The sequence below is a fragment of the Notamacropus eugenii genome, chromosome 6 (genome assembly GCF_028372415.1).
Source record: "Notamacropus eugenii isolate mMacEug1 chromosome 6, mMacEug1.pri_v2, whole genome shotgun sequence".
Taxonomy (NCBI): Eukaryota; Metazoa; Chordata; class Mammalia; order Diprotodontia; family Macropodidae; genus Notamacropus; species Notamacropus eugenii.
Genome location: NC_092877.1, coordinates 152,534,017 through 153,083,959, shown reverse-complemented (window position 1 = coordinate 153,083,959; position 549,943 = coordinate 152,534,017). Strand labels below are relative to the sequence as shown.

Here is a 549,943-nt window from a genome sequence, read left to right as displayed (position 1 = left end):
ACAGATTTTACTGATAAAAGAAATTGGGGTAAAGATTAAAAGAAAGTTCTCTTTTTCATAATGTTATCTGACCATTGTTACATTTTAAAGCATCTACATTGGGATCAGTTATGCTTCTAAAGTAATTATTACCACAGAATTAATTATATATTTTAATTAGTTGTATGAGCCCTGATTTCTTATCTACAAGGTAGGAGTAGAGAACATCATTCAATTTCTAACAATTTTTCATTTCAATTTTTTTCCCTACGGTGTTAAAATTTCTTTTCAACTCAAATATACATTCTTGCATGTTTTTATTCACATATTACTCACATTGAGAGGAAGGAAAAACAGGATACAAAGGGTATAAATGCAGCTTGAAGATGCCAAAAATAATGATAACACTTAACAATAGAGGTTACAGAAGCTCAGATTAATGTTTCATTTCCTAGTCCATGCTTCCTCTGAAACTTTTCACAAAGAAGCATGTGAGTGAATGTGGATTATCACATCATAAGAATATTTAGAAGAGTGGAGTGGAGAATCCTAGCATTTATGTAGAAAGCGTCTAAAAGATCATTCAGACTAATCCCACACCCATTTGAAGAATAAGTTTGGGTACTGATATATCAGCATGTATGAATGTTTCTTGCTTCAGGTTCCTGTCATCTGGTGCTGGATGTTTTGTCCACTGAGTGGTTTTAACTCAATTGAACTATTATAATTACATCCCAATATGTTTAACATGGTGGCAAAAAGATAAAGCAACTTAGTTTGTTTTTAAATAGAAATGGAGAACTGAAATTACATTTACAGAAATAGTTAACTAAAAAGGATGTTCTATTACGGAGAAATGGGAGTACTGTTTGCTTTGCTGTGTTTCTGATCAATAGGGCAATAGAGCAGTGTATGCATTAGCCCACACCATTACACAAGTCAAGGGCAGTAAATCAGTGACAGAGAAAACAAAGATAAATTTGCCCAGCACAATAATTGTTGTGGGAGGAGCGAGAATTCCTGAGGTCGAAGCCTCTTAGGGCTGGGGCTGGCAACAACAAGACATGGTGGTGTCACTGGAATAGAAGCTACTATGGCAGTCCTTGGTGCTGTTTTCCTCTCTTTTAAAGAGCAAAGTGTGTCACTAAACATTTCCTTTTTTAGTTACTACAGTGACAGAGTTGCCTTGCAAATGATGGAAAATGTATATATGTGTGCGTATATATATGTATGTATATGGCACATGTATACATCTACATATGGATGTGTAAGTGTGCAGATACATGTACACATGTTTAAGTGTAACTAATATGTATCTGCATCTAAGTATGTGTGTAAGTATATGTATATGGGCACATACATGAAAATGCATGTATAGCTAGGTGTGCACATGTGTGCATATAAATGTGTACAAACATATGTATGTGTATGTCATTTAATTTTTCAATGACCAAAGATCTTTCTCTTCTACCTCCTTGCATCCACTTTGAAAAAAAAAGAAAGAAAAACAGCATCCTTACAACTGATATGTAGAATGAAGCCAAACAAACTGCACATGTCCCAAAAGACACAGACCTCATTCTCCACCATGGTGCTTTGCCTCTCTGTTAGGCAATGTTTCATCATCTATGCTGATCATGACTGGTCATTACATGGACCGCAGTCTGTACACCTTTCAGCTGTTTGTCTTTATTTTTTTATTGTGCAAAGTGCCCTCATCGTTTGCTCATTTCACTCTGCATGAGTTATCTACAAGTTTTCCCAGATTTCCCTGAAGATCTCCCTTTCAGTTTTTGTCAGAACATTCTCATTCAGTTAGGTGTAAAATAGATGAACTGGTACAAAGACAAAGAAATTAGTAGGACAGTCTTTTTTCTGCCTCCTTCTGAAAAAGAGGGGAAAATCAAGCCCTGTATTTCATATATCCAGCTAGTTACTCTATGTCTACATAAATGGTGCAACGGCAAGAGGAACTGTATTCTCAAATACAAATATATTGACAAACTTTCTTTCTGCAGTTCTCCTAGCTTGCAACACACATACTACGGAGATGGTAGTAATAGTAAACTTCTAAGCCAAAAACTGGAAGAATTCAATTTTATGTTTATAGCATTTTCAATAGTATTTATTAAAATATTTCCTTCCTAATCTTCCCAATTTCCATATTAAGGTGGAGGGCACAATCATTCTTCCAGTCATCCAGGATCCCACATTTGGGATCAGTCTTAACTCTTCACTTTTATTCTCCCACACATACAACCTCCTGCTTCCACCTTGATATCTTTTTAAAAGTTTTTTTCTCTCCATCAGTATAGCCACCCACCTCATTTTCTTTAGACTATTGCAATGACCTTCCAGTTTGTCTCTCTGTCTTAAGTCTTTCCCCACGCCAAGCTATTTTTCACTCAGCTGCCAAAGTGATTTTCCTAAAGTGCAGTTCTGACATGTCACCCTGTGCCCTCTCTCTTTTCTCTCCCCTACTAAACTCTAGTGGCTTCCTATTGCCTCCAGGATCAAATAGAAACTGATTGATATTGAAGCCTGTTCACGACCTGTCCCTTCTTCCTTTCCAGTCTTCTTACCTTTTATACCCCTCCAACCTCCCCACACCTCTCTGGCAATCTTAACTACACCGGTTATTCTTCACACAAGACACTCCCCTGTTCCCCTGCCTTTGCATTGGCTGTTCCCATCCCCTTTTTTTTGAAAACTTAGATTTATTCCATACATATTTTGCTTTTATATAGTTCTCATGTTGTCTCCCCTTTTAGACTGTGAACTCCATGAGAGCAGAGAATTTTTGCTTTTCTTTTTTAAAAATTATATTCATTTTGGTCTGAAATTAAGAAATAAAACAAGAATTTCCCTAATATAGTAGAGTAGAAAAAAAAAGATAATTGTACATGAAACTGCAAATGTATTATACACAGTTTGCTATTCCTTTTAAATATATAATAAAGTTATCATATAACTCTTTGTTCCCCCTTTTTCTTCCCTCCCTCCTGCTCCCACCCTGGAGATGGCTGCCATTAGACACAAATATGTGTGAGCGTGTGCGCGCACGCGCGTACGAAACCATTCTATACATCTATCAGCTTTTTCTCTGGATGCAAATAGCATCTTCCTTCACGTGTCCTTTGTAGTTAATTTGGGTGTTTATAATAGTCAAAATGACTATTTACTGAAAGTTGATCTTCAAGCAATTTTGTTGTTACTGCATATTATGTTCTTCTTTTACCTTTCTTGCATCCTCAATGCTTAGAACAGTGCCTGGAACATAGTAGGAGCTTAAAAAAATCCTTGCTGATTGACTGGAACGTCTCCCTCCTCACCTGTCCCCCTAGCTTCCTGACTTCCTTCAAGATTGAGCTCCTATTGTAGCTTCTGAACAAAGCCCTTTTCTAGTGTGTGGTCCACCTACAAGTGTCTGCCCTTCTGAGATCACCTCCCTTCTGCTCTGTGTATATCCCGTATATACCTAGTGATCTATTTGTTGCCTCTCCCATGAACACAGTTCCTTGAGGGAAGGGACTGTTTTTGTCCCTTTCCTCTTCAGTGATTAGTATCATACCTACACACAGTAAGCTTGGTAGAAATGCTTGTCGACTAAATAAATATACAACAGATGCTTATAATGAATTGAAGTTTTGTCTTTGTAGAAGGCACTTAAAATATAGCAAAGATATTTTACCTTAAATATCAATGTCACCTAATGTTACCTTAATTACTAGAGCTTAAATTTTCACCTTATTTTTATTTTAAAAATTAATGTTCAGCATTTTGGAAAGAATACTTTTCTAATGTACAAAATTTATCTTGAAATATTTGTTTTTCTGAAAATAGCACAATGATCTTTTAATGTATTTTTAAATGATTTTAAAAGCCAGAAATATGTTCTCTTATAAGTAACCCTCCCTAATAATCCTTAGACTATATTGAAGATGTCATTAGGGACCACCAAAATACTAAGGATTCATTTTTCATACTTCAACAAGGCTAGTAATCTTAGAAGGATGAACTATGAATTATGCTAGAACTCTAATGACTTTTCATTAAACACCTGGAAAATCCATATTAAATGAGAAAACTGTTACATACATTAGACTTGTCACAGGGATCTACCCTCAGAAAATGTGAGGCATTCAATCATTCATTGAATGTCCTTTTCTCAATGCAGTTCAGCATAATTTCATCCTGTGACATTTTGCAGGAAAATACTTATATTTTCTTTTTTAAAAGAGCATCAAATGGAATGAAAGATCTGAGAAAAATTTTTAATACTCTCATTTTTGAGAAACCTTAGAGGTCATGTAGTCTAACTCTTGTATTGACAGATGAGGAGTCTGAAGTCAAAGGGTCACAGTTATTTAGCTCCTAAGTGGCCATATTGGGTGTGGAACCCAAAGTACTTCATTCCTCTTCCCGTGCTCATTCTGCTAGGCCCAGGCCCCAGATGGTTCAGGAGAGGAAGTGAGCCTGGTGACCTTGCACAGCCCTCTCTCACTCAAAACAAAGTCAAGTGCAAGTCATGTCATCATTTCTCTGATGGCATGGTCTTCTTCAGCCATGAAGGACGAACAACAACAGCCACCTAATTTAAAAACACAAATTTCAAAGTACTCTACAGGACTGAGGAGTAAAATAATTTTGGAATAACACTAACAATAATGAGTTGAGGGAAACAGATATTTGAATGGAATATAAGAAGAGAAAGCTAGGCTGAGGAATCATAGAGGGCCTTAAATGCCCTATCAGCTATCCTGTATCAGTAAGAATTTTAGGGTAGGAATTCCTGGCTGAAGATAAGTGGGTAGGATGAAATATTGTGCCAAATAAATTTTAAAAGCAATATTAGGTATTATAATATTCAAAGACTAAGTTAAACCAGAGATTCTTAACCTATTTTGTGTTATGGATCCTTTTGGTAGTCTGGTGAAACTTATGGATTCCTTCTCAGAATAGTGATTTAATTTTTAAAAAAAATTAATAATTGAAGGAAATGCTAAATATTAGTTAGAGGTTAGTAAAAATAAAGATGTGATTTTCAAAGTTACTTGGCCTCCTTCCCTAAATCCCAAATTAAAACTGTATAAAATAGGAAGATCCAAGGGGGGAAAAGACAGTTGTGGTCAGCATCCTTATGCTATGAGATGATTTTAAGACTACTCTAAAGGGATGTTAGCATTAAATCCAATCCCTCCTTCTACAGCTGAGAAACCTGAGGCTTATAGAGGTGACCTGACATCTTGAAGGTTGCACAAGTGGCCGCTGGCACAGATCAGGACAAGAGCCCTGAGATTCTGCCCAGTTCTCTTTTCATTATATTCTGTGACCTCAGTTGAGTACAAGAATATTGACTCCCAAGGACACATAGGGAGTCCATGGAGTTGGGGAAGGGAGGGCTTCATCCTTGACATGTTTCAGGGCCTCCTGCATACTCTGTGTCCAGTGTGTTGAGAAAATATGGCAGCTCAAGAAGAAAAGTTCAGGAGGCCCCTTAACAATATGAAGTTCCACATAAAAAAGCAAAAATTCCATGAGGAAATACTGAAGAAATAGCACTGAAACAAACATTCAGGTAATTTTCTATCACTACCACTAAAATCAAAATATCATAGGAATTTTTGAGAATAAAGGCAAATTTGGTAGTGGTGGAACTGACTAGTTTAGTTCAGATAAAAAAAAAACCTCATGAAAGTCTGACTTGAACAGTTTTCATTCTTTCTTTTCCCTAGACTTTGGTATTATTTTAATAAAACATTGATCATACTGGCCTTAAGGGGAAATTCTCGGAGTGAGTTTGAGAATAGTTACAGTGACACCCACTGGTCAAATTTGAAAACAGACGAGTACAGCTACCGGAAAAGTTGGTTTGGGATCTCAGAATATCAGAGGTGGCGGAGTGGGGTGGAGGGATTCTGGAAAAGGGAGGGCATCTCCAATCCTTATGATTTATATCTTGTCACTGGACCTAGATGGCTTTGGAGGAGAGAATGAGGCTGGTGATTTTGCACAACCCTCTCTCACTTCAATTCATTTGCAACTCATGGCATCACCTTCCTAACGTCATGGTCCTCTTCAAGAATGAAGGACAAGCAGCAATCAAAGCTGGCACAGCTACTCCAACCTGTACCTGGGAAACAAGAATTCCCAAGGGTAGTCATCTACCCTTTGCATACAGATGCAGTAAAGATGAACCCATCAGCTTAGAAAGCAGTCCATTCCCTCCCCTTTTATTTTTTTGCACGTTAGAGCAAGACTATCAACTGCTTCTTGAGCATCATGCCTTGCTTGGTTCAGTTGAAGATCACATTCACTTTCTTGGCTACTATCTCATGCTTTTTATTTCTTGAGCTTGCGGTTCACTAAAACTCCCAGCTCTTTTTCAAATAAATTGCCAACCCTGCCTCCCTAATGCTTATCAAGTTGACATTTTGAACCTGTGTAAGATTTATGTTTATCTCTATTAAATTTCTTTTCATGATATTTAACCCAATGTTTCAGTCTTGGTAGTCCAAGACCTTTCTGAATCTTAAGTGTGTCATTCAGTGTGTAAGCTACTCCTCCTAGATTTGTGTTATCTACAAATTGGTAAGTATGCCATTTCTGCCTTTATCCAAGTCAACCATCCCTTGATGTTCTAGAACTTTGACAGGAATCAAATTCAGACACTTGTTTACAGATTATTCTTTGCCTGAAATCCAAGATTTCAGCAATCATGTCACACTCTAAATCACTAATAACCAGTAAAATGCAAATTAAAGCAACTCTGATGTTTCACCTCATGCCCATCAGATTAGCAAAGATAGCTACAGGTACCTAACTCACTAGTGATGATGGGTGTTAAGAGAGTAATCCCAGACTCCATGCACTCTACACACTTAAGATATATTCCATATGAGCTAGATGACTTGTATTCATCAAGAATAGTTAGGTTTTTTCCTTGTCAGCTTCTCTCTTATCTTTGTAATTAATTTCCTAAAAGCCATTTTTGTTTCTTCCTTTCCACTCCTAAGATTATTCATGACAGAGAAAACAGAAGCAAAACAAGCACTGAATAGCTGTATTATAAATTATCGTTATCTTGTTTTCCTCTGGTAACAGTCCTATTCTTCCTTTGGTTCTCCCTCTCTGCTCCAATAAAGCTTGCCAAAACTTTTTATTCATCTTTCCCCACCAGACATTAGTTCATTCTGAGCATTAACACTCCTGATACTTCTTAAGAGAAGCATATCATGATTTTATATCCATGCTCTATTACCTCCCTTGTTTCCTTCTCTCTGTTTTATATATACACACCGAGTTGGATAGACGTACCAATCAACTCAGATTTTACATATAGAAATCTACATATAAAATATAAATATTATAGTATATTAAGATATTGTCACTTAATATCTTAAGGTATTATCAGTTCTTTCTCTGGAGGTGGATAACATCTTCCTTCATAGGTCCTTTGTAGTTGCTTTGAGTATTTATAATACTCAGAATAAGTTAATCGTTAGCAGTTGTTTTCACACAATATTGCTGTCACTGTGTACAATGTTCTCCTGATTCAGCTTATTTCATTCTCCTTTATTTTATGCAAATCTTTCCATGTTCTTCTAAAAACAATCAGCTCATCGTTTCTTATAACACAGTAGTCTTTCCACAACTTGTTTAGCCATCTCGCAGTTGATAGGTGTTCCCTCAATTTCCAGTTATTTGCCTCCACAAAGAGAGCTGCTATAAATATTTTAGAATATATAGATCCTTTGAGCAGTACTTCAAACCCAGTGCACTTCAACCCCATTCTTAACAGGACTTGTATGGGCCCATAACCAACCATAATCAACTAACACCGATTAAAGATAAAAATATAACAAGAAGGGACAGCTACTATATTAACTAATGTATATTAAGATCATGTTTATATTTTTATCCACAGGATTACAGGATCGTAGATTTAGAAGTGAAAGTCACCTCAGAGATCATCTTGTCTAAGCCAGGGTTAGATACAAGTACAGGATTTGAACTCAGAGCATCTGCCTTAATTTCATATTCTTTCTGCTGTTCCATGTTGCTTCTAGTTAAATGTTCCCTGCACTGATACAGTACTTTAGGCTGTTTTCCTCACAATCCTGTGAGTTCAGTGGTGCAAGCATTAATATTCTTGTTTACTGATGATGAAGCTGAGCCTCAGATGGGTGGGCACTTGCACACAATCACACAGCTAGCAAATTTCTAACTAGTATCACAACCTGGATTGGAGAATTCCAGGCATGGGGGAGAGTCAGTGAAAATACCTGGCGTTTAGAGATGGAATGTTTTGGTAAAGGAACAAACAACAAGGAAGCCAGTGCACTGGACTATACATTGTATGGAGGGGAGCAGGATATAAGAAGACTGGAAAGGTATTAGGAAGTGAGTTTATGAAATGTTTCAAGCCAAAAAATTTGTGTCATAGGCCCAGTTTGATACCCACTAAATGTGTGACTTTGGCCATGAGTTTCCTTCTATGTTGAAAAAAAAGTGGGTAGGTGGGTGAGGCAGAATTGGACATCAAGGAACAATAGTTGGATGAGGGCAGATCCATACTGAGCACCAAGAAGGTAAAGTCCTGGATCCCTAAGGAGATGAAGATAGTAGCTCAAACTCCATCTTCTACCAGAGGTCTTTTCTAGCCTCCACCCTCCAACGTAAGTACTTCCCCTTAGAGACTACCTTCCCTACACTGTCAATCAGTACTGTGTATAAAGTTCTATGCACGTTGTCTCCATCAGAATGGAGACTTCTTGAAGGCAGAAATTGCCATTTTTTACTCCCAGGACATGGCACAATTCCTGGCATGTAGGAAAGGCTTAATGAATGATTATTGAGCCACAGAGGGATCTATGAGTGTGTTGGAGCATAGCTGAATCTTGAAGAATGTGGCAGTCCCTCAGAATGATAAGGTCAAAATGTCTTTGGTTTCTGTTTATTCAAGGGGCACAGGTTTTCTTGCTGATTTTCCATTTCCATCTCTACCCCACTTCTTGCTGCCTGCATTGGGTCACTCTTATCGATTTTCCTCCTTCCTTTCTCTTTCCCTCCTTTCTCTTACGGTTTATAAACAGAAAAAGGAGCTATGAGGATCTAAAATTCCCTAGAAGGATACACAAAAACAATACTAAAAAAGTTCCACCCTGTATCTGAAAAATTATTAAAACAAAAGAAATGCACCTCAGTGAATGGAGTATTTGCAGACACAGAAGAAGCAGATGGTCATTATGCCACTTATAGATTCTCCATGATGTCTTGTTCCTACTTATTGCCTTTCCATCAAGATAGCTAAGAAGGCAGGAAAAGACAGAAGGCCTTAGGAGAGAGCAGCATACAGGTGTGCAAATGAGATAGAAACAAAGGGGGGAAAGGGAATGAATCAAGGGAACATATGACTACAAGATAGTTATTCAACCAAATGCCTCTGCTAAATCAAATCTCAATATTTCAAAGATCTATGATTTTATCTGCATATTCCTACTATCAATGTAGTTTGCAAACTATTAAAAAAAGCAGAAAACAACCGAACAAAAAAGCATCATCCAGTGGACAAACATATGATCAATTTCTCTCAACGTGACCAGGTTGGTTCTAAGTTGACAAACGTAGTTCACCTCTGATCTGCAGTAGAAGCTTTATTAGTCTGGTATCTGTCAGTGCTTGTGCTCCACTGGCATGGATTCTGAGAAACTCGCAAAAACTCCATGCCGGAGGCAAAGCAGGCATCCTATAGGTAAATGGAAAGGAAAGGGGTCTATGGAAAAGTGGCTGGGAGATGGAAGTGGGGATGGGGTTTTTGGAAACACTAACAGGTATCAAGGAAAATGTATTATAGCAGAATTCAGAGGAATTGAACACCTTTGGCCAAATTAGGGCCAACCTCCCCCCCTCCCCCCCTTCCCACCTTAGGAAGAAAGAATACTGAATACAGAAGCGAGATGAGCTATATACTGTTAGTTCAAGACAGATTCTCACACCAGGAGCTGGATTGGTCCGTTTTCCATTAGGTCACCACCTTCTCTACATGCCCATTATGTAACCACCCTTTGTGTGATCACCACTCCCAAACATGTTTTAACGTAAGACCCATGACCAGAAAATGGAGGGATAATTCTATGCCAGGTGCGTCTGCTTAGATACATTGTGGCCAAGGGCCTGCGGTCCCCACGTGGCTTGGTGACAGTGGTGAAGAAGAAAGACACATGGGCAGGTGGGAGTAGACAGGGCAACTCCGTTTATTGATCTGAGGGTCAGATATATAGAGAGAAACTGCATGTCTATGTGCTCATCTCCAGTCCTAGTGATTTGGCCAGTCTTATTGTCTTTAAAGACCGTTAGTCTAGAAGGCATCTATTTTATATATCCCTTGTATTCTGTAGTTCTCTTGTCTCACAGAGACATCAATATCTGGCTGGCATGGAGAGCCATTCCAGTCTCAAAGAACAGTTTCCCCAAGGCCCATCCTGAACTAGTCAACTGCACTCCATCCTGGCCCTCAACAATACATGAGATTCATTAAGCAAGCACAGTGAAGAAAAGTTTTCTCCAGCTTATTCTAGGTCATTTTCCTTGACTGGTTCTGGCCAGTTTCAGGCCTGGACCTGCTTATCAAAAAATTTATGACTTTTTAAAGACCACCTTTTTGCATGTCCTGACTGGTTGAGTCCACCTGCACTCTGCTGGCTTTCTTATTATCTGATTTATTCTCCATGACTTCATCAACTAGTAACTGTGGAAATTTCACTTTTGGCTGTCTCTCATAGGGTTCTTGCTAACTTGCTGGGTCATAAGATTTACAGATCTACATCTCCATCTGGCAGTCAGTACCTCTCCTATCCTCAAACTTTTTAGTGATCATATATGAGCTCTGAGGCCCTTTCCTCATCTAAATCCATCAACCACTGTTGAACCCCGTTTTTGTCAGAAACTGGGGTCCAGAGAAATGAAACTATGTCAGTGGTCACTTAGTGATAATGTTTAATATAAAATTTTGTAATAATCTCTTTGTTCTCTCTGAAGCAAACTCAGAGAATGTCTCTTCTTATGTCAACAAAAGCCAGCCAGGGCTGACTTAACATTCCTTAAGAGACCTTTAACCTAAGACACTATCTTGAATAACGGGATGGTTTCCATATCTTAGTATTTGTAGACATATACTATGTTATGGCATGTTAACAGTAAAGAAAACACAGACATCTTGGGTCGTAATTTCTACCTGAAACTTTGTCAAACTCTGTTATCTTATTGTATTTACAACCTATGCAATTAAGAAATTCCTTTCTAATGGTCTAGTGAATCACTTATGGAGACCATAAATCTGAAGAAAGCAGAACACTTCTTTGTCCTAAAGCAGATGTAAGGCTGCTTAATTCGGTAGTCAGAACATTTCTGGCTCCATAATGCATTGTGTTACCATTGTCTTTAATAGGGAATTGATCAATGAATAAATTAAATCATAAAATGCTTGCATTTAGCCTGTTGCCTTTACTATAACCAAGTTTTCAGGTCAACATCAGGAAATAAGGAGAAGAGCTGGGGCCTGGATCCGGCTGCCTTGTCCTATCTCCCCTTTAATTTCTCATATAACACAGGGTCCTAACTTTCTCAAGCCTAGGGATTTGCAATCCTGTTAGAAATCATTTAGTCCAATCCCCAAATTTTAAGGAAAAAAAAAGAAACTCAGGCACAGAAGGAGAAAAAGGTCTCTTCCCCTGCGGCACTGGGGGGAACCAGGTATCCCCCTCCTGCAGCTCCAGGCCCGGGGGTCCCCCGCCTGCGGCTCCAGGCCGGGGGTCCTCCACCTGTGGCTCCAGGCCCGGGGGTCCCCGCCTGCGGCTCCGGGGCTACCCCACGACACAGTTCATCTGCCCTGCACAAAGGGCCAGACTGAGACAAACGCCATCTCCTCCCTTCCTTGTCTCAGGCTAAGATGAAGGTCTAGCTATGAAGGAACATGACAGCCATCACACAAGTGGGGAAACCAGGCTAAGTGCCCTGCCCATGCCCACAGGGCAGTAAGTCCTGAGGATCAGACACGTGGAGGTGAAAGGGAGCCAACCCCTCATTTTACAGATTAGGAAACTGAGGCTCGGAGAGAAACAGAATTCGGGGCTAGGATTTCCCGCCCGCAAGCCAAGCGGTCTATCCAGGACACGCTATTGGCTCTACGGAAAAAGCAGAGCTCATCCGGTACAGCCACCACCAAGGTTGCGGCTTCCTCCAACGGTGGGACGGAGACAGTTCTGGAAGCTAAACCCCATCGTCCTTTTCGAGCCCGCGCAGGCGCAACAGCTACCATCCAATGGGCATGCGCCCCCTTGCGTCACATCCGGCGCCGGCGCCTCCGGACTCCGGAAGCAGCCGCGTCGCGGTGGCGGCGGGAGCTCTGTCTGGATTTCGGTTTCTCCTTTCTCCGTTCGCGGGGCGGGCGACGTGGTCGGCGTCATGGTGGAGGTGAGTGACGGGTGCGCGTGAGGGCGAGCCGCCGGCCTCTGGGCGCGCGAGGCTGCGGCCGGCCGTTTGTCCGCCGCCGGGGCTGGCTCGGGCTCTGCGGGAGCGGCGGTTTGATGAAAGCGAGAGGAGGCCGCGACCCGGCCCCGGCCCCGCCCCCCGCGCGAGTGGAGGAGTGGGCGTGCGCGGCCCCGCGAGACCCCCGAGCTCCGGGCCCGAGCCCGCGGGGCTGCTTCTCGGCCGGGCAGCGACCCCAGCAGCGCCTTCCCGGCCTCCCGCCTCCAACCCCCCCCCCCTTCCTCCTCCCGCTCTGCCCCTTGGCCCGCCTGCCGGTGGGCATGGTGAGTGGCGTCCGCCGTGGTGGTGCCACCGAAATGCCATGGCATCGCTGCGTTATGCCTTCAGCGTGAAGCAGTGCAGACCTCCCCCGCCCCGTCCTGTGGGGGCCTTCCTGGCGCCTGCTGCGTGGGCATGAGAGGGGCATTGGGGAGGCGGCTGGGAAGGGGGCTGGAGCCAGGAGAACCCCTATGGAGCAGGGCCGTGGTTGGGACCGCAGTGCAGAGCCCCCCGCCAGATCACCGTTCCTTCTCGATACCCCGTTTTTTGGGCTGCGCCTTAAGCAGCTGCTAGTGAATGTGCGGGTGTGGGGCCGGGCGGGCTTGGAACGGAACCTCGTGAAGTGGCCTGGAGAGTGTGATGGCTTACGTCACATCTGCCAAGTGGGGTCGGTTCTGGCACCGTGTGGTGTCGGGTGAAACTTTCATCGTACACTTCATCGTGTTCATACGCTTTAAACTTACGAGCCGCATCTCACGGAGCTCTCCACACTCTGTGATATTTAGAATTTGTTATTGTAAGCCCCGTTAAAATTGAATTTTTAAAGATTAAATCTCTGTCTACAGTTTCATCAGGTAAAACCTTTCCTCACTGCATGTGATAAATGATAATCTGTAACAGCGCAGTAAATGTAATATGGTTTACAGTATTTAAATGCAAGAGGAAAATTCACAGTTGCAAGTTACTTGTTAGAAATTTGGGGTTCGGTTCTATCAGTAACACTTTTCTGCCATTTCTTGGAGTTGTTCCATTATCAGTCGTTACTTCCGCATGAGCTTTGCAGTTTAAAATGATTGCCTTCTCATTTTGTCTTTGACACTTGTCATTGACTACAAAGTCTGTATTTTTGTAAATACACCTGACAGTTGGGATGCTATTTGTTATTAACTGCCAAGACTGTATTTTCGTAAAGGAACAATAAATTTTCAAGGAATTTGCTATTTCCCCTAAAGTTAGACTGAGACAAAATTTAGACGTTTTACAGTATTTGTGAAGCTAATTTGCAATCAGATGTAAATTCTAAGAAAACTAATTAGCTTCAGAGATTGTAAGCAGAGCTATACCAGTTCAGTTTAAAGGACGTTAAACGCCTGCATTAACCCCATGTGAAGGAAATTGCTTTAACCTAAAGGCTACATCAGTGGTATGGAAAGGAAACAGTGATGTGAACAATTCAGAACACTGTTCAGAGGCTACTCTTAGCAGAACACTGGTGAATATGACATGGATTAGGACTTGGGTCCATTTGTATAAGCAGGCTAATCCAGTGACCAGATGGCTCTGGAGAAGCCAGGCTGGTGACCTACACAGCCCTCCCTCACTCAAAACAAAGTCAGTCATGTCATCATTTCTCTGGTGGCATGGTCTTCTTCGGCCACAAAAGACAAACACAGTCCTGTGAGTAGATGCAGCTGGCTGAATGGGTAACTCAGCTCCTCCTCTCCTCTCTGCCTCCCCCTCCCCTTTCTTCTTTCCAAAGGACTGTAAATTTGGATGGCCAAAAGATGCCCGGTGGTCTTGGGTTTTACTGGTCCCTTTCCTTCCTTTCCTTTGCCTTCCATTCCCTTCCCTTTCTCCTGTTCTGTGCTGACCTATCCTCTCCCAAAACCCTAAACCTACACAAATTGGGAGTGCAATGGGCCCCTGCCTAAGGGCTCCTCTTGACCCTCCTAGCTTTACAGTGATTATCGATAGTAACTGTTACTGGTTCCCACCCAGCCTGATGTCTTTGTTTTTCTTGACCTCGTTAAGGGGGCCATGCCTTGTCTTCTTAAATGGCCTGTTCAATGAATGGGCGTTGCCTCACCCTAAGTGGGTACCTGCATAGACCTTGACCTAAAGGGGCCAAGGTCTCCCAGTGCATCCTGAGTCATCTCCAGTCATCCTGATGAATACCTGGTCCCTGGATTCAGATGGCTCTGGAGGAGAAGTGAGGCTGGTGACCCGCCCAGCCCTCCCTCACTCAAAACAAAGTCAAGTGACAGTCATGTTATCATTTCTCTGATGGCATTGTCTTGTTCGGCAACGAAGGACGAACACAATAAGCAGGTTAACTTTGTTCAGTGTAGTTTTCCATTGTTGCTTTTTGCTTTTAGAATATTAGTGCCTCAAATAAAACTTAGCATTTACATAGATGGCTCTTTAATGTTTGCAAAACTTTTTACATTATCACAATAACCCTGTAAGGCAGATGCATGTGTTTATACTCATTTTAGCAGTGAGGAAACTGAGGAAACCCCCAACCTCACCCAGGTATTAAAGAATTTGAGGTAGGATTGGAATTCAGGAATTACTGACTTTCCATTCTAACACTTAGCTTCCTCTCTGATGCTAATTCCTGCTTATTACAGGCAGCTTAGAAAATCCTTTTTCACCCTATTGATGCATTTTTCTCATTTCCTTAGCCTATCTCCAGTTTGGATTTTGGTAGAGAAATAAATATTACACTTTATATGTTCAATTGATAAGACTTTAATCAGACTATATGAAGCTGTATAACTGAAGCAACATTATAACACTATGCCACAGTATCCTTTTATTCTGTGTTAAATGCCTTTTGATAAATGCCAAGCATTACATGTAAAACTTGTATTTGATTGCTTATTATCTCAGGGAGGAAGAAGAGATAGAATTTGGAACTCAACTTCAACACAAAACAACAAAAACAACGAATGTTTCTATATGTAATTGGGGGAAATAAAGTATTATTAAAAAATAAATGCCAAGTATTGAATATGCTTTCAAGTAACTAATTTAGACAGTAAGGCTGTTGTGTTTATTTTTCCCCTGACATAGCTATTTTCCAGATAATGGACATTTATCCTTTTAAACATTAATATATTTTTTGCACTTTAAGCATTTTGGATGTAAATCTTTCAAAAATATATTGCACATTACCCTTATTTTTTAAACTGAAACTTTATTATGCCACCAACAGAATTTAACTTTTTTCTTGCTGACTTGAGATAATTATGAAAATCAGTTATTATATTATACTGCAGCAGGACCTATTGAATTATGTAGGAGTAGCTCCAAAGTGGCTCCAGACAGTTCTGCTCTCTTAGTTCATGTTTCTGCTTTTAAATTTTTCTGTGCATTCATTGGATCATAGGTTTAGAACTGTATTAGACCTCAGAGTCTAGTTACAAAATAAGTCCAAACCGAGTTCTGGTCTTCTCCCTTCAAATTCATTGAACTTTGCCTTGCTCCAAACTGCCTTCCAAAAGGATGCTTTTCCCTCATTGTCCAGCTGTTAACTTCTTGTTGCTCTCAGTATGCTCTCTAGTCTCTTCTCTCCTTGCCTTTTTTGTAGTTTTCTGTCTTCAGAGAGCTAGGAAAACAGATGAGACTAGTTAAGAATTTGTATTTTGTTGTACATGAGCTCTGAGTGAGGGGCCTCCGAGGGGCATGTGTATAAGGGATGGTTCTTCCTTGAGTAAAATGTGTGACATTTTTGTGCATTGATTATGACATCTGTTTCAGTTACTCAGGAGTTTTTTTTTTTTTACCTTTCAAGTTCTCAGCTGCCTTCTAGATAGTAAATAATTGAAGTGTTATTGTAGTCCAGTGTTTTACAAAAACAAACCGAAAGAGTCAACCTTTTTGTTTGGCATGTGCAAATATTACTCATATGCTGTTTTGTTTTTAAAGTTTATTTGGTTCCTTTGCCAAAGAAAGCAGTAACTTGAACTTTACAGGAAGGTAGATCACTGAAACAGTAATGATACTTCTGTGTAAATAGATGAACTCTGCATCATACTTACATCCTATTACTGCTCTGTGTGCTTTATTGTTTTTCTAATGATGATGATATATATCTGTACTTATATTGATCCATGCCTTTACATTTGCTGCACCTTCTTGTGATAGATGCCATACATTTTTACAACAGCTGGTTTGGATAAGAGTGATTATAAGAGAGTTTGAAGCTGGGAAGTTTTGGTGTATGAGGGAATGGAGCCCATGATGTTGGCCTTATTAAGGACTTTTTTTAGACCAACTGGAATGGTGACAAACTATATAAATATGAAACAGACAAGCATGATTATAATTTACATTTAATTCACTTCTATGCAACCAGAAATATAGTGGGTAGGCCAGTTAAGACAGATTAGGGGTACGTCCTAGAGACCGTTCCATTTTCTAAAACAAAGCAATTTGCAGAGTTAAATCTGAAGTTAGAAGTAAACCTGAATCCAGTGTTAGATTGCTAGGTTGGGAGGAATTATTCTTCCTTTCTGAAGATTGATTTAATTTTCCACTTTGATATTTTGAAAATTCATATTTCACTCTTTCCATTTTAGCTTTTCCTATTGGTATATAACATGAAATTTTTTTTCTTTTTAGGAGGTACAGAAACATTCTGTGCACACACTTGTGTTCAGATCACTGAAGAGGACCCATGACATGTTTGTGGCTGATAATGCAAAGCCCGTACAGTTAGATGAGGAGAGGTAACTGTAACTTTCATTCTGTTAGCACAGTATTTAAACTCAAACCATTTCTTTTTTTTTTGGGTAATTTGATCATTTTATTAATAAGACTAGAAAGTTATTAATAAAGGAATGGTCATTTGGCGGTCTCTCTTAAACCAAAGACAATCATGGTGGAGGAGCTCACAGTTTATATGCCCTTCAAAACAGTAGGTTGTGAATGGGGCTGAGAGTGACCCTTGCAAGGTCGGGTGGGGGTCTGACCAAGATCCAAGGAGAATTAATGGAATCTCATTATTGGTGAGTTCATTCTTTTTCTTATTGAAAGGGGACAGTATCACTTGACTAAGTATATTGAGATTTATTGGATATCAGTAAAAAGACTAGGTTTTATATGGAAAAACTTAAGCTGCTCTCATACTTGATCTTCCTTATAGCATTATAGAAAGAATACGTTGTTGTATCATATCATAAATTCTAAGAATCTCATGAATTCAACCTGACTTTTTTGTTTTATGATATTTTATACATTTCCTTTCAGCTTCCTGTTGCTTTGATAATTCTGCTTCTCTGATGCACTTCACCTTATCTTGTATTCTTGGTTAATATCAGACTTTTGGAAAGAATCGGGTTTTTTCCCATTAATCTATCTGGCCTCCCTTTTTGGTCCCACATTATTCATTCTGAATTCTCTTTCTCTGCTTTTGTTTTTTTTCTTCTTTTAAAAAAACTCCCTGCAATTCTCTTGAATTCATTTATGCATTATTTGTAATAAGTATTGTAGTTCAAAATTAAATAGTTCTTTTTCCCTAAAAATCAGACTTCAGAATGTTCTCATTTCCCTCCTCATTTGATAGTTTAATAACAGCAAAGTTTACTGTATGATTTTGATATTTATAATTTTTTTTTAGATTTATGGAAATGTATTGAACTTTAAAAATTTTTTAGCTTAGAAGATATCTGTTCATCTTTAAGTCAGGTAGCAACTTTTTACATTTACTTTTGCTTACTTGTGCACTTATAAAGGATTTTGTAGCTATATGAATAAAGTCACATCAACAAGCATTTATTAAGCACTTAAAAGTCAGTAAGAAGCTGTTCTAGGGGTACGAAAAAGATTACATATGGCATTACATTACAGAATTTACATTCTAATAGGAAGAAATGGGTATACAAACAAGTAGTATATAAGAAAATGAAAATGGTAAAAGATAATATTATAAGAATAATTATCATTCTTTATATGACTAAGGTTTTTGGACCACTTTATATATGTTATTTATTATCTCATTTGAGCTGCACAGTAACCCTATGAGTTTGGTCTATTTTTTACAGATGAGGAAATTCAGAATAGCGGGGGGTAGAGAGAGAAAGAGAACATGCAGCGCAGTTAAGTGACTTGCTTAGGGTCACACAGCTAATAATTCTTTCTGAGGCAGGATTTCAACATAAGTCTTCCAAATACAGCGCTTTGTCCATAAAACCACCTAGTTGTCTCTAAGAAAAAGTGCTGTTAGAAAATTTGAGGATTAAAGATCATTTTTCACTGGGTTGAATGGATGAGAAAAGGAATTAATGAAGGCTTCATGTGGGAGATGGGCCTTGAAAGGAGAGAAACTTAAAAAAAAAATAATCTTAAACTTAATGACCATTAACAGACCCAAGTAACCAAGTAAACGTGCAGAATAAACAATAAAAATATTATTTAAAACATTGAGCATTTAGTAGTGTAGGACCAAATGAATTGAGAGCCCTGAAACAAAAATACATTTGCTTTATGCCCCTTTTCAAGATCATCTGAAGATGTATACTTATCTTTAGTTTCTTTTTAGTATTGTTAAATTGCAGATGGTGTGTATATATGTTAGTGCTTTTATAGATACAAAAGAAACATTTCAGCAGTTTGACATGATAAAAGTATATTCCAGACCTGTTGTAATAGGCTGGTTATTCTTTCCATTTTTTGTCTCTTTTTTTCCTAATTCATCGGCACAGGACTTACTGGAGGAATTATCTCTGTGTATGCTTGGAAGTGAGAGAGATTCAGGGAATAGCAATAGGTAATGGTCTAATTTGGAATGGAGAGCATGAAAGAGTGGTATAAATGGTATAAGCAGTGGACAGGCAGATTTGGACTAGATTACGGATAAAGTACAGTAGGGAATCACTTAAGGTTTTATAAGCAAAAAGGTGACATGGTCATATTTAATCATTAATAGAAGTATGTGAAATAAGAGTTAAAGTAGACACCAGGTCACTTAGGCTCTGACAGTAGACTGGGCAGGGAGTGATGAAGGTCTAAACTAAGGTGATTACAGTAGTATTGGAGAGAGAGAAAGAGAGACAGTGACAGACAGAGAGACAGAGACAGATTGTAAAGGTAGAATCAACAGGAGTTGGCAACTAATTGGATGTGGTTTGGAAGAGGGAAGAATCAGTGACTAATTGTGGGTGACAGGCATGGGGACTGGGAAAATGGAGATGTTGTGAAAAGAAATAAGGAAGTTTGGATCAAGGAGTGGATTTAGAGAAAAGATAATGACTAAAGCTTTGGACATGATAAGTTTGAGGTGCCAGTAGGAAATCCAGAAGGACATATCCTGTAGACATTTGGAGCAGTACAACTAAAACTGCAGAGAGACTAGGACTAGATTTCTAGTGTTAGGACATGCATAGATGCAGTACTTTAAGCCAAGAGAATAGGTGAGTATCAGAGGGAAAAGGGAAACGGGTCTCAAGAATAGAACTACGATTGGGCAAATATCTACATTTAGAGACTTGAAGGAGGAAAATGAACCAGGAAATGAGAATTAGGAGAAACAGTTAAATTAAGAGAGTGCAGTTTGATGGAATCTGTGGTCGCTGTGAATGAATGAATTAGAAAGGAGAGAGATTCGAGTTAGGGAGAACAGTGAGAAGGCTATTAAAATAGTTTAAGCAAAAAATGATGAAGACCTGAAGTAGAGTTGTTGTGTTTGTCCTTCCTTCTTGAAGAGGACCATGACATCAAGATAATGACATGACTTGCAGTTGACTTTGATTTGAGTGAGGGAGGGCTGTGCAAGGTCACTAACCTCACTTTCTTCTCCTGAGCCACCTGGATCCAGTGGCCTGATATTCATCAGGATGACTGGAGATGGCCCAGGATGCAGTGTGAGACCCTGGCCCTTTCAGGCTAAGGTCTTATAACATTCTTACTTTGAGTGAGACACACCCATTCAATGAATAAGCTTCTTTAAGTAGTTGCTCAAGGGATGGCCCCTTTAATAAAAAAATAAGAATAAAAAAATAAAACTGGGAGGAGACCCTCAGGGTTCTTGGGTGAAAGAGAAACAATTAGTGCGGTGACTGTAAAAAGGGGAGGAGGCATCAGCTGTATGTATCATGCCAGGACTATGAAGAAGACATTGGATTAGGAATTAAGAGGTCTTGATCTTAGAGACACTAGTTTTAGTAGGGTAATAGAGATAGAAGCCAAAGCTCAGGTGATTAAGGAATGAGTGGATGGTGAGAAAGTGATATGACATATGTATTCAACTCTTTGTAGAAGCTTAGCAGTGAAAGGAAAGAGTGATATACCTTATTTTTAATGAATTATGAGTAGAAATAAATATGTGGTATAGAATTGGAAAAATTTTTGACTTTTTAAAAATTTATTGCTTCTAGGATCATCTTAAAATTGTTGAGAAGAGTAAATTATAAATGTTAAGAAGTAGATAACTAGTTTAACTTAGTCATAATTGAGGGGAAAGTATGTAATAGGCATAACTGATAAACTATTTAAAAAGTCATTAATTAATAAAAACGTAGTATGTACCTTACTTTCTCATAACTGGTCATAAATGATCAAGAATATAGCATATTTGATATATAATATATTTAATTGGATATTTATGTCCCAAATGTAATATAGTATATATAAATCATAAAGCTATTAAAAAGTCAGTCAGTAAATGTTGTTAAGCACCTACTCCTACTATGTGCCAGCAGGTTTGGGGGTGGGGTGGGGGAAGTTTCCCGACTTGGGCATGGCGATGTCCTATAGTTGGAGACGGAGATGATTTGAGAAGGTGAGAATTTCCGATTTGATTTCATCTTGCAGAGTGATGAGTTTCTGGAGGTCATGAAGTCTAGAAAAGCAGCTGGGAGTGAAGTGGTGAGATGAATTTCCAGGGAGCCCTCCTTAAAGTCTATGGAATATATTAATAAACCAAAAATACTGCAGTATTTCAAGAATTTATAATTTTATTGGAATAACTATCCAATCTTCAGAGAAGCAGATTGCAATCTCTCTGTTGCTTAGATAGTCTTCCTGAGTTTTTTTTATCGAAAACATAACCCTGCACCCTGATGATGCCCTTGTCTCAACTTTGAAAAACTGGTTCTTAGATTGCAAATGTACAGTTAGTCACATATCAGCTTAGTTAGACCTTCCAGGACTTACGCTGTACTCTCATAGTCATAGGAGACCTAGAGTCACCTTTTCACACTGATGGAACGTCACAATAGGAGTTTAGTAGAGGAACCTGGACATGTATATGAAAAAAGCAGAATAAGTAAAGGATACAAAGATTGCAAATCTGTTTCATTTATATTTAACAACTTGGTCAAATAACATCAAGATAAGATGTCACAAGGTAGTTGATAAAGGGAAACTGAGTTATTGAATATTTTTGATAAAATAACTGAAAATTAGTGTCATATATGTTTTCTTTTAATAGTCACAAGTTAAAGATGGCTGTCAAACTTCATACAGAGTATGGTCCTGTGTTGCACATGCCTATTTTGAAAGAAAATCTTAGAGAGAAAGGTGCTCAGAGTGCAGTGGATGCATATGGGCATAAACAATATCCTGCCAATCAAGGTTAGTGTGTTATTTATAAAAAAATTTTAGACTGTTTTGTGAGAGTTGTTTTAATGAAGCCTGTCAATAAAAAATAAATATGAAACTTAGTCTGGTTAGTCTCTTCCTGAATATAGCCATTAGAGATAAGTAGCACTCAACAGATTTACCTGCAAAAGAGTGGAAACCTTGTTTCCCACAGAGAAGGTAGAGTAGAATTCTTTGTCAGAAACTCACTGCTATCTCCAGGGTAAGTGATGGTGCCAGTAAGATAAAAAGATGACTTCTCAAAGCAGGATAGGAAAGTGCTTGTAGACATTGAGGAAGCCAACCTGGCTGCAGATGGAAACAATAATGTAAGTCTACCAGTATGTGATCACTTCAGGGGTGTCCTGATAAGGACAAGAACACTGAGATGCCATGAGAGCTTTTCATTGCTTGGTAAAGGAACTAATGTGTTGTCCCTTTGAGCAGCATTTTTGCAAGTCTCCAGTTTTGTATAACAAATGTGCATATAAGCAGCAGAACATGACACTATGACATGTAGTTATTGTCCTCCTCGTTCCCCCCAAATATGGAAAAATTGCCAGTATCCTTTCCTGCTGGGGCAGAGTATGTTGATTAATAAGCAGCAAACTGAAAATGGAAACCCAGTCTCTTGAAGATGCACTAAAGATGTATTGATATTAATTTTGTTTAATGACAAATACTTTTTCCTTTTAGGACAAGAACTTGAATATTTAGTAACTGGTACACATCCATATCCGCCAGGACCTGGTGAGTTAACTATTAAATATTTATATGTTATTTGGGATAGAAAACTTCCAGTGGTTCCAAGAAGACCTGTGTTCAATTTTCACACCTACCACATGCAGGTTCTGTGTCCCAGAGAAAGTCCCTTTGCCCCTTAGTTGCTCTAGGTAACTCTCTAAAACTATAAGTCAAAGAAAAGGTGCTGATTAGCTTTGGTAAAGGGGGTTTGCTCTTCTGGGAGTTACCTGTACCAGTGAAACCACACATCTAATATCATTTCATCCCTATTTTAATAACATCTGGGTGTGGACAAGAGTTGCATACAATTGTTACCATGAATGGATTGTGGTCTACATCGTTTTGTGAGTACTGCTATCAGTGAGAACACAGATTCATTGACGTATGTCATTTTCATATAGCTGTTTGCTTGATTGGGTCAGTATCAGTACAGCTACATTTTCCAAATCAGTTTGGCCATTGGATACTTGTAATTGAAAGAACTGAAATATGTAAGTATCAGTTTTGCAAGAGAGGTAGGGTCAAGTATGGAAGTATAAAGAGGCAGACTGGAATGGAAAAGCTCTTATTAAGCCCTTATTTTGTGCAAAGCACTATGCTAAGTATTGGGGATACAAGTAGAAAATTGAGATGTTGTCTGCTCTCAAGGAGTTCACATTCCAGTTGCAGGAGTCAGCATGTAAGGAAGGATTCATGTTCAGTTCGTGCAAATAGAAAAGCCCAGTTACCTTAGGTTCTGGTAGGGAAAACATAAGAGTAGATATCAAGGTCCTACAGACCTTGGTGACCAGTGGCAGGGTAGATAGTTCTTAACCAAAAGGAAAATAGATTACCTCCACTGTAGGAAGATGGAGGTTGGGGGTTCATCCAGCTTATAATGGGTGGCATGTACCTGGTGGTAACTGGGCTGTGGTTGGTTGATTTGGGGAAAGGAAAGGTCTGTGACTTCCTACACAGGCTGTCTCTGAAATGTTGGTTGATGTGCTGGAATGAGAGAGGGGAAATACCCTGGCTCCTAGACAGGGGCATTGGTGTTGGTGGCAGAAAATAAGAAGTTAAACCAGTTTTCATATTGACACATAATTTCATATTTAATATTGTAGAGGATAGTAATGGTAGTACCAGGATTTTCTCAAAAGCGGCTGTTCTTACTTTGCAGAGCAATAGGGTTCTATAGTTTGGAGAAACTTTTCACCCTTCTGAGGCTGACATTCAGAAGACTGCTTTCACCTAGTCTTGGGCTCTTTACCCAGTCCAATCTTCCATTGCTCTCCACTGTTACCCTTCTGCTCCACTCTGTTGAGTCACTTTCAAGCTTTTGCTTGTACTATTTCCCCTTCTACCTAAATCCTGCCCATCTTGTAAGGTCCATAGCACTGTATTAGAAAGAATTGGATTCAGACCTTGACTTTGCCACATTGTGTGAAGTTAGTCAAATCATTTAATTTACTTGAATCTCTTTCCTCAGCTGTAAAATGAATGTGGTGCTAGTAGAGCTCAGGTCCCTTTCATGTCTGCTTCGGAAGATCATAAATCCTATATAATCTCTGGGTTTCCCTACAGCTGTTCACAGTCATATTGATTTTCCAGTTTTCTGGGTTCATTTGGCCTTTGTTTTTCTCATTTATTTTATTGCTTAATCATATACTTTTGATTATTACTTAACAGTAATAATTACTTAACAGTAATGGAAAATTTTTGTACATATTTTCTCTCCAAAGAGAATGTCTGCTTATATATAGCAAGAATTATGTCTTGTATGTTTAGTCTCTTTCTCACATAGTGTTTGAATTGGATGAATGAATTAGAAAATTATATTTTGAAGAGGCACCAGGAAGTACCCTGGTGGTTGGGAAAAAAGAATTATTAAATTTTTAATGGCTTGTTAGTGGTTAGAATTTAGAACATGGAGAGGTAAAACTAAAACTTTTTTGTGTTTAGGTGTTATGGCACATATTGATGCTCATAAATTTTCTCATAATAAAAGTGGTTTCTTAGGTAATAGGCTTATGTGAAGAACATATTTGAATCTTTTTGCTTCATTCATTTATCAGTACCTACTATGTGCTAGGTGCTGGGGATACAAAGACAAAAAGATAATCTGGTCTCTGCTCCAAAGAATCTTCTCTTCTGTTGGGGGGAAATAACATTCAGAAAATTAGATACAAAATTAGATGCCTGATAGATACAAAATAGTTTCTGAGATACTTAGGGAATCAAGATAGGCTTGCTGTAGAAGGTGGCACTGTGGCACTTGACCTGAGTTTTGACAAAAGGTAGGGATTCTGCATAGTGGAGGTGAAGAGGGTTAATGCTGCAGGTGTAAAGGGAACAGACTGATCTGTACGTGGAAAAGGACAAGCAGATCTGTCTCACTAGAACGTAAAGTACACAAAAGAGAATAATGTGCCAAGTTGTCAAAAGATTTAAAAGCCAAACGAGTTCTTGTTTTATCCCAGAGACAAGGAGTTTCTTAAGCAGTGAAGTGATGTGGTCAGAATATCAGTTCTCACTTTGTTAGCTGTGTGAAAGATCAAGAGGAGAGAGTCTGGGTAAAGGAAGACCAATTTGGAGGCTATTGAAACAGTCTGACTTTAAAGAAGTGAGAGCCTGAACTAGAGTGAGGAGGACAGATTTGAAAGATGTTGACAAGACTTAGTATTAACAACTAATTGAAAATGTGAGGTGAGTCAGATAATGCTGAGCTTGAAGCCCTTAATGATTGGAATCTGTGAATCTGTGAGATCCAGTCTGAATCTCCTTCACAGAAATAAGAAATTTAAGAAGGGTAGAGGGCAGATTTTGAGGAAAAGGTTTTGCTGTAGGCATGTTGAGTTTGAAAAGCCTGTCATTCTCTTGTCATTCGCTTGGAGATGTACAATAGACCTAGAAATTGTCACAAAGAAATGTTAAACCTTTGAGAAATGAGGAAGTTACCAAGAGATTGATTACGTACCTTGATAGGGCCCTTGGTCATGGATTATATAAATAGTGTTGGAAAGGAGAAATTAGCATCTTTCTTATGAGTTACTCTAAAGCTTGCTTTGTACTTGCTTTGTATAGAAGTTTTCAAAAGATGCACTGTTGTTTATGTCTTCATTTCTTTTTTTTCATCATTATGTATAGCCTAAAATCTACACTCAGGGAAAAAAATTTATCTTAAGATTTTTTATTTTTGTTTTAAAATTTTCTAGATTTTATAAGCTCTATTGTAATAAACGCTAAACTTTTCCTACTAAAGGTGTGGCATTGACCGCAGATACTAAGATTCAAAGAATGCCAAGTGAATCTGCTGCACAGTCATTAGCTGTGGCTCTACCTCCTTCACAATCCAGGTATGAAGAGAGTATACGTTTTACTCTTTGTAACTACAATATCAATGTTAGGAATTTTATAGTGCCCCATTGTTCACATATTCATCTCTTTTAAAAATGTATTCTTCTACTGTTGCACTATAAGAAATGATGAACAGGAGGACTTCAGAGAGGCCTGGAAAGACTTAACTGATACTGAGTGAAAGTAGCAGAACCAGGAGAACTCTGTGCACAGCAACGACCACAGTGTACGAGAGTTTTTTCTGGTAGACTTGGAACTTCATTGCAATCCAAGGACTTAAAAAAGTTCCCCATGGTCTTTTAAGGCAAAATGCCTTCCACATCCAGAGAAAGAACTATGGAATTCAGTCGCAGAATGTAGCAGATCGATTTTGTGTGTCTGTGTTAGGTTTTGGTTTGTTAATATGATTTCCCCCATTCATTTTAATTCTTCTACACAGCATGGCTGTAGTGAAAATGTATTTAATAGGAATGTATGTGTATAACATATATAAAATTGTATGCCATCTTGGGGAGGGAGGGAAAAAAATCCAAGTTATATGGTAATGATTGTAGAACACTGAAAATAAATAAAATTAATAATAATAAAAAAGGTATTTTTCTGATGGTGATGGACCATATCTATTTCTCAAATCCCAGCTAAACCATGTCTGGAATCATTCATCACCACAGATGCCATAGGGTAATGAATTTTTTTTTTTAGCCACTGTCACTTTTGAAGATAAACTTACCTACTGAATTATAAAAGGATTGTCCCTGCTTAGGGTAGTATAAGAGTCATGTCCTTATGAAGTATTCCAAAATAACACCATCTGCCTCCCCTGTTGTTTAGTATTTTCACCTCCTTTAGTTATTCAGAACTTTATTATGTTTTTGTACTTGATTATATGTATTTTGGAACTGAGATCCATAAAATCTTCATGGTAGTAATGTTTTAATCTGAAAGTTTTTTGTTATCCCATTTGTTCTATTCTAAGATAGTCAGTGTTCATCCCTCTATGCTCATATAGGGGAAAAGTGGAATAAACAAAAATGGTAGCTAATGTAACAGTCATTTACCATATTAGATTTTGTTTTTTTAGATTTAGATTTTTATGACTGATCACAGCACTGAAATAAGATACTGAATTATGTTGGAAATTGTCTTCTTAGACTGATTAGAAAATATAAACCGAAGCTAAGTGTCCTCTTCCTTCTAATTTTGGAAATTTCTTAGGTAATAGAAATTTTGGTTTAAAAAAAAGTTTCTGGATTTCTGACTATATTGATGCATTTAAGGGTAAAGTAAGATACCTCTAGGACTCAGCAAGATAATAAATATTATTAGTAAACAACGTTGAGGGATTGTGTTGATGAAAATTGAAAAACTAGGTTTGTTGATAATGACCTGAGCTTAGAAAAAAAGTTTGTTTTATACATTGTCTGGGAAGTTGTTTTTTTAAAGCTGTTATAGCTGATCATTTATTTTGTTTAATAATCTACCTGCCAAGAATCTGTTAGTCTTGTTAAGAGTGTGTCAGCATATTACATTGGACAGAGGGCTGAACTTGGAATTTGGATTTCTAGCTTCAAGTCCCAGTTCTACCTCCTTACTACCTGTGTAATCCTCAGATAAGCTGTTTAACTTCTCTAAGCTTCAGTTTTCCTAATTTGTGAAATGACAGGGTTAGATAGAACACTTCTTAAGTTTATTCCAGCCTTAAATTCTATGATCTTCTTTCTCGGGAAAAGAAGTAACAATAATGGCATACTTCCCGTAATATTTTTAAATGACATATTTATTTAGAAATCAAGTAAACTTAATATTTAAAATGGTATTTCTCTTTAGGATAGATGCAAACCGTACTTCAGCTGGCGTAGGTGATATTTACCGACATGCTGGACTTCCTGAACGTTCACAGCCACCTGGGTTAGCTATGGTAAGTTTTCCTAATGCAAAGTCTCCTGGATAGGTCATTTACAGACTAACAGAATTTCAGAGTTTGTTGGAACTTCACCAGTTCCTGACTAGGAATCCTCTCTACAACATCTCTAGACAAATAGTCTTTTAGTCTCTCCTTGAGGAATGAGAAATAGTGGGTGGAAATCTGGTATTTTCTGAGGTGGCCCATTTTGCTTTTGGATAGTTCTTCCTGTTGTGAGGTTTTCTCTTATCTCCAACCAAAATCTCTGTCTCTGTACTTGCATTCATTACTCTTCATTCTGCCCTTTAGACAGTCCTTCAGATCAATCCATAATTGTCTTGATACAACATTATCTTTAGTCCTTTTGGTATCCTAGTTAGGGCATGTGCCACTTTCTTCAGGTCCTTCCTAAAATGTATGTCTAGTGTTGAGTTATAGTATGGCATGGAATTAAACAGTTTGTCTCTCATGTTACTGTATTAAACTTTCCCCCCTCCCCATCCTAGTTAATTTATATGTAAAATGAGAGGTGGTTAGCTATGTAAGTATCTTTTTTTAACTGTAATGTTGTTACTGTAACAACAGTAGTCTTCTGGTGCTTGCTGTTTTATTTCTCTTTGATTCCAAATCTTATTTATAATAACTAAGAAATAGAAAAGTAGAATGGAAGATTATATAGTGGAAAAAATACTGGATTTAGATTCTGAAGGATCTAGGTTTGAATGTACCTGAGTGACCTTGAGTAAAGCCTTAGGTAAGTGAACTTCAGCTTGAAATCTGTGATCTTAAAAAATTCCTTTTGGTTAATGTCACAGTAAATGCCAGTTTGAATTAGCTGCAGCATAACCCACTATTCAAATTCCTGTTTTTGTGGACTTGAATTTTTAAAAAATTTATAATTATCAGGTGAAAATATGCATGTTAGGATTTCCCAATTCCAAAACTCCCTTTACTCATGTAGATAGGAGGCTGTTCTGTAATTTATATGCTTAAAGATTTGGCTGGGGACAGCGAGACGGGAAATGATTTTCCCAGGGTCACCCAGCCATCAAGTTGCAAAGGCATGACCTGAGCCCAAGTCTTCCCAAAATTGGCTCTTTATCCACTACTCTGTGCTCCCTCTGTTTTTATCAAGCGCCTTTAAAAGTATGTTAATTGTTATGGAAAGGGGGGAGAAAAATTTGATAGTCATTTTGGTGTGTTCAAACCATAATCTTCATAGAAAAATCTCCTACATAAAATGTTTAAGTTATATTAGCATTGTTATCTATTCATTTGCATTACAGCTATTATCTTATACACATTTTTGGTATTTGTATACTTATACACTGTGTATGTATATGTCATAGATAGTTTTTAGACCAGTGGGGGGAACCTGCGGCCTCAAGGCCACATATGGCTCTCCAGGTCCTCAAGTGTGGCTGACTTTCAAGTTTGGATTCAGTCAAAGGACTGCTGCTGAGGACCTAGGGCACCCTCATGGTCACAGGTTCCCCACCCCTGGTTTAGACCATAGAATTTTTTCTGCATATAAAGATTAACCTGGCTAAGTATAGAGAGGCATATCATTAGCAAGCTGTTAGCTCTTATTTGAATTTCTTGGGCCTGGCAACCCATGAAACAGATTTTTTAAAAATACATTGGTGGGTTGTATGAGTGTGTGTATATCCACAGATTAGATTATGTTCTCTTAGCTGACATCTTCCTTCATCAAGAGTGAGTTTGATTTATTTATCATAATCTATTTTTTTTCCAATGACAAGGAATTCAGCTACCATAGATTAGGCCCATAACATTGTGACTCCTTCCTTATCATAGGAAATTCCCAGACTTTTCTGCTTAATCTTCTGCTTCTTCCTTCTGAGAATATGACTTTCAAATATTAATATCTCATGCTCCCATTTGAAAGGCATGCATTTAAATTTTGAATTAGATGATTAAAGAAGTTAGATGGTAACCTTTATGTTACATACTCAGTTATCTTTATAGTATGTCAGTATGATTTTTGTATGAATCCAAGTTTCTGGAAATATCGGTTTCAGTTGTATTTTAGTTTTCAAAATTTGATCTTTAGGTTTGCTTGGTTTATTAAAGGTTCAGACAGTTTCAATTATTAACTTTAAAAATACAATCTGGAATAGCAAAATTGAAATTAATTTTTAGTATTGCATTAGAATTTTATAGATGGTTGGAAAAATAGCTTTTTATCATATGGTTTCATTAAGTACAATGTCTTAATAACATTCTGCTGTGTTATTAACGCTGCTGATTGTTGTTCTGTTTGCACAGAAAACCTGATTTAAATTTTAAGGTTTGATCTGCTACTTTTTACCAGGAAGTTGTCTGGGAACTCGATTCACTTATTTAAAAGTGCCTTTTGAAAATCATCCCATCTCATTTTTCATTTCATGGAGTGTTAAAATTAGAAAGGACTGTAGATCATCTAATCCAAACCACAAATGAGGAAATTAAGGTTCAGAGAGGGGAAATAATTCACCAAGGGTTATATAGGGAGGAGACACTGAGTGGGACGAAGGGGGCAGAATAGATCCCAGGTTTCCTGCCCCTCAGTTCACTGCTCCTGTGATCACCCATAACAAAGGTAATGTGAAACCTGAAATATGAAGTGATAACAGTATAAATCTTGTGTTCAACATCCAGGCTATGATGGAAACTGGTGGCACCAAGAATGCTGCAATGATGGCCAAAAAGGCACCTACAATGCCCAAACCACAGTGGCATCCACCATGGAAACTGTATAGAGTGAGTTTAAAAGCTTTTATTATCCTATTTAAGCAATACATAATTTTCTTTAACTATCTTTTACTAGTGATTTTGTGAAGTGACAGTTTTTCTTTATATTGCTAGTTAATCATTAAGAATTAGCTTAAATTCTCTTACTACAGCTGGGTGGTGTGGTAGAAAGTGCTGGGCCTGGAGTCAGAGACACTTAATGGCTATGGAACCCTGCTCCAGTCACCTAACCCTGTTAACCTCAGTTTCCTCATCTGTAAATTCAGCTGGATAAGAAATGGCAAACTACTCCAGTATCTGTGCGAGAATATTCCACATGGGGGTCACAGAGTGAGATACAGCTGAAATGACTGGAAAACAGCAGCAGCAGCCGCAGTTTCTCTTATTCAATAGATGGTCACAGCAGGAGGCTTTCTTGATACAGTAAATGTCTTAAAATCCACATATTGCTTAATAGAGTGTAACTTTTAAGGAGCCTCTGTGACTTTCAGTTTAACCATTGAAACATTTTTCTATAGACCTTTTAATTGCAAGTTTTCTGATAAATGCTTATTTACTACTTGTGAATAAAGCCTAGAGGGAAAACTTTCTTTAATTTATTTAAGAAAAAAAAAACAACTGTGGAAAAGTTGTTTGATTTTTAATAACTTTCTTTTACTTTTCTTTAAAGTAAAAGTTTTATTTTATTAAAAATTCTCTACAGATGGGTTAGTAAATTGTAGTTATAAACTATGGAGATTTAAAGACTTTGATGCATTGTCAGTTATTTGTTAATAAATTCATAAGGTTGAAAATAAGGCAAATGTTCAGATAATTATATACATTCTGGAAGCACTCATTATGGAAAATCATTAGACTGAGTAAAGTTGAAAAAACATAGAATTTTGTCTCAATTAAGCATACTTTTATTTTGTTTTTAAAGGTCATCAGTGGACATTTAGGCTGGGTCCGATGTATTGCAGTAGAACCTGGGAATCAGTGGTTTGTTACCGGTTCTGCTGATAGGACTATAAAGGTAAACTACGATTAAAAACCCGAACCTTTTTAACTTTGGTATTTCCTTGTGTTTGACTAAATTAAACTGTATATGCTAAAACAGGTTCCTTCCAACTTACTATATTCATGTATGGAGAGAGTTTTGTTCTCTGCCACAGTATAGAATGCCTACCAATCTATATGAGTGTATATGAAGAAATACTAGAATTTGACCAGTAATCTATCTATACAGTAAATACTTGGTCTTCTCTAATTTGCAGTGATGTTCTTTTCATCCTGGCTGGTCTTGGTCTTAATCAGTGCTCTGGGTTTGATTTTATTTTGTTACTACAGAGGATTAGCATAAATTGCTTGGTAAGGGGGATTATTGGAACACCATTTCATTCTTTCTTTTCTATTTGTAACTTGGTGAGGCAAGAAGCCATAAGAATGTGTATGTGGGTGTGTGTGTATTAGTGGAAGTGGGACATTTATAGTGGTTGGACAGTTGACATTCATGGTGCTAGTTTTATGAGCCAGGGTACTTTTTTTTACTCTTGGTTGTTATCTTAACATATCATTTTATTATATTAACAGTTCCTTGAGCATTAGTGGGTTTTGTTTGTTTTGCTTCTGGAGTCATTAATCTGATGCTAAGTATTTAATTACCTTGAGATTTAATCTTTGTCTTAAAAAGTACATAAAATGTTTATTTGCTGTTACAGTTGCTTTGTTAGGGTTCTAGAATGATATATTCATAAGATTTGGGTGACAACTCTTATGACCTTCTGAATATTAATTTTTTAATTGTTCCCCACTTTGAATGTAGATCTGGGACCTGGCCAGTGGCAAATTAAAACTTTCGTTGACCGGACATATCAGTACTGTACGAGGCGTGATAGTAAGTGCAAGAAGTCCATACCTCTTCTCCTGTGGAGAAGATAAACAGGTGAAGTGCTGGGATCTTGAATACAATAAGGTAAATTTCAGCTTGAGATCTTAAAGAATGTTTGCATCTTCACAGTTTTGCTAAAGGACTCCTTTAAATATTGTGATACGATACAGTGGTTTTTTTTGTTTGTTTATTTAGGTTATCAGACATTATCATGGACATCTAAGTGCAGTGTATGGTTTGGATTTGCACCCAACAATTGATGTGCTTGTGACTTGTAGTAGAGATTCAACTGCACGTGTAAGTAGAACAGTGTTATTTGTTTATCTTCAAATAGGTTATACGTAGTACTATGTGAAAGTTACTTGGCCAGTAGAATATTAGAAAGCTATTGTCCTGATTATTTGAAATTGTTTGGAAGAGCATTTTTTTTACTAGATTTTCCTTTTCACATTTGCAAAATTCTCTATGATATCTTGTTCCAACATACCTGTGTCCATAGTATATGATAAATAATCTCAGGCTTCTTCAATATAATTCACCCAATAAAAGAACTGCAAAGTAGAAATCTCTTTATTCTGTGTTTTAACCACTTTTCTACCTTCATAGATATGGGATGTGAGGACAAAAGCCAGCGTGCACACGTTGGCAGGGCATACAAATGCAGTGGCTACAGTAAAATGTCAAGCTGCAGAACCACAGATCATTACAGGTCTGGTAGATGTTTCCTAAACTGACAACCTTTGTTACATTTTAAATGGTTATCTCTGTGTTAGTGAAACATTTTCTTTTAACGATGAATCCTGATTTGTAATTTTTTCGTGACTGGTTATCAACATTACTGTTATGCATTTCAGGTTGTTGTCAAACTTAAAATGAGATGATAATGGAAACTAAGATGAATAAATTCCTCTTCCTATTATTGTGAGGAATTGATTTTTGGAAACATGCTTAGTAATGGTTCCCTTTTTAAAACCAAAACCAAAAGTGTGATAGGTTTCTATCTTTTGTCAAGTGTTGATATTATTTGTGTTTCAAATCAGGCTAAAAAGGTCTAGATTACTGATGTATGGTAGATAGAGAAGCAGTTAGTTTCTTTCTCTTTTCTGATGCCTTTGTTTATGTCATCATTATTTTTTGAGAACATGGCCAAATTTTTTTATTCATCTTCATGTTCTTAAGAAATAACCAAATTTACATCATTTCTAATTTGCATACTTTTGTGTTTCCCTGCATAAGTGAAAGATGTAAATGACAAGGCAGATTTCATGTTTCTATTAGGAATATGTATAAATCATATCCTTCATGGAAGAAATTACATTTTGTGACTCTTAGTAGTTGTTACTGTGTTACAAAACAATTCCAACGTGCTTTTTCTTGTGTTCTATCAAGTTAGATTCCTAAGCTCCTTTTTGGACCAGTAGCATTTTGTTCCACCTCTCATCAGTAATATGTAATAATAATAATACATATTTAAGACATATTATTAATACATATTAATACATATACATATTTAAGAATTCAGTGTTTGAAAAAGGGATATAGATCATGCTGGGCTAAAGTCACTGCTCAGATCAGTAGGGAAGTTCCTCTTACATTCATGCTCAGTAAGTCTGTATTTAGGTTCTCTTGCATGTATGTGTCTGTGACCCTTGATGTGATAGTATTTACAGTTCATATGTGTAACTTCTGTAATTCTTTTTAATTATAGGAAGCCACGATACCACCATACGACTATGGGACTTAGTGGCAGGAAAAACACGTGTCACGCTGACAAATCACAAAAAATCAGTAAGAGCAGTGGTTTTACATCCAAGACAGTAAGTTTATCCATCTGTGTGAAATCTGTTTCTTTTTCACAAAGATTCTATACATTACAAGGTCCACAGGAGTATGCTCTCAGCATTCACCCTAGACTTTTCATTTGCTATCATTTTTAATACTGTAGACTGAAGTCTTTCATTTTCAGTTTTTGTTCTTTATCCCTTCTGTAGTAAAGAAATATATACATTCTAAATGAATTATAAAGCCTTTTGCAATTAAGTTCTACATGTCATAAAAGAAGTTAATTGCACAGTGTTCATTTTAATGCTGTGCCCTTAATTGAGAATTAGTGATCTTTATTTTGACAGAAGCTGATGTACATAGAAACATTATAAACTAAAAGAAAATCTAGGGCAGTCCTTATGATTACCAGAATTAAGAAATTCTTGTATGTGTAAGTTCTGTAAAACTGTAAGGACAGTTGTAGAATAAATTTAATTTTTTATTAAGTAATGTTTTGTGAAATTAGCAACTGTTTTGAATCATCAGTGTAGCTGTCACACTTCATTGGGAGGGAGGGGAAGAAAATCCAGAGCTAGTCAACTCAAAGTTAGGTTTTTAAGTAAAGCAGAATAATTCTCTGAACATATTTTCAAACTACTACTATTTATGGATAACTTAAAAGAAATTCAGAAATAATTTTTCTTAGAAGTTTAAACAATTTCTTTACCTTCAAGATTGGACCCAGTCAGTTATAGGAAAGAATAAAGAAAATTATACTGCTGTTGTTTGTGCTGTCTTAGGATCCTACAGTTGACTGTTGAACTATGTTCATATGCATAAAATTTAAAGGCTATGGCATTGTTGATTGTCAGCGAAGGGAATTGGTATTCATTGGCAATGTCAGTTTATTGTGATTACAGTAAGTGGTGAGATTGTTACCTGGGCTGGCCCTAAGCAAAATTGTTAAATAAGTGATATTTCTCTTCCTCACTCATCCCCCTCTGCCATCTCTATATCTTTTTCCTGCTCCCACCTTTCAGGCATCCAGTACCCTCTTCTCTTTAAAAGCTGCTCTATGGAAAGAACTTGTATCAGCCATTTGTGGAATGAAAGACTTTATGACTTATTTTTGTTTTTAGCTATTTTTTCTTTCAGACTTCTTAAATTACCACTTCAGAAAGCATTGACTGCTTGTTGGGCAGATTTTTACTTTCTAAAGTTGATTGTTAATGCCCTAAATTAAGACTACTTTCAGTTCTTTGGTCATTGAATGCCACAGAGATTTGACTTCTGAAGGTTTTGTAGCCAAAAATATATTTTTATTGCTATATTTTATTTGTTCATTTTTATACTATTTTTTTTAAATCACAGTTTATTAGGGTTGTCCTTGCCAGTGTGACACTGTATTCAACACTGAAAACTGTCTTTGACAGCCTCATGACCTAAAGGCAGAGAAAATAAGCATGAGGAAACAATAGTAGTGGAAACACTGAAAATGGCCTTTGAAGATAAAAATAAAACTTCTTGAAGAGGAAACGCACAGAAATCACAGCTAGCAGTATTTTCACCAAAGATGCCCTTAGTTTCAGAGCCTCTGACATTTTTCTCTCCCCCAACTCCCCACTCTCCAAAAAAAAGAAACCAAACAGACCTGAAAACTCCTCTGCCAGTTGTACAAAGATAACTTACCTATTGCTCTGGTGTGATATGGGGTTTCTTCAGTTCTGAGTAGTTGGGAAGAAAAACTAAGCTTGCAGGACTAAAAATTAATTTATGATGTAAATTGTCACATTTACTTTAAGTATAATTTCAGTGTCTTGAGAATTTGATTCATTTGTTCTATGAAGAAAAGTGTACTTCATGAATAAAGGAATGTAGCTATGGCAACTATAGATCTGTAACCTGACAGACTAAATCAGATATGGTGTGTGACTTCATAGACTTGTATTTTCTCTTTTTCTTACTTGCCTTAATCTTTTTCAGTTACACATTTGCATCTGGTTCTCCAGATAATATTAAACAGTGGAAATTCCCTGATGGAAACTTCATTCAAAACCTTTCTGGCCATAACGCTATAATTAATACACTCGCTGTGAATTCAGATGGGGTGCTGGTGTCTGGAGGTAAAACAAGATCTTTCTTTATATTTGCTGTTATCTGTAAGCTTTTAAAGAGGCTCTCATCATGGTTATGAAATCATTTATTATTTTAGCGAGTTATTACAAAGTAAATGCCTTAGTGCTTCAAAAGATTTGTGATTTCGTGGCACATCTCAGTAGTTTCGTGAGTTGCTATAGCCAAAAAAATTGATCAACAAGCGACCCTTTCTTTGATAAGCCTTGTTTGACATAAGGAGACAGGTCTCAGATACTAGGCCCCCTACATGGTCTCCAGGGCCCATATGCACAGCCATTTTTACAATTTATAGACCCATATATATATAATATGCTCTAGTTTAAATACTATGAAGAATTTCTTTAATGCCTGATCAAGTGTGTCTAATAGTGTAGCCTTTTAAGAAAATTTTACACATACTTAACAGTGAAAATGGATTGGTCAGCTCTTTCACCAGCAGGCACATTTCAGTGGGTTAGTTCTAAGATGTTAACTCTGTAGAGAGCTAGAAGGTTTTGAGATCCAGGATACTAGAATAAATATTATGGAACAAGATGATAAGTTGGTCCATGTCCATTGAGAATGATTTGAGGAGTTCTGAGCTGGGCACGAGTAAAATGAGGTAAAGAGGGTAATATTTTCTGACAGGTGCTTTTCTCTTTGTGTAACTGCCTAAAGGCATCAGCATAATTTGTACTTAAACATCTCTCCTCTCCTTGGCTTCAAGCGGATAACGGCACTATGCATCTCTGGGATTGGAGAACTGGATATAATTTCCAAAGAGTACATGCAGCTGTGCAGCCTGGATCTTTGGACAGCGAATCAGGAATATTTGCATGTGCATTTGACCAGTCTGAAAGTCGATTACTGACTGCAGAAGCTGATAAAACCATTAAAGTATACAGAGAAGATGATTCAGCGGTATGTTTTTAAATGATTGTTTATGCTTTAGTCACAAAAATATCTATATGTTTTCCAGTTTTAAAATTTTGGTAATAACAAAATGAAAAAGTGCTCATAGCATAAAAATGACCATTTTCAATAGTTTCTGTTTAAATTTTTCTGGTACTGATTGCATTTCAACTGATTATTTGGTCATTTTCCTAACTGGTTATTGGTTCAAAATCTTGGCAAATTCTTCATGTAAACAGATTGGCTACTACCAGAAATTAACAGTGTTATCTTTGAACTGAAGTGATCGGGGCTATCATAGGATATAATGTCCTTTTGAAAACTTAATAGTACCTTACATTTGATTCTCCTCTAGCCTCTTGCATAGTTCTATGCACCATAGGCGTATAATAAATAATTGGTAAAATTGGGACCCAAATCAGACATCTTCAGTTTATCTTTTAAAAACAACAGTAGTTCCATTTAAAGTTAAAAGACAAACTTGAAATGCAAAATGGTTTAGTTGAAACAAAGACTATACTTTAGTCAGCAAATTGAATCTTTATTATATTATTTCCATAGTCAAATTTCAGTCTAATTTTTAAAAATATTTTTTAATTTTTCAGACGGAAGAAACTCATCCAGTCAGCTGGAAACCAGAAATTATCAAGAGAAAAAGATTTTGAAGTGGCAACATGTACATAATTGGGCCATTGTTTTATTTTGGCTTTTATAAATGCATTCAGTCACATTGTGCCCTATATAGGACTATAAAGCAGAAATTCAGCCGAAGTCATTACTGCTTCGTCACATTTTACAATAAACTCTCTTTTTTCTTAGGCTTTGGTTCTTTTTTTTTATTTGGTCTTAGGAAACTAAGATGCAGATGTTACACATACATGGTTCACTAAAAGGGCAAATGTACAGGTGGTTCATTGAACATTTATGTTCTTATAATACTGTCAGCTTCTTACTGAAAGACCCATTTTTAATTCACAGAACAAATTACTAGGTTTTTTATAAAGGTTGTTTAAGATATTTTTCAAGGGCAAGAAAATGTGGTTGTTTTATTTGAAATCTACAGCCCTTTTGTTGATTTTTTTTTTCCCATTTAAATTTGAAAAGGATTTTAGGAATAAATTATTTCAGGTCTGAAGTATCAGCCTTCATTTAAATTCCATATGTCGTTAGCTTTGTCAGCGATGATGCAACAACCCCTTGCTTTATTTTCACCGTTTATTATCTTTCTCTGGAACATTCCAATTGAAAGTTGAATAGAAGCTGTGTTACCTCTCACACATTCCCTCCCTTCCCCTCCAAAAAAAGAGGTTACCTGAAAAAGAAAAATTGTGTGCTGAAAAATAACATTGATAATAGGCTTTTACTCAGTTTCATAAAAATAGGACTTGGGGAAGGAATACAACCTATGTTTAGTAGCCCAGTAGAATAAATATATTGGATGCTCTCAAAATCTTTGTCTCAAGCTTATCAACAAAGATGTCAGTTGTAACACATACTGCCTAGGAATGGTGACCCAAACCGACCCTTGGCTGTTCTTGTTTAAGACCAGTAAGCCAATAATCCTGTGCAGCTTCACAAACATAAAAAAAACCCAGTAATTTCCTACAAAACACATGGGACATTATAATGCTAAGAAAAAGTTTTTTGCTATTGAAATCCTGCTTTTGTTTGTTATACAGTGACCCGCACCTTCAGAATCAAAGCTCTAAGAACAGAATGCAATTTCAGTGATATTTCTATTTTAATCAGATTTGGCTCAGAAATGGAAATTCCAAACATTTTAATGTAGTTATGCAAAAGATTGGAAAGTGTATGTAATGCTTTCACAGTTTGCATGGAATGGAAAAAATAAAGTTGGAAATTATTAGGAAGTAAATGTAAATTGTGGCCATATAAAATTGTTCATCAAAATAAGGAAAGAAGTGTGATGCAGTGAAAAGATGTATTTGAAGACAGAAGTTTTGGGTTTCAGTTCTGCCTCTCTCTCCTTGCCCATGTTTGGGCAAGAAAAGTAGGCTCTCTGGGCCTCAGTTTACTCATCTGTGAAATAAGGAGGTTGGTTAGGTTAGATGGTTTCTGAAGTCTTAGCTCTAAGTCTGTTAATCCTATGATTATACTTCCAGTGCTAGAAAAACTTAGAAAACATGGTGGAAATACAAAGCGAATTGGTAAAGAGTTGAACAGAGGTAATAAAGAAACAATAATTCAACAGTCTTGTGGATCTGTTTGTGCATTTATATTTATGATATTCTCTGCTGTTACTGCCCTGAGAAACCCACCACTGGCCACCAGGTGGGGATATTTTTTGTCTAGAACAGCTCATGAAGAAGTTACTGCTTTGTCAAACAGTGGTCAATGTGAAAAATTATGCTGTTTTGTTCTTCAGCAGGCCACATTTGTTAGTGATTAAAAGTGAAGGTGCTGACTTCATATGCCTTGTCATTGTTACTGTCTACTCAAAAAAACTGTACAATATGCAGTTGTATACGTAAAGCACTTCAATTGTTCAGATTTCATTGCAGAGTTCCACTTAAGATGTTCATGGTTATGTAGTTAATATATATTACATATTAATGTGAAATTCTGATGTTAAAGGAACTATGACCTGCAGAATTGTATATAAACACTAGTCAAGATGACATTTCAAAAAGACCATGTGTATGTTTAAAATTTTGTATGTATATATGTGTGTGCATATGCATATATACACACATATATGTAGACCTGCATGTGCAAAATAATTGCATTTTGTGTATATATGTGTATATATGTATACTTGTGTGCATATGCACATATACACACATCCATGTAGACATACACATATAAAATACTTGTATACACATATATAGTTTTTAATACTATATTTCTGTATATGTATATGAATATAAACATGTATACACATGCACACAGATATTTGGCATCTGTATATATACATAGGCTATACATATGGTCATAAATGGTTGCATATGCAGGGATTCAAACTATCTAAGTATTAAGTATTATCAAGTATTTACTATGTGCCAGCATTTTGCTAAATGCTGGAAGGTAAATAGTTTGCTGTCAAAGAGCTCACAGTGAAATGGGGAAAATAACCTGAAAATACCCATGTACAAATGGAACATAACAGGATAAATTGGAGATAATAGGATAGGGAAGCCACTGGAATTAAGGGGAATCAGAAGAGGTCTCAATAAAAGCTGAAATTCTATGTTGAACTTGAAAGCAGGGAATCTAGGTAATGTAGAAGCAGGAGATGAGTTCAATTTTGGACAAGTTGAGTTTAAGATGTCTATGGGACATCCAGTTTGAGCTGTCTGTTGTTTGTCAGAGAGGACCATGATATCAGAAAGGTGAATTGAAATTAAGGATGTGCTAAGTCACTAGCCTCACTCCCCTTCGGAACCATCTGAGTCTCGTGGTAAGATAGATCAGGACAACTGGATATGGCCCTGAATGCAGTGGGAGATGGCACCCTGCCCCCCCGTTTTTTTTTTGTTTGTTTGTTTGTTTTTGTTTTCAGCTAATAGGCAGTTGGAGATATGAAGCAGGTCAAGAGAGTAAGCGCTGGAGGAGTAGATCTAAAAATCAGTATAGAAGTCATCGCTGAATCCGTGAGATGATTAGCAAATGTGTTCTGGATGAGGCTCCTGTAAAGGAGACTGAGGAGCAGTCAGGTAGGAAGAGAACCAGGAGTGCAGTGTCACAAAAACCTAGAGAAAGGAGAGTGATGGAGAACAAGGATGGTGACTGGGAAAAACCCAGTAGATTTGGTGATGGGGAGGTCGTTTGTAACTTTGAAGAGTTGTTTGAAGTTGGGTGATGAGGCCAGGAAGTGGTACAAGTTTAATCATCTTCCATGAACTCAAAGAGAAACATCCCTGCTGAATGCATGTTGACTTAGAAAACCACAAATTAATAATATCTTTGTTGCATTTTTATTTATTTTGTTAAACATTTCCAAATTGCATTTTAATCTGGTTTAGCCCTGTACTGGGGAGCTTTGCGGAGGCTTGCCCCTATTGCCACATTAACACCTACAAGGGTAGATAGGTACCCTCAGTTCCTTCAACCAGTACTTGTATGACATGGTCTTATGACTTCACCAGCCTGATTACACTTTCAGGATGCTTTCCTGTTTATCAGCATCCTTTCTAAAATGTACTCCAGAGTGGACATAGTTGTGGTCTGACTGCCTTAGAGTACATTGGGATTATCTCTCTTTTTCTGAGCGCTATCCCTTTTACCCTAAAATCACGTTAACTCGATGCATAGATTACATTTGTATGTCTTCAGTTGTACACATGTGCAACGTACAGCTGACAGTTGTATATCACTCCAAGTTTTACAAAACACTTGACACACATCTCATTTGATGGATCCAACAACCCTGTGAGGTAAGTACTACAGAGTTCCTGTTAGAAGAAAACTGAAATTCTAGGAATTTTTGTGTTTTTGTTCGTCGTCATAGAACTGGTAAGTGTCAGGGGTGGGATCTGAACCCAGCTCTCCATATCCAGCATGATACCCACCCCACTATGCTGTCTATGAAACCGCTAAACTCTCTCAAATCTGATTTTAGATGAATCGCTAGCCATATTTGTAATTTCTATTTGTGAACAAGCATTTTTCTGAATGTTTATTAAATTTCATTTTACATGATTTGGTCCAATTTTATATAGCCTTTTGAACTTTCTTTGGGTCCTGACTGTTAACCAAGGTGTTAGTTATTCTTTCCAGCTTTATGTCATCTGAAAATTTGAAAAGCATGTTCTTTATACAAATTACTGATGAAAAAAAAGTCAAACAGCATGAGGCTGGAGATCCTGGGACAAATATCCCTCTTTAAAAAGTTGCTAAGTTTCTTGTAGTTACAGCTGGGAAAAAAGGATTCATCATATCAGCATAATTATTTTTGTACTGATGATCTATCTCAGCCCCATCCCCCTTTTTGTCTTGGCACTTATTAGTTTACCTTTCATAATTTTGTTTGTCCCTTGGTTACCAATGCTAGAAACATATGAGTTGAGACCCTCATAATATACACCAAAAGTAGTATACTCAACCTATTCTCAAGTTTCTTATTTTGCAGTATTATATGCAACAAAATTTCAGTACAACCAAGGAAGATGAATGATTCCCTGGAGTTCACAATTTTTTTCAATTCAGTATATTTATGGAGTGATTTTCTGCAATAAAAAAGGAGACAAATGAAAAGCAGTATGATGTAGTGGAAAGTAAAACCAGGAGACTTGCATTCTACTATTGTCTATCACTGGCACCTTAAGCAAATTCTTGAAGTTTTGAAAACCTCAGGTTTTTCATCTGTTTAGTAAAGGGCTGAACTAATTATAGATAGATAGATGATAGATAGATAGATAGATAGATAGATAGATAGATAGATAGATAGATAGATAGATAGATAGATATATCATCCCTATAGATATCATCCCTTCCAGCTTTTGAGTCTCCCAATTCTGTAAGTGATTAGATTGTTTATCATGATGATGACATCAATGCATGTGCTCCATCTGGCTTAGAGCTGAGAGGATATATACCTAGGAAAAAAAAACAGCATGGTTAATAGACCTGACTTCTTGTCCCAGCTCTGTCATTAATTAGCTCTGTGACCTCATTATCTCTCTCAACCTTAGTTTCCTCATGAGAGGTTTGGGTTTAAGTTTATTTTAAGGTCCCTTCCAGGTCCAAAGTTCTTAGATTCTATGATGTTTCCTTGTACCAATATGCAAGTGAGATCACGGAGACAAATGACATCCCATCTCCCAAAAAACTGTCTGAACTGTAGCAGACTCTTCTCTTAAGACTTATATGGAGAAGAAGTAAATCAGTTTCTAGGAATAAGGGATTTAGAGCTGAAAGTAAGATCAGAAACCTAGAAATAAAAGCCATTTGCTACATATCTGATTTTCATGACTTCATCTTTGTAACTCTGCAATGCAGTATCTAGCATAATGCCTTTCACATAGTAGGCACTCAAAATAATTTGTTGAATGAATGAATGAATGTTAAAGAAACTTAAGTGAATAGCAATACAGGCTAGATGGAGATCTCCCTAATTGTCTTGGTTGGGAAAACTAATATAGTCTCTTTAAAAGTTAATCAATAAATAAGTGCCTATTATGTGCTAAGGCACTGTGCTAAGCACTGAGTATACAAAAAGAGGTAAAAGATGGGCCCTTTCCTCCAAGAACTTACAATCTAATGGTGGAGACAGCATGCAAACATATATCCAAAACAAACTATCTGCAAAATAAATGGAAAAAATAGAGGGAAATTACTGGAATTATAGGGAGGGCTTCCTGGAGAACATGAGATTTTAATTGAGACTTAAACGAAGTCAGGAATGTCAGTAGTCAGAGGGGAGGAGGGAGAGTGGTCCAGGTAAGAGGGATAACCAGAGAAAATGCCCACAGCTAAGAGATGCAGTGTCTTGTTTGAAGAAAATCCAGGAGATCAGTGTCACTGGATGAAAGAGTACTTGTTGGGGGGAATAAGGTTAGAGGAGACTAGGGAGGGGCTAGACTATGAAAGGCTTTGAATGCCCAACATTTTGTATATGCTCTTGGTGGCAAGAGGAAACAACTAGTTTTTTTATGTAGCGGTGCGATTAGATTGAACCTGTGTTTTATGTAAACTGTTTTAGTGGCTGAATGAAGGATGGGTTGGCTTGGGGAGAGACTTGAGACTGATGGACCCACCAGTAGGTTGTTGCAATAATTCAGGTGTGAGAGCCTGCACTAGAGTGGTGGCAGTGTAAGAAGAGAGAAAGCCATAATCAAGACATGGTGCAAAGATGAAATGGACAGACCTTGACAACAGACTGAATGTGGGAAAGGAGGGTGAGAGATAGTGAGAAATCCAAGATGGCAGTCATGTTGAGAGCCTGAGGCACTGGGAGGATGGTATTGCTCTCTATAGTGGTACAGAAGGTTAGAAAGGAAAAGGGTAGGGTTTTGGAGAAAAGATGATGAGTTCTGTATTGGATAAGATACCACCTGGATGTGTAGTTCAAGATGTTTGAAAGGTAGTTGGAGAGAGAGATTAGAAGTCAGTAGAGAAAATGGGGCAGGATAGATTTGAGAATCATCAGCATAGAGATGATTAATTAAATCCAAAGGAACTGATGAGATCACCAAGTGGAGTGGTATAGAGGAAGAGAAGATGTCCTAGGACAGAACCCTGAGGGACACGTAGAGTTGGAGAGCATGAACTCTAGGAGAAGCCAGCAAAGGAGACAGAGAAGTAGTATATAGGAGGAAAACCAAGAAAGAGCAGAGAAAACCTAGAAAGAGGGAGGAGTGTCAAGGAGGAGAGAGGAATCCATACTGTCCAAAGCTACAAAGAGCAGAAGAGATATAGGATGATAGTGAGGTTAGAAGGATCAAGTAAGAGTTCTTTTTTCCCCCCAAATAAGGGAGACATAGACTTGTTTGTTGGTTGTTCACCTTCATTCTCGAAGAGGACCAAAAGGACATCATCATGATAAAGTCAAGTTTCAACGTGTCTGACTGTGATTGATCAGACCGATATGAGCTCAGAATGCTCTACCACAAGTTGGGCACAGATAGTCAATGTGAACATTTGGGGTGGATACTCCAAATTTGCACATCCTACGTTTCCTTTGTGCTGTCTCAATTCTGCTTTGCTCATAGAGCACAGCACCTTCTCTAATGAGGGCATGCCATGCTGAGTGGTCCTGTGCCAGTGTCTCCCATATTGCACAATCAAATCCAAAGTTCTTGAGAGAGACCTTGAGAGTGTTCTTGTATCACTTCTTCAGACCACCATGTGATTGCCTGCCAGTTCTCCATAAAAGAATCTTTTTGGCAAGCATACATTTTGCATTTGAACAGTGTGACCGTACCATTGAAATTGCACTCTCTGAAGCACAGTTTGAATGCTTGGCAGTTCAGTTCAAGCAAGGACCTCAGTGTCTGGTACCTGATCCTGCCAAGTGATCCTCAGAATCTTCCTAAGCCAGTTCAAATGGAAGTGATTCAGTTTCTTGGCATGGTGCTGGTAGACTGTCCATGTTTCACAGACATACAACAACGAGGTCAGCACAACAGCTCTGTAGACCTTCAGTTTGGTAGTCTAATACCTCTTTTCTCCCATACTTTTCTTTGGAGCCTCCCAAACACTGAACTAGCTCTGGCAATGCATGCATCAACCTCATTGTTGATATGTACATCCCTGGAAAGTACACTATCAAGGTAAGTCAACTTATCAACAGCATTCAAAACTTCTCCATTTGTTGTAACCGATGGTTCCACATATGGATGGTGCGGTGGTGGCTGATGGAGCACCTGTGTTTTCTTGGTGTTAATTATTAGACCAAAATTAGCAGAGATTTGGTCCACACTTTGTTACATCTCAGCTTCAGAGGCTGCATTGAGTGCACAATCATCTACAAACAGAAAATCATGCACCAGCACTCTTGACTTTGGTCTTGGCTTGTAGCAGCAGAGAAAGAACAAATGGACGGGGAGATATTGAAAATAAGTGAAATAGTGAGGATGACAGAGGAGGGCAATCTGTTGAAGGGGATGGGATGAAATGGGATTGTTTGAATAAGTAGAGGGGCTAAACTTGATAAAGAGTAAGGACACTTCATCATGACAGAAGGCATGTGAGCTGTGGGACATGAGGAAGAGGAGAAACACCTATGACTGGAAAATGAGGTAAGGGTACATAATCCATGAAGTAAGGTCAATAACAAAGACACAGAAAGATATCCTTCAGCCTTCTCTCCTCTCCCCTCCCCATCATGGCGGGTGGAGACCCTATGAAGGTTTTTCTCAGAGGATATGACAAGTTACACAGAATGAGGAGGCATGAGTGGTGATCTTACACAATCTGATCTTACACAATACACAGTGGAGTGTATAGGTTTTACTTCCCTGTAACAGGAACATTCTATAGTACTGTAATTTTCTAGCAAAGTGTCTCAGAGGATAGAATGCTGGACATACAGTCAGGAAGACTTATATTCCTGAGTTCCTATCTGACTTCAGACACTTACCAACTGTGTGACCCTGGGCAAGTCACTTAACCCTGTTTGCCTTTGATTTCCTAATCTGTAAAATGAGCTAGAGAAGAAAATGGCAAATCACTCCAGAATCTTTGCCAAGAAACCCCAAATGGTGTTGGACATGACTGAAAACTACTGAACAATTTGCTTAATCCTTGACAGCACAAGGTTCATCTGACAGTGTATGGGAGGCCTCAATGAACTCTATTCTAAACTAATATTTATTTTATCTCTGGTAGCTAAAGTTGATCTTATTTTTAAAACGTTTATGAAATTATAAGAATGTTCACTTCAAATTTCTGCATTTAACATACAAATCCTCTAGCATCCATAGTCCATTAGCATCATCTGATTTTTTTGTTAAAAATTGTTAAAATTATTAAATTACGCAATTATTATGGGCACATAGATTTAGGAAAGTATTTATTATCAAGAGAAGTGTTAGGAAAATGGAGGACATAGTTATAAGTTCCATATTGCTAGCAAAGTGCTGCCAAGGATTGATTGTAATAACATCTTAGATTGGATTCTAATCCCTTCTCTATGGATGTGGATTGCAATACACCTTGTGACGTCCACTGACCTTGCTATCCTTATGTGATTAGAATACAGCCTGCTTCTGAAATTTAGGCGACTTCTAATGCAGAATTATCTGTTGTCTTTTCCGACTATCAAAGGGCATGTCTGGGTAACAAAATAAAATACTTTAAAGGACTTTCTTCATTGAATAAAATTTTCAATTTTTTTGAAAAAAAATAATAGAATTGGTTGCTTTTTCTTTTGTTCTGTTTTTGCCAGAGGTTTAAAAATAAAGGGAAAAAACTGGCAGATTTAAGACATACCTAAAACTAAAATCAACCATTTTTACCCCCTTTTTTGTTACTCATTCCAAACATCTTTGATTAGAATTTCTTTGCCTAACACTCAGATAAATACACACGTCATCATTAACATGCACTATGTTTCTTTTTCTGTCACAGTTAATATGAAGGAGGAGGCTGAGCATCGTATTCCATGCCAGACTGAAAAAATGCAAGTGTTTGACAAAAGGAGACAGGTGTTCTACCACGTTTGCACAAAAGAAAACCCTCGAAACAAAAAGGTCCATGTACACTCACATTTACATTTTTCGCAAAATGCCTCATACATGTTAAAGAGAAAGATTCACAACTAGGAATTATTCTGGCTAGGGCAAATTCTGTTGGGAAAAGAGAGTCAGGTAGCAGGAATCCAGACAACAACCCAATGATGGATACAGTTAGTCATGCTGGGATGGAGAGATTGTGAGACCCCAAGAGAGGGTACCACAATGAGAGGATCCTGTAGTGGCAGCTTGGCAGGAATGCCAAGGCAGCTTAGGCTACGTGCCAATATGGTCCAGCAGAAGACTGTGAAATGATGTACAAAGATGCTAAGTGCTGTGGCAGGAAGCACCCTGCTCTGCCAACCAAATGTTAACACTTCAGGGGGGAAATAAAGAAAAAAGGAAGAAAAAAACCATTCTCACTAGGCTAGGTGCAGTCTGGCCAAGAAGTGTGTGTTCCTCCTCAGGTCTGGGGGTGGAAGGTAGGGGAGATATAACTTTTTCAGTGTCCAAAAGCAATGGATAGGGCAGCAAGGATGAAAAGATGAGATTAAGGTTAAATTCTTTCTTCCTTCATGCTTTTCAAGGTCTGATTTTGCAGTTTGCATTTCAAAGGCAATGCATCATTTATTTTTTCAAAAAAATTCAAAATTTTATATTTTAAATCTCCTTTTCCTGTGGTCTACATGACCTCTATTAAATCTACCTAAATCTTAAGATCCGTGAGATTTAGACTCTCTCAAGCCATTTCTTTTTTCACTGAATGAATGAAGTTATAAAAGAGAAAAGAGGACTAGACCATGTTAATGCTTCAGACTGATTTTTTTTCAGGACATGGGCTAAAGCTCATGTACAAAAATAAAAGGATAATACTATAAAAATCTGCTTACTCTAGCACAGGAACAGAATGCACGGGTTGAACCAACCTCTCAGACCTCTCTTAATTCTCAGATATTTTTCGTTGAAGTTTAGTTATTTTTCAGTTATATCCAACTCTTCATAACCTCTTTTGGGGTTTTCTTGACAAAGATACTGGACTGGTTTGCCATTTCCTTCTCCAGATCACTTTATAGATGAGGAAACTGAGGCAAATGGGGTTAAATGACTTGCCCAGGGTCACACAGCTAGTAAGTGTCTGAGGTCAGATTTGGCTCCAGGCCCAGTACTCTTATCTACTATGCCACCTACCTGCTCTGAGACATTGCAATTCTTTAAACACATCGTTATAACAGAATGCAGGAAGAGATTAAGGAATAACAACTCATCCAGTTTGGCTGACAGGGAGAGTACATGAAAGAGAGTAATGTGTATTAAGGCTGCCAAGGGAGGCTGGAATCCAATCGTTGATCCTAGAGCACCAGTCTACATTTGTGGCTCATGGCAAGTGGACATGAAGCTAATCAACCATCCGTTCTCATTTTCTCTGAACAAGTGGAGGGCTTGGTCATGTTTTCAGCATTTTGTTGCTGATGAAATATATGACTAACGCAGTATACTAAGTACACAATAGGGCCCAGTCATTTAATTTGCACAGATTGTTACTATCTCCAGCAGCTGTGAATGTTGAGCATTGATGTTCTACATTCAAAAATAATCATGATAGGGCCTTCATGCATCTGTGTTCCCTTGAAAAAAATTGGAAGAAAAAGCCTCATTAAAAGGCGATTCTTTTTCTTTGTGTATCGTTTATGGGGATGCTATCAGATGCTGAGAACTGTTATTAGCAAGTATCTCTTTGAAAATGAGGTCAGACAATTAGCAATATTCTTAGGTTACTTACACTTCTTCCAAAATTATTGCATGGCTCTTGGCAACTTTGGAAATAATAATTTCCAGTGTGTTGGTTTACGTCATAGCTTTGTCTAATTCTGTGTGTGGTTCAGCTAGCAAAAGTAAGCAAATAGGAGAGAGGCAGAAGATGCATGGGGTGGCACCTCTGACTTGCAGGTTTTAGACAAGGTTTTTGGTGCCTAAAAACCATCTGCCAGCTAATTGAGAGTCAGAAGATAGTGCCAAATGGTACTTAGCTTTGCATTTATAAGCCTAGCTTCTATGGCTCAAGCTAACCGTGGCCAAAAATAATCCACTTAAGCTCATTTTTTTTTTTTAACAAATTATCCAGATCCTTGGACACCTTCTCTGTTCTGCTGCAGCATAGGAGGCACCAAAGCAACAGAATCACAGATTTAGATCAGGGAGGGACCTTAGAGGGCAGTGGCCCCAATTCCCCTCCTCTATTTAACATATAAGGAAACCAAGGTTGGGAGATGTTAGATGACTTGCTCAGAGTTGCAGCTGGTATTTGAAGTAGGATTCTAACTTAGAACCAAGTCTTCCTCATTGTAAATCTAGTTTTCTGCCCCTGGCTATTCTGTGAAAATAATTAATGTTTCATAGTTTGTTCCTATGACATACCTTTGGGTCTCAGCATTAATGTTGCCACTTTACATGTGAGTCAATAGAAATATGTCAGAGATTGGACTGAATCTGCCATTGCTTTTAATAACCCCAGGGTGCTCACTAATGCAAAAGCCAATCTTTTATTTATCTACTTCATTTAAAAAATTAAATGTTTTATTAAAACTTAGCACATGAACACTATACAAACAAGTGAACTTACCTTGCTTAAATATTTATTTTTAAATTGAGAATTCCAGGGCAACATCACTTCCTGAACAAAGGCAGATCCCTGGGACCTACTCCAATAAAAAAATGAAGTTCACACCAGACAGAATAATGATCAAGGAGTCCAATGTGAAACCACACTAAACCACTGCTACTAGAATGCAAAAGTCAACCAGAAGCTCACCAGTAACAGAAATGAGAACAGCCAGCAAAGCTGGTGCCACAGCTGCCATTGTAACCAGAGATGGGACCAGAGACCTGTGTAGCCTACTTGTTTTAGTGTTTGGAGACAGGAGGAGCTGAAGGTACTCCAAGAAAGCCCCATGGTGGTCAGAATGCACTAGAGCAACTGGCAATCTGCAATGGGAATCTTGGAAGCCATTAGGTGAGGGAGTGGTCAGTGCAGTATGGCAGTACTCAGAATAGGACAGTCCAAATGGACAGGCATTCTGGGGTTTGTAGCAGTCTGTCTAGAGATGTCACAGAGGGCTCTCAAAGATCAGCATTTGGAAATTCAGAGATCCAGGGGGGATCTAATCCTGGAGGTGGAGGTCAGCTCAGAAGCCCAGGTGACCCAAATGGCTGATCAAGAAGCATCCCAACCAAAGGAGTATCTTCCAGGAAGAACATGACCTTGGCACAAAACACACTGACCAGTATAAACTCTCACTCACATTGGAAATGTAGCTTGCAATTTCTCATAACTGGGGTGTGTAAGAATATTCAGACATGAAGGAAAAGGTAGGTTGAGCATTCATCAGATGAATCTTAACTCATGCCTGAAATATGCAAAGGTGGATTGAACACTGTAATAGTAATTTAAATGGGAAGATCTTTGGCATTCATTAATAGGACCATGTGAACTGCTTAAATCACATAGAAGCCTAAGTCACATGTGGTGGGAGGAGCTTGCTGAATAGATGGAAGAGGAAGGGTGGAGCAGAATAGGGAGGAAGTTGGTCAGGTTAGTTAGAGCTGGGAAGGATACAAGCAAGCAGACAGCTAGGCTCTTGAGAGTTTGTTTATGGGAAAGCCCCAGCAGGTTGGGGGAAAGCTTGGAAATGCCTTTGTCCCCTGCAGTGATGATGTGTATTGACTTCTTGGCTACTACGACTGATTTAGCTTTCTAGTTTTGGGATTTGGCCTTCTGGTGTCTGAATAAATGTTTTTCTTCTGCCTTCTGTATGGAGAGTCTGTTATACTTTGCAAATGAGAACTATGCTGTCATATTCATAGTCGCCACCAGTGCTGTGAGTATTGCCTTGGTGATACAAATACACACAGTTGATGTAGAAATACATCAAGGAAAACAGAGGAATAAGTAGAGATGAGAAGCTATTGGTAAGAGAGACAATAATACCAGGTGGGAACAGTTTCAAACAAAACAAAGTTCCCTATCCTGAAAGGAAGATTGAGAAGAAAAGTGGAAAGCAAAGGACTAGACTCTGAGTCAGGGAAGGGATGACCACCAATTAGGGAATGACTGAGAAAACTGTCATATGAATGTAATGGAATGTTATTATGCATCAAAAATGATGAAAGAAGTTATTTCACAGAATCCTGGGAAGTATGAACTAATGCTGAGTAAAGGAAGCAGAACAAGGATAACAATGGATAGATGGACAACTTTGACAGGTTTGCCATGGCCAGCCACATCTTCGAAGGATCTCTTCTGTGACATGTTGCCCATGTCCGGCTAGAGATGATGGTTTGAAGGTGGAGAAGAAGACATGTGTTCACCCACTAGCTGTGTGACCCTGAGAAAGTCACTTCAACTTAATTGCCTCAAAAAAAGGGGAAAAAAAGAAGCCATGTTTTTGGGCACGGTCATTGTGTTAATTTATTTTGCTTGACTGTTTTTGTTACAAGAGGTATTTTTTTCCTATCTCAGTTTCTAAAGTGGGATCGTAGAGGAGCGTGGGAGGCAAAGTGGCAGAGGTTAGCCAAACAGTGAAGGCAATGAAAACATTTTCAAAAAATGCACAGAAAAGAAGGAAATTCAGAAGGAAACACAGAGAAGCAGAAGAGTTTTGAAGGTAATATATGGAATTTATTACGTTTTTTGAAAAGGACAAGTATGAAATGGAGATTCACTTTTATATACAAGCTTCTTTTTTATCTTCTGCTGTGTATATGGAAATGTTCAATTTTGGGGGTCAAATTCAGAAGAGAAAAATAGAATGGAGAAAAAAGAAGAGTAAAATATTTACATTTAATTTAATTTATGATATATATGCATATATATATATACATATATATATATATATATAAAATCAATTCTTTAGGATCTGAAGTCTTTGTATATCCATGCATTCTTATTCATTTTTCATTTAGTGTAGTTGTAGGGTGCATTCTGTTATTCTGTTTGGTTTCTGCCTTTTTTTTTTTCTTTAAAAGCTCATTTTATTTTAGCATCAATATCCTCTCTGTGTGGCTGCAAACACCAGGAAATCAGAAAATTTGACATGGCAGGTGATGCTAAAGTTAATGGAAAGTTTTGTAGGTACAAATGGGCTGTAGTTTATGACTTGTATGCAAGAAGTGGTGATTACAAAAAGTGTCTATTGTATATGTAACATATACATACATAGATACATAATATATCTATAAAAATATATTATATATGTGATTATAAAAGAAAATAAGTTGGTCATGTAGTAAAAGTGAGGGATACAGAGACCCCAGTTACTGGAGAAAAGACTTAGCAAAAACTGTTGGTAGAGTTGGAAAGTAGTCTGGCAAATATTAGTCAGAGACCAACATTTTATACCATCTGCCAAAATTAAGTCCCAAATGGTTACATCACTTCTACATAAAAGGTGAAATAATAAGCAAATTAGAAGAGAATGGAAGAAATTATCATTCAAATCTATGAATAAGGGAATGGATACTGACAAAACAAGAAAAAAGAGAATCACAGAAGAAAAAAATGGATAATCTTGATTGTTGTGTTTGTCCTTCATTGCCGAAGAAGACCATGCCATCAGAGAAATGATGACATGACTTGCGCTTGACTTTGTTTTGAGTGAGGAAGGGCTGTGCAGGTCACCACTCTCACTTCTCCTCCAGAGCCATCTGAATCCAGTGACCAGATATTCATCAGGATGACTGGAGATGACCCAGGATGCACTGGGAGACTTTGGCCTTTTAGGCCTGTTCAGGTACTCACTTAAAGTGAGGTAACACCAAACTCGTATTTCAAAGTACACTGTGTTCTACCGAATATGCAAGTTAACATTTTAACACAAGCTATTACTGAATCCAAGCACTAGCAACATATTTACAAATGCTTATAATCAAGTCTTCAAACATAAGATCAATGATTCCACTGGTATAGATAACCTTAACAGCAATGTAGATTGCCCCCTTTTATGCCTAATTAGAAACTTTAAAAAGACTGCTTCGTGAATAACCTTCTAGCAACAAAATGTCTAAATGACCAAAATCCAAATTACTAGAATAAAAATTGATGAGGTATTATATTTTTAAATTATATTTTGCTTTTTAATTTATTTTTTCAATTAAATTAAATTTTCTCACTGCTATCCCTAAGTACTGCATTTTAAAAAGCAACATTTTCTTCAAGCCTTGTTCAAAATCTACCTTCTCCATGAAAACTTGGATTTACTCAAACGGAACTTTTCTGACTTCTCCTGTTGTGAACTCCTGTCACATTTTTCTCAACATTTACTACATCTTGTCTCTCCTCATGGTAGGTTTTGAAGGGCAGCAAAAATTTGTCAATAAACATTTTATGTTGCATCACTAAAATGTAAATAATTTCAGAACTATACCTACTCTGTCAAATGAAATTTACAATCCATTCTCTTTTTTAAACTTATCCCCCGCATTAAAACACACACATACATAATTTTACTTTTTAGATTTATATTGTAAGGAGTTTATCCTATTTCTTAATTTTGAGATTAAAACGAAATAAAACAAAATGCTCAAAAGTACCACATCATTTAGCACTTTATTTTCTAACATGAGTATATGGATAACATCCCTTCTAATGCTTACTTTGAGGAATTCTACATATATTAGGGGTTGAATGAAAACATTTTAGCCTTGTTTCTCCTATCACACAATAAGCTTCTTAATAGCAAGAACACTTCTTTTATACAATACAGTGCCTACTACAGTATGTGCACCTGGAAGGCATGCATAAATACTTGTTAATTGATTATAGGCAATTCATTACCATTTAAACTATACTCCTTAGGGAGAGGGGGGAAGAGAAACACTTAGAAGGTAGGATACTGGATATTTCGTTACTAAACCTGTCAGTTATTTTTAAAACACAAATGTATTTACACAGTACTTGGAATTACCTTGTTTATAACAGGAATTATTGAGAGCTGTGCTTCAAAGCAAGAAGGAAACTTGCTACAGTTTGAGCTTGAATGCCCTCATTTGATAACATAAAATTAAAAAGTTTTGCATAAATTAATTCACTTAAAGGGCCAGGAAACAGGCAATTGAGAAAACTCTTTACATCAAGTTTCTCTAATAAAGATCTCATATCCAAGATATATGTGGGAGGGATTGAAGTTTATAAGAACAAGAACTATTCCCCAACAGATAAATGGTCAAGGGATATGAACATGCAGTTTCCAAAGAAAGAAACCCAAGCTACCTATAGCTATATGAAATAATGTTATGAATCACTAAGATTTGGAGAAAGGCAGATTGAAGCATTTCTAAGATTCTACCTCATACTCATCAGATTGGCAGATTTGTCAAAATAAAAAGGAAAATGACATGTTTGATTTGTAGTGCCCTTCTAGAAAGTTATTTGAGACTTTGCTCCTGAGGAAACTGTGCATAACCTTTGACTCAGAAATACCACTATGTATTTTATTTCCATTAAATAATAGAACACTGGAAAGAGTTCTGGTGGGTTCAAATCCTCCCTGATATTTATTATCTGTGTGACTTTGTGATCACCTTTCTGGGCCTATTTCCTCATCTACCAAATTAAGGATGTTGGGGGCTCTAATACCAGCACTCTATTATTTCAAGTTCAATGTTGGGATGAAATGAAGCCCTTGAAAGCCATTGAATTTCAAGTTGGCTATGGTCTTTTTCTGGGATTTTAAGTCTTCTTAGATCTTAGGTTTAAAAGAATAAAAAAATTCTGGGGAACATGTTGGGATCATGTAAGCCCAAATGCTAACCACTCCATTCTCTTCCTCAATTCCGGGCACACATTCTAACGTGTATTTTTCCAGTGACACCATATGATTGATCAAAGTTGGAAGGGATGCCATGATAAGTGAAGATCAGTGAAGACGGTGGAAGCATGTAGACTTCATTGTACTTCCAATGATGACTTGTGTCCAAGCAGGGGCATAAGGGTGGGGATATGCTGGAGCTTGCTCTAACCAGCTCTTGAGAGCCAATTGTTAAATTTTCAGCATGAGCACTGACACTTTAAAAATCAGCAAATGCTGCAAATCAAGAGTTTGACTTGTTATTTTGTTAATTGTCTTGACTTTAAAAAGAGATGGGGAAAATGTCAATCATGCAGATTAAATGGAAAAGTACTTTGTGTATATTTTTTCCCTCCTAGAACTGATTGTTAAAGATTTACCAGCAATCCTGCAAATATTATGTGCAAATGTATGATAGGAAAATGAAAGAACATGTGAGACCAAACAGAGAGCCTGATTGATGGAATGTAAAAAAGGGCTAGAGAAAGACTTCCAGCAGTTTGGATAGGAAGCTATGAAGGTACAATATGGGCAAAAATTGCATTGGATGAGAGACCAGGGATGAGATACGGTTTGCAGCCAGGGAAGGAATACAATTACCAATGAGATATCGACATAGATGGCTTCTCTTTAGGTAGCGTAGGCTTCCTGAACAAGCTCCATTATTCACTTTTAATAAAATGCTGCAAGGAATCCAATTCTTTTCCTACAATAGAATTTCTTTTTAAGCAAAGCCTTTTATAAACACATTTTTCCCCCACTAAGAGGGCTATTTTTCTATTTCATATGTTTAGGTGAAAGCTTATAGAATACACAATTGTGTTTTTAAAAAATGCTTGAAAAATAATGAAAATCTTGCTCAACCCTTTAAGGAAAATAATGTTACTACTTGAAAAGAACTTTTGCTATCATAATTTGAAAGTATCCTAGCAACCACCCTGGCAGTGAAATTTATCTGTTTCTCAGAGGGAATTTTCAAGAAAGCCATGAAAGAAATGCCTCAATTTCAGCTTTCTAGAGTTGGTCTCGCCCAGCAGTTACCAGCACTGGGTGCTCCTAGATCTCTGTGCTCCTGAGATCCCATCTTTGACCATTAGAAATATAGGCTCTTTTCACTTGCTCTGACAATCTATATTCACTGAGTGTTATTGAATTTATCTTGAGTCTTTGCATCGATGGAAAGATGATTTTAAATTCCCAAGCCAGATCTGAATTTAAAGTTAAAAAAAGGATCAATTTCCAAGTTGTTGATTTCTTTTGTCTTAGAAGAACCTGTCAAAGCAACTCATTCCTATGAAAATAATGACCACTGATTGTCTTTAGAAGTAGACACTGTTTGCTAATCTTGGTTTTCCAGGATGCAGTGAATGTGGATGGAAAGCCTTACTCTGAGGTCTCTGAGTGATAGAATGGTATTTAGCTGTGCTTGTAGGGAAGATAAATGGTTTCCTGCCGAAGTGATGAATTTTTTAAGCCCTGAATGCAAATCAAAACAGAAATTTCTCCCAGGTGTGTGGAGAAGCCAAGCATGAAATAGCATGACCTGAGCACACAATCTGCAAGCAGAAGACTCAGGCGAGCAGGTTGTTAATATTAAATAGTGATTAAAATGTGGTTTTAAATGACTAGGCAAAGAACACCTGGCTAGGAAATTTGCAGTCTGAGGACTGAATTATCCATTCTTTCTTTGCTATATTAAAAAAAGCAATGGAATGAAGTAGGTAGATGTTTGGGGATGTAGGGATTTGAAATTCTTGCATTATTTTCAGCGAATATATTTTATGTGCATGTGTGTATATGCATACATGCAGGTAAAGCTCATTTTAATGAATACTATTATAATATCCAATTTTCTATAGCAAGGTCATTTCCATGTCCTGGCATCCATGCTAATAATTTTCTGAACAGATGAATTCACAAGTCCTTGCCCACTGAGTGGTCAATTAAGCAACAGCAATGAATATGCTGTCCTTCGGGTAAAATATCTATGCATAAGCCCTGTATTGGAATGCTACATTGGAATGCCTTGCTCATAAGGTCTCAATTTCCTCATTTGAAAATGGAAGGGTTACATTTCAAAATTCTTGCCTTTTTTGTGTCATTGACTCCTTAGTCAGTCTGGTGAAGTCTATGAACCCTTACTCAGAATAATATTTTTAGTGTGTAAAATACAATATATAAGATTACAAAGTTATGTTGAAATAAAGCTTTTTTCTCTAAGTTCACAGATCCCATGAAATCTATCCACAGGTTGCTTAGGAATTAGTTGACCCTGCATTAAGAACCCTTGTACTTGATAATCTCTGGGGTCCAATTTACCTCTAATATTCTATATCTCTCTCATAAATACTTGCCAAATATTTGTTGATGTGTAGATTACATATGTGTGTGTTTTCGTCCTTCTTTGCCAAAGAAGACCATGCCATCAGAGAAATGATGACATGACTTGCACTTGGCTTTGTTTTGAGTGAGGGAGGGCTGTGCGGGTTACCACTCTCACTTCCCCTCCAGAGCCATCTGAATCCAGTGACCAGATATTCATCAGGATGACTGGAGATGACCCAGGATGAGGCAACTGGGGTTAAGTGACTTGCCCAAGGTCACACAGCTAGTGAGTGTCAAGTGTCTGAAGTGAGATTTGAACTCAGGTCCTCCTGACTCCTGCACTTGTACTCTATCCACTGCATCACCTAGCTGCCCCAGATTATATATGCCAGTCCTGCAATGGATCTATGTCTCATCAATGTGGGTATTCTCTCCAAAGACGGAGATCACAACCCAACCATATCTGCCAATCTTGTGAGAATATCATCACCTTCTTTCTCCTTTCCTACCACTGTCCTTGAGACATGGAAGGGGGCTGCATTAGGATTATTTGATATTTTTTGTATGTTTTATGGACTGCTCTGGTGGAAGGATCCATCACCCATAATAATCCTCTCTGCATTTAGCTAGTCTGGTTCTAGAAGCAGTTAGGGAGCTCAGTGAGTAGAGCACTGGATCTGACTGGAGTCAGGAAGACATGACCTCAGACATTAATTGTGTGACCCTGGCTAAGTCACTTAGCCTCTGTCTGCCTCACCTTCCTCATCTGTGAAATGAGGATACCTTCCAGGGTTATTGTGAGAATGAAATGAGATAAAATCTTTGTAAGCATTTAGCTCATAGTAGGCACTTAATAAATGCTGATTTCCTTCTTTACTTGGAAAGCAGAAATAGCTTGTTTTCTTGGGGATTATAACTCAGAGTTTTTCTAGCATGGAAGACCTGGTCAGAGCTCATTCTTTGCTGATTTCACCTTCAAGAAGTCAGAGTCACCTTCATGCCACAATGAGGCACCAAAGTAAGACTTTGTGGAGGTATAGATTGTACAGTGTCAAATATTCGTAACAAAATTGTACATTTCAAAATGTGCTGATAACTTTGGAAGGACTTATGAAATGGGAGATGGTTGATAAGAACCCTTCCCATCTGTTGTCACATAGGCTTGTGAGGTCTCTGCCATGACAGGCAGCTCAGGGTTAAGAAAAATTTTGAAGTGCAGTCTGTAGTTTTGCAAAATCCAGTATACAACTACGAGCATAATTGAGTAGTTCACAAAATAACAAAGGGATCTTTGTAGATATTGTTCTTTTGTAAGCTAGAGAGGCATGTGAGATCATTTTGGTCTGGGCTAGTACCTTATATAAGTTTCATGGCCTTTTCCTGCCCTTGAACTGGAGATCAAGCAACACTGTAGACCTCCCCTGTAGACCAGGGGTTCTTAACTTGGGATCAATGAACTTTATTTTTTCCCTAAATATTTTGATAACTGTATTTCAAATATAGTTGGCTTCTTTAGTAACCTTTTCCAGTTTATTTTATGCACTTAAAACCATTATTCTGAAGAGTCCATAAGCAAAACCCAGACTACCAAAGAGATACTTGACACAAAAAAGGTTCAGAGCTCCTGATACATTTCTATATTATGAAATACATGCATACACATCTTTCTGAAAGTTGTATTAGGTGGTTTACATTTTAGAGATATTTCAGTACAACACAGTAAGTCTCATTCCTTCAACCTTATTAAAGTTGGTCTCTACCTATATATGAAATTCTATTAAATAATATTTTAAAGAAAATTTATGTATAATAAAGATGTAACTGAAAGTGTTCTCTGTGTCTTCAAATTGTTAGCCTTAATTTTAGACATTTCCTTTGCCTCTATCACAATCAACTTTGTATAAATGCCTGTGTACATATCATATTCCTCCTTAGAAAAATATACATATTTTACCACATAATCATTGCAGATTTTATGCCAATTTTTGCAAAAAAAGTGGACTGTGACACTTATGTGAAGGTTTTTAAAATTTGTGCTGGTATTACTTAAAAATCATTTATTACTAAATTGTCTTTGGTGCAAGATTAGGATGCATGGAATACTAGCAAATATACATGAAAATTGTGAAAATGCAAGTTTTACCATATCATATGACTTACTCATGGTAGCTTTCCCTGCCCACCTACTCCCCTTGTGCCTATGGCTCTTCATTCAGTTGAATGACAATAGTACTGCAGTGTTCTAAACCAACAAGGAAAGCTGGCTTTTGGAAATATGCTGTCCACGTGTGTGTGCTGAGAATTCTAGGGGAATCCTAGCTTGCAAAGAGGAGAGATAAATGCATATTCATATGCATTGGTGAGTACATTGCTGCTGCGTTTACCTTTTAAATGGCATTATGAACAGAATTATGCCACGTGACGATTATGTGATGAAAGATTATAAACCAATTTTTGGATTGAAAAAACAAAAACCCAACACAACAAAAACCAGGCTGTGATGATTGTGTGGTAGTGATGATTACATGGTGAAATATGATGGTAAGATGCTTGAAGTCAGGGACTGGGATTACTGGTATTTTCTTTCTTTTCCTAGTACCTTACATGAAGTAAGTGATTTTTAAAATTGAATTTGTTTTGTTTTTTTTTCCTGGGAATTTGATTGCATAGAAGATGGAGGAAGCAATGAGTAGGACTATTACGTTATTTTGAATAAGGATCAGAGATCTAACTCTGGAAAGGACGTTAAAGACCAAGTCCAACCTTTCATTTTACAGATGAGGAAACTGAGGCCCTGAGAGATAAAATAACTGGACCATGGTCATAGCAAAGTTTGGATTGAGACTCCAGATCTAACCCTTTCCCTGCTACCCTGTGCTTGGCTTTCTGTAGCAGCTTCCAGAATCCTTTCTACAGGTATATCTTGAGGGATAGCCTATAAATAGTGTTGTTCAAGTGAATAACTCATATGCCTTGTGTCTCCTTGGTCTTTGGTGATGTAACAGTAACTATAAATTAAGCATCCAATTATGTGCTTTTAAACACCTGACAACCACATCAACATCATTGTCATAATCACCACCACCACCACCACCACTACCAACTAATTCAATGGAATCCAGCTGTACCAGAACTTTTGACTGTGCTGGGAGTTAGGGATGCAAAAAAGAAAAAGAAAGGCAGTCCCTGTCCTCAAGAAGCTTATGGTCTAATGGGGAAAGAAAACATACAAAAGGAAGCTGGAAAGGGAAAAGGGGAAGACACAAGGGGTTATTTGGCATGGGAGCAACTTACTTCATGGGGCAGAAACCAAGCAGAGTAGTAGATGGAAAGCAAAGCAAACTGGGAAGTCCCAAACCAGCCCATTATAAAGAAAAATTCTGGGAGGAATTTAGTGCTCTACTCCCTGGTCCTCCAATCAGAGGGGGTAGGAGGCTGAAGGAGAGAGGATGGTATTGAGTATTCAAGGTTGAGTTAGCAGCAAGGCAATAAGTTCTGAATTCATCAGCTTTTTCTGGGAAGGATCATCCTGTTCTGTGAAACTGAAACTAAGCAGAGCTATACATGGAAATTAGAAGTGGTCCTTTTTTCTTCCTTTCCAGCTTCCCTAGTACCTCTCAAAATCTTCTTCCTCAGTGACAATCCCACGTGATGTGCTCATTCACAGTTTCCTAGGACAAGCAATTCAAGACCCTTTCCTCAATAAGTAAGTCTCTCCAATCCTAAGGCATTGTGGGAATGCAGTAGACCCATAAAGAAAGGTCCAGGTTTCAACCTATATTTAAAGAATAGGCCAGTCCTAAGAGTGACTCAGAACTTTTTTACAGTCTACTAAAGCAGCTACTAATGGGTGGAGTTCACCATAGCGTGAACCTTTTAATGGTAGACCAGCAGAAAGCTCACTCAGAATTGAAATGGAAGGAGCTCAGCTGCATCTGCCATCCTAGTAGTAGATGCAAACGGATACAGTCACAAGAAAGATGAATTTGAAGTTAGAGATCCAGAGTTCTGTTTCTGTTTTTGAAGTCAATTTCTGCTTAGCACCCAGGTGGCTTTGGTGCCCAGCCTCCCAGTTTCCTAATTGGGAATCCATCTTCCTCTCCTCATCTCCCCAGTTTTAGGGACATCTTACCTCTTTCTGTGTGCTCCAAAGAAGAAAGTGTTGCTCTTGCAAAGATTACTCCTTGCTGTTGGTGAGTATGGGAAAAGGCTCCAATGACTTATCATAGTGCTTTCTGTTCTATCACTCCTCTGTAGAGAAGAGGATGAACATGAGTACTGGATTGAACAATGAATACTGGGGAAAACATTTTCTCCCTGGACAAAGTCATCTTTGGGGCCAAGGAAACAGAACTAGGGGCTTGTGTCAATAAATGCCCCTCAGCCTAGGCCCTATCCTCCTTACTGATAAGAATAGGATGAATCAGACTGATTGCTATCCTGAAGGACACCTGCAGTAGGATTTTTGGGACACCTTGTATGTTTTCATAGGCATAGAGGCTCATGTTGAGAGAGGGAATACTTCAGGGACTCTCAAAAAGGTCCATCAGGGAAAGGGGAAGCCTGGCTTCCAGGTAGCCTGGGAAAAAGCCATAGTCTGATAAGCAGTCTCTTTAACCAACTTCTTACCTGGGGGTGGGAGCACTTCAAATCCCAGGTCCCTCCAGAGATAAGGGACAAGCTATGAGATGTGTTTAAAGGATAATCTGGGAAGTGGTACCCCAGATATCTTTTCCCCTTCCCCCCATCCTCTAATGGTTTTGCCCAGGAAACACAATTCTTGGTTTGGACTCTGAAAAAATGTACATCTAAAATACACATGACCTCTGCCACCGTCTGTCCTTCAACAATAGTATTATACTACTTCCCAATCCCTTAATGCCACGTACACAAACGTGGGATTGCCAACAGTCAGTAACTCCTTTTCCCAGCTATCCCTTCCATGGTGAGGAATGGGGAGAGAATTTTCCTGTGTCTCTCTAGCATCTGCAATCTCGCAGCAACCCATCCTCTTGACTTCAGGCTTCTTACTATGATAACTTTGGACAATTCACTTTTTCCATCTCTGCCTTAGTTTCCTAATCTGTAGAAGGAGTTGGTTGGATGAACTGAAGATTCCCTTCAGTTCCAATTCCTATGTACCCATGTACATATTTTTTTAGTGCTCAGTTGACTAACATTTTAAAATGTGCCCACCAGAGTAAAAAGGTCAGTATTACTTATGGGCTAGTGAATTGGGTTTGGAATTATCCAGGAGATCCTTTCCACATCCAGCCAAGAAATCACAAAGCCTTTGTATTCTTGTACTTCCCCACTCCTGCCCCCCCAAAAAGGAAACTTTTATGGCAAAAACAACAAAAGGGCAGAGTTTCTGGACTGAAACATAGGATTGTTGTGAAGATTGGACCACATAATGGATCTGAGAGAGGTTTTAAAGTACAAAAAGTATTACATTACAGACAGTTTGCAATTGACAGATGGGCTGAGTTCCCAAAGTTAGTTTGTAAGAAAGCTGTTTGTTCCTATAGAGACATGTATCTACATCCTGAATTCCAACATTATAAATGGTGGTTAGGTTCTCAGACCAATCCAAAAAACCTATTTGTTCCAGAAGGCATTGCTTTATTGTCTCCTTGTGGGATGGTGAGTATGAGAATAAGAGAAAAAGTGCTTATCTGTGGTTTTTTGGTTCAGCACAAACTCTAGCAGATTTTGCCATAGTGGAGAGGTTTTACCCAGTAGAGGTCTCTGTGTCTGCCCTCCAAAGTCCGATTTCTCTAAGTATTAGGAGTCTCATCACTATAAAATTGGTGACCGGATGATGAATTATTTTGGCCAGAATAACTCGTGACTGTCTGCTAGGGAGGGAATGGATCTGCTTCAGTGGAGGACTCCTCACGTCAGTCAAACTAGAGATCATTTACATATTGTGGTAACACAAGTTAGTGTACAATGAAAAATAAAATACAACAAGCCTATTGCAATAATCATAATTAAAATGAAAGGATAAAGTTGAATAAGAAAGAATATTTTATCTTGACTGCTATAAAGAAAAATAGTTGGAAAGAAGGGTAAATATAAGAGAAGAAAGCAGAAGGGAGGGGAGAGAAGAGGGAAAGAAAAGTGTGAGAAAAGAGGAGAGAAGATAAAAAAGGAGGAAAAGGGAAAGCAAAGAGTGTAGGATAAGGAAGGGAGATAAAGGATGAGAGGACTGGGAAAGAGAGAGAAAGGGAAAATGAGAGTTGAAGGGAGAAAAGGGGAGAAGGGAGGAATTAAAATGAGGAGAAAAGAGGGTAGAAGAACATATATGTATACCTGTGAAAAAAGGGATTGCCTGAGGTGGAATTAACTGAAGGTTAAGTAATTAAAAAAACAAAAACAAAAACAAAAACAAAAAGGAGGGGGAGAGTACCCATATGTACAACTATCCAGTTTACTGGTGGAAGGGAAAGATTTCGGTTTGGTCTTGCAGTTCTCAGAGGTGGCCACCAGATGGCATAATGATCCTGGCACACCTTAGATTGACTGAAGACAAAAAGGTTTTTAAGTGGGTTTAGGCGGAAAGGGAGACAATGGGCAACCAATTTGTTTGAACTGTACAGGATGTGTTTGAGTTGGGTGTAAGTTATTATTAATGCTATTGTTGCTTAACGATTCCTAAAAGGAATCCATGTGTGTCCATCCCAGTTCTAATAACAGAAAATTGTAAAGGGATTGATGTTAGATAATGATTATTTCATGAGTTTTCTTCCTTTCCAACAGGTCCCTCTTTTCACAGGGATGCATGCAGCTCCTTGTTTCATAGTATCACACTGTTTTTTGGAATCTCCGTGAAAGGAAAACAAGTTTGGGTTTACCAGTAGGGCACACTTTGGCTCATTTTCTCAGACTTGTAGCACTACAGGGTTGTACTCCCCACAGAAGGGAAAGACGCTTAGGGCTGCTAGGCGAGCAGGGCCCTACACTATTCACACACACCATTTGGATAACTCGTTTTAACTGATACTTTTAATTTTATTTGTTACTTTTAATGTACATTTAAGAAGAATTGTTTCAAATTCCCCCCTTCGGGTTCCTTCCCCACCCACTGAGAAGGCAAGCAATATATCAATTATACATATGAAGTCATGCAAAACACATTTTCATATTAGCTATGTCGCAAAAAAACACCCAAAACAAGAAAAATAAAGAAAATAGAAAATATGCCTCAATTTGCCTTCAGAGTTCAACAGTTCTCTATCTGGAGATGAATAGTATTTTCCTTTCTTTTTTAAAAAATATATTTTTATTTATTTCATTAAATAGTTTCTCTTTTCATGAAAAAAGTTTTAACATTTATTTTTTAAAATTTTTGAGTTCCAAATTCTTTTTCCCTCCAATTCCTCCTGCCCCATTGAAAAGACAAGCAACGTGTGAAGTCATGCAAAACATATTTCCATATTAGCCATATTGCAAAAGAAAACACCCACACCCACAAGCAAGAAAAATAAAGAAAGTTTAAAAACGCATGCTTCAGTGTAGACTCAGAGGTCATCAGTTCTCTCTCTGAAGGTGGATACTGTGTTTTTCACTCCAGGTCCATTGGAATTGTCTTGGGTCATCATATTGATTAGACAAGCTGAGACTTTCACAGTTGATTATCATCACAATATTGTTGCCACCGTGTACAATAATCTCCTGGTTTTTCTCACTTCTCTTTGCATCAGTTCACATGTCTTTTCAGGTTTTTCTGAAACAATTCCACTTGTTTTTTACAGAACATTATTATTCCATCATAATCATGTACCATTATTTGTTCAGCTATACCCCAACTGATGGGCATCCCCTCAATTTCCAATTCTTTTCCACCATAAAAGAGCTGCTATAAATATTTTTGTAAATAATATTTTTGTGCTTTTCTGTTTTCTTAGATCTCTTTGAGATACAGACCTAGTAATAGCATTGCTGAGTTAAAGAGTATGCACAGCTTTCGGGCATAATTCCAAACTGTCCTCCAGAATGATTAGATAACTCATATTTTTGGAGAGAGCAAAATTCAGTTCCCTTGCTTCCTTATGTAATGTTTAATTCCTTTCTATTCTTTTAGCTTTGGGACCAGGTATATAATAGTCGTCTACCCAAGAAACTCAGTCATTTGGGAAAGCTAAGGAAGTCAAGATTCTTTGATAGAAGGCTGGATTATGGAATTCTTAAATTTGGAGTTACTAGAGAGTAAATGCCCAAGATTGACACTGCCTCAAATATCTCTCTCTTTTACCCAGAAAGCTAGGTTTGGGGATTTTCCCCATTTGGCCACATGATTCCCTTCCCCAGGACTGCTAATTTATAGGTTGAGAGATTATTCCACTACTTCTCCAAAGCTGGGGGCAAGATTTTTCCTCTCATGTAAAGTGGATCAGAACATAGCTGCCTCTTGATATGCCTCTGTAGTGAAGCAGTCATGATTCATCCTTAAAGGCTAGGTCAGAACAACATACTGTACCTCCCATCCCCAAATGATACAAATCTTTTACTAGCTTTGTTGCATTCATGATCACTCTAGGAAAAAACTAGCAAAAATGTCTTCCAGCTCCCTTTTATAAGCCAAAAGAAAGGGATGACTAATTTTATATTATGTCTCATGATAGTGGAAGCTGACATGTTCATCTTAGGAGCAGCCCCAATCACTAACAACGAGACAATGTCCTTGATTTTCTTAGTAGAGTGCCAGTGGGCATACATCCCTTCATAGCTAGAAGCTCTCAACAGTCCCAAAGCTTCAACCCCCCCCCCCATAAGCTCATCAAGTTGATCAGAAAGACACCTTCATCTGTTGTATGTCCTTCATGTCTTGATTCACTAATGAATTGGATTTAAGTGAGGCGGAACTGCACAATCATCAGCTTCTATCTTCCAGAGTCATTGAAGTTCAGGATTGAGACAAAAGTCAGGATGACTGGCAATGGCCCGGGATGAAGTGAATGACCTTGAACAAGTTCTAAGTGCTCCACAGAGTCTTCTTAAGCTTCCTTCATGACTATTGGGGGGAAAAAGTTCATATCACTTCCTCCAAGGGGGGAATCTTCACATGTTTGGGGAGACATCCTTCTAGCTCATTTGCTGATTACCCACAACATGGTTTAGCTCATATGCCAAGACAGTTTTACTGTTGCACATGCTGCAGCTTCTTGGAGCCACAGGTAAGAGTTGGGTGAAGGTGAACACCTACAGTGGACGAGCAGTCCTATAAAGGAATGAGCAAGACCTCAGACCAGAGGTGTGAGTCCTCCCCAAACCCTCCCCCCTCCCCATACTCTTGATTTTCCTTACAAGCTGAAATCTTCCTTTCCTCAACTTTTCATTCTTTGCTCCTAGTTCTGTTCCTGGGCCCTCTTTCATGTTATAGTTCTTCAAATTCTTGAAGACAGATCAAAATTTTCTCTTCTTCAGGCTAAACACTCTCATTTCCATCAACACATTATGTAGCTTGATCTCAAGGATATTTCTCATCCTGATGGCTTTCCTGCAATCATGCTCCAGTTCATGAATGTCCTTCCTAAATGATGGAACCCACAACTGATGCAACCTTCCCGATATGGTTTGAGTAGGACAACATGAAGTGGGGCTATCACCTCCTTTTTCCTGAACACAGTTTTTCTATTGATGCAGCTTTCAACTACCTTGCCTTTGTAGGCTTCCATATCTGTTCTCTAGAAAGAACAGCAGTGTGGAGTGATGCAAAAAAGAAATGTTGAAGGAATTGTACAAAATCTTTCTTTTGTCACTTCATAGCTATTTGAGCCTTGATGACTCATGTGACTTCTATGAGGTTGTTTTCTCATTGGTATAATGGGGATGTCAGTTGAAACTATTGAGATTGCTATCCACTAAAAATTGCAGATTGTTTTTGCATGGACTTGTGTCTAGCTCTATCCTCTTCATCAATATTTATGAAGTTGATTTTTTTTAACTCAACCTTTAGATTTTATATTCATCCCTAAAATGTCAATGTCATTCTTTTGGAATGGATTTTTTTGGATCCTGACTCTGTCATCCAGTGTGTTAACCATAACTGTCAGTCAGGATCTTCACTCTGAAATCCAATGTCTTTTAACTATTCTTCCCCTTTCTATTAAACTTGATGAGTATGCTATCTATACCTTGATCTAAGTCATTCACAGCAGAGCCAAGCACTGATTCCTTGGGCACTCAATGCCTGATCTTTGCCCAAATAGACATTTTTGAGTCTAATCATTGAACAAGTTTCAAATTCACCTAATTATATGACCAGCTAATTCACATGTCTCCATCTGTCCCAAAAGAATAGCAGGAGAGGGAAAATTTGTCACATTTATTTCTTCAATCTAGTGTCCTCTTGATTTAATAGCCTAGAAACCCTGTAAAAAAGGAGGAGAATGAAATTGGTCTGGCAAAGCTTGCTCTTAATGAAGCCGTTCTGGCACTTAATAACCACCATTTCCCTTCCTATATGCTCACAAACTTTCCTGTTAACAATGTGTTCTAAATTTCTTCCAAGAATTAATGACAAGTTCATCTTCTATGCCCTCCCACTTTTTGAGAATTGAAATATTTGCTCTCTCCCCATCCTGCAGCTCATTTTCTTTTTTCCACAATCACCTCCAGTCCTTCAGCAATCAAATCTGCCAGTTCTTTCAGCAGCCTGGAATGTAAATTATCCAAGCCTGGTGCACTGAAGATATTGAGAGAAGCCCTTATCATCTCCTCACTTTTTATGAATTTCAGCTTCCCTTTAACCTGTTTATCATTCTATCCTTCCCAGGTCAGAGACCAGTCTCCTTGGTAGAGAATGCAGTTGTAAAATGATACAACTAGATCCCCATGAGTGCAAAAGAAATGGAATCCTGTGAAATGGTCACATTATTTGAGTTTACATGGTATATTTCCATTGGCTGGATCCAATGCCCATAATTTTCTTAAGTATAAATTCGAATAGTGCAAATTCAAATGCATTATTCATACTAATTGGGACTTAGCTGTATTTGAGTGGTTCCAAATTCTCTCCATGATCTGTTATCACCGTCATATCCACCCTAGTCCTTCTTCAATTCTCTTCTTGCCTATAGGCTAGCTAGGAATGCTCCTGCATCAGCTCTTTCTGGATTTGCATTCCAGAAATCCGTCTTGCATCCTGCTCTTTTAAAATTTCACCTCAGTAGGTTACCTGCCTTACAGTACTGCTCCCCTATGCTTGATTCTTGGGAGTGAGCTGGAGGGAAAAATGGAACAAAACCAAACCATCTCCTTAGAGATATCTCAGAATGCTGATTTTCCGAGAATTGTTGAGATTTTTTTTTTTTAACGTATACATATATTCTTTCCTTTTTCCTTTCATTAAATTGCCTTTCTTTCACTCCTGGTAAATGATGAGACAGACATCATTTAACTGCCAAGTATTTCCCAAATAATAAGAAATTATATTTTTTGGTTGATAAAAAAGAGTCACACCTGGACTTTGGAAGAACGGAAGAGATATGGGAGAAAAAGCATTAAGAAGCAGAGTCTCTTCTCTCTGGAGTTCAATTAGAATTTGTTCAGCATAATTGCAGCTTATATTTCTATTACATTTTAAGTATTACAAAATGCTTGTATACATGACATCATTTGAGCTTCGTAACACCCCTCTAAAATAGGGATTATTGTTATTATTATTTTTTTTGTACAGGGCAGATAGGTGGCTCAGTGGATAGAGCACCAGACCAGGAGTTAGGAAGACTTGAGTTCAAATTTGGCCTCACATATTTACTAGCTGTGCGACTCTGAGCAAGTCACTAAACCACTGTTTGCCTCAGTTTTCTCATCTGTAAAATAGGGATAATATCTCTCTGTGTTGTGAGGATCCAATAAGATAAGAATTGTAAAGCACTTAGCAAGTGCCTAGAATAGTTAATGCTATATAAATGTTAACTATTATTGTCATTAACACAAAAAAGAAAACTGAGTGAGAGCTGAAGACGTTAAATGACCTATCTGACGTAGTCAATAAGTATCTGATACAGGGTTTAAACCCAGATCCTCTTGACTCCAAGACCTGGTCCCCTACATTGGGTTGTCTCTTGTGATTGTGAGAATTAAACAGTGATGTACTGGTAAATGTTCAGCAACTGTCTTTCTGTTTTGGAAGGGTTGGGAGTTGAGGAGTAATGAAGATATGGTACAATTTTCAGTTTAATCTGTATTATTATCATTTTATCTTTCACTTTTTAAAGTTAGATGATTAAAAAAACAATAAACCGAGACCAGACTTGTGGAGTTTGCTGATTGCTAAAGTGTAAATGCTCACACTGAAAATTTAACAATCAATTCTTCACCCATTTGGACCTGGATCCAGCACATCACCAGAGTTAATCTACCCGTTTGAGGAAATGTTGTTCAAGTTCTCCAATTTTCTGTTTAGTAATGATTAGAAGCCTCACGGAAAAGCAGAATAGACTAAAGGAAGGGACATAGCATTGAAAGTCCATTCGTAGCTCCTAAGTACATGTGGAAAACTTTGCAGAATCTGTTTTGTTTTCCATCATTTTTCAGTCCTGTCTGACTCTTTGTGAACCCATTTGGGGTTTTCTTGCCAAATCTACTTAGTTTGCCATTGTCTTCTCCAGCTCATTTTACAGATGAAGAAACTGAGGCAAACAGGGTTAAGTGACTCGCCCAGGGTCACATAGCTAGCAAGTGTCTGAGGCTGGATCTGAACTCAGGAAGATGAGTTTCATTATCTCCAGACCCAGTGTTCTATCCACCTAGCTACCAACAGAATCTCTAGCTTCCCTCAAAGCACAGTTCAGGTCTACATTTTTTTTGCAAAACCTTTCCTGATCTCCCCAATTCTTGGTGCTCTCTTTCAAAATTATTTTGCATTACATTTTCTGTGCTTATCCTTATCTTTGTTGCACCTCCTTCTCTTCCTCCTGTCAGGCATCAATTGTTTCATTTTTGGCTCTTTATCTTCAGTGGTTAGGACCATGACTTGGATGACTGTAGAGCACCAGCTAAAAGAGACCTCAGAGTCTGTTGGGTTTAACCTCTACTTTTATAGATGAGGAAATAGGATGAGGGGGTGAAGGACTTAGCCACTTGAATTCAGGTCTTCCTGACTCTAGCCTCAGCACTCCATGCACTCTGCCACCTCGATGCGTACCTAATGTTTTACCATGGATGAATGTGTAGCACTGAGTAACTTGCCCAGGATAACAGAGCTAGTAAGTGTCTGAGAAGGGATTTGAATCAAGAGCTCCAAGTCCTACATCCATGAAATAAACCATGCTGACTCTTTCAAAAGGAAAAAAAATACAGATAAATTTCATTTCCATTCTAAACTAATTTGCTGGGAAAGATACAAAAATTTAAAGGAATCTATATTTTCAAAAAGATGAGAAAAACACATGGGGGTTGGTGGTGGTGGAGAGAGGACGTCAGGAGAAACTGTCTAGTGGTTTGGATGCTATTATAAAACCAGAAGTCTTAAGGAAACTCTGAGAGGGCATGTGATCCATCTTCCTGTCCCTCCAGACAGGAACCCCCAAGGATGAATTAGAGGAACGGAGAATTTAAAGCTGAGATATAATTTCATTTTATCGATGAGGAAACCAAAGACCAGAGAGTAAATGACTGTCCAAGGTCACATAAGTAGTAAATAACAGCTCAGATTCAAAGGCAGGATTTTGTACTTCAAATTCACTGTTCTTTCCACTGTCCTGAGCTATCTCCTGGACCAAGTTTCTTCTCTCTATGTTTTTGTGACACTGCATCCTCTTGCTTCCCCTCTTCCTTGATCAATCAAACCTTGTGCTGCTTTTCTGGATTGGTCTTTTACTTAAACCATGGCTATCTCTCAAACCCGCCCTATCTCATATGATGATGCTCCTCTCCTCCCCTCTCCTCTTTTTCCCTCCCCTCCCTTCCCCTCCTCTCCTTTCCTTTCCTTTCGTATCCTTTCCCAAATTTGGGCAGCATTGGGCCCTTGCCTAAGGGCCCTCTTCTGGACCATCCTGGTTTAAGTGATTATCAGTAGTAACTGTTGCTGTTTCCCTCCCAGACTGATGTCTTTCTTTTTCTTGACCTCATTAAAGGGATCATGCCCTGGCTACTTCTTAAACAGGCCTATTCAATGAATGGGCATTGCCTTACCCTAAGTGAGCACCTAAAAAGACCTTGCCCTAAAGGGCCCAAGGTCTCCCTGTGAATCTTGGGTCATCTCCAGTCATCCTGATGAATATCTGGTCACTAGATTCAGATGGCTCTGGAGGAGAAGTGAGGGTGGTGACCCGCACAGCCTTCCTTCACTCAAAACAAAGCCAGGTGCAAGTCATGTCATGATTTCTCTGATGGCGTGGTCTTCTTCAGCAATGAAGGACGAACACAACAACAATCTCATCTGATGACTTTCTCACTTTCATGGGTTCAACTTTCTTAGATCTTATCTCCAGCCTTAATCCCTCTCCCTGAAGAGAGCTGAAGTTCTATATCCCCAATTGCCTCTTGAATATTTCCTATTGGATGTCCCATTTGAGATGAGCCATCTCAAAATGTGTATGTCCAAAACAGGACTTGTCTTTCTCTACAAGTCAAAGAGGAAATGCCTGAAGCAAAGCTCTACTTGGCTAGTGCTTTTTGAAAGCATTCCCAGTCCTAGCTTTGCAGCCAGTCAAAGAAGCTGCCATTCACTATGTGGTTAACAGAACAGAACCAGTTACCTATATGCCAGTTCTCTCCAAGATGCCTCCATTTATACACTGTCACGACTTCTATACCTGAGGAGACACCATCACAAGTACTCTCTGTATCTTTGCCAATTCCCTTTACACTGACTTGACAGTCACCTTACACTTTGTTGGAGAGAAAGTGGGCAGTCAGGTGGTGCGGTGGATAGAACCTGGACCCAGGAAGGCTCCTGAGTTCAAATGAGACCTCAGATACTTCCTAGCTTTGTGACCCTGGACAAGTCACTTAGTTCTTTTTGCCTCAGTGTCCTCATCTGTAAAATGAGTTGAGAAGGATATGGCAAACCACTGTAGTGGTTGGGGAAAGCTCCCAAAGGGGTCATGAAGAGTTAGATATGACTGAAAAATGACTCAGCAACAAGGAGGTAGTACACCTTATATCTAAAGGCAAAAGGTGGTACAGAGGCTAGATGGCTGGACCTGAAGTCCTGAATATGAGTTTGATTCCAGTCCTAGATCACATAGTATCTGCTAAATGGGAATATCACCTACCTCCCAGGGTTGTTGTGAGGGTCAAATGAATTACTATTTGCATTCTTCAAACCTTGAAGTGCTATATCAATGCTGTCATTGTTATTTACTTCCCTCCATGCACGCTATGATACCCTGGCCTACCGGTTGTTTGTGTTGTCATTTCAACTGGATTGAACTCTTTGTGACCATTTTCTTGGATTTTCTTGGCAAAGATATTGGAATTGTTTGCCGTTTCTTTCTCCAGCTTATTTTACAGATGAGGAAACTGAGGCAAACTGGGCAAGGGACTTGACCATAACCAGTAAGCGTCTAAGGTCAGATTTGAACTCAGGTCTTACTGACTCCAGGCCCAGCATCTTATCTACTGCACCACCTAGCTCTCCCAACTGGCTGTTACTCCTACAGTATGTTCCTCCTGTATCTGTGCATTTGTACTGGTTTGTTCTCATACCTGGAATGCTTTCTCTCCTCACTTCTAACTCCTAGCTTCTTTGCCTTCCTTCAAAACAGCTCAAATCTCACCATCTGCAAGGGAGATTTCCAGGTCTTCCCTCCGTTCCAGCCAAGTCCACCACACACACACACACACACACACACACACACACACACACATATACACACACACATACAGAGCTGTCATCTTCCCTCTCAGATTACTTGCCATTTACCCTGTATATGCATTGTACGTACAATTGTTTTGTATGCTGTCCACCCATTGGAACATGAGCGGCCTATGTTTTTGCCTTTCTTTGTGTCCCTAGTAATTAGCAGAGTACCTGGCTATAGCAGGCACAGAATAAATGCTTATTAACTAACTGTTGATTGATGATCTCCAAAGAGTGTCATCTGCTCAGTCATAAACCTCATACCCATCACTTGGCCAGGGATATGTATGAAAAGGATCCCCTGGGATGCTGTCTTGGGGCACTTGCCTTCCCATCTGTTGGGAAATGTAGGGAATGACATTGCCCAGGGTGACCAAGTCTCAGGGCAAGTAATACATAACATACCTAGCAGGTTTGCTTGACATCAATTCTTTGGGAAGAAAATTTTATTCAGTCCAATTTAGGGTAACTTGTGCGGTGGGGGAGAAAACCTTGTAAATTATTTTGATATAAACTCCCATCTTCTATATTTTTATTTAAATTCTCCAAAATTAGAAAGACAAGAGTAGTGAGAAGCAAAATTTTAATCTGTATTAGTAGATACATAATGTCCAGAAGAAAAGAGGTGTAGTCAGACTACACTTGGTGGACTGTGTTCAACCCTGGGAGCCACATTTTAGAAAGGACACTGACAAACTGGAGTTCACCTAGAGAAGAGTGACCAGGACTGTGAGGGGTCTGGAAAGAGTGCCCCACCAGGACTGACCAAAGTGAGGATGTTTAGTCTAAAGAAAAAGGCCTTAGGAAGGATATGAACATCGAGGTCTAGAAGCAATATATGGAAGTGACAGAGAATTTTAGTGAGATTTGATATTAGGAAAGGCTTCTTAACAATTAGAACTATCCAAATATAGGATTGGTTGTCTCTGGAGATAGTCAGCTCCCCTTAATCTGTGGGCTACAAGTAGAGGCTGGGTGACCATTTGTGGGGAAGTGTGTGGGTGTAATTCCCTCAGGTACAGCTTGGACTAGCTGACCCCTCAAGTTCCTTCTAGCTTTGAGATTCTATGAAGAAAAATACAAGGAGAAGCTAAGTACTTTCACATAACTGAGGGGCTGATGACTTGTTTTCCAGGTTCAAGTCTGAAAGAGTAAACCAGTCATAGGAATAGCAGCACTTGAATTCCAGAGGATGATGCTGTAAAACTCGTGTTTCACCTGAGATCACCCATCATGTGGTTGTCTGAAACTGTCTTGAGAGGGAGATGATTATTTCCTTCTCTTGGCCTCCTGTTACTTTGTCAATGAGTTTGGAAAAATCTTTTAAGCAGACAGATACTGGAATTCTATCCCTGGCAATGAATGACAAAGAAGTAAAACAAGTCAGACAATTGCTTTCTCTACTAAAGTCCTTTCCTCTCCCCACAAGCTTCCAATGCTCTCTCCTTCCAAATTACCTTCCATCTACTCTGTATAGATGTCTTGAATGTAGCTAGTTATTCATTGTCACTTCCCCCATTGGAATGTGGGCTCTTTGAGGGCAGAGACCACCCGCAAGGGCATTTCTTTATATTCCCAGCACTTAGTACTGTGCCTGGCATGACAGGAAAGAGAATCTGAAAGATTTTTCAAGGGAGGGCAGACTCTGAAGGGTCTAACCAAAGTGGAAAGACTTTGGGGGCAGGACTGGTGACAGGTTGACATAGCCAAAGCTATGTTTTTTCCAGTACGTATGGCTATGAGAGCTGGACTGTGAAAAAAGCTCAGTGCTACAGAATCAAGGCTTTTGATTTGTGATGCTGGAGAAGACTTTTGAGTGTCCCTTGGAGAGCAAAGAGGTCAAAATACTCAATACTTAAAGAAATGAATTCAGGCTGTTCATGGGAAGCTTACGTACTTTGGCAAGATAATGGAAAAGACCCTGATGTTAGGAAAAATTGAAGGCAAAAGGAAAAGGGGATGGCAGAGGATGAGATGGATAGTGTCATGGAAACAATGAACATGAGCTTGGACAGACTTTGAGAGATAGTGGAAGATAGAAGAGCCTGGTTAGCATTGGTCCCTGGGGTTACAAAGAGTTGAACTCAACTGAATGACTGAATGACAGTAAAACTGGTGAAAGATTGTGCCTTCCAAGAATTAGACCACCTATGTTTGGAGAGGTTCATCACCTGACTAATCACAAGGTGAAGTGTTTTTTTGAACACAGACACTCATTAAGATAACTTACCAAGTTGTAAATGGATTCCCAGTCTGCTTCAGTTTTAACCTTATCTATAAATATCATAAAAAGGCAGATGGATGGTTCAGTGGATAGAATAGTAGACCTGGAGTCAGGAAGACCTGAGTTCAAATTTAGCTTCAGACACATACTACCTGTGTGACTCTTGGCAAATCATTTAATCTCTGTTTGCCTTAATCACCGATGAAGGAAATAACAAATCACTCCAGTGTCTTTGCCAAGAAAACCTCATGGATAGTATGGTCCATGGAGTCATGAAGAGTTGGACATGACTGGACAATAATAACATAAACAGCATAGCTTTTTGAGATATTAAAATATTTTTGCCTTGGAGTTTTCTTTCATATGTACCTCCTTGAAGACTGAAGTGTTTTACATTGATATTGATATTATATATTTTATATTACATGTGATATAAATTTAATATTTATTAAAAAATGTCTTAGTGATACTTTTGTCCAAGCATAATTAGTCTCCCACTAATCCCTCCCCGATGGAGAGACTCCCTCATGGAACCCTCTTTTGTAGCAAAGAAATATAGAGAAGCAAATCAAGCTGTATCTAACCATGTATTCCTTCTTCTGTTCCCATAGCCCACCACATTTTTTCGAAGAGAAAAGAGGTGAGCTTTTCTGTCATCTTCTGAAGCTAAGATCGCTGTCTTGTTCTTCCTTCACATTGTACCTTTGTCAGGAGTTAGTCCTGGAGAAGGAGGGGGACAAACCAGGGTTGAAGATGAGATATGCTTCCTCCCCCCTATTACGAGGACATTACCAGCAAGTCCTTCTGCTAACAGAAGACATTTTGCAGTCAATACTGTTGTCCAAAATGACTACATTCATTACTGACAGCTCAGGCTTAATGGATTATGGGCTGACATTGCATTAATAATGGGGTTTCAGAGCTGGTAGGGATCTTATTCGATGAATGAGGAACATGAGAAGTAATTTGCTGAAGGTCATGGAGCAAAGACTTGAACCCAAATCCTCTGACTCCAAATAGTGCTCTTCTAACTCCATAAAATGAAGAGACAAAACATTCCTGTCAACAGAGAAGGAAACAAGGAAAAAAAGACACTCACTAAAGAACTGGCGTCTCAAGTTAGAGTATCTCATTATTCAGAGCTCCTGAATATTTTCTATTTAATGAAGTCTAGGGTAAATTAATGTCCCATTCTCATGGAATGTAGATGGATTTTTTCTCCTTCATTAAAGGAAAAAAATTAAATAAAAGTTTAGCTTTCATTTTGCTTGTCTCCTTGAATCTAAGGGTAAACTTCAAAGGTGGAACAGAGCGTGCAAACATGGACAATCTCTCTGGCCGATGACAGAACTAAAATTAGAGCTGTTGGGAAGCAGCTGAAGAAAATGGCCAAGCACGATGCCAGAGGACTGATGATAAAATATGGTACCAGCCTGTTGAAAGAGATGTGATTGACTCAAGATGCAGAATGAGACATACTGTTTTTAATCATGGACAATGGGAGAATGTTTTCCTTGAGTGTCATGTGTTTGTTCCAAGACTTTTCTTTTTCTTTTTTCATTAAGAAGAGAGAGGTGGAAAGGAAAAAGAAATGTCTAGCAATTGCAAACAAAATTTCAAAACCTCCAAATAAAAATAAAATTAAGGGGCTGGATTAGATGACCTCTCATATCCCAATCTAGTTCTAGTTCCTGTGAACTTGGGTTTTGTTTGTTTTTCACATCTTCTAGAGATAAGAAGGCTATGCATTCTTTCTCTACAGATTTGCATACACTTTAATGAATAAACATTTATTAGGTACCTACTAGTACCATGTACTGTGCTAAGTGCTAGGGATACAAAGAAAGGCAAAAAAAACAGTTTCCATTCTCAAGGAACTCACAGTCTAATGGGGTACCTGACATGCAAACAACTATGCATAAGCAAGCTAAATATAGGATATATTCGAAGTAATCTACAGGGGGAGGGCACTGGAGTTAAGGGAGATAGAGAAAGTCTTGTTGTAGAAGGTAAAATTTGAGCTGGGTCTAGAAGGAAGCCAGGGAAGCCTGGAGGGGGAGCGGAGGAGGGAGAGAATTCCAGGCCTGGGCAAAGGGGGGAGTCACCAAGAATACTCAGAATTGAGAGATTGTACCTCTTGTGCAAAGACCATTAAGAAAGGCTAATGTCACTAGGTCAAAGACTACATGTAGTAGAGGAAGCGGTAAGGAGAATGGAAAGGCAGGAAAGCTCAGATTATGAAGGGCTTTGAGTGTCAAATACTAGCCTCTTTGGAACTGATGCTCTGCAGGTAAGCAGTGTGGTTAGTGGCCCTTTCCTCTGAAAACACAGACCCCATGTCTCGCAATTCTGACATATGTTAGTTACCATCTTGATCTAGTACAATCTATTTTATACCAGCTCCAGGGTTCCCTCCTGGTTCAACTACCCTCCTTACATATGTGCTTCTATACAAATAGTATTTTGCAAGGAAAATTAGAGCACTTTGGACACTCCAAGAAAATCAAATGATATTGAATTGTGTGTAAGCGCTCTGTGAGAGAAGGGAAAAGATCTCTGACTTATGCTATAATACTTTATTAAGATCAGGGACAGCAGCCAAGCAGACCACTGGGTTTGCCAAACCCATTTTACAGAATCCAAATAACTCCTCCTTTACATCTGCATAAAGAAACCTTTTCAGGAAATATTTTCCCACAAGCAGGCAGGAAGTGAAAATGCTGAGGTTGAGGACAACGCCTAAATTGGCTGCCCAGACCAAAGACAGGTCAGAGGTATATCCAAGGTTGCCGATTGGCTGGAGCATCTCATCACAGATGTGGGAGATGGTAAAGCTTTAGCACAGGAGAGAATCATGGAAATTAGAGACGGCAAAGACATGATGAGCTGTCCAGTTCATCTGTTTGCGGGTGTGTTGCAGGCCCCTAGAGCCATTCTGTCCATATTCATTTGAAAAATATTTAGAGATTTTATGCTGCCTGTTTGAGTTCTGAAAATTTGTCATAGATTAATCATGAGAATCTGCCCCATGCCACTGTTTAGTGGTCAAATCTCTTTCCCCTTGGAGGTTCAGCCCTCTTCAATACTGCTTTTTCCTTGAGTCCCCAGTGCCAGCCTCAGCTGTGGCATCTGCTGGCTCATTTATCTGGATGGTGAGGGCCTGAAATTGCTGTAGGAAATTAACATTTCAGATGAATGTTTTAGTATTCAAGATTGGAAACCCATAAGGGTACTTTGGCTCCTGCAGATCTCTCCTGCAGGTAATCTAGGTTTCTAAACCCTTTATAGTCTGTTCAGGGTCTTGCTAAATAACCCAATCAATCCTGCAGAGCTCAAATGTTTGGCATTTGCCAGTCTTCCACTTGTTTGTTTTGTCTGTTATTCGATTTGGATTTTAAATCTACTGGGCACTGAGCACATCTAATTTATGTTTTGTGCATGGTTCAGCACATTACTGGTGCTCACTCAATATTAAATACTATAATCACTGTCTTGACTGTTTATTTCGTCATTGAGTCCCCCAGAGTAAGAGAGTTTTAAGAATGGGAACCCATACCAGTTTCCCCTGCAATGTCCACAGCCATTGCGATGTGAGAGCCTTGTACAGCCCCCAGGGAAGCTTCTTTTAAGAGATGAAGTGGGGGTGAAGAAAGGAAAAGGTGGGGAGGGGTTGGGTAAGATGGGAGGGAAGGAAAGAAGGAAGAACGTGAATTAAACATGTCTTTTGGCATTCACTATCAAAGTGGTGGCAGCCAAATTCTCCCCTTGGGAGAGGAAGTTTTCTGGAACTTTGAGTCTCACATCTTTGAAAAATAATAGCAAAGGCTCTTCATGAAGAGAAGGCGGAGAAAATGAGGCTGCACAGAAAATGTCAAATTGTTCCAAGCTTGTGAGCCAGAGGGAATACAGAAGGAATCTCTACGTGTCATGATCTCATCCTGGCAATGACTGTCTTTGTGTTTCACTGTGGGTGTGAGCTGGAGCTTGAGGCTGAAGCAGGCAGAGCGCTTGCAGGCAGTCTGTACAGTGTCCCAGGGACCACCTCATCCATCCTGCGACCTTCAGACCCAAATCGTCGTTCACTATCTGTTCCTTTGAGGTCTACGTGTTGGGGGTACTGGCTTCTTTCTCCTGGTTACATTGATTACAGTGATGATATGAGACAGTGACAAAGAAAGAAAAAAAGGGGAGGAGAGGAGGAAAGAGGAGAAAACAGGAGGAAAGGTGAAAGGAGAGGAGAGAGGAGAGGACAGAAAGAGGACGGAAGAAAAGAGAGGAAAAGAGAGGAAAAAGAGAGAATCTAACTAAAGAAGCATTCTTAGAGCCTTCCATACTCTCCTTGATGAACCTACTTAGACTGTCTTTCCAATATTGATTCATACATAGGGCATTAACTTATAATTAGTTATTGACCACATGAAAAACAAATTCTTTACCAAGCATTTACTCTTATTGATTTGATTTTCTTTTAGCATATGTGATTCCAGGAAAGCCATATACTACAGGATGCAAATGAACTTTAGACAGAGAATTTTTCAAAAGGTTTTCGTTCACAAGAGCTCACAGTGGCTTCTACTTGATTGCAGATCTGAAATTCAGTTCTGTGAAGTTATTTTAAAGGAAGCAAACAAAAACATTTCAATCCATTCTCTCTCTGTCTCTGTCTCTCTCTGTCTCTCTCTTTGTCTCTCTCTCTCTCTCTCTCTCTCTGACTCTCTCTGTATCTGTGTCTCTCTCTTTGTCTCTGATATACTCTTTTCTTACCTCCCCTCCCTTCCCCTCCCTGTCACTTTTGCTAATCCAAGAAGCTCTCACTTTTTTGCCGAGCTATTGTTTTCTAAACCCCCCTCTCTCTGTCTCTCAGCAGTGATATACAGTGGAATAGGGAGGGGAAGATGGAGTTAGAAGGAGCTCCTGATCCAAAACAGTTTCAAAAGAATCTGTGAATTAATGTTTGATTTTCTTTTAAACCCATTCACACTTCTCCCCATTGCAATGCATTTGATTTAATATCATTTAGAAACTATTTTATTGTGTGTTATTAGGCGAGTAAATTCACCTCCTTTCACTGCCACTGCTCTACATAACTATAACTCAGATTTATTGCATGTGGGGCAAATTTGATGTGTGTGTGTGTGTGTGTGTGTGTGTGTGTGTGGTTATGATGTGAAGGGGCAGGGAAGAATTTGTTAATAGTGCAGAGTGTGGTCCTAGGTGTAATTGAGCAAAGAGAGGGAGACCCACAAGAAGTCTGCTTTGCACTTTTGAAGCATTTGGTGGGGAGGAGGACCCCAGAAAGGGGGTGCCAAGGCCATAAAACTTCTGCAGGTGGCAGCCTGGGATAGGATTGCAGCACTGCCTAACCAATACAGTCCTGGTAAAAAGCTAAAAGGCAAGTATTAGGCACATGTATTGTTAATGTATTTTTTTTTCTGCTTAATTTGAAGATCTTTCCCATCCATTAATAGGCCCACATGACTTGCTTAAATCACATGGAAACCCAAGTCACATAGGGTGCAAGGAGCTTGCTGAATGAGTGGAGCAGGAAGGGGCAGAGCTGGATAAGAGCTGAGAGGAAGTTGCTTAGACTAGTCAGAGTTCGGAAGGACAGAGGAAGCAGGCAGCTAGGATGATGAGTGTTTGTTTCTGGGAAGGCCTGATAATGTGTATAGACTTCTTGGTTACTGTGATGGATTTCTTTGTTGCTATGATAGGTTTGGCTTTCTGCTGTTGGGATTTGGCTTTTTGGTGTTTGAATAAATGTTGTAGTTCTGTCTTCCATGTGGAAAGTCTATCATATTTTGTGATTCAGAACTGTGCTGGCATATTCATAGCTGTGGTAGGCGCTGTGAATATCGCATTGGTGCTACTGTGTATCAATTGCGATGAGAAGAAAGTGTGTATGTCCCATACCCCTCCATGCCAGCGTACTCCAGCAAGGCTCAGTTGGACCTTCATTAGTTGCAGTTTTGTTTCTTTATTTTCATACTTGGACAATATTTCTATACTCACTTCACAAATAATGAATTCTGAAGAGTAGCTTTTCTTTTCTTTTCTTTTTGATAATCAAGTACACAATATATCAAAGAGAAAGAGGGTTAACATCAGAGTTAGGAAAGGCTGGGTCAGTTCCTGCCTCTAACACTGACTACCCAGGTGACAATGGGTAAGTCACTCAACCTCTCAGTGGCTCTGACATCTCAGGTTATTTGCTCAAGCTAATGAGTTGGTGATCTGCTTTGGTGAGAGGAGTTTCTACCCCAGAGAATTTTGCACATCAATGAAATCACAGATCCAAACCACCTTTTCCCCCATTTTCTCTCCCCATCCCCATTAAGAAGTATAATTTTTGCAATAGAAAAAACAACCCCGCACAAATCATTATCTTTCATCTTAAAACTAGAGCAGGCCAAGAAAAAAACTAGGTTGCCTTGAGTGGTAATTAGTTCCCCATTAGTGGAGAAATTACTAGGAATAAATAACTTTTAGAAATGAGTACATTCTGGGGGTGGAGAGGATTTTGTAGAGATTGGCTTGACTGGAATTAACGTTGAATTCTTTTACACAGTTAATTTGATTGATCATCCTTATCAGGGAACAGCACCAAGTTGATTATGTCATAGAAGTGCGATTTCATTGGTGTGGGTCTTCCCTTCACTCAAGTAGCTTACAAACCCTTCCCTGTACATCTTTCCATAAATCTGCCATGAATCAACCACTTGAGGGGCTGGTGGTCTTCTCCTGGTTCTTTCTGCATCTTTGGCATATCACACAGCACTTGGGCTGTCTGTCCTCACTTCATGGCCAGCATGTTTCTTATTCAAGTTGTACCTCTCCTTGATGAGATCTTTGATGTCACTCTATCTGTGATAATACATAGAAGTTTATTTATGCCTATCCATATATCTCTCTATTTTCCCTGGAAACAGAGATTAATGTATCCTATTTAGAAAACCTGCTAGGATTAACTTTCCTTTCGGGTCTAAGTCTTTGCTTTGTTTGGGTTATTATGATGACTGACAACTGATCAAATGTTCAGTGTGTTTGCTACTTGATCACACACTTCTTTTTTTTCAATATTTTTTATTTTCAAAATTTATTTCCTCACATACTTCTTTCGACATTTTTTCTCCCTGAATGCTAAAAAGTAAAAGCAAAACAAACTTGTCCAGAATTGAAGGAAACTGAGCTCTCTCTCCCTCCCTCCCTCCCTCTCTCTCTGTCTCTCTGTCTCTCTCTATCCTCTTCCATATTATGAATTTATTTATGAGCTTGAAATAAGAGCCTGAAGACTTGGGTTCAAGGCCAGATTCTATTTCAAATTAGTGGTGGTACCACTGACTAGTCAGGCTTGGGTTTCCTTATTTGTTTGTGGTCTGGTGCTTCTACTCATCTTTAAAAATATTTTTAATCTTTGTGAAGATCCTTTGACCTCTAGGATATGATGTACAGAGAGGCCAAAGAATTCCTAATGACCTCAGAACAGAAGAAATGATGACCCTTTCCTTCTTGGCTGGGATTGTAATGATACTCTGGAAGGAAGGAAGGAAAGAAGGAAGGAAGGAAGGAAGGAAGAAAGGAAGTGAGAAAGGAACAAAGAAGAAAAGAAAGAAGGAGGGAGGGGAGAAAGAAGGAAAGATGGAAGGAAAGATTTTTAAAGAGACTTCTATGTGCCAAAGTGTGGGCTTAGTGCTTTACAAGTATTATTTCATTTATCATTGGGGTCAGAAACAGAAGCAGGTAACATACACTTTCTCGCTTTCTCTTTTCTCCCATGTAGCTGGAATTTCTGGAGTCAGGTGATCACAAAGGACGTAGAAACCAAACCCAAAGAAGGGACAATGGAGAAGTAATGGAACCCATCATCCAAGTAAGGACTAGATGCTATGCCAAGGACCAGTGTTACCTAGAGCCATTGAAGATGATGCTCTGTAATTCCTATTCCTCATGATCAATGTGGAAGAATTTCCTCCTCCCTACTTTTCTGTAACCCATGAGCCCAAGATGGGAGAGTGAAAAGTTCTCCTTATCCCTCTTTCTGAACTTCAGATGTGCAAGGATTAGGACACTTTATTATTTGTACAGAAGGTTCTAGGAGGGAGGTGGGGGTATGATGAGGAGAAGCAATATATTTCTTTTACTAATTCTACTTTATTAACTTTGTTATAACATAATAATAACTTTTATAGAGTCTTACTATGTGCTTAGTACTATGCTAAGTGCTTCGCAATTATTATCTCATTTGATCTTCACAACAACCCTGAGAAGTAGGTGCTATTATTACCCTTATTTTACAGTTGAGGAAACTGAGACACACAGCAGTTAAGTGACTTGCCCAAGGTCACATAGCTAACAAGTGTCTGAGAACATATTTGAATTAAGGTCCAGGCTCAATGTATCAGTGTATCCACTGTATCAGCTAGTGACTCTGCTTAATTATTATGCTTAATTATCTGAATCTGAGAAGAGTAGGAAGTGCTCTGAGACACGAGATCACCCCTGATAATATGGGGGTTATGAACCAGATAGGTTTTCTGTTTTCATTTTTAAGTAATATCTATTTTATCTTGGTTTAAATTAGAACCTTGCCAACAAGGAGTTACAATTCAAGGCTACTTTCCAGTTAAGGACTAAAGAGCCATAATGACACATTGGTTACTTTTTAAAACAAATTTATTATTTATTTTTTAAATTATTTTTTAAAATTTGAGTTGCAAATTCTCTCCCTCCCTCTAGTTCTTTCTGCACCCAGTGAAAAGTCAAGCAATATAATATAAATTATACATGTTAAATCAAACAAAACATATTTCCACATTGTCCATTTCACAAAAACACAAGAATAATAAAGTGAGAAAATTATGCAGTACTTCAATTTACACCCAGACTTCATCAGTTCTTTCTCTTGAGGTAGAAAGCATTTTTCATGAAGAGTCCTTCCAAATTGTCTTTGATCATTATATTGACCAGAGGAGCTAAGTCTTTCATAGTTGATCATCATTATAATAGTGCTGTTACAATATACAATAATCTCCTGATTCTATTTACTTCGCTTTGCATCAGTTCACATAGGTCTTTCCACATTTTTCTGAAATTATTCCCCTGATCATTTCTTATAGCACTATAGCATTCCATCACAATCATATACCACAACTTGTTCAGCTGTTCCCCAATTGATGGGCATCACCTCAATTTCAACTTCTTTGCCTAACAAAAAGAACTGCCATAAATATTTATGTACATATAAGTCCTTTCCTTTTATCTTTTCAGTACAAAGAATTAATGGTGATATTGCTGGGTTAAAGGGTATGCACAGTTTTATAGCCCATTTGGGCATAGTTCCAAATTGATCTTCAGAATAGTTGGACCAGTTTCCAACTCCAATAGTGATTTAGTGTCCCAATTTTTCCACATCACTTCCAATAATTGTCATTTCTGATAGATGTGCCTCAGAGTTGTTTTAATTTGCCTTTTTTTAAATCAATTTTTGGAACATTTTTTCCATACAACTATAGATAGGCTTGATTTTTCTTCTGAAAATTTGCCTTTGATATCCTTTGACCAATTGGGGAATGGTTCTTATTTTTTAAAATTTGATTTAGTTCCCTAGATATTTGGGAAATGAGGCCTTTATCAGAGAAACTTGCTGTAAAAATTTTTGGAACTACTTGTCTAGGTACCTTTTTGCAAAATGGAGTTTCCCTGATTGTCTCTTTGAACTAATTCTATTTTTGCTTTTGCTTTTTCTGAGATCGTGATTACTACTCTTGTTTTTGTCACTTCAGCTAAAGCACAACAGATTCTGCCCCTTATTTTATTTCTCTATGTGTGTCTTTATGTTAAAAGTATGTCTCCTGTATATGACATATTGTTGGATTCTGGTTTCTAATCCATTCTGTTATTTGCTTCCATTTTATGGATGAGTTTATTTAACTCATATTCAGTTATGATTACTATATATTTTCCTCCATCCTAGTTTATTCTGTTTATTCCTTTCTTTCTTTTTTCACCCTATTCTTCCTTACAAGTCTGTTTTGCTTCTGACCACTGCATCATTTAATCCACCCTCACCCTTTTTCTTACCTCCTTTCCCTCCTACTTCCCTGTTAGGTAAGTTCGATTTCTATAGCCAATTGTGTGTGTGTGTGTGTGTGTGTGTGTGTATTATATAATATATGTATGTACACACATAGATAGACAGATATAGATATATTCTGTGCTTTAAGAAACAATTTAGAGCATTGCTCAGCACCCCCATTTCCCCCTCCACCACAAAAACTTTTCCTTGCCCACTTATTTTATGAGATAATTTTCCCTTTTCTACTTCTCCTTTCCCCCTTCCCCCTTTTTCTCACCCTTTCATTTCTTTTTAGATCATCCCAATATAATCTTTGTCTTTGTCTTTGTAGACTCCTATTTGCCTTAAAAATGAAAAAGTTCTTAAGAGTTGCAAATATCATCTCACATAGAAATATAAAGAGTTTAATGTTACACAGTTGCTTATGCTTTCTCTTTCATGTTTACCTGTTTAGGCTTCTGTTGAATCTTGTGTTCAAATGTTATTTTTCTATTAAGCCCTAGTACTTTCATTAAGAATGCTTGAAAATCCTCTATTTTATTAATTGTCCATTTTCCCCTTAAGGATTACCTCAGTTTTGATGGGTGGGTTATTCTTGGTTGTAGCTCTTTTGCTTTCTGGAATATCGTATTCCAAGCCCTCCACTTCTTTAATGTGGAAGTTGCTAAATCTTTTGTGATTCTGACTGTGACTTCAGGATATTTGAATTCTTTCTGGCTGCTTGCAATTTTTTTCCCTTGACCTGGAAGCTCTGAAATTTGACTATTACTTCTCAGAATTTTCATTTTGGGATCACTTTCAGAAGGTAATCAGTGGATATTTTCAATTTCAATTTAATCTTCTGAATCTAAGTTATTGGGGCAGTTTTCCTTTATAATTTCTTGAATTATAAAGTCTAGGTTGTTTTTTTTTTGATCATGGTTTTCACGTGATCTAATAATTATTAAATCATCTCTCTTCAATCGATTTCCAAATCAATTGTTTTCTGATGAGATATTTCACATTTTCTTCTGTTTTTCATTTTTTTAACTTTGTCTTATTGTTTTTTGATATTTACTGGAGTCATTAGCTTCTACTTGTCCAATTTTAATATTTAAGGAGTTATTTTTCTTAATTTTTGTATCTCCTTTTCTAGTCTATCCTCCTTTTAAAAAGTGTCTTTTCTAAATGAATTTTTGTGCCTTTTTAAATCTTGAGCTCATTTCTGTTTTTTAAGGTGTTATTTTATTCTGTACTTTTTGTGCCTCTCTTACCAAGCTGTTAATTCTTTTTTCATAATTTTCTTGCATCACTCTCATTTCTTTTCTCAATTTTCCTACTCATCTCTCTCTTTAACTGTTCCAGTAATTCTTGTTGGGTTTATTGTGATCTCCTTCTAGGTTTGTGTCTTGGTCTTCCCTGACACTGTAGTATCTTTTAATGATGATGATGGTGATGATGATGATGATGAGGTCCATCATCATCATCTTCTTCTCTTTCTCCTCCTCCTCCTTCTTCTTCATTCTTGCTCATTTTTTCCAGCCTATTTCTTACCTTTGAAATTTATGTTGAAGTTGGGCTCTGTTCACTTAGGAGCAGGGAGGCACTGTCCCAAATTTTAGACTTTTACTTGTTCCTGTTTTCAGAGGTATTTTTGGGGATCTGCAAATTTTTGGTGATTTAAGGTAGTGTGATCTGAAGAAAGGTGCTGTGAGTGCTTTCCTGTTTTACACTCTGGTCTTTATCCAGGAAGGGCCCCTGCTCCTTTGTAGTTGCCAGCACTCCTCAGGTCCCTGAAACTGGGACCAGGACTTTTATTGCCCTGCAACCACAAGCATTAGTGCTCCTCTCTGTCTTGGTACTGAGACCTAGAACTGCATATCAGCAATGCACCAGGGTCTTGTGCCCAGTGCCACCAAAGGGTCCCTTATGATTTCTTCCTGTCCAGTTGTCCAACCTCTTTACTGTCTGTGGCAGCTCCTAAAGCTGCTACTGCTGCTGCTGTCAAAGCTGCCTCTTTGACTCACACCTGGTGCTGCTGCCACTGTGCTCCAAGTCAGTCCCCACCTTGGTGTCACAAATTTTTCCTTCTAGCCTCCTAAATTGTCTTAGGACAAAATGTCTCACCCTTACCTTTTGTGACACTGCTGCTCCAGAATTCAATTTGAGGTATGAAAGTTGTTTGGAGGGCAATACTGGGAGATTTCAGCTGAGTTACTGTCTTTACTCGGTCATTTTGGCTCCACCTCCCCATGGTGGCAGATTGTGAGTAATCCAGATGTTTTTAGGCCTGAGTGCCTACAAGCAGCAGATGTGGATACTGTAGTCCATTGGAAACTGGGTTGTCTTTGGGCATTTGGGCAGTGCCAAAGATGGACCGAATTATCTGAAAGTATATGAGGTATAAGTACCCCTTGGCAGCTAATTCAGATATTACATTCAGCTAATAAAATTATTTTGATGGATAATTAACACAGTGATCCCTATACCTTTGTGTAGAGAAAGGAGACAAAACAGAACCAAGAGAATCCCACATTAAAACAAGGGAAGTTGGATTGGAGGAGCTATTAAGGGCCCTTAAAGTTCTAAGGATCCGGGTTATTACTGATTTTTATCTCCATTAGAGATGGAGGTGCTTGAAGGGAGGAACTGCAACCTTCCTTCTCCCAACTAGATGTAAGGCACAGTGCTTTACATGCCATAAGAATTTATGAAATATTTCTGAATTCTGTAAAACAAATTTTTATGTTCTCTGCATCACCACCAGGTGGCAGTGTCTTAGAACCCTTCTTTTGAAGTTTGGTTCTATGACAGACAACTTTCCCTTAGTCAGGGCAGCAGTGCCATGGAAAAATTGATGATGATGATGATGGTGGTGTTGATTATGATGATGACAACTGATATTTATATAATCCTTTAAGGTTTGCTAAGCACATCAAATGCCTTCCTGGATTACTGCCTTATCATGGCAGAGGGGCTAGCATAGCTTAATGAAACCACGAGCTGTGCCACGCAGGGTTACCCAAGACAAACAGGTCATAGTGGAGAGTTCTCACAAAATGTAATACACTGGAGAAGGAAATGGCAAACCACTACAGTATCTTTGCCAAGAAAACTCCATAAAGAGTATTGATAAAAGATGTGATGCCTGAAGAGGAGCCGCTCAGGTTGGAAGGTATCCAGGCAACATGCAACTGTGAAAGAGAGGGGAACAACTGCAAGTATCTCCTGCGTTAATGAAGCAGCTGGGTCAAAGCTGAAAGAAACTCAGATGTGGATGTGTCTGGTGATGAAAGGAAAGTCCAATCTGTAAAGACAATATAGAAAAGTGACGTGGAGTGTAAGATCTATGAATCAAGGCAAGTTTAAGCATTGACATCTTGGGTGTGAGTGAACTTAAAGGATGGGAATGGGTGAATTTAATTCAGGTGATCCTTACATATTACCACTACAGGCAAGAATCCCTTAGAAGAGATAGAGTAGTCATTACAGTCAGTTAAAAGATTAAAAAAAAAACCACTGGAATATAATCTCAAAAATGACAAAATGATCTGTTCAAATCCAAGGCAAACTGTTCAACATTACAGTAATACAGGTTTATGCTCCAACTATTGATGCCAAAGAGGTCAAAATTTATCAGTTTTACGAAGTCCTACTAATATCCCCTAGAAATAACACCAAAAAGATGTCATACTCATCATAGGGAATTGGAATGCTAAAGTAGAAAATAGGAAGATAATTGAAGTTTGGCCTTGGAGTACAAAATGAAGTAGGGCAGAGATTAATAGAGTTTTGTTAAGACAACTTGCTGGTCATAGTAAACACTCTTTTTCAACAATCCAAAAGGCAACTCTATACATGGACATCACCAGATGGTTAATATCAAAGTCAGATTGACTATATGCTCTCTAGCCAAAGGCGGAGAAGCTCTATGCAGTCAATTAAAACGAAATCTGCAGCTGACTGTGGCTCAGATCATGAGCTTCTCATTGTAAAATTCAGACTCAAATTGAAGAAAGTTGGGAAAACCATCAGACCATATAGGTATAACCTAAATAGCATTCCTTATGAATATGAAATGGAAGTCATGAATAGGTTAAAGGATTAGATCTGATAGAGTGCTGAAGAACTATCATTCTTCAAAGGTTTGCAATATTGTACAGGAAGCAAAAATCACTCCAGAGAAAAATAAGAGGAGAAAAGCAAAATATCTGTCTGATAAGGTTTTACAAATAGCTAAGGAAAGAAAGAAAATGAAAGATAAAGAAGAAAGTATACCCAACTGAATGTGTGTGTGTGTGTGTGTGTGTGTGTGTGTGTGTTCATCCTTCATGGCTGAAGAAGACCATGTCATCAGAGAAATGATGACATGACTTGCACTTGATTTTGTTTTGAGTGAGGGAGAGCTGTGCAGGTCACCAGCCTCACTTCTTCTCCATCTGAATCCAATGACCAGATATTCATCAGGATGACTGGAGATGACCCAGGATGAGGCAATTGGGGTTAAGTGACTTGCCCAAGGTCACACAGCTAGTGAGTGTCAAGTGTCTGAGGTGACGTTTGAACTCAAATCCTCCTGACTCCTGCACTGGTGCTCTATCCACTGCACCACCTAGCTGCCCCTCCAACTGAATGTAGAATTCCAGAGAATATCAAGGAGAAATAAGGTTTTCTTAAATAAGCAATGAAAAAAAGAAAATAATAGAATGAGAAAGACAAGAGAACCCTTGAAGAGAATTTGAGATATCAAGGGAAAATTTCATGCAAAAATGGGCATGATAAAAGACAAAAATGTTAAGGACTTACAAGAGTAGAAGAGATCAAGAAGAGACAGCAAAAATATAGAGAACCACATAAGAAAGATCTTAACATCACCAATAACCATGGTGTGGTTATCTAAAGCCAGATATCCTGGAGAATGAAGCCAAGTGGGCCTTAGGAAGGAGCATTGTTAAAAATAAGGCCAGTGGTGGTGACAGAATTCCAGCAGAACCATTTAAAATCCTCAGAGATGATGCTATTAAAGTGGTACTCAATATACCAGCAAATTTGGAAAACTCAACAATGACCACTAGATTATAAATGATCAGTTGCCATCCCAGTCCTAAAGAAGGGCGATGCCAAAGAAGTTTGAATTACCAAATAATTGCACTCATTTCACAGGCCCACAAGGTTGTGCTTAAGATTCTGTGAGCCATATTTCAGCAATATGTAAACCAATAATACTAGAAGATTAAGCTGGTTTTCAAAGAGGTAGAGAAATTGGAGACCAAATTGCCAACATTCACTGGATTACAGAGAAAGCAAGGGAATTCCAGAAAAACAAAACATCTACTTCTGCATCATTGACTAAACTAAAGCCTTTGACTGTGTGGATCACAACGAAATGTGGTAAATCCTCAGAGACAGGAATACCAGATCATCTTGCTTGTTTCCCAAGGAATCTGTATGTGGAGGATATATTGAACTAGAGGGAAATTTTGATTTTTTTTGTTTTTTAAATGACTTAATTGATTTTTTTTTGCTGGGTTACATCGGTCGTTTCCCAATAAACAACCCTCACTCGCATGAGAAAAGCTAAGTAATACTGCCTATTATAGGGAGTGCAACTGACAATATATGTAATTCTCCATAAAGCATATGCTTTAACTTTAGTAATCTGGAAACAACATTATACTTGTACTTGACCCCAATATTGGAGGCTTTTTTGCCATTGTATGTGAGGCAGCATGTTTTAGTGGATAGGGGACTGGCCTTTGGACTCAGAAAGTCCTAACACATGCTGGCTATGGGACCTTGGACAAGACATTTAACCTCTAAATGCTCCAGAGGTGGATTGTTATTAACTTTGGAAAGCAAGGTTTCAGGTGAGTGACGAAGTCAGTAGCCAGACTTCAAAGGGTGAGAAGTGAGAAGAGGAGAGTTAGTAAATACAGTGTGTTCTAGGAGTTACTTTTGAAAAGGGAAGACAGATGATATGATAACTTAAAAGGATGGCGAAGACAAGTGAGGGATATTTTTATGTATGGAGAGATGGGTATATCTATAAAGAACAGGGAAGAAACCAATAGAAGATGAGAAAAAGATGAGAGAGGGAGAGAAAGAGGGAAGAAGAGGAGAGAGAGAAAAATACTGAGAGGGACAGATAGAGCTGAGATAGAGACAGAGAAAAGGAAAATTCTGGAGAACAGGAAAGGATGGAACCAAGGGAATATGTTGAGGGTTGACCTTCATTAAGGTCCACATTATTAATATTCAAGTGCTTGAAACATCCTTCTTCATCAGAACCATCATTTCCATATTTTTAGAGCTTGAGAAGGAAAATAGTCTTATTTCTAAAACACACAGGTGGTTCAAATTCTTCTTTGTGCGCATTCAAGGGACTTTCCTAGGCTGTCATTCTTCTTCATTTTTTCACATTTGGGGTTCTCATCCTAGGGTCCACAGATCCCCAAGAGGTATGTGGATGGATTTTAGGCTGTCCATGAAGTTGGATGAGAAAAATTCTATCTTTATGTCTTTGTAACCCTTCATGTTTTATGTTATGCATTTAGTAGCATTATTTTAAGAAGGAATTGATAGACTTTACCAGATTATTGAAAAGGTCCATGACACTAAAAAGTTTAAGAACCTCTGGTTTACGGCATTTTACTTAGTTGACTTATGCACCCTTAAAACTCTCTTCTGTGACACAACACTATCTTTTCTGATCTCTCAGTCTCATTCTTCTTTATCCTTTTTCTTTTTTTGCTGGCTTTGCTTTATTCTCCTCTCTCTTTATTTTCTTCTCTACTCTCTACTATGGGAGTCCCCCAAGTCTTGGTCATTATTTCTTGTTTCTGCTCTTATTTCTCTCTACGCTTTTTCTCCATGAGCTCATTTTCTGTCATATCTTCAACTATCACTTCTATGCTGATGGAATGAATAGAGAGAAGTTGAAAAGACAACACTCTCTGGAATTATGAAAACATCCGAGTGTAACTAGGAAGCAAAAAAAAATCAGTTTCTAATTTACAGGTGACATATGACCCTACTTTAAAAAATCTACCTTAGCCTAAAGAAAAGGGCTTATTAAAATAGCTCAGCTGCTGGCAAGATATATGAGATGACATAATCCAATGGTGCAAGATGAAAATTAAATGTAAAAAACAGAAGCAAAGATTTGCATGGCAGGCTTTTATTTCTACTTCTTTAAGGATTTCAAGAAGAAACCAAGATAGGGATGTCCTTTAGTATAATGGTAAAACTTATAACAACAACAAGAACAAAAATAAATCTATTTGTTGAAATAATAGAGGAACTGAGATTTAGGATCCAGTCCTATATTGATCTATATAAAATTATAATTAGACATTTTTCTTCTTTCCTGTGGAAGCATTTTTAGTATTTTTTATGTTTAGGGCTATAGGCTTAGCACACCAGAGGTTGTTAATTTCCACTTTGGTGGAAACTTATTGGCAATTAGGGTATGGTGCTATCAATTGATTATCCCAGTGATACCTTGTAGGCTAATTGCCAGGCTTTCCATAGGGAAGGTTAACTGAGAGAGATATGAGTACTCATTCCTTCAATTATTCCTTCTACTCCCCTCTCCAAAAATAATCTTTTAATTAAAAAAAAAACATACAAAGAATGAAATTTTTAAAGAGCAAATTTTAAAAAGAAAGAACACATCAAGGTATAATTCAGTACCTTTCTTATCTATCTTTAACTCTTCAATAATTGTTATAAATCACTGATGACACATGTATATATGTATATATACATATATACATGTATATGTGTGTGTGTGTACATTGTAATCACGTCTTTTATCCTTCATTTTATCCCTAGACTTGAGTAGAGTATAATCAATTTATTGTGGTTTGATTAGATGACTTGTAAATTCCTATTAAATTTTAAGATCCAACCAGTTGAAAGTCCTCTTTGGTGTGAAAAACCCTTTTGGAATGGCATGGCTTTTCTCTTCCTTAGCTCCCATAGACAACACCTAATTTATAAATGAATTGATTTCAAAATTTCAGTTGTAAGTTTATCTATTGATTTTTTTGCCCCTCCTGGCTCTGTTTTTGACTTTCTGGACTTTGTCCCATGTCTTAACTTTGTTCTCACCCTGAAACTTCCCTTAGAAACTAGGCTGGGGTGGGGAACCTGTGGCCTTGTGGCCACATGTGGCCCTGTAGGTCCCCAAGTTCAGGCCTTTGACTGAATCCAAACTTCATAGAAGGGCTGCACTTGAGGACCTAGAGGGCCATATGTGGCCTCAAGGATGCAGGTTCCCCAGCCCTGGTAGTCTCTTCTCACCCTAGAATATTCTTCTATCATGCATCCTCAATGGTGAATTCCTCCATTTTGGGGAGGGGCCCAGACTGGCTAACCTTCATTCCTGACTTTGTCATCATGGCTCAGTTACTGTCTCCACCTTAGTCCTGGGACCCCTCACCTTAGGAAATCCCTTCACTATGTCAGCCCCCTGTGAGCCAGGATTTGAACTCAGGTCCTCACTGTAAAGCTAAGGCTCTTTCTATTTAAAATTGGTACCAGATGACTATGATTCTTAGTGTGAATTATTTTTTTTTAGACATTTACTAATCACCTTAGAATATGGTTGCTGTTGAATTGTTTCAGTCATATCTAACTCTGTGACTCCATTTGGGGTTTTCTTAGCAGAGATACTGGAGTGGTTTGCCATTTCCTTCTCCAGCTCATTTTCCAAATGAGGAAACTGAGGTAAACAGTGTTAAGTGACTCACCCAGAGTCACACAGCTAGTAAGCATCTGAGGTCATATTTGAACTCAGGAAGATGAGTCTATTTAACAAAATAAATAAAAATACAATAAAACATAGATAACATTACATTTTGAACTAAGTCAATATATGACTTACAAAGACCATTGTGTAAAATTCAGCAACCCATGTTTCTCTTTGAGTTTGACACCTTATCTAAGATTTATTCTTTCAAAAAGAAACATGGGAATAGGGTCTATTTTAGTGTATTTAAAAACCTTCTAACAACAATAGCAAAAAAAAGTCTATCTTCCAGCAATATATCGATAGGACAACAAAAATATAATTGACATTTTGTAATTGCTGTTTTATATACCAGTATATAGGGTATGCAAAGTATAGGTTATCTCTAATTCTAAATTCTATAATCATATTCTGGGTCCTGGGAAGAACATTGAGTTTCTTCTCTTTTCTGGGCATGGGACCAGCGCTAGGTAACATTTTGGTATGAGCAAAGATTTCCCTTGTCATTCACCCGTTTCCTTTCCTGTGCACCCCTCCCCGGTTCCCAGGCTCCCTCTGCCCCCAAGTTGCCCTAATTTTCCTGGGGTCAGCACCAGCTGCTGCTAACAAGCCAGCTTTGTATGGGCCCAGGAAATTCCAAAAGCTGACATCCCCCAGTGTGCTGGTTGAATCAAAAAGTCACAACTTGCAAACTTATGAATAAACCTTCCATCAGCCTATTGAATTACTCAGGTAACCTGGATTCTGTTTGGAAAATTGACATACGCTTTTCACAGTCTCCTGCCTCAGTAGTTTTACCTGGGGCACTGTTTTGTCCCTGACTGTCCCGGATCTAAATCTACAATTTTGTGATTGTTTGACAATGGACTCAAGCTGGTGAACGCTTCTGGCCATTACGGGCTTGGCATTTCTTTGCTAGGATCCTTCCCTCATGCTATTGGAGAAAATCTCTAAGGAAACCTTATTAGCCTCAGTTTCCATATCTTTAAAATGGGAGGGATGAAATTTGTCTATTGTGGTATTGCTGGGAAGGAAAGTGCTTGGCAAACTTTGAAACACTGAGTAAAGGTGAGCTCTTTCCCTTCCTTGGTGGCAGCAAGAGCTCTCCCAGCCACCTCTGTCCCAAACAGAAGATGATCAAGAGAAAATTCTAGGAAGAGCCAGATAGTACTTTCGCCTTTTCCTTTCTCCACTTCATTCTCTCCCCCTCTTTGGAAAAGACCTTTCCCTGTTTCTGCCACGTACACAAAATGTGTTAAGGTTTCCAAGGCACTTGATATATATTCTTATTTGATCTACATACACACTCTGGAAGGTAAGTACTATTATAATCTCTATTTTATGGATAAGGAAACTGGAGCCCCTTTTTGTTGTCAAGTGGTTGTGGTCATCTCTGATTCTTTGTAAGCACATTTGGGATTTTCTTGGCAAAGATGCTGGAGTGGTTTGTCATTTCCTTCTCCAGCTCATTTTCCAGATGAGGAAACTGAGGCACTTAACCAACTGACTTGCCTAGGATCACACAGCTAGTGTTTGAGGATGAATTTGAACTCAGGTCCTCCTGACTCCAGGCCCAGCACTCTATCCACCATGCCACCTAACTGCTGAAACTGAAGCTGAGTGAAGTTTAGCGACTGTGTGGTCAGGTTATGCAGCTAGAAAATGTCCGAGGTAGAATTCAAACTCTCATCTACGGTGACTCACGACACCATCTAGAGCAATCTTATTTTTCAACCAGCTCTAACTCACAAACTTTGCTCATGCCTAAGTTGATTTTGTGGCATTTTCCAGAAGGCTTAAAAAATACCCCGAAAGCCTCACTATGACAAAAACATTCTTCAAGTACGTATTCTACTTGATGCTGGGGGGATACAAATTTAGATAAGATGTGACTGAAAACAATGGAGAGACAACCAGGCCCTAACCCTTGCAGGCCAGAGCACCATCAGTGAGGCACAATTGTCTCCCCTTCCCAGTCTTGAGTACATTTATTGGCAGCTGGAGAGTGGCCAGTAGAGAGGGAAAGATTGAAGAGCTATACCAAAATGAAATGGACTTAATTGGAAGGTAGAGGATTGCCAGGGCTTTAAGCATTTAGTGGCTGATATACATCAATATTCACCAGCACTGGATGAGTATGATATTATGTATTTAATTCGATTTCCATAAATCTAATTGTGTGATAGGTTCAGGGTCATTTTATGGTTCCCAATTGCCTGTGTTAGCATTTCCCACATGAATTTAGTCATGGATCATATTTAGAGTTGGAATGTATTGATGGGCCCTAGAAATGTGTGGTAGAGAAGTGGAAATGAGTTTGGGAGGAAAAAGAGAGAATTAATGAAATTTTGGCATAGAACCAAGTAAATTAAACCATTTTTTCAAACTGAATAAATTGCCACATGTAATGAGCATTTGGATATATAATTATATATTTAATATGTTAGAGGGCAAAATATTGGTAATATGGAGCATTTTTTCATATAACTCCTATTCACATCGTGTAGAGAATTAGACTGCAATAGAACATTTTGGAAAATACTCATCAGCAACTTCCACACTACTCAAACGGGCATTTAAGAACCTCCACGATTTCGTCCTACTCTGCCTATCCAGCTTGATCCTTTACCACTCTCTCAGGTGTACTTTGTTCTCCAATCAGATCAGTCCTTTTCTTGTCTCATAAACATGTCCTCCTTTCTATCTCCAAATATTTGCCCTTACTCTTTCTCACTCTAAACTCCACCCACCCTCTAGGACCTAGCTCTCTATATTAGGAAAGGCATATTGGAAAGAGAACTAGATTTGAGTCATGCCAGTTATTACTCATATGACCTTGAGCAAGTTATTTAACCATCTGGAGTCTCTTCTCAGTTATAAAATATGAGGATTGGACTCAATGATCTTTAAGGTACTACCTGGCCCTAAATCTTAAAATTCTCTGATCCTTCACCAGAGTTTTTCAGGTAAAAGTTAGAGGACCACTTTGGTGCTATGTTACATTACTGAGGGCATTTTAATTAGAGGGAATTCTTGGTCATGTGTAGGTTAGACTAAATTGTCTCTGAGCACCCTTCAGATCAATCAACAAACATTTATGAATTATGTACAAGTGAAACAATATGAAACAAAAATGACACATTTTCTGCCCTCAAGGAGTTTATGTTTTATCATAGGAAATGATGTGTACATATAAAAAGTAATTTTGTAAGGAGAAAGCACTTACAGCTGAAGGAAATGAAAAAGATTTTCTTGTAAAAGGCGGTGCTTTATTTATTTATTTTTTGGAGGCAATAGGGACTAAGTCACTTGCCCAGGGTCATTCAGCTAATAAGTGTCTGAGGTTGGATTTGAACTTAGGTCCTCTGGACTCCAGGGCTCTATCCACTGTGCCCCCTAGCTGCCCTTTGAGCTCAATATTAAAGGAAACCAGGAATTCTAAGAGGAAGAAGTGAGGAGAGTGTGCATCCCAACCATAGAATACAAAGACATGAAGATTAGAAATGTAGTATTGTGTGTAAGGAACTGCAAGAAGGCCAGTTTGTTGGGATGGTAGACATGAAGAAAAATATACAATAAAGCTGGAAAGGGAAATTGGAGATAGGCTATGAAAAGGAATTGTTATTTAATTCTAGAGTTAGAAAAATTACTTTAGCAACCATGTGAAGGATAAATGGGAGAACAGCAAGGTAGAGAGGTAGGGATACCACTTAGAAATAGTTATCAAAACATTTCAGATGATGAAGTCCAAAATGAGGGTGATGTTTGTGCAAAGAGATCATATGAGATGGATGTGGGAAATGTTATGGAGCCAGAATTGAGGACAACTGGGATCCAAGAAGATGGGGGAAGAGAGGGCATCATGAACCTAGATGACTGAATGGTTGGTGGTGTCCTCACCAGAAAGACACAACAAGAAGGTAGATTTGTGAGGAAATATAATGAAGTCTGTTTTGGGGACACTGAGTTAGAGATGCCTTCTTGGTATGCCTCAGTGTGGAATGTCCAGTATGGAATTGATGATATGGGATTGAAGCTTAGGGGAAAGTTTAGGTATGGATATATAGATGCATGAGAGAGGGGAGCTGAAGAGGGGAAAGAAAATGGGATTAAGGATACCTGCCTTGAGGAACAGTTAAACTATCTCATCTTTGAAATCAGAAGGAAGAAGGAGAGGGAAAATAATGAGCTTGAGTTAGCAGAAATGGATGTTGGCAGGGGAAAGAGTTCAAGTGAAAACAAAGACATTCTTCTCTGTAAAAAAAAGAGGGCTAAGTCATCGGCTGCTAAGCGCACAGGGCAAGGGCAGGACTGGTGGTAAGAGGAAAGAAGAGAAGAATGGAAATGGTCATGGATAAGGGATAAATGAAGAAATTATTCATCATTAAGGATAATCGACATTTATTGACACTTTAAAGTATATACAATACTTTGCATGACCTTCAGAGAATGACATATTTCAAGGTCAAAGGGATCTTAGAGGTCATTTAGTCCAAAGCCCTGCATTTTACAGATACAGAAACTAGTCTAAGAAAGGTCAAGAGACCTGCCTTATGACAACCCTGTGAGGTATAATCATCCTCATTTTACAGATGGAGAAAGGAAAGCTCATCGAGTTTAACTGGCTTGCTCATAGTTTCCTGGCTGGTAAATATCTGCGGCAGAATTAGAACCTAGATCTTCTTCATTCCCAATATGATATCCTATTCAGTATGCTAAGCAAAACTTAAGGATATTAAAGAGAAATATAAAATGTTTTACCAAATACCCAGTAGACCCTTCATGCTGACATTAACTGGTCATTATTTAGGGAAGAGTAGCCAAATATTAATCATCTGTATATGTTACAAATCCTTGAAATACCTCATCTTTAAATAGATTGCACATGCCCAGAATTCAATGACTGTAAATGAGGCCCCAAGGCTTGGGTTTCATTGCTCTTGTCAAAGTGTCCAGGGGCGTGCATCTTCTTTATAGGTTCCTCTTGCTATATTTTAGTCGAAAGAATAAAGTCCCTTTTGAATTATGGCAGTTTAAAATAATTGCCTTGCTAAGAATAGCAGGAAAATTAGCTGGCTTGGTGGCTCAGCATATTTGGGTGATATGTCTCCGTGTGTCAACCCTCTGCTCTCAGTACCACCTGCTTGAGTCCCCAATAGGGACTGAGACTGATGACGTCATTGTAGTCTGTCATAGATCACTGACAAGTTAACCAAATGGGCTTTGCTTGGCAATAAGACAGACTACCTCAGGAAATAGGGAACAGGGCTCCTTGTCAGCTCACAGCAAACGAATGATTGACTGTTTTTATTTAGCATTTATATAGCTTTTATATTGGCAGAATTCTGGGTTTATTAGTTATTCTTTATAATACTTTGATGTTATAGCCCCATTTTACAGGTTAGAAACTGAGAAATCTATTCTGTGGGCCAAGTGTAGAGGACATTTGTAGGCAGAGGAAGAAAGGACATGAATGGGACAATGGGATTCGCTTCCTAATGTACAGTTTCCACAATCTGAATGACTGAATCTTAGAGCTAGAAGGTACCTGGGAGCTTGTCTAGTCCAGCTTGTACTTCAGCAGGAATCTTCTCTCCAGAATACTAAGTGCTTAAAAGCTTAAACCTTTCTAGTTAGTTTTTAAAAATTTTCTTTTTAATTTATGGAATAAAACAAAAATTTCCATAACACAAGACAATTTTTAAAAAGATGATTATACATACAACTACAAATCTACTATGCATAATTTACTATTCCTTTCAAATATGCAACAAAATAATCATGTAATATTATTTTTTTGGTTCTGCTTATTTCGCTTCATTATTTTGCAAGTCTTTCCATGTTTTTCTGAGCTCATTATTTCTGTTAGCATAGTCGCTTTCCATCCTAATCATATACCACAAGTATATGTCGGAGGGAACATCCTACTTCCGTAGGCAACCCATTGCTTTAATTGTTAGTAAGATTTTCTCAATGCTGTAACTAGGGGAGGATGAAGAGGATTTTGATGATACTCCTTTTAGGGTTTCAGAATCAAGAGAGCTTAGTACCTTGTTATCAACAAGCTCCTTACAATGGGAAGCTCCCTGACTGGGACTGGTGGTCTCCTCCCCAACCTGACTGCTACAGCCTGAGGGTAGTGTCCTAGAGTCTTGTCATCTGTCATTGCTGTGCCATTCCACCCCACCCTCAACAGAAGGCAGTTTGTCAACATTGCCTGGGGGCAATAATTCCTAGTTAAAGCTCTATTTTTTTTCCTCACCTTAAGTTTCTCCCCACTGCTACTACCTCTGTCTTCTAAGGCCAGAAGGAGTATCTGCAATCTTTCTTCCATAAATAAGCTCCTGATGAGAGGTTGGATGTTCCCCCAAGAGTAATCTTCTCTAGGTTATACATCCACTGTTCCTTCAACCAGTCCTCATACAGGATGATTTTAGGGTCCTTTCTGACCTCTTCTGAATGCGTTCCAGCTTATAAATATCTTTTCTAAAATTAAGTGCCCAGAACTAAACATAATACTATACTGGCTGACAAGGAAAGAGAAAAGTGGCCTTCCACTTCAGAGGCCACTAGATGGTGAAGTGGATAGAACTCTGGACCTGGAGTCAGGCACAGCTGAGTTCAAATCCATCCTCAGAAACCTAATAGCTCTGTGACCCCAGGTAAGTGATTTAACCTCTGTCTGCTCAGTTTCCTTACCTGCAAAAATGGCATACTAATAGCACCAATTTCCAGAATTTCCGTCAGAATCAAATGAGATAATATTTATAAAGTGCTTAATAAATACTTGTTCTATTCCCCTTTCTCCCACTCCAGTGTATAATGATTCTAGAATCCAAGCCTCTCTTAAAGCAGTCTAAGATTACATTGTGTTTTTTTTTTTTTTTTTTTTTTTTTTGTTTTTTGGTTGCCACATAACACTGTTGACTCATACTGAAGTTGTGGTCCACTAAGTCTCTCATCTCTTTTAGAGGTCTGGTCCAGTTACACACCTCCCCCAATCTTGTACTTAACTAAGTTGATTTTTAAAACCCAAGTGTAAGACTTTACATTGATCATTATTAAGTTTAACTTTATTAAGTTGGGCTCAAAGTCCTCACCAGTCAAGATGTATTGGTATGCCGACATGGTTGGGACATTTTAAGGAACATCTCTTGCTCTGTGTCGTCTGCAAATCTGAGGTATACGCAGTTGATTTCTTGGAGCAGGAAGGCAGCAGATATTGCCAATAATTTTAATGAGGGCCTCAAGTCTGCTCTTTTCTTAGTCTGCCTGTAGGTCACTGACAAAAGTAGGGAGATTCTAGGCTTCTGGGCTAGCGTTTCTAAACTGGCTTTATACTGGGACTGCTGAGATAATTGTGTTGGATGGAGTTAGAGAATGTGAAAAAATCTCTGGCAGAACAGTCTAGCTCCAGGGAATCTGGCTATCTATGTGAGTTTTTCCTATGTGTCTGAGTTTTTGTATGAGTGCTCCTGGGAGAAGTTTCATGTGATGGCCTATGTTAAGAGTTTCCTTAGGTATTAAACAGAGAGGAGACCAATGGACTTGGTGGTGATGACTGTTTTTATTCTTACTGGCATTGTAGGATCCTGACAAGAATCAATCTTGGTACATGCGGGCATTAAATTCAGTGTGGGATGGAATCACAAATCATATGAAGGATTCCTAGAATGCTTAAACCCAGCAGAAGAGACTTGGTTCTGGATCACACCAAATTTTAACCCCCTACATACCAATAACCTCTATAGAAGGGTCAGAATGACATTTTCAGTCATCCCCGAGATTGAAAAGACCTATTCTTCTTTCAGAACTTACTGTGAAGTAGGAGGAGGGAAGAAGCAGAGGATCTCAGAGGAGGATTTTGTTACCTAACTATCTATGCTTGCTGTAGGGAAAGTTTCCAAATCTTCACAGTCCACAGCTGCATTAATTGTAGGGAGGCAGAGCAAGAAGAACTTCATGTTTAAAAACCGAAGATGTCTTCTTGGGACAGAAACTAAGGATTCACAGAATCAAAGACCTGGAAGTCACCTAAACTGTGTCCAGCCTAATCATCTTATCTTACTGATGAGTGATAGCAAAAATGCACCTAATAATACATATGGAAAGAAGGATTGTATTCCATATTACCTTGTACTTACTTGTCATATTTATGCATTTCCTTACATGTGTACAAAACTTCTTGAGGACAAAGACTTTCTCATTCTTGTCTTTGTATTTCTAGCACTTTCCACGGTGCTTATCCACAGAAAGGATGCTTAATAAATACTTATTGAATGAATGAATCCCTCAGTATCATCAAAGTATCCGTAAAATGAACAAATGAGGACCAATTTTGAGGAATCACCCCTTGTTTTCCACGGAGTCAATGCCTTTGCTATGTAGGTCAGTTTCGCAGTACTTTCATAACAACGAATCTCATTTACTATATTTCACGTTTGTTTTCTACGCACACAGAGTTGATTTATTCTCATAACATTGTCATACTTCTCTTTCAATTCCTTTCTTCTAAGTCCCACCCAAGAAAGCCTTTCCAAACACTTAATTGCTTATCTTTTCCTCTTATCCCAGAAGTATCTTCTCTCTATGACAGTACATAATCTATATAGGTCACTCAGTTTTATCTAAAACATAGTTGGCTGAACAGTACCAGAAATCTTATAGAAAATTGAATATCAGTGATGTATTGCTGTAAAATAACTGTAATTTAGGGTGTTTTTTATTTTCAGAGTACTCATTCATTTTGTTTAGCATTTAGATGACATCTGTTTTTTCACTATAGTTATGGGAGTGTGGATATGCATATATAGGTATATTTGCTGAAAGACAAAACTTCTGATAGAGAATTTAAGTCAGAGGACAAAATACTGGATCCTGGAATGGTGAGAAACTCCTCTGGAAATGATGAATACACCCAAATATTGTAGGCTTCAAGTTTCCAGATGAAACTGGACTCCTGAGATTTGAATTATATTTTAATTCTGGCTGGAAACAGGAGTAATGGAGTGATAGTTCCCCCCTTCTCTCCAATAGCTATTCAGATGTTCAAAGGGGATAGAACAGAGCTGGAAAAGTGGATACTTGCTGCAGAGAAAAGCAGGAAATGGAATGAACTGGCAATTGCACCAGAAAGTAAAGAGAATGATGAAGGTCCAGGAGCAGGAGTAATGAGATTTCTTCATCTCCTGTCCTTTGTTTTTGACGATGACATTAGTCTCATTGTGAAAGAATGGACGTGCTACTTATTATAGTTGTCTGCATGGGGCTCATGTGTATGCAGCTTGCCAGGCTGCTGATTAGCAGCTGTCTTTTTTTTTTTCCAGCTGTGTGCATCCCTGCCTTCTCTTGCTTCGTGCCACAATGTCTCTACTCAGATTGAGCTGTCACACTTCTGATTGCTGCCCATCAGGCTTTTGATACTGGCAGCTCAGCATTTAACATATTACATATCTGGCTACACTCCTTCAGGTGCCTGGTTGGTTGAACCTTTATAACCTTTCTTCTGCCTGTTTTTCGTCCTGTGGTGATCACATTTAAGGTTTACAAGTTTCTGTGATAATGGCGGGTTTAGAAAAAAGAAAGGACAGAGAATGTAGCCAAAGGGAAAAGATAGGAGGACCTGAAGATGAAAGAGCCTGACAACAGAGACTGAGAGTCCACCAATGATGGCCTGAAAATACAACATCAAGAGAAATAAGGAGCTTGGACGTGGGGGTGGGGAAGACAATAGCAGTGAGGGAAAGATAGACAGGAAAATGATGATAAGTGTAGAGAAAAGAACCTGTCTTTATGTTTACAGGAGGTAGTTTTAAAAGTAAGCTATGGAAAAATGTGGTTTTTAACAGTTATTTATATAGTGGTAAGAGGGGCATTGTGTGCCTGGGTATTGTGTCAGGTCCTCATTGCCACCCTTTGATGAGGGCTGTGTCTTGGCACTGATGATGTCTGTCCATACAGCATGCAAAAATCCTTGTCACTCATGGAAGTAGAATTGTTCCTCCTCCTCTGAAACCATGTGGTTCCTCTAGGGAATGGAATCCAATCCTCTACTACTTACCATTCTCCTATCTCCACTCTTGATTTCAGTTTCATTTTTAAAGGGTGAGACTCAAATGAATGAATAACCATGATGAAATTAATCACTCAAAATCTCACCCAAACTATCGAAATAACCTCTTTACCGGTCCTCTTGAGTTCATCCTCACCTTTTTTTAAATCTCTCTTTTGCACAACTGCAAATCTATGCTGCTAAACTTCAGGTCTGGTTGCGGCATTGCCCTGAAGGAGTTGCTATTGTATCTAAATCTATTTAAATCTAATCTATTTAAAGATTAAACACAAACTCTCCTGCTAGGTTTTAAAACCATCCACCACTTGGCTCCAATCTTGCCTTTCCAGGTTGTTTCCACATTACTCCCTTCCATACAGTCTATGTTTTATTCAAATTGTCATCCTTGTTCTGCGTGGGACATTCTACCTCCCTTCTCCATGACTTTGTACAAGCTCTCCCTAGATACCTGAAATGATCTCTCTCCTCTCTTCAGTCTCTCAGAAGCACAGGAGACATAAGTAGAAAATGAAGTTTTTTTTTCTTTCAAGGAACTCTTATTCTTTTTAAAAATTATTTTTAGTTTTCAGTATTCACTTCCACAAGATTTTGAATTTTAAATTTTCTCCCCCCTCCCTCTTTTTTCCCTTCCCTAAAACAGCATGAGATCTGATATAGGCTCTACGTATACCTTCATATGAAACATACTTTCACATTAGTCATGTGAAGAATTAGAACCAATGGGAGGAACCACAAGAAAAAGGAAACAAAACAAAGCCACAATAAAAGAGAGTGCAAACAGTATACTGCCATCTGCATTTAGGCTCCAAAGTTCTTTCTCTGGATGTGGATAGCATTTAAAGAATTCATATTCTAGTGGGGAGACATTCTAGTGGCAATTCAGATAGAAAAGTCCAGCATCAAAAGAATATATATACATAAACACATGTATATACATATATACATGTATGTGGTAATGCATCCTTAATGTAATTTTAAGATTTAGCTAAAATGCTACCATCCACAAGATATATCTATTGATCCCCCAGATGTTAGTGTACCCCTTCAGTTCCTTATATTTTGTATTGAGTTATCCATTGTTTCCTCTAAGTTAAATGTAAGCTTTCTGAGTGTAAGGATGACTTCATTTTGGCATATAGACACCTAATGAATTTTTGCTGAAATGAATATTTCCACCTTTTATTAGGGATATCTTCAATGCGAGAGCAAAGAGCTCCCCAGAAGTTGGAGTGAGGATCCAGGACAGTGTGGGGAACAGACCCCTACATTTTCTATAGACACTAAATAGCTTCTATTGCCAATTCCCAGCCCCCATAATACTTGGTGCAGTTGTTCGTGGTCAGAATGAACTGTGGAATTGCTGACCATAGTTAAAATCAGAATAATTGTGAATTAATTAAATACAGTTTGTCAGAGCCATGAAACTATAAAATTTCAAATGAGATGATATATGTGAAACACTTTGCAAGTCTTGAAGTGCATATAAATGTTAGTCATTAACTATTTTGCTTTTTTTCTGCTTTTTTTTTCTTCCTATCACTGGGTAAATTTAGTAATTGGAAGAGAACTGTAACAAGGCAGAAAATGGTAGAATATATGAACATATTGTGTATCTTCTACCAAGACTTCAGAAATGATTCTACATGAAAATTCTGTCTTCCAAGAAAAGTTTTCTGGTGGAAGAAAATGAGCTAATGGTGGGAAGGTCATCCCCTTAGCCATCAAATATACTGTAATATTTTAATAATCCATTATTTTAGGGGGGCATAGGTACCCCCACCACTAGTAAAGATAACAGCTCCTTCAAATAGATAATCTTTAAGAGATGTTATAATCAAATTTCATCAACCTATAGGTAACCTCATTATGTGCTTCACTGAAATTAGATAGGTTAGTCCTACAAATACAGTTATATAGTCTTGTCATTGGAGCTAGTTAAAGGAGGAAAAAGGATGATTAACTTCTAAATAGTTAACCTATAAAGTAAATTCTCACCTTCAGAGTTTCTTTGTTACGAGGACTACCACAGCCAAAGACTTCTCATATCACCATACCTAACTAGGCTCATCTTCAGGGAGTAGATGTTTTGTTTTTCTTTTTTCCAGAGCCATACTTGATGCTTTTCCAGCATGGTGGAGCCTACCATACCATAATATAATTTCAGAAAGGGATATGGTTTTATCAGTAGATATTAATTAAAGATGCACTACTTGACTTATTTCTGAAAATAGGGAAAAAGGGAAAGAACCTATATGTTCTAAAATGCTTCTAGCGGCTCTCTTTATGGTAGCAAAGAACTGGAAACTGCAGGGATGCTCATCAACTGGGGAATGGCTGGACAAGTTGTGCCCTATGACTGTGATGGAATACTACTGTGCTATAAGATATGATGATGGTTTTAGAAAAAACGTGGAAAGACTTGCATGAAATAATGAAGATCAAGATGAACAGAACCAAGAGAATATTGGATACAATGTAACAGCAATATTGTCTTAAGAATGACTGAACAGATAAATTATTTTGACTATTATAAATACTCAAATTAACTGTAAAGGACAGATGAAGAAAGATGCTATCTACATTCAGAGAAAGAACTGATTGAAGTATGTACAGAATAATTTTACATATATATGCATATTTGTGTCTAATGGTAGCTATCTCTAGAGTAGAGGGAGGGAAGAAAAAAGAAATTTACATGATAATTTTATTGTATATTTGAAAGGAAGAGCAAGTTGTGCATAGTAGATTTGCAGTTTCTTGGGAAATCATCTTTTTTATTGTACTATGTTATGGAAAGGCTTATTTTATTACATAAATTAAAAATAAAATTTAATAATAAAAAAAGAAGATGGATTACTATATATATATATATATATATACATATATGTATACATATGTGTGTATGTATGAGTATTTGCTGTACCCTAAGTACCACTGGACTTTTCTATCTGAATTGCAGCTGTAACTTCTCCCATTGGAATATGAGTTCAGTGAAAAAAGAAACACTTTCTTTTCCATTTGTATCTCCTGTGATTAGCATGCTTTGAACACAGTAAACAAGTGTTAAGTAATTAAGTAATAAATGTTGTTTTCATTCATTCATTCATTCATTCATTCATTCCTTTCTGGACCCTGGGATAACCTCCACTTCATGATTAGGCATTGGAGTTGGATTCTCCTGACTAATTCAGTGGTATAGTGGAAAGAGGACTAGATCAGGATTCAGAAGACCTGATTCAAGGCATTGCCACTGATACTACTCAAGTGACATTGGGCAAATTATTTAATTTTCTCATCTGTAAAATGACTAGGTTGGACTAGAAGTTCGCTTGCAGCTGTAGATCTGTGATCTATAAAACATTATCAATTGCCTCAGGGGACCGGCCCAAAGGTGGGGAATGTGTGGCCTTGAGGCCACTTGGGCTGCACTTGGGGACCTAGAGGGTCACATGTGTTCTCCACTCTTGGACCAGCACATCAGTAAAGATGGGGAGTCTCTCTGTACTTTTCAGCGCCAGTTTTATCAAATATGTTAGGGTCATTTATGAAAACTTTCTGGAAATTGCAAAAAAAGCACACTAAGAAATATGTGTACATATTTACTTCAGTGGCAACATAAGAAGTTTATAGTTTTAGAAGAAAAAGATGGAAATTTGGGAAAAGTCAAAATTATAATAACATGAATAAGTAGCTTTTTTCTAATTCATGTGTGATTAGAGCGACATAGACCTGATTTCATTGTAATCATGCTAGTGCAATATTGGTTGGAAACATATAATAGAGTAAAGCTTACTCTCAGAAGTTTTGTTTTGAAAAAATTACTTTTTACACATTTATACTGTTGGGCAAAAACAGTTAAAGAGAAAACACCCAGGTCCTGACTAATCCAGGCAAATTTAATCAAGGAACATTTGATGCCAGATCAACAGATGTTCTATTAAAAAAAATAACCTGAATATTGACGTAGCCAAAAACCCATGGCACATGTTTCCTTATGAAATGTATGTGTATTCAAGTGTTTTCTCATAGATTGTATCTGTATACAGTCCATCCCCATCTGTGTGTGCTAATCATAAACTGTCCTTGGATCCAGCAGGATCTATTTATTTCCAAAATAACTGTGTCTTGATCAAATAGGATTCATGTGTGCACGTCTCACGGAGTAGACAAATGAGGCAGGATGTGGCTCTTTTCCCTGACTATGCCTTGATTCAATAGGATCCAGGCATTTTCCAACTGAACAGCTGTGGCTTGGGGAGAATCCAGGTGTTTTTCTCACTGAATTTTTGTGGGATTGGCAGGATCCTGGGTATTTCCTTCTCTCTCTTTTGCCTGGAATTATCATAACTTACATGTATATTTCAATGAATTTTTGCTTTATCCTGGGAAACATGCAGCTTCATTTTCCTTCACAAAAGAAGCAATTATACTTTGAAAATATTAAGATGAGACTAAATGCTATCCTTTCTTCCACCAGTCTTGTTTCCTCATAAAGTTTTCATAATGCTTAAATATTATGTTATTGTAAAATACTGTTTGATGGTGGAGACAATTAAATAATTACCTTTGTAAAGCTATCATCTCCAGAGAAATGAGGCTGTCCCTACCTGTTTTTAGTAATTCCATTGTAATAAAGATGGACTGCACTTGACAAGCATGGTTGAATTTTACTAGGAAGGAAAGCAGGAAATAGACATTTATTAAGCACCCACGATGTACCAAATGCTTTACAAATACTATCTCACTTCATCCTCACAACAACCCCATGAAGTGAATAATTATTCCCATTTTGCAGTTGAAGAAACTGAGGCAGACAGTGTTGGTAAGTGACTTGCCCACTGTTACACAGCAGGTATCTAAGGCCAGATTTGAACTCAGATATCCTGGAATCCAGGCCCAGTGCTCTAGCCACTGCTCCATCTAGCTGCCTCACTAGTTTTAGAATGAAATCTTCCTACTATACTCCAATTAGAGACAACATGTAGTACTGTATACAGTGTTGGTCTTAGAGAACATCTGTAAAATAAAGGGCCTGTAACAGATGGAGTAAGGAATACATAGGTTTACATACTGCCTTTAACATTTACTAGTGATAGGAAAGTGCTATGTAATATCAATTATTACTATTGGTGTCTGTATCTTAGAAGGTATGTGGAAAAAATTGGGACAAATTCAGAGAAGTAAAACAAAATGATTAAATAGTTCAAAATATGACCAATGATAAGAATGCAAAGAAATTCAGGAATGCCAGTAGTAGATTTAACCCTGAAAGGTATAAGGAGGTCATTTAGTTAAAATCTCTTAGTTTAAAGATGAGAAAACTGAGTCCCAGATAAGCTGCTTGAAGTCCTGTATGTAGTAAGCAGAAAAGCAAAGATTTCAACACAGGTTCTTTGGTTTCAAATTCTGTGCTCTGTCACCATACTTTTTTTTAGTTTAAAACAAAAGATTTTAGGAAGTTCAAGGCAATGATACAGTGACTGAAATTTTTTTCCTCAAAGATAGAGCTAGAGCACCCATTGTTGCTTAGTCATTTTTCAGTTGTGTTCTACTCTTTGCGTACCCTTTTTGGGTGTTTTCTTGATAAAGATACTAGAGTGGTTTGCCATTTCTTGCTCCAGCTCATTTTATGGATGATAAAACTGAGGGAAATAGGGTTAAAAGTGCCTTGCCACACAGCTAGTAAGTGTCTGAGACTATATCTGAACTCAGGTCTTCCTGACTTCAGGCCTGGTACTCTACCTAGTTGCCCAGAGAAACCCATTTTTTTGCCCAGTCTGTTGTACTACCTAATAATAAAAATCCACATCCAAATAGCATATTAATGTCTAAAAAGCACTTTCCTAATGGCACTTCTATATTATAGGTAGAGCAAATATTACTGTCCCCATTTTATAGATGAGCAGAGTGAGACATGACAAGGTAAGGTAACCACTTAATATCACAGAAGAGTGAGTTTATACTTGAATTCAGTTTTTTTCATGTTTGGACCCATGCTCTCTCCACTATACCATACTACCTTCTGATCCTGGTAGAAAGAGGACTTAGAATCAAGAGACTTAGGTTTCAGTCCAAATTCTAGTACTTAAAAGTTGTGTCAGCTTGAGCAAGTCACTTTCCTTCTTTACATGTCATTCACTTCTTCTGTAAAGTGGGAGGCTTTGATTAGATATCTCTAAGGTTTCTTTCATCTGAGGCATTCTGACACCTATAACAGAAATCTATCTGGCTTTGTGGTTGCTCCTAAATGAGAGCAGAGTAGGCAGGCAAGTTAAAAGGGTGAACAGATAAGAGACAGAGGTTCAAATAGAAAGTAAACTTCTTGAGCAGTATGGGAGGTGTTGGCTGAGAACTAGCACATTGGTGGCAGTTTTTTGAGCCCTTTTCAGGGCTGTTCATCCACCTTGGATGTCCACCCATCACCCAGCTCTCAGCTGTGGCTCCAAGAAGCTATAGCAGGTGCAGTGGTCACACCCTGTTAAAACCATCTTGGTAGATAACTAAACCAGGCTAAGGGTAACTAACAAACTTCAAACTTGTAGGTGAATTAAGGGGATATCTATCCCAAGCATGTGATGTCTTACCCTAGTAAAATGCGTAGATTAGAGCAATTTGTTTCAACAGCCATGAAGGTGGCTAAAGCAGACACAATGGAATGCTTAAAGCTTGGTCAGACATTGAAGACACCATGACATCCAATGTTGCCAGTCATTCTGAATTTTTTCTCGCCACTGGACTTTAGCGGCTCTGGAAGGAAGAGTAAGGCAGATGACTTTGTGCACCTCCAGTTCATACTGGCAAAGAACTGGATATTTCAGGGATCCCATCAACTGGGGAATTGACATCCAAATTGTGGTATATGGTTGTGATGGAATACTACTGTGCTTTAAGAAACGATAAGTTCAATGACCTTAGGCATGGAAAGACTTGCACAAAATAATGAAGAACAAAATAAGCAGACTCAAGAGAACACTTTATACGGTAACAGCTCTATTTCTTAAGAACGATTTTGAGTGACTGTCATTTAGACTATTATAAATGCACAAATTAAAGAGAAAGATATAATATAAAAGAAATAAAAATATCTACATTCTGAGAAAGAACTGATACATAAAAGTATGTATAAAATAATTTCATGCACACATACTTTTTATGTCTAATGGTAGACATCTGTGGAATGAGAGGGAGGGAAGAAAAAAATAAAAATAAATTACGTAACTTTATTGTATATTTAAAAAGAATAGCAAATTGTACATTGTAGTTTTGCAGTTTCATCTTTTAAAAGTTTTTATATTTTTTATCATACTATGTTATGGAAATGCTTGTTTTATTCCATAAATTAAAAATAAAATAAATTTTTAAAACTCCAATTCATTCTCAAGTCAAGACATTACTCCATGATGTCATAAAGAACCAACAATGAGAACACCAAGAAGTGTCTTGAGGACAGATTCTGACTGATTCTTATCTCCAGTATTTAGCATTATACCTGGAATGCTTAATAAAGTATCAGTGATTTATTCCTTGCAGAGAATCCTTGCAAAGGTGAGTTCAATGACTAGTCAGGGCATGGTCTTAAAATAAAACGAAAGCTGTGTTGTTGGCTTGCTGGCTTCACCCTAGCTTTTACTTTAGGGGGCTACTTTTCTGGACCTGACAATGCTTAGTTCTTCCAAATCTGCTTACATAATGAGCCATATTATAATGACTTCCACTTCCACTGTATCTGTGTGGTTACTTTTGTTGTTGTTAAAAAAGTACATGGACCACTTCTTATCTCCACAGAGAACCAGAGGATATAGGCTTAGATTGTAGCAAGGAGGCTGACTCCTGCAAAAGGTATGGTAGTTTTACTGGCGGAAAAAAAGAGAAAGTAGTTGTGGGGATGCTGATCTTTATACTTCAATGGTTCCATGACCTAACTGAGGTGAATGCTCCCTCCACCAGTACAGATACAACCTACCTGTGCTTCTCATCATATAACTCTTACGTATGTCTTGCCATACTAGAGATGGGGGAACCTGTGGCTTCGAGGCCATGTGTGGCCCTCTAGGTACTCAATTGTAGCCCTTTGACTGAATATAAACTTCACAGAACAAATTGCACCCCTGTCATAAACCCTTCTCACTCTCTGGGGAGTCTTGTGGTATGGTTTCTCCTCTAGTTTTCAGTTATTTAAAAAAATAAAAGGAGGAGGAGGATAGGAAAAGCCTGCCACCTGTCTTAGATGGTTAAGACCTCCAGAAAGGGAGCTGGACTTGATTACTTTTAGAGATCCCTTTTAGGTCTGGGATTTTGATTTTATGCTTCCGAGGACATAAAATCCTTTGTGGAAATGCAATAAATGTTAACTAATGTTGAGGTGAAATAACAAAACAGGTTCCCAGTCTATAGACCTCCAAAGACTGATTTGCTCCAATTATTCCATGAAAGACAGCTGACAGAAGCAATGCAAACATGTGGTTTGATTTCCTTTCTGACCTTGTTTTAAGTTTTATAAGTTTTACTGATGCCTTTCATTTGTTTTTAAACATCAGAATCATTTACCATTATAGCCTCCCTTTCCCCTTCATTTACTTCTCTCTCATAAAAAAGAAGAACAGTCTATCACAACCCACTGAAGTGACAACCATGTCTGAGAGGAGCTTGGAACAATGGAAAGAACCCTGAATTTGCAGGATCCAACTCTACCACTCATGACCTTTGTGGTCTTCAGGAAATTGTTTAACTGCCTTGGACTTTGGCTCCCTCAGCTATTAAATAAGGGGTGTGAACTTAGTTATTTCTATGATCATTATTAATTATCATTATTATTCCTACTATTAATTATTTCTATGACAGTGAATGCTTTTCTTATATGTCCATCTCTACTAAGAGGATGGAAATGTGCCCATCTGCTGTCTGGGACCATACTGGACATTGAAAGTGACCAGAATTCTTCAGGTATGTTGGGGACTTTTGGTGACACATGGTCCAGTCCCTTCTACCATATTCTTTCTCCACCACTTGTGACAACTTTACCAGCTGAAGGCCTGGTTCCTCCTTTTGGAGAACAGTATTCCTCAAAGGCTTCCAAAACTATCAGTGGAGCACTGGTTCTTTGGGCTAAGCCTAGACAAAGCTTGGAAATATTTTTCTTCTTCTTTCCTTTACCTCCAAATCTCTTCTCTGCAGCCCTCAAGTATCAAGAATCCTCATCTTGTTTTTTGATGGGCTAAGGCCCTCTACTTTTTGTACCCCATTTAGACCACTTCCTCAAATGTCCCATGCTGTAAAATTGCTTTTTTCCTACTCTTTCCTTAAGAAGTTTCTCATTCCTGCAATGGATTAATGTTTCTTGGACTTTTCTTTTTTTTCTTTTTTTGACTTTCTTATAGAATATGATTAGTAGTAGGATCCCTGGATCAAAAGGTATTAGTGAATATCTTATTTTCTAAAAATAACTCCAAATTGCTTTCCAGAAAAGTTGAATTAATTCATAATTCCACTAACAGGGTATTAGTGTGCCTGTCTTTCTACAACCCTTCCATCTTTTGTCATCTTTGACAATTTGCTAGGGGTGAGATGAAACCTCAAGGTTGTTGGATTTGCATTTTTTCCTGTTATTAGTGATTTAGAAACCTTTCAGATGTTAATAGTTTGCAGTTCTTTTTTTTGAGAACTGCTGGTTCATATCCTTTGAACACTTATCATTGAGGGATGGCTCTTGGTCTTAATATTTATGTCAGAATATTTGAATAATAAAAGAGGATTCTAGTTAATTTAAAATTGCTAATTTTTCAGGTTTTGTAACAAAATGAATTGTAGAGTTTTGAGGTGAGGGATATTTTCAGGGGTGCTGGCTTTTCCATTTTTCTTACTCATGCAGCATTTTCTTTCTATCACAGTGTTGAGGTCAGGGAACCATGTGTTGAGGTTTGAGGTGCTTGGGACCCCAAAATACTGACACCCCAGGTCCTGAGTGAATGAATTTAAGCCAAGCCTTCTTTCACCCAAAGTAAAAACAAAGTTTGTTAAAGAATTGCCATATTGAGTTGACTCTTAAGGAGCCTAAGCATTTGTGGTGCTTATATTGACAAGCAGACCAGATTGAATCTCAGGTAGACAGAATCTTAGCTAGACTAAATCTGAGCACCTTTATGGAGACAAGAAGGATCTTATATACAGAAAGACAGTGGGAGGGATCTGGGGGTGCTGTAGTGGTCCTGGGTGACAGGAGGAGGTATTTAGGGAGGGTCTTGAGAAGGAGTCTAAGGAGGATCTTGGTGGTTCTGGGGTCAGAACCAAGGAAATGAGATTTTGGTGTGATCAAGCATGAGAAACGGCTGAAGGCAATCAGGAGGCAACAGACAATGGAGGGCTAGGCTAGGTTAAGAGCATGAAAAGTCAGATTAAGTGAGAAGATTCAAGGAGAGTTCAAGGGGCTTTCCAGAGTTTGTACCCCATCATTAGGACAATTTGTTCAACTTTTCCTTCCCATCTTGTAAGAATGAGTTACAACTGTTCCCACAAAGCTGAGGTTGGTGAATTCTTAATACTTTGATATACACTCCACCCCAACCAAACATATAGAGATTAGAACTTTGGCACTCAGCTTTTGTAAGGTGGCTGACCCCTGTTTTAACACCTGCTTTCCCACACAAGAACCACTGATCTTTCTTTCTACTCTCCCAAACTGAAGTCCCCCTTCCATAACATTTTTCTGATAACATTCCTGAATTGTAAAGGCTGGAATTATAAAGCTTTGGTACTAATAGGAAAATGGATGCCAGAAGTGACTTTTCCATTCTGTTTCTAAACAGAACCATTTATTGCAAAGAATATAGCAGAGGAAGTAGTTAGTGCACAATAAATACTGTGGTTATTCCCTTGCATACTGCTAGGCTTAAGCAAATATTTAATAGTAGTAAATGCTGTAAAATAAATTTCTGACACTATCAGAAGCCAGGTAGGATCTAGGTGAAAATTAGCAAGATCTTCCTGATGTGATGAAATGCCACCATCCATAGTGGCTAAAGGGTAGATGGCAGCATGATTTAATGGAAAGATCCTTGGAGTCAGGGAGCCTGGAGAAGCATCTCAAGGTGTCCAACTGAGATAGTTAAGGAAGGTGAATACATGTCATATGGAGACTGGAAAATAAAAGAAAAACTTGGGAGAAAGGAGAACTTGATAAGGTAGGGTTCTTCTTTGTTGGACATGCTCAAACCAAACTGGAATAATACTTATTCTATTGTACAGAGAGGCCTTATTTTAGTATAGGAGTTAGACTAGATAAATCTCTCAATCAATGATCATTTATTAAACTTCTACACATGCCAGGTATAGGGCTGTGTGTTAGGGACATAAAGATAAAAGCAATATGGGGACTACTGTCAAAGAACTCAGAAGGAAAGAACGCGCACACATGTAAATAAATACAAACCACATACACAAAGTAATTTGGGGGTGGGGAATCAGAACAGGCTTTATGTAGGTGGTAGGGATAGAGCTGAGCTTTGAAAGGTGGTAGAGATTATCAGAGGTGGAGGTGAGGAAGCAGTCCACAGGCGATGACCTGTGCAAAGGCCCGCAGATGGGAGATGAAGTGTTTGAAGAACAGCCAGTCGTTCAGTTTAGTTGAACAACAGAGAGTAAATTGTAATAAATAAAAGTGCAATAAATCTAAAAAGATAGGTTGGAAGGAGATTGTGCATGACTTTAACTGATAAGTAGGGGAATTTTCATTTTAGCCTTCAGGTAACAGGGACCACAGGAATTTTCTGAGTTTTCTGGTGATATTTGTGCTGTGGGGCATTTATGCAAGTCCAGGGAGGATGGATTTGAGAGATGGAACAGGAAGACCAGTTGCAAAAGTTCAATTTAGAGATGATGAGTGCCTGAATGAGGGTGATAGTGGTGTGGGTGGGGTAAAAAGGCAGAGGATGGCTGGTAGCAAAAACACTTTTTAGAGAGATTTGATCAGCCTTGGGCACTGATTGAATGTGCGAGCTGAAGAAAAAGAAGCCTCAGGGATGACATCGAGTCCCTTTTTGGACATATTGAATTTGAGATATCTAATAAGGCATTTAATTGGAAATATCCAACAGGCAGTTGGTGATGCAGTCCGTAGTAAAATTAGAGCTGGGTATATAGATCTGAGAGTTGTCTCCATAGAGAGGATTATTGATCCAATGGTAGCTGAAGTCACTGAATAAATGGATGAACAAGAAAACATTAAGCACCTGCTGCATTCCAGACACTGAGCTAATTGCTAAGGATACAAATATTGGCAAGTTTTGCCCTCAAGAAGCTTATGTTCTAAAGGGAGGGAAGATGACACTTTAGGGGCACTAGAAAGGAAGTGGTTTGTGAACATGGTGCCATGTTTTAAGAAATAGCTAGAAAGTGATGTGGAGGATGTGTTTCAAGAAAGAGAGGGTGAAAAAATCACCTAACAAAACCAAGGATCTGAGGGAAGAGTCCACGGAGTTCTGATGGAAGGGAGTTGGGGAGAATACCAGAAGTAAAGGCAACATGGTGTAGAAATGGAAGAAAAGTGATGTGGATGCCTGGTCTGAATCTGTAGAGAAAGAAGAGAAGAGAGCTCAGCACAGAGCTTTAGGGCATTCCCACAGTTACAGGTTGGATGATGGATAAGGGTCCAGCAAAGGGGACAGAGAAAGAGTGAGTAGACAGAAGAGACCCAGGAGGGAGTAACATCTTGAAAACTAAGAGAAGAGGAGGGTTATTAGTGTCAAATGTTGCAAAGAGTCCTGGAAGGATGGGGACTGAGGCAAGCTCCTTGGCTTTTGCAATTAATTCATCACTGCATGTGCTTTGAAGAAAGAAGCTTCAATTGAGTGATAAGGTTGAAAACTAGATTAGAATGTTGAGAATTGAGAGAAGAGGAAGTGGAGGAAGTGTATATCAACAGCTTCCCCCACCCTCAGGCTGTAAAAGAAGAGAAAATATTGGACATAGCCTGAGAGGAGGATGGGGTCAAGTGAAAATGTTAAGAATAGGGGAGTCCTAGCCATATTTGTAGGCAGTAGGAAGGAGTCAATAAATGGGGAGAGATTAAAGAGAGAGATTAGATGATTGTGGGGAGACCTGCCAAAAGTGATAGGAGGGATGGGCTCATGGCCACTGAGATCTCTTCGAACTCTGAAATTCTGGGGGTTCGAATTCCAACCCCATTACTTAATACCTGTACAACTGTGAACAAATCACAGCTTCTCTGGGCCTGAGATTCCCTGTTTATATAAATAAGAAACCTCGAGACAGTTAGGTGGTGCAGTGGAGAGAGCACCAGCCCTTGAGTCGGGAGGACCTGAGTTCAAATTCAGCTTCAGACACTTGATACTTACTAACTTTGTGACCCTGAACAAGTCACTTAACCCCAATTGCCTCGTGAAAAGTAAAACAAAACAAGCCAAAAACGAAGTCTCAATAATTTTTAGCACCTTTCCCTCTGCATCTGAGTTTTCACCTTTTACATATTTAAGATTACTAAAGGATGAGAAAAAATAGTTAGCATTTAAGTGCTCTAAGGTTTGTGAAGCACTTTACATATGTTAACTTATTTGATCCTCACAACAACCTAGTGAAATAGGTGTTATTATTATCCCCATTTTACAGACGGGGAAACTGAAACATAAAGGTTAAGTGACTTGCATAGGATCATATAGAGTATAAGTGTCTGAGGCAGGATTCAAACTCAGGTCTTCCTGGCTCTAAGGACTAGGCCACCTAGTAGCCTCTAACATTAGAGCTGAAAAGGGCCTTCATTATTGTTATACATGTAATTAGAATGATGGGCCTAGAGTCAGGAAGATAAGACATCAAACCAGATACTTATTAGCTGTGTAACCCTGGGCTAGTCACTTAAAGTGCTTGTCCCTTAGAGAAGGGAAGTGACTCTTAAGGTCACATGGCTATTGGGCACAAAGTGCAACCTAGATGGTGTGATCACCACTTCTATGAGTCTTTCACTAAGCAAGGGTTCTTAACCTGCGTGTGTGTGTGTGTGTGTGTGTGTGTGTGTGCATGTGTGGTGTATGTGTGTGATGGAACCCTTTGACAGTCTGATAAAGCCTATAGACTCCTCAGAATAATGTTTTTGAATACACAAAATAAAGTACATAGAATTACAAAAGGAAATCAATTATATTGAAATGAGGTTATCAAAAAATATAAGTTCCTAAACTATGAATGAAGGACCCCTGAGGGATTACAGAAGTAATACAAGGGGGCTGAGTATCTATATGTGAACCAACTGATATCATTTAGATCTTTACTGAGTGCCTACATATGCACTGAGACTCATAATAAGCAAATTTGCCTTCGGTAGACCAACTAAATGTCTTATACATTTATTTATCACTATTTTCACATGCATGTAGACATTGTGATTAACAGAACTTCTTTAAAAGTATTATTATAGACCAGCTTTATGGTATAGTATGCTTTCTTAATCAATGGATACTACTTAGTATATCTACTATGTAGAGGTGGATGATTTTTTTTTGTATTTTAAAAGGGTCTTCATTCTCAAAGGCTAGAAAGCCACTGCACTATCACACACTGCCTGAGCCATGGGATCAGCATTATTCTATAGGAAAGCCACATCAGAATATTAAAGAGAGACAAAAATAACCTCACTGAATATAATTCATTGTGTTGTGAAATTCTGCTTGATTTAAATGTGTGTTCCTGATGGCAAGATTCCAATGTGTAAAACAACCAGATAAAAACAGTTCACATTTCCACATCAGTTTTCTCATAATATTTTTGAGATAAAATGCATATGTATACACATACATATATTTATGCATACATATGTGTGTATATGGTTTGATAAATATAACATATATACAAAGATATGTATGTGTTATATTTGGATCAGACTTGTGATTTTATAGGCATAGGGGACATCTGGTGACAAACTCTACCAATGAATACTCTTATAGGTGTGAGGGTTTATCCCCTATGCCAGCCTGCAGCTCAAGTGCAAATATTATTAGTTTCATTTTATAGATGAAGAAATGAAGGCTCAGATGGACAAATTGTCTTGCCCAATGTTATACAGCCAACAAATCTGAGAAGCAACTTCAATTTCTAGGACTTCTAGTTTAGTGTTTAGTATTCTGTACCATTCTATTATATACTGTCCTTTATATTCACCATTTCTATATTATACAGCACATGTTCTTTGGTGCAACCTTTACACACAAAACAAGTTTGGTGATACTTGTAGTTGCAGAATTTTAAATTATTATTGCTAGATGTAATAGTCAAATACATTTCATTTCTCTGGGCTGAATGAAGAGAAATGACCCTTGGAAGTGATTTCTTCTCTTCCCCTCATTCACAAGTACAGGAATCATTTTATAGAGATGGATAATCACTCATTTCATAAAAGATTCTGAGCCTTTGCCTGGCATCCCTGTTCTAGGACACTTGTTCACTGCTCTGTTGAGTCCTCTTTTCTCTCTATAGTCTCTCACTTGGTGATCTCATCAGCTCCCATTATTTATGCAGATGATTCACCAATTTATTTGCCCTTCCCTGATCTGTCTTCTGAACTCCAGTCTGGAAACACCAACTCTTTGTCAGATTTAATGTCCCATGTGTCAAACTCAACATGGCCAAAACAGAATTTATTATCTTCCATCCAAGTCCTCTCCTCTTCTGAGTTTCCCTATTAATTTTGAGTGCACTATCTTCCTTTCAGTCAGTCAGGCTTGAAATTTCACTGTCATCACTCCCCCCTCAAACCCAATCAATTACCATCTCTTGTAATTTTTCTCTAATATATGCTCTTCTCTCCACTCAACCTTCAACATTTCTAACCTGCAATATTTCAATAACCTTTTCATTGGTCTCCCTCAAGTCTCTTAGCATTCCAAACCATCCACTAAGTTGCCAGAGTGATTTCTACTAGTGTGGTTCATTCAGCACTCTTCCTGTTAACTGACTACAAGATCAAATATAAAGTTATTTGTCTGGTTTTTACAACTCTTCCCAACCTGATCCCTTTTTACCTTTCCAAGGCTTCTTAGACCTTCCCCTGCTCTTGATTCAGGTCCTCTGATCTGGTAGCTATTCTTAGAAAGGCACATTCCATTTTCCCTTTGTGCTTCTGCACTGGCTGGCTATTCCTCTCCTCTGCTTCCCAATCCCTGACTCGGAGATTCCCTGACTTCCTTTAAGATTTAGCTCAAATGCCTCCAAGAGACCTTTCTTGGTCTCTTCAACTACTAGTGCCATTTACATTTCATCTACTTTTTATCTTGTGCGTTTTGATTTATCTATGTTGTCTCCCTTATTAGAAGGTAAACTTGTCCAGGGCAGGGACTATTTCTGCTTTTTCTTTGTCTCCCCAGTGCTCAGCTCAAACTTGGTACATAGTAAGGGATTAATTCATGTTTATTGTTTGATTGATTCACTTGTCATTCCTTACTTTGCGGATGACTGAAGGGACAGAACAATGCTCCAATGAATTCTGCTTCAACTCAGACTCGAGTAAGATTTTCAAAATGTAGAAGGGGTGTGTGTGTGTGTGTGTGTGTGTGTGTGTGTGTGTGTGTGTGTGTGTGTGTGTGTGTGTGTGTGTTGTTATTGTCTACAGGAAAACTTTAGCCTCAGAGAGAGGGACACTAGCTGCTGCCTCAGTAGAGAAGTGATGCTGTCTCGGTTTGTATATATTTTGGGGAGCTCCAGATGCTATATATCTCCCTAAATCAACAGCTTAGCAATCGTGTAGCTGGTCTTGCAATGAATGAATAACAAGGGCTCACAGACTTTCTCCTTTGACGTTCCGGGTGGTAGAGTGAGTGGGGTGGCTGCACAGCAAGAAACTCACACATTGCTGAGTAGTAGCGCGGCATAATAAAGCATGATTTACACCCATGTGTTTCACAGACTTCTCGGCTTTCTTGGAGGCTTTTCCTAGGAGGACCGCCCTGCCCTCCCCCCACCCTTCTCTATAATAATCCTCGCACCAGCTGTGCTGCTATTGCTTTAACTCCATCTGTCCTTCCGCTGGGGACAAGTCTATCTCACCAAATGCAGAACACAAGTTTGGCTATCCAAAATAATTAGAGTCCCTAGCCCCCTCCCCTTTTCCGGAGCCAAGCGCCCTGTCTTTTCCAGTATAGAAGGCTGCTCCCCACGGTTCTAAATCACTGCTTTGCACGCGAGGCTGCCTACCCCAGCCCTAACCCGATCTACCCCCAGTCCAATTCTCTTGATTTTCCCGGGGCTGTCTTCTCTCTTCTCTTCCCTGGTCCAGCCCTAGCACTTTGCCTCAGCCTCTAGCAGGGGTCTAACGGCCAGTCACAGCAGGGAAATTGCGCCCTGCGGCAGTGCCGCGGCTCTCTGGGTTGGAGTTTGCCCTTGTCTGAGTGAAGTCACATGGTGAGGAGGGGTAGGCGGCAGAGGAGGGGGCGCGGCGCTCTTCGCTCTCCTTGCTGCGGAGGAGAGACGCAGCTCTGGGAGCTGGAGCAGCAGAAGCGGCCGCAGCCACAGCTAGGGAGCTGTCCCTCCCCGCCCACCAACCCTTCCTTCACACACTTGTTATTCACCGCACCAACTTTCTCCCTCCCTTCCTCTTTCTCCTCCTCTTTCTCCTCCTCCTCTCCCTCCCCGCATGTGCGCGGCTAAAATGATTTCCTCCTTTTCTGGCAAAAGAAATAATGCACCTGACTTTACCAGGGGGAAACAACCAGCAGAGCAGAACAAGGAACAGATGTAAAAGGAATAACGGCAGAGGAAGAAACCAAGATGAGACCGATCTAAGAAAATCCAGGGGATGAAGCCGGAGAGGAGGGCAGCAATAGCAGCAGCAGCAGCAGCAGCAGCAGCAGCAGCAGCAGCAGCAGCAGCAGCAGCAGCAGCAGCAGCAGCACCAGCCTTCTAGTCTTTCATGTGCTCTAGGCAGAGGAAGACTTTGTCAGTTGCAAAGTGCAGCCCTGAGAACTCAGAACTGCTGTTTGTCTATTTGCTAAACAAACTCTTCCTTGACTGAGACGCCGGGTTCCTGCAGGAGGCTCCCTGTAGAGGCACTTGGCTCTCCCTACAACTACGAAGATGAACAGCAGTTTTCCAAAGAGTGGATGAACTGAGGTGAGCAGAGGGGGAAGAAATGAACCCCCCTGGGAGAAGGAGGTGCAGGGAGCTGCAGCAGCAGGAAATCCCGGCTGGGCAACGCCTGTTGTTCCCCAGGAGAAGGGAAACGTGCGAAGGACTGCAATGGGATGCTCTGCCTGGGGAGCAGCTCCCGCTCCGCGCTGAGAAAGGAAGCCAGAAGCCCGGACGCGGCTGCTGCGGTGGCCAGCTGTGCACGCTGGCTGCCGGGCTGCGCTACCTGCTGGGGCTCTTCCTCCATATGTGGCTGTGGACTGCCTCTGGCTCGTCCGCTCAGGTATACAACCTCAGCCTAGCAGTGGACGAAGGGCTTCCCCCGGATACTCTGGTGGGGGATATCCGTGCAGGGTTGCCCGGTGAGCAGCAAGGAGAGGGAGATGGCTTCTTCCTGTCTGAGGACTCAGGAGACTCCTCGCTGCTGGACGACTTTCACGTGGACACGGACACGGGCATCATCCGCACGGCGAGGAGCCTGGACCGCGAGCGGCGGGACCACTACAGCTTTGTGGCGGCCACGTTGCTGGGTGCCGTGGTGCAGGTGGAGATTACAGTGAACGATGTGAACGATCACTCGCCGAGTTTTCCAAGTGACTTCCTGCAACTAGACATCTCCGAGCTCAGTCCCCCAGGCACAGCATTCCGCCTGCCCGGGGCCCGGGACCCAGACGCGGGGCTGTTTAGCACTCAGGGTTACACCCTGCTGCAGCCTCCAGAACTCACGAAGAACACCGAGAGACCCTTCTTCCAGCTGCGCTACGGAGGCCCGGGGCAGCAGGCTTCCTCGTCGGGCAGCTCCTCTTCTTCCTCCTCCTCACCCCTGGAGCCTTTGGACCTGGTGCTGATGCGGCGTCTGGACCGTGAGGTTGTCTCTGCTCACGAACTGATGATAGAGGCATGGGACGGCGGCAGCCCTCGGCGCACTGGCCGCCTGCATGTGGAGGTACGCGTTCTGGATGAGAACGACAACCCGCCGGTCTTTAACCAGAGTGAATACCGGGCCGCTGTGCGCGAAGATGCCCCGCCAGGCACCGCGGTCTGCCGGGTGCATGCCACCGACATGGACTTGGGGCCCAATGGAGAGGTGCGCTACAGCCTCCGCGCCAAGCAGCCTTCCTCCAGCGGGTTCGACAGCGACGGGGCTTACTTCTCTGTGGAGGAGCTGAGTGGCTTGGTGAGAGTACGCCGGCCTCTGGACAGAGAGTCCCACTCCTGGCACCAGCTCGTTGTGGAAGCCCGGGACGGAGGCGCGGAACCTGAGGCCGCCAGCGCTCTGGTATCGATTGCAGTGCTGGATGTGAACGACAACCAGCCCACCATCCACTTGCTCTTTCTAACTGAAGGCGGCGGAGCTCAGGTGTCAGAGGGCGCCAAGCGCGGGGATTATGTAGCCCGAGTTTCCGTGTCGGACCTGGATGGAGACCCTGAGGAGGAGAAAGCTGCCGAGGTTGTAGTGGGTAGTGAAGGGGGCCGCGCAGGCATCACACTATCTTTGGAGGGCGGCGTGGACTCCTTCTCCCTGCGCCCCGGAGGTTCCCACGATGTGTTCTTCCTCTGCGTAGAGGGGCCCCTAGACCGGGAGAGCCGAAGCCAGTATGAGCTGTTACTGGTGGCCACGGACGCGGGATCCCCGCCCCTTAGCACCCAGGAGACCCTCTTGCTTCGAGTCACCGACCTCAACGACCAGGCACCCTATTTCAGTCAGGAGCGCTTTTACGCCTCTGTGTCTGAGGCCGCGGCGCCAGGCACTGCAGTGCTCGGTCTCAGCGCAACTGACGCAGATGAGCCAGGCACTGACCAGGCCAGGGTGCGCTACATCCTAACCCAGGTCCAGCCCCCGAACGACTGCAGCCCAGAAGACGTAGCTCCCGGAGCAAGATGCGCTCCTCCGGCCTTTGCTGTGGACCCCGAGAATGGAGTGATAAGCACTACCCGATCCTTGGACCGGGAGGTCCAGGAGGCAGTGGAGCTGCAAGTGGTGGCCCAGGACCTCGGCCACCCTCCGCTCTCCTCCACCTGCTGGGTGAGCGTGACTGTGGAGGACGTGAACGACAATGAGCCAGTCTTCCAGCGACAGGTGTACAATGCCAGTGTAGCTGAACATGCCCCTTCCGGGCACTGCTTTCTGCAGGTGAGGGCAGGGGCTATCTGGAGATACCACGGCGGGGAGGGTCAGGGAGGTTTTTAAAGCCTTGAAGGATAGGGCTCCTTAGTAGTGTAGTGGAAACGTCAATGAACTAAAAACCAAAGGAAGACCCAAGTTCCTCTGACTGGAGGGAAGTCAATGAACTTCGCTGACTTGAGTTTTCTCATTTGTAAAAATCACAAGCTTGGCTGTAGTATTGAGGAAAAGAGCAAGGAGCCGGGCATCAGTTAAGCTGTGTTCAATTCTCTGCATCAGCGTCATTTTGGCAAGTCACTTATTTGGGCCCCAGTTTCCCCATTTCTAAAATAAAGAGATTGAATTAAATAATCTCCAAAGTCCCTTCCAGTTCTAAAGTTCTAGGATTTGGAAGCAGTTACTCTGTTGGTCGAAGGATTTGTATTTCCTTTATTCTATGTCTGTTCCCAAAACTAGTTTGAGAAAATAAGACAAACCAAAATCTGCCGAGTCCAAGTGATCCCTGGGATACCCCTTATTGCCTCATTTATTTGAGCATCATTGGGTGAATTAAATATTGCATGTGTATTTTCTAGATAACAGGTGCCTTACCCCTTTAAGTTCTCAATTAAAATATATGTATATATATATATGTGTATATATATATATATATATATATATATATATATATATATATATATATATATATATATATATATATATATATATATATATATATATATATATATATATATATATATATTTGGGTGAAACTCTTTCTGAAGAGTATTTCACACTTCCCTGTCTTCTTAAGACAAGAAACACTGAAACTAATTCAAACTTTTCTTGATGATTCAGGCCCGTCATTATGAACATCATTTATTCTATTGAAATGCCCTTAGGGGATGTAGGGCTGTACACTACTGCTGTGCTTTTAAAAATTCTGCTATCTGCTTTTTATAGTTATTTTTCCTTTTCCTCTCTCAAAATCAAGCGTGTCAGCATGATGACAGCTGTCATTTCCAGTTGTAAACACCCCTTTTTGCTGCTTCTAATTTGGTGGGAGCAGGGAAACCTACTAGATCAATGGGATCATTAGTACTAGGAGCAAATTAAAAGTAAATAAGGTATAAGAAGCCCTCTTATGTATGAGTTACACACATAAAGATTGCCCCTTTTGCTTACTTTTTTATGTTTCTCATTTTTGTTCTGGACAGTTAGACATTGCCAAATAAGGGACTTACAGAGGAGGGAAGTGTCTGTATTTTTTGAAGTGGTTTAATGACCAGTTCTGTGAATGTGTAATTATCTTTATTCTTTCAAAACAGTACATAGAACAAAATTCTTCACTCTTTTTATTCTTCCCCATCCCAAAGTTTTAGTTTGTTTGGGGATATACTGTTTCCAGAGGTGACTTTTGACAATGAAGATAGGATGTGAGAGGTTGAACTAATTAACATTTAAGGCCTCTTCTAACTCAAAGATCATGGACCATCATAGGATGGATATGACATGAGGAAATAGAGGCCCAGAGAGATGACATTGCTTGGATAAGGTCATTTGGATGAGTATCAGAGCCAGGATCTGAACACAGGTTCTCACTCCAAATCTACTCTTTCTACTTATAATTGATAGCAGGTGATCATGATTACCCAGAGTGAATTTATTTTTTTACCTGAGAATATTGTCATTATTGTGTCATTTCACTCATGTTGACTCTCTGTGACCCCATTAGAGGTTTTCTTGGCAAAGATACTTGGAATGGTTTGTGATTTCCTTCTCCAGCTCATTTTACAGGTGAGGAACTGAGGCATTTGCCCAGGGTCATATAACTAGTAAGTGCCTTATGGCTAGATTTGAACTGGGAAAGATGAGTGTTCCTGATTTCCAACCTAGTGTTCTATCCACACTGTGCCACCTAGCTGTTCCATTCCATTGGATAGATAAAGAATCAGACTTAGGGTAACTGATTAGGAATTGTTTGATCTTCAGCATTTTATTCTCTATGCAAGGTTCTCTTGTAAGACCTATTAGGACTCAAGGATATACTTTAAATCATGTAGCTCACCAATAATTACTAAGTAAATCTTCATAAAGAAGATAGAAAGGGCTGTGATGGGTACTTGTAGCCCCAAGTTCAGTACACAGGAAACTTAGGAATCCCTACTTGATGGGTGAGCCCAGATGGTGTGCTATTCAAATTACATGGTATAGTTTGTTTGAAGTCAGCACTTCCTAAGCTGAGGTTTCTGGAGCCCTGACTCCATGACCATAAGGGGAAGCACCTTCCACCATTTTTGTGAGTGCCTCCACCTTTCTCTCCTTTGAGGCATGGAACTCAAGGTAGTGTGATGTGGTAAAGCACTAGACTAGGAGATAGGAGGAGATGCCACCCCACTATAAGCCATGTAACCTTTCTGAATCTCTGTTTCTTCATGGGTAAAATGGAGATATGAATGTCTGCCTGACATCCCTCACAGGGTGGCTAACCTCTTTCCAGGTACTTTGAGAATTAGAGAGTGATTCAGAAATCCAAGAAACTATGAAAAGGTAAGGAAAGTAGCTTATCCTCTTGGAGCACTGACCCCCCTTTTTTTTTCTTTTTTTAGTCCAGTGCTAGGCATATAAGAGGGACTCAGAAAATCCTGGTTGGTTAGTAGGGATAGAGCGAGATCACACTTGAAATTTCTTTCAGCTTGATTCTGTGATCATAGGATTGAGTTTGAAAATTTTGATGGAGAGGTGTGATAGAATAAGCTTCCTTTTATTGCAGTAGACTGTATTGTAAGTATTCTTACCTTGTTTTTATTTTTCTTTTGAAAATTAATTTTTTGCAGTAACAAAACTTGACTTTCTTTCTCTTCTCCCTACAGTTTTCCCTCAGGTAGAAATAAAAAATGTGCATAGCCAAACAAAAAAATGGATGTCTAATTCTAAACCTGAGTCCATCACCTCTCTGTCAGGAGGTGAATCTTGTGCTTCAAATTGGCTTTCAGGTTAAATTTTGTAAGGAGAGGTAGCATGAAATAATAGAAAGGCTAACCTTGGGCTTAAATCTCACCTCCTTTACCTACTGGTTGTGGGACCATGGGCAAGTGAGCTAACTTCTCAGTGCTCCAGGCACCTTTCTATGATTCTAAATTACAGATGAGAGCCTACAAGAATTCCCCATGGTGATGAAGTCATAAATCAAGGGGTCCAATGTCCCCCTAAATAGTTCAGGATTGAATTAAAGCAGGTTTAAATTAAAGAATAAAGATTAGGGAATACCTAAGTAATGGCTTTTAAAATTTAAAATTTCATTTTTCAATAGCAAGCATTAATTTTCTCCCTCTCCCACCTTCTCCCATATAAATGGGGGGGGGGGAGGAGAAAAACAAAGCCTTTGTAATAAATATTCATAATCAAGTAAAGCAAATATCCACATTGGTTATATACAAAAAAATGTATCACCTACTTTGCATTTTGTTTCTCTTTCCTCTATTAGGAAGTGGGTACCATGCTGTATAGAATCGTGGTTGATCGTTGTTATTAATCAAAGTGCTTTTGCCTTTTAAAATGTTAATTTTTACATTGGTATAATTACATACATTGTTCTCTTGGTTCTGTTCAATTCAGATGGTATCAGTTGCTAGTATCTTTCCAGATTTCTCTAAAACTTTTCCTTTTATCATTTATTATGATGAGTTTTCCATTATGTTCATATATTTTATTTAGCAGTTCCTTAATTGCTGGGCATCCTGTTAGTTTCAGTCTTTTGATACCACAAAAAGAGCAAAAATAATTACTTTTGTACTAATGAGTTCTTTTCTTATTTAGGGCCATTAGGGTTGAGGTTGAGACTGGTCCTGTTAGGGGATGAGAACTAGAGGTGAGGTGATGAGAGCGTCACCTCTGGGTGGAACCAGCTTAAACAATCAAACTATTAGAACAGATAAATCAGGACAGAGATAAATAGAGCAGGCCTTCCTGAGTCAGTAGGCATAGAATTCAACAGAAGAAAGGCCTCTGGGAGCCTTTATGGTCAATGAAGGCTGTCCCAGTGGAAGGATCTTTGGCATCCTTCAGGTAGAGGTGAGATGCTGAGGAAGAAGAATGGACTCAAGCTGTGATGTGACCCTCAGCTGAGAAAACGGAATTAGTCTGTGACCTGATGGAAGTTCTCTCAGGTTAAGATTTCAGTATTCTATGATTATGTCAGTGCTTATGCAGTTTGTGCTTTTATATTTTGTTTTCTTCTCCTTTTTCTTTGATGTCTTAGTAAAGCTCCTTTAGAAAACTCTGCCCATTGTCTTTGTCTAGATTAAGGGAAGAAGGATTTGGTTCATATCTACATAAAGAAAGCTATTAGAAAAGTGAGAATTCAAGTGGATATGATCAAGGGATGAACCTATCCACTTAAGGTACATTCTCTCCCAAGGAATGGGTCTTGCCTTACTGTAGGTGGTAGAGAATGGAGCCCTGGGACTTCCTCTGCATCTTGTGCATTCCCTGCCTTCTTCTAACTGAACCTTAGCAGCATCCAAGTGCTCTAGTCCTAGGACTGGTCCAGAGTAGCTAATCTTTGTCCCTATGACTTTTCTCTTTTGCTATATCCTAAATCATCATTGATACCTTCTGATCTTCTGGCCCATTGGATCAGCTTGAGTCCAGATTTGAGATACTTCAAGCTTAATTACCCTAATTTTCTTTCTGTCACTGTCTCGTGTGAGACAGCTTCAGTTACTTGTTTGCCTTTTACCTTACCTCAACCCATAGACTATGAGACTAGGGAAATACATTTTCTAGGATTTTTATAAGCAAAAAGAGGGCATATGAATTTAGAAATGATACCCTAGGGGAAGGCAGTTAATTAAAAATGTCAAAAAATAATGCTTGATTCATAATTAGTGATTCCAAACTTTCTAAATTCAACTATCTAGCTAATAGTTCTTGAGGTCTATCATTGCCCATCCTAATTTCCCTTAATCCAGAAAGCTCTGGTTCCCTCTTGACCAGGGTCACACAGTGGAAAGAGTAGTGAATTTGGAGTAGGGAGTTTCAGGTCTCATCTCTTTCAGTTCCTACCTGTTTGACCTTGGCCACCTTATTCAGTCTTTCAAGGCCTCATTATTTAAAGGAGAGTTGGGCTAAATGGCCTCTGATGTTCCTGATGTTATAGTTTTAAGTGAAAATCGTATCATCCTTCATAAAATAGTTTTGTGGTTTACTTTCCATATGTAGCTTGATCTGAGCCTGTTCTATCCCTTCAGGATGACTCTCAGCCAATAAGGAAAATTATCTTATTGATTGATTGGGTTTTGGTGGGTCCACACATATGACCAGCCATGGTACAAGGATGATAATGTACTGAATGGTTCCTATTAATTAAAAACATTAGAATACTTGAGGCTGATGGACTAAAGATCAACCCTTTCTTTATTTTTTTTTTACTTTATTATTTTTTTTTAAATTTCACTTTTAACATTCATTTTCACAGAATTTTTGGGCTCCAAATTTTCTCCCCCCTTGTCCCCTCCCCCCACCCCAAAACACCGAGCATTCTAATTGCCCCCATCTCCACTCCGCTCTCTTCTCCATCATTCTTCTCTGCCCTTTTCTCCATCCTCTCCTCTGTCCTGTTGGGCCAAATAACTTTCTATACCCCTTTACCTGTATTTCTTATTTCCTAGCGGCAAGAACAGTACTTGACAGTTATTCCTAAAACTTTGAGTTGCAACTTCTTTTCCTCCCTCTCTCCCCTCCCCCTCCCTTTGGAAGGCAAGCAATTCAATATCGTCCAAATCTGTGTAGTTTTGCAAATGACTTCCATAATAGTCGTGTTATATAAGCCTAACTATATTTCCCTCCATCCTATCCTGCTTCCAATTACTTCTATTCTCTCTTTTGATCCTTTCCCTCCCTGTGAGTGTCGACCTCAAATTGTACCCTCCTCCCCATGCCCTCCCTTCCATCGTCCCCCCCACCCTGTTTATCCCCTTGTCCCCCACCTTCCTGTATTGTAAGATAGGTTTTCATACCAGAATGAGTGTGCATTTTATTCCTTCCTTTAGTGGAATGTGATGAGAATAAGCTTCATGTTTTTCTCTCACCTCCCCTCTTTCTCCCCAAACTAAAAAAAAATCTTTTGCTGGCCTCTTTTATGAGAGATAATTTGCTCCATTCCATTTCTCCCTTTCTCCTCCCATATATTTCTCTCTCACTGCTTGATTTCATTTTTTTTTTTTAAGATATGATCCCATCCTATTCAATTCACTCTGCGCACTCTGTCTCTATGAGTGTGTGCGTGTGCATGTGTGTGTGTGAAATCCCACCAAGTACCCAGATACTGAATAGTTTCAAGAGTTTCTAATATTGTCTTTCCATGCAGGGATGTAAACAGTTCAACTTTTATAAGTCCCTTATGACTTCTCTTTGCTGTTTACCTTTTCATGCTTCTCTTCATTCTTGTGTTTGAAAGTCAAATTTTCTTTTCAGCTCTGGTCTTTTCATCAAGCATGCTTGAAAGTCCTCTATTTCATTGAAAGACCATTTTTTCCCCTGAAGTATTATACTCAGTTTTGCTGGGTAGGTGATTCTTGGTTTTAGTCCTAATTCCTTTGACTTCTGGAATATCCTATTCCATGCCCTTCGATCCCTTAATGTAGAAGCTGCTAGATTTTGTGTTATCCTGATTGTATTTCCACAGTACTTGAATTGTTTCTTTCTAGCTGCTTGCAATATTTTCTCCTTGACCTGGGAATTCTGGAATTTGGCCACAATATTCCTAGGAGTTTCTCTTTTTGGATCTTTTTCAGGTGGTGATTGGTGAATTCTTTCAATATTTATTTTGCCTTCTGGTTCTAGAATATCAGGGCAGTTTTCCTTGATAATTTCATGAAAGATGATGTCTAGGCTCTTTTTTTGATCATGGCTTTCAGGTAGGCCCATAATTTTTAAATTGTCTCTCCTGGATCTATTTTCCAGGTCAGTTGTTTTTCCAATGAGATATTTCACATTATCTTCCATTTTTTCATTCTTTTGGTTTTGTTTTGTGATTTCTTGGTTTCTCATAAAGTCATTAGCCTCCATCTGTTCCATTCTAATTTTGAAAGAACTATTTTCTTCAGTGAGCTTTTGAATCTCCTTTTCCATTTGGCTAATTCTGCTTTTGAAAGCATTCTTCTCCTCATTGGCTTCTTGAACCTCCTTTGCCAATTGAGTTAGCCTATTTTTCAGGGTGTTATTTTCTTCCGCATTTTTTTGGGTCTCCTTTAGCAGGGTGCTGATTTGTTGATCATACTTTGCTTGCAAGTCTTTTATTACTCTTCCCAGTTTTTCCTCCACCTCTCTATCATGATTTTGAAAATTGTTTGGGCTCTTTAAGACCTTTTCCCAGAACTGATCCCATTGAGTGGGCTGGAATGTAGAAGTACTGACTTCCGTGTCTTCCCCTGATGGTGAGCACCACTCTTCCTCATCAGAAGGGAGGGGAGGAGAAACCTGCTCACCAAGAAAGTAACCCTCAATAGTCTTGGTTTTTTTCCCTTTTCTGGGCATTTTCCCAGCCAGTGACTTGAGCTCTGAATATTCTCCTCACACCCACCTCACCTCCGGATCCTCCCAGCCCGCGCTTGGGGTCTGAGAATCAAATGCTGCTTCCCAGCCTCAGTGCTTTGGGCGGGGGCAGGGCTGCTATTCAGTGTGAGATTAAGTTCAGGTGCTCAGGTGGGGGCAGGGCCGCTTCACGGGCTCAGTTCCCTCAGGGGGTTTATGCAGAGACCTTCAACAATGGATCCAGGCTCCTGCCTGCTTGGGGAGCCCTGGTCTGCTCCTGCCTCAGCTGTTGCCCTCCGAGGGGGCCTGAGTATGGGGGCACTCCACTCCCCTCTCGACCCACCAAAGAGACCTTCTCACAGACCCCCGTCACCTGTGGGTGGAGGGACCCACGCAGCCGCTGGAGATCCCATCCCTGAAGTCCGCTCGGATCTGTTCCTCTCGTTGCCGGGCCGGTGCAGGGCTGGGCTGGGCTCCGCGTCCGCAGCGCGACAGACCTTTTGCAAGAGGTTTGCAAGTCCCTCTGGAACAGAAATCTTATCTGCTCCACTATTATGTGGCTTCTCCTGCTCCCGAATTTATTGGCGGCTCTTTACTACGGTTATTTCATGGGCTGTGGGTTTGGAGCTAGCGTATTTGTGTGTTTCTACTCCGCCATCTTGGCTCCGCCCCCAACCCTTTCTTTATAGGACTGGATGTCCAAGACAGTCGCATCAAATAACTACTTCTCTAAGCAGATCAGAAACATGTCCTTATTCTTTATTACTATTTTGACTAGTCTGAGATTCAGAATCCACACCTTAAAATAATTGTGTGAGTTTCAATCCCAGTTCCCCGGGGAAGCTGATGTAAAGGGACAGTCAGTTTGACATCTCCCCTGTAAGATGTGGAGTTTGGTATGGAAACTTTGCCTTTCTTTGTAGCACTGAGGAATGCTTTCTGATGTCTCTGGTAACTTACTATTTAGATCATTTTAGTATGAGATGATGCCTGTCAAAAAGATGAACTGAATTAGTCATTTGTCATTGTAAAACTTATCTTTTGCTAATCACTTTCATCTTCAAGAGAAAGTTAGATGTGCTTAATCTAAGTTAAAGATCATTAAGCACCCTGCTGCAGCTCCACCAGCATATGTTACTGGACTCTACTGGAGGACAATGCAGAATTCTTGTCAAAAGTACATGCCCTATGAGGTCTGAGGAGGATGGTCATTGTCAGCACAGGTGTGTAAGAGAGGCCTTCCTGAAAGAGGTGGCATAGCATGCCAGGAACTGTTAGAAGAAGACCCTAAAATGGCTTAAACAGTCCCTGACATGGAGGAACTAATATTCCTATGACTGTGAAAGTGGGGAAGGAGAAATACACAAATACATTGTGCACATTTGGTATGTACATAATAAATGAATATTAAATATATACAAGGTAAAAAAATGCTCAGTAATATTGTGTTCTTTGTCCTTTGTTCTTGAAGAAGATCAGGACGCCAGGAAGATGATGCCATGACTTATAAGTGAATGAGATTTAAGTGAGGGAGAGCTGTGCAGAGTGACCAGCCTCACTTTCTCCTCTGGAGCCATCTGGGTCCAGTGGACAGATATAGATCAGGGTGACTGGAGACACAGTAATATGGGAGAAGAGGGAACCAATGACTGTACTATGGAGGGAGCATCTAGAAAGGCCTCTTGTAGGAGGTTGTACTTGAGCTGAATCTTGAGGTAAGTTAAGGAGATACCAAGAGGGAAAAGTGAGGATGAAGTGTATTCCAGGCATGGGGTTGAGCCTTTGCAAAGGTGTGGTGATAGAAGATGGAATGTGCTATCTGAGGAGCAATGAGTAGGTCACTTCGGCTGGACCTTAATGAGTGGATAGGGATTCAATAAGTAAAAAGCAGGGTGGGGCACTCTAGGAATGTGAAAGTGTCAGCAAAGGGATGGAAGTGGGATAGCACAGGTGTATTCTCGAGTAAAGTAGCTTAGTTTGGATAGAGTTTAGGATAGGGTGAGGTAGGTGATGTGAAGAAGGACTGAAAAAGAGGAAAATGTTGAGTGGTGAAAGACTTTGAATGCCAAGTGAAAAAGTTTGAACTTTGATTCATAAGTAATGGGAAACCATTGCCACTGGCAATTAATAATATGACTAGATAATTATTTGACAGTATAATTATTTTGACAGTAGTTTGAAGGGATGAGTTGGAGGAAAGAGAGAGGAGAGCAAGAAGAATCCATCAGGAATCTCTTGTAGTAGTCCAGATATATATCATTTCTTGATAGATTAAATTGTAGTACCATTCATTTTGTTCTTGTTTCCACTTTCACTCTCCTATCAAATGTGGAATTTAACCTGTGGATGATTCCTATGCCATCTCCTGCATACTACTCTGAACTATTCAGAAGCAAAGCCAGGAAATTTCTTTTTCCTCATGAGCTATAAAACTGTCTCTTCTAGGAAGCAGTCATTTATCAAACCTTCAAACCTTAGCTCCATATTTTATCTATTTGAAAATTTTTCCCAATATGCATGGATAATTGAAGTTTCCTCTTATGACTGCTTGGCTTAATTTTCAGTGTTCTCATTCTTGTTTAAGGTTTCAAGCTCAGTCTTACTACCTTGGTTAAATGATCTGTAGTATAGCTCTACTATTGCATTTTCATAATTTTGTCATGGAATTTTCTTCCACAAAGATACTGGAATACTTCACCAGTGGGCTAAGATTTTTCTGTTATTGAAATTTATGTGGTCTGGTCCCTCATGTATAATGCTATAATCTCTTCTGTCTGATCATCACACTGCTCATAGGATTGCAGCCCTATCTCTAAGTGGTTATGAACCTTCCATTTCTGTCTCAGCCAGATATTTCTCCAGTAATTTTGGGAGACCGTGTTTTGTACTCTTTCATAATCATCAATTTTTAATTTAAGTACTTTTGTTACTAGAAATTATCTAGTTCAACCCTTTGATTTTATAAATGAGAAAACAGACGTATAGAGATAAAGTACCTTGACCAATGTCACACAAAGAGTCAGTAGCAGCTTCAGAATGAAGCTCCCTAACTCCAAATCCATCCCTCTCTCCTCTATCCCATACTGCTTCCCATGCTGCCTTCGATGTGGCCTTCTGCCTCAAGTGGAGCCCAGTATTATTGGGCAGGAAATACCACTAAAGGTTTCCCCAGTCTTGATGAATATAAAAATCTTTCTGTCTTATCCATGCATTGACTTTGGAGCTCCTTAAAGGAAATTCATTATGTGGACATCTGATTCCGTGGAAATAATATATATTAACATTCTGTTTTGTAAGCCTTAAATGAGATAATGCAGGTAAAGTCCTCTGGAAACTTTAAAACTCTATAAAGTGTCAATCATCATCATCATCATCGTCATCACCACCACCACCATCTTGTCTTGTTTTCAAAGAAGTTCATATAAAAATAGTCCTGGAACAAGTCCCTACCCTGCAATTGTTCTTTTATATTTAACATCCTGGAGATGATAGCTTTATAGATACTTAGCCTACTAGAGACTATTGTTTATGGATAAAATGATTGCTTTTAAAAACTGAATGACAATATTGAGCTGCAAGCTTATCTTCTTTTTTCAAAAAATATCCAATTACATTTAATATTCACTTAAAGTTTAGGTTCCAAATTCGCTCTTTCCCTCTCCACTCTCCCCCCACTCACTGAGAAGGCAAGTAATATAATATCAATTATATGGGTGAAATCATGCAAAGCATATTTCCATGTTAGTCATGTGGCAAAAAAACGTGGAAAGAGGTATATACTTCATTTTACATTCAGAGTTCATCAGTTCTTTCTCTGGAGGTGAATAGATACATAAACATCAACTCTTTTTCCACTGATTCCTTCCTTAGCATCCTATAAACATATTCAGGTTTTCATTGTCCTAAAAAACAAAACCAAAAACTCTCATCTTTTCCCCTTCCCTTTCTACCTACTAAGCTACTTGTTTCAAGTCTTTTCTCCATTTCATGGCTTAACTATTTGAAAAAAATTCTAAATCAGTGTTTACACTTCTTTCTTATCCACACATTCAATCTTCTTTCTCCTCTAAGCTACAGGAACTGCTCTCTCAAAGGTCATCAATCACCTCCTTAGTCAACAGCCTCAGTCTTTATCCTCCTTGATCCCTCTGCAGAAGTTGTTGCTGATGAAGGTTTCCCCTTGGGACTCTTTCCTTTCTTGTCCTCTTTGTGGTCATGTTCTTGGTTCACCTCTTACCTTTCTGATTGCTCCTTTTCTGTCTTCTTCATTAGTTCCTCTTCCTAACTGCTTAAGGTAGGTGCTTTTCAAAGTTTTGTTTTTGGCTCTCTCTGTTTTTCTGTCTGTCTGTCTGTCTCTCTGGAATTGCAGTCGAACTCATGTCTATTACTGTCACCTATATACACAGACTTAATTAAAGAATTAGTAAATGGCTGCTAATTACAAGGGAAACAAAGATGGAAAAATCACATAAACTTTTCCATGAAAGAGTTTATAAGCTGGAAGGAGGTGCCATACACATCTATGTAAGATACAATGTGGCATGTGATAAGGATAAAAGTTACAAAGTGCTAGTAAAGGATTTGAAGAAGGGAGAGCTTATTTTCTACTAAGGGAGTTTAGAGGAATGAGCTTTCATGCAAGAGGAGGCACTTGATTTGGGTGTTGAAGGAAGAAAAGGATCTTAATAGGTGGAAATTAGGAGGAATCGCCTTCTGGGCATAAGCAAAACCTGTCTGAATTCACCTAGGCAGGAGAGTGTTGGATAAGATAAAGGAATAGCTAGTTTGGATGAACACGGAGTAAATGAAGAGGAGTTTAATGAAGTAAAAGCTGCAAAAAGGTGGGATGGAATCTGATCGTGGAATTTCTTAGAGATCAGGGCAATGATTTTGTATTTTATTTTACAAGATAAAAGGCAAGAGGGAGCCCCTGAAGATTTTTTCAACAGGGAAGTAGCATTATAACCATATTGGTGAATGGATGATTCTCCAATTCTGATATATCTTTGGAGCTTCAGGCTCACATTTCTAACTTTCTTGATGGGCATTTCTTTCTGAATGTCCTAGTGCCAATTTATACTTATCAAGTCCCAGAGACAAGCTTTCTTACCAGACTGATTCCTCCTTTTGATTTCCTTTCCTTTTCAATATTATCCATTACCCAATCAACCATACTCCTCCTCTTACAATCATTCAGTTGCCAAATTCCTCTATGGTATATTTTTAATCCATTATATCTTTTCTAATCCCTCTGCCACCATTTTAGTACAGATTCTTGATATCATTTAATCTAATTGGGACTCAGTTTACTCATGTGTAAAATTAATGAGATCTACTAAATGAACCTCAAAGACACTTTTAGCTCTAGAACCTACTGAGATGTATCTGAATTACTACAAGAGTCTTCTACAGTAATTGGTTTCTGCTCCCACTGTCAGATTCATATTCTTCTCCTATGTTCAAAACCCTTGAAAAGCTTCCTAATGCATACTGAATAAAGTCCAGATTCCTAAGTCTGGCATTTGAGTCCTACATAGCCTGGAGTCTCCCATTCTAGCATTCTCAAATTACTTCCTCCTTTGTACACAGCACATCCTTCAGGCTATACTCTTACCATTCCATTGTACATTTTTATTGTTTTCTCACTTTTATGCCTTTGGTCACAACATTACATGAAATTATATCGTTGCTCACTCTTCCACTTTTTGGAATCCTGCTTATCCTTGACTCAGCTCAAATAGTATCTCTTTCATGAAGTCTTCTTTGATTTCCCCAGGTTGGAAACATTTTTTCTTTCCTTCAGTGTCATTAGTATTTGACACCTGGTTTTATAAATCAACATTTATCAATTTTTATATGTTCTCTAACTTATTAGCATATAAAAGCATGGAAGAGCTTCTGATAATCTTCTCTGTTTCTTTTATGTTTATTGTCATTTTCCTATCTAATTTCTGATTTTGGTTATTTTCTCTCACCTTTAAAAAACTCAGTCTGCTAGTGTTCTATAATTTCATTTTTATTTGTAATTATTTGTCTTAGTGGAAAAGAACACTGAATTTGAAGTCAGAAAGCCTGGATTTGAACCCTGCTTTTGCAACTCACCACTACCTATATGATCTTGGACAAATCATTTCTTATTGAGGCTTCATGTGAAAAAACAAGGTCAGGCTACACAATCATTAAGGCCTTTCCAAGATCTAATCCTGTGATCCTACTCTACTAATACTAAAAACGTATTTTTTAGGGAAAATGCAAAATAATCTACCATGGAAGGAATTAGTAATGGAAGCTAGTAAGTAGTTTTTGCCATTCAGTTCAGATCCTTTCTCAGGCATTGCTCATTTACTATAATAACTCTTACCTCCACTTTAATCTTCTTTGTTCTGCTCTGGAAATGTTCTGTTGACTTTTATCTAAGAGCCTCTATGTGTGACTCTTTGTATCTTTCCTATTTTTAATTCCTTTGTTGTGATCTTCGCCTTTTTTTTTTTTATTTGCATTTTGAAAGTCACCCAGTGGTTCTCATAATCATATTTTGTAGTCATGCATCACTTTCTTGGAAGAATTCAAGGAATTCTATCAACATTACAACATATTGTGTGGTCTTAATTGTTATCATGTGATGGCAGATAGTAATGTGTACATGGAGAGCTGGCCAAATGGGCATGGAAAGTTTAATTGGTTTGCTAAAAGTTCTAGTAAGAGTCATAGCTTGAAGTGGTTCCCAATTTGACAAGCTTAGATCTTTCATCATTTTTATACCAGTTTTCTTATGTGCATACTAATATTCTTATTGGCATATAATGATAGATTTTGATTTCTAATTCTTAGGTTGCATTATTGCTAGGTATTAAAAATATAACAGCCATGGGGATGAGCAAAATATTACTCTCTCCTGGAGTTACTGTTCCTATTGAATAAATATACTTTTGAGTTGCTAATAAGGTGGATTAATAGAATCCCCTATGAAATATTGATTTAGATGGATGATACCTGACACTTCTGGTTGAATTAAACATCAAAGCTTTCAGTGTTCAAGCAGCCTAACCATATATGATGAGAATAAGGCACAAGAAGGTTTTTCAGGCGGGTGGAAATAGACACATTTTCTCTTATCATCCTTGTTTCTTTTTCATTCTAATAGCACTCAACTATTGGGGAAAAACACCCTGAAATATATTAGTGCCCATTATTAATAGGTTTTATTATATTAGAAAAGTAAGCTTCTTTAAATGTGTAGACATCTTGATTAAACTACCTTTACCTGATACACTAGGATTACCACTGTACTAAATAATTTGTATTGCGAGGTTTATATAATGTGTCCTCTTAAGACATTTTAATTTGAAACAATTTTCTGAGGTCTTGTACAGGAATCTTCTTCTAGCATAATATCTTTTATTATTATTTTACCATGTAATAACAACCAGACATACAATTATTAGTTGAATTAATTATTCATTGCTGAGAGTACTTTAGCACATGATGATTATAGCTGTCGATCTATCTTGTCATTATTTAATATATACTGTCCAAAGACTGGGCAGCTAGGTGGCACAGCAGATAGAGTGCTAGGCCTGGAGTCAAGATGACTTATCTTCCTGAGTTCAAATCCAGCCTCAGATACTTACTAGCTGTGTAACTTTGGGCAAATCACTTAACCCTGTTTGCCTCAGTTTCATCAACTGTAAAATTAGTTGGAGGAGGAAATGGCAAACCACTCCAGCATATTTGCCAAGAACCACCCCCCCCCCCCGGTGGGGTCATGAAGAGTAGAAAATGACTGAATAACGACAAATCCATAGACTCTCTTTACAGAATTTTCAGATAGATTTATTAGTATTTTCAGAAAGGTATATTGTTAACATTTCATGTATCACTGTTTATTGCCATTATGGCACTTTCCCATTTATTCATTTGTAAGGTCTCTGTTGCCTTTGCTTTATTTATCTTGGGTTAGTCTAGGTTCAATTCAATTCAACAAGTAATTACTTTATTACCTTCGACTTCAAGGCACTCAGCAACACAAGGAGAATATAAAGGTGAATGAGACATGAACCCTGCCTACAATATTATTAATACAGTAGCAAGATAAGATACATAGGCAACTAACTATCATATCAATTCAAAGGCAGCATGGAGTAGAAAGTTATTGATTTGGAGTCAGAGGAGCTGGCATTAAATTTTTTTCTCTTACCTTTTAGTGGTATTACATTGCACAGGTCACTTCATCTCTCAGCCCTCTGGACTTCCCCAGTCTGTAAAATGAGAGGGTTTAAATAGGTGATCTCAAAGGCTTTACATAGGCAAGGTATAATTGTAGAAAATGCAGGGAGAAATCTGAGAAAGTTGAGATTTTGTCAAACTAAGGGGAGCTGGGAAGTTTTATTAAAAACTAACATTTCAGCTGAGCCTGAAGAGATGAGTAGTATTAGTCTGTGGAGTGGAGTGTGCATTCCAGGCATGGGAAAACAGGGTGAGGAAATGCAAAGCAAGGTTGACAAGAAGGATGTGAGCTGAAGGGACCGAGAGCAGATCTGGTTACATTTGTTCATGTGTTTGAAAGTCACTGGCTTCCACAAAGTTTTAGGAAACAGGAACTAAAAAATAAAAGGAGTTACTAGTTATTCTGCCTTTAAATATTGGGGAGGAAGTTTTGACAGGAACTGGATGACTGTTCAGTGCCATATATGTTATTCAAATAATTAGTTGTTATTTTCTAAGACCTTTTAAGAAGCCAGAGCATGCATAAAGATAATTCCAGTTGCTCTGCATTCTAAATTTATAACTACTTTCCATTATTACTGTACTAATTGTAGTTTAACAGAAAATTATTGATTTGTTCATTAATTACAGAATTTTAAAAGAAAAGTCTTGTTACTTTCTTAAATGTGATTAAGAGAGTCTTGATCCATTTTTCCCCTTTCCTCAAGAGAAATCCTCAACTCATTTTATAATGAAAATCAGAAGGGGAATTTCTTATACAGAAATTAGTTTTACAGGCAATTTCCCACAAGGATAGGTAAGTTTTTATGACCTCATTTTTACTAGAAGTATTTCAACTCTAGAACCTTGGTTTGAAACTCTTCTCTAATCCATGGGACCATCTTGAGAATCTGTCCAAAACAGATTTAAGCCTGGAAGTGTAAGCTAGCTCTCCTCGATGACAATTGTACCCATGTTCCACAAAATCTAATGTGGATCCCTTATATCAACCCTGAAAACAGCATCATCACTAAGTTTGATCATGTCCCATCATTTATCATTTATTAGCATGTTTCCATTCTTTCTAAGATGAATTAATGAATATGAGAAAAATTCAACTGTCATTGGATAGAAATGTTCCAACTCTCCCTGAGTTCTTGCCATTGTCAAGCACAGTGATATACAAACACCTTTCAAATTGGAGGTGGACAGGTAGAAGCAATTTTTCTGGCCTTTTCCTCATAAGTCATTGAAGTTATTTTTGAACATAGTGCTGGAGAACTTCAGCTTGCTGGCCCTTACAGGATTCCTACTTAGTCTTTCTTGGTAGCTATATGGCTGAGAGTATTCATTTTCTCCCCAAGCCTGATTAGCCCTGGAATGTGTGAGTGATTATTTTTACTTGTTGAAGTCTTCAAGCTTTCTTTGTATTTTGCCCACGACATTAAAAAAAAAAAAACAACTAGCTTTCATCCCTTCCTGATTTCATTGTAACACATGTTTTTTCAATATGTTACTTTGCATATGTGAGATATATTCTCTCTCTACAATACAGACTAAACTTATGCTGTGCATATATAGTTTTTACATTTTTTTTATTTTTTATGTTCTACAATCAGTACCATAAAACTTAGATTTTTTCCCCCTTACCTACCCCTCACCACCCCCCTCCCTCCACAAGACAGCATATAATTCTATATGGGATCTACACATACTTTCCTTTTGAATATGTTTTCACCATAGTCATGCTGTGTAGACGAAGTAAAATAAATGGAAGAAATCATATAACAAATCAAAACATAATACACACACACACACACACACACACACACAAATAATATGCTACATTCTGCAAATGAATTCCATAGTTCTTTCTCTGAGTGTGGAAGGCATTTTGCCTTAGAAAACCATTGGGAATTTTTTTTTTTTATGTTCTTGTGTTGTTATGAAGTTCCAAGTCTACCAGAAAAAACTCTCGCATACTGTGGTCATTGCTGTTCACAAAGTTCTCCTGGTTCTGCTCCTTTTTCTCAGCATCAGATCATATAAGTCCTTCTAGGCCTCTCTGAAGTCTTCTTGTTTATCATTTCTTATAGCGCAATAGTATTCCATTACATTCATATACCATAATTTATTCAGCCGTTCCCCAGTTGATGGGCATCCCCTTGATTTCCAATTTTTGGCAACTACAGAGAGTGCTGCTATAAATATTTTTGTACATGTGGGATCCTTTCCCATTTTTATGATCTCTTGGGGATACAGTCCTAGAAGCGATATTGCTGGGTCAAAAGGTATGCACATTTTTGTAGCCTTTTGGGCATAGTTCCAAACTGCTCTCCAGAATGGTTGGATGAATTCAGAGCTCCACCAATAATGACTTAGTGTTCCAACTCTCCCACATCCTCTCCAACATTTATCATTTTCCTGTTCTGTCATGTTTGCCAGTCTAATAGGTGTGATGTGGTACCTCAGAGTTGTTTTGATTTGCATCTTTTCATATGATTATAGATATCTTTAATTTCTTCCTCTGAAAATTGCCTGTTCATATCCTTTGACCATTTATCAAGTGGGGAATGACTTGTATTGTTGTACATTTGACTCAGCTCTCTATATATTCTAGAAATGAGGCCTTTATCCAGAGATTAGCTGTAAAAATTCTTTCCCAATTTACTATATCCCTCCGAATTTTGGTTGCATTGGGTTTGGCTGTGCAAAAACTTTTCAGTTTGATGTAATCAAAATTATCCATCTTGCATTTCATAATGCTTTCTACCTCTTCTTTAGTCAAAAATTATTCCCTTCTCCATAAATCTGAGAAATACACTATTCCTTGCTCCTCCAGTTTGTCCATGGTATCAATCTTTATACCTAGATTGTGTATCTATTTGGACTTTATTCTTGTGTACAGTGTCAGGCATGGGTCTATGCCTAGTTTCCGCCACACTGTTATCCAGTTTTCCCAGCAATTTTTGTCGAACAGTGAGTTCTTATCCAAGAAGTTGGGATCCTTGGGTTTATCAAAGAGGAGGTTGCTATATGCCTTGCCTACTGTGTCTTGAGTGCCTAGTATATTCCACTTGTCTACCCTTCTGTTTCTTAGCCAGTACCAAGTGGTTTTGATAATTGATGCTTTATAATACAATTTGAGATCTGGTAGCACTAGGCCACCTTCCCCAGCATTTCTTTTCACTGGTCCCTTTGATATTCTGGACCTTTTGTTCTTCCAGATGAACTTTGATATTATTTTATCTAGCTCTAGAAAATAATTATCTGATAGTTTAATGGGTATGGCACTAAATAAGTAAATTAATTTAGGTAGAATTGTCATTTTTATTATTTTAGCTCAGCCTACCCATGAGCAACTGATATTTTTCCACTTACTTAGATCTGACTTTATTGTGCAAAAAATGTCTTGTAATTGTGTTCATATAGTCTCTGGGTTTGTTTTGGCACATAAACTCCCAAGTATTTTATAGCGTCTACCCTAGCTTTAAATGGAATTTCTCTTTCTATCTCTTGCTGTTGGACTTTGTTGCTAGTTTATAGGAATGCAGAAGATTTGTGCGAGCTTATTTGGTGTGCATATATTTTCTGAGAAATTCATAGTGCTTTTCTGACTGTGAATTATTGTGTTCCTAAAAATCATATCCATGAGAGAGCAGCCATGATGGATGCTGTCGATCATGTTTAATAGCTTTATGTAATTTACTTTTCTTGATGGACTGAACTTTAAGAATAAATTTATTTTATTTAAAATTACACACCAATGTCTTTTGAGGGCCAAGGAATTAAAAGTTTAGTGTTTTATCTTCTTAATTACTTTTAGAATAAGTAGATATTTACAGGGATAGTTTACTCATCATTTAAGATATTTGTTTGAACTCATTTTTAAAATTATTAAATTAATGCTTAGAAAAGTGAGAGGGTTTTCTTTTTTTCAAAAAAAAAAGAAGGAAAAAACACATATATTTTTAATGGAGGTATGTTATATCCCTCACAACCAAAAAAACTCAAAATTCGCTGAGGATTATTCTGTAAGACTGCTGTTAGAATTCTCATTAGGAAATTTCATTTGGAGCTTAACTAAATAGACATTTGGGTATTATTGATAAATAGATATTGTAGCAAGTATTGGAAACACTTAAGGAATAAATGGAATTCTGTACTTTGATGGACAAATAAGAATGAATGGTATGGGGGAAAGATATTGGAAAAATGCAAAAGTCACAATCTATTTTAGTTCAAGATTTTAACCTCACACAGTGTCACAATTTCTCAACTTGAGTCTTTCAGAATATGGAAGAACCAGACTGGTGCTATAATTATGACCTTGAGTCCTAGACATATAGGCAAGTACAAAATTATGTCATTTGCTCCATTGTGTGATACTATCTGTATACAGATTATTTCCAAGTATGCCTCTAATCCTATATTTCCTGCTTGGTCATGTCTTGCAGAAAACTTCACAAAATATCTGTAAATGTTGTTTTTTCCTTCAAAGTATTTTCAACTCGTTCTCTCTTTCCCTACAGTTGTAGCTTTTGTTTATCTCCATCATAAACAAGTAGTTATTGAGGATCTAATAGGTGCCAGGAATGGAGGATGCAAAGATACATCATAAGATGTTCTGGGCCAGGCCTGGTGATTCAGGTTCAGGATTGGAGTGAAGTAAGACTCTCATTGACCACAAACAGTTAACAAAAGAAGTTTGTTAATGATAGGATGGAAAGGCTATTCAGCAAAGATAAAGTGTAGATTCACTTGAGCTCACTTATCCTCCCCTCCATGTTTTCTAGCCGTCCTGAATTCTATGGTAGTGAGAAATCCTTCAGGCCCATTAAAGTTGAGCAGCCATGATTCTAGATATTTTGTGTCTTGGGTGTATGAGAAGTTAAATTAATGATTCAAGCCTTAGTCTCCTCAACCAGGTAACTCTCCAGGAGGGTTTTATTATATAATTAATAATAACTGATTAACTAACTAACAATAGCTAATCTTATTTACATAACAGGGGTCTTTGTAGATATTGTAAAGGACTGTTTCATTCTTTGTATTTGGATCACCAGTGTCCTGCACTGGCATATGATAAGCATATGATAAATACTTATTAATTGATTGATTGCAAAACTAGCCCAGCATTTGTAAAGTAGATGTTACTCTTACCACTCACATCCTTTGCTTTTAAAGGACTTATAAACTGGTTTGTGACATCTATGGGTAGATGGATAGAGGGAAGTTTTGATGAAACTATAGACAATAAATTCATAAAATTTCAAAAGAGAGGATTACAACTGGGGGTCAAAATAGTTGTAGAAGGCTTGGTGGAGGAGGGTAGGACTTGTTCTCAGTCTCAAAGGAAAGGAAGGAATTAGATAAGTGGAGAGGAAGAAAAGGAGTCTGAACAAAGGCATGGAGCTTGGAACACATATGGTGTCTCTGATATGAAGAGAGGTACCATGTAGGAAGGAGCAGGAGATAAAGGAGAAGTAAGTAGGAGATAGATTATCAAAGGCTTTGTATGCCAAGCTAAGATGGTTGGACATTATCCAGGTAGTAGAGAGTCTTTGAAAGAAAATTCTTTTGAGTGAGGATGAGGGGTATATCATGACAAAAGCAAAACCACTGGCAACCCTTTCTACCAGGGAGGCCTTGTAAAAATTGGTAGAGCTTTGATGTCTGGGTTTCTGAGCTACAGAAGGTTAAGCAGATTGGATATCCACAATGAGTCTGTCATTACTAAGGGAAGCCGCTGAGTTGGGGATCATCAAGTTGCCTCTAGAGTTAAACTGGCCCAGGGCAGAAATGAAGCAGGTCAAAGCTCTTGTTTGTCAGAGTGGGAATGACCCTACGAGAAGCCCCTGTACTTTTAGCTTGGGTGAAATAGTTATTAAAAAGGGAAAAGAAAAGAAGGGAAAGAAATTGGTAAGGTTGGTGTAACATTCTACCAGTTGGGCCAGGGGTAAAGCAGAAGTACATAACTAATAGAGTAGTTTGTACTGGAGAGAGGGTTGTGATTTCAGGGTTAGGATTGTAGGCTTCTTACTCCAGGAAGCAATCCAGGAATCAGATAGGGTCACAATCAGATCAGCTAGGTGGCACAGTGGATAGAGCACTGGGTCTGGAATCAGGAAGATTCACTTTCTTGTGTTCAAATCCAGTTTCAGACACTTATTGGTATGTGACCTTGGGCAAGTCACTTTAACCCTGTTTTTCTCTGTTTCTTCATCTCTAAAGTGAGTTGGAGAACAAAGTGCAAGTCACTCCAGTATCTCTGCCAAGAAATAAGATCTGGAAGAGTAGAATGTGACTGAAAAATGACTGAACAGCACAATCAGATCAGGAAAAAAACTAGTTAGGTCAGCATACCCCAGGTCAAGGTGAAGGTTTTAAGGAAGGTAGTCCAACAGGTAAGTGGGTTATCAAAGGGTGTAGCCTCTAGGCAGATTGTTTTTGTTCAGTCATTTAGTGGTGTCTGCCTCCTGATGACCACATTTGAGGTTTTCTTGGCAAAGATGCTGGAGTACTTCGCTGCCCCAGCTCATTTTACAGATGAGGAAACCGAAGTAAACAGGGCTAAATGCCTTGTTCAGGTCTGTGTCTGGGACTGGATTTGAACTCAGGAAGATGAGTCTTCCTGACTCCAGGTCTAGTGCTCTATCCACTGTGCCATCTAGTCACCCTGGACTTCAAAACGTAGACCAATCAGCCTATTTCTAGCCAGAAGAGTAGAAGTAAGATGTAAGCATTTAGGCTTTACGTGCGGTTTGTTCAAGAGGAAGTCAAAGTACAGTGAACCTTGAGCTTCATTAAGAGGAGTACAGGAGGCACTGGAATCAGGAGAACTTCGTTATGATTTGTTCTGCTCTGTCTAGATCACATCTATAATGACCATTTTTGTAAAATGAGGGATTTAGACTTGATTCCTCCCAAATTCCCTTCTGCCTCTAAATCTTCAATCTCATGTTTCCTTTTAGACATCATAGTTGAGGAATGGCATTGAGAAGCCAGGGAGTGCCTAGTAGAGAGAAACCAGGGTGACTGAAGGCCTCCAATTCATACCATATGAGGATCAATCAGTTCAAGAAAAAGAGACTATTTAGCCTGTAGAAGTGAAGACCAAGGGTAGATATGATAGCTCTTTTGTATAAAGCATGTGAAGGATGTCATGCAGAAGAGAGATTTGACTAATTTTGTTTGGTGCTAGAGGGCAGACTTGGAGTAATAGGTGGAATTTGCAAAGAGTCAAATTTAGCTTTGTCTGGGAAAACTCCCTAACACTTTGAATTACCCAAAAGTGGCACGAACTGCCTTAGGAGGTAATGAAATACCACTACCTAGAGATCTTTAGGCAGGTTAGATGACCACTTGTGTTGTTCAATTGATTCTATTTTTGTGTAGATTGAAGTAGATAGACACCAAGGTGTCCCCGTTGAGTTTCTGTGATTTTGTGAGAGCATTTTGGAATCAAAAAAGCCCATGGATTTGGGCTTATTGAGAGGAGACATTCTGACTTGCTTGTTTAGTGTTATTTCAATGCATAGACCAAACTTACCCCTTCTGTGAGATGATGAGTAGCCAAGAGCCAGGTAGTATAGATATCCAGGTTAGCTGGCTTTCTAAAGTTTGGTGTTTACTATGTTGATCTAGAAGTTCACTGTAGATGATCTAGGTGGGACTGCACAGAGTAGAGGGGTTAAAGTAGGAGATGGGATCTGGGCATTATGGAAGATGATAAGAGTCATGGAAGGCACTGGTTGAAGCTTTGTGAGTAGGAGAGAAATTGTGTATCCCCTGAATTTTAGTTATCTAATGCTTACACGCCTGCAGGACCAGCTGTGACAGGGCTCTCGGCATCCGGCTGGCTGTCATAGATGTGTTGGCCTCAGTGAGTCTAGTTTTGCAGACAAGCTTAGGACAATGAGGATCAAGGATTGCTGTTCATTGTCGGTGCTGAAAGGCCTGATTCAATCAGTCAATACAAGTGCCTGTGCATGTCAGGTACTGAGCTAAGCTGCGGATATAGCTATGAAAAAGAAAGCCAGTCACAACCCTCAAGGAGCTTAGGGACTGATGGGGAAAGAAAGCACATACAAGGAAGCTGTGTGTGTGTGTGTGAGTGTGTGTATGTGTGTGACTGTGTGTGTGTATGTATGTGTGTGTGACTGTGTATGTATGTATGCATGCATGTGTGTGACTGTGTGTGACTGTGTGTGTATGTATGTGTGTGTGACTGTGTGTATGTATGTATGCATGTATGTGTGTGGTGACTGTGTGTGTGACTGTGTGTGTATGTATGTGTGTGTGACTGTGTGTATGTATGTATGCATGTATGTGTGTGACTGTGTGTGACGGTGTGTATGTGTGTGTGACTGTGTGTGTGTATGTATGTGTGTGACTCTGTGTGTGTGAGTGTGTGTATGTGTGTGTATGTATGTGTGTGTATGTGTGTGTATGTGTGTGTGAGTGTGTGTATGTGTGTGTGACTGTGTGTGTAAGTGTGTGTGTGTATGTGTGTGTGAGACTCTGTGTGTGTGTGAGTGTGTGTGTATGTGTGCGTGACTGTGTGTGTGAGTGTGTGTATGTGTGTGTGTGACTGTGTATGTATGTGTGTGTATGTGTGTGTGACTCTGTGTGTGCGTGTGTGTATAGGTGTGTAACTGTGTGTGTGTATGTGTGTGACTGTGTGTGTATGTATGCATGTGTGTATGTGTGTGTGACTGTGTGTGTATGTATGTGTGTGTGACTGTGTGTATGTATGTATGTATGCGTGACTGTGTGTGTATGTATGTATGTGTGTGTATTTGTGTGTGACTCTGTGTGTGTGTGTGTGTGTGTGTGTGTGTGTGTGTGTAAGGACCTGGTGCCTGGAGCATGATGGGGAAGTCAAAAGAAGTCCAAAAAGAGTATATAACCAGCTGAGAAATCAAGAGGTAGCTGAGCCCCTTCCTTAAGTGGAAGTTTTGGATTTTATTGCTCCACTCTCCAGTTAGAGGAGCAGAGGGTAGTGATGAAGTATGGATAGCAAGGCTGATTGGATCTTGCAGGATGATAAGATTTCCCAATGGAAATTTCCTAGGAGCATGAAATCTAAGAGTTCAGAGCTTGATAGGACTCAATTTATCAGACATTCAATAAGTATTTCTCAAATGCCTGCCTTGTATAATGAGCCATGCTAAGTACTGGGGAAAATGTGATAAAGAAAACCAGCATCTACCTTGAAGGAACTTATAATCTATAATAATAAATTGGAATGTGATCAAAACATGAGGTGTATGGAGTGCTATGAGTTTAGATGAAGAAAAGAGAACTCTCAGTAGAGGTGGGGGGGGGGCGGAATTTGTGAGCTGGGAAAGCATCCTGGTACATATGGTGGTGATGGGGAGGCAGAGCATTTCAAGCATGGAAAACTGATGACAACTTCCTTACTTCATTTCTTTTGCAGCTCTCCCAGTGAGGTAATTTCTTAAGTCCATCTACAAAGTTCTTCACTTTTCCTGTTATTGTGCATGCACAAAGAATCAGAGAGACAGTGTTTCACAGTGGGTAGAACACCACCACCTTTGGAGTCAGGAAGACCTAGGTTCCAGATCTGCCCTGGCCCTTACTGGCTTCCTGACAGTGGACAAGTCACTACATCCCTTAGTACCATAGGCAACTCTAATCAGTCAGGCATAGTGTTAGAAGCTGAGACAATATTGTAACTATAGATCTACATGGTTAGGTGGAGTATGCATAATGGGCATTCTCCACACTAATAAAATCACAAGTCTAGACTCTTCTTATCTAAGTCAGTAAATAATGAAAGGAAGAAGCAAAAAAGAAGGAAGGGAGGAAAGAAAGGAAGTAGAAAGGGAAGAAAGGAAGGGCAAAGGAAAGAAGGAAAGAAAGAAAGTATGTCTGGCAGTTTTCAGTGTAGATTTACTGTTTGTATTTAATACACTCACCTCACATAATAAAACTGCAAAGCTGCTTTTGTGGTAAATTGAGTGTTTTTTTTTTTTCTTGGGCACCCTTGGATTCAAACAGTAATTTCCAAGCCTGCCCATCACTGGAAATTCCCCATTTACAGTAAATTTGAGGAGATGCTTCAGAAGTGATCTTTTATTTTCAGAAGGTAAGTTTTCCACTTAGGCTAACCTTGCTTCTAAACATGAAGAGCTTGTCAAATCAGATGCTTTTCAAGAAAATACGTGTATGCGATCTCCTTCCACCTTTTCTGAATGAATCTCACATCTGCCATGTTCTGTTTGCAAAACATTTCCTCTTGAATGTGTAGTTCAATTTCAGCATTAAGCTCTGATGCACAATAGGCCTGGGAGTACAGGAAAGCAGCTTTTTCTGCTTTTGATTTGTGATACCACTGGCTAGATCGAGAATTCTTCCCATTGATGTTTCCAGTTTTTCCACATCTGCAAAACAATCTTCTCTATGAAAGAAACCTCTAGAGCTTTGGCATGTTTGCAGATGTTGTAAATAGCCCTTGCTTGAGTGCCATATAAAAAATAAGGAAGAAAAAAGAAAAAAAAAGTTGGTTCATAATGATTTCTAATGTTTATTTCTGATATAAATCAAAGCAATCTATTTTCTTAAAATTGAAGCCAAAATAAACTTTTTGATGTCAAATTTCAGTCTGATATGTAGAATAGAGCTTTTATACAAAAGAGAAGGTTGGGATAGCTCAGTTGGGTCCCTGTAGATACAGTGAGGTAAGTATCTCTGGTGATTATGGTCACCAAATGTAATGAAATATGTATTTTTACCCTTTGGCAATATAGAAAGAATAAATAGATAGTCTTTATGGAAATGCTCCTCCCTATTAGGAAATAACTTCCCCTCCCCCTTTTTCTTTAAGGTTAAACAAATACATAGAGCTCCAGTGGCCAAGACAGAAACAGGGGCTGGTAGGTTTAGGAGCATGTGTAGCTTAAGATGTTGGTGGAGAGAACACTGGAATTGCAGTCAGAAGACCTAGCTTCAAATCCACTTCAAAACCACTGGCTGACTGACCCTCTTCAAATCTATTTCTCTCTTGGGGTCTTCATTTATAAAGTAAGGGGATTGGACTAAAGGACTCCTTTCATTTCTAAGAGTTAACAATTAGCTGACCCTTTCATATGTAAGCTCTGTCACTCAAATTCTAATGTCCAGGAATTCCAACAAGTGGATTTAGGGGTTTCAATTGTTCAGATTTCCCTGACTACCCCCACACACATGCATACCCACACACACATGATTTAAAAATATTTTAGTGGGCTCAAATTACCAAAAATAAATTAAGTGGTTTAAATGTTTTTGTTCTTCTTCTAATTCAATATACAACCATCGAGGATAGTGACTATTTTTTTCCCTTTTTATCCCCACCTTTCATGGTGCCTAACACTTAATGGGCACGTAATAAATGCTTGTTGATCAGTTAATAAAAGTTAACTCTTGCATTTAGCATTAACACACACACACACACGCACACACACACACACTTAACTATATAATCCAAGGTGGTAGAGATATGGTCTAATATCCTGTCTTTTCCCTTGCTACCTTTTCCTGATCTTGAAATTATTATATATTTGGCATATATTTGGTATTGACTTCTCTGTGTATGTGATTCTCTCTAGAACTCAATTAGGATATTGTAACCTGGGATTTTGTCCCAGTGTAGGAAATTGCCCAAAGCTTAGAAATTTGTTCAAGCATGTGAGATTTAAAGTATGACTAATGAGCACCAAGATGGAGCCTGATAACCATGGTGATGGAAGTGGGAAGAGAAAGCCTGGTATTTGGGCTAGGGTAGAGCTGAGGATGATGGAAAGGGAAGAGTGGAGGAGGGAGCAGTTTATTTCTCAGAGGCTGATGGGACTGAAGCCCTGGTCCAACCTCTTGGTGATAAGGGAAATCCAAGTATAGCCAAGTAAGCCTGCTCCTCAGCATTGATAGTGATGGCTCATGAGTAGCCTCATAGACATCTTATAGCCTAGTGAGATGGGATAGCTCTGACACCAGTGTCATTGTGGGAAGGGTTCCTCCCTTTCCTGTACAGGATTGGCCTGTAAAAAGAGGAGAGAACCTTCAGTTATGGGATGAGGGAGATGAGGAAGGAGAGGTCAGTTAATCGGGTAGCAGGACAGAAGAAGAAAAATAACACACCTCCATTAATACTAGAGGACCCTCTCTTCCTTGGAGAGGATATTTTTAGGGACTTCATCTCTCCCTTGGGTTTTGCCATCCTCTACTTCTCAAAATTTCCTGAGCTCCCAGAGCCTAAGAGTTGGGCTGGAGGTTCTGGTTACAACATAATTTGGGGTCTAGGAGTTCAATGCTGCTTTTCAGTCTGGTCTGCCCTGGGATGGTAAGGGGTGAAGACGCTTTAACTGAGCAAGGCAGGGGAGAGATCACATTTCCAAATCCCTGAGCCTCTTCTGGAAGGCCTTACCCTTCTGGGAATGCCTTTGTTTTCCCCATCTCTGGGAATTTTCTTCTAAAGTCTTGTCCTCCCAATTGGTTTAAACTTTCCTAATTGGGAGTGGGTATGTTGGGGCCAGCATATACCTGGAAAGGCCAAAGGGTTCCCTACCCCCAGCCCCACATGCTTAAATGATAGTCTTGGGTCATGAGACCAGACACTGACATCTGTTTTGGAAGGGCTGGGCCCACTGTGTTCCTATAGTCCTGTGCCTACTATGTCCTTGCGGTAGGATCAGTTTCAACAACCTGGCTAAAAGAACACTCCTAGTAGCCAGAACTAGGGTCTAGTAGTCCATGCTGGGATGAAACCATGGGCCACTGTTTTCTCCTGTGTTAAATCAGGGTGTTGGACCCCTTTTAGGTGTAAAAAGCAGGCTTAGTTAGTCTATGAAGACTAAAAATTCATAAAGTCCTTTACCTACCTTGTGTCATTTGATTTGAATTTCACAGTAACCCTGGAGGCAGGTACTTTACAGATGAGGAAAATGAGACTGAGAGAGGTTAATTCAGCAATTTGCCCACAGCCACACAGTTAGTAAATGAAAGTGATGAAAGCTAAACTCAGACCCTACCAACCCCAAATCTAGCACTCTATACCAAGCTAAGAGGAAGAATCAATGGAAGAAAACTGTTCTCCCCCTTGTTGACTCTTTTATTAAATAGCTACTATTTTGAAGAGTTCTGATTTCAAGATTAATGAAATAATTGTAAATTATTTTTGAAGCATAAGTTTCTAATGTATTTAGACAGCTTCTTAATAAGATCTGATACATTAAAAAAACCCACCTAGATACATTTCAGATTACAAAAGATACACAATTATTTTTGACTAAATATTTGTTTCTTAGCACCAGAAAATTCATTTTAGGATTTATTTCTGTTATAGGAGAGGTATATATTTGATGTACTCTGTAAAAATAGTAGTTGGTCTTTTTATAGGGTATCTACCTTACAACACTTTTCCCCCACTCTAGCTGGAAGAGTTAAGATGTGCAAGTATTTATTAACCTTATTTCATATACAATGCTATTTGGGGGTTTAGTGAGGTTCCATGTCCACAGACATCCAGCCAGTATCAGAGTGAGGTCTCAAACTCAGATCTTCTGATACTGATGCCGGTACTTCTTCCATTATAGCATGCTTCCTTTCTCATTAGGATCCCTTGGATGATGAAGGAATATTAACATCCATTTGATCACATTTTGAACATGATATTGCTCCTCTGAAACAATTATAGAAGCTGTATATTTGGTTTTATGACTGATGATGAAGATGGTGGTGATGATGATGATGCATGTGTATAATCTTAGTTTGTTCTGAACAGTTGGTTAGGATTGCGACTTACAATTTTATTATTTTTCCAGCCATGTGTCCGTGCCATTACCTCTGTGTACTTCAGATATTTTATCTACAAAATGGTCCCTTACAGAGTTGATGTGATGAATGTGATTTATAAACCCTTTTTAGAGCACCTGAGGAGAGAGTTCATCTTGATATGGAAAGATATTGTCTGTTTTCTAGTGGTCAATTGTACAAAATTTCTAGGGACAGATTATACTCAAGTTACTCCCTATATTGTACAAAATATTCACAGAAGAAGTAAAGAAAAATAAAGAGCTGCAGCAGTCAGTTGGTGAATTTCAGCAGTGACCACTTTGAAAGATATAGGTCACTGTAACTAAATTTTATTTTTCAGCAACATAATCTTCATCCTGAATTTTCCAGAAATTTATTTCAATTCTCCATTTAACTTGCCCTTTGTTGATCTGACTTTAGCTGCGGGTGTGTTTTCTTGATGTTAAATTGTTTTTCTTTAACCTCCTTTAAATGGGCTAAAAATACTTTTTGATTCTCAACAGTTGTCTAGTCAGGAAATTTGCATGGAAAGGAAAAGCAAGAGACATGACTGTAAACTCCCTCTTGCCTTCCACATTTGGCAACCCAGAGGAAATTATTGTTTACATAAATATTAGATGTGACTAGTTCTTACGGACGTCTTTTATACATGAACCAAATTATGAGGCACATAACAGAGTCTTCTTAAGCTTATGTACTGTTTACTCTTCCTTTGAAGTATAGATTATTTTAACGACCAAACTGTTAAAAATAATACAAAAGCAGTTCTGTTTGGTAAAGGATAAACAAATGTGCCAGCCTTCAGTGCTGGCAGATGCTTTGTCTCCCAAGCTAACTTTATGAGACTTTCATATGGTGTTTTTTTCCTTCATTTTTTTGTGCGCTCAATTGGATTGTCATGCTTGTGTCTGCAGCACTTCCATTGACTCTATCTGTGTCTCACACAGGGAAAGAGGTGACAGGAAGGGCAGTTTATAAATTAATATTGGACAAAAATTCAAAAACTGTTTGCTTTGCATTTTAAAAAAATAGACAAATCCTACGTGATTCAGAATACAGATGAGCCTTATATTGTCTTTAAGGAAACTGTGCTATTTGTGATTCTAGCATTTTAACAAATTTAAACAAAGGGAGCTAGTGAGGTTTTTTTTTTTTTTTTTGTGAACATGGTAAGTTAATTATATTCAGTTTTTCCATGTGTGCATAGGAGTTGAATGGAGCCCTGAATTAAAAAAGACCTAAACCTGTTTTTTTACTATCATTCCTATAAATGAATTCTACTTTACTAAGTGAAAATTGAGTACCCAAGTCCTATCATTTGTGTGGGAAACTATTTTTGTATTCAGAAGTTGATTGTTCTGTTGTTTTAATCATAAACTCATGTACTGAAGTGTTTATTTTTTCCCTTTGAAGAAATAGGGGTATTTTTCTTCTTTTATTTTGCAATTCATATAAAGACTTGATCCAGTACTCTGACTACTCTCCCTTTATAATTTTCTTAAGCCATGTGTTACATGTATAGGTTGAAAGATTGCATGGGAGCCAATATCCTCAGCAGGGAAGAATAGTTAACAGATTCATTCATTAGTGTCCTATTTAACCAGTGCTCATCCATAGTAATCATTTCTTGGTTCAAAGTTACTGCACCTGTTTTCATTAGAGTCATCAGAGCCATTCAAGAGATGATAATGTGCTAGAATTTCCATATATTTGAATTTTACCTTGTCTGAATCCATGTTTTCACAAACTAATATTTGCTATCATGATGTAGAATCTTAAATCATCAAGTGACAATCTTTCAGAATCAAATGAGAAGAAACACAGATTGTTGAGTTTTCTGCTATAGTTCTCTCAGTTACGAATATTAAATCTTTTCTTCTGTCTTTAGAAAGAAGTATTGACCTGGCCTTCTGAAAAACCATGTTGTTCTTCTACCCCTATGTAAGAGATTTGTTTCTCTTGCACTTCCTCTCATACACCTTGGATTTTGTTTTTTTTTAAACCGGGAGAATATAAGCCATTGAAGATTCAGGGTTTTTTTCATTTGTCATGATATAGAGGATCAAGAGCTAGCCTTAAAGTCAGGAAGACCTGAGTTCAAGTCTCCTTCTAACACGTATTAGTTGTGTGATCCTTGACAAATCAGAGAGTGCCTCAGTTCTACAAACAACTCCATAAGATTCTAAGTGATGACGTTGCTGGTCTGCAATGACTGAAAGGGTTTTTTCATTAAGAGTTCCATATTCCAATGAAATAACAGGTCCAGTCCTATCTCTATCCCTAGCCCTTAGGATAGTGCTTAGCACATAGTAAACATTAATAATTATTTTCTGTATGTCATTGAATATTAACTCAGCATGGCATATTGGGTAGATAGTTATTCACATGGTCAAGAAGACCTGGGTTCCAATCTCAGCTCCTGCTCTGTGACTCTAGGTGAGTCACTGTAGCACCAACGTGATATTCACAGCACCTATGACAGCCATGAATATCTTGGTGCAATTCTGGATCATGAATACAACAGACTCTCCACATGGAAGACAGAACGAAAACATTTGTTCAGATACCAGAAAGGCAAATCCATCATAGTAATAAAAATCTATACACCATAACAATACAGACAACAACATAATCCCCAGGCCTTTCCCTTGTTAGACTTCCCACAAAGCAGTTCCATTAAACAAATCACAAACAGGCCCCCTTAAAGAAAATTACAAACAAGCTCTCTCACCCACACTAGCCAGCTGCCTGCTTGTCTGCAACTTTCCTAGCTCTAACTAGACTCTGACCAATTTCCTTCAGCTCCACCTCTTCCTATTACACCTGCTCAGGAAACTCCTTCCCCCACAGGCTCCATGTGACTCAGGTTTCTATAAAACCCAGGCAGGTCACATGGGCATGTTAATGAATAAGAAAGATCTTCCCATTTAAATTACCATTACCATCACTTAAAGTTTCAGTGACCCTAGTGAGACTCTAAATTGTGGAATGGCTATAGTTCTACATTGGTAGGGGGATCTTCCTTGCTGGGATTACCATTTATCAATAAAGTCACAGGTAGAGAATGTTAGATAGAGGTTGCTAAGATTTCTTTCTTTAACTACTACTCTCAGAATAAATGAAAACTATTTTTGTTAAGAGATTGACCTTTCCCTTATGATATACTCATATCAGCATTTTTTGCATAACAATGTAAGAGGCATAGCTGGCATGGTGGAAACTATACCAGGTTTGGAATTAAGAGAGACCTGGGTTTGAATCCCACTGCTGACATTTAATAGCCATGTGACCAAGTCACTCAGTGTCTCTGATTCTCTATTTCCTAATGGACAGAATGTGGGTAATAATATTTTCAGTGCTGGTTGTTGTCCTTCATTCTGGAAGAGGACCAAAATGACATCACTATGTCAGGGTCAAGGTACAGTCTGTTGTGACTGATCAGACCAACATGTGCTTGGAGCACTCTGCCACAGGTAAGGTACTTCAAATAGTCCATATGAATATTTGGAGTGAAGTTGCCTCTGACTTTGCACATCTTACTTTTCCTTTGAGTTACTGTAATTCTGCTTTGTTCCTAGAGTTCAGCACCTTCTTTGATGTAGGCATACCATGTTAGGTGGTCCTGTGCCTAAGTTTTCCATGTCTCACAATCGATTCCAAAGTTCTTCAGAGACACCTTGAGAGTTCTCCATTAAATAGTCTTTTAGGCAAATGTATATTTCTCAGTACCTACCTCATGAAGCTATTGTAGGGTTTGAACCAGATAATGTATGGAAAGTACTTCATATTTTCCAAAATACTATGCAAATATCACTGACTATTGTGGTGTAAGAATTGGAACTAGAATATTTTGGGGGAGTGGTTGTAATTCAATTAATCAGCAAGCAATTAAATGTTAACCACCTGCTTGACCCTGGGGATATGATAACAAGAATATATGCCAAGTAAATATAAGTAGATAAGCCAATTAGGGGAAAGCATTAGCTTTTCCTTTGTGGTCAGCTAAAGTTTTGCCACTGAAATGAGATTTTAGTGACCTTTTCCCTTGAATCACTGGAATTCTGCACATTTTCTAAATCTTTATAAAGTTATTTTCTACAAGTTAGTAACCTTGATTACTTGTGTTTTTTGATATCTGGGAATGTTAATCTTTATGCCAAAAATCTCTTACTCTTAATAAAGCTATTTATTAATCTTAATGTGGTGGATGGGTACATTTCATTTTCACTAATGGAGTCAGTCATCAAGTATTTAGTAAGTGCTTACTATGAGCCAGACACTGTGCTAAACACTAGGGAGAGAAAGAAAAGCAAAAGACAGTCCCTGTCTTTGAGGAGCTTACAGTCTAAAGGGGGAGATAACATGCAAACACCTACAAACAGGCAAGTTATAAACAGGATAAATTTGAGACCTGGAAACTGAGGTGGTTCTCTTGGTCTAAATGATGTGTGAATGAAATGAGTTTAGTAAGAATATGGGAGAACCTTATTACCTTAGGAGAATGTAGAAAGTCAGATTTGTAGGTCTGTTTACATTCCTTTTGAATTTATCATGAGAATGTACCATAATATGTACTAATATTTCTACTAACATGTTGTCTTACAGAATGATAGGATTGCACCTGGCACATCCCAGCTTCACACAAAACAAATTCAGGAGATGGGAAATGATAAATTAAATAAAAAGGGAAATTTGATTGTTAATTTAATTGGTCTTCTAATATTATAGTATTTTAAGAATGTCAGCTAAAGTAATACATATTGACCTTTTCAGAGGGCCAAACTTTACAGCTTTTCAATTTCTCTCCAAAATATAAAAATTTAACTGTCCTTTTCTGCTTTTGTGATGTTTTTGTATTATAGGTACATCAAATTATGATTTTCCTTAGATTAGATGTATGCATTTATTTTCAAAAATATTTAATTGACAGTCTTTTTATGTTACAATCACTTAATAAATCTTCCCCATTTCCTCTTAGAGTACCTTTCTTTCTTTCTACAATGTCAACAGGGATAGAGGCAAGCATAGTTGTCTGATACGTTTACTATGAACATTGTACCTCTGAAGTCCTATGCTTCTCTCTCAAGAGAAAGGAGATATATTGTGTCATGAATTATCCAGGACTAACATTGGTCATTGCATTTGATTGTTTAATATTACCATCATTTACATTGCTATAGTCAATGTAGGTATTGTTCTTTGGGTTTTACTTTCTTTACTTTGCATCAGTTCTTACAAGCCTTCCCACATTTACCTCAATAACTCATATTCATCACTTCTCATATGTAATAATATTCCACTAAATTCATATATCACAATTCAGTTAGTTTTATACATAATGGCTATAGGATGTGCTGGAGCCAGCTCAAACCAGCTCTTGAGAACCGATTGTTAAAATTTCCAAGTGAGCATTTCCACCTCAGAAATTGGCAAATGCTACAAATCAGGGCTAGATTTATTGTTTTGTGGATTATCTAGTCTTAAGAAAGTGATGGAGAAAATGTTAATGCAGATTAAACTTTAAAATGTATCAGGCATGCATTTTTTGAGAAGAACTAGTTGTTAAACATTTACCAATACACCACTGTCAAGATGTCAGTTTTTATCAGAGATGAATGATGCCAATATTTTTCTCATGTTAGCTTTTCTTATTCTACCAAATTGATTTTGTTTATGTAAAAGTTTTTCAGATTTTATTTAATAGAACTTTTTCATTTTATCTTTGTTATACCTTCTATCCTTTGTTTGATTTTGAATTTTTCCTTTAACCAAATAGTAATTGTGTAAGGTTATCCACGGCATCCTGGGTCATCATCAGTTGTCTCCACTTTTGTCTTACCGCTGGACTTACAGTGACTCTGGAAGAAAGAATGAGGCTTACGAATCTGCCTCACTTATATGCAATTTGAGACATAACCCCATGACGCCATTGGTCCTTCTTGAAATGAAAGATAAACAACAGTTCTGTAAGACACCTTCTCCCAATATCCTCTAACTTATTTTATGTAGCCTTTATATTTAGATGTCATTTCCATTTGAAGCTTATTATGATATGCTGGTGTAAGAGATTCATGTGACCTTTTATGCCAGTCTGCCTTTCAAAATTTCACAGAGGTTTTTTATTGAATTGGAATCCTCCTTCAGGTAGTTGATATTCTTGGTTTATGAAATGCTGGGCTATTGTGTTCATTTGTTCCTAGGTTTTGCATGTCTAGTCTAAATTTATGAATTTTCTTAAGAGCTTAATAGATCAAAGAATCATAGAATGTTAGAGCTGGGAAAGGACTTCAGCAATTATCCCCTTAAAGTTTTTTGTTACCTCTTCTTCTTTACCTCCCATGATAGGAAAGATTTTCAGACATATTAAATGATGTGCCCAAGGTCACAACTTGTAAATGGTAGAGCTGGCACATAAATGTGGTTCTTTGGGTTCCCAATGCAATGGTCTTACCATTTTGTTGTGCTCTAACCCCTACACATTTAACATAACTCACCTTGTAATTTACAGAGCACTTCTCTAAAAACAAAGATGTGAGGTAGGTAGTTCAAGTTCAATCTCCACTTACAGATTAGGAAACTGTGACTCAAAAAAGTTAATACAATGATGAAAGATCATAAGTGAGTCTCAGGACAGGAACTCAAATGAAAGTGTCCTATCTCTGAGTCCAGTATTCTTAACATTCTTTCAGGCTGATATGACTACATAGATTCAGTGGGAGTAAGAGAACAATTCATTATACTTCAGAGAAATGAAATGCAAATGTGACCTACTTTTGAAATTACAAAAATATGTTTTCTAATATCAGAAACTTAACACTGACTCTTACTGGTAGTATCTGATTAATCATGTCAATTGTTGAACTGGAGAAAACTACCTTTCAATTTTATTTTTATATCTATTGAAAAGACAATTTCTCTAGACATTTTCTTTTAGAAAAAATAGACTATTTATGGTATATTCATATTTAGTTCTTTTCCTTAAGAGTTTTGCTCACATGTGGGAAAAAATTCTTGGATAACATTTTTAATGCACTTTTTAACTGGTGAAAATATTCAAAGCTGTCATTGCAGTCTTTTTCAGTCTATTGCCTCTGATAAACCTCATTGAAGACTCATAGATTTTTTCAAATTACATGACTGATATATCAGAAAGTTATCATGAGGCATTTAGCTAGAATAAGTAAGAAATTTAGCTCTAAATGTCACAAATATAAATAAGTAATTCCAGTGTCAGAGAAAGGAAAGGAAGTCTGAGAAAAGAAATGAAAAAAGATTAGGAGAGAAATACTAAGGACAGTAAAATAACTAAATAGCTATTATTATCATCATTATTATATTGATAATTGCATGTTTTGCAAGTAAATGATAAAAACTCATCAGCAGAGGGTACAAAAATTTAGCCACTGCCAGATATCTTGAATGACAGCATTAAGTAGTGAGAATTTATGTACCTGCAACTCTTTTTTCATAAACTAATTGATAATTAATCATATTATCACAAATATACCCCCCAAGAGATCCTTGAGAAGTCAACATGTAAATTGTGCTAGAATCAGAGCATCAGACAAAACTGCTGCCTAGAATTCACTGGACATGACACTGATTCATAAAGATTTTAGAGTAACATCTAGTTAATGTCATAATATTAAATATTCACAATCTCCAAACTACAGGGAATGAAAAATTTCTAAAGTTTAGAGACTATACAAAGAAATCAAAACCACGTGAGGACAGGAAGAAGTGTATATAATCCTGACCATCCTTTCTATAATAGGAGTATTCCTAAAGATGATTTCAGCGAAACTACAGAAGATGACTTGTCTACCAACACTTTCATTCAATTTCAAAAAGATCACTTCTTTCATCCACTTGCATAGTAGTTGGCCAAACATTAACAATAAAGTAGGATAGTGCTTCACTCCAAGACCTTTTCTGTAAGAACTTGATCATACATAAAGATGAGAAGTACATCATGATACTAATGATGATGAGTTTTAGTACTTTTACTCAACTAAAAAAAGTTGTTTTCTTCATCCATGCAATAGTCTATAGAATATCTGGTATAAAAGAATAATAAGTTGGCTCTTGGACTAGGACCCTTTTTCTTGGAAACCTACTGGAAAAGATGAGAGAAATATAACACTAGTACTTTTTAAATAAGAAGACACTGCTTTGCCAAAACATATTAAAATCTGACCCAGGCATGTACCATTGAATTTGTCCAAGGTAAGCCAACTTGATTTGATTTTGCTGGAAAGTTTCAGAGTCCTACTTCAACTCTGGTCTCTCCTAGATCCAAGTCTATCCACTACACATTACTTCCTCTCAGAAATGGATCCATTTGGCTACAGAAAGGGCAAGTGCCACTCAGTGGTCTGGATTAGATTTTATCTTAAGACTAACAAATCAGTAAATACTTATTCCACATCAAAGGAGTGTTTTAAGATCAAGGAAGTATATTTCCAGACCACTGAAGTGTGCCTGGCCCATGGAATCAGGTTTTTAGAGCTCGAAGTGACTTTTTAAATAATAAACTAACTGTCCTCTTTAGGGATGGGAAAACCATAGCCTAGACAGGTGAGACTGACCTCTCTACTGTTACATAGCTTGTTATCCCTTTACATCAGAGGAGAACCCAGGTTCCCCCATTTCCATTCCATTGTTCTTTGCTCCACAGCAGGCTATCTTTCACTGAAAGAATTTATTATGTCATATGTGTAATTGGGCCAATTTTTATTTAAAATATAGTTTTATTATCTAATAAGACTTTGCAATGTTTTTTTTTCCTCTAGTATTCTATATTAATTCCACATTAATCCTGGGTAGCAGCTTTTTGCAGTATAGCACATTTTTTTCTTTTCCTTTGAAAGGATCTTTGAAGCCTTAGTAATCATCATCCATTTAGGCTTCCTGAGCTAAGCGGCTTTTATGCTGCCACTATTTTGCTGTCAATGTTCTCTTTTCATTAAAAAAAATGATATAAAATGGACTTTACTTCAGACACTTTAATTAAAAACCATAAGCCCTAACCTTTTAGTCTTAATTGAAAGCCAAAAGCTCTGCTCAGCTTTACAATTTACTGACTGTATTTGGGTCAGCTTTACCTGGGAGTTTCCAGCCTGTGTCAAAATAACAGAACTGTTGCAGATTTTAAGGATGCTGTAGTTAAAAAACATGACACCCCAACAGACTTTTCCTGGGCAGCAGTGATTCAAAGGGCATTGTTGGCACAGATTTCAGATCTAGGTATCAACAGCTGCTAGATTGGCCTCGAAGCTACTTTAGATAGCTTGACAAATAACCTCACACTCTGGGATACTCCAGCTGTTCTGGAGAGACATATCATTATCACCAAATAGGATTTTCTTAAAAAACAAAAACAAAAATCTGTCCTGTGGTGGCTGTGGATAAGAAACCAACAAGTGGTTTTTATTTCTTAGCCTATAATATAGATTTATTTATGTATTTACGAACTGGGTGTGTTACTATTGTCATCTGCCTTCAGGAAACACTGGCATAGTTTAAAATTACACATTAAAAGTGCCACAACACCATAGAGTCTGTCTCTGACCGCCCCACTCTGTCTCTGAATGACTCTGCGTGCTACCAGATGTGTTGAATGACTCTTCTAAAGATGGCTCCCTGCTATTTGCATCTGCTAAGACTCAAATGGGTTATTTACTCAAGTCCAGGTCTGAAATACATTATGCTCAGTAAATGTGTTCCTGATCTCACTCCTTTCAGATCCGAATATGAGGGCAACTTGTATGTAAAGCTTCCTTCCTACTTTTGATCAAACCGTGCTTTCTTATCTCTATCTTCAAGGTCATATGTAAAATAGAGACAGGTTTCTAACCTTATTAACTGGAGTGGTTTAAAGCAGCTGCTGCTTGATCAGAGATGATTATGACTGTTCAGTAATAAACCCAAGGACCAATTAAAAAGTCATATATCTTCCTAAGTTTCCAAAACACACAAATACTTAGGGGTGTGCACCTTTAGATGGTCAATCTCATAGATGGATCTGCCTTCATTTGGGGTTGGCGTTTGCAGGGTTTTGGTTATCAGAGGCCTGTTTCCACCCTCTAAGTAACCAAGAGGGATAGAATTGTGCATTGGGATTTTTATAAATTCTTTCATTCCAGAAAAAAATACTGCAGATAAAATATGAAAGTTAACCTTGGTCATATTTTTAAAGAAAGAGTACAATTGTGAATTTATAACTGAAAGGGATTTTTGTCATCATCTAGTCCAAGCTCTTCTTTTTACAGATGTGGAAAATGAGGCATAGAGGTGAAAAGATGTGCCCAAGACTATCCTATACAAATAGTAAGTAGGTGAGACAAGATTTAAACCCAGCTTCTTCAACTCTAAATCCATTGCTTTTTCCATTTCACCATGCTGATCTCTGATTGCAAATTCAGGCTCTTCCCCTGCCACATTTAAACAATACTGCAGTGATTGTGCTTTTAAAGATCTATTCATTTTTGACACCATCAGGATTGTTAAAAATTCCTCTATTTGAACTGGATTCATAGTCAGAGGATGTGGGTTTGAATTCCCTCTCTGCTGCTTACTAACTTTGGGACCTTAGGAATATCACTTTATGTCGCTGGTTCTCAGTTTCCTTGTCTGTAAAACTAAGGGATTTTACTGGACTCCTCTGAGGTCCCTTCTAACTCTAAGCCAACGATCTTTAAGCCATTATCTCTTCTGTCCTGTTAAACCTAGCAAAGCCTATTTGCTATTTAAAGTAAGGCTTTGAGCAAATAAGGTGGTTTGGAATGCAAGGAGTTATTAATTAACATTACAGCACAGCTTTAGGACATAAAACCGCAAAGCAGCTTTCTGGCTGGTTGTCAGTGAGGTCATACATGTGTAAATAATCCTTAGTTAACAACAACAACAAAAACTCCCCAGCTTTTTCTTTTCTTTGTGTTTTATCTCCCTGACGATGACAATGGTTCTGTAGTGAGGATTCTTGCAGCTCTAACATTCTCTATAATTCGGTGACAGCAAGAAAGCCATCAGGATCCCTTTGTTCTCCCTGTGCTTCAGAATAATAGAGCATCCCAGGAGCAAATTCCCTGCCATGTTCTTAGGTTTAAATGTGATGGTTGTCACCATTTTGACTTATTACTAGGCTAGGTCAGGCAAGCATCAGAGCTTTAAAGCCAGACTGGACAACTAGGCCAGAAAATAAACAAGCAAAATGATAGATTAGGTTAGGTGTACATGCTAATGCTGTATATAATGTAGATTTTTTATTTGTTTGTTTTCAATGCCTAGTTAGAAAGAACACAAGACCTATAGTCCTAGGATTTGTGGGTTCAAGGTATACCTCTTCTACTTCCTACCTATGTCACCTTAAGCAAGTCATTTATCCTTTCCAGGTCTCAGTTTCCCCATCTATAAAATGAGGGTAGATTAGATAATTGCTAAAGTCCCATCTGGTTCTAAATCTATGGGTCTGTGAATGTCTTCCATGAAAGCCCTCTCCTTGAATGTAGGCAACCCTAGGTTCTTGAAGTCTGGGCAAACAAACAGAAAGCTCTAGCACGATCTAGTGATCAGGAAAGGACCCTCTTGAAACTGTACTGTATCTGTTATCTGAACTGGCAAAGTTCAAAGAGCTTGGTTCCTAGATGTTTGGCTACCAAGCCTTTAAACATTTTCGGCTATAGCAGTTCATGGTACTGAAAAAGACAAGGAGGAGCTGTGAGCTGAATGGGTTAAGGGAGCACCCACACTAATGAATATACATCCCTTTTTGAAGTATTGAAGCTTATAAATGGTCAAAAAGTACTGTTAACCAACATTTGCATTAACCAACATATTGGAAAAAATTCATTTTTAAAAATCTCACATGCTGATAATGCTGACCACTTTCAAGAAATTTGTAATTAAGATATTGTTACGGCTTTAGTTTTTAAATTAAAGTGTCTTAAGATAAACCCATTTTGTAATAATTTTCTTAATTAAAAGTCAACATAGAATAATAGGTACTGCCTACTCCCTCTTTCCTTCTCTTTCCCTCCCCTTCCTCCCTCTTCAGTTCTCTTTCTTTCCCTTCCTTCCTTGTCCCCTTCCCTTCCCCTGCCCCTGTCCCTGGACCTGTCCTGCCTCATCCTTTCCCCACTGGCCTCTCCCCTTTCCCATCCTCCTTAACCTTTCTCTCCTTTTCTTCTTCTCTCCCTCCTTCCCCTGCCATCTCCCCCACCTCATCTTGGACATGATAGTTATCTTCAAATATTTGAAGATTCATGATATGGAAGAAAGAACTTCGACTTCTTCTGTTTGGTTTCAGAGGATAGAACAAGGAGCAAAGGCTGGGAAGGGTATGTGTGGATGGGAGTTTTGGAGAAGTATACCTCGACTTGATATCAGGGAAAACTTCACAACAATTAGAACTGTAAAGAAGTGGGATGGTTTTCTGTGAGTGGTAGTTAGCATGTTCTCACTGGCCATCTTTAAACAGCAGAGACTGGAAATCCACTTGATGTTTATTTTAAAGAAGGAATAATTCCTGTTTAGGCACAGATCAAACTAGTTTCCCATTCGGCTCTGAGTTTATGTGACTTCCTTCAACCCATGTTGTCTTGAGATGTAATTATAAAAAGGGTTTCCACTCTAGATGCACAGTGCACAACTTAAGCAGGGGGCCCTGGATTAATTGAATGATTTACGTAGGTATATATAGTGGTTAAAGTTCATGTTAGTCTACAATAATCCCGGTACTATCAGTACTGGATATATTAAAACTTAAAATGTAGGAGTGACACTACAAAGCATCTGCTATTTAGGATTGAATTGTGTGTTCGTCCTTCATTGCCAAAGAAGACCATGCCATCAGAGAAATAATGACTAGATGCACTTGACTTTGTTTTGAGTGAGGGAGGGCTGTGCAGTTCACCAGTCTCACTTCTCCTCCAGAGCCATCTGAATCCAGTGACCAGATATTCATCAGGATGACTGGAGATGACCCAGGATGGGGCAAATTGGGGTGAAGTGACTTGCCCAAGGTCACACAGCTAGTGTGTCAAGTGTCTGAGGTGAGATTTGAACTCAGGTCCTCCTAACTCCTGCAGTGGTGCTCTATCCACTGCACCACCTAGCTACCCTTAGGATTGAATTGATGAAAGAATGAATGGATTGAGAATTGTTCTTTAAATGGAATTTGTTGTATCCTCATTGGTAAAGCAGTGTTAATTTTACTGACAGGTCATGACATGAAGATACATGTTTGTGTGGCATTGGATTTAAGCTTATTTCAAGTTTGTTTTTTCTTTTTTGAGCATAGGCATAAATGCAAACAAACTGAACATAACACTGGACAAGTGAGTGAGCCTTATCTACTAATCATCTGATAAACAGAACTTTCAGAGGCAGCAAGAAAGTTAATGTGAAAAATTGACAGTGTTAGAAAAAGACTGGTATAGAGAAATTGCACTTAGGAGTTTTGTTTCAGAATTGCAATGAAATTCTAAAAGAGCCTTAAGTCTTTTGTGTTATAATCTTCCTATGTGCAATAATTGGGATAATTTTTTTGAAAATCTAACCAATCATTTACATAAATTACATTGGTGTATGATTTATGTCTAAATGAGTAATGAAGCAGTTTAAAAAATTGACATTACTACTTATGAAATGTACATGCAAAAGAGCATCACTGGTCACTACACAGGAATGTTAAAATGTAGTGCTACCCAGTTAAAATAAGCCTTTTTATATTAAACAACTGATCAATGAAAACCCTAGGTACAGCATAAATTACCAGACAGCTTAGGTTTTCCTTGGAGGGAATGACTGCCAAATGCTGTAATGAGACAGACACATTTGTATTTATATCTGGACACATAATTCACATCACAAAGAGACAGCATGTCTTCACACTTTGTTCACACTTTCTTAGTCACATTGGCACTGAAGTTCAATGCATGGCTACATCACAGCACAGGGAACAGAATTCTCTATATCATTCTGTAAGGCATAAATGGATAAGACTTACTTTTAGGTAACCTAATAACTCCTTTGCAAATCCAGATTTTTATAAAAATTAGAGGTTGAACATTTATTTTGCAAAATAATTTTTCTGTAGCATTCATTTAAAAATGTGATCTCCCCCTGTGCATTTAAAATGTGATTTATTACAAAAAATCAAGTTGTGTATGACCTTTTTCTAGGAAAAAGTGTACACTGTGGATCATAGGGTCATAGGGTTAGGGCTGGAAGGGACCCCAGAAGTCTTACAGTTTAATTTCTTTATTTTATAGATGAAGAATTGAGCTCAGGGGGAACCCAAGTGATTTGCCCATGGTTACACAGCCAATGGTCAGAGTAGGATTTGGCATAGTTTTGATGTATTAGGAGTGAGAATATGTGTATTATTAAAAATTTTTTGAAGAAAAGTAGAATCAAGAAAAAATGATTTATTTGTTCAACAAACAATAATTATTAAGCACCTAGTAAGTTTCAGACAGAATCAGTGTGGGATGATAGCTAGAAAAGTGACCTTGGAGTCAGAAAAACCTGAGTTTAAGTCTTGCCTTTGACACATTTTTTAGTCACTTAAATTCTCAACATCCCAGTAAATTATCTATTAGGGAGAAGAGCCATTCCTAATCTGCATTGATAGGAGAAATTTCTTTATTAAGAATCCTCAACAGAAATGAAGTAGCAGGATACCAGGGCTGGTTCACCCTCTCTTTTTATCTCTGTCTTCATCTCTCTGTCTTTGCCTCTGTCTCTGTCTCTCTCTTTCTATCTTTGCCTGTCTCTATTATTTTGCGCACCGAGTCGTATGGCTTCACTGTCACAAATGTTTCTAAACACAAGAGTTTCTAACACTTAGTAGTAGGCATCATGCCCACAATGACCTTGAATTCAACAACACAAATGCAGAGATTATAAAAATTATCTAATGCTGGATGCTATGCAGAATATTCAAGGGAATGCCTAAGCATTGTATTCACATATTTAACTTCTTTATTTCCCTCGCCTAGATGGGTTTGGTTTAAATTACCCTCAGTGTTCTAGGGTTTCATTCTTGTTTTAAATCTATTCACGAGTGTGCTAGCCCCCAAAAGTATTGCCCCAAGCACTTAGAAAACTTTTTATTCTGTGCTAGACACTTTGTCAAAGTTGGTGTGCACAACACATAACACATGTGTGAGCTGGAAATAAGAGCTAGTTAAGCTTTCCTGGGGCTTATCGTAACCAAAACACTATTAAAGCCCAATAAAGGGAGCTGTAATCAAAAAGGAATTATAATAAAGTCCAGTTAGGTATTAAACTGCATCTCTGGGCTGAATTGCTTTCTTTTCAAGAGGTACAGTGTATACTACCCATATTTCTCATGTTAATAAAATAAAAAGTTTTATCCCTCCATAGCTCTGGCACTAATTCTCATTGTTCCCTCTGGGAATTACTTGATTAATAAACACTTTGGGTATAGGCGGTTTGGTTCATAGGTTTTTCTTAAGACTGGAAATGAATGTTTGCATTTTTAAGAATATACTTCTGAACTGGCTAGTGTGTACAGTTGTGATGTAATGCAACCAGCTTTCAACTGGACCAGTCCTCCTCATTCTCATTTTTCCCATGGGCCAGAGTTAGAGAGTAGTTTACTGGAATTTGGCAGTAGTTGGGTTCCTTTCAAATCTGGAGAAAATAGATGGTATCCTGCTGTTTCTTTTAAAAAACATTTTTTTTGTCTACATTTTGTCTGTCTGGAAAATGTTCAGTAGGGATATATTCTAAATGCAGCAGATGAGATTCTAAATGTATGCAGACAACAAGTCTACCTGGACTAGAATTGATTGCTACTCATTTTGATTACTATCACCAAGCACCTACTATATTCCAGGCACTGTGCGAGGCACTGGGGACACTTACATTCTCCAGGGTAGGGGGAAGGATAATGGATACAAATAAGCAAATAGAAACTATATATGTAATACGAAGTCATTTGGGTGATGGAAATATTAATAAGAGAGGGAAAGATCTTTTGGAAGATGTCAAACTTGAGCAGTGCCTTGAAAAGGAAGGAGTCAGTGTCCCAAGAAGCAGAAGCGTGTATGTGTGTATGTGTGTGTATGTATGTGTGTGTGTGTATGTATGTACGTGTGTGTGTGTGTGTGTGTGTGGCATTCCAGGTCTTTGTTTATTCAAATGAATTTTGTTATTATTTTATCAAGTTCTATAAAGTATCCCTCTGGTAATCTGACTGGTATAACATTCAAAATATGGATCAAATTTGTTAGTATCATCATTTTTATTATATTAGTATAGCCTAACCATGAGCACTGGATCTTCCTCCTGCTATTTTCCTCCTTCTTTGTTTCTTTAAGGAGAACTTTGCAATTGAATCTATATAAGCCTTTTGTGTTCTTCAGCAGTTTGGTTCTCAGATAATTTAGGCATTTTGTAGTTATTTGGAATGAGATTTTCAGTTCAATTATTTCCTCTTGAATTTTGTTTTTATTATTATATAGAAATTCAGTTGATTTTGATGGTTTATTTTATAGCCTGGGGCTTCTCTGTGGATAGCCATTACAAAAGTACAAAGGTAGATGCATACTGTGTGTCAGAAAGAGCAAGTAGATCTTTATATATACATACATATATACATATATCTAATTTTCCCCTCAATTACATGTTAAAACAACTTTTAACATTTAAAAAAAAGTTTTGCGTTCCAAATTCTATCCCTCTTTCCTTTGCAACCTCCCCACTCCTTGAGATGGTAAGTAGAGATACATTATACATACACAATCATGTAAAACGTTTCCATATTAGTCATTTTAGAAGAAGATGAATAAAAAAAAGAGAAGGAAAGAAAGTGAAAAACAGCATGCTTCAGTCTATATTCAAACAATATCAGTTCTTTCTCTGGAGGCAGACAGTATGCTTCACCATTAGTCCTTTGGGATTGTCTTAGATCGTTGTATTGCTGAGAATAGCTAAGTCATTTACAATTCTTCATCATGTAATATTGCTGTTACTGTATACAATGTTCTCTTGGCTCTGTTCACTTCACTTTGCATCAGTTCATGTAAATCTTTCCAGTTTTTTCTGAAATCATTCTGCTTGCCATTTCTTATAGCACAATGATATTCCATCACAATGATATACCACAATTTATTTAGCAATTGATGGGTATCCCTTTGATTTCCAATGCTTAGCCACCACAAAAAGAACTGCTATAAATATCATTGTACAAATACATCCTTTTCCCCTTTTTGATGTCTTTGGGATACAGACCTAGCAGTGATATTATTGAATCAAAGGGTATACATAATTCCAAATTGAAAAGCAAGTGTATCTGACTGAGATGTAGGGTGCAGGGATGGAAAGATAGGTTGAAGTCAGATTAGGAAGGGCTTTAAGTAATGAACAAAGGCATCTGTGTTTTTTATGAATTTTACAAATTGGGAATAAAGTGGACCAAAACTGAAGACAAAGCAGGTAAGCATGAGGTAGTGAGAGGGTAAAGTGAGTGATGAGGTAATAACGGGGCCATCAGGCAAGTTAGGAGTAGAGAGGGGTGCTTCTTATTTCAATATATCAAGGATCCATAATTTTGTTAGGGTTGGGCATTCCTCCTCAATTTCGTCACCTTTGAGAGTTGCTGTGTACCAAAACTGATCACCCTACAAACCTGAAAATGTACCTCCTCTAACTTGTTCTAATACGGCTCCTTCTTGGACAGAGGACACAGATTCCATCCCAGGCTTTTGTGCTAAGGCTTTCTAGCTTGGAAGGACTGACTGGAGTTTCATTTTGCTGGCAAAGATTTTGAAAACTGGAGGAACTTCTATGCCACAAGGAAGCAGTAAACTACAGCTTGATTTGGAAATTAGAAATGGTGGAGGCAGGGAGGAGAGCACATGGAGGACTCAGGGGGCCTGGGTGGGAGGCAGGAAAATGAGAGACAGAGAAAAAAAGCTTACATATGAACTCAGCTGATGAAAGAAAGTGACACAAAGATTGTTACATAAAGTGGAACATTTTGGGAGAAGAAATTAATCAAAATGCATTTATTAAATACCTGCTATGTTTTGCTTAATTGTGTATATTTGTTACAAGAGTTTACTTTTCCTCTTTTTTCCATTAGGGTGGGGAAAGATGGGAAAGGGAATAGATTTGTGCTAATTGAAAGATTAATTGAAAAATTAAGCATTTTGTATATGCCAGGTACTATGCTAAATGTTGGGGATACAATGACAAAAAATGTCCCGCCCCTTAAAGAGCTTATATGCTATTATAGAAGCCAAAGGAGTATGACACAAAGGAGGTGTATGATATCCTAGGCATTGTATCGATAGGCAAAGGAAAGAATCAGAAGATATAGGATGTTTAAAGACTGGGTGAAAAATAAGAATAAGTTAGATAAGTGAGGACTCAAACTCATTTTCTGAGCTTGATTTATGTGACTTTTTATTAATCAGTGATTCGTACAATAGATTATTGTGAAGCTGGCAGGCTTGCTTATGTGTACCATAATAGACCTTGTCCATGACCTTGGAGCTAGTCCAGAACCATAATCACAGCAGGAAATGAAGTACTTTTTCTCCACCCTTATAACCCAAGATGTTGAAGTCATTAGGGTTTACTGCTGAATGGAAGTTTAGAGATCATCCAGTCCAATCCCCTTATTTAAGATGAAGAAACTAAGGCCCGGTGAGATATGATCTATCCAAGTTCATATAGTTAATGAGGATCAGAGTTGATATTATAATTCACCACGGAAAAGATATAACTGGACTTGATGGATGATGGGGTCTTTTGGGGGCCTATTGAGGGATCAGGTTAGAAAGATGCACCAGTACCAGGTCAAGGAGGACTCAAATGCTAGGCTGAGGAATAGGGACTTTATCAGTAAGTTCAGTGTTTGCCAAAACATTTGGTGGATCCCATTTGTTGTATACAATATGACCGGTAGTTCTCTGAGAATATGACTGCTAACACTATTTTGCCTTTTAAAATATCTGAAGTCATCTATTAAAATGCTTATCAAGGTGTGGCAATTTTCAATATGAAATTTTATTTATTTTATTTTTCTCCAAAATTGCACCAACCCCTCAGTTTCAACCTATTCCTTCTTCCTTGGTCAGAATTTATGGGTTCCATAAGTACATTTTAACTCCAGAAGTATTTCATGGCCAAATGCATTATGAAAATTGTATCATAGGTATTTGAGGAGTCATAAGTTGGTCATAGCCAAATCAAGCAAATGTCTGAATGAAAACAATATAACAGCACCCTTTTAATACATACATGCAACTTAGCATATCTGAAAGAGACTGGCCTTGGAGGTGGGAAGACTTGGGTTCAAATCTTTTCTCTGCAACTTACTATGATGAGCACATCATTTAATCTCTGATTTTCAATATACTGATTATCAAAATACCTGAAGTACCAACCTGAGAGATTTGTTGTGAGGCTCAAATGAGATAATATACATAAAATGTTTTCTAAATTTTAATGTTCTAAATACAAGTCAACCGTAATTCAAAAGAGTTTAGATAGAAGTGTTCCTGAGATGGGCTGTCATTCTGCTCCTCATCTCTTTTGTTTAATGATTTCTAGACTGTTGCAGTGGTAAATACAATGATTAATTTTGGTAATTGAATAAAAGTATATAGCTTTGCTCCAGTGAGTATCTTTTGCTCTCCAATATCTTTGCAAGAAAACTCCACAGACGTGGTCTACCAGGTCATGAAGAGTTGGACATGAGTGAACAACTGAACCATTGAGTGTAAGCTCATCTTCTGTAGGTTCACTGAAGGCGTCTTGGAGACAACAACTCCATTATCAAGTAAGATGATAGTGATGGTATGTACTTCCACCTGTACCCACAGTGTTTTGATTTGTCCCTTAAGGAGGAGGAGCCTGATGCAATCTTCCCCTTTGCCTTCTAGAGAAAAGGGGAAATCATTGCTGCTTCACTCAGTTAACTACTTCCCTGGTTTTACAGGATTGTTTGTGCCAAGATTTTCTCATCCTAAGGAATTTTTACAAATAAACTTCCATCTCTGTTAAATGAATGGATCTCAACAGCCACCGCTTTTCACACTGTTCCTCCTCTTCCTCTTCATGCTGCCCCCCCACTCCTGCCCCATCCTGTATTGTAGGATCCAAATTACATTTACAGATCCTCAGTATAGCCTGTTTCCCCTCTGGACTTCTTCCCTTCATTCTTAATCTCCCCAAATACAGTCAAACAAGTATAACCCACATGACTTAGATAGCTATCTAGTTTTAAGATAATTTCAAATGCATAAAACCCCCAAAATAAAATGTAATTATTAAAGAAGTAATAGATGTAATGCTAGGCTGCAGCTGTGAGGGCATTCTCTCCCTTAACCCTTTTCTATATTGGAATAGGTGTAAAAAGCAGGAAATAGGTGAAATCAGATATAGGCAATGGGGGTTTCCACTCTTATTTGAGGGGAATCTGAAGCTAGTCTAACCAGACACCTGTGGACCACTATTCAGAATGACAACAGGCTCGCAACAATTCTTTCCCTATATTACAATGTTTTGTCAATGCCATGGTGAGAGGTGGTAGAGGTGAGTGGCCTCTCAGCCACAGCGCAGACCTGTAGTAGAAAATTCAGCATGAAGACAGTGGCTAGGGTCCCCCCTGACCCTCAGCTACTCATGAATCACTGATATTCTTCATAATCTTCAAGGTCAAAGACTCCACTTTAACCATCTATGTGACCCTGCATAAATCACTTAACTTCTGCCTACCTCAGTTTCCTCAATTCTAAAATTGGTGTAATAATAGCACCTACCTCCCAAGGTTGTTGTGATGATCAAGTGAAATAATATTTTTAAAGCACTTAGCACAATGCCTGACACATAATAGGGATTTAATAAACACTTTTTCCCTTCTTTCTTTCCTTCCTACTCTTAATGATTTCTAGACTGTTGCAGTGGTAAATACAATGATTAATTTTGGTAATTGAATAAAAGTATATAGCTTTGCTCCAGTGAGTATCTTTTGCTCTCCAATATCTTTGCAAGAAAACTCCACAGATGTGGTCCACCAGGTCATGAAGAGTTGGACATGAGTGAACAACTGAACCATTGAGTGTAAGCTCATCTTCTGTAGGTTCACTGAAGGCGTGAAATTATTTTTAAATTATTTTAGCTTTCAACATTCACTTCCATAAGATTTTGAGTTTCAGATTTTCTCCCCCTCCTTCTCCTTCCCCCTCCCTAAGATGGTTTGCAATCTCATATAGGCTCTACTTATGCATTCATCTTAAACATATTTTCATATTGGTCCTGATATAAAGAAGAATTAGAAGTAATGGAAGGAACCTTCCCACTCTTTGTCCTAGTGAAGGAAGAACTTTGTTACTCTCCTAGAACCAGTGAGAAGAGGAAGATGCCTGAGATCAAAGTCTTGTGCTTTCCCTAGCTATCAGATCTCTAGGTTCAGAGAGGAGAGCTACGTATGAAGAACAGTGAACATCTTGTCACTGGGTAGTTTCTTGCTAGGCATTCAATAGATGTAGAATTTTTTCAACATGGAGCTATATGTGGCACAGTATGTTTTGCTTCTTTACATAGTCTGTATTGATCCAGGTTCCTTAAGGATAAATTTCCTGTTATTTCTGATATCAAATGGCTATCACGAACCCCTGCTATTTCTGTAAAGGAATTCTCATGACTTGGCCATTTGGTAGCCAAGTCTTGGTTGACATGCTGCTGATTGAGCGTGGGTGGATAGTCCATGGAGGGACTTTTGATTTCACTCTTAGATCTTGGTTATTTTATAGGTTTCATCTGGAGTTAAAACCCACATTCACTGGTTATACTTTTTGTTAGACTTCGTTGTTATTGCTCTGCCCTAGAAGTATTTCTGTAAGTTTTTAAACCTGTTTATCATGTGCTCTGGGAACATCTCTCAGTCCTCTTCCTCCTTTGTGATGAGAGCATTCATTTTTTGGTATAGCTGTCATGGAGTTAGGAATCCTGGTAATCATTAAGATTATCTGGGATTTTGTTTGGATATTTTCTAATGCACATCCTACTATCACAAAAGTGCAAGAGAAGGTTGGTATTGCATAGATGTTAATTGCTTTGTTAGTCTTTTAATTAGCTAATTCAAGCCATATACAGGCCATGAAGTGATAGCAGAAGTGGGGTGGTTTTATGCCCACACAGCAGTGTGGATTTGTCATTGCTCTCATTGCTCATTGCATAGAGCCATCTCTCTACCCTTTCTCATCCCCTTACTGCTGCAGAATCAGGGATGGTTTCTTAGACCAAGTCCCTAGCAAAAGTTCTATTTCTTTGTCCCTCACTCCCCTGTTTTGTGCCCCAGAATTCTTGTTCTGGCCCTAGTTTTCCTCTGTACTTAGATGAATCTTAATTTAGTCCTGTGTCTACAAGGACCCCATACCTACCTCCCATGCATAGTTTTATCTTTCTTTTCAGTGTCCAAGTGAAAAAGAAAAATGTGTGAGAGTATAGTATTCTTCCACATAAGCTTATGCATGATGATTATTTGCAAAGACCCTCAGAAAATTCCAGACTCTGTCTACTTCAGGGGTAGAAGAATAGGGGAGAGGCTATTAGCAAGTTAAGAGGGAAAGGAAACTTGGACAGAATCAATAGATGTTGTGTTAGAAAGAAGAAAACAAATCCCCAACAGGTGAACATGCCGTTGATGCTTTTAAAATAGGGAAGGGACTTTTAGGAAAATGGTACCAAGAATTGTTCCAAAATGTTTCTATCTCCCATCTCTAACCTGCCCCCAGGTCTTGTTCCCCTGTTCTAGGCTATGGAAGCCATTACTGATGGCTTAGACCTGGCATGTGTGTTTATGGTGCATGTGTGTGTATGTGTGTGTGTGACTGCACATATGTGCAAGTGCACATTTATTTCCTACTATGTGACAAATGGGGGAGGCCAGAGAAGGAGGAAATCGTGACCCTAGTGTAACTAGGGGTGCTGGACTCTTTCCATCTTAGACTGGATTATTATATATAGCTTAATAATAATTGCTATTCAAATAGTACTATAATTCAGCCATATTATGAATTCAGGAGTCTTCTAGGGGCTGACCTGAGAACTTGTCACGAATAGAAAAATGTTTCTCTGGGACAGTGTACTTGGAATTCCAAACAGCTGATTTGCAGATGCAGCTTTAGAACACAACACGTCTGTAAGCTGGGGATTGCCTATGTTAATTAATCTTGTGGTTTCTATTGCAGCTGTTCCCTTGCTCCCTTGGGCTAAAAGAACCTATTGACCAACTCTAGTATCAAACCTTTTTCTGTTTTTAAACATTTGTTGATTATGTAAGATTCTAAAATTTCAGCCTTTAAGTGTCTATTTTTGATGTAGCCTTTGTTGTTTGTGTTCTCTGATTTAAAAAATAATTAAGCAGAGAGAATTTTCTTGTTTTTCTTTTTATTGAGGAAATGGTAGGAGAGGGTCTCAACCTGTGAGTTCATCTTTTGGTATGGAAAATCCTTTCACCCACGCAAATCTGGGACTTAGTTGTCTCAAGCACTGTGAGTTTAAGTGACTTGCCTAGGGTCACACACTCAGAATTTGTCAGCAGTAGAAACTGAACCAACCTTCTTCCTGATTCCAGAGTCATCCCTCTACCTTTTGTTACCTTTTCTTGTTACCTTTTGTTTCTCCTGGGTTGACCAGCTATTTTAAGGTATAGAGGATGCCTAGGTTTGTATAAAGTGTCTTGAATTATTGCTAAACTTTATCATCTTATATAGCTCAACAGAGAGAAATATCATGCCTTTAACCATATGGGATATGATTGAAGAAATTTCAAAAAAAAAATGTAAAGCATGGGATCAAAGATTTACAGCTAGTAATATCAATACTAGCTAATAACAACTAGTCTTCATATAACAAAGATTTGTAAAGCACTTTACAGATATCTCATTTTATTCTTACAAAAACTCTAAGAAGTAGGTGGCCTCACTATCTTCATTTTACAGGTGAAGAAACTGAGGCAGACAACTTTTTAATGACTTAGGATGACAAAGTTAGCAAGTATCCAAGAGATTTGAATTCAGATCTTCCTGAAATCAGGCCCAGCAGTCTACCCATTGCAACAATTAGCTGCCCTAAAGGATCTGTCTGTCTAGTCTAACTCATTCCTTCAGTAGATAAGGAAGCTAAGATTTGGAGTAGTTTCCATTGTATGTCATTGCCTCAGGCTGCTGATAGTCTCTACACTATTTTCCCCTTACTTCCCAAATCAGTTTTAGTTGGAAGTATATATGTGTGTGTATAAGTGTACACATGTGTGTGAATTATGCATTTCTGTGTCTTTTGTACTCTGGCTCTCTATCCTAGATCTTTGGCAGATCCATACATACAAATAGCTATCCTAGGAGAAAATTATGATTTAAACAGAATTTTCTTTGTAGGAATGTTGAAGATGTTTGTCTCTTACATAAAGGTAAGAGAAAGAAAGAATTAAGAATGCATTAGGATGAACATTTTCGTGGCGTAGCCCCAAATATAGCAGTCACCTACTTTTTCTTAATGAGTGGAAAAAGGCAGAGCTACCACTTTAGAAGTCTGAAGCTTTCAGGATCCTATTCTTTTGACTTCTTTCTTTTTTCCCATTAAAAAAATTTAGATTTAAATACTGAAACTTAAATATACAATAAAGAAAAAAAACCATTATAAACTTAAATACAAAATAAGAGAAGAAAAAAAGCATGTCATGTGCATAGCAGAATGTAAGAGAGGATTCAAAGTACATAGCAATAAATTTCCATTTCAAGAAAGCCTATAAAATAAATACTTCACATTGTGTTTAAACTGTCCATCTTTTCTTTGTTTCCTTGTAAGTTTTTTTTTTTGTTCTCTGCTGTGAACTTTATACTTTGCTCTTTTATTCCCCATTTCCAAGAAGGCTACAATTAAGCACAGATATATTTGTACATAGATATAACTATATACATATACACATACGTACATATATATGTATATATATATATATATGTATATATATATATATATATACATATATATATATATATATATATACACACACAGACATATACTTTCTATAACAAGTTCTACTCCTGGTATTTGTTTTTAGTTTTGTGCTTATCTCTTATTTTCTTGCCCTCTCTTTTAACTTCTTTTTAGCACTCTCAGGAGTGACAGAAATCAGTGTGAATTAGTTCCTTGAGATTGCTAGAAATCCCTGGAGAAAACTTGCTGTTTCACCAAAAAGTAGTAGAGGGTGTGGAGGGAGTCAGGCCCGCCCTGATAGAAAGGCAAACACATAGATACCATCGAAACTTCTTCTTTCCTGTGTTTTTGAAATGATTGAAGATGGTAAAATGTTCAGATGTTTCTTCAGCCAAGAGAGAAGTGGAGTGTATCAGTTGTAACTTGAGAAAAAGAGAACTTGAGACAGTGGAGAGTTCTGGATGGTCAAGAGAATATGGGGGCATCTTGTGTTTGTTTTGGGGGAGTGTGTTCCTGCCAGGTGGCTTCTCTTCCCTCTCCTTCCTCTTGGTGTTAAAAGCATGACCTGCTTCTCTTGCATTTGATTAGTTTAACATCAAGTGCAGGGCATTGGATATCCTCAGCTCCTGACCTGAGGGAGACATTTTCTGGGAAACTGTGGAAATTGAGCAAGTATGTGAAAATCTTCTTCTCATGGAAAATCTTCAGACAGACTTCCCCTTCCCATCTTTCCCTTGGACAATATGGTAAAAATTTCCAGGCCTTCTCTCTTCTCTAAATGATAAATGCAGTCACTTCAGAACCTAATTGCCTCTACCAGATGGTAACAGTCTTAAGGGGACAAAAGAGAAGGAGGTAACATCCCCTTTTTCTTCTCACCATGCAAGGACTTAAAATTTAGGACATTGATAAGATCAATGCAATTCATTTTTCTGTTAGAATATTGCTCTATTTGTTGACCAAAAACATCACCTGTTCTGAATTAACACGTACCATTTCCCCCATTTCATATTGTTCTCATTTTCTTTTCTTCCCCTCTCTCGTTTTCTGTCCCATTTAAAGCACACAGCAGGATGAAGTCCTGTATTGCGACACTTAGCAGCTTAAACTTAGATGTAAAACTTAAGAAGGCCGGCCAACAGAGCCTGTCCCTTGAAGTCTATAAAATACTTCACTACCCCAAAATGTAAGGTCAAAGTTTATATATTTTTATGATTCCATGGCCTACATTTTCCACAAAAGTATAGTTAGAAACTCTGTTTAATAGCTATACCCTGAGCAGCTTTCTGAACATACAGTGAAAGAATACGGCGGTAGAAAGAACATAAAGATCAAAAGTCCAAGCTTTCTAGGTGGTCACTGCTCTTCCTGTAAACCACTGGAGCCTGAGGCAGCGGACCTCAGCCAATAATGCTTGTGCCCTATTTGAGCTTCAGAGATGGGGTCACTAAGGTGAGGTCCCTGAAGGTGGAGATTGACAGGGCTCCTTCTTAGCTGTGCTGACAGTGCTGATGGGGTGATCGAGGTGGGTGGAAATAGTGATTGAAGTCCTGGGATTAGTTGAATTGTGTGTGTGTATGTGTGTGTGTGTGTGTGTGTGTGTGTTTGTGTATGTTTACTTCATGTTTTCCTCCTTTTTGATTTGATCTTTTCTCCCTTCTCCTTATTGAGTAGCTTTCTTCCTCTTCTTTCTGGGCCCTCTGTTTCAGTTATCCAATGCTGCTATGTGGTGATTTAGTTTCAAGGTTATTCCAAGTCATCAGTTGTCCTTTCTACCACACCACTCTTCCCCTCTTCACCCGTTCTTTTCTCAGTCACTCCCCAAGGTCCAGTCATTTGCCCTGGCTTCCAAGTCTACACCCACATTTTTGGCATCTGTCCTCCTCACTCCACTTATATGATCTAGTTTCGGTCCCTATCTCCTCTCCTCTGTTTTGTTGTTTCCTATTGGTTTTCTTGCATCTGTTATCTCCCCCTTATAAGCAGTCTTCCAGCTGCCAAATGAAAATTCCTAAAGTGCAGGTCAAACCACATCACATCTCTAAGAAGTTTTAGTGGCTCCCCATTGCTCATAGGATGAAGCAAAAACTCTTCTGTTTGGCCCTTAAATATCTACATAATGCATTTCTAACCTATCTTTCCATCTTTTACATGGTTTTCTCCCTTAGACTCTGTTCTTTTCCAGCTACATTTGCCTACTAACCGTTCTTCATACCCAACCTTCCATCACTTGCTTCCATGGCTCAAATATCTTCCTCCCCTCTGTTTCTTGTAATCCACAACTCCCTTTAAGAAACAGCTCAAGGATCATGTCCTACAAGAGGTCTCCCCACTTATTAATATTTCCCCTGACAAAAGCACTAGGTATCTATTTTAACATAAGCTCCAATTTTCTGTTTGTATTTAGTAATTTTTGTATATTACCCTTATTCCTAATAGAATTTAAGTTCTTTGAGGAGAGGGACCTTTTTTGGTAGGTCCTTAGTAAATGCTTATTGAATGAATGAATAATTAACAACTCAGATGTGAGCTTTTACATGCTTTCTAGTGCTTCCAGGGAGATTATTAGTTCATGACAGTTCATTGGTGTTTGTTGGAGTATTTCCATATTGACAATCTTTCTGACTAGGTGTCTTCAACTTATCACCATCAAGCATATTCTGGCTAGATTATTGCTTTGGGAACTTTTCAGAGGTTTACTTCAGCTTCCACTGAGAGGACAGAATTGATTCTGGCATCCATGGAATGATTTTTGTATCCAGGATCATGCCAATGTATGATAATACTTTTATATTTATCAACTATTTTCTCCTTAAAAGTTAAAAGCATGTAAGTAGTTGAGTGGACCAGGAAGAGGCAATGTGGCATAGTGGAAGGGATGGTGAAGGAGGAGTCAGGAATATGTAGGGTGTTAACTCCAGTTCAGTCTTGTACTCACTGGGTAACCTTGGTAAAACCATCCAACAATCCTGTAAAATGAGGGTGTTGAACTTTAAGGGTCTCTGCAGCCTCTTTTAGCTCTAAACTCTGTAATTCACCATTATGATGGCTTACTCTAGAATCAGGAGAGAAATGTGTATGCTTATACGTCTGATGCCATCTTCATCTGGCATTTCCTACAATGGATTCCTTACTTCAGTGGATTTGTTTCAGAATGACTAGATATGAGGATGTCCTTATCACGTTCACACTTACATGTAGCTCAGCTGTTTATTTTAGGGGGGGGGCAGTAAGTTGTTTTCTTTCAGCCGGACTTTTATTTTGTAGGTGCTAGACAAGGCAAGTGACAATTGATTACACTTTTATGCGACCTTCCCTCAAAACAACAACAAATAAAACTTGACCACAGTGGCAAATGCAAGCACAGGCCACAACAATATAACAAAATGACTGTAGCCCACATTTAAACAGTGATTTAAGCTTTACAATTTACAATGGGTTTTGCACCTATTGTTCCATTTTATCTTCACAATAATTTTGTGAGGTAGGTGCTATTATCCTCATTTTACAGATGAGAAAACTGAGGCTTGAGGATATGGAGTATATAATTACATATGCCCATATAATTAGACAGCCAACAAGCACAGGAGGCAGATTTGGACCTGAGCTCCTTCCTGACTCCAAGTCTAGGGTTTTTTCACATAATAATCCTGGGGGCCTGATCTTTTTGGCACAGCCTCCACCTGGATTAATCCAAGAAAACTTAAGTGGTTTAGCTGTGTCTAAGTTTTCCCAAATGTGGATAATAGCAGCTGAAAGTTTCCTTTTATAGATCACAGCAGAGGGGTGGCTTTCCTGGTAAGAGTCTATTTATTGCTCTGCTCTCAGTGGCCAGTCATACTGGAGGCAGGCCCAGTCCCTGGGGTCCAATCAGAGGTCTTCTCTGTATCTTCTCAGAAGGGATTTTCTTAACATGCCTACCCACTTCATGGGAAAATGATTCCCAAATGTCTCAAGACAAATGTCGGTCAACAAAGTTTGACCCAGGAGCTCATCAAATTTGTCAAGTCTCCTTATATGTAGAATTGTTGCCTTGATTTACTTCAATAGGTCAAGTTCTTTTAGGGTTTTAGGAGAAGTTAGAATAGGAATAAGTTTTTCAACTGAAGGTTTTCAGTGTATTAATTCATTAAACATATACTAAGCACCCAGTTTATCCACTTTGCTATGTTACATGTGCAGAAGAAAGGCAAAGAATATGCAGTGCATGACTCAAGTGAAGGTTGGCCACTTCTTTGCAGTGTAGAGTTTTGGGGAGCTGCCTAGAGAACTTAGAAGTTAAGCCACTTGCTCAGGGTTACACAGTTAGAGGTGGGATTGGAACCCACGCTTTCTTGGCCCTAAGGCCAGCTCTCTGTCCTTAAAATGTAGTTCTTAAAGTGTGGTCTGGGGGCCTCTAAGAGCCCCAGGGACCCTTTCAGGGAGGCTGTGAGTGCAAACATTTTCATAACAGTAATTAAATCTTAATTTCTGACACAGTGCATATTGATAGACATAACCCCTAAAATAAAAGCTCTCTGAGATCCTCAATAATTTTCAAGTATGTACAAAGGTCTTGTTTGAGAGCCATATCACTACTGTGGCCTGCTGCCATAGATGAGTCACTTCGCTTCCCCACTTTCCTCAGACTTCTCAGGGGATGTTTTGAGGCTGAAATGCAATAATCTATGTAAAGTGCTCTGGAGGCTTTAAAGTACTATAGAAGTGGTAGCTATTATTATTTGCATCTCTTTATGGAAGGCTTCTGAAGGAGCAGTGACTTGAATGATTGATAGGATTTGTATGGATGGGGAGAAAGGGATCTTCTAAATGGGAATGGGGATGTGTGGGGTGCCTGAGAGAGGGAAGGGAGGGGTGGCTACATTGTGAACAGAACCACAAAGGCAGGAATATGTTTGTATTAGGAGGAAAGCAAAGAGATCTATCTGCGGAAGGAAGCTGGTGGCACTTCAGCCATTATGTTTAAGGAGGCTGTTGGTGTCTGGCCCTTACCTCTGAACTGGATAAAGATCTGGGGAGATTAGAGATGGGAATTATGTTAGGCATGACACTTGGAACCAGAGCTGGCTTAGAAATCCCCTTTCCCCCTTCAAAGGGTAGTAGTTCTGTACAGTTCTACTTATTCTGAGCTTTGGGGTTGGAGGGGGTGTGGTTTCCAGGAGTTGCATGATCTTTTCCTTGAATTGCAAAGAAATAGAAGGATAATTCTTGATGGGGCAAGAAAAAAAGGGACCCATGATGGGATGAGAGTAGTTATACTCTGAAACCAACCTTGCTGGTTATCAGAATATCTACAGAGCCTGGGTATCAAAAGGGCTTAGATGAAAAAGAGAACTGGTGACTAATCAGAAGATTCAGGGCAAAGGGAGTCTTTGAGAGGCCAGGAAATGAACATTCCTAGACTACTAAGCAACGAATGCTTTGTCTAACCAGATTTCTACATGATATAGTGGAGAGGGTACTGTAATTAAAGTCAGGAAGATCTGAGCTTGAATTCTAGCTTTTTTCACCCTGTGAAAGTTACTTGCCCACTTTCTGCCTCAGTTTCTTCATTTGTAAAATAGGGATAATAATAACACTTACCTTCCCAGGTATTTGTGAAGACCAAATGAGATTATATATGTAAAGTGCTTAGCATAGTGTCTGGTATATAGTAGGTGCCATATAAGTATTAACTATAATAATAAGTATATTATTGTGCTCTACAAACCTAAATGTGCAGCACAAATGTTGGCTGTTATTATTACCCTGGTCTGCTTGTCCCACCCCCTTGTTATGTGTTGGGCCAGCTTCTGATTTTTAGGTATCTTCTTATTAGAATTGTAGAGAAAATTCTCTGAAGTCGAGGTTGGTCCAGAAGTCTGATGGAAAGAAGGATAGGGAATGAATAAGTAGGAAGAGGACTGAGATGTAAAGGAGGTTAGGTATTATATTGATAGAATGTCTGATAGCAAATGGTAACAGTAATCATCTTGTTAGGGTGATGTGGAGTCAATTTAAAGTTTGAAAGCCTCTGGGACCACAGACCCACCTGCTTTACACAGCTAGTGTATTCTTAAAAAGCTGCAGGAAATTGAAGGGTTTATTAACCAGCTTCTGTTTGGGGCACAACACAACTTATATTGTGATGTAAACAATCATGCTCTCATTTTCCAAGCATTTTCCCCTCCCCTTACTATCCCTATTCCCCAGGTATCTGAAAAGTAGTAATTCCTCAGCTTACTTTCATAGAATTTACACTACTTTCCTGCATTTTCATGTCAAAGGGTGGCTAAGGTTTTATGGCCCAAAGGTTTCTGGAGACTCCTAATTCTCCCCTTCTCCATTCTAAGATTTGAAGGAAAAAGAAAGGGTAGAGTAGGAAGGAGGAGCTCAGATATCAAGAATAATAATAAACCAAGGTAAATCCCAGCTATACCACTTACTATCTGTTTGCCCTTGGAACAGTTTGGACCACAGTTTCTTCATCTGTAAAATGAGTGATTGGACTAGATAACCTCTATATAATAATCCCTGACAGCTTAAAATCTATGATCTTTATGAGAATCAATAAACAGTATTATCACAACTTTCCTTAATACCTTAAACACATGTAATTTCTCTTCATATTATAACACCCAATTCTGCCTCTCCTTTGAAAAATTGTTAGACTGTTTTTCACTTGTGCCAGTTAGAACTGAAATAATTTTTGTATGAACTTAAAATTGAAAACTGTCATATATCTCTGTGTATATTTATGCAAGAGCACCATGTAATTAAAATAGTGGTAAATCACTTACAAGATGTTCAAAGAAGATCATCGATTTAGAGCAGGAAGGTCAGACACCATCTAATTCAATGCCACCATTTTAAAGAGTAGGAAACTGAGACTCTGGGAGGGTCAGTGACATAGTGCCAGGGTTGGGGTTTGAGCCTCAGGTTCTCTGATGTCAGGATTAGGGCTCTTCCATCATAACATTATTTATATTCCTTCATTAACTTCAACATGCTTTTAGATGCTTTATGCATGGCTAATGTTTGGTGCTTCACCATTGCATGCTGACCGTCTCCTTTGTACTGCTCATTTTCAGAATTATTAAAAGAATCCTACGAATGGTGGTGGCATGCAGAGCTGAGCCTGCCATGACTATAAAATATGAGAATATAAGCAGGGACAGATTAATCTCAAAATGATTTTAAGTGTTCTAATCCAGGAATAGTTAGAATGTACCAGCTTCATATTAAGTAAAATAAATATTTTCCCATTTTTATGGCTCTTTACTCTTAACCACACACACAAAGCTGTCATACTATTTTCTAAACCTCTGTGCACAGCAGGTGTTTTTTGAAAAATCCACTTGCAATAAACCATACAGTCTTTATTACTTTTTTCACAGAGCTTTTTGCCAAGTAGATTTATGAGAATAAATATATATTTTACCGAGGCATTTAATAATTCTCTGGAGTTGGGGAATTTGTATCCTTATGTATCTATTACTTTATTTTACTGAACACATTTATTTTTTTAAAATTAAGGTGAAAAATTACTCTTTCTTGTGACTAAATATATCAGCCTTACTGATTATATGCCTGTGAGAATCTTTCCCCAAGAAGAGTTCTTTTTTTTTTTATCTGTGTCATCTGAATGCAGTATGTGCGGGTAAATATGAAAGCATGACACTGTCATGTCTTTAATGGGAATACCAGCAGTAAGGTTTTGACTACTTTATAAACACCTGTATAAATCCTGCATGTTAGTCATGCAGTCTCAGAATCCTAGAATATTAGAGCAGGGAAAGACCGTAGGGATCTTCTTGTCCAACTTCCTCATTTTACAGATGAGGAAACAGAGACCCACGGAACAGAAGTAGTTTTGCCTGAGGTCGAGCAGTGAATTAATAGCAGATCTGGGGCCAGAACTCAGGTCTCCTCATTCCCAAGCCTATGCTCTTTCTACTACACTGTTCTGTCTTAGTCTATTTTAAAGGGTATTCTCTTGTGGAGAGCTAGGTAGGGGAAAAGAATGGCTTTGCATTCTAATTTTGACTCCATCCTTTCCTTGGTGGTTGTTATAATTGAATACAGTTTGCATATCTGTAAAATGAGAATGAATAATAACAGCTTTTGTGGTAGCGGACAGTCTGCAAGCAAGACAGAGGGGACAGGAAAAGGGGTATATTTCAGCAAAGTCACTGTACCTCATGGTTTCACCTGGCTGGTGAGGTCAGCAGGTTATCCTGGAGGCAGAGGGCTGGTACCTAGGTGTAAATGAATAGCAGTGGACTTTAGCTATTTTAAAAATAGCTTTACACTTTTCAAGTTATAAGGACTATGGGAAATAGGCTACAACAGAGGTGTCAGACATATCATTATGGGCTTGCAATTCTCCTGAGGATGGCCTGAACGAGATCAAAATGTAGTTGGGAAATGTTTAAAAAAGTAAATAAAAATACAATAAAACACAGATAATATTAATGCATGGTTTTCTGAGTCACAATACACAGGGACCTTATGTTTAATTCCTCCTCTCCTCATCCTTTCTATTTGAGTTTGACATCAGTGTTCTACAAATTTAAATTTTTGGAGAAGCACCTTGGAGCAGGAATGTGTGAAGGTTACTGGAAAGTTGTCAGATGATACAGAATGAGCATACTGCTATTCTTGGGCACACTTCTGATGCTGAGGATGCTGAGTAGGGAGGCACAGTTGTATGCCTAAGGTCAAGCTGATGGCAGAGCAAGGCAATAGGTAGTTAACAGTTTAGTTTTAGAGCTTGTGTTGGCCATGGAGAGTTTGGAAAATGTAAAGGAAATGGTGAAGGAAGGGGAGGAGTATAGATAGAGACCAAGTGTTTGTGTTGAGTGCTTAGGTGTTTGTAAATAGATGTGTGAGAGAGAAGACAGAAACAGTGTGAATCAGTGTATTCTGAGAGAATTATGTGAATAGTGTGGAAAAGAGAAAAAAGGGAGAAGGATGAGCTCCTGAGTGCTGTAGACAAATGCTGATGTGGTCAGCTTTGGCTGGGCATTGAATCTGGTCTGTCTGGCAGGGAGGGCCAGGTGCATTGACAGCATGATGATGCAATGATACACATAATTATGTAGAAGTTTATTTTCTGATCTTTGCTCCCCAACACATCTAAGTTCTCAGAAGAAAGTTTGGTCTGAAAAGTATGTTATGGCAACCATCTATCATCAGCATGACATCCTTTAGGATGTGGGAGAGTCAGAAAATTTAGCATCATCACTTCTCTGGGGATGAGATTTTTATAGCCTTTATAATTTACATCATAAAAATACAATAAGAGAACCACAGATCATTGGATGACCTTGAAGGGACTTGAGAGATCTTATCATGCCACTGAAGAGAGCTTGAGATTTGGAATCAGCGCAGCTAGGTTCTTCTCTGTTACTTAACCATTGACAAGTTACTTCATCTCTCTGGGTTTCTGTATAATGAGGGCATTAGGCTAGATGATTTCTGAGATCCTGAAAGGGATCTATGCCTATAATATTATTTCCTGTTAGTCAATTTTCTTAATGATATCAATAAGAGTTGGCCAAGTTCAACTCATAAATGGAATTGGAGGTCTAATCTAGGCCATATCTGAGTCAGAATCTCTTGTAGGAATATTTACGAATGGTTGAACGTGTGTGGGTCTCTTAAAAAGCCAAAATACAGATGAAACAAAATTATATAAACTGTCCCCTGACTCCTTGAGTTGTGAGGATCATGCTTTGCAAACCTTAAAGACACATTTTACATGTTAAGAGTTACTATTGGTGTAACCTGATGTACAGTCCATGAATATTTACAGTCTCTAAATCAGTAAATATTTTATGACTAGAGTTTTTGGCCTGGAGAAGTGGAGACTTGGGGAAGTGATAATCATCTTGAAGTACCCGAAGGGCTGCAGAGGGAGTAGACTTGTTCTTTTTGGCTCAGAACGAAGAGCAATAGTTGGAGGTTATAAGGAGACAGGCTTAGATTTTATTTAGATGAAAACTTCCTTAAAATTAAAGCTATCCAAAAGTAAAATGGACTTTTACAGGAGGTAGAGACCCAGCAGTTGAACTTGTTATACTGATACAATTGGAGGTCTAGATCAGGATTGGTAACCTCTTGTTGATTAGGTTGTAGAGGGCATTCCTGTACTGGTATGAGTTAGACCAGAAAAGCTCTGTGAGCTTTTCCACTTCTGAAGTTCTGTGAATCCTCTCTCTATAGCATCCCTGAGAAGTCATCATCCTGTTGATACGGTAGGTCTCTACTGACTGGGAAACTTTCTACTCCCTAAGTAGTCCATTCTCCTTTTGGACAGCTCTGATTGGTAGATTTGCTCTGGTGAAGGGAATGCCTGTGTTGACTCATAGGATTTAGGGCCAGGAAGGAAGAGTGGGTAGAATAGTCTGGTTCACCTCTCCCATTTTACAGACGAGAAAATGGAACCCAGGAAAGGTGAGGAGAGCTGTCCAAACCTACACAATTATTAAGTCACAGAGCTGGTCATTCAAATTCAGGTCTTTTAACTCCAAATCCAGTGGCCCTTTCATTACACTGCACTGTTTCTTAATTTAAAAAAATTAACCCATTAAAGTAAAATTCAGATATTTTTAGATATTTGCTCCTGGACTAGCCCATATCAGTGCAGTTCAGCTGTTGCTTTTTCTAAAGAGACCATAAAGATTTTGTCTTGCATGTCAAATATCTTCTAACAAAATCTCTGATTTAGCCCTTTATAAAACTTGAAATCAGCCTGATACCACTCAGCTTGGATTATAACAAGAGATTAACTGGTTTACAAGCTGTGCAAACAGCAAGTGTAGGCTAAATTGAAGAGGATTCTAACTGTAGCAAAAAGGACTCCAAATGTAATGTTTAATATATTAATTTTACATGTTTTTAATATTCATCAACTATGTAGTTATAGGGTAGATTATCAGCAGAGAAAAAAGCCAATCGTGACATTATTTTGCTAAAAAAAGAAACAAAAGACAACCAGACCCTATCCAAACTGCATGGTTTTTAATGATGTAAATGTCTTTGGTGAACTTTAAAAAAAAAGGAAAAGCTTTAGGTTTTTGTCAGCATCTCCACTTTCATGCCTACTAGTTAGGAACATTTACTGATGTCGTTGTAACAAATCCTGAAAAGCTTCATCCTGCAACGATGTCCTTCTGGTGTGTGGCAGCTTATTTTCCTCTTTCATTAAATCACCCAAAACTTTTTTTTGGTCATTTTGTTGCAGGGCCCTTAATACATTCAATAGTCTCTCTCAGTTCCATTCCCAGACAGAAAGGGAAGAAAGACATTAGGGGGGAAGGGAGAAAGCAGGATGGCAGAGGAATGAAGGAATTAGAAGCACCTCTTTTAAAATGTATTATTAGTTGGTGTTGTTCTTTTTTATCATTTTCTCATGAATAGAAATCATTTGGTTAATAACAGTCCTGCTTAGATGTTGCCTCCCTTTTCTAGGTAGGTTTGATGGCTAAGAGCTTCCTGTGAAAGCATTGTTTACCCCTTTTGTGCCGGCTGCTCTTTCACTGACCCTAGAGGGATTCAGCGATGGAGCCATCTCATGTCTGTGACATCACTTTTGCTTCCTTGGTGATGAATTCCAGTGGCCTAAGGTCATGGACTATAAATAATCGAGTTGAATAAATAAATCACCAGGAGTTTGGTCCACCATGAGACGGAGGTCTTCATGGTACCACTTAGCCTTTATATAGCAGCTAGTTTTTCCCCGCTCCCTTAACATTTCTAATTTAGCCACAGGAGGCTTCTGCAAATTAGGTCAATATAATTAACCTTGGTTTATTGATGAGTAAAGTATAGCAGAGATACTCTAATTTGTCTGTGGGATTGAACATGACTTTCCTTATGGGCCCTGCAGCTGACTATTTCTATTTCCCCAGAGATACATGTCCCTTTTTAAAGCTCTCACTCAGTATCATTTCTTTTTCCTTTGGGTGTTTGGAAAGGCCCACAGACATCCTATCTGTGTCCTTCTCCTTTATGCTGCCCTGGAGGGAAGAAATAGCTCCCTGCTTCTGAAAACTCCTGTGGCCCAACAATTGAACTTATTACGCTGATGTCATAAAATGGTAATTACTTCTGGGAAGCTCCTCAGAACCAGTCTGAAGGAGAAAGACTTGCCACACAGTCACCCAATCCAGTGGGATACCACCTTTCAGAGCTCTGTAACTAGGGTGCCCTCTCATAAGATCATAGACTGAGAGTTGGACAGAACTTTAGAGATCAATGAATCCAACTCTTTCCATTTGACAGATGAGTAAACTGAGCCCCAGAGGGATACAATAAATGATCTAAGGTCACATAGATTTTAAATGGCAGATCCAGAGTTTGATTCTAGGTCTTTTGATTCTAAATCTAGACCATTTTCTACTTGTGCCATGATGGTACATCCACAAGTTTCTAAAATAGCAATTTACCACACTACATTAACTGTTGTGTAAGATAAGTTATTTGAAAGGTCTTTGTTACCTTTTAACTAATCTCAATATCAGTTTGTACAGGGGAAAGAAAGGAACTCCCACAACACCATAGACCAGGGGCTCATGGAGTCTGGTATCCTGTTCATGACAGAGAAAAATACTTCAGAGGAAGACAGGAAACCCCCATAACAAATCTAATTGTGCAATACTATATCATTGGAGGAGACTTCTTCCTGACCCCAGCTTATTCCCTCAAGCATGAGGAATCATAGACCTTTGTAATTCTATCCTCACTTAGGATAACTGCAGAGACTGTTTTTAGTCTTTAAAAAACAATCTCATTGTCAAATTTCTTTCTTTCTTTTTTTTGTAATTCAGGAAGCAATTTATCTTGATGATATCTTTTGTTGTTGAGTTGCCTTTTATTATTTGGTGGGGATAGTTTGATTCCACAGCTCAGATCATGTGGGAACATTTTTTTCATCCTGTAGGAACTTGCTTTTCCACATGTGCATCTGTATAGTGAGTGTGGATTGGTTGTCACAGGCTGAGGAAACTGTATCCTCACCATGTGGTAGTAGGTTGACAGTCACTACTTAAATGAAACTTTATGGTCAGTGAACAGTCTGTTTTATCAAGGTTGAAAAAACAGGGATAGGATTTATTTTGGTTCATTTGGACTATCAGGTCTCTGAGGTGTCTACAGTATCAGCAAACATCAGGGCCCAGCTGTTCAGGCTTCTTGGGTATTACATGGACAGCAGAGCAAATATCCAAATACAAATGTCCAGATGTACCATAGGGAGCTCTGAAAAGTCACAAGCCAGTATTTTATCATAAAATTGAATTTGTGGATCTTCTGGAGTTTGGACTAGGTTGGAGTTTTCCAAGTTATTTGTGAGTTTTGTGTTTTAAAAACAAAGATGACAAGTTTTAGAATGGGAAAAGAAAAAAAGTACTCTTTTGCTGTAAATAATTTATTGTTATATTTTTAAAAAACCCTTACTATAAATTTAGGGCCTGGAGAAAAAATGGGAAATAGAACAGCTGTTTTCTAATTTGTCCTTAGAAACTTGCTATGGGACTTAAATTCACTGATTTAAGATCATGATGAAATGACTACTTTTTTCAGATGTAGAACAGGAGAATGACCGGCAGATTTCATTTGGAGATTTAACTGATTAATATGTTTGAAACTGGGTTAAAGAAACATGCCAAATTGAAAATGTTCGTTTCCCAGTTCTGTTTTATCCCAGTCCTCTGTCCTTCATTTTCCCCTCCTTTTTGGTTAGGTTTCTTTCTCACTTTTCCCTGGATTTAAGCACAGACTATGTCCTTTTCTAGTCTGAATTCGACATACAATACACAGCCGTACCACTCAGCTGTTCTTGTTCAAAAGGGAGTGCTGCTTTAATTTCCATAAAATGATTAGTCTTATCCAGAAAATTATTATTACAGCTACCTGAGGACAAAAGAGATATCCATAATTGTTGAGAATATATCCTCATATTCTTATCAAAAATAAATTTTAGAAAGCTACCCATTCAAAGAATTTAATAGAAGCATTATATGTAATTAAAAGAATAACTGGAAGTAGCCTGTGTCCAACAATTGAGGAAGGGGGGATGGTTAAATAAACAGTGACATAATAATGTAATGGAATATATAATGTAATTAGGTTGGAAAAATAATGATGAATGCAAAAAAAATCTTGAAAGACCTTCAGAGAATCATGCAAAGTAAAACAAAAAGCAAAAAAAAGAAGAAAACAGACTTTGACCATATAAAAGAAAATAAATGAATCAGAAAACAAAGAATGCTGATGGGCATACAGAAGAAGTGACAGAAAAATAATCATACTATATACCTTGAAATGAATTAATTTAAATATAAATTTTCCAAAGCAAAAATTTTAATAAAACAATTTACAAATAAATTTAATATTCCTTGGGGAAAAGCAACCCTACTGCCCCTTCCTAGCATACTCACATATTCACCAAGAGAGATAGTTTTTAAAAAGCAGACTTTGCCCAACCTTTATTGCTAGGAGTTTGCAGATGCATTTGTAGTAATGTGGACAGAATTCCATCATTATCTTACAGAACAAAAGCATCCAGTGTTGACAAACTCTTGGTCTAGTGTTTTTGAAGCTTTTCTGGAATGACAATTATTGATGTAACATGATAGACCACATTTTGGTACCACTTGCCTGATCAGACCATTGTGTTGTAAGCCTGGTGGTACCAGACAACACACCCTGATGCAATTCAACTTCTCAGTGGCTTGAGCAACTGTGTAGGACTACAAGTTGTACAATAGCTACTGACTTTAATGGAGAGGGAGTTTTCTCATTTGGGAAATAGAACACCCAAATCCTTCCACAGAATCTTAATTTGATGTTCTCCATTGTGCCTTGAACTGACCCTGAGTTTGCTGGTAAAGTTGTAAAAGTTTTTGTTTTTAATATTTTTTCTAAATTTTTTACCATCAAGGATGATGGAGCCCCCACATTTAGATGCTAACATCCCAGTTCCAGATGTTGTGCTGGAGAACATGGAAATGACACTGAAGAAAAATCACACTAGAGAAAATAAAGATGAGAAAAGCAGCTGGACTATAGCAAATACACATAGAGGAAGTCCATAAGGGAGGCCACATCTTTGAGCATATTGAAGGACTGATTCTTGAGGAACATAGAAGAGGTGTAGAAAAATGCCAAGTTGTATTATTACTCCGAAAAGCAGCAAGCAAGGGAATATAGCAATAAACTCATGTGTGTGCTTTCTTATCTATGCACATTTTAATGAGAATAATGTGTATATACATAATTTTTTAAAAACCAGCTTATTCCCTTTGTATACCTTTCATAAAGGATGACTTTACTATTAAAAAGCATATATGAAGGTACAAGAAGGGAACAGGCAGGCTTTTTGAAATAAAAAAAGGTTTGCTTCTATTTTTCAATTAATATTATTTTTTATTAATCTGTCTCTCCTCCTACCTCCCCTTCCCTTTGAACAATAGCAAAAAAATAAATCAGAAAAATAAATCTCTCAATGCCTAAGTGTATAGCTTGGCAAAACAAACTCCCACGTTAGCCATATCTGAAAATGTCCCTCCTGTATCTGTGCTTCTGCACTTAAGTTTTATCACCCCTGTTGGGAAGGAGTGGCATGCTTTTTCTCCATTTTTTTTATTATTGGTATATCATTGAATTGATAAGTTTTCTAAAGCCTTTCAAAGTATATTTTCTCTATAATGATATCATTGTATAAAACATTGTTCTCCTACTTCAACTTAACTCATTCTGTGTCAGTTCATAGAGTTTCCAGTGAAATTGTCCATTTCTTATTGTATAATAATGTTCAAATACATCAAATTTAGCCCAGTTTGGTCATTCTCCAGTAGAAAAACACCTCTACCCCTTAGTTTCTAATTTTTGGTTACCACAAAAAGAGTTGCTTTAAGTATGATTGTATGTATAGATCCCTTTGCTCTTTCTTTGATTTCTCTAGGCTTAGTAATGCTATAGCTGGCTGTGCATAGTTCGGTCAGATTTCTAGGCATAGCACCACATTACTTTCTAGAATGGCTAGATAAACCCACAGTTCCACCAATGGTATACTAGTGCACCTATTTTCCCACAGCCTCTCCAACATATGTTATTTTCTTCTTTTGTCACTTTGCCAGCTGTGAGGTAAAACCTCAAAGTTGCTTTATTTTCCCTCTCTAATTATTATCAATTTTAAGAATTTTAGAAAATGTGGTTTTTGAAAGCTTGAATTTTTGAAAATTGCCTATTCATATCCTTTGACCATTTAGCTATTAGGCGCTGACTTCTAGTCATAAATTTGGGTCATTTCTTTTTAGATTTTGGAAATCAGGCTTTTATCAAGCAATTTATTGCAAAGATTGTTTCCCAGCAACTTGTTTGACTTCTAAATTTTACTACATTGGATTTTTTGGGATGTAAAAATCACTTAAATTTTATATAATCAAAATTGTTCATTTAATGATGTGTGACCTCTATCACAATTTGTTTAGTCATGAGACCTTCCCCTATTCATAAATCTGAAAGATAATTTATGCCTTGTTCCTCTAATTTATTTACAATGTGACCTTTTTATATGTAGGTCAAGTGTCCATTATCTTGGTGTATGGAGTGAGGTGTTGGTAGAAATCTATTTTCTGAACAGATAAGCTTTTGCAAATGATATTCTATAACACAATTCATCTTTCTAGACATACACTTGACTGAAGGAAGTAAAGAATATACGATTACATTCTTATTATATATAAAAAGCATTTGGTTCAGTAGAACAAAAAACTATCTTAGAGGATCTTTTTTGCAATGTAGTGTCTTCAGTACACGTGAAAATCACATGAGAGTCTTTCCTTGAAAGACAACAACAAATCTTACTTTGTTCGGTGATCTTTTGATTATTCATTCAAGTAGTACTCACAATAGTGTTTGTCATTGTCATGGAAAATGGTCAATGCCCAGTCCAAATTCTCTATAGATGGGTTCTCTATAGATGGTGATGCCCACCACATGCTCTTATTTGTGAATGATACTGTCCTGATTGCCTTGAGCTCTGTAACATTTCAGAAGCTCATGAGATCCATTACCAGTCAGAACAGTCTAGTCTACTTATCCACAGATGATAAGTCAAATGAATGAAGGAAATCTGTTATCTAGACTTTGTCAGACAACTGAATGGATACCATATAGAACAAATGTTTTTAACCTGAGGTTCACAGATTCCCCAGGGAATCTATGGATAGGTTTCAGGAGCTTCATAAACTTGGATGAAAAGAAAAATGATGTCTTTATTTTCATTAACCTCTACATGAAATTTGTAATTTCTTTTAATTATGAATGTAGCAACAAACATTTTGAGAAGTGGTCCCTAGACTTTCCCAGATTGCCAAAGATATCCATTATATATTGAAAAGGTAAGACCTCCTGGCCTAGATCAAATGTGGTTAGGTGAAAGAACCCCTGCCCCCAAACTTGACCATTGGTACTTTGTCCCTTGGGCAGACACCGTAAATGAACAGTGAGTTGGGCCAAGAATTGAATAAAAGTAGGTTAGTAACCTTGATAACCTTTGAAAAATTGTAGTTCTTGTAGTGATTCCCACACTTTCTCCTGAAACAAAAGCTCATATTTTTCAAGTGATTTTGTACAGCTATAAGTCATGGAATTCTATACTCCCCAAAGAATTGAAATTGGGGATCACCTGAAGGGTAGTGTAGAGTTGTATGCAAGATGTGAGCAGGATGCAACATGTGACAAACAAGGAATTATGCAGCAGAAACAATGTGAAAAATGTCATTGGTGAAATGTATCAATAGGGAAAATCAAGGGAACCAGCCAGGTAGGGAGAGTTAACACTTGTCATTCTTTGCTGACCATGTGATGCTAAGAGAGCTAGAAGAAGGTTGCCATAGTATTGGAAGGACTTTCTGGGATAGATTTATGAGAAGATGTGACCAAGAGTCACACAGGATAGGCAAGCATGAATGCCTTGTGAAAAGAGTGCACTGGTCTTTTGAAGAATTGGAATATTTTCATATTCTCAGTACCTCGCAGTAACTTGTACATAGTAAGCTTTTCATAAATGTTTGCTCTATTAGATTTCATTGCAAATGAAATGACACTACTACTGTGTGACACTAATTATTAGGATTAGCATATTAAGTCTAATTTGTAGTAATTTTTAGTGTTAAAATTCTGGTTTAGGAAAAAAATACACCTTTTATGCATGCCAACAACTTAGATAACATCTTTTTAATGTATACAGTTTTTGACTCATCATTTAAAAGAAAGATTAGAGTGGGAAATGTGACAAACAAATGATTCTAAAAATATCTAAAAATTTAGAATTGTCATAGAAATAAAGTCCAGCTAGAAGTGAGGATGTGTTAAACAGCATGGAAGGGAAAACCATTCTGAATTAGTAAAAACTGGACTATTAGCTACTCCTGAATTAGCATTCTACGTTCCATTTCCCTCCATCATGCCTTAAGTGCATTTCTTCCCTCAACTGCATTCTTGGAATCAAAATTCACTTGTCTTATCCCCTGAAGCCCTTAGTTATTATGGAGGCACTCTCCACACAATTACCTTGTCTTTGTTTATTTATGTCTGTGTTGTTTGTATCCAGGTGTGTGCTAGTAAAAGTTTAACAACCAGGCTCTGGGCAGGAGGGGGGCAGAAGGGAATGTATTCACATGCACTTTAAAATTTAATCTGAATTATTAAAACTTTGTTAGGTCTAAACAATCAACAAAACAGAAATTAAACCCTAATTTTTATTGAAGGTGGATTTTCTGATATGTAAATGTGCACAATGAAAATTTAAGAATAAGATTTAAGCTGGTGCCAGTATCCCCTTCACTGTATCATCAGTAAGATGTCAGCTCTTAGGTGGTGGGGATTTGTACTTTTTGCATTTTTATCCCACAAATCCCAGAATCTGCGGAAGGACATAATGTCTTATATACTAAATGATTATAAGGCATCAGAAAAATTTTAAATTTTAAAAAGTTTTAGCTACTCCTCATAAAAAGGTGTCATAATATATTCTAAAGCAGATGGAATTCTAATAAGTACCTAAGACATTTTGTCACTCATTTATTAAAATATTTATTAACAACTCATAAACAGGTGACAGGTTCTTATCCTAGAACATTTTATATTCTAAAGGAGATGGAATTTTAACAAGTACTTAAAATATCTTCACTCATTCATTAGCTATTAATTAAAATACTCTGGTAAGTGTTAGAGGAGATAGGATAAATAAAGGAAGGTCATTACTCTTGGAAGTTTATTGTCTGGTAGGGATGCTAAGATATGTACAAGAATGAGTGTTACACATATGTTATAAAGATATTAAACAAGTAAGTGTGTGTCAAGTGCTTCATGGACTTAAAAAGCACTAAATGAATGTGAACTATGCATATAATTATTATTTAAGATAAATTAAATGGGATCAAAGAATTTAGAACAGGAAGGAAACTTTGGAGACCGTCTTGCCTAACTCCACATTTAATAGAAGAGGAAGCTGTCTGTCGTCATACATATAGTAACTAGTAGACCTAAGGTAAGAACGTAGTTTCCAAATTCTTTCTGTTTTCCCATTGGATAATATTGCTGTATCCCAACACTGTGATGCTTAATTTCAAAGACATATTTCAAAATTGATAGATTCTCATATTACCCTCAAGAGACTTTCTCCATTCTGAGAGGCTAAGGTTGGGGTTTGGATACCTTAAGCTACATGTCAGAAGAGAAGTTTTATTTCTCATTTCATATGTAAAGGCAGAGATGAAAATGAGTAACTGTGAATCAGTCCCACTGTTGATGTAACGACTACACAAAGAGAAACCTTCTTTCGTTGCTATTAGGCACTAGGTTCGAGCTCACTTTGGACCGTGAGATGTTAACGCTGGAGGAGGCCTTCCATTCTCATCCCCATGCCATGGACACTCCCTTCCAGATGGTGTCTTTCTGGTGCAATGTCTGCCCTGGAATTCCTCAATTCTTTCTGGTAGATGTGTGTCTACTATTCTTCTTGTTGTGTGATTAAGGAGAAGGCATTATCTGTTAAAGATCCCTTGCCTCTGCCACACTTCTCAGCCACAGCAATCACTATTTCCCCAAAAATTCTCATTTAAAAAAATATTCATGGCCACCTGATTCTTTGTGTGAGGTGGCCTAGATCCAGTTGCTCACTGGAACCAGGGTGACCTGGTTCTCTCTCAAATACTTTGGGTAACGGAATCTAACAGATGGTTGGTAAAGCATTATAATCACTATTTCACTTTAGTTATGAACCTCTAGCAAGGAGAGCTACTATTTCATGAGACTCAAACAAAAGGGGAAAAAAGCTTCAGAACAGAATCCTTACAAGCCCAGCAGACTCTCGGATTTACAGGCTTCAATGCCAACTTTTAAAGGGAATTAGCTGCTGCTTGTTACCACTCAGCTTGAACCAAATTCTGAGAGTTAATTTGTTTTCAGTTTTTACAATCATTTATATATACATTTTTTCCCCTCTCTCCCCTTCCTTCCTCCCTCCCTCCTTGAGATGATGTACAATCTTATATAGGTTCTACACATACATTCTTATTAAATACATTTTCACCTTAGTCATGTTGCCCAGAAGAATTACAGTGAATGGGAGAAACTATGAAAAAAAAAAACAAAGGATAATGCAAGAGAAAATGGTCTGCTTCATTCTGTGATCCAATTCCATAGTTCTTTGTCTGAATGTGGAAGGCATTTTGCCTCAAGAGTCCATTGGGAATTTTTTAGGTCCTTGCATTGCTGTCAAGGGCTAAGTCTACCAGAAAAATTCCTCACACACTGTGGGCATTGCTGTGTACAAAGTTCTCCTGGTTCTGCTCCTTTCACTCAGCATCATTTCATGTAAGTCTTTCCAGACCTCTCTGAAGTCTTCCTGTTCATCATTTCTCATAGCACAATATTATTCCATTACATTCATATACCACAACTTGTTCAGTAATTCCCCAATTGATGGGCATCCCCTCAATTTCCAGTTCTTGGCCGCCACAAAGAGAGCTGCCATAAATATTTTTGTGCATGTGGGACCCTTCCCCATTCTTATGATCTCTTGGGGATACAGTCCTAGAAGCAATATTACTGGGTCAAAAGTTATGCACATGTTTGTAACCCTTTGGGCATAGTTCCAAATTTACTTTCCAGAGCGGTTGGATCAGCTCACAGCTCCACCAACAATGAATTAATGTTCCAACTCTCCCACATCTCCAACATCTGTCATCTTCCTATTCTGTCATGTTAGCCAATCTGATAGGTGTGATGTGGTACCTCAGAGTTGTTTTGATTTGCATCTCTCTAATCAATAGTGATTTAGAGCATTTTTTCATATGACTATAAAGAGCTTTAATTTCTTCCTCTGAAAACTGCCTGTTCATATCCTTTGACCATTTATCAATTGGGAAATGGTAGCCTTTAAATTTGGACTACATTTTGTCCCAAGTACAATCCCTGAGTTTTCCCAACTCTATACTTTTTACTCATCCCCTTCCCTCTTTGTAGAATTCTGTACCTTGACCTCTTTGCCTGTTGAAATCTAAACCATCCTTTAAAATCTACTCCAGTACCACCTTCTCTATGAAATATTCTCCAATTTTTCCTTTCCTCCTTATGAAGTAAAGACTTCCTCCTCCCTAGGTCTTTGCTTTGTGCTCTTTAATGTTCTTATTTTTAAAAATTGTGTAATTGTTATCTCTGAATTCACCATTTCCCCCTACTGTATTGTAATTTTCATGAGGTCAGGTACCATGAGTCTGTCTAAACTATCTCTCTTAGCATCATCTTCTACTTGTGGTTGTTAGTTGCTTAAGAAATTCATCTCGAATCTTCATAGAGTCATAAATTTTGAACGATATGGTAAGCTAGAAGTCATCTAACTGAGGACCCAGTGAACAGGAGTAGCCCACCTAAGGTCTCACAGCTAGGAACAGAACAGCAGAACCAAGTTTTTGGACCCAGATCACTGGACTCCAATCCAACTAGGAAGATGCTGATTATGTGGCTGAATTCAAATGGAGTTTAAGATTAGAATGCAAATTACCTTTCCATAGAAAGGCAATGGCCCTAATTGCTTTTCTTAACTTGTACAACAAATTTTCCTTTTCTTTCTCAACAAAGTGTAATTATTTTTTACTGCATAATTTTTCAGTTTGTGATGTTTTTCAGTAATGAACCCATCTGTCCTTGAGAAAGGCTTCCTGGACCAGAGCTATGAGGACCTCTCAAAACTCTGAAGTGCTATCCAAGTATGGGGAGGTGGTCAACGCTATGATTATTGCTGGGCGATTCGTACAATACCGGACAGATTATAGCACCCGGAATTTCACCAGTCGTTCTTTTGACTTGAGTTGCTGCCTGTTAAATTGGACAATAGCACGATAAGCCTTTTAAACCTTAGTGCATATTGCTTCCTAGGATGAAAGGAAATACGTATATTTTGACAAGAGGGGAAATTTCATTTTGGAAGAGAAGCCTTAGGTGGAACGTTGTGATGGAAGGCTCCTGGCAGGTATCAGAGAGACATAAGGAGAAAAGAGCCAAGGGCATATTTGATATAATGCACATTGTTGCCTGTGATAAGCATTGTGTTTATTCCAGAGACAGAATGGTATAGAGCAGTGGTATCAAACTCCAGTAGAAATGGGGCCACTAAATGGTACACAAGGATGCCTGTAAACTACTTATTGACTTAGAAAACCACATATTAACATTATCTATGTTGTGTTGTAGTTTTTATTTATTTTGTTAAATATATCTCGATTACATTTTAATCTGTTTTGGGAAATGTTGTAACCCCATTTTTGACACCTTTGTGTCAGTGATGGAGTGCTAGACTCAATATTATAAAGATCCGGGTTCATTAAGCAGACCACATAAACTCTTTCAGAATCATTTTCCTTATCTCTTAAATGAAACCAATAATGTCAAATCACAAGTTTTTATTAAGCACTATGTGTTAATAAAAGATACAGAGAAAGGTAAAACCAAGGTCTCTACCTTTAAGAAGTTCACATTCTAATCCACCTATTTTGCAGGATTATGATAAGAACCTAATGAGATAATGTATATACCAAACTTTACAGACCTTTAAGTAATACATAAATAAATGTCACCTATCATTATGGATAGAGAGAACCATTTATTAAGCACTTACCATGTATGTCAAACACTAGTACAGAGCCATTGCAGACACAATAAATAAATACTTGTTTTGCTTTTTTTAAATCAGCGATAAAATTTGTTATTAGAAAAATTAAATGATCATCAACAAAGCTATCAATTTTGAAAGCAATTAAGTTGTTGAGGAGAATGGCACCTGTGATTTGTAGTAGTCATGGTCTGACTTCTGACTTTGTCCCTTTAGTTGAAATAATTTCTTTGCCTGAACCCTGGATAAATTGATTGTTTGGGCAAGTGAATCAATAAGCTATGGATCCTTTAAGTCAGGGTTTCCAAACTATAAGAAAACATTAAATTCAAGTTATGTGGAAAATCATTAAAATTACTGCACAATAGGTAAAATAATTTATTTATTGTCTTGTTTCCCTTGAGCTTAATTAGGGCAATCTAAAATGATTAATCCCTATTCCCACCCCCACCCCCCACCCCCTGCCCTTGGTGATGAAGAACTCTCTTCATTAGAAAGCATCTCACAAATATTTTTTTTAAAATAACTATAAGATCATTGTATTGCATTTCAAAAATGCAAAGAGTTATGTATTATTGACAATAATATGGATTCCAACATTTCCTTTCTCAGATCAAAGTCATATTAAAAAAGGAACTGTAGGTAATGCCATATACAATGAAAAGTGTGTTACCCAGTGGCTGATCAATTAGAAACAAACCTAGAGAGTGGCATCTCTGATATCTCCCAATATTAACTTTTTGTCTGAAAGCAGAAAAACAAAACAAAGCCAAAAAACCCCCAAAACAATGGCAAAGCCTTACAAAGTTGTCCAACAACTGACAGGAAGTGTCTGGTGGTAAGATTATCTTGTCTCAGAGAGCCCGGAATAGTGTCATATTCTCCTGGGAAATCACCAGCCTGTCACATTGTGATAAGCCTCCCTAGAAGCCATTTTCACTCTTATCTGTAAAACTTCAGCTCACTTGCTATCTTTCTTTCATTTGCTCATTCAACAAACATTTATAGAATACTTATTTTGCCAAAGCATTGCAAGGTGTCTCTACCTCACCTATCAATGTCAAGGGACTGGGTTTATAAATGCAACTTTTGAAGGTTTATTTTTCATGTTGTCTGCCTTTGTGTGTTAGAGATGGTTTTTCAAATCGTAGAAGATCGTGATGGGATGTGAAATGTTTTTTCTATTTGCCCAACTAGCCTGGCTATTACACTTTCCTTTCATCTTTGTTCTTATCTAGATGAGAGCTCTCTTTATCTATTGTTGAGAAGAATTCCTATAGCCTTTTGCATCATGTTGCAGACTAGCTCTTAGGAAAGAGAGTTAGGTGATTAATAACAGAGAGACCACCTGGGGAAATAGGAATCAAATCTTAATTCAATGGAATGGTTGATTAGTTAATCATTAATTAGTTAATTAGTTTAGACTGGTTCATCAGTCCTCTATACCTCTGACAAAGCTTTTAATATATTCTTCTTGTCCACTGTCTGCTGATGGTCAATGTCATCAATGTTTTCTTTATCCTTGAACTTGCATTTGGTCATTGCGTCTTTGATTACATTCTCCTTCCCTCCATACCTCCAACAGAGTATGAAAGAACCAAACTGGAGTAGAGGTCCAGAGATGTGGGTTTTAGTGCCAACTCTGCTGTGTGTGATCTCATCTCACCTCTCTCAATCTATTTCTGTACCTCTAAAATGAAAGGGATGGAATAATCTCTATGATTTCTTTTAGCTCTAAATCCTCTTATCTTTGACATTGATTTTTTTCCACCCTACTAAAAAGATATTGACAACAGGCAGATTAATCTATCTCTTACCTTTTTGCTTATTTTTTAGGATAATGTATTGTTATAATATAGTCTTGTATCCTTTTTATAATAGAGCTTCATGAAATTCAATGGAATTCATGAATTTCATTTGCAAAGGTTCTTAAATAAATAGCACAACCCTTAAATGCCCCTTACAAATTTCAAGGTCTTTTTTATTAGCAATTTCTTTACTATAGTCTGGTGAACATCTTGGTGAGTCATTCACTTTTTTTAGAGGAGCTTTAATCTGGCAAATTAGATATTTATTAACAACTTTTAGAATACCTTACACACAGTAAGTGCTTGTCATATAGTGTCAAAGCTGGAAAGGACCTCATAGACCAGCTAGTCTAATTCTCTCATTTTACATACCAGGAGATTGAGGCCAAGAGAAATAAAGGGATTTGGCCAACATTAGGTAGCGAGTTAATGGCAGAGCTAGGATCAGTACTCAGGTCACTTGACTTCTGGTCCATGCTATACTGGAGGTACTGACTTGTTAAAGTATCATTCATGTCTCTTAAGAGCTATAGTACTAATATGTAAAGAGGAATATCATGTTTTTGTGTGTATATTATTCTCATCTCAAGAATTCAGGAGACTATAAGCCAATATAGTGCATACAGAAGAGTTTTTCCCCTCCTTGAAAAAGTTGCTCTTGTGGTCATTCACAAATTTCTGTCAATTTCTTTCATTTTATGTAAATCTATTCCCAAGAGAAATGGTGCCCCTTCCCAATCATTGAGCCCTTTTAGGCCCTAATGATAATTATGATAATGATAATATATAACAAAACTATTTAAAACCAAAAAAAGTTTTAATTGTAATATTATGCTTGACAATTCTATTGATTATATGATTTCCTAGCAACTTTTGGTCCTAAACCGATTTCACTAATATGAAGAAAATGGCATTGCCAGTTTAGCATAACAAAGTGGGATCAATTTGTAAAAAGTTAAAAAGTTTCTATAGAAAAAAATAAAACTCCATAAAGATGCTATTTTAAAATAATTTCCTTGAGACTAGGAAATCTTATCTCTTAAACTGGAAACCATTTTTGACATACATATGTGCACATGTATTTCAGAAGAACATAAGCTTCTTGAGGGTAGGGAAAATATATCATCTTGTCTCTGTGTATCCCTAGTGCCTAGCCCTGTACCTTTCATGTAGTTGGCACAGTGGATAGAGCACTCTGACTAGGATCAGGAAGCCCTGAATTCAAATCTGGCCTCAGAAATTCACTAGTTGTATGACCCTAGGTAAGTCATGTAGCCTTTGTTTACCTCAGTTTCATCTGTAAAGTGGGGATAATAATAGCACTTACCTCCCACATACCTCATAGCTCAAAAATAGAGAAACACCTCCCAAAGTTGTTGTTGAGGATCAAATGAGATAGTCATTGTAAAGGGCCTGGCACATAGTAAGTGCTATATAAATGTTAGCTACTATTTTTATTGATCTGTGTTTGATAAATGTTTATTAGAAGAACTTATGTGATGGTACAAAACAGGAACCATTGTAAATTAACCTACTTTCATCTCTCTCCCCAAGTCTTTGTTTGATATCTGAGGTTTGGCAATCCTCCTCTGGCCTGAAGGAATGGACAGAAGAGTCCAGTCATTTTGAATAGCCTTATTTTCAGAGAGTTAAATTGTTCCTCCAAGATCATGCTGTTGATGAAGAAGCCAGAAGTAGAACCCAAGACCCTAATTTATGCCTCATGCTGTAGCATAGTAATCTCTCCTTTTCATCAGGACTGTGAGGTGTTCAGGGTCCCATTCATCCTTGCAGAGCTAAGTAAACTGAGCAGGCAGCCATGTATTAGACTCCCAAGATTGTATTGATCGGTTGATAAAATATTTCTAGTTCAGAACCATGACAGAAGTTTGAAAAACAGCCTCCAAAAATGTCATGTAAATTATACCATAAGAAATTTTTCATTTTTTTCCCACAAGGCCCTTTATTGATGCTATCTGTTTTGCGTAGGAGAAGTGGATTGTCAGACAAGACAAAGAAGGCAAAACACCCTGTAAGTCAGGGAGATGGAGGGGAAAAACATGAGGAAAAACTCTCCAGGGCATCCTTTCATTGCATCAAGGTTTAGAGTTACAAAACTCTTTTTTTCACTACAACTTTGTAATATTTGTGTAAAATTTTTGTTGTATAACTCTTTGGGTTGGGTGAGTTTTTTAAAAAAAAGTATTCCTATTTTTAATTCAAAGTACAGTTGTCAGAACCCAAAAGAAAATTAAGTGGATTTAGCAAGTGAGAGCTAGCTTTCTGCAAGGCTATGAAATACAGCTGAAAGACCATGACTTCTGAATCAGAGGACATGTATTTGAATTCTTCCTCATCGACTTGCTCCCTTTGTGCTCTGGGCCTCAGTTTCCTCACACTGGAGAAGGAAACCACTCCAGTATCTTTGCTAAGAAAACCCCAAATGGAGTGACAAAGATTTAGACATGATTGAATAATACATAGCTTCAACCCCTCAAAAAATTGGGGCAATCAGATGGTTTAGTAACCGGAGCACTGGGCCCAGAGTCAGGAAGATTGGATTTCAAATCTGGTTTTAGATGCTTATTAGCTGTGTGACCCTGGCCAAGACACTTAACCCCTGAAATGGGGACACACTGGAGAAAGAAAGGGCAAACCACTCCAGGATCTTTGCCAAGAAAACCCCATGGATGTCAAGTTGGACACAACTGAATGATTAAACACCAAGTAGAAAGACTGCTAGATTTAGCATAAAAAAGACCCGGGATCAAATCTCATCTTTGCAAATCCACTCTTTGACTAGTTCTAAATGCTCTGATCATATGAGCTTAGAGAGAGAAAAATATCAATATCCCTGCAGGTTGGCATAACCAAGCAAGGCTTTATGAAACAAGTACAACTTAAATTGGATCCAAATTTATGGGCAAATGGAAAGAATGGAAAATGGCATTTCAGATGAAGGGCTTAGAGAGTTAAAGTTAAGACTTAGAATTCCTTAAGTAATACTTCTTCAAGAGGTTATGGGTCTGCCTCCAGTGGAGGTTTGGGGTTTAGGGAGAATGGAAGAGAAAATTAAATAGAACAGAACAGATGATATAAGGCATTGAGTACCATTGTTTTCCCAGTTAAATAGTCCTGGAAGATGATCAGCGAGGACAGGAAGGCAGCAACTGCTTACAATAGAAGTAATGTAGACTTCAGTTTCTCTCACATTCTAAGGATACCCAGTGAGATGTACATAAAGGTAAAGAAAAGTAGAATCTATGAGATAGTGCTTCTTATAGAACGACCTAGTCCTTATGGCCATCTCCAGTGGTCCCAATTTCTGTCTTTGCAATGGAACCAGATGGCTCCAGTGGAGAAAGCAAGGCTGGTGACTTTGTAAATCCAATTCACTTGCAAGTCATGGCATCACCTTGCTGATGTCATGGTCCTCTTCAAGAATGAAGGACAAACAAAAACCACAGCAGTCCTTGTACTGTAGTTGCAAGGAAGTTTCAGAAGTAGATCAGAAGATGGTGATTCATTAAAAAAATGCAAGATCTACCAATGAGAAGACAGGTTAAACAAAGAAAAGACAGAAAGGCTGTGAATTTGGATTATTCAGGACTCCTTTCTGTTGATAACAGTGGAATATGCTGATGTAATATTTTAGCTTGTGGGAAGTAATATGTTCATTATAGATCTAAGGGAACTCATAAGAAAGGATGGGAAAACCTGTTTCTACAACTTCCCTTCCTTCAAGCAACTTCTTTTTTTTAACAGAATGAATTCAACAAGCATCCCAGATAACCGAGGATCCCAATTTCAATAAATATGAATAGCAAAGGCACTATATTTGTGTTTCTTCCAGAGTTAACATGTATGAAATTCGCATTTGTCTTTGTTAGAGGAAGAGTTGAAAGGGTAAGAGAGGAAGACTTTTTCTCCTGTCTATAATTAGGGAGAGTGAAGTATATTTTAAAATAACAGGAGAAATACTTCAAGAGGAAAAGAAAAAAAATTGCAAGTAAAAATAATTGGCATTTATGAAGTACTTTGGGATTTGCAAAGCACTTTACATATTATCTAATTTGATCCTTTCAATAATCCTGTGTGGAAGATGCTATTATTTTCCCTACTTTATAGTTGAGGACACTGAGGCTGAGAGTAGTTAAGTGACTTGCCCAGCTATGCAGCTAGTAAACACCTGAGATTGGATTTGAACTTAGATCTTCTTAACTCCAAATCTAATACTATACCTACTGTAGTACTTAGATTACTATAAGAAAGAAAAGAATATGAAGAAGCAAAGGGTAATTCAAACCTATGTCAGAAAGCTGGAAATGAGAATATGACACAGAGAAAGAAGGAAAACAGATCATTGAACCTCTGAAAGTAAATTGTAGGTTTGAAGTTATTCCTATTAAGAATGAAACTAGAACATGGGAAAAGGAAGGAGATTCCCATGGAAAGAGAGATAAGAACCCATAGATGCCAACGGGGAGAGAACATGTAGTGATAGCCATAGTTTTGAATGCTTTGTTGGAGGCTGCACCATATGACATACATTTAGAAATTATATTCCTTCCCTGTAATCTATGCCGTGTGACCAAGAGCCTTCTGATGCTTGTCAGACCTGATGATTAATACCCACTTCTGGTGAGTCATGGGGAAAGAAATGATGCCACTAGAAGAATCCTAGAGAATTCTTCTAGGGATTATGAAGTTCTGGGTAAGAAACTAAAGCCTGTAAGGAAACAGATGGTGCTTCCGTGATGGCTGCTGATTGAAGGTAGAGGCTTTAGAAGACAAACACAGGGTTTGGAAAATCAGCAGCTGGCTAAGAATCTAACAGGGTTTGGATGAAGACACAAAGAGCTGACAGAATCTTGGCCAGGGATGGAGTACATTTAATGAGGGCAAAGAAGAAAATAACCCATATATATAATGCATATATATGTATATATATTTAAATATATAATATGTATACATATAATATGCACACATGCTTACAGACTTGCATATCTGATCAAAGGAGCTTTAAGTTGAAACTAGAGTAGGGAAAAGAGAAAATCTGTAGTTTCTGGGAAGCTTTCACACAAGCCCTTGGAGGGATAAGGTAAAGTCTCAGCTTACTCTCACAGATGCGCAGACTAAAATACATTTGCATTTCTATTATTAGCAACTTGTAAATTGATTCCCAAATTCTGAGGTAGGGACGAGGCACTGTACTATTTTATGAGTATATTTATAGGGAGAGGAGATACAATCCTGACCACAATTACCTACTTGCACCCTACTTTCCAGCAGGTCAGTGCACCAGCATGCTCAGGGAATTAAAAAGGAAGACCCTGGATCAACCACACTGAAGTCTCATTAGAGTTATTTTCTGTCTTTGATTGAGACGTCATATCTGCCCAAAGGCACTATGGTTGGGTCCAATCTTTTATCCAGTGACAGGAGTAAATTTCCACCTCTCTCTTTATTTCAGTACCTTTGTTTAATGTCACCTCAACATATTGGAATAGTGTTTCAATTATAAAGAACTTCTGTTGGTCACCTGGTTTTCCCTAGTTACCATGCTCTCAAAACTACCCACTTTGCATCCAGTAAGCTAGATGCCACAGAGAATATATGGTATAATATAGGAAAAAGAAATGTAGTGGGGATTATCAGTAATTTACAGAAGATGATATCCAGGAAGAGGGGATAATGATAATATTTATGTTCTCAGATGTTTATACACAGGCATCTAAAGTATATGTAATAACAAAATAAATAGGAAAATAATAGTAGGATGTAAATTTAACCTTAGAATTGATATAATATGACCTGTGATTTCATATAGAATTAGAATGGTAACTGTTCTTCTAAAAAAGCATATTTGATAAAAAAGGGTAAGTAACCTTTTGCAACAAGAAGATATACTATTGTATAGTAGGGTAAAGGGAAAGTGCTAGTGTTTGAGTAATGATCAGTGGAGGGAGAATCAAGCATGGTGCACTTAATGCTCATGGAGATTATAGACCCCTTAGTCTTAAAGAGGAATTGGATAATGGATTCCAGAAGTAGGTCCTTAAGTAGGTTACACTAATGATGGAACATTTTAGGTATCTACAGATGTTAGAGTTTTCTCTCAGTTGAAGGCAAAGCAGCCAAGAGTGACTTGACTTATCTTAAGATAATTTCATTCTTTGGAAGGTAAACAAGAAGTAGAATTACTACTCAGGATTGCATTTTGATTAATAAAGGGGAATTTGTTACCAAAACTGATCTGACTAGAACTCTGGGAAGAAATATAGGGTCATAATAGATAGGAGGAGAATGTTGGGTAAGTATGATACGTAGTCTAGAATTTGGAACAGTGGGGTGGTCCCTTGGTTAATTACTTCCTTTTTTCCTTCTTCACTGAAGGTGGCACAATAAGGTGAAATACTTGTAAAAAATATAGTAAGAACTTTTATACATATTTACATTTGTATTTTCTTTGGAAGCCTTTCACTGGGGGATGGATAGTTTATAAATAACCTAGGAGACTTGTGTATGAATGGTAGGGGGTGGGGATGAGAGCAGGAGAGAGATAAAAGGGCAATCTAAATAAATAATGCCAATCACCACTCTTTCTCTGTGTGCCTACCCTTAACTATACATCTGTGAGCCCCTTTGGGGAAGATGAATCATTTATCAAGTTCAAGACATAGTATAAAGTTTACACAATAGATGTAATTGATTCTGAGTTTCTTTAGAATTTGAGGAGAATTCTTTAGGGGAAAAGTTGCTGCTCAGGAGCCATGGAAAGATGGTAACTGGAACATCTAACAGCTCTGCTTTAGCCCTTGGCCTTTATCACCACTGTGTTTTTAACTCTTCCTTCACCCCACCCCTACATATTTTGTCTTGATCTGATTGTAACTATCTCACTCCTTTTGCTAGGAATGACTTGAAGGATAGTTCTTTGGGGAGAAAAGCTAACAGCAACTTAGAAATTAGTATGATTTTCATACTGTAACTTGAACTAAAAGTCATGATGCATTCACCCTTTAACAACAATCAGTTTTAGTTGCATGGTTCATGAACCAAATCATTACTGTGACATTGTTTTATGGGAAGAACTGGTGGAAAATGTTCAGACTGATGAATTTTAAAAAAGGACCCATGATACTACTAAAGAAAAAAGCTTATCTCAGTACAGTGACTTTAAAGAGAATTTTAGAGTAGGATCCTCCTAAAATCTATTTGATTCATATCCTGTAATTTATGGGCATGCCACTACTTGATAATTCTGCACCCCACCCCCATGCCCAAATGAGGTAGACATGGAGTCGAATTATTTGTTTTAATCACTCCAGACAAATATGCCTTTACTTCCTACCTTGGATGTTATTTATAATGAATACAAGCAAGTGGCATATTCTTTCTCAGATGTAGGATGATCCTTGTGAAAGAAAAAAGAGTTCTCATTGCTTTTCATGATTAAAGGGATAGAAGTTTGTGGTTTTCCAAGCTACCATTAGCTAAAAACAACTGGAAATTTACTTAGGCAGAAGGTGTTGTAGCTTGCTGAAACTCCCCCTCCTCAAAGTAAGGGATCACAGTTGACAATCAACCTGTCTGTAAATGAGGCAACTACACTGTCACAGTTGTATAATAATTAACAAACTGAACTTATAGCTGGGACTGCCCCAGGCACTGTAAATGTTAACAGGTGCCAGTACTATCAGACTTAAACATTGCACTGGGAATTTCTGTGGGTGAGAGAACACGAAAGAGCAATTGTGTGGTCCTCTGGACTAGGATTCAGAAGATTGTTTCTAGGCTCAACTCTGCTGTCCACTGTAATTCCATAAATTTTTGTTTAGTGCTTACTGTTGCTGGAGGCAGGGGGACACAAAAATAAGTGAAAATGTAACCCCTGCCCTGCCCATTCCATCATGGAGAGGACACCCCACATAAATGGGTAAGTGTATACATAATAGTTTGGGGAGGATAAAAGTGTACAAATACCTTTATTTGTACAAACAAGGCTTTCTATGGGAAATGGTACATGAGTAGAGTATTGAAGGGACCTAAGAATTCTGGGAGGTAGAGGTGAGAAGAGAGTGTACTCCAGCATTAGGGGCAGCCTATGCAAAGGTACAGTGGTGGGAGATAAAATATTAAGTTCAGGGAACATTAAGTACACAAATTTGACTTGAGCATAGAGTATTCAAAAGAGTAAAGAGAAAAATACCTGCAAAAAAAGAGAGGAGAGAAGAGGGATAAAGAGGAAAGAAAGAAGAGAGAAAAGGAGGAGATGAAGGACAGAGAAGAGGAAAGAGAAGAGGAAGAGAGGAAAGAGAGAGAAATGAGGGAAGAAGAGAGGAAAAAAAGAAGGCAAGTTGGGGAAGGGAGGATGAGTAATTCACCAGACCCATGCTTATTCTTTATTAAAGGCACTAATAAGTGTTTCGGACTATCCCTGATCTTTGGAGATTATTGATGTTATGTGTTTATAATTCTACAGCATCAACCACATTGATGTAAATATTTTATTACAAAGTTTACAAATGTTAATAAATGAATATATGTAAGTATAAATATACACATACAAATATAATCTCTAGATCTATCTACCTATCTGTGTATGTATGTATGTATGTATCTATCTATCTATCATCTATCTGATGAACCTTGTAATACATCTACCCTTCCTGGAAGGGCAATAGTGGTAGTAAGGGATTAGACATTTCTTTTCGGTCACAGTATCTTGGTATTGCTGGGCACGAGATTGTTTATTGACTAAGGAAGGCCTGTCTTGTCATTGGATTTAGAAGGGCTAGTCAGGCCTCAGAGTGAGAGTTTGAGATCTACAATTTGGCACAAAGGAAAACAGGAAGGATTAAGTTAATTAGGACTTTCAGAGTCCTTGTTCAATCACTAATGGAGCAGCTGAATAAAGGAAGATCCTTGAAGACTAATGGCTTTTAACCATGATCAGTTCAAAGCTACCTAGACAGTCTTGCCCCTGGGTTTGCTAAAGAACGTTGGATTCATATATAAGGGAAGTGGTCTTCAAGGTCAGTCATCAAAGGAAATATCTTCTGGTCAAAACTACCATTTTCTGAGCTGTTTGTATTCCTTAGAAGCATAATTAGGCAGACCATGAAGATGGTGGGGGATTAGGAAAGTGGATTCCACTTCAGGTCCATGAAAGGGAAGTTAGCTGTTGTCTAAAATATTGAAGTCCTCTATCTTTTTTGACCCAGTTGTAGGGTTTGGGCCTCATGAATTCTGACTGCACTATTGGCATATCTCCCTCCCCAACTCCACAGGCCAAATTCCTCAAATGCTCCTGGAAGCCCTGGAATTTCCTGATTGAGGTGCTCTGAGTACCACAACTGTTTTCACCTCATGACTTTTCCCACCACAAACAGGGCATCTGAAATTTTGAGTTCTTCATGTTGCTGAGCAACGACTGCTGTTGTTCTGTAAACCTGGGTATTTTGATTATAGCCTCCGAAAATTGATAGAAGTTAGGAATCTAAATGAAAGAAGCAGTAAAACCAGCAGACTCCATTATAGTGAATTCCTGAAAAACAAGTCATTAGTGAACACAGGGGCTGACTAGTTGGACAGCTCCAAGGGAAAGAAAAGGGTATGCAAATGCCAAAAGATTTTGGAGCTGTGGCTGTTCCTTGGGGATCAACAGAAGTGGATCCCTATGATGATTAGATGAATTCCCAGAAGATGATTCCCATTTTTTTTAAATGAAGGAGAAAAAAAGAACTAATTTGTTAAACAAAGGTTATCATCTGAAGTAGGAATACCACAGAAAGTGGATAAAATGGCATTTTTCAAAGAACTAAAATATAAAACCAGTGAAATTTAAAGAGTGAAATTAGAAAAGTGGGGACATGATACAGTTTTCAAATGGAAAAAAGATAGAAAATCTTTCTTAAAATACATCAGGAGTAAGATCGTGGGGGATGGTGAAGCCTATAGATACTTTTGTTAAGTGGCAAAGGAAGGCTGAGGATGGATGGCACCCCCAACTCTGGAGGCATTGTATACATATAATAATCTTAGACTCTCAGAGATAAGAAAACAGAGAAATGGAAAAGATAAAGAAGGAGCTTTACCTTTGTGATTGGGGTGACTAGAATTAAGAGGAGCTAAGCCAGAAATACTTCACAGGGAAAGCAAATTTTGAACAAAGTATTCAAGGAGAGGAAGATTGCGAGCCAGCTGGCTTCTTGCTGTCTCTTCCTTCACCGTTTAGTCTGTGTTCTGGCAACAGGAGGTGAGAAGTTTTCAGGAGAAAAGAGAGTACTCTCATTTTTTAAGTACTGGACCGACTTACCAAGGGCTGAGTCAAGACCTGTGGAGGCATTTTACTTGGGGTAGGTTTTCATGTCTTTAGGATAGTGGTATCTTCCAACTAGATAGCCTTTCAATATCTCTTACATGTCTCTGATTCCAAGGTTTTAATGGTATCTTTAACAGCTTGTCACATGTTTTTGGAGATGTTTTACACTCATTCCTGAGTAAGCCAAGAATCCTAAAGAAGTCTTTGATTTTTCCCTTAAAGTTGGTTAAAACTTTGTAGGCCCTGGGGGGGGGGGGAAGACCTTGCCTATCAGAAACTCCACTGAGAACTAGACCATAAGCACAGAAGCCTGTGATTGGCCACAATAGATTTTGGTCCACGTGCTAGAATTCACTTAATTTAGGGCATCGCAGATTGGAAGGAATAGAGACATCTGAGGTCATCTACTCTAAACCTTCCTCTCATTTTACAAAGTAGGAAACTGAAGCCCAGGGAAACTGACTTGCCCAAGGTCACACAGTTAAATCCTGTGACTCTGTTAGTCTACTTATTCTAAAAGTGCTGGTACACTGTCAGCACTGAGAAAGAAGCAACTGCTCACAGCTTGATAGCATAGGAGAAGTTAGATAAAAACTCATTATTTTTTTTTAGAGAAGCAGACATAAGAACTAAAAAAAAGTAACAATCTAGGTCTATTTCATGGACATTATGTACCTCAAAGAGCCTAGAAAGCATCACTGTACTGTATTATTACTACCTGGAACCTTTTCACTTAAGAACCTACAAGATGTTGCCCCAGGTTTGAGGAACTTGGTAGGGTTTTGTACACACAAAAAAGTTAAGAATGCTATATTTAGTTCAACCTTTTCATTTCACAGATGAAGAAACAGAAACCTAGAGAAGGTAAGTGATTGCCAGTGGCCATAGAGATAGAAATATCAGAGGCAAAATTTGAACACAGAACTGTCCTCTGATTTTTAGAGCTTTCTACCATCATGCCATGCTACTTGACATTTTGGTCAAAATAAAGTTTGTAGGGCTCCCTCATTTTTACCTGAAGTTCCATATACCATTCCAATAACAATAAAATCAAAAAAGATCTAATGTTGTTCAAGTGTGCAAGAATGTATGCAGTGTGATTTTTTGAAATGTCTAAAGAGGTTAAATTAAAAACAAAACAAAACATCTGTTGCTTACAATTTATAGCCCCTCAGTTACTGAGAAAATCATTTACGATGATTGTTGTTGTTGTTGTATAGGGGCAGCTAGGTATTGCAGTGGATAGAGCACCAGTGCAGGAGTTAGGAGGACCTGAGTTCAAATCTCACCTCAGACACTTGACACTCACTAGCTGTGTAACCTTGGACAAGTCACTTAACCCCAGTTGCCTCATCTTGGGTCATCTCTAGTCATCCTAATGAATATTTGGCCACTGGATTCAGATGGCTGTGGAGGAGAAACGAGGCTGGTAACCTGCACAGCTCTCCGTCACTCAAAACAAAGTCAAGTGCAAGTCATGTCATTATTTCTCTGATGGTATGGTCTTCTTCAGCAACAAAGGATGAACACACACAGTTTCTCTTGTTGTTGTGTTTGTCCTTTGTTCTTGAACAGGACCATGACATCAAGATGATGGCATGACGTGCAGTTGACTTTGACTTGAGTGAGGGAGGGCTGTGCAAGGGCACCATCCTCACTTTCTTCTCCTGAGCCATCTGGGCCCAGTGGCCTGATATTCATCAGGATGACTGGAGATGGCCCAGGATGCAATGTGAGACTCTGACTGTTTCAGGCTAAGGTCTTCTTTAGGATGATTAATTTCAAGTCAAAGGACCTACTATGTGCCAGGCTGTATAGTTGTAGTCCTGTTGTATTTGTAACCAGATTTGATTCTATTAATGTAGAAACATGAAAGTGTATGAACAGAAGAAAATGGTGTTATTTAAGAATCTTCCATTCTTAGTTTTCTCCTTAATCCATGACACAAGAACTTGTGTGTATAGTAAGATCACCCTCTGCCCTACTACAGTCCTATTGTAATTCTACTCTGTAGTGTGGGAACCCAAGGTTCTTCAAGGCTGTCCCAGTGGAGTGAGTGCAAGCTCTGGCACATCTTGCCAAGTGCTAAAATGAGTAGTTTTTGCCTTGTGACAGGCTTTGTTTTTGTAATTTGAGGACCAGCCCAGCTAAGATTGGAAAGGCTTTTATCAACAGAATGTTGACCATTAGATAATGAAATTTTTTGACCACTGCCACTCATAAAGACCACTTCTTGAGGCAGAGGTGCCAAACATATGTCTTTGGGGCTTTATGTGGCCCACAACACTCCTGAGTATGACTGAATCATAAATGTTCCTATGTGATTTGAATGTGTTGATGTGTTAATTAAGAAAATAAACATGTACAGATGTGTGGTTTTCTAAATCAATATGTGGTCTACAAAGATCCTTGTGTTTAGTTTAGTGAGCCCTATTATTATTTGAGTTTGGCTCCACCATACTAAAGCATTGAACCATTTGCATCTATAGAAGAAATATCATATCTTCACCAATGAAATCATAAATCTTTTGATGTACTGAATTGTGATCTCTCTTAGATAGCTCTTCAGATAGATCAGTGGCCAGAAATTTGCCCAAGGAACTCTGCAATCCATTCATTTCTGAGTTCTTGGTTTTGGATGTGAGAATTCTAGTCTAGTTTTGGATTAAGCTGAAATATATTTAGATGCAACTAAATTTTTTTTCTAATTTACACTTATTGTTAATGAACCATAGGTGTACCAGGTTTGTGACTGAAGTGCTTATATTTTGTAATGTCCCAGATGTAATGAATTGATTCTAGAATGATTGAAATCTATGCCCTGAGGGGCAATAGAAAGTCAAGCCTTTGCAAAGGGAACTTTGATTTAAAAAAAACATGGAGGAGATGCGTGAACACTAGTGTATTGTGTTTTGCCTTCTTCTCCCAGTGGTGTCATTTTACATCACTCTGATGATGGAGTGGTGTTATTTGTGTCTTGTCATTCTCTCAGCAGTTGGTCTTTTTATCACTTTTCTATCAGATGCACCTACTTACCAAATTTACAGTGAACTTGTCCTCCCCTACTTGGCTCCCCTCATCTAATTCCCAGTAAGCAGCTGTTTTCTCTCTTTTTTATGTATCCTTTCACCCTCTGCTTTTCCTCCCCCATTTTCAGTATAATAGAAATGCCTGCAGTGAAAAAAATATTTTAAGGATAGTCTAATTTGACCGTTTTAAAACAAGATTAATTTTTAATAAATAAAATTATGAATACTTCCCTTTCCTTATTTCTCTAAAATAGAAAAAAAAAGAATAAGTCTTATAATTGGCTTTTAAAACCACACACATTAATCATTTTCACTTGTCTAGAGAACTCCACCTCTTCAGTATTTTGGTATCATTAGTCATACTATTTTATATTTTCCTTTTCCTTATTTTATCCTCATATTTTCAGTACTAAAAAAATCCCTTGCTCTGTCCTTATTTGAGTCTATTTTATCTCCCTTCTCAATAGGCTAAATTTTTAGCCTTATTTTGAGTTATTAACATGGTTATACATAAAAAAGATAATGATGGACATATTATTTTGAGAGAAACCTTTTTTAAGGTAATTCCAGCAGTTTTACAAGTGTGGAAGGTGATCTGATAGAAGGCTGAGTCTAACAGTAGCAAGCCCCAGGTGAATATCAGATAAACGGCTCATGGAAAATAACACAAATAGTTAGGAGATGAATATACTTCAAGTATATAGATGTATGGTTAAAATAAGAGCTTTTTGCATTATTTTGTATATTATATGAAATTCAATATTTAATTACGCAAATAGAATGTGTTTTGGATTTGAAATCACCTCAGTGGAGAAGGATCCAAAAAAAGTAAATGCCATAGGAGGATCAGTTGATGGAACTGAGAATATTTAATGCAGAGGAGACTGAGGGGGACATGAATGGCTGTCTTCAAGTATATGGAATTCAATAGTCATCTAGTTAAGCCCATGGCTAAAAAAGAATCTGCATGACAACATATCTGACAACTGGGCATCCAGATTCTGCTTGAAGACCCGCAATAGGGAAAAATCCATTACCTCTTGAAGAAGTTATTCTTGACATCAAGCCTAAATTTTCGTCTTTGTGGCTTCCATGCATTGATTCTTGTTTTGTCTTTGGGGACTAAACAACTTTACTAAGGAATTAATATAATAGTAAAGTTAGATTCGGAGCTTAAGATGTGGTCTTCTTTTGTCCCAGAAGGCAGAAGTGTGAACCATAGCTAGAAGGTGCTGAGAGGAAGGTATAATTTCAGTGTAATGAAAAACTTGACCAAAAGTGGAACAGGCTACTGTGAGAGGCAATTAGCTCTCTTTTTCTGGAAAGCTTTCTACAAAATCAGTAGGACCACTTGATGATGATGTTTTAAAGGGGATTCTTGTTTGGATATGACTTGACCTACATGGTCTCCAAAGTCTCTTACAGTCTGAAGATTGTAGCTGCAAACCAACAGTGACAGATGGGAATCAGAAGCTCCACCATTCATCCCAAGTGTCCAACTCAAAAGAGGTTCATATTCATATGCATATGATGCATTTCATGTATATAACTGGAACAGTTCAATTCACATAGATACTCAGCAAATACTTGCTGGTTGCCTGCTGAGGAAGAAGACTTTCTGATTTGGTGTCCTTTCATGTGTGAAAATATACTTTGGGCATACTCATGAAAATCTTAGTCTGTGTGTGTTTTTTTTTTTTTGCTGTAATTTCTCCTACATGTGGAACTCCTAAGAAGGAAAGTCTCTCACTGATGTAGCTGGATGTGTAACTTGTAGTCTTTGAGAATTGCCATTTAGTGTTGAGAGGTTATGTGACTTACTCAGGCTCACAGAGACAGCATAATAATAGGTCAGAGTTGAGACTCGGTCCAGGCTCCTCTCTGAGGCGACTTCACTATCCGCTCTGCCCTAGCTGCCCTCATTTTATTGAAGCCATCATAAATAAAAAGCTGTGAAATAATTGCCTTCCCATTGGCATATGGCAGGCTGACAGTGATATTTCTATTGAAGATTAGCCATTCATGTCATGTGGAGTGGTAAATAAGAAACGAACTGATCTGAAGGTATACACATCTTAAGTCTGAATGATTTTAAAGTACTTAGATTTAATGCAAATGACTTTTGATATTTTAAAAATATTGAACACTTGAACTCAATAGATAGAGTTACCATGATGGATGAATTTTTCCTTAATTGTCTCCTTGAACTTGAGAAGTTCACCCTTTCACACACTTCATTCCCTCACTCTATTTTTCACCTTGTGCCACTATGAAATAACTAGAAGATTAAGATAGATAGGCAAAAATTTGTATGAGACAGTATGATACTAAGAATTCAGTCTCTTGCTTTCATGCTAAGAGGCCTAGGAAATATGGCAACAAATTCATAGTCAAGGGGATCAGAATAAGGACATCAAATAACCCAGGTTCAAAAAGTCAGGCACTAGAGTCTGGGAGGTGAATTAAGGAGGCGAGGAGCTGGTGAGTCCTTCAGGGACAGATAGTCTAAGTCCAGAAGCAACAGAGATGAAGCATCAAGAGTTCAGGGACTTGAGAACCAAGGCAAAATATCTGGACAATGAGGGAGTCAGAAATGAGTCAAATGTTCTGGGTAACAAAGAGATATCACCAATAATGTGCTTCGTAATGAGACAAAGGACTTCTGAAAGACTTCTTCAGTATTTTCTGCCCTGGTGTGTGTGTGTGTGTTGTGCTGTGTTGTGGTGTGTTTTGGGATATTGAGGGATGATATTTGCTCTGATACTTGAGGTAATTAAGCAGACAAAGCTAGAGTCGGGGGGCGGTTAGGATTGAGGGTGACTGCAGAGAGAGACATAGCTCTCACTCTATTCTCTTAAGGCCCTATTTGAAAATTAATCATGCTTTATTTAAGTACAATATCTTTGCTAGTTACCTCAAAACAATTTATTTAGCCCTAGCTAAGTGGAGCCCAGTGATCCAGAAATCCATTTTGTAAGGTAGAAACTTAACGAAATGAAAATTCATTTCCTGCTAAGTGTCCCAAGTCTCCATCCCCCAAATTAGCTCACTAGCATGTCAACTTCCAAGCTCTGATTTCTGTGATTAAAGGCACTTATTAATTGACATTTGGTTTCTATATTCTGCAGTGAATTTGTGTTCCTGAGACAAATGATCAGCAACATTTGGAAACAGTTGATCCCAGTGGATTAAACTACTGTATCAAGAAGGAATGCAAGTTATTACTTAGTTCGGAAATCACAAAAATAGGACGGCAATCCCCAAAATGTCACTTGAGGGACGTGGGAGTGACAATTCTATGATTTCAAAGCATTAGCACTTCTGGGATTGACTGTGAGATCCTTTTTCCCCTGCACCCTCTTAAGTTGATAGCACTGTTGCTTTGGAAAAAAAATAAGTTGTGCTTTAATGCAGCTATGACTATCAGATGTTTTTTGAGAGTAAATCTCTTTACTACATTGATAAATTTCATTGTGTTCTGTAGTACAATCCTTGGAATAATTGCTATAATCTTGGCTGAGATCCCTCAGCACACAGAGATCCAGTTTATTTGAGCAGCTGTCAAGGCATACCTTTTGATAGTCTGTCCTCTGCAGAGTATACTATACTCTTTGTGGGAAGTATATGTTAATTATGTATGTATATACATGTACACATACATATGTATGTGTGTATATGCTTCTAAAAGGAATTATTGAGTTGGAATATCTATGCCTGGCTATGGGCATGATTACCACATTTAGCACCAGCTTTACATTTCCTTTGGCACTTGCTTTAATATGTGTTTCTTTTATGTCACCACAGCTGTGCTCCTATAGATACAGTTGGTGTGACACTGGAATTTATATGTAATCCAGGGGCTACCTCGGCCTGGAAAAACTGTTGTGGAAAGAGCTCTGTTCAAAGATGATTCTCTCCAAAGAATTTTTAAATTGTAAATAATATGGAAATGAAGCAAAGATTACCTATTTCCTATCAGAAAAATCAGAGCTGAATTGATTACTTAATCACATGGACTTAACTAATTCTTTTGAGAAGAGAAGAGGTTCCTGACAAACTGCCCTTGTTTTAATTACCTGGTGATGGCATACATCTGTGCCACCTACTGGTAAATCCTCATGCCCAGGATGTTTTATGGTGCTGTTTGATAGAAATGAAGTGCTTCTAATTAAAAAGAAAATATATTTTTGTTCAATGTCTTTTCACAATATTGGTGTCTGTCAACTTTTTTCCCCCAGCTCTTGCATGCTTATCCTTTCTTTAACCTTTAATACTTTATCAAAACCCATCTCTGCCCCATCCCAGTTTCTTCTGTATGTTCTAAGCCTTGGATGAAATCACCTATTGGTTTTTGTTTCCTACTTTACCATTTCAGGAGGCTCACCGGTTTAGCTTGCCAACTTTTCTTTCTCTCCCTCAGAAATGCCATTCTGGGTTCATTTACCCCATTCCATTCAGTCAGCTCAGCAATTACTCCTCCTGACATATCATTTCCCTTCAATAACATTATTTGGGATCCAATTCCCTTCTTTCATCTCCAAGAATTCTCTATCTCAAAACCCCTGCCTCTCTCCTGCTGTTTCCGCTTTGGAAAGCATTTGTCAGACAGAATCTCTAGGACCTTTTGACACTTAAGGCTCATTTACACATTTTGAAATGTCTGAAGTGCAGACGCTTTTGAAAATGATTAGAACACAGTCCCATTAAAAAAAGAGAAAAGAGAAAGAACAAAATGGGCTTGGACCCAGGCAGACTAGGTAATGAGATGTTTTAGGAAATATTAAATGTATAATGTGCAAAGGTCCCTGTTACAATTTTTAAAGGTGCATTAGTAGGTTTTAGTTATCAGATCGTGACTGCTAAAATGTACCCACATATGCAGGACAATGGGCCCCCAGGGCTTTAGCATTTCAGTGATGAAAAGAGGTTCTGTCTTAACTAAATATTACTGCACTGAAAAGGTACTTTATATTTTAAGCTGTGCTTAGTTCAGCCTAATAATCAGATTGTTAGCCTGTCAAGAACTGAGCAGCATTATGGATGGAGCTTGAGTCATACATAGCTTCTTCTCCAGATCAGTGAAAACAGCTAAAAGAAGGAGAGCCTGTGTTCCATCTTCTCTCATGGTGTTTATGAATATGTCATATGTGGCCAGGCATTCTTTAAGAGGACTCGTGACTATCTTTTAGACATTTTCCACCTCATGGTTCCATGGCTTTGCACGAGTTGTCTGCAATGCCTGGAATACTTTCTTATGCTTCTTGGAATCCATGGTTCCTTTCCATGTTCCACCCAGCAACTACCTTTTACATAAGGCTCTTGTTGATCCCCTCAGTTTCCCCCTCCCCCCAAATTGCTTCATGTATATAGGAATCTTATACGTACTTTTCCTGTTTACATGTTACTTGAGTAGAATGTGAGCTCCTTGAAGCAGGAATTATTTCTTTTCTGCCTGTGTATCCCTTTGGTATGCCCAGAACAACGATTAGCACATTGTAGGTAGGTCTTGAATAAATTCTTGCTGAAATGAATTCAATTATTTTTTTAAAGAAAACTTAACTTGTGGTAGAAATTTAGTGATTCTGATATTTTCAGTTTAAGAAACCAAAGTATTCAGCTTGGGAAACAGAAGACTTAGCCTGGTGTGTGGGAGGGTGGTAAAGACATGATTTCTGAGGCCTGTGCAACATATGACCCATGGGTCACTTGTGGCCCACCAAAGGATTTCAGGTGACTTGTGAAAAATGGAGAGGATATAAAAGAAAGTAAAGATGTAATGAGTGCTTTATTCATGCTCTGCTTAACACACCTTTCATTAGTCACTGTTGTGCCCAACCATCATGCAGCTTGGCAAGTGGGTTACCACTACACACTCTCTCCTGTTTGTCACATGACCCATGACAACCAACCATCATCAGTTTGTCTCTAGTCGGAGAGGAGCAAGAGTCTCATCTTTCTGCTGTGTTTTTGGTTGTTACTGGCATTGAACAGGGACAGACTGAGTGCAGCCACATGCCAATGTGATGCAGGGCAACAATACTAGGGCTTCTTCCCCTCCCTCACTTTGTGGCCACCCTCCAATTTATATGAGTGTCTGGCGCTTTCTCTAAGGTCAGACACTCAGTTCAGTATTTCTTTGTATATGAGCAGTTGCTTTTTGGTTCTAACACTAAAATTTTGGGGGTGACTTTGTAATATTGGTAATGAAAGCAAACACAAGATCAAATCAGAGCATAGAGTGTTTAATCCAAGTGGACAAATTGATACTTGTTTACTTACATGAGAGACTGAATATTGTGCCTTGTTTGCTGAGAAGTAGTAGCCATTCCAAAAGAATATAATCTTTATCGCCATTTTGAATGAAAACATCCTGACTGAAGCAAATTGGACATCAATGGAAAAAAAAGTGAAAGTGTCCAGATTGTTGAAAAATCTCAGCGGAGAGCAATGTTTTCTCAAGACAATATACTTAGAAGATGAGAAGGCTACGAACTAAGGTTAGTTTTCATATTTCTAAAGAAATTTTTTTGCTGCTGAGAAGTCTATTACTGAAGGTGAATTCATAAAGAAGGGTTTGCTGATTGTAATTTCTGTTTTCTGTCCCAAAAAATTGTTTTTGAGAAATAGTTTAATCATTAGTTATACTTTTACTTGGAAAGCAAGCCTATCTGCAGCCTGAAGAAGTTTAGTGTATTTTAATTTTGTCCCCTATCTACTGCCAAGTTATGCAGGCCTAGTCTATCATGTGGAAGAGGGATTAATTAGCCTTGTCCCCTTATGTCCAGAGGCCAGAGAGAGAAACAATTGGCAGGCATACTGAGGGGCTCACTCAATATATTTCAATTTCAACAAAAAGAAAACTTCCCAGTGGTTTGACTTGTCCAAAGGAGGAAAGGGCGATTTTGTCTCTCACTTTGTGTTCCTCATCACTGGACATCTTTAGATGGGAGCCTTATGTGGTGGGGATCACTTGTTGGTGAAAGTCATGGTGGAGAACAGAATCTTAGTCCAGGCAGGCATTGTACTAGATCTGGAAAATCTTACAGACTTTGTGATTCTATGGAGTATTTTAGTAACTGTTTGGAGGGAATAGTTAGGATTTGGGGAGAGGTGGGACTTTGGCATTACTAGCCCTAGTCCTCCAGGACATTGGTATCATATGCCATGTTTTGTACATTTTTTGTTTATTGCTGTTTTTAATTAGTACATGACAGTGTTAAAGGCCAAAAATGCAGGACCCCTTTAGACCCAATTCATTTGATTCTCTTCCATGATAAGGGATCCTTCCCAGATATGACCAACCATGCCCAAAACACATGTGTCATTGGTCATGAAGAGTAGGATTTGGCTATTTGGGTACAAATGTATCACCAGTTCTGGAGAAATAATTCAAAGTATATTTTTTAGCAACAGTTTTCTACATCCTACATAAGAATACAAGTGATAGATTTTCTCCATTTTTGCCAATATCAGGTTAAATGGCAAAATGGGTTGATTCAAGTCTAAATTCCAGCTAATGGCAAAATGGGACTTTTCTGGAATAAGTTTGATATCACGAAAAGTACACCAGTGACCTGGGCCCTAATTCTAAGTATTGTGTGACCTAGAACAATTTACTCAGCCTCTCTGGTCCTCAATTTCTTCGTGTCTAAACTGAGGGTGTTGGACTATGATTTCTACAATCTTTTCCAGTTCCAAAATTCCCTCGATTCCCCTAAGACCACATGGCTTCTTACTAGACTGGCTGTTTCTTTCAGGTCATAAGGGTACCATTACTGCAATACCTAAAAATACTTTGATACCAGAAATAGTCAGCATTAGCCAATCAGTGGATATTTATTTGCCGACTCTTATGTGCTCATAATGGGCAGCCAAATGTAAAGTATAAAATTGGTCCCTGGGTTTTTCAATGCTTATAAGGGCTGGAGTTGTCATGGGGAGTTAATTTGGGCACTGGGGGAATCTGGTTTAATACTTATTAAATGTTGGTGTAGTACTAGGAGTGAAAACGGATTCTTCAGGTAAGACATTTAACCTAGAATGTAACAGTAAAGCATACCAGCGCCAAACACAAAATTAGCAAAATTCAGTCTTGGCCAAGCTTGGTGGGCCCTGGCTAAAATGAAAAGAACAAGTCTATGGTCTGCTCAGGTCCCAGTGATCAACTGAGGCATTGTTCTTTCGTGTGGTTGAAATTTGATCTTTGTGTTGTGAAATTTTAGCTGCCGTGATTCCCATCTGTGAGGTTTTAACCAGAGCCAGATTCCCCAACTTCTGTTTGTTTTATACCCTTAATGAAACACTGTTGATACACATCTGTGCTCCATGCATCTGGCTGTTCTGGACCCTGAGTCATGGATGGAGATGGATGAGACCTCGGTTAAGTGGAGAAGGAAAGATTTCCTGTCCATTCATGCCTTGTCACTGGGGAAGAGAAAGCAATGGAGAAATTGAATGAGTTACTTTAACTAGAAATAGGAATCCTTGTGAAAAATGAATTGGAAGGCATAGCAAAAAGAACCAGAGAACTATCTAACACCATTCTCTTCTAAACCTCTAAGGCCGATTTTAATTTCTTCAGGAAACTGAGGGGCTGTGTTTCTGGAAGATGAGAGTTTCCCTTACTGTGAAATGTTCCCTGACTTAAAAGTCAACCTAGCAATACAGCAGGAACATTGGATTGGGGATCAAAGGTTGTAGGTACAAATAATGCTTCCTACTTATAACCTGTGTGACATTAGGCAAGTCATTAAGGCATTAAATTAAACTCTCTGAACCTCAGTTTTCTTATCTATAAAAGAAAGTTGTGCTAGATGGTCTCCAAGGTCACTTCTAACTCTTACTCTGTGATTCTTTCTACTGTTAGGTGCTTAGATGTCACTGCTTAAGGGTTATAAATGGCATTAGTGCTTCACAGTCGTCAGGTGTCTCCTTTAGAAGGGGAAAGGACAAGGATTTAGATACTAGTGAAAATAACACTTAGTATGTGGAAGTACTACCTACATACTAAGAATGATAGGTCCCTCTCCTGCCTCCCCATAATCTAAAATAATGATCTTCTATCTGCCAAGTTTCCTTTGTCTCCATAAGCTTCAATAATCTAATCAGAAATAGCTCCCCATGTTCTTTTTGATGGTGGGTCATGCTGGCTAATTAGTTCGTGGTTAGTGCTAATGAGATCCGGCCATAATTCCCTTTGATCCCACTGCTTGCCAGAGAAATGTGAAAGCACAATTGGGGGTGGGGCATACTATTTTCATATTGTAACCACCTTGCTGGGATTAAATATTCAAGATTTGGCCAGGGGAAGTAATAGTGCTTTCTTTTGTACCATTTGTAACTATAAGCAAGTTATAGCAGTAAAGTAAATAAAGGCAGAAGACATTCCCTACTTCATGTTGTTGGTTTATTTCCTCTTACATTTTAAGATATTATGTTATAAAAAAAGTAGATTTTATACATTTTGTGTTTCATACATGGAGACATTGTAAAGTCTTAACAAGAACCTTTGAATTGGAGAGATTGAGATCATCATTTCACAAATTGGGAAGTGAGTAGAGGTGGGAATTTGATGTATTTGTATTCAAAGAACTTGTAGACAAAACTTAACTTTGCCATTTGCTACTGGTGTGAACCTGGGCAAATAATTTCTCTCCAGGTTGAAGTTTCCCAGTTGGTAAAATGAGGAGGTTGGATGAAATGACTTCTAAATCTATGATCTGTAATCACAGTATGAGCCAGTTTCCACATCTTAGTGTGTTAGCTCCCTAAGGGGAGCTTTTCTAGAATGAAAGGACAGATTTCAGGTTGGTGTTGGACAATCATGTTTTAAAATCGAAGATTGTGAAGCTGGTGGCATGTACAACCTAAGCTGGAAGCAGGCTTTTGTGCATCAGGAGTGAAGTGAAGGAGGTATTTGCAGTGCAGTTGCTTGAAGAATTAAGAGATCAAGTTATTAAAGGGGGCATCAGCATGAATGTTGAAGTCCCCAAGGATGATGGCAAGAGATGAAGTAGAAAGTAAAATCAGGCACAAAATACTGGAGAATTACATCAAAGCCAACGACAAGGTGAGAGGAAAGGGTGTTATAAATATACTTCATGGATGTTGGAAAAGGAGCAGTCATTAACAGCAATGGTAATAATGTCACCTGGATGAGGCAGTGAGGTACAAAGAATATACCCACATCTCTTCCTTGAGGGGAAGGATTGTCTTTTTTTTTTCCCATCATTGATGACATATCACATGCTTTAAAAAATAATTGTTGACTTATTGACTTGACTACTATTCTGTAAGTTTTTGTCCATTAGTAAGCAGAAAACAAATAGAAGACGCAGAAACACATAAATGCTTATGTGTTTCTGGAAATATCTGACATTGATGGAGCAAAACAACACATAAAACCAGTTTCTAGAACTGATCTAGAGGCAGAGATGAGCAACCACCTCGAGCTGGATATTTTGGGTGGTAGAAGTGAAAGTGAAGAAGATGGCAGATATCCTAGGTCTTTGACACTGATGCCAAGCTGACTTCTGGGGTCAGGGAGACCCTGAGACTTGTGGTATTTGGAAAAGCAGTTCCATTTGCAAATGGTGGAAGTGTATAGACAAGATTCCAGATATATTTAGTTTTTAAGCATGTGATTATAAATTTAGAGAGAAAAGGGATCCTAGAAGTCATGTAGTTCAGCCTTCTTATTAGATTGATGAAGAAACTGAGACCCAGAAAGGTAAAATGGCTTGCCCATGTCACAGGTAATAAATGGCAAAGCTAAGATTCGAACCCAAGTCCCCTGAGCTAAGCCACTAAGTCACCTCTCTTTCCACTGCACCATTCTGTTTACCTCATATGAAGTCCATTCAATCTATTTGTAGGCCAAGAGTAAATCATGTTGTGGGTATTGGGGTTTTTTGGTTTGTTTGAGATAAGAGAATAAAAAATAACAGGTTGGTTTTGGACCAGCTAAGTTTCTGAGATATTGCCTGACTGAGGTGGAGAGAAGGCTTTCCTTGCAGGCAGAGAGACCTTTAAGTTCAGTGCATGATGATGCTGGACAAGTGCCTTCTCTCAACACTACGGACAACTCTCTAAGATTTCTAGTCAGATTCATCCATGGAGAGAGTTTCTGCACTACACCTTGAGTTACCTACATGGCTGAAATCACAGGTCTTCCCTCCTCTACCTCTACTCCCAGTTTCTTAAAATAAAGATCCAACTGTTACTAGTGTCTATAATCATCTACTGTTCGTCTTTTAACTGAGGAACCACCACTTCCCTCATTGGGATGACACAAGCATAATAGATGATTGTAGCTAATAATTATTCACTTTAGATAGCTCAGGATTTTCCAGGCTTGTTGGGCAAATTGCTGACATTCGAGGGAGGGGCAGATTTTTTGGCCACTGGCACAACCATTTTGTTAGTTCCTTGTGGAATGACTCATGAAGCAGTTTGACGAGCTGAGTCAGGCCACAGATAGTCCTCTCTGGCTGAACTGTAGTCTTCCCATGTAAAGGGATGATAATGAGCAAGGACTACACCCAGTTGGACTCAGACACCTTTGTCCTCTTTGTCAGTTCTTTATTCTCTAGATATTCTCCAGGTCTCCCATGAGGAGGAAGGGAAGTGATGTAACATCACTTTGTAATTCCTTCCTTCTCCTGATCTTTCCCCATTCCTAATGTTTATTGTCAGTTCTTCCCATCTCCATGATGGAAATCAATCAGTTAATCAACAATTATCTTTTAAGATCCCAGACTCATGGATCTAGAGCTGGAAGGAAGCTCAGAGGCTATATAGACTACCCCTCTCATTTTTCATTTGAGACTGAAGTCTAGGGAGGTTAAAATGGCTTGTCAAGGGCACAGAGGGAATAAGTATCAGAGGCAGGATTTTAACCCAGGTCTTTATACTTCAGAAATGGTGCTTTTTCTATTGTACAGTATTGCCTTACTCCTATGCTCAGGCCCTGGTGATCTAAAGACAAAATCTAGAGAGTTTCTGCTCTTGGGGAGTCTACACTTCATCAAAGACATGACATGAGCATATATAATAATTTTATACAAAATAAATGTAAATACAATATAATTAAGGGGAAGAAGGACAGGTGTTAGCACTTGAAGGAATCAGGAAATATCTCATAGAAAAGTGACATGAGTGGAACTTTACAGAAAACCAAGACTTCTAAGAATACATGATACTTTTATTCTAAGAGGACTACAGTTCAGCCAGAGAGGACTATCTGTGGCCTGACTCAGCTCGTCAAACTGCTTCATGAGTCATTCCACAAGGAACTAACAAAATGGTTGTGCCAGTGGCCAAAAAATCTGCCCCTCCCTCGAATGTCAGCAATTTGCCCAACAAGCCTGGAAAATCCTGAGCTATCTAAAGTGAATAATTATTAGCTACAATCATCTATTATGCTTGTGTCATCCCAATGAGGGAAGTGGTGGTTCCTCAGTTAAAAGATGAACAGTAGATGATTATAGACACTAGTAACAGTTGGATCTTTATTTTAAGAAACTGGGAGTAGAGGTAGAGGAGGGAAGACCTGTGATTTCAGCCATGTAGGTAACTCAAGGTGTAGTGCAGAAACTCTCTCCACGGATGAATCTGACTAGAAATCTTAGAGAGTTGTCCGTAGTGTTGAGAGAAGGCACTTGTCCAGCATCATCATGCACTAAACTTAAAGGTCTCTCTGCCTGCAAGGAAAGCCTTCTCTCCACCTCAGTCAGGCAATATCTCAGAAACTTAGCTGGTCCAAAACCAACCTGTTATTTTTTATTCTCTTATCTCAAACAAACCAAAAAACCCCAATACCCACAACATGATTTACTCTTGGCCTACAAATAGATTGAATGGACTTCATATGAGGTAAACAGAATGGTGCAGTGGAAAGAGAGGTGACTTAGTGGCTTAGCTCAGGGGACTTGGGTTTAAATCTTAGCTTTGCCATTTATTACCTGTGACATGGGCAAGCCATTTTACCTTTCTGGGTCTCAGTTTCTTCATCAATCTAATAAGAAGGCTGAACTACAAGACTTCTAAGATCCCTTTTCTCTCTAAATTTATAATCACATGCTTAAAAACTAAATATATCTGGAATCTTGTCTATACACTTCCACCATTTGCAAATTTTTATGCAAAGCTTTTATTCTAGCTCATATTTTCTTTTACCAGTAATGTGTATTATACCATCACCTAATTAATTTGGGAATGGTTAAAGTTTCAAAAAAAGTATAAAGATCTAGGAAATAATATATGTTTTCCAAATCAACTTATTATTCTTGGAGCTTTTTATTCTTTGGTTCATCACTGCATTATAGCACTGGAAGTTGAGTCAGATGATCTGGGGCCAACTCTTGCCTCTGCCAATTAGCTACCTGTATGACTATGAACAGATTTTGTGCCTCAGTTTCTTATTTTGTAAAAATGAGGGGTTTGGATTAGAAAACTTCTAAAGTCCCTTCTCGTTCCAGATCTATGATCCTACAACCTATTTGAGCACTGTCCTAACATCAGTAAGGGGACTTTTCCCCCATTAGAGTCCAAGAGTCCTTAGCTTTCCTATACTTTAAAAACACCATTCTGAAAGAAGATGGCTGGTTGGGGAGATATGGAGTTTGAGGAATAGCTGAATGGCAACCATTAATCAAATTTTTCTTTTAGTAGAAAAAATTATGTGCAATAAAACTTGTCCCAGAGATGTTCTTTACGGGCTAAGGATTAATTTATTGACAAGTTTCATATTCCCTTTAGCAAATTGGTTGGTCTGTCTTTGTCTTTAATATATACAGCTTCCTCTAGAATTTTTCTGTTCTGCATTCACTAATATTAAGGTTTCTGTAGGATCAGAATAATCTGGAAGGCTGGAAACAATTGAAAGAGATCACATGTGAGGGACTAAGTCAGTGGCTTGTTTAACCATTTGATTGTCAACTATGTAGTGGTGGTTCTTTTTTAATAAAATCATCATATAATAGTCATGAATTTTTGAAATTTTCTTTTGGATATTGAGTATTTGGGGTGTGAAGCATAGTGCCTAGCACATCGTAAGTAATTAATAAATGATTGTTGATTTGTCTTGACTTGAGGTTGGGATTCAGGGTCAGAAAAATGATTTTTTTTCAAGTAATTGGGAGATGAAGTAGGTATCTGTTTACTAGAGAATTTAAAGATAAGGGAATTGGGTTACAAGGGAATTGGGTTCACAGAATTTAGAACTGGAAAGGACATTAGAGACCACCTACTTCAGGTCTTTTATGTAATGATTCAGAAATTGAAACTCTGAGAAATAATGTGACTGAGTCCACAGTTAGTAAATGACAGAGCTGTGATTAGCATTCAGGTTCTTTGAGCCAAATGGAGTGAAAGTCAGAGATTCAGCCACTTGTATTCCCTCCATTAATGGACAGGATTGGGGTCCACATCTGGGACTAAATCTACAGAAAGGAGGGAGTATTAAGTAGGTCAGTTGCAAATGATAAGGGAGTTTAGGAGGAAAGAGATCCATTAGAACATTTTTGTTATAGTTATTCAATCAACTGTAAATCTACATACTGTTTAGTCCACATGTCATCATATTATTCACAAAGAATTCATGAGAGGCTTTATGAGATGCTGCATTGAAATCAAGATAAACTCTGTTTATTGCCTTCATCCAATATCTATCAAACTATTCATCTTATTTTTAAAGGAAATGAAGTTAGTTTGGCATGATGTTCTCCTAAAGCCCATACTGGCTCTTAGTGATCACTGCATTCTTTTCTAAATGCTCATAAACTATCTCTTTAGAAATATTTTCTGAAATTTTACTGGTTATCATTGCCATAGCGGCCAGTTTGGGGAGCCTCCTCTTTCCTTTTTTCTTATTTTGAACTATGACATTCGCTTGAATTTGGTCTTCTGCCTTCTGGAATTTCCCCTTTACATGATGGTATCTCAAAGATTACTGACAACAATTTTGAGATTGTTTCTGAAAGTGTTGGACTTGTCCCATACCTCAGAGTCTCTTTCTACATGGTATATAAATTTTACTGTATTCTCATCTGTTCACATCTGATTCCTTGATTGTTTCCTGCATGAGCCTGAGTTAAATGCTGTTACAGCTACGTCTCAATTAGTAAGTTCAAATAATTTGAAATTCAATTTAGTGTGAATTATAACATAATAGGCTAAATTTAAGGTGAGCCAGGACTCAGTTAATGAGATGTGTGAGCTACTCGAGGATTGTAACACACCAATATGATGTTAGTCTGTCCTTGCCTATCATTAAACATGGATGCAATGCTCTGTTTTGTATCAAATTGCCAAAAATTGTGTTAATTTATTTTAAAAAGAGCCCTTAATAAGATAGACAAAAGGAAGACTACTTTAGATGGAAAGACTGCCCATGCAAAAAAAGAAGGGACTTGTTCATATATTAGAACAAAGATTTTATGTAATTGAATGGCATAGAATTGGTCATAGTAACTCTAAAATAAGATGAGCTATTGGAACGTCTGATTCTATTGTGCAAAATATTATGAAATATGCATGAAATAAAGTGAAATAAAGGAAAAGGTGAAGTTACATCAGCTTTTTTGCAGTTTGCAAATGGCAAGAATCATTTATAGTGATAGAAATGGAGGACCTTTTAGTTGTATAGATTGAAGCTTGCCATCAAAAATGCATTGTGCTTAGCAGAGCAGCCATGCAGATAAAAGCAAGTATATTTAACGCAGTGGAAGAAAATGGAAATGAAGTGGATAATGAAGAAACATTGCTGCAAGTGTTTATTTGTTCAGTTGCTTTAAAAATCCAGCTCATTGCATGTTGAAGTCACCAGAAAGGTAGCCAGTGCAGATGAGGACATTGCCTAAAGAAAATAGTCAAAGAAAGTGGATACACTGATCAACAAATTTTTAATATGCATGTAACAGGCTTTAATCTGGAAAAGAATGCCTTCCAAAACTTACATTTCAAAGAAAGAAATCACCAGCTTGGATTTAAAGTGTCTAAGAATCATTTAATCATTACTTTTATTGGCAAGTAATGCAGAAGGGGACTTTAAATTAAAACCAGTGCTTATTTATTTTTCACAAAATCCCACCTCTTTGAGAGGCTACAACCATTAATTGATTCCAGTGCTTTGGTAGTCAGATAAGAAAGCATGGCTTTCTAAAACTTTTTTTGAATACTAGCTTTCAAGTTATTTTGGTTCATTGTTGTTGTTCAGTTGTTTCAGTCATGTCTGGCTTTTTGTGACCCCATTTGGGGTTTTCTTGGTAAAGATACTGGAGTGTTTTATCATTTCCTTCTCCAGATCATTTTACAGATGAGGAAACTGAGGCCAACAGGGTTAAGCTATGTGCCCAAGGTCACATAGCTGGTAAATATCTGAAGCCAGATTTGAACTCAGAAAGATGAGTTTTCCCGACTCTAGACCTGGTGCTCTCTATCCACTGCACTGCCTAGCTGCCCGTTATTTCAATCCAGTTGTTGAAAAATATGGCACATACCAGAATGTTTCATTTAAAGGATTACTGATTTGAAGTAATGCTGTAGGATGGTCATCCAACTACATTTGATTCATTGTGTGAGAATGTGAGTGTGCAAATTTGCAGACAAATGGATAAAGCTCTCCATAGTTACTAATGTATGTATAAAGATTTAAAGAAATGAAAGCCAGTCCAATCTAGGCTGCTAATCTGTATCGAATGACAATAATGATGTTTTCATCATTTTGTCAGTGTAGGCTTTTCTTTAGTTATGATATTCAGTAATTTAAAAATTTTGCTTTGTATAGCTACTCTGTTGTAATAAATGAACCAGAAATGCATTTTTTTCTTATTCTTTGCTCTTATATTCTGTTAATAAACAGATAAAGCTTAATTTCAAAAAAATCATTGCATATTTCTATTGTTCTAGAACCAATGACAGTATTTTACATATGTTTAAATGGAGTGAATTAAAAAATTCTACCACTTTATTTTCCACACTAGCCAGGACCTATTTGTTTTTTTCTCTGAATGTTGTGGATGCCTTCATCCCATAATATCTTGATGTTCAAGGACACTGGTTATGTTCATATTTTGCATCAGTCACTAGGCAAAGGGAACTACCACTCTCTTTTCTCACTTGGATAATTACAAGCATGACTTCCCAATTATGCTTGTGTGAATGCTTTTGTCAAGAGTAGCTTATAGCCCTTTATTACTTTTGAGTGATAGTCTTATTAAATGTACTGATTAAAAATAGTACAGGCCCCATCATGACATTCATGTTGGAGAGAATCGCTAGCTGTCAAATGAGATGACACTCTGAATATGAATTCTCAAATAAGCCAATCATAGCATAATAAACAAGAGGGATTATGTTATTCTAAATTTTCTCTCTGTAGCTCTGTTAGAATCCCATAACCTAGATTTCAGGAGAATTTGTTCCTAAAATCATCTTTCTGCTTCTTCAAAATTTTGTCTTTAATCTCATGACATGAATAATTCATTAATTACCAGAAAATTATGAAATACTTAGATTCTATATGTAATATACTCAGCTAGAGTCTCCTGTTTGCCGGGGTACCTGGAATGTGTTTGTGAAGTTAGACTATCTTGTTCATGGGTTAAGGTCTGTGGGAGAATGTTTTGACATGATTTCGCACCAAACAAGGTAGATAAATGGGGGTGTTTCAGAAGTCCTAGAAGCCCAAGAAGTCCTAGACTTCTTGAAGTGGAAATTTTTACAATTACAAAAAAATTTTTTTAATTAATGTAGTTTTAGTTTTCAACGTTCACTTTTATAAGATTTTGAGTTCTAAAATTTTCCCTGTCTTTCTCCTTCCCCATCCCCAAGACAGCATACAATCTGATATAGGCTATACATATATAATCATATTAAACATATTTCCATATTAGTCATATTGTGAAAGAAGAATCAGAACAAAAGGGAAAAATCACAAGAAAGAAAAACCAAAAAAAGAGAGAAAATAATATGCTTCAATCTGCATTCAGACTCCATAGTTCTGTCTCTGAATGTGAATACCATTTTCCATCCTGAGTCTTTTGGAATGGTCTTAGATCATTGCATTGCTGAGAAGAGCTAAGCCCATCAGTTGGTCATCACATAATGGTGATGTTGCAGTTGTACCATGTTCTTCTGGTTCTGCTCACTTCACTCAGCATTAGTCCATGTAAGTCTTTCCAGGTTTTTGAAGTGGAAATTTGTAAGAGGTAGCATGCTGGAAAGAATGTAAAGAGTAGGGGATTTTGAGTTAGAGAACTGGGTTCAAATCTCACTTCTGACATTTACTACCCATGTAACTTTGGGCAAATTGTTTAATCTTTCTGGACCTCAGTTTCCCCACTGGTAAAATGGTGAGGGTGGGAGGTGTTAGACTAGATGATGTCTAAGGTTCCTTTCTACTCTATGATCTTATGGCCTGAATCCAGTCCAGACACCACAAATTCCCAATTAGTTTTTCTTTGAGAAATGAGGAAAAGACTAGGACTTCCTATTGTTATGAGTTCTTCTGTAACCTTCTTATGAAGTCTATCCATTAATGGAAGGAATACAAGTAAGTTGTTGACTTGTATATCTGTGGCTGAATCTCAGACTTTCATTCCATTTGGAATTTGATTCATACAATTTCAATTTTGAATGAAAATCCTAGACTACCACTGGGTCTTAGGGAGCCATCAGAGTTGCTCAGCCACATTAGCTATGAGAACCCCACAGGGTATTCTGGAGCAAGCCTGAGATTCCCTTTGCTGTCCTCTCCCACTGCTCTCTCACCAGGATGTCCTGTTGAGTAAGTTAGGGGAAAAGAGTCAGGATGGAAGCCTCTGCTGTCATCACTATCCCCTTTCCTGTTCTTGAAATTGCATGTTACTGACTAACCCCATCCTCGAAACTAACTCCCAATTCAGAAATGTTTGACATCAAGGATCATTCTAATGCCAAGATGGGGGAACCTACAACCAAAAATCATCACTAAAAGCTTTTTATTTATGGTGTCTTAACCTCTTGTAATTCAGAGTAGTTAAAAGATGGCACCTCCATAAAACATGCTTTAACAAGGGACAGATTTGTGCCCAGTAGGCTTTTTTCCCCTCGTTGGTTGCAGGGTTTTCATTTTCAGATCCTTGGCCACCTCTGATTTTGAGAAGGATTTGGGGAATAGATTGAGGAAACTGAGCTCTCATTAGCTATGCTGGGCTTGGTACTGCTTTTACAAGTCCAGACAAATCAAAAAGGGGAAATTGCTTTCAGGCCTGGTGATCCTACATTTGCAGACCTGTTCGTATTTCCAGATTTCGTCAAGAAGCTTGGAACTATCAAATTAGATCATCTAATCCAGCAATTTCAATAAAACTTAGAATCAGCCCTGAAGACAATATTTTTACTATAAGCAATCAATTTCAGCTCCTAGAGTACATGCCATAAAGAACAAACTGTGTTCTCTTTATGATGAGTACAGGCTTTTTGTTCTGGGTCTCAACCACCAACCAGCGAAACCTTACTCATTATCTAAAAGTCTTTGACTTTTGATATCTCCAAATTGTTATTTTTATCACTTAACATTTTGGGGAGCTTTTGGTGCTCATGTGATAAAAGCATAATTAGATGTGATCCCTGTTTAGTGAATTTATGGTTTAAACTAGACAAACAGGACAGGGGTAAAGAGAAATAAAAACTGGGTTGATAAGTCTGGAAACTTTTATTGTCTTCAAATCTGTCACCAATTGAATGTTGTGTACTCCTGACCTCCAGTTTACAGAAAAAAATTTAGGGGGATCTCAGCTCTAACCCCACGAAAGGACTAGAGGAGCCCCCCAGATGTGGTATGACAGCCTGGAGCCCAGTTAGGAAATCTTGGCTTCCACCACCGCAGCCAGGAGTGGCTTTCCTGGCAGCCAGGAATTTTCAGTCCCTTTGAAGGGAATTTGAGTTTATCTACAATTGTCCACTAGTGAGGATTGCTTGACAGTAAAAGTGTTAAGAGGCTGTTCTCCTTTGTCTTCGAAGGATTCTGTGTCTCTTGAGAGTCGAACCTGTTACAGTTTACTTAGCCATTGCTTTCCCAATTAAACTTTGGGGATCATTTGGATTAAAAAGGTAGCTTGTAAATTTACTATAGGTATAGACTAAGAGCTCACTCACCAGTTCTAGGAGAGGAGTTGGTAACCTTAAAAGGTAGGTTTTTAACCTTCCTCGCATCGTAGTTCTTTTTGTCAGTGAATCCTATGAATTCCTTTTCAGAATAGTGTTCTTAAATACATAAAAGAAGGTAGAGAGGATTACAAAGAACATCAATTATTTTGAAATGGAATTTCCAAAATACATACTTTCAAAGTTTACAAATCCCAGAGCCCCTGTTTTAGCGGTTCAAAAAATGTCAATTTTTCATTTGCTCATTTCATTTGTTCTGTACTTTTTAAATAAGAAAATTCTTTCTTTAGTTTAAATGAGTGTCTGGGAAGAAAGCTAAGATCTGAAGATTGTATCTTTGGGGGAAGCAGCAGTAGTTAAAAGGCAAGGGAAAGAGAAGTGTATAAAATAGATAGATAAAAAAATTTCCTGAGACATTAAAGGAGAATTCCAAGAAGGTGGATGGTCATATCATAGGCTGCCTAGAGGAAAGTTGAGAATTGTGAAGGGAGTAAGTCAGTGATTTTCTGTTTGGAGCAATGTAACATTTCAGTTAATTGAGCTGATAGTATAAATTGAATCATTTCAAAAACACACATGAGTTTCCTGTTGAACATAGAGGAGTAGTCTCTGGTAACCTTAATTCAAACTTCTGGTTTGATTTATGGAAAAAGGAACAGGGATAAGAAAAAAAAGAGGAAAAAAATCAGCTGCTCAGTAAAATCATGCCAAATATCCTACATATGGAAGAACAATGATTGAACAAATATATTCAAGATAACATGGCCAGATTGATCTTCCAAATGTACTGCTTTAAGGTACTGCTTTAATCATGTTACTGTGCTGTTAAGAAAATCTTCAGTGGCTCCTATTGGCTATAGGATAAAGTTCTGCATTCTTCATCTACTATCCAGCCCTAATGATCTTTCCAGCTTCATTAACCACCCTTTAATTTTAATCCCTATGTGGAATGCATTTGGCCTATTTGTTTCGAATGGTAGCCTTCTCTAGGGTGGGGGTGAGGAGGAAAGAAAAAAAAAGAAATTTGTGTGATAACTTTATTATATATTTAAAAGAATAGCAAGTTGTACATAATAGATTTGCTGTTTCATATGCAACCATTCTTTTTTTTATTATACTGTGTTATGAAAATGCTTGTTTTATTTTCTTATATTATGTTATGGAAATGTTTGTTTTAGTCCACAAATTAAAAAATAAAAATCAAATGAAAAGATAAAAAGAGAAATTTTATAGAATTATACAATTTAAAGGGACATTGGAGGTCAAGTAATTCAACATCCCCTCCCCAAGAGTTCTGTGAATTTCCTATCTACAAACCTCCCAAGCAGTGGCCATCCAGACTTTGATAGAACACTCCCAGTGGCGACAAGCTAAGTACTCAATGAGACAGACCTAGTTGTCAGAAAGTCCTTTGTATCAAGCTAGAGTCTTCGTCCTTGTATATTCTAATTGATTATGATGGTCCTAGTTCTGCCCTCTTGAGAATAAGTGAAGGACCTCGTCCGTGTAATAGCCCTTCGAGTGTTTGAATAGAGTGATTCGATCTTCCCTTGTCTTTTCTTCAGTTCATTCAATTGTTCCTCCTATAATTTAGTTTTTAATCCCCAATTGCCTTCATCTGTTTGTTCCCTAACTTGCTGATGTCCCTTTTAAAACATATCTTGTATAGCTGAATACTGCAGATGTTGTCTGACCAGTACAGAGTAGTTTTGAGACATATTTTTTATCAATATAACTTATTGGTGTAACATTTTTGTGGCTACCATATAATATTATTTACTCATATTGAGCTTGTAGTCAATTAGCACTTGAGTTTGTGTGTCTTTCACCCTCTCCCTGCCAGAAACTATTGTTATGGTATGAATTCATGTCTTCTAGGTTTTACACTTGCACACTTGATCTTTTGGAACCTAACTTTGCAATTGTCTCTTTGAAATTTCAGTGTATTATCCTTTGCACCATAATTTCAGTTGGTCTAAGATATTTTGTGATTCAGTTCTATCAATTCAAGATTTAGCTAACCACACTTTTTTTTGACATAGGAAGAACTGATAGCATTGCATCTATGCTTTCCTACAAATCATTAACGGAATTATTGAATAGGACTCAGTAAATTGCTGGGGATTATCATTCAATCCTTTATTCATTCCCTTAAAACATATCATTACCTAACCTACATTTTCCTATATTATCTGAAGAAATCTTTTCTTATCATTGAAAGGTTTTCTTAATCATCTGGCTGAAATTCATTTAAAGTGTACTGTTAGAACTTCCCTTATCAGCTAACTAGTTCAAAAATCATGTCAAGAAAGGAAATTAGATTGCTTTGACATCATTTGTTCCTAGTGAACCCATGTTAATTCCTAATGATTACCACTGCATTTCTTAAGTGCTCACAACCTATTCATTTAATAATCTATTCTAAAACTTTTCCAGGAATAGATAACTCACAAGTACACACTTTACAGGATTCTCCTTCCCTTCCCTTTTCACAGAATACCTACCTAAAGTCTTCAGTTTTTCTCACATTTTTTATGATTGTACCAAGAAATTTAGTTTAGATTTAATCTATAACTTACCTTATTTATTTTGATTTATAATTTTACAGAAAAACTCAATTAGAGCAGCTATCTGCTTTCTCTTTCTTCTTCAACAAGTTTTTCAGTCTTTTGAAAGAGGCCCTATCTGTATCATTGTTTGACTGATATTCCAGAAACAGTTTTGTAATTAAGTCATTCTCATTTCTCTATGTTATATTTCAACATTACACATTTCTCCACATATAGTAGACCTATTTCTTTCTTTATTCTAAATGTGTTTCCCTTCAAACATTTTTGTTTGTTCTCAGCTTATTTTGGTGGTTTCCTTTCTAGCACTTTTCTTACTGGCTTGTGATACTCTTTTGTGTTGGACCTTTGTTATGGAAATCAGAGATCATTAGAGAGCTCCCTATGCAGCTTCATCAGTCATTTTAGAAATTTGCATTCAGTTGATCTCTTTCTATCTATTTTTTATTTTGGGCTGAAATTCCCTCTTCAATACATTTATCAGCCTTTTGGGGGGAATCTATCTATATCTATATCATTGGATCATTCACGATTTTCTGATAACAATTTTTTTTTGAGAACTGCAGTTCCTCTTGAATTATCTTCCTTTTAGAGTTTAAGATCATGGAGCCATGTCTATATTTTTTTCTTAAGTTTTTTTTGAACCTTCTTTCATAAATTTGAGATTATACACCTCTCTATGCTCAACATTTTTTGCCATAGCTTTTATAAATTTGAATGTGATTTGATCACCTTCTCCTAAAAGTCTTATCACCTCCAATTCATTGCTTAGATCCTCCTTCTAATTTAGAATGAGGCCTGCAGCAGCATAGCCACCTGTTACTGCTACTTTCTAAGAGATGTCATTGTCAAAAAAGAAATTTAGGTGGGTTCACCCAGCTTTTATCAAACTTAGACTTACTGAAGATGATTAGCAGGCCACGGAATAACAATTCCAGCAGATGTCTAGGTAGTTGAAGAAGAACTAGATAGTATCCTTTCCCCTCTTTCCTCTTAAACCTTTCTAATTTTTGTATTTATCTTTTTTAATATTTGTCTTCTTAGCACCTCCCTTAATTCCTTTGCAAAGGTGATGGACTATGGTTGTGGAGCACAATGGGCTCTTTCTGAATCATGGTTAGTTTGTCTGAAGTGTTCCCAGCTCCCCTTTTTATTATTTATTTATAGGCTATGGTTTTCTGGGATCACAATAGGGAGAAATACACTGGGAAATGTAGGTGATATAAAAACAAAAGATAAAAAAGTGTTTGTATGTGTATGTTTTCTTCCTCACTATACCGTGTTTTTTGAGGGCAAAGACCTATTTAAATTGCTTTATAGCTATCATAGTACCTAATAGTCACAGTAAGCATTCAGTAAGCATTTGTTGATTTGAATTTAATTTAATTTAAATAGATAATACTTTGCTATGTGTGTTTGTTAATATTACGTATTATATGTAAATATATATATATATATCCCCTCCATAGTTATCATTCTGGTGACTATATTTACCTACTTACTTTTCTCATATCCTCTATCGTCTTATAGTTTCCTGTCTTTTCCCAGTCCACCTTGGCATTTGGATCCCTTTTCTTCTTTAGTGTTTCTGCACATGTTTCCTTTCCTCTCCTTTCTTTCCAGCTATCTCTTTTCCACAGTGCTTAATTCATTCACTCTCTGTCTCTTGAGTCTGCCTTTCCCCATTCTCCCTCCTCTTATCTACCTCTTCCTTCCTTGTCTCCGTTGTCTGCTTTTCTCTACCAAGGACACTTTAATAGACTCTGTGCTGACTCCCCCTTCCAGCTGCTCTCTCTAATATGTCTACTCTACATTCAAAAGGAACTTTGCTTAAGCTTTTGAAATGCTTCAGTTTATAATTTAGACTTGATTAGCTTCTGTGTTATATCCTCACAAATAGAAAATAATAATTGACTCAGCCCCAAATTAAAACATTTCTACTACTGTAATAAGTTAATTACTGAAACAATGCAGAAAATGCATGCTATAATCACACACATACAACATTGTCAGTAACGACATTTTAAAGATCAAGGACATTCTATACTAAACAGCTAGAATAGTGTTTATTGAGCACATTCCTTTTCAAGAAATAGACTTCTTATGAATTCGATTCAGTTCAACAAAGGTTCATTAGGTGCTTGCTGTGTTGTGTGAAGTGCTGAGAGAATGACAAGTATAATGGAGACCTGGTCTCTCTTTCACAAAGCTTACATTCTAGGAGAGGAATTTGACCCTGAAACCCAAACCACTATAACAGAAGAAGTGACCATGATAAGTTCAGAAGTAAAGTGATATAGCAGGATTGAGGAGAAGATAATTTCTAACTGGTTGGGGCAGAGGGGGAAGGTGAGGATCAGGGAAAGCTTCATCTAGGAAATGGCATTTGAGTTCGATTTTGAAAAGCGGGAAAGATTTCAACAGAGACACTATATAGGGAGTGGAGGGGGGGAATCTGAGATTCCAAAATCAACAAAAAAAGAGAAGAGTTTGAACAGAGGCATGAAGGCAGCTGAGTGTGCTGGGTCATTTTTCAGTCCTGTTCCACTCTGTGTGACCCCATTTGGGGTTTTTCTTGGTAAAGATACTAGAGTGTTTTGCCATTTCTTCCTCCAGTTCATTTTACAGATGAGGAAACTAAGGCAAACAGGGTTACATGACTTGCTAAAAGAGCACACACCTAGTAAATGTCTGAGACTGGATTTGAAGTCATGAAGATATGTCTTCCAGACTCCAGGTCTGGAGTTCTATCTGCTGTGCCAATAAGATATGTCTAGAGGGCACTGAATGGTCCAGTCTAGCAGGGATGCAGGATACAGCCTGAAATATTGAGATGACAGATAAAAGAGCCTAGGTTTTATTCAGTAGGAAACAGGGGATCACTGAAGAGCCTTTAAGTAGAAGAATGACGTGATAAGAACTATGAATAAGGAAGATTAATGGCACAGTCACCTGAAGAATGGATTGAAGGGAGGAAAGTGTGAGGCATGGAGGCAGGGACAGTCTTATAATAATGTGTATGGTGGGAAAAAGGACTTGTTTTAGAATAGTGGCAATGTGAGTAGAAATTAAACATATGTACATATGTACATAGTATATATAGTATGTGCATATGTTATACATACACACACACATATATACATATACATCCTCATAATGATACATATGATTGGTAAAAAGGGCCTGTTCTTGGTGGCACTGTGAATAAAGAAGACAGAGAAACACATATATATGCACATGTGTGTGTATGTATGTATAGATATGTATATACGTATGGAGACATATGCACATATATATGTATATACACAAGCACATATTATATATGTTATATACACAATTGTATATACAAATACACATGTAATTATATATAAACACATGTAATTATATACATATATCCAGAATTATGATTTTATTGGCATAGAGGACTTTCAATAAAGAAGCATCTTTCAAGTGGAGACCTGTACCTACTCTTCTCTTTCTTGACTCTGTATATAGAGGACCTTTTGCATACATAATTATTTACATGTTGGGTCTCTCTTTAGAGTATTTGCACTTTGAGGGAAGAATTTTTTCCCTTTCATTTTATCTCCAGCTTGACACAAAATCCCTCGAGCATAATAGACACTTAATAAATGCTCCTTGATTGACTAAACCAAATGTTCTATTTCCAATTTAAGGGAGTTGACTAGAACCTCAAGAGTTTAAGTCACTTGCTCAGGGCCACACAGTCAGTAGGTCAAAGACAGGACTTGAGTCTGGGTCTTCCTAATTCCGGGGTTACCAGTCACTAGAGATATTAAGAAGGGTTAATGACAGATGGGACTTCACAGATGACTGAATGTGGGAGGTGAGGAAGAAGGAAGAGTCAAAGATAATACCAGAACTTCAAAATTGGAAAAATGGTGGTGTCATTGACAGAAATATTAGAAGGTCAGAGTTTGAGATGCAGAAAATATGAGAACGATGATATGGGGTGTGGATGTGGGGAAGTTAAGATACCAGGGTGCCTGAATAGCTCCATCTCTTGACATTTCACACACTCTGGAATGCTGGCAACAACTGTCCTGAGGTAATGGAAATATGGATGATGAGACATCATCTCCTTAACCTCCAGTTTCTGCTCTGAAATGCTGCACTTTTGCCCCTCACCATTATCTGGGAGAAGACAATAGACAGAAAAAAATGATTCATTACTTATCCCTTTAAAGAATTATATCCAGAGTTTCCTGATATCTTGGTCACCAGAACCATGTTATAGTATTGCTCTTTGACCTTCAACTTTCTCTCATTTTTTAGAAGAGAGACTTAGCATTGAATGGAGGTTTTCTAAGTTTTGCCAACCTTGCGTCAAACTGCATGATTAACCATGCACTGAAGAAGTCTACGATCTCTAGAGAATCAGAAGGATACTAAAGTTCTCTATCTCATTTGACTTTCTGCCCATTTCCTTACATAGTCATTCTCAATCTTTTGCACTTAAGGGACTAATAAATTTAATTTGCATACTGGAGAACTCTAGAATGCAGAAAATAAGGGAACCAAAATTTGTATTTCCAAATTTTCAGATTCACAAATAAAACATCATCTGGTATTTTAGTTTATATCTTGGTCCATTATTTCTTAAACTAATTTAACAAGGTGGTCATAGAGTAAGTGTGACTGCTTAGTATTTTTAGAATTTTAATTAGAAGTTTGAGGTCTGATCCTCCAGAATAATCACCACTGAAATCTTATGAAAGTTAAAAATTGGTAAACTGTGTTGTAAGGACTGGTGTCATTTAGCTCAAGAATGTTTTCCTCTCCCCTAGTGTGTTGTGAGTTCCTGGGCACATATGCAGAATGTGCTAGTCACTATAACTCCTGTCAATGTGTGATGTTATAGAAATGTTTTATTACTCAGTATCTTCCTGTTCTGAACTTCAGTTTACTTGTTTAGCATGAAGATTTCATTAATCAATTGTGTGACATTATATTTCTCTTCATAAACCATAGTGCATGAAGTACATTAGGGCTGTCCACACATTGAGTTTTACAGCCACATAAATATCTGCTTGGGTATTGTTGTCTCCATAAGTCTTCTGCAGGAAAATTCATGGACTCAGAATTTTTGAGGTAGAAAGAGCTTAAATTTATCAGTTAGTCCCACCCTTCTCAAAATAAACTACTTAAAAATCTTTCCATTAATTTTTCTAAGAGTCCTTGATAACAAGAAATAAAATGCATTCCAGAATATCTTGGGAAGCCTTAGTATACTTGTGTCTTGGTGACATAGGGAAGATTGAGAGAAAGCAGCTGTAGTGAAAGACCTCTCCTTTAAAAATATTGACATGTGACTCAGTGATATATGGCATTGCTTTATTTGTAGGTGAAAAATGGAAATCAGAAGAGATATGGTCATTAATATGCTGAGCCATCCTTTTGCATGGAACATCTCTCCTTTAATCTAGTGCGACTCAGCAGCCCAGCTCCAGTAGATTATCCTGGAAGGCAAAATTATCACAAAACATATATACATTCACAGTGTAATAATAGCACAGACACAAAGAGAACTCAAAAGGAAATCATCAATTTGTAATATAAGATGTTGGAGATGTAAATAGTTATATGTTAGGAATTTAAGAAAGGTTTTAAGGATAAGTATAGTCTTCAACTTTTAAGTGGTGAATACTTGTTGTATATGTTAGTTTTTTGAACTTAAATTATTCTGTTCCACAAAAATGTTGCATATTACTTTTTGAAAGTGGGACATTAGATTCTCTGTACCTCTCAGATGTGTAAAAATGTGCTTTGCTGTAGAAAATCATCTGTGAAGAGCTTTCTGTTTCCATCTTTTATTTTTATCAAGAATACTTTGAACAAGTACCTAGGCCATTCCCACACAAATTTTAAAGAGATAAGAAAGTAGACATGGAGATAGTCGATGATATTTTATTGAGCACTTGTTTTGGAGTTTTGATAAGAGTTTAATCATTTCAGTCCTATCTCACACTTTGTGACCCCATTCAGGCTTTTCTTCTAAAGATACTGGAGTGGTTTGCCATTTCCTTCTCCAGCTCATATTACAGATGAGGAAACTGAGGCAAACACGGTTAGGTGACTTGCTCAATACATCATAATGATCAGTGAATTTAATGCAAATGTGGTCACAGGGGAGGGAAGTGAAAACTATGTGGGAAATAGTGCTTGGCATTAAGAAAGAGGCAAAACACGTATCATACAAGCAAGCTGAAGCAACAAGGCACCCTGAGGGAGTGATATTAAAATATCTCTGGGAATAGTGATATTAAAAAATAACATTAAAGAAAAAGCATTAGCATCTATCTCCTTTCGTACCTTTAGCACCACCTTATTTGCATCTGAAAACTTCTATATGTGTGGTCTCCCTTATTAAAATGTTCGGGCAGCTAGTTGGCACAGTGGATAGAATTCTGTGCCTGAAGACAGGAAGACTTGAATTCAAATTCAGTGCTAGACATTTACTAGCTATGTGACCCTGGACACTTAACCATGTCGGTCTCAACTTCTTAACCTGTAAAATTAGCTGGAGATGGAAATGACAAAGCACTCCAGTATCTTTACCAAAAAAAAACCCAAATGGGGTCACAAGGAGTTGGATGTGACTGAACAACAACAAAATGAAATCTTATGTGCCTATTTGGAACCTTAGAGCTTTATGAATAGTGAGTGATAATAATTGCCTTATTCATCCATTCCAGTCATTCATTCCAGACTTGCCTGTCACCATCAAGGGTACCACCATTCTGTTAGCCACCAAGTCATACAGCCTTGGCATCATTCTCAACTCCTCATTCACACTCACCCTAAATATCAAAACTTTTGTTAAATCTTGGTGTTTCTATCTGTCAGAATCTCTCTCATCTATATCTCTTCTCCATGCACAAAGGTACAACCCCAGTATAGGCCCTCACAGTTCCAATATGGCAATAGCCTTCGAGTTGGTCCTTGCCTCAGGTTTTCATTTTTCTCCCCACTCCAGTCCATCCTTCACTCAGCTGCTGAAGGAATTTTCCTAAAGAGTAAGTATGACCATGTCACCCCTATAAGCAGTGAGCTCTAATGACTTCCTCTTACTCCCAACACACAGTAGAAGGTCTTCTCTTTAACAATGGGTCCCAATCTTCCTTTCCAATCTTCTTACATCTTATTCCCCTCTACGTACTCTACTGTCTAGCAACATTAGCCTACTTCCTGGTCCTGGTACATGACCCTCATCTCCCTCTTCCATGCTGTTTCATTCCTGGAATACTCTGCCTCCTTAACTCTGTCTTCTGGCTTTCCTAGCTTCCTTTAAGTCCCAGTTGAAATCTTGTCTTTTAAGGAAGTTTTTTCTGGTCTCCCCTACCCCAGTCCATTCCTTTGAACTGACTTTTTCATTTACACTTACATATCTTATACATCCGTAGTTATTTGTGTACTCTATTTGAATGTGAGCTCCTTGAGGTCAGGAATCTCATTTTTATCTTCCTTTAATCCTTAGCACTTAGCACAGTGTCAGGCACACAGTACATACTTAAATACCTGGCGATTGATGGAGTAATTGAGAAAATTGGTTTGATTGAGTTTCTCCACTGGTGCATCAATTTGTAGGTCCCTAGACAAAGAGCACACATTAAGATTGCTGAGAGTTAAACAAATGCTTATTTTAATACCACCACAGAAGAAATATAAAATGGTTCAAAGACTGAGGGCCTTATTTTGCGTTTTGATACATTTTGTTGGCTGCTGTGAACAAAAAGTGCATCCCCTTCTGGCCAGCTTTGGAACCGTGTATGTAGAAAAAATACATTGAAATGTGGAAATACCACAGTTTTCTTGTGTGTATAGAGGGGAGGGTTGAAGGGAAGAGAAGGCAGATAAAATTTCTGGCTCCCATGAAGACCTAATTTAGGTCTCTATACTCTGGATTTTGACTGCCCAAGAACACATTTTCCATTTGTAATTCTGTTTCCATGGAAGCAAATGCCCCCTATATTGTCCTTTTGCCTTATGCTTTTTTGTGGAACCAATTACCTTTGTTAGTTGGGCAAAGCCTATAGCTAATATAAAGATAGTCTGTTAAGCATAGAAATCTTGTATATGGTAGAAATTCAGAATTTCTACAATAACATGAGATGTCAAATAAGATTGATATACTAGAAACATTTCTGGTGTCAAAAAATACAACACCCTTCAGATCAATTTTACTTGTTTGTTTTCCCCATAATTATTAGCTCTGCTCATATTTTTCTAGTCTCAATGATATGTATGTTGATATATAGGCTGCTTCTCCTTTCCCAGGCCAAATCATGCCTTGACAAAATGTTCTGAAATTAGAGCAGCTGCATGCCTGGGATCTTCATCAAAATGGCGGGAGAACTGGATGTATCCAAGCAATAGTTTTTGCACCAAGACCATTTTAACTTTTATACCCACATGCATGCAGCTGCATGTTTAAAACAGTGCAGCTGTAATGTGATGCCTAATGGGAAAAGGTATGAAACTGTACATTTTACAGTCAATTTATAATTATGGAGTCTTCATGGCCATATAATCCATTTTTTTTCTCCTGTATAGTACGTGTATAGTTCCTGTTCATCACCTGAAGACCATCTGTGGCACAGACTTCATAATCCAATTTCTAAGCTCTAAAATTTGCTGATTTTATGAGTAAGGTTCCTTTAATAGATGTCAAACCAGTAGCACATAATTAAATTTTGTGAGATTCTCCAGGGTCACTCAGAGGTAGAACACAGGTCAGCATTCTCAGCCCTTGACCTTACCCTCTGGTGCCTGGCCCAGGCAGCCCTCCTATTCTCAGACCTTGTTTCACTGAGACCTTTCGAAACACCCCTTCCCCCTTGGATTCTGAGCACGGATTCCTGAATGAATTCTTCCTACTCCTTCTGTCTCCTCTGGGAAGACTAGTGCACATAAATTAAGCTTATCTGCTTTGCTTTTCAAAACATATACAGTTGCTGTAAAAATAAAAGATAAAAGCCAAAACAGAACCTGGATTTATGATGGTGTTTTTCCCAGTGGAGAATAAGGTGCTTAAACATTAATCTCCTTAAAAACTGAACACACAACTACTCCCCACCTTCCAACACAGCCCTAGAATTTATAATCATTTATAGTCAGTATCCTGTGGGCATTGGGTGGGGGAGAGATTACCATAATGGATTAGAAAGTGCTTAATGATGACACAATAATAACTGGATTTAACTTAATTTTAAGCAAAAATATGGTGTTATTTTTACCTCATTAGTGCATTTAAAACAACAACAACCTTTTATTCTATCCATCATTTGGAAATAAGAGGCAATATGGCCCTTCCTGGGGTAGGGATTGTGATCAGAGACAAATATGACAGGATTTGGTCTTCACTCAGCAGACAGAAAAAGAGGAGCAACTCAGAAAATGACTTTGAGGATCTTTTGAACACCCTGGAAACAAGCAAGCATCAGGGGTCTATGTTTTTCTACTCCAGAGGGACATACAGTTTTCTAGAGGTAAATTCCCCAGCTGATGTCTTTACCAGAGATATTAGGATCTGGGTCAGTGCAGATATTGAGATCCTAGAGCCATGTGTACACAATATTAGACTTTAGAGTCATGAAGTCAAGGGCTCAAAGCCTGCCTCTAATATAAATTTGCTGTGTTGACCATGAACAAGTCATTTAATACCTCATCTTCCTCATCTGTAAAATGGGGACAATAAAAATGCCTGTGATTCCCACCTCATAGGGTTATTGTGAGGCTCAAATGAGTTGTGCTTTGTAAACTTTAAAGCTCTCAATAAGTACCAGTTGTTTCTGCTGTTTTTTTAAGATGAGGATGATTGATGATGCTGAAGCTTGGCTCAGTAAAGAGCAGCTCCCCCTCCTTCAGGTAGAAGCTGAAGATGAGTATTGGCCTGAAAGAGAAGCTCAAAACATAAAAACAGAAGACTGATGGGCAGATGGGAAGTACAACCTTGACTTCCCCTTTATCCTTAGCAGGGGATGGACTTGAAGAGATTCCACATAATTTGCTTTCCTTCTAATTCTTGGCCAACAAGAATAATGAAATATGAGTTTTGGTTGTAAATGGGATGAGGGAAATAGAGAGCTTGCAAGAAGCAATTCTAGAGAGTAAGACTTTCCCAGAAAGGAGCTGAGAGGTCAAAAGGCATTGGTATAGGAATCTTGGGGGTTGTAGTACCAATGCCATACCCACAGCAGCTGCTATAGATATGAATTCATACTTCCAGGGTAAATTTGCAAAATATAAACTCTCTTCCTCAAAAATGAAACCAAGACGTTTATTCAAACACCAGAAAGCCAAATCCATCATAGTAACCAAGAAATCTGTACCTATTATCAGTGCAGGGAACACAGCCATCCCCAAGCCTTCTATCCATCAGACCTCCTCACCAGCAAGCTTGACTGTGCAAAATCATTCCGTGTCTCACTCATGCTAGTTGCTCTGCTCTGCCTCCTCTCTCTTGCAGCTCCACCTCACTCTCTCTTTCTGCTCAACCCTTCTGGCAAACTCCTTCCACCATAGCTCTGTGTGACTGAGGCTTGGGCTGGGTCAGAGCTTAAAGCAAGTCACATGGGCCTATTAAAGGGCAGGGAAGATCTTCAAATTACCTTAACATTATGGGGGTTAAGGAGAGAAGGGGAGTCAGGGGAAAAGACAAGTACAGAGAAGCAGGGACAGGGTCAGTAGGTGAAAGACAATATTTATTTATTTTGAAAGTTTGTCTAGTGCCAGTTCTTTTCTGGCTCCTCTACTGCCCTCCCATTCACCCCTTCCCCACTATATAGAGTGTTCAGAACCTCTGCTGGGAGGACTCGCTGAACCCTTTTCAGGGTGCTCATCTACCTTTGGCACCCACTTTCACCCATCTCTCACCTGTGGCTACAAGAAGCTATAGCATGTATAGCGGCCACATCCCAAAAAGCTGTTTCAGCAGACTGGTTAAAGCAGGCTAAGGATAACTGAGGGGTCTCAAACCTATCAGTGAGTTGGAAGATGTCTATCCCAAGTGAGGAATGCGGACATGAGAACAATTTGTTTGGACAATCATGAAGGCAGCTTAAGCAGGCACTGTGCAGCAGTGGTTAGAGCTTGATCAGGCATCAAAGAGGTCCAGGTTATCCACAGCATCTTGATCCATCACCAATTGTCTTGACTTTTGTCCTATCCCTGAATTTCAATGACTCAGGAAGACTCTGAGCAACTCTAACTCACTTAAATCCAATTCATAGGCAAGTCAAGACATTACTCGTGATGTCTTCTCCATAACTGAAGGAACACCAACAAAAATTCACGCACCCCACCCCTTCCCAAGATTCATCTGTCTTTTGAGAGACTTCAGAAAGTTCAAAGACAGTAGATTCCTTTGGAAAAGAAGAGGATCCCTCAGGGCTTCCTTCTACCCCATATTCCTTATGGATCCTGGTACTGAGTATCAAGGGGGAGGGGAGAGTGCCATGAACCTCTTATTTGCTAAAGTTTCTGCCTCCCTATATCCAGCTCCAGCTAATTCTACCAAGGAAACACCTTCTATCCTTTCATACTGTCCCTCACTTGCTTTAATCAGCCAGTCAATAAGCATTTACTGAGTGCCTACTATGTGCCAGGCACTGGTGCTAAGGGCTGGAGTTACAAAGAAAGGTAAAAGACAGTCCCTGCTCTTGAAGACTTCAGAGAGTCTGCTTCAAAGTGAAGTACAGAAAAACTGAGAGAGATTTAGCAGGGACAGACCCGTGTTAAGATGCATTTTTATGTTCAAGCAGTGCTGTAACTTAACATTAATTTTATTTTCAGTCTCAGATACAAAATTTCCCTAGATAATTGATCAATGATTCTTTTAATAGTTAAAGTCATCTGTATGTAATTCAAAACATCAAAGCTGTAGAGTTGGAAGGACAGTTGGAAGCCATCTAATCCAAAGGCTCAGAGAGATTGTCATGTGCTCCCAGGCAGTCATTTTCAAAGGCAGGTTTTGAAACCAGTCATACTAAAGCCCAGCACTCTCTCTGTTAGGTCATGCTGCTTCTCCAATTTTCAGACTTTGCTATAATGCTCATATTCATTGTGTTGCCTCAAAACAAAGGTTCCTTCTTATGCTCTTCATTGATATGTTCAATTACTTCTTTTGGATTTTGGCATTTCCTGGGTATATTGATCTTTACAAATAAAAACTCTCCCGCCAGTTTGCTAGAAATCTAGCTTGATCTCTTCTATCTTGTCTGTTTTCTTCTATGGCTACTAAACTGGTCAAGAAAATTCAATAGATATAATTTAGTTATTTTAGAGAGCACTTGATAAAACCTCTTGCGCAATTCTGGTGGAAAAGGAGAGATGCAAGCTAAATGAAAGTAGAGATGGGAGGATTTGGAACTATTTGTTTGTGTGACAGGATGCAAAGAACAGTCATTAATAGCTTGATTTCAGTTTGTCAAGTGATCTCCAGTGGAGAGTCTCAGGATTTGTGATTGGCCCTTTTCCCATTTAATGTAGGATTTTTCCCTAGTGATTTATATGAAGGAATAGATGGTAGGTTCGTCAAACTGACAGATGATAGAAAGCTGAGAAGGATGTCTAACACACTAAATGATAGTTAGGATCTCCAAAAGACTGAGGCAGCTAAGTCTTTCAGTGAACAGAATGCTGCATTTGGAGTCAAAGTGACCTGTGTTCAACCTCTCTCCAGCTGTGTGGCCCTGGGCAAGTCTCTTAACCTCTGTCTACTTCAGTTTTGTCATCTGTAAAATGAGGATAATTATAATGCTTATAGGGTTGTTATGAGAAGCAAATGAGGTACCATTATATATTATTGCCAGTTATTACAATCTTGATATATGCTTATATAATGTATCATATATAATCATATTATAATAAACAATAATTATGTGATATACAATAAATCTAATATATAACATAGAATATATAAACATAAATGTAATATTAGATAAACACAATATAAATTATGTATACATTATCATTCTATAATAAATATTTTATATATAATTATTTATTATGTAATTGTTAGTTATTATTATTATATTGATAAAGAAAAAACACTGTCAAATCCAAGAAGATGAAATTTAATATAGGTAGGTACATGGAAAGTCTTATACCTGAGTTAAAAAAGTTAACTTCGAAAGCAACATGAGAGATATATTACCCAACAGCCGTTTGAAGAATACTGGTATTTTGGTGGTTCTACAAATTCATTATGCAATATAGCAGCTCTCAAAAATCCTAACATGATGGGATTCTTTAAGAGTGGTACAGCCTCCAGATACTGTACCCAGCCCTGGTCAGATCACATGTGTAGTACTATAGTCAGCACTGGGTCCTGTGTTTTAGGGAGCTTGGACGAGGGCAACCAGAATGACAAAAGGCTGCCAGTCTTTGCCAAATGGAAACCATTTGAAGGAACTTGGGATGTTATCCTGGAAGAGAAAAGGTTCAGAAGTGACATGCTAGTTCTCTTCAAAAAATTGAAGGGTTGTCTCTTGGACAACGTAGTAGACTCATCCCATTTGGCCCTAGAGGGCAAAATCAATAGCAGTGGTAAAAATTAGGAAGAGTTCAATTTAGGCTTGAAAAAGAAAAGACTTCCTAACAACTGGAGCAATCCATATGTGGAATGCACTACCTTTGGAGGTGATGGGGTCTTCTTCATTCAGTCTACTGAAACAAAGGTTGGATGACTCCTTACCAAGAATGTTGAAGGAGGATTTCTTGCTTGGATATGGCTTTGACCATCTAACTCTGAAATTCTGAGATTTTATAATTCTTTTCATAATCATTATCTGTTGCTTCTTTGCATTAGTTAACTTATCTCCAGTGAGATAAGTTAATAAGATGCTAATAAGTTAATAAGATACTAATTATGTATGTTTCATACTTTCTGATTTCTGTAGCCATCTAAGTTTCCTTTCCTTCAGCCTTAAAAAAGAAACCCAAACCAAAGACCTTTCTTTCTTGCATTCCACAATCATACTGTAGTACAACGGAAATAACACTTTTGAGTCATAGGACCATGTTTCAAATCCTTCTCTGTCACTTCCTATGCCCATGCCTTTGAGTGGGGGATTTAACTTCTCAAGAGAAGCTAGACTAACTAACTCCTCAGGTCCCTTTGGCTCCAATTATGTGATCTTATGGCATTGCTATCTGCCTTTAATTCAATTTCTGCAGCTCTGGGGTAGGAAAGGCTGCAGTCAATTGTCCCACTTTCTTGGTTAACTCCCTGTTTCCTTTAACTTCTTTAGAACTCATGCTTGATTTTGCCAGTTTGCAAAATTATTTGTTACTCTACCTTTATTTCCTTTGAGTATTCTAATTCTCTCTTTAAGCTGGTTTCTTCATTTTACTTGTAATATCAATCTATCCAAGTTGTAATGTCCTATTTGCTTCCTCAGGCAGGACAGTGGGACCCTTTTTACTTCCTTCATGGTAGTCCAGTGTCTTTTTTTAACAGTGTAAAATCTAGTTAATTATCCCACATGCCTCATAATTTTATGATTATCTCTTCCTGTTTCCTTTCCTATTTCTTAAGCTTTCTATGTTCTCTTCCACTTTTACCCCTCTAGTTTCTTTACACTAAATTATATGTCTTATCACCTATAAAGCCTGCCCCCATAGTCTAGCCTGCTTCTTCACTTTGCACAAATCCTATCTCACCACCTCATTTTCTGGGCTTCTGACTGTCCATAATGAGACAGAGAAGTGTGATGAAATTCTTAGAACCTCCATTTTATTATGCTCATTTATTCTCTCTAGAATTTGGTCCAGTATCTGCTATGCTATATAACTTTAGAGCAAGCAGGGGTTCTTAATCTGTTTGTGTGTCCTGGACCCCTTGGTTAGCCTGGTGAAGACTTTGTACTCCTTCTCAGAATCATTTTTTCAAGTGTGTAGCATAAAACAATTAGGATTATAAAGAAAACTAAGTATATTGAAAAAAAGATGCCATTTTCGCCCATCTAAGTTTGTTAGCAGCTAGGTGGTGCAGTGGATAGAGAATCACAGCCATGGAGTCAGAAAGATCTGAGTTCAAATCTGGATTCAGACCCTTACTAGCTGTGTGACCCTGGGCAAGTTGTTTAATATTGTTTGCCTCAGTTTCCCCATCTGTAAAATGAGCTGGAGAAGAAAATGGCAAACCACTCCAGTATCTCTGTCAAAGAAATCCCAAATGGGGTCACAAAGAATCAGACATGAATGAAAAATGACTACAAACAACAAGAAATGTGTGGAGCCCTAACATCTATCAACAGACCCCTTTGGTGGGGTTAATAGTATTTCATTGTAAAAAGTATGGTCAGCAGCATCTTTATATTAAGTAATTTTAATTCATGATTTTAAATAAGGTGCTAATTTTATTAAGGGTTTAATCCCTAAAATAAAAGTTAAGAACCCTGGGTTTAGAGATGACCTTTCATAAATATTTGTAAAATGTGTTCATCAATAGCCTCCAGGGCACACAGACTGAGGTAAAGTGTTGGGCAAGGAGAGAGTCATTCATAGGGCTAACACCCTCTTGTGAATCCAGATCAGGCAGGAGCAGGGTTTAAGGCAGACTCCTAGGGAGAGAGGGATCCCTAGGATGGGGGTGGGGAGACAAGAGAGATAGGGGAAGAAGGGAGAGGGAGTTCTCTTTGGTGACTAAAATTAGGCTCTGTCATTCTGCTGCAACAGAGAGAGGAAAATGGGTCCTTAGTAGAAACTCTTTCTGATAGAATTGATGGAGCTGTGATGGTGAGGATTGAATGGTATTCATTTCCTTCCTCTTAGATGAATTTCTGGAATCCTTCTGAGGTTTCTGGTGAGTTTAAGCAGGTGCCCAGAAGTACTCTGACTGGTGTCTCTTCATTGAGGTTATATGTACATATGAGTCCATTGGGTAGACACTGGAGCAGATCAGTTACCCTGGGGAAGTGCCCTCAGACTTAACTGTCAGTAAGCATTTATTAAGTACCTACTATGTGCTAAGCACTGAGGATACAGAGAAAGGCAAAAGGCAAGTCCTTGAGAATCTAACAGGATAGATAACATGGAAACACCTATATACAAACAAGCTATAAATAAGAAAAATAGGAAATAATCAATCGAGGGATGGAACTAGAATTAAGAGGGATTGGGAAAGGCTTCCTACAGAAGCTGAATTTTAGCTAAGACTTGGAGGAAGCCAGGGAAGCCAGGAGGTAGAAATGAAGAAAATCATTCTAAGCACAGGTGATCGCCAGTGAAAGTGCCCTGATCAGAGAGATGAGTATCTTTCAGGGTGTCCAGTGCTTCCATCTAAGGCTCTTCTCTTACTCCAAGGTTAATGTCCAGCACAGAGGTCTTGGCACAAATAATTGATTAGATTCTGGTAATTGAGAATATCTTGCAATGTGTTTAATGGTGCTTCTCTGTAAAAAAAAAAAAAAAAAAAAAGCAGGGTCATCAGCATCTTTATATTAGGTAATTTTTATTCAGCATCTAAAATAAGGTTTTACTCTTAGAGTTGAAATCAATCATGGGATCATAGGTCATAGATTTAGTTCTGGGAATTACCTTGGAGACCATGGAGTCCAACCCTCCATTTTATAGATGAGTAATTTGAGGCTCCAAGAGGTTAGGTATTTTCCCCAAGGTCACATAGCTCATGTCTCAGTCAGGTCTTGAACCCCAGGTCCTCTAAACTTCAAGTTTAGCTTTTCATACAATAACACATGTTCAGTCATGTTAGATGCTTCATGACCCTATCTAGGGTTTTCTTGGCAAAGATACTGGAGTGGTTTGTCATTTCCTTTTCCAGCTCATTTTTATAGATGAGGAAACTGAGGTAAATAAAGTGAAGTGAATTGCCCAGAGTCACACAACTAGTAAGTGCCTGAGGCCAGATTTTGTACTCAGACGAATATGGAGTCTTCCTTACTCCCAGCCCAGCTCTTTACTTCCCGTGTCACCTACCTGCCCCGTCTCCTACTGCACACTGCCCCTTTCAATCAATCAATCAATCAGTATGTAATGAGGATAAAATGAGACAACATATGTAAAGTGATTTGCAAACCTTAAAGTTCTATACAAATGCATCATTGTGTTAGGTACAGGGGATACAAATACAGAGAATGGAGCAATCCCTAATATTCTCAAAGAGTTTACATTTTCATTGGGAGTGTGTGAGAGGGGAAAAAGTACACGTATATATTTGTCCACACATATACATATACACACAGATGTAATATATAGAGAAAAATACAAGTAAATACAAAGCAGTTTAGGAAGGAGGAGCCCTTGCAATTGGCAGGCATGTGGGGGTGGTAGTCCAGTGATAAAGACTGGAGGTTCAAGAGTTGTGCTTTAAAGGGAAAAAAGGATGTTGAGAGGTGGAGATAAGGAAAGAATACATTCCTGGCATGGGGAACAATCTATATAAAGACCCAGAGGTGGCCTGTGTGAGGAACCAAGAGAAAACCAGTTTGGCTAGATCACAGAGAGTGTGTATATGTGATGTACATTGAGTTTGGAAAACTAGGATGGGATCAGGTTGTAAATGACTTTAAAAGCTAAACAGAGGAGTTTATTTTGCTTCCTAAGAGGTAAGAGAGAAACTAGTGGGTTATTTTGAGTAAGGGAGTGATATGGCAAGATGAAGTAATGATAGGTAGCAGTTTTTTCCCCTAATCTCCTGACTGCTATAAAAGTAACACAAAGACAGATGATGTGAGAAAATTCTGTGAAAAATTTCTTTTTTGCAAATTCTCTGTTTACATGCCGAATCCTTCACTCAAATGTGAGCCCCTTGACAAGACTGGCGCTGCTTTTCATTTTGTCTTTTTATCCTTAGTGCCTAGTACAGAGTTAACATTTAGTAAGTGTTTGTTCAATTGAAAATGAACAAACAAACAGCTTTGGTGGTTGAGACTAGTTGGATTGGAAACCAGTCTCAATTGGTGAAACCAGGGTTATTGTATGCTTTAAAAGACACTGATTTATTCAGCAAATATTTATCAAAGGCCTATTATGTTTAAGACCCTGGGCTGGTCCCTGACCTAACAGAGCTCATTATAGTTCATTAGAAGAAGATGGCATATGTACAAAAATAGTTTTAATGCACATTGGTATGGAAAGTGAACCAAGGAAGGCAGAAGAGGGTTGGCTGTAGCTGAGAGGTACAAAGGTAGGAGGCCTGGACTTGGAGCCACAAGAGACCTCAGCTAAAATCTTGCCTCAGACATTTATTAGCTATCTGACCCTGGGGATGTCATTTAATGTCTCTGTCTCCTCATCTATAAAATGGGGGCAGTCACAGTCATCCTCTTCTTCATAGGGTTGTTGTGAAGATCAACCTGATGTATTGTGGAGCACTACAAATCACTCTTAGTTCACTGGAGAGATCTGTTTATTTCAATGACATGACAAATTGAGCTTGTTTTAGTTGTCATAAATTCAGTGTAATTCAATTCAGCAAGCGCTGCGCTGAGCACTTAGACTACAAGAACAAAAATGAACACAGTCTTTGCCCACAACGAGTTTTACTTTCCATTGGGGGAAACAATGGGGGTACACAGCTCAGCAAATGATATTTGTCTAAACCACTTCCCAAACTTAATTGGTCTGCTGTCCCCTTTAAAAGAATCACTCAGTGCCTTCCTAGAAATCTACCTTTATTTTAAAATCTCTTAATGTTTTTTTTTTGAAATTTGCATCATTTCAAAAATATATATATTTTTTAAAATGATGCATCTTCATTTTAATAATTTACTGTCAATTTCTGTTTTTTTTCTTCATTGAAATTTTGATGATGCAATATTACATCCTATAACAAGTCATTCCACTCACATACCTCTGCTAATACAGGGTAGATTCCCCGACAATGCAGCACATGCTTGCCTGCCAACACCTGCTTGTTAAGGCCTGTCAGTGAGCAGTTATAGCTTGAGTTTTTTTGTGTTTATTCGGAAAATAATGTAATCACTGCGACTCTAACTCCTACATAAGAAATGAAACATATACGCACGGCTCTGCAAAGGTCTTATCTTCTCTTCAATCCCTTGGCTTCTAGTACAGCTCTTCTTTATTCAACATTCCCTGGCTGCACTCGAGGCCACTACTACCCCTCCAGACAGCTCCAGCACCCCCCAGGGGGCAGCGTCAGCCATGTAGGGGACCTATGGATAGCTAGCCACACCTATCCCTCTCTCTGTCTCTCTGTCTCTCTGTCTCTGTCTCTCTCTCTCTCTCTCTCTCTCTCTCTCTGTCTCTGTCTCTCTCTCTTTCTCTAACTCTATCTCTACACATACAAAATAAATGCAGAGTAAGTTCCTAGGAACAATTACTCACAATGAGGGGGAAGGAGATTAGGAATAGCCTGGTGTAGAAAAGGTGGCTCTTGAATTTATCCTTAAATAGAAGGAGGGATTCCAAGGGAAAAAAGTTAGGAGAAAAAGCATTCCAAGAAGAGAAGGCAATCAAACAAAAAATAGGAGATCAGGAGAAGGCAGTGTTCTCTTTGAGAGACAGCTGGGAAGCCACTTTGCTTGAATTGTAGTTAATTAAAGGGAGTATAATATGAAAAAAAAATTCTGGAAAGTTAAGTTGCTGTTAGATCGTAAATGGCTTTAAAATTCCACAAAAGAGTTTATATGACTTGTCAAAGGCCAGCAGGAGTCATGAAAGTAGGAAGAGGCAAGGAAGATTCAAACTAGGGTTTTGGCTGAGTGAACAGAATTAAATTGATGGATGTGAGAGCTATTGTAAAAGTAAAATGTATAAGACCAGGCATGTAATGGGATATGGGAGAAAGAAAACTCAAGGATGGTTCTTAAAACTAGGTAAATAATAGTCCTTAGCTTTTGGTCTTTCAAAAATAGGTAAGAATATTTATAATTAGTATATTCAATTCACTGACTAGCTCTGAAATATTTTTAAAAATCTGAACATTCAAATATTTTGCTGATTTCCCCTACAATTTTATTTGTTCTATAAATCTATTTCACAAATATGTTCCTCATAAAATATGTAAAAATAAACTTTGCTTTAAGTGTTTTTGCAAATTAATGGAGGGCCCTTCCCCCCACTGTGTTTAAGATGATCAGGAAGCAAACCGTAAAAGGTTTTAAAATGCATGGGGAAAAAAAATCACAAGAAAAACATTTGTTGAGAATGGATTTACTGGAAGTCATCATGCCAGATGCAAACTATTCTAGTACTCATCTAGTAAGACCAAGCATCTGATTCGTGCATCAGTTCCAAGTTTGGCCATTGACTCCTGGATGCCTTTAGATAAAATGCAAACCTATTTGCATCTTATTGTGTCTGTCCAGGAGATGGGTATGGCAATGCAATGATTAAATATAAAACATTTAGTTTCTTGAACGGATGAATCATATTGCCCTTGTAAGCAACATGTCTTCCTAGGATAACAGATCAAAAAGCTAAATAGCAGCAATTTCTAATTCCCCAGAGTATTTCACTTTGAGGTAGAAATCCTGTGGCGTGAGCATGCAGCTGTAGAGCACAAGCTGCTAGGAATTAATGAGCCTAAATCACTTTCTAAGTTGCAGACTTTTGGAAAATCTTTCTGAATGAATTGTCTATGTTGAAGAACCAAACTCCCAGTAGCCAGTTTAGGATCCAGTCTCTCTGTTGCCAAAACAAACTGACAATAATGGACACTTAGCTGTTCAGTTTAAGCCCTTGAAGCATTAGCAACTTCCCATTCAAGTAGTGGATATTGGCTTTGCAAGTAATCCTTAGAGAGCAAATAATTTAATTAAAAGGAGGACAACTTTAGGAGTGGCTATATGTATTTTAATTTTTTTGTTCTTTGTAACTGATTTTGAAGGAATGAATTGAAAAAAATGTATATTCCTTCACTAGGGATAAAAATTCAAAATGAATGACCATCCCTACCGTTGAGGAGCTTACTTTATAATGAGGAAGAAAAACATGGGAGAATGGTGGACAAAGAAAGGTATTCTGGACCTGAAAGATAATGGGATGTGCTGAAAGACTATTGGGAATTATGGATATATCCCATCCAGGAACACTGGAAGAGCTCATTTGAGCCCAGTTCATGGTTTTAGAACTGAAGGTGGTAGGAAGGAAGAGCTGTGATGTAAAAGTTCCTGTTCAACCTTTATTCTGACTCACAGCAAATAAGTATGATTTATTTAAAATATTCCACTTATCTAGCACTCAGATTTGTGACAACTTCAGATACCTGGAATATAGTATGTTTTACTTTAAATTAGGAAGGAGGGGATATTGAACTGAACTGTAAGGAAAAAAGGCAGACCTTCCTAATAACTCACTGTCTCCCTAATTGCTCTCTCTCCCTCTCTTTCCCTTCTCTCTCTCTCTCTCTCTCTCTCTCTCTCTCTCTCTCTCTCTCTCTCTCTCTCTCTCTCTCTCTCTCTCTCTCTCTCTCTCTCTCTCCCAACCCGCCCCCTTCTGTCCCTCTCTCCCTCTCTCTTTCATCCATAGCCATCGTATAAAAGACAAAGTCCAGGCCTATGTTTCTAAACTGTTTCTTATCCTGAAAAACTCGTTTTCTTAACATTTTCTTTCCTTAATTCTTTTTTTATTTGAGTCTTCTTGTACAAAATGACTAATATAGAAATGTTTTACATAATTGCACAAAAACTGTATTGGACTGCTTACTGTCTTAGAGAGAGGGGAGAGAGGGATAGAATTTAGAGCTCAAAACTTTAAAAAGTTTTAAAAATTATTTTAACATGTAATTAGGGAAAATATTATTAAAAAAAGAAATCCAGGTGATCCCTCTGTTTGGTAAAACAATGTATTTCTGAAAAGTCTCATTCCTTGGGCTAGGCATCAGTGGCACAGTGATGATAACGTGGAGTGATTATAAAGAAGATCTGAGTTCCAATGCTACTTCACACACTAGCTAGATGTGTGACCCTAGGCAAGTTGTTTAACCTTTGTCTGCCTCAGTTTCCTTATCTGTACAATAGGTGATTGTGAATCTAAAGTGGGATGATATTTGTAAAGCTTTGCAAACCTTAAGTGCTATACAAATGGTAGCTATCGTTAGCCTGCATCTGTTTGCGTTCTGTTCTGTTGGATGCATATGCCACTGAGGAAAGAGCCTCGTGAAACAGCTGTGTATTGCAAGTTGCACGATGTCTTAAGGCACAACATTTGGCCAAGAGCTTGGGTAGTGTTGTTGTTCTGTCATAAGGGCAGTCATGGCAGAACTTTCTTACTCTTTTCCTATTCTCTTGGTCATACCTGTGAAAGAAGCTATGGGACCCAAAAAATGGAAAAGATTTCTTATCAACAAATGGATGTTGCAACACCAGTGTTTTCCTTCATAGGAAAGAGAAATTTGCAGTACCTCAATTAATGTGTGTAAAATAAAACCGTGTATTACACATAGGAGATGAAGGAAGAGGCAGAACTATAGAAAGTATGCCTAAAAACCGTAAAAACACAGTAGTCACTTAACATAAAGGTAGATAGTCTATAAACTTTAGTGAATTCTGGAGGTCTCTCTGTAGTGCAGCAAAAAATAATGATTAATATTCAAAATGATGACCTTGTCAAAAAAGAAAAGTTAAAATTCTGGTCAGTGTATTCTGTTTTTAAAAGCATTGAAATATTCAATACATGTTCAGAAAACTTTCATTATAACAAAAACCAGTCATTTTGGTACTTAGTATTATAGGATCATAGATATGGAACTGGAAAAAACTTCCAAGGTTAATCAGTTCCTATCCCTCATTTTACAGATGAGGAAACTGAGGCTCAGGGAAGCAATGGGGTAGGATTTGATCACTTGAAAATTTTGCCTTTATGGGCTACCTGTTGCTAAGTTCTGGATGTGTGGTAAAATCTTACCTAACACATAAACTATCTCAAAAAAAGGCTACTTACTGAAATGAAATGAAAGCTAGCAAAGAAAATGTGCAGTCTTAACTTTGGATAGGAAATGGAAAGGGCTAAGATGTTAGAAGTTATGAAAACAGTCCAATGGTCGTCCCATTTGGCTCTACATTAATGGCTTTTACTGGAGACTAAGTTGTAGAGAAGGTACTGGCTTGCACTGGTAGAGAAATTTCCTTACTCAGGAGTTTGATATGCCAATGAAATCACTAGTTGGTCCAAGCTCTTTCTCTCTCTTAGTATTCATTGATTAATGCTCCAAATAAATAAATGTAAATAAAATCTTTGGACAGCTAGATGACACAGTGGACAGAGCACCTGGCCTGGAGTCAGGAAGACTCATCTTCCTGAGTTCAAATCCAGCCTCAGACACTTGCTGTGTGACCCTAGGCAAGTCATTTAACCCCGTTTGCCTCAGTTTCCTCATCTGTAAAATGATCTGGAGAAAGAAAAGGCAAACAACTCCAGTGTCTTTACTAAGAAAACTCCAAATGGGGTCACGAAGAGTAAGATATGAGTGAAGTGACTGAACAACAACATATAGAACCTTTAGGACAATGAATACTTTACCTTAGTTTATTGATGCATTTCTTATTTAATTTTAATTCCCATCCTCCACTCCTCTCCTACAGCCAACACATTCGTTCTCTCCTATTTTTTTTCTTTAAAGCCCATTATACACTAAGAAAGGTGTCTAGTTTAACTATCTTACATGTATACTGCATTTGTAGTTATTTATAAAAGGATATAATTATTATAATGAATGGGATGTTCACATGAAAATAAAACAAGTTCTTTTTTAAAAATTTGGCTTACCACACAAAACTACTAATGCTTATAGTTTGGAGATACTCTCTTTTAATCAGTTCTCCTCTCCTCCCCCATCATATCTCTCTTTTTTCCCCTGCTATTATATCTTGCCCTGAAGTTATAATGCTGATTTTACCCCCTACATTAAAGTCACTGGGCTATGGCAATTTCTTGTTGTAAATATAGGATTTGTCCTTTAAATAAACAAGCAAATAAAAGCATAGGACAAAAATAAGTGTAAGACATTTTCAGCATTAGTAAAAATAACATGGCTACTTGAAAAGAAAATGATCTCACTAGAATTTTAATTTGTAGAAGTTGTACATGTTTTAATATGACTCAAATAGCAGTTACTAAGAATACCTAACAAGAGGAGGGTCTTTAAACAATGAAGAACAGATAAAAATGTAATATTTGTGACCTTAGATACATTTTTTGAAGCGTTTAATCTATTCATTACTCAGTTGGGTGTTACATGTGATGAGAACTTGGGTATTAGTAAAGGTTTAAATTGAAATAATGTGGGCTTTTTTCCCTCAAACTCCTTTTTAGGTAAACTTGTTATACTAGTTTCTGACTGTTTGATGTCACAAAAACAGGATGGAAGAATGTTAATGTGACCATTTTTACTAATCAGCCTAATTTTTGAGTATCCTTTATTAAGATTCCCAGACCTAGGATCTGGGGTGTTCTGGTAAATGTTTAACAAGGAGCTCTCTGGAGAAAAAGATATACTTTTCAGTTTAATCTGCATTATTAATATTTTCTCCACCATTTTAAGTCTAGAGACCAAGAGGATTACTAAATTATAGCTCAGAGTTTACAATCACAAGGGCAAAATCCAGCCTGACGGTTTTCATACAGCACCTAGTTAAGAAAATTATTCTCAGTAGCGTCACCAAAACAATAAATGAAGCCCTGATTCCTAGGGTTTGCTCATTTCCATTGCTTACACTAAAAATTTAACAATCAGCTTTCTCAAGCTGGTAGGAATCAACTCTGCCAGACCACTGATCAGGATAACAAAAGGCCAAAAATTGGGAAAACAAACGGAAATGTGTTGTAGGGAATACAATGCTATGGCCAACATCAGGAAGACCTAGGTTCAAATCTGACCTTACATATTTACTAGCTGTGTGATCCTGGGCAAGTTGTTTAAAAAAACAAAACAAAACAAAACAAAAAAAACAACCTCTGTTTGTCTCACTTTCCTTATCTGTAAAATGGGAATAATAATAGCACCTACCTCCTGGGGTTACTGTAAGGTTAAATGATATAATAATTGTAAAGTTCTCAGCCTAATGCCTGGTATATAGTAAGTGCTATATAAATATCACCAGAGTACACCAATTAATCTATTGCCTCATTTGTGCAGGTTTTCCCTCTGGAGGGTAGATCTCAACCTCCCTTCTCACCATGCCTCTTCATCTCTTATGATTTTTATCCATGTCATAAACATAAATTGTCTAGCATTCCAAAGTCATTCATTAGGGACTTATTTGTTATGTGCTGAGTTCCAATGAAGTTCTAATGTATTAGAATGGCAACTTCTTTATAGCAGGCATTGTTGTATTTTTGCCTTTGGTTGAATCCCCAAAGCTTGTCATAGTGTTTAATGCATCACAAATGCTTGATAAATGCTTGTAGATTGATTGGTGCTCAGGATAGTGTGTGGAAGCAGCATGGGGAGTGGAGAATGAAACCCTGCATCCTAGAAGGTTTTACTAGCACAGCATGAAATCCAGCATTGAATTGTCTAAAACGGTGTGCCCACATCAGAGAAGGTACTGTGGCTCTATGAGAAAAGCAGAATTGCAATAGCTCAAAAAAATGTGAGGTGCATAAATGTCCCTCCCAAATCATCATCTGGACTATGTGTGACCTATGGTAGAGCCTTCTGAGCTTGTATTTGTCTAATTAGACAGAGCCAGACATGCTGTACACTGACCTCGACATTATGATGTAATTTTGGTTCTCTTAAAGCACGAAGGACAAAGACCACTATCACCACCACCACCAATAACCAGCACAGCATGAGATTTATAAAGGTTTCAAGTGTAGGCCAGGCATGGGTACAGTGGAATGAGTGCCCTATTTGGAATGTGAGATAGATGAATGGATGGATGGATGGATGGATGGATGGATGGATGGATGGATGGATGGATGGATGGATAGATGGATGGATGGATTGAGTGAGTATTTATCAATGCTAGCCATCATGTTATAAGCACTGGAGTAAGGCAGTCACTGCCCTCAAGAAACTTTAATTTGAAGATGACACATTATTCATAATTCTGCTTTCCAGTTTAATCCACACAACAACCTTTCAAATACTTGAAGACAGAACTCATGTCTGTAAGTCTTCGAGACTCTAGGAAAAATACTCCTGATTCCAATCTTGGTCATTCTGGATAAACTCATACTTGTTAATGTTCTTAATAAAATGGGATACCCTGAATGATGAAGGAAGACTGTCATTACCATCCTCTGGTTGCTGTGCTTAGGGCCTATTGACCTTAGACTTTGTCTAAGGTCTAACCATTTTTATCTCATGATGCAGTCTTCTCTTATAGTAAGTTTGCAGTCCACTAAAATCCCCAGATCTTTATAGTATAAATAGTTTTCTAGCCATCTAGCCATATCTACTACCTTGCTCTTATAAACTTGATATTTGGGGCAGCCAAGTGGTACAACTGGTTAGAGTACTGTCCCTGAAGTCAAAAGGACCTGAATACAAATCTGGCCTCAGAATGAGTCTGCCAGGATTGCCACAAGCCGTTAGAGTACTGTCCCTGAAGTCAAAAGGACCTGAATACAAATCTGGCCTCAGAATGAGTCTGCCAGGATTGCCACAAGCCCTCCAATATTGACTTTTCCCATCCTTTTACAATCTCTGACAATTTAAGTGTGAAGTGATACATCAGAATTGTTTTCATGCTCATTTCTTCTGTACTAGCCCCTTATCCACATCAGTAATAAAATGTTAAGTAGCATGGAGTCAACGAAAAATCTGTTAGGACCATAGATTCTTAAATGGAGAGCTATTTAGCTATGCTAGTATCTGAGACCCTTGGTTCCTGATGTGGAAGAGAAAGGCATAATTTAGAAAAGGAAAACAAATGAAGCCATGTTAATCTCTTAGTGTTCTTTAAGAGGGTTAAGAGTGTAATGCACTTAGGAAAATCCTCTAACAAGATGCTTCATCAAAGACTATTAGAAGATTGAATCACCATGGGACTGAAGTAAATGTTTTCTTTTAGATTTGCAGTACCTTTAAAAATAAGAAGTCACATATGTGGAGCACTTAAAGTATACTGAATGCTTTCCTTATGATGACCCTGTAAGATATGAGGTACAATAGTTTTTCTTTCCAGTTTTACTATGCCCTCACTTTTCCATCTCCCAGTTCTGCAAAATACAACCTTTCCATATGTTTCTTCTACATTTATCTTCTCCTTCATCCCACCACCACTTTTGTCATTTATCATAACTTATCTGGAATATAGTAATGATCTCCTTGTATCCTTTCCCTTTCTAATTCGTATTTCACAAAACTAGTTGAGCTTTCTTTATACATTACTCCTCTGTTCAAAATCCCTTGATGATATTCTTGCATTTATCAAATAAAACGTATATTTCTAAGTCTGCCATTCAAGGTCCCCCAAAATCTAACTATGTCCTGCCCTTCCCACCATAGCTCACAGCACTTTTTCTTATGTACTTTTCACTCTAGTCAAACTGGATGAATTGTATGTCCCCCATTCAAAAATATTAAACTTTGTAACTTTCATGTTTTCTTATATGCCACTATATCAATGGCCTTACTTACCTTTTAATCACATTTTTTACTGAAAGACCATGTGGCAGAGGAAAGAGATAAAAGAATCACAGATCTGAAGGACCAGGGGCCTTAGGAGGGTGAAATTGACAGGCAATGGCAACAGCTTGCATATGGAGAGGTCAGGGAGGAGTAATTTAGGATATGTTGATCCTGGGTCAACATAGAGGTGGAAGCTGATGGAATCATTCCAAGTGATATGGTATGCAGGGAAAAGGGAAGGCCCAGGACAGAACTCCGTGGGACACTTCCAGGTACAAGGCATGATCTGGATGAGGATCCAGCAAAGGAGACTAAGGAGTGGTCGGGTAGGTAGGAAAAGAACCAGGAGAAAACCATGTCCCCAAAACCTAGAGAAGATAAGACAACCATGATTGGAAGTGTCAGAGGTTGCAGAAAGAATAAAGAGAATGAAGATGGAGAAAAGGTCATTGGATTTGGCAACTGAGAGATTAATGGTAACTTTGGAGAAAGTAGTTTCTTTGTTTTTTTAGAACTGAAAAAGTTTTATTCTTGAAATTGCAAATCTCTATTACATTCAACTTGCTTTAAAAAGAATGTGTGTATACATACATACATGCATGTGCTCATACATATACACACAACAAATTCAACACAATCTTCAAAGCTGTCCTGATTGTCTGTGCTTCCTTATGGCTTGCTTTCTATTTTTTTCTGGGCATTTAAAAATGATTCAATGGTCTTTTTTTCTTTTCTTTTTGGCAAGTCTGTTATTACCTTTCTTTCTCCTCACACCCCTAATTAGAAAAAAAAAACCCTTATAACAAATATGCACAGTCAAGCAATACAAATTTTCACATTGGCGCTATCTGAAAATGTATGTACTTTGACTCTCTGTTAGGTGATGGATAGAACGTTTCATCATTGGTCCCCCTGGAGCCTTGATCAGAGTTGTTAAGTCTTTCAAAGTTGTTTTTCTTTACATAATTGTTGTTTTCATATAAATTGTTCTCTCTGGTTCTGCTTACTTCACTCTGAATTAGTTCTTTCTTGAAAATTTTTTTAAATGTTTACTTATTTATTTTTAGTTTTCAACATTTATTTCCACAAAATTTTGAGTTCCAAATTTTCCCCCATCTCTACTCTCCCCCACCCCATAATGCCTTGCATTCTGATTACCTCTTCCCTCAACATGCCTTCCCTTCTATCATACCCCTCCCTTCCCTTATCCCCATCTTCTCTCTTTTCTTGTAGGTCAAGATAGATTTTTATACCCCATTACTGTATTTCTTATTTTCCAGTTGCATGAAAAAACAATTCTCAACATTCATTCCTAATACTTTGAATTCCAACTTCTCTCCCTTCCTCCCTCCCCACCCATCCCCACTGAGAAGGCAAGCAATTCAATATAGGCTGTATATGTGTAGCTTTGCAAAAGACTTCCATAACAGTCATGTTGTGAAAGACTAACTATATTTCCCTCCATCCTATCCTGCCCCCCATTTATTCTATTCTGTCTTTTGACCTTGTCCCTCCCCAAAAGTTTTTACTTCTAATTACTCCCTCCTCCCATTTGCCCTCCCTTCTATCTTCCCCCCACCTCACTTGTCCCCTTCTCCCCTACTTTCCTGTAGTGTAAGATAGATTTTCATACCAAATTTACTGAGCATATTATTCCCTCCTTAAGCCATATGTGAAGAGAGTAAGCTTCACTTTTTCCCTCTCACCTCGTCCCTTTTCTCCTCCACTGAAAAAGCTTTTTCTTGCCTCTTTTATGAGTGATAATTTGCCCCATTCCATTCCTCCCTTTCTGCTCCCAATATATTCCTCTCTCACCCCTTAATTTTATTTTTTTTAGGTATGAGAGAAAGTAGTTTCAGTGGAATGACAAAGTTTAAAAGCTGGACTGTAATGGGTCAAAAAGAAATCGAGAGGAGAGGGCAGAAAGTTGGAAACACCTATTGTAAAAAGACTTCTTGAGTTTAGTTGTGAAGGGCAGAAGAGAAATAGGATGAAAGCTGGGATGGAAGGGATCAAGTGAAGGTTTTTTCAGGATAGGCAAAGCATAGGTAAGTTTGTAGGCCAGTGAAGAGGGAGGGATTGAAAATAAAAGAAAGAAGAGGGATGACAAAGGGGGAAATCTGTAGCAGGAGACAGATGGAATGAGATTATTTGGACAGGAATGCCCTCCTTCACAGTTCAGGCAATCTCATATTATTAAGGACATTAACAAGCATGAGTCTATCCAGAGTGACCAAGATTGCAAGGTTCCTGGATACCAAACCATACAAAGACTGAGTAGATGGAACCGGGTGTGTTTTTCCTGGAGTCTCAAAGACTTATAGACATGAGTTCTGTCTTTGAGTATTCAAAAGGTTGTTTTGTGGATTAGTTTTGGTAAGGAATAAGATTACTTTATCACATGAGACAGGGCATAAAGAGGAGATAATGGCAGAAGGCATATTAGTGTTATGAAATAAAGAAATAGGGAAAAGAGTGAGTTCATGGCAAATGACCTCAATTTCTTTTATTAAGATATGAAGCAAGGTTCTCAACTGAGAGGCTGGGGGGGAGAGGGAGAAAGAGGGAAGTTTTAGGAGGGATGGAAAGGTTTGGAAGAGTTGTGGTGAAGAGTGGGTTAGTGAATTGATAAGGGGAAAAATAGTTGAATTGCCTAGCAACAGTGAGAGCCCAATTGAGGTTATGTAACATAAATTTATAGTGGACTCAGTCAGAAAGATTGCATGGTTTTCTCCATCTTTGTTTAGTAACAAGTGTATTGGAGTGAAGGTGATGAACAGTGGTACTGATCCAAGGCTGTGAGGACTGTCACAGCACAATTGATGAAATGATAAGAGGATTATGGATTCAAGAAAGAAAGACAGTATAAAATTGAAATTGTTTGCCGAAAGGGTCAAGATGGATAAAAGAGGAGATGGCCTAGGAGAGAATTGAGGAGTCAAAGGATTGGTGGTCATGATACTACAGACAGAGCTGGATTTAGTAAGGGAAGGCAAAGGAAGAGTTGGAAAGCCAATAAAGTACGATAAGATAGGGGGATTTCAGAATTCTTGAACATGGAGGTGGTACATATGTGGGTTAATGGCAAGATCAAGGATATGGCCATCTTTTTTGTGTTACTAGGAAGGGGGTGGATGAGTAGTAGGTTATAGGAAGTGAATAGGTTGAGCAGCTGAATGATTTGGGTGTTTAAGGGAGAATTAGTATATAAGTTGAAGTCCTCTAGCATGAAAGCAGAAGTTGGGGGAAGGGGAGAGAAAAACTGTGAGCCATATACTGAACTCATTGATAAAGGAAAGAGGTTAACCTGGAGGTCTATAAACAACAGTGACCAGGACTTTGATTGGGTGGAAGATGTGGATTGTACTGAAGAGAGACTTCTGAGTGATAAAAATAGAGTAAGAACCTGAAAGTGACAATGAGGAGTTAGGACCATTCTAACTCCCTACTTTGACCAGTGAGCCAAGGGGAATGAGTAAAAGTACAGCTAATGCTGGAAGGGGTGGCCAGGAAGTCTGTGTCATCAGGGGAGCCAGGTTTCAGTAACAGATAGTAGTAAGTGGAAAGAGTGGGAGATAAAAAAATTCAGCATGAAGGGAAATTTGTGGAACAGAAATTCAGAATTTGGGTGGATGTATTTGGGATGGGAGGGTTAAGGAGGATGGGAATAAGAAATTGGGTAATGGGGGATGGGATGTGGATAATACTCTGCAAGGGTTCAGAATCACTAAGTTGTGTAGTCTGAATGGCTGTGAGAATGTTTATCTTTTAGTCGAAGGAACCACTCCTCTTTCCAGAGGACACTAGACTGGGTTGGAGACAAGTACAGGATGAAATGGGAAGCACTTAGTTAAATTGTCAAGTGGGAAACCTGGGTTTGAATCCCATAGCTGATCCTTACATTATCTTACAACAAGTCATTTAGCCCATTCGTGAATCAGTTTCTTGTACGTGGGGGTCAATAACCACCACCACCACAGCTGCTATAGCTATCATATACAAAGAGGCAGTATGGTGCAGTAGATAGAACCAGGTAGATTTGGATTCACATCCTATGTCAGGCACGTGCTCACCATGGGCAAGTTACTAAGGTCTCTGAATCTCAGTTTTTCATCTTTAAACTAGGGATAATAATAGCACATTTCTCTTAGAGTGGTTGAGAGGATCAAATGAAATAATACTTATAAAGTTCTTTATAAACTTTAAATGCTATAAAATAGAAGTTATTATCTTATAATGTTATAAATATAAATGAAATATGCCTCATATGTATATATACTTATAAAGTGCTTTGTAAGCCTTAAAGCATTACAGAAACTTTAAAGCCCTATAGAGAGATAAGCCACTATTATTCTCTCTCCACTTTTCAAAGCCTTTGATAGCTCCCCATTGATTATTGAATTAAGTCCAAATTTCTTGGCCCAGTCTTTAATGCCTTCTACAACCTGGTTCCAGAGTACCTTTCCATGGTTATCTCACACTGCTTGGTTTTATGTATCCTGGGCTCAAGCCCAGCTTGGCTACTTATCTGTCATTCCCTAAACATATTCCAGCCCCCTTTTCTGGATCTATCTTGCCTTTCCTTAGTTCTGGAATATTGGAATGTCCTCCCTGCTATCTCTGCCTTTTGATATTCTGTGCATCCTTTAAAACCCAGCTGCAACGCCGCCCATTCAACAAAAACCTTTTATGGTTTCTGATGGAAATAATTTTTCCAGCCCCTGAACTCTTCTATCCATTTGCTTTTGTCAGGGCGCACCATCCCTGTGACTTTCCAAATTAAATAACTCTCTCTACTTTGCATGTTTTCTCCCCTTTGCAGTGAAAGCTTCTGAGAGCAGAATCGTTCCTTGTTTTTGTTTCTTTATCCCCCATGGGCAACATCATCCTTGGCCGTCAGTCAGCAAATGAGCCTTCATTAAGTACTTATTATGGGCACTGCACTAAGTACCCAAGGATACGAAAACACACTAAGCACATTAATGCTTCATTCATTCATTCACCCTACATTGTGTCATACTTATTTGTGTGCCTCCTTTATCACTACAACCAGATTATGAATGACTTATGGAGAGGGCTTTCTTATTTGGACAATGGCGTACCTATCTCAGAACCTAGGTGCTTTATAAATGTTTCTTAAATTTGTGCTATATAGGAGATACTTTGTAACCTAGACAACTCTCCAGCCCTTTTGTTTACTGTGAGACAGTGTCAAGCTCTTAATTACGATAGGACTTGTCAGCCTTGTATCAAATCAAAATAATAAAAGGCATTGAAATACTGTTGTTTGGAGAAATTGGAGAAACTAAGCTTTTCCTTTTGGAGAGCAGCAGTGAAAGTTTGCCTTGTTTTTGACAACCAGACAATCTATGGTCAGTAAAAGGAGCAACATTTGACCATCCTGTCATTCAGTTCTGGTTTCTCTTGCAGGTAAGAGCATCAGATGCTGACACAGGCCAGTACGGCCACATTGAATACTTTCTTTACGATGGATTCCACAGCTCTGAAAAATCACAAGCCTTCCAGATTGACCCACATTCTGGCCACATCTGTGTGTCTCAAGACATCGACAGGGAACAAGATCCCGCCACCTATGATTTATTAGTGAAAGCTCAGGATGGGGTAAGTCTTGCTGGAGGTTTTGGCTGATCTAGAAATGTGTTTTTCAAGATTCTTTAGATTCTGTGTGGAAATAAAATTTCCATGATAAGCTATACTGTGGAATCTAAGGCAATACAATTCCTGTCATGAGATTAGAGAGGATTTTGTGATTGGCTGTCTGGACCTCAATTCACCAGCTAATCTGAGTAAATCAGGTGAATAGGGATACCCACCCCAATGCATTATTCAGATTGATTGTCTGGATGAAACAAAATGAATTCAGTAAGTACTTGGCCCTTTTCCACTCTAAATTTGTAGTCTTGGCATTTGAGCATAAAAGGCTGGGTTAAAGTATAGATAAGGTATAATAAAATGCCTTTTCGAATTTTTTTGGAGGGGCTATGGTTAGACTTGAAATGGCATAGTTAATAGAGATATGCATAAATACCCAAGCAAATATGCATAAATTAGTTTAAATTTAAAAAAATAATTCATGAAATATTTATTTATAACATGAATGATATGTGACAACTTGAAGTAGTCTGGCATTGCTGTGTTACTCATTATTAGGTGGAAGGGAGGAAGTATCTTGAGTATTGTATCCAATGAGTGGTTATTCTTTCTTTCAGTAAACATTTATTGGAATATATCTTTCATTTCTGAAATATATACAGAGGCCAGCTCTGTATATTTTGATGTTTGGAAAGAGATAATATAGAATTATTGTACTTGTCTTAGAGGAACTTACTGACTTCTTAAAGAAAAAAAAGAAATGCATACATTGAGAAAAAATCACAAAGCATCTTAGAAAAAAAAATCTACTGGATTTGGAAACTGAGGACCTGAGTTCAAATCTAAGCTTTCTTTAAGTCAATAGTCCTCATAATGTGGTCCTCAAACTTTTGGGTGTCCTCAAGACTTTTTCAGAACTTCAGGGTCAAAACAATTTTTACAAAAATAATTGTTATTCAGTCACGTCTTACTCTTCATGACCCCGTGGACCATACATGCCAATACTGTCCACCAGATTTTCTTGGCAAAGATACTGCAGTGGTTTGCCTTTCTCTTCTCTGGTGGATTAAGACAAACAGAGGTTAAATGACTTGCGCAGGGTCACTGAGCTAGTGAGTTAGTTTGGATTTGAACTCAGGTCTTCCTGACTGAACCATCTAGTTGCCCTGTGTCCCCCCCCCCCCCCCCCGAGTCTTAGCTATTTCACCTCCAAATTAAGTTGGATTAGGTAACCTTTCAGATCTCTTGCAACCCCAAATCCATGATTCCAGGAGCCTATAAAATAAGTGAAAGATACTGTAGTGAAAATTATGTCTATCTATAAACAAAGAAATGAAAAAGTACTTACTAGGTGATTATTATGGGCCAAACACTGGGCTAGGTGCTGGGATACAAACAGAAATGAAAGATAGTCCTGGACCCTCAAGTAACTTACACATTAATAGGGAGATTCAGGACATTTGGAGAGCAGGGGGCCAAGGAGGGGGAGGAGGGATTTTTGGTCTTGAAATTTATAGGGCTGATAATTAGGTTGACACACCTAGTTCCAGGAGCATTGACGGAAATAATTCCTTATGGTTTCTGTACTAAAAGGGGCGGGAACAGGAGCAGCTAGTGAAGGGATATCCAGGGAGGACACTGACCAAGATGTAGAGGGTTACTGAAATAATGGGCAGGTGGTGAAGGGTTGTGGGCTAGGTGAGGTAGGGAATGTCAGGGGTTCTGGTAATGATGGAGCTAATTCCTCCTCTGCTTGGTTTCCTTTTTTTCAAACTGGAGAGGGAGTGGATAGGGAGTGGTTTCAATCTCCTTTCTCAGCCCTATACTGGAAGATCTCTTTCTTGTCTTTGAAATGCAGGATCTCATCTCTTTCCTCTACTCTTTCAACCTAGAATTTACTCTCACATAAATAATTTGTCGATAAACACAAGTTCTCCCACAAGGGAGGGGACTATTTAAACCTGGAGTTTCTTGAGCTCTCTGAAGCAGTGAGATCTCTCTCTCTGTCTCTTTCTGTTTCTATCTCTCCATGTGTGTCTCCTCTCTCTGTCTGTGTGTGTATGTGTGTGTGTGTCTTTCTTCTCCATCTGTCTCTTTCTCTCTCTTTGTTCTCTCCCTTCTCTGTCTTTCAAAGAGGGGTGATTATAGGGGATTCATGAAGAAAAGGTTCACACAGTTTTTGCTAGAACTTGAGAAAAGTAATGAGAATAGACTGAGAGAGGGGAAGAAGGTTCAGAAGATAATGGCAGGAATGAAAAGATGAGGTCAAAATAGGTCGGAATTAATAGGGAAGCTGAACATCAATTTTATTTAACTGAAATAACAAGATTATTTTGGTGGATAGCTGTTGCAAATACTGTTCCGTCCTCAAAATTTTCTTCCACTCCTGCCTTGCCTCCTTCAAAAAATGAAGAGATTTGTGAACTTAGTGACAACCCTTTAGATAATGGGTCATAAATGTTTGTTTTAAAATATTAAATATAGGAATCTTAATATTGTATACAAATTTACTAAAATAACTTGAAGACTTCCTGGGTAAGATAGAAAAAAGAGGAGCTTGTCTTAGGATGTTTTGTGAATTGCTGGAAAGAGACATTTTAAAAGAAGGTGATGTTCAGTCTGAGCAAAGAGGAGACTCATGGGGGCCAGTTCCCACCTTCCATTCAAGAATCATAATTGTGAGCTCTAAAGGGTATAGAATGAAAAAATGAAGGAATATTAATATTTGGAATTGGAATTGTATTGGAAGGCAGGGCATAGAGCCTTCAAGTATAGTGTATACTAAAGTGAGGACTGAAGGATGGAGATAGGGATCCAAGATGGCAGCTGTTAAGTGGAAGAACCAATTATTTTTAATGATGAGAGCCTGAATTGTCAGAAACAGAAGAAAAGAGATAAAAAAGAGCAGAATTCCTAAAGCAGTAAGAAACCAGGGGAAGACTTACTGAAGGGGGAGAGAGGTATCTATGAACTCAATGTTCTTTGGATTGAGGTGTAGAAAGGGTGGGTACCTGGTACCCAAAAAAGAAAAGACCATATTCCTTCAGAGTCTGCTAAAAGGTGGTAGCTGAATTTGGGACTTGTAGGTAGGATGGATGAATTATCTAGATCTGTTACACCAAGGACTATGAGCTGGGGAAGGGGCCTGGCAGGGGCTAAAGGAGGGATGGTTTACAAGAAGCACCTGGAAAGAATTGTGTAGCCCTTTAAAAGTTGTCCATACTGAGTGGTCTTCATTGCATTTTGGATACTACTTGACTGTACATAGTTTGTACTCTGCAATTAATTCAGAAATTGCTACTGGTGCAATGGAAAGAACACCTGCCCTGGAGTCAGATAGACCTGAGTTCAGATTTACCCTCAGATACTAGCTGTGTAACCGTGGGCAAATCACTTAACCCTGTTTGTCTCCATTTCCTCATCTGTAAGATGAGCTAGAGAAGCACTTTGGCAAGCCATCTTTGCCAAGAAAACCCCAAATAGGATAAGAAGAGTCAGACATGACTGAAACAACAAATTCTTTCATAATGTAGTAGTAGCAGCTAGGTGGCATAGCAGACAGAATGCCAGCTCTGGGTTTAGAAAGACCTGAATTCATATATGACCCCAGACACTTACTAGCTGAGCAAAGGACTTGTCTTTGGCGTCTTTATCTGTGAAATGGGGATAATAATAGTATCTACCTCCTAGGATTGTTGTGAAGATTGAAGGAGATAAAAATTTGTAAGGCACTTGTCTTAGTACCTGACGCACAGCAAGTCCAAGGAGCTATATTAAAAAGAATGCTAGAATCGTATGAGATTTGGGTTCAAATTTTACTTTTGGCAGAATTTCTTCTCTTTCTTCAAATCTTCTCTGTCAGGATTTCTCCTTCATTTTGCAACAATGGACTAGTAGGAAGGGAAGGGGAATAAGCATTTATATAACACCTCTTATGTGGCAAACACTGTGCTAAGTGCTCTTAACAAAAGTTATCTCATTGGATCCTCACAGCAACTCCAGGTGCCATGATTATCCTCCTTCTACAGTTAAGCAATCTGAAGCAGGTAGGGGTAAAGTGAGACTTGCTCAGGGTCACACAGTTAGTTTCTGAGGGTGGATTTGAACTCAGGTCTATCTGACTCCAGACTCAAGGCTCTAACCACTGCACCACCAGCTGCCTTGACATCACTTTCTGAATTTGCTTCCTTTTCTGTAAAATGCGGATATTAATACTTATGGTATAGGGCTGCTGAGAGAATCAAATAAGGAATATATATATATAGTGGTCAGTGAATCTTAAAGGCAATAGAAATGTCTGTTGTATTATTTATTGGTGATGATACCATGTGTCGTTCTACTTTTCCATATAATAGAGAGGTAAGTTTGGAAAGGTGGAATAAGTTGTTGAAAGGCCTTGCATTCAGCTTCATTATGTTGCAGGGGATACAGAGGCATGATGACAACAGTGTCCCCTAGGTAGACTCATCTGACAGTGGTTGAGAGGAGAGACTATGCCTGTCAAGGGTAAGAAATGTGGTGTTGTGGACCAGGAAGGGCATCCATCAAGTCGAGCCCCATGAGCAAATAGAACTAGTCCTGGGACTAATTCTAGTCAATACCTTTATTGATGGCCTGGCCAGATGAATTGAATATATTTATCAAATATCCAGATAATGGTAAATCAGCCAAATAGCTCGTGCTGCAGAAAAGAGCAGAAAAAAAATGTTTTTTTAAATGACCTTGGAAAATGAAAGGCTGGTGCTTACAAAAGCAGAATGTAATTCAATTAAAAGGTAGGTGTAAGGTGGTAGAGCTAGGATAAAACAACAGTACAACAGCATAATTGCAGAATAGGAAGGAAGCAGCCAGGCATAGTTTTAGCAAACAAAGACCTTAGGTAAGGTGAGATTTGAGTATAACTATGCAGCAGACTGAATGAATTATCAACACATTGCCTTTGTGGGGAGGAAAAAACTCACATTATTGATTGTATACCATGTGTGTGGTCGTCCTTGGTTGTTGAAGAAGACCACGCCATCAGAGAAATAATGACATGACTTGCACTTGACTTTGTTTGGAGTGAGGGAGGGCTGTGCAGGTCACCAGCCTCACTTCTCCTCCAGAGCCATCTGAGTCCACTGACCAGATATTCATCAGGATGACTGGAGATGACCCAGGATGAGGCAAATTGGGGTTAAGTGACTTGCCCAAGGTCACACAGCTAGTGAGTGTCAAGTGTCTGACGTGAGATTTGACCTCAGGTCCTGCTGACTCCTGCACTGGTGCTCTATCCACTGCACCACCTAGCTGCCACGATTATATACTGTGGAATTTGCAGAGAAGACCATGAGTGATACAGGTCAGGAGACCCTGATATATATTAGAATACTGTAGTTTGATTTTTTTTTTCATTACAAAACAACATGGAGAGTCCCAAGACAGAAAACAGCAGTGGGCAAAGACATTGGGCAGGCAGTCCTACAACACTTTTTTCTACAGGAAAAAGAAGTTAAGTGATTTCACTGGGAAGAGAGAAAGTTAAAGGGGGGAGAATTAATTCTCCTCTTCAAGCATATATAAAGGGTTTTTTATGAAAAGGATGTTATCAGTTGTTCTGTATTTTTATGGGCAACTGAAGAAAAGATAGATTCAATGAAATAAAATAAATAAAAATCATTGCAGATTGTATGCCAATTGTTTGACATAAAGGGGGGTGCAACCATTTTGTGAAGTTTTTAAAAACTATGCCAGTATTACTTAAAAATCATTCATTACGAAATTGTCTTTGGTGCAAGATTATTACCTAACTTACTCAAGGCAGCTTTGCCTGTTCCCAGGCTCCCCTTGCTCCTATGACTCTTCATTGGGTTGAATGACAATACAGTTAGTATGGCAGCACTCTAAACAAACCATTCTAATTGGCTTTCAGACAATGCTTGTGCTCTGAGAGTCCTAGGTTCACAGCTCGCAATGTGGGAGACATAAATGTGAATCCATATTCCACTGGTGAATATATTGCTGCTCTGTTTACCTTTTAAGTGACGTGATAAATAGAATTACACCATGCAACCATCACACGATGAAAGGTTATAAGCCAATCTTTGGACTGAAAGAAAACAGAGCACGATGATTACGCAGTGATGATCATTAAGTGGTGAAATGCATACATTTAAAATTTTTTTATTCATTTTGAACTGAAATGCAAAATGACCAAAAGAGAAAATATTTTCATGTACACAGCACAACATAAAAAGAGGATTCAACATAAAACCATGAAAAAAGTATGTAAGAAATGCTACACGTTGTTTTCAAGGCTACCCTGCTTTTCTATGCTTCTTTCTAAGTTTTCTTTTGTTCTCTGCTGTGCAGTTTTTTCTCCCTCCCTCCCTAGAGGAGGCTATCCTTACATACACACGCACACACACACACACACACACACACACACGTATATATAATGTATGTTAAACCATACTACACATATTTTTATTTTTTAGTTCTTTCTCTATAGCAGCTTCTTTCATAAATCCTTTGAAGCTGTTTTGAGTTTTTATAATACTCAAAATGACAGTCATTCAAAGTTGTTCTTAGAACAATATTGCTGTTCCTGTGTACAATGTTCTCTTGTTTCCTTTCCTTTCATCATATAATCTTTGTAATATATTGTTGTAGTTCCCTAGTTAGTTTTTATTTAGAATTTTTGCATCCATTTCATTACCGAAATTGCTCTATAATTTTCTTCTTTTTTTTAATAGCCATACGCCTTTAATACCATAATATTAAAAAGTAGAATAATAAACAGTATCATATCCTGACTGCTAACTCTGGATATTACCAAGGTTCTGTCCTAGACCTTCTCTTCTCCCTCTAGAGTACTCCACCCCCTCTCTTTTTTCTCTGTCTCTCTGCATTTAACTATCATTTGCATGCAGATGGCTCCCAGATATATAGAACCAGACTGTCTTTTGGCGGTGCTCCTGTGCTACATCTTCAATTTGTTAATGGTTATTTCTAACTGGATGTGCCAGAGACATCTTAAACTCTACATGTCCCAAATGAAGCTCATTATCTTTTGCCTAAATCCTCTCCTTTTCCAAATTTCCTTATTTATTTTAAAAAACAAGCATCACCATCTTTTTGAAAAGGTTTGGGGTGCTAGGAACCCAAGAATGTCAAGGCAGAGTTGCCTGGGACAAATTCATACACTTGAGCCATCCCTTAGTCAAGTGGCAAGATTTATTGTGACACGAATAAAAGCAGGCAAGGGTTCTTAGAGAACCTGCAACTTAATGGGGGTGAATCTATATAAAAGGGGCAGGGAAAGGAATGTTAAGGATGCCCATTAGGTAATGCAAGGGGTCCAAGTGTCTTTGGGAGCAGGCGTCAGTGATCTATGGAAGGGAAAATTCAGGGAGTCAGCAGAGACGAGTTTGTTTATACCAGACATTGAGGTTGAGTTTTTTCTTTAGTTGCCAGAGCATGGCCTTTGGGCAGGTACCCTGGGAAAGAGTCCTTGGGCCAGACCTCTGCATGGATAGCTTTTATCTGAGCAATTGTAGAGTCAACTTTGTCTGTGCTTGCAACAGGGTGGGGGATGGCTGGGTTTCTTTGACATGGTGTTAGGACTTTTGGGGGTCCAGATCCTACCAACCCATCATTTTCAGTCTGCAAAATTTATAATCTTGGCATTATCCTGAATCCTCACCCTATAGATCTAATCAATTGCCATATGTAGACATTTCTACCTCCCCAACATCTCTTCTGTCTGACCCCTCCTCTCCAATCACACAACTACTCTGATTTAAGCCCTCTTCATCTCTTTCCTAATTGACCTCCCGGTCTCAAGTCTTTGCCCACCCACTCTGTCCATCTTCCCCCTGTTGCTGCCACAGTAATTTTCCTGAAATACAGATCTGATCATGCTATCAATCAAACAAATATTTTCTCATTTGGAGGAAATTACAACTGGTTCTAATCATATTAAACCAGATTCTAACCAAATAAAGAGGAAATCCTCTGTGAAATAGAAATGATTACGGGGAATAAGCATTTATATAACACCTATTGTGTGCCAGAAGACATTTTTTTCCTCACTCAGTTAATTAAACTGAGGCAAACAGAACTTCCTTCTACTTCTACGATAAAATATGAACTGGTTTATAGATCACTTAAAGTTAAACCCCAACCTTTCTAGTCTCATTGACTATTACTACCTTCTTGTACTCTACAACCCATCCAAAGTGACCTCTCTGTTCCTCACACAGAACATGTCAGCTCCCACCTCCATGCTCTTACCCTGGCTGTCCCATATGCCTTCTTTACCTCTGTCTCATTGAATCTCTCTTTCTTTAAGGTGCAACTCATCATCTTTCTTCCTAAGCACTCCTCTCTTCCTAACTGCTGTATTATTGTCCAGTGAAACACTAGACTCTCAGTTACTCATGTTCATGACCTTGATGCCATCTTCCACACCGCAGTCTCTCATCTTCCATGTATAATCGGTTGCCAGTTCTTATGCTTCTACCATTATAACATCTCTTGTATATGCCCCCTCTATATTGTGATGCTACCACAGTCTTCACTGGGGACTCTCATCACCTCTATGTGGACCACCACAGTAGGCTACTGGTGGGTCTTCCTGCCTCAACTCTCTCCAGTCCATCAGATGTCAAAGTGATCTTCCAAAAACACAAGTGGAACCCTATCAATCTCCATCTTCCCCCATTCAATAAATTCCAGGGGCTCTGGCTCCCTATTACCTCCTGCATCAAATGCAAAATCTCTTGTTTAGCTTTTAAACTCCTTCATAACATGAGCCTTTCCTATCTTTCCAGTATTCTTACACCTGACTCACCTCCATGTACCTTGCAATCTAGTAACACTGGTCTCCTTCCTCTTCCTCAGATAAGATACTATCTCCCGCCTCTGGGTATTTTCACTGGCCGTCCTCCATGCCTGAAACTCTGTCCTTCTTCATCTTTGCTTCCTGGCTTCCCTGTTTCTAAGTCCCAGTAAAGTTCACCCTTCTCCAAAAAAAATCTTTGCCAGGTCTTTTTAAGGCTAGTGCCTTTCCTCTAAGATCACTCCCCATTTACCCTGTTTATATCTTGCTCATACACAGTTGTTTGCATATTTTGTCCCTTATAAGACTGGGAACTTCCTGAGACCAGGGACTGATTTCTGCCTTTCTTTGTATTTCTAGTGCTTAGCAGAGTGTCTGCCAATACTAAGTACTTAATAAATGCCTGTTGACTTACTAGTGACCAAGTGACTGACTCAGGTAACCATGTTCTCCATAAAGTCTTTCCTGAACCTGCAGTTTTTAGTCTCCTCTCTTCTGAACTACTTTGTGTTTATTTTTGTATACATTTGTATTGATTCACTTTATGTTTGTGCAGCATATGTTTTTCAGTGCACATGTTGTCTCCTCTAGAATGTAAGGTCTTTGAATAAGGATTGTTTCGGTTTTTTGATATTAATCCCCAATGCCCAGTGCAGTGCCTAGCACATAGTAAACATTCAATAAATATTTGTTGATTGATTGATTAATGGAAAGAACACTGGATAAATCAGAAGAGCTTGGTGTGTGTTTCAGAGGGACTTATTAGCTGTGTGATCTTGGCTAAGTCATGCAATATCTCCAAACAACCTTTCCCTATAAAATAAAGAAAATAATACTCACACTACTCCCTTCATAGAGTCTTTGTGAGGAATGTGCTTTGTAAACTATACAACATGATGATATAAGCCTGGGCTACTGATACGCCAAGGAAGTTGAGGACTTTATGGAAGAGAGCAGACTAGGCAAGGAGCAGGGTGAGATAGCCTTTTGGAGCCCTTTCCAGCACTGCCATTTTCTGATTTTCTGTTGTTTTCCAAGAAACAAGAGTGTGCTTGAATGTAGCAGCCAGTTCATATAAAAAATCTCAAGTTGTGCTGCAGCATTAAGTAACTTGGGAAGTAAAGGGGGAAATCCTGAGCAGCAATGCACTTTTCAGTGATGACTGAAAGATGGACTTTCTTCTGCTTACTTGACATTTTTTGTCAAGCACACCTCAGCTTGATACATAGCAGCCACTGAAGTTTGCCAAGATCATCTGTACCAAGCTGATGGTCTGCCTACCATCATCTTGGTTGGATTGGTCCAACCAAGAGATTCCAGAATTCATTTACTGCTGATTTTTTTGGTAGAAATAACACTTCAGGTGAGTCAGATGAATCTACTTAAGAGCTATACATAGCTGTAAGTAGGGCAAGGTGACTGAACCTTTGTACCAGAGCACTCAGCTTAGAATTCAACCAATGGGCTTTACCTCACCCTAAGTGAGTACCTGAATAGACCTTGGTCTAAAGGGGCCAAGGTCTCCCAGTGCATCCTGGGTCATCCCCAGTCATCCTGATGAATATCTGGTCACTGGATTCAGATGGCTCTGGAGGAGAAGTGAGGTTGGTAACCTGCACAGCCCTCCCTCACTCCAAACAGAGTCAAGTACAAGTCATGTCATTACTTCTCTGATGGTATGGTCTTCTTCCTCAATGAGGAACATAAAAACAACAGAACTTAACACTCAATTAGCAAGAACATTTAGTGAAAGTGGGAAGCTGGTAGATGACTTGCCCAGGGGCTGCACCCCAGTTGAGGCCCTATTTACTCTAGCCTTCTCTGCACCAGTGAAAGTTTCTCCGACACTTAGTTCTGTTAACAGGGGTCAAGATACAGCCTTCTATTTGATTGAGACTATGTTTCCTGTCACTTACCCAGAGCATGTGTGTGCTACCTTAGGCACAGAAATTCTGGCTTCTGGTTTTGGATATCTCTAGCAGGTTCAAGAGAACCATATAAGAGACTGGATACAAATACCACTTCATATTCTGGATTTGGTTTTCTACTCCTTTAGTTTATCAGGTTGTCTTTACCAGAAACTTTTTCAAGTACATTTGGTTATTTATAGTTCTTCCCTGGTAAAGGAGGAGGAGTTCTATGATCAAAAGAACTTTGGGTCATGTGTTGGTCTTTTCAATTATATTTGCATTTCTATTAGCAATTTACATATAATGGATAACTACATGGAAGACTTCTTTGAACTAAGATATTTAAAGATCCCAAGGATCTGAAAACTTTACCAGACAAGTTGAGAGTAAACAGTGAATTTTAGGTAGCAAAGATAGACCTTTTCCAAAAACTTGTCCCATTACAGTAGCAAGTAATATTATGATTCATGTTTTTAATTCATTATTATGGGATATATGTCCAGCTAGGCAGTTAGGTGGTGCAGTGGATAGAGTACAGTCCTGGAGTCAGGAGGACCTAAGTTCAAATCTGGCTTCAGACACTTACTAGATGTGTGGGCCTGGGCAAATCCTTTAACCCTGTTTGCCTCAGTTTCCTCATCTATAAAATGGGCTGGAGAAGGAAATGGCAAACAACTCCAATATCTTTGCCAACAAAACCCCAATGGGGTCACAGAGACTTGAATATGCCTGAGATGACACCAACAAAATATGTCCATTAAACTTTTTGGATGCTTTTCAAGGGAACAGGACACTGGAAAGAACACAGGACTTAAAAATCAGTGGGACTTGATTAAAGTCTCAATTCTGCTATATACTAACCATGTAGCCATAGGCAAGTGAGTTAACCTCTCTGGGTCTCAGTTTCCTTATCTATAAAATGTGGGGTTTTGATTATATGGCCTTTCAGGTTCCTTTCAGCTATAAATCTGTGATGATGAGCAAATGGAAATCTAGTAGGTGTTCCTCTATTGTGGAAACTACTTTTGCTGGTCAATTACAGACCTGTGGTGGAGAGAATTATTGACATGCTGTAACTGGTTTAGTTCCACAATTGAGGTTTCACATATCATGAAACACTGTCTGCAAACATCCCATCATTCCAGCACAGAGCCTGTATCAATGCCTCTGAAGACTTGTCCTATTCCTGATCTTTAGGGACAAAGTCTTCCTCTTGTCAAAGGAATTTTGATTCAAGATTTAGTGTTGAGCTCGTGAAAGAGAATTGGAGGGCTAAAAGGAGAGTGGGCACAGAAGTTGGAGGATTTGACTTGTGCCCTGAACATGTGCCTGTGAAACTCATGGCTGAGATAGCTTTCCTGTCCACACTGCTGAGTTAACACATTTTGTTTCTAAGGACTTGAATGACGATGGAATTCACATAATATGAACAAGAAATGAAAAGCGAATAATACTGATGAATCAATATAAGCAGTTTGGAGAGGTATATTTCAAGGGAATGAATGCAGAAGTCAATGAAAGCAAAGAAAAAGAGAGACAGGTTTAGAGGTAAAGGTTTTTTCAGGTGACCTGTAGAGATATATTTTGGGAAACATCTTGAATGCCAGTGTTTTCTGTTTAATCCAATACCTTGGTCCCCTTGTATGATTTTTGAGCATGCCTTCACTTCCTGCAAATGAGATAAAGTGGCAGCAGGAGAGCAGAAGGGTTCTACAGGAACCACAGGAGCAGAGAGAAGGAATAGGGTAACAACAGACATCTCATGTTCTGAGCTCAAAGCCTGTAATGAAGAGAAACTCTACATGTTCATTCTCTCCCTCTTTCTCTCTTCTCATCTCTCTCTCTCTCTCTCTCTCTCTCTCTCTCTCTCTCTCTCTCTCTCTCTCACAGACACACACACACACACACACACACACACACACACACACACACACACACACACACACACACACACACACACACACACCTGAAAGGCACAATAGTAACAGAGTAAAATTGAATGATCTTCATAAAGATGGTGATGATGGTGATGGTTATCACCAAAACACATGAGGAAGAAAAGCAATAAAACCACCCAAGTCACATGGGTGTATTTCACAAGTAGAAATTGATTTGCTGATAGACAGAATCTGTTGCAAGTATAGGCAAAGAAGCCCTTTGCACAATTCTTCCATAAGCTGTTCTGTACACCAAATAGTAGAAGAATGGGCAAAACCATTTTTAAAAAAAGTAGGCTTCCTGGGGCTTCTATTAAAGTTTCTTTTCTCACTTTAAAATCTGTTCCCTAGTGCTCTGATCCCTTCTTCTAAAATACTAGAATTATACTATCTAGCTGCAGTTTATAATTTTATTCTGTAACTATAATCTAAGTTATTTTATAAGATGTAATTTATGGAATCATCACCATTTTTTTATAACAGTTATGCAGAATCCTTCAATTTTATTCCATTCCTACTGTGCCTCTCATGATGTATGTGTGTGTGTGTGCGTGTGTATGTATGTGGAGAATTTTTCTTTGTTCTGGGCTTTGAGCTTCAAATAAGAGATGTAAAGATGAATGACAATTACATAAGTTCAGGGACACTAAGTCAATGGAATATCTTGTTTTAGAATTAGAATTATAGATTTCAAGCTGGGAAGAACCTCAGCCTTCTAGTACAATCTCCTCATCCTACAGATGAGAAAACTGAGGTCCAGATTTGCTAGCTGACTTAGTCAAGGTCACACAAATGGTAAGTGGCTGAAACAGGATTTGAACTCAAATCTTTTGGTTCTTTCTTCCCATCTGACTTCCTCATGGCCATCAGGGAAACATTATTTGCCAGACATCTTGACAGAATATAGTCTGGGGATCTGAGAAATTTTGGAACCTTTAGGCCTACCTTTCTACTCTAATTACAGAATCACAGAATTTAAGAGTTAAAAGAGACTTTATTGACCATCTAGTCTGATATATTGATAAAAGGAATATATCAATTGAATTAGAGGCTGATAACATATCACTCTAACCACAAGTGGTCATCCATCCAGATCTCCAAAAAGTGGTAGGGGAAGAGTAGGGGTGGGGTAGGAGAGTATTGGGAGGGGGATTACAATATCTTTTGAGTAATCCCACTCCATTAAAATGGGGCTGAAGCAGGCATAGAGTACCAGTAGTCTCCCTGGGGAATCTGTTCCAAGTTTGAATCATTTCCCAGTCAGGGTAACATTGGCAAATATGATACTCACATTAGGACAAGAAATTTCAATTCAGGGCTATTTTAGAGTTAGCCTGCAAAGCAATATAGGAAAGAATGAAGGAAAAAATGCTCTCAGACTCTGACGATGAACCTCTTCCAAGGGGAATGTCACTAGAGGGCTCTGGAATTGCCTTTTCCACATAGGAGTCCTCTATGCCAAGGCCAACTAGAACTTGGAACTATTGATTTCAAGAGGGTTGACTCTTCAGCCTTTTTCTCAACTCACTAGTCCTGGGAGATTTCATATCCAGTCTAAGGTTGGTATTGCTAGTCTCTGGATGCTTAGAGAAACCTAACTATGGCTCCTAAATACTCAGCTGAAGTTCAGAAGCCCCATAATGCCCCCCAAAAGGGGCACCAGAGATAAAAGGAAGATTATAGTGACTCAGTTGACAGAATTTTTTAAAGTAAAATGTTAAATAAGATGAATTTTGAAAAGATAATTAGATGAACTTGAAATGTGACATTACAAATGTTAATATAGCATATAAAAAATTTCCCCAAGAATTGACCAAAGCAGTCAATTTCACATAGAAACAGACACTTGGACATGCGTGAGTTTGAACCCTAATAGTGTGAGATTATAGAATGCGCCTTTAAGACATGCCCAATAAACTCAATTAAGAATGAGATTTGAAGGCATGAAAGAATCTTTTCTTCCTACTAAGTCAGGTCTAGAGCATCACACCATGTGACCCAATCTGCTCTGGCATTTTTATGGATGAATTTGTAACATAGATCCTTTTTCTTCATGCAAATAAGCAATGGTCCCTGAAACCATAAAGAAAGTCAGCAGTAGGCGAAAGCCTAATTACATAGATGCCAGGAAAAACATACTAATTACATTCAATATGAATACGCCTTTGCTTTGCACATTGGCTTGCTGGTATTAAATACACGTAGTCTCATTTTCATCCGCTACATGAGTCTTCTGTGCATAGACCCCCTGCTTACTTCAAAAGAAACATATTAAAGGAGAGAGATGGTAGTAGGGTGAAAATTAAGTTCATTATGTTTGGGAAACTTGTCCCCCTGAAGCATTTCTTCCATAAAGATGGAAAAGATTGCTTTTTGCCTTGAATTTCTCATTTACAAGGTGATAGAGCTCACAGTTCTTGATGGTTTTTGAGCACTAAGCATTGGATGTTTGGTTTGCAACTTTGTAGTTTATATTTTCAAGTTTTTGATTATTTAAAAATGATGCATTTTGATTTGATACTAGGGCCAGCCAAGTCAACCTCCCTCTAAGTTTTACTCCTCCCAAAACAATTGATTAATTGTTCATAGGAAGAAGTATTAAAAATGCTTTAAGATTGTTTTGGGGGGAGAAAATTGATTAATACCCAAAGGAGAACATTTATATATATATATATATATGTATATATATATATATATGTATATGTATATATAAAACAGAAAAACAGAAAAGAAATATTGTATATAAAACTATACATCTCACTGCATAAGTTGATTTTGAAATACGTATATACATATAAATATATGTATGAATTATATGTATACATACGTATAATGTGTATATATATGTGGGTACATATATCACAAAGTCAGCATGTTGTTTCTAAACCTTGTCTCCACTTCTCTGGGCTCCCCTCTATACCTCCATCTTTTCTGTGCAAGTAAAATATTTTTCATTAACTCTTTTTCATTTTTAGGGGTATTATTATCATTAGCCTTTCTCTTCCCAGGAGTTACCTGCCTCTCAATAAATACTTTTTAAAAACTACCTCCCTTTAACAAGTTATCCTAGGAAAGCAAAAGAAATTTCTTTGTCCTATTGTGGTCTTCTCATCCCCTTGAGATCTGCCACGTTGGCGTGATCTTCCTCCTCACTGAACCCCAGTCAAGGCTCATTGGAGCTCAGGCTGATTTTCTTGATGGTAAGCCTAGCTAGAAGATCCCTTTAGTTTCTTGTGCTTGGGACTTATGGCAAATCTTTTTGTACTTCTGGGACAAGTGACGTAGTTTACTGTTATAAGATTAGACTTGGTGGTCTTGAGCTCACCTTAAGGAAGGCTGGAGCATATATAGAATCTAGGTATAGAAAACAGTAACAAAAATGTTTTTAAGATTAGTACAGTTGTGTGCCCTAAAATCATATCTTTCCAAAAGTTAACTTGTTTTCCTCTCTGTATCTATGTACCCCACAAAATCACAGTAGCCAGCTCCAGACAGTCACTAAAATCAGAGTATAAGTTCCCACTCTCAACAGGACACTTTGGAGCACAGCCTCCTCTATAATGGCAGCACATAGTTCTGTTAGAACAGGCTTTCCCTGATGAATAGATCCAAGTCTCTGTGCTCTCCAATATAGCATCACCCTTATGTGAATTTTGCTCTGTATTAGTGTGTCTGAGTTGTATTCCAGGTCCTGTTCTCCTTCTCTCTTTCCCCTTTCAGTTCTCCCTTTAGCTTGTCTGATAAAACTTAGCATAGAAATGATTCTTACTGTTTTACATGTTATTTCCCCCATTCAAATTCACCACCCTTTCACTTCTAGCTGGCCTAGGGACCTTTCCTTAGATATAAACTGGGTTTCCAGGCAAGGACTTAACCTATTGACAGCTGCAGCTGTGTAGGTGGGGAGGAGAAGACACGAATCATTAGGGGAACCCTACGTTATCCTAGGAAGGACTTCCTTATAACAGAGGACTGTCACAAATGCTAATGTTTCTCTTTGAATTTCTTGTATTTTTTAAAATGTGGTGAGCTTTTTAGATCATTGCAGGAGTATATGTGCTCTTTCAAGTCATTATCTTAACCAAAATTCCTATCTTTTAACTTTGACAGCATGGTACTAAGGCTGACCATTGTGACTGAACCAAGTTCTATTGTCTCTCCAAGTCTTCCAAAGAAAATACAATTATCCTAGGAATTCCATTTCAGAATGCTGGTGGTATTTGTAGCTAATTTATTTTTTATTGGCAAATTAAACCTCCACTTACACTCATAGCCATATTAGTTAACTATCTTATTTAAATAGCTGACCATAGTTACCATTTCAAAAACCATTTTCTATATTGAAAATTAAATACATAAGTATATAATATCACAATAGGTATTTGTTCGGTCACGGATTTACCCTTTATAGTTAGCAAACGGTGAAAAAAGTAAGGTCAAATTTTACTGAAATTAGGTATTTCTAATCTCTAGTTCTTGATTTTAAAACCTACTGAGAGTATAGCATCGTGAAAATATAATGGCAATTGTATCTTCAGATTACTTAAAAAGCATTATGCAATGGGTAGGAGAGGGAAATTTAGGCTTGATCTGAGTTAGGGAAAATTTCCTAGCTGTTAGAACTATCTCTAAATAGAATATGTTGCTCTTGAAGATGATGGTTTTTTCAATCATAGACCTGCCCACTTATTGAATGAAAGAACAAATATTTATTAAGGGCTTACCATGTACAGGGCATTTCACTAAATGCTGGGGACACAGACAAGAGAAAAGTAAGACAGTCTTTGCTCTCAAGGAACTTATAAACTGTTGGGGGAGTGAACACTGATGGAAGATGCCAGCTACAAATGAGACAGAAAGGTCCCATTGTCTTTAGGGTGCAGGGGGAAAATAGATGATAATGCCCCTTCTCTAATGTCATTTCCACTGATAAAACTGCATCACTTTTTGATGTTGAACCATTGGACAGTGCCAAGAGCCTACAGGTAGTGTTTTCTCCACTCCTGTTGATTGAAGGAAAGGACTTTCAAAGAGAAATCAGGATATAAGAAGTGCATAACCAGCTAAGCAGGTGCTTCTAGAGAATGGTTCAGCTCGAATAATATTCTTGGTTATAGATCAAGCTTGTTTATGGGGGCTGGGAAGAATGAAGAAATCTTTTTCACATAAACTGTTATCTAACTCTGCATCTCCTATCCTAGACTTGTGAAGTTGGTTTTGTAAAAACAAGTGGAAAGTTTTATTTAATTTAATTTTATTACTATTTATCTTATTAGACTTAGTCCATTATTCTAATCCATCAGAGATCTTCTTGGGTCCTGAATTGGCCATCCAATACATTAAGTCTGCCTCCAAGTTTTGTGTTATCTTCAAATTTGACAAGCATATTATACATGTCCTCAATCAAGTTAATGATAAAAATATTGAATATATTAGGATGGGAAAAAATAGGCCCTTGCAGGACTCTGGACTTGGAATCAAGAAGGCATGAATTCAAATTCTGTCTCAGATGGTTATGTAATTATAATGTATTATAATATGAAATATTTTAACATAATTATTAATATCCACTAATATAATATGTAATGGTAAGGTATAATATATCACTATAGGTATATTATCATATGCCTATTGCACAAACAGTTGTACAAACAGGACATATACAAATGGGATTTTATTTTTAATACTAATAAGATATATTCTGAAGCTATAAAACCAGGATAGGACTACTTAGCACACTGTGGTAGTCACCGACTAGATATCAAAAGTCAAAGACATGATTTCCAAATGGGGCAATACTTCTGATTAGTTGGATGACCCTCAGTCTCCTCATCTATAAAGGTAGAGACAGCACCTTTCCTTACAACTCCTTAATTCTGTCATTGTACCATTTTGTAATTGTCAGTCAATAAACATTCAATTGTGTGACCATGGGTAACCTACTTAAATGATATTGAGAGTATTAGGAACCATACCACAAAAGGATCATTTTAAAGGAACTGTTAATATTTAACCTGGAGAACAAGAAACAGGTAATCTAAAATGATCTGAAACATTCTTCATGTGCAAGAATAGCTAACGTTATTCCAGTGAACCCTTGGGATTGAATGAGGACAATTAATTTTGGGAGTAAAAGTTGCAGAGAGGAAGAGTTAGGCCAGATATAATGGGCAAAAGAAGTCCAAATTATTATAGGTATCCACTTGGCTGCCTTAGGAGATTTTGGGTCCCTCACTCCCACTGAAGTTCTTCTAGCAATAGATGAGTGAGAAATTGTCTGGCATATTACTGAGGTTGTTCAAATTCATTGATGGGTTGGATTTCATGTCCTCTACTGCTTCTTCCAACAGTGAGATTTTATGATTCTGAGAATATATTTGGGATAATTGCTTAGTTAGATATCCTGCCAAGCTTTCTTTAAACTGGATTAAACAGATGGACGATGAGATGGGCCCAGAACTGTAAAGGATGAGGAGAGCAGGCTGGATAACTTTCAGGAAACTGCAAAGTTTTTTATTGATCCCGAGCTTCCCATGAAAAAGTAAAAGTCCATATTCTCATTCTACATTTTGCCAGCGTTGCTATGTGGCATTGTGATGTGAAAAACCACTGCCTCCAAAAAACTAAAAATGGATATTACTCAGAGGACAAAGGAAAGGTACATAGTGTGTGTGAACAGGGTGCAACTATACCAACAAGGAACTCTGAGGAACGGAGTTAAAGCATATCATTAAAAAATGGAATAGAATGGGATGAGTATTTATAAGCACTTTCTAGGTGCTAGGTGCTTATTAAATGCTTTATAATTATAATCATATTTGATCCTTACAACAACCCTGGCAGGTAGGTGCTAATACTATTATTCCCATTTTATAGTTAAAGGAACTGAGGTAGGTAGAAGTTAAATGACCTATGCAAGTTCATACAGCTAGTGTCTGAGGCTGGATTTGAACTCATGTCTTTTACACTGTAGCCCCAGCATTCCAAGGTTTTGTTGGAATGTGGGAGGCAATTTACCATTAGAATATGATCCTGGAAGGATGTGTGTGGTTCAAAAGGAGATGAGCAGGGGACACCATTGTATATCAAAAAAAGATATCCACATTTGTGGAAATTGATGAACTATGAAATTAATTAAGGCAAGGAGACATAGTAGAGAGCATTTGGGTAATAATAAAAGTCAACTTTAAGTGCTTTACATATACTCATTTGATTTGATCTTCACAACAACCCTTTGAGGTAGGCACTTTAATTTTATTACTATTTTAATTTATTTTATTAGACTTTTATTAGCCCATTATTCTATTTGGCAGATAAGGAAACTGAGGCTGAGAGATGTCAGGTGATTCACCTAGAATCCCACAGCTAGTAAGTCTGAGGCAGAATTCAAACTCCAGTCTTTCTTCCTCTAAGTACCTCATTTAATCAATGCAGTCACCTTGTGTCACAAAGGAGGAAGAAAGTATATTATAGACCACCCAACCTTAAGGGGAAAAGAGATGAGCTCTCCATGCATTCTGCAAAATTGCAACAGAGACTATATGTATTATGACAGTGAAAATGTAACTTTTCAGGCATCTGATGGTTTTCTCTCTCTACTAAAAGGAGAGCAGTTGATAAGTTCTTTCTTGGTTTCCTGTGAATTTTACCTTTCCAGGAGATGCAAAGAAAGAAGAAAGGAAGGAAAAAAGGAAGGAAGGAAGCATTCATTAATCACCTACTATGTGCCAAACACTGTTCTCAGTGTTTTACAAATATTTTTCCATTTGGAAGAAATAACAACTGATTCTAACCTTCTTCTACCAAATTCTGATCAATAAAGATGAAATACTCTGTGAAATAGAAATGATGGGAGGGAATAAGCATTTATATAACACCTACTGTGTGCCAGGAGATGTTATTATATTATCTTCATTCAGTTGAGTAACTGAGGCAAACAGGGATCAAGTGGCATGCCCATGTTCACACAGCTAGTAAATGTCTAAAACCAAATTTGAACTCAAATCTTCCTGACTCCTGGGTAGGAGCTCTATCCACTGCATTCACCTAGATGCCTATGAAAACCTTGGAAGACCATGACCATGTTGAAATTTGTGATAGAAAAGGAAGGAAATACTATTTACCTTAAACTTTAAGAAATTGGATTTCAAATAGTTCAGTTATAGAATAGGCAGGAATCCTATGACCAAAGATACTGAAAAAGACAGATCAAATAGAAGAGGAGACTCTTAAGGAAGAAATTTTGGCAATGCAGTTCTGACAAAGAAAAGAAAATCTGGTTTAAGAGATTAATGTGCCTTCATGGGAAATATGTTGAAGAACTCAGATTTTAAAGCATATGTGTGAGACATGAGGAATAGTAGGTAGCTAAAATGAGTAGAAAAGAGAGAAAAGATCTGATAAAAATAACTACTGCGAAGACTAAATTCAGTGATAAAGTCATGTTGATGGCAAATGGTAATGACAGCAAAAAGGGCTGTATAGCCATGTTAGGAACATGAAGGCAACAAAGGAAAGGAGAATACTTCTGCTTGGTGATGAAAAATGCCACCAAAATGGTTAAAAGAAAATCAGAATCCAAGATAAGTGAGAAGAGCATCTCACTCCCCTCAGTCAGTTTATGTTATCTATGAGAATGTACAAGAAGATGCACATGTGATGGCTGATATGTCCCTCATCTGAGAAGAATCACAAATAGCTGAGTAAATAGGTGAGGTGATTTTAGATTTGGAGAAAGGCACTGATTTTCAAAAAGGAGAAGAGGAGAAATACCTTAAGCTATATTCAGTGAGCTTCACTTCAATTCTTTGCAACAGTCTACAGTGGATAATGAAAAGAATTTTGCTTGAATACCTTAAACAGAATGTATAATCACTAAGAGGCAACATAGGCTCATTAAGATCAAGACTTGTCAGATTTGCCTTGCTTCCTTTTTTAGACTAATGGATCAGAGAGATACCATGGAAATTAGAGTTAAGGCACTGGGCAAAATCACTTATGATACTCTTGTGGACAAGATGGAGATATTTTGATTATTAGTTAGATTTGGAGTTAGTTGACTGAGTTGGCCCAAAGAGTGTCCATCAATTGATCAGTGTCAGCTTGGAGGCTGGTTCCTGATAGGGTATTGTAAGGCACTGTTCTTGGCCATGTTTGGTTCAGCCTTGTGATCAGTGGCTTAGATAAAAACGTAGATGACATGTTTATTAAATGTGTAGACAATTTGGGACTTGGAGAGATTGTTAATAATTTGTTGATAGTGAGAGCACAAAATGACCATGACAAGCTGGAACAGTGGGCTGAAGCTAACAAAATGAAATTTAATAGGAAAAATTCTGCATTTGGGTCCAAATAAATCAATTATACAAGTCTAAAATGGGGGAGACATACTCAGTAAAACGTTCATTAGAAAAGAAGATAAGGATTTTAATGAGCCAAGCTCCATAATAGTTGTCAGTGTGATATGGCAGCCCAAAAATCTAACACCCCTTTAGGCTATATTAACAGGAAGAAGCCATCTTGGTAATAATTTCACTTTACTCCAATCTGATCAGATAATACTAGAATATTGTGTCCTTTCTGATGCATTTCATTTTAGGGGAAAAAAATGATTAACTGAAACACATCCAGAAAGAGGATGAACAGAACGTTAAGCGGTCTAGAAATCACACTGCTATATAAGAACTAGTTGAAGGAACTCCAGGAACTGGCTAGCCTAGGTAAGAGAAGAGACAAGGAGCAAATCAACGTACTCCTTAGATGATTTCTGGGAGAATCAAGTAAGAATGTATACTATCTAAAAGTCAGTTATTTTGGGGTTCAAGGAGTGGCTATATCCCAACATGACTGAATGATTATGAGGTGAGAGCAAAGGGTATTGATAAAATTTCCTTTAAATATATATACACACACACATACACATATATGTATATACATATGTATGTATTTCACCCCAATGGAAATAGCGCATAGCTCAAGGCATTGCACATACTAGATAATATCTATATGTTAACTTTGGGGGGGGGGAAATCTAGCCATAATAAGTGTTATTAAGGAGATAAGCAGGACCCCAGGAAATATTAGTGCTGAGTGTCTTGTCTTGTCCATTATGGTGTATCAGGAAAAGAGATGTTCTTTTTAGTCTGTCTTCATGTATTTCCCATGAAATAAATGGGAATTTGGCCATCGTATAACTAGGCATCGTTCCTTTTCCTTTTATTAATTAGACCTTAATTTAGGTTTGTATTTTGTTGATTCTTCGCTTTCCTTTAAAATAAACAAAAATCATACTTCACAGGAATCACTTTGAATCATCGAAGTTTTCCTAATTGCTCCTTCTTGAGTTGTATTGTGTTCAAACTTAGTAACAGCCCTAAGAGATGACATGTTTTATATATAAAAATTAAATCAGGTTCCTAGGCAGTGAAGTTGCGTATCATGTTTCACTTTAGATTTTCTCAGTGAAATTTTTCCTCTCAATCCCAGAAAGGAGGAGCTTACAACAGAAACCCTGACAGACCCTCCTGAGTAATTTAAAAACACTAAAAGTGAATGGTGTGACTGCTCTAAAGAAGATGAGAGAGATTTCCCAAACCCCCTTATGTTTTTGTCCTCCTTGGAGGGAAGAGAATGCCAGCATTCCTACATTTTTAAAAGAAAGAATTAAGAAATACACTGTAAGCTTCAAGATTTTAGACAAATAGAATTCTTTTGAAAACTAAGAGTTACTCACCAACAACCTCATCTAAGAGACAATTTATTACGTCTTGAGGAATCCCTTAGCTCAATAAGATTGCCTTATTTCCTCTCTGTTGTTCTGTGGGATGGTTTAAGGTTAGGACACCAGTGGCAAAAATAAATCAATAAAAAGGATGAAAATGCATTTTGGTCTCTGCCAACAAAGTTTGTGCAAGCAGCTATCAACTGAAAATAAGTTATCTTAAAAGTTTGTAAGTTGTTTCGCTGTTGTTTCAAGACCCTAGAGCAATTTTTTTCCTATAGAATCAATGTTCCCAGGCTAGCCCATAAACTTCCTTAATGCTGGAATAAAATAGTCCTGAGTCCAGAGATTAGATAGTCATGTGCTGGCTTAGGAGGAAGAAGAAGGATTCCTTCTCTTGTGGCAAATTTACTAGAGAATGTAGGCTAGAGCTGCATAGATGGCTTCCAAACTGCTTTGTTAGAAGAAATATCTACTTCCATGAGACCCCAGATCCATCTGAGTATTTTCTTGTATATATGGCCAGCCATTAGCAAATTCTGAAATGGTGAAAGCTTATCACTGGTATTGGCCCCCAAGTCTTGCTGCCCTTGACTTCCATCAACTAGAGACCCTTTCTAAGACCCTGTTTTCTCCAACTGCCCTTTCACCCTTCCCCGACCATTTTGGGTTTGTTTCTTTTAAAAAATAATCATTTTCCAATACATCCAGATCTCTTTTTCGACAGGAAAACAATTAAGAAAAAATGACCAACAAAGCAACCATGCCTGGCAGTGCATGCCGTATTTCTCATTTGTAGTCCTCCTCCCATGATGCATTTCAGTATATATTCTTTTGAACTGAGTTTATTCTCTGTAGTTAATGTAGGTTCAGCTATGTTTCAATGTTACTTTCTTTTGTATTACTCTATGGGTTATGCATAATAATATCTAGCATTTATATAGTTTTCTAAGGTTTGCAAAATGCTTCTCATATACTATCTAAATGTATTCTTACCACAACCCTGGAATATATTATACCCATTTTGTAGATGAAAAGGCTGAGACAAAAAACAAAACATTAAATGACTTGTCCCAGAGTCACACTGTTAGTAAGTGTCTCCATTGTGACTTGAACACTGTTCTTCCTGACGTCAGATCCGGGCACTTATCTTCTCCACCAACCAGCCGCCTCATTGGTGAGTCATTTTCTTGATTCCCACCAGAGCTATCTCAAAAAGCAATTTTAAAAATTCGAAGTATTGTGGTTTGGGATTGAAATTCACAACTTTTTAATAAGTTTGTTCCATTGTTTACACATAATCTCTATCCACAGCAAGCAATACCTTGACGGATAGGCAGTAAGGAGTAATGGTAGACAAAAGTGTCAGGAAAACCTGACTGCTAGTCACAGCTCATATGTGTGTGTGTGTATACATATACACATACACATACACATACATATACATGTATACACACATCCCCTATACATACACACAATATGTATATACACATATCCCATACATACATATATATACATATATATATACATACATACACACACATATACACATGTGTATAGCTGGGTGAATCTGGGTAAGAACCTAACCTTTCTGACCTATGATTTCCTATTCAAAATGGAAATGACAATACCTCCCCGCCTAGCTTAGGGCCATGTTTCAAGGATCAGCTGTAACAGTTTATGTGCCAGGGCTTTGAAAATCAAAGCACTGTGTCAATGTATTGAGGCTTTCTTTTCCTACTTGGCTCAGCACCATAGAGCGATGACCACTGTGCGGCATTCCTCAAGGTCTCTGTTTGCCTCTGTCAGATTCAATAGAGCTAATATAATATATTTTGTTTGTCACTTGCAAATGGCTTTCATTAGTGCGCCTGTAAGAAAGGCACATTGAACAATCTGCGGTCCTTGTTAATTACTGAGATGGTTGTCTTTTAACAGGCCCAGCCTTGGACCCGAGGCCAACCACTAACCCCACCCCCCCACTTCAGTTATAGAAAAGGAATAATCGTACCTACAAGGGAAGCTAGTGGAATTATGAAGTTAATGCTTACAAAGCACTGAAACTCCTTGGGTAAGAGGCACGATATAAATGCAAATTAGTATTGTAATTAAGTAATGCTTGAATTGCATTGCTATGTGAGCATTGCTAAGACGTTAAGGTAGGGGGTATTGTTTGCTAGGTAGCACAGGGGATGGAGAGCTGGGCCTGGATTCATCTGCCAGAGTTTACATTAGGCTTCAGGTACATACAGCCAGTAGGCTGTGTGACCCTGGGCAAGTCACTTAACCCTGTTTGCCTCAGTTTCCTCATCTGTAAAAATGAGCTGGAGAAGGGAATGGCAAACCACTCTAGTATATCTCTGCCAAGAAAACCCCAAATGGGGTCACAATGAGTAGGACACAAACGAAATTAGTGAACAATGTTGTTAAAATATGCAGCAGAAGACAAATCAGCTGGTCTAAACAGTAGTGACAAGAAGCATCATTTTTCACCAATCAGTTTGTTTAACCTTTATTGAGACTCTGATTTTCATAGAATCTTAAGAATTGGAAGGGACAACACCCCTCACATAGACCCCCTTTCTATTTTCACAGACACCACGCCAGTGCAGGCCCTTATCACCTCTTGCTTAGCCTATTGCCACAGGATGGGGAACCTTGGGTCTTGAGGTCACATGTGACCCTTCAGGTCCTCAAGTGCCACCCTTGGGTTGAGCCCAAGTCTTACAGAACAAATCTTTTTATTAAGTGAACTTTTCTGTGATGTTTGGATTCAGTCAGAGGGCTACACTTGAGGACACAGAAGGCCACATGTGACCTCAATGCCACAGGCTCTTCACCCCTGGGGAGCCATTTTGATTCTGAATCCATTCTTTACAAAGGTAGCAATGGGATTTTGCTGAAGTACGAGTCTGGCCTTGTTACTCCCCTTCTCAAAAAACTGCAGGGGCTCCCCAGCTTCCCAGAGGAAAGGAAAGGAGAGAGAGAGAGAGAGAGAGAGAGAGAGAGAGAGAGAGAGAGAGAGAGAGAGAGAGAGAGAGAGGGAGGGAGAGAGGGATTTTGTGAAGGTAGGAACAGATTTGACAGGGAACTCACCAGAAAAATATCTGACACATAATAAATACTTTATCCATCTAAATGCTTCATTATTATCTGACTCACAAAGTAGCACATCCCATTTTCAGACAAATTTCATTTTCTGGAGCATCTTTCATCTTTGAGCCCAAATCTCAGCCCCTCACTTTTTTCACCTCCCAGACATTGCTGTTCCTGAAATATGCAGAGTAAATCCTTTTCCACATAACCACCCTTCAAATATTTGAAGATGTCCTGTTTCCATAAGGTTTTTCTTCAAACAGCATATTACTAATTCCTTTTAACTCCCCTTAGTGGTCGACCCAGGGGCAAAACTGTCCAGAAGACACTTGTCAATACAAGGAAAATCTTGGTTATTAGCGAGCCATAGATTACATCGTATTCAACTTTTTTTTTTTTTTTTTGCTTAAAAGGTTTTTTTTTCCCCCTAAATACCCAAAGTAATGCATTTTGGCTCTATCATTCTGTTTGCTCTGTCACTCTCCTATTTAAAAACCTCCAGTGACTGTCTGGCCTTTAGGATCAAATATAAAATTCTCTGGCTTTTAAAGTACGTCATAATCTCTTCCCTACCTAGTTCTCCAATCTTCTTACACCTTATTCTGCCTTGTATGCAGGTTGTCTCCCCCATTAGAGCTCCTTGAAAGGAAGAACTATTTTTGCCTTTCTTTATATCCCTAGCACAAAGCACTGGAATATAGTAGGTATTTAATAAATGCCTGTTGACGTGGCTTCACCTATCATTCTTGTGTCTGCTCTTTGCAGGCTAACTTCTGACTCTGCTACTCTATTGAAACAACTTCCTTAAAGGTCCCCAATGACTCCTCCTAATTTCAAAATTAAGTGCCTCAATGGTCACATTTTTGACCTAATGACTGGATCTTATTAAGGAGAAGTTTAATGGTCACCATGCCCTGTTGGACTGGAGCTGAGATGCTTGGTTCATGGCCCTGAAGATATAAGGCCCAGAAGCTGGTGATAGGAAACATTTCCTAACAAAGACCACAAGATTAACTGAGGGAAGAATTCAATGGAGAGCAGAGAAGTCCAGAAGAGAATGTGAGGAGGATGGTAACACCCATTAGGGTAGCAGTAGAGACACAATTCAATGCCCAAGTACAGATCCAACAGAAAGCAATGTTCAGTGGGGAGCAGACCCAGATAGAACAGTGTAATGATATCACCAGAAGATATTGATAACCATACAGCAGAGATGTTAGACAAGCCACAATCAGCATCATGTAGCTCATGGTGCAGCCAAAACTAGGTTAAAATGTCATTGGAAACATTAAGCAAAATAAATAAAAATAAAATAAAGCATAGATAATGTTAATCTGTGGTTTTCTAAATCAATATGTGGCCTGAAGGTATCTTAAGTATGGTTTAGTGGCCCCCATTTCCTTTTGAATTTAACACCACTGCCTTAGGATAGCAGAGATGTGAAGTGTCCCTTCACATATATGTCCCCAACAAACATGTTCTTTAAATGTGTGACTTTCCCTATGCAGGATCCCTGTATGTGTCTTTCCAAAGATGGCATGTGTCTATAAGCACATGTTCCAGGTTATTGGGGAGAATGTTTCATTGCTCCTTTTCTCAATATGCTGTCACAATAAATGAATTTGATTTTTTAAAAAAAAAAAGTTATTCTGATGTGGTTTGTTTGCACATTACAAACAGTACATACTACTCTAGTATCCCTCTCTTAAAAATGGCAGAAATCTGTTTTCTCTTCCTTTTCCCTCCTATTCCATTGGGAAAAAGAAGAAAAAGAAAAAAATCACATTTCTAATACCAAATATTCATGGTCAAGAAAAATGTAAATTTACTCAGTAGCTATTTCTCTCTCTCTCTCTGTCTCTGTCTCTGTCTCTGTCTCTCTGTCTCTCTCTCTCTCAGTCTCTCTCTCTCTCTCTCTCTCTCTCTCCTTCTCTCTCTCTTTCTGTTTCCCTTTCCCATCCTCCCCACAATCTCATTTGCTTTCAAAGAGGTTATTTTATTCCCTTGTGTGAATCTTGCACAAAAGACATCAGTTTTTGTTGTTGTTCAGTCATTTCAGTCATGTCTAGCTCTCTGAGACTCCATTTTGGGGCTTTCTTGGCAACGATACTGGAATACTTTGCCATTTCCTTCTCCAGCTTATTTTACAGATGAGGAAATTGAGACAAACAGGATTAAATGACTTCCCTGGGGTCACACAACTAGTAAGTGTTGGAGGCAAGATTTAAACTCATGAAGATGAGTTTTTCTGATATGTATGTATATATGCATGTACATATATATACAACATATAAACATGCAACCACACACACACACACACATATATACACACACAAATATATATGTATGTGTATGTGTTTTTTCTGCATCCTAAATCTTGCTTTGAACTAATCAGGTCTTCTACCTGATGCCTGAAAGTTACTACTGGCATGGGACTGGTGAACCACAGTTTTAAGTGGATGTCAGCACATATGTTGACCCTCAGGTAGCTTTTATGGGATGTCCAGCCATGAGAAGAGGATGCCAAAGGTATGATATAATTTTTTGTCATAGATATTTGTGTATATGTCATATTCCCCTACTAGATTGCAAGTTCCAAAAGTTTTACCTGTGTCTTTAGTAAACCTTGTGTCTTCCTCAGCCCCAATCACTAGGCTTTGTACACAGGTATGTGGGTGGTGTGTAACAGAAGGAAGTGCACTTAGCCTACAAATCAAAGTCTTTGTTTAGGGACTGAAGAAGCATCACAGGTGCTATACACAAATCTTAGCCTTTCTTCCCTTAGGATATTGTCTGCCCTGCTCCTCCCAACTGCCTTTCTCCACCCTATCCTTAGTGAATTTAATCCTCCTTTCTGTTCACCTTCATGGAGGAGAAAAAGAAGAAAGGATATGAATAGGAGAGTAGACAAGAAGGAGGGAATTCAGAGGGAAGAAAAGGAACTTCAGGTGGAGATGTTAATCTTAGGAGCTCAATGAAATTTAACTCTCCAAAACTGCATGAGATTGCCATTTCCTCTTTCTTCCATCCAACTGCACTTCACTGACAACTTTTTGGAACGCAATGGTGGCAATGACTTGCCTGCCTCTAGTGCATTCCTGATCTTCCGAACTGCTGGGAGTGCTGATGGCAGCAGCTGCAGCCATCGCCCCATCAGCCACCTCCGTCTGAGATTCCGTACTTCCTAATCAGCTTTGCCCTTGAACTTCACTGCTCTGGGAAGCTGACAATTGTGGCTGTTTCCAGAGGAGGATTTAGCAACCTTTCTCAAACTGTGATCCACCGAGCACCTCCAGGGCATGTCATTCTCCTCCCAACCCTGGTAGAGTCAGACATCTGTTCATCCACACTCTGCCTCCCCCCTTCTACTCCCCACATGTATCTTACACGTACAAACACGCCAATCACCTTCTCTCCTCTTTCTGCCAAGGTTATTATTCCCTCCTCCTTTCTCTGCTCCCTTAGGTTTAAAAGAAAATTAGGAAGAGGAATGACTCAGTTTAAAAATCCTGGCTGTTGTAGCCTAGCATGATCAAAGCAAAGTGCCAACATACATTAGGTAGAAATGGAAAGCTGTGCTTTAATGTAACCACATACACCGCACCTAAGAGAAGGGGAAAATACAATCAATGCTGGTTTGGGGGATGGGGAGTGGGGGATGGGACAAGAGAAGACTCCATCTATTGACAATGTGACTGCTTTCTGGTGCCCTTCCTCAGCTCCTGGAACTCTCACACAACACCCTTTTTTGTTGTTTCTGAGTCTCAGCAATTACTTCTTGTGGTTTGGGGTGGGGGAAGGTAATTAATGAGACTGGCCACATGGTGTTGAAAGAAGGTTCTTCTATAGCTTTCTGAGAGACAAGTTTGGCATTTTAAGAAGCCTCATTGACTTTTCCAGGACACCAGAGGGAATATTTACTGAAGAAAAGCAGAAATATATTAAATAGTCCCCCAGTGGTCTGAAAGACTAGAATTGGCCCTACTTTTAGGCTTGGTAGGCAATTCATTATCCTGTGTGATATCAGTTAATGGCCTCTCATCAGTCGTTGGCAAGTATTATCAAGTGCTTACTGTGTGCCAGGGACTGTGCTAAAAGCTGGGGATACAGTGCAATGCCAAATGAAGTCCCTGCCTTCAAAGAGCTCAGATTGTAGCAGGACAGACGATGATGTGTAAGTAACTAGGTACATAGAAGTTACATACAGAGTAGATCCAAGATAATTTAAGAGGGGAAGGCATTAGCAGCCTGCAGGGCTAGAAGCAGCTAAGACCTCTTACAGAACAGCTAGGTAGCCCAGTGATTAGAGGACGAGGCCTGGAGTCAGGAATACTCATCTTCATCAGTTCTTATCGGCCTCAGACACTTACTAGCTGGGTAGGATAAGGCTGAAAGCGTAAGTAACTAGGAAGATGATGGTGCCCTCAACACAGTCATAAGGACTTTTGGAAGGGAGGAGAGTTTGGGAGGAAAGACAATCATTTCCGTTTTGAACATGTTGGGACTGAGATGCCTATGGGGCATCCAGTTCAAGATGTCTAAGGGGTATTAGAAATGAATAACTGAAGCTCAGGAGAGAGACTGAGGCACGACATTGACTCTATAGATATAGAGTCATCTGTCTAGATATGACAAATGAGTGAGAGCTGGTGAGATCACCAAGTTAAAGAGAGGAGGGGATTTGAGATGGAGCATTAGAGGAGCCTTCTATCTTTAAAAAAACCAAAAATTCCTATGCTAGCTTATTTAATAGTGCCTGAAGTTCCTTCAGAGATTTATTTATTTTTTATTTTTCATTTTTAACACAGTTCATATCATGTAAAACAATTCCAGCTTTTGGTTAGGTGATACTTCTTTTAAAACATTTACAATATAGACCACAAATGAATTGTTTTTTTTTAACATTAACCAACTGAGACACAATAATAACTATGCATGCTAACTTCACAAGCCCTTGACCTAATTGTCTCCACACTATTACTAAGAATTAAAGGACCCTAACTTATTGTTGTAGGTGTAAAATCCTAAACCTAATAGTTTAATTTTAGACTTAACCTCAGATGTTCCCCTACTAACAATCTATAATCTAATAGCTCTGGAATTAAGCTTACAAACCTTTTGACTATAGGAAATTGCCACTAAGAGTAGGGACATTGCAGGGAAGCAATATCTCCCCAATTTGATGTCACTTTCAGGCAGGAGTAGATTGTCAACTTGCATTCAGTCAGGCTTTAAGTCTGCTAGGTGTCAGTGGGGAAATTGAATCAGAAGAATCCTACCTCAGTCCAGGTTGAACAGCCACTCTTTCCCACCCTTCCCATGAGATCACCTTTCTCAGTTCATACCAGCATCTAACAGGCTTACTGGCATCATGGATTGGAGGCTCAAACTGCCTTTCTTGTTACCCATACCTGGAGTTAGACTCAGAAGAACAGTCAATTAATAGTCCCATAGCATCTTAAAATAGCAAGTTCCAATAACCAGGTTTCAGATATGACTATAATTTCACATTGGCTAAGGAACATCTTTTGAGGCAAGTCTTAAGTGGCTTACATGGCTTTCTATACATGTTCTAGTTCCTGATTAAATAACAATCATAAAATCAAATCTACCATTAAAACCTTAACTTTTCCATCAATGCCAAATTTTAACTGAGGATACCTGCCTCTAGGAAACTTAGATTAAAATTCTTTTCCCCCAACTAAAGATATCTCTGATTTAGTCTCAGTAATTAATTCAGTCAATTGTTTTAATACTAATTGCTTTTACACCACTTTGTAACATGTCCAATTTTTCCCCCCATCTCTCTTCTCCCCCCACCCACTAATACTTTTTCATTCTGATTACCCTTTCCCTAAATGTACCCTCCCTTCTATCACACCCCACCCTTCCCTTATCCCCATCTTCTCTCTTTTCTTGTAGGGCAAGATAAATTTCTATACCCTATTACCTGTATTTCTTATTTCCCGGTTATATGCAATAGTAATTCTCAACATTCGTTTCTAATACTTTGGATTCCAACTTCTCTCCCTCCCTCACTCCCTCCTTACCCATCCCCACTGAGATGGCAAGCAATTCAATACAGACTAAATAGGTGTCATTTTGCAAAAGACTTCCATAATGATCATGTTGTGTAATACTAACTATATTATCCTCTATCCTACTCTATCCCCCCTATTTTTTATTCCCTCATTTGACCTTGTCCCTTCCCAAAAGTGTTTATTTCTAGTTACTCCCTTCTCCCATTTGCCTTCCCTTCTATCATTCCTCTCACCCCACTTGTCGCCTCCTCGCCTACTTTCCTGTAGTGTAAGATAGATTTTCATACCAAATTTAGTGAGCATGTTATTCCCTCCTTAAGTCATATGTAGAGAAAGTAGCTTATTTTTCCCCTCTCCCTTTCTCCCTTTTCTCCTCCATTGAACAAGATTTTTCTTATCTCTTTTATGAGTTATAGCCTGCCCCATTCTATTTCTCCCTTTGCCTCCCAGAATTTTCCTCCCTCAACCCTTAATTTTTATTTTATTTTATTTTTTTGTAGATATCTCTTCTGATTCAACATAGCCTGTACTCTGTGTGTGTGTGTGTGTGTGTTTGTATGTACAATTCCTTCACCTACCCAAATGCTGAGAAAAGTCTGAAGAGTTATAAATATTTTCTTTCCATGTAGGAATGTAAACAGTTAAGCTTTACAAAGTCTTTTATGATTTCTCTTTCCTGTTTACCTTTTCATGCTTCAATTGATTCTTGTGTTTGAAAGTCAAATTTTCTCTTCAGTTCTAATCTTTTCCTCATGAATGTTTGAAAGTCCTCTATATCACTGAATGACCATTTATTCCCTTGAAGTATTATACTCAGTTTTGCTAGGTAGGTGATTCTTGGTTTTAATTCCGGTTCCTTTGACTTCTGGAATATCCTATTCCAAGCCCTTCAATCCCTTAATGTTGAAGCTGCCAGATCCTGTGCTATCCTGATTGTATTTTCACAATACTCTAGTTGTTTCTTTCTTGCTGCTTGCAGTATTTTCTCCTTGACCTGGGAACTCTGAAATTTGGCCACAATATTCCTAGGGGTTTTTCTTTTTGGGTCTCTTTCAGGAGATGATTGGTGGATTCTTTCAATATTTATTTTGTCTCTGGTTCTAGAATATCAGGACAGTTTTCCTTGATAATTTCATGGAAGATAATGTCTAGGGTCTTTTTTTGATCATGACTTTTAGGTAATCTTATAATTTTTAAATTGTCTCTCCTGGCTCTATTTTCCAGGTCAATTGTTTTTCCAATGAGATGTTTCACATTATCTTCTATTTTTTCAAACTATTAGTTTTGTTTTTTAACTGCTTGGTTTGTCTCATGGTCATTCATTTCCCTGAACTCAATTCTCTCTTTTAAAGAACTATTTTGTTCAGTGATCTTTTGAACTTTCTCCTCCATTTGGCTAATTCTGCTTTTTAAAGCTCCCTTCTCCTCATTGGCTTTTTGGACCTCTTTTTCCAATCTAAGTAGCCTCTTTATAAAGCTGTTATTTTACTCAACATTTTTTTGGTTCTCCTTTAACAAGATACTAACTAGCTTTTCAAGCTCTTCTATTGCCTGACTTCAATTTAAGTTCACTTTGGAGGCACTGGAAGCAGGGATCTTGACTTCCTATGACAGTATGCCTTATTCTTCCTCATCTGAAAGGATGGGAGGAGACACCTGTTCACCAAGAAAGTAACCTTCTATGGTCTTATTTTTTTTCCCTTTTATGGGAATTTTCCCAGCCAGTTACTTGACTTCTGAATCCTTTGTCAAGAGGATAGTCCTATTGTCCCTCCTCTCCCCAGTATCATGTTCAAGGCTGAGATTCAACTCAGCTGCTCGATTCCCAGGGGCTCTGGGTAGGGGCAGGGCCATCACTCAGGGTTGAGGCTTAGATCAGCTGCTCCCTACCACCAGAGGCTTTAAGCTGAGCTGCTTGGACAATGGACCCAGGTTGCTTCCCTGTCACCAAAGCTGCCTGCAGTCTGCTGCCGCCTGCCTCTGCCATTGCCTGGGGCTATTGCTGGAGCAGCCCCATTCCACTCTCACCCAGTTTGGAAAACCCTCCCACACTGACCTTTGAAGCTTTCTTTTGTCGCTTGTGAGTTGAGGGATCTGGAACCTTCCCTGCTGGGAACTCTACCTGGAGGTCTGTTCAGGTCCTTTTCCTCCCAGTGCCCTGTGACCAGGGCTGTGCTCCATTCCACTCAGTGTCCTATGTGATATACCTTTCCTGTTGGCCTTCCAGGTTACCTTTGGCTAGAAACTTCTTTTGCTCTATTGTTCTGTGGCTTCTGCTGCTCTAGAATTTGTTGAGAGTCATTTTTTACAGGTATTTTGTGGGCTGTGGGGGAAGCACTAGAGTATATGTGACTTTTTACTCTGACATCTTGGCTCCACCCCCAGGGATTTATTCTTTTGGGCTAAGACATCAAGTCACATGTTTAAAGTACATAGTCACTGCTTTCATTTCTCCAGAAGAACTGTTAAGAGCAAGTCTCTCTTTAAAACCTGATGCAAGCATCTTTCCATTAAAACTGTTAAAAGCTACGCTGTTTTTTTAACTAAGGATCCTTTATGGCATTGAATAATATATGATGCTTGATGGACAGAAACAATCCCACTAAAATAAATTTTCTCAAGTGAGAGATGAAGAGAGATATTTACTATTAGCAAATAGTTTAGTTATACACATGTAAGAAACAAATCCATCACAAATGGCATCTATCACTTGAGAATATAATAATTAATAGTAACTGTAAAGGCACAGACACACATTCCTGTAAATAGGATACAGTTATATTACCTGTCCTAAACCCAGGCAGTCTATCTTATAATCATAGGTCTAGAGCTAGACGGGACTTCTAACATCATCTAGTTCAACTCTGTTACTTTACAAATGAGGAAACAGAGGCTCTGGGAGGCTAAGTGATTTACCCTAGTCCTACACTTTGTAAGTGACAAAGGCAGGATTTAGACACAGATCCTCTGACTCCATAGATACTGCTCTTTACATTGTACCAGTCATGCAGTGGCTTTCAGCTCCTAACCTATTAGAAGGATGGGAAAGTTGTGTCTTCCTTCTTCTTTACTCAAAAGATCACTTTCTGTCACTTTCTGCTCTGCCTACCAGGAAGAAAGAAGAAAAACATGAAGACAACAAGACCTCAAAAGCCTGCTTTGCATTTAAGTTCCATCCATTTATTTGGTCTAGATTCTGACTTCTGAATATTCTCTTCACACCCACTTGGCCTCCAGATCCGCCCAGCCAGCGCTTGGGGTCTGAGATTCAAATGTTGCTTCCCAACCTCAGGGCTTTGGGCAGGGTCGGGGCTGCTATTCAGTGTGAGATTAATTTCAGGTGCTCAGGTGGGGGCAGGGCCGCCTCACAGGCTCAGTTTCCTCAAGGGGGTTTATGCAGAGACCTTCAACAATGGATCAGGGCTCCTGCCTGCTTGGGGAGCCCTGGTCTGCTCCTGCCTCAGCTGCTGCCTCCCGAGGGGGCCCAAGCTATGGGGGCACCCCACTCCCCTCACGACCTGCCAAAGAGATTCTCTCACTGACCTGACCCTCGTCACCTGTGGTTGGAGGGACCCGCGCGGCTGCTGGAGATTCTGTCCCTGAAGCCTGTCCAGATCCACTCCTCTCGACACTGCGTGGCCAAGGAGGGCTGGGCTCTAGGTCCGCAGTGCGAGGACCTTTTGCAAGAGGTTTTTAGGCTCTCTGGAACAGAAATCTCATCTGCTCCATTGCTCCATGGCCTCTGCTGCTCCAGAACTTGTTGGAAGCTCTTTTTTACAGATATTTTATGGGCAGTGGGTTTGGAGCTAGTGTATGTGTGTCTATCTACTCTGCCATCTTGGCTCCGCCCCCTCGGTCTAGATTCTGGACCTCTTAGAGTCTTTACCCATCCTCCTTAGCACCTCCTTGGAGGCTGAAGGCAACATTACATCTTTATCATTCCCAGCGCTATACCAGAGCCAAAGGTCAATGAAGGATTTTCCCTCTTTCCTCTTCCCCTACACTTCTTTTATTGAATAAGATAGTTTTGAAACAGTGATTTTTCATTGATAATAGCAAAAAAGTTATGGTTTAATCTTTCCACATGCCTCATCAGGACTTCATTTCGTTTGGATTGGAGCAGAGTAGGGAAGGAGTGAGCCATTCTCCCTTCCCCTCCCCCATTCAAATGACTACAAGGTCACTTGGTGTCAGATGGTGATTATGATATTGCCAAGGATGGCTAATCAATCAGGACCCTAACATTAGGCTCTTAGAAATCATTAACACCCTATCTTGAAATAATTTATCCTATTAGCAGGAAGGCATTTAGACCCTGAGGGAATGAGACTTAAGATGATTGAATTTTGATGAGGAGAGAGAAGAAGGCTAGGTTTGGAGCCTGAATAATAATATATGGAGAATAGGCCTGACCAGGTGGTGGTAGAGGGAATCTGGACAATTAAAATTAGAGAGGAGTAGTAGATAGGGCACTGAATTTAGCAGCAGAAAGATCTGGGTTCAGTTCTTACTTCCGAGAACTACTTAGCAAAAAAAAAACAAACCAGCAATAAGAAGGACATTAAGCGAGTCACTTAATCTCTCTTGAGTCTCAGTTGTATCATTTTAAAAACAAAATAGCTAATGTTTATGCTGGTGAAAAAGAATACCTATCATATTCCTTAAACAAAGAGGTGATTAGATTTGATGGACTCAAGGTTACTTCTGCTCTAAAATCTACCTATTAGTATCATTAGGAGGTGTGTGTGTGTGTGTGTGTGTGTGTGTGTGTGTGTGTGTGTGTGTGTGTGTGTGTGTGCGAGACAGACAGAGACAGAGACAGAGAGACAGAGAGAGACAGAAACAGAGAGACAGAGACAGAGAGAGACAGAGACAGACACAGAGAGACAGAGAGAGAGATCTGAAATCAGGGAGAAAGGCCTACCCAAAAAGAAGATGTGAGAGCAGAAAAGACGAACCTCCTAGGTTCCCCCAACAATACCCTATTTAAAGGTGTAATACTTTAACATAAATACCAAGAGTACTTGAATCATTCAGCAAACAGTTATTAAGTCCTTACTCTATGCCAAATGAAAAAAAAAGGTAGACAAAAAGGAAAATGATTCCTCCTGTTGAGAAGCACATACTTAAAGAGGAGACAGTATGGATATGGATAACTACATATATACATAGAAAGTATATTCAGACTACATTCAAGGTAACCTTAGAGAAAAAAGCACTAGCAACTGAGACACTGGGACTTATGTCATTTGGGTATCTCTACTCTTGAGATATAATACCTATCTGTATAACCTGCTTAGTGGTTTAATAAACAGTTAAAGTATTACACAGTATTACTAAGAATACTAAGAATTGGTGTCTTATGGTTAAAAGTGCTGTAATTTAAAAAAAAATGTTCGTTGTTTAAGAATTCCATTCTGTTTTCAGTCTGCTGGTTATCCTGCCATCCATCATTTAGCAGAGCTGTGTTTTTAATAGTTTCTCATTTATCCAACAGGGTGGACTAAGCGCCCAAGCTTTTGTTCGAGTGGAACTGAAGGACGTAAATGATAATCAACCTGTTTTTAGCCCGGCCTCCTACGTGACGAGCATCAGTGGTCACACACAACCAGGCACGGAGATTCTCAATGTTGTCGCTACTGACCGGGATGCTGGAGTATATGGAGAGGTGGCCTATGAGCTCATTCCAGGAGACTTCTCCTCTCTTTTCACAGTTGACTCTGCCACAGGTATGTGAGAAATTTAGGCCGGGCTAGAATCAATCTTAGGATGATTTTCTTCTGAAAGCAATAGTTTTTTTGTGAGAGTGAGAGTACAAGAACCAGAAAATTAGATTGGCTTGTTTGGAAAATATGGAGCTATTTCTTACAATAAATGATACTTTGTTATAAAGAATTGGATGATATGTAATTAATGCTCAAGAAAGATGAGCAAAAAAGCTATTTTGCCAATACATAACCTCTAAATGAAATATGTTATTATTATTTTTTGTCCAATCTGTAGTATATTAAAATACCCTTTCTGGGAAGGTTGTCTTGCTTATTAAAATGTTCACTTATTAACTTTCTATACTTGGAAGCATCATTTTCAGGTACTGACAAATAAAATCAATGAAAAGAACACTGAGCCACCCTCAGAAGAACTGGAGTCTAACTAGCTATGAAACCGTCAGTGGGTCACAGTCTCTCTGATGCTCTTTTTCTTCATCTGTAAAATGAAGGCAGTAAATGAGTTTTTTTCACATTAAGAAAAAATCCATTATTCCAAAGGACACCAGGTACAGAGTAATTTTTGCACCAAAGGCATCTATCTTTCTGAAGAATCATTGGTTTCTGTAAAGCATCACTTTCCTCTGTTTATTGTTAGTGGAAAGATATTTAAGTATCTTAGAAAATAGGGAAATTTTGAAACTCCAAGTGTCTGCTTTAGCAGCCACTTACATGACTAGGTCTTCAGCGAGCCAGGGAAAAGCCTCTAGAGCTGACAAGCATAGAATCTCTGTGGGAGATTCACGAAAGACATGGAATAGAAAAGCAGGATGTGCAAATGTGGAGTGTAGTCTACACCGTCAGAGACTTCCTATGTTGGTTGACTGCTTAAATGCTCTGTTACAAGGAAGGGCTTAGAGGACAGTGAGGGGTGGAATTGAAAAGAAACTCAAGAGGAAATGATTATGGAGTTAAAACCAGAAACCACAATAAATTAAAAGAAAAGAAGTAAAGAACGTGGTCATGTAAATCAATTGCATTCCGCACCAAGGTGAGGGAGTGGAAAGAAGGGAATAAGCATTTTATAGCATCTGCTAGGAATCAGGCTAAGCACTTTACAACAAACCTATGAAGTAAGTGCTATTATTAGCCTCATTTTACCGTCGAAGAAAGAGGCAAACAGAGTGATTTGCCCAAGCTCAAGATGGTACGTGTCTATGGTTCTATTCAAACACAGATCTTCCTGACTCCAGGACTAGAACTCTATCCATTGTGCCACTGAGTAGAGAGAAACCAGAGACAGAGAACCCAGGTTCAGTTATTAACTCTGCCATTCATTTTCTCTGTAAAACTGGGTGAGCCACTTAACTGCCCTGAGTCTCTATGTCCTCATCTATAAAATTAAGGAGTCCTACTAGAGCTTTCAGGATCACTTCCAGCCCTAACTCTATGATCTTATGGTAAGTCAATTATTTCCCTATCCCACTCTTGGGCAAGTACTTATCCTGGACCTCGGTTTCCTCAGTTTTCCTTCTAAATGAAAGGATTCATTAGATGACTTCTAAGGTCTAGAACAATGATACACCAAAGTATCAAGGTATGCATATTAAGACATGTTTGGAGGGAGTAAAAAGTTTAATAAAAAGAAACTAAATTTGCCTTTTCTGTCAATTCCTTTAGAATGTTTGACGTTTGCAAAGAAAGGGTGTGATGTGTGTTTATAATGACTAGGAATTATGGAATCCCATAACTCTTGAACTATAGCTTGCTAAAAAACATCTGTTTGGGAGCCACGTCTCAAGGTGGAGTACAGCAGCTGTTGGCCTGAGCATGGGAGCATTCTATGACTACAGAGGGCAAGTAGCAAAGGATGCTGTGTTCGTTTTAGATTAGCAGAACTCTGAGGCAGGTAAACTGGTCATCCTTTAAGTCTGTGCTTTCTCAACCTTCCTGCTTGTTGTTCATTCCCCACCTTCCCAGAAAGTCCCAAGGGACTGAGATTAACTTGCTTTTTAACCTGTGTAGTTTACTTCATGTGGTTTAGCAATCTTCGGCTCTTGTGTGGTACTGTCCAGGGGATTAGATGTTTACTCTGGCAGTCATCTGAAGACAGATCTTTCCTTGTTCAAAAACAATGCCAGTGACGTAGCCCCCAAAACATTCCAAAGAACAGAAGAAACTAATCTTTTTAGGAAGTCAGACTGCTTATCTTGGCATTTTCATAATTTACTTTAACCATGGACCTTAACTCCCTGTCAAATCAGGGCCTCTAGGGCATGGTAGTTGCCAAAAACATATAGGTCAATCAATAATCAGGGAACACAATCTCTAAAAGCATTTAGCTGAAGGTTTCTAAACATCAGAGATGCTGCCCTCAGCTCCCCCTGTTGGACATTGGAGATGGATAAGATGCACTGTATTCTAATAGAAAGGGCCCTGAGTTGTTCTGATACTCCACCTTTAGCCACATGCTCCCAGTTCTGGTATTTGTTATGAGGTAAATGCCTTGGCTTAATCACTGGGAACACTTGACGTTGTCGTTATCTCATGCTAGCATCATAGCCTTTTTATAAAGCAAGGACCAAATTCATAATGGAAGTAGCCCAAGGTCATTATTGCTGGCATTTTTTGATGTGGGAGCATTTGGGTTGAAGACACTATTCCCAACCTTATAACACTTAGAATCTGGTTGTACTTAATCAGGGCTCATGAGTAATTCATGAAGTCTGGTAATACTTTAATATAACCTTTAGTTACAGAATATCAAACAACATTATGAAGAGTTACTGGGGGTTTTTTAGGGTAGAAAAGAGAATCTACTACACAGGCAATTCCCCAAATTTGGACGAGTTTTATGCAAAAGGTTTGTTTGTAAATTGGTTATTTGAAGTTATGAACACAACTGAGACACAATTTGGTAGAATGGAATAAATTAGTCAGTCAGTAAACATTCTTAAGCTTCTATTCTGTGCCCCTGAACTAACTCGGAGTCTAGCTTGAAGTCCTAAGTCCTTACTCTGGCCACTTCCTGGGCCATGTGATCATCCAAACGTTGCCTATTTTCTCCGAGGCTTGGATTGATTTTCTGCTATTTGAAAAAAAAAATGAGAGGCACTGTGGAAGACTGAATAGAATGCTAGTTTGAGTCAGGAAGACCTGGGTTCAAGTCCTATCTCTGATACAGACTGTATGATTTGGGGTGTCAGTTTTTGATATCTTAGGCAGCTTGCTAAGACTAAAGTTTCAGAATAACTACCAATGATCTCCTTAGCCTATTAAAAGTTCTCTATGTATGTGTGTATACACACACAGAAATATATATGCATATGTATATATATATATATATGAATATATATATGCACACACATATATATATTTATACACTCACATAGGTATTTATCCCTCCTACCTAGCACAGAGTGAATATAAATACTAAAAAGTAACTGTTTCTCTTTTACCCTGGAACCTTGAGGGTTTTACCCTTCCAGTTTGATTTTTTTTAATTAAAAAGGGCCATCCCTTGAGTAACTACTTAAAGATGCTTATTCATTGAATGGGTGTATCTCACTCAAAGTGAGAATCTGAAAAGACCTTAACCTAAAATGGCCAGGGTCACACATTGTGTGCTGGGACATCTCCAGTCATCCTGATGAGTATCAGGCCACTGGACCCAGATGGCTCAGGAGAAGAAAGTGAGGTTGATGACCTTGCACAGCCCTCCCTCCCTCAAATCAAAGTCATCAGCAAGTCATGTCCTCACCTTGATGTCATGGTCCTCTTTGAGAATGAAGAACAAACACAGCAAGTATTTATGTATGTATAGAGAGCTGTCTGTGATACTAAGAAGGTAAATATATATAACCATATATTCACACGGATATTTATAAATATGTGTATTCATATATATTCCATAGCCAGCAATATCACTTCATTTATATTTCTCAGATAAAAGGTGACACTTTTATTTACAAAATACTAAGAGCAAAAATATGATTGTGTATATAATAATAAGTGTGGTAGAAACTCCAAACTAGGAAATAAGTAGCAATAGCATTTAACAGGTTCTACAACAATGATTTATCATTGGGATACACCAATAAGGTCAAAATCACCTGATGGTCACTTCCCCCTTTCCTGTTTTGCATCTCAGAATTTCTGAGCCTCAAATGTTCTGAACATCAATGTTGCCTCTCTCACTTTGTCAGAGTAAAAAGCTTCACTATGTGCTAAAGCTAATCTCTCTCCCTCCCTCTCTCTCTCTCTCTCTGACTGTCAGTTCTTCTTTATCCCACCAAGTCTCCTAGACCTGGCTCAGCAGCCGTCTTCTTTCTCCCATGAATCTTCACTGTCTTCATCACTAGTTCTTTTGCATTTGGCTACAGACCAGCTCAGGGAACTCCCTTAATCAACCAAACAGGAAGCATTTGTGAAGGCATTGTGCCAGGTTCTGGGAAGACAAAGGCAAAATGAAATGGTCCCTTACTTCCCTTGACCTTGCTATTTCACCTAGTTATTGTCCCATGTCTCTCCTCAGCCCTACCGCTAAGTTTCATTTAAAAAAAAAGATGTCTACATTTTGTGTTTCTACTTCCTCGCTAAGCATTCTTTCCTGACCAACATGAAATCTACCTTCCTTCCACACTCTTCTTTAGGAACTGCTTTTCTCAAAAAAATATCACCAATAATCTCTTATCCAATTACCTTTGTTAGTGTTCCTCCTATCAGACATGTGGTCCTCCCTTGTCCACCCTCCCTTGGTTCTCCCTCTGCCTTTCACTTTGATCATGTTATATTTCCTGTGGTGGCCCTTTTTCTTATTTCTTGAGTGGAGCCAGCAAAGGAGGCATAGTAGGTTCTGCAACAAAGGATCTTCTCTAACCTCTCTAAACAATCCTTTGTAATTACACATCTTTAACTATTACCTCAGTGCCTATCATATTTCCACTCTTGATCACCCTTCTTAGGTCTAGATCCAAACCTCTACTTACCTACTTGATGCTGCAATTCAATTTGATCAAGCATTTGTTAAACTCCTACTATGTGCCAGGAATCACTTTAGATGCTGGGGATATAAAAACAAAAGCACCCCCAAAAACAAATATAGTTTGTTTTGAGCCAAATAGTTCCTACCCTCAAGGACCTTATATTCTACTTGGAGGATACAATGTGTACACTAATAAGTGTAGTCGTTGTTATTGTGTTTGTCCTTCATTGTCAAAGAAGACCATGCTATCAGAGAAATGATGACATGACTTGCACAAATTTTGAATGAGGGAGGACTATGCAGGTCACCAGCCTCACTTCTCTTCCAGAGTCATCTGAATCCAGTTACCAGATATTCATCAGGATGACTGGAGATGACCCAGGATACACTGGGAGAGTTTGACCCCTTTAGGCCAAGGTCTATTCAGGAACTCACTTAGAGTGAGGTAACGCCTACTCAGTGAATAGACCTCTTTAAGAAGTAGCCAGGGGATGGCCCCTTTAATGAGGTATACAAAAAAAGGACATCAGGCTGGGAGGGAAACAGCAATGGTTACTATTGATAATCATTCTTAAGCCAGGAGGGTCCAGAATACAAGGAAAAGGGAGGAGGATGAGAACACCTAAGAATGGAAGAAATGGGCAGCTTCAGTGAGGAGATCACATCTGAGCTGGACCTTTATGAGAAGACAAGGTTTGTGAGGAATAACAGTGAAGAGGAAGTACATCCCAAGTATGGGTCTGACTATGGCAAATGCACAGTTAGGAGACAGAGTTATGCATTCTGCCTGAATCTTCCACTGCCACCTCAAGATCCACATATCTAATACATATATTACTCTCTTTCCTACTTCTATCACCCCTTCTGACTTGACTCTTTCTTTCTCAGGTACCACCATTCACTTAGTCTTTCCCGTTTACAACCTTGCACTATCTTGAGCTCATCTCTCCCTTGCTCCCCATATATGATCAGTTACAAAGCCTCCAGAATACTTTTTGGGGACATCTGTCTCTTTTTTATTCCCAATGCCATCATCCTATTAAAGACCTTCATTATTTTCTCCCTAGACTACTGTAATATGCATCTAATACTTTTTCCTGGCACTACTCCTTCCCCCTCTAATTTGTCCTTCGTTTGATGCCAGATTAATATTCCTTACATATAGATCTGATCATAGCTGTCATCCGTTCAAAGATCTTGATGTTTGTCTCTTGCTCTCCAAGTAAAATTCAGACTCTTTTTTTGACCTGGCATTCAATGCCCTGTGCAACATAGTGCCTACCATCTACTTTCAGACTGTTTCTCTCCATATATTCTATGCCGTAGTCAACTTATGCTGTTTTCTGCCATTCTGCATATTGTGCTCTTGCCTCCTTTCCTGCTTTTGCTTACGTAGCAATTCTATTGCCTAGAAGGTCCTCACACTGTGTTTTTGACTTTTGAATTCCTATCCAATACTTAAATCCAAGCTCAAATTCTGTCTTTACTGGGGAACTTTTGCTGACCAACTCCAGCTTTCTCCTGGAAACTTCCTAAAGACATAGTTTCTGCCTACTTACTTCATATGTGTGCGTATAACATTTTGGGTTACTGTTACTTGTATATGTTTCATATCTTCTTTCTAGACTTTAAGTCCCATGAGGGCAGGGGCTACATTGTATCCAGACTGTATATTATCCTTAGCAACCAGAACAGTGACTCTTTTCACAGAAGGACTTTAATGCTTAAGCAAATGTTTATAGTTTCTTATTGAGTGTAGGCAACTTCCAAAGGTCCTATGAATTGTAGAAATAATGAGGGTATTTAATTATTTCTTGTGTGGTCCTGATCTACTCACTTTATTTCCCTCAGCCTCAGTGTTTTCTCCTGCACAGAATTACAGGGTTCAGCTCAATGCCCTCTAAGGTCCTTTCAAGTTCTATATCTATGATCTTGTGCTGCTAAATAAGTCATGGAGAATTTGATTTTCAAGCTCCATGCACATTCTGAACAAATGGCCTCAGTGGTTTTGCCCTAAGGCCTGTGATCTAGATGGGGTGGGGAAGTGGAAGGGTAGTCATGGGATGTCAGCAGCTGGGAGAGGGGTGTGAAAGAGAGGGCAGAGTTGGTAGTATCAAGTTAGAAATAGGGGAATAGTTATGTGGATAAAGAATGGTAATGGGAAATCTTTGGGGCTGGGGTTTTCCTTCTTGTCCTGGCTTCCTTGTGCCCATTTTGATTGCTTTTTTTCTTGACTTGCTTCCATCATAAAATGCTCACTAGGAGGCTAGAAAGGATGAGAAAGAATAAAATGGGGATAAGGCACAGTGTTAAGGTGGTCATTTTCAGTTGGATAGGTTTCCACTTTTCTCATAGCAAATGCTTCTCATACTATAGCCTCCTTCCCTTTGCTGCAGGGAGACATAGACACAGAGGGAGAACTACTCAGGTAACTAGACTCCTTACACTGCTCAGCCACGAAGAGAGGCCTCATCTAGCTTTTTTCTTTCCAACGTAACCAGTTCTACAGCCACAATCTAAATGCCAAGTTGGGGACACCAAGCCAGAAGCTTGTGCCCTTTCCACTTTTAGCTGCTGTTAGTAGACAATCTCAGAATGGGAGAGAGGCTGCTATCCTGATAGGCACATTATTCCTATAGCTCAACCACCCTGCTTTCCTGACTGTAGTGACAAGAAGGAACTGATAGGAAGAGATGTGTTGGGGTTGAAAACTTGTCTCCCATTACTCCCTTTCTTTTCCCTTTGCTATTGGTCCTATCTCACAACTTAGAGACCATACTCCTGGGCAGGGGAGGGTGAGAGCATCTGCTGGCTAAGAGGAAGAAAGAGGTATCCAGCGATAGTAGAATAGGGAATACAGTAGGATAAAGAGGAAGAGAATGAAATTTTCAGTGGCAGCAAAGAGTTCCAATTTTGCTCAGCTGGGGTGAATATTCATGTGAAAAGGTGTTGTACTGTATACCAAGATAAAGTCGAAATGGGCACACAATTTAGATATAAAGGCTGATACTATAAGCAAATTAGGAGAGCAGGGAGTAGTTTATCTGTCAGATTTATGAAGAGAAGAATTTATGACCAAACAAGAGATAGAGAACATTATGAAATGTGAAATGGATGATTTTAATTACATTAAACTGAAAAATTTTTGAACAAAGAAAGTCAATGCAATGGCAGAAAGCTTGGAAACAGTTTTTACAGTCAGTGTTTCTGATAAAGACCTTATTTCTAAAATATATAGAGAACTGAATCAAATTTATAAGAATACAAGTCATTTCCCAATTGATAATTGGTCAAAGGATACAAACGGTCAGTTTTCAGAGGAAGAAATTAAAGCTGTCTAATAGTCATATAAAAAAATGCTCTAAATCACTATTGATAAGAGAAATGCAAATTAAAACAACTCTGAGGTACCACCTCACACCTATCATATTAGTTAATATGAAAGAAAAGGAAAATGAGAAATATTGGAGATGTGGGAAAATTGGAACACTAATACATTGTTGGCTGAGTTGTGAACTGATCCAACCATTCTAGGGAGCAATTTTGAACTATGTCTAAAGGGCTATAAAACTGTGCATACCATGTGACCCAGCAATGCCACTTCTAGGTCTGTGTGCCAAAGAGATAAAAAAATGGGAAAAGGACCCACATGTACAAAAAAAATATTTATAGTGGCTCTTTTTGTGGTGGCTAAGAATTGGAAATTGAGGGAATGCCCATCCATTGGGGAATGGCTGAACAAGTTGTGGTATATGGATGTAATGGAATACTATTGTGCTATAAGAAATGATGAGCAAGTGGAGTTCAGAAAAACTTGAAAAGACTTATATGAACTGATGCCAAGTGAAGTGAGCAGAACCAGGAGAACATTGTATGCAGTTACAGCCACGTCGTGCAGTGATTAAGTTCGATAAGCTTAGTTCTCCTCAGCAATGCAAGGATCAAGGAAAACTCCAAAAGACTCATAATGAAGAATGCCATCCACATGCAGAGAAAGAACCATGGATTCTGAATGCAGAGGGAAGGACACTATTTACGTACTCTCTCTTCTGTTTTGTTTTGTTTTTCTTTCTCATGGTTCTTCCCATTGGTTTTAATCTTCTTTATAACATGACTAATGTGAAAACATGTTTAATACGAATATATATGTAGAGTCTATATCAGATTGCAAGCAGTCTTGGATGGGGGGGAGGGAAAAAAGGGAGAGAAAATTTAGAACTCAGAATTTTACGGAAGTGAATGTTGAAAACTAAAAATAAATTTTTTAAAAAAGAAGGTGCTGTATGGTGGAATCTGCCTATTTGTTCCATTAAGCATCTGACATTAGTAAAAGTTTTTATTTCCAATGACTACTATAAGTATTTTGATTGTTTCTTTAGAAGATAAATCAGAACTCTCAGTTTCTGATATTTAGGAACAAACCATCTGGTTTGTGATTTATCTTATCCCTTTTTTTCTCTCAGCAATAATTATTTTTGGCCATTTGCAATTATGGAAGGTGAGAAGGAAAAGGTGAAACTCAAATCAGATTATTTTCCAGCATTAGTAAAGGATTTAATAGGAGAACAGATAAAGATGTTGTAGAAAATTGGGTTTCTCAGTTATCTATGAGTTTCTTGTACTCAGAGTTTTTTCTGCTGTTACCATGAGTAATTAAGAAGTAGATATATTGCTGCATTTATTTTAAAGAAAATTAAAGTCAGGCATATCCAGAATGCTTGGATAATTTATTTTATTTTACTGGGAAGTTCTATTAGTATCTTTAAAAAAAAAAAACCCACATACACTTTGTGATAAACTGAACCCACCTTATAGCAAAGACAAACAATTAAGCAAAGTCACCCTACACAGTGACCCCATCTAGCAGTGTATGCCTCATTTAGTACTTGTGTTCCTCACCTCCCTACCAAGAGGAGGTAGTGGGGTTCCTTATGTCTTTGGGTACCAATATTAGTTACTACCATTATTGTTTTCTTTTAATTAGCTTTTACAAAGGCATATTTACTGAAAAGTTATAGCAAGTACTGTAGTGCAGTAACATCTCACAGTGGGAGCATATCCTCCCTTCTCTAAACCTTGGACTCTGGGGATAGTGGGTTCAAATTTAAAGTGGCTACTGAAACAACAAAAACAAAGAACCCTCTCCCTAATCCCTCTGGGGAATGAATTCCTCCCAGAACAGTCATTGTCTTCTTCCTCTGGAATCTTTATCAAATTCACTTCTGAGTGAAGCCTAGCTTATGGATGAGTTGCTCCCTTACTCATCAGGTCTGGGTCCTTAATTTAACCAGTAACTGCTGTCACCAGCTTTAGGACAACAGTTGTAGTTGGTGCTGAAACTCACTCCTTTCCAGTACCTCCTTGACTTAGGATCCCTTCTCTCCCTCTGATTGGAAAAGATTGAGTATGGGCATCCGAGAGTTCCTCCCACGTCCTCCATTTATGGAGGGTGCCCAGTACAGTCTGCTCATCTTGTTCCACCTGGATGTAGGTCTTCATCTTCCAGGTACCCTTCCTCTGCCAACTGTCCCCTGTCTTTTCAGCTACTTTTTATGTGTCAAAGGTGGGCACCGTCTATTGTCTTTTTTTGCTTTCCTAGTTCTTAGCATAGTAACCGGCACATATAGGTACATAATAAATATTGATTGACTGACTAACTCATTGAATTGTCAATGACACCTTGGATGGCTATGATAGGTTTTACAATCTTAATGGTGATTTGGGTACTTCCATTAAAGCATGTACATTCACTCAAGATCAGAAAGGTTAAATATGACCAAGACAGAAAAAAAGCAGAGGTGCCACCATGTGTTCATGGGCATATGGCTGCCTGGTGGGGAAGGGGTTCCTCCATCTGATAGCTCACAGCAATTCTTGCCTCTCACAACCGGGGAAAAAGTGAGTCATTGTCTTTAATTTTAGTTCAGCTGCCTTTTAGAAGTGCTTTCATTTACCTTATAGTAGTTTGATGATGATGGATTTAGAGTTGGAAAGGACCTTAGAAGTTAACTAGTACAGCCTTTTCATTGACAGATGAGGAAACTGAAGCTGAGAGGTTACATGACTTGCCCAAGATCACACAGGCAAATGACAGAGTCAGAATTTAAACCCAGACCCTCTAAGTTCAAAATCAGTAACCTCAATGATTTATATTATTCTCTTAGTATTTGGGTAAGTTGTAAAAATGTAATAACTGGAATGGAAACCATTCTTAAAGCTTATTTAAGTTGAGTGATTCACATACCGTTGCCAATCAGGGCTATTCTATCTCATTTCTCCAGTGCACTTTTTTCTATATTAGTGATTGGTGGTGTAATTGATTAGACATATTAAACTGTACCCCAATGGGCTAAGTATCCTTAACTCTGAGGTCAATAGAATCTAAGGGAGAACTGAACCTTGGTGTTGTTTTTACTTCCATTATTACTGCCTGTGTCCCACCATCCATTCAACAGACATTTTATTAACTGCCTACTAGGTAATAGGTACTATTAGGTGCTGAAGATAAAGTTACTTAATCTTGATCCTGAAGGGGCTTACATTCTAATGGAGAGAAAACAAGTACATAAATAAAATATAAGGAAATGGGGAGTAGGCCTGTGATTTCATTGGCACATAAGGAACTTCCCAGTGAGGAAACTCCCTGCACCAGTGAAACTTATGGTCTACAAAACTTATGGTCTTGGAGAATAACCTACAATACTGGTATCAAACTCAAGAATACTGCTATATCCAGATTAAAATGTAATTGAGAAATGTTTAACAAGCTAAATAAGAATAAAATACAATAATGTTCATTTGTGATTTTCTAAATCTATGAGCAGCCTGCAGGGATCTGTTTCTCTTTGAGTTTGATACCACTGGAAGAAAAATGAAAGTCTTGACTTGCCCCATAGCATCTAGCCAGCATGTGTTAGAAGTGGGATTTGAGCTGGGGCCTTCTTGACTTCAAGGTCAGGTTTCTACCTTGCTTTCATAGAGGAATCTGGGGGAGCTGTTGATCAAACACTGGGATTAGAGTCAAGAAGACTTTGATTGGAATGCTGTTTCAGATACTTAGTAGGTATGGGACCCTAAGCAAATCATTTGACTTTTCTCAGTTTCAGTTCCTTCATCTGTAAAATAGGGATAATAAAAGCATCCATCTGACAAAATTGTAGTGAGGTTTGAATATAGATAGATAGATAGATAGATAGATAGATAGATAGATAGATAGATAGATAGATAGATAAATAGATAGATATGTATGTATGTATATATGTATGTATATAATTTTTATGTCTTAAATTTCTGTGGAATGTTAACTATGAAGGAAGTAAATACAAAATAGATCAACAGACATACATTAATGAGGAAGGCATCAGGAAAAGTTTCATTCCATTTGGAATCCTTGTTACATTCATCTGGGGATGTATTAACAACTCTTGGTTTGGTCCCGTTGATGTGCTTTTTGGCCTCCTGTTCTCCCCTCTGTGTGTGGCATGAGGGGAGACGTTTGAGACCAAGTTCTCTTATGACAAAGACTCCAGGCATCACTTCTGGATTCTGATGAAGCAGATTTGCGTGAGGGGAAAATTCTGGACTTTGCTCTTGTTCTCCAGATCCATCACCTTGGCAGATGGCCATGTGGTCTGAATTTAGATGGAATACCATAATTCCTTCCTCCGCCATTCTCCACTAGTAGCATAAATGCCAGCTGCGTAAACCAGAACCACATGTACCACCCTCCTTCTCAGGACTGAAATCACTCATATGGAACAATTCTCTGGAAATTTATGGAGAGTAGTCCCATGACATTTTTCTCTCCCTGATAATAATCCCAAACCTCCTGGGTCCCAGGAAGTAAGTGAGCGTAAGGACTAAGGACACAGGCTATATATGCCCTTTTCTTCCTCCCACTTTTGAGGGAGCATGGCATTGTGGAAAATGGGCTGGAATTAGATCCAGGACATACCTGGCTTGGAATCTTGGTTCTACCCTTACTAGCTATGTATTACCAGGCAGTTCTAAGAACCTCAATTTTTTCAGCTGTTAAAATGAGGATGAAACCCTAGAGGACGGTTGTGAAAAAAAGTGCTCTATAAATGTGAGTAGCTCTTATTTGCCCCTTGTTGTATAGAATACCCCAAGGTCCACCGATAACTTTCTGGCCCCCAGATTAAGAGAAGAAGCACCCCTATGTAGATGCTGAGAATGGAGTTGGGATGAAGAGGGGAGAGCTCTTACTGATTCTTTCACAGAGTGAGTCATTTTGGGACATCCTGAGCTTGGAAAACATACTGCTATACACATACATACATATCTACATATATATGTGTATGGACATATATATATGTATTTGCAGACATTTATATGTGTATGTATATATACATGTTTATATGGGAACATGTGTACATGCATGTTTGCACTAAAGGGATTCCACTTCTCATCCTTGCACTATTGGACTACAATAACTCCTACATATAAGTTTTTAGTGCGTAGGTGGAGGGGGAGGATGAAGCAGATAGATTTCAGACCCTAAAAATTTTTGAGCCATCACTAAATTTAATCCAATAAGCACTTATTAAGTGCCTGTTGTATGCTGTGTACTGTGATATGTTCTGGAGATAGAAGGACCAAAGTCAGGCAGGCTTGGCGCCCAAGGAACTTGTATCCTCTTGGAGAAAATGTAATACAGCTAAGTAGATATAAAGTATAGGCAACGTGTTCTCCCAGGTTACTCCAGAGTTCTCTTACAGAATCTTTTGTATTTATTTATCTTTGTGCTCTTTGAAGCAAACTACTATTTCCAATGGAGCTGGCAAACCCAGCTCTCTGAAGGCTACAACTCTTCTGCCCCTTCTTGTTTGTACTGTGACCAAGACTCCAGCAATTGGCTCCTTGAAGAAAAAGAACCAAGAGTTCTTTGACTCATTGTGTGCATGTTCAGATGAGGCCTGGGACAGAGGAGGTTAGAAGGGGTGGGACCCTGGGGTGGTTGCTTTTCTCTCGTGGGTTTATTTTCCTGTTTCTGTTTCTGGTTTTCTAAGTTTGTTGTTGGTTCCAAGAAAATCGTTGGAAAATGTGTTTAGGCACCAGGAGAGGGAGATGTTGAATTGGGCCTTCATTTTTCTTTTTCCTCAGTTAGCTGAGTTCTTTTGATGTGGGCACGAGGCAAACCACACTATTTAGAGTTTTAAAAAGAGGAAACATGAGAGGCATATTTATTATTAGCTCTATTTTTTAAAGTACTACTAATACCATTATGGGCTAGATGTCATTTTAAACTTTCTATTGTTTGTAACATTCCCTTTAGGAGTTTCAAAAGGACCATTCTTTAGTTTTGAGATTGTCCTGTTCAATTTGACAAAACTTTTTTGACTATTAGCGTCTTTATTTGTTTCCAATACAGACCGTTTTAAGGGGAGAACTTCACCACAAGTTTTGACATTTGGGTCTGATTGTTGCCCCACCATCCCCAGCTCCTTCCATAGGAAATTCCTTTGGTTTTCTTCTTTTTCTAACAACAGCATCTGTGATAGCAAAAACTATTCCTAGCGTGGCTAGCCAGTGCAGAGGAACAAAGGCAGAGTTCATATTGGCAAGTCTATGGTCTGTTCTTTGTTTACTCACGTTATAATGGATACCACATCTCAACTTAGAGGTGCAGCATATTTACAGACACAGAATGATAGGTAATTAAAACACAGAAGATGCGTACTACTAACAGCATGACACCAGACAGGCACAAATAATGCTTACAAGCTTAGTAGAAGTTTTTAATCATTTTTTTTTAGTAGAAGGGAGGATGATAAGGTTTAACTTATATATATATATATTCTATATATATATGACAAAATACATTACTACTTACTTTTTAAAAGTAGATTTATTCATGATAGTTTAATGCTTTAATTTTACACCAAGAATGTGTCCAGCCCAACAATGTGCATAGCTTTTACCATCCAAGCCTATATTTAGAAAATTCTGCTGTTGCATAAATTAGGGTATGCCTTTTCCTGCAAGTCAGAGAATATAAATTGGAAAATAAAATCTAAGCTGTTTAATTTGTGTTATACTTGTCATATAAATCAAGTATATGTTCTAGAAGGTATCAATAACACTTTCAGTATGCCTTTGGGATAAGTAGGTGAAAGTATAACAGAAATAATGAAAATGCCATATTATTATTTCCCATAAAAGATCTAAGAATTTTATTAAAATTCCTACTGCTGATGACTTGGATCCTCAAAACTTGGCTATGTCTTCTTTTCAGTGATCTTGGGGGTGGATGTCAAGCGTTATCTTTTCAGCTCAAGTCCCCATGGAAGCCTTTCATATCCTCAGACAGGCTTCAGTAGGCTTTTGAAAAGAAGTATTTACTAAAGTAAAACAGCAGATATACTTGGTACAAAACATCCTTTCTCTCCTGTCCCAAAGTCTGTGACCCATTCTCTCACAAGTAAATAAGGAGTCCAAAGAAAGCAGACCCAGGCTTAGAAAGCACACATGGCAAAAGGATATATCATAGTTCCCAGTTGCTAAAAGTCTTTTCATCAGGGGCAGAGCCAAGATGATAGAGTAGAAAGGTGCACATACTCTAGCTTTCCCCCACAGCCCATAAAATACTTAAGAAGTATGACTCTCAACAAATTCTAGAACAGCAAAAGCCACAGAACGACAGAGTGGAGGAGATTTCCAGCCCAGGGTGTCATGCAAGGCTGACAGGAAAGGTCTGTCACACTGGACACAGAGTGGAGCATAGTCCAGCCTTGGCCATGCTGTGCCTGAAGGAGCAGAACTATAGCAGGCCTCGGGGGAGGAATCCCCAGCAGCAGTAGAGGTTCATAGATCCATCAACCCAGAGGCACCAAAGGCAGCTTCAAAGGTCAGTGAGAGGGTTTTTTTCACCTCTGTGACAAGGGAGCAGGGTCGTCCCTAGCCCCAACTCCAGGTGGTGGCAGCCGCAGCAGCAGCAGTGGGCTGTGGTGACTGTGGCAGGCAGCAGGCAGCCTCCATTGTTGGAGCACTCAGCTTAAAGCCCCTAAGGGAATTGAGCAGCTGATCTCAATCTCAGCCATGAACTTGGCCAGGAAGTGAACTCCTTTCCCTTGATTGTGCCACCTTGGAGGCACTGAGATCTTACAGGTCCCCAGAGCATATCCTCCTCTTGACAAAGGACTCAAAAGCTGGCTGGGAAAATGCGCAAAAAAAGGGGGAAAAAATAAGACTATTGAAAGTTGCTTTCTTGGTGAACAGGTATTTCCTTCCATCCTTTTGGATAAGGAAGAAATATGCTTATCATCAGAGGAAGTCAAGGCTTCTGCATCCAAAACCTCCAAAATAAATATGCAGTGGTCTCAGACCATGGAAGAGCTCAGAAAGGATTTTGAAAATCAAGTAAGAGAGGTGGAGGAAAAATTGGGAAGAGAAATGAGAGCAATGCAAGAAAATCATGAAAAGCGAGTCAACAGTTTGCTAAAGGAGACCCCAAAAAATGCTGAAGAAAATAAAACCTTTAAAAGTAGGGTAATGCAATTGACAAAAGAGGTCCACAAAGCCAATGAGGACAAGAATGTTTTAAAAAGCAGAATTAGTCAAATGGAAAAGGAGGTTCAAAAGCTCACTGAAGAAAATAGTTTTTTCAAAATTAGAATGGAGCAAATAAAAGCTAATGATTTTATGAGAAATCAAGAAATTACAAAACAAAATCAAAAGAATGAAAAAAATAGAAGAGAATGTGAAATATCTCATTGGAAAAACAACTGACCTGGAAAATAGATCCAGGAGAGACAATTTAAGAATTATGGGACTGCCTGAAAGCCATGATCAAAAAAGGAGCCTAGACATCATCTTTCATGAAATTAGCAAGGAAAACCCCCCTGAGATTCTGGAACCAGAGGGCAAAATAAATATTGAAAGAATCCACCAATCACCTCCTGAAAGAGATCCAAAAAGAAAAACTCCTAGGAATATTGTAGCCAAATTCCAGAGTTTCCAGGTCAAGGACAAAATATTGCAAGCAACTAGAAAGAAACAATTCAAGTATTGTGGCCATACAATCAGGATAAACCAAGATCTAGCATCTTCTACATTAAGGGATCAAAGGGCTTAGAAAATGATATTCCAGAAGTCAAAGGAAATAGAATTAAAACCAAGAATCACCTACCCAGCAAAATTGAGTATAATATTTCAGGGAGAAAAATGGTTATTCAATGAAATAGAGGACTATCAAGCATTCTTGATGAAAAGACCAGAACTGAATAGAAAATTTGATTTTCAAATACAAGAATCAAGAGAAGCATGAAAAAGCAAACAGGAAAGAGAAATCATAAGGGACTTTCTAAAGTTGAACTGTTAACATTCCTACATGGAAAGATAATATTTGTAACTCTTGAGACTTTTCTCAGTATTTGGGTAGTTGGAGGGATTATACACACACACACACACACACACACACACACACACAACACAGAGTGAGTTGAATAGGAAGGGATCATATGTAAAAAATAAAATTAAGGGATGAGAGAGGATTATATTCGGAGGATAAAGGGAGAAATGGAATGGGGCAAATTATTGTTCACAGAAGAGGCAAGAAAAAGCTTTTCCAATGGAGGGGAAAAGAGGGGAGGTGAGAGGGAAAAAGTGAAACTTATTCTCATTACATTTGGCTCAAGGAAGGAATAACATGTACACTCAATTTGGTATGAAAATCTATTTTACACTACAGGAAAGTAGGGGAGAAGGGGATAAACAAGGTGGGGGGATGATGGAAGGGAGGGCAATGGAAGGAGAGAGTAATTAGAAGTAAACACTCTTGGAGAGGGACAAGGTCAGAAGAGAAAATAGAAGAAATGGGGGGCAGGATAGGATGGAGGGAAATATAGTTAGTCTTACACATCATGACTATTATGGAAGTCATTTGCAAAACTACACATACATAGCCTATGTTGAATTTCTTGCCTTCTCAGTGGGGATGGGTGGGGAAGGAGGAAGGAAGAGAAGTTGGAACTCAAAGTTTTAGGAAAGAATGTTGAGAATTGTTTTGGCATATAAGTGGGAAATAAGAAATACAGCTAACGGGGTATAGTAATTTATCTTGCCCTACAGGACAAGAGAGAAGATGGGGATAAAGGAAAGGAAGGGTGTTAGAAGGGAGGGCACATTGGTGGAATGGGGCAATCAAAATACAAAGCGTTTTGTTGTGGGAGGAGGGAAGAGATGGGGAGAAAATTTGAAACTCTACATTTTGTGAAAATGAATGTTGAAAACTTGAAATAAATAAATAAATAAATAAATAAAAATAAAAGTCTTTTCATTCCATTCTTGGGGTACTCAGGGAGTTCCCTTCAAGCACTCTGATTCTGGATCTATCTATCCTTGGCTCCTGATGCAGAAACTGCTGTCGATTGACCTGGAGATATGACTAGAACATGTGGGGGAAGCTGAGTTCAAAATCCATTGGCTGGACTTTTCAAAGCTTACAAAGTCCTCCCTTTGGTGGGAGGAGGGGGATGAAGAGACCGAGGATAAAGTCAGAGCTGTGGCCTTTCCTTCCACCCCAAGCAGTTCCTTCTCATTATGCTGATGAATGTCATACTTGCCCCAAACTTTTGAATGACTCTCGTTCTTTAAAACTGATAGATGGCCTCTAGGACTTGGCCAAATTTCCCTGGCCTATCTCAGTATACTTTTTGCTCAACATTGCTACAGTTTGATGAACATTTTTGACACTTAGCCTAAGGCCCAAGAGTGAGAGTGATTAATTGGACATCTTATCTCTTTAAGTGAGGTGGACCTAAGTAAATCAGTTACCCCTTCTTTATATTATATTAACATGAAAGACAGCATGATGCAGTGTATGATAGAGGGGCCACCTTTGGAAAGGAGGAGATCTTGGTTCATGTCCTGCTATAGGCAATTTATTTAATCTCCCTGATCCTTTAGGGCTACTAACTTGTAAATTATAGAGGGCTTCTGAAAAGAATGTAAGATACAGAGAGGTAGAAAGAATCCCTACATTGACAACAATCCCAAGTCTCTCTAAGACTCTATTGTATATTATGTTAATATGGCAGCTTTGCACTTTTCAAAACCTTTTTACATATATATGTATGTGTGAAAATCTTCATTATTATTCCCAGTGCACGGATAAAGAAACTGAGGCACAGAGAGGTTTATTCATTGCCCAAAGTCAGACATCTAGTTGGTAGCAGGATTGAGATTTGTCCAAGTGCTCTTTCTACTTTTTACTCCATTTTACCACAGAATTTCAGATCTCCTCTGTTCTAAAAATCAGAATAGAAAAAATTCTCCAGACTGTCTCCTATGCAAATCTATCCTCTTTAATAAATTTTCTTTGCATAATTTACAAATGGAATAATCAGTGTTTTTCAAGTGATTTTCTAAATAATCCTCCAAAAAATTAATCATCAGTTCATTAATCTACAGTGAACACTGGATTCTAGTGAGTCAATAACACAGAAAGTCATATTCCTCAATCTCTTTGTAATTCATTAATCACTGGATCCCATATAAGTTGTCTGTGCTTAGCAAGGTAGAGTGGAGAAAATGTTAGAGTCAAAGCCAGTAGAGACCTTGGTATGAGTCTTATCTTTGATTGTAACTGCCCTGAATCTCAATTTCCTCAACTGTAAAATAAGGCTGATTATAATATCCATAGTACTCTAGTCTTAGGGTTCACAACAAATGAAATCCTATATGTGAGGTGCTTTATATATCCTAAAAATGCCATATTGGTTATTATAAGAATAATCATGTAAAATACATTGTTTTCCAGTTAGAGGACATTAGATAACTTTATTTTTATTTTTTAAATTTTATTTATTTGTTTTTAATTTTCAACATTCACTTCTATAAGACTTTGAGTTCTAAATTTTCTCCTCCCCAAGATGGCATGCAATCTGATATAGGCAATACATGTATAGATGATATAGTAGTACCAAGGTAACAATAGGTTTAGCTTTCTGGAAGAGGAAATCATGAAACTTTTTAAAATTTATAAATGTAATGAACTTTATCATAAACTTAATGATTATTTAATCAATCAACTAGCTGGCATTTATTAAGTACTTATTTTGAGTCATGTACTATGTTAAGTTCTGGGGATACAAAGAAAGACAAACATGATCCCTACCCTGAAGGAACTCACATTCTAATGCAGGAGATAGCATGCAAATTAATAGGTATATACATGATATATGGCAAGTAACGTTAAAGGGAAAGGTTGTAGCAGCTTGGGATAGTTGGGTGGGAACCAGGAAAAAGATCTTGAGGAAAGTAGCATTTGAGTCTTGGAGAAAAACAAGGAATTCTAAGAGGTAGGGAGGAAGCAAGAGTAACATTCTAGGTTCATGTAATAGGTAGCTAGTGCAGGAGTGAGGGACTGCAAGGTAGCTAGTGGGTCACAGTGTTTGAAGGGCAAGAGAATGTACAAACACTGAACATTTAGGAAAGGGCCAGGCTGAAGAGTTTTAAATGTCAAAGATAAGACTTTATCTCTGATCCTGGAGGAATTAGGGAACCACTGGGATCTATTGAATAAGGAGGTTAATGGTCAGACTCAAGCTTTGAGAGAGTTGCTTTGGCAGCTTTGTGGAAGATGGATTGGAGTGGGGAGAGACTTATGGAAAGGAGATCCATCAGGAGGCTATTACAATAGTCCAGGTGTGAGGTGCTGAGAGGTGGTAGTGACAGAAGTGAGAAGGAAGTGTATGCTAGAGATTTTACAAAGGTAGAATTCCAATTAATTTGTTGAAGTTCTCTTTCTCCCTTTGTGACAGAAAAGACAGATTATCTGGCTCCTTTTAGGATGCTTAACTTTAATAATAATCCTCATGTAGAACTTTTTTTACATTGAGGTTTGGTTTTTTTTTCCCTCTTCTTTTCAACATTCCATGGCCCATATGGCAGCAGTGATGACCTACAGCTAGGGCATTTCCTGACTATAAATTACCAACTGGTTCAAGGGCGCCTCATCTTCTCCAGATGGTCATTAACAGCCAGAACATGCCTGCCACTGAAAATCACTGTTGCTTAATTAATAGATGTACCTAACAATATTTCTTTTCCTATTTCAGGTGTCATGCTCTTGTAACTCAGAACAAGTCTTTGCCTCTAGGTTGTTATTTTAGCTGAATCAGTTTTAAAAGGACTTTATCACAGCAGCTTCTTGCCTCTAAACTAATAGGAAAAAAGACAAGGTGAATAGCATAGGTAAATATTATCACCCTTTGTTGTCTGTGATATGTAACTCAGAGCACATGATGAGGTAAACATAAACAAATCAATGTCTTCTCAGATTAATCTGAATATCTTTCCCCCCCAGTGAAAGTAGTTTCTGTTTCCTGTTGTTTGGGGTAATTTGTTACTGTACTTCATTTGTAAATTAAATGGAAAATGCCACCTATCCATATGTAACTGACACACTTTCACCAGTCTTAAAATGTGGCATAAATAAGTTAACATTTCAGTAGCAAAAAGAGGCAACCACTTACTGTGTAAAATAGACGTGACAACATTTGGGTGAAATCAGCCTACTCCATTCATTTCATTTTATATGTCCTGGTCCCTCTAACTGTTCAGGGAATCAAGAGTTTATTGTTTTATGTGCCAGGAAAGTCAGTTTTCTAAGGGCTGTTCATATGCAAATATTACAAAGAGTGTTGTTTGACTTGGCTGATTGAGGAATGTTCTTTCAAAGGGATTTGCTAGCTGCTTCATAGTCTCCACTACTAGGGCTTATAATTGACTTTGAAGGCATATAAGTAAGTCATTGGCACAGGGGATCACTGGCACAGCAGAGCAACAACTCCACTTCTGTATTAATTTCCCAAGTCCATTTCAACCCATTCTCCTTCTCCCTGTCATTTTTCCATCCGTTTTCAGTGGACCTCTCTGTAAGCACAGTGGAAAAGGTACAGGGTGAAAGGCATGCTGAATTACAATGAGAGGACTCAGGCTTTGCTATTTAGTGCCAATGTGACTTTGGCAAGTCCTGAGACCTCTCTGACCTCAGTGTCCTCATGTGTAAAATGAGCGGGTTGGACTGAATGACCTCTGAGGTCCCTACCAAGCTTTAAAACTATAATACTTTGAGACATCCCATGAGATTCCTTCTTCCCCAAGGGACTGAAAAGTGGTAAAATTCACTTCATGTGGCCAAAAGTTAGATGAGGCATAAGTCAAAGGGGGAAAATATTTATTCACTGGAGACACTGATCTTGGTCATATCTTTCTATCATCTTAGTTCCAAAGATACTATGGTTTTGTCAAATGTGTGTCTGGAAACCAGGTCTGCTATGTTTAAGGCCTTCTCCTGTTCTACCAGTCTATTACTTCAGTGGGTAATACCTATTTCCAAGAATATGACATACAGTTGGATGGTTAAGCTAATAATAGCTAATGCCTGGCACACATACTCATACACACATATACATAGATACACAATATATATATATATGTCTACATAAAATATACACACATATACATACATATACACATACATAATGTATATACATTGTGTATATACATATACACACATATTTATCACTTTAAGATTTGTTGAATGATTTATATGTATTAACCCATTTGATCTTTACAAAATCCTACGAAGTAAATGATATTATCTCCATTTTACAGTTGAGGAAACTGAGGCAATTAGATGTTAACTCACTTGCCCAGGGTCACTCAGCAAGCAAAGCAAAATCTGAAACCAGGTCTTCTTTCCTCTAAGTCTAGTGCATTCTCCACTGTACCACCTAACCATAGTTACTCCATCTGTACAGGTATCTTGGACTTGGAATGAAGGTAGACGTTGAACTGAACTCAGGACTGGAGAGAAGGAAGAGAATGTACTGAGTTGCATTTTGGGAATTATGAGATTCATTTAAAGATTCCATTCTACTCCTTGACATTCCCTTGCATTTGAAAAAAAGGAGAAAAATCATTTTCTGTTTCGCATTCTTTGCTAGTGGCATTCAATCTTCATTGTAATACTGACAAGTCAGGATCATTAAATATCTAGTGCCACAGAAGTCAAGATATTCTGGCATTGAAAATGTCTATTTATCTGAAATTCACTCTTCTCCCCTCCCCAGTTCCTGATCTGTCCTGCCACTATTCTTTTGCTTTATTTTCCCCTTCCCCATCTTAGAACATACCTCTATATTGATAGGTTTATAAGATCATAGATTTAGGGATGGAACTTAGAAGTAAAATGAGGATGTTGAACTGAATGACCTCCGAGGTCCCTGCCAAGTTTTACATCTATAATACTTTGAGACACCCCATAAAATTCCATCCTCCCAAACTCATATCCTTTTACAGATGAGGAAACTCATCTATAATACAGAAATATTAAGTGAGTTGCCCAGTTGAAAAATTGTAAGGTCCTATCAAGCAGTAAGGGTCAGAGTACCAGACCTACAGCCAGGGGGATCTAACTTCAAATGTGGTCTCAGATATTTACTAACTATGTGACCTTAGACAAGTCACTTTACTTTCACTTTTGCTCAGTTTCCTCATTTGTAAAATGAGCTGGAGAAGGAAATGGCAAACCACTCTAGTATCCTTGCCAAGAAAACCCCAAACAGGGTCACAAAGAGTCAGACATGACTAAAACAACTCAACAGCAACAAATCAAACAATAAAGCTGGCATTTGGACTACTCCAAATCTCCTATGCCAGACTGATCTAATGAAATCTAGAAAGGTGAGAGTGTTCAGTGTCACAGTGACCTGAGTAAACAGGCTAGCAGTGGTAACATTTACAGTTATTCTTTGAGTAACCTCTAAAATGGAATTAAAGAATGTGCCCCATTCCCTAAACCTAACACTTTGGTTGAATGTAAACTTTTGGACCATATACTTACATGGTCTTAGATCAAAAGGAAAATGAGCACACAGGCCATCAAACAGACCCAAACTGCAAACCCTGAACTCTATGAGCATTTATTTAAAAAATGTTTTCTATACTGCTCTTTCCTTTTGCTTCACGATAAAGTAATTAGTGACAATGAGGATTTTGAGGAAAGTCGTCCAGTGTATTGGAAAAGCAAATTCAATAAACATTTATTAAGTACATTTTTTGGTGCTAGGCACTGTACTAAGCCCTGAGAATACAATAAGAAAAAGAAAGACCATTCTTATTCTCCATAAGTTACAGTCTAATAAAGGGAGACACGACAAAAGGAAGCTGAAATTGGGGGTCAGGGGGTATAGGTTTATACAGCCTGTATTCCATATCTTTCTAAACCATGACAACAGATGAAAGTATGAATTGTTCTTTTATTTCCCCCTCCTTCTCCAGAGAGGTAGTGTGGCATAAAAAACAGAGAACTGACCCGGGATCTAAGAAAACCTGGGTTCAAGTCCTATTTTTGACACCTCTGGCTGTTACTTAACTCTGAATGTCTCTAGGCAGCTCTCTGAGTTGCAGAGAAGAGGCCAGCATGTATTAATAGAGGAATTTTCCTCAGCAGAGTTAACTATACCAATGAAATCATTGATCCAGCCTCTGTCTTTATCCCTATCATCATTATCATCATCACCACCACCACAACCACCATTATCTGAATCCAGGTGTAGAAAGGTGACCTTGATCTGCTTGTGCTTCTGGCAGTAAAATATTGCTTCCCCTACTGACTCCAGTCTCTTAACCCCATAGATGGGGATTTCTTGTACCTGTAATTATCTGGAAAGATATTGACTGATCAGAAAGGCTGGTTTTTTTCCCTCCTCTTTCCCTGTCTCCATCCTTTCAATGATTCTCACTCACATACATGTGTGGCTTCTCCCCTTTCTCGAAACACCCCTTTTCTTCCTACCTGCCTGTGATGGATTTCCAACCTATGCTCATCCCATCCCTGGCTATGGACCACCTGATGCCAGTTCTGTGCATTAGTTTCCCTTCCCTGAGTATCACAGAAAAGCACGGAGTTAAATGAGGCAACTCCCTCCCTTCAAGGGACCACTTTCAAATTGGTTAGGCAGGGTGGTCTTAAACAGCCAGAGACCTGATGAAGATTTCAGACCTTCCACAATAAGGGAGAAAGGCAGATTCCTTGAGTAATATATTTCTATATCTCTAAGCACCATTAATCAACCCTTGAGGTACATTAACATTATATACTTAGCTCATACATCTTAAAGTATGCATAGAAAACTTTCAAAATTCAATTTGACTTTTTCCTGTTCTACTTATGAACATGGCTTACAGCAGTTGTCTGTTATTTTTCATTGCAAATGTACAATGTTTCAATAGCATTATGGGTTAAATAGGCTTTTGTGGGTTGGCCTGGAAACCTAACAACCGTTTATAACATTGTTTCCATGGAAAAATGCATTCTGAGTTCCAAACAACTGACTTACAAATGAATTTTTGGAACCAGGCCCATTTGCAAGTTAGGGACTGGCTGTATCTGTCTTCTGCTGGTCCTAAAGTACATGTCTAATGTTGTGAAGATCTGAATAGGGTTCTGTAGGCTAAGCATCAGTGGCCATTTCAGTGAAGGAGAAAGGCACAGATACGATTTCCCACCCTTGTCAGGCATTAGATTGCTGGCCTGGTACCAAGACTGAAAGATGCATATTTTCTCTGTGAGCACAGCTTCTTCTGCCATTGGCTTGCAGCCAGGAGGGGATATCAGTATTACAGAAGACAGTGAATCTGGTGATGGCAGCTTGCAGTCTTACTGGATTATCTGCAAATGATGCTGATGCTGGTCGTATGTGATAGCTGCTTGAGTGACGCATGGTACCTAAGAATCAGCTAACTCTTTCATGAAAGAGAAAATCAGGGGAAAGTATTCTCGTTCAGTGGGATATTTGAATATCTGGTTGCTTCTAGATTCAGAATCTTGCAGAGACAAGAGTTCATAACTCATTTAAATTTTGTACAACAGTATTTTCCTGGTTGCAGACATTGGGAGTTGAGCTTTTCCTTCATTAGAATAGCTCCAGTTGCCAAGAGGAAGGGAATTCCACAGATAGATTATATGCTTTATCAAATATGGGATAAGCTGGATAAGTTTGTAGTCAATAGACAGGATGAAGGATAGGGACTGGATCTATGATTGTCTTAGTAGAGGAAAGTCCCAGGTAAGGAAACTTCTTTTATCATGACAGATAAAGGCCTTTTCTGCCACTGTATTAGAGAGCTGCCTAGAGCAGAGAGAAGTTGAGCGACTCATCTGGGGTTACACAGCTATTATGTATCAATGGTGGGACTTGAAGCCAAATCTCCCTGACTTCAAGCACAGCTCTTATCACAGAAAAGCTGAGTATGTACTTAAGAGACAGAAACCAGAGACCGTGCTAATCATCACCTTTCTCAGTTATGATTTTGAGGTCTTATCGTATAGTGACTTCAAAAGTCTTGATTAAAGGGTTGCATCTTATAAGGCAGTTACCAATATAGAGAAGCAAGAACAGTCTGAAGGGATGAGGAAGTTGTTCTCTAGTATTTCAAAAGGCATGATTTTATGTGGGAGATGTTTAATTTCTGTCTACTTCTGTTCATCCTAGAAGGTGAGAAAGATGCTGCTTTTTCCCTTTGGGAGCGATCATGGTCTTGGAACATTACTGGTAGGATTTCCATTTGACTCATCTCACCAATTGTTTCTATCACATCATTCAAATGTTCTCTCTTCCTTGTGAGAATTCAGTTAAATTTAGCAAACATTTATTTAGATTCCAAACTCTGCCCTTTCCTCGTTGTTGGGTATGCAAAAACAACAAGGAAAAGAGAAATCTTTTCTGCCTTCCAAGGACTTTCAGTCTGAATAACCATTCCATCAGAACAACTACTGTTTTTCATTTTTGTCTTTGTATCTTTAGTGCCTGCTATAGTATAAGGGCAAATTCGTTGCTGTTGGTCAGATGTTTTAGTCGGGTTTGACTCTTTGTGACCTCTTTTGGGATTTTCTTGGAAGAGATACTGCAGTTATTTGCCATTTTTTTCTCCAGCTCATTTTACAGATGAAGAGACTGAACCAAACAGGGTTAAGTGACTTGCCCAGGGTCACACAGTAAGTGTCTGAAGCCAGATTTGAACTCAGGAAGATAAGTCTTCCTGCCTCCAGGCCAGATACTCTTTTCCACTGTGCCCTGTAAAGGCAAATAATAAGTGCTGAGCTGCCTTGCAAAGGCAAATATTAGGTGCTTAATAAGTATGTGTTGCTGAATTTTAATTTTGAATTCTGAATTCAAAACTTAATCAATAATTCTATCAATTCTCTTGCCTGAATACCAGAAAAATCTGCGATTTTCATAGTATGGTTTATGACCTGTGTGACCTTGAGCAGGTACTTAACCTCACCTGCCCCATTTTCTTTGTGAAATGTGTTTAGACCTATGTAACCTATTAGATCTCTTCCAACTTTAAATCTTTGGTCCAGGTGTGGGAATTCTCTCCAACAAAACAAATACAACCTACCTGTGGCTTAGGAGGTAAATTCATGATTATTTACACCAGAGCTTCCTAAACTTTTTCCACTCACGATTCCTTTTTGCCCAAGAAATTTTTATGTTACCCTAGACATATAGGAATATAAAATAGGCATACAAATAAAACATTTACTGATAAACCATAAAGAAATTAATTTGAAATCAATTCTTTGTTATACATATTATTTTACTATTTATTAAAGATGAAAGCAAAATTGCATACTAATGAAATGAATGTGATTGTTTATTTTACGTAAAGAATTAAATCTTGACAGAATATTTGATACTGTAGGACATAAAGTGTCTTCGACATTTTTCAGAGTTGATCAATATTTTGATTTTGTAATCATCAATGCTGAGTGTGCTGCTGTATGTACAAAATGGCAGAAGTATGTTCAGAGCCATTTCAGAAATTGTTGGAAATTCTGTCCTAATCTTAAGCCAAAATTCATTTAATGATTTTTGTACGTACAATAAAAACACTGCAGTTCGTACCATACAACAATCTCAAATCTGAGCTGAGGTGTTTCTGGAAGCTTTCGTTGGTGTTGCATGGACGGAGGCTTGCAGTGCAAAGTGTGCATGTTGTGTGTTCAGAACTAAGGCTATAGTGAAATTTTTCAATGTAACGCAGGCTAGTGCTGCCAGAAACACCTCGAATTCATTACACATTTAATTTTGAATTAATTTTTGGTCATTGAGCATTCAGAAATATTTTACTGCTGCCAAATTTTTCTCAACTCCCACATTCCGTCACTCTACCCCACATGGATTTGTGACCCCAGTTTAAGAAGCACTGACATATGGAGGTAAAGTGACTTGCTCGGGGTTACTCTAGTAATGTCCTAATAATGTCCTGATCTGAACTCAGGACTTCTTCCTGTCCAAGTGCTCTATTCTCTCTACTGTTTTCTTGCCAGAGTAAAGACATGTGCCCAGTAATACCAATGGCTAAAGGGAATGATTGTTAGGAGATCTGAAAGTTGAAGGCTGTGGAGAAGATGGCCAGGCTGGAGCTTCTGTGGCCAGTTTGAGTTGTTGTCTCCCCAGCTCTTACTGCTGCAGGGAATAGACAGTAGTAGGAGGGTGGGGGTGGGCTGGAGTGGAGTTGATTATAATTCTTCAGGGTTATTTAGGAGCACCATGAAATCAACAGATTGCTCATTATTCGAGGGCACTGATTGGGACCAGCTTGTCTTGGTGTGGGTAATGTTTGAGCTTTCTAGGAAAGTCAGCCTTTATGATGAAGTGTGTTTGTTACCTAAAGTGAGAAGACAGTGTCTGGTGCCCAAGAAAAGAGAAGTCATGGAAGCTTAGAGACAATAGGGCTAATGAGCATTGGGCTTCCTCCCTTTCCATTGTCACCCCAGCATATAGGGGGCATTTGCCTTTATTGGATAGGATGGGCTGGCTACTCTTGTACCCCATTGGCCATCAGTATAGGAAAAATAGGTGATGACATTAAGAGCTCACAGTGAGTTAGTCCTTGCTATAGGGTTTGCAAAATGTTTTATATATATTATCTCAGTGGAGTCTCATAGCAGCACAGTATAGTAGGCACTGATCAATCAGCTATCAAATAAATGCTTATTAAGTATCTACTGTTTGTCAGGCATGATACTGTAGGTTTTATTGCTAATTGTTTTGATTTTAGATGTATTATTGTCACCATTTCACAGCTAAGGAAACTGAGTCACAGAAAAGGCAAATAACTTTACTCATTGTCACATAATTAATGAGAAAGGAGAGATTTGAATGAAGTTCTCCTGATTCCAAGTCCAGTATTTAATCCATTATGCCACACTGCCTCTCCTTGCTGGTATCTGTGAGATCAAATTCTATCTTGTCCTGCTGTAAAGCCAGATTCAGACTTAAGAGGTTGTAGTAGAGAAAGATGACAATTAATACTTGTTTACGTGGGGCTTTACAATTTACAAACTACTTTACTGACAACAATCCTGGTAGGCACATGACTTTTATTATTCTCCTTTCATAGATTAGGAAATAGAGTCAAAGACATTAAAAGACTTAGGTCTTGGGCTAGCAACTTTCCACGCCAGGTTTCAAAACCAAGTCTTCTGACCCCAAATCCTTTGTTTAGTTTACTGTATATATCATATCAAATTGCCTCTGATTCTATGATATCTGCCTTTATCTTATTGAAGCCATAGAGGTGCAACAATATTGAGATGAGTATTTTGTATTCTTTTGGAACTGGAGTCTCATCCATGTGCATAATCCCCATTCAGTGATGCAGAGCACCACCCGTCTATGCCTTCTCTTCCTATGTGATCCTTATCTGTGCCTATACATAAATCTGTCGTAATGGATCCATCCAACATGCCAAAGGCCTATCTACTCTTAACAAAATATCAAGGGGTAACAAAATATATACCATTCTTAGTAAAGGACCAGCCTGTCTTTCTTTCTGATCATATATATCCTCAATGATATTTTTTAAGCCACTTGAACATAAAAAGTGTAACTGTTTAACATGCTAGAACCTACATAAGCCTTCCATGTATCCTTCTGTTTTCCTTTGGATTATTTGTAATATGTTTCAGAAACCATACATTGATTAGGTCTGTAAGTTTTTATTAGTAATGAATAAAATAATTAACTCATTTGGAGATATTTCAGTTATCTGGAGGAGAGGGCTTATTTTGAGTAAATTGAGTAAATCCATGCCTCACTGTGTTTCTGGCATTTACATTAATCATCTAATAAATGAAATTAGCAAAGAAATAAATGTTACAAGTAAACAAATGAATAAACAAATAAACACCTCCTCTCCACAGGTCGTAGTGAATCTTGATGATGATCCACTTGAGAGAAACAAAAAAGGGATTCCAATGCAATTAAAGGAATTGAAATGCAATTAAAATTCTTGTACTATTGCTTTATGCAAATGCCAGCCATGTACAATGAGTACACTGAAGATTCTAGGTACCTTACTGAGATGGAAGGTGGAGTGGAAACTTGGCGCTGGGGTTCAGTGGTAATTGAAAGAGGCAGGCAGGTAGTTAAGGAATGACAGGGACTGGAGAGTTTTAGGGGAAAAGCAAAGTTAGAGACAGAAAAGAGATCCTAGGTTGTAATGATGAAGATGGACTCTGGTCAAAGAATTTGATTCAAGAACTGGGTGTCCAGAGTCAAAGGAAGGAAGACCCAGAGGGTTCACCCATATAGAACCAAGGGATAGAAGTTGAGTACTTAGGTGACTGTGATATGTATACAGATATGTATATGTATATGTATATGTCTAATTTTTCTCTTCCCTCTCTGTGTCTCTCTCTGATTTTCTCTGTTTCTGTCTCTTTTTCTCAGCTATCACCTCCTACAGGAGGCCTTTCCTAATGTCCCTCTCCAATGCACACATCACCTCGGTAGTACCTCTACTTTCCCTATAAATGTTTCCTTGAGTTTATTTTGTTTATGTTTTAATTTTGTATGTAGTTTTATATGTGTACATCCCGTAACAGAATATAGTTATATGTGTAATGTATTCATAGTTATGGTTATATATGTACCTCTACAACAGAATATACAGTTTTTTAATTATTTAATTTTGGTCTTCTTATACTCAATGATCATCACATGTGTCTGGCACATAGGAGGCACTTAATGCATTCTTGGTCTATTAATAGGAATGCAGGGTGGGTAAAGAGAACTCTACCCATATCTGGGTTTAAGAATACATTTGGGCCAATAAAAAAAAGACAAGTGTCTCCTATACCTCCATTCTCCCTTAGCTCTCCAAGGTTCAAGACAGGCAGAAGACCAGAAAAAAAGACGAGTAACAAAGACAAAATTGCTTAGTGCTTCCAACTTGTGCCAAGCTAAGTAACCTTAAAGTCCGAACTTGGGTTTTATTTCAACTCTGTATGGTTTGTATGCTAAGGTTCCCTCACGCTGCAGTAAAGATTGATTACATGCTTGAATGCGCTCTGAGGGTGCTTTACTGCTGCTGACAGAGTGAGGCTGGAGAAGATAAAGTGGGGAAAAAGTCGGGGGCCCTTGGGAGAGCCTGATGGAGAGAGCCTTCTGTTTGGGAGCTACGTAGAGCAGTGCCCTGTTTCATCTCTGCACATACTCATGGAAATTTCTGGTAGGAGAAGGGCTCTTAACCTTTCTTGGGTGTGTCATGGACCCATTGGCCAGGATGCTGAAGCTGTGGACTCTTCTCAGAATAATGCTTTTAAATGCATAAAAATGCATAGGGGTGCAAAGGAAAGCAATTACATTTTTACAAATTGTCAAAATATTTTAAAAATACATAAAAAATTTTCATGGATCCCTAGTTAAGAATCTCTGTCATAGACTTAAACCCAGGTATTTTAAAATAATTGAGAAAGCAATGTAGTAATAGGTATTTTGACACATTCTCGTGCTTTATTTTAGACAACTTTCTAATTAAATTTTGATTACTATAGCTAAGGAGGCCATTTTTCACAATTCTTTTTCTGTTCCTCTCTATTTCTCCACTATTGTTGAACACAGAGCTGTAAGTAATAATATTTACAAAAAGTGGTTGAAGTGAGTTGGTGCTAGGGAAGGGGTGGTCAATGGGAGCCTCAACCATGTTGGGTGAGGGAGCTACCATGATGAAAGGCCCCAGGGAGGGAATGATTTGGGACTGGCTCAGCCCATGCAACCCAGGGGGCTTTGACTGCTATGTCATGGCCCCTTTGCCCTATGCTGGTCAAGGCTCTGATTAACCCTAGGAGAAGTGTATAAAAGAGAAGTATGTGGGGTAAGGAGGAACAGAGAGACAAAGCCCCAATATCCCAAGGTGCTTGACACCTTTGCTAGGCCAACAAAGACTTACAAGGCTGTGATCTGGGTGGGGGTGGGGAGCCTCCTATAATTTTTAAGAGGAGTTTTTGCCTAACATTTATTTAATACTTTGAATGAGTAATGAATGAACAAGCATTTATCAAGCCCTTAACTTTGTACACAGGTCTATTGAGAGGCTGGTTCTTCTTGGCTCAGTGGACAATCTTCTCTGACTTATCTTTGACTCAGCTTCCTCCCCAAAACTGGAGATTTGTGGGGTCAGGGAGGTGGGGAAAAGTGGCACATCCAACCTGAAACTTCTAGTTGTACATGTGTTTAATCAAGAGGCCCACTGGAAAGGGCCATGGCAGATATATCCCTTGAGAGAGCCCATCTCCACAATGCTCCATGTAGCATTCTCTAGCCAGAGCTGCTCAGGGCTTGGGTGGTCTGGAGGTTCTTCCCCTGTCTGCCATGACTGCATATTTGCTTTTGACTGTACTGTCTAGGTCTCCCAAACATGTCACTAGAGCAACAGGGTAGCCTTCTATTATTTTCACAGGAATTGTTTCATTTCTTAAATCTTTTAAGCCGCAGTGCCTAACATTGTGTCTGGTGTATAGTAGGTACTTTATCAATGCTTGTTGATGATCTAATATGTGTCCTAGTCTTAGTCCATCACTAAGGTATTGCCCATAGAATAAGCAGGACAATTTCTTTAATAGAACACCAGAATACACCAGGCTTGATAGTAGAAGATGAGTGCAAAGAATAGAAAACGTAGGTATTTATGATGGTCTTTGGTTTCTTAAGGAGGATCAGAGGAAACTGAGCTATAACATGACAGCTGGAATTAAGGCTAAGATCTCTCATGCCTAAACCCTGGTTCTAGAGATTAGTTTTGGTTCCATAAAGGAGAAACTGAACCACTCAACTGGATCTGAGTTCTTGCCCTCCATGCCAAAGGATATTTGCTTCTGCCTAGGAATAGCTTAATAACCTAGGTAAACCACGAACTGGCCTAATTGTTTGCCCTAATATTCTGGTTAACCAGTCGGGATAGCTTTGGCTATGTTAGAACAAACTAGTTGACCTAGGGTGGTGATTTCAATATCTATCTCCATATTGTTCTCTAAAAGCCTAGTGACCATTTTCTAGTCTTTATGTGGATTTATAATGTAATTTATTATGCAATTAACTTGAAACAAGGAAACCAAATGAACATATACTTACAATAATTTGTACTTAATTAATTGTTGGAGAAGGAAATGATAAACCATCCCAATAGCTTTGCCAAAAACAAAACAAAACCCCAAACCCAAATGGAGTAGTAGAGAATCAGACACAACTGAAATGACTAAACAACGAAATGAGAATAAGGTCTCAGGTCTGGGTAAGTGGCAAAGATCTTCTCTGAGATAACCTTGAGCATCCTGCAGCAAGGATGCAGGGATAGTGATCATGTAGGGATCTTCTCTTTCCCTCTTCCATCATAGGATCATAGATTGTGAATTGGAAGGGACCTGAGAAACCCTCTAGTCTATCCCTTGAATGGAGGCTCAAAGAGGTTACATGACTTGCCTGAGGTCCCACAAGTATTTGAATGCAGCTCTTCTTCCTTCAGACCCAGCACTCTTTCCACTCTACCACACTGCCTCTCTAAAATGGCCTCCCATTTACTCATTCAGAATTTGCTTTTATTATTGTTAGTGTTTTCCCATTTATGGTAGATCAGGTTCATGGAAAGAGTGCTTTAAATTGAATGTGGACATTTTTTGATCAATGAAAGCATTCTTTGAATGTGTGCATTGTCTTTTAAGAGTGGCAGAGTGGGTGGCATAGTGTTTAAATGAACAAGCATTTAAACAAGCATAAATGTTCTTTCTGGGGTCAAGACCAGAGTTCAAGCCCTGACTTTGATCTCTACTGGCTATAGGACCACAGGCAAGTTTTCCAACTTCTCAGCCCCAATGCTGTTTCTAAGATTGTAATTTACCAATGAGTTTTTCTTGATGGAGAAAATTTCCACGCTGGGAACCACCCCTACCACCCCCACCCTAACACACTGGCCAAAAGGATCTTAAATCAGGCCAATAAATAAATAATTAGTCTCCCAGAGAATTTTAGATTAGGTCAATAAATAGTCTCCCAGAGAGAATGTTTTATATAATACATGGATGTATATATCCTAGTATATTTATTAAAAAATAATAAAATGAGAAGAAACATCTATTTTCTATGTAGTCACATAGAGTAATCATGTGTTTTGTCTGACTTCACCGAGGTTAATCAAGGGCAGAGTTGGAACCAGAGTCCAAGTTCTTCAGCACCATTGGAAAGGTTGTAGTGGTAGTTCAACAAAATGGGGCACTTGTGGCAAGAAGGGAAAGAGATTTGTTTTCGAGGCTTCTCCTTGACTATGGTGGAAGTCAAAGGTTTGAGGCTCTTTTACAATGAAGCAATTTGGCACATGATCAAAGCCAAAGAAATTCAGGGCAAATAGTGATTGATTCAATCAATCAATAAACATTTATTAAGCTCCCACTACTGCCAGGCACTGTGGTAAGTACAAAAAGAGGCAAAAGACAGTCCCTGCCCTTGAGCTTATAATTTGATCAAGAAGACAACATGCAAGCAAATATATACAAAGCAAGCTAAAGGCAGGAAGTATTTAACAGAGAGAAGAAATTGACATGAAGAGGAATTGGGGAGGGTTTGCCGAATTTTATGGGTAGGCATGATAGAGTTCAAGTTGAAGCTACTAGGTCATCAAGAGAGTAGCAGTGCCCAACAATTTGATCTCTAATTCCTGTACTAGCTACACAGAAAGAAAGCCATCCATTTTAGGATATCCTTGGATTAGTTTCTCAGAAAGTCAGTTGAGTCCAAGACTTATCAAAGATAAGTATGGAAATTTTTCCCCAGCCAAAAACCAGTCTGAATTTCATGATCCAAGAAGGAATTTTTCCTTGCCTGTGGCAGAAATTATTAAGATAAGAATTGTAAACCTAGTAAACAGGGATAGGGCTTGAGACTATGATTTCATTGGTAAAGTGAACTCCTGGATGAGGAAGATCCCTCTCGGCAATTTATAGTTCTAGAGAGTTGTCAAGAGCACTGGAATTAGACTTGCTCTTTCCTGAATATGAAGAAATAAATATCATATTTAAAACAATATTACATGTGTTCTATTACTCTCTAAGTCTGTATGTACATGTGTGTATGCATGTGTATGTACTATCTATATACAATCTAGGTATGTTATTTGTGGTTAATGAAATTGGTGTTTGAAGTAATTTCTTTAAAAAAAACAACTGGATTTCAGAGCTATGGTCAGAAACATAACTCCCTATTGTACTGTTCTTTCTATGAAAAATGAGATGCAAGAAAGGGTTCCTTGCCAAGGACCGAAAATCCTTCCTTGAATGGGAGGAAGGTGGCCTGGAGTTGAAACAGTTTCTCAAGGCAATGTCAGAGAAAGGGATGTGGTTAAAAGAAGGGGGGAATGTCCATGATCCAATCCAGTTTAGCTTTTCCTCCATCTAGAGCTTTGAGTACACACTGCCTTTTAAGGATGTAAAGCCTTTTTTGTTTCTTTCTCAGAATTCACTAGGAAGTTAACAGATACTGAGTTATTTAAAAGAAGTTGGCAATACATTTCAGTTCAGCAGACATTTGTCAAGTGTTGAAATCATAGTGGTAGGTGTTGGGAAAGGAAAAATGAAACTCAGAACAACTGCTGTCCTCAGGAAGATTACTCTCTTGGGAGACTAATGGAGGGAAAGGGGTTAGATGTGCAAACATAGAATTCTGATGTAAGATTAGTTTGAATGAAAGGAAATGGCTGTAAAAACTCTTGAGAAATCTGAGAAGGGGAAAGGTCATTTTTTCCTGTAAAGATATGGGAAAGTTTCATGGAGAAGACAGCACTTGAGTCAGACCTAGAAGTAGACTGTGAGAATTTTCATTTGTGAAATCAAAGAAATATTTAAAATTTATTTTATTCCATCATGCTGCCCTAAAAATTATGCCCTTTCTAGAATGATAATAGTAGAGATAATATATTAATATTAATAATAATAGAGATAATAATGCATTTATAGAGCACTGTAAAACTGACAAAGTGCTTTGCAGATATCTCTTATTTGATCCTCACAACAAACTTGTGAGCTAAGTGCTGTAATAATCCTTGTTTTTCAGATGAGGAAACAGAGACCAGGTGAATCTAAGTGACTTGTTCAGTGTCACACAGCTAGTAAGTGTTTGAGTCAGGAATGGAACTCATGTCTTCCAAATTTCAAGTCCATCAGCATTGTGTTGTGACACAAAAGGTCTGGATACGCTTTGAGCCTGGCGTTGTCCGACTGACCCTCCCACCAAAGGCTGGCACTTGTTTGCTTTGTAAACACTTAGGCTTACAAGGCTCAAAATATAAAATACTTGTATTTACAGATAGGATTAACATCGGATCCTATTGTGAGTCAGACTGTGCAGTGAGCAACTTTTTCCCCAGAAACCTATAAAGGCAATATGACATAGGAAAAAAGTTATCTCTGGGTCCTTAAATTTTCAACCTCATTTTGGGTCATGGTAAGTAATTGCTTTGGTTCTTATTGCTAGTGGTGTGTCTTCTGCTTTCAGAAATATCCTCCCTGTTCGATCTTTTAAATCAAGGGAAAGCATTCTCTCTTCTCAATACTCTATCCCTCCTATCCCACATTCCCTCGGGGCATCTGAGTGAGATATTTAAATTGTCCTGGGGCTACTTCAAGAAAGATCTACAAAGAGGGAATCAGGTGCTTTCTTGAAAGGCTTTACTAGAGTTCTACTAAAACCATCCCTAGAAGATAAAAATATAATATTTTATATTCTCAAATCTCTACAGAAGTAAACTACATATTCTTTCTTAGAAATGTATTCGCATATATAATAGTTTTGGTTGTCAGAAGTTTTTCTGTATATCTAACTGACACTTTATATTGGAATTTCCATCTCTGCCTTAAAATTTGACCAAATCGAATCACCTTTTGACTCAGGTTCCTCATCTGTAAAATAAAGGAGTTGAATGAGAAGATCTCTGAGATCTTTCCTTGCTCTAAATCCTATGATCCACATCCATAACTGGGAGTAACTTGTCCCTCTTCTGAGTTGTCATGCCCCTTTATACCTCTCTTACTGCCATTTCACAAGTTTATCTTGTATGTTAGTTATTGACATACAAGTCTTAGCTCCCCTGTGAGCTTCTTTGGGACAGGGAACATGTGGTGTTCTTTTTCTGCTTCATGGTGTCTTGAACATAGTTGGCATTCAGCAAAGTACTGAGTAAGTATATCAAATTAATAAGTAATGTTTAAACTCATCTTCTTTCATTCTTAGTGCATTTTGTTTTATTTGGCTAATTTAAAATATTGTGAACATTATTGTGGAAGGATAGAAAGATGAGTAAGCTATGACTTTAGCCCTTAGGAGCTGTAAGTCCATAGGGAGAGGTAGTACCCATACAGATAATAATTGTAGCTCAATGGATAAAGTGATAATAAGAGGTACAGTCATTCTCTGAGAGTCCAAAGAAGGGAGAGGTCACTTCCGGTTGGGAAAGTTGGAAGACTTGATTTATTTCTAGCATAAGTTCCCTTCTCTCCTCCAACACTGCCTCCACTCTCCACCCTGGTGCAGGCCTTCATGATCTCACATGAATTATTTCAATAATTAGCTGGTTGGTCTGGCTACCTCAAACTTCTCTTCACTCCAATCCATCCCTCATTCAGCTGTCAAAGGGATCTCCCTTAAAGTCTAGGCCTGACCATATCAACCTTCCTACTCACTATATTATAGTAGATCCTTATCACCTGCAGGATCAAATATAAAACCCTTTGTGTGGCTTTTAAAGCCCTTTATGATCTGCCTGCCTGGCCTTTCCAGTCTTTTTTACCTTAATTTCTCTCCCATGTACTCTGAGAGTGACTTTGGCCCCATTGCCATTTCTCAAACAAAACACCCCATTTCCTGACTCCAAGCACTTTCTGTGGCTATCCCTCATACTTTCTTTTGTCATGTCTACCTCTTGGTTTCTCTGGCTTCCTTCAAGTCCTAGCTAAAATCCCAGCTTCTACAGAAAGCCTTTCCGATTACCTCTTACTACTAGTACCTTCGCTTGATTAACTATTTCCAATGTATTTTACACACACACACATATGTATATGTCTATATATAAATATGTATATATATGTCTATATATATATACATACACACACACACACATATATCCTTTTTGAACATGGTTGTTTGCATGTTGTCTCCCCCATTAGGCCGTGAGTTCTTGGAGAGCAGTTTATATTTGTCTTTTATTTGTATCTCTAACACTTAACATAAGTAGGCAATCTATAAAGGTGTGTGCACTAATTGATTGACTAAAGAAGGTGACATTTCTGTTTGTCTTTCAAAGATGTGTAGAATTTCAGAAGGCAGAGATTATCTCTCACCATCAACTGTGTTGGCCTTTAGGTCAAATCATTCACCCTCCCTGTGCCTCAGTTTCTTCATGTATGAAATGAGGAAGTCAGACTTGTTGGCCTCAAAAGTCCATGCCAGCTCTAAATCCATCTCTATGATCCTACGACATTCTAGGCAGAGGAAACAATGTGAAGGTAGGAAATATTTAAGAAATGACAAGTAGTCCAGTCTGACTAGAACATGAGGTTCAGCAAGGCAGAATCATGGGAGATAAGATAGGTTCCCTCAAGTTGGGAAGGACCTCTGCTGCCATGCTAAGGAGTCATAATTTAAATTATTTTAAAGCTGAAAGGGATCCAAGGGATTGTCTAATGATCTAATGATCAACTAGTTTTACTGATGAGGAAACTGATTTGATCTATTAGGCAATAAGAAATAGCTAGGGATGGAAGTGGGGAGGAGGAGGAGTATTGAAAAGGCCAGTAATATGAGGAGAATTGTTTCTTAGCGAGTTTATTTTGAAAACAATATAAAGAATATGCTGGGGAAGAAAAAAAGACCAGGAGGATGGAGACCAGAAAGAAAGACACTGTTGTGATAGATTGCAGGAGAAATCACAAAGATTTGAACTTAGGTATTAACAATGAAAATGAAGGGATGGCTAGGAAAGGCATAAATCTGAGCAAACCAGAGCATCAAAAGCAATCTCCCCAATCCTGAGCTCATATAACCTGATTGAAATCATCATGAAAATGCTAGACTAACTATACTCTATTATGCTTTCCATTGAATTGTAAACATTGGTCAGACTGTATATGGCAATGAGATGGGTACTCGAATCACTATGATGCCCTCAGGGCACAGATTCAACATTTATAGAGTTTTAAAAAGTTGACTTCTGTTATTCGCGACTATATAACCTTTTGGGTGAATCTGGTTGGTTTTCCCCTGCTTGCCTCAGAAACTCCAGCTATCAGTCAGTTGTCTGATTCAATATGCTAATTTATGTGTTGCCAATGTCAGACTTTTATAGGAATGATTTTGATTATATTCTAGCAGAAGCAGACTTCCTTGCTTAACCTGGCATACATTTTACATATCTTAGATATTTTCCATATGGTGTTTGCGTCTTTAAGAGACAGGAAAGAAATGTAATCTTAAGAGAATAGTTCACACTGAAAAGGGCAGTGTGGAAAGCTGTATGAATCTAATATATATATATATATATATATATATATATATATATATATACACATAATATACATATATAATATATGTATGTATATACATATACACACATACATATTTACATGTATAAATATATATACATATGTACACACACATAGATAGATAGATAGATAGATAGATAGATAGATAGATAGATAGATAGATAGACAGATAGATACATAAGTTGACATTATTCTTTGGGGAAAGTGTGTATAAAGCAGCTATCATGAACGGGATGATAAGAACAATGCCATTCCAGGTTATTTAATTATGCATGAAATCTCAGAATGGAGCAGACCAAATGATTCATTCATATCGACACCTTTTCTCCAGGATGGTAGGTGCCTCAGGTCATTCTGTAATAAGGTCATAGTTTCTCTTCATAATGTCAATCTCAGAAGAAAGAGGATGTGCCTAAATATTCCTTGTTTATCTTTATAAGGCATGTTTTTCTCCTTTGTGAATTTACCCGAGCCTCCCTTAAACTTAGTAACAATTTATTCTAAAATAGTCTCTAGGTAAATTAAATCTGACAACTTCATTAACATTCTGAACTTTACAGGGTATTCTTTAGTTCTAGAATTTTATGGAAAAGTCAACCTTTGTAATGTACCCTCTCTTCACTGTACTGTAGACTCTGACCCACTTGCCCTCTTATCTTGAAATATGCCTTCCCTACCCCTTGCCTGCCAAAGACTATAGATTCTTCAACCACCTGCACTTGATTAGTTGATTGAAGACTAGCAGTCATCATTGTGACCCAACTCCCCCTCCAAAAGATCCTCCCAACCCCACCGCAGTCAGTGGGTGTGTCCTCAGGGGAGAAGTATGTGACCAAAAACATGACTATCATTCTCTCTGCTTTCAATGCTCCTCCTCTTCATATCCTTTCCTTTCCTCTCAAACTGGCCTTGTACACTATATTCCATCCATCACTTATCTCCATACTTTTACCCAACTGAAAGGTGCTCCTTCCTCATATACCAGGGATAATCCCTTTGTTCCTTCAAAATATAGCTCATCTTGCTACCTTCAACATGGGACCTTTCCTGATCGCCACCCCATCCCCAGTTAATAGCATTCCCTCCTTTTTGAAATTACTTTGTATTTATTTAAATGAGTGAATGTGCTTACAGTATCATACCCCACCTTCTTGAGAGAAGAAACAGAATATTTCATTTTTGTTCTTGTATTCATAATGCTGAGCACAGTGCCTTGCACCTAGTAAACTTTTAATAATTATTTGTTGAGTTGAATTGGAGAGTTATCTTAAAGAGACAAAGGAAATTTGTAGTGACTTTTCTTCCCCTCCCCCCAAAATATCCATGATTCAAGGGCCTATGCCCTTTCTCTGCCTCCATCACCTCATTTATCTCAAGGTAAATTAGCTCTTCACTCTTAACCTCTTTCCCTCTCCCTCCACCACCAGGTGTTGCAAAATATGGTCTTTAAATCCTTGAAAAAGTGTTAGGAAAAGTGATATTCCCTATAGTTTATGACATGATAAAGAATGGACTTGTATTACTATATAGCCTATTTCTGTCTCAGATACTAATTCTCATCACTAGACAAAACACATTTTTGAATTTCAGTTTCTTCATTTGAGAGAATTTTAGAAACCATTCACCTTCTGCTAATTTAATAATGACAGTTTGTGAGGATTAATGAGTTAATGGGCACAACATGATTTGGAAGCCTTGAGGGGAAGGTGCTGAGTAAGTACTTATTTTTATTATGATTACAGTCAAACATGGCCAGGGGTCTATTTGTAACAGGTAAGGAAGCCAAGGCAGATTCTGGTCTCCACAGAGAGTCTCTTTCCTTCTCTGTTTCCCCACTAACAGGGGTTACTGAGCTCCTGTTCCCCATGACATATATTCCAAGGTGTTGTTATGGTTACATAATAAGCGTAGGAAAATCATCTCAGTAAGATAGGTGCCCTATGATTACTGATAAAATAGCAAACCCAAAGCATCATTTTGTTTCAAAAGAGACAAAAACTGAAAAGGAGATTCAAGGTCGGTAGCAGTATGAAAGCTGTGTGAATGACATTGCCAGTCTCTCCTTCTAAACTGTATTCTTATTTCTAGTTCCAAGACTAGCCCATGCTCCCATGTCAAGGATCAAAACATTCCTCTGTTCTATAGTTTCTGGTGTTTCACATGACAGATACCCCCAAATTCATCAAAGAAGGGTGTGCTTGACAGATCACAGTCAGAATTTAAAAACATACTCACCTACTCAAGAACTTATGGGGAAAAGGACTGACCTGAAGGATTTAAAATGATAAGCATGGCAGCCAGATGGATGGAGAGCAAACTTGGGGTTAAGAATGCACATCCAGCCTTTGCCATCTGCCTACTGTCTGAGACTAGGGTCAAGTCCTCTCTGTAAACCAGTCATAGAGTACACAGAGCAGAAGTGTGCCCTTGGCTTTGGGCCAGGACTTCATCTGAAAGAGCAATGCTAAATATAGGCCATTCGGTCTGTTTCATTCATGGATATTTATTTGTTCTAACCACTCTATATATGAAGTAAAAAGTGCATAGCAAACTGTTGAGCCAATAGCTATATATAAGAAAAATTAAGAGCTTCGTGTTTTGATTAGTAAAGCTTATGGTAATTTATGTCTTTTCCTTTTCAGAGAACAATTTATTTTCTTCTATATATAGTGCCTATACACATAGATCATGAGTATTAATGGGTGAAGTCATATGTGCTAAGTATAATTTGGAAAATATTAAAAAGATGCTTTTAATGCCGCTGTTTACTTTTCATTTTGGCCATTGGGGAACATTTATTTCTCAGGAAAAAAATGCCCCTTTTAACAGACTTCAGAAAATTGATTGCTATTAATCAAGGAGTGTGATTCATGTACCTCAGAGAATATAGATTTTCAATGTAATCTGCATTTGGGAGGAATAAAAATCAAAATATGGCAGATGAAGAGTAAAGAAAATGGTGGCAAGTTACTGAAAAAGAGAAGAATTTCATTCACTGGGATCCACACGTAAGTCACATTAATAGTGAGTTCTTAGAACTTTGATCAATAATTCCAATGCCATTATTTTACAAGTGAGCAAACCAAGGTCCCAAGATCAAACCGGTAGGAAGCTCACACAATCCAAGGTCTGGCAATTTTAAATGCAATGTTTTTCCATAGGATTTAGTGCTGGAAAGGACTTTAGATCATCATCTACTGAAGTCTAACTATCTAATTTTAGAGAAAAATCAAGGGGTTTGCCGAATGTCAACCAGAGAGTCCAGGGTAAAGCTGTGATTTGAATCTAGTTCTTCTGAATACAAATTCATTACACTTTCCACTAAACTCCAACATGTCATTCTATTTTATGTTTTTTGTTGACATCAGTGTTTGTAGTGAGGAAAAAGCCATTTTTATTGGGAACAACAGTGGAGTTGGAACTGGAAAGAAAGCCAAATGTATATCCTGGCATCTGAGCTGAATTTGTTCGAATCTTTTTAAGCCCAAAGCCATGGGAATTTTATATTCTTAATACAATGTCTTAAATTCCACAAGACTGAAGTCAAGGAGAGGGAACTGGTATAATATGGACAATGGAAGAGTTTCATGGGAGAATAGAGCAGCTTTTAAAAGGCTTAGGAAATTTGTCCCCAAAGTGAGAGGCATTTTGTCTAGAAGGAGTTGTCAGAGTGAGGCAGTTCCTTACTGACTATCCCAGAGAGTTACACTGAAGTGGTTAATGTTCCAGTTGTAAGTAGAGGGCTCATTTGTTTATAGGTATTTTACTAAAAAGAAATTACCATTGGATTTCAATTACATTCAGTTCAATGGAAGTATGTCCTTTATCGTGAATTTAGGCTTAAGAACAGGGTTGTCTCATTCCCCAATTTCCCCAATTATAGGGCTGCCCTTAGAGACAGGGTTTGTCTCCCCTCTTTACCCTCAGTGTCTTCCCTGGCTCCCCTCCAAAAAGAGGAGGTCCACATAGCTTATTGTTCAACACAGACACATCAACTATATTTAGCATCATATAATTATTGATTTAAAGCTGAAAGAAACTTTAAAAGTTATCTAGTCCAATACTTTCATTTTACAGGTGAGAAAATTGAGGCTCAAGTAGGTTAGTAAATTACCCAATATTGTGCAGGTAGTAATGGCAGAGACAAAGATCCGAACCTACATTCTCTGACTTTAGATCCATAACTCTTGGGGTGAAACCTGCCTTTGGTTCAGTCATTCCTCAGGTCCCTACTCCAGCTGGTTCATGAGTGGGTCACAGATAATAGACAAGTATGTCCCTATGATCTGGAGCAATCTTCTCAGCTTTTAAACACTGAAATAAATGACCTTCATATAAGGTCACAGATAGAACTTTGGATTGCTTTAGTCACCTGTCTCAAGCACTGCAAAAGATTTTTATTGCATTATAATTGCTATCATAGATCATTTCAAGACAAATAGTGCTATTGCAATCCATTGGATGCAGATTGATCATTCCTGAATAGGTAGATCTCTAGGATCCACAAGATGCAGGGGTGGCCTTGAATACGTATATACACACACATATGTATTATGTGTTATTTATATATAATATACAACACATATATAATACACAACACACACATTATACATACAATGTATTATATACACACGTATATATGTATTTACATGTGTGTATATAGCCACACACAATTATACATGTATGCATGTATATTGTACATGTATACATGAACACACATGTATATGTGTGTATAAATGAGGCTATTTTGGGGAATATGCATGTATGTGTAGATAGAATAGGAATTTGATACAAATGACTATAGATCTCTATCTATCTATACATATACACACCTTATACATACATTATATACACACACTTACACATACATACATACTGTCTAAGCAGCTTATGTAGAATCCCATAAGGATGTATAAGGAGCAGTGTGTATGTGTATATAATAGGTAGATATAGCTCTTTATCAAACAAGAATGAGATAGGAATGACTATAGATTTGTATCTATCAATACATACATTAAAAATATATTACACATTATCTAAATAGATATATATTACATACTATATTACATATATTATCTATTAGCCATATATGTATATGCAGACATACATACTTACTCCCTAAGCATCTTTATTTGCTGTTAAAATGCCTGCTCCAATGCTAGTTGCCCACTATTCTCATGCTAACCTACACCCTTCAATTGTCTTTGTACCTTCAGCAAGGTGCTGGTCAGAATTTCAAATTTTTGGTATCACCTCTACCTTATCAGAAATTATCTTTAGGAGCCTTCCCTCTACTATGTGAAAAATAGATAGAAATTAGTCATATCAACTCATCTATGTTAATAGCTTTAAAAGATTATAATTTGTTTTTTGTTATCCAACTTGTGTCTGACTGGTGAACTAATTGTAGACAAAGAGGTTGACAAATTGCCCTACACCTCCGCAATATAAAAAATCCATCTTTTTTTTCAAATTTCTTAATTTATTTGCTTTCAGTTTTGATCACTTCCATAAATTCCAAATTTTCTCTCTCTCCTTCCCTGCTTCTTCCCCAAGATGGCATGTAATTTTATATATACTCTACACATACATTCCTATTAAATGCATTTTCACATTAGTCATGTTACATAGAAGAATTAAAACGAATGGGAGAAACCATGAGAAAAACAAACAAATCAACAAACAAAAACATAAAAGAGAAAATAATCTGCTTCATTCTGCGTTCCAGCTCCATAGTTCTTTCTTTGGATGTCGATGGCATTTTGCATCAAGAAAACTTTGGAGATGTTTTAGGTCCTGGCATTGCTGTGAAGGGCTAAGTTTTTCAAAAACAATCCTCACACACTGTGGCTGTTACTGTGTATAAAAAGTTAATTTTCCCTGGAGAGTCTTAAGAACCTTTAAGGAGTTAAAACAAAGTTGGAAACAAGAAACCTGTTATTGAACCTTGCCAGCTCTGCCAGTAAGATGTGTGGCTTTGGGTGTTGTCTCCAGTGTCCAGATTTCTTAAAAAAATTGGGGATAATAATATTTCCATTTGCATAGGGGTTGTTGTGAGAAATGGACTTTGTTAACCTTAAAACACTATAGAAATAACGGTTCTCCCTTACATCATCAAGTAGAGAGCCATGATGCCTACCATGAGTTTTTGCCCTAAACTTTGCCTCTAGTTGCTTTTCCCTGGAAGAAACTGGAATAGTGGATAGAACACTGAGTTTAGAGCCAAGAAGACCCAAATTTAAATCCTCATCTCATATCCGATATGATGCTGGACAAAACTTTAGCCTTTCTTGGCCTCTGTTCACCGATCTTAAAAATGGGGATAATAATAGTACCTACCCTACAGGAAAGAGGAAGGTACCTCAGAGGTCATTAAGTCCAGCCTCTCCATTCATAAAATGGATGCTTATGTGAATTGTCCAAGGTCACACATAGGAAGCATATCATGCAGGGTATGAGCTGAGGCCTTCTCACTCTAGGGCCAACGTTCTTTCCACTACACCTGTGCTCTCTTCTTCTATCAGTTCAAAGTCTTATGCCTTCCACTAACCATAATGCCTCATTTTTTTGCCTTGTTTGAATACCAGCCCACCTTGCCCTTTTCTTTAAAACATATTCCCATTTAAATCAGTTAACTTAATACAAAATTTAAATTACATTGTAGTTCCAGAGACTAAACATTAGTAAAAGTATAGCTTCTCTTTTGAAATACAATACAGTTTATCTTCCTCCACCTACTGAAACAAAAGTCTTTAATTAGATATTTCAGGTTTTTCCAAGCCTTGTGCCAGACACACAAAAAAGGCTTTGTTGATCTTAGGCATTTTCCATCCCTCTTCTGCTTGCCACCAGTGGAACAAAGCCATTCCATGACAAAGAAAAGAGAATTTGCAAATGAAGTCCTTGTCTTCGTAATAATGATTAACTTGTGTGGAGTTTGGTGGCAAATTGATCTGGTGACAACAATAGTTATCCAGAAACAACACTTTCCTGTGCCAGAATTTAGCACTTTACAAACCTTAATGAATACCCCAGACTGGGGTTAAACCTTCCCCCACATTTCACAGATGAGAGAATTCAGACAAGGAAAAGCAAGAGTGACCAGCTTGGGGGCCACACAGTGAGTCGGTCAGTGGGGTTTCTAAACCTGTAAAAAGCTTTGGCTAGAATTTGGTAGATGGGATTAACGAGCTTCTTGTTTATTCCAACATGACCTGCTTCTCTTTATAGAGTCCTTTTTTTCTGGCTGGGGAGCTTACAATACTATCTTCCCTTGGTTTGGGGGCTGTCAGAAGTTTGGCTTCAACTTCTGAGCTCTTTGTGAAAGGAGAGATGGTTCTGTTGGGTAACACATGTGGCCTTTTCAAGCAACACCTAGTGAAAGACAGAAAAGAGGATGTGCCCGGTGTTGTCAAATTCTTTATATGCTATTATTGGTTGGGAGAAATTTGAAAAAAAACAAACAAACAAACCTCCCCCTCTTCCTTCCACTATCAGAGCATTTTCCTTTTGGCAAGCAGGGGTTTTCCTTCCTGCATGAGCCCTCCTTGGAGTTTTTAAACTAACACATCCTACCTGCTAACTTTCCTCTTGGTAATGGAAACCATCATCCAGGAATGGTGTGAGAACTGGAACATGGTCCAACCTTGGCTCTTTGTTGCTTTTTTCTCCCTCTTGCCAAATCATGGAGAACTTGAACTTTACTGGTAAAACATCTTTATTAGAAAGGTTAACTTTTGTGGGGTGGTGAATATGAACAGGCTTGGAACAAAAACTCGTACGATTTTTAACTGGTAGTGTAGGAAAATCCATGTATTTATTTGATTGAGGCTTTTTTTTTCTGTCTAATTTTACCAATAATTCATTTTTCTAAGGCTATTGAATGCCTAAAGCATTACCATTATTCATGGTGTCTCCCAAATGCTTTGAAGAATTTATCTACCATTGTTTCTTTTTTTATTTCTTTGTTATTTCTTTTCTATGTCTATGGATAGAATGAAGTTCATAGAGTTCAAGCTAGAAAGGAGCTTAGAAAACATTTAGTACATGCACTCATTTTTCAGATGAGGAGACTAAGGCCAAAGAGGAGAGAGAAGAGCAAGATGTGAACCTGAGTTCTCTGCCTTTGGATCTAGAACACTTCCTGCTGTTCCTGATTTCACCTTTTTTTCCTTGATGCAGTCAGCCTAGAATGCTTGTTTGTCCCAACTTTGCAAGTTCTTATACTAGAATGAGACCCCTGAGGAGTTTTGCTTGCTTATTGCTGCACTCTTCATTGATATTCATTACTGAAGCTTTTAAACATAGCATGAATTCTATTTTTAGAGAGACGTCTCTTGCAATTGCTTTTAAGGCTGAAAATCAAAAGGCCTAATCTAAACCTTCTTTGGTTGGTATGTATTCTTGCTTTCTACACAGCTGAAGGTAAGGAGGCTTGCTGTGCTGTGCTTTGTCTGTTGTCCACCTTCTCCATACTGCTGACATTTTAAGAAAGGGATTCTAGGTTTCTGGAAAAATCACTATTTCTGCCTTCATTTGAGGCAGAGCTCTTATGGCTTAAGCAAATGTGTCTTCATTTTTTGTTGGGAGGAGGAAATCGATGAGAAGGTAGTATAATTATCTTCACAAACTGATATTTGTTGGAAAGTATCCACAGTGTACCATGTCATACTTTTACTGGAAAGCCTCTATAATTTCTCATTACCTACATAATGTTAGTTCTTCACTACTTAATCCAAGGGCATCCCCAGTCTAGCCTTAACCTGTACCTTTTTAGGCTCATCTCCTGAAATTAGGGATTCTTAACTATTTTTGTATCATACCTAGTTAAGAACCAGTTAAACCAATTACAGTGAAAATAAAGATGCATTTTTTTCCCTATCCAAGTTCATGAATCCTTTAAAATCTATCCATAGACTCCCAGCATCTATGGACCCCATGCAGTGATAAGCTGATAAATGTTTAATAACTGATTCTCTGTGTCACAGCTAGAGTTAAGTTTCCTGGGTCCCTGCCTTTCGTTCTTTATTGTATTAGGCAATTCAGAGAATATCCCTATGTTCCTATATCCCTATTTCAGTGGTCTAGTAGTCTGATGGTATCAAACTCAAATAGGAATAAAGTCCACTAAATTGTACTTAAAAGTTCCTTGCTGGCCACATATTAACTTTAAAAAACACATTTATGTGTTTCTTTTTGTATTGGTATAACAATCATTAAAATCAGAGAGGAACTACATTTTCATCTTCCATAGGATGCACTTGGGAGTGCCATGGGCTACATGTGGCCCATAGACACATATTTGGAAATTGGTGTAGACCACACCTTTGTTTTGCCTTACAGAGGACAGTCTCCTATCTGTGTCATATCCACTCTTTGTCTAAAATTCTATGTAAAGTTTGAGCCCCAGGTGTTTTGGGGAACCTGGGATTAGATATCCAAGAAGCTAGCCTGCTCATGGCTCTAGGGAAAGTGTGGGGGAAAGGTGCTCACCCCACTGACCTCTGTTCTCTCATGACTGCCATTCCTGGGGAGCAGTACCACTCTTCACAAATCTCTCTCCTTTTTGTCCTGTATATATGTTTTTATTTTCCTCATTGAACTATGAGACTTTGGGGGGAGAAATTATGCTTTTTTTACAGCATAAGAAGCAATGCTTTGTAGTAAATAGAACAAGACTTAGGAAGTCTTGGGTTCAAATTCCACCTTGGACACTTACTAGCTGTGTAACCTTAGGCAAGTCTCTTGATTTCTTCAAGACTCAGTTTCCTCATCTGTAAAATGAGAGCATTAAACTTGATGACCTTGAAGGTCTTTTCTAACCCAAAATCTCTGATCCTTTATCCCCCTCAGTTCAAAATGTTGTGAATAGTAGTCACACTCATTCAGTATGTTTTTGGTTGTTATAAAAGAGGTTATATTTCTGCCCTCAGGGAATTCCAGGGAATAGACAACAATCCCCAACCCACTCCATATTCTGTTCTGTGCTGTTATTATTGTACGGTGTGACACTGGATAAGTCATTGCTTCAGGATTAACATACATGCATCAAATAGCTAATATGTTCAGTAAGTGGTGGGGGCTGGGTGGAAGAAACAAAGGTTGGCTTGATAGATGGACAATATGTCATGATACAGAGATACATATATATGGCATGATTCCTGCCTTTAAAGAACCTATAGTTTAGTAGGAGAAGCAGAAAGGAAAATAAGAAATAACCCCAGAACAATAAAATGCCTGAGTGGGCAATATTAGGATCGAGAGCCAAATGTGGGCTGATGTGGGTAGAGAAGGCTTCATTAAGGAGGTGGAGCTTGAGTTGAACCTTCATATATTAGTAGGATTTGACTGGTCTGAGGGGAAGGAGAAAGCAGGCAGGGCAAGGGACTACCAGGAGAGAGTGACCAAGGCACCCTATTCCTCTCACAAATGCTTCTTTCTATTTAATATTGACACTGTTACTCCAATGCTTTTGTGAAGTTACTGATGCTAGTACTTCCTCCAGTGGTGCAGTTTGAGATCACAGGCTTCCAAGAGCATGGATGTAAATTTAAAAGGTCCTACAGGGTCTGTCAAGTCCAATATACTCATTTTGTGGTTGAGGAAATGATGACCAGGGAGGCTAAGACTTGCCTAAGGTAACACAGATACTAAGCATCATATATGTAGGATTTGAACTTAAATCATCTGACTCTTCATCCAGTCCATCCATGCTTTCTCTTTGTGGAAGATTCTTGACCATGCTTTCCTATAAATCCTCCAGATAAGATCTGCCCATACTGGTGGCATCATTTAAGATTCGTAAGATTCCAGGGCTATCCACACATCGCTCTACTGTCTATTTGTTGTTTCTTATTCTAGGTACATGACTCACACATCTGAGAGACCATGGCCAAGTTGGAACAGATTTCAATGATGACTCAAATCTGAGGATCACTGCTGATATATATGCTGGGTTCTGATTTAATTAATCAATACTCAGAACAGACGTAAGAGTAGTAAGTCTTAGGTCTCAGCAAACCTACTTGAGGTTCTCTTTTCCAGGGCAAACATGATTGGAACTTTTGGGTATAGAAGTTGAGTCTCTTTGCTGTACCTAGACATAGATCCTGATGCCTAAGAAGCATTGTTTGCAGCTATTTTTGGTCAGCTTAATGAGGAAGAGGCTGAAATCACCATAAAGCCGGATATATTAGCTTGTGCTATTCATTGTGTCTACCCACAATCCAGTACTCTTTAGAGTAGTGATGTGAAATAGAAATGGAAGGCATTAAATATACATAAGGATCCCTGAAGGCCATATACTGACTTCGAAGCTATATAAGCATGTACATATGCATATATATAAACACACACATACATTTGTATGTATAGATGTATGTTTTTATTAATAAATCAACACATAAAATTAGATAGGAATTACATTTTAATACTACTTGGAAGTAGTATGGGTCACATTCAACTCTGCAGGCTATGTGTTTGACTCAGTTTGCTTGCTTGTTGCTCTTGGTCTTTCATTCTTGAAGAGGACCAGGAGGGTGATGTCTTGAATTGCAAGTGAATTAGATTTAAGTGAGGCAGGAGGGCTGTGCAAAGTCATCAGCCTCACTCCTCAGAGTCACTGGAATCTCATGGCAAGATGTAGATAGGGATGATTGATGATGGTTCTGGATGCAGTGGGAGACTCTCTCTTCCTTAGAGCACTCCTGAATGGTGTTTTCTATTGACTATCTCACTATATAGTCAGTAGTAATGTGTAGGTTAGACTACAACAGAATGTTTTGCTTTCCTTCAGAGAGTTATGGCCCCTCTGTGGATTCCTAATTTCTAGACACCTCTCCCCTGCTCCTCCTTTCTCACCCAGCATCTGGCAATTCCATTGCAAAGAAAACCAAATTCCTCTATGGTACTCTTCAGATACGGATTATAGTCATTGTTCAAGGTTTTTGTTAATTGTTTCTTATTTTCCCTTCCCTCAGGGATTATTTATTTAATATCAACACTTAGTCACTTGGAGTCTACTAGTGTGTTTTTGACTGTCTCTGCCCGTGATGGTGGTGGGCTCACATCTGTAACTAATGCAGACATCACTATCCACATCCTCCAGACTGCTCTGGCACCTGCCATTTTTGAAAGGTCCAAATATGTCTTTTCCATTCACGAAAACATGCCTGAAGATAGCCCTGTTGGAACTGTGAAGGCAAGAGAGCCTTTAAGTAAGTGGTCATTTCCCCTGTTGCATTTAGAGATTTTATAGTTAGAGATTTTCTGTTTGGCCCTACATCTTAAAGTTATGAGATAATTCTTCCTTTCTTCCTATATTTCCCTGCCTTACTCAACTTATTCCAGAAGCGGAATAAAAAAAATCAGAAATTAAGCTTCTACTTTCTTTTAATTTATTTCATTCCTTCCTATTTTTTTCTTGTAGAAAACTAACATTTTTATCCATCTGTAAGTAGAAGAAGGGAAGTATATAAATGAAATTGTTTCGGTATTTTTGTGACTAGAAAGAACCAGTGATCTTCTGAATACTCATCCCTTTTATCTAACACACACAAAAAATGAAAGATTAAAAAGAGAACACTGGTTTGGTCTTTGACTATTCATCCTATGTTTGAAGGAAAAACCAAACATTCCCAGAATGACCCAACTGTGTTCAGTTTTATATGGTAAACAGGACATGTTGTGGTGAGACTCCAAGGCCATGAAAAAGAAGATATTAAGAGTTCAGGAAGGAGTAACAGATTGTGTTATATTCTTCACAGATGTCATTTAGAATAGCAGTTGAATCTTTCTGCTTATCAGAAGTATCACTTTAATTTTATTGCTTTGCTCTCCCCCCTCTTCTTTCCTGTAGATTCTTTGGAGACAATATCTTATAGGATTTCTTCTGGGGATCCCTATGGGAGTTTTATTATTGACCCTAGGTTTGGTGTCATTCGTACCCGGAAGCAGCTGGATCATGAAACACAGCCCAGAATTATCCTCACTGTTCAGTCACAATTGGGCAGCTCTCCTGTCTGTGGTAGCACCCAAGTCAACATTACTGTGATAGATGTCAATGACAATCCTCCCATTTTTCGCACAGCTTCTGATTCACTGAGATTATTACAAAATACACTGCCTGGTACTGCCTTATATATTGCTCATGCAGAAGACAAAGACAGTGGCCAGAATGGATTCGTTCAATATACCATTGAAAACCAGAGGTTGAGCATCTTCACCATTGATTCGGATACTGGTGTCATCTACCTCAGTGGAATCCTTGGGCAAGAAATGCAGCAGAACTGGACTCTATACATCAGGGCTAAGGACTTAGGAGTTCCCCCCTTAACATCTCTGTTAATATTGACAGTGACTGTTGAAAAGCCAGACTTGAAGCCTCCATTGGCTTTTGAACACTTAGTCTATCAGGTAGAAATAAGTGAATTCCTTTCACCAACAACACAGATACTCCAAGTCCGGGCCTTCTCACTAGAGCCACATCATAAGTCATCCCATATTGTGTACTCACTGGAACCCAGCACAGATTCTGTTGCATTTGGCATTGATGCTTCTAAAGGTTGGATTTCTTTGCAGAGGCAGCTGAACTATGAAACATCCCAAATATACCATCTCAAAGTATTTGCCTGGAGCCTGGAGGACAGGTTAAGGCAAAACGTGAGCACGACCATAACGGTTCATGTTCTAGATGAAAATGATAATTGTCCAACCTTTTTGCATGATGTCCTTTTTTTGCAAATTGAAGAGAACCCCACACCCCAAGGGGTAATAGGAACAGTTGTAGCGACTGACAGAGACTCTGGAAAAAATGGACAGTTGTCATATTTCCTTTTGTCTGATGGAAAATTCTTCAAGATAAATCCCAACACAGGTAGGATTCTGATATCTTACTTCTTTTCTCTTAGCACTAACAAACATCATATTTTGGTAAGTTCCTTATGGGTAAGAATTATTTCACTTTTTGCATTTGTAGTCCTATTTTCTTGTGGGGTGACTGGTATATAGAAAGTACTGAATAATGCTTTTTAATTGCTTGACTGATGTAGCAGCAAGCACCCTGACCCATCCAGGATGGCCTGCTAGCACAGGTTCTTAGATCTGCTTTTCTAAAAGAAAAGCTACTTCTGAGGGGTCAACAGTCTTCTTTAATCACATTCACCAACAAAGAAAATACAAGCAGAGAAATAAAGACCAACAGACAGGGCTCCTAACTGTCTGACCATAAGCAATACATACACCACAGATCAACAGACAGATCCTGCTGTCTGACTATTATATACATACATAGTTACCAGAGAGAGAAGCTCCAACAACTGGGTTTTCCAGGCTGGGGGATTCCTTAGTGGCTACTCATAGTCTCATCTGGCCCATGAACCTTATTCTAAGCCCCCAAAGCAAAACCTCTCCTCAGAGTATATTTACACTTTTCAGAGCCAGAGGGCATGACCCTATGACCCTGTGCCTCATTAGCAGTTAACAAAAAGTGTGGGCCTTCCTACAAAACAAGCCTCCTCTAATCAAGCTTTCCTTAATGGACTCCCCCTGAGGCCTATTAATGGGCAGGAAGATCTTTGTATAACAGTCGACTAGAAAGCGCATCATATGTACGTGTATGATTATAGCAGGAGTCCAGGAAGCAGCATACGTTGTTCTACTATTGTGTGAATTTAGGAAATCAGAGTTGAATGTCACTTTAGCAACTATGCTGTCTAAACTGGAAACATTCAATTGTACTTCACAGCCAAAGATTACAACACTGCTATTCACCCAGACTTTCTAGTTTATGTGAATTCAAGTGGTGATAACACTTTTCACGCGAATTAGAAGCAAGACAGAAACAAATCTGGTGAGGTCCTACTTACAAGTTCTAGGATTGCAGGTAAAGCTGGAAGAAACCTTATGGAGGTTCAACCCACTTTATTCATAAGGAAACAGAAGCCAAGGGTAGTGAAGGAATTTACTCAAGGTTTTTTAGTTTCTAGTCTTTGCTCTCCTTCCTTGCTCCCCTCTATTTGGTATTCTTTCAGAAAATCTTTTGCAAAATATCAAAATCCTTATCCACCACACATGATCCTCATCAGTGTCAAGCTTTAGGAAATAAATCCCTTGACCAGATGTCAAAATAATCCTAGGGCTGGATGTCTCTATTTATGCCTTTTTAGGAAAACACACACATACATACACACTCACAAACTCTAGGGTGATAGTCCTGGGGGTGAGGATGGGGAGGCACACATTTCTGATCCTCTGAGGTCCCTTTCCATGCCTTCCAGGATTCAATGATCTTATTACTTAAAGTTATTTGTTCACAATTTGCCAAATGAAACGTGTGGCAACCCATGAAACCACATACATGTTTCATCTGGCAAATAATGAATTATTACGTACATAGTTTATGAACTCTTTATGAGAGTTTCATTTCTAAGGTCCCTTCCAGCACCCAATATAATGAATCTTTATGCCAAGGAATTAAGTTGACTTACAACATATAACTGTCAGATGGCAGGACAGATTTCTAAACTATTTGTTTCAGTATTTTTTAGAGATAAAAATACACTAGGTAGCATTACCTCTGCTAACTACTTTCCCTCCCACGTCTATGAAAAAGCTCCTTAATCTCCAACATCAAGAGTATGCCAGTAAAACTTCATTTGGTTTAGTTTGAAAAAGGCAGCAAAAAGGAATTGCTTTTAAAAGGAGGGCTGTGTGCAAGGGGACACAGCAGCCTGTGACTGCCATCTTAGGCTCCATTCTTTTGTAGATGTATTGGAACAAAGCCCTGATGCTCAAGTTCTCTAAGGGCATAGTGGTAGAAACTAGCCCTAGTTTGCAGGTGAAGAAAGCAGTGTAGACAAGAACTAGTGTGAGTGAGTTGGTGCAGAAACCAGTAAGTTGTTGAGCTGGAGGAAAGGAATAAAATTGTGACCCAGAAGTTCTTTTGTTGGTTTTGGGAGCGGGGGTCAGGAGCTCAGGAGTTTCTCGGTTTGTGACTCAGGTATGGAGTTAAAGCATGAAACCTGTGAATGAGAGAAAAGAAAAAGGGAATGAATTCCGATGATGAGTTTGGTGAATGGTAGGAGACTAACCACACAAAAACAAATTTACATAGCACTTACTATGTCTCAGGCAGAGCAGCAAGGTGGAGCAGTAGATAGAGAATGGAGTTAGGAATTCTCATCCTCATGAGTTCAACTCTGACTTCACATACTTACTAGTTGTGTGACCTTGGGCAAATCACTTAATCTCATTTGCCTCAGTTTCATCATGTGTGAAATGATTTGGAGAAGGCTATGACAAACCCCTACTCCAATATCTTTGCCAAGAAAACCCCAAATGGGGTCACGAAGAGTTGGACAGGATTGACACAACTTAACCACATGTCCCAGGCACTGTGCTAGATACTTTATTTTCATCATCTCATTTAATTCTCATAGCAACCCTAGGATATAGATATTATTATCTTCACCATTTTATAGAAGAGAAAACTGAGGCAATCGAGGCTTAAGTGGCTTGTCCAGGGTCGCATAACTAGTAAGGCTATGAGGTCGGATTTCATCTGGCTGAAGATCCAGAATCAGCTAAAATTGAGTTCTAGAGCATAATTAAGTAGGGACAGAGGGACTTGTGTTGAATGAGAGAGTAAGGAGGGTGGAAGTGCAAAGATCATTTGAAAAAATGGATCTGTTAAAAACTCTGAAAATGGTAGAGGGCAGTGGTAAGCTGACTCATAATAGTTACCATTCAGTTTTCAGTTCAGTATTGCTAGGTAGTACGATATAATCATTAGAGTGGAGAAAGATAGAGTTTCAAACCCTGACTCTAAGATATACTTCCTTTGTGACTTTGGACAGGTCACTAACCCTGTCAGTGCCCAAGACAACCCTTTAAGATGGTAAGTTGTGGAGGAGATGTCTGTTTACAGTTAGGGAGTGGAAGGATTTGTTGAAGGAATTTCCAAACCAAGGAAATCCTTACACAAATGAAATAATAGCTCTTGATCCTCTGACCGACAAAGGACTACTATTATAGTCTACTAATTATATATTCTTAGTGTGTAATTCGTTATTAGTGTAGGGAACCCCACAAGGAAACTCCCTTTATCAGTGCTCACTGGCTTTTCCCTGCTCTGAAGTTTCTAGTCTTTGAAAGTTGCCAGGGAGTGGTTAACTGTCTTGCCTAGGGTCATATAGTCAATTTACATCAAAAGTGTAACTCAAACCCAGATCTTCCTGACTGATGCAAGTTTTCTATTTTCTACACCACATCACCAATCTATTATTACTTGTGAATGTAATAGTGCCTTAATAATGCTAAAAGACATAGTATATCACGTGATAGAGTAAATATTGTCTTCAAGACAATATTCTCATATATGAGCATTTTCCTAAAATGCACAACTAGAGGGAGCTAGGAAACAGAGACCCTAGGAGCCAGAGGACCAGAATGCCCTCAGATTGTGCTCTTTATGGACCCTTATTGACTCTGGGACAAGGTTTTTGACCTTTTTATACCCAAATCTTGGCCTCTGAAACATGAGGTTAATTCTACAGAATGACATCACTCCAGGAAAATGACAAGAACTCAAAATGCTGCATATGCAGCTTTTTATGTATGTTACTAAAATGGCTATTTAAGGATTCAACATATTTTGTGAAGTGATGAATAAAATTGATATGCGGACTGAAGATAAAACATTACTTAGGGTGATACACAAAAGTTTCCCATCTCCCCACAATGGTACTTAAGAGCACTGAAATATATATGGGGGATAAAAGAATAGCACTTAAAATCATCCCATTATTCCAGACTTTCCAAAAGTAATTTATTTTAAAACATCCATTAGGGAGATCATGCTGTTGGGATGCTATGGCCAAAGAATGAATCATCTAGTGACCACCTTTTTGGTGGCAAGTCTTTCAGCTAAGGTAACATTGTGTATTGTCAGACTATTAAACTGGGGCAGAATGTCTTAAGTAGCAAGAAAAGCATCATATAGTCAATAACCTACAAACATTTATTAATGTGTTAGTGTTATACATTTGTAGGCAGTTAGGTGGTTCAGTGGGTAGAGTGCTGGCCCTGGAGTCAGGAGGATCTGGATTTGAATCCAGTCTCAGACACTTACTAGCACTGTGGCTCTAGGCAAATCACTTAATCTGTTTGCTTTAGTTTTTTCATCTGTAAAATGGGGATAATAGTGCCACCTACCTCCCAGGGTTGTTATGAGGATAAAAATGAGACATTTGTAAAGTTCTTAGCCCATTTCCTGGCACATAATAGATACTATATAAATACTGGTTATTCGTATTATTATTTTTATATTATATCATATATTTTAATATGATATATTAAATTACATTAATTAAAATAGATATTCAAATAGATATTAATACATAGTATTTTAGAGAACGTAGTTGTTTATCTAGTATCTTTTGTATATTTATAGTTAATATAAAAATTCTGATGTTTATTGTCTTGATCTGTTTTATTTTATCCTGTGTCCTTTAGGTGAAATTATAAATTGGATGGCATTAGATCGAGAGCTGCAAGTACATCACCAGCTGATGGTTCTAGTGACTGACCACGGTTCCCCACCACAAAATGCCACCATGATCACTTATATCTCAGTTACAGACCTCAATGATAACAAACCATATTTTCCCCAATTTCTTCCTGGAAAAGAGTTCAAAATTAAGGTTTGTGGAGCCAAGTAATTTTAAATGAATCTTTGGTATAGTAGAGAGAGCTGTCTATACTAAGGCTAGGACCTTGGACAAGCTCTCACTTCCATCTCTCTCATACTTGCTTTCTCTGCTATAAAATACTGGAATTGCATTTAGAAGATACTGAAGGTCTCTTGGAGCTTTAGGGCTTTGCTGTGATTCCATAATTCCTGCTCATATAAGACTATGCATCATTTGTTTTGAGCACCATCTTGTGGTAAAAAATCTGAATTTTTCAAATACTATCTCAGTGAAGAGTTTAGTTCATCAACAAGTAAACAAGTAACCACTGGGTCAGAACTTTGCAATTTTTTGGCAAAACAAATCCTAATTGTATTTCTTTTTTACTATTTGAAAACTATTAATAGCAGTTGTTCTTATCAGAATATTTATCTTCAATTCGAAAGATTACCTTAACTTATGTTGAAAAAATGATATCCATCTCTACAGAGAGAACTAATGAACTCCTAGTATAAACTGAAGTATGATTTTCTCACTTTATTTTTTTTCTTTTTTTGGGAATATGAAAATAGGTTTTGCATTATTATATAAAACTGATTTATTACTTGATCTCTCAGTGGATGGGGGACTGAATGGGAGAGAATTTGAAATTCCAAATTTGAAAAGACTGATAAAAATAAGTAAATAATAAATTGAAACGTTGAAAGAAAGATCACTTTACCAACCATTCATGAGTTTGACCTGATTTGGAATGTTTGCACTGATCTCTCTGCACCCTTATCCCACTCTATCCCTCCAGGCTCCCCCTCCTCACTCCCCATTCAAAGCTAACTAGACCTCCATGAATCATCTCATGCTAACAAATCTTGCTAATATGATGCTCTAAAAAAAAATGATCCAGTCATCCTATTCTTATAGAAACTTACTGAATAGCCACAGAAAAGGTGTTATTTTGACACAATGGGTCCACATCATTGTATGTATTTACTTCACCTGGATGAACCCTGATCTCACGCTAAACACTTAAATTTGTTAAGGAAGTTACTATCTCTGATCCAGCTCTCCAGGTTAGGGACCATATAAAAGCCAGACAAGCCATTATCTTTGTGCCCCCTGAGTCATTGAAATATTGACCAGATTTGTGCATGGACTACAGAAATGTGAAAACATGAAATGTGTCTACATGGTTAGGAGATTCAAGTCAAGCTCCTCAAGTTTTAAGAGACACATATTTTGTCCTTGCAGTAAGGTTTTGCATTTTCTTCCAGTGTGATTGCCCATGACAGCCCCTTTGTGTATAACCTTTATGGGCAAACATATGTACCACTTTTTTCCAGTACTTGACAAGAAGGGCTTAGTGGATCTGGAATGAGAAGGTGCTAGAATCCCCAAAGGAAATTCAGAATCTCAGTGTTTTCAATTTTCTTGATTTCCTTCTTTTAAAGAGTCAGTAGAATCTGTCAAATACCCTGTAGGGTAGTTGGCTTGTCTTTAAATGGAGCTCTTTAAAATGTGCAATTTGGCATATTTCCATGGCCTCTACCCAGATAGCTTTACAGAGAATAAAACTGAATTTCAGGTCAATTTTCAAAGTAAATGAGAAGAGTTAAACAGATGATATTCTCTCATTTAAAGGCTTTCTAACATATTTTATTTTTAATTATAAAATACACTTGTAAACCATTCGCTTTTATGGCAGGTCCTGGAAGGTCAAACTGCAGATATGTTGGTTACCACTGTATTTGCAAAGGATCTTGATTCAGGAAACAATGGAGAAGTTTTATATTCATTATCTTCAGGTAAGATTTTATAATTACTATGGAGAGATTACCAGAAGTCTTTAGGAGAAATGGAAGGCTGACAGATTTTGCAGTTTGTATGTTCTATTGAAGATGGGGGGAGGGAAGGAAAGGGCAGAGGGAGAGACAAGAGAGAAGAAAAAAGAAGAGAAAAAGAAGGGAAGGGAAAGAAAGGAAGAGAAGGGAAGGGGAAGGGAGGGGAGGGAAGAGAAGAGAAAAACATTTGAAATTATATGAGCAATCTCTCCGGTTATTCCATTTTTGTTGCTATCCCTCAGTCCACTGTGGTTCCCAAATGCTTCAGAAGGTGAGGCATACTCAACTGTGATGAGTATGATTTTAGAATTGGGGACCTTAGCCTACTTTGTGTCATGGACCCATCTGGCAGACTGGTGAGACCCATGAGTCCCTTCTTAGAATCATATTTTTAAATGCTTAAAATAAAATACCTAACACTATAAAGGAAAGTAATTTTCCTGAAATAGTTATCAAACATTAAAAAAAGTTGAGGAATCACAAGTTAAAAACTCTTTTCTAGAATATCCTTACCAACATACTCAGAATCTGTTCATTCTTTTTAAACTGAGGATAACCTTAATAATCTTTCCTAGCATTCCCAGTCAGTTAGAACACCCCTTCAATGTTCTTTTTGACTGCCTTTTGTCTCATCCTTCTTTATGGTGAAACTTGAAGAAGGAACAGTTTTGTAATGGTGTGATCACATTTTAATATAATCAATGTTGAGTGAAGTCCTTTCTGGAACACCTCCCCCCCTCCTGCTCTGGCACCATTTGTTTTCTTTATGGATATTTTTTACCGCCCCCCCTTTTTAACTTGATTAATTCTAGTTCTTACCCTTCTCCTGATCAATAGACAAGTTAAGTATTGTGAAAAACAATATTTGCATTAAATTGTATCCATTGCAATCCTTTTAGCTTGATTAGCCCTTAGATATCCAGTGCCTTCTCTCAAGAAATCCTTGCCCCACTGCAACTACAATTGTTTTCAAGATAGTGACTGTACTGTACTTGATGGGCAATTTGAGGAATTTTCAATGATAATTTGCTCGCATATGACTTTCACCATAATTTAGAACCTAATTCCTGTATGCAATATGACTTTACTGTAATTATGTTTGTACTCATTTGAAATGACCTTAATTTTGAAAGCGTAATGGAAAAAAGGAAGGAGTTTGAAAACTTAATGGAAAAAAAATGATAGTATGCCTTCTATGTCAAAACAGAAATCTTCTAACTTTCATAAGTCATTTTAATATTGTGAGGCAAGGATTACATTTTTCTCAATACATACCATTGTGATATAAGCAGAAAACATATTTAAGTTTCTGGGAATTCTAAAGGGAATATATAACTTTGTTGAATATCATATCTGAAAATTACATATGTACACATGTATATACACACATACACATATAATTTTCATACACACATACATTCATATATGTGTGCATGTGTTCATGCATATGTGATAGGTATGTACATCTCATGGTTCAAAGTTCATTTGCTCTAACTCAATTCTCTGTATCTGTGTAAGGGTCAGAGTTGGGAGAAGCAAGATCTTAGTCTTCTGGCTTCTACATTTAAGAGGGAAGAGACTTGATTCCAGACTCTCTTCAAGTTCCTAAAGGGAAACAAAGACCCTGTGAAGAAACTCATAGAGAATCCAGCACTTTGCTCATGTCCCCATTTCCAGCTTAGTACACTAGAGCATTTAAGAAGTTTCTTCTTGGATGGGATCTCAGACTTTCTTTCTTGGTTGAGCTGAGATTTCTTGTTCCCAATGGGATGTCATTCACTCTGTTTGTAATTTGGTATATATTCTCATCTGTAGATTTTATTTGATTTCTTTTTGCTATTGACTTTTAAAAATAGGTTTCTTTGCTATGTGCTAAGCATGTTCATTGTGCAAATACCTGTTGGTGGGAAGGGGATCAAACCTGGCTTGACCCACATCATCCTCATTAAGAGACAGTAAACATTAACTTAACTTGAAACTAAAAATTATTTTCCCAGACTAACAATATTTAAGGGAGCAGATAAAATTCTATCCTGGTAGCCTTTCTCAGAGGAGTGCAGAATGACCAGCCACTGGTCCTAAGGTCCTGCCCCTGCTCCTGACAGGAATCAAAGTTTCCCTTGGATAAAAGTAGGGGGAGGAGATTCTAGATATCCTTTCTTACCTCCCTGTCAGCCATATCTATGTGTATATGGATATACAAAACTTATGTGGCCAAAACACAGAGAAAAATCCTTTACAAATCAAAAGATGTAAAGTTAAAGATAGATGGCTGAGCATCATATATATTGAGTCCCTAAGTTATACCTTTCTTTGCAAAAAAGTACTCCCCCCAGATAGTATACCAGGTTACCTAATGAGGACATCATGACCATCTTTCCAAGTTTACCTTCTATTTACACTGTATGTATCTTGTATGCATATAAAATGAACATAGTTGTTACCCCTTGCCTTCGCTATTAGAATGCAAGGTTTTTGAAATAGGAACCATGTTTTTACCTTTCTTTGTACCCTTAGCACTTAGATTAGGACAGTGCCTGGCACATAGTGAATGCTTAATAAATGCTTTTTGATTAGTCTTTTTTTTCCATTATAATTTCAGTTCTCAGTTGACTTACTTGTGATCAAATAGGGTAGAGAAATTTTCTTTTTGTATTTCTCAAAATGTACTATATTTCCATATGCAGATGAGCAGTAACTTTTTAAAGTCATTTCCTGACAAAGTTGCCTATATTTCTTGGGTTTTTAGGATTAAATATGTTAGCAATAAACTTTGATTTGTTATAAAAATAGTGAGGCTTGGGGCGGAGCCAAGAAGGTAGAGTAACAGCTCAGACTTTCTAGAGAGCTGCCACCAAGCCCAGCCAAATACCTGTAAAAAATGGCTCTAAACAAATTCTGGATCTGCAGAACCCACAGAATGATGAAGTGAAGAAAATCTTCAGCCCAAGACAGCTTGGAAGGTAGCCAGGAAGTGTCTATCACACCACGCAGGGAGCAGGGCGCAGTTCAGCATGGCCCACACAGGCACAGACAGGACTTGAGCAGTCCTTGGAGAGAGTGAATCTCTCTCACTTGTGGCAGTTTCCAAACTTCAGGACCCCAAAATGCCGAGGACAAATTGGAAGATCAGGGGAAAAGCCTAAGGAACAAATGTGGGAGAGTGGAGTGGTCCAGCCCCAGGGTGGCAGAGGGAGAAGGGGACTAAGGAAGCTGAGGCAACCATAGCAGCAGCGGTGGCAACTGCAGCCACTGTTTCTGGAGCGCTAGGCCCACAAATTGTGGAGGGATCAAGTGGCTGACAGTACACCCCTTCACCCCCATTGGAAGCAGATAACTCCCTTGACAAAGAGCTCAAAAGTGAAGTAAATGGCTGGGGAAATGAGTAAAAACCAGAAAAAGAATCAGACTATAGAATCTTACTTTGGTGACAAGGAAGACCAAAGCATGCAAACAGAAGAAAACTAAGTTAAAGCTTTTCTATCCAAAGCCTCTAAGAAAAATATGAATTGGTCTCAGGTCATGAAAGATCTCAAAAAGGGTTTTGAAAATCAAGTAAGAGAAGTAGAGCAAAAATTGGGAAGAGAAATGAGAGTGATGCAAGATCATGAGAAACGAGTCAACTGCTTGCTAAAGGAGACCCCAAAAATGCTGAAGAAAGTAACATTTTAAAAAATAGACTAACCCAAATGGCAAAAGAGATCCAAAAAGTCAATGAGAAGAAGAATGCCCCCCAAATCAGAATTGGTCAGATGGAAAAGGAGATCTGAAAGCTCACTGAAGAAAATAATTCCTTAAAGATTAAAATGGAGCAGATGGAATCTAATGACTTTATGAAAAATCAAGAAATTATAAAGCAAAACCAAAGGAATAAAAAAAGCAGACAATGCAAAATATCTCATTGGAAAAACAACTGACCTGTAAAATAGATCTAGGAAAGATAATTTAAAAATTATAGGACTATCTGAAAGCCATGATCAAAAAAAGAGCCTAGACATCATCTTCCAAGAAATTATCAAGGAAAATTGCCCTGATATTCTAGAACCAGAGGGTTAAATAAATATCAAAAGAATCTACCTATTACCTACTGAAAGTGATCCAAAAAGAAAAACTCCTAGGAATGTTGTAGCCAAATTCCAGAGCTCCCAGGTCAAGGAGAAAATATTACAAGTAGCCAGAAGGAAACATTTCAAGTATTGTGGAAACATAATCAGGATAACACAAGATCTAGTAGCTTCGACATTAAGGGATTGAAGGACTTGGAATACGATATTTCAGAAGTCAAAGGATTTAGGATTAAAACCAAGAATCATCCACCCAGCAAAACTGACTATAATGCTTAAGGGGAAAAGTGATCATTCAATGAAAAAGAGGACTTTCAAACATTCTTGAAGAAAAGACCAGAGCTGAATAGAAAATTTAACTTTCAAACACAAGAATCAAGAGAAGCATGAAAAGGTAAATAGAAAGAGACATCATAAGGACTTACTACAGTAGAACTGTTTGCATTCCTACATGGAAAGATAATATTTGTAATTCTTGAGACTTTTCTCAGTGTTTGGATAGTTGGGAGGATTATACATGTATAAACAAAAGGCACAGGATGAGTTGAATAGTAAGGGATGATGTCTGAAAAAATGAAATTAAGGGGTGAGAAAGGAATATATTGGGAGGAGAAAGGTAGAAATGTAATGGTACAAATTATCTCTTATAAAAAAGGCAAGAAAAAGCTTTTTCAATGGAGGAGAAAAGGGGGAATATGAGAGGAAAAAAGTGAAACTTACTCTTATCACATATGGCTTAAGGAGAGAATAACATGCACACTCAATTTGGTATGAAAATCTATCTTACACTACAGGAAAGTAGGGGAGAAGGGAATAAGTGGGTATGGGGGAATGATAGAAGGGTAAACACTTTTGAGGAGGGACAAGGTCAAAAGAGAGAATAGAATAAATGGGGGGGGCAGGATAGGATGGAGGGAACGATAGTCTTTCGCAACATGACTTTTATGGAAGTCTTTTGTATAGCTACACATGCATAACCTATATTGAATTGCTTGCCTTCTCAGTGGGGATGGATGGGGAGGGAGGAAGAGAGAGAAGTTGAAACCTAAAGTTTTAAAAACAAATGTTAAAAGTTGTTTTTACATGCAACTGGGAAATATGCAATACAGGTAATGGAGTATAGAAATCTATCTTGCCCTACAAGAAAGTAGAGAAGATGGGGATAAGGGAAGGAAGGGATGTGATAGAAGGGCAGGCACATTTGGGGAAGGAGTAATCAGAATGCAGTGTCTTGGGGTGGAGGGAGGGGAGAGATGGAGAGAAAATTTGGAACTCAAAATCTTGTGGAAATGAATGTTGAAAGCGAAAAATAAATAAATTTTTAAAAAAACAGTGAGGCTTTGTTGGGGACAGGTAGGTATGAAGGGAAGAGTATAGAGGCCATGGCATTTGCTTTTTATTCTCTGCCTTTTTATTTCAGAGGATTTATGAGGTTTTTTCCATGCTTAATATTTTTTAAACCATTATGACTGACTTGGTCAGCTTAAAATGTGATTGAAGGGAGATTGTGCAAGAGAACATAACTGATGCTTCCAATACCACCTTCACTCTAAGTTTCCTCACTGGTTGTTATTTTTTTCTTAGCTGTAGCTCACGTTCATGGGCCATTCAGTCTATACTTGTGACTATTTACTTTCCATTGGCAAGGAAAGAATGAAAAGCCAACTATCATAAAGTAGAATTACTTCTCAGCCTGAAAGGGAAGGAATGAAACTCTTGCAATCCTTTCATGGAATTGACTGCAGTCACTACCATAGTGCTATGGGATATGTTGTATTTGGTTTTGTGTGATTGACTTCTAGGAGGGAATAATAAGAGATCATTTAAGTTACAAATCTCTAGAACAAGCAGTGGATTAAACCTACTTATATTCTTAATCTCCCAACGATTGATGCATGTTAGGAAATATACGGTTTTTAGTACAGCTGTGCTTTTCAGAAGCAGAAAACAATGTTTGTTTTTACGGAAAGAACCAGTAGGATTATAGTTAGTGTAATGGAATTTCTTCTACATTATCTAATTTTAAAATGCTTCTGTAACCCATTTTCCACTTAACTCTAGATGCACTCTGATTGGGGTTCAATGTGGGAATTTTGGATCATTATAATTTATTTCATATGGCTTGAGCCCCCACTCAGTTTCTTGGGAATGTCCAAAGCTTATCTAAATTCAGTTTTCACCTTATTCATAGACCAGGCAGGAAGCATCTATTAAAATAGTAGAATATTTAATTGAGAAAGAATTATAAAACAATAGAAAAAGTATCTATGATTTTATAATCCTGTGTAAGTCTCATTGCTTACTCCCAAATGAATGAAACTTTGTTCCCACTTCTCAGCAGAAAAGAAACAGTTTCTCTGAGAGTCATACAGGGAAAAAGATCTCACCAGCTCTCTTTCTTTCCTTAGAACTAGAATACGGTAGCTATAACTTTTAGTGTAGATGTCTACTTGGGATCATGGTGTTGCAGTTTACCTCTCTGCTCTCAGACATAGTTTCTCCTTAATCTTTGGTATTTCAGGAACATGCTAGGACTTTTGGGTTCCTGGATGTCACTATCACAGTCTTATAAACTCCTTAGTTTGATTCTGTTTATGTGTCTCCTTTTCCTCCCAGTATCCCAATGTTGATATGAAAAAAGATAATTCTTTGTTTCAGAAAGAAACTTTTGATCAGTAAAAGCCCTATCCAATTTTCCAAGGACACTTCAAACCACGTTCCCCCTCCTGTTTAATTTTGTACTTAGTTCATTCTCTGTCAGCGGTGTCCAGAGGAGATAAATGCACTTAGGGACCAGCTCTGTGGGTGAACATTCAAATGCATACCACTCTAGACAATGTCTACTCTTTTCTAGTCACTTGTTCCTCTGCAAATAGGCTGAATTATTAAATGATTATAGATCTCATTGAGGATTCTCTATAGTGTTCTGGGGCTTGATGCAACCAGACAAGAGCTTCTGGAAGACCTCACCATCTATTGGGAATTCCTCTGTCATTTGCTGAAATTCTCCATGGAAAAGTTCTAGGGAAAAGAGAGAGATATGTATAGATAGAAGGATAGCTAGCTAGCTAGCCGGATGGCTGGAGATATGTGTGTGTAACACAAACAGCAAAATATTCACAAAGATGTCTACAATTATCTTATTTCATTGACAAAAGCATCACAAATAAAGGAAAATTATTTTTAAAAATCTACTAATAATGGTATTTGTGCTGCTAAGTCATCTATAATGCTAGTATTTCTCAGAGCTATTTGGCTTGTTGCAAGTTCCAAATTTCAAGCAGGATTTTTAAAAAATTCATTTTTGCTGTTTTGTAACTCTATCACCATCATTCTCTTTTTATATATATACTAGATCAGTATAGTATTTAAGGCCTGTTCATTTTTGAAAAGGCGAGGTACACTTGGGCAAATGGATCTCTTCTTTTGTCCTTGTCAATTAACATTAGAGTCTTGATTCTGTTTTCATTTAGAAGAGAGTTCAGATCACTTTAAGATTGATGCCAACAGTGGGGAAATAAGAACAACGACCCCACTCTCATATAACCATAGGCCACACTACAGAATGATTGTTGTGGCAAGTGACCAAGGAATGCCTTCTCTTCAAGGACATGCAGTCATTTACATTCAGGTAGGTTTTTCTTCATAGATCTTTGGCCTCACTGCTCCTTGTTCCAGTGAACGGAATGAGCAGGAGGCAATTATTTGTGTTCTTTGAAGGGAGAATTTCATTCGTTACACTTGATGGGTGCAGCTTGATATTGACAACAATTGTATGAATTAGGAAGGAGATACATTTTTAGAGTTAACTGTCCTGGAAAATCTTTGCAAAAAGTTTTCTTATGCATTGTATGGTTTAAGAAATCTTCGCAGCTGTTTCTGTGCAAAAAACATCTCCTGGGTTACCTCTAAAAGTATACTTGCCACTCCCAAAGACCTGTGGAGGGCAAGCTGCACACAAACAGAATCTACATAATAAATTCCATTACTTATTATTTTTCTTGAAGTTTTACAGAAGTCACTCTAGGACTTGCAATTTTGAATTTTACTTTAATCATGGTGAACAAATGAGCTACGAGTAGTCTCCTTAGAGGGAAAAAAATAAAATCAGCAAAAAGCAGTAAAAAAAAAAAGGGGGGGAGTATGAATAAATAGATTCTTTTTGAGCTTGCATGTAATTACCATTAATACAAAGGCAAAAGGAAAATAAGTCCCTGAGAGCTCAGTTTCCAAATCCAATTCATTATTGATTAGGGATGTGTGGGTTAGGAAAAACTCGTCTATCATCATTCCTCAAGTCTCTTGTTTCAGACAAACAAAAACACATGATACTTAAAATGTACACAGATGTTGTCATATATATTGGCCTCTGGGATTAAGGATAATTTTGGGTAACTTTAAAAGAGGCACTAGTCATCCCACATTCCCAGTGAAGAAATCACGAGACTCTAGCATATTTTTAAGCTTTGAATGACTTCACTAAACTCTCATTTCAGATGTTGGAACAAACTGAACAGTGCAAGTTCTGCAGTGGCTTTACCTACTATGTGTTGTACATTTTTTGCTGTCTGCCCAGATGTAATATAAAAAGAGCTGACTTTCTCTGATGAATCACCCTCTAAATTAATGTTGAAATGGAACAATGGAGACAAAAAAAAAACCCTAGCAGATTTTCTGTATTTTTGTTTCAGGTGATTCCACTCTCCAAAGAGAGGCCGTCAGTTTCTCGTTATATTCAGCATTTGGTCATACCAGAAAACTTTAAGCCTGCAAAAATAATGAGCCTGAAAAAGTCCCCTGATTATCTACAACAGCATAATGGAAAGTTACGGTTAAGTATAGTTGAAGAAGACAAGGATATCCATTTTGAGATTGACAGCTCAACAGGGGACTTATTTCTTTCCAGGGAGCTTGACTATGAAATGGCCTCTCACTATCTTCTTAGACTGACTACAAAAGATAACAGCCAAAATCCTGCACTGAATAGCACCATCTTCCTTAGTATTGATGTGGAAGACCAGAATGATCATTCCCCTTCTTTCCAGGATGATTTCATAGTGATCAGCATAGAGGAGAATGTTTCTTTAGGTACCTTGGTCTACACATTCAATGCCAAAGATGGAGATGGCAGTTTTCTAAACAGCAAAGTACAGTATTTCATTGAAACTAACAGCCCTGGTGAAAATCCTTTTCTTATCCACCCCTCCTATGGCACATTAGTCACTGCATCCCCATTGGATAGGGAGACCATTCAGTCCTTTATCTTGACAGTGACGGCATCAGATCAGGCTGTGAATGTAACAGACCGGAGACTGAGAACCATGACAGCCAAGGTGGTCATTTTAGATGTCAATGACCACAGTCCTAGCTTTGTGTCCTCTGATATTACCTATATCTCAGAAGATGAAGAAATAGGCTCCCTGGTTCATCACATTGTTGCTAAGGACCCAGATGAAGGAAGGAATGCAAGAATCACATATCACATTCTCTCAGGAAATGAAAACAAAACCTTCATGTTGGATGAGATATCAGGTAGGGTGGAATATGATGACTTTAATTTTAACCTACATTTAACCAGGTAAATTCATACTTTTAAACTTCTTTCATGTATTCTTTTGAAATTACAGTTATGAAGATGTGAGAGCTACAATTTGAAAATTTAAATGATTATCATTTGTATTTCTTTCTCCTTACTGTTTCCTCCTTACTCCTTTCAGCAAACACAAATTGACAAAAATGATAGCTTTTGTAGAAAAGCGCTACCAAATCAATAGACTGGCTGACATATGGGAGACATAGATACAGACACACAGAGACACAGGGAGACAGAAAGAGAAGAGGAGAAAGAAATAAGAGGAGAGAGAGATGTTCCAGCAAAAGGTGTCATGGATCTTTGACTGTGGTGATGCTTTTTCAATTGCTTAGGCATTTTTCTGGTACATAAAATGATAATTGCCAAGTACATTCATGTGTGAAAGGTTTATCTCTCTCTCAAGGTTCATATTTCTCATAAGCAGACTTAGCAGAAGGGTTTTCAATGGTTCCAGGCTATAAAGTGGGAAAAGTATTCAAGAGGAATAATTATTCAAAGGTAGGTTTTTAGAACCCTAAACCAGAAAACCTCCTCCTCAATTATTTGGAATAAAACTTCATAGGAGGTTGAATTGTTTATGGAAGAAAATACCACCCCAAAGGAACATTTGATCCTGGGAATCTGGGTGCAGTTGTCCAGTAGAAATCTTTATCACACTTTCAGCATATGGGTAGTTAGAAAACAAGAGTGGGCTAGAAGCTCAACCATGTTTTATTCATGAAGTTTATTGTCTTCCTCATAAAGTCTTTGCTTTTTACTGTCAGTAAAAGAGGCAGTTAACAGATAGGCAGTACAAAGGGAACATAATTCTGTAATGCAACGCTGAGAATTTCAGAAGACCAGAGCCAGACTCACATTCTCAATAACCAGCTTATTTAGGCAGGATATAAATTTAACCTGTAGTAATCGTGAGTACCATTTGAGATACTGATTTAGACTTCTATTACCCTGGAGGTCTTTGAAGAATGTAAGCTAGATGTCTTGGGTGGTTTAATTATAGCCCTGTCTATGGGTAGGGAGAGAGATGAACTGGGGATTCTTTACCTGGAGCTAACCCCCAAGGAGTCCATGAATCAATTTTAGGGGGTTGGTGAACTTGGACAGGAAAAATGATGTATCTTTATTTTCATTAATCTCTAAATGATGCTTAGCAATTTTTTTCAATTATTGAATTAAAAAAAAGTTTTTTTCTGAGACGGACTTTACTAGTAAGACTGATAAAAAGGTGCCCATCATACACACACACACACACACACACACACACACACACACACACACACACACACACACAAACAAACAAACGATTGAGAACCTCTGAATTAGATGAATTCTTGAAGGTGCATGTTTTCCTTTAATTTTATGTTGGACTAGATCTTCATATCATATCTATGCTTCAGTCATGAACATTTATCAAAATTTCAAATTAGTTTGGGTTCCCCTCACTACTCCTTCACAATTGCAGAGCCTGAATGAATTTTCATCAAAATGTCCCAGTGAGATAGATGAATTGTGAAAACTTCCTGCCCCTTTGGGAATATTGATGACAATTTTATCATTAAAATTTTTCCACCTAGGCTTGTTAACAACGATTTGTCCTTTGGACTATGAAACCCAAACCTTTCATATACTGACCCTCCTGTCACTGGATGATGGCCTGCCGGCACTCTCCACAACACAGACCTTGACCATTTATGTCCTTGACATAAACGATGAAGCACCAGAATTTAAGCAACATCTCTATGAAGCTACAGTTGCTGAAAACCAACGACCGGGGCAGTATGTTACCAAGGTGGAAGCTGTGGACAGAGATTCAGGTAATTTCATTCCCTTTACTTGTTTGGCGTAAATTATGGAGCCACACATTGTTTCTAGAGAAAAATAGTTTAACTGTCTGGGAATGGCTTTCTGAAAGACACTGTTCATTCATTCTCTGGAGAGCCAAAATATAGCTTATATACAAAATGCAGACTCAGAAAATGATACTTGGCTTAAATTGAAAGTTAAACATGGGCCAGGAAACAGAATCACTTGACTCTAGCTGTTCTGGTTTTCTTTTACCATTCAATTAAAAAAAAACATTTTTTATTAAATTCCTAGGGTAAACAAAGCACTTGCATGATTAAGGTGATACAAAAACAAAAATGGTCACAATTCCTACTTTCAAGAACCTTATAGTCTGGAAGAATATGTTCCCAGACAAACCTAATACAACATGGAGTATAATGTGAACAAAATGAAAATAATAACAAATCCAGACAAAGTGCTTCTGGCAAATTTAAGTAAGCAGAGAACACTTTCATATGGAGATAGGCTTCTCAGAGGAAGTGGCACCCAACTAAGGTTTAGAGGAAGATTTTGTTTTCTTGAAATAGGAAGAAATGAGAGGAGGGAGAACATTCTAATTCAAGCAGATACATTTGTTATTGGTCATTCATTTTCAGTGGTGTCTGACTCTTTGTGATTCCTTATTGAGGTTTTCTTGGCAAAGATGCTGGAGTGATTTTTCATTTCCTCTTCCAGTTCATTTTACAGATGAGGAGACTGAGGCAAATGGGGTTAAGGTACTTTCCCAGGGTCACACAACTAGTAAGTGTCAGAAGGTGGATTTGAACACAGGTCTTCCTGACTCCAGGCTTTGCGCTCTACTCACTGCTTCTTGCTGTGCGTATGAAAGGAGGTTAGAAAGCATAAGTCTCAAAATACCTAATCGTCCACTGGTATAAAAGTTAGTGGACATTCTTCTTTACCTTTTCCTATGGAGATGTATCATAAGACACCATTTCTTTTGTCTGATTATTTTATTGCAGTACTTAGCTTAATGTTTTGCACATGCTAGGAACTTTTATATTTGTTGATTAAATTTTGATAAGCACCGTGGGAAGTATAGACAATCTATTTCTTCTTTCCTTTTAGAATTTAACAGTTAAAGAAACAATCTCAGAAGACAAAGAGGGTTCTATTCTTTTAGCTCTTATATGCTACACCCAGGAAAATGCTTTCATATCAATAGACACTCAAAATGGAAAGGAATTGGAATCGCTTTTTTTTCCCCAAAATACTTACCAATAAAATGGCTCTCATCTTTCATGAATTAGAGTTCTGTAAAAGTTTATATTATTTGAAATATAGCTACAACCTATATGCTATAATAGTAATCAAAATAAATAATAGAATATGCAGCTTTTGTCATTAATTGGATATGCGTCATTTGTGAATGTCAGTAAAAAATGGCAACAGCCACACCAGTCTCTTTCTTTCCAATTGTTATATATAATAAAATACATTGCACACCTATATAACATAATGCCCTATTATTGCAAGGTAAAATAACACTGGAAATATTTCTGCTGTACTCAAAATGTTAGTTCAATTTCTGAATTCATGACATATGTTTAAAATCTCCTAGGTGCTTCTGCTACATCATTTTGATATTCTGGACAAATAGATAAAGTTTTTTTGCCCTTTAATTCTTTGCTACTCTATTTGACTTCTTTTCATGTTTCTAGTGAATGTGGTAAACAAAGTTGAAATGTGGAGCTTGTAGGAAGTAATTTCAATACTATGCATAAATGTGGGATAGATTCTATATTGAAATTGTATTGAATTCTTACAACTTTGCAGATAGTTAAAGTCAGAATCACTTATAAATATTTTTACAATGGTGATTAAAACTAATGTTTTTCAGGTGCACTTCTCATTTTTGACCAGAGTGGGGCAGCATGATCAAAGAGTTTTTCTTGCTTCAGTCATCAAGATCTAAGAGCTATTGCATTGCTATGATAACCCTTCATTGCCTTACCATACTACTTAGATGAAGGGTAACACAGAAACTCCTAAATATTAGCATTTTGCAAGGTGAACTCTATACAGCAAGTCATGTAAAATTCATGTAGAATTGCATTCTAACATGCAAAAATAAAACACCATGAATTGCCCATTTTTATACAAACATTTCATGACTCCATCCTTATCTTCATTTAAACTAAGTCTAATGGTTAGCAAACAGTTGTCTATATAAAATTCCTCTGCTGGGTGGAGTCATAATTATATAAAATAATGGTGATTTTGTTCAATTTTCCCTTCACTTTATGGCTCTGGAATTGCCTTGTCTTCCTTCTCCTCCTTTTCTTCTTCCCTTTCCCTCCCTGTATTTTTCCTCCTCCTCTCCTCCTTCTTCTCCCTCGTCCTCTTTTTCCTTCTCCTTTTACTTCCCTTCCTTTTTGATCCTCCTCCTCACTTTGAAAAAAAATCAAAATGTATTTATAGTATTGAACAATATCATGTTTTTTTTTTTAATAGAATATTTCAGAAGTATTTTTTTGTGCCCACAATTCATAGAATTGAAGCAATGAAGGTTTTTGGTGTGTAGCTCACAACTCTTTCAACAGAAGTTTCTTCTCGAATTAAAAAAATGAAACATCAGTAGGTTGTAACTGAAGACATCAAGGCCAAAATTGCAATCTATGAAAATATCCTTTATAGCCTTATAGTTACCTAAGGGAAGAATTCCCAACAAATAGGGATAGAAGAAATCTATGCACCATTTAGGTGCTAAACCAGTGTTAAATTGAAATGACACTTTGAAGGTGTCTTTGAATGCCATTCAGGTGTACTGAAGTAGATAATGGAAGCTTTATTCTCAGTTTAGGTAGGGTAAGATTTCTGGAGCCAAGTTCTCTTCCTTGACCAGGATCTGTGTCTGATCCCAGTAAAAAATCCCTGAAGAATGTATCAGGGAAAAAAAAGGCAATATTGCTTTAAAAATAAAAACCCTTAATGGTGATTCCACTAAGAAACTTAGCAAGGGGAGGAAATGGTTTCCAAAAGCCTTATTTTTTCCCATTAGTTTTTTGGTGGTTCTAAGTCAAGTCGAGCTTTGACTCAGAGTCTAAGAGTCTTCATGCAGTGTCCATAAACATATCTGGAAAGTGCCCTCTAAGCATAAGAGCAATGCGCTAAGGCATGCAAGAGATTTTCCTTGCCGTTTATATCATCTGAGTCTCACTCATACCAGCCCTGTGAAGCAGCTAGGATTATACTATGGTCCACTGTGGCACAGAGAGCTTATCGTTTCAGTGAATATCTGCTTTGTTATATAGCATCTCTGTCATGCCTCTGTGGACTCAGGGGCCATTTCTTAAGCAGATCAGATGCTAATCTGTGTTACTAGATCAGTTGTATCAAAACCCCTTTTTTTTTTTTTTTTTTTTTTTTTTTTTGTTACTGAGGCAAAGATTTCTAGGTATTATAGGCTGATTGGAAGTGGTGTAGGTAGATCTCTTCACTCAGCCAATCTTATATTTCTTAGTCTCAGACAAACTTACACAGTGCTCTGTGAATCCAAGCCATGCCTACTGCCATGAATAAAAGCAGATATTATAACACTGCCCATAGGTCAGGTACCATAAAGGAATCCTAGATGGATATGAATTGAGAAGGGGGAAAGGTCAAGTTTGGCAAAATGAAGTACCACTTCTTCTCAAGAAATGTGAAAGAGAACCACTATTTAAGGAGTGGAACTTACATCACTATTGTCAGGGAAGCATTCTATGGAGAGCAAGGAAAAGAGATATTTGAATGGGTTTCAAGAAGGGAAGATAGGAGGGGAAAGAGCTAAAAGGTAACTGATAAAGCCAAATATTTAGAATAGTTTATGAAAATATAAAAAATCAAATAATAGCTTATTTAGACATACATACTAGAAATCTGGGGCAGTTAGGTGGTGCAGTGGATAGAGCACCAGTGCAGAAGTCAGGAGGACCTGAGTTCAAATGTCGCCTCAGACACTTGACACTCACTTGCTGTGTGACCTTGTGCAAGTCACTTCACCCCAGTTGCCTCATCCTGGGTCATCTTCAGATGGCTCTGGAGGAAAAGTGAGGCTGGTGATCTGCACAGCCCTCACTCAAAACAAAGTCAAGTGTAAGTCATGTCATCATTTTTGATGGAATGGTCTTCTTTGGCAACAAAAGACGAACACACACCCTAGCAATCTGGAATATATTTAGTAAATCAAAGTAACCCAGGGACAAGATTGATATGTAAGGGAGAATAGAAACTGGGATGGGTAGAATGAGAAATACCACCTTCTTGATCATGCAGAGATAATGTTCAAAATTAGTTTATCAAAACCTTGGCAATTTGACAGAAGATATTTATGGAGAATGAGAAAGTCCTTTTTGAAGGGGAAATGTAAAAGTTGTTATGATAGACTTCTATTAAAAACCTGTTAGTGTATCTCTTTTGCCTACCACATAAAGGTAAGATTCCTTTTATTCCTGGTATTTAAGCCCCCTCCTGCTGCCTCCATCGTCTGGTGCCATCATTGATCTCTAGCCTTATTATTCTTTATTACACTCATACTGGTCTCCTAGTCTCTGTACATGCATTGCATTTTCTTGTTCCTGTGTCTTTATTCACATTAGGATCAGAGAGTCATAAATTTAGATCTGGAAGGAACCTTAGAGGTAATTAGGTCCAAACTCCTTATTTTATAGATGAGAAAACTAAGGACTAAAGAGGTAGTGACTTGACCAAGGTGACCCACGTAGTAAGTAAAAGGAAAAAGAAACAGGATTTGACCCTGAGTCCTAACTCTAAGTATAGCTAGGTGGCACACTGGATAAAGTGCCAGACCTGGAGTCAGGAAGATTCATCTTCCCCAATTCAAATCAGACATGTACTAGGTGTGTAACCCTGGCAACTCACTTAACCTTCTTTGCTTCAGTTTCCTCATCTATAAAATGAGTTGGAGGAGGAAATGGCAAACCACTACAGTATCTTTGCTAAGAAAACCCCAAATGGGATCATGAAGAGTGAGACACAACTGAAAATGACTGAACAACAAAAAGATATGCAATAAGTTTGGTCTAGATTTAATGATGAGAGATGTTAAATTTCATTGAAGAAATTGTATGACACTCTCATTGACCCCCAAGTTTCTCCTTGAAACTAAAACTCACTGTTTGAAAACTAGTATTTTTCTGATGAATATCATGTTGTTGAATATAATAGTTTCTGAAGAATCAATTATAAGTCACCTGAAGGGCAAAGAAGCAATGTATAATGGTTATAAGTAGGAAACAGGGTATTGAAAATGACAAATTGTGTGCAAGTAGTAGCATAAAAGTTGTTAATGTGATGGATAACCAAAAATGGAGATGGAAGGTAATAAGAGTAAATTATATGAGTTGCACTGGTGCTGATTAAATATTAAGAGGCCTAAAATCAGGCTGTGGTGTCACATGCCTGTGATCCCTCCTACCATGAAGGCTGAGGAAAATGGATCTCTTGAGTGCAAGAATTCTGAGCTGCAGTGAGCTCTAAGCCAATTAGGTGTCCACACTAAATTGATTACCAATATGGTGAGCCCTAGAGGTTAGGGAACCAGTGTGTGTGTTAGTCCTTCGTTGCCAAAGAAGACCATGCCATCAGAGAAATGATGATACGACTTGTACTTGACTTTGTTTTGAGTGAGGGCTGTGCAGATCACCAGCCTCACTTTTCCTCCAGAGCCATCTGAATCCATTGACCAGATAATCATCAGGATGACTGAAGATGACCCAGGATGAGGCAACTAGGGTGAAGTGACTTGCCCAAGGTCACACAGCTAGTGAGTGTCAAGTGTCTGAGGTAAGATTTGAACTCAGGTCCTCCTGACTTCTGCACTGGTGTTCTATCCACTACACCACCTAGCTGCCTAGGGAACCACCAAGCTGCCTAAGGAAGGGTAAACTGGCCCAGGTAAGAAAGAGAGCAGCTCAGTGTTCTTGTGCTCTGTTCAGTAGTGGGAGTGGGTCTTTGAGTGGCCGCTGTGACCCCAGCCCAGAAAAGATAGAATGATTCAGGGGAGGGAGGGAGAGTGCTCTGAAGGAGGGATGGGGATAGGTAGACAAAAAGACACCCCTCGAAGAAGAATCATTATAGGTGCAGACTGGGTTGACTCCCTATGGCAGATTTATAAGAATTCATGGATGAGAGTCTCACAGAATGAGCAGATTTGGAGGGCTAGTAATCTGCACCACTAGAGGGAGTACCCAGATTATGAGATAGCAAATCCACTAAAAATAGAAGAAAAACACCAGTGTTTCGAATAAAGAAAATCAAAGAGCAATCAAGGAGAGAAGTATGTTCAGTCAAGGGCGAGGAAGTAAGGGTAGAAAATAGCGTGCCCTCTTAGGGCCAGCTTTTCTAAGTGACAACTCTGAGGTATTTGTGGAGAAAGAAGAAACAAGGGTTGTTACTACAGCCCTAAGAGGCTTTTTGTTTGATTTTTTTTTTAAAGGCAGCTTAAGATCCCACCTAATGAAAAACCACAAGTAGTGGAGTAGTCTTTTTAGAATAAGAATACTTCACATTCATATATCACTTTAAAATGTGCAAAGCGCTGCTTGAAGAGCCAGGAAAAGTCAGAGAAGCAAGAGCATGGGCCAATGCCAGGGTACCAATTTGAAGCAGGAAGAAACAAAGGATTTAGCAGCAAACCATGTGGCTCAAGAATTATGATCAAACCATGAAAAAGGGAATGGCCTCAGGCTGATGGCCACACTGCAGAGTTCTACAAGTCTGCTGAGACCTACCCCAGCCAATCTTGGGCTGCATTTTCTATGGCATAGGAGAGGAAGAATAAGGTTTGAAGAAGCAAAAAAAGAGAACAAGAAAGGTTATTAGAGACTAGAAGTTGCTAATGTCAAATATCAATGACAAAAATTTGCATGAGTTCTGCTTCAAAGCCTGGTGAAAAGAGTAAAAGATAAGAGTCTAGTCCACACAAATGTGTGCTATTAAAGTGTAGAAAACAGTTGAATCTTTGTGAAGTTAGTGGATGGTTCAACTCTGGGATTACACAGACTTCTGGGTTTTTTCAGGTAAGAATTGGTCCTCATTTGGCTTGAGTTCCCATTCAAGATCAGCAGATGACTTTGAAAATCAGGATGTATCTTTGCTAAGAGACCAGCCAAGGGACATGCATTATAAAAGCAAAATATTTAATTGGGATTAAAACAGATAGCAAATGAATAGAGAAACAATCTCATATACATTTCATGGATGAGGGATTACAAGTACAATTGAATACTAATGTCCATTAATCTTCTTTATATTGAGAATCTGCTCCCAGTTGGCTCTGTGAGGTGGGATGGATGCTCCTCTATTATTTGACCTGGTTTCTGCTTTCCTTTTTCCTCCTTAAAATGACTTTTCATACAAACACATTGCATTATAGACAAAGAAATTGAAAGACTTGGTTCACCTCATGGCAAATCAATTTCCCAACTGATCATCTAATGCTTGTTCCCCAATAGAATGGTACACAGCTTGCTCTTGGCCAAGCCCTATTACATTTGTTTCACTTAAGATGATTCATGGAATATACCAAAATATCATTGTCCTTGAGCTATAAGGGACTTTCGAAGTTATCTAATTCAACTCTCTCTTTTTATATGTGAGGGAACAAAGACCCTCGGAGGCTAATTGATTTGCCCAAAGATACACAAGAAATAAGCACCAAAGGCAGGATTTTAACCCAGATTCTTTCACTGCAGAACCAATGTACTGAGGTAGTAAGGACAGTTAATAACAAGTTTGATCAAATTAATCTATTGGTTGTACAAATTATGACTGTTTCTCCAAGATCATATAAAAATATGACTTTCCATAAAATTGCTGGAATGCAACATTTTTATACATGCATTGACATGGAAGAAGGAATAATGAATCAAAATGATAGGAGGGTGAGGCTGTTGATGACACTCAGTACCAGTGACAATTCTAGATATTTGCATTGGGAAGGAAGGAATAATTTGAAGAAACAAGGGAATAAAAATAAAGAGCAAAAAAAAAAAGAAAGGGAACATGTGAGGTATTTTGGAAGTTAGAAATTTAATCCCACACTGATCAAATCATTTCTAGTGCCAGGTTCCCAGGCACTAATTACACAGGGCTCCCACTAACAGGATGTGTGGTCCTTCTAATGGCTACTATTTTTATGGTCCTAGGAAAAAGCAGTGGGAGCTTAGAAGACAACTCTGGCCCCTCAAAGGAGGGTGAGAGAGGACTGGTCTATGAAGAACATGTGCTATCTTCTCCTTTTAAAAGGAGAAGATAGCAGTGAAGGGGTGGGAATGGGAGAAAGGCCATTAGGGCTTCAAATTCTATTTGATAACGTGCCTTCACAACAGAAAAGAGATTTTTTTTTTAACATGGTAGAGTTAATGATAAAAACAAACAAACAAAAAACACCAAGTGAGCCTAAAAAGACTAGCTAGGAAACTTAAAAAAAAAAGACCTTTGCTAAAACGGAATAACAATGTTCAGTTGAAAAGTCCTCATCAAGGGAGTTGTTTACAGATTTCTTAAATTGGATTTCTTCATCAATTCAGATCACAGTCAATTGATCAATTGATTAAGCACCAACTATAATTCAGGTATTGTTCTAGGTACTAAGATAAAAAAATGAATAAAACTGTCCCTGACTTCAGTAACCTGACATTCTAGAGGGAGAAGCAAAATGTTCAAATTTAAGCTTCTAAAAGAATATATACAACAGGAACACAAGGTTGAGGAGTAAGAACACTAAGAGCGTTGGGATCAGGAAAGACTTTGTGTACAGGATTCCTAGGGGAGTAGAGGTTGGTGCATTCCGAGCATGGGAGATAGCTGATATGTAGGTATGAGTACAGGTAATAGAGCGTCTTTGGTGGGGCAGGGGTGGGGAGGGAACAGCGACAAGACCTGGTGTGGTGCCTGAAGAGGAATAATGTGTAAGAATTCTGGAAAAAATAAGAAAGCTAAAATTGTGAAGATCTTTAAATGTCATACAGAGAATTTTATATTTGATTATAGAGATAATAATATAGAGATAATTCCTGGAGTTTGCAGAGTAGGCCAATGACATGGTCAGACTTGCACTTTAGGGAAATTATGTTGGTAGTTGTTTGAAGGATGAATCAAAGTGAGGAGAGGTTCAAGGCAAGGAGACTAGCTAGTTGCAATATTCCAAGCTCCAAGTAATAAGGGCCTGAGCAAAAGTGATGATTTTGTTAGAGTACTGGATGGGATATGTCCAAAAGGGATTATAGAGATAGAAATGACAAGACTTGGCAACTAACTGGATATGTGGAGCAAATGAAAGTAAGAGGTAAGTGTAACACCAAAGCAGCAATCCTGAGTAACTAGAATGATAATGTTGCCCTAGACAGTAATGGGTAAGTTTGGAAGAGGGTTAGGTTTGAGGTAGGTGGATGGGTGGGAAAGAGAATGAGTTCAGTTTTTTATATGTTGAGTTTGAGACGTTCAGAGGAATTTGGCAATACCAGCCTTCAGGATGAAAATGGATAGGTAGACAGATAGATAGGTAGAGATCAATAGTTAGATAAATGATGTATGCATAGATGGAAGTGGGAAACATTTACATTAGGAATGATAATTGGACCTATGGGAACTGAATAGATCACCCAAGTAAAACAATGTGGAGGAAAATAGCATAGGATAGAGTATTGGGGTACATCCATACATTATTAGATATGACGAGGATGATGAACCAGTCAAGGAGACTAAGAAGTGGCATTCAGACAAGCAGGAGGACAAAGAGAAAAATGTCACAAAAACATAGAGAGAATAGATTAATGAGGAGAGAGGATGGTTGATAGATATATTTTATGGCTTTGTAATGTGTGTATGGTTTGAGAAAAGAGAAGGGTAACTGACTTGGAAATCCTGAAAGAGGAGAGGTCACAAGTGTTGATGAGAATGTGAAATTTGTTCTTTCTTATGTATTTTTTAAGTTAACATCTTAGAAATTATTTTCTGTCCCTTGCTATTTACAAAAGGCTCTTCTAGGGTAAACACATTATAGTAAAGTGGAGATAAAAACAGAATAGGAAAGAATGAGTATCTGAGTCTATTAAAAACTGCTATGCATATAATGCCAGACTTGGTTTATATTAGTTTGGCTGAATTTGTTAGTTCTGATGAGCTGTTTTTTCCTCTTTTTTTGATTCTGTGTTGTAGGGGATTACTCTAGGGTGTGTGAGTGTGTGTGTAGAGGTATAGTGAGAAATTAAGGTGATATAAACACAAAAGACAGTATCTGCAATGGTGAAGAATTTCTTATACTAATGAATTAACAAGTCTTGAACTCTCACACTGCCTTTTCTTTCCCCTCCACCCCCAAAAGCGCTAATAATGTCAAATGGTGAAATGGAAAACATTTTTTCCCTTAGGAACTCTAGTTGTACCTTATATATGGTTAAATTATTTCTTGAAAATTTCAAGGAAATGAACAAGAGTCTTGGAGTCAGAAGAAACCTATGTTTAAGCCTCAGCTTTGTCAGTAACAATGAAATTGTGCATTCATCACAGTCTCTTTCAGCTCTGGTTTGTCCAGAGTATCTGCCTTGCAGAATTCTTGTGGGGAATAAGTGGGGTCATTTATGTGAAGCATTTTGTAAAGCATGATGTGCTATCTCAGCGTCAGCTCCCAATACTACTCCTGTTATTGCCAGCAGCAGCACCAGTATAAGAGATGGAAGATGTTACCAGAATTTGTACCACTGATCTCACTTTGTACATCCATGCTATATTTCTTTTGAGATAATCAGAGTACTTTGTGATACCCCAAGGTTATTGTTTGTCTTTCATTTCTGAATATGACCAATGACATCAATGGGTGATGTCTTGATTTGTGTGTATGAATTGGATTCAAGTAAAGCAGATTTGCATAGTCGTCAGCTTTGGTTCTGTCTTCCAGAGTCATCAAAGTCCAGTGACAGAACAAAAGCCAACACAACTGGTGATATCCTATGGTAAAGTGGTCTCAGAGTCAGAAAATCCAGTTTGAGTATATTCTCCTCCACCTAATTATGTATGTTGAGCAAGTCATTCAATTGAGCCTTATTTTTCTCATCTTTAAAATGGGAATAATGAAACCAATAATTCGCATATGATTGTAGGGCAGAGCAAAGTGCATCTCACCAAATCTGCATTTTAAGAAGGGTTCCCAGATCAGCCATCTCCTTATTTCCTGCCCAGCTGAATTGCTTTGGACCTCTCCATCATGAATTGGGTACACGCCATCACATGGGGTATGCCCTCCACTCCCTTTCTTTTCAGCTTCCTTTAGGGTTTTGTCTTCTCCCATTAATTTGAAAAATTGTTGAGGATAAACATTGTTTTTCATTTTTATATGTGTATTCCCAGTGCCTAGCACAGCTAGTAAGTGCTTAATAAATGCTTTTGACTGACTGACATTTCCTTCTAATTACCCATGGGATTACCTTTAGCCTCTCTGTAGCTTAGTGATTTCGTCTACAAAATAAGGGGCTTAGATGAAGCCCAAGGACCCTTTCAGTTCTATGCCTATGATCCTAAGTGACTTATTCAGGGAAATATAATTAAGTAAATATCAGAATGAGACTTGAACACAGGTCTTCTGACTCTAAAGAAACAGCTCCTTCTCTTCTACATTACACTGCTTCTTATTATTTTTATGTTGCTTACTTCTCATGCTTTTTTTGAAAATCAAATGAGATATGCAACTTTAACACAAATTGTTTTAGGAATGTAATCCACTATTATTACTTATTTTATTATTCATCAAGTCTCTCTAAGATATAACAGCACCTATTATATTATGTATATGTGTATATGCGTATATAGATATATACATATATCTATGTGTCTGTGTGTATATGATTTCTGTGTTTTCTTTAAAATCTGAACCTATGAAATAAAAAAAACCCTAGGAATAGAACTCATACTTTCTAACTCCAAGACACTTGTTCTATATGTTTGACTATAGTGGGTTCAAGCTTTATTTTAGAATGTGATATATTGAATAAAGATGATTTACTGCAGATGAGGTGGAGGTTTGCAATTAAAATTTTATTGGGAAGGTCCACCCTTTCCCCTCCCCCCAAGTTCTTCCAGCCTTTGATTAAGGTCTAACATCAGTTCCAGGTGCATGGCATGAGTTTTGGGTCACACTTAAAGGCTGATTGTTTGTTAAGAGGGGAACACAGAAAAGTGACTGAATGGAACGTGTGCGAGCTGCAAATAAAACTCATGCTATGGTATGAGATGAATGCCTACTACCCTTTGTGTATAATGTAGGATTAAATTCATTAAAGTTAATGGTGTGAATGATCTTACTCTATAACCAGTGATGGAAATGACGTTATACTCCTCTCAGGGGAGTACTGAAACCACCAAAAAATATGGGAAAAATTATTTAGGATCAGTAATGGGTAAGACTGTGGAACCAGATTTCTTACCCTACACAAGATAAGCATATTGTGTGTATGGGCACTTGTGAGCACACACACACACACACACACACACACAGTGCCATGTGTGAACCTCCTGATTCTTAAGAGGACACAGGGTGCCATTATTGGGTATATGCACCCAAGTTCAGGAACAGCATGGAGAATCATGGCTCCCCCAGCAAGGTTCCTATTGTCTCATTAAATCACAATCAGGGGTGTTCCATGGAGTAATTAAGAATACACTGTAGAGTGCAAACTCATAAGACATTTTTTATGAGAGGGAAAAAATCTTAAACATTCACTGCGGGGAAATCTCAAGAGGCTTTTGAAAAGCCAATCATTTCATCCCATGAGGTTTTTCCTTTGGCAAGATACACACTAGCAAATTTCTCACCTTATTTAAAAGTTGCCTAAAATTATTGTTTGTTTTTTCTTCAGCACCTATCTTCTAGTAAATAATCTTGGGAAAAAGGATGGGAAAATAAACTAATGAATTCCAAAGATATAACGTATATGCTTTTCTCCCTTCTTTTTCTTCCTGAAACCAACCAAACAAAATTATTTCTTAAGGGATCAACTCCCAACTGCAATTTGAAATCATACCAACCGCCATATCTGGGCTTTTCAAGATCAATTCCAACACTGGAGAGGTAGTAACAGCAGCTGCACTTGACAGAGAGACTCAGGAGATCTTCACCCTCAGAGGTAATGTGTCCAAATTCTTGCAATATACAGTTAGGCATGGGTGTTTAATTCAATAGTTTTGTTTTTTGCCCCATACTCCCACCTTATTGTGTATGTCACCTTATTTCTTCTCAAGACAGTTGTTGAATGACTCAGTATATCTATCATGCCCTTTGGTTCACCATCAGGTGTTGTAACAAGGACAATCAAGTTTAGACAGTTTTATCAGTAAAATCTGATAAGGGTTGCCTAGTTTCTCATTTCTCTTTTCTCTAATAATTTGCTAAGGGAACAGGGTAGGTCTCAGTTAAAACCTGCAGCTTGCTAATGCGAAACTTCCTTTTCTCTGTCTCCTGCCAGTGCTGGTGAAAGACCAGGGAGTCCCTTCATTGTCAAGTGCTGTGACTATTCTCTGCAGTGTGAAAGATGAAAATGACCATGCTCCCAAGTTTATTATCCTCAACCCTGAAATCCAGGTTCCAGAGAACCAAGAGCCCGAGATCATCTACACCGTTTTAGCTATGGACATGGATATTGGCAACAATGGAGCTGTGCGGTATCACATAATTGGTAAGTGGTAGACTTCTACAGAATATTGTTCAAGATGAGTTTAGTCCTGCAGACCTATCATGATGCTCTATGGAGTCTGTGGGATAATGTCCGTATAAACTTGTCACAACATGGTCACCATCACATTCCAGTTTTAGTTGTTTTGATTTTAGCATTTTTCTCCCTTCCAACTTTGAAATTGGTCTCCAAGTTTTCCAGGACTTTTAACTAGTCTGCCTTCAAAAAAATTACTGATGGGATAATTATTTTCCAGTTTTTTCCCCTGTGTTCCCTTGTTCTGTTATTTTGAGTGACTAGGGTTTCATTGGTTCAGATTTTCCTCATGGAGGAACTCAGAAGGTATGGATTCCTAGCATTGGCAAGCAATGTGCTACACGGGTTTTCTGCACAGACTTGCACAACCATTACCCACCTGCTATAGCTGTAAGGAATTGTTACTTGTAAAATAATTTAACCCTTGGGAAGGAAGAGAATAACATTTATGAATCACCTACTCTGTGCCAGCCATTTTGCTAAGCGTTTTTTATAATTACTATCCCATTTGATTGAAAGAACAGAAGTCCAGAGAAGTTGTGACTTACCCAGTCATACTTAATAGCTATTAAGTGTTTGAAACCATAATTGAACTCAGATCCCCTTGATTCCAGGCCCAGTGCACTATTCATTGTGCCACCTTTGGGACTAAGATAAGGGTCTTTTATTGAATTAATCTGGAGTTAGCTTCAGTTAGTGAGTGGGTTTCTGAATGCAGTTTCTTTTCATTGTAGCTCTCATTCTCAGTTATCCAGCAAAACATGTGGGGTAAAGAGCTATCATTTAGCATCTAGAAAACGCTATTTGTAGTAGACAAAGATCCCCTTTTGGGTAGGACAAAAGTCTTATAAGGGCATAATAATGACATAATCTAAAGTTGGGTTTGAGAATAACTAGTGGGAGAGGAAACTATAATTGATAATTACCTGCCTTCTAGAAATTCTGTGACCAAGCCAAGTTTTTACATAATAAAAACCACCCACTTTCCTTAAAAAAAATTTAGTCTCCAACTAATAAATATTCATAGACTTATGTAGATTTTCATTCAATATTAGAGACATCAGATACCTTAGAGATAATGTAGTTTAGGCACCTTATTTTCCAGCTGAAACACTTGAGATCCAGAGAAGCTCATATAGCTGGTTGGGGATAGAGCTGGGAGTTCTGCCCTCTTGTATTTGAATATTCTTCCTTTTGGTTCTTTTTAATTACAGCATTTGCTGATAGCTCCAAGTTCCAATTGTCTACTTTATTATTTTGTTCCACAGTCACCCTAGTAATATGCCAAGACAATCTAATCTCCACAGCTCTAATGGAATATTGATATTTGTTATGTCCTTGGTATGGTAGAAGAATTGGTGAATTTGGAATTAAAAAAGGTCCTGAGCTCAAATTCTAGCTCAGCCACTTACTAACTGGTGTGACTGGGCAAGTCAATTAACATCCTCATCTGTGAAGTGAAGGGGCTGGTTACTTTACTATCTACTCTAATTTTATGACCTCTTTTGTGACATCCTGCATCTTACTTTGGTCAGGAAGTATCTTATTTCTCTCAGCGATGTACTAGTTAAGGGTACCAGTTAGGGGAGATGGTCTTGAGAAATATTTCCCTTCTATCTACCTTATAAAATTCTTGTCATTCATATTTTGAAAGACTTTTAAACAACAAATGCATTTTTTGTCAGTCAACAACTATTGACTTAGTGTTTATTATGTACCAGACACTACTTTAAGAGCTGGGGATGCAAAGATCAGCCAAAAAAAAATAATCCTTGCTTTTTTATAGTATTTCATTATTTCTAATTAAATGTAAAGATACATTTCAATATTCATTAAAAATTTTTAGTTCCAAATTTTCTCCCTCCTTCTCTCACCCCACAAGATGGTAAGCAATCTGAAAAAGAAGAAACACACCAAAAGAAAAAAATTGCAAAAAATAAAGAGAGTGAAAGTGCTGTGCTTGGATCTGCATTCTGACTCAGGAGGTTAATAGCATTTTCCCTCATGAGATCTATGCAATTGTCTTAAATCATTGCATTGCTGTGAATAGCTAAGTCATTCATCATACAAATGTTGCTGTTATTATGTACAATGTTCTCCTGGTTCTGCTCACTTCATTTTGCATCAGTTCATGTTAAGTCTTTCCAGGTTTTTCTGAAATCCACCTGCTTGTCATTTCCTGTTGCACAATAAAACAGATACAACTGTCAACTTGCCCATTGACCTAGATTTCTTAAACTTTTTTCTAGTAATCTGAACATTAAGGATTTCCACTGGATCCTCAACTAACCTAGAAATTAGCTGATTGCTCCTATGTTTGAAATAAGGTGTTTCCTCCCCATATATTCCCTTAGTTCTTCCCTACCCATCTACTACTGTTCTAGTTAGTGCCACTCCAACACACTATCTCCACTATGTCTCTTGAATTTGTGTTCTATGCCCTATGACTTGACAGTTCTTCCCAGCCTCCACCATGCCAAAATGTGTACAGCAGGCCAATTAACACTCTTTTTGTAATTAATAGGCAAGTTTATTTTTTGCACTTACCTAATGATTTAGAAACAAAACATTTCCTATAATTGTTAAAATAATGATTCTCTAATTTGAGGTGTATGCTATCCCTGTTTTTCATTGCTCAGATTCTCATTTTAAAAGGAAAAAAAGTGGACTGAAGCACTAGATTATGACATTTAAAATTAATTAAATGAGAATAATTTCATAAGCAAGTGAATTATTAATAACTACTTTTTATTTTGATCAGCATACTAGGAAAGCCATTTTTCCTTGGGATATATGTCATTTGGTAGACCTTCACCTTTGCATTCCTTTTGTTTTTATAGGAGGAGATACTGAGCAGCATTTCACCATTAATGAAACTTCAGGAGAGCTCTCAACAACTTGTAGCCTAGACAGGGAGCACATCAGCAATTTCACCCTCATTATTGAATGTTATGACCTGGGTAGCCCAAGGAGAAGTTCCATAACTGAGTTAAAGGTGACCATCTTGGATGATAATGACCACAGCCCTACCTTCCCTACATCCCAGTACCAAGTCTCTGTGAAAGAAGACCTTGAAGTGGGATCAGTGATCCTAGAGCTCTCTGCAGTGGATGAAGACAATGGCCTAAATGGGCAGGTTGAGTACTTCCTAACCAATGATGCTCTGGGTATCTTCATCATTGACAGAATGGCAGGCACATTGAAACTTGCCCAAGGCCTCGACCGGGAGACAAGATCCCAGTATACGTTTAGGGTGGTGGCCAGTGACTGTAGTATCCAGAATCCAAGGAGAACCACAGTTGATGTGACAGTGAATGTAGATGATGTCAATGACAACAGCCCTGTCTTTGGACAGAACCCTTTGGATATTTTTGTCTCTTCACAAATGTCTGTGAACCAGACCGTTGCCACGCTGGTCAGCTATGACTCAGACTTGGGGATCAATGGAGCTGTGGTTTTTCGTTTTGTTGAGACTCAGTCTTTGTTTCATGTTGATGAACACTCAGGAGAGGTTCGACTTCAAAAACAATTGTCCTCAGAACACTTCCCTGTTTGGCTGCAGGTGAAAGCTGTGGATCAGGGGATCCCTACCAGGACAACCACTGGTCTTTTGGTCATCCACATGCAGGAAAAAGATACAAGATTTTCCTTTAGTCAGCAATTATATACATCAACTATAACTGAGAACAGTGAAACTGGTGAGCATTTGGTCCTGTAGTTTTTATGTGCTCTGCATTTATTGAAAAGCTATTTAAATTCATTTGTTGCACCAATCTTATGGGTTTATTGATAAGTTCTTACTTTCATTTATCCTGGGGCTTGATCCATAAGTTTATATCTAGCAAAGCATGAACCAAAATGTCAGCCATTTAATACATACATATATATATATATATGTATGTATATAGAAAAAGAAACCTAGTTTGAAGTAAATTAAAAATAGAAATATAAAATGTTGAGTTAGCTATAGAAGTTTACACAAATCTAGGGCACCTTTAACTTCCAACTATGACTCTCAGAACATGAAACACAGGAGTCAGCATATCCCTCGAAGTACTGGCACTAACAATTTTTTTCTCCACAAAAATGCTGTAAATACATTGCCCTGCTTTAAGACTGCCATGTTGATAGACAGCCTTCCTCAGAGTCAGAAAAGATGTGAGTTTTAGTATATGTTATGACGCATACTGGCATGTGACCCTGGGTAAGTGGCTTAATTTTTTAGTTCCCCCCCTCCCCAAGCTACTGTAAGACTTTGAAGTTGCTAAACAATTGGAGATCATTATTGGTTAAAAAAGGGTACTTCCTCCCCAGGAGTTCCTGCACTAATGAAATACATATCTGAACCCCAGCCACTATCCCCCACCCTGCCACTTCAGAATGAACAAAACTCTACTATCATGTCTTCATATTAAAGATGAGACTAGACTTTTTCAGCAAGCTTTCCTGACTGGCTATATTCAGCTCCATAGCTTTCATTGTTTAGGGTGATCTTGTGCTCTAAAAGCTAGTACAATGCCTTTCACATAAATGTTCATTGAGTTGAATTGAATATGCCTGTAAAACCCAATTTTGAGTTTTCATGTCCCAATTTTTCTTGTTTTTGCCTGATATTTTCCCTGCGGTCCTCTCTGTCTCCTGGTAACATGATTTTTCTAAATGGCATATTACCCAGAGCTATCCACAAAGTTAGAGAGAACATTCTTGCTTTTGTACTGGTATTTATATTTTGATTAAACTTAAGCAACTATAAATTTCTGGCTAGTAGTTCACTGTGTGCCTGGATATCATTGAAGGCTGATACTTTTCAGGGCTCATGATCCAAGTACTAAGCACAGATAGACTGTGACTGTAAGTACTCTTAGTAACATTGATGTTTCTGCCTGTTCTGTCCTTATGAATCTGCATGATATATCAGGAAAATATGAAATTAAATAATTTATAGCTTTTTTTCACTAAAGATTTTCTCTTTACTTATTAGTGTATGGAGCAAGCAATCTACAGGCTTTTATTATTAAGTGCTATGTGCCAGGCACTGTTAAGGGCTACTCATACAAAGAAACAAGGTGTGTCTATATAGCCTATCCCGTAGAGCTGCAGATGCTTATACAAGAAATCTCGCTGGGGAGTTGGTGGTGGCAGCTTTATGAGGATTTGGATGATGGTACAAGATCTTGTCACTCCACAAAATTTGGGGCACCAAGAGACTTGTCCAGAGTCCCACAGCCAGCATGTAGCAGAAGTAAGACTGGAAGCCAGCTCTTCTTCCTGGTTTTAACTCATCCAGGAGTTCAGTTCCTACCTTAATATTATTGATAATGTTTCTTTCATCCTTCTAATCTTTATATATGATGGGGTTCAAGTAGAAATTGTCCTCAGACAAATTAATATTCTATTCCTGTGCCTTTATGTTTCATATTTGATATGCTATTGCTCAAGTAGATGATAATTGATTTTTGTAATTGAACGGTTGGGATACAAGCTCCTCATCTGTAGATACACTGAAAGCATTTTTCTCATCTTTTTTGGTGAGGTTCAGATAGACATAGTATGAGAACAAGTGACTATCTTAATATTCTTTTAAGTTGAATGTTCTACAGACTTTTGTGCAGGTAGATACAATAACTGGCTTTTTTGTAACTGAGTAAGAAGACTGAGAAGGCAGCTAGGTGGTGTGGTAGATAGAGCACTGGGCCTGAAGTCAGAAAGACTCATTTTCCTAAGTTCAACTCAGGCCTCACTTAACTGTGTTTGCCTCAGTTCCTCATCTGTAAAATGAGCTGAAGAAGGAAATGGCAAAGCATTCTAGTGTCTTTGCTGAGAAAACTCCAAATGGAGTCATGAAGAATCAGACATAACTGAAACAACTAAATTAGAAAAAGAACATCGGAATATAAAGCCATTTTTTTATTGATTCACTGAAACCATCTTTCTGACAATTCTAGTGGCAGAAAGGATGATATGTTCCCACATGGCTTAATTTCTTCTGCCAGGTGTCTGTCCTTTGAAATCTTTTCATCTCATGTAGTCTGGGGATTATGAGTATTCAGTATGTGATATCTATTAAGAATATTTTTAAATTTTTATGTTAGTGTCATATCGGGAAGATATAATGTGTGTCTAACGCTATTCCATTTCCAATACAGTTTATTTGCTGAATTATCGATGATATTTTAGGGCTTGCATGTAGTATGGAGATTTGTTGCCAGTTTATTAAGGGCAATTGGCTTCTGGTGGGTAATCCTAGTCAATTTATCATGTCCTAAAAATTATCCTGTGCAGTCTACATTTTTGCATCCTGAAAAGGATCCATTGAATAGCTTCTCAACCACGTTGGTGCATAATCTATGTTGATCAATATTCTATCCCACCTGAGCTCCTTAAGGATATAACCTTTCTATAATTTCTGGTGGCAAGGAGTTCATCCCCCTCCATCCCTCCAGACAAATCAGAATAATAGACATTTCTATTGCTTTAATAGTATATACTGGTTGAGTTAATGTAAGTTTGTGTCATGTTCCGCTCTTGAATTTTTGTCCATTCATGGTCTCTCTATGGAAGCTGTGGCTGTTCCTTCATTGGTAGTCTCTTTTGTTGCATTTGTTCATCATCCTCTAAAAGGACCATGACATCAAGATGATGACATGACTTGCAGTTGACTTTGATTTGAGTGACAGAGGGCTGTGCAAGGTCACCAGCCTCACTTTGTCCTCCATGGTCATTTGGGTCCAGTGGCCTGATGTTCATCAGGACGACTGGAGATGGCCCAGGATACAATGTGGGACCTTCACTATTTTAGGCTAAGGTCTTATCAGACTCTCACTTTAAGTGAGATGCATCCATTCAATGAATAGGCCTCTTTAGGCAGTTACTCAAGGGATAGCCCCTTTTAAGAAAAGAAACAACAACAAAAACAAACAAACAAAAAATTGAACTGGGAAGGAAAGACCCTCAGGGTTCCTGGGTAGTCTTTAAGCAGAGATTGAATGGCTGCTCATTTGGGTATATTGTAGTGGAAGTTCTTTTTCAAGTGTAATTGGGTATAATGGTTGCTGAAGTGCCTTCTGACTCCAATTCTATGATAAATAAGTTCTGATAAATATGTTACTATACAGCATTATTCTTTCCATATATAATATAATATATATACACATATGCATATATAGCATGTACAATATAGTATTAAACATATATACATATATACTTATATATGTTTTATATATGGTATATTAAGTATGTCTGTCTCTCACCTATATATGACAAGTTAGAGCCTCTAACAGTAGACCTTTACATGAGTATATTACTGTCATATTTTATTTCAACTGATTTTCTATCATTCAGGCAATATCACAACCAGTCTGTGTTCTCCCTGCTCTCCCCCCTAGCCATCCTCTTCTAGCCATCACAGTTGGGATTAATCAGTACAGTTAAGAGCAATTTGATTACAGATTAAATGTTAAGGATAGAAGACAGTTAAGACCAAATTACCTTCTTGCCTTTAGAGGTGGTCTCTTCAGTCTGAGATTAAGACAGGAAAGTTGATGGTTAATTGGAACAAAAGCTCTTGCTGTTGCTATCTGCTGCTGTTGACCTTGACCCCTGGTGAAAACTGATCTCGTCGGTCCACTTACTTTCAGAATTTCTTTATTCCATTCAATTTGATATTTCTCTTTTTTTCTGAAAGAATAAAACACTTCCCAAATCCTTTTTATTAAATTTTACACGTAAGGAAACTTTGAAATAGTTCTGGAAGTGATACAAGCATATGGCATCCATAAATGTGGATATAGGTATATATTACAAGGCATATGAAGAAGGGGCTGGAATGTCTCCTTGAAGCATAAATATGACATATGCAAAGGGCATTAAAGTCTAAGTTGAGAGGTAAAAGTCAGCTAAAAGCTGCAAAATATAGAGGAAAGAGAAAAATGAGAAATGAAGAAAAGTGATAGTTAAGAAGGCTATTGAATTTGATGGGATATAACTAACCTGTATCTGGGTTGACAGTATTTCCTAGAACCCAGTGAAAGAGGGAGTGGTAAGCTTCATAAAATATTGACTGACATTGCAAACTGGCCAAAGCTGTGGTTGGCACATGAAACCAGAGCTGGCTGCCAGATCTTATCATGTAATTTTTATCAGACTTTTTTTCCTCATCAAAATTTTTTTTTAGTTCCAAAAAGCTGGAGAACCGTTGATCATTTCTGTATATAGCATTGACCTTCAGTATACGCCAGAACTTTTTAGCACTAGCATGATAGATCTCAAAAACACTTGTTTTAAAATGTTGGCTGCCATTTGAAAAAAAAGCATTATCCTGACTAGGGGTCTCAGTTTATTGGGGGTCACTCAAAATTCATATCATACTTTCAAATCACTTTGGAACAATTATATCCCAGCTGACTTTCTGGATTATCATGATTTCCCACAATTCTTTTCTCTTATTTGGGCTGTTTTTGACATGCACCTTTAAAAAAATTTTTAAAAAGCATAAAATGTACAAATCTCCTAGTTCATATCCATGATGATCTATATCTATATCCATAATCATTGAGAGTGGATATATCACATTTGGTCTTAATACTTTAGGATTCAATGTGTTTTAAGTTAAGAAATATATTCAAGAAGATAAAATTGTGAAAAGAACTGGACCCAACTAAATTCAATGGAAGGAAATATGTGCTGAAGTTGCCTCAATTTGAAAGATTCTTGGGGATCTGTTGTTTTGGGGGGTAGAGGGCAGGCAGAAGTTGGTCTTGACCTGTGATTTCATGCGTATAGACAACTCACAGTATGAAAACTCCCTCCACCAAAGCAGAGCAGCCACTCATTGGTAACTTGGAGTGTTAGAGCCTGCCTGGGGCACCGAAAAATGGAGATGTTTGACTAAACACATCCTACTATTGTATGATGGAGATAGGGCTTGAACCCAAGTCTCCCTGTCTTCAAGTCAGGCTTCTACCTTCTGTACTATGCTGCCTCCCATTCTGCTTATTTGTCTCATTTTTGAAGGTAGCTTTCAAGCACGATAAGTTCCAAAAGAATAAAAAATAAGTATCCCATAGATGATACTGTGACCAAAACAAATAGACGAGCAACCAAGAGATCATCGTTACCAAATGTCTAATAAGCTGATTCTTTCAACTTGATAAGATATTGATAAGAATAAGCTATGTATAAACCAATGGATATTATGAAGGATTTAGAGTCAAGAATACCTGAGTTTGAATTCTGTCTCAGACACTCCCTAGCTGGGTGATCCTGGGCAAATAACTTCACCTTGGTTTTCTTATCCATAAAACTGGAAAAATAATAGCAACTACTTTACAGGGATATTGTAAGGATCCAATGACTTAGCTTTGCAAACCTTAAAGTACCCAGTAAGCATCGTCATCATCATTAAACAGATAGTCTTTCTTGAATTACTCTTTACAATAGACCACATCTTCATTGCTGCATATTTGACCGAGAAGTTTAGAGAATACCTAATTCTTCTGGGTTTGTTGTTTGTCAATTATACATTGAGCTATTCACCAGTACTTGACTAAATAAGACAAAACACAGCCTTAAAAGTTTTTGTTCCAATTATTTACGTCCTATGTGCATGTTAATGTAATAATAGTGACGATATTTTCATGGTTTTTTAAGGTTTTGAAGAACTTTAAACATATATTATCTCATTTAATACAGCAAGCCTGTAACGTAAGAAATAAAATATTATTATCCCCTTTTACAGATAGAGAAATAGAGGCAATGAGTGAGAGTAGGTGACTTGGCCAAGGATCACCAAGCTTCTAAATGTCTAAGGCAGGATTTCCATAGAGGTCATCCTGTCTCGAAGCTGTGGTACTACTCACAAAATATTAATTGATATTCTGGAGATAACCCTTTAAGGATTCGGTGATTAGCAGTGCCCAAATCAAGCATAAAACATGGAGATGTGTGCTAACAACTGTTCTGAAGAATGTTTTGTGCAGAATCCAAATGCAAAATTCCACTTAGTATCAAATTCTCAACCTCCATTGCACAGATAGCAATGAGCCTTGAGGACTGACCATGAGTTATCTTTTGTTCTCACTATATCACAAGTTCACCTATATTTGCGACACTTTCCAGTACAAAAATAGACTTAATTTTCTCTTTTTCTTCCAATATTTCACCAACTGTCCTTTATTCTTAGGGTTCCCACATCTGAATTTTTATTTTTTATCAATTTATTTCAAATCCAAAAGTGTTCCATGGCCAGCTTGCAAAACTTTCAAGTGTAGCCCCAAAGCAGATTAAAATGTAATTGGGAAATGTTTAGCAAAATAAATAAAAATACAATGCAACATAAATAATATTGATTTATGATTTTCTAAGTCAATATGCAGCAGAAATATGTTTCTATTTGTGTTTGACACCAGTACTCCAAATGTTTTTGTTTGTGGTAAGTCAATCAATAAGCATTTATTAATTGTTTGCTTGGTTTCAGATTCTATAGTAAATACTGGGAATATAGAAACAAGTAAAAAGAAAGATAGGTTCTTCCCTCATGGACGTTATATCTTAATGGGGAAGATAATACATAAAAGGAAGTGAAGGGGGAGGGAATGGAGAAGATTCCCTACAAAGGGCATGATGGAAAAGTCTAGAAAGGTGCTGTGTGGTGAAAAATGAAGAAATAGCAGTTCTGGGCACCCTCCTTAAGTGGAAGCTCAGGGGGAGGGCCTCCAGGAAGCAGAGAGCAGTGCCAAGGTATAAATTCTAGGGCTGAAGTTATCCTTTAGAAAGAGCAGGTTTATATATTACATTGTACTTGTTCCAAAAATTACAGAGACTTCTCTTGCAATCTGTGACCTCTCCAAATGGATCAGTCTTCTGGTTCACACCGGAAAAAAACCACCATAGATGAAGAATGTTTATTGCCAAGATTATGACATGTAGTTGGAGAGTTGAGCCCATTGAGTTAGTCTGTTAGTCCATATATTTTGGGTCAGGAAGTACAAATGGACAATGGGCTTATCTTACCATTGAATAGGAGAACAGGCTATTTTGCTTTGGGGAAATTCCTCAGCGGCTTTGATGCCCCCAAATTCCTCCCTGCCACAAAAGCTTCTTAATACAAGTGTTCCCATGATAATGCTATATGACTACAAATCATCAAATGCTATAGTCTCAAAAGATTCAGAATCATAGGTCATCCTGACTTGTTTTGATATGCAACAAATAGAATAAAGGTGACCCTCAAGGACATGGATGGACAGAAAAGGAGACAGGATCCTTTTTACCAAGACTTTACAGATGGAAAGTGCATATGTCAAATTAATATCCATGACAAAAACCTCCACTGTAGTTGATGGATAGATAGTTTATGGAGGACATGGAGAAGAAAATTGACAAATCTCAAAAATGGAGATGGTGTGGATGAGTTGCCATCTGCAATGGAAGAGGGATATCCATTTCAGTGAGATCATAGAGTCACAAAAGTAAAGGAATTGGAGAAAGAACAAAAGCCTCAAAGGTGTTAAAAATTGTTTAATATAACTTTAACAGACAGCAGTTAAGGCAGGTAGATGACACAGTAGACAGACTGCTAGGACTGGAGTCAGGAAGACTCATCTTCCTGACTTCAAATTTAACTACATATACTTACTAGTTGTGTAACCCTGGACAAGTCACTTAATCCCATTTGCCTTAGTTTCCTCCTCTGTTAAAGGAGCCAGAGAAGGAAATGGCAAACCGTTCCAGTATTTTAGCCAAGAAAATCCCAAATACAGTCTTGAAAAGTTGAACACATTTGAAAAAAATGACTGAACAACAAGAAAACAGTTGGATCCTTTGATGAAACAACATTTTGGATAGTAATGTTTTCATCCATTTACAATGTTAAATCTAGCAATGTACATCAGTGTTACTGAAACTAATTTAGATAAATTGATAAAGCATATAAATTCAGATGTGGGAACACTGTGAACCTAACTTTTCTATACTAAATGAAATTTAATCTTTCTTTCTTGAAGTATTCTTTGTGATCTTTTAGTGCCTTGACTATCTCAGAATAATATAACAGCTTGTATATGTATATATATATATATATATTATATGCATGTGTGTGTGTGTGTGTGTGTGTGTGTATTGCTTTACACAAACAAAGTGCTCTCATTTAGGTCAGCTTGTTTACACCTCACAACAACCCTGGTAATAAAGGATAGCTAGTGAAATATTAGAGAAAGTAGAAAAAATTAAGTCAATTTTTGTACTGAGGTATCACAAATTGTCACAAATATAGGTGGATCTGTCATATAGTGAGAGCGAAGGATAACTTATGATCTGTCTACCAGTTTCATTGGTGTCCACACAATGTTTAGAAATCCACAAAAAGGTCCTTAGTCTATTGGGTCAAATCTCCCTGTGAGGTATTGATGGGAGGACATGGAGAGGAATCAGCCCAGGAAGGGTAAGCATGGTTTAGATTTAATACAAAATATTAGGAAGAGAACCCACACTGATGAGACCACTAATCAAAGTATCAGTGTCAAAAGGGGAAATATTACTAATGTTGAAAATTTCCCATGAGAACCCTATTAACATCATGCAGAATATCAAGATTTCAAGGAACTTAGTCTAGGATACTCTTCCCTCTGCCCTCTCCTCCCAGGTGTTAGAGACAAAATTAAGTGTTCAAATGAAGGAAGAGTTGTATTTCTGCTTTAAAAACTCCTCTTTAAATTTGGGCCTGGAACAGTAATTTGTTTAAAGAGAGAATCAAGCCCAGGAAAAGATCGAGTTATGAGGGCTGTAAATCAGTGTGACATATCTGAATGATGGTTTAATATCCATTTTCCTATGAATGGAAAACATAACCAAGTACAGTGAAAAGATCCCTGGCTCCAAAGTTAGAGGTCTTAGGTTCAAATTTCGTTTCTGACACTTAACTACCAGAGTGACCTTGGGAAAGTCATGTGACCTCCTTAAATCTCAATTTCTTCATCTATAAAATGAAGTAATGTGACTAGATGTCCTATGAGGTTCCTTCCAGCCTAAGATCTAAATATTTAGAGTACACGTAGGTTTTAATATCGAACTATTTTAACTGTATATGAATTTGTAGTAAATTAAGTGACATATATCCCAAACCAATTTTTGTTTATTCCTTTAAAAAATCTAGATACTTTGATTTTTTTATTTGCTACTGAACATTGAGGATAGAAATGGAAAACCATGGGACGTAACAAGTCATGAGTCTGCAGGTGTTATGTACTGACCTTGGAATAAGTGAAAGAGTGCAAAAATGTCTTTACAAATCACCTTGATTATTGATTTTATCTGATTATTTTTGGACTGGATCTGTGATTTCATTGGTATAGGGAACTCCTAGTGAGGAAATTTCCTCTATTAATATAGTTCAACAACTGCTCTGCTTACAGTGTGAGTTGCCTAATTAAATATCCCTTGAAAATGTTTGTCAACATCTGATCTCTCTGTGTCCTTTGTTGAAAAACTGTATAGACCAGAGCTATTTAGAGTTGCATCTTAGGGAGATGGCCTTGGAGGCAATCTAATCTATTTCTCTCTTTTCACGGCTGAAGAAGTTGAAAGACAGAGATGTTATGTGACTTGTGTCCAGTATAGCACAGATGGCAGGTGTTCCACATTCCAGACCTCTTGGATACCAATTCCCTGGTTTCTTAACTTCCACCCTGTTGCCCAAAACTGTATTACAGTGTAGAGACACATGAGGGCACTCTAATCAGGAAAATCTGTTCAGTAAAATAAATGAGATAGATATTTAAATTGGGAGTGGGGTGGAGTTATTTGGTGTCATTTGTGGAAAAATACGTTTAATTCTTGTTAAATATGTCAACTGTATAATTTTTGGTCATTTCAGTCACCTTTGTTTTCTAAGGTGTTTCAAAGCATATCATAGAATAATACATATCTCTGCCCTCTGTGCAGCATCTTACCCTGGCAGAACATAGTTGTTTAAAGATACCCTGAAGTAAAGTTTGTTGTGATGGAGTCTAAGATTTTGTAAATTTAAGAACACTGCTTTTGAACCCAGTTTGTCAATATGTAAGACCTAGTATGTATCTTAACATAATCAAATAATCTCGTACTCAAATGAAAGAATCTTGATTTCAAATATAAGGAATGAATGAATGAACATTGTTTCCACGATGTTCAGTTTTTTAGAACTATAGATATTGTGCTATCAGTGGATTAGCCACAGAAAAATTAATAGCCTTTGACTGGAGCACATTCTTTACTTTGTCTTATTCTTATGTTAGAGGGGCAAATATTAGCTCAACACCCATGCCATTTAATTTAGAATTGCCACTATATTTGAATCAAAATTCTTAGCTGTCAGTACTCACCAGCTCACCATTTAGGACAGTAAGCTCCAGGAAGAGGAGACAAGTATCCTCACCAAAGTGTTGGTACCTGATATTTCTTTTCATTATTTCATAATGTTTCTCTTAAATCCAAACGACCAAAAGCTACATGCTATAGTGCATTGACAATTGCTAACACATACTCTTCTTTGACAGATTACTTTAGCGTTGAGATTTTTACAAGAAGAAAAATTTCAATCTCTTTGTTGTCGTTGTGTTTCCAAAGGCATAATATTTAATTCCATTTTTAAGAGAGGCCTCCTGGTGTGGTGGAAAGAAATTGAAACTTCTAGCCAAGATAATTCTCTCCCAGATTTCCCCATTGTAACTAACTATGTACTTTAGGCAATACAGCTATAACATTTACGGATCTTTGTCTACAATATGGAGTTGTTAGATGGGATGACTTTAAGATTCCTTTTTAGGTCTGGGGTAGTATAACCCTAATTTGTTTTCATGTTTAACTTTCCAGGAAGTATCGCAGGATACAAGTTTCTCTGTTACCCATATGTCATGATATTTTCCTTTGCTTTCCAACATACCTTACGGCTATTTTTTTTTTCAGTTTGATGTAGGCCCCACATCCGTCCTCCCCTCCCTTCTTTCCTGCAATTAACATATATCAAATGTAGACTATTATAACTGTCTACGTTGTTTGACATTTGCTATCATCAGTCAAGCATATCATAATAATTTGTTAAATATATGGATTGTGTATGTGTGTGTATATATGTATATATATATGAAGTTACATTTATATGTGTGTACAGATATATTAGATATGCTAATATAAAACAAACCCTTTCTTATTTGGTCACACTTGAGAGTGTGATACAGGGAACTTTGTAGAAATTCCATAGAAAACCCCTGTACTGATGTAAATTGTTTGCCCTTCTGTAATTTAGAGTCCTAGAGAGTAAGGAGGAATACTGAAAAAATAAATGACTCACTCCCTAGTTATATAGCTGCTGTGTGTCTGAGGCAGTGAGGTCCCTGGGGGAGAAACAGGAAACAGCAGGTGCCTGGTAGGTCAAAATACCAGCACCACCACCACCACCGCCACCACCACCATCACCACCACCACCACTGCCATTGCCACTGCCACCACCACCACCACTGTGGCTGTCATCTCTTCCTTAGATCTTTATAGAGACAACCTGGGACCCTGAATCCAAGAGGCTTGGGAATAGCTGTGTCCCCCTGACCACTGGACCTATTTCCAGACATAACTGAGGGGAGAAATCAGTGCAAAGAAGGGGCCTACCTTCCTCATCACCACCAGCAAAAATCTCTGGCCTTCAATACTAGGGTGAACATGGGAAATCTAAGTGTGGCCATACATCTCCCTCCCCTAGACCACTAGTCCTATTTCTGGTACAATCCTCATAGATATCATGTGGGGACGTTGCTGTCATGGAGAAAGGACTGACCATCCCCACCAAGTGCCACTCACAAAGAAGGCACCCCAGCCTAACTGAAGGAGGGTAGCCTGAGGGAGAAGTGGGAGGTAGTATGAACCAAGCTAGCCAAATCACCACTGCCACCACCACTTGGATCTCTATGTCCCTTGATACTCTCAGGGCAACAGCCTAGTCCTTGCAGTTATCATCCTGGGAAACAAACCCTAAGGATATTCAGCCTGGCAACTCCTCCACAGGTGTTGGGGCCACATATGTTGAAGACCCAGAAAGCAAAGTTATTGCTACAAAGTCCTTGGCACTGTCAAATGGTTCAATATAAGAAACTGATTGGATTTTGTCATTGGAGATGATATTGGGAAATAAGCATGTATTAAAGCCCCTAATATGTGCCAGGCACTGTCCTAAGCACTTTACAGATATGATCTTTACAACAATCCTTTGGGATCTTTGGGATCTTTGGGAGAGACACTGCTATTATCTGTATTTTTCAGCTGAGTAAGGCAAACAGAGGATGTTAAATGACTTATGCGGTCACATAGTTAATAATTGTCTGAGGCCTGATTTGAGCTCATCTCCCTGATTCCAGGCTGTGTGCTCTATCCACACTCACTGTACCATTCAGCTCTCTGCATTAAGGAAGAAGCATTAAAATCTATCTATTTTGCTGCTGTACCCTAAGGACCATGGGACTTTTCCATCTGTTTTGCAACAGAAGCCTTCCATATCTGTTGTTCCATTTTTTTAGAACGTGAACGCTCTGAGAACAGGAATGTCCTGCTTTATTTGCATCCTCAGTGCTTAGCATAGTACTTCTCACATAGTAGGTGCTTTCATTCATTCATTCATTCATTCATTCATTCATTCACTCATTCATTCATTCCTGACTCCAAGGTCAGCTCTTTATCTCTATACTACATTCCTTTGTTGAATGATGTACAGGAGTCCTAATTAAATTCCTAAGGATAAACGATTTAAATGATAGTCTATTTCAGGGTTAGTCTAGATGACTCTCATGTTGCTTCCAATGTTGATTCAGTTACAAAAAGTAGTTATAATCCACCTGTCTGAGAGGGCATCTTACATTTTACTTTCTATAAAACAATAGTAGTAGCAAAGTAATGTGCTCCCAGACTAGTTTTTAGATGAATTCTTTTGAAAAAGATGAAAAAGAGATGACTAATGAAAATGATCATGTTAATAATGAGTTCACACTTATAGAGTGTGTTAATGTTTGCAAAGATCCTATTTTATCTCAGTTGATTCTTAACAACAAAGTAGGCACTAGGTATTTTTATTCCCATTTTACAGATGAAGAAGCCGTGGCCATGTAGCTAGTAAGAAAAAGAGAAGAGCAGTGTGTGATTTGAAGTCATATATTCCTGACTCAGACAACTACTCATCCAGAAAGAAAATAGAGTATCAACAGTTACTGACACGTGTGCTTATGTTGCCATCATTTCGAGAACAATTATGAGAATACCTCCACACATAATGAGAGAATCCTTAGTGAAAAAATGAGAAGCCAACAAGCAGATATTTGAGAATGCTTTTCTACATTAGATTATCTCAAGTTACCTATCTGGTCAAAACATATAGAGCATACTCAGTTCTTCTGCATTTATTATTTGTTAATAAAAGAAAGACAAACATATTTAACCCAGTTCAGCAAAATTCATCCTTAGAGCACAAGGAGCCTTTCATGCGTATGAAGTTGATACAATATTCCTTATAATTGTGTTTCTAGAAAAAGTTTATTAATGTCAAAGAGGTCATAAAACAAGGAAAACTGTTCACAAAATTATTAATTGCTATCATAAAAGTTGTCTTATGTTGCTCAAAATGGAAGAGAGATACCCTATAGATAATGGGGTTCTCCGCACAATCTATATCTTCATAGAAGATGGACTGATTCCATTAAGCTCCATTAAGAATCAAAGTTGAGGGTGACCCAAGGGGCAATAAAGAGACAGATTATGCATTCCAGTAGACTGTAGCATATTTTAAATAATAACTTGCCCTGAAATGAGGTATAATATAGGATGTTATGATCAGGTAAGGAAATAAGCAAGTTAGTTAGAGCAAGGGATAATAGATGGATAGGCTGAAATTGCAATGTTACCCAGGAAATATAAAAAGGCCTAAAGGAAGACCTCAATCCTGTTGGGTTGATCATGAGGAGAAGATTTACAGTGGAACATGGGCAAGAGATACACAGTCTGAAAAGACATACAACTTTTGACTTGCACTGATGAAGGGAAATATGTACATCAGTGAAATAAGGAATGAGATGAATGAAAAAGCATTTTAAGCTCTTTCTATGCCAAGCAGCAATTCCTGCCTTGGAGGAGTTTACACTCTGAAGCTACTGGAGTTTGAAGTTTCAGAGAGGCATCCAGGTGGAGATGTCCAGCAAACAGTTTGAGAGGGAGTCTGAGGGTACAAAAATACAGTTTGGAGAGATTTCTTCTGAGAAAATTGTTCAAGTTGTAATGGTAGATGAGCTCACGAGGGACGAAAGCACATTGCATAAAAAGAAAAGGACCTTGAGTTCATGTCAAAGGAACTGGAATGTTTTATCGGGGAAAAGAGAGGACAAGGGAGGACAAGGGAGGAAAAGGAAGCCAGCACTTTATCTGAAGATCTTTCGTGTAGAGAAATGACTCATCTGGTGTTTGGTCCCAGAGGAAAGAACTCAGAGCAATATATGAAAGTTGAAAAAAACCCACAAATTCAGAGTTGATATCAGCAACAATTTCTTCAAAATTAAATCTGTCCAAAAATGAAATGGGCTCTCTCAAGAGGTATTGGATTCCTAGGCTTTGGAAATTTCAGGCAGAAGCAGAGACACGACTTGTCAGTTATGTTGTAGGTAGGCAGAGGAACTTTTACTCTAGTTTTCCTTTCTTTATTTTTCTTTTCTTTCCTTTTCTTTTCATCCCCAACCTAGAATGATGATACCATGTAAAGAACACTGAATTTGAATTCACAAGTCCTTGGTTCAAATTCTGCATTTGATTTTTATTACCTGTGTGACCTTGGGCAAATTACTTCATCTTTATGGGACTATTTCCTTATGGAGAAACAAAAAAGAGGAAGATGGACTGACCACACTAAATGCCCTTTGGATCTCAATCTATGATACTGTGAGCCTTACAATTTCACACCTTTCACTGGGTGTGAAATTACAAGGGGTATGTGTAAGGTATATACACCTTTCCCTGTGGTGTATCTCTCTCACGGTGTAAACAACACAAGAACCAGAGTGGAATAAAGGCTCAACAAATTATTAAAGAAATAAATCTTATACATTGTAAAGTAATGAGCCAAATTTCATATTGTGTGTGTTTACAAAACCCATGTTAGAATCCCTGAAATTATACAGAACCAAATTCTTCTAGACCTCCTTGGAAGTTCATTGAAAAGAGAGTATAATTTAGATGGTGAAATGAAGACTTGTAGTGAAATATTAGAATATTCTGAGCTTTTACATTTCAAATATTTTCTACCATAGGATTGTAGGATTTAGAGATGGGAGGGAACTGAAAGACCATTTCCCTCATCTTACAGATAAGATGTTTAAAGCTAAAGAAATCAAGTCATCTGACAAAGATAGAATAGGAAATAAGCCTGAGAGGCAGATACTCTTAATTCAGAGTTAGTTTACTTTCTACAGTATGACTCTAATCATGTAAAGAAAAAAAAGAAATATTTCCTGTTCTCAGGAAGCTTATTTTCAGATAGTTTTATTGTAGACAGAAAGTGAATCTAATTTTAAACTATTAAATGTTAAATCAAATATCTTAGTTTCATGTTTATTCTTTAAATACATAAAAACTCACTTTTGAATATCTTCTAAGATCTCAAAACTTTTTGATTACATATCTCTATCAGTAAAGCTTTTTTGAACATGTTCCCTAATGTGTGTGTGTTCGTGCATGTAGATAGATGAATAGATAGTTAGTCATGTCTTACTCTTTGTGACCCTATTTAAGGTTTTCTTGGCAAAGATACTAAAGTGGTTTGCCACTTCCTTCTCTAGTTCATTTTGTAGATGAGGAAACTGAGGCAAACAGGGTTAAGTGACTTGCCCAGAGTCACAAAGATATTAAATATCTGAAGTTGAATTTGATCTCTGGTCCTTCTAACTCCACGGTTGGCACACTTCTTCCACCATGCTACCCAGCTACCTATATGCGTGTGTATTACTATACAGGTATTATCACTGCAATTACATAAACTAAATAAAATTAAAAATAAGTCATTATAGTATATATTATATACTATATAATTATGTACTACTCTTCTCTTTTTTTTAGAGTTTTCCAGAAGGTGAAATTTAGTTACCATTACATGTTTAAAATAAACTTAATAACCTTCCACAAAGATGTATAAAAACAAAGGATAAAAATCCTACCTCAATCCCCAAGGGTACTACTATTCTAATATGGCTCAGTGGATAGAGTGCTGGGCCTACAGTCAGGAAGACCTAAGTTCAAATCTAGCTTCAGATACTAATTAGCTGTGAGAACTTGGGCAAGGCATTTAACTTGTGTTTACCTCAGCTTCCTCAACTGTAAAATGGTGATAATAGCACTTGCCTCACAGAGTTCTCATGAGGCTCAAATGAGATAATATTTATAAAGCTCTTACTTAGCACAGTCTCTGCTTCCCCAACCTGTTGCCCATCCCTGAAGATACCTTTGGTGACAAATGACCTCCTGATATACAGATTTAATGAGAGAGCTGGTTCCAGTCTCTACACTAAATATTGTCAAAGCTTAATTTTTCTTTAAGATAAAAGTAAACATAATTGGAATATGATTTCCTTCCTGCATCCCATGGATTGTCTTGTGTGTATCACAGTTTGAAAATCACTGCCCTAGGCCGTTGTAGCTGAATAATAATTTACTTTTGTCTAGTGGTTTGAAATTTACAAAAATGATTTACTTATAATCATTATAAGGGAAAGTAGTGTTAGTATTTTATGTGAGGAAGCTGAGTGTCAGACAGGATAAGTAATTTGTCTATGATCACTATTCAAGTCTTGACTAATACTCTTATCAGATGTATTACACATCAGAGTCAAGACTTGAGCCCTGGTCTTCTGACTCCCAAATTGGGTACTTTTTGCACTGCACTCAGTTTGTGCAGCTTCTTCTCTGAGCTCTGTAGGAATACATGTCAGCAATTGATGATGTGTTCAAGATTGGATATATCACTTTCATTGTAACATGGTTTTCATTTGTTTCTAAGTGTTGGAAAATTATTCTTTTTGAGCATATATTTTCTGTGTTTTGTCTCATTCCAGGAGTATTTTTTTTTGTGTATGTGGAAAATTACAGTAACATATGTTCAAGGATTTTTTGAATGATGGAAAGGTGGGAGGGAAGAAAGAATGTTTCTCCTAAAAAAAAAAAGTTGCAATATATTTAGAGTTTAAAGCTTTAAGGGGGTGGAAGGGGTGAAAAATGAGGACTCAAGTCAACAAAATGTTGAAAATCAAAGTTCCTCTGTGGTCAGTCCTCAAGAAGGAAGTGTCAGGGTAATTTAGAGGAAAAAAGGAAGGTTGTAAGTGACTAAAGAATCATTTACACATGAGTAGCACTGAGTTTCACGACTGTTTACAATTACTATACCTAACTTTTTCCATGACTATTGATTTTCACAAACATGTAATATTATTTGATAGTTGAATAGCTGTGGTTTTCTGCTGATATTTTCACTGCTGTTGCAGATGGTTGTAAAGCCTCCCTTCTTTTGGTAACACGGAGGAAAAAGCATTCATATAAGGAAATTAAATACAATAAACTCCAATAATGAAATATTATATTTACGAACGAAACCTACAAAATCTGGAAAAGTTGAATTTTTACAAAAGCATTGACTGGTTAGCATTATGCAGATTAAACGTGTTGGTTGTCAGTATCTCCCTTGTTGTGGAGTGAGACTTCAATGGAAACTACAAATAAGCACCAATGTTAGAAAATATAGAAAAGGAATATTAATCCTAGAAGTCAGAGTATCCTCAAAACTTTTAAGTTCATCCAACTACTGTTAAGTATAGCTACACCAAAACCATTTCTGAGAGTAGATCAATCAATGATTCTCAAAGGACACACCTAGAGTTTTTCCCCAATATACCAGAAAACTCCCCACGCCCTGTCAGTTCCACCTTCTCTAGCTCCCATTCCTGGCTTCACTCTGCTTTCTTCTCTTCCCAATTTGTCAATGTTGTTTTGTCACAGTATAGTTTAGCCCTTAAGATGTAAAACCACCTTCTCCAGTGTTAGTCCTAAGCAAGAAAAGGAAGAAGTGAGAAGGATGAGAGAGGAAAAGATGGACACATCTCAAAGCTCGGGCATTGAGTTTGGGGGATTTTAAATGTTCAGTGTACCTGGTTTCCTCACATGCAAAAAATACTGTGCCACAAGCAAAATAAATTGAAGAGCCAAGGTATACATGCCTTAAGAATTGTCAAGGGGATATTCTGCAGCCAATTCAAGTCAGCAAATATTAAATATCTACTGAGTACAGAACTCAGTAATGTGTGCTGGAGGAGACACAAAATTTAGCTAAGATTTCAGCTTCTGTCCTTATGGAACTTGGAATCTACTCTCAGTTACCCATTTCAAAATTATATCAACCTTTAGTATCTTTCAGTCCTCAGTTTAAGATCTTTCCTATTTTGTCCTCAATAGAGCTGGATATTTGCTTTCCATCCTCTAAATAATACCCACAGACTTAATTGACACATAATATTTTCTTATATGAGGGAGCCATATTGGATTGCTTTCTCTCCAAAAATGGGTAGCAGAAAGAAGGCTAGGCAGGGAAGGCTAGGCAGGGAGTCAGAGGACGCGAGCTCCAGTTCCAGTGCAGATATGGATTAGATTTGTGATTGTGGGTGAGTTGCTTCACCTAAGCTTCCATTTCCTTATTTATAAAACCAGGAATAGGAATATTTGCAATACCTACCTCAAGGAGGTAGTTGTTAAAAAGAGTTGTTAAAAAGAGTTGTTAAAAGGAGTTGTTAAAAAGAAAACTTTTACATTTAGAAATACTAATTATTTTTTAGTCAGAAGACAGTCTCTCTTCATTTACTAGTTATGGAACCTGGGAAAAATCATGTAGCTTTTCTAATCCTCAGGTTCCTCATTTATAAAAAGAGGGAGTTGGATTAGATCACCTCTAAGTTCCCTTTCAGGTCTAAAGATGTATAAATCTGTGATTCCATTTTTTTCTTTTTTAAAAAAAATTGAGCTTAACAAACACCAAATAGAATGGAATATTTTCTATATGTATTCCATTAATATACCTATGTAGAATATGATCTATCACTATTGATTGTGTTGTTTATTTTTTAATTTACTCTTATCTATCTAATCTACCTACCTATCTATCCAGGAAAAAAAGGACTGTACATGAAACTATAGATCACTGTTCCTTTTTTGTACTTCTTCCAAAATCTCTTTCAGCTCTTTGCATTTCTAAGAAGATGTGTCAATAACCCTCTTTTCTTTCTTTTCTTTTTTATTTTTTGCTATTTTATCCCTATCCTTCTTTACTCTCCTACTTAGCTTTTCTTGGGGGTGGGGAGAGGAAGTGAGGGAAAAGAAAAGAAAAAAAATGAGTACTCAAGCAAAACAAATTTTTGCATTGACTGTGTCCAAAACTGTATGCCTTATTCTGTATCTTGTCTATCACTTTTTTGGCCAAGAGGTGTGTCATATCAGTCCTCTAGAACTGTAGTTGGTCATTGTACTAGTAGGAATTCTTAAGTCAAATTAACCCAAAATTGTTTTTATTTTTAATGTTGTTTTAATATTTATTGTTCTTACGGCTCTACTTACTTTTGTCAGTTCATACAAATCCCCCCAGGCTTGCTGGAAAGTCTTCATTTTGTCATTTCTTATACCTCATTAATATTCCATTACATTTAATTACTTTGTTTGATCATCTCCTAGTAAATAAGCCCTCCTATAATTTTTATTCCTGTGCTTCCACAAAAAGTTATGCCATACATTTTTTTAGATATGAGCCCTTTCTAACTTTCTTTGATCTACTTTGATCTACTCTGACTCCCTGCCTAGCCTTCTTTCTGCTACCCATTTTTGGAGAGAAAGCAATCCAATATGGCTCCTCATATAAGAAAATATCACATGTCAATTAGGTATGTGGGTATTATTTAGAGGATGGAAATAGGCATAATAATGCTATAGCTGGAACAGTTAGGTGGTGCAGTGGAAAGAGTTCTGGGCTTATAGTCAAGACGACTTTTCTGCCTGAGTTCCAATCTGGCTTCAGACACATATTAGCTGTGACATTGGGAAAGTGTAACACCAATGTGATACCTATAGCAGCCACTATGGATATGCATCCATATTTCCAGGGTAAATTCACAAATTATAAACTCTTCCTCAAAGACAAAACCAAGACATTTATTCAAACACCAGAAAGCCAAATCCATCATAGTAACAAAGACATCTATACACACTATCAATGTAGGGAATACCAACATCCCCAAGCTTTCCTTCCATCAGGCCTCCTCCAAAACAAGCTCCCTTAGGCAAAATGACTCCCTCTTTCACTTACACTAGCTGCTCTACTCTTCTCTGCCTCACACTCTTCCAGCCCTGCCTCATACTCTTCCTGCTCCACCTATTTGGCAAGCTTCTCCCACCATGGTCTTCATGTGACTCAAACTGTGGGCTGGGCCAGAGCTCAAAGCAGGTCACATGGGCCTATTAAGGGACAGGGTAGGTCTTCAGATTTCCTTACCATTACAGCAAGTTACTTAACCCTGTTTGCTTCAATTTCCTCATCAAAGGAAATGGCAAACCACTCCAGTAACTTTGCCAAGAAAACAGAGTCAGACCCAATTGACAATGATTCAATGATAATACTACAGCAGAGTAAAAGGATATGTACAGGTTACTGATTTTTTGAACAGATCTGTTTTGCTTTCCAGAATAACTGCAGCTCTACCAACAGTGCATTAGTGTGCGCATTTTCCCACAGCCTCTCTAGCATCATCCTTTTTGGAGGGTCATCTCTGTCAATCTTATAATTTGGAGGTGGAAACTCAGTTGCTTTAATTTCTATTTCCTCTAATTACTAGTGATTTGGAGCAATTGTTCATATTTGTATTACCTGTGGTTTCAATCATCATTATTGCTCATCTTTTTTTTTTTTCCTGTACAAATGCAAGCCATCATCATACTTTCTACAGAAAAGGCTGTTCAGTCTGTGGGTTAGTGTGAATTGCTTACAAAGCCCCTTTTTCTTCCTGTTGCCATATTTAAGAGTCAGTGACAAGCCAGCTGAAGCAAAATTTCCTGTGTTTATAAAACAAATTGCATCAGGAAGAATGGAAGTCTGATTGTATGCTGAAGGTGGACCATATTGTACTACTGTGAAGGCATATTCCCACCCTCAGATGGAGGACATTTTATATTAACGGCATGTCTTCTGTAATGTAATAAAATAAGGATCAGCTCAGAATACAATTTGGAAAGGGTCAGGTTGTGCAGTAACTTGATCCCATCATGATTGGTTAAAATCAATTACCATGTGTGCTAAATGACTGCATCACTGGCTTGAAGTGAACAGCCATGATAAATGTTTTTTAAACTTTGTCACAGTTATGTTAAACTTGAAGTTTCTGAAGACAATAATGTATTCAGTTTCACATTTTTCTTTCTTTTTTCCCACAATGTATTCTTTCTGTTCCATGCTTCTCTGTGAAGAGATTTCTTGGAAATTGCTGTTTTCTCAGCAATGTCCCATCTCCATTCACTCTGACATTTCTAGCCATCTCTGAATATTTCTGAGAGTATTATTAAGCATTGAAAAACCTCTGGAGGTAAATATCTTCCTGGTCTTGGAAGGGGCTAGTTTGCTTTACTTTTATATGTTTGGTGAGATCTGTGTTAAAGATACAATGACAACATGAAACTTTTGACTGGAGGGAGTTTCCTTCTTCTCCATGCCATCTACTAGGTCTGTGCACAATATTTGTGGATGTGACCAAGGCCTTTGATGCTGTTAGTCATGTCAAATTTGGTTGCCCAGAGAAGTTCATCAATGTTATATGCCAATTTCATGATGGAATGTTTGCCTAGATTCTGGATAATGGACAAAGCTCTTGTGCCTTCCCAGTCACCAATGGAGTGAAACAGGGCTGTGTGCTTGCTCCCATGCTTTTTAGCGTGATGTTTTCAGCCATGTTGACAAATGCTTTCAATGAGGATGAACACAGCATCAAGGTCAACTACCATACTGATGGCAAGTTCTTCAATTTGAAAAGGTTAAAAGGCAAGACCAAAGTGGAGGGAGTGTTGGTGCATGATTTTCTGTTTGCAGGTGATTGTGCACTCAATGCAGCCTCTGAAGCTGAGATGCAATGAAGCATGGATCAGTTCTCTGCTGCCTGTGCTAATTTTGGCCTAATAATTAACACCAAAAAAAACACAGGTGCTCCATTAGCCACCACCATACCATCCATATGTGGAACTATCAATTACAGCAAATGGAGAAGTTTTGAATGCTGTAGATAAGTTCACTTACCCTGGTAGTGTACTTTCCAGGGATGTACACATTGACAATGAGGTTGACGCACGCATTGCCAGAGCTGGGTCAGTGTTTGGGAGAGGCTCCAAAGAAAGGTTTGCAAGAGAAGAGGCATTAGGCTGACTACCAAACTGAAGGTCTACAGAGCTGTTGTGCTGACCTCATTGTTGTATGCTTGTGAAACATGGACAGTCTACCAGCACCATGCCAGGAAACTGAATTGCTTCCATTTGAACTGTCTTAAGAAGATTCTGAGGATCACCTGGGATGATAAAGTACCAGACACTGAAGTCCTTGCTCAAGTTGAGCTGCCAAGTATTCAAACTGTGCTTCAGAGAGTGCAACTCTGATGGGCTGGCCACGTTGTTCGAATACAAAATGTAAGTTTGCCAAAAAAACTATTTTATGAAGAACTTGCACGGGGCAGGAGATCACATCGTGGACAGAGGAAGCGATACAAGGACAGTCTCAAGGTCTCTCTCAAGAACTTTAGATCTGAATGTGCAACATGAGAGACACTGGCACGGGACTGCTCAGCATGGCGTGCCCGTATCAGAAAGGGTGCTGTGCTCTTTGAGCGAAGCAGAATTGAGACAGCACAAAGTAAACGCAGGATGCGCAAATTTGGGATATCCACCCCAAATATTCACACGGACTATCTGTGCCCAACCTGTGGTAGAGCACACTGAGCTCTTATTGGTCTGATCAACCACAGTCTGACAAACTGAAATTTCACTTTACAATGGTGATGTCATTTTGGTCCTCTTAGAAGACAAAGGACAACAACCAACGAACTAGGTCCTAGCAAGTAAACTGCAGCACTGAGTGTTCATTTCCTCACCTCTAATGATGTCAATGTCTAATGGTTCAGGAAAACAAGGTCCAATGGCAGTAGTTAGTCCATCTGCCTTGACTTAAAAAAAGGGAGAGGAAGGAGACGGTCAGTAAAAAACAAATGCTCACTGATTTTTAAAACTTTTAATTGAAATAATTCTGAAACTGAGAATTGTTTGGGAAGTGAAGTAGAAGAAACAAATTGTTTTTATTGTAGAGGTTAGGAAGCTAAACTATTATACAATTCAATCATTGATCAGGTTCTAGAAAGTGCATTATCTTGGTAATAGCTGACATTTTATGTGATGCATAAATGCTTACAAGGATCAAATGAAATAATTTATGCAAAAAACTTAGAGGATAATACAAATGACAGCTAATACCTATAAATTAAAGGAAGTATGACTCAGAGGATGGAAAACATACCTCCAGAGTCAGAGACACCTGCTTTCAAATCTTGCCTCTCAAGACATACTGGCAGTGTGACCTTGAGGAAGTGATAACCTCTCAGCAGCACAGGCATCTCTCATACCATGAATTGCAGAAAGGATGTCTGTCTGCTTTGGAAGAAGGAGATTCCTTACCAGGAGTTTCCTAAACTTAATGAAATCACAGGTTGAGGTTTTTAAATAAAAATATAAAGCACTTTATGCAAATGTGTCTCATAAAAACCTATAAAGTTGCTACTCCAGGTATGATTATCCTCATTTTACAGATGGACAGTTTCCCCTTATTTCGTGAATTGCCATTTCAAAGAATTCATTACTAAGTGCCACCCCATTGGCAGTGAGCTTCTCTGTTCTTTAGGTAGGCTTGCTCTCAGAAAGTAGAGACAATCTCTTGTGAAAATTGAAGTCAAAATCTGTAGTGGTTAAGTTACTTGTCCATGGTTTGTTTCACAGCTAGTAAGCCAGGAAGCAGAATTCAAACTTAGGTGTAGTGGATAGAATGTTGGGCTTAGACTTAGCAACATCTAACTTTGAATTCTGCCTTAGATATTTACTAATTTGGTAACTTCAAGCAAGTCATTCCACTGCTTTCATCCTCAGTTTCCTTACCCCAATTGCTTCATCCTGAATCATCTCCAGTCATCCTAACAAATATCTATCTGGTCACTGGATTCAGATGACTCTGGAAGAGAAGTGAGGCTGGTGACCTACACAGCCTTCCCTCACTCAAAACAAAGTCAAGCATAAGTCATGTCATTATTTCTCTGATGGCATGGTCTTCTATGGCAACGAAGGATGAACACACCTTATCTGTAAAATGGGGATAACAGTAGGCCTACCTCACAATGTTTCTGAGGACCTAATTTTACAGATAGATAGATAGGCACACATATACATCTCTGCATATGTATATATGTCTGTGTGTATGCATATATGTTTGTATAAACAAACATATAAACATGTATATGAGTATGTATATATATGTATATATGTATATATAAGTATGTATTACTTATGTATGTATATATACATTCTTTATATATATCTAATCATATACCTATGTGATTATTTATTACATATACCTAATTTAATTCACATAATTGACATTTTACATACGTATACCTAATTTAATATACATAGTGTTTTGCAAACCTTGAGGCATATTATAAATGGTATTCTTATCATTGACTCCAAGTCCAATAGTCTAATCACTATGCTGTGTCCTTATATAGTCATCTCACTGCTGCTACTTCTGGAAAAAGTATTTCCATGAGCTAAGCCTCTCTTTCATGTTTATAAAAGTCTAATTAGGGAGATAGGACACAATCACAGGTATACAAGGCATCCCAAGGTATACCAAGGCATCTTTGAGTAGCCTCTTCTACAAGAAAAGACTGAATATGTAAGGTGCCATATGAGTGGTGAGCTCTAAATGTCACAGGGTTACAAATGAGAGTTAGCCCATACATGTATCGTCTTCATCCTATAGTTATTTCCTGTAAAATGCCTAGACTGTACTCTAATCTACCATCATCTTAATCTAGGCTCTTACCACCTAATACCTGGATTACTATAGTACCCTTCAACTAATCTCCCTTCTAATCCCCCTCTACTTCATATACCACTGACACACTAATTATTCCCTTATGTGATTCTTCTGTTCATAAGCCTATAATAGGTTCCCATTTCTCGCCTTATCAAATCCAAATTGGCTATCGAATTCTCTTTAAATTGACCTCTGCTTATTTATTGGAGCTTATTTCTGACGCTCTCTAGCAGGCATTCTCAGTTCCTGAAATATACTTATTTCCCTTATATTCTCCTGCACATCACACCAATCATTTGAACCTCCAAGATTCTTTATACTGTTCGTCTTTTGCCATTTCCACCTCTCCAAATACATAATGTTCTGTTCACATGGTAGAGACTAAATAAATTATTATATATTCATTGATTTTTCTCCTTGAAATATTCCCTTTCTGATATATCATTTATCCAATCATTGCAGGAATTCCCATCGTGACTGTAGAAGCCTTCACTCCAGAGGTCAGTGGGGAAGTCATAAAATACTGGATTTTTAGTGGAAATGAAAATGGAATTTTCTCCTTAAACTCTAAAACAGGTAAACATTTTTGTCTTTTAAACTATATTCATTTTTGCATTAAAGTCATTGGGAATTACTTTACAGAGTAAGGATAAAATTGGGTAAAATTTATAATTTGGAATTCATAGACACATCCCACCTGCCTTTGTGTTGTTTCAGTTACAAATGCTTATCAGCCATGATTATTATTTGGTGACTTGGAATCTCCAAATGAATAAAACAAGAAATTGTTTATTCTGGTAATTAATTTAAAAAATTATCATCTTTTGTCACAGAAAAATACTTCTCTAGAAAGTATATTCCTTATGCTTTCACATAAGTAAGGATCTATCCTACCATTAAAAAAATTCTGAACATATTAGCTACTCATCTTTTGTAAAGAGTTGGATATCTACTGGTGAGATCACTTGTATCCAGGTTGAATTAAAAATAAGTACATATGTATAGCCCTGGGGAGTTTTCTTGAGATTTTTCTAATTCGCCACTGAATGTCAACAATGCAACAAAAAAGGACTGTGTGGTGGTAAAGAAATTATTCCCAAATACAGTATGCATTTAATTTAGCTTTAATGAGACCATTATTGTGTTTTAAATGAATACCAATTGATTACTGGAAACATACTTTTGATGACTAACAACTATGTAGTAGATCCGTATCTACTGCTTCATTCTCAAACCTCAAGGAGAATGCTTTTAATAATTATTCTATTGACATACAACTGTCTTATTTAATCTAGATTATATGCACATGTGAGGAATTTTACTTAGGGAATTTCACCCCCCAACCCCCAATTCCATTCCAGTTTGTAGGAGACAAAAGCCAAGAGAAATGAGTTTTGGAGTCTGGCTCAGAGGCTAGCAAACTTTTCAGATTTGCATGCAAACTTGCCATTTATTTACTCCATCACTATGGTCCATCATCAAAGATGTTATCAGGAGCATTCTGGCTAAAAGCCCCCCACCCCCAAGCCGTGAACTCCCACCTGTCTAGACCCTTGAGAGCCAAGGGCGAGGAACACACACACACACACACACACACACACACACACACACACACACATACACACACACACACACACAGAGTCAGAAGGAGAGTCAGAAGGCACTGGTAATGACTGCCTTAAGTCCCAGCCCCAGAGTGAGCTAGTGACAACCTTAATGATTCAATGCAATTTAATAAACAGTAAGTATCTATTATGTGTTAGACACTGGAGATGTAATTTAATGGGTATACATTTAGGGGAACTGAGGAGGGAGAACAGCAAAAATGAAAATATCAGGAAAGTCTCTTTGTAAGAGATATAGCTGAGCTGAACTTTGAAAGTAGCTAGGGGTTTTAAGAGGTGGAGGTGAGACAAGTATGCATTCCAGGTAAGGGGGATAGCTGAGGCAAAACAGAGAAGGGAGGTGCAAGAATAAATTGAGGGACTATTGGAATTCTAGTTTAGCTGAAATATCAAAAGCATAAAGAATAGTAACAAGAAATAAAAATAAAATAAATGTATAAGAATAAAAATGAAAGAAAAAGAAATGAAAAATGAAATGGAAAAGAAATTTAAAAATGGCTGGAACTGGATCCCAAACCTTTTAAATACTTTGCTGAAACATTTGTATTTTGTCCTGGAGTCAATGGGGAACTAGCAATGATTTTTTTGAAAGGGAATGGCATGGTCAGGCCAATACTTAAGGGGGATTGTTTTGTCAACTGTGTGGAGAATGAATTGAAAGGAGAAGAGACTAGGAGCAAGGAAAACTATTGTGAGGTTATCATAGATGAAGGATGAAGAAGACCTAAACCTGGGTAGCTGTTCTTGAATGAAGAGAAGTCAACAGATATGAAAGACTTTTGTGGAGGCAGAAAGCAGACTTTTTAGTGTCTCCACATAGGGATCCATCATCTGAGACATGTACATGTTCTGTACATGTTCCAGACTTTATTATAGTGCTATTTCAGGATCTTTAAGACGCAAATCAAGGTAACCCAGCTGTAGAGGTTTAACAATACATAAGCAATCATAGAACAAGTGGAGAAGGGACTTAAGGTTTCTAGATAATAATAACAATAACAATTTATGTAGATTTTTGCTACTTGCAAAATGCTATTAATATGTTATCTCATTTGATTCTCATAACTGTGAAATAGATGCTATTATTAATCTCATTTTAACAGATGAAGCAATTGAGTCTGAAAGAAATTAAGTGACATCCCCAGGGTCACACAATTTAGGTAAAATTTGAACTCAGGTCTTCATAAAGCCATCTCCAGTGCTGTTACCCACTGGACCACCTAGTTGTAGTCTAGTTGAACTGGGCAGAGAAAATTGGAGAGGTGGAGGGATTGGAGATTGGAGTGAAAATCAATGGTAGTTTTAGGAAACACAAAGGGAGATTGAAAGATAGAAGGCCATAATCAGAGAGAAATTTCAAAATTCCAGATTGGAACTCCAGGTCATGGAAGTAGCACAGTTAGACTGGTGGGGAGCTATGACCATCTGTGTGAGCTGCTGAAGGGAAATAAAAATTTAGATCATGGCAGTTTAGGACATTGATGAGTTGAGGCCATGGTGTCAGAGAAGCAAATGTAAAAAGTCTACAAGAATAAGTGTAAAAGGTTGGGGTCGAGAAGGAAGAATGTGAATGATGTAGGCAGCTCTTTGAGGAAGGTGGGAGAATGACTTGGGGCCAGCTGATAATAGCAACTAGGATCTAAATGCAATGATGTTGATAGAGTGGCATCAAAGGAAAGGAGGCATCAGAATAATGTGGCAAAGGGAGGATCTCAAAGTAGACATGAGGAGTCTCATATGCCAGGGATGTTACGGAAAGGTCAGATATATGGATCAGGCTTTCTATCTACAAGAAGATACAAAGATTATGAGAGGAATAAGAAGTCTAAGGTTAAAGAAACACTGTTAATTATGACATGTAGATTCCCAAGGGTGCCATGAAATGGGAGATCAGAGATATAAGATAGGAGACTAGGAATGGGGTCGAGCAGAGGAGGATGAGGATCTGAAATTAGAGATATCTGAGAGAGAGGGAAGGAGGGGAAGAGAGAGAGCAAAAGAAAGACAACACCTGTGTGCATGTGTGTGTATGTAGATATAATATATATTATATGTATGTAGAGATAATATATATCTTATGTGTAGAAAGAGAAATAATCTATATTATATATGCACATATATATCGTGTGTATAAGTAGAGTAGGAGAAATCAGATGTCTAAGGTGAAGGGAATGGGGTGTGTGTATAGAGATAATATATATCACATATGTGTGTGTAGAGATAATATATATATCATATATATGTGTAGAGAGATAATATATCATATACACATATATATCATGTGTATATAGATAGACATAATGGAAGAAATCAAGTATCTAAGGTGAAGGGAACAGGGTCTGTGCATGTGTGTGTGTGTGTGTGTGTGTGTGTGTGTGTGTGTGTGTGTGTGTGTAGATCTATATCTATCTATTTATCTATATCTTTGAAAGCAGGGACCATATGTTTGCCTTTCTTTGTATTCAGAGCACTTAGCATGGTTTCCAGTTCATAGTGAGTGCTCAGTAAATGCTTGTTGACTAAGTGACTGGACACTTCCATCACAGAGGGTTGCATTGTTATTGATTTTCTCTGACAATTCCATAGACAGCAGAAGAAGGCATACCTCCACCTAAGACAGGTTCCAGGTGAAGGAGCTCTCCAGATCTGGCTCCTTCAGTTTGGTTGGTTGGTTTTTATCCCTGTCACTTCAGAATTTCAACCCAGCTCTAATTCTGCTCCCAGAAAAAAGAATGTCAGTTTTCAAGCGTTTCCCTATTTGCATAACACCTCAGTTTATCAACTGACACCATAGCATAGGTTAGAGGCAATGGAATATACATCAGGCTGCCCGAAGGGGGAGAGAAAAGGAGGATGGAAAAGGAATCTGATCAAGTAGGAGGGAAGATATATCTTTGCCATTTTACATGCCACTCCTCCCCAAATGTTTCACTATAACTTTGACCATGTTACTGAAATCATTTTGTACATCTCTCTGGGGCATGTATCATAGCTCACTAACCCCTTCTCTTGATATGCCATTCAAACGAATCTTCACAATAGCCTTGCCAACTGTAATGTGCTATGTGAGTGGCAGTAACAAGTCAGCAACATCAAGGTCTCCAGTTAAATCTTTTCTTTTTGAGAAAGAGATCGATTAAAAGAAAAATGTTTCCTTTGTCATCAGTGCAAGAAGTCATGAATATATGTATGGATGTATGGATGTGTGTGTGAAGAAAATGCTCTTTTCTACACTTATTGAGCCAATATTGCAGAGCTGAATTCTGTCTCCAAATGATATGCATCACTATTGCTTAAGGCAATCTATGACTCACAGCTAAACCAGTGGGGATTATGTGTGAGGCTCTGACAGTTGTTTGACTCTGGATGTTCATGTGAATAACAGATGGTAAAATTAATCATATTTTTTGGTATATTAACATGAAACATAAACGGTCAATGTTGCGAAGATGTCATTTTAGGGGATGGAAACTTATTAAGTTTCTTGAATAATAGAAATATTTGTCAAGTGAGTAGTGTCCCTGGACTTTCTGATTCGAGAGATGTACAATCTGTCCTTGATATTGCTTTGGGAAACTCTGTTCTACTGATGACTTATACAAACCATAGGAAAAGGACGTACTCTGTAGAGAGATTTCATTCTTTTAATGTATCTTAAATAGTCTTTTCATCGTTGAAAATTGCACACATATGTAGTAACATATATACACAACTGTGCATATATAATATTACATATGTATACATATACACATATGCATAAAACAAATTACATAATGGAATAGTATGTCCAAATCCCACATTTGATACATATTAGCTAAGTTACCATGGGCAAATCACTTAATTTCTCAGTGCCCCAAGCAACTTTCTGAAGTTTTACTGATGGGCTTTAGCGGAAGATATTTCTTTACTGGGAGTTCCCAAAACTGAATATATGCATGCACACACATATGTTCACACCCATATCATATATATACCATAGTAACATAATTTATTATTTTGAACTATGTGTACACACTTAATATTATATAATGTATAGATAGATGATAGATTTGTTTAATCGCTTTTTTTAAGAAAAGTAATTAATACCAACATTGTAATAAGTTTACTTTGAAGTGCATATGTGTTTGTTTCTATGTGTTTTTTTAAGAGAAAAATATAAGTAACTTTCAATTTGCTTGCAGTAAAATGCAGCCGAGCTAGTACTTGTATATCACACTGCACATTAAGAGCTATTGTAAATGACGTCTTCTTTCCCTAGAAGGAATATAGATTTCAGACTTATTCTTGCTAGTGTAATGCAAAGCTTGATCCTACTTTTAATTCACTGCCTACAACTCCCTTTTAAATCCCTGAGAATTTTTTTCTGGCTATCTGAGGGGAGAATGTCAACCTAGTGGACGTCCCAGCCTTGAACTGTTTCACAGACTGCCTATTGCACGTCTCGATTTGCAAACCTTTCATGGCATATGCCACTTGTTACACCAAAAATAAAACAGAGCAAGGAAAGCATTAGAGCCGCAGAGCTGCTCCAAGTGCAAAATTCCAATTATCAAAGCCCCAACACAAGCCTTTTATTTTAAAAAATGCCCTTTGATCTGCCCTGTAATTGGCACATTTTCTACAAAGTGACACTGCAACAATTTTATATTGCATTTCTATTATTATATTTCCTACATAAACAGTAACAGAATATGATACTGTGTCAAGTGTTCTATTGTGGAAGGAAACAAAGCCCCAGCTGGGTGCCCTTACATCTCAGACCCACCTCAGACTCGGGCTCCTCTGAGCTGCTGGAGCTCCCTGTACACCCCTCTGACATGTGGGCCTCAAAATGTATCGAAGACCCCTTGTTTTCATCACCAAACCATCACAAGAGATCTTAGAGATTCTGCTGCTGCCACATGTGAGGTCTGCTCCAAATTTTCTGTCAGGGACATTAGTAACAATTGACTGTGCTAAGGGAAAACCATTGGATTTTGGTTCTAAAATTGCAACCAATTTGGATATGAAAATGCCAAAATAAGGGTTAATAATGAGAAAAATTGGAAATAACATTTTGAGCACTCAAGGCAAGAGTACAAATGATGAGATCCTAAAAACACTCTCTCTTCATGGCATTTCCTGGATATCCCAGCAAATGTCTTCTAGCTTTGATATTTTCTAGACTGAATATTTTGTTAGAATGTAAACACCCAATGGGTATGGAACATTGCATATAATGGCACGTTAAAAAAACTATTGATTGGTCTTGCTGAATTTTATTTTTTTCTCACTTTATTTTCCCTTAAAATTTCTTTATTCTAAGAGATGGATCTCTGGAAGGAATGAAGTGATGTAAACCTAAGTGATGCGAAAAAAAGGTAGCACTAAAATCTAATTTTAAAAAGAAAGTAAGGTCCTTGAGGGCAGGGACTTTTCATTTTTTTTTTTTTTGTCTTTCTATCCCTAGTACCTAGCACAATGCCTAGTACAGTAGGTACTTAATAAATGCTTTTGAAATTGAATTTAACCCAGAGGTACGTTGGTTTACCAGGGAAGCAGAGTTGGTAGGAGGAGTCGAGCTAGAGCAGCCAGCTTAATAGCACAATTTCCAAATATGTTACTAGCTTGAATATCTTTTCCACCTGCCTCTGTCTACACATTGTGTCCTATGAACCTATAACAAACCAACATGGAATAGAAGAAATACAGTTGGATTTGAAGGCACAGGATCTACGTTCAAGTGCTGACTCTACCACTTACTATCCATGTAGTTTTGGACAATCACTGAACCTCTGTTGGGGTTATTTTCCTCACCTGTCAAATGAGGAACTTGGACTAGATGACCTCTGGGGTCCCTTCAGGTTCTAAATGTATGTAAACTCTCACAGACGCATCAAACCCCTAGATGGATAGCACCCCCTGATTTTGTTGTTCCTGAGAAGGGAAAAGGAAAAGACTCATATTTAAGTAGAGAGGCAGGATTTAGAATGCCTTAATGGGGGAGGAGAGAACTTTGGCCTTTTGAAGTGGGTCTCTTTTACTTTGAGGAGGCTAGCTGCCTCAGGCAGCTTCCCTTAAGGAGCTGATATGTGCATAGGAGCTGCCCTCCTGGGATTCTGTATACTTTTCCAGAGCTGGGATGTAAGAGACCATATTGTCCAACCCACATCTGAACAAGAATGTCTTTTACCTCATACCAATAAGTGGCCATCCAGCCTTGGCCTGAAGCCCTCCAGTGAAGAGGAACCCTTTGAATCCCAAGGCAGTCCATTTCTACTTGTGGGTAGTTCTAACTGTTAGGAAGGTTCCCTGATATGAGCCACAGCTTTTCAACTTTCACTCACTGCTCCCAGTTCTGCCTTCTACAGCAAAATAGATCATTCTAATCCTTATTCTATGTGATTCCCCCTAAATCCTACTTTTATTTCCTTCCATTTATCTTATTCTAGCATGAAATAAAGAGAAGAGGAAGAAAAGAAAGAAGAGAGGTAGGGAGAGATGAAAGAAAGGAACCGTTCACTAAGCACTTTCAGTCATGTCTGGTTCTTTGACCATGCACAGATGAGGCTGTCTATGACATTCTCTTGATAAAGATGTGGAAGTGGTTTGCCATTACCTTCTTCACTGGATTAAGACAAACCTCTGTTTATCTGACTTGCCTTGGCTCACCCAGCTAATAAGTGTCACAGGTTGGATTGGTACTCCAGTCTTTCTTACTCCAGTCCCAGAGCTCTATCCATGGAGTCATTTAGTTGCCCCCATCAAGCACTATGTTAAGTATTGGGCATGCAAAAAGAAAAGTAAGATAGTCCCCACTCTTGAGAAGTTCCCATTCTAAGAGAGGAAACAACAAAAATGGAGTGCTTCAGTTGCAAGTGAGATGGAAAAGTCACTGATCCTTGGGGTTCAATAGCAAAGAATATGGTAGAGCTTCCTACTTAATATCATTTCTACTGATAAAAACCACCAGTTTCTGATGTTGAGCCATTTGACGTAAAGTCAAATGGGACAAGAACTATTTTTCTGGGTCTTCAATACCTGTGGCTGTGTCACTAATAGGATATGATGCCAGGCTTCATCTTCTCAGAGGTTACTTCTCAAGATGATGTCTTAGGATCTTGGACTGGAAGCATTATGATTTTTAAGGCTCCTGGGGTCAGAGTTTTGGGTTGCCCTCATCAGGGTCTGAGGGGAGATAAAAGTTGAGTTGTTGTGGGTGGTTTGGGTGAGAGATGTCACTCCATTCCTTTACTTGGTGATGGCTTCTGGGCAGGGCTAAAAGCTGGGTTACTCTGGGGGAAGTACTGCTCTTTGTCAGGGTTCTTTGGCTTCAGAGTCCTGGGCTATCTTCACCAAGGTTCAACTTTTGGCTCATCCTACCTCCTCACTCTCCTTGAGGGTACTTTGTTATTGTTACCGCTAGCCTGGCTTGGTGGCATTTGATCAGCAACTGATGGGGATAGCTGTCAGGATTTTTAGGAAGCTCTTTGTAAGTCCTGAAGCAGTAGGAAAACTCAATTAGTATTACTTAGTCTCCTATTCAGGTATATTTCCAGTTTACAAATTATATTGTAAATTTATAAAATAGCTGTTTTTTAGGGAGTAATGCCTATAAAGTGCCTCTTTCCTATCAATTCCATACTAGATCTCAATATAATCAGCATACTTTTTTCTTACAGGGGAACTCACTGTACAAGAGCCAATGCTTCTTGATTTTGAAGTCAGAAATGAAATTAACCTCATTGTTTTGGCTGAAAATGGATGGCATAAAACTTATTGCAAAGTGGCAGTATTAGTACAAGATGTGAATGATAATGTACCAGTTTTTCAGCCAAGCATTTTCCAAGCATCAGTGTCAGAAGGACAATTCTTCAATACAGAAATCATACAGGTAACACAATATAATTTTATAAACTTTTTCCTATTAAAATATACACTAAAATACCTATGACCAATGTTCATCAAATGAGTCTCTCTGTATTGTTGAAAATTTCCAAGCATCTTTGCAGGTTTAAGTGGCTATTAATGTGTTGCAATGGAAGAGTGCTAAGTTTAGAGTCAGAGAATCAGAGTTCAAATCCTGGCTCTGATAACTTACTGTCCATGTGACCTTTAGTGTGTCAGTTGAAACCCAACTTCCTCACTCTAAAATGTTTAGACTATGCATTTTTGCCTGAAAGGCTCTTCTAGAACTGCATCCTATGAAACCACCTTCAAATAACATGACTGGCAGTCTAAATTGACCATGTATGGAAATGACTCCCATCTGGGTTTATACCAGAATATTCATCAGAATCTAATTGAATGAATGTTGTCTCAGGTCAATATGGTGCTGCCTAGAGGGACTGTGAATGAGAACATAGTTGCAATGTTTCAAGATGCATTGAAGAGTTTTTTGAAATGAAATTTTCATTGTCCTGGTATGTGTTCAAAGCACAATTGATCATAAACCTATAACTGGAAGAGAACTCATAGGTCATCTAATCTAGTCCATTTATTTTACGAAAGAAGAAACTGAACTCTTGATAAATTAAGGGATTTTCCTCAAATCAAAAATGTAGAAATTGACAGAGGTAACATAGTCTTTTATGCCCACCAGGAAAAATAAGGCTAGGTGGAAAAAAATAAAAATAGTAGATGTCACAGTTCTCCCCTCTTGGCACCGTTATGTATGTATGTATGTATGTATGTATGTATGTATGTACATATATATATGTATATATAGGCCATATGTATAGGCCCTCTCCCCTACAGAATATCAAAGAAAAGGAAGTCTCCCTATACCATTCCCAGTAGGAGTGCCTTTCCCACTTCATAACTGTGGAGAGTTCATTTTTTAATAACAGTAACAAATAACAGTAAAATATGCAGGAATAATCCCAGAAAGGAGTCATTCCACCCTGGAGATGTCTGGGTGATGAATCTAGACTCCATGTTTTGTATGTATTTTGTTATGTATGTGTATATACACATACACATAAATGTCTGTATATATACGTACACATACACACTACATATGTATGTATGTATGTCTACGTGTGTGTGTGTATTATTTTGGAGGTGGTTTCATAGGATGCTGGTATAGCAGAACTCTTTGAGATAATCAAGCCTAGTCTAAGCATTTTAGACCTGAGAAAACTGAGGTTTCAACTGACCAGTTGAAGTAGAATGACCTGCATTGGTAGAGGGAGATTCCATACCTAGGAGTTCCCAATGCCAGTAGAATCTGAGGTCTAGTTAGTCTCCTATTCTGTTGGATGTTCTGTCTCCTTTAGATAATAAAGATGTTTTGGAACAAATAGTTAGATTCTCCATTCTCATCTCACTGTGAGATTTTTAAAATAAACTTGGCATATCTCATTTTTCAGATTATAACTATTCCCCCCTTGCCCCATTTTGTGAATCTGGTTGACACCCCAGTTTGGGACATTATTATGAAATCCAAATGTAGTAGAAAATCAAACCACCACATTATTAGATTTTTTTTTACTTTTTATAGGACCCAAATCTCAAAAATGCAGAAAGTCATGGAGCATTGTTCATTCTCATCCACAAAAATCATTAGTTTTTGTTTGTTTGTCTGTTTGAGATGCTGTTAAATCTAGATGCTAAATGCCTGTGGAAAATGATGCAAGCCCATTGTGTTTATTTACCACTCAGCCTTAAGAAATCAACAAGTGACTGCTTGTTGAGAATCAAATTTCTCTAAAATATATACCCCACAATTTCTTTGGGTTATGTCCACCTCCTTAGCAATCCCTTTAAACTCCAACTTCTATAACAAATAAAAACCTATCACCTTGCTTATTTACTAACCATACTTTTTTGCTAATTTGCCTAGAAAAAAAGGTTAAATATATATATATATATATATATATATATATATATGAAAACATATATGTTTTTGCAAATTTTAAGGCTTCATGGGGTTGTCAAGAAAGTAGCCTAGCTTAAAGAAAAGAGTCCAAAGACGTGGGCTCTACACTTAGCTTCTTCACTAACTTACCATGTCACCTCAGGCAATTCTCTAGAATGAAAACAAAACTCTCCTTAAAGAATATTATAGTTGGAAAGTTGTTTAAACATGATTTACTCTAACCCCCTCATAGGTTCAGAGATAAAAATGATCTGTCAGGATTCACATCGCCAGTAAACAGCTAACCTGGTATTCAAGGCAAGGACTACTAGTTTCAAGTCAGCCTTACTGTCCTCTGAGTTTCCTTCTGGCTCTAACCTTCTATGTTCTACCATGTTTCTTGTTGGCTTCTTTTCCTGGTCTACCAACTAGTCTGAGCACTGTTCCATTTGACTCCTCTGTTCAGGAAAAGAAAGAAAATTCAACTTTAATTTTTTAAAAGTAATTGTTTGTTTCCCCATTGCCCAAAATTTTGAGTGAGTTGCATATGTATCACTTTCTAAGGTGCTTCATGTCCTGCTGGGGTCTTTCACTGATAGAATTACCCACAGAATTTTCCCAATTGTCACTTAAATTTGCATGAGATTAAATCTCAGTGCTAAACAATTACTTGTTGTGACATATTGAGAGAGTCACATAGGTGAGGTGCTAGGAATATATCAGTGAACTCAAAGATCCTTTGACAAATTGAAGCACATATGGACTAACCAAAGATTTGCATTCCCACAGGTTTTTGCTGCTGACCTTGATAGTGGATTGAATGGGCAAATTGAGTATTCAATTCTCTCAGGTAACCAGGATGAAGCATTTCAGATTGATGCAGTGAGTGGTGTAATAGCAACTAATACAGTTCTGGACTATGAACTCACCAATTCCTACAGGTTTGTCAAGGATTTGGAATACTCTGGTGGGGTTTCTGCCCTTGTTTCTGAACTCCCTATTCTTAGGATTGTAGATTGCCTTTTATCATATTCATTTAGTGGTTGAAAGGCATTTCCCCCTCTTCTTTGACTACTAATATTGATGTACAAATTCTTCAAGAAACATTTAGTCTTTTGAGTCTGGACCATTGTTTGTTTTGAAGGTAGAGAATTCTTTCCCTGAGATAACTTTCTCAATTAGAGAAAAACTTGCTCTATACATACACCGATCAATCAATTTACTGACAAACATTTTCTAGCATATGCTTGTGTCTAGCTCATTGATAGTCACTGGGGAAATGACAACAAAAATGAAATGCTTTAGGTCCATCAGAAGCATTTGAGAAGAATAACATATATATCTTTAAGTGAATACAAAGTTTATTCAAAATGGCAGGGGTAGGGATTGGCAACCTGTAGGAGGCAGCATTTGAATGAGACATTGAAAGGAAGTGCAGGTCCTTCTAAGCAGAGATGATGAGGGAGTGCATTCTCTGCATCAAGAATAGCTTGTTCAAGGGCAGAGTTAGGAGCTAGAATATTGTAAGCAATTTGGGTAAGATGATAGAGTTCACCAAAGAGAAAATGAGTAATAAATCTGGAAAAGCAGACTGGAGTGTGCAGGTTGAAGAAGCAAGTGACATGGAGGCAGCCAATGGTTTTTATAATAAATTAGCTGGGATCACCAAGGGTGGAGGTGAGTCATGTACCAGGAATATTTTTAATGTTGACAAAGGAGACTTTTTTGAAAACAAGAAGAAAAAATATTCCCTAAGATTTACATTGCCAAGAAGGAAAAATCAGTTCCTGAATTTAAATGGATGAACTCCATTGCCAATATCCAATGTTGCCAATGTTTTCTAATTAAAACCTATGCTGAGGTCTCATTAGTAAAACATTAAGGCACATAAGGGCTATGTGAAGGCAGATTTCCAGTGATTTAGAAATATAATCCACAAGTTTGGACTACTGCATCATTTTTTTAAGAACTGATTTTTCAAACTATATTTTCCCATCTGTAGAGAAGTGTAGAAATAACAATTTTTAACTTAAGGAATTTTTGATTTTGTACAATGCCCCAGGCCATCTGAATTCCCTTGGTGACTTCTGTCCTAACATTTAGGTCATCTTCTTGCTTCTAGTGAAGCATCATTGATCCATCCCTGAGATCAGAAGGTCATTCAAGGCCTATTATGTAAGAGAAATCTTTACTCAAGCCAGCAAAATAACCAGCCAGGAAGGAAGACTTATCCTAAAGGAATTGAAGAAGTACTTTCTAATTTTGGATGAAGTCAAAAATGTTAACAAACCCTGGGATGGATCAATGGATGCCAAGTTAATGGAGGTTAGAGGAAATGGTGCCATCATTTTATAACAAAATTTTGAGGCTTCAAAGTTCCCACATGCAAGGATGCTAAACAAGAGCTGATATGAGTTACCTCTGGACTTTGAAATAGCAAGTGCCTCAAGATATCGATAAGGTATTAGCATAATATGATTATTGGTAGAGACCTCCTCCATTGAGAGGAGCAAAGAAAAACTAAACCTTTGTAACTCAACCCCTTATTTCAAGCTTCTAAATAATAGATGATATCAACAAAATGATCAAGGGAGGACTTTTTGATGTCCCTATTTGTTATAGGAAAATTTATTAAGAAGAAAAGCAAGCATTACTCCAAATTTTCCCAGACAGCTTTTATAAAAACAGTTAAGCCACTAAAAGCATTCCCCCAAAGCCCTCCTAAATATTAGAAGGCAAAAACTTCATTAATTATTAATATACATTATGACTTGAAATCATGGACATAAGTATTTCTGAAGAATTGAAAACTAGTCTCATGAAGAGGGTAAAGGGCTAGTCCACTATGGAACCAACAAGTAACTAAAAGGAAAAAACCAAGTTTAAAAAAAGTGTTCAAGGAAATGTAGCATCAAAAAATAAGATGAGTTGATCACATGGTGAAATTGAGGGGTGACTGATAGCAAGGCCATGTGTTCCCCTGGTAGTCTTGTGATATGGAAAAAGGTTTCCAACTTTTGGGCTGACCTCCTAAATCTTATGGGAGGACATAGACAAGAACTACTCAGAATAGACAAGCATGCAGGGACTGGGATCTCCATCATTAGTGGGAATATCCACATCATTGAGCTCAAGACTCTTTCGAGTATCTGTATAGACACAACATTACCTGTAGGTTGGTCAGTGAGGCATGTTCCTAGTATCATGGCTCTGAGGAGTATGTACATTTCTGACTCAGTTAGCAATCACTCCGTGTCTCAATGCAGTCAAAATAACCCTTCTTTTGCCAATCATTTCTGGTCTTTGTTGATATTAAAGTAAAAATAGACCTGGATTAATTTCTCCTGAAAGGAGAGGATTTTGACAAATCCCCTGGTGCAGGTAAAGAAGGATTTGGGGGGTGGATCAGGGAATTGTAGCAATGATAATTGAGAGCTTGTCCAATTTAAGTTTTGATTTTGGAAGTTGGCAAGGCATGGAGAGAAGATTGTTTGACCATCAATGGTCAAACAACAAGACTGAACCTGAGTGGGAAGGGGCCCCTAAGGCAGGTTCATTTGTAGTCTTTGCTGAAGCCACAATCAAAGCAGTGGTTCTCCTTGTACATATGGCCAATTGGATGGAAGACAACCAGCTAATTTCCCAAAGGCTGCCAAGAAACTGTCATAAATGACTTGATGCCTCTCAGAAGATATAATGAGCTTGTCAACAGAGCTGCAGTCATAATTTTCACTTGTCCCTTGAGCCTCTGAGTCACCCTTTGCTTGTCCTCTTACTTCAAAACTAAATGGTACCTATTTCTCTATATCAAAGATTTCTCCTTTTTTCCTACCTGACATAGGTATGTAATCTCCCACCCTCAGGTCTCCCAAAATATTGTTAAAGGCCTGAAAATAGGGCTGGTTATAGGGGAAGGGCTGACAGAACATCCACTTTGATGACTTGGCTAAGATACCAGCATAAGATTCCTTTTCTTCAGAGAAACATTAGAAGGTGATTATTTTTAGCAAAATATTTCCATATGTAACTTACTGATGTTCATTGTAGACAAAACAAACCCTTCTACGTGGAATTATTCCTATGCCCAATTGAGCAGAATTTTGTGATTCAAATTCTGTGTTGTTGAATGACCATAAACTGTGAGCATCCAGCAGGCAGCTTGGGTTGTTGGTGAATGGCAGGAGTACCCAGGGATTAGATCACTAACGCCCCTGATACCCAGACCTATCATTGCAACGTGGAGAAAATTACAACTATCTATTTTTAGTTACATTTAGAAGTATATGACATGGAAGGAAAAAAAACTCCTATGTTCTAATGATGGAAAGGGATTAGGAGAAGTAAGTGTGACAACTGGACAGGATCTGCTTTGCTAAAAGCAGTTTTGGCAGCTAAGGGAGCCTGATGCCCATGTCTGGAATGAAGTCTTGGGTTAATCTCTGAGTTGATTTAGCACCTCTAATGACCTCAGCTGCTGAGTGATGGCCCTTCAAAATGTCTGGCCTTCACTTCTAGTGCTGTGCCACTTGCCAGTGCTGTTTTCATTATCCCGGAAGTAGTTATTCACTGGGAGTGAAGCCTTTCCCTAGTGAATACAAACAACTCGTTTTTCCTCCCTACCAGGCATTTTCATGTAAATCTGTGTTGTGTACATATCTTCTTGGGCCCAAGGGATCTGAGATCTACAGTTAGAAGGAACTTTAGAGATCATCTGACCCAACCTCCTTATTTTATAGATAAGGAAACTGAGACCCTGAGAAGTTAAGGAATTTTCCACAAAGTCATAATCATTGTAAATAGCAGAGCCAGGTTTTGACTCTGGGTCTTGGGATTTAGATTTACAAGTTCATCATGGTGCCTCCCAGCTCCCTTGTCTTCTTTGTTAAATTGTAACTCTTTAAGACCAGGGACTCTGATTTTTGCTACCTAACCATTTGAAATCTAATGGTGTAGCAACAAGCACTCTGGCGTACACTGGAAGGCCAGGAAAGCAATTTTTGAGGGGTCAACAATCTACTTTCATTACATTAATCATTACACTAATTCATTACATTAATCAAAGCAGAGAAAAAAGACCAACAGACAGGGCTCCTCACTCTTTGACCATAAGCAAGATATAAATCCCAGATCAACAGAGAGATCCAACTGTCTGACCATTCCATGCATACATACAGTTACCAGAGAGAAAAACACCAACATCTGGGTTTTCAAAGAGGGGGGTGGCATAGCTACAGCTACCCAGAGTCTCACCCTGGTCTCTCTTCTTCCAAAGAGTAAGCCCCAATGTAAAACCTCACCTTAGAGTATATATACACTTTTCAGAGCCAGAGGGCATGACCCTGGTGACACAAGTGCCTCATTGATTAACAAAACAAGCCTCCCCTAATCAAGCTTCCCTTAATGGTCTCCACTTGAGGCCTGTTAATGGGAGGGGAAGATATTTCATTAACATAAATCTCATGAACTTTAAAAATAGTGTATATTTAATTGCTGCTAATTATAACAGCTGTGATGTCTTGAAAAGGAGCACAGGACAAAACGTGAGAAGACATGAATTTTCATTATAACTCTGCCACTTAGCATTGCTGAAACTTGGATCTTAGATACCTTTCCAAGCCTCAGTTTCCTCATTTGGAAAAATGAGAATAGTAAGTATGCCAACACTTCTCATCTCCTGGGGTCACTGTGAGGATTCATTGAGATGAGATATGTGGAAGTGCTTTGAAAATTCATAAATGCCATGCAAATTATGATGACCTTTTCTTTTCGATTTGACTTTTTAGAATGTTTGAATATGGTTCTGAAAAATCTCAATGCAAAGCAGTTCATTTGAATTTATATTTTTTCTTTTTGTGAATATTTTATTTTTCCCAATTACATGTGAAAGCAATTTTAGCATTCATTTTAAAATAATTTTGAGTTCAAATTCTCTCCCTCTCTCTCTCTATTCCTCCCTCCCTGAGGCAATAAGCAATTTGATATAGGTTATACATGTGCAATTTTGCAAAACGTATTTTCATTTTAGTTATACTGTGAAAGAAAACTCAGACCAAAAAAGAAATGTGAAAAAATGAAGTAAAAAATGGCATGCTTCAATCTTCATTCAGACTTCATCAGTTCTTTCTCTAGAGGTGGATAGCATTTTTCATCATGAGTTCTATGGAATTGTCTTGCATCTTTGTGTTACTGGAAATAGTTAAGTCATTCACAGTTGATAATCATGCAATATTGCCATTACTGTTTACAATGTTCTCCAGCTTCTCCTCAAGAAATTATTTGTTTTGACAGTGAGATGAATATATCAAGCAGTTTCTTGGTCAGGTTTTTAACCTTATGAGTTGGAGAAGGCATGAAGAGTGTTCTTGGAGGCATATCCATCCAACACTCTTTGGGAGAGGAATAAGTTCTACAGACTGTCTCCCAGAAGTTATTCATTTGTTTTGACATAATACATTTTAATCTCTTGGGGCTTGTTGGACTCGATTCTCTAACCCTGTCAAAAAAATAAATTTCAGTCTCTCATTCTTGTGTCAAAATATATACTTCTTTTTTCAAAAATGTGATTTGGAAAAATCAGTGCCAGGGAAAAAAATTAAGTAGCTAGTCAGTTCATTTTTCATTTTCTTAGCCATATTTAATATTAATATTGTTTTTCTTCATCCCAATTTCTTCCTCAAACTAGCTTGGTTGTACAAGCTGCTGATAAAGGGATGCCCAGGCTTTCTGCTACAGCTGTGGTCAAAATCCAAGTGGTAGACCTCAATGATAACATTCCAGCTTTCCTCCCTTCTGAACAAGTAGAAGTTTCAGAAAGTAAGTGTGGAATTCATGACTGTGCTTTTGATTTCTGTTAACTGAAGAGCCTAAAATGAAGGTCCTTATTCTTATTGGGCTATCCTCACCAAGAGCAGTTAAATTTCAGTTACTTGTAGAGAGCCATATTTGGTTGATCATTAATCTAAAGACCTAATTATGTCATAGAGTGCTTTGACAGTCTAGTGAATCCTGTGAACCCTTTATCAGAGTAATGTTTTTGAATATGGCTTTCAAAGCCTAAAATATAATATGAGAATTAAAAAGAAGCCAATTCTGTTGAAATAAATTGTCATTTTTTGAACAAATTCACAAATCTCATATTAAATATTTCTGCTCTAGAGGGATCTAACTCTCTGTCTGAGTTGGGCCCTCTGGGAACTTGTGTCAACACAGAAGGTTGGTAACAGAAAGCCCAAGGAAGTGGGTGGAGGAATGGTTTCCAGGGCTATTTTGTCAGCTATTTTCTTTCAAGACAGACAAAGAGAGCAATGGCTAGACATTAATGGTATTTTGATGATAAAGACTGAGAATTTTTCATAAATATACACATACATTTATATTTATATACACATATGTATATGTATTTATATTTATATGCTTATGTGTATGTGTGTATATACATATATCTAGATATATATGTGCAGTATATGTACATATCTCTATGTGTATATACATATACATACATATATTTTAATACATACATATATATTTTATATATATATACATATATATATATATACATACATACACGTAGGATAGTTCTCCTTGCAGGTGATGTGGCTCTTATATCAGTTGCCTATGTCCATCACTTCAATGTATTCAACCTCTTCCTAAGGTCAAAGACTTTGCAACAGAAGTCCTAAAAAGATTGTCATTTCCCCCCAGCTCTTTCTTAGAGCATCCCTAAGAAGAGGGGAAGAGGAGACTTGCTGCTGTGTAGTTTATAAACAATTAACGTAAAGAAGATCCCCTCCTTATCTGCAAGGCGATATATCAGAGAGATCTCCAAGAAAGGAGAAGGCACCTTGCTGCTGGTATCAGTGGAACGCGTTCCGCTGATGAGATTACAGCTTTGAAGTATAAATATGTATACTTTAAAGTATATATGAAGTACATATATAAAGTTTTCTAAAGCTACTTGAGAGAACAGAAAATCCGATCTAAGGAACTCAGAATTGTGTTACAAGAACTGCATGTCTTCACTGGCACACTGTGAATGTTCTGGGCCCTCGAGCTGGAATGTTTCATGAGTCTTGGGGTTCATTACCCCTGGAGTATTTTAAAATGTAGATTAATACTAATTATTCCTTCTCTTCCAATCCCCCTCCAGAGGGACAAGGTTATCTTTTAGTATGCACTTTAGAACCTTTCTTCTATTCACGTGAAACTCAACACCAGAAAACATTCCAGGGAAGGGTCATGATAAAGGTGCATTTATGATCATACAAGTAAGTGGGTTTTAATGATGGCTGACTACAGTGGTCATTTTTACAGGTATTCCACTTGGTTCTGTTGTGACGAGAGTGTATGCTCATGACAGAGATTCAGGACCTGCTCTTGTCTTCAATTTCACTAAGGGGGGTAACCCAGGGAGTAGATTTGCAATTGACCACCACACTGGAGCAGTGATGCTGGCCAAGCCATTGGATTTTGAAGAAGGACATGAATATGAGTTACTGGTTGAGGTTTCGGACTCTATACACCACACAGAAGCAGCACTCATGGTCTATGTTATGGATGTCAACGACAACCCCCCTTGCTTTCCCCAAGATTTCTATCAGGTAATGAGGTTTACAGTTCTACGGATACCATGGGCCAAGCTCAGGAGTGCAGAGAATAGCCCAAAGTCTCTATTGTTGAGGGATAGCTTAGGCAGGGCACCATTCAATAACACACTCTTCTGAATATTTAATATTATATAACAGAAATTGTAGTTAATGTTACTACAGCTGGAATTGAATATTTCATTCAATTTCCTTCTTGTGAAATGCCTATACTAATCTCACTGCACATGTTTAGGCTCTCCCAGTGTTGTTAGAGATTATTTTGATACTTCATGTTTTTTTAGTAAAATGCCTAACATTTGCCATGATACTAACAGGTTTTTTGCTTCATTTCAACATGAAGACTTCAGTTTTTGTAAATTGAGGACAGTTACCTCACCTGCTATTCATTCTGGCTTTGCATCTTTAATGTTGGAGGGAAGAGAATCTTTTCTTTTCTCAGCATATTTTGTAAATGTTCTAAATAGTTTTTTGCAGAAGCAACTAATTATGAGCCCAATGTACTGGATAAGCCACACAGTGATGTTTGATTTTTTCAAACATTATCAGGACTAGGGATATTGGCAGACAACAATTTGCCACTTCAGGATTCTTCCATGTCATAAATGCACAGTGCAAGGATAAAGACAACATGGGAAGACATTGTAATACTCAGTGGTTTGTGGGGGGTGGGGAGAGAGAGAGAGAGAGAGAGAGAGAGAGAGAGAGAGAGAGAGAGAGAGAGAGAGAGAGAGAGAGAGAGAGAGAGCGAGCGAGCTGTGGAGCTATTTTGGAAAGAAAACAGGTCAAAATGAAATCTCAAAAAGATGAAATTAATAAGGCAAAATTCACCCTGAATCCTGGAACTTTTCTGCCTTTATCTTTTAATATCTCAACTCAGCAAAGTTATTTCAACATAAGGAAATCAGGAGAAGCAGCATGTCCAAAGAAAGGCACAGGATAATATTTCTTCAACAAAAAACACCTCAGTTATCATTTGCCCAGGAAAATATGTTTAGCCCATAAGCAAATTATGTTCTTTTAATCTCGTTTCTCCCTTGGATACAGGTCACATTGCCTGAAATGACACCTGTAGGATCCTCCGTCTTGACCTTGTCAGCCACAGATCAGGACACAGGAATGAATGGGAGGATTTCCTACAAAATTCTTTCTTCTGCTGAAGGATTTTCAATTGACCCCCATAATGGTGAGTTATTTTCAGGGACTGAAGAATTCATCATTTTCAGTCACAGAGTGGAAAGTGGAAAACCTCTCTTCCAAATGTGGCTTGGCTTGCATTCACTGAAGTAAAGCCACAGGATTCCTGTTAATCTGGGAGTCTAGGGCTCCAGATCTAATGCTATTTTTCCTCTATTACACCTTAGCCATACCTGGAAAGAAATAGAGGATCAGTGACTATATTCTAAGTACACTAAGGCTCGTAGTACCCTAGACAGTAGCATTCTGTTTGCTCATAAAGTCAAGTACAATTCCAGCAAACGTCCCAGGACTGTTGCAGCAAAACTCAGCCTTAGTTGAACTTTGCAATCAAGGGGATTGATTTAGAACTGAAACACTCCTAGAGACTTTGTTTACCTTCAAGTCAGGTACAGGGTACTCAGTTGTAGCATTGTCAGTGTGATATAATTGAAAGAATACTGGCTCAGGAGTCTTCAAAAAGGATTGGATTCAAATCCCGCCTGTGATATTTATTACCTGTGTGACTTCAGATAAGTCACCTGTGCTGTCTGGGCCTCAGTTTTCTCATCCATAAAATGAAGGGGGATAAATTATAAAGGCTCAGATGTATCTTCCAAAGATGAGCTATATTTCTCCTTTAATAACATTAAAAAAAAAAAAGAAGAGGAAAACTAGAAATCTTTTGTAACATTTGGTATTCTGGCTGATGTGTTTCCTACAGGGTTCTTACATATTATTGCCATATTACACACATGTTTGTGGTCATGGGAAGCTTTGTGGTTATTGATTGATAACTAATATAGTTAAAACTTTACCTAGATGGTTAAACAGTGAAAATTATGGATGAATACTTGAAACTGAGTTTTGTAAGATGTAATTTTGTCCTACAAGATCTTCCTTTGTGGGGAATAAAGGGCCTGGGTAAAATCATGCTATTTGACCTGCCCCCAAAGCTTTCTGTAAAGGAAATATTATTAAAGTAAATTTAAATGATAACGAAGGGGAATGAAAATCACAAGAGACAGCATGCAGCCTGAGCATTGGAGTGCTTGGCAGTTGGCATGACCAGACAACCCAATCTTGTAGGGGAGGGGGAGAAAGAAGAGGAAGCCAAATTTAGGTACAGGGACATGTCAGATCTTTTCTTTTTTGTCTTTAAGAACCACCTGATGAGCACTGAATCTTTGCTCCCACCCCCTGCTTGGTGGAGAAAGTTATACTCCATTTTCTTGGTCCTTATATCAAAGCTTAGGATCCACATTGAACTTCCCAATTTTCTCTACCCAGGACAGGTGTGCTATGCAAATTTACATACATATAGAATTAAATGGACCCTGTTTGAAAAAAAAACAAATACTTTAAAACTATTTTAATATGATTTCATTATTAATGAAACTCTAATGGAAAAGAACATTTCATTTTTGACCTAAATATTTTCCATGTTTCTGTACCATTCATATATGTTACAACATATAACTATCATTTGTTACCTATTTCTAGCCACAATGAGATACACAAAATATATTTTACTGATATAAAATAATCATATGAATGAAATTTCTTATTGACTTGAAGGGAATGGTTTTGGGAAATGGACAATAACATCCTTTAGAGAATTCTTTCCAACATCATTTTCTTACATTATAGTACCGGTTACTGTAGTCTTTACAAAGTGTTTCCATTTTGTCATGTCTTGTATGACTTGAGACCTTTTGTCAAGCTATGTGAGATGACTGTTAGTTACCCCTAAAACTAGCCTGTTCCACAATTTTGACTTTAAACTAACGATACAAAATTTTACATAGGAAATTTTTACCAGTGGTGGTATAGTGTTGGGAAAATTCACTGGCTCTAGAGTCAGAAGACGTGGATTCAAACTTGGCCTCTGATGCTTAATGCCTGGGTAAACTTAGACAAGTTACTTTTTCCTCCCCAGGCCTCAGTTTCCTGATCTGTAAAATTAAAGAGTTAAACTAGGTGACCTCTGATGTCCCTTTTATTTCTAGATCAATGACTGGATGATCCTAATTATACATGAGAAATTATGCATAGAATTTCCTGCTATCCATTAGCTTATATAACAGGTCAGAGGATCCTGAAGCAGATCATAGAACAAAATTATGTAACAGCCAGAAAGGACCTTAGACACCATCAGTTCCAACCCCTTGCTTTTAGTAGAATAAGAGATTTGAGGTACAGAGAAATAAAATCACTTAGTCAAAGTCAATTTCACAGCTACACAGTTCTTAGTTCTCCAAGTCACTGCCCACCTGCACCCCACTCTCATGTCCCAGATTCCTCATCAAATGTTCCAGTGGATTCTGGCCATATGGGTGAAGGAAACTAGCTAAACAAAGTAGAATGACACATCCACAGCAGCACACTTGAAGGCTTATGAAAAATTTACCTTATCACAGACTTATGAATATTCCTGTTTGCTTTTTTCCAAAACAGAGCTTTGAGACACTGGGAAGTTAAATAACTTACCAACAAGTGGTGCCTGAGGCAGAATTCATATGCAGATCTCGTAATTACTAGTCTGGCATTCCATTTACTATGCCATACTACCTTCATGCAGGTAGCATTTCTGTACAAACTCCTTTTATGCCGGAGAAAAGAATACATACACACATGTACACATATACACACATAACATACCTACATGTTAATCAGTCATTTCAGTCACGTCTTACTCTTTGTGACCCATTTGGGGTTTTCTTGGCAAAGATACTGAAGTAGTTTGCCATTTCCTCCTCCAGCTCATTTTACAGATGAGGAAATTGAGGCAAAGAGGGTTAAGTGACTTATCAGGGTCACACAGCCAGTAAGTGTCTGAGGCCAGATTTGAACTCAGGAAAATGAGTCTTCCAGACTGCATGCCTGGTTCTGTATCCACTATGCACATACATACACACATACACACATACAATCAGACTTTTACCTTCATACATGAACACATAAAATGAATCTAACTTATGTACTTTCAAAAAAAATCTAATAATAATATGCTTTTATGAGTGTTTAATGGTAAACATGATAGCATCAAACGTGGTGCTATATGTACAATTATTTTTCAGAAAATATTTGCATTGAATGAATAATTTTCTTGAATAGATATCTTAAATCTAAACTCACAGAAAACATGATTATGGTTCTTATTTTTCAGGCTCCATATTTACTGTCAAACCTGTGATGCTTCTGGACAAAACATCAACACTTCAACTTCTTGTGGAAGCCAAAGATGATGGAATGCCTTGTTTGACAGCCCTTACTTTAGTGGAAATAGAAATTCAAGATGTGAACAACTATGCCCCTCAGTTCACAATGGAGTATTATAACATCACCGTGAGTGAAGATGCAGTCATTGGAACCACCTTGCTCACATTTTCTGCTGTTGACCATGACTGGACCCATGAAAACACACATGTTGAGTATTCTATCATCAGCGGTAATTTGCAGAACACTTTCCATGTAGAAACTCATGTAATTCCCTTAGGATCCCCTTACAAACATGTTGGTCATCTTGTGCTGAGCCACCCTCTAGACAGAGAAACTATGGCTTGTCATGAACTCATCGTTCTAGCTTCTGATCATGGTCATTCCCCACTGAATTCTACAGCCACCATATTAATAGATGTGCTTGATGCCAATGATAATCCGCCAATATTCAGTTCTCCAGAATACCATGCTCATATTAAGGAAAGTCTACCTGTTGGTAGTCAGATTATTGTGGTCTCAGCAAAAGACCATGACACTGGAGCCAATTCCGAAGTCACCTACACCATCATCTCAGGAAATGAAAGAGGACATTTCCAAGTAGATAGGGAAACTGGAGCAATAGATTTGATTAAACCCTTGGATTATGAGGACACATTGCTGTTCACTTTAACTGTCCAAGCCTCAAATAGAGGAACAAGTAATTTTGCTTTCTCAGTGGTATCTATCAGTGTCTTGGATGACAATGACCATGCGCCCCAGTTCATGTTCTCGAGTTTGAACTGTGCTGTCTCTGAAAATCTGCCCAATTTCTCTCTCGTGTGTACAGCACATGCCTTGGATTTTGATGCTGGTCTTTATGGACACCTAACATATTCCATCCAGTCATCCTGTTTGACGAATCAGGGAATCCCTCATGATCATGACTTGTTTTTTATTGATCCATTAACTGGGGATATCTATGCCAAGCAAACCTTAGACTATGAAAGTGAAAATAAACACTGCTTTATTGTTCAGGCAGAAGACAAAGGAGAAGCCACAGCCACTATGATGGTCCAAGTGGATGTTGAAGGAATTGACGAATATGAACCTATTTTCACACAAGACCAGTACTTCTTTAGTCTTCCAGAGATTCGTCATGTAAGACAGATTATTGGCAAAGTAGAAGCATCTGATGCTGACGCTGGAATTGACGGAGTTGTACTTTATACTCTTACAACTTCATCAACATTCTTATCCATTAACAAAACCAGTGGAAATGTGTATTGGGTTGGAGACCCTCCCTTTATGGGAAGCAACAACCAGAAAGATAATATCATTGAAATGAAGGTAATAGCACAAAGTCCCCAAATGAACTCCAAGTCCTCCTCTTGCACTATCTTTGTGAATATGTCCTCTTTCACGCAGGGAGGGCATTACATGCTGTCTGCTAACAGCCTTTCAATCAGCCTCACAGCCTCCATCATCATTCTCCTGCTCTTGGTCATCAGCCTTGTTGCCCTGATTTCAAGATATAAGCGAAAAGACACAGTGAACACCTGTGGGGAAAAAAAAGGATGCTCATCCTTACCTAGTAATCTGAGCCTGACTAGTGATCCCAGCATCCTCAAAGACTCCCAGAAAGCTTCAGATGTGGGCAATGGCATTCTTCCTATGGGCTCCATGTCTGAGTGGTTGAATTTAGTAGATATGAGAGAGAAAAAGGATATGGTGAATCCGTGTAGGCATTCAGACTCAAGTGGCCACTGCTCAGTGGAAGGAGATACTGCCGAGGATGAGGAGATCAAGAGGATCAATGAACATCCATGCCGAAAGGGCTCTGGCTCAGTTCTGAGTGACCGAGGGTCTCAGGTGCCAGATTCTGGAATACCCAGAGACTCTGACCAGCTCTCTTGTCTGTCTGGGGAAACAGATGTGGTTATCACCACTGAAACCTTGGAGAGTAGTTTCACCTTTGATGGTATAGGAGAAAGGTGTGATGCCATATATGCTCAAAATAAAATGCTATCCCAGACACTCCACAGAATTGGAATGAAAGAGAAAACTGTTGTGGAAAATAATAGAAGAGATTATATCTTTATTTCAAATAATCAGGACTCAAGGTATGGGTCTCTCACAACATTAGAAGCTCCCACTAAGGATCCAAGAAGCAACTATGACTGGGATTACCTTCTCAACTGGGAGCCCCAGTTTCAGCCTCTTTCTTCTGTCTTCAATGATATTGCAAAGCTGAAAGATGAACATTTGCAGGTGCCTGGATTACCACAGGGGAAGAAATCTTTTGTTTTCCCACCACCTTTGATCACATCAGTAGCACAGCCTGGTATAAAGGCAGTGCCACCACGAATGCCAAGCCTCTCACCAGGGAAAGCATTCAAGAAATACCCACGTTCTCCCCTTCAACAGCACCTTCACTATCCACCAACAGCCATGACCCCCAGTTTTTCTCCTTCTCTCTCCCTGCTGACCATGCAGTCTCCGGCTGTGTCTCCATTGTTGCCAGATGCTGGATTATTAGGAACATGCCTAGTCAGGACAACCCATGGGCCCAGGGCAGAAGAAGAAGTCCGGCTGTGAAACCTTGGCATTGAGTCCCAGGATACTTTTAGTCAAGAAGGAGTATACTTAAAAAAGAAAAACAAAAAACCTAACATTTCTAACCAAACTCCTCAGGGTGATTTTTTTTCATAGCTGAGAGAATATGACCCATTTCAGTCTGAGTTTGTATAGCACCCCATTTTATCCTCTTAACACCCTCCCAGACGTATTGAGAAACTGCCCGAAGACTCTTGTCTTCACCCACCAGTACTCCTACCTTCAGAATAAACAGTTCATACTATTGTACTTTGCAGTTTGTATAGAAATAAGTTCAGAAGCTGAAATGGCCTGATGGACATGAGTGACCTGCAAACAACTTTAAAGTGTTCCATGGTGCTCTGTGATCTTAGTGAGAGGTCTAACTTCTTCAAAATACATGAGACAAGAGCATCACGGAGTGACCATAGAGCTCAAGCAGCTTAGGTAAATAGACTACCTGTGGCTCACTGACATTACACTTCGCATCAAGATAATTGGCACCTAAAGACTCACTTCTTGGTTTCCCTTCCCTTTCCACCCTCCATACCAGCTTATTCTATTTGTAGAGCCTAGAAGTGACAGGCACCATCATCTCTAGGGAGATGAATGAGAAAAAAAGAATGAAATTAGCCATCAGTCTATGCCAAAAAAAAAAAAAGAGTGTTTCCCAGTTACTTTTGTCTGATTAAATGAACCAAGTGCATCTGTTCTTGGTGTGGGTCCAAGAGTAATGCTAGCCTAAACCACTGGGTTAAACCTCTCACATGATAAACTTCCTTGGACTTCTTTCCAAAGAGATCTGAGTACATTTTCTTTATACTTTTTTTTCTTTTCTTGCTACTTCTTATGACAGGACACATGTATAGATGTGAAACTTTGGAGATTAATTTATGAAAACTCATTTTATTTTTTTTCTAGACACTGCAGTTACTTGTGGTAAACAGAGAATGAATAATTTATGCACTGTGTTAGCAGTGGCAAATTTATGTAGATAAAAACAAACTAGAGTGATGGGAATTAGCTATTCATATAATTTCCTAGTTAGAATGATTTAATGGTATTTTTTAAAATTAAGATTTTTGTATAAATTTTTTCTACTAAAAGTTTAAAATGAGCTACAAAAGCATACTATCTGTCTTCTCATGATATAATCTAATTACCATTTGCTCAGCTGAACTTGCATTCAGTGGTGCAGTCAGTACTTTGGCTTTGTATAGATAGTTTGTAGGCATAGCAGATGGTGTTGGATTATTGGTATATTCTGCCCTTTGATTATATTGTTTTCACTACTGTTTCACAGGATGAAGCAGAGAACTTAGAATTCCTTAGAGTTGAAGGGGAAAGTATTTGAGATCACTTAGTTCAACGCAGTCATTTTGCAAATGTGGAAAATGATACCCAAGGAGAACTGTAGGCAACAATTCTGGTTCCTAGGGCAACAACACAAACGCTATCCTCAAATAAACTTACTGAAACAAATTTTGTTAAGAATGAGAGACCTAAGACTTTGAGACACCAGGTTTGATGGTGGGAGGAATTCTAAGACAGCACTCTGTCAAAAAAAAGTCATAATGCCTTGGAATACCCCAAATCAGGGCTGGAAAAGCCACCACTGGAGGAAGATGTGAGAGAATACTAGGATGTGACTGATAGGAGGCAAAAGGGTTATTTTGAAGTTTCCTTTCTGAATGGATTATTCATGATAACTAGATGCCAGGATCAGTTCTTTCTGCCTGATAAAGGAATACAAATATTACCAGTACCCTGGGTCAAAGTTCCAGTCCTCTCCACCTAGCTGCAATTCAACTCATAAAAGGGAAATCACCTACCCAAATTTAATTCTAGAGCTAGCACTAAAACCCATAATTCCTGGTTCTTTGTCCAGTACTCTTTCCCCTGTGCCACCTACAGTCCCTATGCACTTTCACTGCCAGAAATAAGCACTCTTCTAAAAAAAAAATCACCTTTCTAGCTCACTTCCTCTCTGGGGTGGTTTTCTTTGGCATAAGGATCCGCCTCTTGATGATGGTGATTCAGTGGTGGAAGGATAACTCTTTTCGACATCATGGCAGTAGTTCACAGAATCACAAAATAAAATTTACAGGGCACATGAGGAGACTACCTTCAAAGGTGACCCATGGAATTAGTTGTATTTCGATCGGTTTCTTGACATGGGCTCACAAGGGAGTGGAGAATGACTGAACAACTGTGTCTTATTCTTTCACTGATATTCATGGGAGCAGTTAGTAGGCAAGGCTACGTATAGAAAATGCACACACTGTGAATTCTGATATTTCTTCCATTAACTCACTAAAACAGCTAACTCTTCTGGGTCCATTTTCCTCCTCTACAAAATGGTATAATACAGTCCTCACAATAGCCCTGTGAGGTAGGTGCTACCAGTATTTTTGTCTCCATTTTGCAGTTGAGGAAATGAGCTCAGTCATAGAGGCAAAATGATGTTCATAGTCACATAGCTAATAAAGGCCAGAAGTAGGCTTTGAACCTAGGCCTCACCCAATGACAAGTACAGTAACCATCTCACTACAACACACTGGTTTTCCACAGTTAGTATTGTCTGAGGGATACTTACTTATGTTTACGAGAAATCACTGCTATGAACGTGATGATTTCCAGGTGGAACAAATAGTGTATTGTATTCCTTAGCAAAACCATAAATATTTCCTGTAGTATTAGCAAATTCAGTTAATAGAATGAGTCGTCATTAAAACGACACACATCATGACTTGACCTGATACTTCTTTGAAAGAATGGATTGGTGTCTTGAGTTTTCACTATGGTATGTGCTTTTCAATGGAATCACAAAATAAATACCTGCAGGTCATGGGAAATGAAACTCTTTCCCTGGGGTCTTTGTACATAATTCAGCAGGGTCTGTGAACTTGGATGGGACAGATTTAGATCTTTGTTTTCACTAATCTCTACCTGAAATTTAGCATCTCTCAATTATGACTTTTGAAAAAATCTCGAGAAAGTTGGTCCCTTGGTTTTAATGGTCTACCCAATAGGTCCATGACATAAAAGAAGATAAGCACCCCTGGACTCGACCTGGTGCAGGCATCATAGTCCTATCTCTGATTCAACGGACAATCAGACCCTGCCTAAAGAGGACTGTATTTCAAGCATTCCTGACATATGGAGGTATTAAAAGTCTCTAAGGAAGGAGATTCTACCACATCCCTTGGCAACTTTACAGTATCTAATCTTTCCTTGGTTCCTTTCAAAGTTTCACTGGAACATACCAAAAGAATGTGGGAAAGTGTTTGTGTCTAAATTCATTATTATGGAAGTTCTCTGTGGCCACATACTCTGCTTGTAGCCACAAGGAAAGCATCATTTGCTGTCTGTCATATGGAGAGCATCAACATTTCTCCTCCTTGTGTCTGTACACAGTTTGTTCTCCCTAACTCTTCCACAAATTGTATGCTTGCTCATCTAAGCATGTTCTTTTGTGATTTATTACTCATGCTGGATATGAGTCTGCGTTTTTTTTCCTAGATATTTTATAAGAGCTGAACATTATTTCAAGTCACTTGTTACCAAGTTTCAGCGGGGATGTTTTTTAATTGATAGCTTTACTAATGTCCTATCAAATACCAAGAGCCACACTGGCCAACATGCTGCTGCTTCAAGTGTGGCTGAGGTAAAAAATGTGAATATATGAGTTGTGTCTGCAATAAATCATGTGTCAGCCTTTTCAACTGGGGTCCTTTTCTTTTCCTAAGTAAACAATATAATTTGTACAGTTTTCCTTCAAGTTTAATATTAACTTGCCTCATCTGTTCTGGGTTACTTTGCCGATCTGCACACCGGTTTTAGCACTTTGGAGGGGGTACAGAACTTGTTAGTGGAAAATCATATTAAGCCCCAAATTCATAAGCTATAAAATAAAAGACAGTTGTCTCTGGTGGAATTTTGGCTGCCTGAAGTTCTGGACTTGCTTGTTGGCAGCCTGAGAAATCCTGGTGTAAATCAGGACCAAATGGATATCAAAATTCCATATCCTAGCAGTCATTGGCAACCTGGCATCCAAACAGATTCCTGGGCAAAGAAAGAAGAAGAAGAAAACTCAGTCTTCTTACCTTTAGGGATTTGATAATTTGGAAGTTATTAAAAATATTTTAAAATTTTACTATAAACCACTGGCTACCTACATGCATACATATTTTATCTATAATGGATCTTTAGTTGAAAACAGGATTGTTCCTAAGAATGTTTCTCTTTAGTTTTAGAACCTCATTTACTGTGCATTCCAGGGACATTTCTATTGGTGAAATATCAGTTGTTAATGTAAAGATTTCTTGTTTCTATTCAAACACAAGTCTTTTTCATCACTTTTTTCCCCTTGCTATTATTACACAAGCTTTTACATGAAGTAAAAAGACATGTAATACCCACCAGAATCCTATCCCCTCCTTGTTACACACTTTCTTACTACTCACTTACTCACTCCCTCACCCCTACTCCCACAAGGGCACAAAATTATATGGTGGTATGGGCAGGCCTGCCTTTCCAGCCAAATAGAATAAATCTACCAAAATGCTTTGGATAAGTGTGAAAGTGCAAGTTCATCTGTTTGTCTTATAGGAGATTTGAAATGGAATACTTTTTTTTTTAAACAGTGGGTAAGGTGAGAATCATTTGATTGCTAAAGCATTTTACATGCAACCAGCTCCCCACCCTCACCCCATGGTGACTTGGTATGATCATTCTTGAGTGTTTGCCCTCCACTTCAAGAGCTGAAGGAGTAGAGGGAGAAGGACCCACTGAGGAAATGAAGGATCTGTCAATAGGCTGCAAATATGTCCAGGAGGAGGGAGAAAATATTTAAATGTCATTATTGGGCATCTGGCTTTGTATCCCCTCTCAGGTTCATATTTTAGGTTCAGTCAGATAATCTCCACATCATCTAGTTTCCTACTTCCTTCCTCTTCTCTATTTCATTCCTAACAAATCACTGCTCCACAGATTTTACAACTATAGCTTAAACTTTGCTCACACTGGACTTTGTCTAGCCCTAGAGAAAAAGAAAAAACCAAACCAAACAAAAACCACTCTTCTAACTCTTTGTTCTGTGGTACTGGTCGTTGACCATCATGCTACAAGGGAACAAAAACAACATCGCTATGTTGGGATCAAAGTACAGTGTGTCGGGCTGTGGTTGATCGGACCAACATGAGCTCCAAATGCTCCACCACAGATCAGGCACAAATAGTTCATATGAACATTTGGGATGGATTCTCTAAATTTGCTCATCTCTCGTTTCTTTTGAGCTACTGCAGTTCTGCTTCACACATAGAAGACAGCGCCTTCTTTGATGCGGGCACACTATGCCGGGCAGTTCTGTGCCTCCCATGTCACACAATCGATACCAAATTTCTTTGAAGAGACATTTCTGGAACTGACAACAAATTGTATTAGTTCATTTTCCTGATCCCTTCAGTTGTTCCTATGCTCTTCATTCTCTTTACAAATTATCACAGATATACCACACTTAGCTGTTTATATCCTGTGTTACACTTCCCTTTAAGAATATAAACTTGAGAGGAGGGACCCATACAGCCCACAACACGCCTGAGTGTACCTGAAACAGATTAAAATGTAGTTGGGAAGTATTAACAAAATAAAAGTACAATAAAACATAGACAATGTATATATGTGGTTATCTGAGTCAATATACAGCCTGAAGGTAGCCTTATATATGGTTCAGTGGCCCTCTTTTTCGTTTAACACCACCACATTATATCATGCTGATACCCAGGGAAAGAAAAGGCGAAGAAATTAAGTTTCTGGGAAAGTCCATTGTACATGACCTCAGCATTGAGGTTGCCTAGACAACTCTAACCAGTCAATTTAAATACATAAACTGAGAATTCAAAAGTGAAAGAACCTAAAAATAATTATCATATAGTATGGCTCATATGTGTATGTCCACACAGACATGCATGTGAGTGTATGCAAATACAGACTTGTGATTTGTAATATATATATATATATATATTTTATATATCTAATTTTACAAATATACATATACATATGTGTATGTGCATGTGTGTATATATACATGCACACATATAAGTTCATTATTTGTATTTATATATTTATATACACTCATAGAGGTATTCCTTTTACATTATAGGGATTATGGGCATGGAACCATCTGGAAAATCTGTGTAAAATTTTTTGGCCCATCTTCCATATCAGAGAAGAATTCTGAATTATTATAGTGTTAAAAGATAAAATATGTTGATATTATACAAATTGTTTTATAATATCAACATATTTTATGCATTTCTGAGATTCTAAACTTTTTCTGTGTCATCGGCTGACCTTCATGGGTTGTTTGTGGCTCCTGCAAAACTCTCCCAGACTCCCATTGATTCCTTATGCTGACCTGAGATGTATCAGAGCCACCATGAGAAAAGTCATCATGTGGTGGAAGGAATGACTGTGTGTGTGTGTTTCACGGTAACTCATACATTATTTGTTCTCAAGAAATATTCATTTGAATTCACAGTGACATGATTTGTATGACCTGCCTGTGGGTTAAATGGTATTTATCTATTAGGACTAGGAATATAGCATGACCTTGAAAGAATTTACACTAAAATATTTGGGAAGGGAGGGAGTAATCCCAGACATAGCACCTTGCTGATATGCAATCAACATATGTCTATTTCAGAAATAATTAGTACTTCCCACCGCCCTGAACTTTTCTCATTTTGCCTAATACAGCTGCCAAATACAAACTGAGAAATGATTAATGAAGATAGGTTGGGAGGTGGAGTTGAACTAAACAAGGAGCAGATGTACATGAGCATCCCTTTGATGAATTAGCACTATTTTGGTTGCAGAGTTAAGTGTATTTTGTCATTACATAGTAAGCTCTCAGAGCAATAGCCTGGACTCAACTTTCCTGTACAAGGTGAGGAGTTTTAGAGTGAATGAGTACATGCATGAATAAATGAGATGAGTATTCGTGGGTGTGCATATGTGTCATACAGAAGGCAAGGTGAAATAAAAAGGTAGCAATTCTAAAGTAGATCTATTTGGTCACTTAAAATATTAAAAATTAGAGTTGGAAAGCATCTTAGGAGTCATCAAGTCCAGTTTCCATCCCATAGATCAACAATAGTTGATTGGTTAGGGCAGCAATTCCATTTACAGTACTCTCAAGAAATAGTCTTCTGTACTTTTCCTAAAATATGTCAAGTGATAAAGAACATATTCTCTAAGGACATAGTCCATTCCATTTAGGAGCAGCTCTAATTTATAGAAAGGTCTTTCTTTTGGTGAGCAAAATCCATCTCCCTACAGGGAGGGAATTTCCATTCACTGATCTTAGTTTCACCCTCTAAAACAGGGGTGGGGAACCTGCAACCTTGAGACCACATGAGGCCCTCTAGGTCCTCAAGTTCAGCCCTTTGACTGAATCCAAACTTCACAGAACAAATCTCTTTAATAAAAGAATTCGTTCTGTAAAACTTATGCAGAATATGTAACAGGAAGACTACTAAGGAGAAAATATTCAATGCAAATACACCAAGGTTCTGAATCTGCTCTTTTCAAGGTCTATTGTGGCCTTCATTTCTAACGCCAAAGACTTCAGTCATCAACCTTGATTTTTTTATGTGATGTTTGACTCATTGGCTACCCTGTTATTCAGGACACGATTTCCTTTCTTGACATCTCTTTCCTTCTTCTCGCCCTACCTGTCTGGGTGCTACTTCTACTAACATTTATTAAACACCTGTTGTATATGTCTTGGTCTCCTCTAGTTCAATTTCTTCTTCCCAGTTCCCTGATAAAGGTATCCCTGTCAGGCCCCATCCTCAAAACTTTTTGTCTTTCTACCTTACCTTCTCCATTAGGTCAAAATAACCATCTCCCTCAGAATTTCCTGAAACATTGTGTCTGGACTCTCCTTTGCCCCTGCCATGTCATATTTATATTATGCTTATTTGTATACATGGCTTATTATATCCTAATTTTACTAGAAGCACCATTCAAAAGCAACCCAAGACTGAAGGAACAGAGGAACTGAAAATCAGAATTTGCATTCTGGGAAACTATATATAACTGTCTAGTTCAATTGGTATTCTGATGTCATGAGCATTAGTTATAAGTTAAATTATCACTAAAAGTGTAGATGCTTGAAAATAGAGACATTGAAGTCCATTTGGAATATTCCACATGTGCTTTCATTACTCCAAGTTTCAGAATCTTCTTTTCTTGGCTTTAATCAGTTTCCTGATCCACTCTGTATGACCACTTAGAAATCATGGAAACATAAACTTGCATGTATGTCTGGAGTGATGCAGTGGAAAGAAAACTGAATTTGAAGATGGAGCACCTTGTTTCAAATTCTGACTTTGATGCATTGTGACTTTGGGCATATAAGTTACTTCATGTTTAGGCCTCAGTTTCCTCATCTGTAAGATGGAGTTGGGCTTTTGAGGTCCCTTCCTGCATTAAATCTATGATCCTACAGTACAGACGGTTTTAAGAAAACATGGCTCTCTTGACACTAAAATCCACTGGAAAAGGGCCATGCCTTTGATAAACTCTGCCTCATAGACTGCCTGTGCTTATTGATTCCAATCTGCAATTCCAGATCTCTTCCCCTTCCCCCTTCATTAATTATAAGGCACATTTTGTGATTTCTAGCTATTATTTAATCTAAAATTTCAAGAATTGGATCTCTGGTACTTAACTTTATACAAAATTTGACTGACCACTGAAGCAGACAGTAATTGGATATGATGACAGGCTGGGCTCTGATGCCTGAAGACTTCTTGAAAAAAGTTGACACATTCACTAACAGAATATCCCAATGATCTTTCATAAATCTGAGAGTGATCAGAAAAGACAGAATAGAGTGCTTAGGTTGGACTCTGTGTTGCTGACACCACATAATTCCTCATTAGTTTATTCTTAACTCTAAACATTTCTTTGGATGCCGTGTATACTTAACAGCTAATTAACACTGATACATATATATTGATTTCATATATCCATTCATGCATACTTATATACATAGGAATAGGTAAATGGTATTTAGGAGTAGTCATTTCAATAGCAGGGCCTTCATATCAGGTGAAATTTAAGACTCAGATTTATATATGAGTGGGATGGAGAAGGAAAACTATTTTGTTTCTCTAGATTCTATTAGAAATTATCCTTCATATTCCATTTTCAAATGTGTGTGACATTTACTTAATATTTACTTGTGACATCAGATTTCACTTAAAATACATTTCTTAGAGTTTGGCATTGGTTAGTGTCACACATAAGATCCCATTCAGGCAAGGATAGTAGGTGGTTTTCTTAGAAGCTTTAAAAACCTTCCAAAGCTGATTGCCCCAGGTTAAGATTAAGTAAGTGGTTATTTACCTAGAAGATTGTCAATAGTTCTGATATTAGCATCAAAAGACAATATAAGCGGCATCCTTGAAGGGAAGGTGTAACACTGATTGAGGAACAAAGCAATGGGGAGTGGACTAGAGATAGAGTGAATTCTGCATCTTCATCATTTAAGTAACTTGAGAAAGATTGCTCTTTCAATAGAAATGGCTTTACTTACATATTTAAGATTGAGATTAGAACATTCTGGGTATGGGTTATAACCAGCACATATTGGAACAGAAGTGCTATATGGGAGTAGCTACAGGGTGTCTCACACAGACTCTACCATGTAGTTGGATAGAAAGTCCCCTGATCATGGTCCATCCCTACAAAGACCTTAGTCAGGTGGATAGAGAAGTGAACAAAAAGGAGTAAGCCAGTGGGCACATGAGAAATTGTGTAGTACCCTATGTCAATCTCTGACTCAAACAGCCCTTTGCCAAAATTTCCAAAGAGCTGCAGGTGATACAATTGATGGCCCCTTCATGATGTCTTGAACTACTTAGAGTGACTTGTGCACACACACACACACACACACACACACACACACACACACACATACACAAATGGAGCACAAGACATCATGAAGGACATGTGGGACCAGAAGAAGAGGTGGGCATGAGAGATAACAGGGGATAATCCAAAATCTGGGTTAGTAACCATGAAATGGTAAGAGGACATCATTTTTTTTGAAAGATGTATAGGAGGAGAGGGCAGAGCCAAGATGGCAGAGTAGAAAGACGTCCATACTCTAGGTCTTCCCCTGCAAAAATATCTGCAAAGAATGACTCTCAACAAATTCTACAGCAGCAAAAGCCACAAAACAATGGAGTGGAGGAGATTTCCAGTCCAGGGTGACCTAGAAGGCTGACAGGAAAGGTCTGTTGCACTGGATGTGGAGCAGAGCACAGCCCAGCCTTGGCCACATGACACTGGGAGGAGCAGGACCAGAGCAGGCCTCAGGGGTGGAATCCCCAGCAGCAGTGGAGTTTCTGAGATCCCTCAACCCAAAAATGCCAAAGGCAGCTTCAAAGGTCAATGAGAAAGCTTTTTCACCTCAGTGACAAGGAAGCAGGGTTGTCCCCTAGCCCTGGCAGGTGGCAGCCAGCGTCCATTGTTGGAGCCCTTAGCTTAAAGCCCCAGGGGGAATTGAGCAGCTGATCAGAATCTCAGCCATGAGCCAGGTCAGAGAGTAAACTCCTCTCCCTTGATTGTGCCACCTTGGAGGAACTGAGATCTTACAGGTGCCCAGGGTATACCCTACTCTTGACAAAGGACCCCAAAATCAAGTAACTGATTAGGAAAATGCCCAGAAAAGGGAAAAAAATAAGACTGTAGAAGGTTACTTTCTTGGCGAACAGGTATTTTCTCCTATCCTTTTTGATGAGGAAGAACAGTGCTTATCATCAGGGGAAGACATAAAAGTCAAGGCTTCTGCATCCCAAACATGCAAAATAAATATGCAATGGTCTCAGGCCATGGAAGAACTCAAAAAGGATTTTGAAAATCAAGTAAGAGAGGTGAAGGAAAAAATGGGAAGAGAAATGAGAGCAATGCAAGAAAATCATGAAAAGCAAGTCAACAGTTTGCTAAAGGAGACCCAAGAAAATGCTGAAGAAAATAACACTTTTAAAAATAGGCTAACGCAATTGGCAAAAAAAACTCCAAAAAGCCAATGAGGAGAAGAATGCTTTAAAAAGAAGAATCAGCCAAATGGAAAATGAGGTTCAAAACCTCACTGAAGAAACTAGTTCTTTAAAAATTAGAATGGAAAAAATGGAAGCTAATGATTTTATGAGAAACCAAGAAATTACAAAACAAAACCAAAAGAATGAAAAAAAATGGAAGATAAAGTGAAATATCTCATTGGAAAAACAAATGACCTGGAAAACAGATCTAGAAGAGACAATTTAAAAATTATGGGACTACCTGAAACTCATGATCAAAACAGGAGCCTAGACATCATCTTTCATGAAATTGTCAAGGAAAACTGCCCTGATATTCTAGAACCAGAAGGCAAAATAAATATTGAAAGAATCCACAAGATGAGAAGTTGAAGATGAGTCAACTTCAACCTTGATCACAGATCTTGTTTGTTACAATCAAGTCACAGACTTATTAGTGTACCTACAGAATTAAAGAATAGGTTTCTGAATATGCTAATCTGAGGATTAGGTGCTAGACCTGGAGTTGTCTACCATGTTGGTACAGACACTCCAAAGAAAGGCCATATTTGTGCAACAAGCCAATGTGCTCTCTTTTCACCCATTCTACCTCTAACTATAGTACTGTCTTCAACTATTAAAGGAGCCCTCTGATGTAGATAACCTAATAGTGAAATAGGACCACATATATGTCCCTCAAGACATTCTGGTGCCTGGGCTCCTGACCAGGTTATTTTCTAGATTATATATTGTGTCCTTTAAAACATTGAAGACTTTAGTTGTGGCTACTTTCCATCTCCTTCCCTTTGTTTATGCAGGCTGCCCCTTATACCTGGAATCTCTCCCCTCACTTCTACCTCTTAGAATGCCTAGTCTCTTTTAAGGCTCTGCTTAAGTGCTATGTTCTTCACCAAAACATCTATTTCTCTCAGCTGCTAATTCCTCTCATACACTGAAATTACTTTGGAGCTATATTATACAATGTTTATTGGCATAACTTTATACCCATAGTTTCCTCTCAATCTAATGCAAGTTCCTTGAGGAAGGATCTGTTTTGTTTCTGCCATGAGATCATGGATCTAGAGTTGGAAAGAGTCCTTAGAGGTTACCTAGAGTCTAGACATCCTTTTATTTTACCAGAGATTAAATGGCCTGAGTCTCACATGGTAAGTAACAGACTTGATCTCAAATTCTCTGACTCCAACGCACTATTCTTTCCTTCATTTAACACATTATTTAGCACATAGTAGGCACTTCATAAATGTTGAAGAATGAATGAAAGAGAAGGGGAGAGAAAAGGAATAAATACCTATGTCATGCCTACAATGTGCCAAGCTCGTACTAAACACTTTACAATCATGATCTCGTTTAAATGAACAAATTATTGCTTTCTTTTTTGGTGTCATGCTAAATTGTGTTTTCTATTTTAAAAAAGTCATTCTTCCTGTATTAGAATGAAGTATGCAGTTAAAATGGACAAGAGACTCCTCTTCTATTCAATAAAACCTTACTAGTCTCTTAGGATGAATTGTAGTTCATAGTCTGTCAACTTCTTAAACTAATGTCTCATGTATCTCATCTGCCAGGGTAACTGGCCTCCTTCATAGGGCTGAACATTGTTTTTTGTCCATAGAAGGGGAAGTTTAGTTATATATTAGGAAGAAGGTTAGAGTCTTATAATTTCAGTAACTGGATCTTCACTTGGTTTTCTGATTTTATATTTTCTAGCTTCTTCATTTCTTTTTCTGTCTTTTCCAATCTATCATTCAGGGCCTCCTTTCAGCTGATACAGAGGAAGTGATTTCCTCCCTGTTATAAACTAATGATGAGTTGCAAGTTATCGAAGCAAGGAAGACTGACTTTTGAATTCAAATCAACAGGAATTTATTAATGCTTTCTGTGTGCAAGGGACAACGCAAGATGCTGGGGGTGAATGATTTCTGAATCCCAAGATTTCAGAGTTGGAAAGAATCTCAACAGACATATAATCTGACCTCAACTAGAAAAGAATTTCTCTTTACAACAACATAATAATTGTTTATCCAGATGCTCGAAGACCTCCAGGGAAAGGAGAATAACTTACCTCCAAGGCTTCTCTTTCCATTTTGAGATATTCCTGCACATCCAAATTGTTAGGAAGTTGTTTTATTTTCCCCCTCCTGACATCAACCTAAATGCCCGCATTTCCAAAATAGAAATGTCAAAATGAACGTAGACCTGCCCACAGTCCTCTGCAGGTCATCTCCTCAATCTGCTATTTGACTCATTCTTATTTTACTTTTACTCTTCCAAATTGTATAGAAATTCAGCAGCATGTTGTGAAAGTTTATTTCTAGTTAACACCCTTATAATCTCTTTCTTATTAAATAATAAACATGCCCTGATTCCAGTGGATTAAACATCTTTTCCTTATAGTAATTACTGTTATTTTTCTATATTTAAGCAAATATTAAAATTACTGAATATATATATGTAATTTATTGAAAAATGGAATTCCTAAGCATAAAGATATATAGATTACAACAAAAGTCTTTACTACAGTTTAAAGCTTAATAACTCCAGAAATGTAAATTCTATATGCTTGCAAAAATATTTGAAAGTTTAATTGCCTAAAATTTTAAAATCTTGACTTTTCTCACTAAAATTTACCATGACCACCATCTTGTACTATCCTCCACCGTAGTCAGTTTTAGAATTTTGTGCTTTCATAAGCTGCTGCTGTTCGGTGACTTAAAATCCTAATCTTAAAATCATCCGATGAATGAAGTCTTGATACAAACAAAACAGATTTGATGTGACTCCATAAGAAATAGCCTAATGGAGATAAATTAAGTAACTGAGTTGTCCAAGCAAGAAGACCCTCACTAACAATTCACTAGTCTGAGAAAATGTCATATATGCAATGTCTAATGATAGCTCCATTTCATTAAAGTTAAAATTGTATCGAAGCTTAATAAGTATACTAAATATATTAAATAGACAACAAAACTAAATAAGTAGAAAAGAAATTTAAGTCAATAAGTCTCAAATGGTGATTTCTGTAAGTTTGTGGCATTTAGATTTCTGAAGTTTTCGAAACTTAAGACTGCACCATGACTTTTGGGACACCATATGCCAAATGACACCACCAGTCATCTCAGATCCTCAATTTATTAACAAATGACTCATATTCTCTTAAATGGAAACAGTCTTGCACTATTCAATCACTCTAAATACTGATTAAAGTCTCAGATTCTTCATCAAAAATAGCCAAATTCAATACATAAACTAAATTGGTCGTTTTTCTTCGTCTTCAGTAATTATGGGATACAGTCTTTACAGAATTCATTCTACTTGGCAGCTTTTCATAAACTTCATAAACTTTCCTTTACAATATTTCTTTATGTCACTTAATAACACTTATGTTGAGGAGGAGGTTTCATATACTGTCCTCTCTATCTTCTCCACAGATTCCTCCTAGAACACAGATAAAACAGAATTTGGTGTTCTCCCTAACTCTGTATAACAGCATTTCAAAAACCAGACATATCTTAAGTGGCTTCCAAACTTCCAACATAAACTGCTTTTCTTAATATTCCATCTAGCTGCTGACTCCTAAAGCTATGGTAGTTGTATCTGTGAACGTTTTGAAACAGAGATTACGCTAACTTTTTATCTGTTCCATCTGGTTCTTCCACCTGCGGACAAGCAGAAGGAGTACATTGCCTCTTCCATTTTATAGTCCTTCAAATACTTCAAGTCTACTATCATAGCATCCTTCAGTCTATTCTCTAGGTTTAACATTCCTCAATTCCTTAAAGTGATCTTCATTTGGCATACCTTTTTAAAGTGTTCTGTCCAGAACTGAGCACAATATTCCTGAAGTAGTCTTACCAGGGTAGAGAACAGTAACACAACCTTGGACATGACAGTTGTCACTGCCTACTATCGCATTAGCTTTTGCATTTCCTTATCAAGCAAGACCTTTTTCAAACAAACTCTAATTTTTCTCAATTTCATCATCAGTCCCTCGTTTCTTGTCTGAAGACTCTCGACATAGAGTCTCTCAACAGTCTTACATGATAAGTATTTAAAGCATGGGTCCATGTAATTTCTTTAATAAAATTAAAATGACCTTAATTTAAAAGTTGGATTTTTAAAATTTAAGACATATATGATTGAATATGTGTTACTCTTTGCCAAACTACTGCACAAGTATTAAACACCTCCCCCTTCAAATAGGGCTTTTTAAATTACTGTTTTCAATCAACAAGCCCTAAGCTCTGTGCTGGACCATAGGAATACAAAAATGAAACAGTCCTTGCTCTCAAGAGCTTTTCATTATGTGACTATTATTGGGTTTTTTGCCCTACACTCATTTGCAAGTATCCCATCCATGACCCTACCTACCCATTCTTTGTTTAACCAATATTCCTTCCAGTGCCCCCCCATGTGTGAAATGGAGTAAGAGCAATCTCTCTCCAAGGTGCTACAGATTGGGGACATGGGCTGGTGGGTCACTTTTTGATAGTGGCGATTCATTTCTCTAGGACCAAGATTGGCTACTGTCATTATTATGAGTTCAATTGACTTTTAGTGTCTTTTAATTTGCATTATTGAAGTCATTGTGTATAATGTTCTATTTCTGCTTACGTTGCTCTCTCTCAGTTCAATAAGTCTTTTCATATTTCTCTGAATTTGATTCTTTCTTATAACTAAAACAGAGCATTCCATTTCTGTGACATAATTTATTCAGTCAGTCCCTCCAAAATGGGTACCCACTTGCTGGTTTTATTTCTCTACCACAAAAAAGTATATGCCAAATATCTTGGCATATACATATGAGCTTTCATTTTTGCCATTGCCCTCTGTGGTGTATGTATGTGCCCAGGAATGGAATCACTAGGTCAAAAGATATGAACAGGTTAATTACTTCTTACATTACTGAAAATTGCTTTTCTAAATCATTTTTATGCACTCTGTCCTTTTAGTGCTGGCCCCCTAAAGTGATGGCCAATTTCATAGCATAGGGAAACAAAATAAAACCCTTAATGCCACATAGGTATATTTCACTTTCCACAGAATTTGACTTTATTCTACAGCCAAAATCAATTCTAACTCAGGCAAACCATATCCTTGACTGTCTTCCAAATAGGAGTTTTACCCTTTTATGGACAATGAGCAAGACTCCTTAAGTATTCAAGCAAATACCATGGACTTTTTTCTAAGCCCAAAGAAAACTTTAATCAAGATCTTCCACCAATACTGATTTTTTCCCTTCAGATTACAGTAGACTAACTGTAATTGTGTAACAGTACAATATCTCTAGTTTTTCACTGGGGTAAACCACAGAAACTGAAAATTGTCAGAAAAAAATGTTCAGGTTTCTTTTAAGCAAAAGGAGTCTTTGGTTTCTCTTTTGAGTGTGATATAGCATGCTCTAATTGATCAGTGACCCTAAAAGTGCTTAGTGAGTGTGGGGAGGGGGTACATTCCAATTTGATAATTAAGTGTGGTTTTGATTGTACCCTTAATTGAATTTGTATAAAGCAGAGTCTTTGACTTCTCCATGTCATGTGTTTTCACTTATATGTTCAGAGGTTCATGGATTTGAAGCTCTAAGGGACTTCAGAGGGCATCTATACCATCCTCTTCATTTTTGTCAAATGAGGAAATTGAAGCCCAAAGTGATGTACCTTCCTTGAAAGCACATAGATAGCAGAATCATTATTTAAGCTTCTTTACAATGGTTCCTGAAACAGCATTGATAACATTGTCCTACTAGGTGTGAAAGGGGGTTAGAGGAGAACTCTCTCCAAGGTACTACAAATTGGAGACCTGGGTTAGTGAGTCTTTGTCTGACAATGGCAATTCAGTATCAGTAACACCAGGCTTTTTCCATGTCACTACAGCTTTCCTGGGTCTTCTTGGAAATTTTAGTCCTTTTCTACTTTGTAATACATTTAAGCAGCCATTCCCAAAGCCTATTTGAGGCTTGATGTAAGAATAGGCTTTCTAAAAATCAGACCTGTCCAAAAGGGAATGGGTTGTTCAAAGGCAGTAGTGACTTTCCTGCATTAGAGATCTTAAGTGGAAACCGATGACCATCTGTTACCGATATAGAAGAGATTGCTGAATACTTTCTCCTTCCCCCACACAGAACTGCTAGTGCCTTCTCTCACTAATCACCTTGGGTTTGACTCCCTTGTATTTTTCCGCATATATATGTGTATATATATATGTATATATGTGTGTATATATGTATGTATGTATGTATGTATATATGTATGTATGTATGCATGCATGCATATGCACACATGCTTCTACCTATATCTATATCTCCTTGTTGCTCTGCTCCTCTATAGAATACAAACTTCCTGGGAATAGGGATTGTTTCATTTTTTTAAATTTGTTTTCCCCAGAAGCTAGTACAGTACCTGGCACATAGTAGGTGCTTAATAAAAATGTGTTGATCAATTGATTTCACAGTTAGAAGTTAGACCAGATGACCTCTGAGGTTCCTTACAATTCAAAGTTTCAGAGGTTTTATAAATTGTAAGTTGTACCTTGATTCTGGCCTTTCAATATATAGTTGGGCTATGAATGATTTAAGGTTAGATTTGTAGCATGTACATACTGCTTTAGGATTTGCAAAGCACTTTAAAAATGTAATCTTGCTTGATTTTCACAACAACATTTGGAGGGATCAATATCCTCAGTATCCTCATTTTAAAGATGAGACGGAGTTAAATGAATTGCCCTGGGTTTATGTAGCTAGTAAGTGCCTGAGGGTAAATTTGAACTCAGGTTTTCCTGATTCTAAGTAAAATGTTCTATCTGTTGTGCCACCTAGCTGCTAACTACATGTAAGGTACAGTGCTGGGCACTACGTATACAATGACAAAATGAAATATTGTCCCTACCCTCAAGAAGTTTGCATTCTTCTGATGCTGCTTATTATGTGTACTAAAATAATATCTGAGGGTAGTCAGTACTATTAAGGAAGTCATATTGCTCAGAGTTCCACAGCCTGAACATATCTAAGGCCAGGCTGGAATTCAGGTTTTCCTGACTCCAGACCTAGCTGCCTTCCCCAGGGTGCCCTCTTGAGTAAATGGAGATGCTTTGAGTGGGCCTTTCTATAGAACATACCTTCAATTGGGGTATTACATCTCACTTCAATATATGACTGATCTGTGATATCCACAGTGTGGACTAATTCTACTGCCACAGAAGCCAGCCCATTTGTGATTGAGTAGATGACTAGCAGGAGATACTGTGGTTCCAAGGACCAATATGGTGATGAACCTCTGAACTCAACTAGACGCATCCTCAGATGGCAGATGCATAGTCATTTAGCCAGTCCATACTCAAAGCTTTTTTTTTACCATTTGCTAGAACCTCCAGAGTCTATAAAAATAACATGTGAATTCACTGACAAAAAGAACATAGATACTGGAGCTTTTCCACTATTTCATTCTTTGGTCTACCAGTTGCTGTAAATAAGGGAATAGCTTGACAAAAAGATGGAATGGGAATTACTTTGAAGGCTTGGATTCAGTAACCCTGGAAAACACAAAAGGGAGAAAGGGATATGAAGAATGTCACAATCAGTAGTAAATTTGATCTCTGCCACTTATCTATGTGACCTGAGCAAGCCACTGATTATAGGATTATTGACTAGAGCTGAAAAGGATCTTGACTGTCAACCTTCCCACTTCAGAGATGAAGGAACAGAGGGTCCCAAAGCTTAAGTGACTTGCCCAAGGTCACACAGGTAGCAAATTTCAGAGCAGAATTTGAATCCCAGTCTTGACACCAAATTCAGCTCTTTTTCCCTCACTAAACCACATCAGCCTTCTGTACCTGGTGAAGTCATCAGAAAGACTGAAACAGGGGAAATACTATCAATTAACACTTGCCCATGGATGGCCAATGAGGTGACTGCTATTAGCACTCTTTCTAAAAGTTAGGTCATGATGATAGTAAGGGGGTTCAGGGAACTTCACATAATTCCTAGGACTTGGCCCCACTCCTCTGTCAATCTTTCCGTAACTGTCATTGTGTTCTTTGATTAGTATTCTTTTTTCCCAGCACTGAATGGCTGAAATGTTGAATTCAATCTTCAAAAGAGCTGCCCACAGGCTCCAACATTTTAAGAACAAATTTATCATGGGAGAGACCAGCAAATAGCTTGCTGTCTCCTATATTCAGCTTCCATCAGGAGTAACAATAGTGATTTTTTTATGCTGTGGTCTCTTTTGACCTCAGACATTTCCCGAGACCACAGAGACTCACTTCACACACACTGACCACTCTGCTGCAGTCACCAAATGATGCCAGCTCTGGATGGATTTGAACTAGTGCCCTGCAGATGAAAGATGTCCTAGCCTATTACTAATTTCCCAAACCATCTGCTCTCTATTTCTTCTGCTTTTCAAAATCATTTCTGTAAGCTTTGAGCTTAGGAAAAAAGAGCTATCCTAATAGTGCTCACTTGAGCCAAGCCCTCTGAACACATGCCATGTGTCAGCTCCTACATGCAGCCGGGCTCATTAGCTTCCTTTCCAACCTGTAATTTGTTGGCATCACTAGTCCTAATACATTGCCTCGGCAGGATCTTCTTTTTGAAGACTGAGAAAATTATGGCAGGAGGGGGAGAAGGAGGGAATGTTCATCATGAAGAGCAGGATGTTGCCCAGACTCCTTGACTCAAAAAGGAAGCAGATGGTGCTATCAGGAGGGGGTGGAGATTAAGTGTAAAATCAACAGCTAGTGGGTGGGAATTAATGTGCTAAGGAGAGGAGGGATTTTAATAAGAAGAGGCTAAAAGAGCTGACCCATAGGAAAAAGGTTTCTTGGGGACTATAATTTTCTGGAGAGGAGAAATCACCTTGGTTTTTTTTTCTTTGTACCCTAGCACTTATGCCAGTACCTGGCACATGATATCTACTTCATAAATGCTCATTGAATTGAAGACTCTTCCAGGTAAATGATCGTGGCAAATGAAACTCATCCAATTGTGGCTTTGATTTCCATTTTTCTAATAACATTAGTAATCCCTTCAGTTCTCTTTTAGTTTTGGCTTAACTAAGAATCTGCAATGGATCTGTGATCATATTGATGTGAATATTCTCTCCAGGAATCCATCTATCCCTGTCCATCCTGTGCAGTTTTTACACATGTCCCCCATAAACACACAACAAGGAACTTACCCAACATGGGGATTCCCTTCCTTATTTCTTCTTACCTTCTTATTTCATCTTGACTGACATCAAATCTTTCAGTAGGGCCCACAGACTTTGACCAGTTCGTCTTTTCATTCATACTTTTCTCAATGGCATCCTTTATGCTACCCCCTCTTCATAATTCCTCATAAAGTCAAAGATTTAGAGGTAGAAGAAACTTTTAAAAGTCAGTGGATCCAACCCTCTCATTTTATAGATGGGGAAACTGAGACCTAGAGAGGTTGGGTGACTTGTCTAAAGTCATGTAAGCATTAAATGTCTGAACTAGGTCCTGTGTCTCCAAATCTAGTATTCTTTCCAATAAACCACACTGTCTCTTGTTCATAACATATTGCAGTCTACTCATGGCCACTAACCCTTTTGTTGATGGGGTTAATTTCATTTCTTTGGAAACTTTGAGTTTCATGACTCTTAGCCATGTAACAATAACAAAAACTTGATATTTCAAAAATAGATCAAATGAGATTTTTCTTTCCCCCACTTCACTTTAGAATTAGCTGAAGCCTTCAGGATTTCTAAGTAGTAGGGTAACTTTATAAATGAGTTAGGAACTGGGGATTGAATAGACTCAAGCCAAAATAGTCTTAAAGGTCAAAATGATATTAATCACTCCTTTCTCTATGTTGGTGTTTTTCTTTTCTTTTTTTTACATTTTCACCTTAGTCATGTTGCATAGAAGAATTAAAATGAGTGGGAGAAATCATAAAACAAAACAAAACATAATACAAAAGAAAATAATCTGCTTCATTCTGCGATTGAATTCCATAGTTCTTTCCCTGGATGTGGAAGGCATTTTGCCTCGAGTCCATTGTAATGAAGTACTAAGTCTACCAGAAAAATTCCTCACACATTGTGGTTGTTGCTGTGTGCAAAGTTCTCCTGGTTCTGCTCCTTTCACTCAGCATCAGTTCATATAAGTCTTTTCAGGCCTCTCTTGTAGAGGGCCAGTACTGATGGAGTCCACAATGTGAGGTACTGTCCAGGTTTTACTTGAGACTTGTATTAGCATAAAGGATGACATTCTCAGGATTGGCTCACCATTCCACTCTTGATAAGCAAGGATGAGATGGTCCTGACCCTGATAAGAAAAGGAAGTAAACAATACAAAGGGTGTAAGCTAAAAATGTTCTCATGGGAATAACCTTGCTTGCTTGCTTAAGAGAGTATATAAATCTTGATCCTTAGATCAATGAATCAGTTATGTATAGATTGTACAGGCTCTCCTAGCTCCCACTGCTGTTATCTCTTTCTTTTCTATCAACTGCCATGCCTCTGATCTTCCAGTTGCTGGCACTCTCTGAAGTCTTCCTGTTCATCATTTCTTATGGCACAATAGTATTACATTACATTCACATAACGCAGTTTATTCAGTCATTCCCCAATTGATGGACATCCTCCTGATTTCCAGTTTTTGGCCACCACAAAGAGAGCTGCTAAAAATATTTTTGTACATGGGAAACCCTTTCCCATTTTTATGATCTCTTGGGGATACAGTCCTAGAAGCAATATTGCTGGCTCAAAGGGTATGCACATTTTTGTAGCCCTTTGGGCATAGTTCCAAATTGCTCTCCAGAATGGTTGGATCAGCTCACAACTCCACCAACAATGAATTAGTGTTTCAACTCTCCCACATCTTCTCCAACATTTATTATCTTCCTGTTTTGTCATGTTAGCCAATCTGATAGGTGTGATGTGGTATCTCAGAGTTGTTTTGATTTGTATCTCTCTAATCAATAGTGATTTAGAGCATTTTTTCATATGACTGTAGATACCTTTAATTTCTTCCTCTGAAAACTGCCTGTCCACTGAAAACTATCCTTTGACCATTTATCAGTTGAGGAATGACTTGTATTCTTGTACATTTCACTCAGTTCTCCATACCTTTTAGAAATGAGACATCATTTATCACAGACACTAGTTGCGAAAATTCTTTCCCAGTTTTCTGCTTCCCTCCTAATCTTGGTTGCATTGGGTTTGGTTGTGCAAAAAACTTTTCAATTTAATGTAATCAAAATTACCCATTTTGGACTTCATAATGTTTTCTATCCCTTGTTTAGTAGAAAATTCTTCCCTTATCCATAAACCTGATAAATACACTATTCCTTGCTTCCCTAATTTGTTTATAGTATCAATCTTCATACCTAGATTATGTACCCGTTTGAACTTTATTCTTGTGTACGGTGTCAGGCTTTGGTCTATGCCCAGTTTCTGCCATACTGTTATCCAGTTTTCCCAGCATTTTTTTTCAAACAGTGAGTTCTTATCCCAGAAGTTGTGGTCCCTGAATTTATCAAACTAGATTGCTGTATTCACTGACTACTGAGTCTTGAGTACCTAACCTATTCCACTGGTCTACCCCTCTGTTTCTTAGCCACTACCAAGTGGTTTTGATAATTGCTGCTTTATAATACAATTTGAGATCTGCTAGGGCTAGGCAATCTTCCTTAGCATTTCTTTTCATTAGTTCCCTTGATAATCTGGACCTTTTGTTCTTCCAGATACATTTTGATTTTATTTCTTCTAAATCTAGATGCAGGCATTTTTCTACTGATGTTGTCAGTCTTACCTGGTTTTGTTCCATGAATCCGTGAAGATAGTAGTAATGAATATTTAGACCAACTGGAGATCCCAGTGTTGTCATTTCCTGCTAAATAACTATAGCACCATCACCTCATCCTCTTGCCATGACTATGGGGATCAGACATAAGAAGGGAATGACCAAGGTTTTACTGTCTAAGGAGGATGAGTGTAGGACAGGACAAAGTACCAGAAGTTTTAGAGGATGGAGGAGTGGTAATGAACAAGCAAGATGGCGATCAGAGGGAAAGAGATTGTCTAGGATCTTCTGCAAATTCTTATGATATGAATATAACTAATGACCTTAGACAGAAGCAGACTTAGGAGGTGATTATAGGGCAGGAGAGGCTGAGATAAATAAGTGAAGGGGAAGGAGATAACTGAATCTAGTTCCTGATGGCTCCTTTTGTGGAATAGCCAGAGACCAGCCACATTGTCCAGAATCCCTAACTCCTTCCACTACTGTGAGTTATGGATTAACTCAGATTCTGAAATGGATTTATGATCTTCTCAATGTGAGCATTGCCTTCACCAATACTGAACATATGCCCTCTATGCCTGCATCTGTAAGTGAAAACGTTTGGGGATAATAACGCAGGGGCAGCATTGTATACTGGAAAAGTCATTGTCCTTGGAGCCAAGAAGAAACTGGTTTGAATCTCACCTCAAATGCTCACTAGCCGTGTAACTCCAGGCAAATTTTTTAACCTTCCAGTACCTCCATTTCCTCACTTATAAATAAGGGGTGGGGTTATTTGATGGTCTCTAAGATCCCTTCCACCTCTAAGGCTATGATTCTTTATTGAGAAAAAGGTTTTGCAAACCCTAAAGCACTACAGAAAGGTGAATTTTTATTAATATTAGTACCATTGTAGGCATGTTTGATCTTTCAAAGGATTTATAACCCCAAAGATAATAAAGAATCAGTACTGAATCAGAAAGATATTTCCTCATGCTCTCATTTTCAGACTACTTCTTTAATCACTTCTATTTTATTCTAGAAATAAATGGCACTAACTCTGAGAAGGAAGGGTTCTTTAATTGGGGTACATGGACCCTGTGGGATCCTTGGATAGATTTCACAGTGTAGGGGTAGGATCTATGAACTTGAATAGGAAAAATATCTTTATGTTCACTAATTTCTACCAAAATCATCATTTATTTCAATTATGAATATAGGCAACAAACCTTATTGTGAGAAGATACTTTACCAGATTATCAACGGAGACTATGATGCACAAAAAATAAAGAAGTTCCATTCTAATGAAGGGTGCAAAATAAGTCTGAGATAAACTGCTATGCTAAACAATTACATTTTCCATAGGTCAAAGGAGATCTTGTTTAAGGAGAGTCTTGCATAAAGAGGCATTAATTGGACTTTAATCTTCACAAATGAGTGAAAAAAAATGAACTAGCTAACTATTTAATAATTTGTTGCAATATCACCTATTCTAGAAAACAAAACAACCATGTGGTACAATGGATAAAGGGCAGAGTTTAAAGCTTTGAAGAACTGAATTCCAATGTGACCAACAGTTTTGTGACCATGGGCAAGTCACTTAATGACTCAGAATAAGAATGCCTCCAAAACAGCTCTCTAAAACTCTAAGGTATAGGAGGAGCAACTATTTATATAGTTTCAGGGTTTTTAAAGCACTTTAAAAATGCCATCTCATTTAATCCTCACAGCCCTGGGAGGTAGGTACTATTATTACCCCCATTTTACAACTGAGGAAACTGAGGCAAACAGAGGTGAAGTAACTTGTCCAAAGTCACACCACTAACAAATGTCTGAGGCTGGGTTTGAGCCAACACTTATTTCAGGTAGTGAACTGAAATAAGTTGGTGATCTGCCTCTGTAGAGGGAATGTCTTTAATTGGAGCTCACTAACATGACCATACAGGTTATCCTCTTCTGGACATAGTACTTCCAACCCTTCTTTACAAGGAGCAGTGTGGCTTTGGTCTAGTGAAGGAGCTGAAAAGGAAATTAGACAATGGGATACAGTAGCAGCAAGAGGGAGCCATGGTTAAGATCAGAGAGATATTGGTGATGAAAAGTGTCATTCGTCCTTTTCCCCAATGGATTAGTTAGATGCCGTGAGAGGTCCCTGTCAGTGACCAGACAGCCAAGACTGGGAAAAGTCCCCTCCCTCATGAGTTCCAGGTTGTCACTGGTCTTCAGTTCTACACCCATAAAAGAAACCAAATCCGGATTATGTAGTTTCTTTGTCTTTATCTATAAATTGGCTACATTATACCAACCATTGTTGAATAATGAATGGACTCTTCTTTGACTGTTCCTATAAAGGAACATGAGAGTGGGGAACTAAAATAACTTCAAACTCTGTTTCCTAGAATGTCTGGGTTCAGCTTTACCAGTGTTAGAGGTTATTAGGGTCTAGAAGAATGACCAATATGCTCAGTAGGTGTTTTATTATACATTATTGTCTTGTTATGTATTGTTTCTTTGCTTATAGTCAAGGGTTAAGGCACTGTATACAGTTAAATATTCTTTTATTTTGTTTTGTTTTTCTTTTTGCTTCTATAGGGCATAAAGACAGGGTAATATGACTAAAGTTCAGCAAACATGTCCTCCTCCAGGGGAAGCAGGGTTGGACCAGAGGATGAGATATTGAGAGATATTCTAATTGAGTAAATGAAGAAATCCACACTCCTTTAATAAAGAGTCACTATGATACCACAGAGTCAATAATGAGTCAGCATTGGACCCTAGAAAAAAGACCTGAAAGTTAAAAGTTTACTGAATGTCTGGGAACTATTGAGACCTTGAGATATTCCTCAGCATTTCTGCTGCCTGGGACTCACAAAATTTTGCAACTAAATGGTGCTTTAAGTTTTATAAAATGCTTTTCTCAGAAATTTCCAAAGGTTCTCCTTGTTTCTTTTTGGTCTATTTCCCTAACAGCAGCTAAGTAGAGCAGTAGGAAGAGTGTTGGATCTTGAGTTCAAATATGACCTCAGACTAGCTCTTAGATTCTGGACAAGTCACAACCTCTGTCTACCTCAGTTTCCTCAATGATAAAAATGGGGATAATAATTACATCTATCTTGCAAGATTGTTGTGAGGATCAAATAAGATAATATTTGTAAAGTGTTTATCACAGTGGCACATAGTAGCACTATAAATGTTTATTTCTCTGCTTCTCAAAAGGCTGTGCCTAGAATAGGATGAAGACTGGATCTGTGATTTTATTGTTGTAGAGAACTCCCAGGTAAGGAAAATATTTCTACCAATGCAGGTCAGCACCTTCTCTCTTACTCATAGTCTTAGAGAGTTGCCTAGGGCATGAGCACCAAGAGGTTAGGTTAATTATAGGGAGAGGACAGTGTCATACAGCCAATATGAGTCAAAGGCAGCACTTGAACTCAGGTCCTTCTGGCTCTCTATCTGATATACTACACTGTCTTTCTCAGAGAGGCAGTTAAGCTGGGCAGAAAGAATGTTCTGTTCAATTCACCAAGTTCCATTTGGAACATGTTGAGTTGGAAATGCCAACAGGATTTCCTGTTGGAGGCATGGGCTAGCCCAGAGAAAAAGGGGCTTCAGGCCTCTTTGCAATGATATCACTGCCTCATTCTCCTGTATCTTTCAACTTTGTACCAAACTGAAGTACTGGGTGAAAGTAATAAATCATGCCACCTCCTACTTCTGAGCTCCTCATATGAACAATTATGGACAGAGGTGTATGCTTTTGATATCATGTCACCATTTTAGGAGGTGTATTTGGTGGTATTCTAGATCTGACATTTTATGTCATTATCATTCATGTGTTTATCTAGCATGTTTCACTGAGAACATGGTACAATGTCCTGTGAAGGGAAATGCAGAGGAAATAAAATTGAGGGAAAAGTGACTTCAAATGGGCCTTGTTTTCTGTCATGCTCTTCTGAAAACACCTCCAGGCTCCATAAATAAGGACTATCATTTTCATTAAAATGGTTGCCAGCCTTTAAAAAAAATACCCCTAACAGCACATGCATGTTGCATGATAAAAATGCCACAACTCATTTGATTTATGATCCCCAGATGGGTTATATCAAATGAGATGTCTGAATGTGGATCCTAAACAAGAGCCATGACTGCACTAAGATGTCAACCCACCAATTCATCAGGCATCAGGTTTGTTTTTTAATTTAGTGGTTCTTATTTGCCAGGAATTTTCATATCTCATTTGTCTTTACAACATCTCTGTGGAAAAAGAGAGAAAGGGATGAGTGGTTATCCCCGTTTTATAGATGGAGAAGTGAGATTAGAGGGAAGTCAGTGGCATGCCATGCAGAACCAATTTGTCAATGGAGGAACTGGAGGCTAGGAGTGAGCCTTCTTCTTGGGTTTTCAAGCTCTAGCCTCTGTCCCCAGAATCTTTCTGGCATCATTCTCTGTCAAAGGAGGAGGCAGATTCCTAGAAAGGAGAGTCTCAGAAATCTGCCACTGATGAAAATGGAATAACTGGAGTGTGGTCCATAGTTACCCTACATCTGTGGACAGCAGAGTGCTGGGGCACTCCCTCAATGACCACAGACAAGTCACTTCTCTCTGTCTCAGAAGTAGGTTTATAACACTGTAAATTTCACCTGGGATATTATCAGCATCTGTGAAGCAGATATGTATCTGTGAAGGAACTCTCCATAACATCACAGTTTCTTTTCATGGCAACTAGGTGAGATAGTTAATAGAATGCTGAATCTGGAGTTGGGAAGGCCTGGGTTCAAATCAGGCTTCAAAACTTTTACTTAGGTTTATGACCCTGGCCTGCCTCTGCTTCATCACCTGTAAGATGGAGATAAAAACAGTACCTACCTCTCAGATTGTTGTGAGGAACAAATGAAACAGTAACTGTAAAGTGCTTCACATTGTGCCTAGTACAGAGTAAGTGCTATCTAAACGTCAGCTATCACCGTCATCATCATCATCATATTAGCTCATGGTCTTCTGGGTGGCTGGATGGCTCAGGGGATAGAATGCCAAGCCTGGAGTCAGGAAGCCTCATCTTCCTGAGTTCAAATCTTTCTCAGACACTTACTAGCAATGTAATTCTGGGCAAGTTACTAAACCCCATTTGCCTCAGTTTCCTCATCTGTAAAATGATCTGGAGAAGGAAATGACAAACAACTCCAGTATCTTTGCCAAGAAAACTCCAAATAGGGTCCTGAAGAGACAGAAACAACTGAAAACAAGGGAACATGGCCATCATTTGGTTCTTGGGAATGAAGTCAATTGATATTTGTAAACTATCCAATGCTATGTGTCTGTGACCTATTATTATTTTGTGAGTTGCTTCCAATTGCAAAGGACTGGACTAAGAAGTCTGGGGAAATTTAAAAAGAGGGAAATAATAGGAAATGTTCCTAGTTCTCATGTAGCAACTCATAGAGGAACGTTCTTGGTAATGGTGTTATATTTCCTAAATGTTCATAGAATGCTGCTATCACTCATCTCTTGTCCCTTTCATTGCAAACCTTCTGGAAAGAATAATGTCAGTTTTCTGCCTTCATTTCTTCATCACTCACTCACTCTGCAAACCTTTACACCTTGGCTTCCTTCTGACTCACTCTGCTGACGTTGCCCCTTCTGAGGTTAGTAAGGCTCTCCCTATCATTAAATCTTGGGTCTTTGGTCTGTCCACATCATGCTTGACCTCCCAGATATGCAGCTTGATGCTATTTAAATTCAGTTATGTTAGAACGAAAGTTTCATTTTTGGCTTTATATACTTGGGCCATAGCACAGTGCCTGCCACACAGTCGGAGTTTAATGAATGCTTGCTGATTGACTATTTGATTGCTTATACTTTTTGGTGTCATAGGGAAGTGAGTGGTTTCTAAAATAGTCCCATAGATGTTATTGTTATATAATAACAATGTCATATGATTATATTATCATATTATATTTAACTATATATATTATTATGTATAATACTATATAAATATATAACACATGATATGTAATTATATTATTATATATTATATAATTATATATATTATGTAATAATGTTGTAGAATAACTATTGCTATTAGTAATGGACATCCTCCTTCTTTCCTTGGCTGCTGTGACACTGAAGTCCCTTGGTTTCCTGCCTACCTCTCTGACTGCACTTCTGGCCTGTTGTCTCTGTTTTTCTTGACCTCATCAAAGGGCCAAGCCCTGGCTACTTTTTAAACTGGCCTGTTCAATGAATGGGCTTTGCCTCACCCTAAGTGAGTACCTGCAAAGACCTTGGCCTAAAGGAGCCAAGGTCTCCCAGTGCATCCTGGGTCATCTCCAGTCATCCTGATGAATATATGGTCGCTGGATTCAGATGGCTCTGGAGGAGAAGTGAGGGTGGTGACCTGCACAGCCCTCCCTCACTCAAAACAAAGTCAAGTGACAGTCATGTCATCATTTCTCTGATGGCATGGTCTTCTTCAGCAACAAAGGACAAACACAATCCTGTTTCTTTCATTATCTCCTACTCCTTCTTTCTCCCTCCCCTTAAAGGTGAATGTTTCCCAAGATTCCATCCTTGACTCTGTCTCCTCTTCTATATATAATTTTACTTTAAATGATCTCATCTTAAGCCATGACCTTAGTTGTCAGTTCTAAACAAGATGCTCCTAAATCTGAATCTCCATCCTAAACCCATCCAGGTAGTTCCCATCCCATGTTTCCACCCACTTGCTGAATATCTTCACCTATTGGTACTTCAGACTCAATATGTCCAAATCAGAGTTGATTATCTTCCCCTCCAAACCTAGTTTTACCTCTAACTTTTCTGTTTCTGATAATCTATCATCCTTCCAGTCACCTCCAACTCAACAACTACTGTTCAGTCATTTTTCAATTATGTCTGACTCTTTGTGATCCCACTTAGAATTTTCTTGGCAAAGATACTGGAGTGGTTTGCCATTTCTTTCTCCAGCTCATTTTACAGATGAGGAAACTGAGGCAAACAGGGTTAGGTGACTTGCCCATGATCATATAGCTAGTAAGCTTCTGAGGCCGGATTTGAACTTGGGAAGATGAATCTTCCTGACTTCAGATCTGACACTCTATCCACTGTGGCACCTAGCTACCCCCATAACTGATCATCTTTAATTCTTCCTTCTTCCTCTTTTCTCATATCCAATTATTTGCAAAGTCATATCAGTTCTACCTTGCCAATGTTTTGCATCTACTCTCTCCTTTTAACTTCCACCTCTACTTCATTTGAGGCTTTTCCTACCACTCACCATTCTAATGTAAGACTTTCAGTACAACATTTTGGCTCTGACCAACCTTGCCAGACTCATCTTATGCTACTCTTTTTCTCATACAGTTCTTTGTCCTTGTCGTGTCCCCTTCTGTTTCCTGGCCTTTTGCACCAACATCCCCATTTCTGGAATAGAAACCCCCTCCCTGCCCCTCTAAAGCCCCACTCAAGTGACACCTTCCCCCTGAGGTTTTTCTAGTACCCCACATCTGAAAATAATCCTGAAGTGTATCATGGGACACTGCAATTTGGCTGGACCTCTCCTCTGCACTCATCATGGTTTCCTTTGTGTTATGATTATTTGTGCACATGTCCTTGCTTCTCATCAGATTCTAAGTACACGTGTCTCCTGAGATCAAGATTGTTGTCATAACTGTCAATCTCCAGACCCTAGTGCAGGGCCTTGAACTTTTTTCTCCTTTCCTTTCCTTTCCTTTCCTTTCCTTTCCTTTCCTTTCCTTTCCTTTCCTTTCCTTTCCTTTCCTTTCCTTTCCTTTCCTTTCCTTTCCTTTCCTTTCCTTTCCTTTCCTTTCCTTTCCTTTCCTTCCCTTCCCTTTTCTTTCTCCTCCCATTTCCCCTTTCCCTTCCCTTCCCTTTCCTTTCCTTTCTCCTTGCTTTTTTTCCTTCCCCTCTTTTGCCTATGATTTCATCCCTCTGAGAAACTAGAAGACTCCTAGTGTTGAAACAATGTCTGGTCATCTAGTCAACGAGCATGGATTAACGGTCTACCATGAGCCCTGCAGGCAGTATATTAAGCATAGTCATATCGCTGTGCTGTTTGTCTGTAACTTAAAAGCTCAGCAAATTGCCTGGAACCTTGGAAGGCTAAGTGATTTGCTCATAGTCACATAGCTAATATGTGCCAAAGGCAGGATTTGAACCTACGTCTTCCTGACTCACTGGCCAGCCTTTTATTTCCTCTGCCATAATAATATTGGCTTAGATGAAACACGGTGCAGAATATATAGGAAGGGGAAGTCTCTGGCTAGTGGGTAGATATTAAATGTATAGAATCATATTATTTTATTTAGTGTAGGGAGGAAAGAGACAGAGATGGAAACAGAGACAGAGGTGACAATCCAGGAATGGGGAGGGGGCAGAAAACATTTGAGTATCATTATTCTGTCTTGAAGGGCAGCTGCTCTGCAGCTCTTGGGGCCTACAGCAGTAGGGGCCACCCCAGGGCTCTATTGGCCAGTGTCCAACAGTGGGAGTGGTGGCTGGGTCCCATGTGGAAACCAGCAGGTCCTTCTCTCACCCCCTGCCTGCTTGTGGGGAAGAGTCAACCACAAATCAACAGCAGGAGATTCACATTATACCAAGGAGATTCTCAGAATGTGTCCCAGTCTTATAATAGAGCTGATTTTTTTCAACCAGATGATTGCTCTCTGGTTGATCTCAATTGATGCTGGAGGAAAGAGGGAGGGGAAACAACATATGATTAAACATATTTTAAAGGAGTTGCCAAAACATCTTTTTCAGACACATGCGCATGGCTTGCGTCTCTGAGAAGATGAACTCTTGGAGGTCAGAGACCATGCCTTTTCATGCACACAACCCCAGTGTCAAAAGGTTAGTGTTTGGAGCAACATTAAGCCAGCCTCTGAGTTTTCTCTGCCATTTGGTTACAATTTCACATGACTTTGCAATGTAGGAGTCACTTCTGCACTGGGTAAATCCTCCCATCTGTAGCATTTCTTATTTTGAGGAAAATCTGAGCAGTTTGCCTACTCCTTCCATGGAGGCAGTGTTCATAAGTATGGGACAACCACCTCCTGCACTTGTACTTTGGGTCTTGGATGGACTCCAAAAGATCATTTGTGCATCCATCAGCCTCAGTACTAGCTTGCACCTATAGTCTCCCAACGTTAAAATGATCCATTCCATTCTGAGAAGGTTGTCTCAGTGGAGATTTCATAAATCTACAATAAGAGGATTTGACAAGAGCAGATGGTGGAGAGTCCTGGGGGAGCTGGTCTTCTAGAGAAATGATTCCTAGAGGGGAAAGAGAAAGAGGAAATGTGATATCAGAGTGTAGCTCAGGAGAAGTTCACAGGGACCCTATCCAAATAATACATATGGACTATGACAGAATCCTGGGGCAGGGGAGGGTCAAGAGAAGGGCCGTGAACCTCTACAACTGCCTTTAAAAATGGAACATCAAAATGGCCAGGAACTCGAGGTTCTCCTCTGGCCTACCATAACTATTTTAATGGGAGAGGGAGATAGTCAAGACACATGGAGAGGATCACGGCCATCTCTTCAAGATGGTGACATCATACACCTGTATGGCCAACTAATATAGTGGTCTCAAATTCTGACTACATGTTTGTTTTAAATTTATATCACTAATTGGGGGGGGCAGTTAGGTGATAATGGATAGAGCATCAGCCCTGAAATCTTAGTTCAAATCTGCCCTTAGATACTTACTAGCTGTGAGCCTAGGAAAGCCCTTTAACCTCATTAATTACCTCTGGAAAAAATGATGTCACTAATCTTTATGAGAGGCCATACGGTGTAGCCAAAATAGTAGTGGATGGTGGGCTGTGAGTGGGTGGAGTCAGGAAGACCCAGATTCCTATCCTGTCAGGCTTAGTGGCCAGGAGATCTTGGGCAGGTCATTAAAACTCTTTAAGCCTCAGTTTCCTCATCTATAAAATGAGGATGGTAATGGCAACTACTTCACAGGATTATTGTGAGGGTCACGTGAAGTAACGTGTGCAAGACACATTGCAAACCTTGCTATATATAAAAAGATGCATTGCTATTCCAATCCCATTTTCATCAGAACAAAGAGACAGAAACAGCTACAAGTGGAACATCAAAATGGCAAAAAGTTGAAAGGTTCATCTTCTTAAATGGCTGACCTGTAGACAATCCTCTGGGATTTCTAGAATGTGTTTCGTTTGTCATCTCAGTTGGTCCTCTGCGCAATAGGTGTGATAATTATCTATTTTACAGAGGAGGAAACTCATTCCAGAGAGGGATTTGACCAAGGTTACCTTGGGAATAAGTGACACAGCTGATCTCCAGAATGGAAGATCCAACCCTTTTCACTTATGAATGAGACATGTTCAGTGTGCTTCCACTGGAATAAAAATGTGTCAAGATTTAACAACATCAGCAACAAAAATAACAACACATCTTTGAGAAGTAGGTGAAATGGCAGTGACAAGAGGTTGTCATCCAGGAAAATGGAAATGTTAAAGCCTCCGGCAGAGATGAAAACTATAAACCTAGCACGCCTTGAGTCAGTCAATAATACTGTGCTGTTCTCAGAGTCTCATTCTTCTATTAATACTTAAATAAAACAGGCATGTTTGCTAATCTTTTTTTCATGTGATTCTGGCTCTATTTACTTCTCCCATCTGTTCTGTCTCTTTCTTTTTCCTCTTTCTGTATGTAGTTTTCCTTGTCTCTATCATTCAACTTGAGGCTTCCCCAAGGCCCCTCTTCTTTTTTCTCTGGAGTGACTTCTTTTTCATGTGTTCACCCTTGCTTTGCTTAGTAAGAGGTTTTTTTCTTATTTTACTTTTTTTTTTCAATATTGAGTGTCCTGTCATTTTTTCTTATTTAAATCCCTGTTCTCCACTCTTTACCTTCCCTTGCTTCCAGATTCAAAACAGTTGCCAAGTCTTATTAGTTCTTCTTCCTCTCCTATCAACCTTTTCGATCATCTTGTCTTTTTCAACAGAGCCACTACCCTGGTTCAGGCCCCCATCACTTTTCATCTGATCTCTTGCTCTACCCTCCTAATTTCTGTTTGCCTTCAGTCTCTCCCCTCTCCAGCTATCCTTTGCATCACTGAAAGTTCATGTTCTTAAAGTAAAAGACTGACCATGTTATTCCCCTGTTCAAAAACCTTCAGTATCCCTCCCTTTCCCCCACCCTACTGCCTTTGAAATACAATATAAATTCCTCTGCTTGACATTCACAATCTGGTCCCAGTCTATCTTTCCAGGTAGATTACACAGTATATAGTATGCTCTTCCTATTCACCTCCATCCATCTCTTGGAACTCAAGACCGCTTCAAGCTCAAGGGCTAAGTCTTTCAAGAGGGTTTTCCTTATTCCCCAGGTTCTCTGCTATAGAATAGTTGCCTTGCCACTGTGAGTACTCCAAGCTGGGAAGAGGGTCTATGAGTTCAGGATAGCTCAGAGGACTCGGACTGAGCCCTCTTCTATCTCCTTTAGAGGCATTGGGAAGGAATGGAGGAGATATAGGGTCATCTCACCAGTCCTTGCTTTCCTTGTCCCAGGCTTAGGTCCCTCAGAGAAACTTCCGCTAAAGGAAGGGCAAGTGGCAGCCAGGGTCTGGAGGCTGGGCTTACCAGGTCAGAGCTCTGCAGAAGCATAAGGTCCCTTGCCTTGGTGGGGCCTTGGCTGAATGAGTTTAATTCTTGTCCCTTCTGTTCCTGCCCTTCCTGCCCAAGTGGTTCTCACAATAAAACCCAGCCTAACTTCAAAATGAAAACAGCAACAATGAAAAAAAACTGTACTTTAAAAAAATACACGCTATAATCACTTACGAAGGGCACATAGCATTCTCCTAATCATTCATTGGAGGCAGATACTACCTCCCTTTTGTCTTTGCATCCCTAGTACTTAGCATAGTATCCAGCACATAGCAGGCACTTTTTAGTTGATTGACTGATTAATTAGACAACTACTCATTGGACTCCCAGCTTCTAATCTCTCCCCTGTCTAATCTATTATCCACAGAATTGAAAAAATAATCTTCCTAAAACATCAGTCTGACCATGCCTCTTTCCTACTCAAGAGCATTTAAAGGTTCCCTCCTGCTGATAAACCCCTGAGTTGGGCATTACATTATGGCTCCAACTGACCTTTCCAGCACTTAATACAGTGCCTGGCACATAATAGGTAATTAATAAATATTTGTTGACTTTATTTCACATAACTTCCCATCACGTGCCCTACTTTCTAGTCAAACTGGCCCACTTGTGCTTCCTCAAAACAGGGACTCCATAACTTTGTACCACTGCCTTGGCTATCCTCCATTCTTAGACTGCATCTTTATTGCCTTCTCTTAGAATCTCTAGTTCCCTTCAAGGCTGGGCATCTGTACCATTTCCTATAAAAAATCTTTCCTAGTCCTCTTTGTTTAGTGCTGTCTTCTTCATCTTCAAATTACCATGTAAATCCTTATCTCTTTATATATTTTATTGCCCCCGGTAAAATGTGAGTTCTTGGTCAGGGACAGTTTTCCATTGGGTTTCTGCATCCCCAGTATCTAATATATAAAACTCCTGCTTAATGTATACTTGTTTGTTGAATCTTTCCCCTTAGAACCATTGACTTAATGGAGGAATGGAATTTAGAGATTATCCCATACCCCAACCTCATTTTGTAAGTAAATTTAACCTGAGTCTCAGAGAAGTTAGTTGACTTTTCCAGGGTCATGGTGTTATAATGAGGATCTGAACTCAGGTCTCCTAACTCCAAATTTGGTCCAGCACATTGTTTGCTTCTTTATTTTGCTTCTTCCTTGTCTTAATTGTGAGATTCTTTTTAAAGCTCATTCATCCTAATCCATAGTCTCTGTACTTTTCCCTCTCTTTTTTCACATTCACTTACTTTTCTCCAAGTAGCCACCTAATTAAGGTATTCTTTATGGCCTGTCAATCAATCTTAACCAGTAAATCAATTACTGTTGTTGTTGTGTTTGTCCTTCATTCTCGAGGAGGACCATGATATCAAGATGATGACGTGACTTGCAGTTGGTTTTGATCTGAGTGAGGGAGGGCTGTGCAAGGTCACCAGCCATCTGGATCCAGTGACCTGACATTCATCAGGATGGCTGGAGATGGCTCAGGATGCAATGTGAGACCCTGATCCTTTCTGGCTAAGGTCCTATAACATTCCCACTTTGAGTGAGATGCACCCATTCAATGAACAGGCTTCTTTAAGTAGTTGCTCAAGAGATGGCCCCTTTGATAAAAACAAAATCAAACTGGGAGGAGAAGACCCTCAGGGTCCCTAGGTAAAAGTGAAACAATTACCATTTAGTATTTAAACCAGTAAATCAATTAACAAGTTTATTAACTACCTTCATATAGGATATATATGTCTTTATTTCCTGTTGATTCTTAATTATTCCAGTAGCCAGAATGCAAAAATGCTCCATGAAGAAGACGGTCTGATGCCCTTTCCTTTTCTTTATTTCCTCCCAGCTGCTAAAAAACAAGTCCATCAATGTGCTGATTCTCTCCTCCCGGATGCTTCTGTGAGACATAATTTTCACTTTGCTATGTTCCCAAAACTTGCCCTCATATATTGATAGGAACTGGATGTGTGATTTCATTGATATAGGGAACTTCCAAAGGAGAACACTCTTCAACTCTCGGGACCTTGGGAATCATCTAATCCAACCCTCTCCTTTTACAGAGGAGGAAACTGAGGACCGGAGAGGTAGAGAGTCTTGCCCCATATCACTGAGTCAGAAAATGACTGAGCTAAGATTCAAACACAGATTATACGATGCAAACCCATAAAAGAGGAAGGATTTGAGAATCAGAGCATACCTCAAGTCATGGAAGGGGGGGAAACTGCACCCTTTCTGTTCTTCTCCCAGTGACTTCACTTTGCCCCATCTCCAAATATTGCATGTGTGCAGTGTTTTCTATTATTCAAAATGCCTTCACAGATGTTGTTTCATGTAATCATTACCCTATCTTATAGATGAGACCGCTGAGACCCAAAGGTACCCACATATGCTGACTCAACTTATACTTTTTCTACTCTGGCTAACTTACCTTCCTCTAACTGGATCTTTCCTTATCACTGAAGAGGTAGACTTGAAGTGAGTTTCTGAGTTGGAGGTGGGGAGGAGAAAATTAAGAAGGAGGAGATGAGAGGAAAACTCCTTTGTATGGCTCAAGATGAGCCTTTTCTACACATCTTAGAATTCATAGCCTCCCTCAGGTCTCAAGTAGGGAATCACCTGTTATAATTAATAACGACATAGCAGTTGTTGATCACAATAATGCCTTCAGTTTTAATAATACATTCAAGTCTGTCAGTTTTATTTACTATGAAAGCATAGTTATATTTGTCTGAATAGCTAGACCATTAACTTTATCATTCTATGGAGTCTTTAATTGCCCAATCTGTACAGGTATTATTTTACAAATAAGAAAACTTACAGAGTTAGACTTACCTTGCTCAAGTCTTTACAGCACAAGGGCATCTCACTATCCAAACCTCCCTTCCAGTCTTTAAGAAGGTATATAAATATATTTTTACATAGGTGAATTTAGAGTTTTATTCTTATTCCAATTCATTTTTATGGCCTACTGTTTCCCCATTTGTAAAGAGAGAGGATTGGACTAAGGCAAACTCCAAGGCTTCTTCTAGCCAACTTTAATATCTTATTAATTCAGTTTATATTCACATTTCCATGTCTGGCCATTTTCTACACATGTGCCATTTTAAAAATAGCTATGCAGTGTTCCATTGTGCTGATAGAGTAGGCTCAGGTTTATTTTTCAGGATCCCTACTTTTAACACCATTTATGGGAATCTGCTTTGAAAGCCCTTTGAAAAAACAAATAAAGGAAGAAGAATATTCCCAAAGGAACATGTGGTATTCCCCCTTTGGCTTTCCCTGAATGGAAAAATTGTGTGAATGGCTAGATAAAGGCAGTGTCCATCACAGTGGCCCTTTTGGACATCTGACAATCTTTCACCTCAGAATGGAAGCTAGATGGAAGTGTAAATCTCTATGGTCACAAAGCATGGTACATTGTACACTGCTGAAAACTAATCTGGAAAATATGTAGTTCTAAACAGGACTGAATAACATGCCTGATGTGAAGGATCTTACCCATTTTGCTGCTATCAGTCACTAGCCAGAGACCTGTCCTGGCAAACAAAAATGGTGGCTGAATTCTGTCAGTTTGGGGAGAGTCACTGCATATTTTCAATAGCCAATACCAATGTATCTCCAGAAGACTCTTGTTTCACCACCCCGAAGCTCAGTAAATGGCTAAGTGAATTGCGTTTTACCTCAGCCAGCACTGCTGGTACAGCTTTTCCAAAGAGTCACACAGACCAAGAAAAATGCGGCTTGAGTGTTATTGAAAATAAACTGACTTTTGAGACAATGAAAACATTTTATTCGCCAAATTAAAGCCGAATGACAGTGGCCTGTTTTTAATTCCTGTTGTCCATGGAATCGAAGTAATGCATTCATTTTGATTTTTCATGGTCATTGTCCCCATTAAAAAACGGTCAACTTCAATTGCTTATTATTTGCTCAAGTTGTTTACCTTTGAGTCTGGATTTGACTGAAAATTAAACAAGTACGTTCAAATGCCATCATGTAACACATGGTCAGTGTTCTATCCTGGCAAGGCCATTTTTCTCACTGAGCACTGACAGTTGCATGTAAAATATTTTCCCTGATATTAAAACAATATTTCTCTCAAGGATATGGGGATGGGGATAAGGATGGGGAGAGAGATAGAAATGTTTTCAAGCAACCAAGAAGAATTTTAGTTAGAGTTTACAAAAATTGAAAGCAACCCCAAACCCACAAAAGCTAGGTGGGAGTAAAGTAAGTATCCACAGTCTCCTAAAATGCTGGTGTACAGTTGCATGTGTGCCATACATAGGTTTTTTAAAAATTCATCTTGACAGATTGCAAAGGGAGAAACTGACCCGCCAGTGTTCCCACCAATCACATATTTTGAGACTCAGCTTTTTCCAATTACTCTTAGACCACAGGGATTTTTAGGGTTTGGAAAATCAAGGTCAAATTTAAAAAGGCAAAGGCACCCAGGAAACCCTTTTTTTTCCTCCTGTAAATAAAACCTCAGCTCTCCTTTGTTCAAAGATTCTCTACTGGACAGTTTTGAATACTGCCGAACTGCAAGAGGTCATGGGGAGTACCAGCAGGAAAAACACTGTGTTCAAAAATAAACAAGGAGCCAAACCTCAGGGCAGCCCAAATCAAGGCTCAACATAGGGGAAATTTACTTCCGTTTGCCCACTTGGATTTTGTTCCTCTTGTACCGACTCATTCATTCAAAATGATAAAAAGGTTACAATGACTTCCTGAAGAATTTAAATTTCAGAATCATAGGACCACAGATTTTAGAATCTAGGTTTACCATGGCAACCCTTATTATAGAAACACAGTTTCAAAAAAATTAAAAAAGAACTCAGGGGTCATCTAGTTTGATCAGTATATGAAAAAGAACACATCTATGATGTACCCAGCAAATAGTCATCCAGGCCTTGTTCGAAAAATTCCAGTGGGGAGGGAACTCACTGCTTCCCATGGCAGCCCATTCCATTTTGGGATACCTGTAGTTGTAACATCTTCAGTTGTTATTCAGTCATTTTTGAATCATGTCCTACTTTTCATGATATCATTTGGGATTTTCTTGACAGATACTGGAGTAGTTTGTCATTTCCTTCTCCAGCTCATTTTTTCAGATAAGGAAACTGAGGCAAATAGGGGTAAGTGACTTGGCCAGGGTCACACAGCTAGTAAATGTCAGAGGTCAGATTTGAACTCAGGAAGATGAGTCTTCCTGACTCCAGGTCCTGTCTTCTATGCACTATAGTGCCACCTAGCTGCCGACCCCCACCTTTATATGGAGCTAAGATCTGCCTCTGAAATTTCAAACTATTGCTACTAGTTCTGTTTCCTGGAGCCAAACAGAAAATTCATATCCCTCTTCCACATCACATCTCTTCAAAATACTAGAAGATAGTTATCATGCTTCCCTTAAATGTTTTGGGAAAAAGTGATGTTAGATAAAACAATACTATAGCAGGATGTTAATGCCAAGGAATGATGTTTAAATTGGGTGATTGGCCAACTGATGTTATAATGGTTTTGCAGGGAATTTGGCTACAATGATTTTATGACGTTATTGTGAAGGGCTGCTGATAGAATAGTTAGAAGTTGGATATGTCTCCCTTTTTAAAGAAATGCAGTTTTATTGTGCTCAAGTGGAGTTAGTATGAAGTATATGAAACTAAGATAGGTACTAAGAGGACATGAAATTAATTAATAAAAAATTCATAGTAGTTGACCTTTATTTATAATAAATAATATAGAAAAATTCTATAATATACAAAAGTGAGAAAAGGCCACAACACTGAAATAATATATAATTTCCTTCATTCTTTGGTTTAGCAGAGTTGTACCCTTAGAATGAATTTCTTTATTCTCAAGTTGAAAGCTCTGAACAATTTTCCAGAAAAGAATCATATACATATACATATGTATATATAACACATATATGTCTTAAGTATGTAAAGTTTTAAATTACAGAGTACAAATTAAAGAGGACTTTATCTATGTGGGCTTATTTCTGAATGCATTTCCAAAATGCAGCCCTAGATCTCCGTTTTTGAAAAGATTGTGATGATTAAGTAGTTATATCACTTGTGGCGGATTGCTAAATTTTACTTGGTTATGCTCCTGGATTGCCAAGAACTTTCCCTTTTAATAGCACCAGTTCATTTAAGAACTTGGAGATTTCTATCCAGAAGTTAGATTAAATGAAAAAAAGTTGAGAGTTTTAGATTATAAATCAGCACCACAGGGAAATGTTGGTCATGGGAAAAAGAGAAGAATTATTACTGAGGCCACACAATCATTACTTAGATCATTATTAATGTCTTTTAATGTATAGAGCCAAATACATTATTGAAAACTGATTGCTCCTTGGACTGGCCTCATATCATTGACCAAGTCTAATCTTTCTTCCCCAAGACTCTATAGGCTGAATTATTGCTCCCAGTACATTTTCATGTCAACTCCTGAGAAGATTTACTTTCCTATTTTCCCTATCATACTCTTTGCTTGTCATCTTATCCATTCCATTAATTGATCCATTTTGAATAATTCAAATTGATTTAATTCAGCAATCATTTATTGAAAGTCTAGATACTAAGGATACAAATGTATATTCAAAACATATATAAAAGAGCTTTGGGATTTAAGCTAGTAATTCTTTAAGATGAGAGTGAAGAGGAAGGCAGACCAGACATCAAGGGAAACCTAAGAAAAAGTGGGAAATGAAATAATATGTAATGGGAACAGCAAATAGGTACATTTGGCTGGAACAGAGATTATATGGTGGGGAGTAATTTGCAATTAGACCAGAAAGGTAGATTGGAACCAATTTGTGAAGTGCTTTTCATGTTGCACAGAGGAGTTTATAATATTCCTAGTGGCAAGAGGAAACTAAGGACGTGGCCGGAATTGTGCTTTGCACACACCAATTGGCAGTTATATTGAGGATGAACTATGGAGGGGAGTCTTTGGAAGCAGTGAAACCAATTAAGCTATTGCAATAATATTAGAGACTCTAAACTAGGATAAAAGAAAACTGATGTAATATACTAAGAAACCATTGAACACCACAAAGCGTTCGGGAAAATTCTGTAGTATAAGGCATGGTTCCTTTGTTCAAGATGTCTCTAGAGTTACTTGGGGCAAGGTGAGCATGTTTCAAACAATCAGAGAACAGAGGAAATATATGACTATATACTGAATAGTGCAGTAACCACTATGAGGTCTACAGGAGATCAGAGAACAGAGATATTACTGTGTGTTAGAGCCGTTAGGGTAGGCTTTATGAAAGAGGTGGAATATAGCTTGTGCTGAGCATAGATGAGAGCAGAAAAATGGAGAACATCTGAGGAAGTGGGAGGATCACAACTCAACAAAAAGTCAGACAGGCATGGACAGGCAACAGCTAGAATTCCAGAATCATAGAATTTAAGCTAGAACAATAGAGGTCATCTAGCCCAAGCCCTTCATCATACTGGGTTAGAACCTGAGGACAAGAGAAATTCAGTGACTTGCTCAGAGTCACACAGAGAAAACCTTGAATCTGAGAATGTCTAGGAGTAGACAAAATAAGTTCATGTCCTTCTAGGAAATTTTCTTTTCAGAAAGGCAGGTCTGATTTCAGAGTTAGGAAGATTTGGGTTCAAGTCTTGCCTCTGATACAAACTAGTTATCATTTAACTTCTCAGGCAATTCACTAAGACTGTGACTGGCATTGTGAGAATGGGATATTTTTATTGGGGAGTGCTCTACACCCATGAAATAATGACCTATATGCCCTCTCCCCTTCCAAAATACTAAAGGTGTGGCTTCATCTGGCCAGGGACTGTTCTTCAGCAGAACTTCTTTTTCATTTCCACTCATAGATGTTTTCTTTTTTTCTGGCTGTTGCTTGATGTCATTTTCAAATCACTATTGATGTCCACAACTCTTGAAAGTCCATAAGAAATTTTGTGCAATATCATTTTTACAGAAGACTCACAATGGAAAAGGCAGTGTGTAGGAACACTGAAAAAAAGTTAAATTCCTTATTTGGAAGATTATTTATTTTTTATTATTTATATTATTCATAAAGAATAAATGTTTCTTATTTGCTATTATCAACTGTCTTATGATTGGGGCACCACTCCCACCCCAAGGATGTCAAAGACTATATATACATCAAAATATCCATTGTAGCATCTTTTGTGGTGGTCAAAAAGTGGAAGCAAATGAGTATCCATTGACTGCAAAATGGCTCGATAAATTATGGTATATGAACACAATGAAGTATTATCGAGCTGTAAGAAACAAGGCATATGAAGAATTCTGAGAAACATCACAAGACATTTATGAATTGATATTGAATAAATTATAGTGAATATAAATATGTATTTGTTATATTTACATGTACAATATAATGACCACAATAATGTAAGTGAAAAGAACAATACAAAAATGTCAGAATTCAGACGAATTACTAAGCTTTCAAGAGCCAATTTTGGTTCCAGAAGCCTAATGATGAAATAGACTTCTCTTGGTGAAGACATGATGAACTACAGGTATGGAATGTTGCGTATACCGTCAGATGTGACAGACTTAGAAGAGGCACCCTAGAATGTACAATGCCACTGACAAATATACATCCTTCTCATTAAATCCAGTAGCCTTTTTTTGTCCAAATTAAATCTTCAGTCTCCTTGTGGCATTTGACACTGTAGTCCACCCCGTTCTGCTTTGTTATAGCTCTCTACTCCTTTTCTGGCTCTTTTTCTTACTTCTCATTCTCAGTCATTCCTGTTTCAGCCCTAGTCCTGTCTTTCTGGATTTCAAAACAATTCCCCCACTATTGCTGCCCCATCCTGGGACTTCCCTCAGGTACCTGGAACAGCCCACTCCTCAGGCAACATGCTCACCCTTCACAAGAGCCACCTTTCTTCCTCCATTGATGAGATCATTTTGTGGAAGCTCCCGGGCCAACTTGTCTTCATTCCATTCCTAGATCTGTTTCTGACTTTCTGAACTAGGCAGCTAAGCCTTTTCATTAAACCTTCATTTAACTCATCCCTACTCTTTTCTCCTTCCTTCCTTCCTTCTTTTCATCATTGGTATTGTCCATGGTACCAAGCTAGACATCGTTCTCTTTTCTCTCTGAACTCTATTGCTTTGTGAGCTCATCCACTCCTCCAGCTTCAATGATAACAACTATGCAGATAACCAACAAATTATACATATATATATAAATTATATTGTATAATTTATATATAATACAATTATATATATTATATAATGTTATACATATAAATTGTATATATATAAATTATACATATAAACATATATATATGTATTTATGTAGACAGAGAGGAAATTTCACTTTCATGTTTCCAGCTGCCTTTCAGCCATCTTCACCAGAATATCCCACCAGAAATTCAAACTCAATATGTCCAAAATAGTGCCAATCATCTTCCCTTGAAAACCTGCCCTTCCTCCTGCCCCTGACTTTCTCATTCCTGTTGATGCCCAAACCATCCTCTCATTCACCAAGGCTTGCATCTGTGGAGTGTTGACTCTTCTCTAATTCTCACATTCCACATCTCATCAGTTGCTAAGAGCCTCATGTCCAAATCCACACTACCACTCATACACAGGGCAGCTAGTTGGCTTGGTGGACAGAGTACTGTGCAGGGAATCAGGAATGCCTGGTTTACCTCCAATCTCCGACACTGCCTCTATCCACTGAACCAAATGTTGAGGCATGTCCAAATCTTCATGATCCCATTTGGAGTTTTCTTGGCAAAGATACTGGAGTGGTTTGCCATTTCCTTCTCCAGTTCATTTACAGATGAGGAAACTGAAGGGTTAAGTGGCTTGCCCAGGATCACACAGCTGATAAGTGGGAGGTCAGATTTACTCGAGTAGAGAGGTAGCGCAGGGCCTGGAGTCAGGAGGACCTTAGTTCAAATCTGGCCTCAGACCTTATTTCTTGCCCCTGCTCCTTAATTCAATTCAAATCAATCCAGTTCAGCTCTCTGAATCTCATAGCTGGGCTGTCCTCTCAGATCATACCTAGTTCATCCCATAACTGAACAAAAATGCCCTCTACAGCACCCTGAGGAATGTCCAACAAACCTTTGCTTGGAGATCTCCAGTAAAGGGGAACTAACTGCCCCCAGACCTGCCTATCGTATTATATGAGCAGTCTAATTTTGAGGAATTTTTCCTCACCTCACACCTAAAGTTTTGTCTTTACAGCTTTTTTACCCACTGATGCTAATTCTACTTTCTAAGGCCAAGAGAAACAAATGATATTCCTCTTCCATATCTTAGCCCTTCAGATATTTGAAGAATTATCACATTTCTCCTACTAGTGTTTCCTTTCCATACTCAAATATCCAAAACTAACACTCCCAGTTTCTTTGGTGGATAATGATGATGAGGATAATGATAAATAACATTTACACAGCATTTACTGTCTGCCAAACACAGTGTAAGTGTTTTTACAAATATTATCTCATTTGATCCTCCCAACAACCCCGCAGTTGCCTCATCCTGGGTCATCTCCAGTCATCCTGATGAATATCTGTTCTGGATTCAGATGGCTCTGGAGGAGGAGTGAGGCTGGTGACCTGCACAGCCCTCCTTCAGTCAAAGTCAAGTGCAAGTCATGTCATCATTTCTGATGGCATGGTCTTCTTCAGCAACAAAGGACACACACACACACACACACACACACACACAATTGCATTAACTCTTTAAGTTGCCATATTGCACAAATGATGCATATTGAGTTTGCCATTCACTATAAAATCCCCAAATCTTTTTCACACAAGCTATTATGTAGATAAGCCACCTCCATTTTGGAGTTGTGAAGTGGACTTTTTGAATCTGTGAGGTATTATATTTATTCCCATTGAATTTAATCTTTTTAGATTCCAGAAAATGATCTAAAGTGTCAAGTTTTTTTTTTTGTGATAGTTTGAAAATAAGTTAAATTTATATTTCTTAACAATTTGATAAACATGCCAGGTAATTGTTACTAATGTTAAAGGTCACAGGACTAAACAAAGACCCTCTGACCCAAAATGATTCTGTCACTCTAAGCTCAGTCTTGTTTCTACTTCTTATACTATATTTTAGCTTCCCCCCTCACCCCCATGTCCAGGAGGCACACTTCACTGGGGACTTCCTTCCAAGTTGGTGCCAAAACTCTAATGACCACACTTTGGGTCCATCCATTCAACCAGTGCTAACTCCATCTAGCTCCTCTCACCTAGTCCAGATCTCTCCACATTTTCCACAAGAGGAGCATGAGAAACTTTGCCGGCTAAGAAATAACTCATTTGATAAGGAGTCCTAAATAAGGTATATTGGAACATGAGGGGGAAAAAATGGAAGGCATAGGTAGCTTCTTGGAGAAGCAAATTCTTGTTGAGTTAGTTTGACTCTAGAAGGGATCAGGGAAAGTCAGCCTCATTATAACTCTTTCCTAAGGGGTCTGCACACAAATGGGAGCATGTTTTACCATGGCCTCATGGAGCTAATGAAATAAAAAGGAAAGTAAATGTTTAGAAATTGATTTAACAAGATCTATACTCAGGAGTCAGTTATGGAGCAGAAACGTTCCAGTGGTCTAATTGGGCCCACAGTCAATTGCAAACATCAAATGTTTCTGGGTAAATGATAAAGTATTCTGTGTATAGTCAGCTCTGTATACATAGCTGGTTTAGAAGAAGCTGGGTTCTGTTAAGTGGAGCCTTACTGCATGACACAGTTGAAGGACATGGGGGCCCCCTTTTACAGGCAAAGCCCACTTCCTTGGGCCAGTTGGCAGGGAATACTGTGTAGGAACCCACCCTAGATGAATCCTCATTAACCCTGAACCATTTTTCCCCAGCCTAAGTAAATGTAGAGTGGGAAGCAGGGAGGTCATCAGAAATAGACAGGAATTCACACTTTGGGGAGACAAAGGTATTATTTTTAAAATACCAAATACCTCTGAGAAAAACAAAACCATCCAGGCTGTCTGCAAAGGAACGCTGGACCCACATCACATCACAGGCAACTCAAAGGCAGCCAGCACAATTGTGCAAGCACTTTGCCAAATAGCTCAATGCTGCTGATGGAAAAAATTATCCTCAGTGCATTGGCATCTGGAGCCTGGGTCTGCCATCCAAGAAAGGAGAGAGACTATAAGAGTGTAGCCGACTTGTTCAGCTCTAGCAGCCCTAGAAGAAATCTGGGGTGGCTTAATTAGTAAGACATACACACACATATGCAGGAAAAGGAAAGGGAAAAAAGAGAGGGAGAAAAGAAAGATAAGCTAGAGACAGGCATTTGTTTATAACGATCCCCTCCTCAAAGGAAAAAGCTGAAAATTAAATGTAAGATTATCTTGTAAAAAAGATCCTCCCTTCAACACCCCCTCTTCTACCCCAGAGGGCTATGTGTATATGAGTGTATAAATATAAATATATATATATATATATATATATATATATATATATATATATGTACAAAATAACCACGGTCCCTATTCATAAAGAGTTCTAGTTTCTGTTGGACACTGGAAGGAGGGGCCAGTATTGGTGAATGCAAAGCTCCATATTTTTATAATTATCTATCCCTTTTACTCATCCAATGTAAACATTCACCCCAATGAAGAAGAAATACCAAGAGGTGAAACAGGGTGGGATGGCCTACAACTGGAGAGCACCAGTCCAAAATGATGAAAAATGGACTGATTTGCAAAGAACAGCAAAGAACTTCAATAGGTCAGTGGGTAGACTCAGCTTCCTGTTTAGTACAAAATCGAGGACTGCACTAAAAGGGCTTTCTTTGCAACTGAGGCAGTGCTCTCCCCTGCAAACCCAAGTCTCTGAGCTTATTTGGAGGAGAAGTTCAATCCTCCCAAGTATCCCTTCAGAAGACAATTGTAAGACATCACACATCTAAACCATCTCAGGATAAAAAATAAGACATGTTTTCTTTCGAGGTAAGGATTGTCCTTTTTTGCCTTTTAACAAACAGAAAAGCATTTGGCCTTTAAAAAATGCTAAGCTAGTCCTCAGTAATCCCCTTTGCTAAGCCTGGGCAGAATTGTTTAAGAAATAAAGAATTTATCAACACATGAAAATAGCATAGGGCACACATGTTGTTTACCAATTAAAACCTAGAAGAAAATTAATAAACACCAAATGTGGAGGTCTATATCTCCTTGTGCATAATGTACATGTATATACATTCATTTCTGTGGACAGTCATAGAATATATCATCTGTATGCTTCTAGTCACTGAACAGCTCATATTCCTTAGAACTCAAAAACTTTTTGGAGATGGACGCTACAAGGAGCCCGTCCTTCTGGTAACCGGAGCTGGAATTAACATGGGGTGGCTTAGCTTTTCCTAGGGCACTGATGTCTGGAATGGGACAAGAACCAGGCCATGTCCTCAGGGTCCAGTCTCAGTTTGTGAGGTTTCCCTTTCCACATCCCACCTTGATACTACTGTCTGAACCATTAGTTTGCCTTCCTCCCACCAGTTGTTTTTTACACCAAATGAAAATATTTCAGGTTATAGCTCTGGTAATAATTATGCTTCAAAGCTCCTCCAAGTTCAAATACCTATTCTACTGAGTACAACTTCATCCCAGGACCTGAGTTTGAATCTCATCTCTTCCACTTGGCCCCAGGCGAGCCAATTCATGTCTCTGTAACCCTGTTTCTCCATCTTTAAAGTAGGGATAATAATAGGACCTATTTCACAGGGTTGTTGTGGGGATAAAATGAGATAATGTACATAAAGTGCTTTGCAAACCTGAAAGAAACATAAAAATGTCAGCTGCTATTATCATTATTGCCAACCTTACAGGGCTTTTATGAGGATCAAATGAGATAATGTATGCAAAGCACTTTGTAAATCAGAAATCACTTTATCACTGCCAGGTCTGAGAGGCCTTCCCAGATCATCCCCAGCTGGGAGAGACTCACCCCTCCTCTGACCTCCCAGAACGTTGTATGGAGTTGGCATTTATATGATGCTTGAAGTCCATTTTCTCATCTGATCCTCACTGAAACCCTGTGAAGCTGTTGCTGTCATTTTCTCCATTTTACAAATCAGGAAACTGAGGCCAAGAGTTTAAGTAACAGAGTGTCTGTGACAAAGCGCAGACTTAAGGCTTCCTGACTCCACGTTCAATACCTTATTCACTCCGTCAACTTTCTGCCAATATAATAGTCTTTGTTATATTCATCTGTGAATGAACATATCCCCCAATAGACTGTAAGCTGGTAAGGGCAGGGGGTTTCTTTTATTTACCTTCACATCTCCCTCAGTGAGCAGACAACTGATAAAGGGTACTAAATGAATAAATGAACGAAAGAATGAGTCAATTCACCCAACCCAATGTCATACCTATTCCCATCGGTGTCCCTGTGATGAAACGTCTGCTGGCAGGCGATGAAAACCAATAACCTTAAGAGAAAGTGGAAAAAGCAACTAAAATCACTAAGCTGAACTTTTAAACTTTATAAAAATCCTTCTCTTTTGTGATGTATTGCATTTGCTAAGAGCATAATGGTGCCGCAAGGTCTTTCGATATATATTTAGGTAAAGTATGCTGACATCATCTACAAGAAACCAAGTTCAAAGTCATTATCTGTGTATTCAAACCAACAATACCACCCTTAGTAACAGGCAGTCACCAAAAAACTATAAAGTCATAGAAAGTTAAAGACGGGGCAGAATCCCATTAGTGGAAATTTGTTCTTTTGATATAAAGCAGTAAGTAGCCTTTGTAGGCATCTTCTTTGAAACGTAAATGGTCCAAGGTTGGTAACAAAGTGCAATGGGTCATTGAAAACCTGCAAATTAGTTTTTAAAACACCTTATTGGAAGTGTGACAGCTTATTTTGAAGTTTAACGAATCGCCAAGGAGAACTGCCTAGGATGATGCAGACAGAGTAGGGATAAAGAACAGTGGTAAGGGAAGGTGAAGGCATTGATTGACTCATTCATTTATTTATTCAGTGAACTTTTGTTTAGCATCCACAACATACAGAGGGCCATGTTAGAAATAAAAATAATAGGGTGGAGCCAAGATGGCAGAGTAGAAACACACACGTAACGCTAGCTCCGAACCCACAGCCCATAAAATATCTGTAAAAAAGAACCCCCCGAATTCTGGAGCAGCAGAAGCCACAGAACAACGGAGTGGATGAGATTTCTGTTCAAGAGAGCTTGAAAACCTCTTGCAAAAGGTCCGTCACACTGCGGACCAGAACCGAGCCTTGGCCACGCGGTGCCAAGAGGAGCAGATCTGAGCAGGCTTCAGGGACGGAATCGCCAGAGGCCGTGCGGGTCCCTCCACCCACAGGCTCCAAAGGTTGGTGAGAGGGTCTCTCTGGCTTGCTGAGAGTGGAGTGGGGTGCCCCCATAACTCAGGCCCCCTCAGGAGGCAGCAGCGGAGGCAGGAGCAGACCAGGGCTCCCCAAGCAGGCAGGAGCCTGGATCCATTGTTGAAGGTCTCTGCATAAACCCCCTGAGGGAACTAAGCCTGTGAGGTGGCCCTGCCCCCACCTGAGCAGCTGAACTTAATCTCACACTGAATAGCAGCCCTGCCCCCACCAAAAGCCCTGAGGCTGGGAAGCAGCATTTGAATCTCAGACCCCAAGCACTGGCTGGGAGGATCTGGAGGCAAACTGGGTGTGAAGAGAATATTCAGAAGTCAAGTCACTGCCTGGGAAAATGCCCAGAAAAGGGAAAAGAAATAAGACTATAGAAGGTTACTTTCTTGGTGAACAGGCATTTCCTCCCTTCCTTTCTGATGAGGAAGAACAATGCTTACCATCAGGGAAAGACACAGAAGTCAAGGTTTCTCTATCCCAGCCCACTCAATGGGCTCAGGCCATGGAAAAGCTCAAAAAGGATTTTGAAAATCAACTTAGAGAGGTGGAGGAAAAACTGGGAAGAGCAATGAGAGAGATGCAAGCAAAGCATGAAAAACAAGTAAACACCCTGCTAAAGGAGGCCCAAAAAAATGCTGAAGAAAATAACACCTTGAAAAATAAGCTAACTCAATTGGCAAAAGAGGTTCAAAAAGCCAAGGAGGAGAAGAAGGCTTTAAAAAGCAGAATTAGCCAAATGGAAAAGGAGATTCAAAAGCTCACTGAAGAAAATAGTTCTTTCAAAATTAGAATGGAACAGATGGAGGCTAATGACTTTATGAGAAACCAAGAAATCACAAAACAAAACCAAAAGAATGAAAAAATGGAAGATAATGTGAAATATCTCATTGGAAAAACAACTGACCTGGAAAATAGATGCAGGAGAGACAATTTAAAAATTATGGGCCTACCTAAAAGCCATGATCAAAAAAAAAAGAGCCTGGACATCATCTTTCATGAAATTATCAAGGAAAACTGCCCTGAGATTCTAGAACCAGAGGGCAAAATAAGTATTCAAGGAATCCACAGATCACCGCATGAAAGAGATCCAAAAAGAGAAACTCCTAGGAATATTGTGGCCAAATTTCAGAGTTCCCAGGTCAAGGAGAAAACATTGCAAGCAGCTAGAAAGAAACAATTCAAGTATTGTGGAAGTACAGTCAGGATAACACAAGATCTAGCAGCTTCTACATTAAGGGATAGAAGGGCATGGAGTAGGATATTCCAGAAGTCAAAGGAACTAGGACTAAAACCAAGAATCACCTACCCATCAAAACTGAGTATAATACTTCAGGGGAAAAATTGGTCTTTCAATGAAATAGAGGACTTTCAAGCATTCTTAATGAAAAGACCAGAGCTGAAAAGAAAATTTGACTTTCAAACACAAGAATGAAGAGAAGCATGAAAAAGTAAATAGCAAAGAGAAGTCATACGGGACTTTACTAAAGTTGACCTGTTTACATTCCTACATGGAAATACAATATTTGTAACTCTTGAAACTATTCAGTATCTGGGTACTGGGTGGGATTACATACACACACATGCACATGCACATGCACACACACATAGAGACAGAGTGCACAGAGTGAATTGAAGAGAATGGGATCATATCTTAAAAAAATGAAATCAAGCAGTGAGAGAGAAATATATTGGGAGGAGAAAGGGAGAAATGGAATGGGGCAAATTATCTCTCATAAAAGAGGCAAGCAAAAGACTTCTTAGTGGAGGGATAAAGAGGGGAGGTGAGAGAAAAACATGAAGTTTACTCTCATCACATTCCACTAAAGGAAGGAAGAAAACGCACACTCATTTTGGTATGAAAACCTATCTTACAATACAGGAAAGTGGGGGACAAGGGGATAAGCAGGGTGGGGGGGATGATGGAAGGGAGGGCATGGGAGGAGGGAGCAATTTGAGGTCAACACTCATGGGGAGGGACAGGATCAAAAGAGAGAATAGAAGTAATGAGGGACAGGATAGGATGGAGGGAAATTAGTCTTACACAACACGACTATTATGGAAGTCATTTGCAAAACTTCACAGATTTGGCCTATATTGAATTGCTTGCCTTCCAAAGGGAAGGGGTGGGGAAGGAGGGTGGAAAAGAAGTTGGAACTCAAAGTTTTAGGAACAACTGTTGAGTAATGTTCTTGCCACTAGGTAATAAGAAATACAGGAAAAGGGGTATAGAAAGTTATTTGGCCCTATTGGACAAAAGAGAAGATGGAGACAAGGGCAGAGAGGGATGATAGAAGAGAGAGCAGATTGGTGATAGGGGCAATTAGAATGCTTGGTGTTTTGGGGTGGGGGGAGGAGACAAAAGGGGAGAAAATGTGGAACCCAAAATTTTGTGAAAATGAATGTTAAAAGTTAAATAAATAAATAAATAAATTTTAAAAAAATAAAAAATAAAAACAAACAAAAACAAACAAAAAAAGAAATAAAAATAATAATTGCTAACATATAGACAGCTCTTACTATGTACCAGGCACTGTGCTAAGCACATTACGATTATTATAATAATCCTAGAAGGTCAGTGCTATTTTTATCCTCATTTTTCACATGAGGAAACTGAGTCAGACAAAGGCTTAGTGACTTGCCCAGGGTCACACAGTTAATGAATGTCTGAGGCTTGATTTGCTTTTCCTTACTCCAAGTCCAGTGCTCTATCTATCCATTGTTCCACATAGCTACCCCTGGGTTGGGGGAAGATAGTTTACAATATAATAGATTAAGATAAGATGTGTATACACACATAAGTAAAATGAAAATTTAGCACTTTATAAGTGTATAATGAACAAATGGCCCACTTCACAATTTTGCCTAGGACTAGCTCTACATAGCAAATAAGTATTTTTATCAACCTGTGTGTAAATCAAGTTTGTCAGGCTAGGAGAGTGTAATGTTAATGAGAGTTAAAGATCTTCTCCACCCATTAATGAGCTTGCCAATTAAGCAAGTCTGATTAGGGGAGATTTGTTTTGTAAGGAGGCCAACCCTTTTGTTAATTTCTAATGAGGCATTGGTTCTCAAAGGTTGTGATTCCCTCTGCTCTGAAAAGTGTATATGCACTGTGAGATGAGGTTTTGTTCTGGGGCTCACTCACTCATTGGAAGTATTTGTTTGGCCCGATGAGACTCTGGGTAGCCACTAAGGAGCTGCTGCTGCCACCCCACTTTGAAAACCCAGATGTTGATGCTTCTGTTAACTATGTATGTATGTATGGTCAGATAGTTGGATCTGTCTGTTCATCTATAATGTATGCATTGCTTGTAGTCAGACAGTTGTTAGCCCTGTCTGTTGTTTTTTATTTCTCGTATTTTCCCTGAAGTTCAGGGTGCTGACTTTTTCCCCAGAACTAAGTGAATGATATGTGTGCTTGATTAAAGTGATTGTTGCCCCCTCAAAGGTTGCTCTCCTTTTAGAAAAGCAGATCTAAGAACCTGTACAGCAGCCCTCCTGTGTATGTCAGGGTCCTTGTTGATACAGATAGTGCAGCAAGTAAACTCTATGAAAAATGAAACAAACTTCTTTTAAAAAGTGCCTAGTGCTGGATTGTGCTGGTTTTATTCTTTTTTCTTTTTTTCTGCTCAGTTGATTGAATATTTTAGTTGTGCCAAGCAGTATTGACTGGATGACATTTCACACACATTGGGCTTCTGTCCTTCCTGGCACACAGGCAAATGCAACAGCCTCAGACAAAAGAAAACCCACCAGCTCTTGCTGAAGGTTCACGGAAGTTTGAGCTAGCCAAAGTGGTTCAGTCTAGGAACAGAGGTGTGAAAGAACAACATGGTGAAGCTGTGACACACACCCCTCCCACCCCTCGCATTCTCTTTCTGTAGTGGGTCTTGGGTCTTTGCCTTCTCATGGTCTCCGTGCATGTACAACCTCAGCCCAAATGTTGAGGTTGAGTTAACATTATTAACGTAACATTAGCAAAGAAGGATAACAATTGAGTGTCCTGGCAATCAATGTCTTTGGACAATAGTCCCCTAAATGCCTCAGTCTTATTGTTTGATGCTGACCCGTAAAATGTATCACAATGATCCAAAATAAGGAAAAGGCATAAAAATAAAGCCCGTCACCAAATCATTTGGAAATGAGGTAGAATCTGGACTGGCTTTAACTCAATGTGCAAAACCTCTATAAACTCAGGTTCAAGACATGACCCTTCTTTTCATTATTTTTTATGATATCTTTTAAATATGTAAGAAAGACAATCGAAAAATGATTTGCTCTGCCAGATCATGAGTCCAAAGCTAAAACATTCCTATAATCAAGCATCAGAGGGCTGGAAGGGACCTTTCAAAGCTATTCAGTCCATCCTTCCAATAGCTAGAGACTTTCATAAAAATATTTCTGGCTGCAGGAATGTCTCCACAACTCTAGAATGCTCAGAGGATCAAACTTTTAGAGCTAAAAAGGACCTTAAGAAGCAGCTAGTCTCACCTCCTTATTTTACAGATGGGGAAACAAAGGCCCACAGAGGTGACATGACATGCTTGAGGTCATGGGTGTGGTAAAAGGCAAAGCTGGGATTTGAATTCATACTAATGAGTCAACAAGCATTTACTAAGCATTCTCCAGTCATTCTGATGAATATCTAGTCACTGGATTCAGATGACTCTGGAGGAGAAGTGAGGCTGGTGACCTCTACAGCCCTCCCTCACTCAAAACAAAGTCAAGTGCAAGTCATATCATCATTTCTCTGATGGCATGGTCTTCTTTGGCAATGAACGACAAACACACTAAGCATTTACTATATGCCAGGCCCTGTGCTAAGAACTGAGCTTCCTTGTTCTCAAGAAGCTCACAGTCTAGCAGAGGAGACAACATGCAAACAACCATGTTTATGGGACAAATTGGAGAGAGAAAGGACTGGAATGAAAGAAGATTAGGAAAGTCTTCTTGAAGGAGGTGAGATTTTTAGGCTGTAACGAGAAGGTAATTAGGGAAACCAGGAGGTGGAGATGGGGAGAAAAAGTCAGGCATGGGGAGCAGCCAACATACATACACAGTCAGGAGATGGAGTGTCTGCATGAAGAGCATGGAAACCAGTGTCACTGGATTGAAGAAGATGTGGTTGGGGGTGGAGGGGTAGGAAAAAGAGTAAGGTGTAAGAAAACTGGAGAGGTCCAAAGGGGCCAGAGTGTAAAGGGCTTTAAAAGTCAAACAGAGGATTTTATGTTTGAACCTGGAGCCACTGATGTTTATCAAATGGTGGAGTGTGTGTGTGTGTGTGTGTGTGTGAGTGAGTGTGTGTGTGACATGGTCAGAGATTTGCTTTAGAAGGCTCAGTTTGACAGATGAATAGGGAAAGACTCAAGGCATAGTGATCAACCAGGAGGCTATTACAAGTATGAAGTGATAATGGCCCACACCAGGGTGGTGACAGTGCCAGAAAGAAAGAGAAACATGTAAGAGATGTAATGAAGGTAAAATGAACAGGCCTTGGCAACAGTTTGGATATAAGGGATGAGAGTGAGTAAAGACTGGAGGATGACAGGTAGGTTGTGAACCTGGGTAACCGGGAAGATGATGATGCCCTCAACCACAATAGGAAGGGTAAGAAAAAAGAGCATATAAGAAGAAACATGAGTTGCATACATTTATGATGTCCACAGGACATAATAATAACTAGTATTTATGTAGCATTTTAAAGTTTGCAAAATACTTCGCAAATACTATGTCATTTGATACAACAATCTTGAGAAATAGATGCTATTATCCACACCATTTTATATAGGAAGAAACAGGAATACAGAGAATAAGTCATTTGCCCAGGTTTACATAGGTAACCAGTGTCTGAGGCTGGATTTGAACTAAGATCTTCTTGAACCCTAGCCCACCACTCTGTCTACTACAATACTGGACATCCAATTAAAAGTATCCTCTAAGCAGGTGGAATTTCCAAACTAGACTTCAGGAGAGAGGTTAGGGCTGCACAGATCAGTCTGAGAATCATATGGAATGAGACGATCATTGAATCCATAGGAATTGATGAAATTACTGTTGTTCACTCATTTCAGTTATGTCTAACTCTTCATGATCTCATTTGGGGTTTTTGTGGCAAAGATACGGGAGTGCTTTGCCATTTCCTTTTCCAGCTCATTTTACAGGTGAGGAAACTAAGGCCAACAGGGTTAAGTGACTTGCCTGGGGTCACTCACATAGTAAGTTTCTGAGGTCAGATTTGAACTCAGGAAGATGACTTTTTCTGACTCTAGACCTAGCACTCTAGTCACTGGACCACCTAGCCAAATAGTACAAGTGTGTGTTCGTCCTTCGTTGCCAAAGAAGACCATGCCATCAGGGAAATAATGACATGACTTGCACTTGACTTTGTTTTGAGTGAGAGAGGGATGTGCAGGTCATCAGCCTCTCTTCTCCTCTAGAGCCATCTGAAGTCAGTGACCAGATATTCATCAGGATGACTGGAGATGACCCAGGATGAGGCAACTGGGGTTAAGTGACTTGCCCAAGGTCACACAGCTAGAGAGAGTCAAGTGTCTGAGGTGAGATTTGAACTCAGGTCCTCCTAACTCCTGCACTGGTGCTCTATCCACTGCACCATCTAGCTGCCCCAACCAAATAGTATAGAGGGAGAAGAAGGAAAGAGGAGGACAAAGCAGTTAGCAAGCATGACCTGTATGAAGGTCCAGCAAAGAACAATGAGAAAAAGTAATTATATAGCTGGGAAGAGACAGGAGAGTAGTGTCCTGAAAACACAGGGAGGAGAGATTATCAAGAAAGTAATGGACAGAGCAAGAAACTAGAGATATCAAGGATGAGGATTATCAAAAGGCTTTACATTTGACAATTCAGAGATCTTTTGGTAACTTTGGAGAGACCAGTTACAGTTGAATGGTGAGAAGTCAGACTGCAGTTATGAAGAGACTGATAGGAAAGAAAGGGGAGGCACTTATTGTAGATTGATTTCCCAATGAGTTGAACTGCAAAAGGGAGGAGAGATATGGGATGATAGCTAATAAGGATAGATAGATTAAGTCCACCAAAAATGTGTTCTCTTTAATCATACTTGATATGTATATGTCACTTTACAAAACTTTCTTCACATCTGTCTTGTAAGGCAGGTAATAAATGTTGTTTCTCAGTCATGTCCAGCTCTTTGGGACTCCATATGGGGTTTCCTCGGCAAAGATACTGAAGTGATTTGACATTTCTTTCTGCAGCTCATTTTATGGATGAAGCAAGCTGAGGCAAAGAGGTGATTTGCCCAGGGTGACACAGCTAGTAAGTGTCTGGGGCTGGATTTGAACCTCTGAAGATGAGCTTTTCTGGTCTCAAGTCCAGTGCTCTATTCACTGTGCCACCTTGCTGCCCTTGGGTAACATTATTCATTATAAGCACCATTTTCCTGACAAAGAATCTGAGGAGTAGAAAGGTGTGGGACTTGCACTTAACTACACAAAGAGCAAGCCATAAAGGAGGGGTTCCAAAAGCCTTTGTTTTTTTAGTGCCCTTTTCAGGTAACCATGCTTTGTCACAGAAAGTCAGTCTCTGATGTTCTAGAAGAATTCATCATCCCTTGTGGCAGTGAAAAGCATGAACTTATGGAAGACTCACGGTAGCTTCCAAATGGATGGGAGGTTCAAAGCTATCAGGCCCATACCGTGCATCATTGGAAAGAACTCTGAATCCTGAACTCAAGAACCTGAGTTCAAATCCTAACCCTGCAAAGGACTGGCTAAGTGATCTTGAGTAAACATTGTAATGCATCTTCAGACCACTTTTCTTACTAGTAAAATGAGAGGATTGATCATGGGAAGTGATCTTAACTGATCTTCCAGCTCTAAATCTATTTTACAAATGAGAATGCTAATTTAAGGAGTTGTTTGGCAACACAAAGGAGGATGAATACTTGAAGAAAGATGGAATTTGGGGGGTGAAAGATCAGAGGAGAAAATTATGGCACTATGGAGCTTTACCAATAAATTAATCAAGTCTTTATTGAGATTGATGAAGGAGCCCTCAAGAAACTCACAGTCCAGGTGGAAAGAAAGAGTGATCCAAGTTAAATCAATCAGCATTTATTAAACACCTAACAGGTTCCAGTCACTGTGCTCAGCACTGGGGCTACAAAGAAAGGGGGAAAATAGTCTCCGTTCTCAAGATGCTCATGGTCTAATGTGGAGGTTATCCTGGTGAAACAATTATGGAACCGTGCCAGACAATGACACATGTAATTAAGTGCTTATCTGGAAAAGATGCTGGAAAAATAATAAGTGCTGTGTATGTCTCCACTGTTCCTCTTCCCTTCCCCCACTACATGTCCCTTGGTATTATCTGTCAAGTGATCCCACGACCACCAGGCATGAAATTCCTGAGAGACGATGATCTACCACAGAGAGAACGTCTAAGTTCTGCCTGGATTGGCTCTGAATGATGTAAGTGGAACCTCTCATTCGCTTGGTTTTGTACATTGATATAGCAATATAATACATAGTTTGTGTGAGGCTAAGCTGAGGTTTGGGTTTGACCTGATTACGGTGCTCTGCTGTAATTACAGATGAAAAGACCATGATCTAGACATCCTGTGCAGTGATTCCATCCATCAGACTTCTCATCCAGCTCACAGCTAAGGATACGTTTTGTGGCTATGATCTACAGGACATATGAGCACCATGAAACAGCTAGGGTAGGAGCCTTCCCCAGTGTCTTGGTTCAGCATGTATTGATGCCACACTGGTCTGTTTCCCTGCCTGATTTTACAAGCCAGTCCTTTGTTGCTGAGCACCGAGATTTCTATGATAACTACTCCAGGAGTTGACCCCCCTGATTTCTGGGTCTCCTCCTGCCTCTATCTTGCACATAGCAAGGCTAGTCTCCCTAACATATAGTTTTCATTAGGGTTATTCACTAGTTGAAAAATATTCAACGTCTCTCTAATTCCAGCTGAATAGTTGATGGAAAATGAAGTTACCTGGAAAGTTCTGAGCTTTGGGGGTAGCTTAATTCTCCTCCCTCCTGCTACCCCATCCATTAGAGAAGGTATAGAGCATCAGAGGTACAACAGTTTCCATGATGGTGAGATTTTAGGTGATGAGCTTATCCTGAGGAAGGTTGCAGCAGTCTTTCCAGTACAATTTTGTGTACCTCCAGCTCAATGCTATGTTAACTATGGTATACTGACCCCTAGGTGATTCTCTCTCCTTCTTCAAGGAGTTCAGCCTCTGAATCACAATTGTCCTCACTCAGCCAACTCCCAGGAGAACTTAATATCCATATAGATGCTATCTCATGTTCTCTCATTTCCCAGTTCCCCTGTCTCCTTAAATCCCATGACCTATTCTCCACCTCAATCACACATAGGGATGAGCACACACTTCATCTTGCCATTACCCCACAAGGAACACTTTCCCAATTAGAAATTCCTGCATGCCCTGTCATATCACAGCTTCCTCTCATTTTCTCTTCATGCTTGTACACTATCCTTTGCCATCATTGAGACCTTCCATTCTCTGTGCTCGTCAGACATTTCTCAGGTCACTCTTGTTCTCACTTCATAGGCTTTTCTCCCCACCCTCAACTCTGAAGTTGGCCATTTCAGCTTCATAGGGTCCTCTACTGTTGAATGTCTTATCCCCTTGTACTCTCAATGCTCTTCTCTTGCCAAACCTCTGTCCTAGAATGCTTCCACCCTCTGCCTCCTCTACTTATTTTCATGAGCTGCTAAATGAAATTGAAGGAAATTCCATAACTCTGCTGACTAGAATATTACAAATTCATGTTATCCAACCTCAACTGGGCTCTCACTATAGTAAAAAATTCCTTTTCTTCTTTCCTAATTGATTCCCTTTCTCACTCCCCACAAGTTATTCCAGACCTTCTCTTACCTTCTCAAATTCCCATTTCTTTCAGTTGAGGAAATTACTTTTACTTTACTGAAATAATTGAAGGTATTTGATGTGAATTCCTCCTTCTCCCATCCTCTTCATCTCAAAACCTCTTCATATTATGTCCCAGTCTTTCCTCCTTTCCTCTAGTCTCTGACAAAGAAGTGACCTTCCTCCTTTTCAACTACCCTGCTAGGGACATTGATCCCCCTCCCTTTCTATCTTCTCTAGTAGACTGCATTCTCAAACATCCCCTCACAAATTTTCCACCTCTCCCTATCAATAGGTTCTTTCCCTATTGTTTTCAAACATGCCCATGTTTCTCTCAACCTTAAAAAACCTTCACTAGACTCAACTATATCTTTAAGCTACAGTTTTTTGTCTTTTTTCTCTTTCTCAGTCACACCTCCTTTGGGGGCAAGGGAAACTTTGCACACTCACAGTCTGTATTATCTCTCCTCTTAACCCTTTGCAATCTGGTTTTGGACCTCATCATTCAACTGGAATGGCTTTCTCTAAAGTTATCAGTGATTACCAGTTTGATTGGATATAAGTGATGAGTGATTTTTTCCTCATTGAAAGGTAATTAATATATGAAATGAGTAGAAGACTATGATAACCCATTGCTTTCCTCCTCTTATGCTACACCTTGACCTAATATTTTTATGATAAAAATTTTGCTTACTTTAAAACTCTAAATCTGACAGGTTTTTTTGTCTTTATTGTTCTGGACTTCTCTGCTGCATATGAAATAGCTGACCATCCTCTCCTCTGCAATACTCTCTCACCTCTGGCTTTTCATGGAGTTACTCTCTCCTGGTTCTCCTCGTACCTCTCAGACCACTTTCATTCTTCTTTGCTGGCCCATTGTCCTTAACTTACATTCTAGCTGTGGATGTTCTGCAAGGTTCTACTTTAGATTCTTTTCTCCCTCTCTGTATATTCTCTCTTGATGATTTCCTCAGCTCCCATGGGTGGAACCATCATCTTTCTGCAGATGATTCATAGTCATGTATATCTGTGAAAAAGAGGGTTTGTGTGTATCCATTAGCACACACACATACACATACGCATACACTCCCAGACTCCATCTCTCTCACCTATCTTCCATCTGCATCACAAATTTCCTAATGGACATTCAAACTGGGTGTTCCAGAATCATCTTAAATTTAACATGTCTAAAATGGAACTCATGTCCAACCCTAAACTCTCCCACCTTTGTGTTGAAGGAACCAATATCCTTCTAGTATCCCACATTTGTAACCTCATTGTAACCTGGGCATCATCCTGAACTCTTCTCTATTACTCACTGCTTATAGCCAATCACTTACCAAATCTCAACGTTTTTACCTCTACAACATTTCTCATACCCAACCCCTTCTCTTCACTGACACTACTACCTGCCTTAGTTCAGGTCCATACCACTTCTCATTAGATTATGATCACTGTCTTCTAATTGATCTCTCTGCTTCAAGTTGCTTCCCACTCTAATCCATTGAATACTCTGCTGCCAAAGTAATTTTCCCTAAGTGCAGATCTCACCATGTGACTCTACTATTCAGTTGGTTCTCCTGGTTTCCTATTACCCTCAGGATAAAATATAAACTTTTCTTGTTTAGTTTTTAAAGCCTTTCATAAACCTACTCCCAACCCATCCTTTCAATCTCAATGTATATTATGCCCTCTCCTATATTCTAATATCCAGCCAAACTGGTTCCTCACACAAGGCACTCCAAATTCCACCTCCTCACTTTTGCATTATCTGTCCCCCAAGCCTAGAATTCACTTTCTATTTACTTCTGCCTCACAGAGTCTCTCTCATCCCCCAGGAGGCAACTCAAGCATCTTCTTTGCATGAAATCTTTCCTTATCTGTCCATCCCCTCCCAGCCAAAATGGCTTACTTGCTGCTCCATATACACACTATTCATTCTTAACCCTTAAGTCTATGGTTAAAATATTTTCCCTCCTCATCTCCACCTCTGGTAATCCCTAGCTCCATTCAAGGCTCTGTCTAATTACTACCTCTTCTAACAGGCCTTTCTCTGCTGATTACCCCAGTGGTCAATGATCCCCCACCTTCTTACCCTACCCCAGAAACAATTTTTATTTACTTTTTCATGCAATTGCTATTTAGTATATATGCTGCTTCTCTCATCCCTAGCAGAGTACAAGCTTCCTGAATTCAGGGACTATTTGATTTCTGTCTCCAGCACCTTAAAAAAAATAGTACCCAGAACTGTAATTTCATTGTGAGAAACTTCTGGTGTGAAAATTCCATCTTCTACTGCATATCAACAACCACTGGGCAACTTTTGTTCTTCAGGAGTTGCCTGGGGATACCAAGATGTTAGGTAACTTCCCCAGGATTAACAAGAAGCCTTCATGCATGCTTGCTAAATTGAAATTGAATTTGATTTTGCATCTTTTATTACATGTCAAATTATTAATGGGAAGGTTCACATATATACAATGTCAGAGTGGATAAGAACTCCATTCAGTCCCCTCACCCTCCTTCTATGGTACATAGAACAGTAAAATGGCAGAACTCTATGACACCTTCTAGGTCATTGAATCCAACCATCCCATTTTATAGATAAGTCAATCAAGGCCCAAGGATATTAGGTGAGCCCAGGACTTGCACTTAGGACTCCAGAAAACTGTGAGGGCTCTATTTTTACCATAACTCCACTGGGCAGGTAGGTATCTCAGGGGTCATGCAATCCATCTTTATTAATTTACCAATAAATCATTTACCCAGAGATATTATTAGGTAGGACTACCAGGCTTTGTCTCACGGTCCCTAAATTTATACTTTTCTGACAGCATTTGTACTTCTTTTTAGATAGAAATAATTATAATTAGCACCTAAATTAGTACGAATAATTACTTTAAAAAATCACCATATTTCTTCATCTATCCAGGCTGTCTTTGCATCAATGGACTCAAGATATTTCCCTGCCATGGGACAGAACTCCAGGATCTCTTTTTGTCATGTGGTATTGTGTCCCAGGGTCTAAGATCTCTTCAGACAGCTACCTCCCACTCTAACGTGTGAGCCTTTAAATTTTGTTTTAAGGGCGTAATGTGGTATGAACCCCAGGTGCCAAATTACTAGTTAAGGCTTTGAATTTACCTGCCTGCCTGTTCAGTGTTTATGCAATGGTTTCATGTGCCCGTATTCTCTGCCTAAATGTTCTCAGTTTTAGATGGTCCAGTTGTCTGGACTCTTAACAAGGGCAATATTCACATGTGTACATTGTGCTGGGAACATGGGACTTGGAGGCAGGAAGAATGAATTTGGATCCCAGCCAGCTCTAAAATACACTGATTGTGTGACCTTGGGCAAATCATTTAACCACTCGGAGCCACAAACTAGTGTTGTTGTGAGGAATATACTTTGTATACCTTAAAAGACTCTAATAATGCTGCTGAACAGAAGAAAGGAGATATAGAAGAGAAGGAGGAGAAAAATGGAGAGAGAAGAAGAGAAGGAAAAGGAGGAAGATACAGAAGAGAAAAATGAAGAGAGAAGAAGAGGAAGAGAAGAAGGAAAGGAATGGAAGGCGGAGGAAAATGAAAGGATAAAAAGTAAGAAGAAGCAACTTTACCTCCCTTAAAGCTTTGGCTCACGTTCTTGGGGACTGTGGTTCTCCTGACCTTACCTCTATGTCCTCATATCCTGCCAATAGTTTATTTCTGGGAGGAATTAGATAACAGCCAGTATTGAAATAATCAGAACCCCTCTGGAGAGAGCTCAGAAGTTTGGTGGCAAAGATATGTGCTTCTTTTCTAGCAATGTGTGACTCAGCAGCCACAAGTTAGCATTTTGGAAATAGTTTTGGCTGATGGGGGAAATCATCCTGAAATTATTGGGATTGTTATCTGTGAATGGAAATAAAGAGTCATTTGAGTAGAGGCTGAGGTGGAGAGGAATGGACTTGGGTTGGATGGGGGGAAGCATTTAGTACAACATGGGAATGTTTCTTTAACTTATGCCTGTTTGGAAATCAATATTTATACACCAAGGGATCACATTAAAATGGCAAACCCCCATCCCGCAATGGCACAGATTCTTAACCCATCTATTCCTTCTCATCTTGAGCAACCCTTGTACATGTCCTCCTATAGAGCCCTGAAGAGCGTGCTGGAGGCCTTCTTCAAAATCTGACATTACAAATAGACAAATATTCATCAGATATCTCTTCCTTAGTCTATATGACCAACTGACATCCTTTTCCAGTTACACATTTCTGATGACATCATAGATGCACTTTTCCCCAAGTCAACCCAAAAGTCCTCGCCACTTGCAACAATTTCTTTTCTTTTTTAGTCTTAAGTCCAGAACCAAATTCAGAGAAAGGAAAATTGGGATTCAGTCCCCTAGGTAGTTCAGGAGGAATTCAGCACAAGAGGGATTGGAACTCAATTGGAAACAGAAAATATTCCAGATGTGAGAAATAGGGAACTGCCTAAAGAGAACAATGTGGATATACAGGAAACTCATCCACCAACTCATATATTTAAAGAGATAGAAGATGGAAGTAAGAGCTAATAACAGAATGAATACAAAAGAGTATCTGGTCTTGTAAAAATACTGTCAGGAACACTAAATCTTAGAATGACCAGAGTCTGGCAAAGAATACCAAGAATAAGGAAAGAGATGTGTGTGTTCGTCCGTTGCCGAAGAAGACCGTGCCATCAGGGAAATAATGACATGACTTGTACTTGACTTTGTTTTGAGTGAGGGAGGGCTGTGCAGGTCACCAACTTCACTTCTCCTCCAGAGTCATCTGAATCCAGTGACCAGATATTCACCAGGGTGACTGGAGATGACCCAGGATGAGGCAATTGGGGTTAAGTGACTTGCCCAAGGTCACATAGCTAGTGAGTGGCAAGTGTCTGAAGTGAGATTTGAACTCAGATCCTCCTGACTCCTGCACTGGTGCTCTGTCCACTGTACTACCTAGCTGCTCAAGGAAAGAGGTATTTCAGCAATGCTGAGCACAAGGATAGAACAAAGACAGGACCACTAGACTCATATCTTCCTGGTTCCAAGCCCACATGCTCTGTTCAAGATGGAAGGGGAGATGACAGTGGGTGAAAGAGGTGAGAAAACCAAATTGTTCAATTCATATTCATTTTATTATCCCTTCAAGGGAGAATGATCTGTGCATTTTGAAAGAGAACAAAGAATGGTTAACAGAGGATTGTATCTGAAAGAAAATGAAATCATAGGAGGGTATCTTTCATATCCTCCATGGACTGAAGTTACTAAATCAATTTGAAATTAATCCTAGGACGCGACAGGAATGGGCAGATGAAAATGCTGAGCCATTGTTGGTAATCTTTGAAAGATAAGAAGCAAAGGAAAGAGATGCTCCAGACCTGGGGAAGGTCAAACCTTGACATGCTTAAGAGATGGTAGCTAGTATTATTAGCTATTATTAATGCATTGCAAGCTCAGTATAAGTAGACAATGTGATATGACAGACAAAAAGGGAATGTCCTCATATTATAATTATCCATGGTTGTCTTTTTTTATTTTAACAATTTTTTCTTTTTTTATTGTGAACTTGAAAATCAAAATGGTATTATAAACTGTGAACATCTTTTATGTAAAGATGTTTTAAAAAAAATTACATACATTAAGTTTAACAAGAGAGTAACAAAATCAGTGTCTTTGTGTACCTCATGCATCTCCTCTTCTTCTGTCCCTTAAAAATGTTTTACGAATGCTGTTTTTCCATATCTATAACTATCCACTAATCACTCCACCTGCCCTCCATAGAAACCCTCCTTTCTAACAGCTGTAGATAGTCCAGCAAATCAAATGAACAGATTGGCTACATCTGAGGATGCATGTCTGATCCTACATCTTTAGTCCATCACTCCTTTGCCAATAGTATCTTTTCTCACTTCAATTTGGGCACCTACATGGCGCACTGGGTTTAGAGTCAAGAGGACTCATCTTCATGAGTTCAAATGTAGTCTCAGACACTAGTTGTATGAACCTGAGCAGATCATTCAACCCTATTTGTTTCAGTTTCCTCATTTGTAAAATGATCTGGAAAAGGAAGCAACAGACCTCTCCAGCATCTTTGCGAAGAAAACCCCAAACGAAGTCACAAAGGGTCAGATATGCCTTAATAACATTAGGGTCACAAGTTCCACGAAAGGAGGAACAGTGTACTTGCCCAGGGTCACATGGTTAGTTATGTGTTAGAGGCAGCTAGATAGCACAGTGGATAGAGTACTGGACCTGAACTCAGGAAGATTTGAGTTCAAGTGCAGCCTCAATCAGCTACTAGCTATGTGACTCTGGGCAAGTCACTTAACCTCTATCTGCCTCAGTTTCATCATCTATAAAATGGGGGAAATAAAATCACCTAGCTCCAAGGGATTTTAATAAGGATAAAATGAGACAATATTTTATAAATACAGTTTTTGTTGTTGTGTCTGACTTTTCATGACCCTATTTGGGGTTTACTAGGCAAAGATACTGAAGTAGTTTGCCATTTTCTTCTCCAAATAATTTAACAGTTGAAGAGTGGTTTGCCATTTACTTCTCCAGCTTCAGATGAGGAACTGAGGCAGACAAAGTTAAGAGACTTGCCCTGGGTTGCACAGCTAGGCCAGATTTGAACTCAGAAAGATGAGTTTTCCCGACTCCAGGCCCAGTACTTTATCCATTGTGCCACTTTGCTACCTTCACAAATATAGGCACCTTGTACCCATATAAAGACTATTTATTATCACCTAAACTTTGCATCTGGTGCTCTGCACATAGTGATACCTTAACCTATGATTTTTTGGATTTAATTAAATTGCTTTGTACATGAACTGAGGGAGAAAAAAGATCATTTCCGGTAATCTGGTCCTTCCCAATTTCTTCTAAGGTAGTGTCACCAGCAATGAAATGTGGAATGCCTCTTGTTTGTTAAGTGTTCACAGTTAACCACCTTCCTTCAAGTTTCTAGTGAGATCTTTCCAAAATCCACAATTGTAAATTCAAAAAGTTCCAAGGCAAAAAAGTTAGCATTGGGATTATTTTATTAGATGTTTCTCCTGTGTGAGAGTTTGGTCACATATTTCTCTGTTCTCATGTTAATTCATTTTATCCAATTCGTGTCAGCATTCCTTGTAGTTCCCCTTGCCTTCCATTGATTAGCAAATTCTCCCCTTTTGATTTCCTCTTATACAAAATTTTCCACCCAATTTGAGTGATGGTGGCTATTGTATACCAACCGCCAGTATCCTACTTGCCTAGGGTATGAATGGTGGTGGGTGGTATTCCCTTCAGTCAGCAGAGGGCGCTGGCCAGTCAAACCTGGGTCTGGGTTTGACCACAGAGGCTGATCCACTCCTCCAGAATTGCTTGTAGAAGGGTCGTTTCTTTCTTTGCCTTTGTCTCCTAAGCACCACGAGCAATATCTGGCACATAGGGTCAGGGATAGGGATTGAACCTGTGATTTTGTTAGTATAAAGAGCTCCCAGTGAGGAAATTCCCTCTTAACAATGCAAGCTGGCTCCTTGTCTGCAATTAACCATCTTGCCTATAGCACCAAGAGGATATTACATTACTTGCCTAAGGTCACACTTCCAGTATATGTTACTGGCAAGACTTTAACTCAAGTCTCCTTGACATTTAGACTAACTTTCTGGTCGCTATGCTGCCTTTTGCTCCTGGCATACAATAGGTGCTTAATAAAGGTTTGTTGATTGATTGAACGGCACTTTTCTTTTTCACATCTGCATTCTTACAAAATAAGTTTACCATTGTAAGACTAGCAGCCCAGAATCTGCTTGGACATCTGTCCTTTCTCCAAGGGTGTGTTGGTAAATGTTTAACAACTGACTCTCTAGGGGGAGAAATGGACCCACAACACACTTTTAAGTTTAATCTCCATAAACATTTCTTCCACCACTTTCCTTAAGTCTAAGCAAATCAATAAAACATAAATCATGCCCTTATTTGGAGAGCTTGCTGATTTCTGGGGTGTAAATGCACACATTAAAGATGTAACAATTGCTTCATCAGTTGATTGGAGTTGGCCCCAGCACAGCCCTGTCTGTGACTAAACTTGGAAGGACATATGCTAACTCAAAAGAAGGAAAGACAACCTAGTTGAAATCTCCAGGGCATAAGGAGGAGTCTTGGATTTGGACTCCAAGGACCTGATTTAAATCTTGACTCACCAGCTGTGTGTTCTTGTGTTCTTTGGGCCTCTGTTTCCTTATGTGTCAAATAAAGGAGGAGTTGAACCTGATGATCCCTTCTAGGGAAAAATCTCTGATTTGTGATCCTTTCTGGAAGAAATAAAGACAGTTGTTCATCTGAGGTGCTTAATAGATTATTATCATATCCGGATACTCTCCTCTAACACGGGAAAATAGCATAATCTCTCGAGGTCATTAACTTTGAAATATTATTTGCTTTTATCCAATTTCTATGGTTTTTAGGGATCTGCAGCCTAACGCATGAGCTTGTCCAATCTTTCATTTGGATGTAAGGTCAAACTCTATCTGTAAGGTCAGAAATTTAGAGCTGGAAAGGACATAAAGAATCATTCTAGGTCATGACTCTCATTTTACAAATAGGTCTACCCAAAGAAGGGAAGCTGCTATTGAGTTGTTCATCCATGTCTGACTCTTCATGACCCTGTAGACCATACTGTCGTGGGGTTTTCTTGTAGATATACTGGAATGGTTTGCTTGCCATTTCCCTCGCTAGAAATGGAGGCAAACAGGGTTAAGTGATTTAGCCAGGGTAACTTAGAAAGTTTCTGAGTTAGATTTGAACTCAGGCCTTCCTGACTCTAGTCCTGGCTCTCTATGCATGGAACCACTTGGGTGCCTCCCAAAGAAGAGAAGTGACTTGTCCAAAGTCACACAATAAGTAGCAAAGTCAGGATTTTCACCTGGGTCCTCATACTTCACATCTGGTGCTCCTTCCAAAATTTCAGTGAAATAGACAGCATGACTGATGGGAGGATCTACTTCTTTGTCCTAGATCTGCTACTCATTAGCACTGTGACCTCTTCCAAGTCATTTCACTTTTCTTGGACTTAGTTTCCCTGTTTGCCAAACAAAGGGCATGGTCTCCAGAGGATCCCTAATGTTCATTCCATTTCTCTCATTCTGTGGCTCTCAGATCCTGATCCCATGACCCCTAATACACAAAGGTGAGAGGGCAGACCTTCGTCATTTTTCTTCTCTTCATCTTCCTCCTCCTTCTTGTTACTTGTCCATAACCTACTTATTGCATTTGGCACATGGCACAAAGTCCCCAGCTGTACTCTTTCCTGAATTTGCTTTGAGTTAATGGATGACAATCCCCAAGCCAGGGCTGGGCCAGTCCCAATGAATAGTGCCTTTTTGCAAAGCTGTTTTGTGCTGTGTCCAAAATAACTTTGCATAACTCATTATTTTTCTTTATTGACTCTAAATAAAGAAGCATGTCATCCGATAGTTTATGAAGTAATGCACACATGCTCTTAATATGAGAAGCACCAGCATGGGGCTTGGGGGATTTTAACCATTTGGTCTCTCCCCCTCCCCCTCCAAAAAGTTCTCTGAGGCAGAGACTTAATGGGCCACTCTAACAATTTATTAGACCAGGCTGGGGCTGCCTTTATGTCTTTTGTTTTTTAAAGAGTCATAAGATGGAAACCTTATTTCGATTTTATGGAAGAAAGGTCATAGTTGGTAGTTGTCAAAGGTGGATGTTCAGGAAATTGGGCCTGTTAAAGATTCAGGGACAGTGTAGAAACCTTTTTTTTTTTTGGGTGCATTCACACAATCATACAATCAAAATGCCCCATTCCAACAGTTGACTCACACTGAGCATCTCGGAAAACCAAATCCCGAAACCTTAACAACAGCAGTTAAGTCAATGTGGCTCCAGTGGTTTTGGACCTACACCAACAAGTTATCTTTATTAATGCATTCAGGGAAAAGGTTTCTTTTTTATTACATTGTTTCCCTAATGATAATGGCAGTAATGGCATCTAAGACAAACCCAGAGAAGCAAATGCAGGCTCTTGGCAGCCAGGTTAATTTCCCTGTTCTTTCAGTATAGGGTCACAACTTGGCACTGTCCAACTCCCTGACTCCTGCCTTTAAAAAGCAGCGGGATCCCTTTTTTATCCCCTCTTCTCTTTCTTAGACTCTCTCTTGCCCTTACTCTCTCCCTTTCTGCTGCTTCTTGAATGCTTCCTTTGACGTTTTCTTGGCTTTCGTTGAAATTTTGACACATAAATCCCACTTGTCAAATGATATTGTAAAACAAGTATCCAAGTGTCAGCACATAGCCCAATCATCTGGGGACCAAAGAAGAGAATGAGGAACACCTTTATGAAGTCTTTCATCTACCTCCAGCCATCTGCAAATAATTGGAAACCGGTTTCCAATGAAGCTTGGTTATTTGGTCCCATCATACAAGCATAGCTAAAGCCAGGGGCCAAGAGTCCTCAGAAACTGTTACCTCCATAATGAGTAGATAAAACTGTATACATAAAAAATTCCTTGTGGTCCAAGTCATTAAGAGTTGGTTGGATCTTCAGAAATTTATTCTTAAAGTAGCAAGTTCTACCAAAGAACCACAGTCCCTTAAGATGCTGCCATTAGCCAAGTATGGGGGCCCTCTCTCCCTCACCTTACCTGAATTGCAACCAGAGCCGAAAGGACTGTGGTGAAGATTTGATGCACTTTTCTTAGGTCTTTTCAAACATCTTAAATATGGATCATAGATTAAGAGCAAGCCTCTCATCTCATGGATGAGATCCAGAGATGTACCCAGGATCACAAATGGTGTAAGTCACATACACAGCTGGGATTTGGTCCCGTGCCTTCTGACTTGTAATCTGGCTCATCAAGGCACTTTCCAATATACCATGCCATTTCCATCTTCATCTATGATGTTCCTCTATCATCGAGAAGGTGAGATGTAAATAGGAAGTGAAAATATCAGAAAAAAATTAGTTTTTGCTCTTTTCCTGTTCTTTTTGAGGGAAGTGAAAGCATATGTCAAGGTAATGATTTCATCTGGTATTATTTCTATCATTTTACAGGTGAAAAAAATGAAATGAAATAACTTGCCCCAAGTCACCCAGGTAATAAGTAGTAGAACTAGAAGAGCAGTGATTTGTAATCAAAGAATCTGAGTTCAAATCCTGGTTCTGCCACTTACTGCATTGGTCAAGTTACTAGATCTTTGGGTCTCAGTTTCTTCATCTGTAAATGAAGATGTTGGACTAGATGACTTCTAAGGTCCCTTCTCATCCTAAACTGATCTTCTGAATCCATGCTTAGTCAATAGATCCAACAATCAGCAAGTATTGATCAAGTATGTACTATGTGCTAGGCACTGTGAGAGGGGCAAAGGATTTAAAAACAAGTCAGTCAGTGTCTGTTCTCAAGGAACTTACATTCTATACATGTACATATACATGCAAATACATACTCCAATATATGTATATATATATATATACATATATATATATAATCATATAGTAGACATATAAAATTTGGGAAGGAGACGCTAGCAAATGAGGAATTAGGAAAGATCTCATGTAAACTGTGACATTTGAACTGGGGCTTTGAAGAAAATTAAGGATTCTAAAAATGGAAGGAAAGGAAGAGGTAAGAGGCCTACCTATGTAAAGATGCTCATGTGGGATAAAGAATATTCTGTGTGCGAGAAAACACTTTTTTCTTCTGGTTTCATAGAAAATGGAGCATAAAGGATTTTCCCTCGTGGCATCTTAAGAAATGAGAATCATTAAATGATAAAATCAATAAATGATAAAATGAGAATCATTTCAAAGGAAGTTATCTGCTCCTTTTATTTTTGAGTAGGAGATAATTAACAGATGAGTCAAATAATGAAATGGAATAAAAATTCTATGGGACCATGCTCATCTGGGCAGGTCATAGGCAAAGGTGTGCTTGTAAATGTTTAATGGTTACCCCAAAAAATGTAACATGACACACTTTTAAATTGCATCTGCATTATTAAAATTTTATACATTACTTTCTTAAATCTAGATAATCAACAAAACAAATCAGGGTCCAATGTATAGCCTTTGTTGATTTCCAAGATACAAACACTCAAACTAAAAAATTAGCAATTGATTCTCGAATCCAAGCTGGCTCCTGAGCAGCCCTTATCTTAGGCAACTTTTGGAAGTATATCTTCTATGTCTTCTCTTGTGTGCTATTACTTTCATTCAGGATTTTACCTTATCAGCATCTTGTGTCTTATGTCACCTTACTAAGGCCCATGATACAAAGAATTTTCTACATGCTCCCATATGCAAACTTGTACAAGTTATAAACTAAGGTAACATATATAGTGAAAGGAGTGCTGTCCTTGGAGTGAGATGGACAGGTAACCACTGACCCCCTATATGGTCTTAGGCAAGTCTCCTGACTTCTGCAAGTTTCGTTTTCCTCATCCACAAAATAAGGGAGTTCCAAAGTATCTTCCAACTCTAAACTTATGATCTTTAATCTAAAGCCTGATGCAGTTGCTTCTTCTTTGCAAAGCAATCAAGAGTTATAATGAATTTATATAATTTGTGCAAACTAAAAGTAGAAAAATATTAGGTCAACTAAATTAGATCAAATAAACTGATTGACATGACTCATTCCAATGGATCATCATCTAGTGAATGTTACAAGTAACACTGTGTCTTAACGAAGTTAAAATGCACATGTCTCCAGAATGTCCATAAAGAGTGACTCTACTAATAAGTATTTTTTTGTTTTTATTAAAGTTTGGGTCTCCCTAGCTTGTCCAAACTAGAAATACAGAGGCTACTCATGGTTCCACTCTGATTGACTCTGGAGCTTTGACGTGCTCTGTTTCCAACCTGGGCCAGTCTATCCTTCTTTGGGTGACCTATTGACTCCCATTCCTGGGTGCTCACCATCAATAATGCTGATTGAGTTTGGACAGTAGATTAGCTTAGCCCACTGCAGCTCAGAAGTTCCTAGGTCAAGAGATCTGCTAGTGTTATTTTCCCTGGTAGTTGGGATTACAGCTATGCACCACTACTCCCAATTCAATGGGCATTTCTTAATGGGGGAGGTCAACTTGACTTTAAAACTCTGAACTTAGTCAGGAAGCAACAATTGTAAAATAGCGTGATGGCCCTGGAGAACAAAGACCTGGGTTTAAACCTCTGACACTTAATGGTTGATTGATTTGGGTCACGTTAGGTCACATTTCCTAATTACATGATCTCATCCTTCCCCTGAGAGACCTTTCTTGTCTCTAAAATGAAAAAATGATCACATGCATGCTACCTCGTTTTTATTCCTGTCATTTGATGAATTCTTGTTCCTCTTGTCTCTCTCTCCCCCTTGTTGTTCTCATTCACTCCTATGGTTTCAATGAGTACTCACATGCAGTTAATTCTCAGGCCTTTAGCCCCAGCCTCTCATCTGAGCTTCAGATTGCCTACAGGCTCCATGTGCCTACAGGATAATTCCACCTGGGCATCCCTACTCCTACTACAGCAAATAGTCAATAAATTGATCTGGGAGTACTTTTCCTGCTGTTTGTTCCAGTGATTCTGCTTACCCTAGGCAGAAACAAATGATAGCCCTGACTCCTACTGTATGGACTTCCCTAACTCCTCCCTAACTATGGAAATTCTATAGGTTCTCTTAGGTCTGTCTCAAATTCTCTCTCCCAAGGAGCCTTCCTTGACCACCCTGTGTCCTAAGTTAAAATACATATGTCTCAAGAATACCCTTAAGGAGTCACTCTATTCATAAGTATTTCTGTTTTTTGTTTTGTTGTTAAAGATTTGGTCTACTAGCTTGCCCAGGATAGAAACACAGAAGCTAGTCATGGGTCCACTCTGTCCTGAGGTGCTTAATCACTGAACTATCTGTCATATTCACTTAATATTTACTGTCTGCCCACTATTGCCTGTTCTCTTCATTGTATGTAAGGGGTGATGATAAACTGACCAGTTTGATTCCACCTAGAAAAAGCCCACCTCATTTCTTAATAGTCATACTATAACCTGTCATGACCCCACTTGCAATGTAAGCTTCTTAAGAGCAGGTCCCAGGTCCCTTATTTCTCTATATCCCCCACAGTGCTCAGCATGGCATTGAGGACATAACTAGGAGACACTCAATAAACGTCTGTTGATTAATTGCTTGGCTCATAAATGCCAAATCCAGGTTAATCTGGTAGTGACACAAAGACTGGAAAACTGCTAAGTCCTTGCAGTGAAATGCTCAGTTATGTGAAAGAGATTGGCATAGCTATGCATGAAGGAATGAAAACCTTCAATTCCCTCAATTATGACAAATGACAGGCAACCTGACAAATCAGTCCTCCATGATATATCTCTTGGATAAGTCTGGCAGACGGATAATGAGCTGGGTTCAGAACTAGAAAAGATATAGGGCTGGATTTTATTTGGGAAAACAACCTTTTAATTTAGCCAAGTTGTTTTTTGCTGCACAAGTCCATCCCTTTAACACAAGATATATCCCTCAGACTGTAGGACTGAAAACAATAGAACACCACAATCAAAGAAGACTCAATTAACTTGAAACCTAACTCAAAGGCTATTTCTTCCAGAAAGCTCTCCCTGATCCTCCAGTCAATAAGATTTTCCCCACAGGATCACACAACCAGCATGTATCAGAACCAGGTCTCAAACATAGGTTTTCCTAGCTTTAAGGTCAGTTTTCTGTTATACCACATTGCCTGTCACCTAACTAACCTCAATAGAAAGCAACATGGTAACTGTAAACAGTCTGGGTCCAAAGCCATTTATAAGTTATCTCCCTCCTACCTGTCCTGTCTTCTTATACCTTATCCAACTCTTATGTACTCTGTCATCAATGACATTGCGCAAGAGACTCCACCTCCCAAGTCTGGGCAATTTCATCAGCTTTCTTCCATTCTTGAATTTCTCTCTTTTCTCATCTCTACTTCCTGACCTCCCTGCTTCTTTCAAGTTCCAAAGAGAATCTCACTTCAGCGAGAAACCTTTCCTAATTTTCATTAATTAAAACTGCCTTCTCTCTAATAATTATCTCCAATTTATCTTGTCTGTATCTTGTTTGTAGGCATTGTTTGCAGGTTATCTCCCCCATTGGACAAGAAGCAACACTTAGCACAGTGCCTGTAACATTGTAGGCACTTAATAGATATCTGTCGACTTAATGGCTACTTCAACCCCTGTTCCTGGTTCTGCCTTCTGATGTTTGTTTGTAGTCATTTATATTTATCTCTGCTAAGTTGCTTCTTAGTTTTGGCACAATGTTCTAGTCAGTTGAGATATTTTTGGGTCCTGCCTTTGTCATCCCAACATGCCACCTATCCCTAATAGTTTTGTTTCATCTTCAAATTGCATGATTATGCCAATTATGCATTTTTACAAGTCTGTAACACAAATATTAAACAGTATAGGGCCAGATATAGAGCCATGTGGCACCCTAGTAGAGACCTTTCTTCGAGCTGATATCACTTCATTAATGCTATACTGCTTGCTTGAGTCTGATCATTCAAGCAGTAACAAGTGCTTTCATGTGGAGTGTTCAGGGAAGACTAGTAGGGCTGCTGAGCCTTTTTCAGGGCTGCTTTCTGCCTTTGTGTCCAAACAGCCACCCAATTCTCACTTGTGGCTCTAAAAAACTATAGCATGTATAGTGTTCACATGCAGTGTCCCAGCAAACTGTTTTGGGCAGATGTGCTAAAACAGGTTGAAAGTAACCAAGGGGTCTCAAACCCATCAGTGAATTAGAGAGGTGAAGACTTTTCCTGGAAAAACTGGTGGATGAAAACAATTTGTTCCAAAAGTCATGAAGGTGGGAGAAACAGGTGCTGTGGAGTCCTCAAAACTTGGTTAGATGTTGAAGATGCCAAGATCACCCATTGCATCCTCAGCCATTGCCAGTCATCTAGACTTTTGTCTTGTCACTAGATTTTGGTGATTCTGAAAGAAAGAATAAGGTCCAAGGCTTTGCACAACTCTGCCTCACTTAAATCAAATTTATGCTTGAGTCAAAAGACATCATCCATGCCATCTTTACCTAACTCAAAATTCTGTGGCAACGGGCAAGTGATGAAGTAGTAGGTGTAGATACACTAGGAACTGCAGTTACAATGCACACAGGCAGTCTACATCATAGAGTTGTCTTCTCACTGGATCCAGTGAGGTGAGAGTGATAAGGGCCATGTGTGGCAGAGTGCTGGAGTGATCATAGACTTATCTTTTCACTAAACATTCACATGCAACAAAAAGGGTTGATATCAACAGATTAGAGTGCTTCTCCATGCATGAACATTCATTGCTTACTTGGAGGGAAAGGCAACGCATGGTTGGTGACAGTGGAGCAGGAAAGGAGCATGTAGCTTTCCAAGATTTAGTGTACAGCACCATATTTGCTTATCTGTGCCAGAACACTTGTAAACATCAAGATCAGTTTGATGAAAATGAAGGAGAAATTCAGAAACTGTTAAATGAAAACAAGAACTCTACAGGGTTTACTAGAAGGATAGTTTGTCCATCTCTAAGAAGGCAGCATTTAGATCCACCTAAAGTAAAGTGCAAGTGAAGCTTAGAGAGATGTAGAATTCTTGACTCAGTAAGAAGGCAGATGAAATTCTATTTTATGCTATGCCCTGAAGGCTATTTATCGGCCAAAGACCTATGGTGTATCTCAACTATTCAGCAATGATGAAGCCGTATTGATTAGTCATAAGGACATGATCTTGGAGAGATGGGCTGAATGCTTCCATCATTGAGAAACCATCATTGACAGACCATCATCAGTCAATATTGAAGCAATTGACTATGTACTTCAGACTTGAAATCAATCCCTCTGTAACTGAACTTCCAACCAAAGAAGAGGTTTTGTATGTGGGGGTGAGGGGGAGGAGCTAAGACAGCAGAGTAGAAAGATACACATACTTTAGCTCTTTCCCTACAGCCCATAAAATACCTGCACAAAATGACAACCAACAAATACTCAGGGCAGCAAAAGCCACAGAACAACACAGTGAAAGAGATTTCCAGCCCAAGGTACCCTGGAAGGCTGACAGGAAGGGTCTATCACATGAGGCACTGAGCAGAGTGCAGCCCAGCCTTGGCAGTGCAGCAAGGTGAGAAACAAGACCAGAACAGGCCTCCAGGGTGGAATCTCCAGCAGCAGCAGCAGTTCTCAGATCCCTCAACCCACAAATGTCTAAGGTAGCTTCAAAGGTCAGTGAGAAGGCTTTTTCTCCAGACAAAGGAGCAGGGTGCTCCCCTAGCCACAGGCAGTGGTGGCATCAGCCTCCATTTGTGGAGCTCTCAGCCTAAAGCATCTGGGAGAATTGAGCAGCCCTGAGGGTCTCATCCCTGAGTGGCAGCCCTGCCCTCTGCCTAAAGCCCCTGGGGGAATTGAGCAACTGATCTGGGTCTCCGCCCTGAGCATGGTCCTGATGCATAGAGAAACTGGAGGCAGTTGTGAAGTGGGAATTCTACTACTCTCATATTCTGGGCAGAAAAATTTTTGATTGCTCCCAGACCAGTACACAGGCCAGGAGAGGAGTAAACTCCTCTCCCCGATTGTGCCACCTTGGAGGAACTGAGAACTCACAAGCCCCCAGAGCATACCCTCCTCTTGACAAAGGATTCAAAAGTCAGATAAATGGCTGGGAAAATGCCCAATAAAAAGAAAAAAAAATAAGACTATAGAAGGTTGCTTTCTTGTTGCACAGGTGTTTTTTCCATCCTTTCAGATGAGGAAGAACAATGCTTACCATCAGAGGCCTCCAAAACAAATATGCAATGGTCACAGGCCATGGAAGAGATCAAAAAGAATTTTGAAAATCAAGTAAGAGAAGTGGAGGAAAAATTGGGAAGAGAAATTAGAGTGATGCAAGAAAACCATGAAAAGCAAATCAACAGCTTGCTAAAGGAGACCCAAAAAAATGTTGAAGAAAATAACACCTTTAAAAATAGGCTAACTCAATTGGCAAAAGAGGTCCAAAAAAGCCAATGATGGGAAGAATGCTTTAAAAAGCAGAATTATCCAAATGCAAAAGGAGGTTCAAAAGCTCACTGAAAAAAATAGTTCTTTAAAAATTAGAATGAAGCAGATGGAAGGTAATGACTTTATGAGAAACCAAGAAATTACAAAACAAAACCAAAAGAATGAAAAAATGGAAGATAATGTGAAATATCTCATTGGAAAAACAACTGACCTGGAAAATAGATCTGGAGAGATAATTTAAAAATTATGGGACTACCTGAAAGTGATAATCAAAAAAAAAGCCTAGATATCACCTTTCATGAAATTATCAAGGAAAACTGCCCTGATATTCTAGAACCAGAGGGCAAAATAAATAGTGAAAGAATCCACTGATGCCCTCCTGAAAGAGACCCAAAAAAGACAAACACCTAGGAATATTGTAGCCAAATTTTGGATTTCTCAGATCAAGGAGAAACTATTGCAAGCAGCTAGAAAGAAACAATTCGAGTATTGTGGAAATAAAATCAGGATAACACAGGATCTGGCAGCTTCTATATTAAGGGATCAAAGGGTTTGGAATATGATATACCAGTAGTCAAAAGAAATGGGATTAAAACCAAGAATCAACTACCCAGCAAAATGGAATATAATATTTCAGGGGAAAAAATGGTCATTCAATGAAAGAGAGGACTTTCAAGTATTCTTGATGAAAAGACCAGAACTGAATAGAAAATCTGACTTTCAAACACAAGAATAAAGACAAGCATAAAAAGGCAAACAGAAAAGAGAAATCATAAAGGACTTTCTAATGTTGAACTGTTTACGCTCTTACATGGAAAGATAATATTTGTAACTCTTGAGACTTTTTTCAGTATTTGGGTAGTTGGAGGGATTATACACACGCACATACACGCACGCGCGCACGCGCACATGCACACATGCACATATATATAAACAGAGCACGGGCTACGTTGAATAAGAAGGGATGATATCTAAAAAAATAAAATTAAGGGGTGAGAGAGGAGTATATTGGGAGGAGAAAGGGAGAAATGGAATGGGGCAAATTATCTCATGAAAGAGGAAAAGAAAAAGCTTTTTCAATGGAGGAGAAAAGGGAGGAGGTGAGAGGGGAATAGTGAAGTTTACTCTCTTCACATTTGGCTTAAGGAGGGAATAACATGCTCACTCAATTTGGTGTGAAAATCTATCTTACACTACAGGAAAGTAAGGGAGTGAGGTGAGGGGGATGATAGAAGGGAGGACAAATGGGAGGAGGGAGTAATTACAAGTAAACACTTTTGGGGAGGGACAAGGTCAAATGAAAGAATAGGAGAAATGGGGGGCAGGATAGCAAGGAGGGAAATATAGTTAGTCTTTCACAACATGACTATTATGGAAGTCTTTTGCAAAACTACACATATATAGCTTATACTGAATTGCTTGCCTTCTCAATGGGGATGGGTGGAGAGGGAGGAAGGGAGAGAAGTTGGAATTCAAAGTATTAGAAACAAATGTTAAGAATTATTTTTGCATACAACTGGGAAATAAGAAATATAGGTAATGGGGTACAGAAATCTATCTTGCCCTACAAGAAAAGAGAGAAGATGGGGATAAGGGAAGGGTGGGATGTGATAGAAGCATGGACACATTGAGGGAAGGGGTAATCAGAATGCAAGGTGTTTTGAGGTGGGGGGAGGGGAAAGATGAGGAGACAATTTGAAACCCAAAATTTTGTGAAAGTGAATGTTGAAAATTTAACATAAATAAATAAACATTAAAAAATTGAATGGCTTTTAGCTCCTCTTATGTGGCAAAATGCCTAGTGTTGATGCAATTCCAGCTGAGATTTATAAGCCAAGGGATCCACTGGTCATATAAAAGCTGACTGAAATTTTCTAGGTTATATGTCAAAAAGAGGTTATCCCAAAGGAGTTCAAGGATATCACTGTCTATCTCTATAAATGAAAAGGAAATAGGTTGTCCTGCAACAATTACTGGTGAGAGAGTCTCTCAGTCATTGCTGGCAGGATTCTTTCCAGGGTCCTCCTTAATAGGCTAATCCTTCACCTGAAATATGATCATCTACTTGAGAGTCAGTGTGTCTTCAGAAAGGGTTATAGAATATTCGATATGGTGTTTGTTGCCTGACAACTCCAGGAGAAATGCCAGTAATAGAACAAAAGTCTATACATAACTTTCATTCATCTGACCAAGGTTATCAATCCTGTCAGTGGTGGGGCTTGTGGATGATCATGACAAAATTTTATTGCTTGGAGAAGGATCAATATTTTATGCTAGTTTCAGGAAGGTATTCTTGCATGAGTTCTGGATAGTGGATGATACTCTTGTGCTTTCCCAGTCACTCATGGAGTGAAACAGGGCTGTGTGCTTGTTTCTATGCTTTTTAGCATAATGTTTTCAGCAATGTTGTCAGACACCTTCCACAAACACAAAAATGACACCAAAGTCAGCTCCCACACTGATGTTAAATTATTTTACTTAAAAAAGGCTACAAAAAAAGACTGAAGTAGAGGGAGAGTTGATGTGTGACTTTTTGTTCACATGTATCTGTGCACTCAGTGCAGCCTCTGAGACTGAGAACAGAGTATGGGTCAGTTCTCTGCTGCTTGTGCTAATTTTGTCCTGACAATTAACACCAAGAAAACAGGTTCTCCATCAGTTCACACCATATTATCCATATGTGGAATCATCAGTTATAGCAAATGGAGAAATATTGAATGCTTTGCATAAGTTCACTTACCTTTTCAGTATATTTTTCAGGAATGAAAACATAGATGATGAGGTTCACACATGGATTGCCAGAGTTAGTTTTGGTGTTTGGGAGACTCCAAAGGAAACTGTAGAGAACTTCCTACTTAACTGAAGATCTACAGAACTGTTGTGCTGACCTCACTGTTTTATGTCTATGAAACCTACACAATATACAATATCATGCCAACAAACTGAATCGCTTCCATCTCAACTGTTGTAGGAAGATTCTGAACATCACCTGGCAAGCTAAAGTACTGGATTACTGAGGTTTTTTCTCAAGTTGAACTGCAAAGCATTCAAACTCTGTTGCTGAGAGTACAACTCCAATGGATTGGGTTGTTTGAATGCCAAACGTATGTTTGCCTAAAAACCTATTTTATGGAGAACTCACATAAGGCAAGCACTCATATGAAGGTCAGAAGAAGTCATACAAGGACACTCTAAAGAACTTTGGAATTGATTGACATAGGAGACATTGGCACAGGACTGCCCAGAATGGTGTGCCAACATCAAAGAAAGAATTATACTCCCTGAATGAAGCAGAATTTCTATAGCTCAAAAGAAACATGAGATGAGCAGATTTAGAGACATCTCACTCCAAATGTTCATATGGACTATTTATGCCCAACCTATGAGAGAGCCTTCCGAGCTTGTATTGCTCTGATCATCCATAGTCAGATCCACTGTACCTTTACCTCAAGATAGTGGTGTCATTTTGGTCCTCTTGGAGCACCAAGAACAATAACCACCACAAGAACAGCTTTATTTTCATATAGCCCATGTTTCTCCATCTCATCAATAAGCATTTAATGAGATACTCTCATGTGTTTTTTTTGAAATATAAATAAACTAAATCTTCAAGCATTTCTCTTACCTACTAGCTAAATAATCCTGTCAAAAATGAAAATGAGGTTACCTGACATGACCTGTTCTCATTATAGCCAAGTTTATTCTTTATCATTCCTTTCTAAATTTCCATAGACCACTCCTTTAATAATACATTCTAGGATTTTGCTAGGAATGAGAATCAGTTATTAGCCCATAGTTTTAAAACTTCACCCTCTTCCTGTCTTCAAAATTGGTGTGCCATTTTCCCCTCTCCAGTCTTATGGCCCCTTTCTTGCCTTCCATGATCTCTCAGTGACTACAGGGAGTGCCTCAGCAATCATCCCCACTGTAGGCTGGACAAAAGAGCACTGGCATTCCTTCTAGCTCTAACATTCAATGTTTCTATATTATTGGTTTATTTCTTGAAATTTTGGTAGTGCCTTCAAAAAAATGATTTGTCTCTACTTCTTAAACATCATTCTAACTAATAAGCTTTGATTTTAGGAGGTTACAAATGCCTGTTTTTGTTCCTGGTTCGTTGAAGCCTCTAATTGAAAGGTAAGTGAAATTGATTAAATTTGAAAAATTCATTGCCCTCCATTGGCATGAGACTGAATTAAAGTTGTTGGAGCAAAAAAAAAAAAACCTAGCTCCTAGTAACTTTCCAAAACTGGCATGATTTTTTAGCTCTGCACAAAAGTAAGGGGAAAAAAGTAAAAGAAACTTTGAGTCCTATACAGTATACAATTTATGTCATTTGCTTTTCTAGTTGTTGTCCAGGCCAGTGTCAATTAACTGCTGTAAGTGATTTAATATGTTTTGTTGGCGGCACCTATGCATAAAATAAACAACATTTCTCATACTTTCTTCTTTCCAAACTAGAGAAATGGGCTGTAGTGAAACTATACTATATATGCTTAATGGGAGACCAATGAAATTTCCCTCACGGAGCTATCAAAAAAGCAAACATTTTTCTAGTGCTAGATTCCACAACTTACTTCCCCACTGCTATGGAAATTTTATGTGGAGGATGTCTTAAATTCCAAATCCATCTGTCCAAATCTGGATGTAAAATCGTGGGATTGTCCTACCTGGATGACCTCATTGCAGAAAATTCCAGTAAGGTGAATGGCATCTGGGTGTCATACGTCAGTCCATTTTTTCACAAGTCCTGCAGAAAATGCCTGCTGGGGGATTAAGTTTGTCTAGGGAACTCACAGGCACAAGGTGCTATATATAGTCAACCACTCATTAAAATGTAAAAGAACAAAACAAGACACCAACAACTCCCCTCCCCCAAAAATTCTGCATTGAGGTATTTACATGAATTTTTATAGGAATATCCACCTTGGTCATATTTTTAAATAGTACAATTAAGTCTCATGAATGACAGGCAATGCATTGTACTAGATTTTGGCAGGCGGAAACTCAGGTGGGTCATGAGGCACAAGGAAAACTCATTTTTCAAATTAACCCAAATGAACACTAGGAAATTCACAAAAACAGAATGAAACTCAGGATCAAAGGACGGGAATTTTAACTTCATTGCTTTTAAAAAGAGGTAATAATCACAGTAAACCACAAGGCCCCAACAGTGAATCCAGGTGGGACATTTAAAAGACAGATTGTTTTTTGGGGAAAAAATAATTTTAATGACTTTGTTTTTGAAGATCTTAATGTTTTACAATTTTTAAGACCAGTCAAGAAAAGAAAAGGGATTTTATTTTTCCCTTTTAAATGAATAGTTCTTTAAAGCCAAGTCTATCATGTCCTTCCAAACTGGATAAATCAAGAAGAACACACGTTTTCCAGAAGGGGAAGGTCTTTTAGAGGAGTCAGTCATCAGCCTACCTTATTTCTCTTTTGTGTAAACGTTCAAGATTTTGGGGCTCCACAGTACATACCATCATATACTCCAGAAATGTTATATTTCTCTGTTATCTGGTATAAAAATCATACCCTTGCTTCTGGGGTTGGGTAGCGTTAGGCCTTTGCTTGGGATTAGTTCACCATCCTGGCCCATATTTTAGAGAGCTTGTCTCCTTTTTAAAAGAGAAAATTAGCATTTTTGAAAAATCTTCCATCTTCTCTCTTTCTGCCCCACCCCATCCCTCTTCCCAGGCTTTCAATGACGCACTTTTGGCCCGCTATTCCAAGGTGGCCTGGCCATAATTATGAAAGGAGACTAGTCGCATGCTCATCCAGCTGATATCCAGCCAAGGAAAAACAATTAAGGAAACCACATAGTTTCCCAAATTCCAGTCAGGTTAAAAGAAAAGGCAAAGGAATTTGCTTACAAATCTTTCACCACATGTATGCCTCCATTAATCTTATTTGGTGCCAATGAGTTGGAGAGTTGTTCAGTGCTCCAAGCATGTTATGCTAATGAGCATGGATATGAATAAAGGAAATTCATCTAGATTTATTCTAACTAGAGAAAAATAGAGTGGCTGTGATAGCTTTGATAACTGTCAGCCACCCTTTCAATAACAGGAGAGATTATGGCCTTCAAATAAAATCACATGATTGTTTTAGCTTAATGACATCAGAGAAGAAAATTCCATTCCCTCACAGGAGGTAGATGGCAGCTAGATGTCACTAAGGTCTTTAATTATTCAAAGCAACTGATCTATCCCCCCAAAGACAGTCCTACTCTATAATTTTGCATTAGACATTGCATTTAACTTTGAGTGAAGCCTTGGTTTTCTCTTATCTATAAAAAGCCTTCTCTTAGGACCGTTAGCTTTTTTCAGAGCTGAGCCCAAGTATTGCCTTCTATATGAGACCTTTCCTGATTTCCCCCAGCTGCTAGTTGACCATCAAATCTCCTTGCATTTACTTTGCATGTGTTTTGGAGATATTTATATGTGTACATGTCATTTCCCCTAGTAGAATGTAAGTTCTCAAGGATGAGGACTATTTCATTTTTAAGATTTGAGTCCCCAGTGCCTAGCAAAAAGTTTGGCAGACTGTAGTACATACTTACAGATGGATTGATTCACTGATTTACATCTGTTTATTGCATTGTCCACAGTGCATTGCCAATAAATATCATTAGTGACTAGAGAATGCTACAAGTAACTAGGGATCAGTGGGAAGCTTGGACTAGGTTTCCTGGGATGGGGATGGTGGTGGTGTGGACTTTGGAGAATCTATGATGTCATGAATGTGGGCACTTCTTCTACAAACTAGGATTGTAACCCTTGCATAACTTCTTATTCTGTACTAATCTGGTTTGTGTTTTTCCATGCTTCTACCATGGAGAGTCCATCCAACTCAGTGAAAGCCATTTTTTCCTGTTCTTTTAGTATTTTGGTGGTATTGATATGGCAATTGTTGCCATATATCTGGTTTTTCCATTATTACCACATGACTAGCTTACTTGCTTTCATAGCTATAAGTGAGCTCAGTCATTCTTTACAAATCCAAGTCAGTTATGGTCATTTGATTTAGTCCTGGAAGGATGAGGATTGTGATGATGGTGGTGGTGGTGATGACATGAAGGTTTCATTTTTTTTATTTCTTCATCATTTCTTTTTACTTTGTATTATTATTACTACCCACCCAATTCTACTACCACAATTCCCTCAACTAAACAGAAACTGTCCCCAGTTGGGCAAAAAATCAAGTAAAGTGTATTTATAAATTGACATGTCTACATATGTATGTCCCTCTAGTTCATTACTTTTCTGTAAAGAGGTGGGAAGCTTCCTTTATTGCCAATCTTCTGAAGTCATGATTGACCACTACATAATGCAAAGTCTATATATCTTCTAGAGTTTTGTTTTTTGCTTTCTTGTAGTTCATAAACAGACAGGTGGAACAGGAGATAGAGCACTGGACCAGGAGTCAGGAATACTTGCATTCAAATCTGGCCTCAGATACTCAGACACTTACTAACTGTGTGACCCTGGACAGGTCAGTTAACTGTGTGCCTCAGTTTCTCATCTGTATAATGAGCTAGAGAAGGAAATGGCAAACTCTGGTATCTTCTAAGAGAACTCCAAATGGGATCACAGAGATTCAGACATGATTGAAATGACTGAACATCAAAAATATAGAAAGTATCCTGACAGAATCTTCTACAACATTAGTGAAACACAAACCCATCACTCTGGGGAAGCGATAAAAAAATTAATACTTATTTTTATATTTAAAAAAATGGATAGACAATCTTGAAACATATGGCAAATAGGTAAAAAATGCTGCAGAAATACTTTTCAAAGAAGTATATCTAAATTCCTTGAGGCATAGTAAAGGCTAATAATAGGTTCAATTTGTTGAATTCAGCTCACAAAATGGAGGCCAGAAAACACCTAAGATCTAAGAATGGAATGAAAAAGACCTCTATTGGTGACATCTGCATGAACTCTACCAAAAAAATATATAAACAAAGGAGCATCTAACACATGACTGAATCAGGCATACTTATGTGTGGAAACAGACGAGTTTGCGATAGAAAATCAGGGCCAGGTTTTGCCACAAGATATTACAGAAGCTACCCTTCAGGAGCCCAGATTTAGTGGTCAGTGAAAATTATTAAAAGAAATGTCAGAAATTGCACAACACATCAATAAAGAATGTTAAATTTTAGTACCTCTCGAATATACAACCTTATGGTCGAAATTGTAGAGTGCATCAAAGCTTGCAAGTGTTCATGGGTTGAAATGAAACCAGCAAATGAACATACTGCAAATAAAGACTTCAAAATAATCTGGAGAACTCAGTCAATTAACTATACTGGAATAGGATCATTATCACTGATGGAATTGTTGCCTACAAATATCTGGATATAACTTGGATCTATTAAAGCTTAAGAAAAATGTGTAGAAGTTATCACCTTACCAAATATTCAAAATCAGAACAGACATGATTTTTGCAGTGATTTTAATTGAAAGTACAATATTTTTCTAGGCATAGACCAAAATCTCATACTGTATACCAAGATAAAGTCAAAATGGAGAGGTAAGTTAGACATAAAGGGTAATACCATAAACAAATTAGGAGAGCAAAGAATAATTTATCTGTTAGATCTGTGAAGACCAGAAGAATTTATGACCAAACAAGAGCATTATGAAATGCAAAATAGATAATTTTGATTATTTTAAATTTAAAAGATTTTGAGCAAACAAAACCAATAGGAGGTAAACAGAAAGGTGGGAAACAATTTTTATAACCAGTGTCTCTGATAAAGACCTCATTTCTCAAATATGCAGAGAACTGAGTCAAATTTATAAGAATACAAGGCATTCCCCAATGGTCAGAGGATATGAATAGCCAGTTTTCAGATGAAGAAATTAAAGCTACCTATGGTCACATGAAAAATTTCTCTAAATCACTATTGATTAGAGAGATGCAAACTAAAATAACTTTGAGGTACCACCTCATACCTATCAGACTGACTAACATGATGGAAAATGACAAATATGTAAGTTGTGAAAAAATTGGAACATTAATTCATTGTTGGTGGAGTTGTGAATTTTTTCCAACTATTCTGGAGAACAATTTGGAGCTATACCCAAAGGGCTATAAAACTATGCACATCCTTTGATTCAGCAATACCACGACTAGGTCTATATCCCAAAGAGATCATAAAAAAGGGGGAAGGGCCAATATGTACAAAAATATTTATCAGTTCTTTTTGTGGTGGCAAAGAATTAGAAATTAAGAGGATGCCCATCAATTGAGGAAATGACTGAACAAGTTGTCGTGTATGAATGTGATGCAATACTATTGTGCTATAAAAAATGATGAGCAGACAGATTTCAGAAAAACCTGGAAAGACTTCTATGAACTGACGATAAGTGAAGTGAGTAGAACCAGGAGAACGTTGTACATGGTAATCAGAAAAACCTGGAAAGACTTATATGAACTGATGATAAGTGAAGTGAGCAGAACCAGGAGAACGTTGTACATGGTAACAGCAAAATTGTGCAGTGATCAACCATGACAGAATTAGTGTTAGCTCTTAGAAATATCCGAGATAATTTCATAAGACTCATGATAGAAAATGCTATCCATATTCAGAGATTTCAAACTATGGAGTCTGAATACAGATCAAAGCATTTTATTTTCACTTTCTTTTTGTTTTTTTTCCTTCTCATGGATTTCCCTCTTGTTTTGACTCTTCTTTCATAATATGACTAATGTGGAAATAAGTTTAATATGATTGTACATCTATAAGCTATATAACATTGCTTGCTGTCTTGGGGAGGGAGGAAGGGAAAGAGAGAAATTTGAAACTCAAAATCTTATAAAACTGAATGTTGAAAACTATCTTTACATGAAGTTGGGTGAAAAAACCAAAATACCATTAAGTGAAAAAGGGAAAACAACATTAATACTAACTCAAACAATATTTTGACAAAAAACAAAACAAAATGAATGGTTGGATTAGAGGAATTTATTTTCAAAAATGGAGTGGTTTGTGAGAGCTATATGAGACTAGATCTCCAAACACAAGAAATTACAAAGAAGTTGCTTTTAAGGATCCAGAACTTGTTGATTGATGTAGATTATTCAAGGAAAGAGTTGAAGCTCTGCAATGTTACTGCAAGATGAAAACATTTAAAACCTGCTGAATACCTAGACTGACATAAGAAAGTGACCAGAATTATAAGCCAGAAGTTGGCTGTCATTCAAAAACTAGCACATGACAAATCCTTATGCTACATATCTAGACTCCAAGATATTTTTAGAATTCAATAAACTATACTAGAAATAAAGGATCTTATAGCTTGCTCAGTCATGTACAACACTTTATCACCCCACCTGGAGTTTTCTTTGAAAAGATATTGGAATGACTTGCCATTTCCTTCTCCAGATCATTTTACAGATGAAGCAACTGAGGCAAACAGGGTTAAGTGACTTGCCCAGGGTCACATAGCTAGTGAGTATCTGAATGTCTGAAGTCAATTTGAACTCAAGTTTTCCTGACTCCAGGCCTGGTGCTCTATCTACTGTGCCATCACACATCCCTAGACAAAAGAGCCTCACAGATAAAACTATCACTAACAATTGGTCTAATGTAACATTGGCCCACAAAATTTTAACAGAGGCTGCCATATTGAACACTCATAATTTCTAAAGTCAGGAGAAGAAATGTTGCCAAAATATGGAGACCTAAGAGAAAAAAATACAAATCACATGGGAACAAGCACATTATCTTTTCTGCTCCTGGAATTTTCTCAAAATTTTCAGTGTGTCTAAAGATGAGCCTTCACATTATTTAAACATAAAACATTTGAAATATTAAAACAATATATTTAAACATAATAAGATATATGATATAAAATATTATTTTAAAATAAAAATAAATAATTGTATCTACCTGCATAAAATTACCTAAACAGTAAACTTAAAAGAATAATATCTGCATAGTAACTTGCTCCAGGACTGAAAACTTCGTTAAACATTCAGATGAGAAGACTGAAATGCTGTCTTGTCTTCTACTCAGGTTGTACAGAGTATGCTTTCAGTGAGACAACAAAGGATGAGGTTACATCCTCTTATTCAGCTATAGTATTCAGTTAAAAATAATGATTATTATCATGAATAATAATAGCAGCTAATATTCACATATAACCTCAAGTTATGCAAAGTTCTTACACAGATCAAAGATAGATAGATGAATGGATGGATGGATGGAGGATAGATAGATAGATAGATAGATAGATAGATAGATAGATAGATAGATAGATAGATGATAGATAGATGATAGATGATAGATGATAGATGGATGACAGATAGATAGATAGATAGATAGATGATAGATAGATGGTAGATGACAGATAGATAGATAGATAGATGATAGATAGATATTATCTCATCTGGTCATCTAAATAGTACTTCGAGTACAGCATGGATAGTAGGCATCCACTTAATGTTTCTTGTGTAGATTGCTATACTCTTTGACCATGGTTCTCCTATGGATATCATTGTGGATAGCACTTTTTATGCAAATCATCACAATATTATTCACTAATAGCATTTGGAGGACCTCACAATCTAAAGTGTCTACCTCTCTCATTTCAAGATTCTGCACTAGTTGCAAATGCCTTTGGTGACTATAGGTCTTCTGCTTGTGGTGGATCAAAAGATTACCAAACAAACGTGCATCTACCAAGCAGTCTTGTATGATTTCAACATGGACTAAATGAGATAATAACTGTAAAGCACCTACCACAGTATTTGGCACATAGTCAGTGCTATATATGTTGGCTGCTGCTGTTGCTGCTACTACTACTACTACTACTATTACTACTGCTGCTGCTACTGCTAGTACCACTACTACTACTGCTACTACTACCGTCACTGTTTCTGCTTCTGCTGTTCCTTCTCCTTCTCCTCCTATTACAATAATCTAGGTGTTCAGACTCTTAGAGTCTGAACTAAGGAACATAAGGAAGAAACTGCATTAGAAATGTGATGGAGATGGGATTGAAAAACCTAGTCATTAATTCACTGTAGGGATGAAGAAGAGGAGAGTGTCAAGGACAATGCAGAGCTCAAATCTGCTTGACACAAAGGACGTTGGTGACCTCAACAGAAATGGAGAAGCCTGAGGGAGGGGCAGTTTCTACGGTCTCAGTTCTTAGACCTTCATCCTGCAGCACAGCTGACCACCAATCACCACAGGCAATGATGACAAGAAGGTTGGGTCCAGCTTTACCATTCATGTCTAACTGCTAGAAGAAGTCTTTGAATTTTCTCTGCATTTCCTTTTGCCAACAGCTCTATTTCCTGTGTATCACAGGTCTCCTTCACCTCTTACGTATATAGATAGAAACTAAACCTTGATTTCACTGGTATAGAGAACTCAGTGAGGAAATGCCCTCTTCCCATGCAGATTGACACCTACTCAACAATTTACATTTTCTCCCCAGGGAGCTTCTGGGGGAGCACTGAGAAATTAAGCAACATCTCTATCGTACCACCTGTAGTGTCATAGGTGAGACTCGGACACAGAAGTTCCTGACTCCAAGGGCAGGTCTCTATCCATCCCCAAGAGTTCATACTCCTTCCTCTCTATAGATTTTTAAAGGATAGGTCCTGTTCAACAATTACCAGTAAATGCATTAGTGACCTCATTTTCAGAGAGAAAAACTGAGGAATAAGATGTTAAGCAGATGACTAAAATTCACCCAACATGTCACTTGCAGTGAGAAACAATCCAGAGCTTTTGATTCCCTGACCACACTTAAACACTGAACGACTCTGTCAGCACTATATTTCGGTCTCCAGAAGGAAAGATAAATATCTCTCCTGGCTGCCTTGTAGTGCATCTTGGCCCCTTGAATTTGAAAGGGGATTTCTTTGGTTCTAAAAAGGGCTTGTTTCTTTTTGGCTGTTAAGTTATGAAGGAGTGAAAAAGCAACAAGATGGAGAAGGAAAGAGGAAAAGGAAACAAGAGAAGAAGATCTACAGGATCAATGCATTCTCCTTGAATGAGGACTGAATGTCTGGCAGAGTCATCAATCCAGGACACTCCCAGGTGGTCAGTTGCCATAAGGTTGATACTTTTTTTCTTATTCATCTGTAATATAACTTGATTTGTACTTGTTATGAATATAATTCCCTTTCTCCCCAAGAGTCTTAATCGCTTGTTTCCTGCTTGGCTAATGTGACCATTGAATTCCTGAGAATAATCACAGTGCCCCCCAAAAAAGCTAGCAAGTAAGAATCAGAGGAGAAAGAGAATTATATTTGTAATAATTTTAAAACAAAATCATTTTAAACGAATAAATTATTTATCATAAACAACTTTAAACATCAATCAAAAATATTAATTGACTTTTAGATAACACTTTAAAGGTTATAAGATGTTTCTACATAATTTTGTCATGGCATTGTGGATAGGCATGGAATTTGGAAGGTGGATTCAAGTCTCATTTCTGACACTTAAGTAACTGTGTGATCCTGGGCAAATGATTTAACCTCTTTATATCTCAGTTTCCTCATCTGTAAAAGAGTGCTGGTCTATAAGGTCCCTTCCAGCTGAAAAATCTGTGATCCTTTGAGCTTACATACATACTAACTGTGTGGCCATAAGCAGTTAGTTCATTCAACCTCTCAGAATCCTAAAAACTTTTGAGAAGAGAGTTGGAGAGAGTGGTACAATATCGATTACAAAGGAATTTGTGAATTAGGAAAAAATTTTTTGCAGCTAAATCCAGAAATTTTATTGATTTGAACTCATATCCTGGGCAATGACAGGGGAAAATATTTAGGTTTACTTTTGCATAATTGACAAATTGTATATCAGATCAAGAGCTTTGGAGGTGGGATAGGGGAATTTGAACCTGTCATTTTATGGAATTTTGGACCACTGATAAAGAGTGACTCCATTTTATCTCTTGTATAACATTAGGTAAAGCACTGGACCTGGAGTCGGAAAGACCTGAATTCAAATCTGTCCTCAGACTATCACTAGCTGTGTGACCCTGGGCAAGTCACTATTTACCTTAGGTTTCTCACTTGTAAAATGAGAACAATAATAGCATCTATCTCACCTTGTGGTGAGGATAAAATAATAAGTGTAAAGCATGATTCACACTTTAAAACACCAAATAAATGTGTCTGGTCTAAGAAAGGTGTTTGAAGCACTGAGAGTTTACATGAGATCTCTGTGCCTATTGTGCATCAGAGGCAGGATTTGGATTTGATCCTTTTTTACTCCAAAGTTCAGACTCCATTCACTGCCTCTCAAATCAAGAGATATCATGTGATTACTAAGTTGTGTTTCACTAGGAGTTAGTGGAGGCTGTTTCTTCCCTTAGCAACAAGAGCTGATGAATTTATTTAGCCCTTGGTCAATAGTTGGACAACTCAAACAGGACAGTTTTGAAAGCTACAGGTTGTTCTGATTATATATTTCAAAAGAAAAACAAATTGTACCTAGTAGAACCTGTGGTTGATGGACAATATTCTTTTCTATGTTCTAATGTGTGTGAGTGTATATACATATGTATATATGTACACATGTATATATTTGTGCAAATGTCTCTCACATTTGGTTTTTATTGTTTAAAATAAAAATAAAATTTCATATTTTCTAAAAAGTTTGTCAGCCCTAGAATACTCAACACTGTATTTAGGGACTAAGAGAATTTATAAAGAAATGAAAGGACAAAGTCCCTGACTTCCATCACTATCCCTCTCTACCTTGCCTTCTACTGCTTCACTCAATAGCAGGTCCCCATTTGTCAGGTTCTCTTGAGTGAAAAATCCTTGCCCAAAGTGGGCACGATGTCTCTGAAAGAATTAAATTGGTTGAAGGAAATGCACCAGATGAGAGACTATATTATGAGATATTAGAGGCATGGAGTCATTATGGATTGATCTGAGTTATTGAATTCTTAGAATCTGAGTTGTCCAGTTTGGCTCAATATTAAAGGAACTGAGACCTGGGGAAACTCGGAAAACTTTCTGTTCTGCATATTTCAAGTGGGTTTTGATTAAAGAGTGTGTTTGTTTCTGTGTTGGACTTCCAAACATCTAATTTCCATTGGTCTTAGTCATTTTTTACTGCACTACTTCAGAAGATCTATGACTTCTTTTGCATGGCTACTCCCTCTACCAATGAAAATTCTGACCCCTCTGTGAATGTATAGATAGTCTTCATGAATAGCCATGGAGGCAAAAAAAATTATTGTTGGGCTGCAGCTGAACTGGTAGTGAGAAATATGCTCATTTAGCTAGGTTGGGACTAAAATGACAGGCTCACAGTCCTCCACCATGTCCATATTTGAAACCTGTCCATCCAGGGAACTCTTGTCAAAAATTGTGCTAAGGTAGCATGGCCTTTAAGAACCCAAGGTCAACTTTAAAACATGCTGAGGTTGAGTGACTCATAGCAGAAACTTCATTAGATAACATAGACCATAGTTTCCCTTGAACCTTGTTAAGTCTTTGAATGTTATATTTTCACTAATATTTCTTCTAGAAGATTCAGAAATTCAGAGGAGCAGAGAACACATTTTCAGATTCAGAAGATAACTTTTGTTCAATAAATCAGTAAGATGGGAAGAAAGGGAGCAAAAATTCTGGAAATATCTAAATCCAACTGTAGAAGCATCCAGGCCCACCATCCCTCAGCATGCCATCTCGCAATAAATCACAAACTTGACCATTAGAAATCTAGGTTTTTATACTAACCAAGATAAATAAAACCATATTTAAATGCTTTTTCAGAATGTCTGTTAGAAATATAATTCCCCATACCTGCTAAGTAGAACAAAAAAAAAAACCTGCCTTAAAAATGGAAAATAAAATGTACAACTATTACTCCTAACAGTTGCCATTGGCAGAGTTTCTAATTGCCTTCTGTATTTCCAAATACCATTCATCGCTATTTTTCTTTCAAGAGGAAATTCCTTTCCTTAAAATTTTAAGATTTCTAAGTGAAGCTGCCATTATTGTGCTCTCTAATGAAAGGCAGCAATTAAGATATAAAAACTCTTTTAAGTGTAATAGACTCTATTGAATACTATATCTGCGTTACCCTACTGTACCCAGAACACCTTGCCTTTCTGCATCATTGCTTTTCTGACCAAGGTAAAAGTGATTTCCTTAAATGACCTTACTAATAGCTATATCCTCCCTAGGGATACTGTCTGCTGAACTTAGGGGGCTCACTGTATCTTTTCAATGTTTATGAACACCCAAATACAAATATATGAACTACTAGTTACATTTTTATATATTTCTACCAATCTTCTTTTCTTTGCGGCTTCAAATGGTCCTTAGTGACAACTAGTCTCCTCTTTCTAAAGAGGTTTGGAGTCAAAGGACCTGGGTCTAAATTCTGACTCTGATACTTAAAAGATGCATGATATTGACAAGCGGTTTAAACTCTCTGGGCCTCAGATTCCTTATCTATTTAAATAAGGGATTGTACAAGATGAACTTTGAAATTCTTTCTAGCTGTAAATGGATTATCTTTTCTATAGTCCTATGGTGTCCTGAAATTGTAGCTAGCAATACAGTGTCACCAGCTCCTCACTTGGAATTGTCATAGATTTTTAATGAAAGATTTTTAATGAAAATAAATTTTAATGAAATAATTTAGGGAACATTTTTTAGTCCAACTATTTTTCAGATCAGGAACATGAAAAAGAAAGAAAGACAGAGACAGCAACAGAGAGAGAGAGAGAGAGAGAGGGGGGGGGGAAGGGAAGGGAAGGGAAGGGAAGGGAAGGGAAGGGAAGGGAAGGGAAGGGAAGGGAAGGGAAGGGAAGGGAAGGGAAGGGAAGGGAAGGAAAAAGGAAAGAAATGCATTCGCACGTAAATACTCAATGGGATCTGTGATCTAGTCATCTAGTCAATCTGAAAGATCCCTTCAGGGACATCTCTACCCATCTAATGTAACTTGTCCAGCGTGGGGTCAAAGGGAGAGGGAAAGGTTATCCATCTATGTGGTCTGATTTAAGGACCCAGGCAGTACTTATCCTTAAATACCAACAAATTATCCTGTTCTCCCTCTCCTCCCCTCCCACCCCCCAAGCTCTTTCTGCTGTTGTATTTTCATTCCTTCGGGTTTGGAAGGCTTTTAATAGTCCCCTATTAAAATACGAATACCTCTGGGAGATGTTAAGCCTCGTCAGCTAACACCTTCCTTATTAGCTAACACCTGAGTGGACAACACAATGCTAAGGGAAACCACACAAGATAGGTACCTGAGTTTTATTTGGGGAGGGGGAGTGTTTTGGGGGGAGGTGGAAAGAGGAGAAAACCATGAGGAATAATGACCCCAAGGTAGGAAGGCCCACGCAGAAAATTCACCATTTTCCTAAGGTCAGTTCTGTCATTCTTACAGATAAATTGTGAGTTGGAACCAGAAAAGAGGGAGAAAGAGATCAAGTTGAATTCCATTTGGGAAACCAACAAGATTTCTGAATATCCTTACCTATTCACTGCTGGGCAAACAAAGCAAAATGTTATCTTGGATAATAGTATTCCCTTGGTGATAGAGAGCTACAGATCATGACTTTATAGGGCAGATAGATGCTCCAGTGGATAAAGCCTGGAGTTAGGAAGACCCAAGTTTAAATCCAGGTCATTTATGAGCTGTATGACCCTGAGCAAGTCATTTTAACTTCTGTGCTTCAGTTTTCTCATCTGTAAAATAAGGTGGAGAAAGACTTCAGCATCTTTGGCAAGAAAACCCCAAATGAGGTCACAAAGAGTCAGACATAACTGAACAACATGATGTCAGAAGAATTAAAATGACACATAGGAGAAACACAGAATTGTATTTTTAGAAGAGACCTCAGCTACCATCTAATCCAACCATGTCCAAAAAAGAAATTTCCACTAAAACGTATTGTTCAGCCTTTACTTAAATCCCTCTAATGAGAGGACCCCCCTACTCCAGAGATTACCCATTCCACTTTCTAATTCCTAGATTTTTCCCAACATCAAACTTAAATGAAGTTCTTGGGAACTTCCATCTTACCTGGTTCTGCTATCTTGGTCCAGACAGAAGAAGCCCAATCCCTCTTTCTACATGAATTGATATCAATCACTTAAATACTTGAAGATAGCCTCATACCACCTCAGTCATCTCTTCCACAGGCCAAATATCCCAGTTTCTTAAAACTGTCCCTTATTTGACATGAACTCAAGGTCATTTAATGTCCTCTGGGACACTGGAAATCCTCATGGTAGTTATGAACAGAATGCAACATATTACCCATATGACTCTGCGCTGAGAAACTTTGACATTACTGAGGACATGTAGACTGGCCCGGTCGTGTAGAGAAAATTTGAGAAAAGACATGGACAGCCCATGTGCTTTGTCGTTCTCCCTGAGATACTGAGAACAATAAAACATAGGATCTTTGAGGGA

The 549,943-nt window shown here is 38.3% G+C and overlaps 2 protein-coding genes across 2 annotated transcripts; both read left to right on the top strand.

The window, feature by feature from the left end:
* The first annotated feature begins 12,286 nt into the window (after positions 1 to 12,286).
* Positions 12,287 to 38,305, top strand: PLRG1 (pleiotropic regulator 1). Its single transcript, XM_072621309.1, has 15 exons — positions 12,287 to 12,453; positions 17,134 to 17,240; positions 21,941 to 22,083; positions 22,786 to 22,839; positions 26,075 to 26,168; positions 27,997 to 28,087; positions 30,734 to 30,835; positions 31,749 to 31,841; positions 32,631 to 32,780; positions 32,892 to 32,993; positions 33,303 to 33,405; positions 34,405 to 34,513; positions 36,444 to 36,583; positions 37,303 to 37,496; positions 38,093 to 38,305. The coding sequence occupies exons 1-15, from the start codon at positions 12,445 to 12,447 to the stop codon at positions 38,150 to 38,152; spliced, it is 1,551 nt and encodes a 516-aa protein (XP_072477410.1). The 5' UTR covers positions 12,287 to 12,444; the 3' UTR covers positions 38,153 to 38,305.
* Positions 38,306 to 122,159: 83,854 nt separating this feature from the next.
* On the top strand, positions 122,160 to 457,463 carry DCHS2 (dachsous cadherin-related 2). Its single transcript, XM_072621307.1, has 20 exons — positions 122,160 to 124,962; positions 273,481 to 273,672; positions 311,686 to 311,917; positions 363,762 to 363,998; positions 364,640 to 365,656; positions 370,294 to 370,481; positions 372,169 to 372,268; positions 379,842 to 379,999; positions 381,060 to 381,900; positions 383,536 to 383,775; positions 396,796 to 396,930; positions 397,270 to 397,479; positions 400,353 to 401,210; positions 427,169 to 427,282; positions 435,993 to 436,204; positions 438,959 to 439,110; positions 444,852 to 444,982; positions 446,480 to 446,766; positions 447,817 to 447,955; positions 451,115 to 457,463. The coding sequence occupies exons 1-20, from the start codon at positions 122,833 to 122,835 to the stop codon at positions 453,739 to 453,741; spliced, it is 10,200 nt and encodes a 3,399-aa protein (XP_072477408.1). The 5' UTR covers positions 122,160 to 122,832; the 3' UTR covers positions 453,742 to 457,463.
* The last annotated feature ends 92,480 nt before the right edge of the window (positions 457,464 to 549,943 follow it).

Bases quoted from the DNA above. Each gene is read 5' to 3' on its own strand.
- PLRG1 (XM_072621309.1), top strand. The intron at 32,781-32,891 runs GTAAATTTCAGC...TTGTTTATTTAG, and splicing joins GGGATCTTGAATACAATAAG to GTTATCAGACATTATCATGG. The intron at 37,497-38,092 runs GTATGTTTTTAA...TTAATTTTTCAG, and splicing joins ACAGAGAAGATGATTCAGCG to ACGGAAGAAACTCATCCAGT.
- DCHS2 (XM_072621307.1), top strand. From the start codon at position 122,833: ATGAACCCCCCTGGGAGAAGGAGGTGCAGGGAGCTGCAGCAGCAGGAA. The intron at 446,767-447,816 runs GTAATGAGGTTT...CCTTGGATACAG, and splicing joins TTCCCCAAGATTTCTATCAG to GTCACATTGCCTGAAATGAC. The intron at 447,956-451,114 runs GTGAGTTATTTT...CTTATTTTTCAG, and splicing joins TTCAATTGACCCCCATAATG to GCTCCATATTTACTGTCAAA.